We start from the raw sequence: 576,716 nt of genomic DNA, 5'->3' as shown, positions 1-576,716 counted from the left end.
GACTTAAAACTTATTCCTCAGGAAGCAGTTTTCTAACACTCTTTTTGTGGAATCTGCAAAGTGACATTTGGGAGCCCTTTGGGGCCCACAGTGAAAAAGGAAATTTCCTCAGACAAATAACTAGAGAGAAGCTTTCTGAGAGATTGCTTTCTGATGTGTGACTTTATCACACAGAGTTCCACCCTTCCCTTCTTGGGACAGTTTGCTAACACTGCTGTCGTGTATTCTGCAATGTGATATTTGGGGGCTCATTGAGGGCTATGATGAAAAAGGAAATATCCTCAGATAAACAGTCGAATCAAGCCTTCTGTGAAACTGCATTGCGATGTGTGAATGAAACTCACAGAGTTACACGTTCCTCTTCAGTGATCAGTTTGCTAACACAGTTCGCTTGAAATCTGTAATGGGAAACATCTTGGTGCAATGAATCTTGCGGTCACAAAGAAAATATCCTCAGATGAAAACTACAAAGAAGCTGTCTTTGAAACTTCTTGGTGATGTGTGAATTCATCTCAAAGAGTTACACTTATGTTTCATGGAGCAGTCCATTAACACTGACATTGAGGAACCTGGGAAGGGCTACTTTGGATCGCATTGAGGCCTACGCTGGAAAAGGAAATATCATCAGTTAGAAATATGAAAGAAGCTTTCTAAGAAACTTTTGCGTTCTGTGAATTCTTCTCACAGAGTTACAACATAGACCAGAGGAAGCAGTTTGCTAACACTCTTTTCGTGGAGTCTGCAAAGAGATATTTGGGAGCCCATTGGGGCCCATGGTGAAAAAGGACATATCCTCAGATAATAACTAGAGAGAAGCCTTCTGGAGATTCCTCTAAGTTGTGCGACTTCATCACACAGAGTATCGCCATTCCCTTCCTGGAACGCTTTGCTAACACTGTTGTCGTGGATTCTGCAAAGTGATATTTGGGAGCTAACTGATGGCTATGGTGGAAAATGAAATATCCTAACATAATAACTGCAGACAAGCTTTCTGAGAGATTGCTTTCTGACGTGTGACTTCATCACACAGAGTTCCACCCTTCCCTTCTTCGAACTGTTTGCTAGCTCTGTTGTGTTGGGTTCTGCAAAGTGATATTTGGGAGCTCATTGAGGGCTATGTTGAAAATGAAAATACCCTCAGATGAAAACTGGAAAGAATCCTTCTGAGAAACTGCATTGCGATGTGTGAATGCAACTCACAGAGTTACACGTTTCTCTTCAGTGTTCAGTGTGCTAACACAGTTTTCTGGAAATATGCAATGGGATACTTCTGAACGCAATGAAGCTTCAAAGGAAATATCCTCAGATGAAAACTAGAAAGAAGCTTTCTTAGAAACTTCTTGGTTTTGTGTGAATTCATCTCACAGACTTACACTGAAGTTTCATGGAGCAGTCCATTAACACTGTCTTTGAGGTACCTGAGAAGGGCTCCTTTGCACTGCATTGAGTCCTACTCTGATAAAGGAAATATCATCAGTTCAAAACCTGAAAGAAGCTTTCTGAGAAACTCCTTTGTGATCTGTGAATTCACCTCACACTGTAACAACTTAGTCGTCAGGAAGAAGTTTGCTAACACTATTTTCGTGGAATCTGCAAACTGATATTTGAGAGCCTATTGGGGCCCATGGTGAAAAAGGAAATATCCTCAGAAAATAACTAGAGAGAAGCTTTCTGAGAGTTTGCTTTCTAATGTGTGACTTCGTCACACAGAGTTCCACCCTTCCCTTCTTGGAACAGTTTCCTAACACTGTTGTTGTGGATTCTGCAAAGTGATATTTCAGACCTCATTGAAGGCTAGGGTGAAAAAGGAAACATCCTCAGATAAAACTGGAAACAAGCCTTCTGAGAGACTGCATTGCGATGTGTGAATGCAACTCACAGAATTACACGTTTCTTTTCAGTGATCAGTTTGCTAACACAGTTTTCTGGAAATCTGCAATAGGATACTTCTTAGCGCAATGAAGCGTACGGTGTCAAAGCAATTATCCTCAGATGAAAACTAGAAAGAAGCTTTCTATGAAACTTCTTGGTGATGTGTGAATTTATCTCACAGTGTTAGACTTATATTTCATGGAGCAGTCCATTAACACTGTCTTTGAAGAACCTGAGAAGGAGTACTTTGGAACGCATTGAGGCCTACGCTGACATAGGAAATATCCTCAGTTCAAAACGTGAAAGAAGTTTTCTGAGAAATTTCTTTTTGATCTGTGAATTCACCTAACAGAGTTACAACTTACTACTCAGAAGCAGTTTGCTAACAGTCTTTTCATGGAATGTGCAAAGTGATATTTGGGAGCCCATTGGGGCCCATGGTAAAAAAGGAAATATCCTCAGATAATAAGTAGAGAGAATCTTTCCGAGAGATTGCTTTCTGATGTGTGACTTTAACACACAGAATTCCACCCTTCCCTTCTTGGAACCTTTTGCTAACACTCTTGTCATGGATTCTGCAAAGTGATATTTGGAAGCTAATTGAGGGCTATGGTGAAAAAGGGAATATCCTCAGATGAAAACTGGAAAGAAGCCTTCTGAGAAACTGCATTGCCATGTGTGCATGCAACTCACAGAGTTACACGTTTCTCTTCAGTGATCAGTTTGCAAACGCAGTTTTCTTGAAATGTACATTGGGATACATCTTAGCGCAATGAAGTGTACGGTGACAAAGGAAATATCCTCAGATGTAAACTAGAAAGAAGCTTCCTTAGAAACTTCATGGTGGTGTGTGAATTCATCTCACAGAGTTACACTTATGTTTCATGGAGCAGTCGATTAACACTGTCTTTGAGGAACCTGAGAAAGGGTACTTTGGATCGCATTGAGGCCTACGCTGATAAAGGAATGATCAGCAGTACAAAACATTAAAGAAGCTTTCCCAGAAACTTCTTTGTGATCTGTGAATTCATCTCACAGAGTTACAACTTGGTCCTCAGGAAGCAGTTTGCTTACACTCTTTTCGTGGAATATGCAAAGTGATATTTTGGAGCCCATTGGGGCACATGGTGAAAAAGGAAATATCCTCAGATAATAACTACAGAGAAGCTTTCTAAGAGATTGCTTTATGATGTGTGACTTCATCACACAGAATTCCACCCTTCCCTTCTGGAACCGTTTGCTAACACTGTTGTCATGGATTCTGAAAGGTGATATTTGGGAGCTCATTGAGGGCTATGGTGGAAAAGGAAATATCCTCAGATAAAAACTGGAAATAAGCCTTCTGAGAAACTGCATTGCGATGCGTGAATGCAACTCACAAGGTTGCACGTTTCACTTCAGTGATCATTTTGTTAACATAGTTGTCTTATTTTTTTATTATTATTATACTTTAAGTTTTAGGGTACATGTGCATAATGTGCAGGTTTGTTACATATGTATACTTGTGCCATGTTGCTGTGCTGCACCCATCAACTCGTCAGCACCCATCAATTCATCATTTATGTGACGTATAACATCCAATGCAATCCGATCCCCCTCCCCTCTCCCGATGTTAGGTCCCGGTGTGTGATGTTCCCCTTCCCGAGTCCAAGTGATCTCATTGTTCAGTTCCCACCTATGAGTGAGAACATGCGGTGTTTGGTTTTCTGTTTTGTGATAGTTTGCTAAGAATGGTGGTTTCCAGGTGCATCCATGTCCCTACAAAGGGCACAAACTCATCGTTTTTTATGGCTGCATAATATTCCATGGTATATATGAGCCACATTTTCTTAATCCAGTCTGGCACTGATGGACATTTGGGTTGATTCCAAGTCTTTGCTTTTGTGAATAGTGCTGCAATAAACATACGAGTGCATGTGTCTTTGTAGTAAAATAATTTATAATCCTTTGGGTAGATACCCAGTAGTGGGATGGCTGTGTCATATGGTACATCTAGTTCTAGATCCTTGAGGAATTGCCATACTGTTTTCCACAATGGTTGAACTGGTTTACAATCCCACCAACAGTGTCAAAGTGTTCCTGTTTCTCCACATCCTCTCCACCACCTGTTATTGCCTGACTTTTTAATGATTGCCATTCTAACTGGTGTGTGATGTTATCTCATTGTGGTTTTGATATGCATCTCTCTGATGGCCAGTGATGATGAGCATTTTTTCATGTGTCTGTTGGCTGTATGAATGTCTTCTTTTGAGAAATGTCTTTCCATATCCTTTGCCCACTTTTTGATGGGGTTGTTTGTTTTTTCTTGTAAATTTCTTTGAGTTATTTTAAAATTCTGGATATTAGCCCTTTGGCAGATGAGTAGATTGCAAAAATTTTCTCCCATTCTGTAGGCTACCTGTTCACTCTGATGGTAGTTTCTTTTGCTGTGCAGAAGCTCTTTAGTTTAATTAGATCCCATTTGTCAATTTTTGCTTTTGCTGCCGTTGCTTTTGGTGTTTTAGACATGAAGTCCTTGCCCATGCCTATGTCCTGAATGGTACTACTTAGGTTATCTTCTAGGGTTTTTATGGTATTAGGTCTAACATTTAAGTCTCTAATCCATCTTGAATTAATTTTCGTATAAGGAGTAAGGAAAGGATCCAGTTTCAGCTTTCTACTTATGGCTAGCCAATTTTCCCAGCACCACTTATTAAATAGGGAATCCTTTCCCCATTTCTTGTTTCTCTCAGGTTTGTCAAAGATCAGACGGCTGTAGATGTGTGGTATTATTTCTGAGGACTCTGTTCTGTTCCATTGGTCTACAGCTCTGTTTTGGTACCAGTACCATGCTGTTTTGGTTACTGTGGCCTTGTAGTGTAGTTTGAAGTCAGGTAGTGTGATGCCTCCAGCTTTGTTCTTTTGACTTAGGATTGTCTTGGCAATGTGGGCTCTTTTTTGGTTCCATATGAACTTTAAAGCAGTTTTTTCCAATTCTGTGAAGAACCTCATTGGTAGCTTCATGGGGATGGCATTGAATCTACAAATAACCTTGGGCAGTATGGCCATTTTCACGATATTGATTCTTCCTATCCATGAGCATGGTATGTTCTTCCATTTGCTTGTGTCCTCTTTGATTTCACTGAGCAGTGGTTTGTAGTTCTCCTTGAAGAGGTCCTTGACATCCCTTGTAAGTCGGATTCCTAGGTATTTTATTCTCTTTGAAGCAATTGTGAATGGAAGTTCATTCCTGATTTGGCTCTCTGTTTGTCTGTTACTGGTGTATAAGAATGCTTGCGATTTTTGCACATTGATTTTGTATCCTGAGACTTTGCTGAAGTTGCTTGTCAGCTTAAGGATATTTTGGGCTGAGACCATGGGTTTTTCTAAATATACAATCATGTCATCTGCAAACAGGGACAATTTGACCTCTTCTTTTCCTACCTGGATGTCCTTGATTTCTTTCTCTTGCCTGATTGCCCTAGCCAGAACTTCCAACACTATGTTGAAAAGGAGTGGTGAGACAGGGCATTCCTGTCTTGTGCCAGTTTTCAAAGGGAATTTTTCCAGTTTTTTCCCATTCAGTATGATAGTGGCTGTGGGTTTGTCATAAATAGCTCTTATTATTTTGAGGTATGTTCCATCAATACCGAATTTCTTGAGCGTTTTTTGCATGAAGGGCTGTTGAATTTTGTCAAAAGCCTTTTCTGCATCTATTGAGATAATCATGTGGTTCTTGCCTTTGGTTCTGTTTATATGCTGGATTACGTTTATTGATTTGCGAATGTTGAACCAGCCTTGCATCCCAGGGATGAATCCCACTTGATCATGGTGGATAAGCTTTTTGATGTTCTGCTGAATCCGGTTTGCCAGTATTTTATTGAGGATTTTTGCATCGATGTTCATGAGAGATATTGGTCTAAAATTCTCTTTTTTTGTTGTGTCTCTGCCAGGCTTTCGTATCAGGATGATGTTGGCCTCACAAAAAGAGTTAAGGAGGATTCCCTCTTTTTCTATTGATTGGAATAGTTTCAGAAGGAATGGTACCAGCTCCTCCTTTTACCTCTGGTAGAATTCATCTGTGAATCCATCTGGTCCTGGACTCTTTTTGGTTGGTAGGCTATTAATTAATGCCTCAATTTCAGAGCCTGCTATTGGTCTATTCAGGGATTCAACTTCTTCCTTGTTTAGTCTTGGAAGAGTGTAAGTGTCCAGGAAATTATCCATTTCTTCTAGATTTTCTAGTTGATTTGCATAGAGGTGTTTATAGTATTCTCTGATGGTAGTTTGTATTTCTGTGGGGTCTGTCAATTTTGTTGAGTTTTTCAAAAAACCAACTCATGCATTCATTGATTTTTTGGAGTGTTTTTTTGTGTCTCTATCTCATTCAGCTTTGCTCTGATCTTAGTTATTTCTTTCCTTCTGCTAGCTTTTGAATGTGTTTGCTCGGGCATTTATTGCTATAAATTTCCCTCTACACGCTGCTTTAAATGTGTGCCAGAGATTCTGGTATGTTGTATCTTTGTTCTCATTGGTTTCAAAAAACATCTTTATTTCTGCCTTCATTTCCTTATGTACCCAGTAGTCATTCAGGAGCAGGTTGTTCAGTTTCCATGTAGTTGAACGGTTTTGATGGAGTTTCTTACTCCCGAGTTCTAATTTGATTGCACTGTGGTCTGAGAGACAGTTTGTTATAATTTCTGTTTTTGCACATTTGCTGAGGAGTGCTTTACTTCCAATTATGTGGTCAATTTTGGAATAAGTGCGATATGGTGCTGAGAAGAATGTATATTCTGTTGATTTGGAGTGGAGAGTTCTATAGATGTCTATTAGGTCCGCTTGGTGCAGAGATGAGTTCAATTCGTGGATATCCTTGTTACATTTCTGTCTCGTTGATGTGTCTAATGTTGACAGTGGAGTGTTGAAGTCTCCCATTATTATTGTATGGCAGTCTAAGTCTCTTTGTAAGTCTCTAAGAACTTGCTTTATGAATTTGGGTGCTCCTGTATTGGGTGCATATATATTTAGGATAGTTAGATCTTCCTGTAGAATTGATCCCTTTACCATTATGTAATGGCCTTCTTTGTCACTTATGATCTTTGATGGTTTAAAGTCTGTTTTATCAGAGACTAGGATCGCAACCCCTGCTTTTTTGGTTCTCCGTTTGCTTGGTAGATCTTCCTCCATCCCTTTGTTTTGAGCCTATGTGTGTCTCTGTATGTGAGATGGGTCTCCTGAATACAGCAGACAGATGGGTCTTGACTCTTTATCCAGTTTGCCAGTCTGTGTCTTTTAATTGGAGCATTTAGTCCATTAACATTTAAGGTTAATATTGTTATGGGTGAACTTGATCCTGCCATTATGCTATTAACTGGTTATTTTCCTCGTTAGTGGACGCAGTTTCTTCCTAGCCTCGATAGTCTCTACCTTTTGGCATGTTTTTGCAATGACTGGTACCGGTTGTTCCTTTCCATGTTTAGGGCTTCCTTCAAGGTCTCTTGTAAGGCAGGCCTGGTGGTGACCGGCTCTGATAAAGGAAATATCATCAGTTCAAAACGTGAAAGAAGCTTTCGGAGAAACTTCTTTGTCATCTGTGAATTCGTCTCACAGAGTTGCAACGTAGTACTCAGGAAGCAGTTTGCTAACACTCTTTTCGTGGAATCTGCAAAGTGATATTTGGGAACCCCTTGGGGCCCCTGGTGAAAAAGGAAGTATCCTCAGATAATAACTACAGAAAAGCTTTCTGAGAGATTGCTTTCTGATGTGTGACTTCATCACACAGAGTTCCAACCTTCCCTTCATGGAACAGTTTGCTAACACTGTTGTCGTGGATTCTGCAAAGTGATATTTGGCAGCTCATTGAGGGCTATGTTGAAAAAGAAATATCCTCAGATAAAAACTGGAAAAAAGCCTTCTGAGAAACTGCATGGCTATGTGTGAATCCAACTCACAGAGTTACACGCTTCTCTTCCGTGATCAGTTTGCTAACACAGTTTTCGTGAAATCTGCAATTGGATACTTCTAAGCACAATGAAGCATACGGTGACAAAGGAAATCCCCACAGATGAAAACTAGAAAGAAGCTTTGTTAGAAACTTCTTGGTGATGTGTGAATTCAACTCACAGAGTTAGTGTTATGTTTCATGGAGCAGTCCATTAACACTGTCTTTGAGGACCCTGAGAAGGGCTGCTTTTGATTGCATTGAGGCTTTCACTGATAAGGAAATATCCTCTGTTCAAAAGGTGAAAGAAGCTTTCTGAGAAACTACTTTGTGATCTGTGAATTCATATCACAGAGCTACAAGTTAGTCCTCATGAAGCAGTTTGCTAACACTCTTTTTGTGGAATCTGCAAAGTGATATTTGGGAGCCCATAGGGGCCCATGATGAAAGAGGAAACATTCTCAGATAATAACCAGAGAGAAGCATTCTGAGAGATTTCTTCTGATGTGTGACTTCATCACACAGAGTGTCACTCTTCCCGTCGTGGAACAGTTTGCTAATACTGTTGTCGTGGATTCTGCGAAGTGATATTTGCGAGCTCATTGAGTGCTATGTTGAAAAGGGAAATATCCTCAGATAAAAACTGGAAAGAAGGCTTCTGAGAAACAACATGGCGATGGGTGAATGCAACTCACAGGGTTACACGTTTCTCTTCCATGATCAGTTTGCTAACACAGTTTTCTTGAAATCTGCAATGGGATACTTCTAAGCACAATGAAGCCTACGGTGACAAAGGAAATCCCCTCAGATGAAAACTAGAAAGAAGCTTTGTTACAAACTTCTTGGTGATGTGTGAATTCATGTCACAGAGTTAGACTTATGTTTCATGGAGGAATCCATTAACACTGTCTTTGAGGAAACTAAGAAGGGCTGCTTTGGATCGCATTGTGGCCTACGCTGATAAAGGAAATATCCTCAGTTGAAAACGTGAGAGAAGCTTTCTGAGAAACTTCCTCGTGATCTGTGAATTCACCTCAAAGAGTTACAAATTAGTCCTGAGGATGCAGTTTGCTAACCCTCCTTTCGTGGAATCTGCAAAGTGATATTTGGGAGTTATTTATGGCCCATTTTGAAAAAGGAAATATCCTAAGATAATAACAAGAGAGAAGATTTCTGAGAGGTTGCTTTCTCATGTGTGACTTCATCCCACAGAGTACCACCCTTACATTCTTGGAACAGTTTGCAAACACTGTTTTCGTGGATTCTAGAAAGTGATATTTGGGAGCTCATTTAGGGCTATGGTGAAAAAGGAAATATCCTCAGATGAAAACTGAAACGACGTCTTTGGAGAAACTGCATATTGATGTGTGAATGCAACTCACAGAGTAACACGTTTCTCTTCAGGGATCAGTTTACTAACACAGTTTTCTGGAAATCTGTAATGGGATACTTATGAACGCAATGGAGCTTATGGTGACAAAGGAAACATCCTGAGATGAAAACTAGAAAGAAAGTTTCTTAGAAACTTCTTCCTGATGCGTGAATTCATCTCACAAAGTTACATTTATTTTTCGTACGGCATTCCATTAACACTGTTTTTGAGGAACTTGAGAAGGACTTCTTTGGATTGGAATGAAGCCTGCGTTGATAAAGGAAATATCATCAGTTCAACACGTGAAAGAGGTTTTCTGAGAAACTTCTTTGTGAAATGTGAATTCCTCTCACAAAGTTACAGCTTGGTTGTCAGGAAGCAGTATGCTAACACTCTTTTCGTGGAATCTGCAAAGTGAGATTTGGGAGCCCATAGGGGCCCATGGTGAAAAAGGAAATATCCGCAGATAATAACTAGAGAGAAGCTTTCTGAGAGATTGCTTTCTGATGTGTGACTTCATCACACAGAGTTCCACCCTTCCCTTCTTGGAACAGTTTGCTAACTCTGTTATCTTGTGTTCTGCAAAGTGATATTTCAGAGCTCATTGAGGGCTATGGTGAAAAAGGAAATATCCTCAGATGAAAACTGGAAAGAAGCCTTCGTAGAAACTGCATTGCGATGTGTGAATGCAATTCACAGAGTTACACGTTTCTCTCCAGTGTTCAGTTTGCTAATAAAGTTTTCTGGAATTCCGCAATGGGATACTTCTGAATGCAATGAAGGTTACGGTGAAAAAGGAAATATCCTCAGATGAAAAGTAGAAAGAAACTTTCTTAGAAACTTCTTTCTGATGTGTGAATTCATCTCACAGTGTTACACTTAAGTTTCCTGCAACAGTCCATTATCACTGTTTTTGAGGAAGCTGAGAAGGACTAATTTGGATCACAGTGAGGCCTACGCTGATAAAGGAAATATCATCAGTTGAAAACGTGAAACAGGCTTTCTGAGAAACTTCTTTGTGATCTGTGAATTCATCTCACAGAGTTACAGCTTTGTTCTCAGGAAGCAGTTTGCTAACACTCTTTTTGTGGAATCTGCAAAGTGAGATTTGGGAGCCCATAGGTGCCCATGATGAAAAAGGAAATATCCTCAGATAATAACTAGGGAGAAGCTTTCTGAGAGATTGCTTTCTGATGTGTGACTTCATCGCACAGAGTTCCACCTTTCCCTTCTTGGAACAGTTTCCTAACTCTGTTATCTTGTGTTCTGCAAAGTGATATTTGGGAGCTCATTGAGGGCTATGGTGAAAAAGGAAATATCCTCAGATCAAAACTGAAAAGAAGCCTTCGAAGAAACTGCATTTCGATGTAGGATATCTTTGGATCACACTGAGGACTATGCTGATAAAGGAAATATCATGAGTTCAACACGTGAAAGAGGCTTTCTGAGAAACTTCTTTGTGATCTGTTAATTCCTCTCACAGAGTTACAGTTTAGTTCTCAGGAAGCATTTTGCTAACACTCTTTTGGTGGAATCTACAAAGTGAGATTTGGGAGCCCATAGGGGACCATGGTGAAAAAGGAAATATCCTCAGGTAATAACTAGAGAGAAGCTTTCTGAGAGATTGCTTTCTGATGTGTGACTTCATCACACAGAGTTCCACCCTTCCCTTCTTGGAACAGTGTGCTAACTCTGTTATCTTGTGTTCTCCGTGTGATATTTGGGAGCTCATTGAGGGCTATGGTGAAAATCGAAGTATCCTCACATCAAAACTGGAAAGAAGCCTTTTGAGAAACTGCATTTCGATGTATGAATGCAACTCATAGAGTTACACGTTTCTCTTCAGGGTTGAGTTTGCTAACACAGTTTTCTGGAAATCTGCAATGGGATAATTCTGACCTCAATGAAGCTTACTGTGACAAAGGAAATATCCTCAGATGAAAACTAGAAAGAAGCTTTCTTAGAAACTTCTTGCTGATGCGTGAATTCATCTCACAGAATAAAACTTATGTTTCATGTAGCATTCCATAAACACTGTCTTTGAGGGACCTTTGAAGGAATTCTTTGGATCGTATTGAGGCTTACGCTGATAAAGGAATTATCATCAGTTCAAAACGTGAAAGAAGCGTTCCTAGAAACTTCTTTGTGATCTGTGAATGCCTCTCAGAGAGTTACAGCTTAGTTCTCAGGTAGCAGTTTTCTAACATTCTTTTCGTGGAATCTGCAAAGTGAGATTTGGGAGCCTATAGGGGCCCATGTTGAAAAAGGAAATATCCTCAGATAATAACTAGAGAGAAGCTTTCTGATAGATTGCTTTCTGATGTGTGACTTCATCACACAGATTTCCACACTTCCCTTCTTGGAACAGTTTGCTAACTCTGTTATCTTGTGTTCTAAAAGTGATATTTGGGAGCTCATTGAGGGCTATGTTGAAAAACGAAATATCCTCAGATCAAAACTGAAAAGAAGCCTTCTGAGAAACTGCATAGTGATGTGTGAATGCAACTCACAGAGTTACACGTGTCTCTTCAGTGATCAGTTTGCTAACACCGTTTTCTGGAAATCTGCAATGGGATACTTCTTAGTGCAATGAAGCTTATGGTGACAAAGGAAATATCCTCAGATGAAAACTAGAAAGAAGCTTTCTTAGAAACTTCTTGGTGATGTGGGAATTCATCTCACTGAGTTACACTTTTGTTTCCTGCAACAGTCCATTATCACTGTTTTTGAGGAATCTGAGAAGGACTTCTTTGGATCGCATCGAGGCCTATGCTGATAAAGGAAATATCATCAGTTCAATACGTGAAAGAGGTTTCTGAGAAAATTCTTTGTGATCTCTGAATTCCTCTCACAGAGTTACAGCTTATTTCTCAGGAAGCAGTTTGGTAACACTCTTTTCGTGGAATCTGCAAAGTGAGATTTGGGAGCCCATAGGGGCCCAGGGTGAAAAGGTAAATATCCTCAGATAATACCTAGAGAGAAGCTTACTGAGAGTTTGCTTTCTGATGTGTGAATTCATCACACAGAGTTCCACCCTTCCCTTCTTGGAACAGTGTGCTAACTCTGTTATCTTGTGTTCTCCTTGTGATATTTGGGAGCTCATTGAGGGCTATGGTGAAAAAGGAAATATCCTCAGAACACAACTGAAAAGAAGCCTTCAGAGAAACTGCATTTCGATGTGTGAATGCAACTCACAGAGTTACACGTTTCTCTTCAGTGTTCACTTTGAGAACACAGTTTCCTGGATGTGCAATGGGATACTTCTGAACGCAATGAAGCTTACGGTGAGAAAGGAAATTTCCTCAGATGAAAAGTAGAAAGAATCTTTCTTAGAAACTTCTGGCTTATATGTGAAATCATCTCATAATGTTACACTTATGTTTTGTGCCGCATTCCATTAACACAGTCTTTGAGGAACCTGAGAATGACTTCTTTGGATCGCATTGAGGGTTACACTGATAGAGGAAATATCATAAGTTCAAAGCATGAAAGAAGCTTTCTGAGCAACTTTTTGTAATCTGTGAATTCCTATCACCGAGTTACAGCTTATTTCTCAGGAAGCTGTTTGCTAACACTCTTTTAGTGGAATCTGAAAAGTGAGATTTGGGAGCCCATAGGGGCCCATGGTGAAAAAGGAAATATCCTCAGAACACAACTGAAAAGAAGCCTTCGGAGAAACTGCATTTCGATGTGTGAATGCAACTCACAGAGTTACACGTTTGTCCTCAGTGTTCGGTTTGCTAACACAGTTTTCTGGAAACCTGCAATGGGATACTTCTGAACGCAATGAAGCTTACGGTGACAAAGGAAATATCCTCAGATGTAAACTAGAAAGAAGCTTTCTTAGAAACTTCTTGCTGATGTGTGCATTCATCTCACAGAGTTACACTTATGTTTCATGCAGCAGTCCATTATCACTGTTTTGGAGGAATCAGAGAAAGTCTTATTTGGATCGTAATGAGGCCTACGGTGATAAAGGAAATATCTTCAGTTCAAAACGTGAAAGAAGCATTCTGAGAAACTTCTTTGTGATCTGTGAATTCCTCTCACAGAGTTACAGCTTAGTTCTCAGGAAGCAGTTTGCGAACACTCTTTTCGTGGAATATGCAAAGTGAGATTTTCGGTGCCCATAGGGGAACAGGGTGAAAAAGGAAATATCCTCAGATAATAACTAGAGAGAAGCTTTCTGAGAGATTGCTTTCTGATGTATGACTTCATCACAGAGAGTCCCACCCTTCCCTTCTGGAACAGTTTGCTAACTCTGTTATCTTGTGTTCTGCAAAGTGATATTTGGGAGCTCCTTGAGCGCTATGGTGAAAAGGAAAATATCCTCAGATCAAAACTGGAAAGAAGCCTTCTAAGAAACTGCGTTTCGATGTGGCTATACAACTCACAGAGTTACACGTTTCTGTTCAGTGTTCTGTTTTATAACACAGTTTGCTGGAAATCTGCAATGGGATACTTCTGAACGCAATGAAGCTTACGGTGACCAAGGAAATATCCTCAAATGAAAACTAGAAAGAATTTTTCTTAGAACCTTCTTCGTGATGTTTGTATTCATCTCACAAAGTTACACTTATTTTTCGTGCAGCATTCCATTAACACTGTTTTTGAGGAACCTGAGAAGGACTTCCTTGGATCGCATTGAGGCCTATGCTGATAAAGTAATTATCATCAGTTCAACACGTGAAAGAGGCTTTCTGAGAAACTTCTTTGTGATCTGTGAATTCCTCACACAGAGTTACAGCTTAGTTCTCAGGAAGCAGTTTGTTAACACTCTTTTCGTGGAATCTGCAAAGTGAGGTTTGGGAGCCCATAGGAGCCCAAGGTGGAAAAGAAAATATCCTCAGATAATAACTAGAGAGAAGCTTTCTGCGAGATTGCTTTCTGATGTGTGACTTCATCACACAGAGTTCCACCCTTCCCTTCTTGGAACAGTTTGCTAACTCTGTTATCTTGTGTTCTGCAAAGTGATATTTGGGAGCTCATTGAGGGCTATGGTGAAAAAGGAAATATCCTCAGATCAAAACTGAAAAGAAGCCTTCTGAAAAACTGCATTTTGATGTGTGAATGCAACTCACAGTGTTACACGTTTCTCTTCAGTGTTCAGATTTCTAACACAGTTCTCTGGACCTGCAATGGGATTCTTCTTAACGCAGTGAAGCTTACGGTGACAAAGGAAATTTCCTCAGATTAAAACTAGAAAGAAGTTTTCTTAGAAACATCCTGCTGATGCGTTAATTCATCTCACAGAGCTACACTTATGTTTCGTGCAGCATTCCATTAACACTATTTCTGAGGAACCTGAGAAGGACTTCTTTGCATCGTATTGAGGCTTACGCTGATAAAGGAAATATCATCAGTTCAAAACGTGAAAGGAGGTTTCTGAGGAACTTCTTTGTGATCTGTGATTTCCTCTCACAGGGTTACAGCTTAGTTCTCAGGAAGCAGTTTGCTAACACTCTTTTCGTGGAATCTGCAAAGTGAGATTTGGGAGCCCACAGAGGCCCATGGTGAAAAAGGAAATATCCTTAGATATTAACTAGAGAGAAGCTTTCTGAGAGATTGCTTTCTGATGTGTGACTTCATCACACAGAGTTCCACCCTTCCCTTCTTGGAACAGTTTGCTAACTCTGTTATCTTGTTTTCTGCAAAGTGATATTTGGGAGCTCATTGAGCTCTATGGTGAAAAAAGAAATACCCGCAGATCAAAACTGGAAAGAAGCCTTCTGAGAAACTGCATTTCATATGTGAATGCAACTCACAGTGGTACAAGTTTCTCTTCAGTGTTCAGTTTGCTCACACAGTTTCCTGGAAATCTGCAATAGGATAATTCTGAATGCAAGGAAGCTTACCGTGACAATGGAAATATCACCAGATGAAAACTAGAAAGAAGCTTTCTTAGAAACTTCTTGCTGATGTGTGAATTCACCTCACAGAGTTACACTTATGTTTCGTGCTGCATTCCATTAACACTGTCTTTGAGGAACCTGAGAAGGACTTCGTTGGAACGTATTGAGCCCTACGCTGATAAAGGAAATATCATCATTTCAAAACGTGAAAGGAGCCTTCTGAGAAACTTCTTTGTGATCTGTGAATTCATCTCAGAGTGTTACAGCTTAGTTCTCAGGAAGCAGTTTGCTAACACTCTGTTGGTGGAATCTGCAAAGTGATATTTGGGAGCCCGTAGAGGGCCATGGTGAAAAAGGAAATATCCTCAGATAATAACTAGAGAGAAGCTTTCTGAGAGATTGCTTTCTGATGGGTGACTTCACCACACAGAGTTCCACCCTTCCCTTCTTGGAACAGTTTGCTAACTAAGTTTTCTTGCGTTCCGCAAAGTAATATTTGGGAGCTCATTGAGGGCTATTGTGAAAAATGAAATACCCTCAGATCAAAACTGGAAATTAGCCATCTGAAAAACTGCATGTCGATGTGAGAATGTAACTCACAGAGTCACAAGTTTCTGTTCAGTGTTCAGTTTGCTAACACAGTTTTCTGGAAATCTGCAATGGGATATTTCTGAACGCAATGAAACTTTCCGTGACAATGGAAATATCCTCAGATGAAAACTAGAAAGAAGATTTCTTAGAAACTTCTTGCTGATGTGTGAATTCATCTCACACAGTTACACTTATGTTTCGTGCAGCAGTCCATTATCAGTGCTTTCGAGGAAACTGAGAAGGACTTCTTTGGATCGCATCGAGGCCTAATCAGAAAAAGGAAATATCATCAGTTCAAAACATGAAAGAAGCTTTCTGAGAAACTTCTTTGTGATCTGTGAATACCTGCTACAGAGTTGCAGCTTAGTTCTCAGGAAGCAGTTTGCTAACACTGTTTTCGTGGAATCTGCAAAGTGAGATTTGGGAGCCCATGGGGGTCCATGTTGAAAAAGGAAATATCCTCAGATAATACCTAGAGAGAAGCCTACTGAGAGATTGCTTTCTGATGTGTGACTTCATCACACAGAGTTCCACCGTTCCCTTCTTGGAACATTTTGCTAACTCTGTTATCTTGTGTTCTGCAAAGTGATATTTGGGAGCTCATTGAGGACTCTGGTGAAAAAAGGAAATATCCTCAGATCAAAACTGGAAAGAAGCCTTTTGAGAAACTGCATTTCGAAGTGTGAATGCAACTCACAGAGTTACAATTTTCTCTTCAGTGTTCAGTTTGGTGACACAGTATTCTGGAAATCTGCAATGGGATACTTCTGAACGCAATGAAGCTTACGGTGACAAAGGAAATATCCTCATGAAAACTAGAAAGAAGGTTTCTTAGAAACTTCTTGGTGATGTGTGAATTCATCTCACAGAGTTACACTTATGTATCATGCAGCAGTCCATTATCACTGCTTTCGAGGAACATGAGAAGGACTTCTTTGGATCGCATTGAGGCTTACGCTGATAAAGGAAATACCATCAGTTCAAAACGTGAAAGAAGCTTTCGGAGAAACTTCTTTGTGATCTGTGAATTCCTCACACAGAGTTATATCTTAGTTCTCAGGAAGCAGTTTGCTAACACTCTTTTCGTTTAATCTGCAAAGTGAGATTTGGGAGCCAATAGGGGCCCGTGATAAAAAAGGAAATATCCTCAGATAATAACTAGAGAGAAGCTTTCTGCGAGATTGCTTTCTGATGTGTGACTTCATCACACAGAGTTCCACCCTAAACCTTCTTGGAACAGTTTGCTAACTCTGTTATCTTGTGTTCTGCAAAGTGATATTTGCGAGCTCATTGAGGGCTATGGTGAAAAAGTACACATCCTCAGATCAAAACTGGAAGAAGCCTTCTGAGAAACTGCAATTTGATATGTGCATGCAACTAGCAGAGTTACACGTTTCTCTTCAGTGTTCAGTTTGTTAACACAGTTTTCTGGAAATCTGCAATGGGATACTTCTGAACGCAATGAAGCTTACGGTGACAAAGGAAATATCCTCAGAAGAAACCTAGAACGAAGGTTTCATAGAAACTTCTTGGTGATGTGTGAATTCATCTCACAGAGTTACACTTATGTTTCATGCAGCAGTCCATTATTTGAGGAACCTGAGAAGGACTTCTTTGCATCGCATTGAGGCCTATGCTGGTAAAGAAAAATCATCAGTTCGAAACGTGAAAGAAGCTTTCTGAGAAACTTCTTTGTGATCTGTGATTTCCTCTCACAGGGTTACAGCTTAGTTCTCAGGAAGCAGTTTGCTAACACTCTTTTCGTGGCCTCTGCAAAGTGAGATTTGGGAGCCCATAGGGGCCCATGGTGAAAAAGGAAATATCCTCAGATAACAACTAGAGAGAAGCTTTCTGAGAGATTGCCTTCTGATGTGTGACTTCATCAGAGAGAGTTCCACCCTTCCCTTTTTGGAACAGTTTGCAAACTCTGTTATCTTGTGTACTGCAAAGTGATATTTGGGAGCTCATTGGGGGCTATGGTGACAAAGGAAATGTCTTTAGATCAAAACTGGAAAGAAGCCTTCTGAGAAACTGCATTTTGATGTGTGAATGCAACTCATAGAGTTACACGTTTCTCTTCAGTGTTCAGTTTGCTAACACAGTTTTCTGGAAATCTGTGATGCGATACTTCTGAACGCAATGAAGCTTAGGGTGACCACGGAAATATCCTCAGATGAAAACTGGAAAGAAGCTTTCTTAGAAACTTCTTGGTGATGTTTGAATTCATCTCATGGATTTGCACTTATGTTTCATGCAGCAGTCCATTATCACTGTTTTCGAGGAAACTGAGAAGGACTTCTTAGGATCGCAATGAGGCCAACGCTGAAGAAGGAAATATCATCAGTTCAAAACGTGAAAGAAGCTTTCTGAGAAATTTTTTTGTAATCTGTGAATTCCTCTCACAGAGTTACAGCTGAGTTCTCATGAGGCAGATTGCTAACACTCTTTTCGTTTAATCTGCAAAGTGAGATTTGGGAGCCCACTGGGGCCCATGATAAAAAAGGAAGTATCCTCAGATAATAACTAGAAAGAAGCTTTCTGCGAGATTGCTTTCTGATGTGTGACTTCATCACACAGAGTTCCACCCTTCCCTTCTTGGAACAGTTTGCTAACTCTGTTATCTTGTGTTCTGCAAAGTGATATTTGGGAGCTCATTGAGGGCTATGGTGAAAAAGGAAATATCCTCAGATCAAAACTGGAAAGAAGCCTTTGGAGAAACTGCATTGCGATGTGTGAATGCAACTCACAGAGTTACACGTTTCTCTTCAGTGTTCAGTTTGCTAACCCAGTTTTCTGCAAATCTGCAATGGGTTACTTCTGAACGCAATGAAGCTGACGGTGACAAAGGAAATATCCTCAGATGAAAACTAGAAAGAAGCTTTCTTAAAAACTTCTTGTGGATGTGTGAATTCATCTCACAGAGTTACACTTATGTTTCATGCAGCAGTCCATTATCACTGTTTTTGAGGAACCTGAGAAGGACTTCTTTGGATCGCATTGAGGCCTACGCTGTTAAAGGAAATATCATCAGTTCAAAATGTGAAAGAAGTTTTCTGAGAAACATTTTGTGATCTGTGAACACCTCCTACAGTGTTACAGCTTAGTTCTCAGGAAGCAGTTTGCTAACACTCTCTTCGTGGAATCTGCAAAATGAGATTTGGGAGCCTCTAGGGGCCCATGGTGAAAAAGGAAATATCCTCACACAATAACTAGAGAGAAGCTTTCTGAGAGATTGTTTCTGATATGTGACTTCATCACACAGAGTTCCATCCTTTCCTTCTTGGAACAGGTTGCTAACACTCTTGTCTTGGATTCTGCACAGTGATATTTGGGAGCTCATTGAGGGTTATGGTGAAAAAGGACATATCCTCAGACCAAAACTGGAAGGAATCCTTCTGAGAAACTGCAATTCGATGTGTGAATGCAACTCTCAGAGTAACAGGTTTCTCTTCGGTGTTCAGTTTGCTAAGACAGTTTTCTGGAAATCTGCAGTGAGATACTTCTGAACGCAACGAAGCTTACGGTGACTCAAAAAGTATTCTCAGATGAAAACTAGAAACAAGCTTTGTTAGAAACTTCTTGGTGAGGTTTGAATTCATCTCACAGAGTTACACTTATGGTTCATGAAGCAGTCCATTATCACTGTTTTCGAGGAACCTGAGAAGGACTTCTTTGGATCAGATTGAGTCCTACGCTGATAAAGGAAATATCATCAGTTCAAAACGTGAAAGAAGCTTCCTGAGAAACTTCTTTGTGATCTGTGAATACCTCCTACAGAGTTACAGCTTAGTTCTCAGGAAGCAGTTTGCTAACACTCTTTTCGTGGAAGCTGCAAAGTGAGATTTGGGAGCCGATGGGGGCCCATGGTGAAAAAGGAAATATCCTCAGATAATAACTAGAGAGAAGCTTTCTGAGAGATTGGTTTCTGCTACGTGACTTCATCACACACAGTTCCATCCTTTCCTTCTTGGAACAGGTTGCTAACACTGTTGTCGTGGATTCTGCAAAGTGATATGTGGGAGCTCATTGAGGGCTATGGTGAAAAATGACATATCCTCAGATCAAAACTGGAAAGAAGCCTTCTGAGAAACTGCAATTCGATGTGTGCCTGCAACTCGCAGAGTTACACCTTGCTCTTCAGTGTTCAGTTTGCTAACACAGTTTTCTGGAAATCTGCAGTGTGATACTTCTGAACGCAATGAAGCTTACGGTGACAGAGGAAATATCCTCAGATGAAAACTAGAAACAAGCTTTGTTAGAAACTTCTTGGTGATGTGTGCATTCATCTCACAGACTTACACTTATATTTCATGGAGCAGTCCATTATCACTGCTTTCGAAGAACCTGAGAAGGACTTCTTTGGATCGCAATGAGGCCTACGCTGATAATGGAAATATCATCAGTTCAAAACGTGAAAGAAGCTTTCTGAGAAACTTCTTTGTGATCTGTGAATTCCTCTCGCAGAGTTACATCTAAGTTCTCAGGAAGCAGTTGCTAACACTCTTTTCGTGAAATCTGCAAAGTGAGATTTGGGAACCCATAGGGGCCCATGGTGAAAAAGGAAATATCCTCACACAATAACTAGAGAAAATCTTTCTGAGAGATTGCTTTCTGATATGTGACTTCATCACAGAGAGTTCCATCCTTTCCTTCATGGAACAGTTTGCTAACACTGTTGTCGTGGATTCTGCAGAGTGATATTTGGGAGCTCATTGAGGGTCATGGTGAAAAAGGACATATCCTCAGATCAAAACTGGAAAGAATCCTTCTGAGATATTGCAATTCGATGTGTGAATGCAACTCGCAGAGTTACACGTTTCCCTTCAGTGTGCAGTTTAACACAGTTTTCTGGAAATCTTCAATGGGATATTTCTGAATGCAATGAAGCTTACGGTGACACAGAAAATACCCTCAGATGAAAACTAGAAACAAGCTTTGTTAGGAACTTCTTGGTGATTTTGGAATTCATCTCACAGAGTTACACTTATGTTTCATGCGGCAGTCCATTATCACTGTTTTTGAGGAACCTGAGAAGGACTTATTGGGATCGCATAGAGGCCTACGCTGGTAATGGAAATATCATCAGTTCAAAACGTGAAGGAACCTTTCTGAGAAACTTCTTTGTGATCTGTGAATTCGTCTCACAGAGTTACAGCTTAGTTCTCAGGAATCAGTTTGTTACATTCTTTTCATGGAATGTGCAAAGTGAGATTTGGGAGCCCATAGGGGCCCATGGTGAAAAAGGAAATAGCTTCACACAATAATTAGAGAGAAGCTTTGTGAGAGATTGCTTTCTGATATGTGACTTCATCACACAGAGTTCCATCCTTTCCTTCTTGGAACACTTTGCTAACACATAGTAACTAGAGAGAAGCTTTCTCCAAGATTGCTTTCTGATATGTGACTTCATCACATAGAGTTCCAAACTTTCCTTCTTGGAATAGTTTGCTTACACTGTTGTCATGGATTCTGCAGAGTGGTATTTGGGAGCTTATTGAGGGCTATCGTTAAAAAGGTCATATCCTCAGATCAAAACTGGAGGGAAGCCTTCTGAGAAACTGCAATTCGATGTGTGAATGCAACCCACAGAGTTTCACGTTTCTCTTCAGTGTTCAGTTTGCTAACACAGTTTTCTGGAAATCTGCAATGGGATACTTCTGAACGCAATGAAGCTTACAGTGACAAAGGAAATATCCTCAGACGAAAACTAGAAAGAACCTTTCCTAGAAACTTCTTGGTGATGTGTGAATTCATCTCACAGAGTTACACTTATGTTTCATGCAGCAGTCCATAATCACAGTTTTTGAGGAATCTGAGAAGGACTTCTTTGGATCCCAATGAGGCCTATGCTGATAAAGGAAATATCATCAGTTCAAAACGTGAAAGAGGCTTTCTGAGAAACTTCTTTGTGATCTGTGAATTCGTCTCACAGAGTTACAGCTTAGTTCTCAGGAAGCAGTTTGCTAACACTCTTTTCGTGGCATTTGCAAAGAGAGATTTGGGAGCCCATAGGCACCCATGGTGAAAAAGGAAATACCCTCAGATAATAACTGGAGAGAAGCTTTCTGAGAGAATACTTTCTGATGTGTGACTTCATCACACAGAGTTCCACCCTTCCCTTCTTGGAACAGTTTGCTAACTCTGTTATCTAGTGTTCCGCAAAGTGATATTTGGAAGCTCATTGAGGGCTATGGTGAAAAAGGAAATTTCTTCAGATTCAAACTGGAAAAAAGCCTTCTCAGAATCTGCATTTCGATGTGTGAATGCAATTCGCAGAGTTACACTTTTCTCTTCAGTGTTCAGTTTGCTAACACAGTTTTCTGGAAATCTGCAATGTCATACTTCTGAACGCAAAGAAGCTTACGGTGACAAAGGAAATATCCTCAGATGAAAACTAGAAAGAAGCTTTCTTAGAAACTTCTTGGTAATGTGTGAATTCATCTCACAGAGTTGCACTGATGTTTCATGGACCAGGCCATTAACACTGTCTTTGAGGAACCTGAGAAGGGTTACTTAGGATCGTATTGAGGCCTACGCTGATAAAGGAAATATCGTCAGTTAAAAAGGAGAAAGATGTTTTCTGAGAAACTTCTTTGTGATCTCTGAATTCCCCTCACAGTGTTACAGCTTAGTTCTCAGGAAGCATTTTGCCAACCCTCTTTTCGTGGATTCTGCAAAGTGAGATTTTGGAGCCCATAGGGGCACATGGTGAACAAGGAAATATCCTCAGATAATAACAAGAGAGAAGCTTTCTGAGTCATTGCTTTCTGATGTGTGACTTCATCTCGCAGAGTTCCACCCTTCCCTTCTTGGAACAGTTTGCTAACACTGTAGTCGTGGATTCTGAAGAGTGATATCTGGGGGCTCATTGAGGGCTAAGGTGAAAAAGGAAATGTCCTCAGACAGAAACTGGAAAGAAGCCTTCTGAGAAACTGCATTTCGATGTATGAATGGAACTCACAGAGTTACCCATTTCTCTTCAATTATCAGTTTGCTAACCGAGTTTTCTTGAAATCTGCATTGGGATACTTTTCAGCGCTATGCAGCTGACGGTGACAAGGGTAATATCCTCAGATCAGAAAGTGAAAGAAGCCTTCTGAGAAATTGCTTTCTTATTTGTGACTTCATCTCTCAGAGTTACACCACTATTTCTTCTCCCCGTTTCCTAGGACTGTTTCCGTGGATTCTGAGAACAGATATTTCGGATGGGTTTGAAGTGTAGAAGGGCAAAGCTAATATCCTCCGAGAAAAACCAAAATGAAGCTTTCTGAAAAACTCCTTTGGGATGGGTGAATTCATTTCAGAGTGTTATACCCCCTTTTAATGGGGGAGTTTCCTAGCACTCATTTTGTGGAATGTCATAGATGATGTCTTGGATATCATTGAATCCCAAGGTGAATAAGGAACTATCCTCAGACAAACCTGCAGCGAAGCCTTCTCAGAAACTTCTTTGCTGTGGGAGAATTAAACCCACAGAGTTCCAGCACTCTTTTCACTGAGAAGCTTGCGAACCGACATTTCGCAGAATCTTAAATAGGACACACGGTGGCTCTCGGAGACCACAAATAACCTCATCTTAAAAAAAGAAAGAAGCTTTCTGAGAAACCGCTTTGTGATGTGAGAATTCAAAGCACTGTGTTAGAGCTATATTTCGTGGGGCCGTTGGCTAGCCCTGTTTTTGCGGAATCTAGGAACTGATATTTGGGTTCCCTTTGAAGACTAGAGGCCAAAGAAAATATCCTCCGATTAAAACGAGAAAGAAGACTTCTGAGACACTTCCTTGTGATCTGTGAATTCATCTCACAGAGTTACAACTTAGAAAACAGGAAGCAGTTTGCTAACACTCTTTTCGTGGAATCTGCAAAGTGATATTTGCGATCCCTTTGGGGCCCATGGTGAAAAAGGAAATATCCTCAGATAATAACTAGAGAGAAGCTTTCTGAGAGATTGCTTTCTGATGTGTGACTTCACCACGCAGAGTTCCACCCTTCTCCTCTTGGAACAGTTTGCTAACACTGTTGGCGTTTATTCGGCAAAGTGATATCTGGGAGCTCATGGAGGGCTACGGTGAAAAAGGAAATATCCTCAGACAGAAACTGGAAAGAACCCTTCTGAGAAACTGCATTGTGATGTGAGAATGCAACTCACAGAGTTACACATTTCTCTTCAATGAGGAGTTAGCTAACACAGTTTTCTTGAAATCTGCAATGGGATACTTCATAGCGCAATGAAGCTTACAGTGACAAAGGAAATATCCTCAGATGAAAACTAGAAAGAAGCTTTCCTGGAAACTTCTTGGTGATGTGTGAATTCATCTCACAGAATTACACTTATGTTTCCTGCAACAGTCCATTATCACTGTTTTTGAGGAAACTGAGAAGGAATACTTTGGATCACATTGAGGCCTACTCTGATAAATAAAATATCAGCAGTTCAAAACGTGAAAGAAACTTTCTGAGAAACTTCTTTGTGATCTGTGAATTCCTCTCACAGAGTTACAGCTTAGTTCTCAGGAAGCAGTTTGCTAACACTCTTTTCGTGGAATCTTCAAAGTGAGATTTGGGAGCCCATAAGGGCCCATGGTGAAAAAGGATATATCCTCAGATAACAACTAGAGAGAAGCTTTCTGAGAGATTGCTTTCTGATGTGTGACTTCATCACACAGATTTCCACCCTTCCCTTCTTGGAACAGTTTGCTAACTCTGTTACCTTGTGTTCTGCAAAGTGATATTTGGGAGCTCATTGAGGGCTATGGTGAAAAAGGAAATATACTCAGATCAAAACTGGAAAGAAGCCTTCTGAGAAACTGCATTGCGATGTGTGAATGCAACTTACAGAGTTACACGTTTCCAGTGTTTAGTTTGCTAACACAGTATTCTGGAAATCTTCAATGGGGTACTTCTGAACGCAATGAACTTATGGTGACAAAGGAAATATCCGCAGATGAAAACTGGAAAGAAGCTTTCTTAGAAACTTCTTGGTGATGTGTGAATTCATCTCACAGAGTTACAGTTATGTTTCAAGGAACAGTCCAGTATCACTGTTATTGAGGAACCTGAGTAGGACTTCCTTTGACCGCATTGAGGCCTACACTGATAAATGAAATATCACGTGTTCAAAACGTGAAAGAATCTTTCTGAGAAACTTCTTTGTGATCTGTGAATTCCTCTCACAGAATTACAGCTTAGGTCTCAGGAAGCAGTGTGCTAACACTCTTTTCATGGAATCTGCAAAGTGAGATTTGGAAACCCTTAGGGGCCCATGGTGAAAAAGGATATATCCTCAGATAACAACTAGAGAGAAGCTTTCTGAGAGATTGCTTTCTGATGTGTTACTTCATCACACAGAGTTCCACACTTCCCTTCTTGGAACTGTTTGGTAACTCTGTTATCTTGTGTTCTGCAAAGTGATATTTATGAGCTCATTGAGGGCTATGGTGAAAAAGGAAATATCCTCAGATCAAAACTGGAAAGAAGCCATCAGAGAAACTGCATTTAGATGTGTGAATGCAACTCTTAGCGTTGTACGTTTCTCTTCAGTTTTCAGTTTGCTAACACTGTTTTCTGGAAATCTGCAATGGGATACTTCTGAACGCAATGAAGCTTACGGTGACACAGGAAATTTCCTCAGAGGAAAACTAGAAAGAAGCTTTCTTAGAAACTTCTTGGTGACGTGTGAATTCATCTCACAGAGTTACACTTGTGTTTCATGCAACTTTCCGTTATCAATGTTTTTGAGGAACCTCAGAAGGACTACTTTGGATCATATTGAGGCCTACACTGAAAAATAAAATATCATTAGTTCAAAACTTGAAAGAAGCTTTCTGAGAAACTTCTTTGTGATCTGTGAACTCCTCTCACAGAGTTACATCTTAGTTCTCAGGAAGCAGTTTACTAACACTCTTTTCGTGGAATCTGCCGAGTGAGATTTGGGAGCCCATAGGGGCCCAAAGGGAAAAAGGAAATATCCTCAGATAACAACTGGAGAGAAGCTTTCTGAGAGATTGCTTTCTGATGTGTGAATTCATCACACAGAGTTCCACCCTTCCCTTCTTGGAACAGTTTGCTAACTCTGTTATCTTGTGTTTTGCAAAGTGATATTTGGGAGCTCATTGAGGGCTATGGTGAAAAAAGAATTATCCTCAGATGAAAACTGGAAAGAAGCCTTCTGAGAAACTGTATTGCGATGTGTGAATGCAACTCACAGAGGTACACCTTGCTCTTCAGTGTTCAGTGTGCTAACACAGTTTTCTGGATATCCGCAATGGGATACTTCTGAACGCAATGAAGCTTATGGTGACAAAGGAAATATCCTCAGATGAAAACTAAAAATAAGCTTTCCTAGAAACTTCTTGGTGATGTGTGCATTCATCTCACAGAGTTACACTTATGTTTCCTGCAACAATCCATTATCACTGTTACTGAGGAACCTGAGAAGGAGTACTTTGGATGGCATTGAGGCCTACGCTGATAAATAAAATATCATTAGTTCAAAACGTGAAAGAAGCTTTCTGAGAAACTTCTTTGTGATCTGTGAATTCCTCTCACAGAATTGGAGCTTAGTTCTCAGGAAGCAGTTTGCTAACACTCTTTTCGTGGAATCTGGAAAGTGAGATTTGGGAGCCCATAGGCGCCCATGTTGAAAAAGGAAATATCCTCAGATAACAACTAGAGAGAAGCTTTCTGAGAGATTGCTTTCTGATGTCTGACTTCATAAAACAGAGTTCCACCCTTCCCTTCTTCGAACAGTTTGCTAGCTCTGTTGTGTTGGGTTCTGCAAAGTGATATTTGGGAGCTCTTTGAGGGCTATGTTGCAAATGGAAATATCCTCAGATGAAAACTGAAAAGAAGCCTCCTGAGAAACTGCATTGAGATGTGTGAATGCAACTCACAGAGTTACAAGTTTCTCTTCAGTGTTCAGTGTGCTAACACCGTTTTCTGGAAATCTGCAATGGGATACTTCTGAACGCAATGAAGCTTACGGTGACAAAGGAAATATCCTCAGATGAAAACTAGAAAGAAGCTTTCCGAGAAACTTCTTAGTGATGTGTGAATTCATCTCACAGAGTTACACTTATGTTTCCTGCAACAGTCCATTTTCACTGTTTTTGAGGAACCTGAGAAGGAATACTTTGGATGGCATTGAGGCCTACGCTGATAAATAAAATATCATCAGTTCAAAACTTGTTCGAAGCTTTCTGAGAAACTTCTTTTTGATGTGCGAATTCAACTCACAGTTACAGCTTAGTTCTCAGGAAGCAGTTTGGTAACACTCTTTTCATGGAATCTGCAAAGTGAGATTTGGGAGCCCATAGGGGCCCATGGTGAAAAAGAAAATATCCTCAGATTACAACTAGAGAGAAGCTTTCTGAGAGATTGCTTTCTGATGTGTGACTTCATCACACAGTGTTCCACCCTTCTCTTCTTGGAACTGTTTGCTAACTCTGTTATCTTGTGTTCTGCAGAGTGACATTTGGGAGCTCATTGAATGTTATGGTGAAAAAGGAATTATCCTCAGATCAAAACTTGAAAGAAGCCTTCTGAGAAACTGCATTGCGATGTGTGAATGCAACTCCCAGAGTTACACGTTTCCCTTCAGTGTTCAGTGTGCTAACACAGTTTTCTGGAAATATGCAATGGGATACTTCTGAACGCAATGAAGATTACGGAGATAAAGGAAATATGCCTCAGATGAAAACTAGAAAGAAGCTTTCTTAGAAACTTCTTGGTGATTTGTGAATTCATCTCACAGAGTTACACTTATGTTTCATGCAACTTTCCGTTATCAATGTTTTTGAGGAACCTGAGAAGGACTACTTTAGATCGTATTGAGGTGTACGCCGATAAATGAAATATCATTAGTTCAAAACTTGAAAGAAGCTTTCTGAGAAACTTCTTTGTGATCTGCGAATTCATGTCACAGAGTTACAGCTTAATTCTCATGAAGCAGTTTGATAACACTCTTTTCGTGGAATCTGCAAAGTGAGATTTGGGAGCCCATAGGGGCCCATGGTGAAAAAGGAAGTATCCTCAGATAACAACTAGAGAGAAGCTTTCTGAGAGATTTCTTTCTGATGTGTGACTTCATCACACAGAGCTCCACCCTTCCCTGCTTGAAACAGTTTGCTAACTCAGCTATCTTGTGTTCTGCAAAGTGATATTTGGGAACTCATTGATGGCTATGGTGAAAATGGAATTATTCTCAGATGAAAACTGGAAAGAAGCCTTCTGAGAAACTGCATTGTGATGTGTGAATGCAACTCACATTGTTACACGTTTCTCTCAAGTGTTCAGTTTGCTAACACAGTTTTCTGGAAAACTTCAATGGGGTACTTCTTAAAGCAATGAAGCTTAAGGTGACAAAGGAAATATCCTCAGGTGAAAACTAGAAAGAAGCTTTCTTAGAAACTTCTTCGTGATGTGTGAATTCATCTCACAGAGTTACAATTATGATTCATGCAACAGTGCATTATCACTGTTATTGAGGAACCTAGGAAGGACTTCCCTTGACTACATTGAGGCCTACACTGATAAATGAAATATCATGTGTTCAAAACGTGAAAGAAGCTTTCTGAGAAACTTCTTTATGATCTGTGAATTCCTCTCACAGAGTTACAGCTTAGTTCTCAGGAAGCAGTTTGCTAACACTCTTTTCTTGGAATCTGCAAAGTGAAATTTGGGAGCCCATAGGGGCCCATGGTGAAAAAGGAAATATCCTCAGATAACAACTATAGAGAAGGTTTCTGAGGGATTGCTTTCTGATGTCTGACTTCATCACACAGGAATCCACCCTTCCCTTCTTCAAACAGTTTGCTAGCTCTGTTGTGTTGGGTTCTGCAAAGTGATATTTGAGAGCTCATTGAGGGCTATATTGAAAATGGAAATATCCTCAGAAGAAAACTGGAAAGAGCCTTCTGAGAAACTGCATTGCAATGTATGAATGCAACTCACAGAGTTACACGTTTCTCTTCTGTGTTCAGTTTGCTAACACAGTTTTCTGCAAATCTGCAATGGGATACTTCTGAACGCAATGAAGCTCATGGTGACAAAGGAAATATACTCAGATGAAAAGTAGAATGAAGCTTTGTCAGAAACTTCTTGTTGATGTGTGAATTCATCTCACAGAGTTACACTTACGTTTCATGCAGCCATCCATTATCACTGTTTTTGAGAATCATGAGAAGGACTTCTTTGGATCGCGTTGAGGCTTACGCTGATAAAGGAAATATCATGAGTTCAAAACGTGAAAGAATCTTTCTGAGAAACTTCTTTGTGATCTGTGAATACCTCACACAGAGTTACAGCGTAGTTCTCAGGAAGGAGTTTGCTAACACTCTTGTCGTGGAATTTGCAAAGTGAGGTTTGGGAGCCCATGGGGCCCATGGTGGAAAAGGAAATATCCTCAGATAATAACTAGAGAGAAGCTTTCGGAGAGATTGCTTTCTGATGTGTGACCTAATCACACAGAGTTTCACCCTTCCCTTCTTGGAACAGTCTGCTAACACTGTTGCGTGGATTCTGCAGAGTGATATTTGGGAGCTCTTTGAGGGCTATGGTGAAAAAGGAAATATCCTCAGACCAAAACTGGAAAGAAGCCTTCTGAGAAACTGCATTGCGATGTATGAATGCAACTTACAGAATTACATGTTTCTCTTAAGGGATCAATTTGCTAACAGAGTTTTCTGGAAATCTGTAATGTGATACTTCTTAGTGCAATGAAGCTTAAGATGACAAAGGAAATATCCTCAGATGAAAACTAGAAGGAAGCTTTCTGAGAAACTTCTTGGTGATGTGTGAATTCACCTCACCAACTTACACTTATGTTTTGTGGAACAGTCCTTTAACACTGTGTTTGAGGAACCTGAGAAGGGCTTCTTTGGATCTCATTGAGTCCTACGCTGATAAAGGAAATATCATCAGTTCAATACATGAAAGAATCTTTCTGAGAAACTTTTTTGTGATCTGTGAATTCGTCTCACAGACTAAAAGCTTAGTCCTCAGGAAGCAGTTTGCTAACACTCTTTTCGTGGAATCTGCAAAGTGAGATTTGGGAGCCCATAGGGGCCCGTGGTGAAAAAAGAAATACCCTCAGATAATAACAAGAGAGAAGCTTTCTGAGAGATTGCTTTCTGATGTGTGACTTCATCACACAGAGTTCCACCCTTCCCTTCTTGGAACTGTTTGCTAACATTGTTGTCGTGGATTCTGCAGAGTGATATTTGGGAACTCATTGAGGGCTGCGGTGAGAAAGGAAATATCCTCAGATCAAAACTGGAAAGAAGCCTTCTGAGAAACTGCATTGCAATGTGGGAATGCAACTCACAGTGTTACACGTTTCTCTTCAGGGATCAGTTGGCTTACACAGTTTTCTTGAAATATGCAATGGGATACTTCTTAGCACAATGCAGCATACGTTGACAACGGAAATATCCTCAGGTGAAAAGGAGGAGGAAGCTTTTTTAGAAACTTCTTCGTGATCTGTGAATTCATCTCACGGAGTTAGACTCATGTTTCATGTAGCAGTCCACTAACACTGTCTTTGGGAAAGTCAGAAGGGCTACTTTGGATCGCATTGAGGCCTACAGTGATAAGGGAAATATCACCAGGTCAAAACGTTAACGTAGCTTTCTGAGAAACTTCTTTGTGATCTGTGAAATCACCTCACAGACTTACAACTTAGTCGTCAGGAAGCAGTTTGCTAACTGTTTTAAGGAATCTGCAAAGTGATATTAAGAGCCCATTGGGGCTCATGGTGAAAATGGAAATATCCTCACATAATAACTAGAGAGAAGCTTTCTGAGAGATTGCTTTCTGATGTGTGTTTTAGAAACATATACCAAGAGGGGAAGGGGGGAACTCTGTGTGATGAAGTCACACATCAGAAAGCAATCTCGCAGAAATCTTCAGTCTAGTTTTAATCTAATGATATTTCCCTTCTCACCATCGGCCCCAATGGGCTCCCAAGTATTACTTTGCAGATTCAACGAAAAGAGTGATAGCAAACTGCTTCCTGAGGACTAAGTTGTAATTGTGTGAGATGAATTCAGAGATCACAAAGAAGATTCTCAGAATGGTTTTTCACGTTTTTAACTGATGATATTTGCTTTCTCATCATAGGCCTCAATGCGATCCATAGTAGACCTTCTTTTAATGTGTGAATTCATCTAACAGAGTTAGACTTATGTTTCATGGAGCAGTCCATTAACACTGTCTTTGAGGAATCTGACATGCGCTACTTTGTATCGCATTGATGCCTCCTCTGATAAAGGAAATATCATCTGTTCAAACCGTGAAAGAAACTTTCTGAGAAGGAAAACTATCAAACAGGAAGGACACCTATACCAAAACCTCATCAGTACGTCACCATCATCAAAGACCAGAGACAGATGAATCCACAAAGATGGGGAAAAAGCAGGGCAGAAAAGCAGGAAATTCAAAAAATAAGAGCACATCTCCTCCTGCAAAGGAGCACAGCCCATCGCCAGCAACGGATTGAAGCTGGTCAGAGAATGACTTTGACGAAATGAGAGAAGAAGGCTTCAGTCTATCAAGCTTCTCAGAGCTAAAGGAGGAATTACATACCCAGCACAACGAAACTAAAAATCTTGAAAAAAGAGTGGAAGAATTGACAGCTAGACTAATTAATGCAGAGAAGGTCATAAACGAAATGACAGAGATGAAAACCATGACACGAGAAATACGTGACAAATGCACAAGCTTCAGTAACTGACTCGATCAACTGGAAGAAAGAGTATCAGCGACTGAGGATCAAATGAATGAAATGAAGCGAGAAGAGAAACCAAAAGAAAAAAGAAGAAAAAGAAATGAACAAAGTCTGCAAGAAGTATGGGATTATGTAAAAAGAACAAATCTACGTCTGATTGGGGTGCCTGAAAGTGAGGGGGAAAATGGAACCAAGTTGGAAAACACTCTTCAGGATATCATCCAGGAGAACTTCCCCAACCTAGTAGGGCAGGCCAACATTCAATTTCAGGAAATACAGAGAACACCACAAAGATACTACTCGAGAAGGGAAACTCCAAGACACATAATTGCCAGATTCACCAAAGTTGAAATGAAGGAAAGAATCTTAAGGGCAGCCAGAGAGAAAGGTCGGGTTACCCACAAAGGGAAGCCGATCACACTAACAGCAGATCTCTCGGCAGAAACTCTACAAGCCAGAAGAGAGTGGGGACCAATATTCAATGTTCTTAAAGAAAAGAATTTTAAACCCAGAATTTCATATCCAGCCAAACTAAGTTTCATAAGTGAAGGAGAAATAAAATCCTTTACAGATAAGCAAATGCTTAGAGATTTTGTCACCACCAAGCCTGCCTTACAAGAGACCCTGAAGGATGCCCTAAACATGGAAAGGAGCAACCGGTACCAGCCATTGCAAAAACATGCCAAAATGTAAAGACCATCGAGGCTAGGATGAAACTGCATCAACTAACGAGCCAAATAACCAGTTAATATCATAATAGCAGGATCAAATTCACACATAACAATATTATCCTTAAATGTAAATGGACTAAATGCTCCACTTAAAAGACACAAACTGGCAAACTGGATAAAAAGTCAAGACCCATCAGTCTGCTGTATTCAGGAGACCCATCTCACATGCAGAGACATACATAGGCTCAAAATAAAGGGATGGAGGAAGATCTACCAAGCAAATGGAGAACAAGAAAAAGCAGGGGTTGCAATCCTAGTCTCTGATAAAACAGACTTTAAACCATCAAAGATCAAAAGAGACAAAGAAGGCCATTACATAATGGTAAAGGGATCAATTCTACAGGAAGAGCTAACTATCCTAAATATATATGCACCCAATACAGGAGCACCCAGATTCATAAAACAAGTCCTTAGAGACTTACAAAGAGACTTAGACTGCCATACAATAATAATGGGAGACTTCAACACACCACTGTCAACATTAGACAGATCCACGAGACAGAAAGTTAACAAGGATATCCAGGAACTGAACTCATCTCTGCACCAAGCGGACCTAATAGACATCTATAGAACTCTCCACCCCAAATCAACAGAATATACATTCTTCTCAGGACCACATCACACTTATTCCAAAATTGACCACATAATTGGAAGTAAAGCACTCCTCAGCAAATGTACAAGAACAGAAATTATAACAAACTATCTCTCAGACCACAGTGCAATCAAACTAGAACTCAGGACTAAGAAACTCAACCAAAACCGCTCAACTACATGGAAACTGAACAACCTGCTCCTGAATGACTACTGGGTACATAACGAAATGAAAGCACAAATAAAGATGTTCCTTGAAACCAATGAGAACAAATATACAACATACCAGAATCTCTGGGACACATTTAAAGCAGTGTGTAGAGGGAAATTTATAGCACTAAATGCCCACAAGAGAAAGCTGGAAAGATCTAAAATGGACACTCTAACATCACAATTAAAAGAACTAGAGAGGGAAGAGCAAACACATTCAAAAGCTAGCAGAAGGCAAGAAATAACTAAGATCAGAGCAGAACTGAAGGGGATAGAAACACAAAAACACTCCAAAAAATCAATGAATCCAGGAGTTGGTTTTTTGAAAAGATCAACAAAATTGACAGACCGCTAGCAAGACTAATAAAGAAGAAAAGACACAGGAATCAAAGAGACGCAATAAAAAATGATAAAGGGGATATCACCACCGACCCCACAGAAATACAAACGACCATCAGAGAATACTATAAACACCTCTATGCAAATCAACTAAAAAATCTAGAAGAAATGGATAATTTCCTGGACACTTACTCTCTCCCAAGACTAAACCAGGAAGAAGTTGAATCCCTGAATAGACCAATAGCAGGCTCTGAAATTGAGGCAACAATTAATAGTCTACCCACCAAAAAAAAGTCCAGGACCAGATGGATTCGCAGCTGAATTCTACCAGAGGTACAAGGGGGAGCTGGTACCATTCCTTCTGAAACTATTCCAATCAATTGAAAAAGAGGGAATCCTCCCTAACTCATTTTATGAGGCCAACATCATCCTGATACCAAAGCCTGGCAGAGACACAACAAAAAAAGAATTTTAGACCAATATCCCTGATGAACATCGATGCAAAAATCCTCAATAAAATACTGGCAAACGGGATACAGCAGCACATCAAAAAGCTTATCCACCATGATCAAGTGGGCTTCATCCCTGGGATGCAAGGCTGGTTCAACATTCACAAATCAATAAACATAATCCAGCATATAAACAGAACCAAAGTCAAGAACCACATGATTATCTCAATAGATGCAGAAAAGGCTTTTGACAAAATTCAATAGCACTTCATTCTAAAAACGCTCAATAAATTCGGTACTGATGGAACGTACCTCAAAATAATAATAGCTGTTTATGACAAACCACAGCTAATATACTGAATGGGCAAAAACTGGAAAAATTCCCTTTGAAAACTGGCAGAAGACAGGGATGCCCTCTCTCACCACTCCTATTCAACATAGTGTTGGAAGTTCTGGCTAAGGCAAGCAGGCGTGAGAAAGAAATCAAGGGTATTCAGTTAGGAAAAGAAGAAGTCAAATTGTCCCTGTTTGCAGATGACATGATTGTATCTTTAGAAAATTGGCTAGCCATAAGTAGAAAGCTGAAACTGGATCCTTTCCTTACTCCTTATACGAAGATTAATTCAAGATGGATTAGAGACTTAAATGTTAGACCTAATACCATAAAAACCCTTGAAGAAAATCTAGGTAGTACCATTCAGGACATAGGCATGGGCAAGGACTTCGTGTTTAAAGCACCAAAAGCAATGGCAGCAAAAACCAAAATTGACAAATGGGATCTAATTAAACTAAAGAGCTTCTGCACATTAAAAGAAACTACCATCAGAGTGAACAGGCAACCTACAGAATGGGAGAAAATTTTTGCAATCTCTCATCTGCCAAAGGGTTAATATCCAGAATCTACAAAGAACTCAAACAAATACACAAGAAGAAAACAAACAACCCCATCAAAAAGTGGGGAAAGGATATGAACAGACTTTTCTCAAAAGAAGACATTCATACAGCCAACAGACACATGAATAAATGCTCATCATCACTTGCCATCAGAGAAATGCAAATCAAAACCACAATGAGATACCATCTCACACCAGTTAGAATGGCAATCATTAAAAAATCAGGAAACAACAGGTGTTGGAGAGGATGTGGAGAAATAGGAACACTTTTACACTGTTGGTGGGATTGTAAACTAGTTCAGCCATTATGGAAAACAGTATGGCAATTCCTCAAGGATCTAGAACTAGATGTACCATATGACCCAGCCATCCCACTACTGGGTATATACCCAAAGGATTATAAATTATTCTACTACAAAGACACATGCACAAGTATGTTTATTGTGGCACTATTCACAATAGCAAAGACTTGGAATCAACCCAAATGTCCATCTGTGACAGACTGGATTAAGAAAATGTGGCACATATACACCATGGAATACTATGCAGCCATAAAAAAAGATGAGTTTGCATCCTTTGTGGGGACATGGATGGAGCTGGAAACCATCATTCTTAGCAAACTATCTCAAGAAGAGAAAACCAAACACCGCATGTTCTCACTCATAGGTGGGAACTGAACAATGTGATCACTTGGACTCGGGAAGGGGAACATCACACACTGGGGCCTATCATGGGGGGGGAGGGGGGAGGGATTGCATTGGGGAGTTACACATGATATAAATGATGAATTGATGGGTGCTGACGAGTTCATGGGTGCAGCACACCAACATGGCACAAATATACATATATAACAAACCTTCACGTTATGCACATGTACGATAGAAGTTAAAGTATAAAAAAAAATAGAAAGAGGCTGTATGCTGTAGTAAGAGGGCACTAAATTGTGGATCTAGGGATCAAAATGTGTCCTTGTTTTGTACTTATATTGTTGTGTATCAGATTTCTTTACCTGAAAAATGAGGAAATTGAACTAAACTATTTCCAAAGTCCCTTCAGCTCTGACAATAATGGAACTATTTCTAGGAAAGAAAGACAGACTTGTAATTGCAAATGTCAGAGCTATTTCTAGTTGTGTGACATCACAGCTTTTACTTTCAGAATTGTGTTTGATTGAATAGGTCCAGATTTAGAAAACTGCTTTCAAACTTGTTGATTTTCTAGAAATTCCTGACCCATTGCAAGAATCCTAGATGACTCTGGTCCAGGAAAGATAAATTCAGGACTAGTTCAATCTGTCTAGATGTCTGTAGACTTTGGGACAACAGGAAAGAACAAATTATAAACTCGAGTTTCTAGGCAGAGTCCTACAGAGCGTAAGGAAAAGGACTTCTGCATCTCATAAAGAGAGCACTCATTTAGATCTGTTTTTAGGAATCACAGATGAGGGAGGAATGTGGATCTCACTAAGAGCCATTCTTTTTACGTTTGTGTTACTACTTTTTTTTGGAATAAAACGTTGGAAAAAAAAAAAAAAAAGAAAACTGTGTTAGCACACTGACCACTGAAGAGAATCATGTAACCCTGTGAGTTGCATTCACACATCGCAATGCAGTTTCTCAGAAGGCTTCATTCCAGTTTTTATTTGACGATATTTCCTTTTTCACCATAGCCCGCAATGAGCTCCCAAATATCACTTTGCAGAATCCACGACAACAGTGTTAGCAAGCGGTTCCAAGAAGGGAAGGAACCTTCTGTCTGGAACTCTGTGTGATGAAGTCACACATTAAAAAGCAATCTCTCAGAAAGCTTCACTCTTGTTATTTCAAGAAAACTGTGTTAGCAAACTGTTCACTGAAGAGAAATGTGTAACTCTGTGAGTTGCATTCTCACATGGCAATGCCGTTTCCATGAAGGCTTCTTTCCAGTTTCTATCTGAGGATATTTCCTTTTTCACCATAGCCCTCAAAGAGCTCCCAAATATCACTTTGCAGAATCCACGACAACAGTGTTAGCAAACCGCTAAGAGAAGGAAAGGGTGGGACATGGTGTGATGAAGTCACACATCAGAAAGCAATCTCTCAGAAAGCTTCTCTCTAGTTATTATCTGAGGATATTTCCTTTTTCAACATGGGCCCGAATGGGCTCCCAAATATCACTTTGGAGATTGCACGAAAAGAGTGTTAGCAAACTGCTTCCTGAGGACTAAGTTGTAACACTGTGAGATGAATTCAGAGATCACAAAGAAGTTTCTCAGAGAGCTTCTTTCACCTTTTGAACTGAGGAAATTTCCTTTATCAGCTTAGGCCTCAATGCGATCCAAACTAGCCCTTCTCAGGTTCCTCAAAGACAGTGTTAATGGACTACTCCATGAAATATAAGTGTAACTCTGTGAGATGAATTCACACATCACCAAGAAGTTTCTAAGAAAGCATGTTTCTAGTTTTCATCTGAGGATATTTCCTTTATCACCATACGCTTCATTGCCCTAAGAAGTATCCCATTGCAGATTTCCAGAAAACTGTGTTAGCAAACTGATCACTAAAGAGAAACTTGTAAATCTGTGAGTTGCATTCACACATCGTAATGCAGTTTCTCAGAAGGCTAATTTCCAATTTTATCTGAGGAAATTTCCTTTTTCACCATAGCCCTCCATGAATTCCCAAATATCACTCGGCAGAATCCACGACAACAGTGTTAGCAAACTGTTCCAGGAGGGGAAGGGTGGAACTCTGTGTGATGAAGTCACACAACAGAAAGCAATCTCTCAGAAAGCTTCTCTCTATTTATTATCTGAGGATATTTCCTTTTTCACAATGAGCCCCAATGGGTTCCCAAATATCACTTTGCAGTTTCCAGAAAAAGAGTGTTAGCAAACTGCTTCCGGAGGACTAAGTTGTAACTCTGTGAAATGTATTCATAGATCACAAAAAAGTTTCTCAGAAACCTTCTTTCACTTTTTTACCTGATGATATTTCCTTTATCAGCCTAGGCCTCAATGCATTCCAAAGTAGTCCTTCTCAGGTTCCTCAAAGACAGTGTTAATGGACTGCTCCATGAAACTTAAGTGTAACTCTGTGAGATGAATTCACACATCACCCAGAAGTTTCTAAGAAAGCTTCTTTCTAGTTTTTATCTGAGGATATTTCCGTTGTCACCATGGATTCATTGTGCTAAGAAGTATCCCACTGAAGTTTTCAAGAAAACTGTGTTAGCCACGTCATCACTGAAGAGAAACTTGTAAGTCTGTGCATTGCATTCACACATCTCAATGCGGTTTGTCAGAAGGCTTCTTTCCAGTTTTTCTCTCAGGATATTTCCTTTTTCACCATAGCCTTCCATGAGCTCCCAAATATCACTATGCAGAAACCACGACAACTGTGTTAACAAACTGATAAAAGAGGGAAAGTTTGAAAACCTGTGTGATGATGTTACACATCAGAAAACAAGCTCTCAGAAAGCTTTTCAGTGATCAGCAAACTGATCACTGAAGAGAAACGTGTAACTCTGAGAGTTGCATTCACACATCGCAATGCAGTTTCTCAGTAGTCTTGTTTGCAGATTTTTTCATGCGGATTTTTTCATGCGGATATTTCCTTTTTCACCATAGTCTTCAATGAGCACCCAAATATCACTTTCCAGAATCCAGGACAACAGAGGTAGCAAAAGGTTCCAAGAAGGAAGGGTTGAATTCTGTGTGAAGAAGTCACACATCAGAAAGCAAACTCTCAGAAACCTTCTCTCTAGTTATTATCTCAGGATATTTCCTTTTTCACCTTGGGCCCCAAAGGGCTCCCAAACATTACTTTGCAGATTCCTTGAAAAGAGTGTTAGCAAACTGCTTCCTCAGGAATAAGTTGTAACTCTGTGAGATGAATTCACAGATCACAAAGAAGTTTCTCACAAAGCTTCTTTCACGTTTTGAACTGGTGATATTTCGTATATCACCGTAGGCCTCAAGGCGATCCAACGCAGCCCTTCTCAGGTTCCCCAAAGACAGTGTTAATGGACTGCTCCATGAAACATAAGTCTAACTCTGTGAGACGAACTCACACATCATCAAAAGTTTCCAAGAAAGCTTCTTTCTAGTTTTCATCTGAGGATATTTCTTTTGTCAATGTACGCTTCATTGTGCTAAGAAGTATCCTATTGCAGATTTCAAGAAAACTGGGTTAGTAAACTGATCACTGAAGAGAAACGTGTAACTCTGAGAGTTGCAGTGACACATTGCAATGCAGTTTCTCAGAAGGCTTGTTTAGAGTTTTTATCTGAGGATATTTCCTTTTTCACCATAGCCCTCAATGAGCTCCCAAATATCACTTGTCAGAATCCAGGACAACAGTGTTCGCAAATGGTTCATGAAGGGAAGGGTGGAAGTCGGTGCGATGAAGTCACACATCAGAAAGCAGTCTCTCAGAAAGAGTGTCTCTAGTTATTATCTGAGGATATTTCCATTTTCACCATGGGTCCCAGTGGGCTCCCAAATATCACTTTGTAGATTCCAAGGAAAGCGTGTTCGCAAACTGTTTCCTGAGGACTCCATTGTAAGTCGGTGAGATGAATTCACAGATCACAAAGAAATTTCTCAGAAAGCTTCTTTCACGTGTTGAACTGATGATATTTCCTTTATCATGGGTGGACTCAATGCGTTCCAAAGTAGCCCTTCTCAGGTTCCTCAATAACAGTGTTAGTGGACTGCTCCATGAAACATAAGTCTAACTCTGTGAGATGAATACACATATCACAAAGAAGTTTCTCAGAAAGCTTGTTTCAGGTTTTGAACTGAAGATACTTCCTTTATCAGTGTAGGCCTCAATGCGATGTAAAGGATCCCTTCTCAGGTTCCTCAATGACAGTGTTAATGCCCTGCTCCATGAAACATAATTCTAACTCTGTGAGTCGAATTCACACATTAGTAAGAAGTTTCTAAGAAAGCTTCTTTCTAGTTTTCATCTGAGGATATTTCCTTTGTCACCTTATATTTCGTTACGCTAAGAAGTACCCCATTGCAGATTTCAAGAAAACTGTGTTTGCAAACTGATCACTGAAAGGAAACGTGTAACTCTGTGTGTTGAATTCACACTTTGCAATGAACTTTCTCAGAAGGCTTCTTTCCTGTTTTTATCTGAGGATATTTCCTTTCTCACCGTAATCTTCATTGCACTACAAAGTATCCCAGTGCAGAATTCAAAAAAACTCTGTTAGCAAACTGATCACTGAAGAGAAACCTGTACATCAGTGAGTTGAGTTCACTCATCGCAATGCAGTTTCTCAGAGGGCTTCTTTCCAGTTTTTATCTGAGGATACTTCCTTTTTCAGCATAGCCCTCAATGAGCTCCCATATATCACTTTGCAGAATCCACGACAACAGTGTTAGCAAACTGTTCCAAGAAGGGAAGGGTGGAACTCTGTGTGATGAAGTCACACATCAGAAAGCAATCTCTCAGAAAGCTTCGCTCTAGTTATTATCTGAGAGTATTTCCTTTTTTACCATAGTCCCCAATGGGCTCCCAAATATCACTTTGCAGATTCCACGAAAAGAGTGTTAGCAAACTGCTTCCTGAGGACTAAGTTGTAAATCTGAGAGATGAATTCACACATCACAAAGAAATTTCTCAGAAAACTTCTTTCACGTTTTGAACTGATGATATTTCCTTTATCAGCAAAAGCCTCAATGCGATCCAAGGTAGCCCTTCTCTGGTTCCTCAAAGACAGTGTTAATGGACTCCTCCATGAAACATAAGTCTAATTTTTTGAGATGAATGCACACATCACCAAGAAGTTTCTACGAAAGCTTCTTTCTAGTTTTCATCTGAGGATATTTACTTTGTCACCATACGCTTCATTGCGCTAACAGGTATCCCATTGCAGATTTCAAGAAAGCTGTGTTAGCAAACTGATCATTGAAGAGAAACGTGTAACTCTGGGAGTTGCATTCACACATCGTAATGCAGTTTCTCAGAAGGCTTCTTTCCAGTTTTTATCTGAGGATATATCCTTTTTTGCCATAGCCCTCAATGAGCTCCGAAATATTACTTTGCAGAATCCGTGACAACAGTGTTAGCAAAATGTTCCAAGAAGGGAAGGGTGGAACTCTGTGTGATGAAGTAACACATCAGAGAGCAATCTCTCAGAATTCTTCTCTCTAGTTATTATCTGAGGGTATTACCTTTTTCACCATGGACCGCAAATGGCTCCCAAATATCATTTTGCAGATTCCACGAAAAGAGTGCTAGCAAACTGCTTCCTGAGGACTAAGATGCAACCCTGTGAGATAAGTGCACAGAGCACGAAGAACTTTCTCAGAAAGCTTCTTTCACGTTTTGAACTGATGACATTTCGTTTATCAGTGTAGGCCTCTATGTGATCCAAAGTAGCCCTTCTCAGTTTCCTCAAACACAGTGTTAATGGACTGCTCCATGAAACATAAGTCTAACTCTGTTGGATGAATTCATACATCACGAAGAAGTTTCTACGAAAACTTCTTTTTAGCTTTCATCTGAGGATATTACCTTTGTCACCGTACGCTTCATTGCTCTAAGGAGTATCCCATTGTAGACTTCAAGAAAACTGTTTTAGCAAACTGATCACTGAACAGAAAAGTGTAACTCTGTGCTGCATTCACACATCGCAATGCAGTTTATCAGAAGTCTTCTTTCCAGTTTTTATCTGAGGATATTTCCTTTTTCACCATAGCCCTCAATATGCTCCCAAATATCGCTTTGCAGAATCCACGAACACATTGTTATCGAACTGTTCCAAGAATGGAAGGGTGGAAATTTGTGTGATGAAGTCACACATCAGAAAGCAATCACTCAGAAAGCTTCTCTCCAGTTAATATCTGAGGATATTTCTTCTTTCACCATTGGCCCCAATGGGCTGCCAAATATCACAATGATTATTCGTAAAGAGTTTTACCAAACTACTTCCTGAGGACCAAGGTGTAAAGCTGTGAGAGGAATTCAAAGATCACAAAGAAGTGTTTCAGAAAGCTTCTTTCACGTTTTAAACTGATGATATTTCCATTATCAGAGTAGTCCTCAATGCGATCCAAGTACCCCTTCTCAGGTTCCTCAAAGACAGTGTTAATGGACTCCTCCATGAAACATAAATGTAAGTCTGTGAGATGAATTCACACATCAGCAAGAAGTTTCTAAGAAAGCTTCTTTCTAGTTTTCATCTGAAGATATTTCCTTTGTCCCCATAAGCTTCATAGCGCTAAGATGTATCCCATTGCAGATTTCCAGAAAACTGTGTTAGCAAACTGATCTCTGAAGAGAATCGTGTAACTCTGTGCTGCATTCACACATCGCAATGCAGTTTCTCAGAAGGCTTCTTTCTAGTTTTTATCTGAGGATATTTCCTTGTTCACCATAGCCCTCAATGAGCTCGAACATATCACTTTGCAGGATCCACGAAAACAGTGTTAGCAAACTCTTCCAAGAAGGGAAGGGTGGAAGTCTGTTTGATGAAGTCACAGATCAGAAAGCAATCTCTCAGAAAGCTACTCTCTAGTTATTATCTGAGGATATTTCCATTTTCACCATGGGCCCCAATGGGCTCCCAAATATCACTTTGCAGACTCCATGAAAAGAGTGATAGCAAACTGCTTCATGAGGACTAATTTGTAACTCTGTGTGAAGAATTCACAGATCACAAAGAAGTTTCCAAGAAAGCTTCTTTCACGTTTTGTACTGAGGATACTTTCTTTACCAGCGTAGGCCTCAATGCGATCCAATGTAGCCCTTCTCAGGTTCCTCAAAGACAATGTTAATGGACTGCTACATGAAACATAAGTCTAAATCTGTGAGATGAATTCACACATCAAGAAGTTGCTAAGAAAGCTTCTTTCTAGTTTTCATCTGAGGATATTTCCTTTGTCAGCGTACGCTTCATTGTCATAAGAATTATGCCATGGCATATTTCCAAAAAAACTGTGTTAGCAAACTGATCACTGACGAGAAACGTGTAACTCTGTGAGTTGCATTCAGACATCGCAATGCAGTTTCTCAGAAGGCTTCTATCCAGTTTTTATCTGAGGATATTTCCTTTTTCACCATAGCCCTCAAAGAGATCCCTAATAGGACTTTGAAGAATCCACGACAACGGAGTTAGCAAACTGTTTCAAGAAGGGAAGGGTGGAACTCTGTGTGATGAAGTCACACATCACAAAGCAATCTCTCAGAGAGGTTCTCACTAGTTACTATCTGAGGATATTTCCTTTTTCACCAATCGCCCCAATGGACTCCCAAATATCACTTTGAGCATTCCACGTAAAGTGTGTTAGCAAACTGCTTCCTGAGGACGAAGATGTAACTCTGTGAGATGAATTCACAGATCACAAAGAAGCTTCTCAGAAAGCTCCTTTCCCGTTTTGAGCTGATGATATTTCCTTTATCAGCGTAGGCCTCAATGCGATCCAAAGAAGCCCTTCTCTGGTTCCTCAAAGACAGTGTTAATGGACTGCTCCATGAAACATAAGTCTAACTCTGTGAGACGAATTCACACATCACCAAGAAGTTTCTAAGAAAGATTCTTTCTAGTATTCATCTGAGGAGACTTACTTTTTCACCGTACGCTTCAGTGCGCTAAGAAGTATCCCATTGCAAATTTCAAGAAAACTGTGCTAGCAAACTGATCACTGAAGAGAAATGTGTAACTCTGTGAGCTGCATTCACACATTGCAATGCAGTTTCTCAGAAGGCTTCCTTCTAGTTTTTATCTGTGGATATTTCCTTTTTCACCATACGACTCAGTGAGCTCCCAAATATCACTTTGCAGATTCCACGACAACAGTGTTAGCAAACTCCTTCCGGAAGGCAAAGTTGTAACTCAGTGAGATGAATTCACATGTCACAAAGAAGTTTCTCAGAACGCAACTTTCCAGTTTTTCTTTGAGGATATTTCCTTTCTCATCCATCAGCTTCATTGAGCTAAGAGATATACCAATGCAGATTTCAAGTAAAGAATCTTAGCAATGGATCAATGAAAAGGATAGTTTAACTCTGTTAGTTGCATCCACATGTCACAAGACAGTTTCTCAGAACGCTTCTTTCCAGTTTTTATCTCAGGATATTTCCTTTCTCACCACAGCCCTCAATGAGCTCCCAAATATCACTTGACAGAATCCACGACAACAGTGTTAGCAATCTGTTTCGTGAAGACAAAGTTGTAACTCGGTGAGATGAATTCACATTTCACAAAGAAGTTTCTCAGAAAGCTACTTTCTAGTTTTTCTCTGAGGATATTTCCTTTGTCACCGTTAGCTTCATTGCGCTGAGAGATATCCCAATGCAGATTTCAAGAAAAGAGTCTTAGCAATGGATCAATGAAAAGGAAAGTGTAACTCTGTGAGTTGCATCCACATGTCACAAGGCAGTTTCTCAGAACCCTTCTTTTCAGTTTCTATCTGAGGATATTTCCCTTTTCACCATAGCCCTCAATGATCTCCCAAATATCACTTGACAGAATCCACGACAACAGTGTTAGGAACCTGCTGCAAGAAGGGAAAAGTGAATCTCTGTGTTATGAATTCACACATCAGAAAGCAACTTCTGAGAAGCGTCTTTCTAGTTATTATCTGAGGATATTTCCGTTTTCACCATAGGCCTCAATGCACTCACAAATATCACTTTGCAGATTCCACGACAACACTGTTAGCAAACTGCTACAAGAAGGGAAAGGTGAATGTCTTTGTGATGAATTCACAAATCACAAAGCAATTTCTCAGAAAGTTTCTTTCTAGATTTTATCTGAGGATATTTCCTTTTTCACCATGGGCCTCCATGTGCTCCCAAATATCACTTTGCAGATTCCACGACAACAGTGTTAGCAAACTGCTTCGTGAAGACAAAGTTGTAACTCGGTGATATGAATTCACAAATCACAAAGAAGTTTCTCAGAAAGTGACTTTCTTGTTTTCATTTGAGGATATTTCCTTTGTCTCTGTCAGCTTTATTGCACTAAGAAATAACCCAATGCAGATTTCAAGAAAAGAGTGTTAGCAAACGGATCAATGAAAAGGAAAGTGTAACTTTGTGAGTTGTATTCACAAGTCACAATGCAGTTTCTCAGAATGCTTCCTTCCAATTGTAATCGGAGGTGATTTTCTTTTCCACCATAATCCTCACTGGGTTCCCAAATATCACTTAGCAAATTCCACGAGAAGAGTCTTACCGAATGGCTTCATGAGGAGAAAGGTGTAACTCTGTGAGATGAATTCACAGATCACATTGAAGATTCTCAGAAAGCTTCTTTCTCATATTTAACGGAGGATATTTCCTTTGCCCCTATAGACTTCAAAGGGATCCAAAATATCAGTTCTGAGATTCCACAAAAACAGGGCTAGCCAACGGCTCCATGAGACACAGGAGTAACTCAGTGAGTTGAATTCACACATCACAGAGCAGTTTCTCGGAAAGCTTCCTTCTCCTTTGAGCTGTGGTTATTTGTGGTCTCTAGTGCCACCGTGTGTCTTATTGCAGTTTCTGCAAAAACACAGTTAGCAAGCTCCTGAACGAAAACAGTCATCTAACACTGTGAGCTTAATTCACCCACAACAAAGAAGTTTCTGAGGAGGCTTCTCTGCAGAATTGTCTGAAGATATTTCATTATTCACCATGGGATTCAACGATATCCAAGACATCATTCTGAGCTTCCACAAAGTCAGTGCTAGCAGACTCCTCCGTGAAACAGTGGGGTAACACTTTCAAATGAATTCACAAATCACAAAGCAGTTTCTCAGAAAGCTTCATTCCGGTTTTGCTCCGAGGATATTTCCTTTTCCACCATAGCCCTAATGAGCTCCCAAATATCACTTTGCAGATTCCACGACAACAGCGTTAGCAAACTGCTTCGTGAAGACAAAGTCGTAATTCGGTGACATGAATTCACATGTCACAAAGAAGTTTCTCAGAAAGCTACTTTCTAGTTTTTCTTTGAGGATATTTCCTTTCTCACTGTCAGCTTCATTGCGCTTAGAGATATCCCAATGCAGATTGTAAGAAAAGAGTCTTAGCAACGGATCCATGAAAAGGAAAGTGTAACTCTGTGAGTTGCATCCATATGTCACAAGGCAGTTTCTAAGAATGCTTCTTTTCAGTTTTTATCTGAGGATATTTCCTTTTTCACCATAGCCTTCAATGCCAAATATCACTGCCAAATATCACTTGGCAGAATCCACGACAACAGTGTTAGGAACCTGCTGCAAGAAGGGAAAAGTGAATCTCTGTGTCATGAATTCACACATCAGAAAGCAATTTCTGAGAAAGCTTCTTTGTAGTTATTATCCGAGGATATTTCCGTTTTCCCCATAGGCCTCAATGCACTCCCAAATATCACTTTGCAGATTCCACGAAAAGACTGTTAGCAAACTGCTTCATGAAGACTAAGTTGTTACTCTGTGAGATGAATTCACATATCACAAAGAAGTTTGTCACAAATCTTCTTTCATGTTTTTAATTGAGGACATTTCCTGTAACAGCGTAGGCCTCAATGCGATCCAAGGTGGCACTTCTCAGGTTCCTCAAAGACAGTGTTTATTGACTGCTCCATGAAACGTAAGTGTAACTCTGTGAGATCAATTGACACATCACAAAGAAATTTCTAAAAAAGCTTCTTTCTAGTTATTATCTGAGGGTATTTCCTTTTTCACCATAGGCCTCAATGTGCTCCCAAATATCACATTGCAGATTCCACGAAAACACTGTTAGCAAACTGCTACAAGAAGGGAAAGGTGAATGTCTTTGTGATGAATTCACAAATCCCAAAGCAATCTCTCAGAAAGCTTCTTTCTAGATTATATCTGAGGATATTTCTGTTTTCACCATGGGCCTCCATGCGCTCCCAAATATCACTTTGCAGATTCCACGACAACAGTGTTAGCAAACTGCTTCATGAAGACAAAGTTGTAACTTGGTGAGAGGAATTCACATATTACAAAGAAGTTTCTCAGAAAGCGACTTTGCAGTTTTTATCTGAGGATATCACCTTTGTCACCGTCAGCTTCTTTGCGCTAAGAAATATCCCAATGCAGATTTCCAGAAAAGAGTCTATCAAAGGTATGAATGAAAAGGAAAGTGTAACTCTGTGAGTTGCATCCACATGTCATGATGCAGTTTCTCAGAACGCTTCTTTCCAGTTTTTAACTGAGGTTATTTCCTTTTTCACCACAGCCCTCAAGGAGCTCCCAAATATCACTTGGCAAGATCCACAACAACAGTGTTAGGAAGCTGCTGCAAGAAGGGAAAAGTAAATCTCTGTGTTATGTGTTCACACAGCAGAAAACAACTTCTGAGAAAGTTTCTTTCTTGTTATTATCTGAGGATATTTCCGTTTTCACCATAGGCCTCAATGCGCTCCCATATATCACTTCGCATATTCCTCAGAAACACTGTTAGCAAACTGCTACAAGAAGGGAAAGGTGAATGTCTTTGTGATGAATTCACAAACCACAAAGCAATTTATCAGAAAGCTTCTTTCTAGATTTTATCTGGGGATATTTCCGTTTTGACCCTGGACCTCCATACGATCCCAAATATCACTTTTCAGATTCCACTACAACAGTGTTAGCAAACTGCTTCTTGAAGACAAAGTTGTAACTCAGTGAGATGAATTCATATGTCACAAAGAAGTTTCTCAGAAAGCTACTTTCTAGATTTTATTTGAGGATATTTCCTTTGTCTCCGTCAGCTTCATTGCACTAAGAAATAACCCAATGCAGATTTCAAGAAAAGAGTGTTAACAAATGGATCAATGAAAAGGAAAGTGTAACCCTGTGAGTTGTATTCACAGGTCACAATGCAGTTTCTCATAACGCTTCCTTCCAGTTTTTATCTGAGGAGATTTCCTTTTTCAACATAACCCTCACTGGGCCCCCAAATATCATCTTGCAAATTACACGAGAACAGTCTCAGTGAACGGCTTCATGAGGAGAACGGTGTAACTCTGTGAGATGAATTCACAGATCACATTGAAGTTTCTCAGAAAGCTTCTTTCTCGTATTTAATGGAGAATATTTCCTTTGGCCCTATAGTCTTCAAAGGGATCCGAAATATCAGTTCTCAGATTCCACAAATACAGGGCTAGCCAACAGCTCCACGAAACACAGGAGTAACTCAGTGAGTTGAATTCACACATCACAGAGCAGTTTCTCAGAAAGCTTCCTTCTTCTATGAGCTGAGGTTATTTGTGGTCTCGGAGCGCCACAGTGTGTCTTATTGCATTTTCTGCGAAAACTCTGTTACCAAGCTTCTGAATGAAAACAATCATCTAACACGGTGAGCTGAATTCACCCACAACAGAGAAGTTTCTGAGAAGGCTTCTCTGCAGAATTGTCTGAAGATATTTCATTATTCACCATGGGATTCAACGATATCCAAGACATCACTTCTGAGCTTCAACAACGTCAGTGCTAGCAGACTCCTCCACGAAAGAGTGGTGTAACACTTTGAAATGAATTCACACATCACAAAGCAATTTTTCAGAAAGCTTCCTTCCGGTTTTTCTCTGAGTATATTTTCTTTTTCACCATAGCCCTCAATGAGCTCCCAAATATCACTTTACAGAATCCACGAAAACAGTGTTAGCACACAGCTACAAGAAGAGAAATGTGAATCTCCATGTGATGAATTCAAATACCAGAAGGCAATTTCTCAGGAAACTTCTTTCCAGTTTTCACCTGAGGATATTTCCGTTTTCACCATGGGCCTCAGTGCACTCCCAAATATCACTTTACAGATTCCACCACAACAGAGTTAGCAAACTGCTTCCTGAAGACAAAGTTGTAACTCGGTGAGATGAATTCCCAGGTCACAAAGAAGTTTCTCAGAAAGCTACTTTCTGGTTTTTATTTTAAATTTCCTTTGTTACCGTCAGCTTCATTGTGCTAAGAAATATCCCAATGCAGATTTCAAGACAAGAGTGTCAGCAAACGGATCAATGGAAAGAAAAGTGTAAATCTGTGAGTTGCATCCACATGTCACAATGCAGTTTCTCAGCAGTTTTTATCTGAGGATATTTCCTTTTTCACCATAGCCCTCAATGAGCTCCCAAATATCACTTTGCACATTCCACAAGAAGAGTGTCAGTAAACTGCTGCAAGAAGGGAACGGTGAATCTTTTTGTGATTAACTCACACATCAGAAAGCAATTTCTCAGAAAGTTTTTTCTAGTTTTTATCTGAGAATACTTCTGTTTTCACCATGGGCCTCAATGCACTCCCAAATATCACTTTGCTGATTCCACGACAACAGTGTTAGCAAACTGCTTCATGAAGACAAAGTTGTAACTCGGTGAGATGAATTCACACATCACCAAGAAGTTTCTCAGAAAGCTACTTTCTAGTTTTTATTTGAGGAAATTTCCTTTGTCTCCGTCAGCTTCATTGCACTAAGAAATATCCTAATGCAGATTTCAAGAAAAGAGTGTTAGCAAACCGATCAATGAAAAGGAAAGGGTAACTCTGTGCAGTGTATTCAAAGGTCAAAATGCAGTTTCACCATAGGCCCGAATGTGATCGCTAATATCCCTTCGCGGATCCATCCACGAGGGACTTCCAAACCACGTAGTGTAAAGAAAGCTTCCAATATGTGAGTTGAATGAATTTAGGAAAATGCAGATTCACAGAAAGCTTCTTTCGAGTGTTTATCTGAAGATATTTCCTTTTTCACAATAGTCCCGAATGTGCTCCTGAAGGTCCCTTCGTGGATCCATCCATGACAGTTTCCAAGCTGCATAATGTAAAGAAAACTTAATCTGTGTGAGATGATTACACATATTACAGAATAGTTTCCTAGAAAGCTTCTTTCCAGTTTTTTTCTGAGGCTATTTCCCTTTTAACCATCAGCATCAACATGCTCCAGAATATCACTTGGTACCTGTCTCTAAAAAAGGGTTTCCCCGACGCTGTCTGAGAAGAGAGGTATAACACTGTGAGTGGAATGCACACGTCACAAAGCAGTTCCTTGGAAAGCTTCTCTCCAGTTTTGGTCTGATCATATTTCCTTTATCACCGTAAGCCTCAAAGTGCTCCCGAATATCCGATCACATGCTAAACATGCAAAGGATGAGAAAACTGATCAATGAAAAGAGAGGCTTAACTGAGTGAGAGGAATTAAGGCGACACAGAGTAGTTTCACAGAAAGCTTCTTTCTGGATTTTACCAGAGGATATTTCCTTTTCTGTATTCTAAGGATTGTTCCCAAGTGTCCTTCCTCAGATGCCACAAAAACAGTGATTTCAAGCTGCTCAATCTAAAGAATGGGTAAACTCCATGAGACAAATACACACATCACAAAGCAGTTGCTCAGAAATTTTCTCTGCAGGTTTCATCAGAAGACGTTTCCTTGCTCACCACAAGCCACCAGGCGTCACTAAATACCCCTTCACAGATTCTTCAAAGACAGAGTTTTGAAACTGGGCAACATAGAGTAAGCATTAACTCTGTGAGGTGAATGCACACGTCAGAGAGCAGATTCTTGGAATATTGCTTACTCGATTTTATTTCAGTATATTTCACTATTCGCCATAGTCCTCAATGCGATCCAAAATATCACCTTTTCGGTATCACAGGATTAGTGTTCAAACACTGCCTTGCGAGAAAAGAGGTATAACACCCTGAATGGAATGCGTACAACACAAATTTGTTCCTCAGAAAGCTTCTATCCACTTTTTATCTGAAGATATCTCCTCTTTCACCATAGGCCTTAATGTGCCCCCAAATGTCCCTTTGTGGATCCACGCATGACGGACTTTCCAAACTGCGTAATATAAGAAAAGTTTTAACTATGAGAGTTGAATAAGTATATCTAACACCAAGGAGTTTCACAGACATCTTCTTTGCTGTTTTTGTCTGAGGATATTTCCTTATTCACCAGAGCCATCCCTATACTCCCGAATGTCTCTTGGTAGCTTTTTCTCCAAAAGGGATTCTGGAATCCTATTGGAGAAGAAAGGTATATTTCTGTGAGTGGAATGCACACATCACAAAGCAGCTCCTCAGAACGCTTCTCTCCAGTTTCTATCTGAAGGTGTTTCCTTTCTCACCGCGAGTCTCAAAGCGCTCCTGAATATCCCTTCTCAGACTAAACAAAAACAGTGTTATGATACTGCTCAATGAAAAGAGAATCTTAACTGTGTGAGTGGAATTCACGTGACACAGAGCAGTTTCACAGAAAGCTTCCTTCTGGTGTCTCTCTGCAGTTATTTCTTTTTCACGATATTCAAAAGAGCGTTTCCAAATGTCCTTTCTCAGATTCCACAGAAACAGTGATTTCAAACTGCTCAATCCAAAGAATGATTTAACTCTATGAGATGAATACAAACATCACAAAAGAGTTGCGCAGAAAGCTTCTCTCCACTTTTCGATGGAAGACATTTTCTTGCTCAACACAGGCCACTGTTTGCCAATTACAATCCCTTTGCAGAACCCTCAAAGACTGACTTTCAAAGTGGGAAATGTAGTGTCAGCATTAACCCTGTGAACAGAATGGACATGTCAGAGAACAGTTTCTTCGAGTGCTTCCTTCTGTTTTTTATTGGACGACATTACACTTTGTGCCATAGTCTTCAATGTGCTCCGAATATCACTCTTTTGGTTTTACAGGAACAGTGTTCAAACTGTGTCCTATGAGATGAAAGTTACAACTCCCTGAGTAGAATGCTCACATCACCAAGCAGTTTTTCAGAAAGTTTCTCTCCAGTTTTCATCTGACCATTTTTCCTCTTTCACCATAGACCCGAATGTGATTCCAAATATCCCTTCGTGGATCCATCCATGAGGGAGTTTCCAAGCTCCGTAATGTAAAGAAAGCTTCATCTATGTGAGATGAATAAACATAGTAAGAAGCAGATTCACAGAAAACTTCTTTCCAGTTTTATATGAAGATATTTCCTTTTTCACCATAGTCCTGAATGTGCTCCCGAAGGTCAGTTAGTGGATCCGACAATGACAGTTCCAAGCTGCGTAATATAAAGAAAGCTTTATCTATGTGAGATCATTACACATATCACAGAGTAGTTTCCTAGAAAGCTTCTTTCCAGTTTTTGTCGAGGCTATGTCCCTGTTCACCATTGGCATCAACATGCTCCTGAATATCACTTGGTACCTGTTTCACTAAAAGGGTTTCCCCAACGCTGTGTGAGAAGAGAGGTATAACAGTGTGAGTGGAATGCACACGTTGCAAAGCAGATGCTCGGAATGCTTCTCTTCAGTTTTAGTCTGAACATATTTCCTTTTTCACCGTAAGCCACAAATTGATCCCGAATATCCCATCACACGCTAAACATACATAGGGTTAGAAAACCGCTGAATGAAAAGGGAGACATAACTGAGGGAGCAGAATTAAGACGACATAGAGCAGTTTCAAAGAAAGCTTCCTTCTGGGTTTTACCTGAAAATATTTCTTTCTCCATATTCTAAGTATCGTTCCCAAATGTTCTTCCTCAGATTCCACAAAAACAGTTATTTCAAGCTGCTCAATCCAAAGAAGGTTTCACTCTACGAGACAAATACACACATCGCAAAGCAGTTGCTCAGAAAGTTTCTCTGCAGGTTTCATCGGAAGACGTTTCCTTGCTCACCACAAGCCTCCAGGCGTCACTAAATATCCCTTCACAGATTCTTCAAAGACAGATTTTCGAAACTGGGCAACATAGAGTCAGCATTAACGCGGTGAAGTGATGCACATATCAGAGAGCAGATTCTTGAAACGCTTTTACTCGATTTCATTTCAGTATATTCCACTGTTTGCCATAGTCCTCAATGCACCCTGAAATATCACATTTTCGTTTTCACAGGAACAGTGTTCAAAAACTGCCTTGTGAGAAAAGAGCTCTAACTCCCTGAGTGGAATGCATACATCACAAAGTAGTTTCTCAGAAAGCTTCTATCCAGTTTTTATCTGAAGATATCCCCTCTTTCACCATAGGCCTGAAAGTGCTCCCGAATGTCCCTTCGCAGATCCGTGCATGACAGAGTTTCCAAACTGTGTAATATAAAGAAAGTTTTAACTATGCGAGATGAATAAATATATCTAACACAAAGTAGTTTCACAAAAATCTTCTTTCCAGGTTTTGTCTGAGAATATTTCCTTTTTCACCATAGCCGTCCCTATACTCCCAAATGTCTCTTGGTACCTTTTTCTCCAAAAGGGATTCAGGAATCCTCTTTGAGTGGAAAGATATATTTCTGTGTGTGGAATGCAGACTTCCCAAAGCAGCGCCTCAGAAAGCTACTCTCCAGTTTCTATCTGAAGACGTTTCCTTTCTCACCGTAAGCCTCAAAGCGTTGCAGAATATCCCTTCACAGACTAAGCAAAAACAGTGTTATGATACTGATGAATGAAAAGAGAAGCTTAACTGTGTGAGGGGAATTCGCATGACAAAGACCAGTTTCACAGAAAGCTTCCTTCTGGTTTCTCTCTGAGGTTATTTCTTTTATGGATATTCTAAAGAGCGTTTCCAAATGTCCTTTCTCAGATTCCACAGAAACAGTAATTTCAAACTGCTTAATCCAAAGAATGATTTAACTCTATGAGATGAATACAAACATCAACAAAGAGTTGCGCAGAAAGCTTCTCTCCACTTTTCGATGGAAGATATTTCCTTGCCTCACACAGGCCTCTGGTGGCCACTTACTATCGCTTCGCAGAACCCTCAAAGACGGACTTTCAAACTGGGAAATGTACACTAAGCTTTAACCCTGTGAAAAGATTAGACATGTCAGAGAGAAGTTTCTTCGAGTGCTTCGTTCTGTTTTCTATGGGACGACATTTCACTTTTTGCCATTGTCTTCAATGTGCTCCGAATATCAGTCTTTTGGTTTTATAGAACAGTGTTCAAACTTTGCCTTATGAGAAGAGAGTTATAACTCCCTGAGTGGAATGCACACATCACCAAGCAGTTTCTCAGAAAGCTTCTCTCCATTTTTTATCTGACAATATTTCCTCTTTCACCATAGGCCCGAATGGGATCCCAAACATCCACGAGGGAGTTTCCAAGCTGTGTAATGTAAAGAAAGCTTCATCTATGTGAGATGAATAAGTTAGCCAAAAGCAGATTCACAAAAAGCTACTTTCCAGTTTTTATCTGAAGATATTTCCTTTTTCTCCATAGTCGAGAATATGCTCCCGAAAGTCCCTTCGTGGATCCGTCCATGACAGTTTTCAAGCTGCATAATGTAAAGAAAGCTTTCTCTATGCGAGAAGATTACAGATATCATGGAGTAGTTTCCTAGAAAGCTTCCTTCCAGCTTTTGTCTGAGGCTATTTCCCTTTTCACCATCGGCATCGACATGCTCCCGAATATCACTTGGTACCTGTTTCTCCAAAAGGGTTTCCCCGATGCTGTATGAGAAGAGAGGTATAACACTGTGATTGGAATGCACACGTCATGAAGCAGTTCCTCAGTAAGCTTCTCTCAAGTTTCGGGCTGAACATACTTCCATTTTCAACGTTAACCTCAAAGTGCTCCCGAATATCCCATCACACGCTAAACATGCACATGGCTAGAAAACTGCTCAATGAAAAGAGAGGCTTATCTGAGTGAGGGGAATTAAGACGACACAGAGCAGTTTCACAGAAAGCTTTCTTCTGGATTTTACCTGAGGATATTTCTTTCTCTATATTCTAAGGATGGTTCCCAAATGTCCTTTCTCAGATTCCACAAAAACAGTGATTTCAACCTGCTCAATCCAAAGAGTGGTTTAAATCTAGGAGACGAATACACACATCACAAAGCAGTTGCTCAGAAAGTTTCTATTCAGGTTTTATCGGAAGATGTTTCCTCACTCACCACAAGCCTCCGGACGTCACTAAATATCCCTTCACAGATTCTTCAAAGACAGAGTTTCGAAACTGGGCAACATAGAGTAAGCATTAACTCTGTGAAGTGAATGCACATATCAGAGAGCAGATTCTTGGAATGCTTCTTCCTCAATTTTTCTTCAGTGTAGTTCACTATTCGCCATAGTCCTCAATGCGTTCCGAAATATCACTTTTTCGGTTTCACAGGAACAGTGTTCAAACACTGTCTTGTGAGAAAAGAGGTATAACTCCCTGAGTGGCATGCATACATCACAAAGTAGTTTCTCAGAAAGATTCTATCCAGTTTTAATCTGAACATATCTCCTCTTTCACCGTAGGCCTGAATGTGCTCCCGAATGTCCCTTAGCGGATCTGTGTATGACGGAGTTCCCAAACTGCATAATATAATTAAGGTTTTAACTATGCGAGTCAAATAAATATATCTAACACAAAACAGTTTCACCGAAAAATTCTTTCCAGTTTTCGTCTGAGGATATTTCCTTTTTCACAATAGTCGTACCTATACTCCCGAATTTCTCTTGGTAGCTTTTTCTCCAAAAGGGATTCTGGAATCCTCCAGGGAAAGAAAGGTATATTTCTGTGAGTGGAATGCACAGGTCATGAAGCAGCTCCTCAGAAAGCTTCTCTCCAGTTTCTCTGTGGGGTGTTTTGTTTCTCACCGTAAGTCTCAAAGCCCTGCAGAATATCCCTTTGCAGACTAAACAAAAACAGTGTTATGGTGCAGCTCAATGAAAAGGGAAGCTTAACTGTGTGAGAAGAATTCACGTGACACAGAGCAATTTCACAGAAAGCTTCCTTCTGCTTTCTATCTGATGTTATTTCTTTTTCAGGGTATTCTAAAGAGCTTTTCCAAATGTCCTTTCTCAGAGTCCACAGAAACAGTGATTTGAAACTGATCAATCCAAGGAATGATTTAACTCTATGAGATGAATAGAAAAATCAAAAAATAGTTGCGCAGAAAGCTTCTCTCCGATTGTCAGTGGAACACATTACCTTTCCTCACACAGGCCTCCAGTCGCCACTTACTATCCCTTTGCAGAACCCTCAGAGACGGACTTTCAAACTGGGAAATGGAGAGTCAGCTTTAACCCCGTGAAAAGAATGGACATGTCAGAGAGCAGTTTCTTCGAGTGCTTCCTTCTGTTTTTTATTGGACGACATTTCACTTTTTACCATAGTCTTCAATGTGCTCCGAATATCACACTTTTGGTTTTACAGGAACAGTTTTCAAACTGTGCCTTATGAGAAGAAAGTTATAACTCCCTGAGTGGAATGCACACATCACCAGCAGTTTCTCAGAAGGATTCTCTCCAGTTTTTATCTGACTATATTTCCTACTTCACCTGAGACCCAATTGCAATCCCAAATGTCCTTTTGCTGATCCATCCATGAGGGATTTTCCAAGCTGTGTAATGTAAATAAAGCTTCATCTATGTGAGATGAATAAGCATATCCAAAAGCAGATTCACAGAAAGCTTCCTTCCAGTTTTTATCTGAAGATATTTCCTTTTTCTCCATAGTCGAGAATATGCTCCCGAAGCTCCTTTCCTTCGAAGGTCCTTTCCATGACAGTTTCCAAGCTGCATACTGTAAAGAAAGCTTTCTCTATGTGAGATGATTACACATATCACAGAGTACTTTCCTTGAAAGCTTCTTTCCAGTTTTTGTCTGAGGCTATTTCCCTTTTCACCATCTGCATCAACATGCTCCCGAATATCACTTGATAGCTATTTTTACAAAACGATTTCCCCGTCGCTGTATGAGAAGAGAGGTATAACACTGTGAATGGAATGCACACTTCACAAAGCAGTTCCTCGGAAAACTTCTCTCCTTTTTCGGTCTGAACATATTTCCTTTTTCACCATAAACCTCAAAGTGCTCCCGAATATCCCATCACACGCTAAACATACACAGGGTTAGAAAACTGCTCAATGAAAATAGAGGCTTAACTGAGTGAAAGGAATTAAGATGACACAGAGCAGTTTCACAGAAAGTTTCCCTCTGGATTTTACTTGAGGATATTTCTTTCTCCATATTCTAAGGATCATTCACAAATGTTCTTCCTCAGATTCCAAAAAAACAGTGATTTCAAGCTCCTCAATCCTTGGTTTAACTCTGGGGCGAATACACGCATCACAAAGCAGGTGCTCAGAACGTTTCTCTGCAGGTTTCATCAGAAGGCGTTTCCTCGCTCACCACAAGCCTTCGGGCCTCACTAAATATCCCTTCCCAGATACTTCAAAGACAGAATTTCGAAACTGGGCAACATAGACTAAGACTTACCTCTGTGAAGTGAAGGCACATATCAGAGAGCAGGTTCTTGGAATGCTTCTTCGTCGATTTTATTTCAGTATATTTCACTCTTCACCATAGTCCTCAATGCGATCCAAAATATTACTTTTTCAGTTACACAGGAACAGTGTTCAAACACTGCCTTGAGAGAAAAGAGGTATATCTCTCTGAGTGGAATGCATACATCACAAAGTAGCTTCTCAGAAGGCTTCTAACCAGTTTTTATCTGAAGATATCTCCTCTTTCTCTGTAGGCCTGAACTTGTTCCCAAACGTCACTTGGGGGATTTGAGCATGACAGAGTTTCCAAACTGTGTAATATAATTGAGGTTTTGACTATTCGAGATGAATAAATATATCTAACACAAAGCAGTTTCACAGAAATCTTCTTTCCAGTTTTTGTCTGAGGATATTTCCTTTTTCACCATAGTCGTCGATATACTCCCGAATATCTCTTGGTAGCTTTTTCTCCAAAAGGGATTCCGGAATCCTCTAGGAGAAGAAAGGTATATTTCTGTGAGTGCAACGCACACGTCACAAAGCAGCTCCTCAGAAAGAATCTCTCCAGTTTCTATCTGAAGACCCTTCCTTTCTCACCGTAAGACTCAAAGCCCTCCAGAATATACCTTTGCAGATTAAAAAAAAAACAGTGTTATGATACAGCTCAATAAAAAGGGAAGCTTAACTGTGTGAGCGGAATTCACATGACACAGAGCAGTTTCACAGAAAGCTTCCTTATGGTTTCTCTCTGAGGTTATTTCTTTTTCAGGATATTCTAAAGAACGTTTCCAAATGTCCTTTCTCAGATTCCACACAAAGAGTGATTTCCAACTGCTCAATCCAAAGAATGATTTAACTCTATGAGATGAATACAAACATCACAAAAGAGATTCGCAGAAAGCTTCCCTCCAATTTTCGATGAAAGACAATTCCTTGCCTCACACAGGCCTCCGGTCGCCACTTACTATCCCTTCGCAGAACCCTTAAAGACCGACTTTCAAACTAGGAAATGTAGAGTAAGCTTTAACACTGTGAAAAGAATGGACATGTCAGAGAGCAGTTTCTTTGAGTGCTTCTTTCTGTTTTTTATTGGACAACATTTCACTTTCTGCCATAGTCTTCAATGTGCTCCGAATATCACTGTTTTGGTTTTAGAGGACCAGTGTTCAAACTGTGCCTTCGAGAACAAAGTTATAACTCCCTGAGTGGAATGCACACATCACCAAGCAGTTTCTCAGAAAGCTTCTCTCCAGTTTTTATCTGATTATATTTCGTCTTTCACCGTAGGCTCGAATGTGATCCCAAATATCCTTTCACGGATCCATCTAAGAGGGAGTTTCCAAGCTGCATAATGTAAAGAAAGCTTCATCTATGTGAGATGAATAAACATAGCAAAAAGCACATTCACAGAAAGCTTCTTTCCAGTGTTTATCTGAAGATATTTCCTTTTTCACCGTAGTCCAGACTGTGCTCCCGAACATCCCTTCGTGGATCCGTCCATGACAGTGTCCAAGATGTGTAATGTAAAGAAAGATTTATCTATCCGAGATGATTACACATATCTCTGAAGAGTTTTCTAGAAAGCTTCTTTCCAGTTTTTGTCTGAGGCTATTTCCCTTTTCACCATTGGCATCAACATGTTCCCAAATATCACTTGGTACCTGTTTCTCCAAAAGGGTTTCCCAGACGCTGTATGAAAGGGAGGTAAAACACTGTCACTGAAATGCACAAGTCACAAAGCAGTTTCTCAGAAAGCTTCTCTCCAGTTTCGGGCTGAACATATTTCCTTTTTCACCTTTAGCCTCAAAGTGCTCCCGAATATCCCATCACAAGCTCAACATACACAGGGCTAGAAAACTGCTCAATGAAAATAGAGGCTTATCTGAGTGAGAGGAATTAAGACGACACAGAGCAGTTTCACAGAAAGTTTCCTTCTGGATTTTACCTGAGGATATTTCTTTCTCCATATTCTAAGGATCGTTCCCAAATGTCCTTCCTCAGATTCCACAAAAACGGATATTTCAAGCTGCTCAATCCAAAGAATGGTATAATTCTGTGAGATGTATACACACATTGCAAAGCAGTTGCTCAGAACGTTTCTCTGCAGTTTCATTGGAAGATGTTTCCTCACTCACCACAAGCCTCCGGACGTCACTAAATATCCCTTCACAGATTCTTTAAAGACAGAGTTTCGAAACTGGGCAACATAGAGTAAACATTAACTCTGTGAAGTGAATGCACATATCAGAGAGCAGATTCTTGGAACGCTTCTTCCTCAATTTTATTTCAGTATATTTCACTATTCGCCGTAGTCCTCAATGCGTTCCGAAATATCCCTTTTTCGTTTTCACAGGAACAGTGTTCAAACACTGTCTTGTGAGAAAAGAGGTATAACTCCCTGAGTGGAATGCATACATCACAAAGTAGTTTCTCAGAAAGCTTCTATCCAGTTTTTATGTGAAGATATCTCCTCTTTCACCATAGGCCTGAATGTGCTCCCGAATGTCCCTTAGCGGATCTGTGTATGACGGAGTTTCTAAACAGAATAATATAATTAAACTTTTAGCTATGCAAGATGAGTAAATATATGTAACACAAAGCAATTTCACTGAAATCTTCCTTCCAGTTTTTGTCTGAGGATATTTCCTTTATCATCATAGTCGTTGCTATTCTACTGAATATCTCTTGGTAGCTTTTTCTCCAAAAGGGATTCCAGAATCCTCTAGGAGAAGAAAGGTGTATTTCTGTGAGTGTAGTGAACACGTCACAAAGTAGCTCCTCAGAAAGCTTCACTCCAGTTTCTATCTCAAGACGTTTCCTTACTCACCGTAAGCCTCAGAGCCCTCCAGAATATCCCTTCACAGACTAAGCAAAAACAGTGTTATGATACAGCTCAATGAAAAGAGAAGCTTAACTGTGTGAGTGGAATTCACGTGACACAGAGCAGTTTCACAGAAAGCTTCCTTCTGGTTTCTCTCTGAAGTTATTTCTTTTTCAGGATATTCTAAAGGGCGTTTCCAAATGCCCTTTCTCTGATTCCACCGAAACAGTGATTTCAAACTACTTAATCCAAAGAATGATTTAACGCAATGAGTTGAATACAAACATCAAAAAAGAATTGCGCAGAAAGCGTCTCTCCAATTTTCGATGGAAGACATTTCCTTGCCTCACACAGTTCTCCGGTCGCCATTTACTATCCCTTCCCAGAACCCTCAAAGACGGACTTTCAAACTGGGAAATGTAGAGTAAGCTTTAACCCTGTGAAAAGAATGGACATGTCAGAGAGCAGTTTCTTTGAAGGCTTTTTTCCCTATTCTATTCGACGACATTTCACTTTTTGCCCTGGTCTTCAATGTGCTATGAATATCACTCATTTGGTTTTACAGGAACAGTGTTCAAACTGTGCCTTATGAGAAGAAAGTTATAACTCCCTGAGTGGAATGCACACATCACCAAGCAGTTTCTCAGAAAGCTTCTCTCCAATTTTTAGATGACTACATTTCCTCTTTCACCATAGGCCCGAAAGTGATCCCAAATATCCCATCACGGATCCATAAACGAGGGCATTTCCAAGCTGTGTAATGTAAAGGAAGCTTTATTTATGTTGGGTGATTACACATATCACAGAGTAATTTCCTAGAAAGCTTCCGTCCAGTTTTGGTCTGAGGCTATTTCCCTTTTCACCATTGGCATCAACATGGTCCCGTATATCACTTGGTACCTGCTTCTCCAAAAGGGTTTCCCCGAAGATGTATGAGAAGAGAGGTATAACACGGTGACTGGAATGCACACGTCACAAAACAGTTCCTCGGAAAGCTTCTCTCCAGTTTCGGTCTGAACATATTTCCTTTTTCACTGTTAGCCTCTAAGTGCTCCCGAATATCCAATCACATGCTAAACATACACAGTGCTGGACAATTGCTCAATGAAAACAGAGGCTTATCTGAGTGAGAGGAATTAAGACGATAATGAGCAGTTTCACAGAAAGGTTCCTTCTGGATTTTACCTCCGGATATTTCTTTCTCCATATTCTAAAGATCGTTCCCAAATGTCCTTCCTCAGATTCCACAAAAACAGTGATTTCAAGCTGCACAATCCAAAGAATGGTTTAACTCTATGAGACGAATACACACATCACAAAGCAGTTACTCAGAACGCTTCTCTGCAGGTTTCATCGGAAGACGTTTCCTCGCTCACCACAAGCCTCCGGTCATCACGAAATATCCCTTCACAGATACTTCAAAGACAGAGTTTCGAAACTCTGCAACATAAAGTAAGCATTAACTCTGTGAAGTGAATGCACATATCAGAGACCAGATCCTTGGAACATTTATTCCTCGTTTTTATTTCAGTATATTTCACTATTCGCCATAGTCCTCAATGCATTCCAAACTATCACTTTTTCGGTTTCACAGAGGAACAGTGTTAAAACACTGCCTTGTGAGAAATGAGGTATAACTCCCTGAGTGGAATGCATACATCACAAAGTAGTTTCTCCGAAAGCCTCTATCCAGTTATTATCTGAAGATATCTCCTCTTTCACCGTAGGCCTGAATGTGCTCCCGAAAGTCCCTTCATGTATCTGTTCATGACGGAGTTTCCAAACTGCATAATATAATTAAAGTTTTAACTATGCGAGATGAATAAATGTATCTAACACAAAGCAGTTTCACAGAAATCTTCTTTCCAGTTTTTTTCTGAAGATTTTTCCTTTTTAACCATAGTCAACTCCCGAATATCTCTTGGTAGCTTTTTCTCCAAAAGGGATTCCGGGATTCTCTAGGAGAAGAAAGGTATATTACTGTGAGTGGAATGTGCAGTCACAAAGCAGCTCCTCAAAAAGCTTCTCTCCAGTTTCTATCTGAAGACCTTTCCTTTCTCACTGTAAGCCTCAAATCCCCTCAGAATATACCTTCGTAGAGTAAAAAAAAAAAAAAAAAAAACAGTGTTATGATACAGCTCAATGAAAAGAGAAGCTTAACTGTGTGAGCAGAATGCAAGTGACACAGAGCAGTTTCATGGAAAGCTTCCTTCTGATTTCTCTGTGAGGTTGTTTCTTTTTCAGGATATTCTAAAGAGCGTTTCCAAATGTCCTTTCTCAGATTCCACAGAAACAGTGATTTCAAACTGCTCAATCCAAAGAATGATTTAACGCTATGAGATGAATACAAACATCACAAAGAGTTGCGTAGAAAGCTTCTCTCCAATTTTCGATGGAAGACATTTGCTTGCCTCACACAGGCCTCTGGTCGCCTCTTACTATACCTTCCCAGAAACCTCAGAGACCGACTTTCAAACTGGGAAATGGAGAGTAAGCTTTAACACTGTGAAAATAATGGACATGTCAGAGAACAGTTTCTTCGAGTGCCTCTTTCTGTTTTTTATTGGACGACATTTCAACTTTTGCCCTAGTATTCAATGTGCTCGGAATATCACTCTTTTGGTTTTACAGGAGCAGTGTTCAAACTGTGCCTTATGAGAAGAAAGTTATAACTCCCTGAGTGGAAATGCACACATCACCAAGCAGTTTCTCAGAAAGCTTCTCTCCAGATTTTATCTGACTATATTTCCTATTTCAACATGGGCCCAAATGTGATCCCAAATATCCTTTCACGGATCCATCCACGAGGGAGTTTCCAAGCTGCATACTGTAAAGAAAGCTTCATCTATGTGAGATGAATAAACATAGCAAAAAGCAGATCACAGAAAGCTTCTTTCCGGTTTTTATCTGAAGATATTTCCTTTTCCTCCATAGTCTAGAATGTGCTCCGGAATGTCCCTTCGTGGAACCTTCCATGACAGATTCCATGCTGCATAATGTAAAGAAAGCTATATCTATGTGAGATGATTACAGATATCACAGAGTAATTTCCTAGAAAGCTTCTTTCCAGTTTTTGTCTGAGGCTATTTCCCTCTTCACCATTGGCATCAACATGCTCCCGAATATCACTTGGCACCTGTTTCTCCAAAAGGGTTTCCCCGACGCTGTATGAGAAGAGAGGTAAAACACTGTGACTGGAAGGCACACGTCACAAAGCAGTTCCTCAGTAAGCTTCTCTACAGTTTTGGTCTGAACATATTTCCTTTTTTACCGTTAGCCGCAAGGTGCTCCCGAATATCCCATCACACGCTAAACATACACAGGGCTAGAAAACTGCTCAATGAAAACGGAGGCTTATCTGAGTGAGAGGAATTAAGACGACACAGAGCAGTTTCACAGAAGGCTTCCTTCTATATGTTACCTGAGGATATTTCTTTCTTCTTTTTCTAAGGATCGTTCCCAAAAGTCCTTCCTCCGATTCCACAAAAAAAGTGATTGCAAGCTGCTCAATCCAAAGAATGGTTTAGTTCTATGAGATGAATACACACATCGCAAAACAATTGCTCAGAACGTTTCTCTGCAGGTTTCATCGGAAGGCGTTTCCTCGCTCACCACAAGCCTGCGAACGTCACTAAATATCCCTTCACAGATACTTCAAAGACACAGTTTCGAAATTGGGCAACATAGAGTAAGCATTAACTCTGTGAAGTGAATGCACATATCAGAGAGCAGATTGTTTGAAAGCTTCTACCTCAATTTTATTTCAGTATATTTCACTATTTGCCATAGTCCTCAATGCGTTCCGAAATATCACTTTTTCAGTTACACAGGAACAGTGTTCAAACACTGCCTTGTGAGAAAAGAGGTATAACTCCCTGAGTGGAATGCATACATCACAAAATAGTTTCTCAGAAAGCTTCTATCCAGTTTTTATCTGAAGATATCTCCTCTTTCACCATAGGACTGAAGGTACTGAAGAACGTACCTTCGTGGATATGTGCGTGACCGAGTTTCCAAACTGCGTAATATAATTAAAGTTATAACTATGCGAGAAGAATAAATATATCTAACACAAAGCAGTTTCACAGAAATCTTCTTTCCAGTTTTTGACTGAGGATATTTCCTTTTTCACCATAGGTGTCGCTATACTCTTGCATATCTCTTGGTAGCTTATTCTCCCTCAGGGATTCTGGAATCCTCTAGGAGAAGAAAGGTATATTTCTGTGAGTGGAATGCACACGTCACAAAGCAGCTCCTCAGAAAGCTTCTCTCCAGTTTCTATCTGAAGTCGTTTCCTTTCTTACTGAAAGCCTCAAAGCCCTCCAGAGTATCCCTTCACAGACTAAGGAAAAACAGTGTTATGATACAGCTCAATGAAAAGAGAAGCTTAACTGTGTGAGCAGATTCATGTGACACAGAGCAGTTTGACAGAAACCTTCCTTCTGGCTTCTCTCTGAGGTTATTTCTTTTTTAGGATATTCTAAAAAGCGTTTCCAAATGTCCTTTCTCAAATTCCACAGAAACAGTGATTTCAAACTGCTCAATCCAAAGAATGATTTAACACTATGAGATGAATACAAACTTCACAGAAGAGGCGCCGAAAACTTCTCTCTCATTTTTGATGGAAGACGTTTCCTTGCCTCACACAGGCCTCCAGTCACCACTTACTATCCCTTCACAGAACCCTAAAAGACTGACTTTCAAATTGGGAAATGTAGAGTAAGATTTAATACTGTGAAAAGAATGGACATGTCAGAGAGCACTTTCTTCGGGTGCTTCTTTCTGTTTTTTATTGGACGACATTTCACTTTTTGCCCTAATCTTCAATGTGCTCCGAATATCACTCTTTTGGTTTTACAGGAACAGTGTTCAAACGGTGCCTTATGAGAAGGAAGTTATAACTCCCCGAATGGAATGCACACGTCACCAAGCAGTTTCTCAGAAAGCTTCTCTCCAGTTTTTATCTCACTATATTTCCTATTTTACCATAGGCTCGAATATGATCCCAAATATCCCTTCACGGATCCATCCACGAGGGAGTTTCCAAGTTCCAAAATGTAAGAAAGTTTCATCTATCTGAGATGAATAAACATAGCAAAAAATAGATTCACAGAAAGCTTCTTTCCGGTTTTTATCTGAAGATATTTCCTTTTTCACCAGAGTCCAGAATGTCATGGATCTGTCCATGACAGTTCCCAAGCTGCATAATGTAAAGGAAGCTTTATCTATGTGAGATGATTACACATATCCAGAGTAGTTTCCTAGAAAGCTTCTTTCCAGTTTTTGTCTGAGGCTATTTCCCTTTTCACCATCGGCATCAACATGCTCCCGAATATCACTTGGTATCTGTTTCTCCACAAGGGTTTCCCCGATGCTGTATGAGAAGAGAGTTATAACACTGTGACTGGAATGCTCACGTCACAAAGCAGTTCCTCAGAAAACTTCTCTCCAGTTTCGGTCTGAACACATTTCCCTTTTCACTGTAAGCCTCAAAGTGCTCCCCAAAATCCCATCAAACGCTAAACATACACAGCGTTAGAAAACTGTTCAATGAAATAAGAGGCTTAACTGTGCAAGAGGAATTAAGACAACACAGAGCAGTTTCACAGAAAGCTTCCTACTGAATTTTTCCTGAGGATACTTCTTTCTTCGTATTCTAAGGATCGTTCTCAAATATACTTCCTCAGATTCCACAAAAACAGTGATTTCAAGCTGTTCAATCAACAGAATGGTTTAATTGTGTGAGACAAATACACAGATCACAGAGCAGTTGCTCAGAAAGTTTCTCTGCAGGTTTCAACGGAAGATGTTTCCTCGCTCACCACACGCCTCCGGGCATCACTAATTATTCATTCACAGATCCTTTAAAGACAGAATTTCGAAACTGGGCAACAAAGAGTAAGCATTAATGCTGTGAAGTGAATGCACATATCAGAGAGCAGATTCTTGAAACGCTTCTTCCTCGATTTTCTTTCAGTATATTACACTATTCACCATAGTCTTCAATGCATTCTGAAATATCACTTTTTCGCTTTCACAGGAAAAGTGTTCAAACACTGCCTTGTGAGAGAAGAGGTAGAACTCCCCGAATGGAATGCATATATCACAAAGTAGTTTCTCAGAAATCTTCTATCCAGTTTTTATCTTAAGATATCTCCTCTTTCACCATAGGCCTGAATGTTCTCCAGAATGTCCCTTCATGGATCCGTGCATGACGGAGTTTCCAAACTGCGTAATGTAAGAAAAGTTTAACTATGCGAGATGAATAAATATATCTAACACAGAGGAGTTTCACAGAAATATTCTTTCCAGTTTTTCTCTGATGATATTTCCTTTTTCACCATAGCTCTCCCTATACTCCCGAATGTCTCTTGGTAGCTTTTTCTCCAAAAGGGATTCCGGAATCCTCTAGGAGAAGAAAGGTATATTTCTGTGAGTGGAACGCGCATGTCACAAAGCAGCTCCTCAAAAGCTTCTCTCCAGTTTCTATTTAAAGAAGTTTCCTTTCTCACCGTAAGCCTCAAAGGGTACCAGAATATCCCTTTGCAGACTAAACAAAAACAGTGTTATGATACTGCTCTATGAAAAGTGAAGCTTAACTGTGTGAGCAGAATTCACATGACACAGAGCAGTTTCACAGAAAGCTTCTTTCTGGTTTTCTCTGAGGTTACTCCTTTTTCAGGATATTCTAAAGAGCGTTTCCAGATGTCCTTTTTCAGATTCCACAGAAACAGTGATTTCAAACTGCTCAATCCAAAGAATCTTATAATGCTATGAGATTAATACAAACATCACAAAAGAGTTGCACAGAAATATTCTCTCTGATATTCGACGGCAGATATATCCTTGCCTCACACAGGCCTCCAGTCGCCACTTACTATCCCTTCGCAGGAACCTCAAAGACCGACTTTCAAACTGTGGAATGTAGAGGAAGATTTAACCCTGTGAAAAGAATAGTCATGTCAGAGAGCAGCTTCTTCAAGTGCTTCTTTCTGTTTTTTGTTGGGCGACATTTGACTTTTTGCCATAGTCTTCAACGTGCTCCGAATATCACTCTTTTGGTTTTACAGGAACAGTGTTCAAACTGTGCCTTATGAGAAGAAAGTTATAGCTGCTGAGTGGAATGCACACATCACCAAGCAGTTTCTCAAGAAGCTTCTCTCCATTTTTTATCTGACTATATTTCCTATTTCATCATAGGCCCAAATGTGATGCCAAATATTCCATCGCGGATCCATCCATGAGGGAGTTTCCAAGCTGTGCAATGTAAAGAAAGCTTCAGCTATGTGAGATGATTAAACACAGCAAAAAGCAGATTTACAGAAAGCTTCTTTCCAGTTTTTTTCTGAAGATATTTCCATTTTCACCATAGTCCTGAATGTGCTCTCGATCATCCCTTCTGGGATCCGTCCACGACAGTTTCAAAGCTACATAATGTAAAGAAAGCTTTATCTATGTGAGATGAATACACATATCACAGAGTAGTTTCCTGGAAAGCTTCTTTCCAATTTTTCTCTGAGGCCATTTCCCTTTTCACCATAGGCATCAACATGCTCTTGAATATCACTTGGTACCTGTTCCTCCAAAAGGGTTTCACCGACGCTGTATGACAAGGGAGGTATAACACTGTCAGTGAAATGCATATGTCACAAAGCAATTCCTCAGAAATCTTCTCTCCAGTTTCGTTCTGATAATATTTCCTATTTCAAGGTAAGACTCAAAGTGCTCCCGAATATCCCATCACACGCTAAATATACACAGGGTTAGAGAACTAATCAAAGAAAAGAGAGGCTGAACTGACTGAGAGGAATTAAGACGACACAAAGCAGTTTCACAGAAAGCTTCCTTCTGGATTTTACCTGAGGATATTTCTTTCTCCATATTCTAAGGATCATTCAGAAATGTCCTTTCTCAGATTACACAAGAACAATAATTTCAAGCTGCTCAAACCAAAGAATGGTTTAACCCCTTGAGATGAATACACACATTGAAAGCAGTTGCTCAGAAAGATTCTCTGCAGGTTTCATCGGAAGACGTTTACTCGCTCACCACAAGCCTCTGGGCGTCACTAAATATCCCTTCACAGATTCTTCAAGGACAGAGTTTTGAAACTGGGCAACATAGAGTAAGCATTAACTCTGTGAAGTGAATGCACATATCAGAGAGCAGATTCCTGGAACGCTTCTTCCTCGATTTTATTTCAGTGTATTGCACTATTCGCCATAGTCCTCAAGGCGTTCCAAAATATCACCTTTTCGGTTTCACAAGAACTGTGTTCAAACACTGCCTTGTGAGAATAGAGGTACAATTCCCTCAGTGGAATGCATACATTGCAAAGTAGTTTCTCAGAAAGCTTCTATCCAGTTTTTATCTGAAGATATCTCCTCCTTCACCATAGGCCTGAATGTGCTCACGAATTTCCCTTCGCGGTTCTGTACCTGACAGAGTTTCCAAACTGGGTAATATAATTAAAGTTTTTACTATGGGAGATGAAGAAATATAACGAACACAAAGCAGTTTCACAGAAATCTTCTTTCCAGTTTTTGTCTAAGGATATTTCCTTTTTCACCATAGTCGTCGATATACTCCCAAATATCTCTTGGTAGCTTTTTTCTCCAAAAGGGATTCCGGAATCCTCTAGGAGAAGAAAGGTATATTTCTGTGAGTGGAATGCACACGTCACAGAGCAGCTTCTCATAAATTTTCTCTCAAGTTTCTCTCTGAAGTCGTTTCCTATCTCACCATAAGCCTCAAAGCACTCCAGAATATCCTTCCGCAGACTAAACAAAAACAGTGTTATGATACAGCTCAATGAAAAGAGAAGCTTAACTGTGTGAGTGGAATTCACGTGACACAGAGCAGTTTCACAGAAAGGTTCCTTCTGGTTTATCTCTGAGGTTATTTCTTTTTCAGGATATTCTAAAGAGCGTTTCTAAATGTCCTTTCTCAGATTCCACAGAAACAGTGATTTCAAACTGATCAACCCAAAGAATGCTGTAACTCTATGAGATGAATACAAACATCTCAAAGGAGTTGGACAGGAAGCTTCTCTCCGATTTTCGATGGAAGACATTTCCTTTCCTATCACAGGCCTCCGTTCACCATTTACTATCTCTTCGCAGAACCCTCAAAGACCGACTTTCAAACTGGGAAGTGTAGAGTAAGCTTTAAACCTGTGATAAGGATGGGCATGTCAGAGAACAATTTCTTCGAGTACTTCTTCCTGTTTTTTATTGGATGACATTTCACTTTTTGCCATAGTTTTCAATATGCTCCAAATATCACTCTTTTGGTTTTACAGGAACAGTGTTCAAACTGTGCCTTATGAGAAGAAAGTTATAACTCCCTGAGTGGAATGCACACATCACCAAGCAGTTTCTAAGAAAGCTTCTCTGCAGTTTTTATCTCACTATATTTCCTCTTTAACCATAGGCCCGTAAGTGATCCGAAATATCCCTTCACTGATCCATCCACGAGGGAGTCTCCCAGCTGTGTAATGTAAAGAAAACTTCATCTACGTGAGATGAATAAACATAGCAAAAAGCAGATTCACAGAAAGCTTCTTTCCAGTTGTTATCTGAAGATATTTCCTTTTTCACCATAGTCCAGAATGTGCTCCCAAAGGTCCCTTCGTGGATCCGTCCATGACAGTTTCCAAGCTGCGTAATGTAAAGGAAGCTTTATCTATGTGAGATGATTACACATATCACAGAGTCGTTTCCTAGAAAGCTTTTTTTCCATTTTTTGTCTGTGGCTATTTCCCTTTTCACCATCGGCATCAAAATGCTCCCGAATATCACTTGGTACTTGTTTCTCCGAAAGGTTTTCCCCGACGTTGTATGAGAAGAGAGGTATAACTCTGTGACTGGAATGCACACGTCACAAAGCTGTTCCTCGGAAAGCTTCTCTCCAATTTCCTTTTTCATTGTTAGCCTCGAAGTGCTCCCGAATATCCCATCACATGCTAAACATACACAGGGCAAGAAAACTAATCAATGGAAATAGAGGCTTATCTGAGTGAGAGGAATTAAGCCGACACAGAGCAGTTTCACAGAAAGCTTCCTTCCGGATTTTACTGAGGATATTTCTTTCTCCATATTCTAAGGATTGTGCCCAAATGTCCTTCCTCAGATTCCACAAAAACAGTGATTTCAAGCTGCTCAATCCAAAGAATGGTATAATCTATGAGACAAATACACACATCCCAAAGCATTTGCTCAGAACGTTTCTCTGCAGGTTTCATCAGAAGACGTTTCCTCGCTAACCACAAGCTTCCAGGCTTCACTAAATATCCCTTCCCAGATTCTTCAAAGATAGAGTTTCAAAACTGGGCAAAATAGAGTAAGCATTAACTCTATGAAGTGAATGCACATATCAGAGAGCAGATGCTTGGAACACTTCTTCCTCGATTTTATTTCGATATATTTCACTATTTGCCATAGACCACAATGCATTCCCAATATCACTTTTTCGGTTTCACAGGAACAATGTTCCAACACTGCCTTGTGAGAAAAGAGGTATAACTCCCTGAGTGCAATGAATACATCACAAAGTAGTTTCTCAGAAAGCTTCTATCCAGTTTTTATATGAGGATATCTCCTCTTTCACTGTAGATATGAATGGGCTCCCAAATGTACATTCACTTAACGTTGCGTTAGTGAGTTTCCAAACTGCGTATTATAATCAAAGTTTTAACTATGCGAGATGAATAAATATATCTAACACAAAGTACTTTCACAGAAATCTTTCCAGTTTTTGTCTGAGGATATTTAATATTTCACCTTGGTCGACTCTGGCATATCTCTTGGGAGCTTTTCTCCAAAAGGGATTCCGGAATCCTCTAGGAGAAGAAAGGTATATTTTCCTGAGTGGAATGCACACGTCACAAGCAGCTCCTCAGAAAGCTTCTCTCTAATTTCTATCTGAAGATGTTTCCTTTCTCACCATAAACCTCAAAGACCTCCAGAGTATCCCTTCGCAGACTAAGCAAAAACAGTGTTATGATACAGTTCAATGAAAAGAGAAGCTTAACTATGTGAGCAAAACTCACGTGACACAGAGCAGTTTCCCAGAAAGCTTCCTTCTGGTTTCTTTCTCAGATTATTTCTTTTTCAGGATATTCTAAAGATCATCTCCAAATATCCTTTCTCAGATTCCACAGAAACAGTGATTTCAAACTGCTCCATCCAAAGAATGATTTATCACTATGAGATGAATACAAACATCACAAAAGAGTTGCGCAGAAAGCTTCTCTCCAATTTTCAATGGAAGACATTTCCTTGCCTCAGACAGGCCTACAGTCGCTACTTACTATGCCTTTGCAGATCCCTCAAAGACCGACTTTCAAACTGGGAAATGTAGAGTAAGCTTTAACCCTGTGATAAGAATGCACATGGTACAGAGCAGTTTCTTGGAGTGCTTCTTTCTGTTTTTTAATAGACGACATTTCAATTTTGCCATAGTCTTCAATGTGCTCGGAATATCACTCTTTGGTTTTACAGGAACAGTGTTCAAACTGTGCCTTATGAGAAGAAAGTTATAACTCTCTGAGTGGAATCCACACATCACCAAGCAGTTTCTCAGAAAACTTGTCTCCAGTTTTTATCTGACTGTATTCCCTATTTCACCATAGGACCGAATGTGATCCAAAATATCCCTTCATGGATCCATACAAGAGGGAGTTTCCAAGCTGCATAATGTAAAGAAAGCTTCATCTATGTGAGATGAATAAACATAGCAAGAAACAGATTGACAGAAAGCTTCTTTCCAGTTTTTATCTGAAGATATTTCCTTTTTCACCATAGTCCAGAATGTGCTCCCGAAGGTCCCTTCGTGGATCCGTCCATGACAGTTTCCAAGCTGCGAAATGTAAAGAAAGCTTTATCTATGTGAGATGATTACACATATCACAGAGTAGTTGCCTTGAAAGCTTCTTCCCAGTTTTTGTCTGAGGTTCTTTCCCTTTTCATCATCGGCATCAACATGCTCCCGTTATTGCTTGGTACCTGTTTCTCTAAAAGGGTTTCCCCGACGCTGTATGAGAAGAGAGGTATAACACTGTGACTGGAATGCACACTTTACAAAGCATATCCTCGGAAATCTTCTCTTCAGTTTCGGTCTGAACATATTTCCTTTTTCACCGTAAGCCTCAAAGTGCTCCCGAATATCTCATCACACGCTAAACATACACAGGGTTAGAAAACTGCTCAATGAAAAGACAGGCTTAACTGAGTGAGAGGATTTAAAACGACACAGAGTAGTTTCACAGAAAGCTTCTTCTGGATTTTACCTGAGGATATTTCTTTCTCCGTATTCTAAGGATCGTTCCCAAATGTCCTTCCTCAGCAGCCACAAAAACCGTGATTTCAACCTACTCAATCCAAAGAATGATTTAAGTCTATGAGAGGAATACACACATCGCAAAGCTGTTGCTCAGAACGTTTCTCTGCTGGTTTCATTGCAAGGCGTTTCCTCATTCACCACAAGCCTCTGGATGTCGCTAAATATCCCTTCCCAGATTCTAAAAAGACAGAGTTTCGAAACTGGGCAACATAGAGTAAGCATTGACTCGGTGAAGTGAATGCACATTTCAGAGAGCAGATTCTTGGAACGCTTCTTCCTCGATTTTATTTCAGTATATTTCACTATTCGCTATAGTCCCCAATGCGTTCCGAAATATCACTCTTTCAGTTTCACAGGAACAGTGTTCATACACTGTCTTGTGAGAAAAGAAGTATAAATCCCTGAGTGGAATGCACACACCACAAAGTAGTTTCTCAGAAAGCTTCTATCCAGTTTTTATCTGAGGATATCTCCTCTTTCACCGTAGACATGAATGGAATGTGCTCCTGAATGCTGCTTCACGGATCTGTGCATGACGGAGTTCCCAAACTGCGTAATATAATTAAAGTTTTAACTATGCAAGATGAAATAGTATATCTAACACAAAGCAGTTTCACAGAAATCTTTCCAGTTTTTGTCTGAGGATATTTAATTTTTCACCTTAGTCGACTCCGGCATATCTCTTGGTAGCTTTTTCTCCAACAGGGATTCCGGAATCCTCTAGGAGAAGAAAGGTATATTTTCCTGAGTGGAATGCACACGTCACAAAGCAGCTCCTCAGAAAGCTTCTCTCTAGTTTCTATCTGAAGTCGTTTCCTTTCTCACCATAAACCTCAAAAACCTCCAGAGTATCCCTTCGCAGACTAAGCAAAAACAGTGTTATGATACAGCTCAATGGAAAGAGAAGCTTAACTGTGTGAGCAAAACTCAAGTGACACAGAGCAGTTTCACAGAAATCTTCCTTCTGGATTCTCTCTCTCATTATTTCTTTTTCAAGATATTCTAAAGAGCGTTTCCAAATGTCCTTTCTCAGATTCCACAGAAACAGTGATTTCAAACTGCTCCATCCAAAGAATGATTTATTGCTATGATATGAATACAAACATCACAAAAGAGTTGTGCAGAAAGCTTCTCTACGATTTTCAATGGAAGACATTTCCTTGACTCAGACAGGCCTACGGTCGCCACTTACTATGCCTTCGCAGATCCCTCAAAGACCAACTTTCAAACTGGGAAATGTCGAGTAAGCTTTAACCCTGTGATAAGAATGGATATGTCACAGAGCAGTTTTTTGGAGTGCTTCTTTCTGTTTTTTAATGGACGTCATTTCAATTTTGCCATAGTCTTCAATGTGCTTGGAATAGCACTCTTTTGGTTTTACAGGAACAGTGTTCAAACTGTGCCTTATGAGAAGAAAGTTATAACTCCCTGAGTGGAAATGCACACATCAACAAGCAGTTTCTCAGAAAGCTTCTCTCCAGTTTTTATCTGACTGTATTCCCTATTTCACCATGGGCCTGAATGTGTTCCCAAATATCCCTTCACGGATCCAACCATGAGAGAGTTTCCATGCTGCGTAATGTAAAGAAAGCTTGACCTATGTGAGGTGAATAAACATAGCAAGAAATAGATTCATAGAAAGCTTCTATCCAGTTTTTATCTGAAGATATCTCCTCTTTCACTGTAGTCCTGAATGTGGTCCAGAATGTCCCTTCGCAGATCTGTGCATGATGGAGTTTCCAAACTGCATAATATAATTAAAGTTTTAACTATGTGAGACGAATAAATATATCTAACACAAAGCAGTTTCACAGAAATCTTCTTTCCAGTTTTTGTCTGAAGATATTTCCTTTTTCACCATAGTCCAGAATGTGCTCCCGAAGGTCCCTTCTTGGATCCGTCCATGAGAGTTTCCAAGCTGGGTAATGTTAAGAAAGCTTTATCTATCTGAGATGATTACACATATTACAGAGTGTTTTCTTAGAAAGCTTCTTTCCAGTTTTTGTCTGAGGTCATTTGCTTTTCATCATCGGCATCCACATGCTCCAGAATATCACTTGGTACCTGTTTCTCCAAACGGGTTTCCCCGACACTGAATGAGAAGAGAGGTATAACAGTGTGACTGGAATGTACACGTCACAAAGCAGTTCCTCAGAAAGCTTCTCTCCAGCTTCGGTCTGAACATATTTCCTCTATCAACATTAGCCTCAAAATGATCCCGTATATCCCATCACACGCTAAACATACACAGGGCTAGAAGACTGCTCAATGAAAAGGGACGCTTATCTAAGTGAGAGAAATTAAGACGACACAGAGCAGTTTCACAGAACGCTTCCTTCTGGATTTTACCTGAGGATATTTCTTTCTCCATATTCTAAGGATCGTTCCAAAATGTCCTTCCTCAGATTCCACAAAAACAGTGATTTCAAGCTGCTCAATCGAAATAATGGTTTAGCTCTATGAGACGAATACATGCATCACAAAGCAGTTGCTCAGAATGTTTCTTGGCAGGTTTCATCGGAAAGCATTTCCTTGCTCACCACAAGCCTCCTGGCGTCACTAAATATCCCTTCACAGATTCTTCCAAGACACAGTTTTGAAACTCGGTAACATAAAGTAAGCATTAACTCTATGAAGTGAATGCACATATCAGAGAGCAGATTCTTGGAAGGCTTCTTCCTCGATTTTATTTCAGTATATTTCACTCTTCGCCTTAGTCCTCAATGTGTTCCGAAATATCACTTTTTCGGTTTCACAGGAACAGTGTTCAAACACTGCCTTGTGAGAAAAGAGGTATAACTCCCTGAGTGGAATGCATACATCACAAAGTAGTTTCTCAGAAATCTTCTATCCAGTTTTTATCTGAAGATATCTCCTCTTTCACTGTTGTCCTGAATGTGGTCCTGAATGTCCCTTTGCGGATATGTGCATGACGGAGTTTCCAAACTGCATCATATAACAAAAGTTTTAACTATGTGAGACGAATAAATATGTCTAACACAAAGCAGTTTCACAGAAATCTACTTTCCAGATTTTGTATGAGGATGTTTCCTTTCTCAACATAGTCATCGCTATACTCCCGAATATCTCTTGGTAGCTTTTTCTCCAAAAGGTATTCCGGAATCCACTAGGAGAAGAAATGTATATTTCTGTGAGTGGAATGCACACGTCACAAAGCAGCTCCTCAGAAAGCTTCTCTCCAGTTTCTGTCTGAAGACGTTTCCTTTCTCACCGTAAGCCTCAAAGCCCTCCAGAATATCCCTTCGCAGACCAAGCAAAAACAGTGTTAGGATACAGCTCAATGAAAGGAGAAACTTAACTGCGTGAGCAGAGTTCACGTGACACAGGGCAGTTTCACAGAAAGCTTCTTTTTTTTCTCTCTGAGGTTATTTCCTTTTGAGGATATTCTAAGGAGACTTTCCAAATTTCCTTTATCACATTCCACAGAAGCAGTGATTTTAAACTGCTCAATCCAAACAATGATTTAACTCTATGAGATGAATACAAACATCACAAAACAGTTGGGCAGAAAGTTTCTATCCGATTTTCGATTTAAGATATTTCCTTGCCTCACACAGGCCTCCGGTCACCACTTATTATCCATTCACAGAACCCTCAAAACCGACTTTCAAACTGGGAAATGCAGAGTGAGCTTTAACACTGAAAAGAATGGACATGTCAGAGATCAGTTTCTTCGAGTGCTTCTTCCTCTTTTTATTGGACGACATTTCTCTTTTTGCCATAGTCTTCAATGTGTTCCGAATATCACTCTTTTGGTTTTACAGCAACAGTGTTCAAACTATGCCTTATGAGAAGAAAGTTATAACTCCCTGAGTGGAATGCGCACATCAAAATGCAGTTTCTCAGAAAGCTACTCTCCCGTTTCTACCTGACTATATTTCCTATTTCACCATAGACACAAATGTGATCCCAAATGTCCCTTCACGGATCCATCCACAAGAGAGTTTCCAAGCTGTGTAATGTAAAGAAAGCTTCATGTATGAGAGATGAAAAAACATAGCAAAAAGCAGATTCACAGAAAGCTTCTTTCCAGTTTTTATCTGAAGATATTTCCTTTCTCACCGTAGTCCAGAATGTGCTCACGAAGGTCCCTTCGTGGATCTGTCCATGACAGTTTCCAAGCTGAGTAATGTAAAGAAAGCTTTATCTATGTGAGATGATTACACATATCACAGAGTAGTTTCCTAGAAAGCTTCTTTCCAGTTTTTGTCTGAGGCTATTTCCCTTTTCACCATCGGCATCAACATGCTCTGGAATATCACTTGGTACCTGTTTCTCCAAAAGGCTTTCCCCGATGCTGTAGGAGAAGAAAGGTATAACACTGAGACTGGAATGCACACGTCACAAAGCAGTTCCTCAGAAATCTTCTCTTCAGTTTCGGTCTGAACATATTTCCTTTTACACCGTTAGCATCAAAGTGCTTCTGAATATCCCATCACATGGTAAACATGCACAGGGCTAGGAAACTGCTCAATGAATAGAGAGGCTTACCTGAGTGAGAGGAATTAAGACGACACAGAGCAGTTTCACAGAAAGCTTCCTTCTGGGTTTTACCTGAGGATATTCTTTCTCCATATTCTAAGGATCGTTCACAAATGTCCTTCTTCAGATTCCTCTGAAACAGTGATTTCAAGCTGCTCAATCCAAAGAATGGTTTAACCCTATGAGACAAATCCACACATCACAAAGCAGTTGCTCAGAACGTTTCTCTGCAGGTTTCATTGGAAGACGTTTCCTAGCTCACCATAAGCCCCCAGGCATCACAAAATATCCCTTCACAGATTCTTCAAAGACAGAGTTTCAAGACTCGGCAAGATAGAGTAAGCATTAACTCTGTGAAGTGAATGCACATATCAGAGAGCAGATTCTTGGAACGATTCTTCCTCGATTTTCTTTCAGTATATTTCACTGTTTGCTATAGTCCTCAATGTGTTCCGAAATATCACTTTTTCAGTTTCACAAGAACAGTGTTCAAACACTGCCTTGTGAGACAAGAGGTATAACTCCCTGAGTGGAATGCATACATCACAAAGTAGTTTCTCAGAAAGCTTCTATCCAGTTTTTATCTGAAGATACCGCCTCTTTAACCATAGGCCTGAATGTGCTCCCAAATGTCCCTTCGTGAATCTGTGCATGACGGTGTTTCCACACTGTGTAATATAATTAAAGATTTAACTACGCAATATGAATAAATACATCTAACATAAAGCAGTTTCACAGAAATCTTCTTCCAGTGTTTGTCTTAGGATATTTCCTTTTCAACCATAGTCGTCACTATACTCCCGAATATCTCTTGGTAGCTTTTTCTCCAAAGGAGATTCTGGAATTTTCTAGGAGAAGACAGGTATATTTCTGTGAGTGGAATACACACGTCACAAAGCAGCTCCTCAGAAAGCTTCCCTCCAGTTTCTATCTGAAGACGTTTCCTTTCTCACCGTAAGCCTCAAAGCCCTCCAGAATATCCCTTCGCAGACTAAACAAAAACAGTGTTATGATACTGCTCAATGAAAAGAGAAGCTTAACTGTGTCAGTGGAATTCAGATGACACAGAGCAGTTTCACAGAAAGTTTCCTTCTGGTTTCGCTCTGAGGTTATTTCTTTTTCAGGATATTCTAAAGAGCATTTCCAAATGTCCTTTCTCAGATTCCACAGAAAGAGTGATTTCAAACTGCTCAGTCCAAAGAATGATTTAACTCTATGGGATGAATGTAAACATCACAAAAGAGTTGTGCAGAAAGCTTCTCTCCGATTTTTTACTTAAGACAATTTATTGTTTCACACAGGCCTCCGGTTGCCACATACTATCTTTCCCAGAAAACTCAGAGACCGATTTTCAAACTGGGAAATGAAGAGTAAGCTTTAACCCTGTGAAAAGAATTGACATGTCAGAGAGCAGTTTCTTCGAGTGCTTCTTTGTGTTTTTTATAGGACGACATTTCACTTTTTCCATAGTCTTCAATGTGCTCCAAATATAGCTTTTCCGGTTTTACAGCAACAGTGTTCTAACTGTGCTTTATGAGAAGAAAGTTATAAATCCCTGAGTGGAATGAGCACATCACCAAGCAGTTTCTCAGAACACTTCTCTCCAGTTTTTATCTGACTATATTTCCTATTTCACCATAGGCCCGAATGTGATCCAAAATATCCCTTGGTGGATCCATCCATGAGGCAGATTCCAAGCTGTGTAATGTAAAGAAATCTTCATCTATGTGAAATGAACAAACATAGCAAAAAGCAGATTCACAGAAAGCTTCTTTCCTTTTTTATCTGAAGATATTTCCTTTCTCACCATAGTCCAGAATGTGCTCCCGAAGGTCCCTTTGTGGATCCGTCCATTACAGTTTCCAAGCTGTGTAATGTAAGGAAAGCTTTATCTATTTGAGATGATTACACATATCATGGACTAGTTTCCTAGAAAGCTTCCTTCCAGGTTTTGTCTGAGGCTATTACCCTTTTCACCATCGGCATCAACATGCTCCCAAATATCACTTGGTACCTGTATCTCGAAAAGGGTTTCCCCGACGCTGTATGAGAAGAGAGGTATAACACGGTGACTGGAATGCACACGTTACAAAGCCGAATACCGGCTTCGCAGACTGAAACTGGAAAATGTAGAGTAAGCTTTAACCTGTGAAAAGAATGGACATGTCAGAGAGCAGCTTATTCGGGTCATTCTTTCTGTTTCCTATTGGACGACATTTCACTTTTTGCCTGTCTTCAATGTGCTCTGAATATCACTCTTTTGGTTTTACAGGAACAGTGTTCTAACTGTGCCTTATGAGAAGGAAGTTATAAATCCCTGAGTGGAATGCACAGATTACCAAGCAGTTTCTCAGAAAGCTTCTCTCCACTTTTTATCTGAGTATATTTCCTATTTCACAATAGGCCCGACTGTTATCCGAAACATCCACGAGGGAGTTTCCAAGCTGTCATTCCTCAGATTCCACAAAAACAGTGATTTCACGCTGCTCCATCCTAAGAATGGATAATTCTAGGAGACGAATACACACATCGCAAAGCAGTTGCTCAGAACGTTTCTCTGCAGGTTTCATCGAAAGACGATTCCTCGCTCACCAGAAGCCTCCGGGCATCACTAAATATCCCTTAACAGATTCTTCAAAGACAGAGTTTCGAAACTGGGCTATACAGAGTAAGCTTTATCTCTGTGAATTGAATGCACATATCAGAGAGCAGATTGTTGGAACACTTCTTCCTCGATTTTCTGTCAGTATAATTCACTATTCGCCATAGTCCTCAATGCATTCAGAAATATCACTTTTTCAGTTTCACAGGAACAGTGTTCAACACTGTCTTGTGAGAAAAGAGGTAAAACTCCCTGAGTGGATTGCATACATCACAAAGTAGTTTCTCAGAAATCTTCTATCCAGTTTTTATCTGAAGATATCTCCTCTTTCACCATAGGCCTGAATGTGCTCCCAAATATCCCTTCGCAGATCTGTGCATGACGGAGTTCCCAAACTGCGTAATATAATTAAAGTTTTAACTATGAGAGATGAATAAATATGTCTAACAAAAAGCAGTTTCACAGAAATCTACTTTCCAGTTTTTGTCTGAGGATATTTCCTTTTTCACCATAGTCATCGCTATACTCCCGAATATCTCTTGGTAGCTTCTTCTCCAAAAGGGATTCTGGAATCCTCTAGGAGAAGGACGATATATTTCTGTGAGTGGAATGCACAGGTCACTAAGCAACTGCTCAGAAAGCTTCTCTCCAGTTTCTATCTGAAGACGTTTCCTTTGTCACTGTAAGCCTCAAAACGCTCGTGAATATCCCATCACAGACTAAACAAAAAGTGTTATAATTCTGCTCAATGAAAAGAGTAGCTTAACTGTGTGAGCAGAATTCTCATGACAGAGAGCAGTTTCACAGAAAGTTTCCTTCTGGTTTCTCTCTGAGTTATTTCTTTTTCAGGATATTCTAAAGAGCGTTTCCAAATGTCCTTTCTCACATTCCACAGAAACAGTGATTTCAAACTGCTCAATCCAAAGAATGATTTAACGCTATGAGATGAATACAAACATCACAAAAGAGTTGCGCAGAAATCATCTCTCCGATTTTCGATGGAAGACATTTCCTTGCCTCACACAGGCCTCCGGTCCGCACTTACTATCCCTTGAAGAGCCCTCAAAGATCGACATTCAACTTCAAAATGTAGAGTAAGTTTATCACTGTGAAAAGAATGGACATGTCAGAGAGCAGTTTCTTCAATTCTTCTTTCTGTTTTTTATTGGACGACATTTCACTTCTAGCCATAGTCTTCAATGTGCTCTGAATATCACTGTTTTGGTTTTACAATAACAGTGTTCAAACTCTGTCTTATGAGAAGAAATTTATAACTCCCGGAGTGGAATGTGCACATCACCAAGCAGTTTCTCAGAAAGCTTCTCTCCAGTTTTAATGTGACTATATTTCCTCTTTCACTATAGGCCCTAAGGTGATCCCAGATATCCCTTCGTGGATCCATCCAAAAGGGAGTTTCCAAGCTACGTAATGCAAAGAAAGCTTCATGTATGTGAGAAGAATAAACATAGCAAAAAGCAGATTCACAGAAAGCTTCTTTCCAGTTTTTATCTGAAGATATTTATTTTTTCACCATAGTCCAGACTGTGCTCCCGAAGGTCCCTTCGTGGATCCGTCCATGACAGTTTCCAAGCTGCGTAATGTAAAGAAAGCTTTATCTATGTGAGATGGTTACAGATATCACAGAGTAGTTTCCTAGAAATCTTCTTTTCAGTTTTTGTCTGAGGCTATTTCCCGTTTCACCATCAGCATCAAGACACTCCCGAATGTCCCTTCATACCTATTGCTTAAAAAGGGTTTCTCCGACGCTGTATGAGAAGAGAGGTATAACATTGTGAGTGGAATGCACACGTCACAAAGCAGTTCTTTGGAAAGCTTCTCTCCAGTTTCGGTCTGAACCTATTACATTTTTCACCGTTAGCCTCAAAGTGCTCCCGAATATCCCATCACATGCTAAACATACACAGAAGTAGAAAACTGCTCAATGAAAACAGAAGCTTATCTGAGTGAGAGGAATTAAGATGACACAGAGCAGTTTCACAGAATGCTTCCTTCTGGATATTACCTGAGGATATTTCTTTCTCCATATTCTAAGGATCGTTCCCAAATATCTTTCCTCAGATTCCACAAAAACAGTGATTTCAAGCTGCTTAATCCAAAGAATGGTTTAACTCTATCAGGTGAATGCACACATCGCAAAGCAGTTGCTCAGATCGTTTCTCTACAGGTTTCATCAGAAGACGTTTCCTTGCTCACCACAAGCCTCAGGGCGTTGCTAAATATCCCTGCACAGATTCTTCAAAGACAGAGTTTCGGAACTGGGCAACATAAAGTAAGCATTAACTCAGGCAAATGAATGTACATATCGGAGAGCAGATTCCTGGAACGCTTCTTCCAAAATTTTATTTCGGTGTATTTCACTATTTGCCATAGTCCTCAAAGCATTCCGAAATATCACATTTCCGTTTTCACAGTAACAGTTTTCAAACACTGCCTTGTGAGGAAACAGGTATAACTCCCTGAGTGGAATGCATACATCACAATGTAGTTTCTCAGAAAGCTTCTATCCAGGTGTTATCTGAAGATATCTCCTCTTTTACTCTAGGCCTGAATGTGCTCCCGAATGTCCCTTCGCTGATCCCTGCATGACGGAGTTTCCAAATAGCATAATATAAGAAAAGTTTAAACTGTGCAAGATGAATAAATATACATAACACAAAGCAGTTTCACAGAAATCTTCTTTCCAGTTTTTGTCTGAGGATATTTCCTTTTTCACCATAGCCCTCCCTATACTCTCAAATGTCTTTTGGTAGGTCTTTCTCCAAAAGGGATTCTGGAATCCTCTGGGAGAGGAAAGGTATATTTCTGAGAGTGGAATGCACACGTCATAAAGCAGCTCCTCAGAAACCTTCTCTCTAGTTTCTATCTGAAGACGTTTCCTTTCTCACTGTAAGCCTCAAAACGCTCGTGAATATCCCTTCGAAGACTAAACAAAAAGAGTGTTATAACACTGCTCAATGAAAGGAGTAGCTTAACTGTGTGAGTTGAATTCACATGAAAAAGAGCAGTTTCACAGAAAGCTTCCTTCTGGTTTCACTCTGAGGTTATTTCTTTTTCAGGATATTCTATAGAGCATTTCCAAATGTCCTTTCTCAGATTCCACAGAAACAGTGATTTGAAACTCCTCATTCCAAAGAATGATTATCTCTATGAGATGAATACAAACATCACAAAAGAGTTGCACAGAAAGCTTCTCTCCAATTTTCGATGGAAGAAATTTCCTTGCTCCACACAGGCCTCTGGTTCCCACTTAATATCTCTTTGCAGAACTCTCAAAGACCGACTTTCAAACTGGGAAATGTAGAGGAAGATTTAACCCTGTGAAAAGAATGGACATGTCAGAGAGTAGTTTCTTCGAGTGCTTCTTTCTATTTTTTATTGGCCGACATTTCACTTTTTGCTATAATCTTCAATGTGCTCTGAATATCACTGTTTTGGTTTTACAGGAACAGTGTTCAAACTATGCCTTCAGAGAAGAAAGTTACAAATCCCTGAATGGAATGCTCACATCATGGAGCAGTTTCTCAGAATGCTTCTCTCCAATTTTTATCTCACTATATTTCGTATTTCACCACAGGCCCGAATGTGATCCCATATATCCTTTCATGGATCCATCCATGAGGGAGTTTCCAAGCTGTGAAATGTAAGGAAAACTTCATCTCTGTGAGATGAATAAACATAGCATAATACAGATTCACAGTCAGCTTCTTTCCACTTTTTATCTGAAGATATTTCCTTTTTCACCATAGTTCTGAATGTGCTCCCAAAGATCCCTTCATGGATCCGCCCATGACAGTTTCCAAGGTGCGTAATGTAAAGAAAGCTTTACTATGTGAGATGATTACACATATCACAGAGTAGTTTCCTATAAAGCGTCTTTCCAGATTTTTTCTGAGGCTATTTCCCTTTTCACCTTCGGCATCAACATGCTCTAGAATATTACTTGGTACCTGTTTCTCCCAAAGGGTTTCCTTGATGCTGTATGAGAAGAGAGGTATAACACTGTGACTGGAATGCACACGTCACAAAGCAGTTCCTCAGAAAGCTTCTCTCCAGTTTCAGTCTGAACATATTTCCTTTTTCATTGTTAGCCTCAAAGTGCTCCCGAATATCCCATCACATGCTAAACATACACAGTGATAGAAAACTGCTCAATGAAAAGAGAGGCTTAACTGAGTGTGAAGAATTAAGATGACATGGGGCAGTTTCACAGAATGCTTCCTACTGGATTTTTCCAGAGGATATTTCTTTCTCCATATTTAAGGATCGTTTCCAAATGTCCTTCCTCAGATGCCAAAAAAAGAGTGATTTCAAGCTGCTCAATCCAAAGAATGGTTTAACTCTTTGGACGAATACACACATTGCAATGCAGTTGCTCAGATAGTTTCTCTGCAAGTTTCATAGGAAGACGTTACCTTGTTCACCACAAGCCTCCGGGCGTCACAGAATGTCCTTTCACAGATTCTTCAAAGACAGAGTTTCGAAACTGGACAACATAGAGGAAGCATTAACACTGTGAAGTGAATGCACATATCAAGAGCAGATTCTTGGAATGCTTCTTACTCGGACTTATTTCAGTATATTTCACTATTCGCCATAGTCCTCAATGTGAACTGAAATATCACTTTTTCGGTTTCACAGATACAGTGTTCAAACACTGTCTTGTGAGAAAAGAGGTATCACTCCCTGAGTGGAATGCATACATCACAAAGTGGTTTCTCAGAAAGCTTCTATCCAGTCTTTACCTGAAAATATCTCCTCTTTCACCATTGGCCTGAATGTGCTCCCAAATGTCCCTTCACGGATCCGTGTCTTACAGAGTTTCCAAACTGCATAATATAAGAAAAGTTTTAACTATGCAACATGAATAAATATATCTAACACCAAGCAGTTTCACAGAAATTTTCTTTCCAGTTCTTCTCTGAGGATATTTCCTTTTTCACCATGGACCCCAATGGGCTCCCAAAGATCACTTTGCAGATTCCAGGAAAAAGAGTGTTAGCAAACTGCTTCCTGACGACTAAGTTGTAACTCTGTGAGATGAATTCACAGATCACAAAGAAGTTTCTCAGAAAGCTTCTTTCACGTTTTGAACTGATGATATTTCCTTTATCAGGGTAGGCCTCAATGAGATACAAAGTAGCCCTTCTCAGTGTCCTCAAAGACAGTGTTAATGTACTGCTCCATGAAACATAAGTCTAACTCTGTGAGATGAATTCACACATCACCAAGAAGTTTCTAAACAGCTTCTTTCTAGTTTTCATCTGAGGATATTTCCTTTGTCACCATAAGCTTCATTGCGCTAAGAAGTATCCCATTGCAAGGATGTGCAAGATGCCTGAATAGGAACAGCTCCAGTCTCCAACTCCCAGCACGAGCGATACAGAAGACTGGTGACTTCTGCATTTTCAACTGAGATACTCGTTTCATCTCACTAGGGAGTGCCGGACCATCGGAGCTGGTCAGCTGCTGCTGCCCGACCAGAGAGAGCTGAAGCAGGGCGAGCCATCGCCTCACCTGGGAAGCACAAGGGGGAAGGGAATCCCTTTTCCTAGCCAGGGGAACTGAGACACACAACACCTGGAAAATCGGGTGACTATCACCCCAACAGTGCACTTTAAGCAATCGGGCACATCAGGAGAATACATCCCACACCTGGCCGGGAGGGTCCCACGCACATGGAGCCTCCCTCATTGCTAACACAGCAGTCTGCAATCTGACCGCAAGGCAGCAGCGAGGCTGGGGGAGGGGCGCCCGCCAAAGCTGAGGCTTAAGTAGGTAAACAATGCCGGTGGGAAGCTCGAACTGGGTGGAGCTGACAGCAGCTCAAGGAAACCTGCTTGTCACTGTAGACTCCACCACAGGCGACAGGGCACAGTTAACAACAACAACAACAACAAAACAGCAGGAACCTCTACAGACGCAAACGACTCTGTCTGACAGCTTTGAAAAGAGCAGTGGATCTCCCAACACCGAGGTTGAGATCTGAGAAGGGTCAGACTGCCTGCTCAAGTGGGTACCTGATCCCTGAGTAGCCTAACTGGGAGACATCCCCCACTAGGGGCAGTCTGACACCCCACACCTCACAGTGTGGAGTACCCCCCGGAGAGGAAGCTTCCAAAGTAAGAATCAGACAGGTACACTCCCTGTTCAGCAATATTCTATCTTCGGCAACCTCTGCTGCTGATACCCAGGCAAACAGGGTCTGGAGTGGACCTCAAGCAATCTCCAACAGACTTACAGCTGAGGGTCCTGACTGTTAGAAGGAAAACTATCAAACAGGAAGGACACCTATACCAAAACCCCATCAGTACGTCACCATCATCAAAGACCAGAGACAGATAAAACCACAAAGATGGGGAAAAAGCAGGGCAGAAAAGCTGGAAATGCAAAAAATAAGAGCGCATCTCCCCCTGCAAAGGAGCGCAGCCCATCGCCAGCAACGGATCAAAGCTCATCAGAGAATGACTTTGACGAGATGAGAGAAGAAGGCTTCAGTCCATCAAACTTCTCAGAGCTGTAGGAGGAATTACGTACAAAGCACAAGGAAACTAAAAACCTTGAAAAAGGAGTGTAAGAATTGACAGCTAGACGAATTAATGCAGAGAAGATCATAAACGAAATGACAGAGATGAAAACCATGACACGAGAAATACGTGACAAATGCACAAGCTTCAGTAACCGACTCGATCAACTGGAAGAAAGGGTATCAGCGATTGAGGATCAAATGAATGAAATGAAGCGAGAAAAGAAACTGAAAGAAAAAAGAAGAAAAAGAAATGAACAAAGCCTGCAAGCATTATGGGATTATGTAAAAAGACCAAATCTACGTCTGATTGGGGTGCCTGAAAGTGAGGGGGAAAATGGAACCAAGTTGGAAAACACTCTTCAGGATATCATCCAGGAGAACTTCCCCAACCTAGTAGGGCAGGCCAACATTCAAATTCAGGAAATACAGAGAATGCCACAGAGATACTCCTCCAGAAGAGCAACTCCAAGACACATTATTGCCAGATTCACCAAAGTTGAAATGAAGGAAAGAATCTTAAAGGCACCCAGAGAGAAAGGTCGGGTTACCCACAAAGGGAAGCAAAGCAGAGTAACAGCAGATCTCTCGGCAGAAACTCTACAAGCCAGAAGAGAGTGGGGGCCAATATGCAATATTCTTAAAGAAAAGAATTTTGAACCCAGAATTTCATATCCAGCCAAACAAAGTTTCATAAGTGAAGGAGTTACAAAATCCTTTAGAGATAAGCAAATGCTTAGAGATTTTGTCACCACCAAGCCTGCCTTAGAAGAGACCCTAAAGGAAGCCCTAAACATGGAAAGGAACAACCAGTACCAGTCATTCCTAAAACATGCCAAAATGTAAAGACCATCGAGGCTAGGAAGAAACTGCATCAACTAACGAGCAAAATAACCAGTTAATATTATAATGGCAGGATCAAGTTCACACATAACAATATTAACCTTAAATGTTAATGGACTAAATGCTCCAATTAAAAGACACAGACTGGCAAACTGGATAAAGAGTCAAGACCCATCAGTCTGCTGTATTCAGGAGACCCATCTCACATGTAGAGACATACATAGGCTCAAAATAAAGGGATGGAGGAAGATCTACCAAGCAAATGGAGAACAAAAAAAAGCAGGGGTTGCAATCCTAGTCTCTGATAAAACAGACTTTAAACCATCAAAGATCAAAAGAGACAAAGAAGGCCATTACATAATGGTAAAGGGATCAATTCAACAGGAAGAGCTAACCATCAAAAATACATATGCACCCAATACAGGAGCACCCAGATTCATAAAGCAAGTCCTTAGAGACCTACAAAGAGACTTAGACTCCCATACAATAATAATGGGAGAATTCAACACTCCACTGTCAACATTAGAGAGATCAACGAGACAGAAAGTTATCAAGTATATCCAGGAATTGAACTCATCTCTGCACCAAGCGGACCTAATAGACATCTATAGAACTCTCCACCCCAAAACAACAGAATATGCATTCTTCTCAGAACCACATCGCACTTATTCCAAAATTGACCACATAATTGGAAGTAAAGCACTCCTCAGCAAATGTACAAGAACAGAAATTATAACAAACTGTCTCTCAGACCACAGTGCAATCAAACTAGAACTCAGGACTAAGAAACTCAATCAAAAGCGTTCAACTACATGGAAAATGAACAACCTGCTCCTGAATGACTACTGGGTACATAACGAAATGAAAGCAGAAATAAAGATGTTCTTTGAAACCAATGAGAACAGATACACAACATACCAGAATCGCTGGGACACATTTAATGCAGTGTGTAGAGGGAAATTTATAGCACTAAATGCCCACAAGAGAAAGCAGGAAAGATCTACATTTGACACTGTAACATCAAAATGAAAAGAACTAGAGAGGCAAGAGCAAACACATATTCAAAAGCTAGCAGAAGGCAAGAAATAACTAAGATCAGAGCAGAACTGAAGGAGACAGAGACACAAAAAAACCCCAAAAAACCAATGAATCCAGGAGTTGGTTTTCTGAAAAGATAAACAAAATTGACAGACCGCTGGCAAGGCTAATAATGAAGAAAAGAGAGAGGAATCAAATAGACGCAATAAAAAATGATAAAGAGGATATCACCACCGATCCCACAGAAATACAGACGACCATCAGAGAATACTATAAACACCTCTACGCAAATCAACTAGAAAATCTAGAAGAAATGGATAATTTCCTGGACACTTACACTCTCCCAAGCCTAAACCAGGAAGAAGTTGAATCCCTGAATAGACCAATAGCAGGCTATGAATTTGAGGCAACAATTAATAGCCTACCCACCAAAAAAAGTCCAGGACCAGATGGATTCACAGATGAATTCTACCAGAGGTACAAGGAGGAGCTGGTACCATTCCTTCTGAAACTATTCCAATCAATAGAAAAAGAGGGAATCCTCCCTAACTCTTTTTGTGAGACCAACATCATTCTGATATGAAAGCCTGGCAGAGACACAACAAAAAAAGAGAATTTTAGAACAATATCCCTGATGAACATCGATGCAAAAATCCTCAATAAAATACTGGCAAACCGGATTCAGCAGCACATCAAAAACCTTATCTACCATGATCAAGTGGGCTTCAACCCTGGGATGCAAGGCTGGTTCAACATTCGCAAATCAATAAACGTAATCCAGCGTATAAGCAGAACCAAAGACAAGAACCACATGATTATCTCAATAGATGCAGAAAAGGCTTTTGACAAAATTCAACAGCTCTTCATGCTAAAAACCCTCAATAAATTTGGTATTGATGGAACGTACCTCAAAATAGTAAGAGCTATTTATGACAAACCCACAGCTAATATAATACTGAATGGGCAAAAACTGAAAAATTCCCTTTGAAAACCGGCACAAGACAGGGATGCCCTGTCTCACCACTCCTATTCAACATAGTGTTGGAAGTTCTGGCTAGGGCAATCAGGCAAGAGGAAGAAATCAAGGGTATTCACATAGGAAAAGAAGAAGTCAAATTGACCCTGTTTGCAGATGACATGATTGTATATTTAGAAAACCCCATTGTCTCAGCCCAAAATCTCCTTAAGCTGATAAGCAACTTCAGCAAAGTCTCAGGATACATAATTAATGTGCAAAAATCACAAGCATTCTTATACACCAGCAACAGACAAACAGAGAACCAAATCAGGAATGAACTTCCATTCACAATTGCTTCAAAGAGAATAAAATACCTATGAATCCAACTTACAAGGGATGTGAAGCACCTCTTCAAGGAGAAGTACAAACCACTGCTCACTGAGATAAAAGAGGACACAAACAAATGGAAGAACATACCATGCTCATGGATAGGAAGAATCAATATCGTGAAAATAGCCATAATGCCCAAGGTTATTTATAGATTCAATGCCATCCCCATCAAGCTACCAATGAGGTTCTTCACAGAATTGGAAAAAACTGCTTTAAAGTTCATATGAAACCAAAAAAGAGCCCGCATTGCCAAGACAATCTTAAGTCAAAAGAACAAAGCTGGAGGCATCACGCTACCTGTCTTCAAACTATACTACAAGGCTACAATAACCAAAGCAGCTTGGTACTGGCACCAAATCAGAGATATAGACCAATGGAACAGAACAGAGTCCTCAGAAATAATACCAAACATCTACAGCCACCTGATCTTTGACAAATCTGAGAGAAACAAGAAATGGGGAAAGGATTCCCTATTTAATAAATGGTGCTGGGAAACTTGGCTAGCCAAAAGTAGCAAGCTGAAACTGGATCCTTTCCTTACTCCTTATACGAAGATTAATTCAAGATGGATTAGAGACTTAAATGTTAGACCTAATACCATAAAAACCCTAGAAGAAAATCTAGGTAGTACCATTCAGGACATAGGCATGGGCAAGGACTTCATGTCCAAAACACCAAAAGCAATGGCAGCAAACGCCAAAATTGACAAATGGGATCTAATTAAACTAAAGAGCTTCTGCACAGCAGAAGAAACTACCATCAGAATGAACAGGCAACCTACAGAATGGGAGAAAATTTTTGCAATCTACTTACCTGACAATGGGCTAATATCCAGAATCTACCAAGAACTCAAACAAATTTACAAGAAAAAAACAAACAACCCCATCAAAAAGTGGGCAAAGTATATGAACAGACATTTCTCAAAAGAAGACATTCATACAGCCAACAGACACATGAAAAAATGCTCATCATCACTCGCCATCAGAGAAATGCAAATCAAAACCACAATGAGATACCATCTCACAACAGTTAGAATGGCAATCATTAAAAAGTCAGGCAACAACAGGTTCTGAAGAGGATGTGGAGAAATAGGAACACATTTACACTGTTGGTGGGATTGTAAACTAGTTCAACCATTATGGAAAAGTATATGGCAATTTCTCAAGGATCTAGAACTAGATGTACCATATGACCCAGCCATCCCACTACTGGGTATACACCCAAAGGATTATAAATCATGCTGCTATAACGACACATGCACACGTTTGGTTATTGCGGCACTATTCACAATAGCAAAGGCTTGGAATCAACCCAAATGTCTATCTGTGACATACAGGATTAAGAAAATGTGGCACATATACACCATGGAACACAATGCAGCCATAAAAAAGGATGAGTTTGCGTCCTTTGTAGGGACATGATTGCAGCCGGAAACCATCATTCTTAGCAAACTATCACAAGAACAGAAAACCAAACACTGCATGTTCTCACTCATAGGTGGGAACTGAACAATGACATCACTTGGACTCGGGAATGGGAACATCACACACTGGGGCCTATCATGGGGGGAGGAGAGGGATTGCATTGGGGAGTTATACATGATATAAATGATGAATTGATGGGTGCTGACGAGTTGATGGGTGCAGCACACCAACATGGCACTAGTATACATATGTAACAAACCTGCATGTCATGCACATGTACCCTAGAACTTAAAGTATAATAAAAAGAAATAAATAAAATAAAATAAAAAAACAGAAAGAAGTTCTCGAAGAAACTGCTCTCTGTCATGTGCATTCATTTCACAGGGTTAAAGCTTACTCTACATTTCCCAGTTTGAAACTCGGTATTTGAGGTTTCTGCAAAGGGATAGTAAGTGCGACCGGAGGCCTGTGTAAGGCAAGAAAATAACTTCCATCGAAAATCAGAGAGAAGCTTTCTGCGCAACTCTTTTGCGAGGTTTGCATTCATCTCATTGCGTTAAATCATTCTTTGGATTGAGCAGTTTGAAATCACTGTCTTTGTGGAATCTGAGAAAAGACATTTGGAAAAGCTCTTTAGAATATCCTGAAAAAGAAATAACCTCAGAGAGAAACCAGAAGGAAGCCTTCTGTGAAACTGCTCTGTTTCACGTGAGTTCTGCTCACACAGTTAAGCTTCTCTTTTCATTGAGCTGTATCATAACACTGTTTTTCTTTAGTCTGCGAAGGGATACTCTGGAGGGCTTTGAGGCTTATGGTGAGAAATGAAGCGTCTTCAGATAGAAACTGGAGAGAAGTTTTCTGAGGAGCTGCTTTGTGACATGTGCACTCCAATCACAGAAATATACCTTTCTTCCCCTAGAGAATTCCGAAATCCCTTTTGGACAAATAGCTACCAAGAGATATTCGGGAGTATAGCGACGACTATGGTGAAAAAGGAAATATCCCCAGAGAAAAACTGGAAAGAAGATTTATTTGAAACTGCTTTGTGTTAGTTATATTTTTTCATCTCGAATATTAAAAACGTTAATTATATTACGTAGTTTGGTGCGTCCCTTTGCACAGATCCGCGACGGGACGTTCGGGAGCCCATTCCGGGCTACGGTGAAAGAGGAGATATCTTCAGATAAAAACTGGATAGAAGCTTTCTGAGGAACTACTTTGTGATGTATGCATTACACTCACGGAGTTATACCTCTTTTCTCAAGTCAGTGTTTGAACACTTCCTGTGAAACCAAAAAATTAATATTTTGTAACGCATTGAGGATTATGGCGAATAGTGAAATGTACTGAAATAAAATCGAGGAAGAAGCATTCCAAGAATTTGTTCTCTGATATGTGCATTTACTTCACAGAGTTAATGCTTACTCTATGCTGTGCAGTTTCAAAACTCTGTCTTTGAAGAATCTGTGAAGGGATATTTAGTGACGCCTGGACACTTGTGGTGTGTGAGGAATTATTTTCCGATGAAACCTGCAAAAAACCGTTCTGAGCAACTGCTTTGTGATGTGTGTATTAATCTCCTAGAGTTAAACCATTCTTTGGATTGAGTAGCTTGAAATCACTGTTTTTGTGGAATCTGAGGAAGGACATTTGGGGACGATCCTTAGAATGTGGAGAAAGAAATATCCTCAGGTAAAATCCAGAAGGAAGCTTTCTGTGAAACTGCTCTGTGTCGTCTTAATTCCTCTCACTCAGATGAGCCTCTCTTTCCATTGAGCAGTTTTTTAGCCCTGTGTGTCTTTCGCGTGTTATTGGGTATTCAGGAGCATTTTGAGGCTAACGGTGAAAAAGAAAATATGTTCAGAACGAAACTGGAGAGAAGCTTTCCGAGTAACTGCTTTGTGACGTGTGCTTTCCAGTCATAGTGTTATACCTTTCTTCTCATACAGCATCGGGGAAACCCTTTTGGAGAAACAAGTACCAAGTGATATTCGGGAACATGTTAATGTCGAAGGTGAAAAGGGAAATAGCCTCAGACAAAAACTGAAAAGAAGGTTTCTAGGAAACTACTCTGTGATATGTGTAATCATCTCACATAGATAAAGCTTTCTTTACATTACGCAGCTTGGAAGCTGTCATGGATGGATCCACGAAGGGACCTTTGGGAGCATATTTCAGACCATGGTGAGTAAGGAAATAACTTCAGATAAAAACTGGAAAGAAGCTTAATGTGAATCTGCTTTCTGCTTGGAAATGTTCTTTAGAATATCCTGAAAAAGGAATAACCTCAGAGAAAAACCAGAAGGAAGCTTTCTGTAAAACTGCTCTGTATCATGTGAATTCCGCTCACACTGTTAAGCTTCTCTTTTCATTGAGCTGTATCATAACACTGTTTATGTTCAGTCTGCGAAGGGACATTCTGGAGTGCTTTGAGGCTTACGGTGAGAAAGGAAACGTCTTCTGATAAAAACTGGAGAGAAGCTTTCTGAGGGGCTGCTTGGTGACGTGTGCATTCCACTCATAGAAATATAACTTTCTTCTCCTAGAGGATTCCGGAATCCCTTTTGGAGAAAAAACTACCAAGAGATATTCGGGAGTATAGCGACGAGTATGTGGAAAAAGGAAATATCCTCAGACAAAAATTGAAAAGAAGATTTCTGTGAAACTGATTTGTGTTAGATATATTTATTCATCTCACATAGGTAAAACTTAAATTACATTACACAGTTTGGAAACTCCGCCATGCACAGATCCGCGAAGGGAAATTCGGGAGCACATTCAGGCCTACGGTGAAAGAGGAGATATCTTCAGATAAAAACTGGATAGAAGCTTTCTGAGAAAGTGCTTTGTGATATATGCATTCCACTCAGGAGTTATACCTCTTTTCTCACAAGGCAGTGTTTCAGCAATGTTTCTGTGAAATCGAAAATGTCATATTTCGGAACGCATTGAGGACTATGTCGCATAGTGAAATATACTGAAACATTCTGGACTATGGTGAGAAAGGAAATATCTTCAGATAAAAATTGGAAAGAAACTTTCTGTGAATATGCTTTATGCTATGTTTATTCAACTAACATAGATGAAGCTTTCATTACATTACACAGCTTGGAAACTCTCTCGTGGATGGATCCAAGAAGGGACATTTGGGATCACATTCGTGCCTATGGTGAAATAGGAAATATAGTCAGATAGAAACTGGAGAGTAGCTTTCTGAGAAACTGCTTGGTGATGTGCGCATTCCACACAGGGAGTTATAACTTTCTCCTCATAAGGCACAGTTTGAACACTGTTCCTGTAAAACGAAATGAGTGATATTTGGAGCACATTGAAGACTATGGCAAAAAGTGAACTGTCGTCCAATTAAAAGAGAAAGAAACACTCGAAGAAAATGCTCTCTGACATGTCCATTCTTTTCACAGGGTTAAAGCTTACTCTGCATTTCCCAGTTTGAAAATCGGTCATTGAGGGTTCTGCGAAGGGATAATAAGTGGTGACTGGAGGCCTGTGTGAGGCAAGGAAATGTCTTATATCGAAAATCAGAGAGAAATTTTTGCGCAACTGCTTTGTGATGTTTGTATTCATCTCATAGAGTTAAATCATTGGTTGGATTGAGCAGTTTGAAATAACTGTTTCTGAGGAATCTGAAAAAGGACATTGGGAAACACTCTTTAGAATATCCTGATAAAGAAATAACCTCAGAGAGAAACCAGAAGGAAGCTTTCTGTGAAACTGCTCTGTGTCACGTGAATTCCGCTCACACAGTTAAGCTTCTCCTTTCATTGGGCTGTATCATAACACTGTTTTTGTTTAGTCTGCGAAGTGATATTATGGAGGGCTTTGAGGCTTACGGTGATATAGGAAACGAATTCAGATAGAAACTGGAGAGAAGTTTTCTGAGGACCTGCTTTGTGACATGTGAATTGCACTCACATTAATACACCTTTCTTCTCCTAGAGGATTCTGGTATCCCTTTTGGAGGAAAAGCTACCAAGAGATATTCTGGAGTCGACTATGGTGAAAAAGGAAATATCCTCAGACAAAAACTGGAAAGAAGATTTCTGTGAATCTGCTTTGTGTTAGATTTATTTATTTGTCTCGCATAGTTAAAACTTTTCTTATATTATGCAGTTTGGAAAGTCCGTCATGCACGGTTCCGCGAAGGGACATTCAGGGGCACATTAAGGCCTATGGTGAAAGAGGAGATACCTTCAGATAAAAACTGGATAGAAGCTTTCTGAGGAACAAATTTGTGATGTATGCATTCCACTCAGGGAGTTATACCTCTTTTCTCACAAGGCAGCGTTTCAACACTGTTCCTGTGAAACCGAAAAGGTGATATTTTGGAACGCATTGAGGACTATGGCGAATAGTGAACTCCACTGAAATGAAATCGAGGAAGAGGCATTCCAAGGATCTGCCCTCTGATATGTGCATTCACTTCACAGTGTTAATGCTTACTCTATGTTGCCCAGTTTTGAAAATCTGTAAAGGGATATTTAGTGATGCCCAGAGGCTTGTGGTGAGCGAGGAAACGTCTTCCGATGACACCTGAAATGAAACGTTCTGAGCAACAGCATTGTGATGTGTGTATTCGTCTCCTAGAGTTAAACCACTCTTTGAATTGAGCAGGTTGAAATCACTGTTTTTGTGGCATCTGAGGAAGGACATTTGGGAACGATCCTTAGAATACAGAGAAAGAAATATCCTCAGGTAAAATCCAGAAGGAAGCTTTCTGTGAAACTACTGTGTGTCGTCTTAATTCCTCTCACTCATTTAAGCCTCTCTTTTCATTGAGCAGTTTTCTGATCCTGTGCATGTTTAGCATGTGATCGGATAATCGGGAGCACTTTGCGGCTAATGGTGAAAAAGGAAATATGTTAAGACCGAATCTGGAGAGAAGCGTTACGAGGAACTGCTTTGTGATGTGTGCATTCCAATCACAGTGTTATACCTCTCTTCCCATACAGCGTCGGGGAAACCCTTTTTTAGAGACAGGGACCAAGTGATATTCTGGAGCATGTTGATGCTGATGGTGAAAAGGGAAATAGCCTCAGAAAAAAACTGGAAAGAAGCTTTCTAGGAAACTATTCTGTGATATGTGTAATCACCTCACACAGATTAAGTTTTCGTTACATTACGCAGCTTGGAAACTGTCATGGACGGATCCACGAAGGGACCTTCCAGAGCACATTCAGGACTATTGTGAAAAAGGAAATATCTTCAGATAAACACTCGAAAGAAGCTTTCTGTGAATCTGCATTTTCCTATATTCATTCAACTCACATATTAGAAGCTTTCTTTACATTACATGGTTTGGAAGTCCCTCGTGGATGGATCCGCGAAGGGATATTAGGGATCACATTCGGACCTATGGTGAAACTGCATTTTGACCTGTGAATACACTGCACAGAGTTACACTTTCCTTTTCATTGATCCGTTTGCTAACACTCTTTTCTTGAAATCTGCATTGGGATATTTCTTAATGCAATGAAGCTGATGGAGACAAAGGAAATTTCCTCAAATAAAAACTAGAAAGTAGCTTTCTGAGAAACCTCTTTGTGATGTGTGAATTCAACTCACCGAGTTACAACTTTGTCTTCACAAAGCAGTTTGCTAACACTGTTGTCATGGAATCTGCAAAGGGATATTTGGGAGTCCATTGAGGCCCATGGTGAAAACGGAAATATTCTCAGTTAAAAACTAGAAAAAATCTTTCTGAGAAATTGCTTTCTGATATGTGAGTTAATCACAAAAAGATTCACCGTTCCCTTCTTGCAGCAGTTTTTTAACACTCTTCTTGTGGAATGTGCAAAGTGATATTTGGGAGCTCATTGAGGTCTATGGTGAAAAAGAAAATATCCTCGGAGAAAAACAAGAATGAAGCTTTCTGAGAAACTGCTTTGTGATGTGTGAATTCATTTCAAAGTGTTACACCACTCTTTCATGGAAGAGTCTGCTAGCACTGACTTTGTGGAAGCTCAGAAGTGATGCCTTGGATATCGATGAATCCCATGGTGAATAATGAACTATCTTCAGACAATTCTGCAGAGAAGCCTTCTCAGAAACTTCTCTGTTGTGGGTGAATTCAGCTCACAGTGTTAGATGATTGTTTTCATTCAGAAGCTTGCTAACAGAGTTTTCGCAGAAACTGCAAAAAGACACACAGTGGCGCTCTGAGACCACAAATAACCTCAACTCAAAGAAGAAAGAAGCATTCTGAGAAACTGCTCTATGATGTGTGACTTCAACTCACTAAGTTACTCCTGTGTTTCATGGAGCCATTGGCTAGCCCTGTATTTGTGGAATCTGAGAACTGATATTTCGGATCCCTTTGAAGACTATAGGACCAAAGGAAATATCCTCCATTAAAAATGAGAAAGAAGCTTTCTGAGAAACTTCAATGTGATCTGTGAATTCACTTCACAGAGTTACACCTTTCTCTTCACAAAGCCGTTCGCTGTGACTGTTCTCGAGGAATTTGCAAGACGGTATTTGGGAGCCCAGTGAGGATTATGTTGGAAAAGGAAATCTCCTCAGATAAAAACTGGAAGGAAACGATCTGAGAAACTGCATTTTGACATGTGAATACAACTCACAGAGATACACTTTGCTTTTCATTGATCCGTTTGCTAACACACTTTTCTTGAAATCTGCATTGGGATTTCTTAGTGCATTGGGATTTCTTAGTGCAATGAAGCTGACGGAGACAAAGGAAATATCCTCAAATAAAAACTAGAAAGTAGCTTTCTGAGAAACTTCTTTGTGACATGTGAATTCATCTCACCGAGTTACAACTTTGTCTTCATGGAGCAGTTTGCTAACACTGTTGTCGTGGAATCTGAAAAGTGATATTTGGGATCGTATGGAGGTCCAGGGTGAAAACGGAAATATCCTCACATAAAATCTAGAGAGCAGCTTCCCGATAAATAGCTTTGTGATTTGTGAATTCATCACAAAGACATTCGCCTTTCCCTTCTTGTAGCAGTTTGCTAACAGTGTTTCTGTGGAATATGCAAAGTGATATATGGGAGTGCATTGAGGCCTATGGTAATATTCTGAGATAATAACTAGAAAGAAGCTTTGTCAGAAGTTGCTTGCTGCTCTGTGAACACATGAAACAGTGATTCACCTTCCCTTCTTCCACTAGTTTCCTAACAATGTTGTCGTGGTTCCTGCCAAGTGATATGTGGGAGCTCATTGAGGGGTGTGGTGAAAAAGGAAATCTCCCCAGATAAAAACTGGAAAGAAGCGTTCAGAGAAATTGCATCGTGATATGTGGATGAAACTCACAGAGTTACACTTTCCTTTTCATTCATACCTTTGATAGGACTCTTTCCTTGACATCTGCATTGGGATATTTCTTCGTGCAAAGAAGCTGACGGGGACAAAGGAGATATCCTCAGATAAAAACTAGAAAGTAGCTTTCTGAGAAACTTCCTTCTGACATGTGAATTCATCTCACCGAGTAACAACTTTTCTTCACGAAGCAGTTTGCTAAAACTTTTGTCGTGGTATCTGCAAAGTGATAATTGGGAGCTCATTGAGGGCTATGGTGAAAAAGGAAATATCCTCAGATAAAATCTGGAAAGAAGCCTTCTGAGGAACTGCGTTGTGATGTGTGAATGCAAATCACAGAGTTACGCGTTTCTCTTCAGTGATCAGTTTGCTAACACAGTTTTCTTGAAATCTGCAATGGGATACTTCTTAGCGCAATGAAGCTTACAGTGACAAAGGAAATATCCTCAGATGAAAAGTAGAAAGAAGTTTTCTAAAAACTTCCTGATGACGTGTGAATTCATCTCACAGAGTTACATTTATGTTTCATGGAGCAGTAGATTAACACTCTCTTTGAGGAACCTGAGAAGGGCTACCTTGGATCGCATAGAGGCCTACGCTGATAAAGGAAATATCATCAGTTAAAAACGTGAAAGAAGCTTTCTGAGAAACTTCTTTGTGATCTGTGAATTCATCTCGCAGACTTAAAACTTAGTCCTCAGAAAGCAGTTTGCTACCACTCTTTTCGTGGAATCTGCAAAGTGACATTTGGGAGCCCATTGGGGCCCATGGTGAAAAAGGAAATATCCTCAGATAATAACTAGAGAGAAGCTATCTGAGAGATTGCTTTCTGATGTGTGACTTCATCACACAGAGTTCCACCCTTCCCTTTTTGGAACAGTTTGCTAACACTGTTGTCGTGTATTCTGCAAAGTGATATTTGGGGGCTCATTGAGGGCTATGGTGAAAAAGGAAATATCCTCAGATAAAAAGTCGAATCAAGCCTTCTGAGAAACTGCATTGCGATGTGTCAATGAAACTCACAGAGTTACACGTTCCTCTTCAGTGATCAGTTTGCTAACACAGTTCTCTTGAAATCTGTAATGAGATACTTCTTGGTGCAATGAATCTTGTGGTCACAAAGAAAATATCCTCAGATGAAAACTACAAAGAAGCTGTCTTTGAAACTTCTTGGTGATGTGTGAATTCATCTCACAGAGTTACACTTATGTTTCATGGAGCAGTCCATTAACACTGACATTGAGGAACCTGGGAAGGGCTACTTTGGATCGCATTGAGGCCTACGCTGGAAAAGGAAATATCATCAGTTAAAAACATGAAAGAAGCTTTCTAAGAAACTTCTTTGCGTTTTGTGAAGTCATCTCACAGAGGTACGACTTACACCTCAGGAAACCGTTTGCTAACACTCTTAGTGGAATCTGCAAAGCGATATTTGAGAGCCCTTTGGTTCCCATGGTGAAAAAGGAAATATGCTCAGATAATAACTAGAGAGAAGCTTTCTGAGAGATTGCTTTCTGATGTGTGACTTCATCACACAGAGTTCCACCCTTCCCTTCTCGGAACAGTTTGCTCACACTGGTGTCGTGGATTCTGCAAAGTAATATTTGGGAGCTCACTGAGTCCTATGGTGAAAAAGGAAATATCCTCAGAGAGAAACTGGAAAGAAGCCTTCTGAGAAACTGCTTTGTGATGCGTGAATGCAACTCACAGAGTTACAACATTCTCTTCAGTGATTCGTTTGCTCACACAGTTTTCTTGCAATCTGCAATGGGATACTTCTGAGCGCAATGAAGCTAACAGTGACAAAGGAAATATCCTCAGATGAAAAGTAGAAAGAAGTTTTCTTAGAAACTTCTTATTGATGTGTGAATTCATCGCACAGACTTACACTGATGTTTCATGGAGCAGTCCATTAACACTCTCTTCGAGGAACTTGAGACGGGCTCCTTTGGATCGCATTGAGGCCTACACTGATAAAGGAAATATCATCAGTTAAAAACGTGAAAGAAGCTTTATGAGAAACTTCTTTGTGATCTGTGAATTCATCTCACAGAGGTACAGCTTAGCCTCAGGAAGCAGTTTGATAACACTCTTTGCGTGGAATCTGCAAAGTGATATTTGGGAGCCCATTGGGGCCCATGGAGATATAGGAAATATCTTCAGATAATAGCTAGAGAGAAGCTTTCTGATAGATTGCTTTCTGATGTGTGATTTCATCACACAGAGTTCCACCGTTCCCTTCTTGGAACAGTTTGCTAACACTGTTGTCGTGGATTATGCAAAGTGATATTTGGGAGCTAACTGAGGGCTATGGTGAAAAAGGAAATTTCCTCAGATAATAACTAGAGAGAATCTTAATGAGAGATTGCTTTCTGATGTGTGACATCATCACACAGAGTTCCACCCTTCCCTACTTGGAACAGTTTACTAACACTGTTGTCCTGGACTCTGCAAAGTGATATTTGGGAGCTCACTGAGTCCTATGATGAAAAAGGAAATATCCTCAGATAGAAACTTGAAAGAGGCCTTCTGAGAAATTGCCCTGCGATGTGTGAATGCAGCTCACAGAGTTACACGTTTCTCTTCAGTGGTTCCTTTGCTTACACAGTTTTCTTGAAATCTGCAATGGGATGCAACTTGGCGCAATGAAGCTTACAGTGACAAAGCAAATATCCTCAGATGAAAACTAGAAAGAAGCTTTCTTAGAAACTTCTTGGTTTTGTGTGAATTCATCTCACAGACTTACACTGAAGTTTCATGGAGCAGTCCATTAACACTCTCTTTGAGGTATCTGAGAAGGGCTCCTTTGCACCGCATTGAGGCCTACGTTTATAAAGGCAATATCATCAGTTCAAAACGTGAAAGAAGCTTTCTGAGAAACTCCTTTGTGATCTGTGAATTCATCTCACACTGTAACAACTTAGTCGTCAGGAAGCAGTTTGCTAACACTCTTTTCGTGGAATCTGCAAACTGATATTTGAGAGCCCATTTAGGCCCATGGTGGAAAAGGAAATATCCTCAGAAAATAACTAGAGAGAAGCTTTCTGACAGTTTGCTTTCTAATGTGTGACTTCATCACACAGAGTTCCACCCTTCCCTTCTTGGAACAGTTTCCTAACACTGTTGTCGTGGATTCTGCAAAGTGATATTTCAGACCTCATTGAAGGCTACGGTGAAAAAGGAAATATCCTCAGGTAAAAACTGGAAACAAGCTTTCTGAGAGACTGCATTGCGATGTGTGAATGCAACTCACAGAATTACACGTTTCTCTTCAGTGATCAGTTTGCTAACACAGTTTTCTTGAAATCTGCAATGGGATACTTCTTAGCGCAATAAAGTGTACGGTGTCAAAGCAATTATCCTCAGATGAAAACTAGAAAGAAGCTTTCTTAGAAACTTCTTGGTGACGTGTGCATTTGTCTCACAGAGTTAGACTTATGTTTCATGGAGCAGTCCATTAACACTGTCTTTGAGGAACCTGAGAAGGACTAATTGGATCGCATTAAGGCCTACGTTGATACAGGAAATATCCTCAGTTCAAAACGTGAAAGAAGTTTCCTGAGAAATTTCTTTGTGATCTGTGAATTCACCTAACAGAGTTACAACTTACTACTCAGGAAGCAGTTTGCCAGCACTCTTTTCATGGAATGTGCAAAGTGATATTTGGGAGCCCTTTGGGGCCCATGGTAAAAAAGGAAATATCCTCAGATAATAAGTAGAGAGAAACTTTCCGAGAGATTGCTTTCTGATGTGTGACTTTATCACACACAATTCCAACCTTCCCTTCTTGGAACCTTTTGCTAACACTCTTGTCATGGATTCTGCAAAGTGATATTTGGGAGCTAATTGAGGGCTATGGTGAAAAAGGAAATATCCTCAGATCAAAACTGGAAAGAAGCCTTCTGAGAAACTGCATTTTGATGTGTGCATGCAACTCACAGAGTTACACGTTTCTCTTCAGTGATCAGTTTGCTAACACAGTTTTCTTGAAATCTACATTGGGATACTTCTTAGCGCAATGAAGTGTACGGTGACAAAGGAAATATCCTCACATGTAAACTAGAAAGAAGCTTCCTTAGAAACTTCATGGCAGTGTGTGAATTCATCTCACAGAGTTACACTTATGTTTCATGGTGCAGTCCATTAACACTGTCTTTGAGGAACCTGAGAAAGGGTACTTTGGATCGCATTGAGGCCTACGCTGATAAAGGAATTATCATCAGTTCAAAACATTAAAGAAGCTTTCCCAGAAACTTCTTTGTTATCTGTGAATTCATCTCACAGAGTTACAACTTAGTCCTCAGGAAACAGTTTGCTTACACTCTTTTCGTGGAATATGCAAAGTGATATTTTGGAGCCCATTGGGGCACATGGTGAAAAAGGAAATATCCTCAGATAATAACTACAGAGAAGCTTTCTAAGAGATTGCTTCATGATGTGTGACTTCATCACACAGAATTCCACCCTTCCCTTCTGGAACCGTTTGCTCACACTGTTGTCGTGGATTCTGAAATGTGATATTTGGGAGCTCATTGAGGGCTATGGTGGAAAAGGAAATATCCTCAGATAAAAACTGGAAATAAGCCTTCTGAGAAACTGCATTGCGATGTGTGAATGAAACTCACAGGTTTGCACGTTTCTCTTCAGTGATCATTTTGTTAACATAGTTTTCTTTTTTTTATTATTATACTTTAAGCTCTTGGGTACATGTGCATAACGTGAAGGTTTGTTACATATGTATACTTATGCCATGTTGGTGTGCTGCACCCGTCAACTCGTCAGCACCCATCAATTCATCATTTATATCAGGTATAACTCCCCAAGGCAATCCCTCCCTCCTCCCCACTTCCCATGATAGGCCCCAGTGTGTGATGTTCCCCTTCCCGAGTCCAAGTGATCTCATTGTTCAGTTCCTACCTATGAGTGAGAACATGTGGTGTTTGATTTTCTGTTTTGTGATAGTTTGCTAAGAATGATGGTTTCCAGCTGCATCCGTGTCCCTACAAAGGACGCAAACTCATCATTTTTTATGGCTGCATAATATTCTATGCTGTATATGTGCCACATTTTCTTAATCCAGTCTGTCACTGATGGACATTTGGGTTGATTCCAAGTCTTTGCTATTGTGAATAGTGCCGCAATAAACATACGTGTGCATGTGTCTTTGTAGTAGACTAATTTACAATCCTTTGGGTATACACCCAGTAGTGGGATGGCTGTGTCATATGGGACATCTAGTTCTAGATCCTTGAGGAATTGCCATACTGTTTTCCATAATGGTTGAACTAGTTTACAATCCCACCAACAGTGTCAAAGTGTTCCTGTTTCTCCACATCCTCTCCAGCACCTGTTGTTGCCTGAGTTTTTATTGATTGCCATTCTAACTGGTGTGAGATGGTATCTCATTGTGGTTTTGATTGGCATCTCTCCGATGGCCAGTGATGATGAGCATTTTTTCATGTGTCTGTTGGCTGTATGAATGTCTTCTATTGAGAAATGTCTGTTCATAAACTTTCCCCACTTTTTGATGGGGTTGTTTATTTTTTCTTGTAAATTTGTTTGAGTTATTTTTAGATTCTGGATATTAGCCCTTTGGCAGATGAGTAGATTGCAAAAATTTTCTCCCATTCTGTAGGTTACCTGTTCACTCTGATGGTAGTTTCTTTTGCTGTGCAGAAGCTCTTTAGTTTAATTAGATCCCATTTGTCAATTTTGGCTTTTGCTGCCGTTGCTTTTGGTGTTTTAGACATGAAGTCCTTGCCCATGCCTATGTCCTGAATGGTACTACCTAGATTTTCTTCTAGGGTTTTTTTGGTATTAGGTCTAACATTTAAGTCTCTAATCCATCTTGAATTAATTTTCGTATAAGGAGTAAGGAAAGGATCCAGTTTCAGCTTTCTACTTATGGCTAGCCAATTACCCAGGACCACTTATTAAATAGGAAATCCTTTCCCCATTTCTTGTTTCTCTCAGGTTTGTCAAAGATCAGATGGCTGTAGATGTGTGGTATTATTTCTGAGGACTCTGTTCTGTTCCATTGGTCTATATCTCTGTTTTGGTACCAGTACCATGCTGTTTTGGTTACTGTGGCCTTGTAGTATAGTTTGAAGTCAGGTAGTGTGATGCCTCCAGCTTTGTTCTTTTGACGTAGGATTGTCTTGGCAATGCGGGCTCTTTTTTGGTTCCATATGAACTTTAAAGCAGTTTTTTCCAGTTCTGTGAAGAACCTCATTGGTAGCTTGATGGGGATGGCATTGAATCTACAAATAACCTTGGGGAGTATGGCCATTTTCACGATATTGATTCTTCCTATCCATGAACATGGTATGTTCTTCCATTTGTTTGTGTCCTCTTTGATTTCACTGAGCAGTGGTTTCTAGTTCTCCTTGAAGAGGTCCTTGACATCCCTTGTAAGTTGGATTCCTAGGTATTTTATTCTCTTTGAAGCAATTGTGAATGGAAGTTCATTCCTGATTTGGCTCTCTGTTTGTCTGTTACTGGTGTATAAGAATGCTTGCGATTTTTGCACATTAATTTTGTATCCTGAGACTTTGCTGAAGTTGCTTATCAGTTTAAGGATATTTTGGGCTGAGACGATGGGGTTTTCTAAATATACAATCATGTCATCTGTAAACAGGGACAATTTGATCTCTTCTTTTCCTAACTGGATGCCCTTTATTTCCTTCTCTTGCCTGATGGCCCTAGCCAGAACTTCCAACAGTATGTTGAATAGGAGTGGTGAGACAGGGCATCCCTGTCTTGTGCCAGTTTTCAAAGGGAATTTTTCCAGTTTTTGCTCATTCATTATGATATTGGCTGTGGGTTTGTCATAAATAGCTCTTATTACTTTGAGGTATGTTCCATCAATACCGAATTTATTGAGCGTTTTTAGCATGAAGGGTTGTTGAATTTTGTCAAAAGCCTTTTCTGCATCTATTGAGATAATCATCTGGTTCTTGCCTTTGTTTCTGTTTATATGCTGGTTTACGTTTATTGATTTGCGAATGTTGAACCAGCCTTGCATCCCAGGGATGAAGCCCACTTGATCATGGTGGATAAGCTTTTTGATGTGCTGCTGAATCCGGTTTGCCAGTATTTTATTGAGGATTTTTGCATCGATGTTCATCAGGGATATTGGTCTAAAATTCTCTTTTTTTTGCTGTGTCTCTGCCAGGCTTTGGTATCAGGATGATGTTGGCCTCACAAAAAGAGTTAGGGAGGATTCCCTCTTTGTCTATTGATTGGAATAGTTTCAGAAGGAATGGTACTAGCTCCTCCTTGTACCTCTGGTAGAATTCATCTGTGAATCCATCTGGTCCTGAACTTTTTTTGGTGGGTAGGCTATTAATTGTTGCCTCAATTTCATAGCCTGCTATTGGTCTATTCAGGGATTCAACTTCTTCCTGGTTTAGTCTTGGAAGAGTGTAAGTGTCCAGAAAATTATCCATTTCTTCCAGATTTTCTAGTTGATTTTCTAGTTGATTTGCATAGAGGTGTTTACAGTATTCTCTGATGGTAGTTTGTATTTCTGTGGGGTCCGTTTTGATATCCCCTTTATCATTATTCATTGCGTCTATTTTATTCCTCTCTTTTCTTTTTTATTAGTCTTGCTAGACGTCTGTCAATTTTGTTGAGTTTTTCAAAAAACCAACTCATGGATTCATTGATTTTTTGGAGGGTATTTTGTGTCTCTATCTCCTTCAGCTCTGCTCTGATCTTAGTTATTTCTTGCCTTCTGCTAGCTTTTGAATGTGTTTGCTCTTGCTTCTCCAGTTCTTTTAATTGTGATGTTAGAGTGTCAATTTTAGATCTTTCCAGCTTTCTCTTGTGGGCATTTAGTGCTATAAATTTCCCTCTACACACTGCTTTAAATGTGTCCCAGAGATTCTGGTATGTTGTATCTTTGTTCTCATTGGTTTCAAAAAACATCTTTATTTCTGCCTTCATTTCCTTATGTACCCAGTAGTCATTCAGGAGCAGGTTGTTCAGTTTCCATGTAGTTGAACGGCTTTGATGGAGTTTCTTAGTCCCGAGTTCTAATTTGATTGCACTGTGGTCTGAGAGACAGTTTGTAACTCACAGAGTTACACCTTGCTCTTCAGTGTTCAGTGTGCTAACACAGTGTTCTGGAAATCTGCAATGGGATACTTCTGAACGCAATGAAGCTTACGGTGACAAAGGAAATATCCTCAGATGAAAAGTAGAAAGAAGCTTTCCTAGAAACTTCTTCATGATCTGTGAATTCATCTCACAGAGTTACAGTTATGGTTCATGCAACAGTGCGATATCAATGTTTTTGTGGATGCTGAGAAGGACTTTTTTGGATCGTATTGAGGCCTACGCTGATAAAGGAAATATCATCAGTTCAAACAGTGAAAGAAGCTTTCTGAGAAACTTCTTTTTTATCTGTGAATTCCTTTCACAGAGTTACAGCTTAGTTCTCAGGAAGCAGTTTGCTAACACTCTTTTCGTGGAATCTGCATACTGAGATTTGGGAGCCCATAGGGGCCCATGGTGAAAAAGGAAATATCCTCAGATAACAACTAGAGAGAAGCTTTCTTAGAGATTGCTTTCTGATGTGTGACTTCATCACACAGAGTTCCACCCTTCCCTTCTTGGAACAGTTTGCTAACTCTGTCATCTTGTGTTCTGCAAAGTGATATATGGGAGCTCATTCAGGGCTATGGTGAAACAGGAAATATCCTCAGATGAATAGTGGAAAGAAACCTTGTGAGAAACTGCATTTCGATGTGTGAATGCAATCACAGTGTTATACGTTTCTCTTCAGTGTTAAGTTTGCTAACACAGTTTTCTGGATATCTGCCATGGGATACTTCTGAACGCAAGGAAGCTTACGGTGACAAAGGAAATATCCTCAGATGAAAACTAGAAAGAAGCTTTGTTGGAAATTTCTTGCTGATGTGTGAATTCATCTGACAGAGTTACACTAATGTTTCATGCAACATTCCATTATCCCTGTTATTGAGGAACCTGAGAAGGACTTCTTTGGATCACATTGAGACCTACGCTGATAACGGAAATATCATCAGTTCAAAATGTGAAAGAAGCTTTCTGAGAAACTTCTCTTTGTTCCATGAATTCATCTCACGGAGTTACAGCTTAATCCTCAAAAACAGTTTGCTAACAGTCTTTTGGTGGAATCTGCAAAGTTATATTTGGGAGCCCATCGGGGCCCATGTTGAAAATGGAAATATCCTCAGATAAAAACTAGAGAGAAGTTTTCTGAGAGATTGCTTTGTGGTGTGTGACGTCATCACACAGAGTTCCACACTTCCCTTCTTGTTACAGTTTGCTAACTCTGTTGTATTGGGTTCTGCAAAGTGATATTTGGGAGCTCATTGAGGGCTATGGTGAAAAGGAAATATCCTCAGATGAAAACTGGAAAGAAGCCTTCTGAGAAACTGCATTGCAATGTGTGAATGCAACTCAGAATTACACATCTCCCTTCAGTGTTCAGTTTGCTGACACAGTTTTCTGGAAATCTGCAATGGGATTCTTCTGAACGCAATGAAGCTTACGGTGACAAAGGAAATATCCTCAGATGAAAACTAGAAAGAAGCTTTCTTAGAAACTTCTTTGTGATGTGTGAATTCATCTCCCAAAGTGACACTTATGTTTCGTGCAGCATTCCATTAACAGTGTCTTTGAGGAACCTGAGAAGGAGTTCTTTGGATCGTATTGAGGCTTATGCTGACAAAGGAAATATCATCAGTTCAAAACGTGAAAGAAGCTTTCAATTGAGAAATGGGAGCCCATGGGGCCCATGGTGAAAAGGAAATATCCTCAGATAATAACTAGACAGAAGCTTTCTGAGAGATTGCTTTCTGATGTGTAACTTCATCACACAGAGCTTCCACCTAACCTTCTTGGAACAGTTTGCTAACTCTCTTATCTTGTGTTCTGCAAAGTGATATTAGGTAGCTGATTGAGGGGTATGGTGAAAAAGGAAATATCCTCAGATGAAAACTGGAAAGAAGCCTTCTGAGAAACCATTGAGATGTGTGAATGCCACTCACAGAGTTACACCTTTCTCTTCAGTGTTCAGTGTGCTAACACAGTTTTCTGGAAATCTGCAATGGCATACTTCTGAACGCAATGAAGCTTACGGTGACAAAGGAAATATCCTCAGATGAAAAGTAGAAAGAAGCTTTCTTAGAAACTTCTTGGTGATGTGTGAATTCATCTCACAGAGTTACACTTATGTTTCCTGCAACAGTTCATTATCACTGTTTTTGAGGAACCTGAGAAGGAATACTTGGGATCGCTTTGAGGCCTACGCTGATAAGTAAAATATCATCAGTTGAAAACGTGAAAGAAACTTTCTCAGAAACTTCTCTGTGATCTGTGAATTGCTCTCACAGAGTTAGAGCTTATTTCTCAGGAAGCAGTTTGCTAACACTCTTTTCGTGGAGTCTGCAAAGTTAGATTTGGGAGCCCATAGGGGCCCATGGTGAAAAAGGAAATATCCTCAGATAATAAGTAGAGAGAAGCTTTCTGAGAGACTGCTTTATAATGTGTGAATTCATCACACAGAGTTCCACCTTTCCCTTCTTGGAACAGTTTGCGAACTCTGTTATCTTGTGTTCTGCAAAGTGATATTTGGGAGCTCATTGAGAGCTATGGTGAAAAAGGAAATATCCTCAGATGAAAACTGGAAAGAAGCCTTCTGAGAAACTCCATTTCAATGTGTGAAAGCAACTCACAGAGTTACACGTTTCTCCTCAGTGTTCAGTTTGCTCACACAGTTTTCTGGAAATCTGCAATGGGATACTTCTGAACATAATGAAGCTTACGGTGACCGAGAAATATCCTCAGATGAAAACTAGAAAGAAGCTTTGTTAGAAACTTCTTGGTGATGTGTGAATTCATCTCACAGAGTTACACTTATATTTCCTGAAACAGTCCATTATCACTGTTTTTTTTTTATTATACTTTAAGTTCTAGGGTACATGTGCATAACGTGCAGGTTTGTTACATATGTTTATTTGTGCCATGTTGTTGTGCTGCACCAATCAACTCCTCAGCACCCATCTATTTAGCATTTATATCATGTATAACTCCCCAATGCAATCCCTCCCTCCTCCCCCTTCCCCATGATACGCCCCAGTGTGTGATGTTCCCCTTCCCGAGTCCAAGTGATCTCATTGTTCAGTTCCCACTTATGAGTGAGAACATGCAGTGTTTGGTTTTCTCTTCTTATGATAGTTTGCTAAGAATGATGGTTTCCACCTGCATCCGTGTCCCTATGAAGGATGCAAACTCATCCTTTTTTATGGATGCATACTGTTCCATGGTGTATATGTGCCACATTTTCTTAATCCAGTCTGTCACTGATGGACATTTAGGTTGATTCCAAGTCTTTGCTATTGTGAATAGTGCTGCAATAAACATACGTGTGCATGTGTCTTTGTAGTAGAGTAATTTATAATCCTTTGGGTATATACCCAGTAGTGGGATGGCTGGGTCATATGGTACATCTAGTTCTAGATCCTTGAGGAATTGCCATACTCTTTTCCATAATGCTTGAACTAGTTTACAATCCCACCAACAGTGTAAAAGTGTTCCTATTTCTCCACATCCTCTCCAACAACTGTTGTTTCCTGATTTTTTAATGATTGCCATTCTAACTGGTGTGAGATGGTATCTCATTGTGGTTTTGATTTGCATTTCTCTGATGGCGAGTGATGAGGGCAATTTTTCATGTGTCTGTTGGCTGCATGAATGTCTTCTTTAGAGAAATGTCTGTTTATATCCATTGCCCACTTTTTGATGGGGTTGATTGTTTTGTTCTTGTATATATGTTTGAGTTCCTTGTAGATTCTGCATATTAGCCCTTTGTCAGATGAGAAGATTGCAAAAATTTTCTCCCATTCTGTAGGTTGTGTGTTTACTCTGATGGTAGTTTCTTTTGCTGTGCAGAAGCTCTTAAGTTTAATTAGATCCCATTTGTCAGTTTTGGCTTTTGCTGCCGTTGCTTTTGGTGTTTTGGACATGAAGTCCTTGCCCATGCCTATGTCCTGAATGGTTTTGAGGAACCTGAGAAGGACTTCTTTGGATCGCCTTTAGGACTACGCTGATAAAGGAAATATCATCAGTTCAAAACGTGAAAGAAGCTTTCTGAGAAACTTCTTTGTGATCTGTGAATACCTCTCACAGAGGTACAGCTTAGTTCTCAGGAAGCAGTTTGCTAACATTCATTTCGTGGAATCTGCAAAGTGAGATTTGGGAGCCCATACGGGCCCATGGTGAAAAAGCAAACAAACTCAGATAATAACTAGAGAGAAGCTTTCTGAGAGATTGCTTTCTGATGTGTGACTTCATCACAAAGAGTTCCACCCTTCCCTTCTTGGAACAGTTTGCTAACTCTGTTATCTTGTGTTCTGCAAAGTGATATTTGGGAGCTCATTGAGGGCTATGGTGAAAAAGGAAATGTCCTCAGATGAAAACTGGAAGGAAGACTTCTGAGGCACTGCATTGTGATGTGTGAATGCAACTCACAGATTTCCACCTTTCTCTTCAGTGTTCAGTGTGCTAACACAGTTTTCTGGAAATCTGCAATGGGATGCTTCTGAACGCAAAGCAGCTTACGGTGACAAAGGAAATATCCTCAGATGAAAACTACAAAGAAGCTTTCTTAGAAAAATCTTGGTGATCTGTGAATTCATCTCACAGAGTTACACTTATTTTTCATGCAACATTGCCTTATCAATGTTTTTCAGGAAACTGAGAAGTACTTCTTTGGATCGTATTGACGTCTACGCTGTTCAAGGAAATATCATCAGTTCAAATCGTGAAAGAAGCTTTCTGAGAAACTTCTTTGTGATCTGCGAATTCCTCTCAGAGTTACAGCTTAGTTCTCAGGAAGCAATTTGCTAACACTCTTTTCGTGGAATCTGCAAAGTGAGATTTGGGAGCTCATAGGGGCCCATGGTGAAAAAGGAAATATCCTCAGATAACAACTAGAGAGAAGCTTTCTGAGAGATTGCTTTCTGAAGTGTGACTTCATCACACAGAGTTCCACCCTTCCCTTCTTGGAACAGTTTACTAACTCTCTTGTGTTGGGTTCTGTAAAGTGATATTTGGGAGCTCCTTGAGGGCTATGTTGAAAAAGGAAATATCCTCAGATGAAAACTGGAAAGAAGCCTTCTGAGAAAGTGCATTGCTTTGTGTGAATGCAACTCACAGAGTTGCAGGTTTCTCTTCAGTGTTCAGTTTGCTGACACAGTTTTCTGGAAATCTGCAATGGGATTCTTCTTAACGCAGTGTAGCTTACGGTGACAAAGGAAATATCCTCAGAAGAAAACTAGAAAGAGCTTTCTTAGAAACTTCTTGGTGATGTGTGCATTCATCTCACAGATTTACACTTATGTTTCATGCAGCATTCCATTAACACTGTATTTGAGGAAATTGAGAATGATTTCTTTGGATTGCATTGAGGCTTACGCTATAAAGGAAATATCATCAGTTCAAAACGTGAAAGAAGCTTTCTGAGAAACTTCTTTGTGATCTGTGAATTCCTCTCACAGAGTTACAGCTTGGTTCTCAGGAAGCAGTTTGCTAACACTCTTTTGGTGGAATCTGCAAAGTGAGATTTGGGAGCCCATAGAGGCCTATGGTGAAAAAGGAAATATCCTCAGATAACAACTACAGAGAATCTTACCGAGAGATTGCTTTCTGATGTGTGACTTCATCACATATGGTTGACCCTTCCATTCTTGGAATAGTTTGCTAACTCTATTATCTTGTGTTCTGCAAAGTGATATTTGGGAGCTCTTTGAGGGCTATGGTGAAAAAGGAAATATCCTCAGATGAAAACTGGAAAGAAGGCTTCTGAGATACTGTATTGCGATATGTGAATGCAACACACAGAGTTACACCTTTCTCTTCAGTGTTCAGTGTGCTAACACATTTTTCTCGAAATCTGCAATGGGATACTTCTGAACGCAATGTAGCTTACGGTGACAAAAGAAATATCCTCAGATGAAAACTAGAAAAAGCTTTCTTAGAAACGTCTTGGTGATGTGTGAATTCATCTCACAGAGATACACTTATGTTTCCTACAGCATTCTATTAACACTGTCTTTGAGGAACCTGAGAAGGATTTCTGTGGATCTCATTGAGGCTTACACTGATAAAGGAAATATCATCAGTTCAAAACGTGAAAGAAGCTTTCTGAGAAACTTCCTTGTGATCTTTGAATTCCTCTCACAGAGCTACAGCTTTGTTCTCAGGAAGCAGTCTGGTAATACTCTTTTCGTGGAATCTGCAAAGTGAGATTTGGTAGCCCATAGGGGCCCATGGTGAAAAGGAAATATCCTCAGAAAATAACTACAGAGAGGCATTCTGAGAGATTGCTTTCTGATGTGTGACTTCATCGCACAGAGTTCCACCCCTCCCTTCTCGGAACAGTTTGCTAACTCTGTTATCTTGTGTTCTGCAAAGTGATATTTGGAGGCTCATCGAGGGCTATGGTGAAAAAGGAAATATCCTCAGAAGAAAACGTGAAAGAAGCCTTCTGAGAAACTACATTTAGATGTGGGCGTGCAACTCTTCGAGTTACACGTTTCTCTTCAGTTTTCAGTTTGCTAACACAGTTTCCTGGAAATCTGCAGTGGGATACTTCTGAACGCAATGAACCTTACGGTGACAAAGGAAATTTCCTCACATGAAAAGTAGAAAGAAGCTTTCTTAGAAAATTGTTGATGATGTGTCAATTCATCTAACAGAGTTACACTTATTTGTCATGCAGCATTCCATTAACACTGTCTTTGAGGAACCTGAGAAGGATTTCTTTGGATCCCATTGAGGCATACGCTGATAAAGGAAATATCATCAGTTCAAAACGTGAAAGAAGCTTTCTGAGAAACTTCTTTGTGATCTGTGAATTCCTCTCACAGAGTTACAGCTTAGTTCTCAGGAAGCAGATTGCTAACTCTCTTTTCGTGGAATCTGCAAAGTGAGATTTGGGAGCCCATAGGGGCCCATGGTGAAAAAGGAAACATCCTCAGATAATAACTAGAGAGAAGCTTTCTGGGAGATCACTTTCTGTTGTGTGACTTAATCGCACAGCGTTCCATTCTTCCCCTCTTGGAACAATTTGCTAACTCTGTTTTCTTGTTTTCTGCAAAGTGATATTTGGAGGCTCATTGAGGGCTATGGTGAAAAAGGAAATATCCTCAGATGAAAACTGGAAAGAAGCCTTCTGAGAAACTGCATTGCGATGTGTGAATGCAACTCACAGAGTTACAAGTATCTCTTCAGTGTTCAGGGTGCTAACACAGTTTTCTGGAAATCTGCAATGGGATACTTCTGAACGCAATGAAGCTTACGGTGACAAAGTAAATATCCTCAGATGAAAACTAGAAAGAAGCTTTCTTAGACACTTCTTGGTGATGTGTGAATTCATCTCACAGAGTTACACTTATGTTTCGTGCTGCATTCCATTAACATTGTCTTTGGGGAACCAGAGAAGGATTTATTTGGATCGCATTGAGGCTTACGCTGATAAAGGAAATACCATCAGTTCAAAACGTGAAAGAAGCCTTCTGAGAAACTACTTTGTGATCTGTGAATTCCTCTCACAGAGGTACAGCTTAGTTCTCGGGAAGCAGTCTGCTAACACACTTTTCGTGGAATCTGCAAAGTGAGATTTGGGAGCCCATAGGGGCCAATGGTTATAAAGGAAATGTCCTCAGATAATAAGTAGAGAGAAGCTTTCTGAGAGATTGCTTTTTGATGTGTGACTTCATCGTAGAGATTTTACCCATCCCTTCTTGGAACAGTTTGCTAACTCTGTTATCTTGTGTTTTGCAAAGTGATATTTGGAGGCTCATTGAGGGCTATGGTGAAAAAGGAAATATACTCAGAAGAAAACTGGAAAGAAACCCTCTGAGAAACTGCATTGCGATGGGTGAATGCAAATCACAGAGTTACACCTTTCTCTTCAGTGTTCAGTGTGCTAAAACAGTTTTCTGGAAATCTGCAATGGGATACTTCTGAACGCAATGAAGCTCAAGGAGACAAAGGAAATATCCTCTGATGAAAACTAGAAAGAAGCTTTCCTAGAAACTTCTTGGTCATGTGTGAATTCATCTCACAGAGTTACACTTATGTTTCCTGCAACAGTCCATTACCACTGTTTTTGAGGGACCTGAGAAGGACTTCTTTGGACCGCATTGAAGCCTACGCTGATAAAGGAAATATCATGAGTTCAAAACGTGAAAGAAGCTGACAAAATTCTTTGTGGTCTGTGAATTCCTCTCACAGAGTTACAGCTTAGTTCTCAGGAAGCAGTTTGCTAACACTCTTTTCGTGGAATCTGCAAAGTGAGATTTGGGAGCTCAAAGGGGCCCATGGTGAAAAAGGAAATATCCTCAGAAAATAACTACAGAGAAGCTTTCTGAGAGATTGATTGCTGATGTGTGACTTCATCAAACGGAGTTCCACCCTTTGCTTCGTGGAACAGTTTGCTAACTCTGGTATCTTGTGTTCTGCAAAGTGATAGTTGGGAGCTCTATGAGGGCTATGGTGAAAAAGGAAATATCCTCAGATCAAAACTGGAAGGAAGCCTTCTGAGTAACGACATTTAGATGTGTGCGTGCAACTCTTGGAGTTACACGTTTCTCTTCAGTTTTCAGTTTGCTAACACAGTTTTCTGGAAATCTGCATTGGCATACTTCTGAACGCAATGAAGCTTATGGTGACAAAGGAAATTTCCTCACATGAAAAGTAGAAAGAAGATTTCTTAGAAACCTCTTGGTGTTGTATGAATTCATCTCACAGAGTTACACTTATGTTTAATGCAGCAGTCCATTATCACTGTTCTTCAGGAACCTGAGAAGGACTTCTTTGGATCGCCTTGAGGACTATGCTGATAAAGGAATTATCATCAGTTCAAACCGTGAAAGAAGCTTTCTTAGAGACTTCTTTGTGATCTGTGAATTCCTCTCACGAAGTTACAGCTTAGTTCTCAGGAAGCAGTTTGCTAACACTCTGTCCGTGGAATCTGCAAAGTGAGATTTGGGAGCCCATATGGGACCATGGTGAAAAAGGAAATATCCTCAGATAATAACTACAGAGAAGCTTCCTGAGGGATTGCTTTCTGATGTGTGACTTCAACACACAGAGTTCCACCCTTCCCTTCTTGGAACAGTTTGCTAAATCTGTTGTGTTTGGTTCTGCAAAGTGATATGTGGGAGCTCCTTGAGGGCTATGTTGAAAAAGGAAATATCCTCAGATGAAATCTGGAAAGAAGCCTTCTGAGAAACTGCATTGCGATGTGTGATTGCAACTCACAGAGTTACACGTTTCTCTTCAGTGTTCACTTTGCTGTCACACTACTCTGGAAATCTGAAATGGGATTCATCTGAACGCAAAGAAGCTTACGGTGACAAAGGAAATATCCTCAGGTGAACACTACAAAGAAGCTATCTGAGAAACTTCTTGGTCACGTGTGAATTCTTCTCACAGAGTTACACTTATGTTTCTTGCAGTATTCCATTAACACTGTCTTTGAGGAACCTGAGAAGGATTTCTTTGGATCGCATTGAGGCTTATGCTGATAAAGGAAATATCATCAGTTCAAAACGTGAAAGAAGCTTTCTGAGAAACTTCTTTGTGATCTGTGAATTCCTCTCACAGAGTTACAGCTTAGTTCTCAGGAAGCAGTTTGCTAACACTCTTTTCGTGAAATCTGCAAAGTGAGATTTGGGAGCCCATAGCGGCCCATGGTGAAAAAGGAAATATCCTCAGATAACAACTAGAGAGAAGCTTTCTGAGAGATTGCTTTCTGATGTGTGACTTCATTGCACAGAGATCCACCCTTCCTTTCTTGAAACAGTTTGCTAACTCTTGTATCTTGTGTTCTGCAAAGTGATACTTGGGAGCTCATTGAGGGCTATGGTGAAAAAGGAAATGTCCTCAGATCAAAACTGGAAAGAAACTTTAGGAGAAACTACATTTAGATGTGTGAAGGTAACTCTTAGAGTTACACGTTTCTCTTCAGTGTTCAGTTTGCTCACACAGTTTTCTGGAAATCTGCAATGGGATACTTCTGAACGCAATGCAGCTCATGGTGACAAACGAAATATCCTCAGATGAAAACTAGAAAGAAGTTTTCTTAGAAACTTCTTGGTGATGTGTGAATTCATCTCACAGAGTTACACTTCTGTTTCTTGCAGCATTCCATTAACACTGTATTTGAGGAACCTGTGAAGGATTTCTTGGATCGCATTGAGGCTTACGCTGATAAAGGAAATATCATCAGTTCAAAACGTGAAAGAAGCTTTCTGAGACACTTCTTTGTGATCTGTGAATTCCTCTCACAGAGTTACAGCTTAGGTCTCAGGAAGCAGTTTGCTAACACTCTTTTCATGGTATCTGCAAAGTGAGATTTGGGAGCCCATAGGGGTCCATCGTGAAAAAGGATATATCCTCAGATAATAAGTAGAGAGAAGCTTTCTGAGAGATTGCTTTCTGATGTGTGACTTCATCATAGAGAGTTCCACCCTTCACTTCTTGGAACAGTTTGCTAACCCTGTTATCTTGTGTTCTGTAAAGTGATATTTGGAGGCTCATTGAGGGCTATGGTAAAAAAGGAAATATCCTCACATGAAAACTGGAAAGAAGCCTTCTGAGAAACTGCATTTCAATGTGTGAATGCAACTCACAGTGTTACACGTTTCTCTTCAGTGTTCAGATTGCTAACACACTTTTCTGGGAATCTGCAATGGGATACTTCTGAACGCAATGAAGCTTACGGTGACAAGGGAAATTTCCTCAGATGAAAACTAGAAAGAAGCTTTCTTAGAAACTTCTTGCTGATGTATGAATTCGTCTCACAGAGTTACACTTATGTTTCCTGCAGTATTCAATTAACACTGTTTTTGAGGAACCTGAGAAGGACTTCTTTGGATCACATTGAGGCCTACACTGATAAAGGAAATATCATCATTTGAAAACGTGAAAGAAGCGTTCTGAGAAACTTCTTCGTGATCTGTGAATTCCTCTCACAGAGTAACAGCTTTGTTCTCAGGAAGCAGTTTGCTAACACTCTTCTCGTGGAATCTGCAAAGTGAAATTTGGGAGCCCATAGGGGCCCATGGTGAAAAAGGAAACATCCTCAGATAATAACTAGAGAGAATCTTTCTGGGAGATCGCTTTCTGATGTGTGACTTAATCACACAGAGTTCCATTTTTCCCTTCTTGGAACAGTTTGCTAACTCTGTTTTCTTGTTTTCTGCAAAGTGATATTTGGAGGCTCATTGAGGGCTATGGTGAAAAAGGAAATATCCTCAGATGAAAACTGGAAAGAAGCCTTCTGAGAAACTATATTGCGATGTGTGAATGCAACTCACAGAGTTACAAGTTTCTCTTCAGTGTTCAGGGTGCTAACACAGTTTTCTGGAAATCTGCAATGGGATACTTCTGAATGCAAGGAAGCTTACCGTGACAATGGAAATATCACCAGATGAAAACTAGAAAGAAGCTTTCTTAGACACTTCTTGGTGATGTGTGAATTCATCTCACAGAGTTACACTTATGTTTCGTGCTGCATTCCATTAACACTGTCTTTGGGGAACCAGAGAAGGATTTATTTGGATCGCATTGAGGCTTACGCTGATAAAGGAAATATCATCAGTTCAAAACGTGAAAGAAGCCTTCTGAGAAACTACTTTGTGATCTGTGAATTCCTCTCACAGAGGTACAGCTTAGCTCTCGGGAAGCAGTTTGATAACACACTTTTCGTGGAATCTGCAAAGTGAGATTTGGGAGCCCATAGGGGCCCAAGGTTATAAAGGAAATGTCCTCAGATAATAAGTAGAGAGAAGCTTTCTGAGAGATTGCTTTCTGATGTGTGACTTTATCACACAGAGTTCCACCCTTCCCTTCTTGGAACAGTTTGCTAACTCTGTTATCTTGTGTTCTGCAATGTGATATTTGGGAGCTCATTGAGGGCTATGGTGAAAAAGGAAATATCCTCAGAAGAAAACTGGAAAGAAGCCCTCTGAGAAACTGCATTGCGATGGGTGATTGCAAATCACAGAGTTACACCTTTTTCTTCAGTGTTTAGTGTGCTAAAACAGTTTTATGGAAATCTGCAATGGGATACTTCTGAACGCAATGAAGCTCAAGGAGACAAAGGAAATATCCTCTGATGAAAACTAGAAAGAAGCTTTCCTAGAAACTTCTTGGTCATGTGTGAATTCATCTCACAGAGTTACACTTATGTTTCCTGCAACAGTCCATTACCACTGTTTTTGAGGGACCTGAGAAGGACTTCTTTGGACCGCATTGAAGCCTACGCTGATAAAGAAAATATCATGAGTTCAAAACGTGAAAGAAGCTGACAAAATTCTTTGTGGTCTGTGAATTCCTCTCACAGAGTTACAGCTTAGTTCTCAGGAAGCAGTTTGCTAACACTCTTTTCGTGGAATCTGAAAAGTGAGATTTGGGAGCTCAAAGGGGCCCATGGTGAAAAAGAAAATATCCTCAGAAAATAACTACAGAGAAGCTTTCTGAGAGATTGATTGCTGATGTGTGACTTCATCAAACAGAGTTCCACCCTTTGCTTCGTGGAACAGTTTGCTAACTCTGGTATCTTGTGTTCTGCAAAGTGATAGTTGGGAGCTCTATGAGGGCTATGGTGAAAAAGGAAATATCCTCAGATCAAAACTGGAAGGAAGCCTTCTGAGAAACCACATTTAGATGTGTGCGTGCAACTCTTGGAGTTACACGTTTCTCTTCAGTTTTCAGTTTGCTAACACAGTTTTCTGGAAATCTGCATTGGCATACTTCTGAACGCAATGAAGCTTATGGTGACAAAGGAAATTTCCTCACATGAAAAGTAGAAAGAAGATTTCTTAGAAACTACTTGGTGATGTGTGAATTCATCTCACAGAGTTCCATTTATGTTTCATGCAACTTTCCGTGATCCACGTTATTGAGGAAGCTGAGGACTACTATGGATCGTACTGAGGCCTACGTTGATAAATAAAATATCATTCGTTCAAAACTAGAAAGAAGCTTTCTGAGAAACTTCTTTGTGATCTGTGAATTCCTCTCACAGAGTTACAGCTTAGTTCTCAGGAAGCAGTTTGCTAACACTCTTTTCGTGGAATCTGCAAAGTGAGATTTGGAAGCCTATAGGGGCCCATGGATAAAAAGGAAATATCGTCAGATAACAACTAGAGAGAAGCTTTCTGAGAGATTGCTTTCTAATGTCTGACTTCATCAAACAGAGTTCCACCCTTCCCTTCTTGGAACAGTTTGCTAACTCTGTTATCTTGTGTTCTGCAAACTGACATTTGGTAGCTCATTGAGGGCTATGGTGAAAAACGAATTATCCTCACATGAAAACTGGAAAGAAGCCTTCTGAGAAACTGCACTGTGATGTGTGAATGCAACTCACAGAGTTACAACTTGTTCTTCAGTGTTCAGTGTGCTAACACCGTTTTCTGGAAATCTGCAATGGGATACTTCTGAACGCAATGAAGCTTACGGTGACAAAGGAAATATCCTCAGATGAAAACTAGAAAGAAGATTTCCGAGAAACTTCTTGGTGATGTCTGAATTCTTCTCACAGAGTTACACTTATGTTTCCTGCAACAGTCCTTTATCACTGTTTTTGAGGAAACTGAGAAGGAATTCTTTGGATCCCATTGAGGCCCACTCTGATAAATAAAATATCATCAGTTCAAAACGTGAAAGAAGTTTCCTGAGAAACTTCTTTGTGATCTCTGAATTCCTCTCACAGAGTTGCAGTTTAGTTCTCAGGAAGCAGTTTGCTAACACTCTTTTCATGGAATCTGCAATGTGAGATTTGGGAGCCCATAGGGGCCCATGGTGAAAAAGTAAATATCCTCAGATAACAACTAGAGAGAAGCTTTCTGAGAGATTGCTTTCTGATGACTGACTTCATAACACAGAGTTCCACCCTTCCCTTCTTCAAACAGTTTGCTAGCTCTGCTGTGTTGGGTTCTGCAAAGTGATATTTGGGAGCTCATTGAGGGCTATGGTGAAAAAGGAAATATCCTCAGGTCAAAACTGGAAAGGAGCCTTCTGGGAAACTGCATTTAGATGTGTGAATGCAACTCTTAGAGTTACACGTTTCTCTTCAGGTTTCAGTTTCCTAACACAGTTTTCAGGAAATCGGCAAAGGGATTCTTCTGAACGCAATGAAGCTTACGGTGACAAAGGAAATTTCCTCAGATGAAAACTAGAAAGAAGCTTTCTTAGAAACTTCTTGGTGATGTGTGAATTCATCTCACAGAGTTATACTTATGTTTCATGAAACAGTGCATTATCGCTGTTATTGAGGAACCTGAGAAGGACTTTTTTGATCACATTGAGGCCTACGCTGATAAAGGAAATATCATCAGTTCAAAACGTGAAAGAAGCTTTCTGAGAAACTTCTTTGTGATCTGTGAATTCCTTTCACAGAGTTACAGCTTGGTTCTCAGGCAGCAGTTTGCTAACACTCTTTTTTTTTTTTATTTTTTTTATTTTTTATTATACTTTAAGTTCTAGGGTACATGTGCATAACGTGCAGGTTTGTTATATATGTATACTTATGCCATGTTGGTGTGCTGCACCCATCAACTCGTCAGCACCCATCAATTCATCATTTTTATCATGTATAACTCCCCAATGCAATCCCTCCCTCCTCCCCCCTCCCCCCTCCCCATGATAGACCCCAGTGTGTGATGTTCCCCTTCCCGAGTCCAAGTGATCTCATTGTTCAGTTCCCACCTATGAGTGAGAACATGTGGTGTTTGGTTTTCTCTTCTTGTGATATTTTGCTAAGAATGATGGTTTCCAGCTGCATCCATGTCCCTACAAAGGACGCAAACTCATCCTTTTTTATGGCTGCATAGTATTCCATGGTGTATATGTGCCACATTTTCTTAATCCAGTCTGTCACAGATGGACATTTGGGTTGATTCCAAGTCTTTGCTATTGTGAATAGTGCCGCAATAAACATACGTGTACATGTGTCTTTGTAGTAGACTAATTTATAATCCTTTGGGTATATACCCAGTAGTGGGATGGCTGGGTCATATGGTACATCTAGTTCTAGATCCTTGAGGAATTGCCATACTGTTTTCCATAATGGTTGAACTAGTTTACAATCCCACCAACAGTGTAAAAGTGTTCCTATTTCTCCACATCCTCTCCAACACCTGTTGTTTCCTGACTTCTTAATGATTGCCATTCTAACTGGTGTGAGATGGTATCTCATTGAGGTTTTGATTTGCATTTCTCTGATGGCCAGTGATGATGAGCATTTTTTCGTGTGTCTGTTGGCTGTATGAATATCTTCTTTTGAGAAATGTCTGTTCATATCCTTTCCCCACTTTTTGATGGGGTTGTTTGTTTTTTTCTCGTATATTTGTTTGAGTTCTTTGTAGATTCTGGATATTAGCCCTTTGTCAGATGAGTAGGTTGCAAAAATTTTCTCCCATTCTGTAGGTTGCCTGTTCACTCTGATGGTAGTTTCTTTTGCTGTGCAAAACTCTTTAGTTTAATTAGATCCCATTTGTCAATTTTGGCTTTTGCTGCCGTTGCTTTTGGTGTTTTAGACATGAAGTCCTTGCCCATGCCTATGTCCTGAATGGTACTACCTAGATTTTCTTCTAGGGTTTTTATGGTATTAGGTCTAACATTTAAGTCTCTAATCCATCTTGAATTAATCTTCGTATAAGGGGTAAGGAAAGGATCCAGTTTCAGCTTTCTACTTATGGCTAGCCAATTTTCCCAGCACCATTTATTAAATAGGGAATCCTTTCCCCATTTCTTGTTTCTCTCAGGTTTGTCAAAGATCAGATGGCTGTAGATGTGCGGTATTATTTCTGAGGACTCTGTTCTGTTCCATTGGTCTATATCTCTGTTTTGGTACCAGTACCATGCTGTTTTGGTTACTGTAGCCTTGTAGTATAGTTTGAAGTCAGGTAGCGTGACGCCTCCAGCTTTGTCCTTTTGACTTAGGATTGTCTTGGCAATGCGGGCTCTTTTTTGGTTCCACATGAACTTTAAAGCAGTTTTTTCCAATTCTGTGAAGAAAGTCATTGGTTGCTTGATGGGGATGGCATTGAATCTATAAATAACCTTGGGGAGTATGGCCATTTTCACGATATTGATTCTTCCTATCCATGAGCATGGTATGTTCTTCCATTTGTTTGTGTCCTCTTTGATTTCACTGAGCAGTGGTTTGTAGTTCTCCTTGAAGAGGTCCTTTACATCCCTTGTAAGCTGGATTCCTAGGTATTTTATTCTCTTTGAAGCAATTGTGAATGGAAGTTCATTCCTGATTTGGCTCTCTGCTTGTCTGTTGCTGGTGTATAAGAATGCTTGTGATTTTTGCACATTAATTTTGTATCCTGAGACTTTGCTGAAGTTGCTTATCAGCTTAAGGAGATTTTGGGCTGAGACGATGGGGTTTTCTAAATATACAATCATGTCATCTGCAAACAGGGACAATTTGACTTCTTCTTTTCCTAACTGGATACCCTTGATTTCTTTCTCTTGCCTGATTGCCCTAGCCAGAACTTCCAACACTATGTTGAATAGGAGTGGTGAGAGAGGGCATCCCTGTCTTGTGCCAGTTTTCAAAGGGAATTTTTCCAGTTTTTGCCCATTCAGTATGATATTAGCTGTGGGTTTGTCATAAATAGCTCTTATTATTTTGAGGTACGTTCCATCAATACCGAATTTATTGAGCGTTTTTAGCATGAAGGGCTGTTGAATTTTGTCAAAAGCCTTTTCTGCATCTATTGAGACAATCATGTGGTTCTTGTCTTTGGTTCTGTTTATATGCTGGATTACGTTTATTGATTTGCGAATGTTGAACCAGCCTTGCATCCCAGGGATGAATCCCACTTGATCATGGTGGATAAGCTTTTTGATGTGCTGCTGAATCCGGTTTGCCAGTATTTTATTGAGGATTTTTGCATCAATGTTCATCAGGGATATTGGTCTAAAATTCTCTTTTTTTGTTGTGTCTCTGCCAGGCTTTGGTATCAGGATGATGTTGGCCTCATAAAATGAGTTAGGGAGGATTCCCTCTTTTTCTATTGATTGGAATAGTTTCAGAAGGAATGGTACCAGCTCCTCCTTGTACCTCTGGTAGAATTCAGCTGTGAATCCATCTGGTCCTGGACTTTTTTTGGTGGGTAGGCTATTAATTGTTGCCTCAATTTCAGAGCCTGCTATTGGTCTATTCAGGGATTCAACTTCTTCCTGGTTTAGCCTTGGGAGAGTGTAAGTGTCCAGGAAATTATCCATTTCTTCTAGATTTTCTAGTTGATTTGCGTAGAGGCGTTTATAGTATTCTCTGATGGTAGTTTGTATTTCTGTGGGGTCAGTGGTGATATCCCCTTTATCATTTTTTATTGCATCTATTTGATTCCTCTCTCTTTTTTTCTTTATTAGCCTTGCTAGCGGTCTGTCAATTTTGTTGATCTTTTCAAAAAACCAACTCCTGGATTCATTGATTTTTTGGAGGGTTTTTTGTGTCTCTATCTCCTTCAGTTCTGCTCTGATCTTAGTTATTTCTTGCCTTCTGCTAACTTTTGAATGTGTTTGCTCTTGCCTCTCTAGTTCTTTTAATTGTGATGTTAGAGTGTCAATTTTAGATCTTTCCTGTTTTCTCTTGTGGGCATTTAGTGCTATAAATTTCCCTCTACACACTGCTTTAAATGTGTCCCAGAGATTCTGGTATGTTGTATCTTTGTTCTCATTGGTTTCAAAGAACATCTTTATTTCCGCTTTCATTTCCTTATGTACCCAGTAGTCATTCAGGAGCAGGTTGTTCAGTTTCCATGTAGTTGAGCGGTTTTGATTGAGTTTCTTAGTCCTGAGTTCTAGTTTGATTGCACTGTGGTCTGAGAGACAGTTTGTTATAATTTCTGTTCTTTTACATTTGCTGAGGAGTGCTTTACTTCCAATTATGTGGTCAATTTTGGAATAAGTGTGATGTGGTGCTGAGAAGAATGTATATTCTGTTGATTTGGGGTGGAGAGTTCTATAGATGTCTATTAGGTCCGCTTGGTGCAGAGATGAGTTCAATTCCTGGATATCCTTGTTAACTTTCTGTCTCGTTGATCTGTCTAATGTTGACAGCGGAGTGTTGAAGTCTCCCATTATTATTGTATGGGAGTCTAAGTCTCTTTGTAAGTCTCTAAGGACTTGCTTTATGAATCTGGGTGCTCCTGTATTGGGTGCATATATATTTAGGAGAGTTAGCTCTTCCTGTTGAATTGATCCCTTTACCATTATGTAATGGCCTTCTTTGTCTCTTTTGATCTTTGATGGTTTAAAGTCTGTTTTATCAGAGACTAGGATTGCAACCCCTGCTTTTTTTTGTTCTCCATTTGCTTGGTAGATCTTCCTCCATCCCTTTATTTTGAGCCTATGTATGTCTCTGCATGTGAGATGGGTCTCCTGAATACAGCAGACTGATGGGTCTTGACTCTTTATCCAGTTTGCCAGTCTGTGTCTTTTAATTGGAGCATTTAGTCCATTAACATTTAAGGTTAATATTGTTATGTGTGAACTTGATCCTGCCATTATGATATTAACTGGTTATTTTGCTCGTTAGTTGATGCAGTTTCTTCCTAGCCTCGATGGTCTTTACATTTTGCCATGTTTTTGCGATGGCTGGACCGGTTGTTCCTTTCCATGTTTAGGGCTTCCTTCAGGGTCTCTTGTAAGGCAGGCCTGGTGGTGACAAAATCTCTAAGCATTTGCTTATCTGTAAAGGATTTTATTTCTCCTTCACTGATGAAACTTAGTTTGGCTGGATATGAGATTCTGGGTTTAAAATTCTTTTCTTTAAGAACGTTGAATATTGGCCCCCACTCTCTTCTGGCTTGTAGAGTTTCTGCCGAGAGATCTGCTGTTAGTCTGATGGGCTTCCCTTTGTGGGTGACCCGACCTTTCTCTCTGGCTGCCCTTAAGATTTTTTCCTTCATTTCAACTTTGGTGAATCTGGCAATTATGTGTCTTGGAGTTGCTCTTCTGGAGGAGTATCTTTGTGGCGTTCTCTGTATTTCCTGAATTTGAATGTTGGCCTGCCCTACTAGGTTGGGGAAGTTCTCCTGGATGATATCCTGAAGAGTGTTTTCCAACTTGGTTCCATTTTCCCCCTCACTTTCAGGCACCCCAATCAGACGTAGATTTGGTCTTTTTACGTAATCACATACTTCTTGCAGGCTTTGCTCATTTCTTTTTCTTCTTTTTTCTTTTGGTTTCTCTTCTCGCTTCATTTCATTCATTTGATCTTCAATCGCTGATACTCTTTCTTCCAGTTGATCGAGTCGGTTACTGAAGCTTGTGCATTTGTCACGTATTTCTCGTGTCATGGTTTTCATCTCTGTCATTTCGTTTATGATCTTCTCTGCATTAATGAATCTAGCTGTCAATTCTTCCACTCTTTTTTCAAGATTTTTAGTTTCTTTGCGCTGGGTATGTAATTCCTCCTTTAGCTCTGATAAGTTTGATGGACTGAAGCCTTCTTCTCTCCTCTCGTCCAAGTCATTCTCTGACCAGCTTTGATCCGTTGCTGGTGATGGGCTGCGCTCCTTTGCAGGGGGAGATGCGCTCTTATTTTTTGAATTTCCAGCTTTTCTGCCCTGCTTCTTCCCCATCTTTGTGGTTTTATCTGTCTCTGGTCTTTGATGGTGGTGACGAACTGATGGGGTTTTGGTATAGGTGTCCTTCCTGTTTGATAGTTTTCCTTCTGACAGTCAGAAGGACTCTCTGTTGGTCTGTTGGAGATTGCTTGAGGTCCACTCCAGACCCTGTTTGCCTGGGTATCAGCAGCAGAGGTTGCCGAAGATAGAATATTGCTGAACAGCGAGTGTACCTGTCTGATTCTTCCTTTGGAAGTGTCCTCTCAGGGGTGTACTCCACCCTGTGAGGTGTGGGGTGTCAGACTGCCCCTAGTGGGGGATTTCTCCCAGCTAGGCTACTCAGGCGTCAGGGACACACCTGAGCAGGCAGTCTGTCCGTTCTCAGATCTCAACCTCCGCGTTGGGAGATCCGCGGCTCTCCCCAAAGCTGTCAGACAGAGTCGTTCGCGTCTGCACCGGCTCCCGCTACTTTCCCTGTTGGTCTTCAGCTGTGCGCTGTCCCCAGAGGTGGAGACTACAGAGACAGGCAGGCTTCCTTGAGCTGCTGTGAGCTCCACCCAGTTCGAGCTTCCCAGAGGCTTTGTTTACCTACTTAAGCCTCAGCAATGGCGGGCGCCCCTCCCCCAGCCTCGCTGCTGCCTTGCGGATAGATCGCGGCAGACTGCTGTGTTAGCAGTGAGGGAGGCTTCGTGGGCGTGGGACCCTCCCGGCCAGGTGTGGGATATATTCTCCTGGAATGCCTGTATGCTTACAGCGCAGTATTGGGGTGGGAGTTACCCGATTTTCCAGGTGTTGTGTGTCTCAGTTCCCCTGGCTAGGAAAACGGATCCCCTTCCCCCTTGCGCTTCCAGGTGAGGCGATGCCTCGCCCTGCTTCAGCTCTCGCTGGTCAGGCTGCAGCAGCTGACCAGCACCGATTGTCCGGCACTCCCTAGTGAGATGACCCCAGTACCTCAGTTGAAAATGCAGAAATCACCGGTCTTCTGTGTCGCTCACGCTGGGAGTTGGAGACTGGAGCTGTTCCTATTCGGCCATCTTGCTCCGCCCCCTCTGCTAACACTCTTTTCGTGGAATCTGCAAAGTGATAATTCGGAGCCCATAGGGGCCCATGGTGAAAAAGGAAATATCCTCAGATAACAACTAGAGAGAAGCTTTCTGAGAGACTGATTCCTCCCTTCCCTTCTTGTGACAGTTTGCTAACTCTGTTATCTTGTGTTCTGCAAAGTGATATTTTGGAGCTCATTGAGGGCTATGGTGATAAATGAAATATCCTCAGATCAAAACTGGAAAGGAGCCTTTTGAGAAACTTCATTTAGATGTGTGAATGCAACTCTTAGAGTTACACGTTTCCCTTCAGGTTTCAGTTTGCTAACACAGTTTTCTGGAAATCTGCAAAGGGATACTTCTGAACGCAATGAAGCTTACGGTGACAAAGAAAATTTCCTCAGATGAAAACTAGAAAGAAGCTTTCTTAGAAACTTCTTGGTGATGTGTGAATTTATTTCACAGAGATACACTTATGTTTCATGCAACAGTCAATTATCACTGTTTTTGAGGATCCTGAAAAGGAATACTTGGATGGCATTGAGGCCTACGCTGATAAATAAAATATCATCATTTCAAAACGTGAAAGAAGCTTTCTGAGAAACTTCTTTGTGTTCTGTGAATTCATCTCACAGAGTTACAGCTTAGTTCTCAGGAAGAAGTTTGCTAACTCTCTTTTCGTGGAATCTGCAAAGTGATGTTTTGGAGCCCTTTGGGGCCCATGGTGAAAAAGGAAATATCCTCAGATAATAACTAGAGAGAAGCTTTCTGAGTCATTGCTTTCTGATGTGTGACTTCCTCACGCAGAGTTCCACCCTTCCCTTCTTGGAACAGTTTGCTAACACTGTAGTCGTGGATTCTGAAGAGTGATATCTGGGGGCTCATTGAGGGCTATAGTGAAAAAGGAAATATCCTCAGACAGAAACTGGAACAAGCTTTCTGAGAAACTTCATTTCGATATATGAAGGGAACTCACAGTGTTACCCATTTCTCTTCAATTTTCCGTTTGCTAACCGAGTTTTCTTGACATCTGCATTGGGATACTTTTCAGCGCTATGCAGCTGACGGTGACAAGGGTAATATCCTCAGATCAGAAATTGAAAGAAGCTTTCTGAGAAAATGCTTTCTTATTTGTGACTTCATCTCTCAGAGTTACACCACTATTTCTTCTCCCCGTTTCCTAGGACTGTTTACGTGGATTCTGAGAACAGATATTTCGGATGGGTTTGAAGTGTAGAAGAGCAAACCTAATATCCTCCGAGAAAAACCACAATGAAGCTTTCTGAGAAAGTCCTTTGTGATTGGTGAATTCATTTCACAGTGTTATACCCCCCTTCAATGGGGGAGTTTCCTAGCACTCATTTTGTGGAATGTCATAGACAATGTCTTGGATATCACTGAATCGCAAGGTGAATAAGGAACTATCCTCAGACAAACCTGCAGCGAAGCCTTCTCCGAAAATTCTTTGCTGTGGGAGAATTAAACCCAGAGTTCCAGCACTCTTTTCACTGAGAAGCTTGGAAACCGACATTTCGCAGAATCTGCAATAGGAAACACGGTGGCGCTCCGAGACCACAAATAACCTCATCTTAATAAAAGAAAGAAGCTTTCTGAGAAACCGCTTTGTGATGTGAGAATTCAAAGCACCGTGTTAGAGCTATATTTCGTGGGGCCATTGGCTAGCCCTGTTTGTGTGGAATCTAGGAACTGATATTTGGGTTCCCTTTGAAGACTAGGGGACAAAGAAAATATCCTCCGATTAAAACGAGAAAGAAGATTTCTGAGAAACTTCTTTGTGATCTGTGAATTCATCTTACAGTGTTACAACTTAGAAAAAAGTAAGCAGTTTGCTAACACTCTTTTCGTGGAATCTGCAAAGTGAGATTTGGGAGCCCATAGGGGCCCATGGTGAAAAAGGAAATATCCTCAGATAACAACTAGAGAGAAGCTTTCTGAGAGATTGCTTTCTGATGTCTGACTTCATCACACAGAGTTCCACCCTTCCCTTCTTGGAACAGTTTGCTAACTCTGCTATCTTGTGTTCTGCAAAGTGGTATTTGGGAGCTCATTGAGGGCTACGGTGAAAAAGGAATTTTCCTCAGATGAAAACTGGAAAGAAGCCTTCTTGGAAACTGCACTGCAATGTGTGAATGCAACTCACGGAGTTACACCTTGCTCTTCAGTGTTCAGTGTGCTAACACAGTTTTCTGGAAATCTGCAATGGGATACTTCTGAACGCAATGAAGCTTACGGTGACAAAGGAAATATCCGCAGATGAAAACTGGCAAGAAGCTTTCTTAGAAACTTCTTGGTGATGTGTGAATTCATCTAACAATGTTACACTTATGTTTGGTACAACAGTCCATTATCACTCTCTTTGAGGAACCGGAGAAGGACTTCTTTGGATCGCATTGAGGCCTACACTGAAAAAGGAAATATCATCAGTTCAAAACGTGAAAGAAGCTTTCTGAGAAACTTCTTTGTTCTATGAATTCATCTCACAGAGTTACAGCTTAGTCCTCAAAAACAGTTTGCTAACACTCTTTTGGTGGAATCTGCAAAGTGAGATTTGGGAGCCCATAGGGGCCCATGTTGAAAAAGGAAATATCCTCAGATAATAACTAGACAGAAGCTTTCTGAGAGATTGCTTTGTGATGTGTGACTTCATCACACAGAGTTCCATCCTACCCTTCTTGGAACAGTTTACTAAATCTGTTGTGTTGGGTTCTGCAAAGTGATATTTGGGCAATCATTGAGGACTATGTTGAAAAAGGTAATATCCTCAGATCAAAACTGGAAGAAGCCTTCTGAGAAACTGCATTGCGATGTGTGAATGCTACTCACACTATTACACGTGTCTCTTTAGTGTTCAGTTTGCTGACACAGTTTTCTGGAAATCTGCAATGGGATTCTTCTGAACGCAATGAAGCTTATTGCGACAAAGGAAATATCCTCAGATGAAAACTAGAAAGAAGCATTCTTAGAAACTTCTTGGTGATGTGTGAGTTCATCTCACAAAGTTACAATTATGTTTCGTGCAGCATTCCATTAACACTGTCTTTGAGGAACCTGAGAAGGACTTCTTTGCATCGCATTGAGCGTTATGCTGATAAAGGAAATATCATAAGTTCAAAAAGGGAAAGAAGTTTTCTGAGAAACTGCTTTGTGATCTGTGAATTTCTCTCACAGAGTTACATCTTAGTTCTCAGGAAGCAGTTTCGTAACACTCTTTTCGTGAAATCAGCAAACTGAGATTTGGGAGCCAATAGGGGCCCATGGTGAAAAGGAAATATCCTCAGATAATAACTAGAGAGAAGCTTTCTGATAGATTGCTTTCTGAGATGTGACTTTATCACACAGAGTTCCACCCTTCCCTTCTTGGAGCAGTTTGCTAACTCTGTTATCTTGTGTTCTGCAAAGTGATATTAGGGAGCTCATTGAGGGCTATGGTGAAAAAGGAAATATCCTCAGATGAAAACTGGAAAGACCTTCTGAGAAACTGCATTGCGATGTGTTAATGCAACTCACAGAGTTACACCTTTCTCTTTAGTGTTCAGTATGCTAACACAGTTTTCTGGAAATCTGCAATGGGATACTTCTGAACGCAATGAAGCTTACGGGGAAAAAGGAAATATCCTCACATGAAAACTAGAAAGAAGCTTTCTTGAAACTTCTTGGTGATGTGTGAGTTCATCTCACAGAGTTACACTTATGTTTCCTGCAACAGTCCATTATCACTGTTATTGAGGATCCAGAGAAGGACTTCTTTTGATCGCATTGATGCCTACATTGAGAAAGGAAATATCAGTTCAAAACGTGAAAAAAGCTTTCTGAGAAACTTCTTCGTGATCTGTGAATTCATCTCACAGAGTTACAGCTTAGTTCTCAGGGAGCAGTTTGCTAAAACTCTTTTCGTGGAATCTGCAAAGTGAGATTTGGGAGCCCATAGGGGCCCATGGTGAGAAAGGAAATATCCTCAGATAACAACTAGAGAGAAGTTTTCTGAGAGATTGCTTTCTGATATCTGACTTCATCACACAGAGTTCCACCCTTCCCTTCTTGCATCAGTTTGCTAACTCTGTTATCTTGTGTTCTGCAAAGTGGTATTTGGGAGCTCATTGAGGGCTATGTTGAAATTGGAAATATCCTCAGATGAAAACTGGAAAGAAGCCTTTTGAGAAAATGCATTGCGATGTGTGAATGCAACTCACAGAGTAACACGTTTCTCTTCAGTGGTCAGTGTGGCAACACAGTTTTCTGGAAATCTGCAATGGGATATTTCTGAACGCAATGAAGCTTGCGGTGACAAAGGAAATATCCTCAGATGAAAACTAGAAAGACGCTTTCCTAGAAACTTCTTGGTGATGTGTGAATTCCTCTCACAGAGTTACACTTATGTTTCCTGCAACAGTCCATCATCACTCTTTTTGAGGAAACTGAGAAGGAATACTTTGGATGGCATTGAGGCCTGCTCTGATAATTAAAATATCATCAGTTCAAAACGTGAGAGAAGCTTTCTGAGAAACTTCTTTGTGATCTGTGAATTCCTCTCACAGAGTTACAGCTTAGTTCTCAGGAAGCAGTTTGTTAACACTCTTTTCGTGGAATCTGCAAAGTGAGATTTGGGAGCCCATAGGGGCCCAAGGTGAAAAAGGATATATCCTCAGATAACAACTAGAGAGAAGCTTTCTGAGAGATTGCTTTCTGATGTGTGACTTCATCACACAGAGTTCCACCCTTCCCTTCCAGGAACACTTTGCTAACTCTGTTATCTTGTGTTCTGCAAAGTGATATTTGGGAGCTCATGGAGGGCTAAGGTGAAAAAGGAAATATCCTCAGATTAAAACTGGAAAGAAGCCTTCTGAGAAACTGCATTTAGATATGTGTATGCAACTCTTAGAGTTACACGTTTCTCTTCAGGTTTCAGTTTGCTAACACAGTTTTCTGGAAATCTGCAATGGGATATTTCTGAACGCAATGAAGCTTACGGTGACAAAGGAAATTTCCTCAGACGAAAACTAGAAAGAATTTTTCTTAGAAACTTCTTGGTGATGTGTGCATTCATCTCACAGAGTTCCACTTATGTTTCCTGGAACAGAACATTATCACTGTTTTTGAGGAACCTGAGAAGGACTACTTTGGATCTTTTTTTTTTTTTTTTTTTTTGAGGCGGAGTCTCGCTCTGTCGCCCGGACTGGAGTGCAGTGGCCGGATCTCAGCTCACTGCAAACCCCGCCTCCCGGGTTTGCGCCATTCTCCCGCCTCAGCCTCCCGAGTAGCTGGAACTACAGGCTCCCGCCACCTCCCCCGGCTACTTTTTGTGTTTTTTGTAGAGACGGGGTTTCACTGTGTTAGCCAGGATGGTCTCGATCTCCTGACCTCGTGATCCGCCCGTCTCGGCCTCCAAAGTGCTGGGATTACAAGCTTGAGCCACCGTGCCCGGCCTTACTTTGGATCTTATTAAGGCCTACGCTGATAAATAAAATATCATTAGTTGAAAACTTGGAAGACGCTGTCTGAGAAATTTCTTTGTGATCTGTGAATTCATCTCACAGAGTTACAGCTTAGTTCCAGGAAGCAGTTTGCTAACAGTCTTTTCGTGGAATCTGCAAAGTGAGATTTGGGAGCCCATAGGGGCCCATGGTGAAAAAGGATATATCCTCAGATAACAACTAGAGAGAAGCTTTCTGAGAGATTGCTTTCTGATGTGTGACTTCATCACACAGAGTTCCACCCGTCCCTTCTTGGAACACTTTGCTACCTCTGTTATCTTGTGTTCTGCAAAGTGATATTTGGGAGCTCATGGAGGGCTATGGTGAAAAGGGAAATATAATCAGATTAAAACTGGAAAGAAGCCTTCTGAGAAACTGCATTTAGATGTGTGAATGCAACTCTTAGAGTTACACGTTTCTCTTCAGTTTTCAGTTTGCTAACACAGTTTGCTGGAAATCTGCAATGAGATATTTCTGAACGCAATGAAGCTTACGGTGACAAAGGAAATTTCCTCAGATGAAAACTAGAAAGAAGCTTTCTTAGAAACTTCTTGGTGATGTGTGAATTCATCTCACTGAGTTACACTTATGTTTCTTGCAACTTTCCATTATCACTGTTTTGAGGAAGCTGAGAAGGACTACTTTAGATCATATTGAGGTCTACGCTGATATATAAAATATCATCAGTTCAAAACTTGAAAGAAGCTTTCTGAGAAACTTCTTTGTGATCTGTGAATTCATCTCACAGAGTTACAGCTTAGTTCTCAGGAAGCAGTTTTTCTAACACTCTTTTCGTGTAATCTACAAAGTGAGATTTCGGAGCCCATAGCGGCTCATGTTGAAAAAGGATATATCCTCAGATAACAACTAGAGGGAAACTTTCTGAGAGATTGCTTTCTGATGTGTGACTTCATCACACAGATTTCCAAACTTCCCTTGTTGGAACAGTTTGCTAACTCTGTTAACTTGTGTTCTGCAAAGTGATATTTGGGAGCTCATTGAGGGCTATGGTGAAAAAGGAATTATCCTCAGAAGAAAACTTGAAAGAAGCCTTCTGAGAAACTGCATTGCGATGTGTGAATGCAACTCACAGAGTTACAAGTTTCCCTTCAGTGTTCAGTGTGCTAACACAGTTTTCTGGAAATCTACAATGGGATACTTCTGAACGCAATGAAGCTAACAGTTACAAAGGAAATATCCTCAGATGAAAACTAGAAATAAGCTTTTCTTGAAACTTCTTGGTGATGTGTGCGTTCATCTCACAGATTTCCACTTATGTTTCCTGCAACAGAACATTATCACTGTTTTTGAGGAAACTGAGAAGGACTACTTTGGATCTTATTGAGGCCTATGCTGATAAATAAAATATCATTAGGTGAAAACTTGAAAGACGCTGTCTGAGAAATTTCTTTGTGATCTGTGAATTCATCTCACAGAGTTACAGCTTAGTTCCAGGAAGCAGTTTGCTAACAGTCTTTTCGTGGAATCTGCAAAGTGAGATTTGGGAGCCCATAGAGGCCCATGGTGAAAATGGAAATATCCTCAGATAACAAGTAGAGAGAAGCTTTCTGAGAGATTATTTCTGATGTGTGACTTCATCACACTGAGTTCCACTCTTCCCTTCTTGGAACAGTTTGCTAACTCTGTTATCTTGTGTTCTGCAAAGTGATATTTGGGAGCTCATTGAGGGCTATGGTGAAAAAGGAATTATCCTCAGATGAAAACTGGAAAGAAACCTTCTGAGAAACTGCATTTAGATGTGTGAATGCAACTTTTAGAGTAACACGTTTCTCTTCAGTTTTCAGTTTGCAAACACAGTTTTCTGGAAATCTGCAATGGGATACGGCTGAACGCAATGAAGTTACGGTGACAAAGGATATTTCCTCAGATGAAAACTAGAAAGAAGCTTTCTTAGAAACTTCTGGGTATGTGTGAATTCATCTCACAGAGTTATACCTATATTTTATGCAACATTCCGTTATCAATGTTTTTGAGTAAGCTGAGAAAGACTACTTTGGATCGTATTGAGGCATACGCTGATAAATAAAATATCATTAGTTCAAAACGTGAAAGAAGCTTTCTGAGAAACTTCTTAGTGATCTGTGAATTCCTCCCACAGAGTTACAGCTTAGTTCCCAGGAAGCAGTTTGCTAACACTATTGTCGTGGAATCTGCAAAGTGAGATTTGGGAGCCCATAGAGGCCCGTGGTGAAAAAGGAAATATCCTCAGATAACAACTAGACAGAAGCTTTCTGAGAGATTGCTTTCTGATGTCTGACTTCATCACACAGATTTCCAACCTTCCCTTTTTGGAACAGTTTGCTAACTCTGTTATCTTCTGTTCTTCAAAGTGATATTTGGAGGCTCATTGAGGGCTATGGTGAAAAAGGAAATATCCTCAGATCAAAACTGGAAAGAAGCCTTCTGAGAAACTGCATTTAGATGTGTGAATGCAACTCTTAGAGTTACACGTATCTCTTCAGTTTTCCGTTTGCTAACACAGTTTTCTGGAAATCTCCAATGCGATACTTCTGAGCGCAATGAAGCTTACGTTGACAAAGGAAATTTCCTCAGATGAAAACTAGAAAGAAGCTTTCTTTGAAACTTCTTGGTGATGTGTGAATTCATCTCACAGACTTACACTTATGTTTCATGGAACTTTCCGTTATCAATGTTTTTGCGGAAACTGAGAAGGACTACTTTGGATCATATTGAGGCCTACGCTGATAAATGACATATCATTAGTTCAAAACTTGAAAGAAGTTTCTAAGAAATTTCTTTGTGCTCTGTGAATTCATCTCACAGAGTTACAACTTATTTCTCAGGAAGCAGTTTGCTAACACTCTTTTCGTGGAATCTGCAAAGTGAGATTTGGGAGCCCATAGGGGCCCATGGTGAAAAAGGAAATATCCTCAGATAACAACTAGAGAGAAGCTTTCTGAGAGATTGCTTTCTGATGTGTGACTTCATCACACAGAGTTCCATCTTCCCTTCTTGAAACAGTTTGCTACCTCTGTTATCTTGTGTTCTGCAAAGTGATATTTGGGAGCCCATTGAGGGCTATGATGAAAAAGAAATTATCCTCAGATGAAAACTGGAAAGAAGCCTTCTGAGAAACTGCATTGCGATATGTGTATGCAACTCACACGGTTACACCTTGCTCTTCAGTGTTCAGTGTGCTAACACAGTTTTCTGGAAATCTGCAATGGGATACTTCTGAACACAATGAAGCTTACGATGACAAAGGAAATATCCTCAGATAAAAACTAGAAAGAAGCTTTCCTAGAAACTTCTTGGTGATGTGTGAATTCATCTCACAGACGTACACATGTTTCCTGCAACAGTCCATTATCACTCTTTTTGAGGAAACTGAGAAGGAATACTTTGGATGGCATTGAGGCCTACTCTGATAAATAAAATATCATCAGTTCAAAACGTGAAAGAAACTTTCTGAGAAACTTCTTTGTGATCTGTGAATTCCTCTCACAGAGTTACAGCTTAGTTCTCAGGAAGCAGTTTGCTAACACTCTTTTCGTGGAAGCTGCAAAGTGAGATTTGTTAGCCCATAGGGGCCCATGGAGAAAAAGGAAATATCCTGAGATAACAACTAGAGAGAAGCTTTCTGAGAGATTGCTTTCTGATGTCTGACTTCATCACACAGAGTTCCACCCTTCCCTTCTTTGAACAGTTTGCTAGCTCTGTTGTGTTGGTTTCTGCAAAGTGATATTTGGGAGCTCTTTGAGGGCTATGTTGAAAATGGAAATATCCTCAGATGAAACCTGGAAAGAAGCCTTCTGATAAACTGCATTGCAATGTGTGAATGCAACTCACAAAGTTACACGTTTCTCTTCAGTGTTCAGTGTGCTAACACAGTTTTCTGCAAATCTCCAATGGGATAATTCTGAACGCATTGAAGCTTATGGTGACCAAGGAAATATCCTCAGATGAAAACTAGAAAGAAGCTTTCCTTGAAACTTCTTGGTGAAGTGTGAATTCGTCTCACAGAGTTACACTTATGTTTCCTGTAACAGTCCATTATCATTGTTTTTGAGGAAACTGAGAAGGAATACTTTGGATGGCATTGAGGCCTACTCGGATAAATAAAATATCATCTTTTCAATATGTGAAAGAAGCTTTCTTAGAAAATTCTTTGTAATGTGTGAATTCATCTCGCAGAGTTACAGCTTACTTCTCAGGAAGTAGTTTGCTAACACTCTTTTCGAGGAATCTGCAAAGTGAGATTTGGCAGCCCATAGGGGCCCATGGTGAAAAAGGATATATCCTCAGATAACAACTAGAGAGAAGCTTTCTGAGAGATTGCTTTCTGATGTGTGACTTCATCACACAGAGTTCCACCCTTCCTTTCTCGGAACATTTTGCTAACTCTGTTTTATTGTGTTCTGCAAAGTGATATTTGGGAGCTCATTGAAGGTTATGGTGAAAAAGGAAATATCCTCAGATCAAAACTGGAAAGAAGCCTTCTGAGAAACTGCATTTAGAAGTGTGAATGTAACTCTTAGAGTTACACGTTTCTCTTCAGTTTTCAGTTTGCTAACACAGTTTTCTGGAAATCTTATATGGGATACTTCTGAACGCAATGAAGCTTGCAGTGACAAAGGAAATTTCCTCAGATGAAAACTAGAAAGAAGCTTTCTTAGAAACTTATTGGTCATGCGTGAACTCATCTCACAGAGTTACACTTATGTTTCATGCAACAGTACATTATCGCTGTTATTGAGGAACCTGAGAAGGACTTCTTTTGATCGCTTTGAGGCCTACACTGATAAAGGAAATATCATCAGTTCAAAACGTGAAAGAAGCTTTCTGAGAAACTTCTTTGTGATGTGTGAATTCATCTCACAGAGTTGCAGCTTAGTTCTCAGGAAGCAGTTTGCTAACACTCTTTTCTAGGAATCCACAAAGTGAGATTTGGGAGCCCATAGGGGCCCATGGTGAAAAAGGATATATCCTCAGATAACAACTAGAGAGAAGCTTTCTGAGACATTGCTTTCTGATGTGTGACTTCATCACACAGAGTTCCACCCTTCCTTTCTTGGAACAGTTTGCTACCTCTGTTATGTTGTGTTCTGCAAAGTGATATTTGGGAGCTCATTGAGGGCTATGGTGAAAAAGGAAATATTCTCAGATTAGAAGTGGAAAGAAGCCTTCTGAGGAACTGCATTTAGATGTGTGAATGCAACTCTTAGAGTTACACGTTTCTCTTCAGTTTTCAGTTTGCTAACACAGTTTTCTGAAAATCTGCAATGGGATATTTCTGAACGCAATGAAGGTTACGGTGACAAAGGAAATTTCCTCAGATGAAAACTAGAAAGAAGATTTCCTAGAAACTTCTTGGTGATGTGTGAATTCATCTCACAGAGTTACACTTATGTTTCCTGCAACCGTCCATTATCACTGTTTTTGAGGAAACAGAGAAGGAATACTTTGGATCGCATTGAGGCCAACCCTGATAAATAAAATCTCATTAGTTGAAACCGTGAAAGAAGCTTTCTGAGAAACTTCTTTGTGATCTGTGAATTCCTCTCACAGAGTTACAGCTTAATTCTCAGGAAGCAGTTTGCTAACACTCTTTTCGTGGAATCTGCAAAGTGATATTTGGGAGCCCATAGTGGCCCATGGTGAAAAAGGAAATATACTCAGATAACAATTAGAGAGAAGCTTTCTGAGAGATTGCTTTCTGATGTGTGACTTCATCACACAGAGTTCCACCCTTCCCTTCTTGGAACAGTTTGTTAACTCTGTTGTCTTGGGTTCTGCATAGTGATATTTGGGAGCTCATTGAGGGCTATGGTGAAAAAGGAATTATCCTCAGATGAAAACTGGAAAGAAGCCTTCTGAGAAACTGCATTGCGATGTGTGAATGCAACTCACAGAGTTACACCTTGCTCTTTAGTGTTCAGTGTGCTAACACGGTTTTCTGGAAATCTGCAATGGGATATTTCGGAACGCAATGAAGCTTACGGTGACAAAGGAAATATCCTAGGATGAAAACTAGAAAGAAGCTTTCCAAGAAACTTTTGGAGATGTGTGAATTCATCTCACAGAGTTACATTTATGTTTCCTGCAACAGTCCATTATCACTGTTTTTGAGGAAACTGAGAAGGAGTTCTTTTGATCGCATTGAGGCCTACGCTGACAAAGGAAATATCATCAGTTCAAAATGTGAAAGAAGCTTTCTGAGAAACTTCTTTGTGATGTGTGAATTCATTTCACAGAGTTACAGCTTAGTTCTCAGGCAGCAGTTTGCTAACACTCTTTTCGTGGAATCTGCAAAGTGAGATTTGGGAGCCCATAGGGGCCCATGGTGAAAAAGGAATTATCCTCAGATAACAACTAGAGAGAAGCTTTCTGAGAGATTGCATTCTGATGTGTGACTTCATCACACAGAGTTTCACCCTTCCCTTCTTGGATCAGTTTGCTAACTCTGTTATCTTCTGTTCTTCAAAGTGATATTTGGGAGTTCATTGAGGGCTATGGAGACAAAGGAAATGTCTTCAGATTAAAACTGGGAAGGAGCCTTCTGAGAAACTGCATTGCGATATGTGAATGCAACTCACAGAGTTACACGTTTCTCTTCAGTTTTCAGTTTGCTAACACAGTTTTCTGGAAATCTGAAATGGGATACTTCTTCGCGCAATGAGGCTTACGGTGACAAAGGAAATATCCTCAGATGAAAACTAGAAAGAAGCTTTCTTAGAAACTTCTTGGTGATGTGTGAATTCTTCTCACAGAGTTACAATTATGTTTCGTGCAGCAGTCCATTGACACTGTGTTTGAGGAACCTGAGAATGGGTTCTTTGGAACGCATTGAGGTCTACGCTGATAAAGGAAATATCATCAGTTCAAAACGTGAAAGAAGCTTTCTGAGAAACTTCCTTGTCGTCTGTGAATTCATCTCAAAGAGTTACAGCTTTGTCCTCCAAAAGCAGTTTGCTAACCCTCTTTTCGTGTAATCTGCAAAGTGAGATTTGGGAGCCCATGGGGCCCATGGTGGGAAAGGAAATATCCTCAGATAACAACTAGAGAGAAGCTTTCTGAGAGACTGCTTTCTGATGTGTGACTTCATCACACAGAGTTTCACCCTTCCCTTCTTGGAACAGTCTGCTAACACTGTTGCGTGGATTCTGCAGAGTGATATTTGGGAGTTCATTGAGGGTTATGGTGAAAAAGGAAATATCCTCAGATCAAAACTGGAAAGAAGATTTCTGAGAAATTGTATTGCAATGTGTGAATGCAACTCACAGAATTACATGTTTCTCTTAAGTGACCAATTTGCTAACAGAGTTTTCTGGAAATCTGTAATGGGATACTTCTTAGTGCAATGAAGTTTAAGGTGACAAAGGAAATATCCTCAGATGAAAACTAGAAGGAAGCTTTGTGAGAAACTTCTTGGTGATGGGTGAATTCACATCACAGACTTACACTTATGTTTTGTGGAGCAGTCCATTAACACTGTGTTTGAGGAACCTGAGAAGGGCTTCTTTGGATCGCTTTGAGGACTACGCTGATAAAGGAAATATCATCAGTTCCAAACATGGAAGAAGCTTTCTGAGAAACTTCTTTGTGATCTGTGAATTCGTCTCGCAGAGTAAAAGCTAAGTCCCCAGGAAGCAGTTTGCTAACACTCTTTTCGTGGAATCTGCAAAGTGAGATTTGGGAGCCCATAGAGGCCCATGGTGAAAAAAGTAACACCCTCAGAAAATAACAACAGAGAAGCTTTCTGAGAGACTGCCTTCTGATGTGTGAATTCATCACACAGAATTCCATCCTTCCCTTCTTGGAACAGTTTGCTAACACTGTTGTCGTGGATACTGCAGAGTGGTATTTGGGAGCTCATTGAGGGCTATGTTGAAAAAGGAAATATCCTCAGATCGAAACTGGAAAGAAGCCTTCTGAGAAACTGCATTGCGATGTGTGAATGCAACTCACAGAGTTACAAGTTTCTCTTCAGTGATCAGTTTGCTAACACTGTTTTTGGAAATCTGCAATGGGATACTTCTTAGTGCAATGAAGCTTACGGTGACAATGGAAATATCCTCAGATGAAAACTAGAAAGAAGCTTTCTTAGAATCATCTTGTTGATGTGTGAATTCATCTCACAGAGTTACAATTATGTTTCATGCAGCAGTCCATTAACACTGTCTTTGAGGAACCTGAGAAGGGGTTCTTTGGAACGCATTGAGGCCTACGCTGGTGAAGGAAATATCATCAGTTCAAAACGTGAAAGAAGCTTTCTGAGAAACTTCTTTGTGATCTGTGAATTCATCTCAAAGAGTTACAGCTTAGTCCTCCAAAAGCAGTTTGCTAACACTCTTATCGTGGAATCTGCATAGTGAGATTTGGGACCCCATGGGGCCCATGGTGGAAAAGGTAATATCCTCAGATAATAACTAGAGAGAAGCTTTCTGAGAGATTGCTTTCTGATATGTGTTTTAGAAACATGTACCAAAAGGGGAAGGGGGGAACTCTGTGTGATCAAGTCACACATCACAAAGCAATCTCACAGAAAACTTCAGTCTAGTTATAATCTAATGATATTTCCCTTCTCACCATCGGCCCCAATGGGCTCCCAAGTATCACTTTGCAGAATCCACGAAAAGAGTGATAGCAAACTGCTTCCTGAGGACTAAGTTGTAATTGTGTGAGATGAATTCACAGATCACAAAGAAGTTTCTCAGAATGGTTTTTCACGTTTTGAACTGATGATATTTCCTTTCTCATCATAGGCCTCAATGCGACCCATAGTAGACCTTCTTTTTATGTGTGAATTCATCTAACAGAGTTAGACTTCTGTTTCATGGAGCAGTCCATTAACACTGTCTTTGAGGAACCTGACATGGGCTACTTTGTATCGCATTGATGCCTCCTCTGATAAAGGAAATATCATCTGTTCAAACCGTGAAAGAAGCTTTCTGAGAAGGAAAACTCTCAAACAGGAAGGACACCTATACCAAAACCCCATCAGTACGTCACCATCATCAAAGACCAGAGACAGATAAAACCACAAAGATGGGGAAAAAGCAGGGCAGAAAAGCAGGAAATTCAAAAAATAAGAGCACATCTCCTCCTGCAAAGGAGCGCAGCCCATCGCCAGCAACGGATAGAAGCTGGTCAGAGAATGACCTTGACGAGATGAGAAAGGAACGCTTCAGTCCATCAAGCTTCTCAGAGCTAAAGGGGGAATTACGTATCCAGCACAAAGAAACCAAAAATCTTGAAAAAAGAGTGGAATAATTGACAGCTAGACTAATTAATGCAGAGAAGGTCATAAACGAAATGACAGAGATGAAAACCATGACACGAGAAATACGTGACAAATGCACAAGCTTCAGTAACCGACTCGATCAACTGGAAGAAAGAGTATCAGCGATTGAGGATCAAATGAAGGAAATGAAGCGAGAAGAGAAACCGAAAGAAAAAAGAAGAAAAAGAAATGAACAAAGCCTACAAGAAGTATGGGATTATGTAAAAAGACCAAATCTACGTCTGATTGGGGTGCCTGAAAGTGAGGGGAAAAATGGAACCAAGTTGGAAAACACTCTTCTGGATATCATCCAGGAGAACTTCCCCAACTTAGTAGGGCAGGCCAACATTCAAATTCAGGAAATACAGAGAACGCCACAAAGATACTACTCGAGAAGGGCAACTCCAAGACACATAATTGCCAGATTCACCAAAGTTGAAATGAAGGAAAAAATCTTAAGGGCAGCAAGAGAGAAAGGTCGGGTTACCCACAAAGGGAAGCCCATCACTCTAACAGCAGATCTCTTGGCAGAAACTCTACAAGCCAGAAGAGAGTGGGGACCAATATTCAATGTTCTTAAAGAAAAGAATTTTAAACCCAGAATTTCATATCCAGCCAAACTAAGTTTCACTCCAAAAAATCAATGAATCCAGGAGTTGTTTTTTGAAAAGATCAACAAAATTGACAGACCATTAGCAAGGCTAATAAAGAAGAAAAGAGAGAAGAATCAAATAGATGCAATAAAAAATGATAAAGGGGATATCACTAGCGACTCCACAGAAATACAAACGACCATCAGAGAATACTATAAACACCTCTACGCAAATCAACTAAAAAATCTAGAAGAAATGGATAAATTCCTGGACACTTACTCTCTCCCAAGACTAAACCAGGAAGAAGTTGAATCCCCGAATAGACCAATAGCTGGCTCTGAAATTGAGGCAACAATTAATAGCCTACCGACCAAAAAAAAGTCCAGGACCACATTGATTCACAGCTGAATTCTACCAGAGGTACAAGGAGGAGCTAGTACCATTCCTTCTGAAACTATTCCAATCAATAGACAAAGAGGGAATCCTCCCTAACTCTTTTTGTGAGGCCAACATCATTCTGATACCAAAGCCTGGCAGAGACATAGCAAAAAAAAGAGAATTTTAGACCAATATCCCTGATGAACATCGATGCAAAAATCCTCAATAAAATACTGGCAAACCGGATTCAGCAGCACATCAAAAATCTTATCCACCATGATCAAGTGGGCTTCATCCCTGGGATGCAAGGCTGGTTCAACATTCACAAATCAATAAACATAATCCAGCATATAAACAGAACCAAAGTCAAGAACCACATGATTATCTCAATAGATGCAGAAACGACTTTTGACAAAATTCAATAGCCCTTCATGCTAAAAACGCTCAATAAATTCGGTATTGATGGAACGTACCTCAAAATAATAATTGCTATTTATGACAAACCACAGCTAATATCATACTGAATGGGCAAAAACGGGAAAAATTCCCTTTGAAAACTGGCACAAGACAGGGATGCCCTCTCTCACCACTCCTATTCAACATAGTGTTGGAAATTCTGGCTAAGGGAAGCAGGCATGAGAAAGAAATAAAGGATATTCAGTTAGGAAAAGAAGAAGTCAAATTGTCCCTGTTTGCAGATGACATGATTGTATATTTAGAAAACCCCATTGTCTCAGTCACAAATCTCCTTAAGCTGATAAGCAACTTCAGCAAAGTCTCAGTATACTAAATTAATGTGCAAAAATCACAAGCATTCTTATACACCAGTAACAGACAAGCAGAGAGCCAAATCATGAATGAACTTCCATTCACAATTGCTTCAAAGAGAATAAAATACCTAGGAATCCAACTTACAAGGGATGTCAAGGACCTCTTCAAGGAGAACTACAAACCACTGCTCAGTGAAATGAAAGAGGACACTAACAAATGGAAGAACATACCATGCTCATGGATAGGAAGAATCAATATTGTGAAAATGGCCATACTGCCCAAGGTTATTTATAGATTCAATGCCATCCCCATCAAGCTACCAATGAGTTTCTTCACAGAATTGGAAAAAAACTGCTTTAAAGTTCATATGGAACCAAAAAAGAGCCCGCATTGCCAAGACAATCCTAAGTCAAAAGGACAAAGCTGGAGGCGTCAAGCTACCTGACTTCAAACTATACTACAAGGCTACAATAACCAAAACAACACGGTACTGCTACCAAAACAGAGCTATAGACCAATGGAACAGAACAGAGTCCCCAGAAATAATACCACACATCTACAGCCATCTGATCTTTGACAAACCTGAGAGAAACAAGAAATGGGGAAAGGATTCCCTATTTAATAAATGGTGCTGGGAAAATTGGCTAGCCATAAGTAGAAAGCTGAAACTGGATCCTTTCCTTACTCCTTATATGAAGATTAATTCAAGATGGATTAGAGACTTAAATGTTAGACCTAATACCATAAAAACCCTAGAAGAAAATCTAGGTAGTACCATTCAGGACATAGGCATGGGCAAGGACTTCATGTCTAAAACAGCAAAAGCAATGGCAGCAAAAACCAAAATTGACAAATGGGATCTAATTAAACTAAAGAGCTTCTGCGCAGCAAAAGAAACTACCATCAGAGTGAACAGGCAACCTACAGAATGGGAGAAAATTTTTGCAATCTACTCATCTGACAAAGGGCTAATATCCAGAATCTACAAAGAACTAAAACAAATATACAAGAAAAAAACAAACAACCCCATCAAAAAGTGGGGAAAGGATATGAACAGACATTTCTCAAAAGAAGATATTCATACAGCCAACAGACACATGAAAAAATGCTCATCATCACTTGCCATCAGAGAAATGCAAATAAAAACCACAATGAGATACCATTTCACACCAGTTAGAATGGCAATCATTAAAAAGTCAGGCAACAACAGGTGCTGGAGAGGATGTGGAGAAACAGGAACACTTTGACACTGTTGGTGGGATTGTAAACTAATTCAACCATTATGGAAAACAGTATGGCAATTCCTCAAGGATCTAGAACTAGATGTCCCATATGACACAGCCATCCCACTACTGGGTATATACCCAAAGGATTATAAATTATTCTACTACAAAGACACATGCACACGTATGTTTATTGCGGCACTATTCACAATAGCAAAGATTTGGAATCAACCCAAATGTCCATCTGTGACAGACTGGATTAAGAAAATGTGGCACATATACACCATGGAATACTATGCAGCCATAATAAAGGATGAGTTTGCAACCTTTGTGGGGACATGGATGGAGCTGGAAACCATCATTCTTAGCAAACTATCTCAGGAAGAGAAAACCAAACACCGCATGTTCTCACTCATAGGTGGGAACTGAACAATGAGATCACTTGGACTCGGGAAGGGGAACATCACACACTGGGGCCTATCATGGGGAGGGGGAAGGGGGGAGGGATTGCATTGGAGAGTTACACATGATATAAATGATGAATTGATGGGTGCTGACGAGTTGATGGGTGCAGCACACCAACATGGCACAAATATACATATGTAACAAACCTGCACGTTATGCACATGTACCCTAGAACTTAAAATATAAAAAAAAAATAGAAAGAGGCTGTATGCTGTAGTAAGATGGCACTAAATTGTGGATCTGGGGATCAAAATGAGTCCTTGTTTTGTACTTATATTGTTGTGTATCAGATTTCTTTACCTGAAAAATGAGGAAATTGAACTAAACTATTTCCAAAGTCCCTTCAGCTCTGACAATAATGGAACTATTTCTAAGAAAGAAAGACAGACTTGTAATTGCAAATGTCAGAGCTATTTCTAGTTGTGTGACATCACAGCTTTTACTTAAAGAATTGTGTTTAATTGAATAGGTCCAGATTTAGAAAACTGCTTTCAAACTTGTTGATTTTCTAGAAATGCCTAACCCATTGCAAGAATCCTAGATGACTCTGGCCCAGCAAAGATAAATTCAGGACAAGTTCAATCTGTCTAGATGTCTGTAGAGTTTGGGACAACAGGAAAGAACAAATTATAAACTCGAGTTTCTAGGCAGAGTCCTACAGAGAGTAAGGAAAAGGACTTCTGCATCTCATAAAGAGAGCACTCATTTAGACCTGTTTGTAGGAATCACAGATGAGGGAGGAATGTGGATCTCACTAAGAGCCATTCTTTTTACGTTTGTGTTACTACTTTCTTTTTGGAATAAAAAGTTGGAAATAAAAAAAAAAAGAAAACTGTGTTAGCACACTGATCACTGAAGAGAATCGTGTAACCCTGTGAGGTGCATTCACACATCGCAATGCAGTTTCTCAGAAGGCTTCATTCCAGTTTTTATTTGAAGATATTTCGTTTTTCAAAATAGCCCGCAATGAGCTCCCAAATATCACTCTGCAGAATCCACGACAACAGTGTTAGCAAACGGTTCCAAGAAGGGAAGGAACCTTCTGTGTGGAACTCTGTGTGATGAAGTCACACATTAGAAATCAATCTCTCAGAAAGCTTCTCTCTTGTTATTTCAAGAAAACTGTGTTAGCAAACTGATTATTGAAGAGAAATGTGTAACTCTGTGAGTTGCATTCTCACATGGCAATGCCATTTCCATGAAGGCTTCTTTCCAGTTTCTATCTGAGGATATTTCCTTTTTCACCATAGCCCTCAAAGAGCTCCCAAATATCACTTTGCAGAATCCACGACAACAGTGTTAGCAAACCGATAAGAGAAGGAAAGGGTGGGACATGGTGTGATGAAGTCACACATCAGAAAGCAATCTCTCAGAAAGCTTCTCTCTAGTTATTATCTGAGGATATTTCCATTTTCAACATGGGCCCGAATTGGCTCCCAAATATCACTTTGGAGATTGCACGGAAAGAGTGTTAGCAAACTGCTTCCTGAGAACTAATTTGTAACACTGTGAGATGAATTCACAGATCACAAAGAAGTTTCTCAGAGAGCTTCTTTCACCTTTTGAACTGAGGAAATTTCCTTTATCAGCGTAGGCCTCAATGCGATCCAAACTAGCCCTTCTCAGGTTCCTCAAAGACAGTGTTAATGGACTACTCCATGAAACATAACTGCAACTCTGTGAGATGAATTCACACATCACCAAGAAGTTTTAAGAATGCTTCTTTCTGGTTTTCCTCAGAGATTATTTCCTTTGTCACGGTACAGTTCACTGCGCTAAGTATCCCATTGCAGATTTCAATAAAACTGTGTTAACAAACTGATCACTGAAGAGAAACGTAACTCTGTGAGTTGCATTCACACATCACAATGCAGTTTCTCAGAACGCTTCTTTCCAGTTTTGTTCTGAGGATATTTCCTTTTTCACCATAGCCATCAACGAGTTCCCAAATATCACTTGGCAGAATCCACGACAACAGTGTTAACAAACTGTTCCAAGAAGGGAAGGGTGGAAGTCTGTGTGGCAAGGTCACACATCAGAAAGCAATCTCTCAGAAAGCTTCTCTCTAGTTATCATCTGAGGATATTTCCTTTTTCACCATGGGCCCCAATGGGCTCCAAATATCACTTTGCAGATTCCACATAAAGAGTGTTAGCAAACTACTTCCTGAGGACTAAGTGTAACTCTATGAGATGAATTCAAAAATCACAAAGAAGTTTCTCAGAAAGCGTCTTTCACGTCTTGAACTGATGATATTTCCTTTATCAGTGCAGGCTTCAATGTGATCCAAAGTAGCCCTTCTCAGGTTCCTCAAAGACAGTGGTAATGGACTTCTCCATGAAACATAACTCTAAATCTGTGAGATGAATTGACACATCACCAAGAAATTTCTAAGAAAGCTTCCTTCTAGTTTTAATCTGAGGATATTTCCTTTGTCACCATATGTTTCATTGTGCTACGAAGTATCTCATTGCTGATTTCAAGAAAACTGTGTTAGCAAACTGATCACTGAAGAGAAACGTGTAAATCTGTGAGTTGCATTCATACATCGCAATGTACTTTCTCAGAAGCTTCTTTCCACTTTTTATCTGAGGATATTTCCTTTTTCACCGTAGCCCTCCATGAATTCGCAAATATCACTTGGCAGAATCCACGACAACAGTGTTAGCAAACTGTTCCAGGAGGGGAAGGGTGGAACTCTGTGTGATGAAGTCACACAACAGAAAGCAATCTCTCAGAAAGCTTCTCTCTATTTATTATCTGAGGATATTTCCTTTTTCACAATGAGCCCCAATGGGTTCCCAAATATCACTTTGCAGATTCCAGAAAAAGAGTGTTAGCAAACTGCTTCCTGAGGACTAAGTTGTAACTCTGTGAAATGTATTCATAGATCACAAAAAAGTTTCTCAGAAACTTTCTTTCACTTTTTTAACTGATGATATTGCCTTTATCAGCGTAGGCCTCAATGCATTCCAAAGTAGCCCTTCTCAGGTTCCTCAAAGACAGTGTTAATGGACTGCTCCATGAAACATAAGTGTAACTCTGTGAGATGAATTCACACATCACCCAGAAATTTCTAAGAAAGCTTCTTTCTAGTTTTTATCTGAGGATATTTCCTTTGTCACCATGGTTTCATTGTGCTAAGAATTATCCCACTGCAGTTTTCAATAAAACTGTGTTAGCCACGTGATCACTGAAGAGAAACTTATAACTCTGTGAATTGCATTCACATATCTCAATGAGGTTTGTCAGAAGGCTTCTTTCCAGTTTTTGTCTCACGATATTTCCTTTTTCACCATAGCCTTCCATGAGCTCCCAAATACCACTATGCAGAAACCACGACAACAGTGTTAGCAAACTGATACAAGAGGGAAAGTTTGGAAACCTGTGTTATGATGTTACACATCAGAAAACAAGCTCTCAGAAAGCTTTTCTCTAGTTATTGTCTGAGGATATTTCCTTTTTCACCATGGGCCCCAATGAGCTCTCAAATATCACTTTGCCGATTCCACGAAAAGACTGTTAGCAAACTGCTTCCTGGGGTCTACGTTTTAACTCTGTGAGATGAATTAACAGATCACAAAGACTTTTGTCACAAAATTTCTTCCACGTTTTGAACTGAGGATATTTCCGTTATCAGCGTAGGCCTCAATGCTATCCAAGGTAGCCCTTCTCATGTTCCTCAAAGAGAGTGTTAAACGACTGTTCCGTGATACATAAGTCTAACTCTGGGAGATGAATTCACACATCACCAAGAAGTTTCTAAGAAAGCTTCTTTCTAGTTTTCATCTGAGGATATTTCTTTGTCACCGTACTCTTCATTGTGCTGAGAAGGATCCCATTGTATATTTCAAGAAAACTGTGTTAGCAAACTGATCATTGAAGAGAAAGGTGTAACTCTGTGAGTTGCATTCCATCACCGCAATGCAGTTTCTCAGAAGACTTCTTTCCAGTTTCTATCTGAGGATATTTCCTTTATCACCATAGCCCTCAATGAGCTGTCAAATATCCCTTTGCAGAATCCATGACAACAGTGTTAGCAAACTTTTCTAAGAAGGGAAAGGTCGAAATCTGTGTGATGAAGTCTCCCATCAGAAATAAATCTCTCAGAATGCTTCTCTCTAGTTATTATTTGAGGATATTTCCTTTTTCACCATGGACCGCAAATGGCTCCCAAATATCACTTTGCAGATTCCACAAAAAGAGTGCTAGCAAACTGCCTTTTGAGTACTAAGTTGTAAATCTGGGAGATGAATTCACAGATCACAAAGAAGTTTCTCAGAAATCTTCTTTCACGTTTTGAACTGATGATATTTCCTTTATCAGCGTAGCCTTCATGCAATCCAAAGTAGCCTTTCTCCGCTTCCTCAAAGACAGTGTTAATGGACTGCTCCATGAAACATAAGTCTAACTCTGTGAGATGAACACACACATCACCAAGAAGTTTCTAAGAAAGCTTCCTTCTAGTTTTCATCTGAGGATATTTCCTTTGTCACCATATGCTTCATTGAGCTAACAAGTATCCCATTGCAGATTTCAAGAAAGCTGTGTTAGCAAACTCATCATTGAAGAGAAATGCGTAACTCTGGGAGGTGCATTCACACATCGTAATGCAGTTTCTCAGAAGGTTTCTTTCCAGTTTTGATCTGAGGATATTTCCTTTTTCACCATAGCCCTCAATGAGCTCCCAAATATCACTTTGCAGAACACAAGATAACAGTGTTACCAAACTGTTCCAAGACGGGAAGGGTGGAACTCTGTGTGATGAAGTCACACATCAGAGAGCAATCTCTCAGAATGTTTCTCTCTAGTTATTATCTGAGGGTATTTCCTTTTTCACCATGGACCGCAAATAGCTCCCAAATATCATTTTGCAGATTCCATGAAAAGAGTGTTAGCAAACTGCTTCCTGAGGACTAAGTTGTAACCCTGTGAGATAAGTGCACAGATCACAGCGAAGTTTCTCCGAAAGCTTCTTTCACGTTTTGAACCGATGACATTTCCTTTATCAGAGTAGGCCTCTATGCGATCCAAAGTAACGCTTCTCAGTTTCCTTAAACACAGTGTTAATGGACTGCTCCATGAAACATAAGTCTAACTCTGTTGGATGAATTCACACATCACCAAGAAGTTTCTAAAAAAGCTTCTTTTTAGTTTTCATCTGAGGATATTTCCTTTGTCACCGTACGCTTCATTGCTCTAAGGAATAACCCATTGTAGATTTCAAGAAAACTGTGTTAGCAAACTGATCACTGAACAGAAACGTGTAACTCTGTGCTGCATTCACACATCGCAATGCAGTTTCTCAGAAGTCTTCTTTCCAGTTTTATCTGACGATATTTCCTTTTTCACCATAGTCCTCAATAAGCTCCCAAATACCACTTTGCAGAATCCATGAACACATTGTTATCAAACTGTTCCAAGAACGGAAGGGTGGAACTCTGTGTGAGGAAGTCACACATCAGAAAGCAGTCTCTCAGAAAGCTTCTCTCTAGATAATATCGGAGGATACTTCCTTTTTCACCATAGGCCCCAATGGGTTCCCAAATATCACTTTGCAGATACCACAAAAAGAATGTTAGGAAACTGCTTCCTGAGGACTAATTTGTAACTCTGTGAGATGAAGTCACAGATCACAAAGAAGTTTCTCAGAAAGTTTCTTTCACGTTTTGAAGTGAAGATATTTCCTTTTTCAGCGAAGGCTTCATGCAATCCAAAGTAGCCTTTCTCCGGTTCCTCAAAGACAGTGTTAATGGACTGCTCCATGAAACATAAGTGTAACTCTGTGAGATGAATACACACTTCACCAAGAAGTTTCTAAGAAAGCTTCTTTCTAGTTTTCATCTGAGGATATTTCATTTGTCACCGTACGCTTCACTGCGCTCAGAAGTATCCCATTGCAGATTTCAAGAAAACTGTGTTAGCAAAGTGAACACTGAAGAGAAACGTGTAACTCTATGAGTTGCATTCACACATTGCAATTCAGTTTCTCAAAAGGCTCTTTCCTGTTTTTCTCTGAGTATATTTCCTTTTTCACCAGAGCCCTCAATGAGCTCCCAAATACAACTTTGCACAATCGATGACAAAAGTGTGAGCAAAGTGTTCCAAGAAGGGAAGGGTGGAAATCTGTGTGATGAAGTCACACATCAGAAAGCAATCTGTCAGAAAGCTTCTCTCTAGTTATTATCTGAGGATCTTTCCTTTATCACCATGTGCCCCAGTGGGCTCCCAAATCTCACTTTGCAGATTCCACGAAAAGAGTGTTAGCAAACTGCTCCCTGAGGACTAAATTGTAACTCTGTAAGGTGAATTCCCAGATCACAAAGAAGTTTCTCATAACGCTTCTTTCACATTTTGAACTGATGATATTTCCTTTATCAGCGTAGGCCTCAGTGTGTTCCAAAGTAGCCCTTCTCAGCTTCCTCAAAGACAGTGTTAATGTACTGCTCCATGTAACATAAGTCTAAATCTGTGTGATGAATACACATATCACAAAGAAGTCTCTCAGAAACCTTCTTTCAGGTTTTCAACTGAAGATACTTCCTTTATCAGCATAGGCCTCAATGCGATCAATGTAGCTCTTCTCTGGTTCCTCAAAGACAGTGTTGATGGACTGCTCCATGAAATATAACTGTAACTCTGTGAGATGAATTCGCACATCAGCAAGAAGTTTCAAAGATTCCTTCTTTCTAGTTTCATCTGAGGATATTTCCTTTGTCGTCGTACGCCTCATTGCGCTAAGAAGTATCCCATTGCAGATTTCAAGAAAACTGTGTTAGCAAACTGATCACTGCATAGAAACATGTAACTTTGTGAATTGCATTCACACATCGCAATGCAGTTTCTCAGAAGGCTTCTTTCCAGTTTTGATCTGAGGATATTTCCGTTTTCACACAGCCCTCAATGAGATCCCAAATATCACTTTGCGGAATCCAGGACAACAGTGTTAGCAAACTGTTCCAAGAAGGGAAGGGTGGAAATCGTTGTGATGAAATAACACATCAGAAAGCAATCTCTCAGAAAGCTAATCTCTAGTTGTTATCTGAGAATATTTCCTTTTTCACCATGGGCCCCAATGGGCTCCCAAATGTCAGTTTGCATATGCCACGAAAAGAGTGTTAGGAAATTGCTTCCTGAGGACTAAGTTGTAACTCTGTGAGGAGAAGTCACAGACCACAAAGAAGTTTCTCAGAAAGCATCTTTCATGTTTTGAAACGATGATATTTCCTTTATCAGCGAAGACCTCAATGTAATCCAACGTAGCCCTTCTCAGGTTCCTAAAAGACAGTGTTAATGAACTGCTCCATGAAACATAAATCTAACTCTGTGAGATGAACTCACACATCACCAAAAAGTTTCTAAGAAATCTTCTTTCCAGTTATCATCTGAGGATATTTCCTTTTTCACAGTACGCTTCATTGCACTATGTATCCCATTGCAGATTTCAAGAAAAATGTGTTGGCAAACTGTTCAATGAACAGAAACCTGTAACTCTGTGAGTTGCATACCCACATCGCAATGCAGTTTCTCAGAAGGCTTCTTTCCAGTTTTTATCTAAGGATATTTCGTCTTTCACCCTAGCCCTCGGTGAGCTCCCCAATATCACTTTGCAGAATCCACAACAACAGTGTTAACAAACTGTTCCAAGAAGGGAAGGGTGGAACTCTGTGTGATGAAGTCACACATCAGAAAGGAATCTCTGAGAAAGCTTCTTTCTAGTTATTATCTGAGGATATTTCCTTTTTCACCATGGGCCCCAAAGGGTTCCCGAATATCCCTTTGCAGATTCCACGAAAAGAGTGTTACCCAACTGCTTCATGAGGACTAAGTTGTAACTCTGCAAGATGAATTCACAGATCACAAAGAAGTTTCTCAGAAAGCTTCTTTCACGTTTTGAACTGATGATATTTACTTTATCAGCGTATTCCTCAATGCGATCGAAAGTAGCCCTTCTCCGGTTCCTCACAGAGAGTGTTAATGGTCTGCTCCATGAAACATACGTCTATCTCTGTGAGATGAATTCACACATCACCAGGAAGTTTCTAAGAATGCATCTTTCTAGTTTTCATCTGAGGATATTTCCTTTGTCACTGTACGCTTCATTGGGCTAAGAAAAGTCCCATTGCAGATTTCAAGAAAACTGTGTTAGCAATCTGATCACTGAAGAGAAACGTGTAACTGTGTGAGTTGCATTCACACATCGCAATGCAGTTTCTCAGAAGGCTTCTTTCCATTTTTTACCTGAGGAAATTTCCTTTTCCACCATAGCCCTCACTGACTCCCAAATATCACTTTGCAGAATCCACGACAACAGTGTTAGCAAACGGTTCCAAGAAGGGAAGGGTGGAACTCTGGGTGATGAAGTCACACATCAGAAAGAAATCTCTCAGAAAGCTTCTCTCTAGTTATTATCTGAGGATATTTCCTTTTTCACCATGGGCACCAAAGGGCTCCCAAATATCACTTTGCAGATTCCACGAAAAGAGTGTAAGCAAACTGCTTCCTGAGGACTAAGTTGTAATTCTGTGAGATGAATGCACAGATCACAAAGTAGTTACTCAGAAAGCTTCTTTCACGTTTTGAACTGATGATATTGCCTTTGGCAGCGTTGGCCTCAATGCGATCCAAAGTACCCCTTCTCAGGTTCCTCAAAGACAGTGTTAATGGACTGCTCCATGAAACATAAGTTTAACTCTGTGAGATGAATTCACACATCACCAAGAAGTTTCTATGAAAGCTTCTTTCAAGTTTTAATCTGAGGATATTTCCTTTGTCACCGTACGCTTCTTTGCGCTAAGAAGTATCCGAACACAGATTTCAAAAAAACTGTGTTAGTAAACTGATCAATGATGAGAAACGTGTAACTCTGTGAGTTGCATTCACATATCGCAATGCAGTTTCTCAGAAGGCTTCTTTCCAGTTTTGATCTGAGGATATTTCCTTTTTCACTGTAGCCCTCAATGAGCTCCCAAATATCACTTTGCACAATCCAGGACAACAGTGTCAGCAAACTGTTCCAAGAAGGGAAGGGTGGAACTCCGTGTGATGAAATCACACATCACAAAGCAATCCATCAGAAAGCTTCTCTCTAGTTATTATCTGAGGATATTTCCTTTTTCACCGCGGGCCCCAATGGACTCCCAAATATCAGTTAGCAGACGCCACTAAAAGAGTGTTAGGAAATTGCTTTCTGAGGACTAAGTGGTAACTCTGTGAAGAGAATTCACAGACCACAAAGAAGTTTCACAGAAAGCATCTTTCACGTTTTGAAACGATGATAATTCCTTTATCAGCGAAGGCCTCAATGTAATCCAAAGTAGCCATCTCAGGTTCCTCAAAGACAGTGTTAATGGACTGCTCCACGAAACATAAGTGTAACTCTGAGAGATGAATTCACACATCACCAAGAAGTTTCTAAGAAAGCTTCTTTCTAGTTTTCATCTGAGGAAATTACCTTTGTCACCGTAAGCTTCATTGCGTTCAGAAGTATCCCATTGCAGATTTCCAGAAAACTGTGTTAGCAAACTGAAAACTGAAGAGAAAGGTGTAACTCTAAGAGTTGCATTCACACATCTAAATGCAGTTTCTCAGACGGCTTCTTTCCACTTTTGATCTGAGAATATTTCCTTTTTCACCATAGCCCTCAATGAGCTCCCAAATATCACTTTGCAGAACACAAGATAACAGAGTTAGCAAACTGTTCCAAGAAGGGAAGGGTGGAACTCTGTGTGATGAAGTCACACATTAAAAAGCAATCACTCAGAAAGCTTCTCTGTAGTTATTATCTGAGGATATTTCCTTTCTCACCATGGGCCCCAAAGGGCTCTGAAATATCACTTTGTAGATTCCACGGAAAAAGTGTTAACAAACTGCTTTCTGAGAATTAAGTTGTAACACTCTGAGATAAATTCACAGATAACAAAGAAGTTGTTCAGAAACCTTCTTTCACCTTTTGAACTGATGATATTTCCTTAATCAGCGTAGGCCTCAATCCGATCCAAAGTAGCACTTCTCAGTTTCCTCAAAGACAGTGATAATGGACTGCTCCATGCAACATAAGCCTATCTGTGTGAGATGAATTCACACATCACCAAGAATTTTCGAACAAAGCTTCTTTCTATTTTTCATCTGAATATATTTCCTGTGTCACCTAAAGCTTCATTGAGCTAAGAAGTCTCCCATTGCAGATTTCAAGAAAACTGTGTTACCAAACTAATCACTGAACAGAAACGTTTAAGTCTGTGCTGCATTCACACATCGCTATGCAGTTTCTCAGAAGGCTTCTTTCCAGTTTTTATATGAGGATATTTCTTTTTTCACCATAGCCCTCAAAGAGCTCCCAAATATCACTTTGCAGAATCCACGACAACAGTGCTAGCAAACGGTTCCAATAAGGGAAGGGGAGAATTCTTTTTTTTTTTTTTTTTTTTTTTTTTTTTGAGACGGAGTCTCGCTCTGTCTCCCCGGCTGAGTGCAGTGGCCGGATCTCAGCTCACTGCAAGCTCCGCCTCCCGGGTTTACGCCATTCTCCTGCCTCAGCCTCCCGAGTAGCTGGGACCACAGGCGCCCGCCACCTCGCCCGGCTAGTTTTTTGTATTTTTTTTTTTTGGTAGAGACGGGGTTTCACCGGGTTAGCCAGGATGGTCTTGATCTCCTGACCTCGTGATCCGCCCGTCTCGGCCTCCCAAAGTGCTGGGATTACAGGCTTGAGCCACCGCGCCCGGCCAGGGAAGGGGAGAATTCTATGTGATGAACTCACACATCAGAAAGCAATCTCTCAGAAAGCTTCCTTCTAGTTAATATCTGAGGATATTTCCTTTTTCAGCATGGGCCCCAATGGGCTTCCAAATATCACTTTGCAGATTTCACGAAAAGAGTGTTAGCAAACTGTTTCCTGAGAACTAAGTTGTAACTCTGTGAGATGAATTCACACATCACAAAGAACTTTCTCAGAAAACATCTTTCATGTTTTGAACTGATGATATTTCCTTTATCAGTGTAGAACTGATGATATTTCCTTTATCAGTGTAGGACTCAATGCGATCCAAAGTAGCACTTCTCAGTTTCCTCAAAGACAGTGTTAATGGACTGCTCCATGCAACATAAATCTAACTCTGTAAGATGAATTCACACATCATGAAGAAGTTTCTACGAAAGCTTCTTTTTAGTTTTCATCTGCATGTATTTCCATTGTCACTGCAAGCTTCATTGCACCAAGAAGTAACGCATTGCATATTTCAAGAAAACTGTGTTACCAAACTGATCACTGAAGAGAAACGTGTAACTCTGTGCTACATTCACACATCGCTATGCAGTTTCTCAGAAGGCTTCTTTCCAGTTTTTATCTGAGGATATTTCCTTTTTCACCATAGCCCTCAATAAGCTCCCAAATATCACTTTGCAGGATCCACGACAACAGTCTTAAGAAACAATTCCAAGAAAGGAGTGTGGAACTCTGTGTGATATAAGTCACACATCAGAAAGCAATCTCTCAGAAAACTTCTCTCTAGTTATTATCTGAGCATATTTCCTTTTTCACCATGGGCCCCAATGGGCTCCCAAATATCACTTTGCAGATTCCACGAAAAGAGTGTTAGCAAACTGCTTCCTGAGGACTAAGTTTTAACACTGTGAGATAAATTCACATATCACAAAGTAGTTTCTCAGAAAGCTTCCTTAACGTTTTGAACTGATGCTATTTCCTTTATCAGGGTAGGCCTCTATGTGATCGAAAGTAACTCTTCTCAGGTTCCTCAAAGACAGTGTTAATGGACTGCCTCACGAAACGTAAGTGTAATTCTGTGAGATGAATTCACACATCACCAACAAGTTTCCTAGAAAGCTTCTTTCCACTATTCATCTGAGGAAATTTCCTTTGTCACCATATGCTTCATTGCGCTAAGAATTATCCCATTGCAGATTTCATGAAAACTCTATTAGCAAGCTGATCACTGAAGAGAAACATGTAACTCTGTGATTTGCATTCACACATCGCAATGCAGTTTCTCAGAAGTCTTCTTTCCAGTTTTAATCAGAGGATATTCAATTTTTAACTATAGCCCTCAATGAGCTCCCAGATATCATGTTGCAGAATCCACGACAACAGTGTTAGCAAAATGTTCCAAGAAGGGAAGGTGGAACTCTGCGTTATGAAGTCACACATCAGAAAGCAATCTCTCAGAATGCTTCTCTGTTGTTATTATCTGAGGGTATTTCCTTTTTCACCATGGACTGCAAATGGCTCCCAAATATCACTTGACAGATTCCACGAAAAGAGTGTTAGCAAAGTGTTCCAAATAGGGAAGGGTGGAAGTCTCAGTGATGAAGTCACAAATCAGAAAGCAATCTCTCAGAAATCTTCTCTCTAGTTATTCTGTGAGGATATTTCCTTTTATACCATGGGCACCAATGGGCTCCCATATATCACTTTGCAGATTAAATGAAAAGAGTGTTAGCAAACTGCTTCCTGAGGACTAAGATGTATCACTGTGAGATGAATTCAGAGAACACAAAGTAGTTTCTCAAAAAGTTTCCTTCACGTTTTGAACTGATGACATTTCCTTCATCAGCATAGGCTTCAATGTGATCCAAAGTAGCCCTTCTCAGGTTCCTCAAAGACAGTGTTAATAAACATATTGCTCCATGAAACATAACTCTAACTCTGTGAGATGAATTCACAAATCATCAAGAAATTTCTAAGAAAGTTTCTTCCTAGTTTTCACCTGAGGATATTTCCTTTGTCACCGTACGCTTCATTGTGTTAAGAAGTATCCCATTACAGACATCAAGAAAACATTGTTAGCAAACTGATCACTGAAGAGAAACGTGCAACTCTGTGAGTTGCATTCACACATTGCAATGCAGTTTCTCAGAAGGCTTCTTTCAGGTTTTTATCTGAGGCTATTTCCTTTGTCAGCGTATGCTTCATTGCGCTAAGAAGTATCTAATTGCAGATTTCAAGAAAACTGTGTTAGCACACTGATCACTGAAGAGAAACATGTAACTCTGTGAGTTGCATTCACACATCACAATGCAGTTTCTCAGAAGGCTTCTTTCCAGTTTTTATCTGAGGATATTTCCTTTTTCACCATAACCCTCAATGAGCTCCCAAATATCACTTTGCGTAACACAAGATAACAGAGTTAGCAAACTGTTCCAAGAAGGGAAGGGTGGAACTCTGTGTGCTGAAGTCACACATCAGAAAGCAATCTCTCAGAAAGCTTCTCTCTAGTTATTATCTGAGGATCTTTCCTTTTTCGACATGGGCCCCAAACGGCTCCCATATATCACTTTGCAGATCCACGATAAGAGTGTTAGCAAACTGCTTCCTGGGGACTAAGTTGTAACTCTGTGAGATGAATTCACAGATCACCAAGAAATTTCTCAGAAAGCTTCTTTCCCTTTTTTGTTTTTTTGTTTTGAGTTGGAGTCTCGCTCTGTCGCACAGGCTGGAGTGCAGTGGCCGGATCTCAGCTCACTGCAAGCTCCACCTGCCGGGTTCACCCCATTCTCCTGCCTCAGCATCCCGAGTAGCTGGGACTACAGGCGCCCGCCAGGTCGCCCGGCTACTTTTTTTTTTTTTGTATTTTTAGTAGAGACGTGGTTTCACCATGTTAGCCAGGATGATCTTGATCTCCTGACCTCGTGATCCGCCCGTCTCGGCCTCCCAAAGTGCTGGGATTACAAGCTTGAGCCACCACGCCCGGCATTCTTTCACGTTTTTAACTGATGATATTTCCTATATCAGTGTAGGTCTCAATGCGATCCAAAATAGCCCTTCTCAGTTTCCTCAAAGACAGTGTTCATGGACTGCTCCATGAAACATAGGTCTAACTCTGTGAGATGAATTCACACATCACCAAGAAGTTTCTAAGAAAGCTTCCTTCTAGTTTTCATCTGAGGATATTTCCTTTGTCCCCATAAGCTTCATTGCACTAAGAAGAATCCCATTTCAGATTTCAAGAAAACTGTGTTAGCAAACTGATCACTGAAGAGAAACGTGTAACTCTCTGAGTTTCATTCACACATAGCAATGCTGTTTCTCAGGAGGCTTCTCTCCAGTATTTATCTGAGGATATTTCCTTTTCACCTTAGCCCTCAACGAGCTCCCAAATAACACTTTACATTATCCACGACAATAGTGCTACCAAAGTGTTCCAAGAAGGGCAGGGTGGAAGGGTGGAACTCTGTGTGATGAAGTCACACATCAGAAAGGAATCTCTCAGAAAGCTTCTCAGTAGTTACTATCTGAGAATATTTCCTTTTTCACCATGGGCCCCAATGGGCTCCCAAATATCACCTTGCAGATTCCTCGAAAAGAGGGTTAGCGGCCAGGCGCAGTGGCTCAAGCCTGTAATCCCAGCACTTTGGGAGGCTGAGACGGGCGGATCACGAGGTCAGGAGATCGAGACCATACTGGCTAACACGGTGAAAGCCCGTCTCTACTAAAAAATACAAAAAACTAGCCGGACGCAGTGGCGGGCGCCTGTAGTCCCAGCTACTTGGGAGGCTGAGGCAGGAGAATGGCGTGAACCTGGAAGGCGGAGCTTGCAGTGAGCTGAGATCCGGCCACTGCACTCCAGCCTGGGCAACAGAGCAAGACTCCGTCTCAAAAAAAAAAAAAAAAATGGTTAGTAAACTACTTCCTGAGGACTAAGTTGTAACTCTGTGAGATGAATTCACAGATCACAAAGAAGTTTCTCAGAAAGCTTCTTTCACGTTTTTAACTGAGGATATTTCCTGTATCCGCGTAGGCCTCAAAACATTCCAAAGTAGCCTTTCTCAGGTTCCTCAAAGACAGTGTGAATGGACTGCTCCATGAAACATAAGTGTAACTCTGTGAGATGAATTCACACATCACCAAGAAGTTTCTAAGAAAGCTTCTTTCTAGTTTTCATCTGAGGATATTCCTTTGTCACCACAAGATTCATTCCGTTATGAAGAATCCCATTGCAGATTTCAAGAAAACTGTGTTTGCAAACTGAACGCTGAAGAGAAACTTGTAGCTCTGTGAGTTGCATTCACACATCACCAAGAAGTTTCTCGGAAAGCTTCTATCACGATTTGAACTGATGATATTTCCTTTATCAGGGTAGGCCTCAATGCGATCCAAAGTACCCTTCTCAGATTCCTCAAAGACAGTGTTAATGGGCTGCTCCATGAAACATAAATCTAACTCTGTGAGATGAATTCATACATCACCAAGAAGTTTCTACGAAAGCTTCTTTCTAGTTTTCATCTGAGGATATTTCCTTTGTCACCGTAAGTTTCATTGTGCTAAGAAGTATCCCATTGCAGCTTTCAAGAAAACTGTGTTAGCAAACTGATCACTGAAGAGAAACGTGTAACTCAGTGAGTTGCATTCACATATCGCAATGCAGTTTCTCAGAAGGCTTCCTTCTAGTTTTTATCTGTGGATATTTCCTTTTTCAGCATAGCCCTCAATGAGCTCCCAAATATCACTTTGCAGATTCCACGACAACTGTGTTAGCAAACTGCTTCTGGAAGGCAAAGTTGTAACTCAGTGAGATGAATTCACATGTCACAAAGAAGTTTCTCAGAAAGCAACTTTCCAGTTTTTCTTTGAGGATATTTCCTTTCTCATCCGTCAGCTTCATTGAGCTAAGAGACATCCCAATGCAGATTTCAAGTAAAGAATCTTAGCAACGGATCAATGAAAAGGATAGTTTAACTCTGTTAGTTGCATCCACATGTCACAAGGCAGTTTCTCAGAACGCTTCTTTCCAGTTTTTATCTCAGGATATTTCCTTTGTCACCACAGCCCTCAGTGAGCTCCCAAATATCACTTGACAGAATCCACGACAATAGTGTTAGCAATCTGTTTCCTGAAGACAAAGTTGTAACTCGGTGAGATGAATTAACATGTCACAAAGAAGTTTCTCAGAAAGCTACTTTCTAGTTTTTCTTTGAGGATATTTCCTTTGTCACCGTCAGCTTCATTGCGCTGAGAGATATCCCAATGCAGATTTCAAGAAAAGAGTCTTAGCAATGGATCAATGAAAAGGAAAGTGTAACTCTGTGAGTTGCATCCGCGTGTCATAAGGCAGTTTCTCAGAACCCTTCTTTCCAGTTTTTATCTGAGGATATTTCCCTTTTCACCATAGCCCTCAATGATCTCCCAAATATCACTTGGCAGAATCCACGACAACAGTGTTAGGAACCTGCTGCAAGAAGGGAAAAGTGAATCTCTGTGTTATGAATTCACACATCAGAAAGCAACTTCTGAGAAAGCTTCTTTCTAGTTATTATCTGAGGATATTTCCGTTTTCACCATAGGCCTCAATGCGCTCACAAATATCACTTTGCAGATTCCACGAAAACACTGTTAGCAAACTGCTACAAGAAGGGAAAGGTGAATGTCTTTGTGATGAATTCACAAATCACAAAGCAATTTCTGAGAAAGTTTCTTTCTAGATTTTATCTGAGGATATTTCTGTTTTCACCATGGGCCTCCATGTGCTCCCAAATATCACTTTGCAGATTCCACGACAACAGTGTTAGCAAACTGCTTCGTGAAGACAAAGTTGTAACTCGGTGATATGAATTCACAAATCACAAAGAAGTTTCTCAGAAAGCGACTTTCTTGTTTTCATTTGAGGATATTTCCTTTGTCTCTGTCAGCTTTATTGCACTAAGAAATAACCCAATGCAGATTTCAAGAAAAGAGTGTTAGCAAACGGATCAATGAAAAGGAAAGTGTAACTTTGTGAGTTGTATTCACAAGTCACAATGCAGTTTCTCAGAATGCTTCCTTCCAATTGTAATCGGAGGTGAGTTTCTTTTCCACCATAATCCTCACTGGGTTCCCAAATATCACTTAGCAAATTCCACGAGAAGAGTCTTACCGAACGGCTTCATGAGGAGAAAGGTGTATCTCTGTGAGATGAATTCACAGATCACATTGAAGTTTCTCAGAAAGCTTCTTTCTCATATTTAATGGAGGATATTTCCTTTGCCCCATAGACTTCAAAGGGATCCAAAATATCAGTTCTCAGATTCCACAAAAACAGGGTTAGCCAACGGCTCCATGAGACACAGGAGTAACTCAGTGAGTTGAATTCACACATCACAGAGCAGTTTCTTAGAAAGCTTCTTTCTTCTTTGAGCTGTGGTTATTTGTGGTCTCTAGTGCCACCATGTGTCTTATTGCAGTTTCTGCGAAAACACAGTTAGCAAACTCCTGAATGAAAACAGTCATCTAACACTGTGAGCTTAATTCACCCACAACAAAGAAGTTTCTGAGGAGGCTTCTCTGCAGAATTGTCTGAAGATATTTCATTATTCACCATGGGATTCAACGATATCCAAGACATCATTCTGAGCTTCCACAAAGTCAGTGCTAGCAGACTCCTCCGTGAAACAGTAGTGTAACACTTTCAAATGAATTCACAAATCACAATGCAGTTTCTCAGAAAGCTTCATTCCGGTTTTTCTCCGAGGATATTTCCTTATTCACCATAGCCCTAATGAGCTCCCAAATATCACTTTGCAGATTCCACGACAACAGCGTTAGCAAACTGCTTCGTGAAGACAAAGTTGTAATTCGGTGAGATGAATTCACATGTCACAAAGAAGTTTCTCAGAAAGTTACTTTCTAGTTTTTCTTTGAGGATATTTCCTTTCTCACCGTCAGCTTCATTGCACTTAGAGATATGCCAATGCAGATTGTAAGAAAAGAGTCTTAGCAAAGATCCATGAAAAGGAAAGTGTAACTCTGTGAGTTGCATCCATATGTCACAAGGCAGTTTCTCAGAATGCTTCTTTTCAGTTTTTACCTGAGGATATTTCCTTTTTCACCATAGCCCTCAATGCCAAATATCACTGCCAAATATCACTTGGCAGAATCCACGACAACAGTGTTAGAAACCTGCTGCAAAAAGGGAAAAGTGAATCTCTGTGTTATGAATTCACACATCAGAAAGCAATTTCTGAGAAAGCTTCTTTCTAGTTATTATCCGAGGATATTTCCGTTTTCCCCATAGGCCTCAATGCACTCCCAAATATCACTTTGCAGATTCCATGAAAAGACTGTTAGCAAACTGCTTCATGAAGACTAAGTTGTTACTCTGTGAGATGAATTCACATATCACAAAGAAGTTTGTCACAAAGCTTCTTTCACGTTTTTAATTGAGGATATTTCCTGTAACAGCGTAGGCCTCAATGCGATCCAAGGTGGCACTTCTCAGGTTCCTCAAAGACAGTGTTAATCGACTGCTCCATGAAACGTAAGTGTAACTCTGTGAGATCAATTGACACATCACAAAGAAATTTCTAAGAAAGCTTCTTTCTAGTTATTATCTGAGGGTATTTCCTTTTTCACCATAGGCCTCAATGTGCTCCCAAATTTCACATTGCAGATTCCATGAAAACCCTGTTAGCAAACTGCTACAAGAAGGGAAAGGTGAATGTCTTTGTGATGAATTCACAAATCACAAAGCAATCTCTCAGAAAGCTTCTTTCTAGATTATATCTGAGGATATTTCCGTTTTCACCATGGGCCTCCATGCACTCCCAAATATCACTTTGCAGATTCCACGACAACAGTGTTAGCAAACTGCTTCATGAAGACAAAGTTGTAACTTGGTGAGAGGAATTCACATATTACAAAGAAGTTTCTCAGAAAGCGACTTTCCAGTTTTTATTTGAGGATATTTCCTTTGTCTCCATCAGCTTCATTGCGCTAAGAAATATCCCAATGCAGATTTCAAGAAAAGAGTGTTAGCAAATGGATCAGTGAAAAGGAAGGTGTAACCCTGTGAGTTGTATTCACAGGTCACAATGCAGTTTCTCAGAACGCTTCCTTCCAGTTTTTATCTGAGGAGATTTCCTTTTTCAACATAACCCTCACTGGGCTCCCAAATATCACTTGGCAGAATCCACAATAACAGTGTTAGGAACCTGCTGCAAGAAGGCAAAAGTGAATCTCTCTGTTATGTACTCACACATCAGAAAGCAACTTCTGAGAAAGCTTCTTTCTAGTTATTATCTGAGGATATTTCCATTTTCACCTTAATCCTCAATGCGCTCCCAAATATCACTTTGCAGATTCCACGAAAACACTGCTAGCAATCTGCTACAAGAAGGGAAAGGTGAATGTCTTTGTGATGAATTCACAAATCACAAAGCAATCTCTCAGCAACCTTTTTTCTAGATTTTATCTGAGGATATTTCTGTTTTCACCATGGGCCTCCATGTGCTCCCAAATATCACTTTGCAGATTCCATGACAACAGTGTTAGCAAACTGCTTCGTGAAGACAAATTTGTAACTCGGTGAGATGAATTCACATATTACAAAGAAGTTTCTCAAAAAGCGACTTTCTACTTTTTATTTGAGGATATTTCCTTTGTCTCCATCAGCTTCATTGCGCTAAGAAATATCCCAATGCAGATTTCAAGAAAAGAGTGTTAGCAAACGGATCAATGAAAAGGAAAGTGTAACTCTGTGAGTTGTATTCACATGTCACAATGCAGTTTCTCAGAACCGTTCCTTCCAGTTTTTATCTGAGGAGATTTGCTTTTTCACCAAAACCCTCACTGGGTTCCCAAACTTCACTTGCCAGAATCCACAATAACAGTGTTAGGAACCTGCTGCAAGAAGGGAAAAGTGAATCTCTGTGTTTTGAATTCACACATCAGAAAGCAAATTCTGAGAAAGCTTCTTTCTAGTTATTATCTGAGGATACTTCCGTTTTCACCATAGGCCTCAATGCGCTCCCAAATATCACTTTGTAGATTCCACGAAAACACTGACAGCAAACTGCTTCATGAAGACTACGTTGTTACACTGTGAGATGAATTCACGTATCACGAAGAAGTTTGTCACAAATATTCTTTCACGTTTTTTATTGAGGATATTTCCTGTAACAGCGTTGGCCTCAATGTGATCCAAAGTAGCACCTCTCAGGTTCCTCAAAGAGTTTTGATCGACCGCTTCATGAAACCTAAGTGCAACTCTGTGAGATGAATTGAGACATCACAAAGAAGTTTCTACGAGAGCTTCTTTGTAGTTTCTGTCTGAGAATATTTCCTTTGTCATGGTAAACCTCATTGGGCTCAGAAGTATCCAATTGCAGATTTCAAGAAAACTGTGTTAGCAAACTGATCTCTGAAGAGAAAAGTGTAACTCTGTGAGTTGCATTCACACATCATAATGCAGTTTCTCAGAACGCTTCTTTCCAGTTTTAATCTGAGGATATATCCTTTTTCCCCATAGCCCTAAATGAGCTCCCAAATACCACTTTGCAGATTCCACCACAATAGTGTTAGCAAACTGCTTCATGAAGACAAAGTTGTAACTCGGTGAGATGAATTCACATGTCACAAAGAAGTTTCTCAGAAAGCTACTTTCTAGTTTTTATCTGAGGATATCTCCTTTGTCACCGTCAGCTTCTTTGCACTAAGAAATATCCCAATGCAGATTTCAAGAAAAGAGTCTTATCAAAGGTATGAATGAAAAGGAAAGTGTAACTCTGTGAGTTGCATCCACATGTCATGATGCAGTTTCTCAGAACGCTTCTTTCCAGTTTTTATCTGAGGATATTTCCTTTTTTACCACAGCCCTCAAGGAGCTCCCAAATATCACTTGGCAGGATCCACGACAACAGTGTTAGGAAGCTGCTGCAAGAAGGGAAAAGTAAATCTCTGTGTTATGTGTTCACACAGCAGAAAACAACTTCTGAGAAAGCTTCTTTCTAGTTATTATCTGACGATATTTCCGTTTTCACCATAGGCCTCAATGCGCTCCCATATATCACTTTGCACATTCCTCAGAAACACTGTTAGCAAACTGCTACAAGAAGGGAAAGGTGAATGTCTTTGTGATGAATTCACAAATCACAAAGCAATTTATCAGAAAGTTTCTTTCTAGATTTTATCTGAGGATATTTCCGTTTTGACCCTGGACCTCCATACGATCCCAAATATCACTTTTCAGATTCCACTACAACAGTGTTAGCAAACTGCTTCTTGAAGACAAAGTTGTAACTCGGTGAGATGAATTCACATGTCACAAAGAAGTTTCTCAGAAAGCTACTTTCTAGATTTTATTTGAGGATATTTCCTTTGTCTCCGTCAGCTTCATTGCACTAAGAAATAACCCAATGCAGATTTCAAGAAAAGAGTGTTAACAAACGGATCAATGAAAAGGAAAGTGTAACCCTGTGAGTTGTATTCACAGGTCACAATGCAGTTTCTCGGAACACTTCCTCCCAGTTTTTATCTGAGGAGATTTCCTTTTTCAACATAACCCTCATGGGCCCCCAAATATCATCTTGCAAATTACACGAGAACAGTCTCAGTGAATGGCTTCATGAGGAGAAAGGTGTAACTCTGGTGAGATGAATTCACAGATCACATTGAAGTTTCTCAGAAAGCTTCTTTCTCGTATTTAACGGAGGATATTTCCTTTGGCCCTATAGTCTTCAAAGGGATCCGAAATATCAGTTCTCAGATTCCACAAATACAGGGCTAGCCAACGGCTCCACGAAACACAGGAGTAACTCAGTGAGTTGAATTCACACATCACAGAGCAGTTTCTCAGAAAGCTTCCTTCTTCTTTGAGCTGAGGTTATTTGTGGTCTCGGATCGCCACTGTGTGTCTTATTGCATTTTCTGTGAAAACTCTGTTAGCAAGCTTCTGAATGAAAACAGTCATCTAACACTGTGAGCTGAATTCACCCACAATAGAGAAGTTTCTGAGAAGGCTTCTCTGCAGAATTGTCTGAAGATATTTCATTATTCACCATGGGATTCAACGATATCCAAGACATCACTTCTGAGCTTCCACAAAGTCAGTGCTAGCAGACTCCTCCACGAAAGAGTGGTGTAACACTTTGAAATGAATTCACACATCACAAAGCAATTTTTCAGAAAGTTTCCTTCTGGTTTTTCTCCGAGTATATTTTCTTTTTCACCATAACCCTCAATGACCTCCCAAATATCACTTTACAGAATCCACGAAAACAGTGTTAGCACACAGCTACAAGAAGAGAAAGCTGAATCTCCATGTGATGAATTCAAATACCAGAAGGGAATTTCTCAGGAAACTTCTTTCTAGTTTTCACCTGAGGATATTTCCGTTTTCACCATGGGCCTCAGTGCACTCCCAAATATCACTTTACAGATTCCACCACAATAGTGTTAGCAAACTGCTTCCTGAAGACAAAGTTGTAGCTCGGTGAGATGAATTCCCAGGTCACAAAGAAGTTTCTCAGAAAGCTACTTTCTAGTTTTTATTTGAGAAAATTTCCTTTGTTACCGTCAGCTTCATTGCACTAAGAAATATCCCAATGCAGATTTCAAGACAAGAGTGTCAGCAAACGGATCAATGGAAAGAGAAGTGTAACTCTGTGATTTGCATCCACATGTCACAATGCAGTTTCTCAGCAGTTTTTATCTGAGGATATTTCCTTTTTCACTATAGCCCTCAATGAGCTCCCAAATATCACTTTGCACATTCCACAAGAACAGTGTTAAAAAACTGCTGCAAGAAGGGAACGGTGAATCTTTTTGTGATTAACTCACACATCAGAAAGCAATTTCTCAGAAAGTTTTTTTCTAGTTTTTATCTGAGAATACTTCTGTTTTCACCATGGGCCTCAATGCACTCCCAAATATCACTTTGCTGATTCCACGACAACAGTGTTAGCAAACTGCTTCATGAAGACAAAGTTGTAACTCGGTGAGATGAATTCACACATCACCAAGAAGTTTCTCAGAAAGCTACTTTCTAGTTTTTATTTGAGGAAATTTCCTTTGTCTCCGTCAGCTTCATTGCACTAAGAAATATCCTAATGCAGATTTCAAGAAAAGAGTGTTAGCAAACTGATCAATGAAAAGGAAAGGGTAACTCTGTGCGATGTATTCACAGGACAAAATGCAGTTTCACCATAGGCCCGAATGTGATCGCTAATATCCCTTCGCGGATCCATCCACGAGGGACTTCCAAACCACGTAGTGTAAAGAAAGCTTCCAATATGTGAGTTGAATGAATTTAGGAAAATGCAGATTCACAGAAAGCTTCTTTCGAGTGTTTATCTGAAGATATTTCCTTTTTCACAATAGTCCCGAATGTGCTCCTGAAGGTCCCTTCGTGGATCCATCCATGACAGTTTCCAAGCTGCATAATGTAAAGAAAACTTAATCTGTGTGAGATGATTACACATATCACAGAATAGTTTCCTAGAAAGCTTCTCTCCAGTTTTTTTCTGAGGCTATTTCCCTTTTCACCATCAGCATCAACATGCTCCAGAATATCACTTGGTACCTGTCTCTAAAAAAGGGTTTCCCCGACGCTGTCTGAGAAGAGAGGTATAACAGGGTGAGTGGAATGCACACGTCACAAAGCAGATGCTCGGAATGCTTCTCTTCAGGTTTAGTCTGAACATATTTCCTTTTTCACCGTAAGCCACAAATTGATCCCGAATATCCCATCACACGCTAAACATACATAGGGTTAGAAAACTGCTGAATGAAAAGGGAGACATAACTGAGGGAGCAGAATTAAGACGACATAGAGCAGTTTCAAAGAAAGCTTCCTTCTGGGTTTTACCTGAAAATATTTCTTTCTCCATATTCTAAGTATCGTTCCCAAATGTTCTTCCTCAGATTCCACAAAAACAGTTATTTCAAGCTGCTCAATCCAAAGAAGGTTTCACTCTATGAGACAAATACACACATCGCAAAGCAGTTGCTCAGAAAGTTTCCCTGCAGGTTTCATCGGAAGACGTTTCCTTGCTCACCACAAGCCTCCAGGCGTCACTAAATATCCCTTCACAGATTCTTCAAAGACAGATTTTCGAAACTGGGCAACATAGAGTCAGCATTAACGCGGTGAAGTGATGCACATATCAGAGAGCAGATTCTTGAAACGCTTTTACTCGATTTCATTTCAGTATATTTCACTGTTTGCCATAGTCCTCAATGCACCCTGAAATATCACATTTTCGGTTTCACAGGAACAGTGTTCAAAAACTGCCTTGTGAGAAAAGAGCTCTAACTCCCTGAGTGGAATGCATACATCACAAAGTAGTTTCTCAGAAAGCTTCTATCCAGTTTTTATCTGAAGATATCCCCTCTTTCACCATAGGCCTGAAAGTGCTCCCGAATGTCCCTTCGCAGATCCGTGCATGACAGAGTTTCCAAACTGTGTAATATAAAGAAAGTTTTAACTATGAGAGATGAATAAATTTATCTAACACAAAGTAGTTTCACAAAAATCTTCTTTCCAGGTTTTGTCTGAGAATATTTCCTTTTTCACCATAGCCATCCCTATACTCCCGAATGTCTCTTGGTACCTTTTTCTCCAAAAGGGATTCAGGAATCCTCTTTGAGTAGAAAGATATATTTCTGTGTGTGGAATGCAGACTTCCCAAAGCAGCGCCTCAGAAAGCTACTCTCCAGTTTCTATCTGAAGACGTTTCCTTTCTCACCGTAAGCCTCAAAGCGTTGCAGAATATCCCTTCGCAGACTAAGCAAAAACAGTGTTATGATACTGATCAATGAAAAGAGAAGCTTAACTGTGTGAGGGGAATTCGCATGACAAATACCAGTTTCACAGAGAGCTTCCTTCTGGTTTCTCTCTGAGGTTATTTCTTTTTCAGGATATTCTAAAGAGCGTTTCCAAATGTCCTGTCTCAGATTCCACAGTAACAGTGATTTCAAACTGCTCAATCCAAAGAATGATTTAACTCTATGAGATGAATACAAACATCACAAAAGAGTTGCGCAGAAAGCTTCTCTCCAATTTTCGATGAAAGACATTTCCTTTTTCGACACAGACCTTCGGTTGCCACTTACTATCCCTTCACAGAACCCTCAAAGACAGACTTTAAACCTGGGAAATATAGAGTAAGCTTTAACACTGTGAAAAGAATGGCCGTGTCAGAGAGCAGTTTCTTCGAGTGCTTCTTTCTGTTTTTTATTGGACGACATTTCAATCTATGCCATAGTCTTCAATGTGCTCCGAATATCACTCTTTTGATTTTACAGGAACAGTGTTCAAACTGTGCCTTATGAGAAGAATGTTATAACTCCCTGTGTGGAATGCACACATCACCATGCAGTTTCTCAGAAAGCTTCTCTCCAGTTTTTATCTGACTATATTTCCTATTTCACCATAGGCACGAATGTGATCCCAAATATCCCTTCGCAGATCCATCCACGAGGGACTTTCCAAGCTGCGTAATGTAAAGGAAGCTTCATCTATGTGAGATGAATAAACATAGCACAAAGCAGATTCACGGAAAGCTTCTTCCCAGTTTTTATCTGAAGATATTTCCTTTTTCACCATAGTCCGGAATGTGATCCCGAATGTGCCTTCATGGATCCCTCCATGACAGTTTCCAAGCTGCGCAATATAAAGAAAGCTTTATCTATGTGAGATGATTACACATATCACAGAGCAGTTTCCTAGAAAGCTTCTTTCCAGTTTTTTTCTGAGGCTATTTCCCTTTTCACCATCAGCATCAAAATGCTCCCGAATATCACTTGGTAACTCTTTCTCCAAAAAGGTATCCCCGACCTTGTATGAGAAGAGAGGTATAGCACTGTGAGTGGAATGCACACCTCACAAAGCGGTTCCTCAGAAAGCTTCTCTCCAGTTTCGGTCTGAACATATTTCCTTTTTCACCGTAAGCCTCAAAGTGCTCCCGAATATCCCATCACACGCTAAGCATACATAGGGTAAGAAAACTGCTCAATGAAAAGAGATGGTAACTGAGTGAGAGGAATTCAACAACACAGAGCAGTTTCACAGAAACTTCCTTCTGGATTTTACCTGGGGATATTTCTTTCTCCATATTCTAAGGATTGTTCCCAAATGTCTTTCCTCAGATTCCACAAAAACAGTAATTTCAACCTGCAGAATCCAAAGAATGGTTTAACTCTATGAGACAAATACACACATCACAAAGCAGTTGCTCAGAAAGTTTCTCTGCAGTTTTCATTGGAAGACGTTTCCTTGCTCTCTGCAAGCCTCCGGGTGTCACTAAATATCCCTTCACAGATTCTTCAAAGACAGAGTTTCGAAACTGGGCAACAAAGAGTAAGCAGTAACTCTGTGAAGGGAATGCACATATCAGAGAGCAGTTCTTGGAACGCTTCTTACTCGATTTTATTTCAGTATATTTCACTATTCGCCATAGTCCTAAATGAGCTCCTAAATATCACTTTTTCGTTGTCACAGGAACAGTGTTCAAACACTGTTTGTGAGAAAAGAGGTATAACTCCCTGAGAGGAATACACACATCACAAAGTACTTTCTCAGAAAGCTTCTATCCAGTTTTTATCTGAAGATATCTCCTCTTTCACCGTAGGCCTGAATGTGTTCCAGAATGTCCCTTCGCGGATACGTGCATGACGGAGTTTCCAAACTGCGTAATATAAGAAAAGTTTTAACTATGCAAGATGCATAAATATACCTAAGGTAAAGCAGTTTCCCAGAAAGCTTGTTTCCAGTTTTTTTCTAAGGATATTTCCTTTTTCACCGTAGCCGTCCCTATACTCCCGAATGCATGATGGTAGCTTTTTCTCCAACAGGGATTCTGGAATCCTCTTTAAGAAGAAAGGTATATTTCTGTGGGTGGAACACACACGTCACAAAACAGCTCCTCAGAAAGCTTCTATCCAGTCTCTATCTAAACACGTTTCATTTCTCTCTGTAAGCCTCAAAGTGCTTCAGAATATTGCTTCATAGACTAAACAAAAACAGTGTTATGATACTCCTCTATGAAAAGAGAAGCATACTCGTGTGAGCGGAATTCACGTGACACAGAGTAGTTTCACAGAAAGCTTCCTTCTGGTTTCTCTCTGAGGTTATTTCTTTTCCAGGATATTCAAAAGAGCATTTCCAAATGTCCTTTCTCAGATTCCACAGAAACAGTGATTTCAAATTGCTCTATCCAAAGAATGATTTAACTCTATGAGATGAATACAAACATCACAAAAGAGTTGCAGATAAAGATTCTCTCCAGTATTCGATGGAAGACATTTCCTTGCTCGACACAGGCCTCAGGTTGCCACATAATATCCCTTCGCAGAACCCTCAAAGACCGACTTTCAAACTGGGAAATATAAAAGAAGCTTTAACCCTGTGAAAAGAATGGGCATGTCAGAGAGCAGTTTCTTCGAGTGCTTCTTTCTGTTTTTTAATGGACGACATTTCACTTTTTGCCATAGTCTTCAATGTGCTCTGAATATCACTCTTTTGGTTTTTACAAGAATAGTGTTCAAACTGTGCCTTATGAGAAGAAAGTTATAACTCCCTGAGTGGAATGCACACATCACCAAGTAGTTTCTCAGAAAGCTTCTCTCCAGTTTTCATCTGACTATATTTCCTATTTCACCATGGGCCCAAATGTGATCCCAAATATTCCTTCACAGATCCATCCCCGAGGGAGTTTCCAAGCTCCGTAATGTAAAGTAAGCTTCATCTAAGTGAGATGAATAAACATAGCAAAAAGCAGATTCACAGAAGGCTTCTTTCCAGTTTTTATCTGAAGATATTTCCTTTTCCATCATAGTCCTGAATGTGCTCCCGAAGGTCCCTTCGTGGATCCATCCATGACAGTGTCAAGCTGCGTAATGTAAAGAAAGCTTTATCTATGTGAGATGATTACACATATCACAGAGTAGTTTTCTAGAAAGCTTCTTTCCAGTTTTTGTCTGAGGTTATTTCCCTTTTCACCATCGGCATCAACATGCTCCTGAATATCACTTGGTACCTGTTTCTCCAAAAAGGTTTCCCTGACCATGTATGAGAAGAGAGGTATAACACTGTGAGTGGAATGCACACATCACAAAGCAGTTCCTCGGAAAGCTTCTCTCCAGTTTCGGTCTGAATACATTTCCTTTTTCACCGGAAGCCTCAAAGTGCTCCCGAATATCCCATCATACGCTAAACATACACAGTGTTAGAAAACTGCTAAATGAAAAGAGAGGCTTAACTGAGCAAGAGGAATTAAGATGACACAGTGCAGGTTCACAGAAAGCTTCCTACTGGATTTTACCTGAGGATATTTCTTTCTCCGTATTCTAACGATCGTTCCCAAATGTCCTTCCTCAGATTCCACGAAAACAGTGATTTCAAGCTGCTCAATCCAAAGAACTGTCTAACTCTATGAGACGAATACACACCTCACGAAGCAGTTGCTCAGAACGTTTCTCTGCAGCTTTCATCAGAAGACTTTTCCTTGCTCACCACAAGCCTCCGGACCTCACTAAATATCCCTTCACAGATCCTTCAAATACAGATTTTCGAAACTGGGCATCATGGAATAAGCATTAACTCTTTGAAGTGAATGCACGTGTCAGAGAGCAGATTCTTGGAACGCTTGTTCCTCGATTTTATTTCAGTGTATTTCACTGTTCGACATAGTCCTCAATGCGTACCGAATTATCACTTTTTCGTTTTCACAGGAACCGTGTTCAAATGCTGCCATGTGAGAAAAGAGGTATTACTCCCTGAGTGGAATGCACACATCACAAAGTACTTTCTCAGAAAGCTTCTATCCAGTTTTAATCTGAAGATATCTGCCCTTTCTCCATAGGTGTGGATGTGCTCCCTTACGTCTCTTCGTGGATCCATGCATAACGGAGTTTCCAAACTGCGTAATATGAGAAAAGTTTTAACTATGCGAGATGAAAAAATATATCTAATACAGAGCAGTTTCACAGAAATCTTCTTTCCCGTTATTGTCTGAGGATATCTCCTTTTTCACCATATCCATCCCTATAATCCCGAATGTCTCTTCATAGCTTTTTCTCCAAAAGGGATTCCGGAATTCTCTATGAGGAGAAAGATATATTTCTGTGAGTGAAAAGCAACCTCACAAAGCAGCTCCTCAGAGAGCTTGTCTCCAGTTTCTATCTGAAGACGTTTCCTTTCTCACTGTAAGCCTCAAAGTCCTCCTGAATATTCCTTCGCAGAGAAAACAAAAACATTGTTATGATACTGCTCAATGAAAAGAGAAGCTTAACTGTGTGAGTGAAATCCAGATGACACAGAGCAGTTTCACAGAAAGCTTCCTTCGGGTTTCTCTCTGAGGTTATTCCTTTTTCAGGATATTATAAAGAGCATTTCCAAGTGTACTTTCTCAGATTCCACAGAAACAGTGATTTCAAACTACTCAAATCAAAGAATGGTTTAACTCTATGAGATGCATACAAACATCACAAAAGAGTTCCACAGAAAGTGTCTCCCCAATTTTCGATGAAAGACATTTCCTTGCTCGACACAGGCCTCCTGTTACCACATAATATCCCTTCGCAGAACCCTCAAAGACCGACTTTCAAACTGTGAAATGTAGAGTAAGGTTTAACGCTGTGAAAAGAATGGACATGCCAGAGAGCAGTTTCTTTGAGTGCTTCTTTCTGTTTTTTATTGGACAACATTTCACTTTTTGCCATAGTCTTCAAAGTGCTCTGAATATAACTCTTTTGGTTTTACAGGGGCAGTGTTCAAACGGTGCCTTATGAGAACAAAATTATAACACCCTGAATGGAATGCATTCGTCACCAAACAGTTTCTCAGAAAGCTTCTCTCCAGTTTTTATCTGACTGTAATTCCTTTTTCACCATAGGCCCGAATGTGATCCCAAATATTCCTTCACGGATCGATTCACGAGGGAGTTTCCCAGATGCGTAATGTAAAGGAAGCTTCATCTTTGTGAAATGAATAAACATAGCAAGAAGCAGATTCACAGAAACCTTCTTTCCAGTTTTTATCTGAAGATATTTCCTTTTTCACCATAATTCTGAATGTGCTCCCGAAGGTCCCTTCCAGGATCCGTTCATGACCGTTTCTACGCTGCGTAATGTAAAGAAAGCTTTATCAATGTGAGATGATTACACATATCACAGAGTAGTTTCCTAGAAAGCTTCTTCTCAGTTTTTTTCTGAGGCTATTTCCCTTTTCACCATCAGCAGCACCATACTCCAGAATATCACTTAGTACCTGTTTCTCCAAAAGGGATTCACCGACGCTGTATGAGAAGAGAGGTATAACAATGTGAGTGGAAGGCACTCATCACAAAGAAATTATTCGGAAAACTTCTCCCTATTTTCGGTCTCAACATATTTTCTTTTAAACCTCAAGCCTCAAGGTGCTCACGAATATCCCTTCATACGCCAAACATACACAGAGTTAGAAAACTGCTCAATGAAAAGAGAGGCTTACCTGAGTGAGAAAAATTAAGACAACACAGAGCAGTTTCACGGAAAGATTCCTCTGGATTTTACCTGAGGATATTTCTTTCTCCATATTCTAAAAATCCTTCCCTAATATCCTTCCTCAGATTCCACAAAAACAGTGATTTCAAGCTGCAGAATCCAAAGAATGGTTTAACTCTATGAGATGAATACACACATCGCAAAGCAGTTGCTCAGAACTTTTCTCTGCAGGTTTCATCAGAAGACGTTTCCTTGCTCACCACAAGCCTCCAGGCGTCACTAAATATCACTTCACAGATCCTTCAAAGACAGAGTTTCGAAACTGTGCAACATAGAGTAAGCATTAACTTTGTGAAATGAATGCACACATTAGAGAGGAAATACTTGGAACGCTTCTTCCTTGATTTCATTTCAGTATGTTTAACTATTCGCCAGAGTCCTCAATGCGCTCCGAAATATCACTGTTTCGGTATCACAGGGACAGTGTTCAAACACTGAATTGTGAGAAAAGAGGTATAACTCCATGAGTGGAATGCATACATCACAAAATAGTTTCTCAGAAAACTTATTTCCAGTTTTTATCTGAAGTTATCTCCTCTTTCCCCATAGGCCTTAATATGTTCCCGAATGTCCTTTGCGGTTCCGTGTATGATGGAGTTTCCATACTGAGTAATGTCCAAAAAGTTTTAACTATACAAGATGAATATATATATGTAACACAAAGCAGTTTCACAGAAATCTTTCCACTTTTTGTCTGAGGATATTTCCTTTTTCACCATAGCCATCCCTCTACTCCCTAATGTCTCTTGGTAGCTTATTCTCCAAAAGGGATTCCGAAATCCTCTAGGAGAAGAAAGGTATATTTCTGTGAGTGGAATGCAAATGTCACAAAGCAGCTTCTCAGAAAGCGTCTCTCCAGTTTCAATCTAAAGACGTTTCCTTTGTCACTGTAAGGTTCAAAGGGCTCCAGAATATCACTTCGCAGACTAAACAATAACAGTGTTATGATACTACTCAATGAAAATAGAACCTTAACTGTGTGAGTGAAATTCACGTGACACAGAGCAGTTTCACAGAAAGCTTCCTTCTGGTTCCTCTCTGACGTTATTTCTTTTTCAGGATATTCTAAAGAGCGTTTCCAAATGTCCTTTCTCAGATTCCACAGAAACAGTGATTTCAAACCACTCAATCCAAAGAATGATTTAACTCTATGAGATGAATACAAACATCACAAAAGAGTTGCGCAGGAAGCTTCTCTCCAATTTTCGATGAAAAACATTTCCTTGCTTCACACAGGCCTCCGGTCGCCACTTACGATCCCTTAGCAGAGACCTCAAAGACCGACTTTCAAACTGGGAAATGTAGAGTAAGCTTTAACACTGTGAAAAGAATGGACATGTCAGAGAGCAGTTTCTTCGAGTGATTCTTTCTGTTTTTTATTGGACGACATTTCACTTTTTGCCATAATCTTCAATGTGTCCGAATATCACTTTTATCGTTTTACAGGAACACTGTTCCAACTGTGTCTTATGAGAAGAAAGTTATAATTCTCTGAGTGGAATGCACACATCACCAAGCGATTTCTTAGAAAGCTTCTCTCCAGTTTTTATCTGAATCTATTTCCTCTTTCACCATAGGCCCGAATGTGATCCCAAATATCCCTTCGTGGATCCATCCATGAGGTAGTTTCCAAGCTGCGTATTGTGAAGAAAGCTTCATCTATGTGAGATGAATAAACATAGCAAAATGCAGTTTCGTAGAAAGCTTCCTTCCAGTTTTTATCTGAAGATATTTCCTTTTTCACCAGAGTCCAGAAAGTGCTCCTGAAGGTCCCCTCGTGGATCGGTCCATGACAGTTTCCAAGCTGCGTAATTTAAACAAAGCTTTATCTATGTGAGATGATTACAGATATCACAGAGTAGTTTCCTTGAAAGCTTCTTTCCAGTTTTTTTCCGAGGCTCTTTCCCTTTTCACCATCGGCATCAACACGCTCCCGAATGTCACTTCATATCTGTTTCTCCAAAAGGGTTTCCCTGACGCTGCATGAGAAGACAGGTATAACACAGTGACTGGAAAGCACACGTCAGAAAGCAGTTCCTCGGAAAGCTTCTCTCCAGTTACGGTCTGAACATATTTCCTTTTTCACAGTTAGCCTCTAAGTGCTCCCGAATAGCCCATCACACGCTAAACATACACAGGGCTAGAAAACTGCTCAACGAAAAGAGAGGCTTCTCTGGGTGAGAGGAATTAAGACGACATAGAGCAGTTTCACAGAAAGCTTCCTTCTGGATTTTACCTGAGGATATTTCTTTCTCCATATTCGTAGGATTGTTCCCAAATGTCCTTCCTCCAATTCCACCAAAACAGTGATTTCAAGCTGCTCAATCTAAAGAATGGTTTAACTCTAGGGGACAAATACACACATCGCAAAGCAGTTGCTCAGAACGTTTATCTTCATGTTTCATCGGAAGACGTTTCCTCGCTCACCACAAGCCTCTGGGCGTCACTAAATATCCCTTCACAGATTCCTCAAAGACAGAGATCCGAAACTGGGCAACATAGAGTAAGCATTAACTATGTGAAGAGAATGCACATATCAGAGAGCAGATTCTTGGAACGCTTCTTCCTCGATTTTATTAGAGTATATTTCACTATTCACCATAGTCCTCAAAGCGTTCCGAAATATCACTTTTTTGGTTTCACGGTAACAGTGTTCAAACCCTGCCTTGTGAGAAAAGAGGTATATTTGAGGCTAACGGTGAAAAGGGAAATATGTTCATAACGAAACTGCAGAGAAGCTTTCCGAGAGACTGCTTTGTGACGTGTGCATTCCAGTCACAGTGTTATACCTCTCTTGTCATACAGCGTCGGGGAAACCCTTTTGGTGAAACAGGTACCAAGTGATATTCAGGAGCATGTTGATGCCAATGGTGAAAAGGGAAATAGCCTCAGACAAAAACTGGAAAGAAGCTTTCTAGAAAACTACTCTTTGATATGTGTAATCAACTGACATAGATGAAGCTGTCTTTACATTACTCAGGTTGGAAACTGTCATGGATGGATTCAGGATGGGACCTTTGTGATCACATTCTGGATTATGGTGAAAAATGAAATATCTTCAGATAAAAACTGGAAAGAAGCTTTCTGTGAATCTGCTTTTTGCTATGTGTAATCATCTCACATAGATGAAGCTTTCATTTTTTTCTGTCAAATCATCTGTTAATTAAAAATTGACAACCAATTTAAAATTAAAACAACAACAAAAGTCTTGGGCCAACATTTTAAATAGGTGACTAACCAATCAGGTTTTCCTGGGACTGAGGGGTTACCTGGGATATGGGTGTTTCAGCACTAAAAGAAGGATAATCCAGGACAAACTGGAATGGTTGGTCCTCCTAGAAAGTGGAGGAAAAACAAATCATCTGTATGGGCCAAATAAAGTCTGCAGGTGGTCAGCCTGTGACCTCTGAGGAATAGGCCAGCAAACCAGAATAGGACTGATACACATATTTTCTTTTCTTTTTTTTCCCCCTTTTAAAAAAATTTTTTTTTTATACTTTAAGTTCTAGGGTACATGTGCATAACATGTAGGTTTGTTACATATGTATGCTTGTGCCATGTTGGTGTGCTGCACAGCTTTCTTTACGCAGCTTGGAAACTCCCTCATGAATCGATCCGAGAAGGGATATTTGGGATCACATTCGGGCCTATGGTGAAATAGGAAATATAGTCAGATTAAAACCGTAGAGAAGCTTTCTGAGAAACTGCTTGGTGATGTGTGCATTACTCCAGTCACAGTCACAGAGTAATATAATTAAACTTTTAGCTATGCAAGATGAGTAAATATATGTAACACAAAGCAGTTTCACGGAAATCTTCTTTCCAGTTTTTGTCTGAGGATATTTCCTTTATCATCATAGTCGTCGCTATTCTCCTGAATATCTCTTGGTAGCTTTTTCTCCAAAAGGGATTCCGGAATCCTCTAGGAGAAGAAAGGTATATTTCTGTGAGTGTAGTGAACACGTCACAAAGTAGCTCCTCAGAAAGCTTCACTCCAGTTTCTATCTCAAGACGTTTCCTTACTCACCGTAAGCCTCAAAGCCCTCCAGAATATCCCTTCACAGACTAAGCAAAAACAGCGTTATGATACAGCTCAATGAAAAGAGAAGCTGAACTGTGTGAGCGGAATTCACGTGACACAGAGCAGTTTCACAGAAAGCTTCCTTCTGGTTTCTCTCTGAAGTTATTTCTTTTTCAGGATATTCTAAAGGGCGTTTCCAAATGCCCTTTCTCTGATTCCACCGAAACAGTGATTTCAAACTACTTAATCCAAAGAATGATTTAACACAATGAGTTGAATACAAACATCAAAAACGAATTGCGCAGACAGCTTCTCTCCAATTTTCGATGGAAGACATTTCCTTGCCTCACACAGTTCTCCGGTCGCCATTTACTATCCCTTCGCAGAACCCTCAAAGACGGACTTTCAAACTGGGAAATGAAGAGTAAGCTTTAACCCTGTGAAAAGAATGGACATGTCAGAGAGCAGTTTCTTTGAAGGCTTTTTTCCCTATTCTATTCGACGACATTTCACTTTTTGCCCTGGTCTTCAATGTGCTATGAATATCACTCATTTGGTTTTACAGGAACAGTGTTCAAACTGTGCCTTATGAGAAGAAAGTTATAACTCCCTGAGTGGAATGCACACATCACCAAGCAGTTTCTCAGAAAGCTTCTCTCCAATTTTTAGATGACTATATTTCCTCTTTCACCATAGGCCAGAATGTGATCCCAAATATCCCATCACGGATCCATAAACGAGGGCATTTCCAAGCTGTGTAATGTAAAGAAAGCTTTATCTATGTTGGGTGATTACACATATCACAGAGTAATTTCCTAGAAAGCTTCCTTCCAGTTTTGATCTGAGGCTATTTCCCTTTTCACCATCAGCATCAACATGTTCCTGAATATCACTTGGTACCTGCTTCTCCAAAAGGGTTTCCCCGAAGATGTATGAGAAGAGAGGTATAACACGGTGACTGGAATGCACACGTCACAAAACAGTTCCTCGGAAAGCTTCTCTCCAGTTTCGGTCTGAACATATTTCCTTTTTCACTGTTAGCCTCTAAGTGCTCCCGAATATCCAATCACATGCTAAACATACACAGGGCTGGACAATTGTTCAATGAAAACAGAGGCTTATCTGAGTGAGAGGAATTAAGACGACAATGAGCAGTTTCACAGAAAGGTTCCTTCTGGATTTTACCTCAGGATATTTCTTTCTCCATATTCTAAAGATCGTTCCCAAATGTCCTTCCTCAGATTCCACAAAAACAGTGATTTCAAGCTGCACAATCCAAAGAATGGTTTAACTCTATGAGACGAATACACACATCACAAAGCAGTTACTCAGAACGTTTCTCTGCAGGTTTCATCGGAAGACGTTTTCTTGCTCACCACAAGCCTCTGGTCATCACGAAATATCCCTTCACAAATACTTCAAAGACAGAGTTTTGAAACTCTGCAACATAAAGTAAGCATTAACTCTGTGAAGTGAATGCACATATCAGAGACCAGATCCTTGGAACATTTATTCTTCGTTTTTATTTCAGTATATTTCACTATTCGCCATATACCTCAATGCATTCCAAAATATCACTTTTTCGGTTTCACAGAGGAACAGTGTTAAAACACTGCCTTGTGAGAAATGAGGTATAATTCCCTGAGTGGAATGTATACATCACAAAGTAGTTTCTCCGAAAGCTTCTATCCAGTTTTTATCTGAGGAATCTCCTCTTTCACCGTAGGCCTGAATGTGCTCCCGAAAGTCCCTTCATGTATCTGTGCATGACGGAGTTCCCAAACTGCGTAATATAATTAAAGTTTTAACTATGCAAGATGAAATAGTATATCTAACACAAAGCAGTTTCACAGAAATCTTCTTTCCAGTTTTTGTCTGAGGATATTTAATTTTTCACCTTAGTCGACTCCGGCATATCTCTTGGTAGCTTTTTCTCCAAAATGGATTCCAGAATCCTCTAGGAGAAGAAAGGTATATTTTCCTGAGTGGAATGCACACGTCACAAAGCAGCTCCTCAGAAAGCTTCTCTCTAGTTTCTATCTGAAGTCGTTTCCTTTCTCACCATAAACCTCAAAAACCTCCAGAGTATCCCTTCGCAGACTAAGCAAAAACTGTGTTATGATACAGCTCAATGGAAAGAGAAGCTTAACTGTGTGAGCAAAACTCAAGTGACACAGAGCAGTTTCACAGAAATCTTTCTTCTGGATTCTCTCTCTCATTATTTCTTTTTCAGGATATTCTAAAGAGCGTTTCCAAAAGTCCTTTCTCAGATTCCACAGAAACAGTGATTTCAAACTGCTCCATCCAAAGAATGATTTGTTGCTATGATATGAATACAAACATCACAAAAGAGTTGCGCAGAAAGCTTCTCTACGATTTTCAATGGAAGACATTTCCTTGACTCAGACAGGCCTACGGTCGCACTTACTATGCCTTCGCAGATCCCTCAAAGACTGACTTTCAAACTGGGAAATGTCGAGTAAGCTTTAACCCTGTGATAAGAATGGATATGTCACAGAGCAGTTTTTTGGAGTGCTTCTTTCTGTTTTTTAATGGACGACATTTCAATTTTGCCATAGTCTTCAATGTGCTTGGAATATCACTCTTTTGGTTTTATAGGAACAGTGTTCAAACTGTGCCTTATGAAAAGAAAGTTATAACTCCCTGAGTGGAATGCACACATCACCAAGCAGTTTCTCAGAAAGCTTCTCTCCAGTTTTTATCTGACTGTATTCCCTATTTCACCATAGGCCCGAATGTGTTCCCAAATATCCCTTCGCGGATCCAACCATGAGAGAGTTTCCAAGCTGCGTAATGTAAAGAAAGCTTGACCTATGTGAGGTGAATAAACATAGCAAGAAACAGATTCATAGAAAGCTTCTATCCAGTTTTTATCTGAAGATATCTCCTCTTTCACTGTAGTCCTGAATGTGGTCCAGAATGTCCCTTCGCAGATCTGTGCATGATGGAGTTTCCAAACTGCATAATATAATTAAAGTTTTAACTATGTGAGACGAATAAATATATCTAACACAAAGCAATTTCACAGAAATCTTCTTTCCAGTTTTTGTCTGAAGATATTTCCTTTTTCACCATAGTCCAGAATGTGCTCCCGAAGGTCCCTTCTTGGATCCGTCCATGACAGTTTCCAAGCTGGGTAATGTTAAGAAAGCTTTATCTATCTGAGATGATTACACATATTACAGAGTGTTTTCCTAGAAAGCTTCTTTCCAGTTTTTGTCTGAGGTTATTTGCTTTTCACCATCGGCATCCACATGCTCCAGAATATCACTTGGTACCTGTTTCTCCAAACGGGTTTCCCTGATGCTGAATGAGAAGAGAGGTATAACAGTGTGACTGGAATGTACACGTCACAAAGCAGTTCCTCGGAAAGCTTCTCTCCAGCTTCGGTCTGAACATATTTCCTCTTTCAACGTTAGCCTCAAAGTGATCCCTTATATCCCATCACACACTAAACATACACAGGGCTAGAAAACTGCTCAATGAAAAGAGACGCTTATCTGAGTGAGAGAAATTAAGACAACACAGAGCAGTTTCACAGAACGCTTCCTTCTGGATTTTACGTGAGGATATTTCTTTCTCCATATTCTAAGGTTTGTTCCAAAATGTCCTTTTCAGATTCCACAAAAACAGTGATTTCAAGCTGCTCAATCGAAATAATGGTTTAGCTCTATGAGACGAATACATGCATCACAAAGCAGTTGCTCAGAATGTTTCTTGGCAGGTTTCATCGGAAAGCATTTCCTTGCTCACCACAAGCCTCTGGGCGTCACTAAATATCCCTTCACAGAATCTTCAAAGACAGAGTTTTGAAACTCGGTAACGTAAAGTAAGCATTATATCTATGAAGTGAATGCACATATCAGAGAGCAGATTCTTGGAAGGCTTCTTCCTCGACTTTATTTCAGTATATTTCACTATTCGCCTTAGTCCTCAATGTGTTCCTAAATATCACTTTTTCGGTTTCACAGGAACAGTGTCCAAACACTGCCTTGTGAGAAAAGAGGTATAACTCCCTGAGTGGAATGCATACATCACAAAGTAGTTTCTCAGAAAGCTTCTATCCAGTTTTTATCTGAAGATATCTCCTCTTTCACTGTTGCCCTGAATGTGGTCCTGAATGTCCCTTTGCGGATATGTGCATGACGGAATTTCCAAACTGGGTCATATAACAAAAGTTTTAACTATGTGAGACGAATAAATATGTCTAACACAAAGCAGTTTCACAGAAATCTACTTTCCACATTTTGTATGAGGATATTTCCTTTTCAACATAGTCATCGCTATACTCCCGAATATCTCTTGGTAGCTTTTTCTCCAAAAGTTATTCCGGAATCCACTAGGAGAAGAAAGGTATATTTCTGTGAGTGGAATGCACACGTCACAAAGCAGCTCCTCAGAAAGCTTCTCTCCAGTTTCTATCTGAAGACGTTTCCTTTCTCACCGTAAGCCTCAAAGCCCTCCAGAATATCCCTTCGCAGACCAAACAAAAACAGTGTTATGATACAGCTCAATGAAAGGAGAAACTTAACTGCGTGAGCAGAGTTCACGTGACACAGGGCAGTTTCACAGAAAGCTTCTTTCTTTTTTCTCTCTGAGGTTATTTCCTTTTGAGGATATTCTAAGGAGAGTTTCCAAATGTCCTTTATCACGTTCCACAGAAGCAGTGATTTTAAACTGCTCAATCCAAACAATGATTTAACTCTATGAGATGAATACAAACATCACAAAACAGTTGGGCAGAAAGTTTCTCTCCGATTTTCGATTGAAGACATTTCCTTGCCTCACACAGGCCTCTGGTCACCACTTATTATCCCTTCACAGAACCCTCAAAACCGACTTTCAAACTGGGAAATGCAGAGTAAGCTTTAACCCTGTGAAAAGAATGGACATGTCAGAGATCAGTTTCTTTGAGTGCTTCTTTCTCTTTTTATTGGACGACATTTCTCTTTTTGCCATAGTCTTCAATGTGCTCCGAATATCACTCTTTTGGTTTTACAGCAACAGTGTTCAAACTATGCCTTATGAGAAGAAAGTTATAACTCCCTGAGTGGAATGCGCACATCACCAAGCAGTTTCTCAGAAAGCTACTCTCCCGTTTCTATCTGACTATATTTCCTATTTCACCATAGGCACGAATGTGATCCTAAATGTCCCTTCATGCATCCATCCACAAGAGAGTTTCCAAGCTGTGTAATGTAAAGAAAGCTTCAGGTATGAGAGATGAAAAATCATAGCAAAAAGCAGATTCACAGAAAGCTTCTTTCCAGTTTTTATCTGAAGATATTTCCTTTCTCACCGTAGTCCAGAATATGCTCACGAAGGTCCCTTCGTGGATCTGTCCATGACAGTTTCCAAGCTGAGTAATGTAAAGAAAGCTTTATCTATGTGAGATGATTACACATATCACAGAGTAGTTTCCTAGAAAGTTTCTTTCCAGTTTTTGTCTGAGGCTATTTCCCTTTTCACCATCGGCATCAACATGGTCTGGAATATCACTTGGTACCTGTTTCTCCAAAAGGCTTTCCCCGATGCTGTAGGAGGAGAAAGGTATAACACTAAGACTGGAATGCACACGTCACAAAGCAGTTCCTCAGAAATGTTCTCTCCAGTTTCGGTCTGAACATATTTCCTTTTTCACCGTTAGCCTCAAAGTGCTCCTGAATATCCCATCACACGCTAAACATACACAGGGCTAGAAAACTGCTCAATGTAAAGAGAGGCTTATCTGAGGGAGAGGAATTAAGACGACACAGAGCACTTTCACAGAAAGCGTCCTTCTGGATTTTACCTGAGGATATTTCTTTCTCCATATTCTAAGGATGATTCTCAAATGTCCTTCCTCAGATTCCACAAAAACAGTGATTTCACCCTGCTCCATCCTAAGAATGGATAACTCTAGCAGACGAATATACACATCGCAAAGCAGTTGCTCAGAACGTTTCTCTGCAGGTTTCATCGAAAGACGATTCCTCGCTCAACAGAAGCCTCCGGGCGTCACTAAATATCCCTTAACAGATTCTTCAAAGACAGAGTTTCGAAACTGGGCAACATAGAGTAAGCTTTAACTCTGTGAATTGAATGCACATATCAGAGAGCAGATTGTTGGAACACTTCTTCCTCGATTTTCTTTCAGTATAATTCACTATTCGCCATAGTCCTCAATGCATTCCGAAATATCACTTTTTCAGTTTCACAGGAACAGTGTTCAACATTGTCTTGTGAGAATAGAGGTAAAACTCCCTGAGTGGAATGCATACATCACAAAGTAGTTTCTCAGAAAGCTTCTATCCAGTTTTTATCTGAAGATATCTCCTCTTTCACCATAGGCCTGAATGTGCTCCCAAATATCCCTTCGCAGATCTGTGCATGACGGAGTTCCCAAACTGCGTAATATAATTAAAGTTTTAACTATGCGAGATGAATAAATATGTCTAACAAAAAGCAGTTTCACGGAAATCTATTTTCCAGTTTTTGTCTGAGGATATTTCCTTTTTCACCATAGTCATCGCTATACTCCCGAATATCTCTTGGTAGCCTTTTCTCCAAAAGGGATTCTGGAATCCTCTAGGAGAAGAACGGTTTATTTCTGTGAGTGGAATGCACAGGTCACTAAGCAGCTGCTCAGAAAGCTTCTCTCTACTTTCTAACTAAAGACGTTTCCTTTGTCACTGTAAGCCTCAAAGCACTTGTGAATATCCCATCACAGACTAAACAAAAAAGTGTTATAATTCTGCTCAATGAAAAGAGTAGCTTAACTGTGTGAGCAGAATTCACGTGACACACAGCAGTTTCACAGAAAGCTTCCTTCTGGTTTCATTCTGAGGTTATTTCTTTTACAGGATATTGTTTTTTGTTTTGTTTTGTTTTGTTTTGTTTTGTTTTCTTGAGGCGGAGTCTTGCTCTGTCACCTGGGCTGCAGTGCAGTGGCTGGATCTCAGCTCACTGCAAACTCCGCTTCCCAGATTTACACAATTCTCCTGCCTCAGCCTCCTGAGTAGCGTGGACTACAGGCACCCGCCACCTCGCCCGGCTAATTTTTGTATTTTTAGTAGAGACGAGGTTTCCCCATGTTAGCCAGGATGGTCTCGATCTCCTGACCTCGTGATCCGCCCATCTCTGCCTCCTAAAGTGTTGGGATTACAGGCTTGAGCCACCACGCCCGGCCTTTTTCAGGATATTCTAAAGAGCGTTTCCAAATGTCCTTTCTCAGATTTCAGAGAAACAGTGATTTGAAACTCCTTTTTCCAAAGAATGATTATCTCTATGAGATGAATACAAACATCACAAAAGAGTTGCACAGAAAGCTTCTCTCCAATTGTCGATGGAAGAAATTTCCTTGTTCGACACAGGCCTCCGATTGCTACTTAGTACCTCTTCGCAGAACCCTCAAAGACTGACTTTCAAACTGGGAAATGTAGAGGAAGATTTAACCCTGTGAAAAGAATGGACATGTCAGAGAGCAGTTTCTTCGAGTGCTTCCTTCTGTTTTTTATTGGACGATATTTCACTTTTTGCCATAGTCTTCAATGTGCTCTGAATATCACTGTTTTGCTTTTACAGGAACAGTGTTCAAACTGTGCCATAAGAGAAGAAAGTTACAAATCCCTGAGTGGAATGCTCACATCATGAACCAGTTTCTCAGAAAGCTTCTCTCCAATTTTTATCTCACTATATCTCATATTTCACCATGGGTCCGAATGTGATCCCATATATCTTTTCATGGATCCATCCATGAGGGAATTTCCAAGCGGCATAATGTAAAGAAAGCTTCATCTCTGTGAGATGAATAAACATAGCATAAAAGAGATTCACAGTAAGCTTCTTTCCAGTTTTTATATGAAGATATTTCCTTTTTCACCATAATCCTGAATGTGCTCCCAAAGGTCCCTTCATGGATACGTCCATGAGAGTTGCCAAGGTAGGTAAGGTAAAGAAAGCTTTGCTATGTGAGATGATTTCACATATCACAGAGTAGTTTCCTACAAAGCGTCTTTCAAGGTTTTGTCTGAGGCTATTTCCCTTTTCACCTTCGGCATCAACATAGTCCCGAATATTACTAGGTACCTGTTTCTCCCAAAGTGTTTCCTTGATGCTGTACGAGAAGAGAGGTATAACACTGTGACTGGAATGCACACGTCAGAAAGCAGTTCCATAGAAAGCTTGTCTCCAGTTTCGGTCTGAACATATTTCCTTTTTCACTGTTAGCCTCAAAGAGCTCCCGAATATCCCATCACATGCTAAACATACACAGTGTTAGAAAACTGCTCAATGAAAAGAGAGGCTTAACAGAGCATGAGGAATTAAAACGACACAGGACAGTTTCACAGAATGCTTCCTACTGGATTTTTCCAGAGGATATTTCTTTCTCCATATTTAAGGATCGTTCCCAAATGTCCTTCCTCAGATTCCACAAAAACAGTGATTTCAAGCTGCTCAATCCAAAGAATAGTGTAACTCTATGAGACGAATACACACATCACAAAGCAGTTGCTCAGAACGTTTCTCTGCAGGTATCATCGAAAGGCATTTCCTCGCTCACCACAAGCCTACAGGAGTCACTAAAGATCCCTTCACAGATTCTTCAAAGACAGAGTTTTGAAACTGGACAACATACAGTAAACATTAACTCTGTGAACTGAATACACATATCAGAGAGCAGATTCTTGGAAGGATTCTTCCTCGATTTTATTTCAGTATATTTCACTATTCGCCATAGTCCTCAATGCGTTCCGAAATATCACATTTTCGGTTTCACAGGAACAGTGTTCAAACACTGCCTTGTGAGAAAAGAGGTAAATCTTCCTGAGTGGAATCCATACACCACAAAGTAGTTTCTAAGAAAGCTTCAATCCTGTTTTTATGTGAAGATATCTCCTCTTTCACCATCAGCTTGAATGTGCTCCCGAATGTCCCTTCGCAGATATGTGCATGACAGAGCTTCCAAACTCCGTAATATAATTAAAGTTTTAACTATGCGAGATGAATAAATACATCTAACACAAAGCAGTTTCACAGAAATCTTTCCAGTTTTTGTCTGAGGATATTTCTTCTTTCACCATAGTCGTCGCTCTACTCCCCAATATCTCTTGGTAGCTTCTTCTCCAAAAGGGATTCTGGAATCCTCTAGGAGAAGAAAGGTATATTTCTGTGAGTGAAGTGCACACGACACAAAGCAGCTCCTCAGAAAGCTTCTCTCTAGTTTCTATCTGAAGGTGTTCCACTTCTCAATGTAAGCCTCGAAGCCCTCCAGAGTATCCCTTCACAGACTAAGAAAAACAGTGTTATGATACAGCTCAATGAAAAGAGAAGCTTATCTGTTTGAGCCGAATTCTCATGACAGAGAGCAGTTTCACAGAAAGCTTCCTTCTGGTTCCTCTCTGAGTTATTTCTTTTTCAGGATATTCTAAAGAGCGTTTCCAAATGTCCTTTCTCACATTCCACAGAAACAGTGATTTCAAACTGCTCAATCCAAAGAATGATTTAACGCTATGAGATGAATACAAACATCACAAAAGAGTTGCGCAGAAAGCATCTCTCCGATTTTCGATTGAAGACATTTCCTTGCCTCACACAGGCCTCCGGTCCGCACTTACTATCCCTTGCAGAGCCCTCAAAGATCGACATTCAACCTCGAAATGTAGAGTAAGTTTATCACTGTGAAAAGAATGGACATGTCAGAGAGCAGTTTCTTCAATTCTTCTTTCTGTTTTTTATTGGATGTAATTTCACTTCTAGCCATAGTCTTCAATGTGCTCTGAATATCACTGTTTTGGTTTTACAATAACAGTGTTCAAACTCTGTCTTATGAGAAGAAAAAGTTATAACTCCTGGAGTGGAATGCGCACATCACCAAGCAGTTTCTCAGAAAGCTTCTCTCCAGTTTTAATGTGACTATATTTCCTCTTTCACCATAGGCCCTAAGGTGATCCCAGATATCCCTTCGTGGATCCATCCAAAAGGGAGTTTCCAAGGTATGTAATGCAAAGAAAGCTTCATGTATGTGAGATGAATAAACATAGCAAAAAGCAGATTCACAGAAAGCTTCTTTCCAGTTTTTATCTGAAGATATTTATTTTTTCACCATAGTCCAGAATGTGCTCCCGAAGGTCCCTTCGTGGATCCGTCCATGACAGTTTCCAAGCTGTGTAATGTAAAGAAAGCTTTATCTATGTGAGATGGTTACAGATATCACAGAGTAGTTTCCTAGAAATCTTCTTTTCAGTTTTTGTCTGAGGCTATTTCCCGTTTCACCATCGGCATCAAGACGCTCCCGAATGTCCCTTCATACCTGTTGCTTAAAAAGGGTTTCCCCGACGCTGTATGAGAACAGAGGTATAACATGGTGACTGGAATGCACACGTCACAAAGCAGTTCTTTGGAAAGCTTCTCTCCAGTTTCGGTCTGAACCTATTACCTTTTCCACCGTTAGCCTCAAAGTGCTCCCGAATATCCCATCACATGCTAAACATACACAGGGCTAGAAAACTGCTCAATGAAAACAGAAGCTTATCTGAGTGAGAGGAATTAAGATGACACAGAGCAGTTTCACAGAATGCTTCCTTCTGGATATTACCTAAGGATATTTCTTTCTCCATATTCTAAGGATCGTTCCCAAATATCTTTCCTCAGATTCCACAAAAACAGTGATTTCAAGCTGCTTAATCCAAATAATGGTTTAACTCTATCAGGTGAATGCACACATCGCAAAGCAGTTGCTTAGATCGTTTCTCTACAGGTTTCATCAGAAGACGTTTCCTTGCTCACCACAAGCCTCAGGGCGTTGCTAAATATCCCTGCACAGATTCTTCAAAGACAGAGTTTCGGAACTGGGCAACATAAAGTAAGCATTAACTCAGTCAAGTGAATGTACATATCGGAGAGCAGATTCCTGGAACGCTTCTTCCAAAATTTTATTTCGGTGTATTTCACTATTTGCCATAGTCCTCAATGCATTCCGAAATATCACATTTCCGTTTTCACAGTAACAGTTTTCAAACACTGCCTTGTGAGGAAACAGGTATAACTCCCTGAGTGGAATGCATACATCACAATGTAGTTTCTCAGAAAGCTTCTATCCAGGTGTTATCTGAAGATATCTCCTCTTTTACTGTAGGCCTGAATGTGCTCCTGAATGTCCCTTCGCTGATCCCTGCATGACGGAGTTTCCAAACAGCATAATATAAGAAAAGTTTAAACTGCACAAGATGAATAAATATACATAACACAAAGCAGTTTCACGGAAATCTTCTTTCCAGTTTTTGTCTGAGGTTATTTCCTTTTTCACCATAGCCCTCCCTATACTCTCAACTGTCTTTTGGTAGGTCTTTCTCCAAAAGGGATTCTGGAATCCTCTGGGAGAGGAAAGGTATATTTCAGAGAGTGGAATGCACACGTCACAAAGCAGCTCCTCAGAAACCTTCTCTCTAGTTTCTATCTGAAGACGTTTCCTTTCTCACTGTAAGCCTCAAAGCGCTCGTGAATACCCCTTCGAAGACTAAACAAAAACAGTGTTATAATACTGCTCAATGAAAAGAGTAGCTTAACTGTGTGAGCTGAATTCACATGAAAAAGAGCAGTTTCACAGAAAGCTTCCTTCTGGTTTCACTCTGAGGTTATTTCTTTTTCAGGATATTCTATAGAGCATTTCCAAATGTCCTTTCTCAGATTCCACAGAAACAGTGATTTGAAACTCCTCATTCCAAAGAATGATTATCTCTATGAGATGAATACAAACATCACAAAAGAGTTGCACAGAAAGCTTCTCTCCAATTTTCGATGGAAGAAATTTCCTTGCTCGACACAGGCCTCCGGTTCCCACTTAATATCTCTTTGCAGAACTCTCAAAGACGGACTTTCAAACTGGGAAATGTAGAGGAAGATTTAACCCTGTGAAAAGAATGGACATGTCAGAGAGTAGTTTCTTCGAGTGCTTCTTTCTGTTTTTTATTGGCTGACATTTCACTTTTTGCTATAGACTTCAATGTGCTCTGAATATCACTGTTTTGGTTTTACAGGAACAGTGTTCAAACTATGCCTTCAGAGAAGAAAGTTACAAATCCCTGAGTGGAATGCTCACATCATGGAGCAGTTTCTCAGAATGCTTCTCTCCAATTTTTATCTCACTATATTTCGTATTTCACCACAGGCCCGAATGTGATCCCATGTATCCTTTCACGGATCCATCCATGAGGGAGTTTCCAAGCTGTGAAATGTAAGGAAAACTTCATCTCTGTGAGATGAATAAACATAGCATAAAACAGATTCACAGTCAGCTTCTTTCCACTTTTTATCTGAAGATATTTCCTTTTTCACCATAGTTCTGAATGTGCTCCCAAAGATCCCTTCATGGATCCGCCCATGACAGTTTCCAAGGTGCGTAATGTAAAGAAAGCTTTACTATGTGAGATGATTACACATATCACAGAGTAGTTTCCTATAAAGCGTCTTTCCAGGTTTTGTCTGAGGCTATTTCCCTTTTCACCTTTGGCATCAACATGCTCTAGAATATTACTTGGTACCTGTTTCTCCCAAAGGGTTTCCTTGATGCGGTATGAGAAGAGAGGTATAACACTGTGACTGGAATGCACAAGTCACAAAGCAGTTCCTCATAAAGCTTCTCTCCAGTTTCGGTCTGAACATATTTCCTTTTTCATTGTTAGCCTCAAAGTGCTCCCGAATGTCCCATCACACGCTAAACATACACAGTGTTAGAAAACTGCTCAATGAAAAGAGAGGCTTAACTGAGTGTGAAGAATTAAGATGACATGGGGAAGTTTCACAGAATGCTTCCTACTGGATTTTTCCAGAGGATATTTCTTTCTCCATATTTAAGGATCGTTTCCAAATGTCCTTCCTCGGATGCCACAAAAAGAGTGATTTCAAGCTGCTCAATCCAAAGAATGGTTTAACTCTTTGAGACGAATACACACATTGCAATGCAGTTGCTCAGATAGTTTCTCTGCAAGTTTCATAGGAAGACGTTACCTTGTTCACCACAAACCTCCGGGCGTCACAGAATGTCCTTTCACAGATTCTTCAAAGACAGAGTTTCGAAACTGGACAACATAGAGGAAGCATTAACACTGTGAAGTGAATGCACATATCAAGAGCAGATTCTTGGAATGCTTCTTACTCGGACTTATTTCAGTATATTTCACTATTCGCCATAGTCCTCAATGTGAATTGAAATATCACTTTTTCGGTTTCACAGATACAGTGTTCAAACACTGCCTTGTGAGAAAAGAGGTATCACTCCCTGAGTGGAATGCATACATCACAAAGTGGTTTCTCAGAAAGCTTCTATCCAGTCTTTACCTGAAAATATCTCCTCTTTCACCATTGGCCTGAATGTGCTCCCAAATGTCCCTTCACGGATCCGTGTCTTACGGAGTTTCCAAACTGCATAATATAAGAAAAGTTTTAACTATACAACATGAATAAATATATCTAACACCAAGCATTTTCACAGAAATTTTCTTTCCAGTTTTTCTCTGAGGATATTTCCTTTTTCACCATAGCTGTCCCTATACTCCTGAATGTCTCTTGGTAGCTTTTTCTCCAAGGGATTCCGGAATCCTGTATGAGAAGAAGGGTATATTACTGTGAGTGGAACGCTCATGTCACAAAGCAGCTCCTCAGAAAACTTCTCTCCAGTTTCTATTTAAAGACGTTTCCTTTCTCACCATAAGCCTCAAAGGGTTCCAGAATAGCAATTTGTAGACTAAACAAAAACAGTGCTATGATACTACTCTATGAAAAGAGAAACTTAACTGTGTGATCAGAATCATGTAACACAGAGCAGGTTCACAGAAAGCTTCCTTCTGGTTTCTCTCTGAGATTATTTCTTTTTCAGGATATTCTAAAGAGCGTTTCCAAATGTCCTTTCTCAGATTCCACAGAAACAGTGATTTCAAAATACTCAATCCAAAGAATGATTTAACGCTATGAGATGAATACAAACATCACAAAAGAGTTGCACAGAAAGCTTCTCTCAGATTTTCGATGGAAGACATTTCTTTGCCTCACACAGGCCTCCGGTCACCAATTACGATCCCTTCACAGAACCCTCAAAGACGGACTTTCAAACTGGAAAATGTAGAGTAAGCTTTAACCCTGTGAAAAGAAAGGACATGTCAGAGAGCAATTTCTTCGAGTGCTTCTTTCTGTATTTTATTGGATGACATTTCACTTTTTGCCATGGTCTACAATGTGCTCCGAATATCACTCTTTTGGTATTACAGCAACAGTGTTCAAACTGTGCCTTATGAGAAGATAGTTATAGCTGCCTGAGTGGAATGCACACATCACCAAGCAGTTTCTCAGAAAGCTTCTCTCCAGTTTTTATCTGACTATATTTCCTCTTTCACCATAGGTCCGAATGTGATCCCAAATATCCCTTCACGGATCCATCCATGAGGGAGTTTCCAAGCTGCGTAATATAAAGAAAGCTTCATCTATGTGAGATGAATAAACATAGCAAAAAGCAGATTCACAGAAAGCTTCTTTCCGGTTTGTATCTGAAGATATTTCCTTTTTCACCATAGTCCGGAATGGGCTCCTGAGGGAACTTTTGTGGATCCGTCCATGACAGTTTCCATGCTGCGTAATGTAAAGAAGGCTTTATCTATGTGAGATGATTACACATATCACAGAGTAGTTTCCTAGAAAGCTTCTTTCCAGTTTTTTTCCTGAGGCAATTTCCCTTTTAACCATCAGCATCAATATGCTCCTGAATATTACTTGGTAGCTGTTTCTCCAAAAGGGTTTCCCCGACGCTGTATGAGACGAGACGTACAACACTGTGACTGGAATGCACACTTCACAAAGCAGTTCCTCGGAAAGCTTCTCTCCACTTTTGAACTGGACATATTTCCTTTTTCACCGTTAGCCTCAAAGTGCTCCCGAATATCCCATCACATGCTAAACATACCCAGGGCTAGAAAACTGCACAATGAAAAGAGAGGCTTATCTGAGTGAGAGGAATTAAGGTGACACAGAGTAGTTTCACAGGAAGCTTTCTTCTGGATTTTGCCTGAGGATATTTCTTTCTCCATAATCTAAGGATCGTTCCCAAATGTCCTTCCTCAGATTCCACAAAAACAGTGATTTCCAGCTGCTCCATACAAAGAATGGTTTAACTCTAGGAGACGAATACACACATCGTAAAGCAATTGCTCAGAACGTTTCTCTGCAGGTTTCATTGGAAGACGAGTCCTCGCTCATCACAAGTTTCCAGGTATCACTAAATATTCCTTCCAGATTCCTTAAAGACAGAGTTTCGAAACTGGGCAAGATAGAGTCAGCATTAACTCTGTGAAGTGAATGCACATATCAGACACATATTCTTGGAACGCTTCTTCCTCGATTTTATTTCAGTGTAATTCACTACTCACCACAGTCCTCAATGCGTTCCGAAATATCACTTTTTCGGATTCACAGGAACAGTGTGCAAACACTGTCTTGTGAGAAAGGAGGTATGATTCCCTGAGTGGAATGCATATATCATAAAGTTTTTTCTCAGAAAGCTTCTATCCAGTTTTTATCTGAAGATATCTCCTATTTCACCATAGGCCTGAATGTGGTCCCAAATGTCCCTACGCAGACCTGTGCATGACTTAGTTTCCAAACTGCGTAATATGATTGAAGTTTTAACTATGCAAGTCGAAAAAATATATCTAACACAAAACAGATTCACAGAAATTTCCTTTTCAGTTTTTGTCTGAGGATATTTCCTTTTTCACCATAGTCGTACCTATACTCCCAAATATCTCTTGGTAGCTTTTTCTCCCAAAGGGATTCTGGAACCCTCCAGGGTAAGAAAGGTATATTTCTGTGAGTGGAATACACACGTCACAAAGCAGCTCCTCAGAAAGCTTCCCTTCAGTTTCAATCTGAAGACGTTTTCTTTCTCACTGTAAGCCTCAAAGTCCTACAGAATATCCCCTCGCAGACTAAACAAAAACAGTGTGGTGGTACAGCTCAATGAAAAGAGAAGCTTAACTGTGTGAGGAGAATTCACGCGACACATAGCAGTTTCACAGAAAGATTCCTTCTGGTTTCTCTCAGAGGTTATTACTTTTTCAGGATATTCTAAAGAGGGTTTCCAAATGTCCTTTCTCAGATTTCAGAGAAACAGTGATTTCAAACTGCTCAATCCAAAGAATGATTTAACTCTATGAAATGAATACAAACATCACAAAAGAGTTGCGCAGAAAGCTTCTCTTCAATTTTCAATCGAACACATTTCATTGCCTCACACAGGCCTCCGCTCGCCACTTACTATCCTTCCCAGAACCCTCAGAGACCAACTTTCAAACTGGGAAATGTAGAGTAAGCTTTAACCCTGTGAAAAGAATGGACATGTCAGAAAGCAGTTTCTTCGAGTTCTTCTTTCTGTTTTTTATTGGATGACATTTCACTTTTTGCCACAGTCTTCAATATGGTCCGAATATCACTCTTTTGGTTTTACAGGAACAGTGTTCTAACTGTGCCTTATGAGAGGAAAGTTATAACTCCCTGAGTGGAATGCACACATCACCAAGCAGTTTCTCAGAAAGTTTCTCTCCACTTTTTATCTGACTGTATTTCCTATTTCACCATAGGCCCGACTGTGATCCCAAACATCCATGAGGGAGATTCCAAGCTGTGTAATGTAAAGAAAGCTTCATCTATGTGAGATGAAAAAACATAGTAGAAAGCAGTTCAGAGAAAGCTTCTTTCCAGTTTCTATCTAAAGATATACCCTTTTTCACCATAGTCCAGAAAGTGCTTTTGAAGGTCCCTCGTGGATCCGTCTATGACAGTTTCCAAGCTGCGTAATGTAATGAAAGCTTTATCTACGTGAGATGATTAGACATATCACAGAGTAGTTTCCTAGAAAGCTTCTTACCAGTTTTTGTCTGAGGCTATTACCCTTTTCACCATCAGTATCAACATGCTCCAAATATCACTTGGTATTGGTTCTCCAAAAGAGTTTCCCTGACCCGGTATGAGAAGACAGATATAACACTGTGACTGAAATGCGCACGTTACAAAGCAGTTCTTTGGAAACTTCTCTCCAGTTCCGGTCTGATCATATTTCCTTTTTCACCGTTAGCCTCAAAGTGCTCCCAAATATCCCACAACACGCTAAACATACACAGGGCTAGGAAACTGCTGAATGAATAGAGAGGCTTATCTGAGTGAGAGGAATTACGACGACACAGAGCAGTTTCACAAAAAGCTTCCTTCTGGATTTTACCTGAGAATATTTCTTTCTCCATATTCTAAGGATCGTTCCCAAGTGCCCTTCCTCAGATTCCAAAAAAACAGTGATTTCAAGCTGCTCAATGCAAAGAATGGTTTAACCCTATGAGACAAATCCACACATCACAAAGCAGTTGCTCAGAACATTTCTCTGCAGGTTTCGTCAGAAAACGTTTACTAGCTCACCACAAGCCCCCAGGCGTCACTAAATATCCCTTCACAGATCCTTCAAAGACAGAGTTTCAAAACTGGGCAACATAAAGTAAGCATTAACTCTGTGAAGTGAATGCACATATCAGAGAACAGATGTTGGAACGCTTCTTCCTCGATTTTTTTTCAGTTTATTTCCCTATTCGCCATAGTCCTCAATGTGTTCCGAAATATCACTTTTTCAGTATCACAGGAACAGTGTTCAAACACTGCCTTGTGAGAAAAGAGATATAACTGCCTGAGTGGAATGCATACATCACAAAGTAGTTTCTCAGAATGCTTCTATCCAGTTTTTATCTGAAGATATCTCCTCTTTCACCATAGGCCTCAATGTGCTCCCGAATGTCCCTTTGTGGATCTGTGCATGACAGAGTTTACAAACTGCGTAATATAATTAAAGTTTTAGCTATGTGGGATGAATAAATATATCTAACACAAAGCAGTTTCACAGAAATCTTCTTTCCAGTGTTTGTTTTAGGATATTTCCTTTTTCACCATAGTCATCACTATACTCCCGAATATCTCTTGGTAGCTTTTTCTCCAAAAGGGATTCCGGAATTTTCTGGGAGAAGAAAGGTATATGTCTGTTAGTGGAATACACACGTCACAAAGCAGCTCCTCAGAAAGCTTCCCTCCAGTTTCTATCTGAAGATGTTTACTTTCTCACCGTAAGCCTCAAAGCCCTCCAGAATATCCCTTCACAGAATAAACAAAAGCAGTGTTATGATACAGCTTAATGATGAGAGAAGCTTAACTGTGTGAGCGGAATTCACGTGACACAGAACAGTTTCATAGAAAGCTTCCTTCTGGTTTCTCTCTGAGGTTATTTCTTTTTCAGGATATTCTAAAGAGCGTTTCCAAATGTCCTTTCTCGAGATTCCACAGAAACAGTGATTTCAAAATGCTCAATCCAAAGAATGATTTAACTCTATGAGATGAACACAAACATCACAAAAGAGTTGCAGAGAAAGCTTCTCCCCGATTTTCGATTTAAGACTATTCCTTGCTTCACACTGGCCTCTGGTTGCCACAGACTATCTTTTTGCAGAAACCTCAAAGACCGACTTTTAAACTGGGACGTGTAGAGTAGGCTTTAACCCTGTGAAAAGAATGGACATGTCAGAGAGCAGTTTATTCGAGTGGTTCTTTCTGTTTTTTATTGGACGACATTTCAGTTTTTGCCATAGTCTTCAATGTGCTCCGAATATCACTCCTTTGGTTTTACAGGAACAGTGTTCAAACTGTGCCTTATTAGAAGAAAGTTATAGCTGCCTGAGTGGAATACACACATCACCAAGCAGTTTCTCGGAAAGCTTCTCTGCATTTTTTATCTGACTATATTTCCTATTTCACCATGGGCCCGAATGTGATCCCAAATATCCCATCCCGGATCCAACCATGATGGAGTTTTCAAGCTGTGTAATGTAAAGAAAGCTTCAGCTATGTGAGATGATTAACTATAGCAAAAAGCAGACTTACAGAAAGCTTCCTTCCAGTTTTTTTCTGAAGATAATTCCATTTTCACCATAGTCCTGAATGTGCTCTTGATGGTCCCTTTTTGCATCCGTCCATGACAGTTCCCAAGCTGCGTAATGTAAAGAAAGCTTTATCTATGTGAAATGAATGCTCATATCACAGAGTATTTTCCTAGAAAGCTTCTATCCAATTTTTGTCTGAGGCTATTTCCCTTTTCACCATCGGCCTCAACATGCTCTCGAATATCACTTGGTACCTGTTCCTCAAAAAGGGTTTCACCGACGCTGTATGAGAAGGGAGGTATAACACTGTGAGTGAAATGCACATGTCACAAAGCAGGTCTGCAGAAAGCTTCTCTCCAGTTTCGTTCTGAACATATTTCCTATTTCACCATAAGCTTCAAAGTGCTCCCCTATATGCCATCACACGCTAAACATACACAGGGTTAGAAAACTGATCAATGGAAAGTGAGACTGAACTGACTGGGAGGAATTAAGACGACACAAAGCAGTTTCACGGAAAGCTTCCTTCTGGATTTTAACTGAGGATATTTTTTTTCTCCATATTCTAAGGATCGTTCACAAATGTCCTTTCACAGATTCCACAGAAACAGTGATTTCAAGCTGCTCAATCCAAGCAATTGTTCAACTCTAGGAGACGAATACACACATTGAAAGCAGTTGCTCAGAAAGATTCTCTGCAGGTTTCATCGGAAGACGTTTCCTCGCTCACCACAATCCTCTGGGCATCACAAAATATCTCTTCACAGATTCTTCAAAGACAGTTTTCAAACTGGGAAAAATAGAGTAAGCATTAATTCTGTGAAGTGAATGCACATATCAGAGAGCAGATTCTTGGAACGATTCTTCCTCGATTTTATTTCAGTATATTGTACTATTCGCCATAGTCCTCAAGGTGTTCCGAAATATCACTTTTTCGGTTTCACAAGAACAGTGTTCAAACACTGCCTTGTGAGAAAAGGGGTATAACTCCCTGAGTGGAATGCATACATCACAAAGTAATTTCTCAGAAAGCTTCTATCCAGTTTTTATCTGAAGATATCTCCTCTTTCACCATAGGCCTGAATGTGCACCCGAATATCCATTCGCAGAACTGTGTATGACGGAGTTTCCAAACGGCATAATATAATTAATCTTTTAACTATGTGAGACAAAGAAACATATCTAACACAAAGCAGTTTCACAGAAATCTTCTTTCCAGTTTTTGTCTGAGGATATTTCCTTTTTCACCATAGTCGTCGATATACTCCCAAATATCTCTTGGCAGCTTTTTCTCCAAAAGGGATTCCGGAATACTCTAAGAGTAGAAAGGTGTATATCTGTGAGTGGAATGCACAAGTCACAAAGCAGCTCTTCAGAAAGCTTCTCTCCAGTTTCTAACTGAAGACATTTCCTTTCTCACTGTAAGCCTCAAAGCCCTCCGAAGTATCCCTTTGCAGACTAAAAAAAACAGTGTTATGATACAACTCAATGAAAAGTGAAGCTTAACTTTGTGAGCGCAATTCACGTGACACAGAGCGGTTTCACAGAAAGATTCCCTCTGGTTTCTCTCAGAGGTTATTTCTCTTTCAGGATATTCTAAAGAGCGTTTCCAAATGTCCTTTCTCAGATTCCACAGAACCAGTGATTTCAGACTGCTCAATCCAAAGAACGATTTAACGCTATGAGACTAATACAAACATCACAAAGAGTTGCGCAGAAAACGTGTCTCTTTTTTTCGATGGAAGACATATCCTTGCCTCAAACAGGCCTCCGGTCGACACTACTATCCCTTTGCAGAACCCTTAAAGACCGACGTTCAAACTGGGAAATGTAGAGTAAGCTTTAACCTTGTGAAAAGAATGGACATGTCAGAGAGCAGTTTCTTTGAGTGCTTCTTTCTATTTTTTATTGGACGACATTTCTCTTTTTGCCATAGTCTTCAATGTGCTCCGAATATCACTCTTTTGGTTTTACAGCAACAGTGTTCAAACTGTGCCTTATGAGAAGAAAGTTATAACTCCCTATGTGGAATGCACACATCACCAAGCATTTTCTCAGAAAGGGTCTCTCCAGGTTATATCTGACTATATTTCCTCTTTCACTATAGGTCCGAATGTGATCCCAAATATCCCTTCAAGGATCCATCCACGAGGGACTTTCCAAGCTGCGTAATGTAAAGAAAGCTTCATCTATGTGAGATGAATAAACATAGCAAAAATCAGATTCACAGAAAGCTTCTTTCCAGTTTTTATCCGAAGATATTTCCTTTTTCACCCTAGTCCAGAATGTGCTCCTGAAGGTCCCTTCGTGGATCCGTAAAAGACAGTTTCCAAACTGCGTAACATAATTAAAGTTTAACTATGCGAGATCAATAAATATATCTAACACAAAGCAGTTTCACAGAAATCTTCTTTCCAGGTTTAGTCTGAGGATATTTCCTTTTTCACCATAGTCATCTCTATACTCCTGAATATCTCTTGGTAGCTTTTTCTCCAAAAGGGATTGTGGAATCCTCTAGGAGTAGAAAGGTCTATTTCTGTGAGTGGAATGCACACATCACAAAGCAGCTCCTCAGAAAGCTTCTCTCCAGTATCTATCTGAAGATGTTTCTCACCATAAGCCTCCAATCACTCCTAAATACCCCTTCACAGACTAAACAAAAACAGTGTTATGATACAGCTCAATGAAAAGAGAAGCTTAACTGTGTGAGCAGAATACACGTGACACAGAGCAGTTTCACAGAAAGCTTCCTTCAGGTTTCTTTCTGAGGTTATTTCTTTTTCAGGATATTCTAAGGAACATTTCCAAATGTCCTTTCTCAGATTCCACAGAAACAGTGATTTCAAACTGCTCAGTCCAAAGAATGATTTAGCTCTATGAGATGAATACAAACATCACAAAAGTGTTGCGCAGAAAGCTTCTCTCCAATTTTCGATGGAAGACATTTCCTTGCTTAAAACAGGCCCCCGGTTGCCACTTACCATCCCTTTGCAGAAACCTCAAAGACAGACTTTCAAACTGGGAAATATAGAGTAAGCTTTAACCCTCTCAAAAGAGTGGACATGAAAGAAAGCAGTTTCTTCCAGTGCTTCTTTCTGTTTTTTATTGGACGACATTTCACTTTTGCCATAGTCTTCAAAATGATCCGAATATCACTCTATTGGTTTTACAAAAACAGTGTTCAAACTCTGCCTTATGAGAAGAAATTTATAACTCCCTGAGTGGAATGCACACAACACCAAGCAGTTTCTCGGTAAGCTACTTTCCAGTTTTTATATGACGATATTTCTTATTTCACCGTAGGCCCAAATGCGATCCCAACTATAGCTTCATGAATGCATCCACGAGGGAATTTCCAAGCTGCGTAATGTAAAGTAAGCTACATCTATGTGAGATGAATAAACACAGCAAGACTCAGATTCACAGAAAGCTTCTTTCCAGTTTTTATCCGAAGATATTTCCTTTTTCATGCTAGTCCTGAATGAGCTCCCGAAGGTTCCTTCGTGGATCCGTCCATGACAGTTTCCAAGCTGCGTAATATAAAGAAAGCTTTATCTATGTGAGATGATTACACATATTACTGAGTAGTTTCCTAGAAAGCTTCTTTCCAGTTTTTGTCTGTGGCTCTTTCCCTTTTCACCACCGGCATCAACATGCTCCCGAATATCGCCTGGTACCGGTTTCTTCAAAAGGGTTTCCCTGACGCTGTATGAGAAGAGAGGTGTAAAACTGTGACTGGAATGCACACATCACAAAGGAGTTCCTCGGAAAACTTCTCTCCAGTTTCAGTCTGAACATGTTTCCTTCTTCACCGTTAGCCTCAAAGTGCTCCCGAATATCCCATCACACGCGAAACATACACAGGGTTAGAAAACTGCTCAATGAAAAGAGAGGTTTAACTGAGTGAGAGAAATTAAGACGACACAGAGCAGTTTCACAGAAACCTTCCTTCTGGATTTTACCTGAAGATATTTCTTTCCCATATTCTAAGGACCGTTCCCAAATGTACTTCCTCAGATTCAAAAAAAACAGTGATTTCAAGCTGCTCAATCAAAAGAATGGTTTACCTCTATGAGTCGAATACACACATCACAAAGCAGTTGCTCAGAACGTTTCTCTGCTTGTTTCATCGGAAGACGTTTCCTCGCTCACCACAAGCCTCCAGGCCTCACTAAATATCCCTTCACAGAGTCTTCAAAGACAGAGTTTCAAAACTCGGCAACATAGAGTAAGCATTAATTCTATGAAGTGCATGCACATACCAGAGAGCAGATTGTTGGAACGATTCTTCCTCGATTTTATTTCAGTATATTTCACTATTCGCCATAGCCCTCAGTGCGTTCTGAAATATCACTTTTTCTGTTTCACAGGAACAGTGTTCAAACACTGCCTTGTGAGAAAAGAGGTATAACTCCCTGAGTGGAATGCATACATCACAAAGTCTCTGAGGTTATTTCTTTTTCAGGATATTCCAAAGAGTGTTTCCAAATGTCCTTTCTCAGATTCCAGAGAAACAGTGATTTCAAACTGCTCAATCCAAAGAATGATTTAACTCTATGAGATGAATACAAACATCACAAAAGAGTTGCGCAGAAAGCTCCTCTCTGATTTTCAATGGAAGACATCTCCTTGCCTCACACAAGCCTCCGGTTGCCACTTACTATCCCTTCGCAGAACTCTCAGAGACCGACTTTCAAACTGGGAAATGTAGAGTAAGCTTTAACACTGTGAAAAGAATGGACATCTCAGACAGCAGTTTCGTCGAGTGCTTTTCTGTTTTTTATTGGACGACATTTCCCTTTTTGCCACAGTCTTCAATATGCTCCAAATATCACTCTTTTGGTTTTACAGGAACAGTGTTCTAACTGTGCCTTAGGAGAAAGAAGTCATAACTCCCTGAGTGGAATGCACGCATCACCAAGCACTTTCTCAGAAAGCTTCTCTCCACTTTTTATCTGACAATATTTCCTATTTCATCATAGGCCCAACAGTGGTCCGAAACATCCACGAGGGAGTTTCCAAGCTGCATAATGTAAAGAAAGCTTCCCCTGTGTGAGATGAATAAACATAGTAAAAAGCAGATTCACAGAAAGCTTCTTTCCAGTTTTTATCTAAAGATATTTCCTTTTTCACCATAGTCCAGAATGTGCTCCCGAAGGTCCCTTCGTGGATCCGTCCATGACAGTTTCCAAGCTGTGTAATGTAAAGAAAGCTTTATCTATGTGAGATGATTACACATATCACAGAGTCATTTCCTAGAAAGTTCCTTCCAGTTTTTGTCTGTAGCTATTTCCCTTTTCACCATCGGCACCTGCATGCTACCGAATAGCACTTGGTAGCTGTTTCTCCAAAAGGGTTTCCCCAACGCTGTAAGAGAAGAGAGGTTTAACACTGGGACTGGAATTTACACATCACAAAGCAGTTCCTCAGAAAGCTTCTCTCCACTTTCAGTCTGAACATATTTCCTTTTTCACTGTTAGTCTAAAAGTGCTCCCGAATATCCCATCACATGCTAAACATACACAGGGCTAGAAAACTGCTCAATGAAAAGAGAGGCTTATCTGAGTGAGAGGAATTAAGACGACACAGAGCAGTTTCACAGAAAGCTTCCTTCTGGATTTTACCTGAGGATATTTCTTTCTCCATATTCTAAGGATTGTTCCCAAATGTCCTTCCTCAGATTCTACTGAAACAGTGATTTCAAGCTGCTCAATCCAAAAAATGGTTTATCTCTAGGAGACAAATACACACATTGCAAAGCAGTTGCTCAGAACGTTTCTCTGAACGCAGCTTGGAAACTCCCTCTTGGATGTTTTGGATAACAGTCGGGCATATGGTGAAATAGGAAATATAGTCAGATAAAAAGTGGAGAGAAGCTTTCTGAGAAACTGCTTGGTAATGTGTGCATTCCACTTAGGGATTTATAACTTCCTTCTCATAAGGCACAGTTAGAACACTGTTGCTGTATAACCAAAAGAGTGATATTCAGAGCACATTGAAGACTGTGGCAAAAAGTGAAATGTCGTCCAATAAAAAACAGAAAGAATGACTCGAATAAACTGCTCTCTGACATGTCCATTATTTTCACAGGTTAAAGCTTACTCTACATTTTCCAGTTTCAAAGTCGGTCTTTGAGAGTTCTAGGACGGGATAGTAAGTGGCAACCGGAGGCCTGTGTGAAGCAAGCAATTGTCTTAAATCGAAAATCAGGGAGAAGCTTTCTGTGCAATTCTTTTGTGATGTTTGTATTCATCTCATAGAGTTAAATCAATCGTTGAATTGAGCAGTTTGAAATCACTGTTTCTCTGGAATCTGAGAAAGGACATTTGGAAACGCTCTTTAGAATATCCTGAAAAAGAAATAACCTCATAGAGAAACCAGAAGGAAGCTTTCTGTGAAACTGCTCTGTGTCATGTGAATTCCGCTCACACAGTTAAGCTTCTCTTTTCATTGAGCTGTATCATAACACTGTTTTTGTTTAGTCTGCGAAGGGATATTCTGGACGGCTTTGAGGCTTACGGTGAGAAAGGAAACGTCTTCAGATAGAAACTGGAGGGAAGCTTTCAGAGGTGCTGCTTTGTGACGTGTGTATTCCACTCACAGAAATATACCTTTCTCTCCTAGAAAGTTCTGGAATCCCTTTTGGAGAAAAAGCTACCAAGAGATATTCGGGAGTATAGTGATGACTATGATGAAAAAGAAAATATCCTCAGACAAACACTGGAAAGAAGATTGCTGTGAAACTGCTTTGTGGTAAATATATTTATTCATCTCACATAGTTAAAACTTTAATTTTATCTGCAGCGTGGAAACTCCGTCATGCACAGATCTGAGAAGGGACATTCGGGAGCACATTCAAGCCTACGGTGAAAGAGGAGATATCTCCAGATAAAAACGGGAGAGAAGCTTTCTGAGAAAATACTTTGCAATGTATGCATTCCACTGAGGGAGTTATACATATTTTCTCACAAGGCAGTGTTTGAACACTGTTTCTGTGAAACCGAAAAAGTGATATTTCGGAACGCCTTGAGGACTATGGCAAGTAGTGAAATATACTGAAATAAAATCAAGGAAGAAGCGTTCCAAGAATCTGTCCTCTGATATGTGCATTCACTTCACAGAGTTAATGCTTACTCTATCATTCCCTGTTTCGAAACGCTGTCTTTGAAGAATCTGTGAAGGGATATTTAGTGATGCCTGGGGTTTGTGGTGAGCGAGGAAACGTCTTCTGATGAAACCTACAGTGAAACGTTCTGAGCCACTGCTTTGCGATGTGTGTTTTCGTCTCATAGAGTTAAATCATTCTTTGGATTGAGCAGCTTAAAATCACTGTTTTTGTGGAATCTGAAGAAGGACATTTGGGAACGATCCTTAGAATATGGAGAAGGAAATATCCTCAGGTAAATTCCAGAAGGAAACTTTCTGTGAAACTACTCTGTGTCCTCTTAATTCCCCTCACTCAGATATGCCTCTCTTTTCATTGAGCAGTTTTCTAGCCCTGTGTAAGTTTAGCATGTGATGGGATATTCAGGAGCACTTTGAGGCTAACAGTGAAAAAATAAATATGTTCAGACAGAAACAGGAGAAAATCTCTCTGAGGAACTGCTTAGTGACCTGTGCATTCCAGTCACAGTGATATACCTCTCTTCTCAAAGAGTGTCAGGGAAACCCTTTTGGAGAAACAGGTACCAAGTGATATTCGGGAGCATGTTGATGCCAATGGTGAAAAGGAAATAGCCTCAGACAAAAACTGGAAAGAAGCTTTCTAGGAAAATACTCTGTGATATGTGTAATTATCTCACATAGATAAAGCTTTCCTTACATTACGCAGCTTGGAAACTGTCGTGGACCAATCCACAAAGGGACCTTCGGGAGCACCTTCTGTACTATGATGAAAAAGGAAATATCATCAGATAAAAACAGGAAAGAAGCTTTGTGTGAATCTGCCTTTTGCTATGTTTACTCATCTCACATACATGAAGCTTTCTTTATATTAAGCAGCTTGGAAACTCCCTCGTGGAGAGATCCGCGAAGGGTTATGTGGGATCACATTTGTTCCTATGGTGAAATAGGAAATATAGTCAAATAACAAACGGAGAGAAGCTTTCTGAGAAACTGCTTGGTGATGTGCGCATTCCACTCAGGGAGTTACAACTTCGTTCTCATAAGGCACAGTTTGAACACTGTTCCTGTAAAACCAAAAGAGTGATATTCAGAGCATATTGAAGACTATGGCAAAAAGTGAAATGTCGTCCAATAAAAAACAGGAAAAAGCACTCGAAGTAACTGCTCTCTGACAAGTCCATTCTTTTCACAGGGTTAAAGCTTACTCTACCTTCCCCAATTTGAAAGTCGGACTCTGAGGGTTCTGCGAAGGGATAGTAAGTGGCGATTGGAGGCCAGTGTGAGGCAAAAAAATGTCTTCCATCGAAAATCGGAGAGGTGCTTTATGGACAACTCTTTTGTGATGTTTGTAGTCATCTCATAGAGTTAAATCATTCTTTGGATTAAGCAGTTTGAAATCACTGTTTCTGTGGAATGTGAGAAAGGACATTTGGAAATGCTCTTTAGAATATCCTGAAAAAGAAGTAACCTCAAAGAGAAAGCAGAAGGAAGCTTTCTGTGAAAATGCTCTGTGTCAAGTGAATTCTGCTCACACAGTTAAGCTTCCCTTTTCATTGAGCTTTATCATAACACTGTTTTTGTTTAGTCTACGAAGGGACATTCTGGAGGGCTTTGAGGCTTATGGTGAGAAAGGAAACGACTCCAGATAGAAACTGGGGAGAAGCTTTCTGAGGAGCTGCTTTGTGACGTGTGCATTCCACTCACAGAAATATACCTTTCTTCTCCTAGAGGTTTCCGGAATCCCTTTTGGAGAAGAAGCTACCAAGAGATATTTGGGAGTATAGCGATGACTATGGTGAAAAAGGAAATATCCTCAGAGAAAAACTGGAAAGATTTCTGTGAAACTGCTTTGTGTTAGATATATTTATTCGTCTCACATAGATAAAACTTTAATTATATTACGCAGTTTGGGAACTCCGTCATGCAGAGATCCACGAAGGAAATTCGGGAGCACATTGAGGCCTATGGTGAAAGAGGAGATATCTTCAGATAAAAACTGGATAGAAGCTTTCTGAGAAACTACTTCGTGATGTATGCATTCCACTCAGGGAGTTATAGCTCTTTTCTCACAAGACAGTGTTTGAACACTGTTCCTGTGAAACTGAAAAACTGATATTTCAGAACGCATTGAGGACTATCGCGAATAGTGAAATATACTGAAATAAAATCAAGGAGGAACCGTTCCAAGAATCTGCTCTCTGATATGTGCATTCACTTCACACAGTTGATGCTTAGTCTATGTAGCCCAGTTTCGAAACTCTGTCTTTGAAGAATCTGTGAAGGGATATTTAGTGACGGCCAGAGGATTGTGGTGAGCAAGGAAACGCCTTCCGATTAAACCTGCAGAGAAACGTTCTGAGGAACTGCTTCACGACGTGTGTATTCGTCTCATAGAGTTAAATCATTCTTTGGATTGAGCAGGTTGAAATCACTCTTTTTGTGGAATCTGAGGTAGGACCTTTGGGAACGAACCTTAGAATATGGAGAAAGAAATATCCTCAGGTAAAATCCAGAAGGAAGCTTTCTGTGAAACTGCTCTGTTTCACCTTAATTCCTCTCACTCAGGTAAACCTCAATTTCCATTCAGCAGTTTTCTAGCCCTGTGTATGTTTAGCGTGTGATGGGATATTCAGGAGCACTTTGAGGCTAATGGTGAAAAAGGAAATATATTCAGACCGAAACTGGAGAGAAGCTTTCTGAGGAACTGCTTTGTAACGTGTGATTTCCAGTCACCGTGTTATACGTCTCTTCTCCTACAGCGCCGGGGAAACCCTTTTCGAGAAACAGGTACCAAGTGATATTTGGGAGCATGTTGATGCCGATGGTGAAAAGGGTAATAGCCTCAGACAAAACCTGGAAGGAAGCTTTCTAGGAAACTAGTCCATGATATGTGTAATCATCTCAACTAGATAAAGCTTTCCTTACATTACACAGCTTGGAAACTGTAATGGACGGATCCACAAAGGGACCTTCGGGAGCACATTCTGGACTATGGTGAGAAAGGAAATATCTTCAGATAAAACGGGAAAGAAGCTTTCTGTGAATCTGCTTTTTGCTATGTTTGTTCATCTCACATAGATGAAGATTTCTTTACATTACGCAGCTTGGAAACTCCCTCATGGATGGATCCACCAAGGGACATTTTGGATCACATTTGGGCCTATGGTGAAATAGGAAATATAGTCAGATAAAAACTGGAGAGAAGTGTTCTGAGAAACTGCTTGGTGATGTGCTCTTTCCACTCAGGCATTTATAACTTTCTTCTCATAAATCACAGTTAGAACACTGTTCCTGTAAAACCAGAAGAGCTATATTTGGAGCACATTGAAGACTATGGAAAAAGTGAAATGTTGTCCTATAAAAAACACAAAGAAGCACTCGAAGAAACTGCTCTCTGACATGTCAATTCTTTTCACAGGGTTAAAGCTTACTCTTCATTTCCCAGTTTGAAAGTCGGTCTCTGCGTTTTCTGGGAAAGATAGTATGTGGCAACTGGAGGCCTGTGTGAAACAAGAAATTGTCTTAAGTAGAAAATCGGAGAGAAGCTTTCTGCACAACTCTTTTGTGATGTTTACATTCATCTCATAGAGTTAAATCATTCTTTGGATTGAGCAGTTTGAAATCACTGTTTCTGTGGAATCTGAGAAAGGACATTTGAAAACGGTCTTTAGAATATCCTGAAAAAGAAATAACCTTAGAGCGAAACCAGAAGGAAATTTTCTGTGAAATTGCTCTGTGTCATGTGAATTCCACTGACACAGTTAAGCTTCTCTTTTCATTGAGCAGTATCATAACACTGTTTTTGTTTAGTCTGCGAAGGGATATTCTGGAGGGCTTTGAGGCTTACGGTGAGAAAGGAAACGTCTTCAGATAGAAACTTGAGGGAAGCTTTCTGAGGAGGTGCTTTGTGACGTGTGTATTCCACTCACAGAAATATACCTGTCTTCTCCTAGAAAATTCCGGAATCTCTTTTGGAGAAAAAGCTACCAAGAGATATTCAGGAGTATATCGACGACAATGGTGGAAAACGAAATATCCTAAGACAAACACTGGAAAGAAGATTTCTGTGAAACTGCTTTATGTTAGATGTATTTATTCATCTTGCGTAGTTAAATCTTTAATTATATTACGCAGTGTGGAAACTCCATCATGCACAGATTCACGAAGGGACATTTGGGAGCACATTCAGGCCTATGGTTAAAGAGGCGTTATCTTCAGATAAAAACTGGATAGAAGCTTTCTGAGGAACTACTTTGTGATGTATGCATTCCACTCAGGGAGTTATACCTCTTTTCTCACAAGGCAGTGTTTGAACACTGTTCTTGTGAAACTGAAAAAGTGATATTTCGGAACGCATTGGGGACTAGAGCAAACAGTGAAATATACTGAAAGAAAATCGAGGAAGAAGCGTTCCAAGAATCTGCTCTCTGATATGTGCATTCACTTCACAGAGTTAATGCTTACTCTATCTTGCCCAGTTTTGAAACTCTGTCTTTGAAGAATCTGTGAAGGGATATTTTGTGACGCCTGGGGGCTTAATGTGAGCTAGGAAACGTCTTCCAATGAAACCTGCAGAGAAACGTTCTGAGCAACTGCTTTGTGATGTGTGGATTTGTCTCATAGGGTTAAACCATTCCTTGGATTGAGCAGCTTGAAATCACTGTTTTAGAGGAATCTGAGGAAGGACATTTGTGAATGATCCTTAGAATATGGAGAAAGAATATCCTCAGGTAAAACCCAGAAGGAAGCTTTCTGTGAAACTGCTCTGTGTTGTCTTAATTCCTCTCACTCAGGTAAGCCTCTCTATTCATTGAGCAGTTTCCTAGCCCTGTGCATGTTTACCATGTGATGGGATATTCGGAAGCACTTTGATGCTAATGGTGAAAAAAGAAATATGTTCAGACTGAAACTGAAGAGAAGCTTTCCGAAGAAATTCTTTGTGTCGTGTGCATTCCAGTCACAGTGTTATACCTCTCTTCTCAAACAGGGTCATTGAAACCCTTTTGGAGAAACAGGTACCAAGTGATATTCGGCAGCACGTTGACGCCGATGGTGAAAAGGGAAAGAGTCTTAGGCAAAAACTGGAAAGAAGCCTTCTGGGAAACTACTCTGTGATATGGGTAATCATCTCACATAGATAAAGCTTTCTTTACATTACGCAGCTTGGAAACTGTCATGGACGGACCCACGAAGGGATCTTTGGTAGCACATTCTGAACTCTGGTGAAAAAGGAAATATCTTCAGATAAAAACTGGAAACAAGCTTTCTGTGAAAGTGCTTTTTACTATGTTTATTCATCTCACATAGATGAAGCTTTCCTTACATTACGCAGCTTGGAATCTCCCTCGTAGATGGATGCGTGAAGGCGTATTTGGGATCACTTTCGGGCATATGGTGAAAGAGGAAATATAGTGAGACAAAAACTGGAGAGAACCTTTCTGAAAAACTGCTTGGTGATGTGTGCATTCCACTCAGGGAATTATAAGTTTATTCTCCTAAGGCACAGTTTGAACACTGTTCCTGTGAAACCAAAAGAGTGATATTCAGAGCCCATTGAAGACTATGGCAAAAAGTGAAATGTCGTCCAATAGAAAACAGAAAGAAGCACTCGAAGAAAATGCTCTCTGACATGACCATTCTTTTCACAGGGTTAAACCTTACTCTACATTTCCCAGTTTGAAAGTCGGTCTTTGAGGGTTCTGCGAAAGGATAGTAAGTGGCGACCAGAGGCCTGTGTGAGGCAAAAAAATGACTTCCATCGAAAATCGGAGAGGAGCTTTATGGGCAACTCTTTTGTGATGTTTGTAGTCATCTCATAGAGTTAAATCATTCTTTGGATTGAGCAGTTGGAAACCACTTTATGTCGAATCTGAGAAAGGACATTTGGAAACGCTCTTTAGAATATCGTGAAAGAGAAATAACCTCAGAGATACACGAGAAGGAAGCTTTCTGTGAAACTGCTCTGTATCACGTGAATTCCACTCACACAGATAAGCTTCTCTTTTCATTGAACTGTATCATAACACTGTTTTTGTTTAGTCTGCGAAGGGATATTCTGGGGGGCTTTGAGGCTTATGGTGAGAAAAGAAATGTCTTCGGATAGAAACTGGAGAGAAGCTTTCTGAGGAGCTGCTTTGTGACGTGTGCATTCCACTCACACAAATATACCTTTCTTCTCCTAGAGGACTCCAGAATCCCTTTTGGAGAAAAAGCTACCAAGGGATATTCAGGAGTATAGCAAAGACTATGGTGAAAAAGGAAATATCCTCAGACAAATACTGGAAGGAAGATTTCTGTGAAAGTATTTTGTGTTAGATATATTTATACATCTCACATAGTTAAAACTTTAATTACATTACGCAGTTTGGAAACTCCGTCATGCACAGATCTGCGAAAGGACATTCAGGAGCACATTCAGGCATATGGTTAAAGAGGAGGTATCTTCAGATAAAAACTGGATAGAAGCTTTCTGAGAAACTATTTTGTGATGTATGCATTCCACTCAGGGAGTTATACCTCTTTTCTCAAAAGGCAGTGTTTGAACACTGTTCCTGTGAAACCAAAATGTGATATTTCAGAACGCATTGAGGACTATGGCGAGTAGTGGAATACACTGAAATAAAATCGAGGAAGCAGCGTTCCAAGAATCTGCTCTCTGATATGCGCATTCACTTCACAGAGTTAATGCTTACTCTATGTTGTCGAGTTTCAAAACTCTGTCTTTGAAGAATCTGTGAAGGGATATTTAGTGAAGCCCGGAGGTTTGTGGTGAGCGAGGAAATGTCTTCCGATGAAACCAGCAGAGAAATATTCTGAGCAACTGCTTTGCGATGTGTCTATTCGTCTCAGAGAATTAAACCATTCTTTGGATTGAGGAGCTTTAAATCACTGTTTTTGTGGAATCTGAGGAAGGTCATTTGGGCACGAACCTTAGAATATATGAGAAAGAAATATCCTCAAGTAAAATCCAGAAGGAAGCTTTCTGTGGAACTGCTCTGTGTTGGTTTAATTCGTCACTCTCAGATAAGCCTCTTTTGTCATTGAGAAGTTTTCTAGCCCTGTGTATGTTTAGCGTGTGATGGGATATTCAAGTGCACTTTGAGGCTAACGGTGAAACAGGAAATATGATCAGACCGTAAATGGAAGAAAGCTTTCCGAGGAGGTGCTTTCTGACGTGTGCATTCCAGTCACCGTGTTATACCTCTCTTTTCAAACAGTGTCGGGGAACCCTTTGAGAAACAGGTACCGAGTGATATTCGGGAGCATGTTGATGCCGATGATGAAAAGGGAAATAGCCTCAGACAAAAACTGGAAAGAAGCTTTCTAGGTATCTACTCCATGATATGTGTAATCATCTCACATAGATAAAGCTTTGTTTTCATTATGCAGCTTGGAAACCGTTATGGATGTATACACGAAGGGAACTTCGGTAGCACATTCTGGACGATGGTGAGAAAGGAAATATCTTCAGATAAAAACTGGAAAGAAGCTTTCGGTGAATCTGGTTTTTGCTATGTTTATTCATCTCACATACGTGAAGCTTTCTTACATTACGCAGCTTGGAAATTCCCTCGTGGATGGATCCAAGAAGGGATATTTGGGATGCCATTCGGGCCTATGGTGAAAGGGGTAATATAGTCCCATAAAAACTGGAGAGAAACATTCTGAGAAACTGCCTGGTGATGTGCGCATTCCACTCAGGGAGTTATAACTTTCTTCTCATAAGGCACAGTTTGAACACTGTTCCTGTAAAACCAAAAGAGTGATATTCGGATCACGTTGAAGACTATGAAGAAAAGTGAAATGTCGTCCAATAAAAAACAGAGAGAAGCACTCGAAAAAACTGCTCTCTGACAGGTCCATACTTTTCACAGTGTTAAAGCTTACTCTACATTTCCCTGTTTGAGAAGCGGTCTTTGATGGTTCTGCAAAGGGATAGTAAGTGGAGGCCGGAGGCCTGTGGAGGCAAGGAAATGTCTTCAAACGAAAATCGGAGAGAAGCTTTTAGAGCAACTCTTTTGTGATGTTTGTATTCATCTCATAGTGTTAAATCATTCTTTCTATTGAGCAGTTTGAAATCACTGTTTCTGTGGAGTCTGAGAAAGGGCATTTGGAAACGCTCTTTAGAATATCCTGAAAAAGAATTAACTCAGAGAGAAACCAGAAGGAATCTTTCTGTGAAACTGCTCTGTGTCACGTGAATTCTGCTCACACAGTTAAGCTTCTCTTTTCATTGAGCTGTTTCATAACACTGTTTTTGTTTAGTCTGTGAAACAATATTCAGAAGGGCTTTGAGGATTACATTGAGAAAGGAATCGTCTTCGGATGGAAACTGGAGAGAAGATTTCTGAGGAGCTGCTTTGTGACTTGTGCATTCCACTAACAGATATATACCTTCCTTCTCCTAGAGGATTTCAGAATCCCTTTTGGAGAAAAAGCTACGAAGAGATATTTGGGAGTATAGCGATGACTAAGGTGAAAAAGGAAATATCCTCAGACAAAAACTGGAAAGAAAATTTCTGTGAAACTGCTTTGTGTTAGATACACTTTTTCATCTCGCATAGTTAAAACTTTAATTATATTACGCACTTTGGAAATCTGTCACGCACAGCTCCGCGAAGAGACATTGGGAGCACATTCAGGCGTATGGTGAAAAAGGAGTTATCTTCAGATAAAAACTGGACAGAAGCATTCTCAGAAAATACTTTGTGATGGATGCATTCCACTCAGGAAGTTATACCTCTTTTCTCACAAGGCAGTGTTTCAACACTGTTCCTGTGAAACCGAAAAAGTGATATTTTGGATCGCCGTGAGGACTATGGTGAGTAGTGAAATTTACTGAAATAAAATCGAGGAAGAAGCCTTCCAAGAATCTGCTCTCTGATATGTGCATTCACTTCACAGAGTTAATGCTTACTCTATGTTGCCCAGTTTCAAAACTCCGTCTTTGAAGAATCTGTGAAGGGATATTTAGTGACGCTCGGAGGCTTGTGGTGGGTGACGAAATGTCTTCCGATGAAACCTGCAGAGAAACGTTCTGAACAACTGCTTTGCTATGTGTGTATTCGTCTCCAAGACTTAAACAATTCTTTGGATTGAGCAGGCTGACATCACGGTTTTTGTGGAATCTGAGGAAGGACATTTAGGAACGATCCTTAGAATATGGAGAAAGAAAGATCCTCAGGTAACATTCAGAAGGAAGCTTTCTGTGTAAACTATTCTGTGTCGTCTTAATTACTCTCACTCAGGTAAGCCTCTCTTTTCATTGAGCAGTTTTCTAACCCTATGTATGTTTAGCGTGTGATGGGATATTCGGGAGCACTGTGAGGCTAACTGTGAAAAAGAAAATATGATCAAACCAAAACTGGAGAGAAACTTCCCGAGGAACTGGTATGTGACGTGTGCATTCCAGTCACAGTGTTATACCTCTCTTCTCATACAGCGTCGGGGAAACCCTTCTGGTGAAACAAGCACCAAGTTTTATTTGGGAGCATGTTGATGCTGATGGTGAAAAGGGAAATAGCCTCAGACAAAAACTGGAAAGAAGCATTCTAGGAAACTACTCTGTGATATGTGTAATCATCTCACGTAGATAAAGCTTTCTTTGCATTATGCAGCTTGGAAACTGTCATAGACGGATCCAAGAAGGGACCTTCGGGACCACATTCTGGACTATGGTGAAAAAGGAAATATCTTCATATAAAAACTGGAAGGAAGCTTTCTGTGAATCTGGTTTTTGCTATGTTTATTCATCTCACATAGATGAAGCTTTCTTTATATTACACAGCTTCGAATCTCCCTCGTGGATGGATCAGCGAAGGGATATTTGAGATCACATTCAGGGCTATGGTGAAAGATGAAATGTAGAGAGATAAAAACTGGAGAGAAGCTTTCTGAGAATCTGCTTGGTGATGTGTACATTCCACTCAGGGAGTTATAACTTTCTTCTCATAAGGCACATTTTGAACACTGTTATTTTAAAACCAAACGACTGATATTTGGAGCACAGTGAAGACTATGGCAAAAAGTGAAATGTCGTCCAATAAAAACAGAAAGAAGCACTCGAAGAAACATGTCCATTCTTTTCACAGGGTTAAATGTTACTCTACATTTCCCAGTATGAAAGTCTGTCACTGAGTGTTCTGAGAAGGTTTGTAAGTGGCAACTGGATGCCTGTGTGAGGCAACGAAATGTCTTCCATCGAAAATCGGTGAGAAGCTTTCTGCACAACACTTTTGTGATGTTTGTATTCATCTCATAGAGTTAAATCATTCTTTGGATTGAGCAGTTTGAAATCACTGTTTCTCTGGAATCTGAGAAAGGACACTTGGAAACGCTCTTTAGAATATCCTGAAAAAGAAATAACCTCAGAAAGAAACCGGAAGGAAGCTTTCTGTGAAACTGCTCTGTGTCAAGTGAATTCACCTCACACAGTGAAGCTTCTCTTTTCATTGAGCTATACAATAACACTCTTTTTGTTTAGTCTGCGAAGGGATATTCTGGAGGGCTTTGAAGCTTACAGAGAGAAAGAAAACATCTTCAGATAGCAACTGGAGAGAAGCTTTCTGAGCAGCTGCTTTGTGACGTGTGCATTCCAATCACAGAAATATACCTTTCTTTAACTAGAGGATTCTGGAATCCCTTTTGTAGGAAAAGCTACCAAGAGATATTCGGGAGTATAGCTACGACTATGGTGAAAAAGAAAATATCCTCAGACAAAAACTGGAAAGAAGATTTCTGTGAAACTGTTTTGTGTTAGATATATTTATTCATCTTGCATAGGTAAAACTTTAATTATATTATGCAGTTTGGAGACTCCGTCATGCACAGATCTGCAAAGGGACATTCGGGAGCACATTCAGGCCTACGGTGAAAGAGGAGATATCTTCAGATAAAAACTGGATGGAAGCTTTCAGAGAAACTCCTTTGTGATGTATGCATTCCACTCAGGAAGTTACACCTCTTTTCTCACAACGCAGTGTTTGAACACTCTTCCTATGAAACCAAAAGTGATATTTTGGAACGCATTGAGGACTATGGCGAATAGTGAAATATACTGAAATAAAATCGAGGAAGAAGCATTCCAAGAATTTGCTCTCGGATATGTGCGTTCATTTCACAGAGTTAATGCTTACTCTATGTTACCAGTCTCTACACTCTGTCTTTGAAGAATCTGTGAAGGGATGTTTAGTGACGCCTGGAGGCTTGTGGTGAGCGAGGATATGCCTTCTGATGAAACCTGCAGAGAAACTTTCTGAGCAACTACTTGGCGATGTGTGTATTCCTCTTATAGAGGTAAAACATTCTTTAGATTGAGCAGCTTGAAATCACTGTTTTAGAGGAATCTGAGGAAGGACATTTGGGAATGATCCTTAGAATATGGGGAAAGAAATATCCTCAGGTAAAATCCAGAAGGTTGCTTTCTGTGAAACTGCTCATGGTCGTCTTAATTCCTCTCACTCAGTTAAGTCTCTCTTTTCATTGAGCAGTGTTCTCACCCTGTGTATGTTCAGCGTGTGATGGGATATTCGGGAGGACTTTGAGGCTAACGGTGAAAACGGAAATATGTTCAGACCAAAACTGGAGAGAAGCTTTCCGAGGAAATACTTTAGGAGGTGTTCATTTCAGTCACAGTTTTAGACCTCTGTTCTCATACAGCATCAGGGAAACCCTATTGGAGAAACAGGTACCAGGTGATATTCGGGAGCATGTTGATGCCAATGGTGAAAAGGGAAATACCTCAGACAAAAATTGCAAAGAAGTTTCTAGGAAATTACTCTGTGGTATGTGTAATCATCTCACATAGATAGAGCTTTCTTTAAATTACGCAGCTTGGAAACTGTCATGGACAGATCCACGAAGGGACCTTCGGGAGCACATTCTGGACTATGGTGAAAAAGGAAATATCTTCAGATAAAATCTGGAAAGTAGCTTTCTGTGAATCTGCTTTTCACTATGTTTATTCATCTAACATAGATGCAGCTTTCTTTACATTACGCAGCTTGGAAACTCCCTCATGGATGGATCAGCAAAGGGATGTTTGGGATCACCTTTGGGCCTATGGTGAAAGAGGAAATATATTCAGATAAAAACTGGGCCGGGCACGGTGGCTCAAGCCTGTAATCCCAGCACTTTGGGAGGCCGAGACGGGCGGATCACGAGGTCAGGAGATCGAGACCATCCTGGCTAACACGGTGAAACCCCGTCTCTACTAAAAAATACAAAAAAACTAGCTGGGCGAGGTGGTGGGCGCCTGTAGTCCCAGCTACTCGGGAGGCTGAGGCAGGAGAATGGCGTGAACCCAGGAGGCGGAGCTTGCAGTGAGCTGAGATCCAGCCACTGCATTCCAGCCTGGGCGACAGAGCGAGACTCCGTCTCAAAAAAAAAAAAAAAAAAAAAAAAAAAAAAAAAAAAAAAACTGGAGAGAAGCTTTCTGAGAAACTGCTTGGTGATGTGTGCATTCCACTCAGGGAGTTATAACTTTCTTCTCATAAGGCACAGTTTGAAGACAGTTCCTGTAAAACCAAAACACTGATATTCTGAGCACAGTGAAGACTATGGCAAAAAGTGAAATGTCGTCCAATAAAAAACAGAAAGAATCACTAGAAAAAGCTGCTCTTTGACATGTCCATTCTTTTCACAGGGTTAAAATTTACTCTAAATTTCCCAGTTTGAAAGTCCGTCTTTGAGGGTTCTGCAAAGGGATAAGAAGTGGCGACCAGAGGCCTGTGTGAGGAAAGGAAATGTCTTTCATCGAAAATCAGAGAGAAGTTTTCTGTGCACCTCTTTTGTGATGTTTGTATTCATCTCATAGAGTTAAATCGTTCCTTCGATTGAGCAGTTTGAAATCACTGTTTCTGTGGAATCTGAGAAAGGATATTTGGAAACGCTCTTAGAATATCCTGAAAAAGAAATAACCTCAGAGAAAAATGAGAAGGAGGCTTTTTGTGAAACTGCTCTGGGTTACGTGAATTCCACTCACACAGTAAAGCTTCTCTTTTCATTGTGCTGTATCATAACACTGTTTTTTTTTACTCTGCAAAGAGATATTCTGGAGGGCGTTGAGGCTTATGGTGAGAAAGGAAACGTCTTCAGATAGAAACTGGAGAGAAGCTTTCTGAGGTGCTGCTTTGTGACGTGTGCATTCCACTCAGAGAAATATACCTTTCTTCTCCTATAGCATTCTTAAATCCCTTTTGGAGAAAAAGCTACAAACAGACATTCGGGAGTATAGGTAAGGCTATGATGAAAAAGGAAATATCCTCAGACAAAAACTGGAAAGAATTTTTCTGTGAAACTGCTTTGCATTAGATATATTTATTCGTCTCGTGTAGTTAATACTTTAATTATAATATGCAGTTTGGAAAATCCGTCATGCACAGATCCACAGAAGAACGAAGGGGAGCACATTCAGGCTGACGGTGAAAGAGGAGATATATTCCAATAAAAAATGGATAGAAGCTTTCTGAGAAACTACTTTGGGATGTATGCATTCCACTCAGGGAGTCATACCTCTTTTCTCCCAAGGAAGTGTTTCAACACTGTTCCTGTGAAACCGAAAAAGTGGTATTTTGGAACGCATTGAGGACTACGGCGAATAGTGAAATATACTGAAATAAAATCGACGAAAAAGCGTTCCAAGAATCTGCTCTCTGATATGTGCATTCACATCACACAGTTGATGCTCAGTCTATGTAGCCCAGTTTCGAATCTCTGTCTTTGAAGAATCTGTGAAGGGATATTTAGTGACGCTGGAGGCTTGTGGTGAGCGAGGAAACGTCTTCCAATGAAACCTGCAGAGAAACTTTCGGAGCAACTGCTTTGAGATGTGTGTATTCGTCTCCTAGAGTTAAACCATTCTTTAGATTGAGCAGCTTCAAATCACTGTTTTAGAGGAATCTGAGGAAGGACATTTAGGAACAATCCTTAGAATATGGAGAAAGAAAGATCTTCAGGTGAAATCCAGAAGGAAACTTTCTGTGAAACAGCTCTGTGTTGTCTTAATTCCTCTCACTCAGATAAGCCTCTCTTTTAATTGAGTAGTTCTAGCCTTGTGTATGTTTAGCATGTGATGGGATATTTGGGAGTACTTTTACGCTAACTGTGAAAAAGGAAATATGTTCAGACCAAAACTGGAGAGAAGGTTTCTGAGGTACTGCTATGTGATGTTTGCATTTCAGTCACAGTGTTATACCTCTTTTCTCGTACAGTGTCTGGGAAAAACTTTTCGAGAAACAGGTACCAGGGAATATTCGGGAGCATGTTGATGCCGATGTTGAAAACGGAAATAGACTCAGACAAATGTGGAAGGATGCTTTCTAGGAAACTACTCTGTGATATGTGTAATCATCTCACCTAGATAAAGCTTTCTTTACATTATGCAGCTTGGAAATTCTCAAGGACGAATCCATGTAGGGACCTTCGGGAGGACATTCAGGACTATGGTGATAAAGGAAATATCATCGGATAAAAACTGGAAGGAAGCTTTCTGTGAATCTGCTTTTGGCTATGTTTTTTCATCTCACTTAGATGAAGCTTATTTTACATTACGGAGCTTGGAAACTCCCTCGTGGATGGATCTGTGAAGGAATATTTGGGATCACACTCGGGCCCATGGTGAAATAGGAAATATAGTCAGATAAAAAGTGGAGAGAAGCTTTCTGAGAATCCACTTGGTGATGTGTGCATTCCACACTGAGAGATGAATTCACAGATCACAAAGAAGTTTCCCAGAAAGCTTCTTTCACGTTTTCAACTGATGATATTTCCTTTATCAGAGTAGGCCTCAATGCGATCCAAAGTAGCCCTTCTCAGGTTCCTCAAAGACAGTGTTAATGGACTGCTCCATGAAACATAAGTCTAACTCTGTGAGATGAATTCACACATCACCAAGAAGTTTCTAAGAAAGCTTCTTTCTAGTTTTCATCTGAGGATATTTCATTTGTCACCGTACGCTTCATTCCGCTAAGAAGTATCCCATTGCAGATTTCAAGAAAATTGTGTTAGCAAACTGATCACAGAAGAGAAACCTGTAACTCTCTGTGTTGCATTCACACATCGCAATGCAGTTTCTCAATGCAGTTTCTCAGAAGGCTTCTTTCCAGTGTTTATCAGAGGATATTTCCTTTTTCAGCATAGCCCTCAATGAGCCTCCAAATATCACTTTGCAGAAAACAAGAAAACAGAGTTAGCAAACTGTTCCAAGAAGGAGAGGGTGGAACTCTGTGTGATGAAATCACACATCAGAAAGCAATCTCTCACAAAGCTTCTCTCTAGTTATTATCTGAGGATATTTCATTTTACACCACGGGCCCCAATGGGCTCCCAAATATCACTTTGTACATTCCACGCAAAGAATGTTAGCAAAATGCTTCCTGAGGACTAAGTTGTAACACTGTGAGTTGAATTCACAGATCACAAAGAAGTTTCTCAGAAAGCTTCTCTCACGTTTTGAACTGAGGATATTTCCTTTATCAGTATATGCCTCACTGCGATCCAAAGTATCCGTTCTCAGGTTCCTCACAGACATTGTTAATGGACTGCCCCATGAAACATAAGTCTAACTCTGTGAGATGAATTGACACATCACCAAGAAGTTTCTAAGAAAGCTTCTTTCTAGTTCTCATCTGAGGATATTTCCTTTGTCACTGTACACTACATTGCGCTAAGAAGTATCCAATTGAATATTTTAAGAAAACTGTGTTAGCAAACTGATCATTGAAGAGAAACGTGTAACTCTTTGAGTTACATTCACACATCGCAATGCAGTTTCTCAGAAGGCTTCTTTCCAGTTTTTATCTGAGGATATTTCCTTTTTCACCATAGCCCTCAATGAGCTCCCAAATATCACTTTGCAGAATCCACGACAACAGTGTTAGCAAACTGTTCCAAGAAGGGTTGGGTGGAACTCAGTGTGATGAAGTCACACATCAGAAAGCAGTCACTCAGAAAGCTTCTCTCTAGTTATTATCTGAGGATATTTTCTTTTTCACCATGGACCCCAATGGGCTCCCAAAGATCACTTTGCAGATTCCAGGAAAAGAGAGTTAGCAAACTGCTTCCTGAGGACTAATTTGTAACTCTGTGAGATGAATTCACAGATCACAAAGAAGTTTCTCAGAAAGCTTCTTTCACGTTTTGAACTGATGATATTTCCTTAATCAGGGTAGGCCTCAATGCGATACAAATTAGCCCTTCTCAGTGTCCTAAAAGACAGTGTTAATGGACTACTCCATGAAACATAAGTCTAACTCTGTGAGATGAATTCACACATCACCAAGAAGTTTCTAAACAGCTTCTTTCTAGTTTTCATCTGAGGATATTTCCTTTGTCACCATAAGCTTCATTGCGCTAAGAAGTATCCCATTGCAAGGATGTGCAAGATGCCTGAATAGGAACAGCTCCAGTCTCCAACTCCCAGCACGAGCGATACAGAAGACCGGTGATTTCTGCATTTTCAACTGAGATACTGGTTTCATCTCACTAGGCAGTGCTGGACAATCGGTGCTGGTCAGCTCCTGCTGCCCGACCAGAGAGAGCTGAAGCAGGGCGAGCTATCGCCTCACCTGGGAAGCACAAGGGGGAAGGGAATCCCTTTTCCTAGCCAGGGGAACTGAGACACACAACACCTGGAAAATCGGGCGACTATCACCCCAATAGTGCGCTTTAAGCAAGCGGGCACATGAGGAGTATACATCCCACAACTGGCCGGAAGGGTCCCACGCCCATGGAGCCTCCCTCATTGCTAACACAGCAGTCTGCAATCTGACCGCAAGGCAGCAGCGAGGCTGGGGGAGGGGCGCCCAACATTGCTGAGGCTTAAGTAGGTAAACAATGCCGGTGGGAAGCTCGAACTGGGTGGAGCTGACAGTAGCTCAAGGAAACCTGCTTGTCTCTGTAGACTCCACCGCAGGGGACAGGGCACAGTTAACAACAACAACAATAAAACAGCAGGAACTTCTACAGACTCAAACCACTCTGTCTGACAGCTTTGAAAAGAGCAGTGGATCTCCAAACACCAAGGTTGAGATCTGAGAAGGGACAGACTGCCTGCTCAAGTGGGTACCTGATCCCTGAGTAGCCTAACTTGGAGACATCCCCCACTAGGGGCAGTCTGACACCCCACACCTCACAGGGTGGAGTACACCCCTGAGAGGAAGCTTCCAAAGTAAGAATCAGGCAGGTACACTCTCTGTTCAGCAATATTATATCTTCTGCAAACTCTGCTGCTGATACCCAGGCAAACAGGGTCTGGAGTGGACCTCAAGCAATCTCCAACAGACCTACAGCTGAGGGTCCTGACTGTTAGAAGGAAAACTATCAAACAGGAAGGACACCTATACCAAAACCCCATCAGTATGTCACCATCATCAAAGACCAGAGGCAGATAAAACCACAAAGATGGGGAAAAAGCAGGGCAGAAAAGCTGGAAATTCAAAAAATAAGAGCAAATCTCCCCGTGCAAAGGACCGCAGCCCATTGCCAGCAACGGATCAAAGCTGGTCAGAGAATGACTTTGACGAGATGAGAGAAGAAGGCTTCAGTCCATCAAACTTCTCAGAGCTAAAGGAGGAATTATGTGCAAAGCGCAAGGAAACTAAAAATCTTGAAAAACGGGTGTAGGAATTGACAGCTAGACTAATTAGTGCAGAGAAGATCATAAACGAAATGACAGAGATGAAAACCATGGCATGAGAAATACATGACAAATGCAAAAGCTTCAGTAACCGACTCGATCAACTAGAATAAAGGGTATCAGCGACTGAGGATCAAATGAATGAAATGAAGTGAGAAGAGAAACTAAAAGAAAAAAGAAGAAAAAGAAATGAACAAAGCCTGCAAGAAGTATGGGATTATGTAAAAAGACCAAATCTACGTCTGATTGGGGTGCCTGAAAGTGAGGGGGAAAATGGAACCAAGTTGGAAAACACTCTTCAGGATATCATCCAGGAGAACTTTCCCAACCTAGTAGGGCAGGCCAACATTCAAATTCAGGAAATACAGAGAATGCCACAAAGATACTCCTCGAGAAGAGCAACTCCAAGACAAATAATTGCAGATTCACCAAAGTTGAAATGAAGGAAAGAATCTTAAGGGCAGCCAGAGAGAAAGGTCGGGCAACCCACAAAGGGAAGCCCATCAGACTAACAGCAGATCTCTCGGTGGAAACTCTGCAAGCCAGAAGAGAGTGGGGGCCAATATTCAATGTTCTTAAAGAAAAGAATTTTAAACCCAGAATTTCATATCCAGCCAAACTAAGTTTCATAAGTGAAGGAGGTACAAAATCCTTTAGAGATAAGCAAATGCTTAGAGATTTTGTCACCACCAGGCCTGCCTTACAAGAGACCCTGAAGGAAGCCCTAAACATGGAAAGGAACAACCAGTACCAGTCATTGCAAAAACATGCCAAAATGTAAAGGCCATCGAGGCTAGGAAGAAACTGCATCAACTAACGAGCAAAATAACCAGTTAATATCATAATGGCAGGATCAAGTTCACACATAACAATATGAACCTTAAATGTATATGGACTAAATGCTCCAATGAAAAGATACAGACTGGCAAACTGGATAAAGAGTCAAGACCCATCAGTCTGCTGTATTCAGGAGACACATCTCACATACAGAGACATACAACTCTCCTCCCCAAATCAACAGAATATGCATTCTTTGCAGCACCACATCACACTTACTCAAAAATTGACCACATGATTGGAAGTAAAGCACTCCTCAGCAAATGTAAAAGAACAGAAATTATAAAAAACTCTCTCTCAAACCACAGTGCAATCAAACTAGAACTCAGGACTAAGAAACTCAATCAAAACTGTTCAACTACATGGAAACTGAACAACCTGCTCCTGAATGACTACTGGGTACATAATGAAATGAAAGCAGAAATAAAGATGTTCTTTGAAACCAATGCAAACAAAGATACAACATACCAGAATCTCTGGGACACATTTAAAGCAGTGTGTAGAGGGAAATTTATAGCACTAAATGCCCACAAGAGAAGGCAGGAAAGATCTAAAATTGACACTGTAACATCACAATTAAAAGAATAGAGAGGCAAGAGCAAACACATTCAAAAGCTAGCAGAAGGCAAGAAATAACTAAGATCAGTGCAGAACTGAAGGAGACAGAGACACAAAAAACCCTCCAAAAAATCAATGAATCCAGCAGTTGGTTTTTTGTAAAGATCAACAAAATTGACAGACTGCTGGCAAGGCTAATAAAGAAGAAAAGAGAGAGGAATCAAATAGACTCAATAAAAAATGATAAAGGGGATATCACTGCCGACCCCACAGAAATACAAACGACCATCAGAGAATACTATAAACACCTCTGCGCAAATCAACTAGAAAATCTAGAAGAAATGGATAATTTCCTGGACACTTACACTCTCCCAAGACTAAACCAGGAAGAAGTTGAATCCCTGAATAGACCAATAGCAGGCTCTGAAATTGAGGCAACAATTAATAGCCTACCCACCAAAAAAAGTCCAGGACCAGATGGATTCAGAGCTGAATTCTACCAGAGGTACAAGGAGGAGCTGGTACCATTCCTTCTGAAACTATTCCAATCAATAGAAAAAGAGGGAATCCTCCCTAACTCATTTTATGAGATCAACATCATCCTGATACCAAAGCCTGACAGAGACACAACAAAAAAAGAGAATTTTAGACCAATATCCCTGATGAACATCGATGCAAAAATCCTCAATAAAATACTGGCAAACCGGATTCAGCAGCACATCAAAAAGCTTATCCACCATGATCAAGTGGGCTTCATCCCTGGGATGCAAGGCTGGTTCAACATTCACAAATCAATAAACGTAATCCAGCATATAAGCAGAACCAAAGACAAGAACCACATGATTATCTCAATAGATGCAGAAAAGGCTTTTGACAAAATTCAACAGCCCTTCATGCTAAAAAAGCTCAATAAATTCGGTATTGATGGAACGTACCTCAAAATAATAAGAGCTATTTATGACAAACCCACAGCTAATATCATACTGAATGGGCAAAAACTGGAAAAATTCCCTTTGAAAAGTGGCACAAGACAGGGATGCCCTCTCTCACCACTCCTATTCAACATAGTGTTGGAAGTTCTGGCTAGGGCAATCAGGCAAGAGAAATAAATCAAGGGTATCCAGTTAGGAAAAGAAGAAGTCAAATTGTCCCTGTTTGCAGATGACATGATTGTATATTTAGAAAACCCCATCGTCTCAGCCCAAAATCTCCTTAAGCTGATAAGCAACTTCAGCAAAGTCTCAGGATACAAAATTAATGTGCAAAAATCACAAGCATTCTTATACACCAGTAACAGACAAGCAGAGAGCCAAATCAGGAATGAACTTCCATTCACAATTGCTTCAAAGAGAATAAAATACCTAGGAATCCAACTTACAAGGGATGTCAAGGACCTCTTCAAGGAGAACTAGAAACCACTGCTCAGTGAAATCAAAGAGGACACAAACAAATGGAAGAACATACCATGCTCATGGATAGGAAGAATCAATATCGTGAAAATGGCCATACTCCCCAAGGTTATTTATAGATTCAATGCCATCCCCATCAAGCTACCAATGAGTTTCTTCACAGAATTGGAAAAAACTGCTTTAAAGTTCATATGGAACCAAAAAAGAGCCCGCATTGCCAAGACAATCCGAAGTCAAAAGGACAAAGCTGGAGGCGTCACGCTACCTGACTTCAAACTATACTACAAGGCTACAGTAACCAAAACAGCATGGTACTGGTACCAAAACAGAGATATAGACCAATGGAACAGAACAGAGTCCTCAGAAATAATACCACACATGTACAGCCATCTGATCTTTGACAAACCTGAGAGAAACAAGAAATGGGGAAAGGATTCCCTATTTAATAAATGGTGCTGGGAAAATTGGCTAGCCATAAGTAGAAAGCTGAAACTGGATCCTTTCCTTACGCCTTATACGAAGATTAATTCAAGATGGATTAGAGACTTAAATGTTAGACCTAATACCATAAAAACCCTAGAAGAAAATCTAGGTAGTACCATTCAGGACATAGGCATGAGCAAGGACTTCATGTCTAAAACACCAAAAGCAACGGCAGCAAAAGCAAAAATTGACAAATGGGATCTAATTAAACTAAAGAGCTTCTGCACAGCAAAAGAAACTACCATCAGAGTGAACAGGCAACCTACAGAATGGGAGAAAATTTTTGCAACCTACTCATCTGACAAAGGGCTAATATCCAGAATCTACAAAGAACTCAAACAAATATATGAGAAAAAAACAAACAACCCCATCAAAAATTGGGGAAAGGATATGAACAGACATTTCTCAAAAGAAGATATTCATACAGCCAACAGACACATGAAAAAATGCTCATCGTCACTCGCCATCAGAGAAATGCAAATCAAAACCACAATGAGATACCATCTCACACCAGTTAGAATGGCAATCATTAAGAAGTCAGGAAACAACAGGTGTTGGAGAGGATGTGGAGAAATAGGAACACTTTTACACTGTTGGTGGGATTGTAAACTAGTTCAACCATTATGGAAAACAGTATGGCAATTCCTCAAGGATCTAGAACTAGAAGTACCATATGACCCAGCCATCCCACTACTGGGTATATACCCAAAGGATTATAAATTATTCTACTACAAAGACACATGTACACGTATGTTTATTGTGGCACAATTCACAATAGCAAAGACTTGGAAACAACCCAAATGTCCATCTGTGACAGACTGGATTAAGAAAATGTGGCACATATACACCATGGAGTACTATGCAGCCATAAAAAAGTATGAGTTTGCGTCCTTTGTAGGGACATGGATGCAGCTGGAAACCATCATTCTTAGCAAACTATCACAAGAACAGAAAACCAAACACCGCATGTTCTCACTCATAGGTGGGAACTGAACAATGAGATCACTTGGACTCGGGAAGGGGAACATCACGCACTGGGGCCTATCATGGGGAGGGGGGAGGGGGGAGGAGGGAGGGATTGCATTGGGGAGTTATACATGATATAAATGATGAATTGATGGGTGCTGACGAGTTGATGGGTGCAGCACACCAACATGGCATAAGTATACATATGTAACAAACCTGCACGTTATGCACATATACCCTAGAACTTAAAGTATAATAATAAAAAAAAAAACTGAAAAATTCCCTTTGAAATCTGGCACAAGACAGGGATGCCCTCTCTCATCACTCCTATTCAACATAGTGTTGGAAGTCCTGGCTAGGCCAATCAGGCAAGAGGAAGAAATCAAGGGTATTCAGATAGGAAAAGAAGAAGTCAAATTGACCCTGTTTGCCAGTGACATGATTGTATATTTAGAAAACCCCATTGTCTCAGCCCAAAATCTCCTTAAGCTGATAAGAAACTTCAGCAAAGTCTCAGGATATATAATTAATGTGCAAAAATCACAAGCATTCTTATACACCAGTAACAAACAGAGAACCAAATCAGGAATGAACTTCCATTCACAATTGCTTCAAAGAGAATAAAATACCTAGGAATCCAACTTACAAGGGATGTCAAGGACCTCTTCAAGGAGAAGTACAAACTACTGCTCACTGAGATAAAAGAGGACACAAACAAATGGAAGAACATACCATGCTCATGGATAGGAAGAATCAATATCGTGAAAATGGCCATACTGCCCAAGGTTATTTATAGATTCAATGCCATCCCCATCAAGCTACCAATGAGGTTCTTCACAGAATTGGAAAAATCTGCTTTAAAGTTCATATGAAACCAGAAAAGAGCCCGCATTGCCAAGACAATCCTAAGTCAAAAGAACAAAGCTGGAGGCGTCACGCTACCTGACTTCAAACTATACTACAAGGCTACAATAACCAAAACAGCATGGTACTGGCACCAAAACAGAGCTATAGACCAATGGAACAGAACAGAGTCCTCAAAAATAATACCACACATCTACAGCCATCTGATCTTTGACAAATCTGAGAGAAACAAGAAATGGGGAAAGCATTCCCTATTTAATAAATGGTGCTGGGAAACTTGGCTAGCCATAAGTAGAAAGCTGAAACTGGATCCTTTCCTTACTCCTTATAGGAAGATTAATTCAAGATGGATTAGAGACTTAAATGTTAGACCTAATACCATAAAAACCCTAGAAGAAAATCTAGGTAGTACCATTCAGGACATAAGCATGGGCAAGGACTTCATGTCTAAAACACCAAAAGCAACGGCAACAATAGCCAAAATTGACAAATGGGATCTAATTAAATTAAAGAGCTTCTGCACAGCAAAAGAAACTACCATCAGAGTGAACAGGCAACCTACAGAATGGGAGAAAATTTCTGCAATCTACTCATCTGCCAAAGGGCTAATATCCAGAATCTACCAAGAACTCAAACAAATTTACAAGAATAAAACAAACAACCCCATCAAAAAGTGGGCAAAGGATATGAACAGACATTTGTCAAAAGAAGACATTCATACAGCCAACAGACACATGAATAAATGCTCTTTATCACTCACCATCAGAGAAATGCAAATCAAAACCACAATGAGATACCATCTCACACCAGTTAGAATGTCAATCATTAAAAAGTCAGGAAACAACAGATGTTGGAGAGGATGTGGATAAACAGGAACAGTTTGACACTGTTGGTGGGATTGTAAACTAGTTCAACCATTATGGAAAACAGTATGGCAATTCCTCAAGGATCTAGAACTAGATGTACCATATGATCCAGCCATCCCACTACTGGGTATATACCCAAAGGATTATAAATCATGCTGCTATAAAGACACATGCACACGTATGGTTATTGCGGCACTATTCACAATAGCAAAGACTTGGAATCAACCCAAATGTCTATCTGTGACAGACTGGATGAAGAAAATGTGGCACATATACACCATGGAACACAATGCAGCCATAAAAAAGGATGAGTTTGCGTCCCTTGTGGTGACATGATTGAAACCGGAAACCATCATTCTTAGCAAACTATCACAAGAACAGAAAACCAAACACCGCATGTTCTCACTCATAGGTGGGAACTGAACAATGAGATCACTTGGACTCGGGAATGGGAACATCACACACTGGGGCCTATCATGGGGCGGGGGAGAGGGATTGCATTGGGGAGTTATAAATGATACAAATGATGAATTGATGGGTGCTGACGAGTTGATGGGTGCAGCACACCAACATGGCACAAGTATTCATATGTAACAAACCTGCACGTCATGCACATGTACCCTACAACTTAAAGTATAATAAAAAGAAATAAAATAAAATAAAATAAAATAAAAAAACAGAAAGAAGTACTCGAAGAAACTGCTCTCTGTCATGTGCATTCATTTCACAGGGTTAAAGCTTACTCCACATTTCCCAGTTTGAAACTCGGGATTTGAGGTTTCTGCAAAGGGATAATAAGTGCAACTGGAGGTCTGTGTAAGGCAAGAAAATATCTTCCATCGAAAATCAGAGAGAAGCTTTCTGCGCAACTCTTTTGTGAGGTTTGCATTCATCTCATTGCGTTAAATCATTCTTTGGATTGAGCAGTTTGTAATCACTGTTTTTGTGGAATCTGAGAAAGGACATTTGGAAAAGCTCTTTAGAATATCCTGAAAAAGAAATAACCGCAGAGAGAAACCAGAAGGAAGCCTTCTGTGAAACTGCTCTGTTTCACGTGAGTTCTGCTCACACAGTTAAGCTTCTCTTTTCATTGAGCTGTATCATAACACTGTTTTTCTTTAGTCTGCGAAGGGATACTCTGGAGGGCTTTGAGGCTTATGGTGAGAAATGAAGCGTCTTCAGATAGAAACTGGAGAGAAGTTTTCTGAGGAGCTGCTTTGTGACATGTGCACTCCAATCACAGAAATATACCTTTCTTCCCCTAGAGAATTCCGAAATCCCTTTTGGACAAATAGCTACCAAGAGATATTCGGGAGTATAGCGACGACTATGGTGAAAAAGGAAATATCCTCAGAGAAAAACTGGAAAGAAGATTTATTTGAAACTGCTTTGTGTTACACATGTTTTTTCATCTCGCATATTAAAAACGTTAATTATATTACGCAGTTTGGAACGTCCCTTCGCACAGATCCGTGAAGGGACGTTCGGGAGCCCATTCAGGGCTACGGTGAAAGAGGAGATATCTTCAGATAAAAACTGGATAGAAGCTTTCTGAGGAAGTACTTTGTGATGTATACATTACACTCATGGAGTTATACCTCTTTTCTCAAGTCAGTGTTTGAACACTTCCTGTGAAACCGAAAAATTAATATTTTGTAACGCATTGAGGATTATGGCGAATAGTGAAATGTACTGAAATAAAATCGAGGAAGAAGCATTCCAAGAATTTGTTCTCTGATATGTGCATTTACTTCACAGAGTTAATGCTTACTCTATGTTGTGCAGTTTCAAAACTCTGTCCTTGAAAAATCTGTGAAGGGATATTTAGTGATGCCTGGACACTTGTGGTGTGTGAGGAATTATTGTCTGATGAAACCTGCAAAAAACCGTTCTGAGCAACTGCTTTGTGATGTGTGTATTAATCTCCTAGAGTTAAACCATTCTTTGGATTGAGTAGCTTGAAATCACTGTTTTTGTGGAATCTGAGGAAGGACATTTGGGAACGATCCTTAGAATATGGAGAAAGAAATATCCTCAGGAAAAATCCAGAAGGAAGCTTTCTGTGAAACTGCTCTGTGTCGTCTTAATTCCTCTCACTCAGATGAGCCTCTAGTTTCATTGAGCAGTTTTTTAGCCCTGTGTGTCTTTAGCGTGTTATTGGGTATACAGGAGCACTTTGAGGCTAACGGTGAAAAAGAAAATATGTTCAGACCGAAACTGGAGAGAAGCTTTCCGAGTAACTGCTTTGTGACGTGTGCATTCCAGTCATAGTTTTATACCTCGCTTCTCATACAGCATCGGGGAAACCCTTTTGGAGAAACAAGTACCAAGTGATATTCGGCAGCATGTTGATGTTGATGGTGAAAAGGGAAATAGCCTCAGACAAAAACTGGAAAGAAGGTTTCTAGGAAACTACTCTGTGATATGTGGAATCATCTCACATAGATAAAGCTTTCTTTACATTACGCAGCTTGGAAGCTGTCATGGATGGATCCACTAAGGGACCTTTGGGAGCATATTTCAGACCATGGTGAATAAGGAAATAACTTCAGATAAAAACTGGAAAGAAGCTTAATGTGAGTCTGCTTTCTGCTTGGAAATGCTCTTTAGAATATCCTGAAAAAGAAATAACCTCAGAGAAAAACCAGAAGAAAGCTTTCTGTAAAACTGCTCTGTATCATGTGAATTCCGCTCACACTGTTAAGCTTCTCTTTTCATTGAGCTGTATCATAACACTGTTTATGTTCAGTCTGCGAAGGGACATTCTGGAGTGCTTTGAGGCTTACGGTGAGAAAGGAAACGTCTTCGGATAAAAACTGGAGAGAAGCTTTCTGAGGGGCTGCTTGGTGACGTGTGCATTCCACTTATAGAAATATACCTTTCTTCCCCTAGAGGAATCCGGAATCACTTTTGGAGAAAAAGCTACCAAGAGATATTCGGGAGTATAGCGAAGACTATGTGGAAAAAGGAAATATCCTCAGACAAAAATTGAAAAGAAGATTTCTGTGAAACTGCTTTGTGTTAGATATATTTATTCATCTCACATAGTTAAAACTTAAATTACATTACACAGTTTGGAAACTCCGCCATGCACAGATCCGCGAAGGGAAATTCAGGAGCACATTCAGGCCTACGGTGAAAGAGGAGATATCTTCAGATAAAAACTGGATAGAAGCTTTCTGAGAAAGTGCTTTGTGATATATGCATTCCACTCAGGAGTTATACCTCTTTTCTCACAAGGAAGTGTTTCAGCAATGTTTCTGTGAAATCGAAAATGTCATATTTCGGAACGCATTGAGGACTATGGCGCATAGTGAAATATACTGAAACATTCTGGACTATGGTGAGAAAGGAAATATCTTCAGATAAAAACTGGAAAGAAGCTTTCTGTGAATATGCTTTATGCTATGTTTATTCAACTCACATAGATGAAGCTTTCTTTACATTACACAGCTTGGAAACTCTCTCGTGGATGGATCCACGAAGGGGCATTTGGGATCACATTCGTGCCTATGGTGAAATAGGAAATATAGTCAGATAGAAACTGGAGAGTAGCTTTCTGAGAAACTGCTTGGTGATGTGCGCATTCCACTCAGGGAGTTATAACTTTCTCCTCATAAGGCACAGTTTGAACACTGTTCCTGTAAAACGAAGAGTGATATTTGAGCACATTGAAGACTATGGCAAAAAGTGAACTGTGGTCCAATAAAAAGAGAAAGAAGCACTCGAAGAAACTGCTCTCTGACATGTCCATTCTTTTCACAGGGTTAGAGCTTACTCTGCATTTCCCAGATTGAAAATCGGTCATTGAGGGTTCTGCGAAGGGATAATAAGTGGTGACCGGAGGCCTGTGTGAGGCAAGGAAATGTCTTATATCGAAAATCAGAGAGAAATTTTTGCACAACTGTTTTGTGATGTTTGTATTCATCTCATAGAGTTAAATCATTGTTTGGATTGAGCAGTTTGAAATAACTGTTTCTGAGGAATCTGAAAAAGGACATTGGGAAACACTCTTTAGAATATCCTGAAAAAGAAATAACCTCAGAGAGAAACCAGAAGGAAGCTTTCTGTGAAAATGCTCTGTGTCACGTGAATTCCGCTCACACAATTAAGCTTCTCCTTTCATTGGGCTGTATCATAACACTGTTTTTGTTTAGTCTGCGAAGTGATATTATGGAGGGCTTTGAGGCTTACGGTGAGATAGGAAAAGAATTCAGATAGAAACTGGAGACAAGTTTTCTGAGGACCTGCTTTGTGACTTGTGAATTGCACTCACATTAATATACCTTTCTTCTCCTAGAGGATTCTGGTATCCCTTTTGGAGGAAAAGCTACCAAGAGATATTCTGGAGTCGACTATGGTGAAAAAGGAAATATCCTCAGACAAAAACTGGAAGGAAGATTTCTGTTAATCTGCTTTGTGTTAGATTTATTTATTTGTCTCGCATAGTTAAAACTTTTCTTATATTACGCAGTTTGGAAAGTCTGACATGCATGGTTCCGCGAAGGGACATTCAGGGGCACATTAAGGCCTATGGTGAAAGAGGAGATACCTTCAGATAAAAACTGGATAGAAGCTTTCTGAGGAACAAATTTGTGATGTATGCATTCCACTCAGGGAATTATACCTCTTTTCTCACAAGGCAGTGTTTCAACACTGTTCCTGTGAAACCGAAAAGGTGATATTTTGGAACACATTGAGAACTATGGCAAATAGTGAACTCCACTGAAATGAATTCGAGGAAGAGGCATTCAAGGATCTGCCCTCTGATATGTGCATTCACTTCACAGAGTTAATGCTTTCTCTATGTTGCCCAGTTTTGAAACTCTGTCTTTGAAGAATCTGTGAAGGGATATTTAGTGACGCCCAGTGGCTTCTGGTGAGCGAGGAAACGTCTTCCAATGATACCTGAAGAGATACGTTCTGAGCAACTGCCTTGTGATGTGAGTATTCGTCTCCTAGAGTTAAACCACTCTTTGGATTGAGCAGGTTGAAATCACTGTTTTTGTGGCATCTGAGGAAGGACATTTGGGAATGATCCTTAGAATATAGAGAAAGAAATATCCTCAGGTAAAATCCAGAAGGAAGCTTTCTATGAAACTACTCTGTGTCATCTTAATTCCTCTCACTCAGTTAAGCCTCTCTTTTCATTGATCAGTTTTCTGATCCTGTGCATGTTTGGCATGTGACGAGATATTCGGGAGCACTTTGAGGCTAATGGTGAAAAAGGAAATATGTTCAGACCGAATCTGGAGAGACGCGTTACAAGGAACTGCTTTGTGATGTGTGCATTCCACTCACAGTGTTATACCTCTCTTCCCATACAGCGTCAGGGAAACCCTTTTTTAGAGACAGGTACCAAGTGATATTCTGGAGCATGTTGATGCTGATGGTGAAAAGGGAAATAGCCTCAGAAAAAAACTGGAAAGAAGCTTTCTAGGAAACTATTCTGTGATATGTGTAATCACCTCACACAGGTTAAGTTTTCTTTACATTACGCAGCTTGGAAACTGTCATGGACGGATCCACGAAGGCACCTTCCAGAGCACATTCAGGACTATTGTGAAAAAGGAAGTATCTTCAGATAAACACTCGAAAGAAGCTTTCTGTGAATCTGCATTTTCCTATATTCATTCAACTCACGTATTAGAAGCTTTCTTTACATTACATGGTTTGGAAGTCCCTCGTGGATGGATCCACGAAGGGATATTAGGGATCACATTCGGACCTATGGTGAAACTGCATTTTTACCTGTGAATACACTGCACAGAGTTACACTTTCCTTTTCATTGATCCGTTTGCTAACACTCTTTTCTTGAAATCTGCATTGGGATATTTCTTAGTGCAATGAAGCTGATGGAGACAAAGGAAATTTCCTCAAATAAAAACTAGAAAGTGGCTTTCTGAGAAACTTCTTTGTGATGTGTGAATTCATCTCCTCAAGTTACAACTTTGTCTTCACAAAGCAGTTTGCTAACACTGTTGTCGTGGAATCTGCAAAGGGATATTTGGGAGTCCATTGAGGCCCATGGTGAAAACGGAAATATTCTCAGTTAAAAACTAGAAAAAATCTTTCTGAGAAATTGCTTTCTGATATGTGAGTTAATCACAAAAAGATTCACCGTTCCTTCTTGCAGCAGTTTTCTAACACTCTTCTTGTGGAATGTGCAAAGTGATATTTGGGAGCTCATTGAGGGCTATGGTGAAAAAGAAAATATCCTCGGAGAAAAACCAGAATGAAGCTTTCTGAGAAACTGCTTTGTGATGTGTGAATTCATTTCAAAGTGTTACACCACTCTTTCATGGAGGAGTCTACTAGCACTGACTTTGTGGAAGCTCAGAAGTGATGCCTTGGATATCGATGAATCCCATGGTGAATAATGAAATATCTTCAGACAATCCTGCAGAGAAGCCTTCTCAGAAACTTCTCTGTTGTGGGTGAATTCAGCTCACAGTGTTTGATGATTATTTTCATTCAGAAGCTTGCTAACAGTTTTCGCAGAAACTGCAAAAAGATACACAGTGGCTCTCCGAGACCACAAATAACCTCAACTCAAAGAAGAAAGAAGCTTTCTGAGAAACTGCTCTATGATGTGTGACTTCAACTCACTAAGTTACTCCTGTGTTTCATGGAGCCATTGGCTAGCCCTGTATTTGTGGAATCTGAGAACTGATATTTCGGATCCCTTTGAAGACTATAGGGCCAAAGGAAATATCCTCCGTTAAAAATGAGAAACAAGCTTTCTGAGAAACTTCAATGTGATCTGTGAATTCACCTCACAGAGTTACACCTTTCTCTTCATGAAGCCGTTCGCTGTGACTGTTCTCGAGGAATTTGCAAGACGATATTTGGGAGCCCAGTGAGGATTATGTTGGAAAAGGAAATCTCCTCAGATAAAAACTGGAAGGAAGTGTTCTGAGAAACTGCATTGTGACATGAGAATACAACTCACAGAGATACACTTTGCTTTTCATTGATCCGTTTGCTAACACACTTTTCTTGAAATCTGCATTGGGATAATTCTTAGCGCAATGAAGCTGACAGAGACAAAGGAAATATACTCAAATAAAAAATAGAAAGTAGCTTTCTGAGAAACTTCTTTGTGACATATGAATTCATCTCACCGAGTTACAACTTTGTCTTCATGGAGGAGTTTGCTAACACTGTTGTCGTGGAATCTGAAAAGTGATATTCGGGATCGTATGGAGGCCCAGGGTGAAAACGGAAATATCCTCACATAAAATCTAGAGAGCAGCTTTCCGATAAATAGCTTTGTGATTTGTGAATTTATAACAAAGACATTCACCTTTCCCTTCTTGTAGCAGTTTGCTAACAGTGTTTCTGTGGAATATGCAAAGTGATATATGGGAGCGCATTGAGGCCTATGCTGAAAACGGAAATATTCTGAGATAATAACTAGAAAGAAGCTTTCTCAGAAGTCGTTTGCTGCTGTGTGAACATATAAAACAGTGATTCACCTTCCCTTCTTCCACTAGTTTCCTAACAATGTTGTCGTGGATCCTGCTAAGTGATATGTGGGAGCTCATTGAGGGGTGTGGTGAAAAAGGAAATCTCCCCAGATAAAAAATGGAAAGAAGCGTTCAGAGAAACTGCATCGTGACATGAGGATGAAACTCACAGAGTTACACTTTCCTTTTCATTCACACCTTTGATAGGACTCTTTTATTAAAATCTGCATTGGGATATTTCTTCCCGCAATGAAGCTGACGGGGACAAAGGAGTTATCCTCAGATAAAAACTAGAAAGTAGCTTTCTGAGAAACTTCCTTCTGACATGTGAATTCATCTCACCAAGTTACAACTTTGTCTTCACGAAGCAGTTTGCTAAAACTTTTGTCGTGGAATCTGCAAAGTGATAATTGGGAGCTCATTGAGGGCTATGGTGAAAAAGGAAATATCCTCAGATAAAAATTGGAAAGAAGCCTTCTGAGGAACTGCGTTGTGATGTGTAAACGCAACTCACAGAGTTACACGTTTCTCTTCAGTGATCAGTTTGCTAACACAGTTTTCTTGAAATCTGCAATGGGATACTTCTTAGCGCAATGAAGCTTACGGTGACAAAGGAAATATCCTCAGATGAAAAGTAGAAAGAAGTTTTCTTAGAAACTTCCTGATGACGTGTGAATTCATCTCACAGAGTTACATTTATGTTTCATGGAGCAGTAGATTAACACTCTCTTTGAGGAATCTGAGAAGGGCTACCTTGGATCGCATAGAGGCCAATGCTGATAAAAGAAATATCATCAGTTAAAAACGTGAAAGAAGCTTTCTGAGAAACTTCTTTGTGATCTGTGAATTCATCTCGCAGACTTAAAACTTAAGCCTCAGAAAGCAGTTTGCTACCACTCTTTTCGTGGAATCTGCAAAGTGACATTTGGGAACCCATTGGGGCCCATGGTGAAAAAGGAAATATCCTCAGATAATAACTAGAGAGAAGCTTTCTGAGAGATTGCTTTCTGATGTGTGACTTCATCACACAGAGTTCCACCCTTCCCTTCTTGGAACAGTTTGCTAACACTGTTGTCGTGTATTCTGCAACGTGATATTTGGGGGCTCATTGAGGGCTATGGTGAAAAAGGAAATATCCTCAGATAAAAAGTCGAATCAAGCCTTCTGAGAAACTGCATTGCGATGTGTGAATGAAACTCACAGAGTTACACGTTTCTCTTCAGTGATCAGTTTCCTAACACAGTTCTCTTGAAATCTGTAATGGGATATTTTTGCTGCAATGAATCTTGCGGTCACAAAGAAAATATCCTTAGATGAAAACTACAAAGAAGCTTTCTTTGAAACTTCTTGGTGATGTGTGATTTCATCTCACAGAGTTACACTTATGTTTCATGGAGCAGTCCATTAACACTGACTTTGACGAAACTGGGAAGGGCTACTTTGGATCGCATTGAGGCCTATGCTGGCAAAGGAAATATCATCAGTTAAAAACATGAAAGAAGCTTTCTAAGAAACTTCCTTGCGTTCTGTGAATTCATCTCACAGATTTACAACATAGACAAGAGGAAGCAGTTTGCTAACACTCTTTTCGTGGAGTCTGCAAAGAGATATTTGGGAGCCAATTGGGGCCCATGGTGAAAAAGGACATATCCTCAGATAATAACTAGAGAGAAGCGTTCTGAGAGATTCCTCTATGATGTGCGACTTCATCACACAGAGAATCGCCGTTCCCTTCTTGGAACGGTTTGCTAACACTGTTGTCGTGGATTCTGCAAAGTGATATTTGGGAGCTAACTGATGGCTATGGTGGAAAAGAAAATATCCTAACACAATAACTACAGACAAACTTTCTGAGAGATTGCTTTCTGATGTGTGACTTCATCACACAGAGTTCCACCCTTCCCTTCTTGGAACAGTTTACTAACACTGTTGTCTTGGATTCTGCAAAGTCATATATGGGAGCTCATAGAGGGTTATGGTGAAAAAGGAAATATCCTCAGATAAAAACTGGAAAGACACCTTCTGAGAAACTGCATTGTGATGTGTGAATGCAACTCACAGAGTTACACGTTTCTCTTCCGTGATCAGTTTGCTAAAACAGTTTTCCTGAAATCTGCAATGGGATACTTCTTAGCGCAATGAAGCTTACGGTGACAAAGGAAATATCCTCAGATGAAAACTGGAAAGAAGCTTTCTTAGAAAATTCTTGGTGATGTGTGAATTCATCTCGCAGAGTTACACTTATGTTTCCTGGAGCAGTCCATTAACACTGTCTTTGAGGTACCTGAGAAGGGCTCCTTTGGATTGCATGGAGGCCTACGCTGATAAAGGAAATATCCTCAGTTAAAAACGTGAAAGAACCTTTCTGAGAAACTTCTTTGTGATCTGTGATCTGTGAAGTCATCTCACAGAGGTACAACTTACACCTCAGGAAACAGTTTGCTAACACTCTCTTAGTGGAATCTGCGAAGCGATATTTGGGAGCCCATTGGTTCCCATGGTGAAAAAGGAAATATGCTCAGATAATAACTAGAGAGAAGCTTTCTGAGAGATTGCTTTCTGATGTGTGACTTCATCACACAGAGTTCCACCCTTCCCTTCTCGGAACAGTTTGCTCACACTGGTGTCGTGGATTCTGCAAAGTTATGTTTGGGAGCTCACTGTGTCCTATGGTGAAAAAGGAAATATCTTCAGAGAGAAACTGGAAAGAAGCCTTCTGAGAAACTGTTTTGCGATGCGTGAATGCAACTCACAGTGTTACAACATTCTCTTCAGTGATTCGTTTGCTCACACAGTTTTCTGGAAATCTGCAATGGGATACACCTTGGCGCAATGAAGCTTACAGTGACAAAACAAATATCCTCAGATGAAAACTAGAAAGAAACTTTCTTAGAAACTTCTTGGTTTTGTGTGAATTCATCTCACAGACTTACACTGACGTTTCATGGAGCAGTCCATTAACACTGTCTTTGAGGTACCTGAGAAGGGCTCCTTTGCACCGCATTGAGGCCTACGCTGACAAAGGAAATATCATCAGTTCAAAACGTGAAAGAAGCTTTCTGAGAAACTCCTTTGTGATCTGTGAATTCATCTCAAACTGTAACAACTTAGTAGTCAGGAAACAGTTTGCTAACACTCTTTTCGTGGAATCTGCAAACTGATATTTGAGAGCCCATTGGGGCCCATGGCGAAAAAGGAAATATCCTCAGAAAATAACTAGAGAGAAGCTCTCTGAGAGTTTGCTTTCTAATGTGTGATTTCATCACACAGAGTTCCACCCTTTCCTTCTTGGAACAGTTTCCTAACACTGTTGTCGTGGATTCTGCAAAGTGATATTTCGGACCTCATTGAAGGCTAGGGTGAAAAAGGAAATATCCTCAGGTAAAAACTGGAAACAAGCCTTCTGAGAGACTGCATTGCGATGTGTGAATGCAACTCACAGAATTACAACTTTCTCTTCAGTGATCAGTTTGCTAACACAGTTTTCTTGAAATCTGCAATGGGATACTTCTTAGTGCAATGAAGCGTACGGTGTCAAAGCAGTTATCCTCAGATGAAAACTAGAAAGAAGCTATCTTAGAAACTTCTTGGTGATATGTGAATTTGTCTCACAGAGTTAGACTTATGTTTCATGGAGCAGTCCATTAACACTGTCGTTGAGGAACCTGAGAAGGACTACTTTGTATCGCATTGAGGCCTACGCTGATAAAGGAATTATCATCAGTTCAAAACATTGAAGAAGCTTTCCCAGAAACTACTTTGTGATCTGTGAATTCATCTCACAGAGTTACAACTTAGTCCTCAGGAAGCAGTTTGCTTACACTCTTTTCGTGGAATATGCAAAGTGATATTTTGTAGCCCATTGGGGCCCATGGTGAAAAAGGAAATATCCTCGGATAATAACTACAGAGAAGCTTTCTAAGAGATTGCTTTATGATGTGTGACGTCATCACACAGAATTCCACCCTTCCCTTCTGGAACCGTTTGCTCACACTGTTGTCGTGGATTCTGAAAGGTGATATTCTGGAGCTCATTGAGGGCTATGGTGGAAAAGGAAATATCCTCAGATAAAAACTGGAAATAAGCCTTCTGAGAAACTGCATTGCGATGTGTGAATGCAACTCACAAGGTTGCACGTCTCACTTCAGTGATCATTTTGTTAACATAGTTTCCTTTTTTTTTCTTATTATTATACTTTAAGTTTTAGGGTACATGTGCATAATGTGCAGGTTTGCTACATATGTATACTTGTGCCATGTTGGTGTGCTGCACCCATCAACTCGTCAGCACCCATCAATTCATCATTTACATGAGGTATAACTCCCAATGCAATCCGTTCCCCCTCCCCCCTCCCGATGTTAGGCCCCGGTGTGTGATGTTCCCCTTCCCGAGTCCAAGTGATCTCATTGTTCAGTTCCCACCTATGAGTGAGAACATGCGGTGTTTGGTTTTCTCTTCTTGTGATAGTTTGCTAAGAATGATGGTTTCCAGCTGCATCCATGTCCCTACAAAGGACGCAAACTCATCCTTTTTTATGGCTGCATAATATTCCATGGTGTATATGTGCCACATTTTCTTAACCCAGTCTGTCACAGATGGACATTTGGGTTGATTCCAAGTCTTTGCTATTGTGAATAGTGCCACAATAAACATACGTGTGCATGTGTCTTTGTAGTAGAATAATTTATAATCCTTTGGGTATATACCCAGTAGTGGGATGGCTGGGTCATATGGTACATCTAGTTCTAGATCCTTGAGGAATTGCCATACTGTTTTCCATAATGGTTGAACTAGTTTACAATCCCACCAACAGTGTCAAAGTGTTCCTGTTTCTCCACATCCTCTCCAGCACCTGTTGTTGCCTGACTTTTTAATGATGGCCATTCTAACTGGTGTGTGATGGTATCTCATTGTGGTTTTGATTTGCATCTCTCTGATGGCCAGTGATGATGAGCATTTTTTCATGTGTCTGTTGGCTGTATGAATGTCTTCTTTTGAGAAATGTCTGTTCATATCCTTTGCCCACTTGTTGATGGGGTTGTTTGTTTTTTCTTGTAAATTTGTTTGAGTTATTTTTAGATTCTGGATATTAGCCCTTTGGCAGATGAGTAGATTGCAAACATTTTCTCCCATTCTGTAGGTTGCCTGTTCACTCTGATGGTAGTTTCTTTTGCTGTGCAGAAGCTCTTTAGTTTAATTAGATCCCATTTGTCAATTTTGTCTTTTGCTGCCGTTGCTTTTGGTGTTTTAGACATGAAGACATTGCCCATGCCTATGTCCTGAATGGTACTACCTAGGTTTTCTTCTAGGGTTTTTATGGTATTAAGTCTAACATTTAGGTCTCTAATCCATCTTGAATTAATCTTCGTATAAGGAGTAAGGAAAGGATCCAGTTTCAGCTTTCTACTTATGGCTAGCCAATTTTCCCAGCACCATTTATTAAATAGGGAATCCTTTCCCCATTTCTTGTTTCTCTCAGGTTTGTCAAAGATCAGATGGCTGTAGATGTGTGGTATTATTTCTGGGGACTCTGTTCTGTTCCATTGGTCTACAGCTCTCTTTTGGTACCAGTACCATGCTGTTTTGGTTACTGTGGCCTTTTAGTATAGTTTGAAGTCAGGTAGTGTGATGCCTCCGGCTTTGTTCTTTTGACTTAGAATTGTCTTGGCAATGCGGGCTCTTTTTTGGTTCCATAGGAACTTTAAAGCAGTTTTTTCCAATTCTGTGAAGAACCTCATTGGTAGCTTGATGGGGATGGCATTGAATCTACAAATAACCTTGGGGAGTATGGCCATTTTCACGATATTGAATCTTCCTATCCATGAGCATGGTATGTTCTTTCATTTGTTTGTGTCCTCTTTGATTTCACTGAGCAGTGGTTTGTAGTTCTCCTTGAAGAGGTCCTTGACATCCCTTGTAAGTTGGATTCCTAGGTATTTTATTCTCTTTGAAGCAATTGTGAATGGAAGTTCATTCCTGATTTGGCTCTCTGTTTGTCTGTTACTGGTGCATAAGAATGCTTGCGATTTTTGCACATTGATTTTGTATCCTGAGACTTTGCTGAAGTTGCTTGTCAGCTTAAGGAGATTTTGGGCTGAGACAATGGGGTTTTCTAAATATACAATCATGTCATCTGCAAACAGGGACAATTTGACCTCTTCTTTTCCTAACTGGATGCCCTTTATTTCTTTCTCTTGCCTGATTGCCCTAGCCAGAACTTCCAACACTGTGTCGAATAGGAGTGGTGAGACAGGGCATCCCTGTCTTGTGCCAGTTTTCAAAGGGAATTTTTCCAGTTTTTGCCCATTCAGTATGATATTGGCTGTGGGTTTGTCATAAATAGCTCTTATTATTTTGAGGTACGTTCCATCAATACCGAATTTATTGAGCGTTTTTAGCATGAAGGGCTGTTGAATTTTGTCAAAAGCCTTTTCTGCATCTATTGAGATAATCATGTGGTTCTTGTTTTTGGTTTTGTTTATATGCTGGATTACGTTTATTGATTTGCGAATGTTGAACCAGCCTTGCATCCCAGGGATGAAGCCCACTTGTTCATGGTGGATAAGCTTTTCGATGTGCTGCTGAATCCGGTTTGCCAGTATTTTATTGAGATTTTTGCATCGATGTTCATCAGGGATATTGGTCTAAAATTCTCTTTTTTTGTTGTGTCTCTGCCAGGCTTTGGTATCAGGATGATGTTGGCCTCACAAAAAGAGTTAGGGAGGATTCCCTCTTTTTCTATTGATTGGAATAGTTTCAGAAGGAATGGTACCAGCTCCTCCTTGTACCTCTGGTAGAATTCAGCTCTGAATCCATCTGGTCCTGGACTCTTTTTGGTTGGTAGGCTATTAATTAATGCCTCAATTTCAGAGCCTGATATTGGTCTATTCAGGGATTCAACTTCTTCCTGCTTTAGTCTTGGAAGAGTGTAAGTGTCCAGGAAATTATCCATTTCTTCTAGATTTTCTAGTTGATTTGCGTAGAGGTGTTTATAGTATTCTCTGATGGTAGTTTGTATTTCTGTGGGGTCCGTTTTGATTTCCCCTTTATCATTTTCCATTGCGTCTATTTTATTCCTCTCTCTTTCTTTTATTAGTCTTGCTGGAGGTCTGTCAATTTTGTTGAGTTTTGTCAATTTTGTTGAGTTTTTCAAAAAACCGACTCATGGATTCATTGATTTTTTGGAGGGTTTTTTTTTGTGTGTGTGTCTCTATCTCCTTCAGCTCTGCTCTGATCTTAGTTATTTCTTGCCTTCTGCTAGCTTTTGAATGTGTGTGCTCTTGCTTCTCCAGTTCTTTTAATTGTGATGTTAGACTGTCAATTTTAGATCTTTCCAGCTTTCTCTTGTGGGCATTTAGTGCTATAAATTTCCCTCTACACACTGCTTTAAATGTGTCCCAGAGATTCTGGTATGTTGTATCTTTTTTCTCATTGGTTTCAAAAAACATCTTTATTTCTGCCTTCATTTCCTTATGTACCCAGTAATCATTCAGGAGCAGGTTGTTCAGTTTCCACGTATTTGAACGGTTTTGATGGAGTTTCTTAGTCCCAAGTTCTAATTTGATTGCACTGTGGTCTGAGAGACAGTTTGTTATAATTTCTGTTCTTTTACATTTGCTGAGGAGTGCTTTACTTCCAATTATGTGGTCAATTTTGGAATAAGTGCGATGTGGTGCTGAGAAGAATGTATATTCTGTTGATTTGGGGTGGAGAGTTCTATAGATGTCTATTAGGTCCGCTTGGTGCAGAGATGAGTTCAATTCCTGGATATCCTTGTTAACTTTCTGTCTCGTTGATCTGTCTAATGTTGACAGTGGAGTGTTGAAGTCTCCGATTATTATTGTATGGGAGTCTAAGCCTCTTTGTAAGTCTCTAAGGACTTGCTTTATGAATCTGGGTGCTCCTGTATTGGGTGCATATATATTTAGCATAGTGAAATCTTTCTCTTGAATTAATCCGTTTACCATTATGTAATGGCCTTCTTTGTCTCTTTTGATCTTTGATGGTTTAAAATCTGTTTTATCAGACACTAGGTTTGCAACCCCTGCTTATTTTGTTCTCCATTTGCTTGGTAGATCTTCCTCCATCCCTTTATTTTGCGCCTATGTATGTCTCTGTATGTGAGATGGGTCTCCTGAATACAGCAAACTGATGGGTCTTGACTCTTTATCCAGTTTGCCAGTCTGTGTCTTTTAACTGGAGCATTTAGTCCATTAACATTTAAGGTTAATATTGTTATGTGTGAACTTGATCCTGCCATTATGCTATTAACTGGTTATTTTCCTTGTTAGTTGATGCAGTTTCTTCCTAGACTCGATAGTCTTTACATTTTGGCATGTTTTTGCAATGACTGGTACCGGTTGTTCCTTTCCATGTTTAGGGCTTCCTTCAGGGTCTCTTGTAAGGTAGGCCTGGTGGTGACCTACGCTGATAAAAGAAATATCATCAGTTCAAAAAGTGAAAGAAGCTTTCGGAGAAAATTCTTTGTCATCTGTGAATTCGTCTCACAGAGTTGCAATGTAGTACTCAGGAAGCAGTTTGTTAACATTCTTTTCGTGGAATCTGCAAAGTGATATTTGGGAGCCCATTGGGGCCCATGGTGGAAAAGGAAATATCCTCATATAATAACTACAGAGAAGCTTTCTGAGAGATTGCTTTCTGATGTGTGACTTCATCACACAGAGTTCCAACATTCCCTTTGTGGAACAGTTTGCTAACACTGTTGTCGTGGATTCTGCAAAGTGATATTTGGCAGCTCATTGAGGGCTATGTTGAAAAGGAAATATCCTCAGATAAAAACTGGAAAAAAGCCTTCTGAGAAAGTGCATGGCTATGTGTGAATCCAACTCACAGAGTTACATGCTTCTCTTCTGTGATCAGTTTGCTAACACAGTTTTCGTGAAATCTACAATTGGATACTTCTAAACACAATGAAGCATACGGTGACAAAGGAAATCCCCACAGATGAAAACTAGAAAGAAGCTTTGTTAGAAACTTCTTAGTGATGTGTGAATTCAACTCACAGAGTTAGTCTTATGTTTCATGGAGCAGTCCATTTACACTGTCTTTGAGTACCCTGAGAAGGGCTGCCTTTGATTGCATTGAGGCTTTCACTGATAAGGAAATATCCTCTGTTCAAAAGGTGAAAGAAGCTTTCTGAGAAACTACTTTGTGATCTGTGAATTCATCTCACAGAGCTACAAGTTAGTCCGCATGAAAAAGTTTCCTAACACTCTTTTCGTGGAATCTGCAAAGTGGTATTTGGGAGCCCATAGGGGCCCATGGTGAAAAAGGAAATATTCTCAGATAATAACTAGAGAGAAGCTTTCTGAGGGATTTCTTCTGATGTGTGACTTCATCACACAGAGTTCCACTCTTCCTGTCATGGAAGAGTTTGCTAATACTCTTGTCGTGGATTCTGCGAAGTGATATTTGCGAACTCATTGAGTGCTATGTTGAAAAGGGAAATATCCTCAGATAAAAACTGGAAAGAAGGCTTCTGAGAAACAGCATGGCGATGTGTGAATGCAACTCACAGGGTTACACGTTTCTCTTCCGTGATCAGTTTGCTAACACAGTTTTCTTGAAATCTGCAATGGGATACTTCTAAGAACAATGAAGCCTACGGTGACAAAGGAAATCCCCTCAGATGAAAACTAGAAAGAAGCTTTGTTATAAACATCTTGGTGATGTGTGAATTCATCTCACAGAGTCAGACTTATGTTTCATGGAGGAGTCCATTAACACTGTCTTTGAGGAACCTGAGAAGGGCTGCTTTGGATCGCATTGTGGCCTACGCTGATAAAGGAAATATCATCAGTTCAAAACGTGAGAGAAGCTTTCTGAGAAACTTCTTCATCATCTGTGAATTCGTCTCCCAGAGTTACAACTTTGTCCTCAGGAAGCAGTTTCCTACCACTCTTTTCGTGGAATCCGCAAAGTGATATTTGGGAGCCATTTGGGGCCCATGGTGAAAAAGGAAATATCCTCAGATAATAACTAGAGAGAAGCTTTCTGAGAGGTTACTTTCTGATATGTGACTTCATCACACAGAGTTCCACCCTTCCCTTCTTGGAACAGTTTGCTAACACTGTTGTCGTGGATTCTGCAAAGTGATATTTGGTAGCTCATTGCAGGCAATGTTGAAAAGGGAAATATCCTCAGATAAAAACTGGTAGAAGCCTTCTCAGAAACTGCATTGCGGTGGGTGACTGCAACTCACAGAGTTACACATTTTTCTTCTGTTTTCAGTTTGCTAACACAGTTTTCTTGAAATCTGCAATGGGATACTTCTTAGCGCAATGAAGCATACAGTGACAAAGGAAATATCTTCAGAAGAAAACTAGAAAGAAGCTTAATTAGAAAATTCTTGGTGATGTGTGAATTCATCTCACAGAGTCACTCTTATGTTTCATGGAGCAGTCCATTAATACTGTCCCTGAGGAACCTGCGAGGGGCTACTTTGGATCGCATTGAGGCCTCTGCTGATAAAGGAAATATCCTCAGTTGAAAACGTGAGAGAAGTTTTCTGAGAAACTTCCTAGTGATCTGTGAATTCACCTCAAAGAGTTACAAATTAGTCCTGAGGAGGCAGTTTGCTAAACCTCTTTTCGTGGAATCTGCAAAGTGACATTTGGGAGTTATTTATGGCCCATTTTGAAAAAGGAAATATCCTCAGATAATAACAAGAGATAAGCTTTCTGAGAGGTGGCTTTCTCATGTGTGACTTCATCGCACAGAGTACCACCCTTCCATTCTTATAACAGTTCGCTAACACTGTTTTCGTGGATTCTACAAAGTGATATTTGGGAGCTCATTGAGGCCTATGGTGAAAAAGGAAATATCCTCAGATGAAAACTGAAATGACGTCTTTGGAGAAACTGCATTTCGATGTGTGAATGCAACTCACAGAGTTACACGTTTCTCTTCAGGGTTCAGTTTACTAATACAGTTTTCTGGAAATCTGTAATGGGATACTTCTGAACGCAATGGAGCTTACGGTGACAAATTAAACATCGTGAGATGAAAACTAAAAAGAAAGTTTCTTGGAAACTTCTTCAGGATGCGTGAATTCATCTCAGAAAGTTACATTTATTTTTCATACAGCATTCCATTAACACTGTTTTTGAGGAAACTGAGAAGGACTTATTTGGATCGCATTGAGGCCTGCGCTGATAAAGGTAATATCATCAGTTCAACATGTGAAAGAGGTTTTCTGAGAAACTTCTTTGTGATCTGTGAATTCCTCTCACAATGTAACAGCTTAGTTCTCAGGAAGCAGTTTGCTAACACTCTTTTCGTGGAATCTGCAAAGTGAGATTTGGGAGCCCATAGGGGCCCATGGTGAAAAAGGAAATATCCTCAGATAACAACTAGAGAGAAGCTTTCTGAGAGATTGCTTTCTGATGTGTGGCCACATCACACAGAGTTCCACCCTTCCCTTCTTGGAACAGTTTGGTAACTCTGTTATCTTGTGTTCTGCAAAGTGATATTAGTTAGCTCTTTAAGGGCTATGGTGAAAAAGGAAATATTCTCAGATGAAAACTGGAAAGAAGAGTTCTGAGAAACTGCATTACGATGTGTGAATTCAATTCACAGAGTTACACTTTTCTCTCCAGTGTTCAGTTTGCTAACACAGTTTTCTGGAAATCTGCAATGGGATACTTCTGAATGCAATGAAGCTTACGGTGACAAAGGAAATATCCTCAGATGAAAACTAGGAAGAAGCTTTCTTAGAAACTTCGTCACCACGAAGATCATCTCACAAAGATACACTTATGTTTCATGCAGCATTCCAATAACACTGTCTTTGAGGAACCTGAGAAGCACTTCTTTGGATCGCATTGATGTCTATGCTGATAAAGGAAATATCATCAGTTGAACACGTGAAAGAGGTTTTCTGAGAAACTGCTTTGTGATCTGTGAATTCCTCTCACAAAGTAACAGCTTAGTTCTCAGGAAGCAGTTTGCTAACACTCTTTTCTTGGAATCGGCAAAGTGAGATTTGGGAGCCCATAGGGGCCGATGGTGAAAAAGCAAATATCCTCAGATAATAACTAGAGAGAAGCTTTCTGAGGGATTGCTTTCTGATGTGTGACTTCATCACACAGAGTTGCACCCTTCCCTTCTTGGAACAGTTTGTTAACTCTGTTATCTTGTGTTCTACAAAGTGATATTTGGAGGCTCATTGAGGGCTATGGTGAAAAAGGACATATCTTCAGAAGAAAACTGGAAAGAAGCCTTCTGAGAAACTGCATTGCGATGTGTGAATGCAAATCACAGAGTTACACGTTTCTCTTCAGTGTTCAGTTTCATGACACAGTTTTCTGGAAATCTGCAATGGGATTCTTCTGAACGCAATGAAGCTTACGGTGACAAGGGAAATATCCTCAGATGAAAACTAGAAAGAAGCTTTCCTAGAAACTTCTTGGTGATGTGTGAATTCAACTCACAAAGTTACCCTTATGTTTCGTGCAGCATTCCATTAACACTGTATTTGAGGAATCTGAGAAGGCTTTATTTGGATCTCATAGAGGCTTACGCTGATAAAGGAAATATCATTAGTTCAAAACGTGAAAGAAGCTTTCGGAGAAACTTCTTTGTGATCGGTGAATTCCTCTCACAGAGTTACAGCTTCGTTCTCACTAAGCAGTTTGCTAACACTCTCTTCGTGGAATCTGCAAAGTGAGATTTGGGAACCCATAGGTGCCCGTGGTGAAAAAGGAAATATCCTCAGATAATACTTACAGAGAAACTTACTGAGAGATTGCATTTTGATGTGTGACTTCATCACACAGAGTTCCTCCCTTCCCTTCTTGGAACAGTTTGCTAACTCTGGTATCTTGTGTTCTGCAACGTGATATTTGCGAGCTCTGAGGGCTATGGTGAAAAAGGAAATATCCTCAGATCAAAACAGGAAAGAAGCCTTCTGAGAAACTACATTTAGATGTATGAATGCAACTCTTCCAGTTACACGTTTCTCTTCAGTATTCAGTTTGCTAAAACAGTTTTCTGGAAATCTGCAGTGGGATACTTCTGAACGCAATGAAGTTTACAGTGACAAAGGAAATTACCTCACATGAAAAGTAGAGAGAAGATTTCTTATAAACTTCTTGGTGATTTATGAATTCATCTCACAGAGTTACACTTATGTTTAATGCAGCAGTCCATTATCACGGTTCTTGAGGAACCTGAGAAGGACTTCTTTGGATCGCCTTGAGGACTACGCTGATAAAGGAAGTATCATCAGTTCAAAACGTGAAAGACGCTTTCTGAAAAACTTCTTTGTTATCTGTGAATTCCTCTCACAGAGCTACAGCTTAGTTCTCATGAAGCAGTTTGCTAACACACTTTTCGGGGAATCTGCTAAGTGAGATTTGGGAGCCCATAAGGGCCCATGTGTAAAAGGAAATATCCTCAGATGATAACTAGAGAGAACCTTTCTGAGAGATTTCTTTCTGATGTGTGACTTCATCACACAGAGTTCCACCTTTCCCTTGTTGGAACAGTTTGCTAACTCTGTTAACTTGTGTTCTGCAAAGTGACGTTTGGGAGCTCATTGAGGGCTATGGTGAAAAAGGAATTATCCTCAGATGAAAACTGGAAAGAAGCCTTCTGAGAAACTGCATTGCAATGTGTGAATGCAACTCACAGAGTTACACGTTTCTCTTCAGTGTTCAGTGTGCTAACACAGTTTTCGGGAAATCTGCAATGGGATACTTCTGAACTTAATGAAGCTTACGGTGACAAAGGAAATATCCTCAGATGAAACATGGAAAGAAGCTTTCTTAGAAACTTCTTGGCAATGTGTGAACTCATCTCACAATGTTACACTTACGTTTCGTGTCAGAGTCCATTATCACTGTTTTTGAGGAACTTGAGAAGGACTTCTTTCGATCCATTGAGGCCTATGCTGATGTAGTAAATATCATCAGTTCAAAAGGTTAAAGAAACTTTCTGAGAAACTTTTGTGATCTATAAATTTCTCTCACACAGCTACAGCTTAGTTCTCAGGAAGCAGTTTGCTAACACACTTTTCGGGGAATCTTCAAAGTGAGATTTGGAGCCCATAAGGGCCCATGATGTAAAAGGAAATATCCTCAGATAATAACTAGAGAGAACCTTTCTGAGAGATTGCTTTCTGATGTGTGACTTCATCACACAGAGTTCCACCCTTCACTTCTTGGAACAGTTTGCTAACTCTCTTATCTTGTGTTCTGCAAAGTGATATTTGGGAGCTCATTGAGGGCTATGGTGACAAAGGAAATATCCTCAGATCAAAACTGGAAAGAAGCCTTCTGAGAAACTGCATTTCGATGTGTGAATTCAACTCATAGAGTTACACTTTTCTCTTCAGTGTTCAGTTTGCTAACACAGTTTTCTAGATATCTGAAATGGGATACTTCTGAACGCAAGGAAGCTTATGGTGACAAAGGAAATATCCTCAGATGAAAACTAGAAAGAAGCTTTGTTAGAAACTTCTTGGTGATGTGTGAATTCATCTCACACAGTTACACTTATGCTTCATGCAGCAGTCCATTATCACTGTTTTTGAGGAACCTGAGAAGGACTTCGTTGGATCGCATTGAGGCCTACGCTGATAAAGGAAATATCATCAGTTCAAAACATGAAAGAAGCTTTCTGAGAAATTTCTCTGTCTTCTATGAATTCATCTCACAGAGTTACAGCTTAGTCCTCAAAACAGTTTGCTAACACTCCTTTGGTGGAATCTGCAAAGTTATATTTGGGAGCCCATAGGGGCCCATGTTGAAAAAGGAAATATCCTGAGATAATAACTAGAGAGAAGCTTTCTGAGAGACTGCTTTGTGATGTGTGACTTCAGCACTCAGAGTTCCACCCTTCCCTTCTTGGAACAGTTTGCTGACTCTGTTGTGTTGGGTTCTACAAAGTGATATTTGGGAGCTCCTTGAGGGCTACGTTGAAAAAGGAAATATCCTCAGATGAAAACTGGAAAGAAGCCTTCTGAGAAACTGCATTGCGATGCGTGAATGCAACTAACGGAGTTACACGTTTCTCTTCAGTGTTCAGTTTGCTGACACAGTTTTCTGGAAATCTGCCTGGGGATTCTTCTGAACGCAATGAAGCTTACGGTGACAAAGGAAATTTCCTCAGATGAAAACTAGAAAGAAACTTTCTTAGAAACTTCTTTGTGATGTGTGAATTCATCTCACAAAGTGACACTTATATTTCGTGCAGAACTTCATGAACACTATCTCTGAGGAACCAGAGAAGGATTTCCTTGGATCGCATTGAGGCTAGTGCTGATAAAGGAAATATCATCAGTTCAAAACGTGAAAGAAGCCTTCTGAGAAACTACATTGTGATCTGTGAATTCCTCTCACAGTGTTACAGCTTAGTTCTCAGGAAGCAGTTTGCTAACACTCTTTTCGTGGAATCTGCAAAGTGAGATTTTGGAGCCCATGTGGGCCCATGGAGAAAAAGGAAATATCCTCAGATAACAACTAGAGAGAAGCTTTCTGAGAGATTGCTTTCTGATGTGTGACTTCATCAAACAGAGTTCCACCGCTCCCTTCTTGGAACAGTTTGCTAACTCTGTTATCTTGTGTTCTGCAAAGTGATATTTTGGAGCTCATTGAGGGCTATGGTGAAAAAGGAATTATCCTCAAAGGAAAACTGGAAAGAAGCCTTCTGAGAAACAGCAATGCGATGTGTGAATGCAATTCACAGAGTTACATTTTTCTCTTCAGTGTTCAGTGTGCTAACCCAGTTTTCTGGAAATCTGCAATAGGATAGTTCTGAACGCAATGAAGCTTACAGTGACAAAGGAAATATCCTCAGAGGAAAACTAGAAAGAAGCTTTCCTGGAAACGTCTTGGTGATGTGTGGATTCATCTCACAGTGTTACACTTAGGTTTCCTGCAACAGTCCATTATCACTGTTATTGAGGAACCTGAGAAGGAATACTTTGGATCGCATTGAAGCCTACGCTGATAAATAAAATATAATCAGTTGAAGACGTGAAAGAAGCTTTATGAGAAACTTCTTTGTGATCTGTGAATTCCTCTCACCGAGTTACAGCTTAGTTCTCAGGAAGCAGTTTGCTACAACTCTTTTCATGGAATCTACAAAGTGAGATTTGGGAGCCCATAGGGGCCCATGGTGAAAAAGGAAATATCCTCAGATAATAACTAGAGAGAAGCTTTCTGAGAGATTGCTTTCTGATGTGTGACTTTATCACACAGAGTTCCACCCTTCCCTTCTTGGAACAGTTTGCTAACTCTGTTATCTTGTGTTCTGCAATGTGATATTTGGGAGCTCATTGAGGGCTATGGTGAAAAACGAAATATCCTCAGATCAAAACTGGAAAGAAGGCTTCTGAGAAACTGCATTTAGATGAGTGAATGCAACTCTTAGAGTTACACGTTTCTGTTCAGTATTCAGTTTGGGAACACATTTATCTGGAAATCTGCAATGGGATACTTCTGAAAGCTATGAAGCTTACGGTGACACACGAAATTTCCTCAGACGAAAAGTAGAAAGAAGCTTTCTTAGAAACTTCTTGGTGATGTGTGAATTCATCTCACAGAGATACACTTATTTTTCCTGCAATATTCCGTTATCAATGTCTTTGAGTAAGCTGGGAAGGACTTCTCTTGATCGTATTGAGGCCTATGCTGATAAAGGAAATATCATCAGTTCAAAACGTGAAAGAAGCTTTCTGAGAAACTTCTTTGTGATCTGTGAATTCCTCTCACAGAGTTACAGCTTAGTTCTCAGGAAGCAGTTTGCTAACACTCTTTTCGTGGAATCTGCAAAGTGAGAATTGGGAGCCCATAGGGGCCCATGGTGAAAAAGGAAATATCCTCAGATAATAACTAGAGAGATGCTTTCTGAGAGATTGCTTTCTGATGTGTGACTTCATCACACAGAGTTCCACCCTTCCCTTCTGGGAACAGTTTGCTAACTCTGTTATCTTCTGTTCTGCAAAGTGATATTTGGTTGCTCATTGAGGGCTATGGTGAAAAGGGAAATATCCTCAGAAGAAAAGTGGAAAGAAACATTCTGAGAAACTGCATTTCGATGTGTGAATGCAACTCACAGAGTTACACCTTTCTCTTCAGTGTTCAGTTTGCTAACACAGTTTTCTGGATATCTACCATAGGATACTTCTGAACGCAAGGAAGCTTACGGTGACAAAGGAAATATCCTCAGATGAAAACTAGAAAGAAGATTTGTTAGAAACTTCTTGTTGATGTGTGAATTCATCTCACAGATTTACACTTATGTTTCATGCAGGAGTCCATTATCACTGTTTTTGAGGAACCTGAGAAAGACTTATTTGGATCGCATTGAGGCCTACGCTGATAAAGGAAATATCATCAGTTCAAAACGTGAAATAAGCTTTCTGAGAAACTTCTCTGTGTTCTCTGAATACATCTCACAGAGTTGCATCTTAGCATTCAAAAACAGTTTGCTAACACCCTTTTGGTGGAATCTGTAAAGTTATATTTTTGAGCCCATAGAGGCCCAAGTTGAAAAAGGAAATATCGTCAGATAATAAATAGAGATAAGCTTTCTTAGAGATTGCTTTGTGATGTGTGACTTCATCATAGAGAGTTCCACCCTTCCCTTCTTGGAACAGTTTGCTAACTCTGTTATCTTGTGTTCTGCAAAGTGGTATTTGGGAGCTCATTGAGGGCTATGGTGAAAAGGGAAATGTCCTCAGATCAAAACCGGACAGAAGACTTCTGAGAAACTGCATTGCGATGTGTGAATGCAACTCCCAGAGTTACACGTTTCTCTTCAATGTTCAGTTTGCTGGCACACTTTTCTGGAAATTTGCAATGGGATAATTCTGAACGCAATGAAGCTTATGGTGACAGAGGAAATATCCTCAGATGAAAACTAGAAAGAAGCTTTCATAGAAACTTCTTGGTGATGTGTGAATTTATCTCACAGAGTTACACTTATGTTTCATGCAAGTTTCCGTTATCAATGTTTTTGAGGAAGCTGAGAGGGACTACTTTGGATCGTATTGTGGCCTACGCTGATAAATAAAATATCATCAGTTCAAAACTTGAAAGAAGCTTTCTGAGAAAATTCTTTGTGATGTGTGATTTCATCTCACAGTTACAGCTTAGTTCCCAGGAAGCAGTTTGCTAACACTCTTTTCATGGAATCTGCAAAGTGAGATTTCAGAGCCCATAGGGGCACATGGTGAAAAAGGAAATATCCTCAGATAACTAGAGAGAAGCTTTATGAGAGATTGCTTTCTGATGTGTAACTTCATCACACAGAGTTCCTCCCTTCCCTTCTTGGAACAGTTTGCTAACTCTGTTATCTTGTGTTCTGCAAAGTGATATTTGGGAGCTCATTGAGGGCTATGTTGAAAAAGGAAATATCCTCAGATGAAAACTGGAAAGAAGCCTTCTGTGAAACTGCATTGCGATGTGTGACTTCAACTCACAGAGTTACACCTTGCTCTTCAGTGTTCAGAGTGCTAACACAGTTTTCTGGTAATCTGCAGTGGGATACTTCTGAATGCAACGAAGCTTACAGTGACAAATTAAATATCCTGAGTTGAAAACTATAAGAAGCTTTCCAGGAAACTTCTTGGTGATGTGTGAATTCATCACACAGAGTTACACTTACGTTTCCTGAAACAGTCCATTATCACTGTTTTTGAGGAACCTGAGAAGGAATACTTTGGATCGCATTGAAGGCTACGCTGATAAATAACATATCATCAGTTCAAAACGTGAAACAAGCTTTCTGAGAAACTTCTTTGTGATCTATGAATTCCTCTCACAGAGTTACAGCTTAGTTCTCAGGAAGAAGTTTGCTAACATTTTTTTCCTGGAATCTGCAAAGTGAGATTTGGGAGCCCATAGGGGCCCATGGTGAAAAAGAAAATATCCTCAGATAGTAACAAGAGAGAAGCTTTCTGAGAGATTTCTTTCTGATATGTGACTTCATCACACAGAGTTACACCCTTCCCTTCTTGGACCAGTTTGCTAACCCTGTGATCTTGTGTTCTGCAAAGTGATATTTGGGAGCTCATTGAGGGCTATGGTGAAAAAGGAAATATCCTCAGTTCAAAACTGGAAAGAAGCCTTCTGAGAAACTGCATTGTGATGTGTGAATGCAACTCTTAGAGTTACACGTTTCTCTTCAGTGTTCAGTGTGCTAACACAGTTTCCTGGAAATCTGCAATGGGATTCTTCTGAACGCAATGAAGCTTACGGTGACAAAGGAAATATCCTCATATGAAAACTAGAAAGAAACTTTCCTGGAAACTTCTTGGTGATGTGTGAATTCATCTCACAGATTTACACTTATGTTTCCTGCAACATTCCATTATCAATGTTTTTGAATAAGCTGAGAAGGACTTCTATGGATCGTATTGAAGCCTATGCTGATAAAGGAAATATCATCAGTTCAAAACGTGAAAGAAGCTTTCTGAGAAACTTCTTTTTGATCTGTGAATTCCTCTCACAGGGTTACAGCTTAGTTCTCAGGAAGCAGTTTGCTAACACTCTTTTCGTGGAATCTGCAAAGTGAGATTTGGGAGCCCATAAGGGCCCATGGTGAAAAAGGAAATATCCTCAGATAACAACTAGAGAGAAGCTTTCTGAGGGATTGCTTTCTGATGTGTGAATTAATCACACAGAGTTCCACCCTTCCCTTCTTCGAACAGTTTGCTAACTCTGTTATCTTGTGTTCTGCAAAGTGATATTTGGGAGCACATTGAGTGCTACGGTGAAAAAGGAATTATCCTCAGGTGAAAACTGGAAAGAAGCCTTCTGAGAAACAGCAATGCGATGTGAATGCAACTCACAGAGTTACACCTTTCGCTTCAGTGTTCAGTGTGCTAACACAGTTTTCTTGAGATCTCAATGGGATACTTCTGAACGCAATGAAGCTTACGGTGACAAAGGAAATATTCTCAGATGAAAACTAGAAAGAATCTTTGTTAGAAACTTCTTGGTGATGTTTGCATTCATCTGACAGAGTTACACTTATGTTTCATGCAGCAGTCCATTATCACTGTTTTTGAGGAACCTGAGAAGGACTTCTTTGGATCGAAAAGAGGCCTACGATGATAAAGGAAATATCATTAGTTCAGAACCTGAAAGAAGCTTTCTGAGAAACTTCTTTATGATCTATGAATTCATATCTCAGAGGTAGAGCTTAGACCTCAGGAAGCAGTTTGCTAACACGCTTTTTTTGGAATCTGAAAAGTGATATTATTGTGAGCCCATAGGGGACTATGGTGAAAAAGGAAATATCCTCAGATAATAACTAGAGAGAAGCTTTCTGAGGGATTGCTTTCTGATGTGTGACTTCATCACACAGAGTTCCACCCTTCCCTTCTTGGAACAGTTTGCTAACACTTTTGTCGTGCATTCTGCAAAGTGATATTTGGGAGCTCAGGGAGGGCTATGGTGAAAAAGGAAATAGCCTCAGGTCAAAACTGGAAAGAAGCCTTTGGAGAAACTACATTGCGATATGTGAATGTAACTGACAGAATTACACGTTTCTCCCCAGTGTTCAGTTTGCTAGCACAGTTTTCTTGAAATCTGCAATGGAATACTTCTTAGCGCTATGCAGCTGACGGTGACAAAGCAAATATCCTCAGATGAAAAACTGTAAGAAGATTTCTGAGAAATTGCTTTCTGATGTGTGACTTCATCTCTCAGAGTTACACCACTATTTGTTGGAGCCGTTTCCTAGGACTGTTTCCGCGGATTCCGAGAAGTGATATTTCGGATGGGTTTGAAGAATAGAAGGTGAAAGGAAATATCCTCCGAGAAAAAGCGGAATGAAGCTTTCTGAGAAACTGCTTTGTGATGTGTGAATTCATTTCACAGTGTTACACCAACCTTTCTTGGGTGAGTTTGCAAGCACTCATTTTGTGCAATCTCGGAAGTGATGTCTTGGATATCGTTGAATCCCATGGTGAATAAGGAAGTATCCTCAGACAAACCTGCAGAGAAGCCTTCTCAGAAACTTCTTTGTTGTGGGTGAATTCAGCCCACAGATGTCCATCATTGTTTTCACTGAGAAGCTTGCTAGCAGAGTTTTCACAGAATCTGCAATAGGACACACGGCAGCGCTCAGAGACCACAAATAAACTCAACTTAAAAAAGAAAGAAGCTTTCTCAGTAACGCTTTGTGATGTGTGAATTCAACCCACTGAGTGACAGCTGTATTTCGTGGGGCCGTTGCCTAGCCCTGTTTGTGTGGAATCTGAGAACTGATATTCTGGATCCCTTTGAAGACAATGGGGCCAATGGAAATATCCTCGGATAAAAACGAGAAAGAAGCTTTCTGAGAAACTTCTTTGTGATTTGTGAATTCATCTCACAGAGTTACAACTTAGACCTCAGGAAGCAGTTTGCTAACACTCTTTTCGTGGAATCTGCCAAGTGATATTTCGGAGCCCATCGGCGACCATGGTGAAAAAGGAAATATTCTCAGATAATAACTAGAGAGAAGCTTTCTGAGAGATTGTTTTCTGATGTGTGACTTCACCATACAGAGCTCCAGCGTTCCCTTCTTGGAACAGTTTGTTAACACTGTAGACGTGGATTCTGCAAAGTGACATTTGGGAGCTCATGGAGGGCTATAGTGAAAAAGGAAATAGCCTTAGATCAAAAGCGGAAAGAAGCCTTCTGAAAAACTGCATTGCCATGTGTGAATGCAACTCTCAGAGGTACACGTTTCTCTTCAGTCATCAGTTTGCTAACACAGTTTTCTGGAAATCTGCAATGGGATAACTCTTAGTGCAATGAAGCTTACGGTGACAAAGGAAATATTCTCCGATGAAAAGTAGAAAGAAGCTTTCTTAGAAACTTCTTGGTGATGTGTGAATTCATCTCACAGAGTTACCCTTATGTTTCGTGGAGCAGTCCATTAACACTGTCTTTGAGGAACCTGAAAACGGCTTCTTTGGATCGCATTGAGTCCTACGCTGATAAAGCAAATATCATCAGTTCAAACGTGAAAGAAGCTTTCTGAGAAAATTTTTATGATCTATGAATTCATCTCTCAGAGGTAGAGTTTAGACCTCAGGAAGCAGTTTGCTAACACTCTTTTCTTGGATTCTGAAAAGTGATATTACTGTGAGCCCATACGGGCCCATGGTGAAAAAGGAAATATCCTCAGATAATAACTAGAGAGAACATTTCTGAGAGATTGCTTTCTGATGTGTGACTTAATCACACCAAGTTCCAACCTTTCCTTCTTTGAACAGATTGCTAACACTGTTGTCGTGGATTCCGCAAAGTGATATTTGGGAGCTCATGGAGGGTTATGGTAAAAAAGGAAATATCCTCAGATCAAAACTGGAAAGAAGCCTTCTGAGAAACTGCATTGTGATGTGTGAATGCAACTCACAGAGTTACACCTTTCTCTTCAGTGTTCAGTGTGCTAACACAGTTTTCTGGAAATCTGCAATCGGATTCTTCTGAACGCAATGAAGCTTACGGTGACAAAGGAAATATCCTCAGATGAAAACTAGAAAGACGCTTTCTTAGAAACTTCTTGGTGATGTGGGAATTCTTCTCACAAAGTGACACTTACGTTTCATGCAGCATTCTATTAACACTGTCTTTGCGGAACGTGAGAAGGATTTCTTTGGATCACATTGAGCCTTAAGCTCATAAAGGAAATATCATCAGTTCAAAACGTGAAAGAGGCTTTCTGAGAAACTTCTCTGTGATCTGTGAATTCCTCTCACAGAGTTACAGCTCAGTTCTCAGTAAGCAGTTTGCTAACACTCTTTTCGTGGAATTTGCAAAGAGAGATTTGGGAGTCCATAGGGGCCCATAGTGAAAAAGGAAATACCCGCAGATAATAACTAGACAGAAGCTTTCTGCGAGATTGCTTTCTGATGTGTGACTTCATCACAGAGAGTGCCTTCCCTTCTTGGAACAGTTTGCTAACTCTGTTATCTAGTGTTCTGCAAAGTGATATTTGGAAGCTCATTGAGGGCTATGGTGAAAAAGGAAATGTCTTCAGATCCAAACTGGAAAGAAGCCTTCTGAGAAACTGCATTTGGATGTGTGAATGCAACTCGTGGAGTTCCACGTTTCTCTTCAGTGTTCAGTTTGCTAACACAGTTTTCTGGAAATCTGCAATGGGATACTACTGAACGCAAAAAAGCTTAGTTTGACAAAGGAAATATCCTGAGATGAAAACTAGAAAGAAGCTTTCTTAGAAACTTCTTTGTGATGTGCGAATTCATCTCACAGAGTTACACTTATGTTTCCTGCAACAGTCCATTATCACGGTTTTTGAGGAAACTGAGAAGGACTTCTTTGGATCGCATTGAGGCCTATGCTGATAAAGGAAATATCATCAGTTCAAAACGTGAAAGAAGCTTTCTGAGAAACTTCTTTGTGATCTGTGAATTCCTCTAACAGAGTTACAGCTTAGTTCTCAGGAAGCAGTTTGCTAACCCTCTTCTCGTGGAATCTGCAAAGTGAGGTTTGGGAGCCCATAGGGGCCCACAGTGAAAAAGGAAATATCCTCAGATAATAACTAGAGAGAAGCTTACGGAGAGATTGCTTTCTGATGGGTGTCTTTATCACACAGATTTCCACCATTTCCTTCTTGGAACAGTTGGCTAACACTCTTGTCGTGGATTCTGCAGAGTGATATTTGGGAGCTCATTGAGGGCTATGGTGAAAAAGGACATATCCTCAGATCAAAACTGGAAAGAAGCCTTCTGAGAAACTGCAATTAAATGTGAATGCAACTCACAGAGTTACACGTTTCTATTCAGTGTTCAGTTTGCTAACACAGTTTTCTGGAAATCTGCAATGGGATACTTCTGAACGCAATGAAGCTTACGGTGACAAAGGAAATATCCTCAGATGAAAACTAGAAAGAAGCTTTCTTAGAAACTTCTTGGTGATCTGTGAATTCATCTCACAGAGTTACACTTATGTTTCATGCAACAGTCCATTATCACTGTTTTTGAGGAACCTGAGAAGGAATACTTTGGATGCCATTGAGGCCTACCGTGATAAATAAAATATCATCTGTTCAAAACGTGAAAGAAGCTTTCTGAGAAACTTCTTTGTGATCTGTGAACTCCTCTCACAGAGTTACAGCTTAGTTCTCAGGAAGCAGTTTGCTAACACTCTTTTAGTGGTATCTGCAAAGTGAGATTTGGGAGCCCATAGGGGCCCATGGTGAAAAAGGAGATATCCTTAGATAACAATTAGAGAGAAGCTTTCTGAGAGATTGCTTTCTGATGTCTGACTTCATCACACAGAGTTCCACCCTTCCCTTCTTGGAACAGTTTGCTAACTCTGTTGTGTTGGGTTCTGCAAAGTGATATTTGGGAGCTCATTGAGGGCTATGGTGAAAAAGGAAATATCCTCAGATCAAAACTGGAAAGAAGCCTTCTGAGAAACTGCATTTAGATGTGTGAATGCAACTCTTAGAGTTAGAAGTTTCTCTTCAGTGTTCATTTTGCTAACACAGTTTTCTGGAAATCTGCAATGGGATACTTCTGAACGCAATAAAGATTACGGGGACAAAGGGAATTTACTCAGATGAAAACTAGAAAGACTTTCTTAGAAACTTCTTTGTGATGTGTGAATTCAACTCACAGAGTTACACTTATGTTTCATGCAACTTTCCATTATCAATGTTTTAGAGGAAGCTGAGAAGGACTACTTTGGATCGTATTGAGGCCTATACTGATAAATAAAATATCATTAGTTCAAAACTTGAAAGAAGATTTCTGGGAAACTTCTTTGTGATCTGTGAATTCATCTCACACAGTTACAGCTTAGTTCTCAGGAAGCAGTTTGCTAACACTCTTTTCGTGGAAACTGCAAAGTGTGATTTGGGAGCCCATACGAGCCATGGTGAAAAAGGAAATATCCTCAGATAACAACTAGAGAGAAGCTTTCTGAGAGATTGCTTTCTGATGTGTGACTTCATTACACAGAGTTCCACCCTTCCCTTTTTGGAACAGTTTGCTAACTCTCTTAACTTGTGTTCTGCAAAGTGATATTTGGGAGCTCATTGAGGGCTATGGTGAAAAAGGAATTATCCTCTGATGAAAACTGGAAAGAAGCCTTCTGAGAAACTGTATTGCGATGTGTGAATGCAACTCACAGAGTTACACCTTGCTCTTCAGTGTTCAGTGTGCTAACACAGTTTTCTGGAGATCTGCAATGGGATACTTCCGAACGCAATGAAGCTTATGGTGACAAAGGAAATATCCTCAGATGAAAACTAGAAAGAAGGTTTCCTAGAAACTTCTTGGTGATGTGTGAATTCATCTCAGAAAGTTAAACTTATGTTTCCTGCAACAGTCCATTATCACTGTTTTTGACGAAACTGAGAAGGAATACTTTGGATCGCATTGAGGCCTACTCTGATAAATCAAATATCATCAGTTCAAAACGTGAAAGAAGCTTTCTGAGAAACTTATTTGTGATCTGTGTATTCCTCTCACAGAGTTACAGCTTTGTTCTCAGGAAGCAGTTTGCTAAAGCTCTTTTCGTTTAATCTGCAAAGTGAGATTTGGGAGTCCATAGGGGCCCATGGTGAAAAAAGAAATATCCTCAGATAACAACTAGAGAGAAGCTTTCTGAGAGATTGCTTTTGATGTCTGACTTAATCACACAGAGTTCCACCCTTCCCTTCTTTGAACAGTTTGCTAGCTCTGTTGTTTTGGATTCTGCAAAGGGATATTTGGGAGCTCATTCAGGGCTATGTTGAAAATGGAAATATCCTCAGATGAAATCTGGAAAGAAGCCTTCTACGAAAGTGCATTGAGATGTGTGAATGTAACTTTTAGAGTTATACGTTTCTCTTCAGTTTTAAGTTGCTAACAGAGTTTTCTGGAAATCTGCAATTGGGTACTTCTGAACACAACGAAACTTACGGTGACAAAGGAAATTTCCTCAGATGAAAACTAGAAAGAAGCTTTCTTAGAAACTTCTTGGTGATGTGTGAACTCATCTCACAGAGTTACACTTATGTTTCCTGCAACTTTCTGTTATCAATGTTTTTGAGGATGCTGAGAAGGACTACTTTGATGGCATTGAGGCCTACGCTGATAAAGAAAATATCATCAGTTCAAAACGTGAAAGAAGCTTTCTGAGGAACTTCTTTGTGATCTGTGAATTCCTCTCACAGAGTTACAGCTTAGTTCTCAGGAAGCAGTTTGCTAACACTCTTTTCGTGGAATCTGTAAAATGAGATTTGGGAGCCCATAGGGGCCCATGGTGAAAAAGAAAATATCCTCAGATAACAACTAGAGAGAAAATTTCTGAGAGATTTCTTTCTGATGTCTGACTTCGTCACACAGAGTTCCACCCTTCCCTTCTTGGAACAGTTTGCTAACTCTGTTATCTTGTGTTCTGCAAAGTGATATTTGGGAGTTCATTGAGGGCTATGGTGAAAAAGGAAATATCCTCAGATCAAAACTGGAAAGAAGCCTTCTGAGAAACTGCATTGCGATGTGTGAATGCAACTCACAGAGTTACACGTTTCTCTTCAGTGTTCAGTTTGGTAACACAGTTTTCTGGAAATCTGCAAAGTGATACTTCTGAACGCAATGAAGCTTACGGTGACAAAGGAAATTTCCTCAGATGAAAACTAGAAAGAAGCTTTCTTAGAAACTTCTTGGTGATGTGTGAATTCATTTTACAGAGTTACAATTATGTTTCATGCAACTTTCCGTTATCAATGTTTTTGAGGATGCTGAGAAGGACTACTTTGATGGCATTGAGGCCTACGCTGATAAAGAAAATATCATCAGTTAAAAACTTGAAAGAAGCTTTCTTAGAAACTTTTTGGTGATGTGTGAATTCATCTCACAGATTTACACTTATGTTTCATGCAACTTTCCGTTATCAATGTTTTTGAGGAAGTTGAGAAGGACTACTTTGGATCGTATTGAGGCCTACGCTGATGAATAAAATATCGTTAGTTCAAAACTTGAAAGAAGGTTTCTGAGAAACTTCTTTGTGTTCTGTGAATTCGTCATACAGGGTTACAGCTTAGTTCTCAGGAAGCAGTTTGCTAACACTCTTTTCGTGGAATCTGCAAAGTGAGATTTGGGAGCCCATAGGGGCCCATGGTGAAAAAGGATATATCCTCAGATAACAACTAGAGTGAAGCTTTCTCTGAGATTGCTTTCTGATGTGTGACTTCATCACACAGAGTTTCACCCTTCCCTTCTTGGAACAGTTTGCTAACTCTGTTGTGTTGGGTTCTGCAAAGTGATATTTGGGAGCTTTTTGAGGGCTATGGTGAAAAAGGAATTATCCACAGGTGAAAACTGTAAAGAAGCCTTTTGAGAAACTGCATTGCGATGTGTGAATGCAACTCACAGAGTTTCACCTTACTCTTCAGTGTTCAGTGTGCTAACACAGTTTTCTGGAAATCTGCAATGGGATACCTCTGAACGTAATGAAGCTTACGGTGACAAAGGAAATATCCTCAGATGAAAACTAGTAAGTAGATTTCCTAGAAACTTCTTGGTGATGTGTGAATTCATCTCACAGAGTTACACTTATGTTTCCTGCAACAGTCCATTAACACTGGGTTTGAGGAAACTGAGAAGGAATAATTTGGATCCCATTGAGGCCTACTCTGATAAATCAAATATCATCAGTTCAAAACGTGAAAGAAGCTTTCTGAGAAACTTTTTGTGATCTGTGAATTCCTCTAACAGAGTTACAGCTTAGTTCTCAGGAATCAGTTTGCTAACACTCTTTTCGTGGAATCTGCAAAATGAGATTTGGGAGCCCATGGGGCCCATGGTGAAAAAGGAAATATCCACAGAAAACAACTAGAGAGAAGCTTTCTGAGATTGCTTTCTGATGTCTGACTTCATCACACAGAGTTCCACCCTTCCCTTCGTCGAACAGTTTGCTAGCGCTGTTGTGTTGGGTTCTGCAAAGTGATATTTGGGAGCTCATTCAGGGCTATGTTGAAAATGGAAATATCCTCAGATGAAAACTGGAAAGAAGCCTTCTGAGAAACTGCATTGCGATGTGTGAATGCAACTCAGAGAGTTACACGTTTCTCTTTAGTGTTCAGTGTGCTAACAGTTTTCTGGAAATCTGCAATGGGATACTTCTGAACACAATGAAGCTTACGGTGACAAAGGAAACATCCTCAGATGAAAACTAGAAAGAAGCTTTGTTAGAAACTTCTTGGTGATGTGTGAATTCATCTCACAGAGTTACACTTATGTTTCATGCAACAGTCCATTATCACTCTTATTGAGGAACCTGAGAAGGACTTCTTTTGATCCCATTGAGGCCTACGCTGATAAAGGAAATATCATCAGTTCAAAACGTGAAAGAATCTTTCTGAGAAACTTCTTTGTGATCTGTGAATTCCTTTCACAAAGTTACAGCTTTGTTCTCAGGCAGCAGTTTGCTAACAGTCTTTTTGTGGAATCTGCAAAGTGATATTTGGGAGCCCATGGGGCCCATGGTGGAAAAGGAAATATCCTCAGATAACAACTAGAGAGAAGCTTTCTGAGAGATTGCTTTCTGATGTGTTACTTCATCACACAGAGTTCCACCTTTCCCTTCTTGGAACAGTTTGCTAACTCTGTTATCTTGTGTTCTGCAAAGTGATATTTGGGAGCTCATTGAGGGCTAAGGTGATAAAGGAAATGTCCTCAGATCAAAACTGGAAAGGAGCCTTCTGAGAAATTGTATTTGGATGTGTGAATGCAACTCTTAGAGTTACACGTTTCTCTTCAGTTTTCAGTTTGCTAACACGGTTTTCTGGAAATCTGCAAAGGGATACTTCTGAACGCAATGAAGCTTACGGGGACAAAGGAAATTTCCTCAGATGAAAACTAGAAAGAAGCTTTCTTAGAATCTTCTTGGTGATGTGTGAATTCATTTCACAGAGTTACGCTTATGTTTCATGCAACTTTCCGTTTTCAATGTTTTTGAGGATGCTGAGAAGGACTACTTTGAAGGCATTGAGGCCTACGCTGATAAATAAAATATCATTAGTTCAAAACTTGAAAGAAGCTTTCTGAGAAATTTCTTTGTGTTCTGTGAATTCGTCATACAGGGTTACAGCTTAGTTCTCAGGAAGCAGTTTGCTAACACTCTTCTATTGGAATCTGCAAAGTGAGATTTGGGAGCCCTTAGGGGCCCATGGTGAAAAAGGAAATATCCTCAGATAGCAACTAGAGAGAAGCTTTCTGAGAGATTGCTTTCTGTTGTCTGACTTCATCACACAGAGTTCCACTCTTCCCTTCTTCGAACAGTTTACTAACTCTGTTGTGTTGGGTTCTGCAAAGTGATATTTGGGAACTCATTGAGGGCTATGTTGAAAATGGAAATATTCTCAGATGAAACCTGGAAAGAAGACTTCTGAGAAAATGCATTTAGATGTGTGAATGCAACTCACAGGGTTACACGTTTCTCTTCAGTGTTCAGAGTGCTAACACAGTTTTCTGGAAATCTTCAATGGGATACTTCTGAATGCAATGAAGCTTACGGTGACAAAGGCTATACCCTCAGATGAAAACTAGAAAGAAGCTTTCGTAGAAACTTCTTGGTGATGTGTGAATTCATCTCTCAGAGTTACAATTATGTTTCCTGCAACAGTCCATTATCACTGTTTTTGAGGAAACTGGGAAGGAATACTTTGGATGGCATTGAGGCCTACGCTGATAAATAAAATATCATCTGTTCAAAACGTGAAAGAAGCTTTCTGAGAAACTTCTTTGTGATCTGTGAATTCCTCTCACAGAGTTTCAGCTTAGTTCTCAGGAAGCAGTTTGCTAACACTCTTTTCGTGGAATCTGCAAAGTGAGATTTTGGAGCACATAGGGGCCCATGATGAAAAAGGATATATCCTCAGATAACAACTAGAGAGACGCTTTCTGAGAGAATGCTTTCTGATGTGTGACTTCATCACACAGAGTTCTACCCTTCCCTTCTTGGAACAGTTTCCTAACTCTGTTATCTTGTGTTCTGCAAAGTGATATTTGGGAGCTCATGGAGGACTATGGTGAAAAAGGAAATATCCTCAGATCAAAACTGGAAAGAAGCCTTCTGAGAAACTGCATTTAGATGTGTGAATGCAACTCTTAGAGTTACACGTTTCTCTTCAGTGTTCAGTGTGCTAACACAGGTTTCTGGAAATCTGCATTGGGATATTTCTGAACGCAATGAAGCTTACAGTGACAAAGGAAATTTCCTCAGATGAAAACTAGAAAGAAACTTTCTTAGAAATTTCTTGGTGATGTGTGAATTCATCTCACAGAGTTACACTTATGTTTCCTGCAACTTTCCGTTATCAATGTTTTTGAGGAAGCAGAGAAGGTCTGTTTTGGATCGTATTGATGCCTACGGTGATAAATGAAATATCATTAGTTCAAAACTTGAAAGAAGCTTTCTGAGAAACTTCTTTGTGTTCTGTGAATTCATCTCACAGTGTTACGGCTTAGTTCTCAGGAGCAGTTTGCTAACACTCTTTTCGTGGAATCTGCAAAGTGAGATTTGGGAGCCCATAGGGGCCCATGGTGAAAAAGGATATATCCTCAGATAACAACTAGAGAGAAGCTTACTGAGAGATTGCTTTCTGATGTGTGACTTCATCACACAGAGCTCCACACTTCCCTTCTTGGAACTGTTTGCTAACACTGTTATCTTGTGTTCTGAAAAGTGATATTTGGGAGCTCATTGAGGGCTATGGTGAGAAAGGAATTATCCTGACATCAAAAGTGGAAAGAAGGCTTCTGAGAAACTGCATTTCGATATGAGAATGCAACTCACAGAGTTACACGTTTCTCTTCAGTGTTCAGTGTGCTGACACTGTTTTCTGGAAATCTGCGTTGGGATTCTTCTGAACGCAATGAAACTTACGGTGACAAAGGAAATATCCTCAGATGAAAATGAGAAAAAGCTTTCTTAGAAACTTCCGGGACTTCTGTGTATTCATCTCAGAGAGTTACACTTATGTTTCATGCAACAGTCCAGTATCACTGTTATTGAGAAACCTGAGAAGGACTTCTTTTGATCGCATTGAGGCCTACGCTGATAAAGGAAATATCATCAGTTCAAAACGTGAAAGAAGCTTTCTTGGAAACTTCTTTGTGATCTGTGAATTCCTCTCACAGAGGTACAGTTTAGTTCTTAGGAAGCAGTTTGCTAACACCCTTTTCGTGGAATCTGCAAAGTGAGATGTGCAGCCCATAGGGGCCCATGGTGAAAAAGGAAATATCCTCAGATAATAACTACAGAGAAGCTTACTGAGAGATTGCTTTCTGATGTGTGACTTCCTCACACAGAGTTCCACCCTTCCCTACTTCTAACAGTTTGCTAACTCTGTTATCTTGCGTTCTTCAAAGTGATATTTGGGAGCTCATTGAGGGCTATGTTGAAAAAGGAAATATCCTCAGATGAAAGCTGGAAAGAAGCCTTCTGAGAAACTGCATTGCGATGTGTGAACGCAACTCACAGAGTTACACGTTTCTTTTCAGTGTTCAGTTTGCTAACACAGTTTTCTGGAAATCTGCAATGGGATTCTGATGAACGCAATGAAGTTTGCGTTGAGAAAGGAAATATCGTCAAATGAAAACTGGAAACAAACCTTCTTGGAAACTTCTTTGTGATATTTGAATTCATCTCACAGAGTTATACTTACGTTTCGTTCAGCATTCCATTAACACTGTATTTGAGGAACCTGAGAAGGATTTCTTTGGATCGCATTGAGGCTTACGCTGATAAAGGAAATATCATCAGTTTAAACCGTGAAAGAAGCTTTCTGAAAAACTTCTTTGTGATCTGTGAATTCCGCTCACAGAGTTACAGCATAGTACTCAGGAAGCAGTTTGCTAACACTCTTTTCATGGAATCTGGAAAGTGAGCTTGGGAGCCCTTTGGGGAACATGGTGAAAAAGGAAATATCATCAGATAATAACTAGAGAGAAGCTTACTGAGAGATTGCTTTCTTAAGTGTGACTTCATCTCACAGATTTCCAGCCTTCCCTTCTTGGAAATGTTTGCTAACTCTGTTATCTTGTGTTCTGCAAAGTGATATTTGGGAGCTCATTGAGGGCTATGTTGAAAAAGGAAATATCCTCAGATGAAAACTGGAAAGAAGCCTTCTGAGAAAATGAATTGCGATGTGTGAATGCAACTCACAGTTACACGTTTCTGTTCAGTGTTCAGTTTGCTAACACAGTTTTCTGGAAATCTTCAATGGGATACATATGAACGTAATGAAGCTTACGGTGACAAAGGAAATATCCTCAGATGAAAACTAGAACGAAGCTTTCTTAGATACTTCTTGGTTATGTGTGAATTCATCTCACAGAGGTACACTTATGTTTCCTGCAACTGTCCATTATCACTCTTTTTGAGGAACCTGAGAAGGACTTCTTTGGATCACATTGAGGCCTACACTGTTAAAGGAAATATCATCAGTTCAAAACGTGAAAGAAGCGTTCTGAGATATTTCTTTATGATCTGTGAATTCCTCTCACAGAGTTACAGCTTAGTTCTCTGGAAGAAGTTTGGTAACACTCTTTTCGTGGAATCTGCAAAATCAGATTTGGGAGCCCATGGGGCCCATGGTGAAAAAGGAAATATCCTCAGATAATAAGTAGAGAGAAGATTTCTGAGAGATTGCTTTGTGATGTGTGACTTCAACACACAGAGTTCCACCATTCCCTTCTTGGAACAGTTTGCTAACTGTGTTATCTTGTGTTCTGCAAAGTGATATTTGGGAGCTCATTGAGGGCTATGGTGAAAAAGGAAATATCCTCAGATAAAAACTGAAAAGAAGCCTCGTGAGAAACTGCATTTCGATGTGTGAATGCAACACACAGAGTTACACGTTTCTCTTCAGTGTTCAGTGTGCTAACACAGTTTTCTGGAAATCTGCAATGGGATACTTCTGATTGCAATGAAGCTTACGGTGACAAAGGAAGTTTCTTCAGATGAAAACTAGAAAGAAGCTTTCCTAGAAACTTCTTGGTGATGTGTGAATTCATCTCAGAAAGTTACACTTATTTTTCGTTCATCGTTCCATTAACACTGTTTTTGAGGAACCTGAGAAGGACTTCTTTGGGTCGCATTGAGGCCTACGCTGATAAAGGAAATATCATCAGTTCAATACGTGAAAGAGGCTTTCTGAGAAACTTCTTTGTGATCTGTGAATTCCTCTCACAGAGTTACAGCTTAGTTCTCAGGAAGCAGTTTACTAACACTCTTTTCGTGGAATCTGCAAAGTGAGATTTGGGAGCCCATAGGGGCCCATGTTGAAAAAGTAAATATCCTCAGATAATAACTAGAGAGAAGCTTTCTGAGAGATTGCTTTCGGATGTGTGACTTCATCACTGAGAGATCCACCATTCCCTTCTTGGAACAGTTTGCTAACTCTGTTATCTTGTGTTCTGCAAATTTATATTTCGGAGCTCATTGAGGGCTATGGTGAAAAATGAATATCCTCAGATCAAAAATGAAAAGAAGCCTTCAGAAAACTGCAATTCGATGTGTGAATGCAACACACAGAATTACACGTTTCTCTTCAGTGTTCAGTTTCCTAACACAGTTTTCTGGAAATCTGTAATGGGGTACTTCTGAACACAATGAAGCTTACGGTGACAAAGTAAATTTCCTCAGATGAAAACTAGAAAAAGCTTTCCTAGAAACTTCTTGGTGATGTGTGAATTCATCTCACAGAGTTACACTTATGTTTCCTCAACAGTCCATTATCACTTTTTTTGAGGAACCTGAGAAGGACTTCAATGGATCACATTGGGGCCTACGCTGATAAAGGAAATATCATCACTTCAAAACGAAAAAGAAGCTTTCTGAGAAACCTCTTTGTTATCTGTGAATTCCTCTCACAGAGTTACAGCTTAGTTCGCAGGAAGCAGTGTGCTAACACTCTTTTCGTGGAATCTGCAAAGTGAGATTTGGGAGCCCTTATGGGAAAATGGTGTAAAAGGAAATATCCTCAGATAATATCCAGAGAGAAGTTTTCTGAGAGAGTACTTGCTGATGTGTGACTTCATCACATAGAGTTCCAGCCTTCCCTTGTTGGAACAGTTGGCTAACTGTGTTATCTTGTGGTCTGCAAAGTAATATTTGGGAGCTCATTGAGGGCTACGGTGAAAAAGGAAATATCCTAAGATGAAAACTGAAATGAAGCCTTCTGAGAAACTGCATTTCTATGTGTGAATGCAACTCACAGGGTTACACGTTTCTGTTCAGTGTTCAGTTTGCTAACACAGTTTTCTGGAAATCTTCAATGGGATACTTCTGAATGCAATGAAGCTTACGGTGACAAAGGAAATATCCTCAGATGAAAACTAGAAAGAAGCGTTCTTAGAAACTTCTTGGTTATGTGTGAATTCTTCTCACAGAGGTACACTTACGTTTCCTGCATCTGTCCATTATCACTCTTTTGGAGGAAGCTGAGAAGGACTCCTTTGGATCGCATTGAGGCCTACGCTGATAAAGGAAATATTATCAGTTCAAAACGTGAAAGAAGCGTTCTGAGATATTTCTTTATGATCTGTGAATTCCTCTCACAGAGTTACAGCTTAGTTCTCTGGAAGCAGTTTGGTAACACTCTTTTCATGGAATCTGCAAAATGAGATTTGGGAGCCCATAGGGGCCCATGGTGAAAAAGGAAATATCCTCAGATAATAACTAGAGAGAAGCGTTCTGAGAGATTGCTTTGTGATGTGTGACTTCAACACACAGAGTTCCACCATTCCTTTCTTGGAACAGTTTGCTAACTGTGTTATCTTGTGTTCTGCAAAGTGATATTTGGGAGCTCATTGAGGGCTATGGTGAAAAAGGAAATATCGTCAGATAAAAACTGAAAAAAAAGCCTCGTGAGAAACTGCATTTCGATGTGTGAATGCAACACACAGAGTTACACGTTTCTCTTCAGTGTTCAGGGTGCTAACACAGTTTTCTGGAAATCTGCAATGGGATACTTCTGAACGCAATGAAGCTTATGGTGACAAAGGAAGTTTCTTCAGATGAAAACTAGAAAGAAGCTTTCTTAGAAACTTCTTGTTGATGTGTGAATTCATTTCACAGAGTTACACTTATGTTTCCTGCAACAGTCCATTAACACTTTTTTTGAGGAACCTGAGAAGGACTTCTTTGGATCGCATTGAGGCCTACACTGATAAAGGAAATATCATCAGTTCAAAACCTGAAAGAGGCTTTCTGAGAAACTTCATTGTGATCTGTGAAATCCTCTCACAGAGTTACAGCTTAGTTCTCAGGAAGCAGTTTGCTTGCACTCTTTTCGTTGAATCTGCAAAGTGAGATTTGGGAGCCCATAGGGGCCCATGGTGAAAGAAGAAATATTCTCAGATAATAACTGGAGAGAAGCTTTCCTAGAGATTGCTTTCTGATGTGTGACTTCATCACAGAGAGTTCCACCCATCCCTTCTTGTAACAGTTTGCTATCTCTGTAATCTTGTGTTCTGCAAAATGATATTTGGGAGGTCATTGAGGGCTATGGTGAAAAAGGAAATATCCTCAGATCAAAACTGGAAATAAGCCTTCTGAGAAACTGCATTGTGATGTGGGAATGCAACTCACAGAGTTACACGTTTCTCTTCAGGGATCAGTTGGCTTACACAGTTTTCTTGAAATCTGCAATGGGATACTTCTTAGCACAATGAAGCATACGTTGACAAAGGAAATATCCTCAGGTGAAAACAAGGAGAAAGCTTTCTTAGAAACTTCTTCGTGATATGTGAATTCATCTCACGGAGTTAGACTTATGTTTCATGTAGCGGTCCATTAACACTGTATTTGGCAAAGTCAGAAGGGCTACTTTGGATTGCATTGAGGCCTACAGTGATAAAGGAAATATCACCAGGACAAAACGTGAACGGAGCTTTCAGAGAAACTTCTTTGTGATCTGTGAATTCACCTCAGAGACTTACAACTTAGTTCTCTGGAAGCAGTTTGCTAAAACTGTTTTCAAGGAATCTGCAAAGTGATATTTAGGAGCCCATTGGGGCTCATGGTGAAAATGGAAATATCCTCACATAATAACTAGAGAGAAGCTTTCCGAGAGATTGCTTTCTGATGTGTGTTTTAGAAACATGTACCAAGAGGGGAAGGGGGGAACTCTGTGTGATGAAGTCACACATCAGAAAGCAATCTCGCAGAAATCTTCAGTCTAGTTATAATCTAATGATATTTCCCTTCTCACCATCAGCCCCAATGGGCTCCAAGTATCACTTTGCAGATTCCACGAAAAGAGTGATAGCAAACTGCTTCCTGAGGACTAAGTTGTAATTGTGTGAGATGAATTCACAGATCACAAAGAAGTTTCTCAGAATGGTTTTTCACGTTTTGAACTGATGATATTTCCTTTCTCATCGTAGGCCTCAATGCGATCCGTAGTAGACCTTCTTTTTATGTGTGAATTCATCTAACAGAGTTAGACTTATGTTTCATGGAGCAGTCCATTAACACTGTCTTTGAGGAACCTGACATGGGCTACTTTATATCGCATTGATGCCTCCTCTGATAAAGGAAATATCATCTGTTCAAACCGTGAAAGAAGCTTTCTGAGAAGGAAAACTATCAAACAGGAAGGACACCTATACCAAAACCCCATCAGTACGTCACCATCATCAAAGACCAGAGACAGATAAAACCACAAAGATGGGGAAAAAGCAGGGCAGAAAAGCTGGGAATTCAAAAAATAAGAGCGCATCTCCTCCTGCAAAGGAGCGTAGCCCATCGCCAGAAACGGATTGAAGCTGGTCAGAGAATGACTTTGACGAGATGAGAGAAGAAGGCTTCAGTCCATCAAGCTTCTCAGAGCTAAAGGAGGAATTATGTACCCAGCACAAAGAAACTAAAAATCTTGAAAAAAGAGTGGAATAATTGACAGCTAGACTAATTAATGCAGAGAAGGTCATAAACGAAATGACAGAGATGAAAACCATGACACGAGAAATACGTGACAAATGCACAAGCTTCAGTAACTGACTCGATCAACTGGAATAAAGAGTATCAGCGACTGAGGATCAAATGAATGAAATGAAGCGAGAAGAGAAACCAAAAGAAAAAAGAAGAAAAAGAAATGAACAAAGCCTGCAAGAAGTATGGGATTATGTAAAAAGACCAAATCTACGTCTGATTGGGGTGCCTGAAAGTGAGGGGGAAAATGGAACCAAGTTGGAAAACACTCTTCAGGATATCATCCAGGAGAACTGCCCCAACCCAGTAGGGCAGGCCAACATTCAAATTCAGGAAATACAGAGAACGCCAGAAAGATACTACTGGAGAAGGGCAACTCCAAGACACATAATTGCCAGATTCACCAAAGTTGAAATGAAGGAAAAAACCTTAAGGGCAGCCAGAGAGAAAGGTCGCGTTACCCACAAAGGGAAGCCCATCAGACTAACAGCAGATCTCTCAGCAGAAACTCTACAAGCCAGAAGAGAGTGGGGACCAATATTCAATGTTCTTAAAGAAAAGAATTTTAAAACCAGAATTTCATATCCAGGAAAACTATGTTTCATAAGTGAAGGAGGAATAAAATCTTTTACAGATAAGCAAATGCTTAGAGATTTTGTCACCACCAGGCCTGCCTTACAAGAGACCCTGAAGGAAGCCCTACACATGGAAAGGAACAACCGGTACCAGCCATTGCAAAACATGCCAAAATGTAAAGACCATCAAGGCTAGGATGAAACTGCATCAACTAACGAGCAAAATAACCAGTTAATATCATAATTGCAGGATCCAGTTCACACATAACAATATTAACCTTAAATGTAAATGGACTAAATGCTCCAATTAAAAGACACAGACTGGCAAACTGGATAAAGAGTCATGACCCATCAGTCTGCTGTATTCAGGAGACCCATCTCACATGCAGAGACATACATAGGCTCAAAATAAAGGGATGGAGGAAGATCTACCAAGCAAATGGAAAACAAGAAAAAGCAGGGGTTGCAATCCTAGTCTCTGATAAAACAGACTTCAAACCATCAAAGATCAAAAGAGACAAAGAAGGCCATTACATAATGGTAAAGGGATCAATTTTACAGGAAGAGCTAACTATCCTAAATATATATGCACCCAATACAGGAGCACCCAGATTCATAAAGCAAGTCCTTAGAGACTTACAAAGAGACTTAGACTCCCATAGAAAAATAATGGGAGACTTCAACACTCCACTGTCAACATTAGACAGATCAACGAGACAGAAAGTTAACAAGGATATCCAGGAATTGAACTCATCTCTGCACCAAGCGGACCTAATAGACATCTATACAACTCTCCACCCCAAATCAACAGAACATACATTCTTCTCAGCACCACATCACACTTATTCCAAAATTGACCACATAATTGGAAGTAAAGCACTCCTCAGCAAATGTACAAGAATAGAAATTATAACAAACTGTCTCTCAGACCACAGTGCAATCAAACTAGAACTCAGGACTAAGAAACTCAATCAAAACGGCTCAACTACATGGAAACTGAACAACCTGCTCCTGAATGACTACTGGGTACATAACGAAATGAAAGCACAAATAAAGATGTTCCTTGAAACCAATGACAACAAAGATACAACATACCAGAACATCTGGGACACATTTAAAGCAGTGTGTAGAGGGAAATTTATAGCACTAAAAGCCCACAAGAGAAAGCTGGAAAGATCTAAAATGGACACTGTAACATCACAATTAAAAGAACTAGAGAGGCAAGAGCAAACACATTCAAAAGCTAGCAGAAGGCAAGAAGTAACTAAGATCAGAGCAGAACTGAAGAGGATAGAGACACAAAAAACACTCCAAAAAATCAATGAATCCAGAAGTTGGTTTTTTGAAAAGATCAATAAAATTAACGGACCGCTAGCAAGGCTAATAAAGAAGAAAAGAGAGAGGAATCAAATAGATGCAATAAAAAATGATAAAGGGGATATCACCACCGACCCCACAGAAATACAAACGACCATCAGAGAATACTATAAACGCCTCTACGCAAATCAACTAAAAAATCTAGAAGAAATGGATAATTTCCCGGACACTTACACTCTCCCAAGACTAAACCAGGAAGAAGTTGAATCCCTGAATAGACCAATAGCAGGGTCTGAAATTGAGGCAATAATTAATAGCCTACCCACCAAAAAAAAAGTCTAGGAACAGATGGATTCACAGCTGAATTCTACCAGAGGTACAAGGAGGAGCTGGTACCATTCCTTCTGAAACTATTCCAATCAGTAGAAAAAGAGGGAATCCTCCCAAACTCATTTTATGAGGCCAACATCATCCTGATACCAAAGCCTGGCAGAGACACAATAAAAAAAAGAATTTTAGACCAATATCCCTGATGAACATCGATGCAAAAATCCTCAATAAAATACTGGCAAACCGGATTCAGCAGCACATCAAAAAGCTTATCCACCATAATCAAGTGGGCTTCATCCCTGGGATGCAAGGCTGGTTCAACATTCACAAATCAATAAACGTAATCCAGTATATAAACAGAACCAAAGTCAAGAACCACATGATTATCTCAATAGATGCAGAAAAGGCTTTTGACAAAATTCAATAGCCCTTCATGCTAAAAACGCTCAATAAATACGGTATTGATGGAATGTACCTCAAAATAATAATAGCTATTTATGACAAACCACAGCTAATATCATACTGAATGGGCAAAAACTGGAAAAATTCTCTTTGAAAACTGGCAGAAGACAGGGATGCCCTCTCTCACCACTCCTATTCAACATAGTGTTGGAAGTTCTGGCTAAGGCAAGCAGGCATGAGAAAGAAATAAAGGGTATTCAGTTAAGAAAAGAAGAAGTCAAAATGTCCCTGGTTGCAGATGACATGATTGTATATTTAGAAAACCCCATTGTCTCAGCCCAAAATCTCCTTAAGCTGATAAGCAACTTCAGCAAAGTCTCAGGATACTAAATTAATGTGCAAAAATCACAAGCATTCTTATACACCAGTAACAGACAAACAGAGAGCCAAATCATGAATGAACTTCCATTCACAATTGCTTCAAAGAGAATAAAATACCTAGGAATACAACTTACAAGGCATGTAAAGGACCTCTTCAAGGAGAACTACAAACCACTGCTCAGTGAAATGAAAGAGGACACTAACAAATGGAAGAACATACCATGCTCATGGATAGGAAGAATCAATATTGTGAAAATGGCCATACTGCCCAAGGTTATTTATAGATTCAATGCCATCCCCATCAAGCTACCAATGAGTTTCTTCACAGAATTGGAAAAAACTGCTTTAGAGTTCATATGGAACCAAAAAAGAGCCCGCATTGCCAAGACAATCCTAAATCAAAAGGACAAAGCTGAAGCTGTCACGCTACCTGACTTCAAACAATACTACAAGGCTACAATAACCAAAACAGCATGGTACTGGTACCAAAACAGAGCTATAGACCAATGGAACAGAACAGAGTCCCCAGAAATAATACCACACATCTACAGCCCTCTGATCTTTGACAAACCTGAGAGAATCAAGAAATGGGGAAAGGATTCCCTATTTAATAAATGGTGCTGGGAAAATTGGCTAGCCATAAGTAGAAAGCTGAAACTGAATCCTTTCCTTACTCCTTATACGAAGATTAATTCAAGATGGATTAGAGACTTAAATGTTAGACCTAAAACCATAAAAACCCTAGAAGAAAATCTAGGTAGTACCATTCAGGACATAGGCATGGGCACGAACTTCATGTCTAAACCACCAAAAGCAATGGCAGCAAAACCCAAAATTGACAAATGGGATCTAATTAAACTAAAGAGCTTCTGCACAGCAAAAGAAACTACCATCAGAGTGAACAGGCAACCTACAGAATGGGAGAAAATTTTTGCAATCTACTCATCTGCCAAAGGGCTAATATCCAGAATCTACAAAGAACTCAAACAAGTATACAAGAAAAAACAAACAACCCATCAAAAAGTGGGCAAAGGATATGAACAGACATTTCTCAAAAGAAGACATTCATACAGCCAACAGACACATGAAAAAATGCTCATCATCACTCGCCATCAGAGAAATGCAAATCAAAACCACAATGAGATACGATCACACACCAGTTAGAATGGCCATCATTAAAAAGTCAGGCAACAACAGGTGCTGGAGAGGATGTGGAGAAACAGGAACACTTTGACACTGTTGGTGGGATTGTAAACTAGTTCAACCATTATGGAAAACAGTATGGCAATTCCTCAAGGATCTAGAACTAGATGTACCATATGACCCAGCCATCCCACTACTGGGTATACACCCAAAGGATTATAAATTATTCTACTACAAAGACACATGCACAAGTATGTTTATTGCGGCACTATTCACAATAGCAAAGACTTGGAATCAACCCAAATGTCCATCTGTGACAGACTGGATTAAGAAAATGTGGCTCATATACACCATGGAATACTATGCAGCCATAAAAAAGAATGAGTTTGCATCCTTTGTGGGGACATGGATGGAGCTGGAAACCATCATTCTTAGCAAACTATCACAAGAAGAGAAAACCAAACACCGCATGTTCTCACTCATAGGTGGGAACTGAACAATGAGATCACTTGGACTCGGGAAGGGGAACATCCCACACTGGGGCCTATCATGGGGAGGGGGAAGGGGGGAGGGATTGCATTGGGGAGTTACACATGATATAAATGATGAATTGATGGGTGCTGACGAGTTGATGGGTGCAGCACACCAACATGGCACAAATATAGATATGTAACAAACCTGCATGTTATGCACATGTACCCTAGAACTTAAAGTATAAAAAAAAATAGAAAGAGGCTGTATGCTGTAGTAAGAGGGCACTAAATTGTGGATCTGGGGATCAAAATGAGTCCTTGTTTTGTACTTATATTGTTGTGTATCAGATTTCTTTACCTGAAAAATGAGGAAATTGAACTAAACTATTTCCAAAGTCCCTTCAGCTCTGACAATAATGGAACTATTTCTAAGAAAGAAAGACAGACTTGTAATTGCAAATGTCAGAGCTATTTCTAGTTGTGTGACATCACAGCTTTTACTTTCAGAATTGTGTTTGATTGAATAGGTCCAGATTTAGAAAACTGCTTTCAAACTTGTTGATTTTCTAGAAATTCCTGACCCATTGCAAGAATCCTAGATGACTCTGGTCCAGGAAAGATAAATTCAGGACTAGTTCAATCTGTCTAGATGTCTGTAGACTTTGGGACAACAGGAAAGAACAAATTATAAACTCGAGTTTCTAGGCAGAGTCCTACAGAGAGTAAGGAAAAGGACTTCTGCATCTCATAAAGAGAGCACTCATTTAGACCTGTTTTTAGGAATCAGATGAGGGAGGAATGTGGATCTCACTAAGAGCCATTCTTTTTACGTTTGTGTTACTACTTTCTTTTTGGAATAAATGTTGGAAATAAAAAAAAAGAAGAAAACTGTGTTAGCACACTGATCACTGAACAGAATCGTGTAACCCTGTGAGTTGCATTCACACATCGCAATGCAGTTTCTCAGAAGGCTTCATTCCCGTTTTTATTTGACGATACTTCCTTTTTCACCATAGCCCGCAAAGAGCTCCCAAATATCACTTTGCAGAATCCACGACAACAGTGTTAGCAAGCGGTTCCAAGAAGGGAAGGAACCTTCTGTGTGGAACTCTGTGTGATGAAGTCACACATTAGAAAGCAATCTCTCAGAAAGCTTCATTCTTGTTATTTCAAGAAAACTGTGTTAGCAAACTGATCACTGAAGAGAAATGTGTAACTCTGTGAGTTGCATTCTCACATGGCAATGCCGTTTCCATGAAGGCTTCTTTCCAGTTTCTATCTGAGGATATTTCCTTTTTCACCATAGCCCTCAAAGAGCTCCCAAATATCACTTTGCAGAATCCACGACAACAGTGTTAGCAAACCGCTAAGAGAAGGAAAGGGTGGGACATGGTGTGATGAAGTCACACATCAGAAAGCAATCTCTCAGAAAGCTTCTCTCTAGTTATTACCTGAGGATATTTCCTTTTTCAACATGTGCCCGAATGGGCTCCAAAATATCACTTTGGAGATTGCACGAAAAGAGTGTTAGAAAACTGCTTCCTGAGGACTAAGTTGTAACACTGTGAGATTAATTCACAGATCACAAAGAAGTTTCTCAGAGAGCTTCTTTCACCTTTTGAACTGAGGAAATTTCCTTTATCAGCGTAGGCCTCAATGCGATCCAAAGCAGCCCTTCTCAGGTTCCTCAAAGACAGTGTTAATGGACTACTCCATGAAATATAAGTGTAACTCTATGAGATGAATTCACACATCACCAAGAAGTTTCTAAGAAAGCATGTTTCTAGGTTTCATCTGAGGATATTTCCTTTATCACCATACGCTTCATTGCCCTAAGAGGTATCCCATTGCAGATTTCCAGAAAACTGTGTTAGCAAACTGATCACTAAAGAGAAACTTGTAACTCTGTGAGTTGCATTCACACATCGTAATGCAGTTTCTCAGAAGGCTACTTTCCAATTTTGTCTGAGGATATTTCCTTTTTCACCATAGCCCTCAATGAGCTCCCAAATATCACTTTTCAGAATCACCAACAACAGTGTTAGCAAACTGTTCCAAGAAGGGAAAGGTGGAACTCTGTGTGCTGAATTCACAGATCAGCAAGCAATCTCTCAGAAAGGTCCTCTCTAGTTATTATCTGAGGATATTTCCTTTTTCACCATGGTTACCAATGGGCTCCCAAATATCACTTTGCAGATTCAACCAAAAGAGTGTTAGCAAACTGCTTCCTGAACACTAAGTTGTAACTCTGTGATGTGAATTTATTGATCACAAAGAAGTTTCTCAGAGGGCTTCTTTCACGTGTTGAACTGATGATATTTTCTTTATCAGAGTAGGCCTCAATGCGATCCAAAGGAGCCTTTCTCAGTTTCCTCAAAGACAGTGTTAATGGACTGCTCCATGAAACATATGTCTAACTCTGTGAGATGAATCACACATCACCAAGAAGTTTTAAGAATGCTTCTTTCTGGTTTTCCTCAGAGATTATTTCCTTTGTCACCATACGCTTCACTGCGCTAAGTATCCCATTGCAGATTTCAATAAAACTGTGTTAACAAACTGATCACTGAAGAGAAACGTGTAACTCTGTGAGTTGCATTCACACATCGCAATGCAGTTTCTCAGAACGCTTCTTTCCAGTTTTGATCTGAGGATATTTCCTTTTTCACCATAGCCATCAATGAGCTCCCAAATATCACTTGGCAGAATCCAAGACAACAGTGTTAGCAAACTGTTCCAAGAAGGGAAGGGTGGAAGTCTGTGTGGCAAGGTCCAACATCAGAAAGCAATCTCTCAGAAAGCTTCTCTCTAGTTATCATCTGAGGATATTTCCTTTTTCACCATGGGCCCCAATGGGCTCCAAATATCACTTTGCAGATTCCACATAAAGAGTGTTAGCAAACTACTTCCTGAGGACTAAGTGTAACTCTATGAGATGAATTCAAAAATCACAAAGAAGTTTCTCAGAAAGCTTCTTTCACGTTTTGAACTGATGATATTTCCTTTATCAGTGCAGGCTTCAATGTGATCCAAAGTAGCACTTCTCAGGTTCCTCAAAGACAGTGGTAATGGACTGCTCCATGAAACATAAGTCTAAATCTGTGAGATGAATTGACACATCACTAAGAAGTTTCTAAGAAAGCTTCCTTCTAGTTTTCATCTGAGGATATTTCCTTTGTCACCATACGTTTCATTGTGCTAAGAAGTATCCCATTGTATATTTCAAGAAAACTGTGTTAGCAAACTGATCACTGAAGAGAAACGTGTAAATCTGTGAGTTGCATTCATATACCGCAATGTAGTTTCTCAGAAGCTTCTTTCCAGTTTTTATCTGAGGATATTTCCTTTTTCACCGTAGCCCTCCATGAATTCCCAAATATCACTTGGCAGAATCCACGACAAGTGTTAGCAAACTGTTCCAGGAGGGGAAGGGTGGAACTCTGTGTGACGAAGTCACACAACAGAAAACAATCTCTCAGAAAGCTTCTCTCTATTTATTATCTGAGGATATTTCCTTTTTCACAATGAGCCCCAATGGGTTCCCAAATATCACTTTGCAGATTCCAGAAAAAGAGTGTTAGCAAACTGCTTCCTGAGGACTAAGTTGTAACTCTGTGAAATGTATTCATAGATCACAATAAAGTTTCTCAGAAAGCTTCTTTCACTTTTTTAACTGATGATATTTCCTTTTTCAGTGTAGGCCTCAATGCATTCAAAGGAGCCCTTCTCAGGTTCCTCAAAGACAGTGTTAATGGACTGCTCCATGAAACATAAGTGTAATTCTGTGAGATGAATTCACACATCAACCAGAAGTTTCTAAGAAAGCTTCTTTCTAGTTTTTATCTGAGGATATTTCCTTTGTCACCATGGCTTCATTGTACTAAGAAGTATCCCACTGCAGTTTTCAATAAAACTGTGTTAACCACGTGATCACTGAAGAGAAACTTGTAACTCTGTGCGTTGCATTCACACATCTCAATGCGGTTTGTCAGAAGGCTTTTTTCCAGTTTTTCTCTCAGGATATTTCCTTTTTCACCATAGCCTTCCATGAGCTCCCAAATATAACTATGCAGAAACCACGACAACAGTGTTAGCAAACTGATAAAAGAGGGAAAGTTTGGAAACCTGTGTGATGATGTTACACATCAGAAAACAAGCTCTCAGAAAGCTTTTCTCTAGTTATTGTCTGAGGATATTTCCTTTCTCACCATGGGCCCCAATGGGCTCCCAAATATCACTTTGCCGTTTCCACGAAAAGACTGTTAGCAAACTGCTTCCTGGGGTCTAAGTTTTAACTCTGTGAGATGAATTAACAGATCACAAAGACTTTTGTCACAAAATTTGTTCCACGTTTTGAACTGAGGATATTTCCGTAATCAGCGTAGACATCAATGTGATCCAAAGTAGCCCTTCTCAGGTTGCTCAAAGACAGTGTTAACGGACTGCTCCAAGAAACATATGTCTAATTCTGTGAGACGAATTCAAACATCACCAGGAATTTTCTGAAAAGCTTCTTTCTAGTTTTCATCTGAGGTTATTTCCTTTGTCAATGTACGCATCATTGCACTAAGAAGTATCGAACTGCAGATTAGAAGAAAACTGTGTTAGCAAACTGATCACTGAAGAGAAACTTGTAACTCTGTGAGTTGCATTCACACATCGCAATGCAGTTTCTCAGAAGGTTTCTTTCCAGTTTTGATCTGAGGATATTTCCTTTTTCACCATAGCCCTCAATGAGCTCCCAAATATCACTGGGCAGAATCCATGACAACAGAGTTAGCAAACTGTTCCAAGAAAGGAAGTGTGGAACTCTGTGTGATGAAGTGACACATCAGAAAGCAATCTCTCAGAAAGCTTCGCTCTAGTTATTATCTGAGGATATTTCCTTTCTCACCATGGGCCCCAATGGGCTCCCAAATATTAATTTACAGTTTCTATGAAAAGAGTGTTAGCAAACGCTTCCTGAGAACTAAGCTGTATCTCTGTGAGATGAATTCACAGATCACAAAAGGTCTCTCAGAAAGCTTCTTCCACGATTTGAACTGGTGACATTTCCTTTATCAGAGTAGGCCTCAATGCGATCCAACGTATCCCTTCTCAGGTTCCCGAAAGACACTGTTAATGGGCTGCTCCATGAAACATAAGTCTAACTCTGTGACGTGAATTCACACATCACGAAGAAGTTCCTAAGAAAGCTTCTTTCTAGTTTTCATCTGATGATACTTCCTTTGTCACCGTACGCTTCATTGCGCTAAGAAGTATCGCATTGCAGAGTTCAAGAAAACTGTGATAGCAAACTGATCACTGAAGAGAAACTTGTAACTATGAGAGTTGCATTCACACATCGCAATGCAGTTTCTCAGTAGTCTTGTTTGCAGATTTTGTCTGCGGATATTTCCTTTTTCACCATAGCCTTCAATGAGCACCCAAATATCACTTTGCAGAATCCAGGACAACAGAGGTAGCAAAAGGTTCCAAGAAGGGAAGGGTTGAATTCTCTGTGAAGAAGTCACACATCAGTAAGCAATCTCTCAGAAAGCTTCTCTCTAGTTATTATCTCAGGATATTTCCTTTTTCACCATGGGCCGCAAAAGGCTCCCAAACATTACTTTGCAGATTCCTCGAAAACAGTGTTAGCAAACTGCTTCCTCAAGAATAAGTTGTAACTCTGTGAGATGAATTCCAAGATCAGAAAGAAGTTTCTCAGAAAGCTTCTTTCACGTTTTGAACTGGTGATATTTCGTTTATCACCGTAGGCCTCAATGCGATCCAAAGCAGCCCTTCTCAGGTTCCCCAAAGACAGTGTTAATGGACTGCTCCATCAAACATAATTCTAACTCTGTGAGACGAACTCACACATCATCAAGAAGTTTCCATGAAAGCTTCTTTCTAGTTTTCATCTGAGGATATTTCTTTTGTCAATGTACGTTTCATTGTGCTAAGAAGTATCCTATTGCAGATTTCAAGAAAACTGTGTTAGCAAACTGATCACTGAAGAGAAACGTGTAACTCTGAGAGTTGCAGTGACACATCACAATGCAGTTTCTCAGAAGGCTTGTTTAGAGTTTTTATCTGAGGATATTTCCTTTTTCACCATAGCCCTCAATGAGCTCCCAAATATCACTTGTCAGAATCCAGCACAACAGTGTTCGCAAACGGTACATGAAGGGAAGGGTGGAACTCGGTGTGATGAAGTCACACATCAGAAAGCAATCTCTCAGAAAGCGTCTCTCTATTTATTATCTGAGGATATTTCCATTTTCACCGTGGGCCCCAGTGGGCTCCCAAATATCACTTTGTAGATTCCAAGGAAAGTGTGTTCGCAAACTGTTTCCTGAGGACTCCATTGTAAGTCGGTGAGATGAATTCACAGATCACAAATAAATTTCTCAGAAAGCTTCTTTCACGTGTTGAACTGATGTTATTTCCTTTATCAGGGGTGGACTCAATGCATTCCAAAGTAGCCCTTCTCAGATTCCTCAAAGACAGTGTTAGTGGACTGCTCCATGAAACATAAGTCTAACTCTGTGAGATGAATACACATATCACAAAGAAGTTTCTCAGAAAGCTTCTTTCAGGTTTTGAACTGAAGATACTTCCTTTATAAGCGTATGCCTCAATGCGATGTAAAGGATCCCTTCTCAGGTTCCTCAATGACAGTGTTAATGCCCTGCTCCATGAAACATAGGTCTAACTCTGTGAGACGAATTCACACATCAGCAAGAAGTTTCTAAGAAAGCATCTTTCTAGTTTTCATCTGAGGATATTTCCTTTGTCACCTTATGTTTCATTACGCTAAGAAGTAGACCATTGCAGATTTCAAGAAAACTGTGTTTGCAAACTGATCACTGAAGGGAAACGTGTAACTCTGTGTGTTGAATTCACACTTCGTAATGAACTTCCTCAGAAGGCTTCTTTCCTGTTTTTATCTGAGGATATTTCCTTTCTCACCGTAATCTTCATTGCACTACAAACTATCCAAGTGCAGAATTCAAGACCACTGTGTTAGCAAACTGATCACTGAAGAGAAACCTGTACATCAGTGAGTTGAGTTCACACATCGCAATGCAGTTTCTCCGAAGGCTTCTTTCCAGTTTTTATCTGAGGATATTTCCTTTTTCAGCATAGCCCTCAATGAGCTCTCATATATCACTTTGCAGAATCCACGACAACAGTGTTAGCAAACTGTTCCAAGAAGGGAAGGGTGGAACTCTGTGTGATGAAGTCACACATCAGAAAGCAATCTCTCAGAAAGCTTCTCTCTAGTTCTTATATGAGGGTATTTCCTTTTTTACCATTGTCCCCAATGGGCTCCCAAATATCACTTTGCAGATTCCACGAAAAGAGTGTTAGCAAACTGCTTCCTGAGGACTAAGTTGTAAATCTGAGAGATGAATTCACACATCACAAAGAAATTTCTCAGAAAACTTCTTTCACGTTTTGAACGGATGATATTTCCTTTATCAGCAAAAGCCTCAATGCGATCCAAGGTAGCCCTTCTCCGGTTCCTCAAAGACAGTTTTAACGGACTGCTCCATGAAACATAAGTCTAACTTTTTGAGATGAATGCACACATCACCAAGAAGTTTCTAAGAAAGCTTCTTTCTAGTTTTCCTCTGAGGATATTTACTTTGTCATCATATGCTTCATTGCGCTAACAGGTATCCCATTGCAGATTTCAAGAAAGCTGTGTCAGCAAACTGATCATTGAAGAGAAATGCGTAACTCTGGGAGTTGCATTCACTCATCGTAATGCAGTTTCTCAGAAGCTTCTTTCCAGGTTTTATCTGAGGATATATCCTTTTTGCCATCGCCCTCAATGAGCTCCCAAATATCACTTTGCAAAATCCACGACAACAGTGTTAGCAAAATGTTCCAAGAAGGGAAGGGTGGAACTCTGTGTGATGAAGTCACACATCAGAGAGCAATCTCTCAGAATGCTTCTCTCTAGTTATTATCTGAGGGTATTACCTTTTTCACCATCGACCGCAAATGGCTCCCAAATATCATTTTGCAGATTCCACGAAAAGAGTGCTAGCAAACTGCTTCCTGAGGACTAAGTTGTAACCCTGTGAGATAAGTGCACAGAGCACAAAGAACTTTCTCAGAAAGCTTCTTTCACGTTTTGAACTGATGACATTTCGTTTATCAGGGTAGACCTCTATGCGATCCAAAGTAGCCCTTCTCAGTTTCCTCAAACACAGTGTTAATGGACTGCTCCATGAAACATAAGTCTAACTCTGTTGGATGAATTCACACATCACGAAGAAGTTTCTAAGAAAACTTCTTTTTAGCTTTCATCTGAGGATATTACCTTTGTCACCGTACGCTTCATTGCTCTAAGGAGTATCCCATTGTAGATTTCAAGAAAACTGTATTAGCAAACTGATCACTGAACAGAAAAGTGTAACTCTGTGCTGCATTCACACATTGCAATGCAGTTTCTCATAAGTCTTCTTTCCAGATTTTATCTGAGGATATTTCCTTTTTCAACATAGCCCTCAATGTGCTCCCAAATATCACTTTGCAGAATCCACAAACACATTGTTATCAAACTGTTCCAAGAATGGAAGGGTGGAACTCTGTGTGATGAAGTCACACATCAGAAAGCAATCTCTCAGAAAGCTTCTCTCTAGTTAATATCTGAGGATATTTCTTTTTTCACCATCGGCCACAATGGGCTTCCGAATATCACAATGATTATTCGTAAAGAGTTTTACCAAACTACTTCCTGAGGACCAAGTTGTAAATCTGTGAGAGGAATTCAAAGATCACAAAGAAGTGTTTCAGAAAGCTTCTTTCACGTTTTAAACTGATGATATTTCCATTATCAGCATAGTCCTCAATGCAATCCAAACTAGCCCTTCTCAGGTTCCTCAAAGACAGTGTTAATAGACTTCTCCATGAAACATAAGTCCAACTCTGTGAGATGAATTCACACATCACCAAGAAGTTTCTAAGAAAGCTTCTTTCTAGTTTTCATCTGAGGATATTTCCTTTGTCACCAAACGCTTCATTGGGCTAAGAAGTATCCCATTGCAGATTTCAAGAAAACAGTGTTAGCAAACTGGTCACTGAAGAGAAACGTGTAACTCTGTGAGTTGCATTCACTCATCACAATGCAGTTTCTCAGAAGGCTTCTTTCCAGTTTTTATCTGAGGATATTTCTTTTTTCACCATAGTCCACAATGAACTCCCAAATATCACTTTGCAGAATCCACAACAACTGTGTTCGCAATCTGTTCCAAGAAGGGAAGGGTGGAACTCAGTGTGATGAAGTCACACATCAGAAAGCAATCTCTCAGAAAGGTTTTTTCTAGTTATTATCTGAAGATATTTCCATTTTCAACATGGGCCCCATGTTCTCCCTAATATCACTTTGCAAATTCCACGAAAATAGGGTTAACAAACTGCTTCCTGAGGACTAAGTTGTAACTCGGTGAGATGAATTCACAGATCAGAAATAAATTTCTCAGAGCTTCTTTCTTGTTTTGAACTGATGATATATCCTTTATCAGCGCAGGACTGAATGCGATCCAAAGTAGCCCTTCTCAGGTTCCTCAAAGACATTGTTAATGGACTGCTCCATGAAACATAAGTCTAACTCTGTGAATTGAATTCACACCTCTCAAAGAAGTTTCTAAGAAAGCTTCTTTCTAGTTTTCATGTGAGGATATTTCCTTTGTCACCGTAAGCTTCATTACGTTCAGAAGTATCCCATTGCAGATTTCCAGGAAACTGTGTTAGCAAACTGATCACTGAAGAGAAACGTGCACTGTCTGAGTTGCATTCACACATCATAACTCAGTTTCTCAGTGGCTTCTTTCCAGTTTTTATCTGAGGATATTTCCTTTTTCGCCATAGCCCTCAATGAGCGCCCATATATCACTTTACAGAATCCACGACAACAGTGTGAGTATACTGTTCCAACAAAGGAAGAGTGGAACTCTGTGTGATGAAGTCACACATCAGAAAGCAATCTCTCAGAAAGCTTCTTTCTAGTTATTATCTGAGGATATTTCGTTTTAACCACTGCCCTCAATGAGCTCCCAAATATCACTTTTCAGAATCCATGACAGCAGTGTTGGCAACTGTTCCAAGAAGGGAAGGTTGGAACGCTGTGTGATGAAGTCACACATGAGAAAGCAATCCCTCAGAAAGCTTCTCTCTAGTTATTATCTATAGATATTTCCTTTTTCACCATGTGCCTCAATGGGCTCCCAAATATCACTATGCAGATTCCACGAAAAGAGTGTTAGCAAACTGCTTCCTGCGGACTAAGTTGTAACTCTGTGAGATGAATTCACAGATCACAAGGTAATTTCTCAGAAAGTTTGTTTCCCGTTTTTAACTGGTGGAAATTCCTTTAACAGAGTTGGCCTCAATGCGATCCAAAGTACCCCTTTTCTGGTTCCCCAAAGAGAGTGTTAATGGACTGCTCCATGAAACATAAGTGTAACTCTGTGAGATGAATTCACACATCACCAAGAAGTTTCTAGGAAAGTTTCTTTCTAGTTTTCATCTGAAGATATTTCCTTTGTACCCATAAGCTTCATAGCGCTAAGATGTATCCCATTGCAGTTTTCCAAAAAACTGTGTTAGCAAACTGATCTCTGAAGAGAAACGTGTAACTCTGTGCTGCATTCACACATCGCAATGCAGTTTCTCAGAAGGCTTCCTTCTAGTTTTTAGATGAGGATATTTCCTTTTTCACCATAGCCCTCAATGAGCTCGAAAATATCACTTTGCAGGATCCACGACAACAGTGTTAGCAAACTCTTCCAAGAAGGGAAGGGTGGAACTCTGTTTGATGAAGTCACAGATCAGAAAGCAACCTCTCAGAAAGCTTCTCTCTAGTTATTATCTGAGGATATTTCCATTTTCACCATGGGCCCCAATGGGCTCCCAAATGTCACTTTGCAGACTCCATGAAAAGAGTGATAGCAAACTGCTTCATGAGGACTAAGTTGTAACTCTGTGTGAAGAATTCACAGATCACAAAGAAGTTTCTCAGAAAGCTTCTTTCACGTTCCGAACTGAGCATATTTCCTTTACCAGCGTGGGCCACAATGAGATCCAATGTAGCCCTTCTCAGGGTCCTCAAAGACAATGTTAATGGACTGCTACATGAAACATAAGTCCAACTCTGTGAGATGAATTCACACATCACCAAGAATTTTCTAAGAAAGCTTCTATCTAGTTTTCATCTGAGGATATTTCCTTTGTCAGCGTACGCTTCATTGTCGTAAGAATTATGCCATGGCATATTTCCAAAAAAACTGTGTTAGCAAACTGATCACTGAAGAGAAACGTGTAACTCTGTGAGTTGCATTCAGACATCGCAATGCAGTTTCTCAGAAGGCTTCGGTCCAGTTTTTATCTGAGGATATTTCCTTTTTCACCGTAGCCCTCAAAGAGATCCCTAATAGGACTTTGAAGAATCCACAACAACAGTGTTAGCGAACTGCTTCAAGAAGGGAAGGGTGGAACTCTGCGTGATGAAGTCACACATCACAAAGCAATCTCTCAGAGAGGTTCTCTCTAGTTGATATCAGAGGATATTTCCTTTTTCACCAATCGGTCCAATGGACTCCCTAATATCACTTTGAGCTTTCCACGTAAAGAGGGTTAGCCAACTGTTTCCTGAGGACGAAGTTATAACTCTGTGAATGAATTCACAGATCACAAAGAAGCTTCTCAGAAAGCTTCTTTCCCGTTTTGAACTGATGATATTTCCTTTATCAGCGTAGGCCTCAATGCGATCCAAAGAAGCCCTTCTCAGGTTCCTCAAAGAGAGTGTTAATGGATTGCTCCATGAAACATAAGTCTATCTCTGTGAGATGAATTCACACATCAGCAAGAAGGTTCTAAGAAAGCTTCTTTCTAGTTTTCATCTGAGGATATTTCCTTTGTCACCGTCTGCTCCACTGAGCTAAGAAGTATCCCATTGCAGATTTCAAGAAAACTGTGTTAGCAAACTGATCATTGAAGAGAAACGTGTAACTCTGTGACTTGCCTTCACACATCGCAATGCAGTTTCACAGAAGGATTCTTTCCAGTTTTTATCTGGGGATATTTCCTTTTTCAACATTGCCCTCAATGAGCTCCCAAATATCCCTTTGCTGAAAACACGACAACAGTGTTAGCAAACTGTTCCAAGTAGGGAAGAGTGGAAATCTGCGAGATGGAGTCCCACATCAGAATGCAATCTCTCAGAAAGCTTCTCTGTAGTTATTATCTGAGGATATTTCCTTTTTCACCATGGGCCCCAAGGGCTCCCAAATATCACTTTGCAGATTCCACGAAAAGAGTGTTGGCAATCGGTTTCCTGAGGACTAAGTTGTAACTCTGTGAGATGAATTCACAGATCACAAAGAAGTTTCTCAGAAAACTTCTTTCAAGTTTTGAACTGATGATATTTCCTTTATCAGCATAGGCCTCCATAAGATCCAAAGTAGCCCTTCTCCCGTTCCTCAAAGACAGTGTTATTGGACTGTTCCACGAAACTGAACGGTAACTCTGTGAGATGAATTCACACATCACCAAGAAGTTTCTAAGCAAGCTTCTCTCTAGCTTTCATCTAAGGATATTTCCTATGTCAGCGTATGCTTCCCTGCACTAAGAAGTATCCCATTGCAGATTTCAAGAAAACTGTGTTAGCAAACTGTTCACTGAAGAGACACGTGTAACTCTATGAGTTGCATTCACTCTTTGCAATGCAGTTTCTCAGAAGGCTTCTTTCCAGTTGTTATCTGAGGATATTTCCTTTTTCACCATAGCCCTCAATGAGCTCGCAAGTACTGCTGTGAAGAATCCACGTCAAAACTGTAAGCAAATGGGTCCAAGAAAGGAAGGGTGGAACTCTCTGTGATGAAGTCACACATCACAAAGGAATCTCTCAGAAAGCTTCTCTCTAGTTATTATCTGAGCATATTTCCTTTTTCACCATTGGCCCATAGGGGCTACCTAATATCACTTTCCAGATTCCACGACAAGAGTGTGAGCAAACTGCTTCCTGAGGAGTAAGTTGTAGCTCCGTGAGATGAATTCACAGATCACAAAGAAGTTTCTCAGAAAGATTCTTTCACGTTTTGAACTGATGATATTTCCTTTATCAGCATAGGCCTCCATGCGATCCAAAGTACCCTTCTCAGGTTTTTCAGACACAGTGTTAATGGACTGCTCCATGAAACATAAATCTAACTCTGTGAGATGAATTCACAAATCACAAAGAAGTTTCTACGAAAGCTTCTTTCTAGTTTTCATCTGAGGATATTTCCTTTGCCACGTTTCGCTTCATTGCGCTAAGAAGTATCACATTGCAGATTTCAAAAAACCTGTGTTAGTAAACTGATCACTGAAGAGAAACCTGTAACTCTGTGTGTTGCATTCACACATCGAAATGTAGTTTCTCAGAAGGCTTCTTTCCAGTTTTTATCTGTGGATATTTCCTTTTTCACCATAGCCCTCAATGAGCTCCCAAAAATAACTTTTTAGAATCCACGACCACACTGCTTGCAAACTGTACCAAGAAGCTAAGGGTTTAACTAAATGTGATGAAATCACACATCAGAAAGCAATCTCTCAGAAAACTTCTCTCTAGTTATTATCTGAAGATATTTCCTTTTTCACCTTGGGCCCCAATGGGCTCCCAAAAATCACTTTGCAGATTCCACGAAAAGAGTGTTAGCACACTGCTTCCTGAGGACTAAGTTATAAATCTGTGAGAAGAATTCACAGATTACAAAGAAGTTTCTCAGAAAGTTTCTTTCACGTTTTGAACTGAGGATATTTCCTTTATCAGCGAAGGCCTCAATGCGATCCATAGTAGCCCTTCTCAGGGTCCTCAAAGACAGTGTTAATGGACAGCTCCAAGAAACAAAAGTCTAACTCGGTGAGACGAATTCACACGTCACCAAGAATTTTCTAAGAAAGGTTCTTTCTAGTTTTCATCTGAGGATATTTCCGTTGTCACCGTGCACTTCATGGCGCTAACAAGTAACCTATTTCAGATTTCAAAAAAACTGTGTTACCAATCTGACCACTGAAGAGAAACATGTAAGTCCGTGAGTTCCATTCACACATCACAATGCAGTTTCTCAGAAGGCTTCTTTCCATTTTTTAACTGAGGATATTCCCTTTTTTACCATAGCGCTCAATGAGCTCCCAAATATCACTTTGTAGAATCCATGGCAAGAGTGTTAGCATACTGTTCCAAGAAGGGAAGGTTGGAACTCTGTGTGATGAAGTCACAGATCAGAAAGCAATCTCTCAGAAAGGTTGTCTCTAATTATTATCTGAGGATATTTCCTTTTCCACCATGGGCCCCAGTGGGCTCCCAAATATCACGTTGCAGATTCCACTAAAAGAGTGTGAGCAAACTGCTTCCTGAGGACTAACTTATAACACTGTGAGATAAATTCACGGATCACAAAGAAGTTTCTCAGAAAGCTTAGTTCACGTTTTCAAATGATGATATTTCCTTTATCAGCGTAGGCCTCAATGCGATCCAAAGTAGCCCTTCTCAGTTTCCTCAAAGACAGTGTTAATGGACTGCTTCACGAAACAGAAGTGTAACACTGTGAGATGAATTCACACATCACCAAGAAGTTTCTAAGAAAACTTCTTTCTAGTTTTCATCTGAGGATATTTCATTTGTCACCATAAGCTTCATTATGCTAAGAAGTATCCCACTTCAGATTTCAAGAAAACTCGGTTAGCAAACTGATCACTGAAGAGAAACGTGTAACGTTTTCAGTTGCATTCACACATCGCAATGCAGTTTCTCAGAATGATTCTTTCCAGTTTTTATCTGAGGATATTTCCTTTTTCACTATAGCCCTCAATGAGCTCCCAAATATCACTTGGAAGAATCCATGACAACAGTGTTAGCACACTGTTCCAAGAAGGGAATGGTGAACTCTGTGTGATGAAGTCCCACATCAGAAAGCCTTCTCTCTGAAAGCTTCTCTCTATTTATTATCTGAGGATATTTCCTTTTTCACCATGGGCCCCAATGGGCTCCCAAATACCTCTTTTCAGTTTCCATGAAAAGAGTGGTAGCGAACTGCTTCCTGAGGACTAAGTTGTAGCCATGTGAAATGAATTCACAGATCACAAAGAAGTTTCTCAGAAAGCTTCTTTCGAGTTTTGAACTGATGATATTTCCTTACTCAGCGTAGGCTTCAATGCTATCCAAAGTAGCACTTCTCAGGTTCCTCAAAGACAGTGTTAATGGACTGCTCCATGAACCCTAAGTGTAATTCTGTGAGATGAATTCACACATCACCAAGAAGTTTCTAAGAAAGCTTCTGTCTAGTTTTCATCTGAGGATATTTCCTTTGTCACCAAAAGCTTCATTGCGCTAACAAGTATCCCATTGCAGGTGTCAAGAAAACTGTGTTAGCAAACTAATCACTGAAAAGAAACTTGCAAATCTGTGAGGTGCTTTCGCACATCACGATGCAGGTTCTCAGAAGGCTTCTTTCCAGTTTTTATCTGAGGATATTTCCTTTTTCACCATAGCCCTCAATGAGCTCCCAAATATCACTTTGCAGAATTCACGACGACAGTGTTAGTAACTGTTCCAAGAAGGGAAGAGTGGAACTCTGTGTGATGAAGTCACACATCAGAAAGCAATTTCTCAGAAAGCTTCTCTCTAGTTATTATCTGAGGATATTTCCTTTTTCACCATGGGACCCAAAGGGCTCCCAAATATCACTTCGCAGATTCCATGAAAAGAGTGTTAACACAAAGCTTCCTGAAAAATAAGCTATAAATCTGTAAGATGAATTCACAGATCACAAAGAAGTTTCTCAGAAAGCTTCTTTCACGTGTTGAACTGATGATATTTCCTTTAACAGGGGTGGACTCATTGCGTTCCAAAGTAGCCCTTCTCAGGTTCCTCAAAGACAGTGTTAGTGGACTGCTCCATGAAACGTAAGTCTAACTCTGTGAGATGAATTCACACATCACGAAGAATTTTCTAAGAAAGCTTCTTTCTACTTTTCCTCTGAGGAGATTTCCTTTGCCACATATGCTTCATTGTGCCAAGAGGTATCACATTGCAGATTTCACGAAAACTGTGTTAGGAAACACTTCACTGTAGAGAAAAGTGTAAATCTAGGAGCTGGATTCACACGTAGAAATACAGGTTCTCAGAAGTCTTCTCTCCAGTTTTTATTTGAGGATATTTCCTTTTTCCTTAAAGCCATCAATGTGCTCCAAAATATCACTTTGCAGAATCCAGGACAAAAGTGTTAACAAACGGTTCCAAGAAGGGAAGGGTGGAACTCTGTGTGATGAAGACACACATCAGAAAGTAATCTCTCAGAAAGCTTCTCTCTAGCTATTATCTGAGGATATTTCCTTTTTCAACCATGCGCCACAATGGCTCCCAAATATCACTTTGCATATTCTACGAAAAGAGTGTTAGCACAGTGCTTCCTGAGAGCTAAGTTGTAATTCTGTGAGATGAATTCACAGATCAAAAAAAGTTTCTCAGAAAGCTTCTTTCATGTTTTGAGTTGATGATATTTCCTTTATCAGCTTAGGCCTCAATGCGATCCAAAGAGCCCTTCTCAGGTTCCTAAAAGACAGTGTTACTGGACTGCTCCATATAACATAAATCTAACTCTGTGAGATGAATTCACAGATCACCAAGAAGTTTCTAAGAGAGCTTCTTTCTGGTTTTCATCTGAGGATATTTCCTTTGTCACCATACGCTTCATTGCGCTAAGACGTATCCCATTGCAGATTTCAAGAAAACTGTGTTATTAAACTGATCAATGAAGAGAAACCTGTAACTCTGTGACTTGCATTCACACATCACAATGCAGTTTCTCAGAAGGCTTAGTTCCAGTTTTTATCTGGGGATATTTCCTTTTTAACCATAGCCCTCCATGAGCTCCCAAATATCACCTTGCAGAATTCACGACAACAGTGTTAGCAAACTGTTCCAAGAAGGGAAGGGTGGAAATCGGTGTGATGAAGTCACACGTCAGAAAGCAATCTCTCAGAAAGCTTCCCTCTAGTTATTATCTGAGGATATTTCCTTTTTCACCATGGGCCCCAGTGGGCTCCCAAATATCACATTGCAGATTCCACGAAAAGAGTGTTAGCAAACTGCTTCCAGAGGACTAAATTGTAACTCTTTAAGATGAATTCCCAGATCACAAAGAAGTTTCTCATAAAGCTTCTTTCACATTTTGAACTGATGATATTTCCTTTATCTGCGTAGGCCTCAATGCGTTCCAAAGTAGCCCTTCTCAGCTTCCTCAAAGACAGTGTTAATGTACTGCTCCATGTAACGTAAGTCTAAATCTGTGTGATGAATACACATATCACAAAGAAGTGTCTCAGAAAGGTTCTTTCAGGTTTTCAACTGAAGATACTTCCTTTATCAGCATAGGCCTCAATGCGATCAAAGTAGCTCTTCTCAGGTTCCTCAAAGAGAGTGTTGACGGACTGCTCCATGAAACATAACTGTAACTCTGTGAGATGAATTCATACATCACCAAGAAGTTTTTAAGATTCCTTCTTTCTGGTTTTCATCTGAGGATATTTCCTTTGTCGTCTTACGCATCATTGCACTAAGAAGTATCCCATTGCAGATTTCCAGAAAACTGTGTTAGCAAACTGATCACTGCAGAGAAACATGTAACTTTGTGAATTGCATTGCCACATCGCAATGCAGTTTCTCAGAAGGCTTCTTTCCAGTTTTTATCTGAGAATATTTCGCCTTTAACCCTAGCCCTCAGTGAGCTCCCCAATATCACTTTGCAGAATCCACGACAACAGTGTTAGCAAGCTGTTCCAAGAAGGGAAGGGTGGAACTCTGTGTGATGCAGTCAGACATCAGAAGAAATATCTGAGAAAGCTTCTTTCTAGTTATTATCTGAGGATATTTCCTTTTTCACTATGGGCCCCAAAGGGTTCCCGAATATCCCTTTGCAGATTCCACGAAAAGAGTGTTACCCAACTGCTTCATGAGGACTAAGTTGTAACTCTGCAAGATGAATTCACAGATCACAAAAAAGTTTCTCAGAAAGCTTCTTTCACGTTTTGAACTGATGATATTTACTTTATCAGCGTATTCCTCAATGCGATCGAAAGTAGCCCTTCTCCGGTTCCTCAAAGACAGTGTTAATGGACTGCTCCAGGAAACAAAAGTCTAACTATGTGAGATGAATTCACACATCACCAGGAAGTTTCTAAGAATGCATCTTTCTAGTTTTCATCTGAGGATATTTCCTTTGTCACTGTAGGCTTCACTGGGCTAAGAAAATTCCCATTGCAGATTTCAAGAAAACTGTGTTAGCAAACTGATCACTGAAGAGAAACGTGTAACTGTGTGAGTTGCATTTACACATGGCAGTGCAGTTTCTCAGAAGGCTTCTTTCCATTTTTTACCTGAGGATATTTCCTTTTCCACCATAGCCCTCACTGAGCTCCCAAATGTCACTTTGCAGAATCCACGACATCAGTGTTAGCAAACTGTTCCAAGAAGGGAAGGGTGGAACTCTGGGTGATGAAGTCACACAACAGAAAGCAATCTCTCAGAAAGCTTCTCTCTAGTTATTGTCTGAGGATATTTCCTTTTTCACCATGGGCACCAAACGGCTCCCAAATATCACTTTGCAGATTCCACGAAAAGAGTGTAAGCAAACTGCTTCCTGACGACTATGTTGTAACTCTGTGAGGTGAATTCACGGATCACAAAGAAGTTTCTCAGGAAGCTTCTTTCACGTTTTGAACTGATAATATTTCCTTTAGCAGTGTTGGCCTCAATGCGATCCAAAGTACCCCTTCTCAGGTTCCTCAAAGACAGTGTTAATGGACTGCTCCATGAAACATAAGTTTAACTCTGTGAGATGAATTCACACATCACCAAGAAGTTTCTATGAAATCTTCTTTCAAGTTTTCATCTGAGGATATTTCCTTTGTCACCGTACTCTTCTTTGTGCTAAGAAGTATCCGATCGCAGATTTCAAAAAAACTGTGTTAGTAAACTGATCAATGATGAGAAACGTGTAACTCTATGAGTCGCATTCACATATCGCAATGCAGTTTCTCAGAAGGCTTCTTTCCAGTTTTGATCTGAGGATATTTCCTTTTTCACCGTAGCCCTCAATGAGCTCCCAAATATCACTTTGCACAATCCAGGACAACAGTGTCAGCAAACTGTTCCAAGAAGGGAAGGGTGGAACTCCGTGTGATGAAATCACACATCACAAAGCAATCTATCAGAAAGCTTCTCTCTAGTTATTATCTGAGGATATTTCCTTTTTCACCATGGGCCCCAAGGGGCTCCCAAATATCAGTTAGCAGATGCCACAAAAAGAGTGTTCGGAAATTGCTTTCTGAGTACTAAGTGGTAACTCTGTGAAGAGAATTCGCAGACCACAAAGAAGTTTCACAGAATACATCTTTCACGTTTTGAAACGACGATAATTCCTTTATCAGCAAAGGCCTCAATGTAATCCAAAGTAGCCATCTCAGGTTCCTCAAAGACAGTGTTAATGGACTGCTCCAGGAAACATAAGTGTAACTCTGTGAGATGAATTCACACATCACCAAGAAGTTTCTAAGAAATCTTCTTTCTATTTTTCATCTGAGGATATTTCCTTTTTCACAGTACGCTTCATTGCGCTAAGTATCTCATTGCAGATTTCAAGAAAAATATGTTGGCAAACAGTTCAATGAACAGAAACCTGTTACTCTGTGAGTTGCATTCCCACATCACAATGCAGTTTCTCAGAAGGCTTCTTTCCAGTTTTTATCTGAGGATATTTCCTCTTTCACCCTAGCCCTCTCTGTGCTACCCAATATCACTTTGCAGAATCCACGACAACAGTGTTAGCAAACGGTTCCAAGAAGGGAAGGGTGGAACTCTGTGTGATGAAGTCACACATTAAAAAGCAATCACTAAGAAAGCTTCTCTGTAGTTATTATCTGAGGATATTTCCTTTTTCACCGTGGGCCCCAAAGGGCTCCGAAATATCACGTTGTAGATTCCATGAAAAAGTGTCAACAAACTGCTTCCTGAGAATTAAGTTGTAACTCTCTGAGATGAATTCACAGATAACAAAGAAGTTGTTCAGAAAGCTTCTTTCACCTTTTGAACTGATGATATTTCCTTTATCAGCGTCGGCCTCAATGCGATCTAAAGTAGCACTTCTCAGGTTCCTCAAAGACAGTGATAATGGACTGCTCCATGCAAAATAAGTCTAACTCTGTGAGGTGAATTACACATCACCAAGAATTTTCGAACAAAGCTTCTTTCTATTTTTCACCTGAATATATTTCCTGTGTCACCTAAAGCTTCATTGAGCTAAGAAGTCTCCCATTGCAGATTTCAAGAAAACTGTGTTACCAAACTGATCACTGAACAGAAAGTGTAAGTCTGTTCTGCATTCACACATCGCTATGCAGTTTCTCAGAAGGCTTCTTTCCAGTTTTTTTGTGAGGATATTTCCTTTTTCACCATGGCCCTCAATTAGCTCCCAAATATCACTTTGCAGAATCCATGAAAACAGTCTTAGCAAACTGTTCCAAGAACGGAAGGGTGGAACTCTGTGTGATGAAGTCACACATCAGAAAGCAATCATTCAGAAAGCTTCTCTCTAGTTAATATCGGATTACATTTCCTTTTTTACCTTTGACCCCAATGGGCTCCCAAATATCACATTGCGGATACCACAAAAAGAGTGTTAGCAAACTGCTTCCTGAGGACTAAGTTGAAACTCTGTGAGATGAATTCACAGATCACAAGGAAGCTTCTCAGAAAGCTTCTTTCACGTTTGAAGTGAAGATATATCCTTTATCAGCATAGGCCTCAATGCCATCCAATGTAGCCCTTCTCAGGTTTCTCAAAGACAGTGTTAATGGACTGCTCCAGGAAACATAAGTCGAACTCTGTGAGATGAATTCATACATTACCAAGAAGTTTCTAGGAAAGCTTCTTTCTAGTTTCCGTCTGATGATATTTCCTTTGTCACTGTAAACTTCATTGTGCTAAGAAGTATCCCATTGCAGATTTCCAGAAAACTGTATTAGCAAACTGATCACTGAAGAGAAACGTGTAACTCTACGAGTTGCATTCCAAAACCGCAATGGAGTTTCTCAGAAGGCTTCTTTCCAGTTTTTATCTGAGGATATTTCCTTTTTCACCATAGCCCTCAATAAGCGCCCAAATATCACTTTGCAGAATCCACGACAACAGTCTTAGCAAACTGTTCCAAGAAAGGAAGTGTGGAACTCTGTGTGATGAAGTCACACATCAGAAAGCAATATCTCAGAAAACTTCTTTCTAGTTATTATCTGAGGATATTTCCTTATTCACCTTGAGCCGCAAAGGGATCCCAAATATCACTTTGCAGACTCCACGAAAAGAGTGTTATCAAACTGCTTCCTGAGGACTAAGTTGTAACACTGTGCGATGAATTCAAAGATCAAGAAGATAGTTCTCAGAGAGTTCTTTCACGTTTTGATCTGAGGATGTTTCCCTTATCAGCGTAGGCCTCAATGCTATCCAAGTTAGCCCTTCTCATGTTCCTCAAAGAGAGTGATAAATGACTGTTCCGTGAAACATAAGTCTAACTCTGGGAGATGAATTCACACATCACCAAGAAGTTTCTAAGAAAGCTTCTTTCTAGTTTTCATCTGAGGATATTTCCTTTGTCATCATACGCTTCATTGCGCTAAGAAGGATCCCATTGCAGATTTCAAGAAAACTGTGTTAGCAAACTGATCATTGAAGAGAAACGTGTAACTCTGTGAGTTGCATTCCAACACCACAATGCAGTTTCTCAGAAGACTTCTTTCCAGTTTCTATCTGAGGATATTTCCTTTATCACCATAGCCCTCAATGAGCTGTCAAATATCCCTTTGCAGAATCCACGATAACAGTGTTAGCAAACTTTTCTAAGAAGGGAAAGGTGGAAATCTGTGTGATGAAGTCTCCCATCAGAAAGAAATCTCTCAGAATGCTTCTCTCTAGTTATCATCTGAGGATATTTCCTTTTTCACCAAGAACCGCAAATGGCTCCCAAATATCACTTTGCAGATTCCACGAAAAGAGTGCTAGCAAACTCCTTTTAAGTACTAAGCTGTAACTCTGGGAGATGAATTCACAGATCACAACGAAGTTTCTCAGAAATCCTCTTTCACGTTTTGAACTGATGATATTTCCTTTATCAGTGTAGCCTTCATGCAATCCAAAGTAGCCTTTCACTGCTTCCTCAAAGACAGTGTTAATGGACTGCTCCATGAAACATAAGTCTAACTCTGTGAGATGAACACACACGTCACCAAGAAGTTTCTAAGAAAGCTTCCTTCTAGTTTTCATCTGAGGATATTTCTTTGTCACCATATGCTTCATTGCGCTAACAAGTATCCCATTGCAGATTTCAAGAAAGCTGTGTTAGCAAACTGATCATTGAAGAGAAACGCTTATCTCTGGGAGGTGCATTCACACATCGTAATGCAGTTTCTCAGAAGGCTTCTTTCCAGTTTTGATCTGAGGATAATTCCTTTTTCACCATAGCCCTCAATGAGCTCCCAAATATCACTTTGCAGAACACAAGATAACAGTGTTAGCAAACTGTTCCAAGACGGGAAGTGTGGAACTCTGTTTGATGAAGTCATACATCAGAGAGCAATCTCTCAGAATGTTTCTCTCTAGTTATTATCTGAGGGTATTTCCTTTTTCACCATGGACCGCAAATAGCTCCCAAATATCATTTTAGAGATTCCACGAAAAGAGTGTTAGCAAACCGCTCCCGGAGGACTAAGTTGTAACCCTGTGAGATAAGTGCACAGATCACAAAGAACTTTCTCAGAAAGCTTCTTTCACGTTTTGAACTGATAACATTTCCTTTATCAGGGTAGGCCTCTATGCGATCCAAAGTAACCCTTCTCAGTTTCCTTAAACACAGTGTTAATGGACTGCTCCATGAAACATAAGTCTATCTCTGTTGGATGAATTCACACATCACCAAGAAGTTTCTAAGAAAGCTTCCTTTTAGTTTTCATCTGAGGATATTTCCTTTGTCACCGTACGCTTCATTGCTCTATGGAGTATCCCATTGTAGATTTCAAGAAAACGGTGTTAGCAAACTGATCACTGAACAGAAACATGTAACTCTGTGCTGCATTCACACATCGCAATGCGGTTTCTCAGAAGACTTCTTTCCAGTTTTTATCTGACGATATTTCCTTTTTCACCATAGCCCTCAATAAGCTCCCAAATACCACTTTGCAGAATCCACGAACACATTGTTATCAAACTGTTTCAAGAACGGAAGGGTGGAACTGTGTGTGAGGAAGTCACACATCAGAAAGCAGTCTCTCAGAAAGCTTCTCTCTAGATAATATCGGAGGATACTTCCTTTTTCACCATAGGCCCCAGTGGGCTCCCAAATATCACTTTGCAGTTACCACAAAAAGAATGTTAGCAAACTGCTTCCTGAGGACTAAGTTGTAACTCTGTGAGATGAAGTCACAGATCACAAAGAAGTTTCTCAGAAAGCTTCTTTCACGTTTTGAAGTGAAGATATTTCCTTTATCAACGTAGGCTTCATGCAATCCAAAGTAGCTTTTCTCCGCTTCCTCAAAGACAGTGTAAATGGACTGCTCCATGAAACATAAGTGTAACTCTGTGAGATGAATACACACATCACCAAGAAGTTTCTGAGAAAGCTTCATTCTAGTTTTCATCTGAGGATATTTCCTTTGTCGCCGTACGCTTCACTGCCCTCAGAAGTATCCCATTGCAGATTTCAAGAAAACTGTGTTAGCAAAGTGAACACTGAAGAGAAACGTGTAACTCTATGAGTTGCATTCACACATTGCAATTCAGTTTCTCAAAAGGCTCTTTCCTGTTTTTCTCTGAGTATATTTCCTTTTTCACCAGAGCCCTCAATGAACTCCCAAATACCACTTTGCACAATCGATAACAAAAGTGTGAGCAAACTGTTCCAAGAAGGGAAGGGTGGAACTCTGTGTGATGAAGTCACACATCAGAAAGCAATCTCTCAGAAAGCTTCTTTCTAGTTATTGTCTGAGCATATTTCCTTTTTCACCATGGGCCCCAATGGGCTCCCAAATATCACTTTGTAGATTCCACGAAAAGAGTGTTAGCAAACTGCTTCCTGAGGACTAAATTTTAACACTGTGAGATAAATTCACAGATCACAAAGAAGTTTCTCAGAAAGCATCCTTAACGTTTTGAACTGATGCTATTTCCTTTATCAGAGTAGACCTCTATGCGATCGATAGTAGCTCTTCTCAGGTCCTCAAAGACAGTGTTAATGGACTGCCTCACGAAACTTCAGTGTAATTCTGTGAGATGAATTCACACATCACCAACAAGTTTCCTAGAAAGCTTCTTTCCACTATTCATCTGAGGAAATTTCCTTTGTCACCATATGCTTCATTGCGCTAAGAATTATCCCATTGCAGATTTCATGAAAACTGTATTAGCAAGCTGATCACTGAAGAGAAACATGTAACTCTGTGATTTGCATTCACACATCGCAATGCAGTTTCTCAGAAGGCTTCTTTCCAGTTTTAATCTGAGGATATTCAATTTTTAACCATAGCCCTCAATGAGCTCCCAGATATCACGTTGCAGAATCCACAACAACAGTGTTAGCAAAATGTTCCAAGAAGGGAAGGTGTAACTCTGCGTTATGAAGTCACACATCAGAAAGCAATCTCTCAGAATGCTTCTCTGTTGTTATTATCTGAGGGTATTTCCTTTTTCACCGTGGACTGCAAATGGCTCCCAAATATCACTTTGCAGATTCCACGAAAAGAGTGTTAGCAAAGTGTTCCAAATAGGGAAGGGTGGAAGTCTCAGTGATGAAGTCACAAATCAGAAAGCAATCTCTCAGAAATCTTCTCTCTAGTTATTCTGTGAGGATATTTCCTTTTATACCATGGGCACCAATGGGCTCACAAATATCACTTTGCAGATTAAATGAAAAGAGTGTTAGCAAACTGCTTCCTGAGGACTAAGATGTATCACTGTGAGATGAATTCAGAGAACACAAAGAAGTTTCTCAAAATGTTTCCTTCACGTTTTGAACTGATGATATTTCCTTCATCAGCATAGGCTTCAATGCGATCCAAAGTAGCCCTTCTCAGGTTCCTCAAAGACAGTGTTAATAAATATATTGCTCCATGAAACATAACTCTAACTCTGTGCGATGAATTCACAAATCATCAAGAAATGTCTAATAAGGTTTCTTTCTAGTTTTCACCTGAGGATATTTCCTTTGTCACCATACGCTACATTGTGTTAAGAAGTATCCCATTGCAGACTTCAAGAAAACAGTGTTAGCAAACTGAGCACTGAAGAGAAACGTGTAACTCTGTGAGTTGCATTCACACATTGCAATGCAGTTTCTCAGAAGGCTTCTTTCAGGTTTTTATCTGAGGCTATTTCCTTTATCAGCGTATGCTTCATTGCGCTAAGTATTATCTCATTGCAGATTTCAAGAAAACTGTGTTAGCACACTGATCACTGAAGAGAAACGTGTAACGCTGTGAGTTGCATTCACCCATCACAATGCAGTTTCTCAGAAGGCTTCTTTCCAGTTTTGATCTGAGGATATTTTCTTTTTCACCATAACCCTCAATGAGCTCCCAAATATCACTTTGCAGAACACAAGATAACGGAGTTAGCAAACTGTTCCAAGAAGGGAAGGGTGGAACTCTGTGTGCTGAAGTCACACATCAGAAAGCAATCTCTCAGAAAGCTTCTCTCTAGTTATTATCTGAGGATATTTCCTTTTTAAACATGGGCCCCAAACAGCTCCCATATATCACTTTGCAGATCCACGATAAGAGTGTTAGCAAACTGCTTCCTGGGGACTAAGTTGTAACTGTGTGAGATGAATTCACAGATCACAAAGAAATTTCTCAGAAAGCTTCTTTCACGTTTTTTTCTTTTTTTTTTTTTTGAGTAGGAGTCTCGTTCTGTCACACAGGCTGGAGTGCAGTGGCCGGATCTCAGCTCACTGCAAGCTCTGCCTCCCGGGTTCATGCAATTCTCCTGCCTCAGCATCCCGAGTAGCTGGGATTACAGGCGCCCGCCAGGTCACCCGGCTAGTTCATTTTTTTTTCTTTTTTTGTATTTTTAGTAGAGATGGGGTTTCACTGTGTTAGCCAGGGTGGTCTTGATATCCGGACCTCGTGATCCGCCCGTCTCGGCCTCCCAAAGTGTTGGGATTACAAGCTTGAGCCACCGCGCCCGGAATTCTTTCACGTTTTTAACTGATATTTCCTATATCAGCGTAGGTCTCAATGCGATCCAAAATAGCCCTTCTCAGGTTCCTCAAAGACAGTGTTCATGGATTGCTCCATGAAACATAGGTCTAACTCTGTGAGATGAATTCACACATCACCAAGAAGTTTCTAAGAAAGCTTCCTACTAGTTTTCATCTGAGGATATTTCCTTTGTCCCCATAAGCTTCATTGCACTAAGAAGAATCCCATTTCAGATTTCAAGAAAACTGTGTTAGCAAACTGATCACTGAAGAGAAACGTGTAACTCTCTGAGTTTCATTCACACATCACAATGCTATTTCTCAGGAGGCTTCTCTCCAGGATTTATCTGAGGATATTTCCTTTTCACCTTAGCCCTCAACGAGCTCCCAAGTAACACTTTGCAGTATCCACGACAATAGTGCTACCAAAGTGTTCCAAGAAGGGAAGGGTGGAAGGGTGGAACTCTGTGTGATGAAGTCACACATCAGAAAGGAATCTCTCAGAAAGCTTCTCAGTAGTTACTATCTGAGAATACTTCCTTTTTCACCATGGGCCCCAATGGGCTCCCAAATATCACCTTGCAGATTCCACGAAAAGAGGGTTAGCAAACTGCTTCCTGAGGACTAAGTTGTAACTCTGTGAAATGAATTCACAGATCACAAAGAAGTTTCTCAGAAAGCTTCTTTCACGTTTTTAACTGAGGATATTTCCTATATCAGCGTAGGCCTCAAAACGTTCCAAAGTAGCCCTTCTCAGGTTCCTCAAAGACAGTGTTAATGGACTGCTCCATGAAACATAAGTGTAACTCTGTGAGATGAATTCACACATCACCAAGAATTTTCTAAGAAAGCTTCTTTCCAGTTTTCATCTGATTATTCCTTTGTCACCACAAGCTTCATTGCGTTATGAAGAATCCCACTGCAGATTTCAAGAAAACTGGGTTTGCAAACTGAACCCTGAAGAGAAAGTTGTAGCTCTGTGAGTTGCATTCACACATCACCAAGAAGTTTCTTGGAAAGCTTCTTTCTAGTTTTCATCTGAAGATATATCCTTTGTCACCGTACGCTTCATTGCGCTAACAACTATCCCATTGCAGATTTCAAGAAAACTCTGTTAGCAAACTGATCCCTAAAGTGAAACATGTTACCCTGTGTGCTGCATTCACACATCACCATGCAGTTTCTCAGAAGGCTTTTTTCCAGTTTTTATTTGAGGATATTTCCTTTTTCACCATAGCCCTCAATGAGTTCGCAAATATCACTTTAGAGAATCCAGGACAACAGTGTTAGCAAACGATTGCAAGAAGGGAAGGGTGGAACTCTGTGTTGTGGAGTCACACATCAGAAAGCAATCTCTCAGAAAGCTTCTCTCTACTTATTATCGGTGGATATTTCCTTTTTTCACCATGGGCCCCAACGGGCTCCGAAATATAACTTTGCAGATTCCACAAAAATAGTGTTGGCAAGCTGCTTCCTGAGGAGAAAGTTGTAACTCTGTGAGATGAATTCACAGATCACAAAGAAGTTTCTCAGAAAGCTTCTTTCACGATTTGAACTGAGGACATTTCCTTTATCAGCGTAGGCCTCAATGCAATCCATAGAGCCCTTCTCAGGTTCCTCAAAAGAGTGTTCCTTGACTGCTCCATGAAAATTGAATCTAACTCTGTGAGAGGAATTCAAACTTCACCAAGAAGTTTCTAATAAAGCTTCTTTCTAGTTTTCATCTGAGGATATTTCCGTTGTCACCGTACACTTCAATGTGCTAAGAAGCATCCCATTGCAGATTTCAAGTAAACAGTGTTAGCAAACTGAACACCAAAGAGAAACGTGTAACTCTGGGAGATGTATTCACACATCGCAATGCAGTTTCTCAGAAGGGTTCTTTCCAGTTTTTATCTGAGGCTATTTCATTTGTCACCATTTTCTTCATTGCGCTAAGAAGTCTCTCATTGAAGATTTCAAGAAAACTGTGTTAGCATACTGATCACTGAAGCTATACGTGTAAATCTGTGAGTTGCATTCTCACATCACAATGCAGTTTCTCAGCAGGCTTCTTTCCAGTTTTTATCTGAGGATATTTCCTTTTTCACCATAACCCTTGATGAGCTCCCAAATATCACTTTGCAGAATCCACAACAACTGTGTTAGCAATCTGTTCCAAGAAGGGCAGGGTGGAACACTGTGTGCTGACGTCATGCATCAGAATGCAAACAATCAGAAATCTTCTCTCTAGTTATTATCTGAGGATATTTCCTTTTTCACCATGGGCCCCAAAAGGGCTCCCAAATAGCACTTTGCAGATTCCAGGAAAAGAGTGTTAGCAAACTGCTTACAGAGGATTAAGTTGTAACTCTGTGAGATGAATTCACAGATCACAAAGAAGTTTCTCAGAAAGCTTCTTTCACGTTTTGAACTGCTGATATTTCCTTTATCAGCGTAGGCCTCCATGCGATGTAAAGGAGCCCTTCTCAGGTTCCTCAATGACAGTGTTAATGCCCTGCTCCATGAAACATAGCTCTATCTCTGTGAAACGAATTCACACATCAGCAAGAAGTTTCTAAGAAAGCTTCTTTCTAGTTTTCATCTGAGGAGATTTCCTTTGTCACCTTATGTTTCATTGCGCTAAGAACTACCCCATTGCAGATTTCAAGAAAACTGTGTTAGCAAACTGATCACTGAAGGCAAACGTGTAACTCTGTGTGTTGAATTCACACATCGCAATGAACTTTCTCAGAAGGCTTCTTTCCTGTTTTTATCTGAGGATATTTCCTTTGTCACCGTAATCTTCATTGCACTACAAAGTATCCCAGTGCAGAATTCAAGAAATCTGTGTTAGCAAACTGATCACTGAAGAGAAACTTGTACGTCAGTGAGTTGAGTTCACACATCGCAATGCAGTTTCTCAGAAGGCTTCTTTCCAGTTTTTATCTGAGGATACTTCCTTTTTCAGAATAGACCTCAATGAGCTCCCATATATCACTTTGCAGAATCCACGACAACAGTGTTAGCAAACTATTCCAAGAAGGGAAGGGTGGAACTCTGTGTGATGAAGTCACACATGAGAAAGCAATCTCTCAGAAAGCTTCTCTCTAGTTATTATCTGAGGGTATTTCCTTTTTCACCATAGTCCCCAATGGGCTCCCAAATATCACTTTGCAGATTCCACGAAAAGAGTGTTAGCAAACTGCTTCCTGAGGACTAAGTTGTAAATCTGAGAGATGAATTCACACATCACAAAGAAATTTCTCAGAAAAATTCTTTCACATTTTGAACTGATGATATTTCCTTTATCAGCAAAAGCCTCAATGCGATCCAAGGTAGCCCTTCTCCGGTTCCTCAAAGACAGTGTTAACGGACTGCTCCATGAAACATAAGTCTAACTTTTTGAGATGAATACACACATCACCAAGAAGTTTCTAAGAAAGCTTCTTTCTAGTTTTCCTCTGAGGATATTTACTTTGTCACCATATGCTTCATTGAGCTAACAAGTATCCCATTGCAGAATTCAAGAAAGCTGTGTTAGCAAACTGATCATTGAAGAGAAACGCGTAACTCTGGGAGTTGCATTCACACATAGCAATGCAGTTTCTCAGAAGGCTTCTTTCCAGTTTTTATCTGAGGATATATCCTTTTTTGCCATAGCCCTCAATGAGCTCCCAAATATCACTTTGCAGAATCCACGACAACAGTGTTAGCAAAATGTTCCAAGAAGGGAAGGGTGGAACTCTGTGTGATGAGTCACGCATCAGAGAGCAATCTCTCAGAATGCTTTTCTCTAGTTATTATCTGAGGGTATTACCTTTTTCACCATGGACCGCAAATGGCTCCCAAATATCATTTTGCGGATTCCACGAAAAGAGTGTTAGGAAACTGCTTCCTGAGGAATAAGTTGTAACCCTGTGAGATAAGTGCACAGATCACAAAGAACTTTCTCAGGAAGCTTCTTTCACGTTTTGAACTGATGACATTTCCTTTATCAGGATAGGTCTCTATGCGATCCAAAGTAGCCCTTCTCACTTTCCTCAAACACAGTGTTAATGGACTGCTCCATGAAACATAAGTTTAACTCTTTTGGATGAATTCACACATCACCAAGAAGTTTCTAAGAAAGCTTCTTTTTAGTTTTCATCTGAGGATATTACCTTTGTCACCGTACACTTCATTGCTCTAAGGTGTATCCCATTGTAGATTTCAAGAAAAATGTGTTAGTAAACTGATCACTGAACAGAAACGTGTAACCCTGTGCTGCATTCACACATTGCAATGCAGTTTCTCATAAGTCTTCTTTCCAGTTTTTATCTGAGGATATTTCCTTTTTCACCATAGCCCTCAATATGCTCCCAAATATCACTTTACAGAATACACGAACACATTGTTATCAAACTGTTCTAAGAATAGAAGGGTGGAACTCTGGGTGATGAAGTCACACATCAGAAAGCAATCTCTCAGAAAGCTTCTCTCTAGTTAATATCTGAGGATATTTCTTTTTTCACCATCGGCCCCAATGGGCTTCCAAATATCGCAATGAAGATTATTCGTAAAGAGTTTTACCAAATTACTTCCTGAGGACTAAGTTATAACTCTGTGAGAGGAATTCACGGATCACAAAGAAGTGTTTCAGAAACCTTCTTTCACGTTTTGAACTGATGATATTTCCATTATCAGCGTAGTCCTGAATGCAATCCAAACTAGCCCTTCTCAGGTCCTCAAAGACAGTGTTAATGGATTTATCCATGAAACATAAGTCCCACTCTGTGAGATGAATTCACACATCACCAAGAAGTTTCTAAGAAAGCTTCTTTCTAGTTTTCATCTGAGGATATTTCCTTTGTCACCATATGCTTCATTGGGCTAAGAAGTATCCCATTGCGGATTTCAAGAAAACAGTGTTAGCAAACTGGTCACTGAAGAGAACCGTGTAACTCTGTGAGTTGCATTCACTCATCACAATGCAGTTTCTCAGAAGGCTTCTTTTCAGTTTTTATCTGAGGATATTTCTTTTTTCACCATAGTCCACAATGAACTCCCAAATATCACTTTGCAGAATCCACAACAACTCTATTCGCAATCTGTTCCAAGAAGGGAAGGGTGGAACTCAGTGTGATGAAGTCACACATCAGAAAGCAATCTCTCAAAAAGGTTTTTTCTAGTTATTATCTGAAGATATTTCCATTTTCAACATGGGCCCCATGGGCTCCCTAATATCACTTTGCAGATTCCACGAAAAGAGTGTTAGCAAACTGCTTCCTGAGGACTAAGTTGTAACTCTGTGAGATGAATGTAAAGATCAGAAATAAGTTTCTCAGAAAGCTTCTTTCACATTTTGAACTGATGATATGTCCTTTATAGCCCAGGACTCAAAGCGATTCAAAGTAGCCCTTCTCAGATTCCTCAAAGACAGTGTTTATGGAGTCCTCCATGAAACATAAGTCTAACTCTGTGAGATGAATTCACACATCTCCAAGAAGTTTCTAAGAAAGCTTCTTTCTAGTTTTCATGTGAAGATATTTCCTTTGTCACCGTAAGCTTCATTGCGCTAAGAAGTATAACATTGCAGATTTCAAGAAAACTGTGTTAGCAAACTGATCACTGAAGAGAAACGTGTAACTCTCTGAGTTGCATTCACACATCATAACTCAGTTTCTCAGAGGCTTCTTTCCAGTTTTTATCTGTGGATATTTCCTTTCTCGCCATAGTCCTCAAGAGCGCCGATATATCACTTTGCAGTATCCACGACAACAGTGTTAGCATACTGTTCCAACAAAGGAAGAGTGGAACTCTGTGTGATGAAGTCACACATCAGAAAGCAATCTCTCAGAAAGCTTCTTTCTAGTTATTATCTGAGGATATTTCGTTTTTAACCACTGCCTTCAATGAGCTCCCAAATATCACTTTTCAGAATTCATTACAACAGTGTTAGCAAACTGTTCCAAGTAGGGAAGGTTGGAACTCTGTGTGATGAAGTCACGCATGAGAAAGCAATCCCTCAGAAAGCTTCGCTGTAGTTATTATCTATAGATATTTCCTTTTTCACCGTGTGCCTCAATGGGTTCCCAAATATCACTTTGCAGATTCCACAAAAAGAGTGTTAGCAAACTGCTTCCTGGGGTCTAAGTTGTAACTCTGTGAGATGAATTCAGAGATCACAAGGTAATTTCTCAGAAAGCTTCTTTCCCGTTTTTAACTGGTGGTAATTCCTTTAACAGAGTTGGCCTCAATGCGATCCAAAGTACCCCTTCTCAGGTTCCTCAAAGACAATGTTAATGGAGTGCTCCATGAAACATAAGTCTAACTCTGTGAGATGAATTCACACATCACCAAGAAGTTTCTAAGAAAGCTTCTTTCTAGTTTTCATCTGAAGATATTTTCTTTGTCCCCATAAGCTTCATAGCGCTAAGATGTATCCCATTGCAGATTTCCAGAAAACTGTGTTAGCAAACTGATCTCTGAAGAGAAACGTGTAACTATGTGCTGCATTCACACATTGCAATGCAGTTTCTCGGAAGTCTTCTTTCTACTTTTTAGATGAGGATATTTCCTTTTTGAGCTCGAACATATCACTTTGCAGAATCCACGACAACAGTGTTAGCAATCTCTTCCAAGAAGGGAAGGGTGGAACTCTGTTTGATGAAGTCACAGATCAGAAAACAATCTCTCAGAAAGCTACTCTCTAGTTATTATCTGAGGATATTTCCATTTTCACCATGGGCCCCAATGGGCTCCCAAATATCACTTTACAGACTCCATGAAAATAGTGATAGCAAACTGCTTCATGAGGACTAAGTTGTAACTCTGTGTGAAAAATTCACAGATCACAAAGAAGTTTCTCAGAAAGCTTCTTTCACGTTTTGAACTGAGGATACTTCCTTTACCAGCGTAGGCCTCAATGCGATCCAATATAGCCCTTCTCAGGTTCCTCAAAGACAATGGTAATGGACTGCTACATGAAACATAAGTCTAAATCTGTGAGATGAATTCACACATCACCAAGAATTTTCTAAGAAAGCTTCTTTCTAGTTTTCATCTGAGGATATTTCCTTTTGTCAGCGTACGCTTCATTGTCGTAAGAATTATGCCATGGCATATTTCCAAAAAAAAACTGTGTTAGCAAACTGATCACTGAAGAGAAACGTGTAACTCTGTGAGTTGCATTCAGACATCGCAATGCAGTTTCTCAGAAGGCTTCTATCCAGTTTTTATCTCAGGATATTTCTTTTTCACCATAGACCTCAAAGAGATCCCTAATAAAACTTTGAAGAATCCACGACAACAGAGTTAGGAAACTGTTTCAAGAAGGGAAGGGTGGAACTCTGTGTGATGAAGTCACACATCAGAAAGCAATCTCTCAGAGAGGGTCTCTCTAGTTACGATCTAAGGATATTTCCATTTTCACCACGGGCCCCAATGGGCTCCCAAATATCACTTTGCAGTTTCCAGGAAAACAGTGTTAGCAAACTGTTTCCTGAGGACTAAGTGGTAAGTCTGTGAGATGAATCCACAGATCACAAAGAAGTTTCTTAGAAAGCTTCTTTCACGTTTTGAACTGATGACATTTCCTTTATCAGGGTAGGCCTCAATGCGATCCAATGTATCCCTTCTCAGGTTCCTCAAAGACAGTGTTAATGTATTGCTCCATGAAACATAAGTCTATCTCTGTGAGATGAATTCACGCATCAGCAAGAAGTTTCTAAGAAAGCTTCTTTCTAGTTTTCATCTGAGGATATTTCCTTTGTCACCGTCTGCTCCACTGAGCTAAGAAGTATCCCATTGCAGATTTCAAGAAAACTGTGTTAGCAAACTGATCATTGAAGAGAAACGTGTAACTCTGTGACTTGCCTTCACACAATGCAATGCAGTTTCACAGAAGAATTCTTTCCAGTTTTTATCTGGGGATATTTCCTTTTTCAACATTGCCCTCAATGAGCTCCCAAATATCCCTTTGCTGAAAACACGACAACAGTGTTAGCAAACTGTTCCAAGTAGGGAAGAGTGGAAATCTGCGAGATGGAGTCCCACATCAGAAAGCAATCTCTCATAAAGCTTCTCTGTAGTTATTATCTGAGGATATTTCCTTTTTCACCATGGGCCCCAAGGGCTCCCAAATATCACTTTGCAGATTCCACGAAAAGAGTGTTGGTAATCTGCTTCGTGAGGACTAAGTTGTAACTCTGTGAGATGAATTCACAGATCACGAAGAAGTTTCCCAGAAAGCTTCTTTCAAGTTTTGAACTGATGATATTTCCTTTATCAGCATAGGCCTCCATACGAAACAAAGTAGCCCTTCTCCCGTTCCTCAAAGACAGCGTTAATGTACTGTTCCACGAAACTGAACGGTAACTCTGTGAGATGAATTCACACATCACCAAGAAGTTTCTAAGCAAGCTTCTCTCTAGCTTTCATCTGGGGATACTTCCTTTGTCACCATACTCTTCCCTGCACTAAGAAGTATCCCATTGCAGATTTCAAGAAAACTGTGTTAGCAAACTGTTCACTGAAGAGAAACGTGTAACTCTATGAGTTGCATTCACTCATCGCAATGCAGTTTCTCAGAAGGTTTCTTTCCAGTTTTTATCTGAGGATATTTCCTTTTTCACCATAGCCCTGAATGAGCTCGCAAATACCGCTGTGCAGAATCCACATCAAAACTGTAAGCAAATGGGTCCAAGAAAGAAGGGTGGAACTCTCTGTGATGAAGTCACACATCACAAAGGAATCTCTAAGAAAGCTTCTCTCTAGTTATTATCTGAGCACATTTCCTTGTTCACCATGGGCCCCTAGCGGCCCCAAATATCACTTTCCAGTTTCCACGTCAAGAGTATGAGCAAACTGCTTCCTGAGGACTAAGTTGTACCTCCGTGAGATGAATTCACAGATCACAAAGAAGTTTCTCAGAAAGCTTCTTTCACGTTTTGAACTGATGATATTTCCTTTATCAGGGTAGGCCTCAATTCGATCCAAAGTACCCTTCTCAGATTCCTCAAAGACAGTGTTAATTGACTGCTCCACGAAACATAAATCTACTTTTGTGAGTTGAATTCATACATAATGAAGAAGTTTCTACGAAAGCTTCTTTCTAGTTTTCATCTGAGGATATTTCCTTTGTCACCATAAGCTTCATTGCGCTAAGAAGTATCCCATTGCAAATTTCAAAAAAACTGTGTTAGCAAACTGATCACTGAAGAGAATCGTGTAACTCTGTGAGTTGCATTCACACATCGCAATGCAGTTTCTCAGAAGGCTTCCTTCTAGTTTTTATCCGTGGATATTTCCTTTTTCACCATAGCCCTCAATGAGCTCCCAAATATCACTTTGCAGATTCCACAACAGGGTTAGCAAACTGCTTCCGGAAGGCAAAGTTGTAACTCGGTGAGATGAATTCACATGTCACAAAGAAGTTTCTCAGAAAGCAACTTTCCAGTTTTTCTTCGAGGATATTTCCTTTCTCATCCGTCAGCTTCATTGAGCTAAGAGACATCCCAATGCAGATTTCAAGTAAAGAATCTTAGCAACGGATCAATGAAAAGGATAGTTTAACTCTGTTAGTTGCATCCACATGTCACAAGGCAGTTTCTCAGAACGCTTCTTTCCAGTTTTTATCTCAGGATATTTCCTTTCTCACCACAGCCCTCAATGAGCTCCGAAATATCACTTTACAGAATCCACGACAACAGTGTTAGCAATCTGTTTCGTGAAGACAAAGTTGTAACTCGGTGAGATGAATTCACATTTCACAAAGAAGATTCTCAGAAAGCTACTTTCTAGTTTTTCTCTGAGGATATTTTCTTTGTCACCGTCAGCTTCATTGCACTGAGAGATATCCCAATGCAGATTTCAAGAAAAGAGTCTTAGCAATGGATCAATGAAAAGGAAAGTGTAACTCTGTGAGTTGCATCCACATGTCACAAGGCAGTTTCTCAGAACCCTTCTTTCCAGTTTCTATCTGAGGATACTTCCCTTTTCACCATAGCCCTCAATGATCTCCCAAATATCACTTGGCAGAATCCACGACAACAGTGTTAGGAACCTGCTGCAAGAAGGGAAAAGTGAATCTCTGTGTTATGAATTCACACATCAGAAAGCAACTTCTGAGAAAGCTTCCTTCTAGTTATTAACTGAGGATATTTCCGTTTTCACCATAGGCCTCAATGCGCTCACAAATATCACTTTGCAGATTCCACGAAAACACTGTTAGCAAACTGCTACAAGAAGGGAAAGGTGAATGTATTTGTGATGAATTCACAAATCACAAAGCAATTTCTCAGAAAGTTTCTTTCTAGATTTTATCTGAGGATATTTCCGTTTTAAACATGGGCCTCCATGTGCTCCCAAATATCACTTTGCAGATTCCACGACAACTGTGTTAGCAAACTGCTTCGTGAAGACAAAGTTGTAACTCGGTGATATGAATTCACAAATCACAAAGAAGTTTCTCAGAAAGTGACTTTCTTGTTTTCATTTGAGGATATTTCCTTTGTCTCTGTCAGCTTTATTGCACTAAGAAATAACCCAATGCAGATTTCAAGAAAAGAGTCTTAGCAAACGGATCAATGAAAAGGAAAGTGTAACTTTGTGAGTTGTATTCACAAGTCACAATGCAGTTTCTCAGAATGCTTCCTTCCAATTGTAACCGGAGGTGATTTTCTTTTCCACCATAATCCTCACTGGGTTCCCAAATATCACTTAGCAAATTCCACGAGAAGAGTCTTACCGAATGGCTTCATGAGGAGAAAGGTGTAACTCTGTGAGATGAATTCACAGATCACATTGAAGTTTCTCAGAAAGCTTCTTTCTCATATTTAACAGAGGATATTTCCTTTGCCCCTATAGACTTCAAAGGGATCCAAAATATCATTTCTGAGATTCCACAAAAACAGGGCTAGCCAACGGCTCCATGAGACACAGGAGTAACTCAGTGAGTTGAATTCACACATCACAGAGCAGTTTCTCGGAAAGCTTCCTTCTCCTTTGAGCTGTGGTTATTTGTGGTCTCTAGTGCCACCGTGTGTCTTATTGCAGTTTCTGCGAAAACACAGTTAGCAAGCTCCTGAACGAAAACAGTCATCTAACACTGTGAGCTTAATTCACCCACAACAAAGAAGTTTCTGAGGAGGCTTCTCTGCAGAATTGTCTGAAGATATTTCATTATTCACCATGGGATTCAACGATATCCAAGACATCATTCTGAGCTTCCACAAAGTCAGTACTAGCAGACTCCTCCATGAAAGAGTGGGGTAACACTTTCAAATGAATTCACAAATCACAAAGCAGTTTCTCAGAAAGCTTCATTCCGGTTTTTCTCCGAGGATATTTCCTTTTTCATGATAGCCCTCAATGAGCTCCCAAATATCACTTTGCAGATTCCACGACAACAGCGTTAGCAAACTGCTTCGTGAAGACAAAGTTGTAATTCGGTGAGATGAATTCACATGTCACAAAGAAGTTTCTCAGAAAGCTACTTTCTAGTTTTTCTTTGAGGATATTTCCTTTCTCACTGTCAGCTTCTTTGCGCTTAGAGATATGCCAATGCAGATTGTAAGAAAAGAGTCTTAGCAACGGATCCATGAAAAGGAAAGTGTAACTCTGTGAGTTGCATCCATATGTCACAAGGCAGTTTCTCAGAATGGTTCTTTTCAGTTTTTATCTGAGGATATTTCCTTTTTCACCATAGCCCTCAATGCCAAATATCACTGCCAAATATCACTTGGCAGAATCCACGACAACAGTGTTAGGAACCTGTTGCAAGAAGGGAAAAGTGAATCTCTGTGTTATGAATTCACACATCAGAAAGCAATTTCTGAGAAAGCTTCTTTCTAGTTATTATCCGAGGATATTTCCGTTTTCCCCATAGGCCTCAATGCACTCCCAAATATCACTTTGCAGATTCCACGAAAAGACTGTTAGCAAACTGCTTCATGAAGACTAAGTTGTTACTCTGTGAGATGAATTCACATATCACAAAGAAGTTTGTCACAAAGCTTCTTTCACGTTTTTAATTGAGGATATTTCCTGTAACAGCATAGGCCTCAATGCGATCCAAGGTGGCACTTCTCAGGTTCCTCAAAGACAGTGTTAATCGACTGCTCCATGAAACGTAAGTGTAACTCTGTGAGATCAATTGACACATCACAAAGAAATTTCTAAGAAAGCTTCTTTCTAGTTATTATCTGAGGGTATTTCCTTTTTCACCATAGGCCTCAATGTGCTCCCAAATATCACATTGCAGATTCCACGAAAACACTGTTAGCAAACTGCTACAAGAAGGGAAAGGTGAATGTCTTTGTGATGAATTCACTAATCACAAAGCAATCTCTCAGAAAGCTTCTTTCTAGATTATATCTGAGGATATTTCCGTTTTCACCATGGGCCTCCATGTGCTCCCAAATATCACTTTGCAGATTCCACGACAACAGTGTTAGCAAACTGCTTCATGAAGACAAAGTTGTAACTTGGTGAGAGGAATTCACATATTACAAAGAAGTTTCTCAGAAAGCGACTTTCTAGTTTTTATTTGAGCATATTTCCTTTGTCTCCATCAGCTTCATTGCGCTAAGAAATATCCCAATGCAAATTTCAAGAAAAGAGTGTTAGCAAACGGATCAATGAAAAGGAAAGTGTAACTCTGTGAGTTGTATTCACATGTCACAATGCAGTTTCTCAGAACCGTTCCTTCCAGTTTTTATCTGAGGAGATTTGCTTTTTCACCAAAACCCTCACTGGGCTCCCAAACTTCACTTGCCAGAATCCACAATAACAGTGTTAGGAACCTGCTGCAAGAAGGGAAAAGTGAATCTCTGTGTTATGAATTCACACATCAGAAAGCAACTTCTGAGAAAGCTTCTTTCTAGAAGTATCTGAGGATACTTCCGTTTTCACCATAGGCCTCAATGCGCTCCCAAATATCACTTTGTAGATTCCACAAAAACACTGACAGCAAACTGCTTCATGAAGACTACGTTGTTACACTGTGAGATGAATTCACGTATCACGAAGAAGTTTGTCACAAATATTCTTTCACGTTTTTTATGGAGGATATTTCCTGTAACAGCATTGGCCTCAATGTGATCCAAAGTAGAACCTCTCAGGTTCCTCAAAGAGTTTTGATCGACTGCTCCATGAAACGTAAGTGCAACTCTGTGAGATGAATTGACGCATCACAAAGAAGTTTCTAAGAGAGCTTCTTTGTAGTTTCTGTCTGAGGATATTTCCTTTGTCACGGTAAGCCTCATTGGGCTCAGAAATATCCAATTGCAGATTTCAAGAAAACTGTGTTAGCAAACTGATCTCTGAAGAGAAAAGTGTAACTCTGTGAGTTGCATTCACACATCATAATGCAGTTTCTCAGAACGCTTCTTTCCAGTTTTAATCTGAGGATATATCCATTTTCCCCATAGCCCTCAATGAGCTCCCAAATACCACTTTGCAGATTCCACCACAATAGTGTTAGCAAACTGCTTCATGAAGAGAAAGTTGTAACTCGGTGAGATGAATTCACATGTCACAAAGAAGTTTCTCAGAAAGCTACTTTCTAGTTTTTATCTGAGGATATCTCCTTTGTCACCATCAGCTTCTTTGCGCTAAGAAATATCCCAATGCAGATTTCAAGAAAAGAGTCTTATCAAAGTGTGAATGAAAGGGAAAGTGTAACTCTGTGAGTTGCATCCACATGTCATGATGCAGTTTCTCAGAACGCTTCTTTCCAGTTTTTATCTGAGGATATTTCCTTTTTCACCACAGCCCTCAAGGAGCTCCCAAATATCACTTGGCAGGATCCACGACAACAGTGTTAGGAAGCTGCTGCAAGAAGGGAAAAATAAATCTCTGTGTTATGTGTTCACACAGCAGAAAACAACTTCTGAGAAAGCTTCTTTCTAGTTACTATCTGAGGATATTTCCATTTTCACCATAGGCCTCAATGCGCTCCCATATATCACTTTGCATATTCCTCAGAAACACTGTTAGCAAACTGCTACAAGAAGGGAAAGGTGAATGTCTTTGTGATGAATTCACAAATCACAAAGCAATTTATCAGAAAGCTTCTTTCTAGATTTTATCTGAGGATATTTCCGTTTTGACCCTGGACCTCCATACGATCCCAAATATCACTTTTCAGATTCCACTACAACAGTGTTAGCAAACTGCTTCTTGAAGACAAAGTTGTAACTCGGTGAGATGAATTCACATGTCACAAAGAAGTTTCTCAGAAAGCTACTTTCTAGATTTTATTTGAGGATATTTCCTTTGTCTCCGTCAGCTTCATTGCACTAAGAAATAACCCAATGCAGATTTCAAGAAAAGAGTGTTAACAAACGGATCAATGAAAAGGAAAGTGCAACCCTGTGAGTTGTATTCACAGGTCACAATGCAGCTTCTCAGAACGCTTCCTTCCAGTTTTTATCTGAGGAGATTTCCTTTTTCAACATAACCCTCACTGGGCCCCCAAATATCATCTTGCAAATTACACGAGAACAGTCTCAGTGAACGGCTTCATGAGGAGAAAGGTGTACCTCTGTGAGATGAATTCACAGATCACATTGAAGTTTCTCAGAAAGCTTCTTTCTCGTATTTAACGGAGGATATTTCCTTTGGCCCTATAGTCTTCAAAGGGATCCGAAATATCAGTTCTCAGATTCCACAAATACAGGGCTAGCCAACGGCTCCACGAAACACAGGAGTAACTCAGTGAGTTGAATTCAAATATTCACACATCACAGAGCAGTTTCTCAGAAAGCTTCCTTCTTCTTTGAGCTGAGGTTATTTGTGGTCTCGGATCGCCACAGTGTATCTTATTGCATTTTCTGTGAAAACTCTGTTAGCAAGCTTCTGAATGAAAACAATCATCTAACACTGTGAGCTGAATTCACCCACAACAGAGAAGTTTCTGAGAAGGCTTCTCTGCAGAATTGTCTGAAGATATTTCATTATTCACCATGGGATTCAACGATATCCAAGACATCACTTCTGAGCTTCCACAAAGTCAGTGCTAGCAGACTCCTCCACGAAAGTGTGGTGTAACACTTTGAAATGAATTCACACATCACAAAGCAATTTTTCAGAAAGCTTCCTTCCCTTTTTTCTCCGAGTATATGTTCTTTTTCACCACAGCCCTCAATGAGCTCCCAAATATCACTTTACAGAATCCACGAAAACAGTGTTAGCACACAGCTACAAGAAGAGAAAGGTGAATCTCCGTGTGATGAATTCAAATACCAGAAGGCAATTTCTCAGGAAACTTCTTTCTAGTTTTCACCTGAGGATATTTCCGTTTTCACCATGGGCCTCAGTGCACTCCCAAATATCACTTTACAGATTCCACCACAATAGTGTTAGCAAACTGCTTCCTGAAGACAAAGTTGTAACTCGGTGAGATGAATTCCCAGGTCACAAAGAAGTTTCTCAGAAAGCTACTTTCTAGTTTTTATTTGAGAAAATTTCCTTTGTCACCGTCAACTTCATTGTGCTAAGAAATATCCCAATGCAGATTTCAAGACAAGAGTGTCAGCAAACGGATCAATGGAAAGAAAAGTGTAACTCTGTGAGTTGCATCCACATGTCACAATGCAGTTTCTCAGCAGTTTTTATCTGAGGATATTTCCTTTTTCACCATAGCCCTCAATGAGCTCCCAAATATCACTTTGCACATTCCACAAGAAGAGTGTTAGCAAACTGCTGCAAGAAGGGAACGGTGAATCTTTTTGTGATTAACTCACACATCAGAAAGCAATTTCTCAGAAAGTTTTTTCTAGTTTTTATCTGAGAATACTTCTGTTTTCACCATGGGCCTCAATGCACTCCCAAATATCACTTTGCTGATTCCACGACAACAGTGTTAGCAAACTGCTTCATGAAGACAAAGTTGTAACTCGGTGAGATGAATTCACACATCACCAAGAAGTTTCTCAGAAAGCTACTTTCTAGTTTTTATTTGAGGAAATTTCCTTTGTCTCCGTCAGCTTCATTGCACTAAGAAATATCCTAATGCAGATTTCAAGAAAAGAGTGTTAGCAAACGGATCAATGAAATGGAAAGGGTAACTCTGTGTGGTGTATTCACAGGTCAAAATGCAGTTTCACCATAGGCCCGAATGTGATCGCTAATATCCCTTCGCGGATCCATCCACAAGGGACTTCCAAACCACGTAGTGTAAAGAAAGCTTCCAATATGTGAGTTGAATGAATTTAGGAAAATGCAGATTCACAGAAAGCTTCTTTCGAGTGTTTATCTGAAGATATTTCCTTTTTCACAATAGTCCCGAATGTGCTCCTGAAGGTCCCTTCGTGGATCCATCCATGACAGTTTCCAAGCTCCGTAATATCCTGAATATCCCTTCTCAGACTAAACAAAAACAGTGTTATGATACTGCTCAATGAAAAGAGAATTTTAACTGTGTGTGCGGAATTCGCGTGACACAGAGCAGTTTCACAGAAAGCTTCCTTCTGGTGTCTCTGCAGTTATTTCTTTTTCACGATATTCAAAAGAGCGTTTCCAAATGTCCTTTCTCAGATTCCACAGAAACAGTGATTTCAAACTGCTCAATCCAAAGAATGATTTAACTCTATGAGATGAATACAAACATCACAAAAGAGTTGCGCAGAAAGCTTCTCTCCACTTTTCGATTGAAGACATTTTCTTGCTCGAAACAGGCCACTGTTTGCCAATTACAATCCCTTTGCAGAACCCTCAAAGACTGACTTTCAAAGTGGGAAATTTAGTGTCAGCATTAACCCTGTGAACAGAATGGACATGTCAGAGAACAGTTTCTTCGAGTGCTTCTTTCTGTTTTTTATTGGACGACATTTCAATTTATGCCATAGTCTTCAATGTGCTCCAAATATCACTCTTTTGGTTTTACAGGAACAGTGTTCAAACTGTGCCTTATGAGAAGAATGTTATAACTCCCTGTGTGGAATGCACACATCACCATGCAGTTTCTCAGAAAGCTTCTCTCCAGTTTTTATCTGACTATATTTCCTATTTCACCATAGGCCCGAATGTGATCATAATATCCCTTCGCAGATCCATCCACGAGGGACTTTCCAAGCTGCGTAATGTCAAGGAAGCTTCATCTATGTGAGATGAATAAACATAGCACAAAGCAGATTCACGGAAAGCTTCTTTCCAGTTTTTATCTGAAGATATTTCCCTTTTCACCATCAGCATCAACATGCTCCCGAATATCACTTGGTAACACTTTCTCCAAAAAGGTATCCCCGACCTTGTATGAGAAGAGAGGTATAGCACTGTGAGTGGAATGCACACCTCAGAAAGCGGTTCCTCAGAAAGCTTCTCTCCAGTTTCGGTCTGAACATATTTCCTTTTTCACCGTAAGCCTCAAAGTGCTCCCGAATATCCCATCACACGCTAAACATACATAGGGTAAGAAAACTGCTCAATGAAAAGAGATGGTAACTGAGAGAGGAATTCAACGACACAGAGCAGTTTCACAGAAACTTCCTTCTGGATTTTACCTGGGAATATTTCTTTCTCCATATTCTAAGGATTGTTCCCAAATGTCCTTCCTCAGATTCCACAAAAACAGTGATTTCAACCTGCAGAATCCAAAGAATGGTTTAACTCTATGAGACAAATACACACATCACAAAGCAGTTGCTCAGAAAGTTTCTCTACAGTTTTCATTGGAAGTCGTTTCCTTGCTCTCTGCAAGCATCCGGGTGTCACCAAATATCCCTTCACAGATTCTTCAAAGACAGAGTTTCGAAACTGGGCAACAGAGAGTAAACATTAACTCTGTGAAGTGAATGCACATATCAGAGAGCAGTTCTTGGAACGCTTCTTACTCGATTTTATTTCAGTATATTTCACTATTCGCCATAGTCCTAAATGAGCTCCTAAATATGACTTTTTCGTTGTCACAGGAACAGTGTTCAAACACCGGTTGTGAGAAAAGAGGTATAACTCCCTGAGTGGAATACACACATCACAAAGTACTTTCTCAGAAAGCTTCTATCCAGTTTTTATCTGAAGATATCTCCTCTTTCACCGTAGGCCTGAATGTGTTCCAGAATGTCCCTTCGCGGATACGTGCATGACGGAGTTTCCAAACTGCGTAATATAAGAAAAGTTTTAACTATGCAAGATGCATAAATATACCTAAGGCAAAGCAGTTTCCCAGAAAGCTTGTTTCCAGTTTTTTTCTAAGGATATTTCCTTTTTCAACATAGCCGTCCCTATACTCCCGAATGCGTCATGGTAGCTTTTTCTCCAACAGGGATTCTGGAATCCTCCATAAGAAGAAAGGTATATTTCTGTGGGTGGAACACACACGTCACAAAGCAGCTCCTCAGAAAGCTTCTATCCAGTCTCTATCTAAACACGTTTCATTTCTCTCTGTAAGCCTCAAAGCGCTTCAGAATATTGCTTCATAGCCTAAACAAAAACAGTGTTATGATACTCCTCTATGAATAGAGAAGCTTACCCGTGTGAGCGGAATTCACGTGACACAGAGTAGTTTCACAGAAAGCTTCCTTCTGGTTTCTCTCTGAGGTTATTTCTTTTCCAGGATATTCAAAAGAGCATTTCCAAATGTCCTTTCTCAGATTCCACAGAAACAGTGATTTCAAATTGCTCTATCCAAAGAATGATTTAACTCTATGAGATGAATACAAACATCACAAAAGAGTTGCAGACAAAGATTCTCTCCAGTATTCGATGGAAGACATTTCCTTGCTCAACACAGGCCTCAGGTTGCCACATAATATCCCTTCGCAGATCCCTCAAAGACCGACTTTCAAACTGGGAAATGTAAAGGAAGCTTTAACCCTGTGAAAAGAATGGGCATGTCAGAGAGCAGTTTCTTCGAGTGCTTCTTTCTGTTTTTTAATGGACGACATTTCACTTTTTGCCATAGTCTTCAATGTGCTCCGAATATCACTCTTTTGGTTTTTACAGGAATAGTGTTCAAACTGTGCCTTATGAGAAGAAAGTTATAACTCCCTGAGTGGAATGCACACATCACCAAGTAGTTTCTCAGAAAGCTTCTCTCCAGTTTTTATCTGACTATATTTCCTATTTCACCATGGGCCCAAATGTGATCACAAATATTCCTTCACAGATCCATCCACGAGGGAGTTTCCAAGCTCTGTAATGTAAAGTAAGCTTCATCTAAGTGAGATGAATAAACATAGCAAAAAGCAGATTCACAGAAGGCTTCTTTAAAGTTTTTATCTGAAGATATTTCCTTTTTCATCATAGTCCTGAATGTGCTCCCGAAGGTCCCTTCGTGGATCCATCCATGACAGTGTCAAGCTGCGTAATGTAAAGAAAGCTTTATCTATGTGAGATGGTTACACATATCACAGAGTAGTTTTCTAGAAAGCTTCTTTCCAGTTTTTGTCTGAGGTTATTTCCCTTTTCACCATTGGCATCAACATGCTCCTGAATATCACTTGGTACCTGTTTCTCCAAAAAGGTTTCCCTGACCATGTATGAGAAGAGAGGTATAACACTGTGAGTGGAATGCACACGTCAAAAAGCAGTTCCTTGGAAAGCTTCTCTTCAGTTTTGGTCTGAATACATTTCCTTTTTCACCGGAAGCCTCAAAGTGCTCCCGAATATCCCATCGTACACTAAACATACACAGTGTTAGAAAACTGCTAAATGAAAAGAGAGGCTTAACTGAGCAAGAGGAATTAAGATGACACAGTGCAGGTTCACAGAAAGTTTCCTACTGGATTTTACCTGAGGATATTTCTTTCTCCGTATTCTAACGATTGTTCCCAAATGTCCTTCCTCAGATTCCACAAAAACAGTGATTTCAAGTTGCTCAATCCAAAGAAATGTCTAACTCTACGAGACGAATACACACCTCGCAAAGCAGTTGCTCAGAACGTTTCTCTGCAGCTTTCATCGGAAGACTTTTCCTTGCTCACCAAAAGCCTCCGGACCTCACTAAATATCCCTTCACAGATCCTTCAAGGACAGATTTTCGAAACTGGGCAACATGGAGTAAGCATTAACTCTTTGAAGTGAATGCACGTGTCAGAGAGCAGATTCTTGGAACGCTTGTTCCTCGATTTTATTTCAGTGTATTTCACTATTCGACATAGTCCTCAATGCGTACCGAATTATTACTTTTTCGTTTTCAAAGGAACCGTGTTCAAATGCTGCCATGTGAGAAAAGAGGTATTACTCCCTGAGTGGAATGCACACATCACAAAGTACTTTCTCAGAAAGCTTCTATCCAGTTTTAATCTGAAGATATCTGCCCTTTCTCCATAGGCGTGGATGTGATCCCTTACGTCTCTTCGCGGATCCGTGCATAACGGAGTTTCCAAACTGCGTAATATGAGAAAAGTTTTAACTATGCGAGATGAAAAAATATATCTAATACAAAGCAGTTTCACAGAAATCTTTCCAGTTATTGTCTGAGGATATCTCCTTTTTCACCATATCCATCCCTATAATCCCGAATGTCTCCTCATAGCTTTTTCTCCAAAAGGGATTCCAGAATTCTCTATGAGGAGAAAGATATATATCTGTGAGTGAAAAGCAACCTCACAAAGCAGCTCCTCAGAGAGCTTGTCTCCAGTTTCTATCTGAAGACGTTTCCTTTCTCACTGTAAGCCTCAAAGTCCTCCTGAATATTCCTTCTCAGAGTAAACAAAAACATTGTTATGACACTGTTCAATGAAAAGAGAAGCTTAACTGTGTGAGTGGAATCCACGTGACACAGAGCAGTTTCACAGAGAGCTTCCTTCGGGTTTCTCTCTGAGGTTATTCCTTTTTCAGGATATTATAAAGAGCATTTCCAAATGTACTTTCTCAGATTCCACAGAAACGGTGATTTCAAACTACTCAAATCAAAGAATGGTTTAACTCTATGAGATGCATACAAACATCACAAAAGAGTTCCACAGAAACTGTCTCCCCAATTTTCGATGGAAGACATTTCCTTGCTCGACACTGGCCTCCTGTTTCCACATAATATCCCTTCACAGAACCCTCAAAGACCGACTTTCAAACTGTGAAATGTAGAGTAAGGTTTAATGCTGTGAAAAGAATGGACATGCCAGAGAGCAGTTTCTTTGAGTGCTTCTTTCTGTTTTTTATTGGACAACATTTCACTTGTTGCCATAGTCTTCAAAGTGCTCTGAATATAACTCTTTTGGTTTTACAGGGACAGTGTTCAAACGGTGCCTTATGAGAACAAAATTATAACACCCTGAATGGAATGCATTCGTCACCAAATAGTTTCTCAGAAAGCTTCTCTCCAGTTTTTATCTGACTGTAATTCCTTTTTCACCATAGGCCCGAATGTGATCCCAAATATTCCTTCGCGGATCGATTCACGAGGGAGTTTCCCAGATGCGTAATGTAAAGGAAGCTTCATCTTTGTGAAATGAATAAACATAGCAAGAAGCAGATTCACAGAAACCTTCTTTCCAGTTTTTATCTGAAGATATTTCCTTTTTCACCATAATTCTGAATGTGCTCCCGAAGATCCCTTCCAGGATCCGTTCATGACAGTTTCTACGCTGCGTAATGTAAAGAAAGCTTTATCAATGTGAGATGATTACACATATCACAGAGTAGTTTCCTAGAAAGCTTCTTCTCAGTTTTTTTCTGAGGCTATTTCCCTTTTCACCATCAGCAGCACCATACTCCAGAATATCACTTGGTACCTGTTTCTCCAAAAGGGATTCACCGACGCTGTATGAGAAGAGAGGTATAACAATGTGAGTGGAAGGCACTCATCACAAAGAAATTATTCAGAAAGCTTCTCCCTAGTCTCGGTCTCAACATATTTTCTTTTAAACCGCAAGCCTCAAGGTGCTCACGAATATCCCTTCACACGCCAAACATACACAGAGTTAGAAAACTGCTCAATGAAAAGAGAGGCTTACCTGAGTGAGAAAAATTAAGACAACACAGAGCAGTTACACGGAAAGATTCCTCTGGATTTTACCTGAGGATATTTCTTTCTCCATATTCTAAAAATCCTTCCCTAATATCCTTCCTCAGATGCCACAAAAACAGTGATTTCAAGCTGCAGAATCCAAAGAATGGTTTAACTCTACGAGACGAATACACACATCGCAAAGCATTTGCTCAGAACGTTTCTCTGCAGGTTTCATCAGAAGACGTTTCCTTGCTCACCACAAGCCTCCAGGCGTCACTAAATATCACTTCACAGATCCTTCAAAGACAGAGTTTCGAAACTGTGCAACATAGAGTAAGCATTAACTTTGTGAAATGAATGCACACATTAGAGAGGACATACATGGAACGCTTCTTCCTTGATTTCATTTCAGTATATTTAACTATTCGCCAGAGTCCTCAATGTGCTCAGAAATATCACTGTTTCGGTATCACAGGGACAGTGTTCAAACACTGAATTGTGAGAAAAGAGGTATAACTCCATGAGTGGAATGCATATATCACAAAATAGTTTCTCAGAAAACTTATTTCCAGTTTTTATCTAAAGATATCTCCTCTTTCCCCATAGGCCTTAATATGCTCCCGAATGTCCTTTGCGGTTCCGTGTTTGATGGAGTTTCCATACTGAGTAATGTCCAAAAAGTTTTAACCATGCAAGATGAATATATATATGTAACACAAAGCAGTTTCACAGAAATCTTCTTTCCACTTTTTGTCTGAGGATATTTCCTTTTTCACCATAGCCATCCCTCTACTCCCTAATGTCTCTTGGTAGCTTATTCTCCAAAAGGGATTCCGAAATCCTCTAGGAGAAGAAAGGTATATTTCTGTGAGTGGAATGCAAATGTCACAAAGCAGCTCCTCAGAAAGCGTTTCTCCAGTTTCAATCTAAAGACGTTTCCTTTGTCACTGTAAGGTTCAAAGGGCTCCAGAATATCACTTCGCAGACTAAACAAAAACAGTGTTATGATACTACTCAATGAAAATAGAACCTTAACTGTGTGAGTGAAATTCACGTGACACAGAGCAGTTTCACAGAAAGCTTCCTTCTGGTTCCTCTCTGACGTTATTTCTTTTTCAGGATATTCTAAAGAGCGTTTCCAAATGTCCTTTCTCAGATTTCACAGAAACAGTGGTTTCAAACCACTCAATCCAAAGAATGATTTAACTCTATGAGATGAATACAAACATCACAAAAGAGTTGCGCAGAAAGCTTCTCTCCAATTTTCGATGAAAAACATTTCCTTGCTTCACACAGGCCTCCGGTCGCCACTTACGATCCCTTAGCAGAGACCTCAAAGACCGACTTTCAAACTGGGAAATGTAGAGTAAGCTTTAACACTGTGAAAAGAATGGACATGTCAGAGAGCAGTTTCTTCGAGTGATTCTTTCTGTTTTTTATTGGACGGCATTTCACTTTTTGCCATAATCTTCAATGTGTCCGAATATCACTTTTATGGTTTTACAGGAACAGTGTTCCAACTGTGTCTTATGAGAAGAAAGTTATAATTCCCTGAGTGGAATGCACACATCACCAAGCGATTTCTCAGAAAACTTCTCTCCAGTTTTTATCTGAATCTATTTCCTCTTTCACCATAGGCCCGAATGTGATCCCAAATATCCCTTCGTGGATCCATCCATGAGGTAGTTTCCAAGCTGCGTATTGTGAAGAAAGCTTCATCTATGTGAGATGAATAAACATAGCAAAATGCAGTTTCGTAGAAAGCTTCCTTCCAGTTTTTATCTGAAGATATTTCCTTTTTCACCAGAGTCCAGAAAGTGCTCCTGAAGGTCCCCTCGTGGATCGGTCCATGACAGTTTCCAAGCTGCGTAATTTAAACAAAGCTTTATCTATGTGAGATGATTACAGATATCACAGAGTAGTTTCCTTGAAAGCTTCTTTCCAGTTTTTTTCCGAGGCTCTTTCCCTTTTCACCAACGGCATCAACACGCTCCCGAATGTCACTTCATATCTGTTTCTCCAAAAGGGTTTCCCTGACGCTGCATGAGAAGACAGGTATAACACAGTGACTGTAAAGCACACGTCAGAAAGCAGTTCCTCGGAAAGCTTCTCTCCAGTTACGGTCTGAACATATTTCCTTTTTCAGAGTTAGCCTCAAAGTGCTCCCGAATAGCCCATCACACGCTAAACATACACAGGGCTAGAAAACTGCTGAATGAAGAGAGAGGCTTCTCTGGGTGAGAGGAATTAAGACGACATAGAGCAGTTTCACAGAAAGCTTCCTTCTGGATTTTACCTGAGGATATTTCTTTCTCCATATTCGTAGGATTGTTCCCAAATGTCCTTGCTCCGAATCCACAAAAACAGTGATTTCAAGCTGCTCAATCTAAAGAATGGGTTAACTCCAGGGGACAAATACACACATCGCAAAGCAGTTGCTCAGAACGTTTCTCTGCAGGTTTCATTGGAAGACGTTTCCTCGCTCACCACAAGCCTCCGGGCGTCACTAAATATCCCTTCACAGATTCCTCAAAGACAGAGATCCGAAACTGAGCAACATAGAGTAAGCATTAACTCTGTGAAGAGAATGCACATATCAGAGAGCAGATTCTTGGAACGCTTCTTTCTCGATTTTATTAGAGTATATTTCACTATTCACCATAGTCCTCAAAGCGTTCCGAAATATCACTTTTTTGGTTTCACGGTAACAGTGTTCAAACCCTGCCTTGTGAGAAAAGAGGTATAACTCCCTGAGTGGAATGCAAACATCACAAATTTATTCCTCAGAAAGCTTCTATCCAGTTTTTATCTGAAGATACCTCCTCCTTCACCGTAGGCCTGAATGTGCTCCTGAACATCCCTTCACAGATCTGTGCATGACAGAGTTTCCAAACTACGTAATATAATTAAAGTCTGAACTATGCGAGATGAATAAAAATATTTAACACAAAGCAGTTTCACAGAAATCTTCTTTCCAGTTCTTGTTTGAGGATATTTCCTTTTTCACCGTAGTCGTCGCTATACTCCCAAATATCTCTTAGGAGCTTTTTCTCCAAAAGGGATTCCGGAATGCTCTAGGAGAAGAAAGGTATATTTCTGTGAGTGGAATGCACATGTCACAAAGCAGCTCCTCAGATAGCTTCTCTCCAGTTTCTATCTGAAGAGGTTTCCTTTCTCACCATGAGCCTCAAAGCCCTCCAGATTATCCCTTCGCAGACTAAACAAAAAACGTGTTATGATACAGCTCAATGAAAAGAGAAGCTCAACTGAATGAGCAGAATTCAAGTGACACTGGGCAGTTACACAGAAAGCTTTCTTCTGGTTTCTCTCTGAGGATATTTCTTTTGCAGGATATTCTAAAGAGCATTTCCAAATGTCCTTTCTCAGATTCCACAGAAACAATGATTTCAAACTGCTCAATCCAAAGAATGATTTATCACTATGAAATGAATACAAACATCACAAAAGAGTTGCGCAGAAAGCTTCTCTCCGATATTCGATTGAAGACATTTCCTTGCCTCAGACAGGCCAAAGGTCGCCACTTACTATCCCTTCCCAGAACCCTCACAGACCAACTTTCAAACTGGGAAATGTAGAGTAAGCTTTAATCCTGTGAAAAGAATGGACATGTCAGAGAGCAGTTTCTTCGAGTGCTTCTTTCTGTTTTTTATTTGATGACATTTCACTGTTTGCCATAGTCTTCAATGTGCTCCAAATATCACTCTTTTGGTTTTACAGGAACAGTGTTCAAACTGTGCCTTATGAGAAGAAAGTTATAACTCCCTGAGTGGAGGAATGCACACATCACCAAGCAGTTTCTCAGAAAGCTTCTCTCCAGTTTTAATCTGACTATATTTCCTATTTCACCATAGGCCCGAATGTGATCCCAAATATCCCTTCACGGATCCATCCATGAGGGAGGTTCCAAGCTGCGTAAAGAAAGCTGTGCAGCACACCAACATGGCACAAGTATACATATGTAACAAACCTACATGTTATGCACATGTACCCTAGAACTTAAAGTATAATAAAAAAATTTTTTAAAAAGGGAAAATAAAAGAAAAGAAAATATGTGTATCAGTCCTATTCTGGTTTGCTGGCCTATTCCTCAGAGGTCACAGGCTGACCACCTGCAGACTTTATTTGGCCCATACAGATGATTTGTTTTTCCTCCACATTCTAGGAGGACCAACCATTCCAGTTGGCCTGGATTATCCTTCTTTTAGGGCTGAAACACCCATATCCCAGGTAACCCCTCAGTCCCAGGAAAACCTGATTGGTTAGTCACCTATTTATAATGTTGGCCCAAGACTTTTCTTGTTGTTTTAATTTTAAATTGGTTGTCAATTTTTAATTAACAGATGATTTTACAGAAAAAAAAGAAAGCTTCATCTATGTGAGATGATTACACACAGCAAAAAGCAGATTCACAGAAAGCTTCGTTCCAGTTTTTATCTGAAGATATTTCATTTTTCACCATAATCCAGAATGTGATCACAAAGGTCCCATCCTGAATCCATCCATGACAGTTTCCAACCTGAGTAATGTAAATACAGCTTCATCTATGTCAGTTGATTACACATATCAAAGAGTAGTTTTCTAGAAAGCTTCTTTCCAGTTTTTGTCTGAGGCTATTTCCCTTTTCACCATTGTCATCAACATGCTCCTGAATATCACTTGGTACCTGTTTCGCCAAAAGGTTTTCCCCGACGCTGTATGACAAGAGAGGTGTGACACTGTGACTGGAATGCACACGTCACAAAGCAGTTTCTCGGAAAGATTCTCTGCAGTTTCGTTCTGAACGTATTTCCCTTTTCACCGTTAGCCTCAAATTGCTCCTGAATATCCCATCACACGCTAAACATACACAGGGCTAGAAAACTGCTCAATGAAAAGAGAGGCTTATCTGAGTGAGAGGAATTAAGATGACACAGAGCAGTTTCACAGAAAGCTTCCAGCTGGACTTTACCTGAGGATATTTCTTTCTCCGTAATCTAAGGATCGTTCTCAAATGTCATTCCTCAGATTCCACAAAAACAGTGATTTCAACCTACTCAATCCAAAGAATGGGTTAACTCTATGAGACGAATACACACATCGCAAAGCAGTCGCTCAGAACATTTCTCTACAGCTTTCATTGGAAGACGTTTCCTCACTCACCACAAGCATCCAGGCATCACTAAATATCCCTTCACAGATTTTCAAAGACAGAGTTTTGAAACTCGACAACATAGAGTAAGCATTAACTCTGTTAAGTGAATGCACATATCAGAGAGGAGATTCTTGGAATGCTTCTTCCTCGATTTTATTTCAGTGTAGTTCACTATTGGCCATAGTCCTCAATGCATTCCGAAATATCACTTTTTTGGTTTCACAGGAACAGTGTTGAAACACTGCCTTGTGAGAAAAGAGGTACAACACCCTGAGTGGAATGCATACATCACAAAGTAGTTTCTCAGAAAGCTTCTATCCAGTTTTTATCTGAAGATATCTCCTCTTTCACCATAGGCATGAATGTGCTCCCTAATTTCCCTTCTCAGATCTGTGCATGACGGAGTTTCCAAACTGCGTAATATAATTAAAGTTTTCACTATGTAAGGCAAATAAATGTATCTAACACAAAGCCGTTTCACAGAAATCTTCTTTCCAGTTTTTATCTGAGGATATTTCTTTTTTCACCACAGTCGACTGCCAAATATCTCTTGGTAGCTTTTCCTCCAAAAGGAATTCTGGAATCCTCTAGGAGAAGAAAGCTATATTACTGTAAGTGGAATGCACACGTCACAAAGCAGCTCCTCAGAAACCTTCTCTCCAGTTTCTATCTGAAGACGTTTCCTTACTCACCTTAAGCCTCAAAGCCCTCCAGTATATTGCTTTGCAGACTAAACAAAAACAGTGTTATGATACAGTGCAATGAAAAGAGAAGCTTAACTGTGTGAGTGGAATTCATGTGACACAGAGCAGTTTCACAGAAAGCTTCCTTCTGGTTTCTCTCTGAGGTTATTTCTTTTTCAGGATATTCTAAAGAGCGTTTCCAAATGTCCTTTCTCAGATTCCACAGAAACAGTAATTTCAAACTGCTCAATCCAAAGAATGATTTAACTCTATGAGATGAATACAAACATCAGCAAAGAGTTGCGCAGAAAGTTTCTCTCCACTTTTCGATGGAAGATATTTCCTTGCCTCACACAGGCCTCTGGTGGCCACTTACTATCGCTTCGCAGAACCCTCAAAGACGGACTTCCAAACTGGGAAATGTACACTAAGCTTTAACCCTGTGAAAAGAATGGAGATGTCAGAGAGAAGTTTCTTCGAGTGCTTCGTTCTGTTTTCTATGGGACGACATTTCACTTTTTGCCATTGTCTTCAATGTGCTCCGAATATCACTCTTTTGGTTTTACAGGAGCAGTGTTCAAACTTTGCCTTATGAGAAGAAAGTTATAACTCCCTGAGTGGAATGCACACATCACCAAGCAGTTTCTCAGAAAGCTTCTCTCCAGTTTTTATCTGACAATATTTCCTCTTTCACCATAGGCCCGAATGGGATCCCAAACATCCACGAGGGAGTTTCCAAGCTGTGTAATGTAAAGAAAGCTTCATATATGTGAGATGAATAAGCATAGCCAAAAGCAGATTCACAAAAAGCTACTTTCCAGTTTTTATCTGAAGATATTTCCTTTTTCTCCATAGTCGAGAATATGCTGCCAAAGGTCTCTTCGTGGATCCGTCCATGACAGTTTCCAAGCTGCATAATGTAAAGAAAGCTTTCTCTATGTGAGAAGATTACAGATATCATGGAGTAGTTTTCTAGAAAGCTTCTTTCCAGCTTTTGTCTGAGGCTTATTCCCTTTTCACCATCGGCATCAACATGCTCCTGAATATCACTTGGTACCTGTTTCTCCAAAAGGGTTTCCCCGATGCTGTATGAGAAGAGAGGTATAACACTGTGATTGGAATGCACACGTCATGAAGCAGTTCCTCAGTAAGCTTCTCTCAAGTTTCGGGCTGAACACACTTCCTTTTTCAACGTTAACCTCAAAGTGCTCCCGAATATCCCATCACACGCTAAACATGCACATGGCTAGAAAACTGCTCAATGAAAAGAGAGGCTTATCTGAGTGAGGGGAATTAATACGACACAGAGCAGTTTCACAGAAAGCTTCCTTCTGGATTTTACCTGAGGATATTTCTTTCTCTATATTCTAAGGATCATTCCCAAATGTCCTTTCTCAGATTCCACAAAAACAGTGATTTCAACCTCCTCAATCCAAAGAGTGGTTTAAATCTAGGAGACGAATACACACATCACAAAGCAGTTGCTCAGAACGTTTCTATTCAGGTTTTATCAGAAGATGTTTCCTCACTCACCACAAGCCTCCGGAAGTCACTAAATATCCCTTCACAGATTCTTCAAAGACAGAGTTTCGAAACTGGGCAACATAGAGTAAGCATGAACTCTGTGAAGTGAATGCACATATCAGAGAGCAGATTCTTGGAACGCTTCTTCCTCAATTTTTTTTCAGTGTAGTTCACTATTTGCCATAGTTCTCAATGCGTTCCGAAATATCACTTTTTCGGTTTCACAGGAACAGTGTTCAAACACTGTCTTGTGAGAAAATAGGTATAACTCCCTGAGTGGCATGCATACATCACAAAGTAGTTTCTCAGAAAGATTCTATCCAGTTTTAATCTGAACATATCTCCTTTTTCACCGTAGGCCTGAATGTGCTCCCGAATGCTGCTTCACGGATCTGTGCATGACGGAGTTCCCAAACTGCGTAATATAATTAAGGTTTTAACTATGCGAGTCAAATAAATATATCTAACACAAAACAGTTTCACAGAAAATTTCTTTCCAGTTTTCGTCTGAGGATATTTCCTTTTCACAATAGTCGTACCTATACTCCCGAATTTCTCTTGGTAGCTTTTTCTCCAAAAGGGAGTCTGGAATCCTCCAGGGAAAGAAAGGTATATTTCTGTGAGTGGAATGCACAGGTCATGAAGCAGCTCCTCAGAAACCTTCTCTCTAGTTTCTATCTGAAGACGTTTCCTTTCTCACTGTAAGCCTCAAAGCGCTCGTGAATATCCCTTCGAAGACTAAACAAAAACAGTGTTATAATACTGCTCAATGAAAAGAGTAGCTTAACTGTGTGAGCTGAATTCACATGAAAAAGAGCAGTTTCACAGAAAGCTTCCTTCTGGTTTCACTCTGAGGTTATTTCTTTTTCAGGATATTCTATAGAGCATTTCCAAATGTCCTTTCTCAGATTCCACAGAAACAGTGATTTGAAACTCCTCATTCCAAAGAATGATTATCTCTATGAGATGAATACAAACATCACAAAAGAGTTGCACAGAAAGCTTCTCTCCAATTTTCGATGGAAGAAATTTCCTTGCTCGACACAGGCCTCCGGTTCCCACTTAATATCTCTTTGCAGAACTCTCAAAGACCGACTTTCAAACTGGGAAATGTAGAGGAAGATTTAACCCTGTGAAAAGAATGGACATGTCAGAGAGTAGTTTCTTCGAGTGCTTCTTTCTGTTTTTTGTTGGCCGACATTTCACTTTTTGCTATAGTCTTCAATGTGCTCTGAATATCACTGTTTTGGTTTTACAGGAACAGTGTTCAAACTATGCCTTCAGAGAAGAAAGTTACAAATCCCTGAGTGGAATGCTCACATCATGGAGCAGTTTCTCAGAATGCTTCTCTCCAATTTTTATCTCACTATATTTCGTATTTCACCACAGGCCCGAATGTGATCCCATATATCCTTTCACGGATCCATCCATGAGAGAGTTTCCAAGCTGTGAGGAAAACTTCATCTCTGTGAGATGAATAAACATAGCATAAAACAGATTCACAGTCAGCTTCTTTCCACTTTTTATCTGAAGATATTTCCTTTTTCACCATAGTTCTGAATGTGCTCCCAAAGATCCCTTCATGGATCCGCCCATGACAGTTTCCAAGGTGCGTAATGTAAAGAAAGCTTTACTATGTGAGATGATTACACATATCACAGAGTAGTTTCCTATAAATCGTCTTTCCAGGCTTTGTCTGAGGCTATTTCCCTTTTCACCTTCAGCATCAACATGCTCTAGAATATTACTTGGTACCTGTTTCTCCCAAAGGGTTTCCTTGATGCTGTATGAGAAAAGAGGTATAACACTGTGACTGGAATGCACACGTCACAAAGTGGTTCCTCAGAAAGCTTCTCTCCAGTTTCCTTCCGAACATATTTCCTTTTTCATTGTTAGCCTCAAAGTGCTCCCGAATATCCCATCACACGCTAAACATACACAGTGTTAGAAAACTGCTCAATGAAAAGAGAGGCTTAACTGAGTGTGAAGAATTAAGATGACATGGGGCAGTTTCACAGAATGCTTCCTACTGGATTTTTCCAGAGGATATTTCTTTCTCCATATTTAAGGATGGTTTCCAAATGTCCTTCCTCGGATGCCACAAAAAGAGTGATTTCAAGCTGCTCAATCCAAAGAATGGTTTAACTCTTTGAGACGAATACACACATTGCAATGCAGTTGCTCATATAGTTTCTCTGCAAGTTTCATAGGAAGACGTTACCTTGTTCACCACAAGCCTCCGGGCGTCACAGAATGTCCTTTCACAGATTCTTCAAAGACAGAGTTTCGAAACTGGACAACATAGAGGAAGCATTAACACTGTGAAGTGAATGCACATATCAAGAGCAGATTCTTGGAATGCTTCTTACTCGGACTTATTTCAGTATATTTCACTATTCGCCATAGTCCTCAATGTGAATTGAAATATCACTTTTTCGGTTTCACAGATACAGTGTTCAAACACTGCCTTGTGAGAAAAGAGGTATCACTCCCTGAGTGGAATGCGTACATCACAAAGTGGTTTCTCAGAAAGCTTCTATCCAGTCTTTACCTGAAAATATCTCCTCTTTCACCATTGGCCTGAATGTGCTCCCAAATGTCCCTTCACGGATCCGTGTCTTACGGAGTTTCCAAACTGCATAATATAAGAAAAGTTTTAACTATGCAACATGAATAAATATATCTAACACCAAGCATTTTCACAGAAATTTTCTTTCCAGTTTTTCTCTGAGGATATTTCCTTTTTCACCATAGCTGTCCCTATACTCCTGAATGTCTCTTGGTAGCTTTTTCTCCAAGGGATTCCGGAATCCTGTATGAGAAGAAGGGTATATTTCTGTGAGTGGAACGCTCATGTCACAAAGCAGCTCCTCAGAAAACTTCTCTCCAGTTTCTATTTGAAGACGTTTCCTTTCTCACCATAAGCCTCAAAGGGTTCCAGAATAGCACTTCGCAGACTAAACAAAAACAGTGTTATGATACTACTCAATGAAAAGAGAAACTTAACTGTGTGATCAGAATCATGTAACACAGAGCAGGTTCACAGAAAGCTTCCTTCTGGTTTCTCTCTGAGATTATTTCTTTTTCAGGATATTCTAAAGAGCGTTTCCAAATGTCCTTTCTCAGATTCCACAGAAACAGTGATTTCAAAATACTCAATCCAAAGAATGATTTAACGCTATGAGATGAATACAAACATCACAAAACAGTTGCACCGAAAGCTTCTCTCAGATTTTCGATGGAAGACATTTCTTTGCCTCACACAGACCTCCGGTCACCAATTACGATCCCTTCACAGAACCCTCAAAGACGGACTTCCAAACTGGGAAATGTAGAGTAAGCTCTAACCCTGTGAAAAGAATGGACACGTCAGAGAGCAATTTCTTCGAGTGCTTCTTTCTCTATTTTATTGGACGACATTTCACTTTTTGCCATGGTCTACAATGTGCTCCGAATATCACTCTTTTGGTATTACAGCAACAGTGTTCAAACTGTGCCTTATGAGAAGAAAGTTATAGCTGCCTGAGTGGAATGCACACATCACCAAGCAGTTTCTCAGAAAGCTTCTCTCCAGTTTTTATCTGACTATATTTCCTCTTTCACCATAGGTCCGAATGTGATCCCAAATATCCCTTCGCGGATCCATCCACGAGGGAGTTTCCAAGCTGCGTAATATAAAGAAAGCTTCATCTATGTGAGATGAATAAACATAGCAAAAAGCAGATTCACAGAAAGCTTCTTTCCTGTTTGTATCTGAACATATTTCCTTTTTCACCATAGTCTGGAATGGGCTCCTGAAGGACCCTTTGTGGATCCGTCCATGACAGTTTCCATGCTGCGTAATGTAAAGAAGGCTTTATCTATGTGAGATTATTACACATATCACAGAGTAGTTTCCTAGAAAGCTTCTTTCCAGTTTTTTTCTGAGGCTATTTCCCTTTTAGCCATCGGCATCAACGTGCTCCTGAATATCCCTTGGTAGCTGTTTCTCCAAAAGGGTTTCCCCAATGCTGTATGAGACGAGATGTACAACACTGTGACTGGAATGCACACTTCACAAAGAAGTTCCTCAGAAAGCTTCTCTCCACTTTCGAACTGGACATATTTCCTTTTTCACCATTAGCCTCAAAGTGCTCCCGAATATCCCATCACATGCTAAACATACCCAGGGCTAGAAAACTGTGCAATGAAAAGAGAGGCTTATCTGAGTGAGAGGAATTAAGATGACACAGAGCAGTTTCACAGGAAGCTTTCTTCTGGATTTTACCTGAGGATATTTCTTTCTCCATAATCTAAGGATCGTTCCCAAATGTCCTTCCTCAGATTCCACAAAAACAGTGATTTCCAGCTGCTCCATAGAAAGAATGGTTTAACTCTAGGAGACGAATACACACATCTTAAAGCAATTGCTCAGAACGTTTCTCTGCAGGTTTCATTGGAAGACGAGTCCTCGCTCATCACAAGTTTCCAGGCATCACCAAATATTCCTTCACAGATTCCGTAAAGACAGAGTTTCGAAACTGGGTAAGATAGAGTAAGCATTAACTCTGTGAAGTGAATGCACATATCAGACACATATTCTTGGAACGCTTCTTTCTCGATTTTATTTCAGTATAATTCACTACTCACCACAGTCCTCAATGCGTCCCGAAATATCACTTTTTCGGATTCACAGGAACAGTGTGCAAACACTGTCTTGTGAGAAAAGAGGTATGATTCCCTGAGTGGAATGCATATATCATAAAGTTTTTTCTCAGAAAGCTTCTATCCAGTTTTTATCTGAAGATATCTCCTCTTTCACCGTAGGCCTGAATGTGCTCCCAAATGTCCCTACGCAGACCTGTGCATGACTTAGTTTCCAAACTGCGTAATATAATTAAAGTTTTAACTATGCAAGTCGAAAAAATATATCTAACACAAAACAGTTTCACAAAAATTTTCTTTTCAGTTTTTGTCTGAGGATATTTCCTTTTTCACCATATTCGTACCTATACTTCCGAATATCTCTTGGTAGCTTTTTCTCCCAAAGGGATTCTGGAACCCCCCAGGGGAAGAAAAGTACATTTCTGTGAGTGGAATACACACGTCACAAAGCAGCTCCTCAGAAAGCTTCCCTTCAGTTTCAATCTGAAGACGTTTTCTTTCTCACTGTAAGCCTCAAAGTCCTAGAGAATATCCCCTCGCAGACTAAACAAAAACAGTGTGGTGGTACAGCTCAATGAAAAGAGAAGCTTAACTGTGTGAGGAGAATTCACGTGACACATAGCAGTTTCACAGAAAGATTCCTTCTGGTTTCTCTCAGAGGTTATTACTTTTTCAGGATATTCTAAAGAGGGTTTCCAAATGTCCTTTCTCAGATTTCAGAGAAACAGTGATTTCAAACTGCTCAATCCAAAGAACGATTTAACTCTATGAAATGAATACAAACATCACAAAAGAGTTGCACAGAAAGCTTCTCTTCAATTTTCAATCAAACACATTTCATTGCCTCACACAGGCCTCTGCTCGCCACTTACTATCCTTTCGCAGAACCCTTGGGGACCAACTTTCAAACTGGGAAATGTAGAGTAAGCTTTAACCCTGTGAAAAGAATGGACATGCCAGAAAGCAGTTTCTTCGAGTGCTTCTTTCTGTTTTTTATTGGACGACATTTCACTTTTTGCCACAGTCTTCGATGTGCTCCGAATATCACTCTTTTGGTTTTACAGGAACAGTGTTCTAACTGTGCCTTATGAGAAGAAAGTTATAACTCCCTGAGTGGAATGCACACATCACCAAGCAGTTTCTCAGAAAGTTTCTCTCCACTTTTTATCTGACTGTATTTCCTATTTCACCATAGGCTCAACTGTGATCCCAAACATCCATGAGGGAGTTTCCAAGCTGTGTAATGTAAAGAAAGCTTCATCTATGTGAGATGAAATAACATAGTAGAAAGCAGTTCAGAGAAAGCTTCTTTCCAGTTTCTATCTAAAGATATACCCTTTTTCACCATAGTCCAGAATGTGCTTTTGAAGGTCCCCTCGTGGATCCGTCTATGACAGTTTCCAAGCTGCGTAATGTAATGAAAGCTTTATCTACGTGAGATGATTAGACATATCACAGAGTAGTTTCCTAGAAAGCTTCTTACCAGTTTTTGTCAGAGGCTATTACCCTTCTCACCATCAGTATCAACATGCTCCCAAATATCACTTGGTATCCGTTTCTCCAAAAGGGTTTCCCTGACCCGGTATGAGAAGACAGGTATAACACTGTGAAATGCACATGTTACAAAGCAGTTCTTCGGAAACTTCTCTCCAGTTCCGGTCTGATCATATTTCCTTTTTCACCGTTAGCCTCAAAGTGCTCCCGAATATCCCATCACACGCTAAACATACACAGGGCTAGGAAACTGCTGAATGAATAGAGAGGCTTATATGAGTGAGAGGAATTAAGATGACACAGAGCAGTTTCACAGAAAGCTTCCTTCTGGATTTTACCTGAGAATATTTCTTTCTCCATATTCTAAGGATCGTTCCCAAATGCCCTTCCTCAGATTCCAAAAAAACAGTGATTTCAAGCTGCTCAATGCAAAGAATGGTTTAACCCTATGAGACAAATCCACACATCACAAAGCAGTTGCTCAGAACATTTCTCTGCAGGTTTCGTCGAAAGACGTTTACTAGCTCACCACAAGGCCCCAGGCGTCACTAAATATCCCTTCACAGATCCTTCAAAGACAGAGTTTCAAAACTGGGCAACATAGAGTAAGCATTAACTCTGTGAAGTGAATGGACATATCAGAGAACAGATGTTGGAACGCTTCTTCCTCGATTTTTTTTCAGTTTATTTCCCTATTCGCCATAGTCCTCAATGTGTTCCAAAATATCACTTTTTCAGTTTCACAGGAACAGTGTTCAAATACTGCCTTGTGAGAAAAGAGGTATAACTCCCTGAGTGGAATGCATACATCACAAAGTAGTTTCTCAGAAAGCTTCTATCCAGTTTTTATCTGAAGATATCTCCTCTTTCACCATAGGCCTCAATGTGCTCCCGAATGTCCCTTCGTGGATCTGTGCATGACAGAGTTTACAAACTGCGTAATATAATTAAAGTTTTAACTATGTGAGTTGAATAAATATATCTAACACAAAGCAGTTTCACAGAAATCTTCTTTCCAGTGTTTGTTTTAGGATATTTCCTTTTTCACCATAGTCATCACTATAATCCCGAATATCTCTTGGTAGCTTTTTCTCCAAAAGGGATTCCGGAATTTTCTGGGAGAAGAAAGGTATATGTCTGTTAGTGGAATACGCATGTCACAAAGCAACTCCTCAGAAAGCTTCCCTCCAGTTTCTATCTGAAGACGTTTCCTTTCTCACCGTAAGCCTCAAAGCCCTCCAGAATATCCCTTCATAGAATAAACAAAAACAGTGTTATGATACAGCTTAATGATGACAGAAGCTTAACTGTGTGAGCGGAATTCACGTGACACAGAACAGTTTCACAGAAAGCTTCCTTCTGGTTTCTCTCTGAGGTTATTTATTTTTCAGGATATTCTAAAGAGCGTTTCCAAATGTCCTTTCTCAGATTCCACAGAAACAGTGATTTCAAAATGCTCAAACCAAAGAATGATTTAACTCTATGAGATGAACACAAACATCACAAAAGAGTTGCACAGAAAGCTTCTCCCCGATTTTCGATTTAAGACTATTCCTTCCTTCACACTGGCCTCTGGTTGCCACAGACTATCTTTTTGCAGAAACCTCAAAGACCGACTTTTAAACTGGGACGTGTAGAGTAGGCTTTAACCCTGTGAAAAGAATGGACATGTCAGAGAGCAGTTTATTCGAGTGGTTCTTTCTGTTTTTTATTGGACGACATTTCAGTTTTTGCCATAGTTTTCAAAGTCCTCCGAATATCACTCCTTTGGTTTTACAGGAACAGTGTTCAAACTGTGCCTTATTAGAAGAAAGTTATAGCTGCCTGAGTGGAATACACACATCACCAAGTAGTTTCTCGGAAAGCTTCTCTGCATTTTTTATCTGACTATATTTCATATTTCACCGTATGCCCGAATGTGATCCCAAATATCCCATCCCGGATCCGACCACGATGGAGTTTCCAAGCTGTGTAATGTAAAGAAAGCTTCAGCTGAGATGATTAAGCATAGCAAAAAGCAGATTTACAGAAAGCTTCTTTCCAGTTTTTTTCTGAAGATAATTCCATTTTCACCATAGTCCTGAATGTGCTCTTGAAGGTCCCTTTTTGGATCCGTCCATGACAGTTCCGAAGCTGCATAATGTAAAGTAAGCTTTATCTATGTGAAATGAATGCTCATATCACAGAGTAGTTTCCTAGAAAGCTTCTATCCAATTTTTGTCTGAGGCTATTTCCCTTTTCACCATCGGCCTCAACATGCTCTCAAATATCACTTGTTACCTGTTCCTCAAAAAGGGTTTCACCGACGCTGTATGAGAAGGGAGGTATAACACTGTGAGTGAAATGCACATGTCACAAAGCAGGTCTGCGGAAAGCTTCTCTCCAGTTTCGTTCTGAACATATTTCCTATTTCACCGTAAGCTTCAAAGTGCTCCCCTATATGCCATCACACGCTAAACATACACAGGGTTAGAAAACTGATCAATGGAAAGTGAGACTGAACTGACTGAGAGGAATTAAGATGACACAAAGCAGTTTCATGGAAAGCTTCCTTCTGGATTTTAACTGAGGATATTTCTTTCTCCATATTCTAAGGATCGTTCACAAATGTCCTTTCACAGATTCCACAGAAACAGTGATTTCAAGCTGCTAATCCAAACAATTGTTTAACTCTAGGAGACGAATACACACATTGAAAGCAGTTGCTCAGAAAGATTCTCTGCAGGTTGCATCGGAAGACGTTTCCTCGCTCACCACAAGCCTCTGGGCATCACACAATATCTCTTCACAGATTCTTCAAAGACAGTTTTCAAACTGGGAAAAATAGAGTAAGCATTAATTCTGTGAAGTGAATGCACATATCAGAGAGCAGATTCCTGGAATGATTCTTCCTCGATTTTATTTCAGTATATTGTACTATTGGCCATAGTCCTCAAGGCGTTCTGAAATATCACTTTTTCGGTTTCACAAGAACGGTGTTCAACACTGCCTTGTGAGAAAAGGGGTATAACTCCCTGAGTGGAATGCATACATCACAAAGTAATTTCTCAGAAAGCTTCTATCCAGTTTTTATCTGAAGATATCTCCTCTTTCACCATAGGCCTGAATGTGCACCCGAATATCCATTCGCAGATCTGTGTATGATGGAGTTTCCAAATGGCATAATATAATTAAACTTTTAACTATGTGAGACAAAGAAACATATCTAACACAAAGCAGTTTCACAGAAATCTTCTTTCCAGCTTTTGTCTGAGGATATTTCCTTTTTCACCATAGTCGTCGATATACTCCCAAATATCCCTTGGCAGCTTTTTCTCCAAAAGGGATTCCGGAATACTCTAAGAGTAGAAAGGTGTATATCTGTGAGTGGAATGCACAAGTCACAAAGCAGCTCTTCAGAAAGCTTCTCTCCAGTTTCTAACTGAAGACATTTCCTTTCTCACTGTAAGCCTCAAAGCCCTCCGAAGTATCCCTTTGCAGACTAAAAAAAACAGTGTTATGATACAACTCAATGAAAAGTGAAGCTTAACTTTGTGAGCGCAATTCACGTGACACAGAGCGGTTTCACAGAAAGATTCCCTCTGGTTTTTCTCAGAGGTTATTTCTCTTTCAGGATATTCTAAAGAGCGTTTCCAAATGTCCTTTCTCAGATTCCACAGAAACAGTGATTTCAAACTGCTCAGTCCAAAGAATGATTTAGCTCTATGAGATGAATACAAACATCACAAAAGTGTTGCGCAGAAAGCTTCTCTCCAATTTTCGATGGAAGACATTTCCTTGCTTAAAACAGGCCCCCGGTTGCCACTTACCATCCCTTTGCAGAAACCTCAAAGACAGACTTTCAAACTGGGAAATATAGAGTAATCTTTAACCCTCTTAAAAGAGTGGACATGAAAGAAAGCAGTTTCTTCCAGTGCTTCTTTCTGTTTTTTATTGGACGACATTTCACTTTTGCCATAGTCTTCAAAATGATCCGAATATCACTCTATTGGTTTTACAAAAACAGTGTTCAAACTCTGCCTTATGAGAAGAAATTTATAACTCCCTGAGTGGAATGCACACAACACCAAGCAGTTTCTCGGTAAGCTACTTTCCAGTTTTTATATGACGATATTTCTTATTTCACCGTAGGCCCAAATGCGATCCCAAATATCGCTTCATGAATGCATCCACGAGGGAATTTCCAAGCTGCGTAATGTAAAGTAAGCTACATCTATGTGAGATGAATAAACACAGCAAGAATCAGATTCACAGAAAGCTTCTTTCCAGTTTTTATCTGAAGATATTTCCTTTTCATGCTAGTCCTGAATGAGCTCCCGAAGGTTCCTTCGTGGATCCGTCCACGACAGACAGAATCTGTTCTCTGATATGTGCATTCACTTCACAGAGTTAATGCTTACTCTATCATTCCCTGTTTCGAAACTCTGTCTTTGAAGAATCTGTGAAGGGATATTTAGTAATAACTGGGGTTTGTGGTGAGCGAGGAAACGTCTTCTGATGAAACCTACAGTGAAACGTTCTGAGCCACTGCTTTGTGATGTGTGTATTCGTCTCATAGAGTTAAATCATTCTTTGGATTGAGCAGCTTAAAATCAATGTTTTTGTGGAATCTGAAGAAGGACATTTGGGAACGATCCTTAGAATATGAAGAAGGAAATATCCTCAGGTAAATTCCAGAAGGAAACTTTCTGTGAAACTACTCTGTGTCCTCTTAATTCCCCTCACTCAGATATGCCTCTCTTCTCATTGAGCAGTTTTCTAGCCCTGTGTAGGTTTAGCATGTGATGGGATATTCAGGAGCACTTTGAGGCTAACAGTGAAAAAATAAATATGTTCAGACAGAAACAGGAGAAAAACTCTCTGAGGAACTGCTTAGTGACCTGTGCATTCCAGTCACAGTGTTATACCTCTCTTCTCAAAGAGTGTCAGGGAAACCCTTTTGGAGAAACAGGTACCAAGTGATATTCGGGAGCATGTTGATGCCGATGGTGAAAAGGAAATAGCCTCAGACAAAAACTGGAAAGAAGCTTTCTGGGAAAATACTCTGTGATATGTGTAATTATCTCACATAGATAAAGCTTTCTTTACATTACGCAGCTTGGAAACTGTCGTGGACCAATCCACAAAGGGACCTTCGGGAGCACCTTCTGGACTATGATGAAAAAGGAAATATCATCAGATAAAAAGAGGAAAGAAGCTTTGTGTGAATCTGCCTTTTGCTATGTTTACTCATCTCACATACATGAAGCTTTCTTTATATTAAGCAACTTGGAAACTCCCTCGTGGAGAGATCCGCAAAGGGATATGTGGGATCACATTTGTTCCTATGGTGAAAGAGGAAATATAGTCAAATAAAAACTGGAGAGAAGCTTTGTGAGAAACTGTTTGGTGATGTGCGCATTCCACTCACAGAGGTACAACTTCGTTCTCATAAGGCACAGTTTGAACACTGTTCCTGTAAAACCAAAAGAGTGATATTCAGAGCATATTGAAGACTATGGCAAAAAGTGAAATGTCGGAGGGGGCGGAGCAAGATGGCCGAATAGGAACAGCTCCAGTCTCCAACTCCCAGCGCGAGCGACAGAGAAGACCGGTGATTTCTGCATTTTCAACTGAGGTACTGGGGTCATCTCACTAGGGAGTGCCAGACAATCGGTGCTGGTCAGCTGCTGCAGCCTGACCAGCGAGAGCTGAAGCAAGAGGAGGCATCACCTCACCTGGAAGTGCAAGGGGGAAGGGAATCCGTTTTCCTAGCCAGGGGAACTGAGACACACAACACCTCGAAAATCGGGAAACTCCCACCCCACTACGGCGCTTTAAGCAAAGAGGCACACCAGGAGAATATATCCCACACCTGGCCGGGAGGGTCCTACACCCACGGAGCCTCCCTCACTGCTAACACAGCAGTCTGCCGCGATCTATCGGCAAGGCAGCAGCGAGGCTGGGGGAGGGGCGCCCGCCATTGCTGAGGCTTAAGTAGGTAAACAAAGCCGCTGGGAAGCTCAAATTGTGTGGAGCTCACAGCAGCTCAAGGAAGCCTGCCTGTCTCTGTAGACTCCACCTCTGGGGACAACACACAGCTGAAGACCAACAGGGGAAAGAGCGGGGGCCAGTGCAGACGCGAACGACTCTGTCTGACAGCTTTGGGGAGAGCTGTGGATCTCCCAACTCGGAGGTTGAGATCTGAGAACGGACAGACTGCCTGCTCAGGTGTGTCCCTGAACCCTGAGTAGCCTAGCTGGGAGAAATCCCCCACTAGGGGCAGTCTGACACCCCACACCACACAGGGTGGAGTACACCCCTGAGAGGAAACTTCCAAAGGAAGAATCAGACAGGTACACTCGCTGTTCAGCAATATTCTATCTTCAGCAACTTCTGCTGCTGATACCCAGGCAAACAGGGTCTGGAGTGGACCTCAAGCAATCTCCAACAGAACAACAGACAGTCCTTCTGACTGTCAGAAGGAAAACTATCAAACAGGAAGGACACCTATACCAAAACCCCATCAGTACGTCACCACCATCAAAGACCAGAGACAGATAAAACCACAAAGATGGGGAAGAAGCAGGGCAGAAAAGCTGGAAATTCAAAAAATAACAGCGCATCTCCCCCTGCAAAGGGGCGCAGCCCATCGTCAGCAATGGATCAAAGCTGGTCAGAGAATGACTTTGACTTGAGGAGAGAAGAAGGCTTCAGTCCATCAAACTTATCAGAGCTAAAGGAGGAATTACGTACCCAGTGCAAAGAAACTAAAAATCTTGGAAAAAGAGTGGAAGAATTGACAGCTAGACTAATTAATGCAGAGAAGATCATAAACGAAATGACAGAGATGAAAACCATGACACGAGAAATACGTGACAAATGCACAAGCTTCAGTAACCGACTCGATAAACTGGAAGAAAGAGCATCAGCGATTGAAGATCAAATGAATGAAATGAAGCGAGAAGAGAAACCAAAAGAAAAAAGAAGAAAAAGAAATGAACAAAGCCTGCAAGAAGTATGGGATTACGTAAAAAACCAAATCTACGTTTGATTGGGGTGCCTGAAAGTGAGGGGGAAAATGGAACCAAGTTGGAAAACACTCTTCAGGATATCATCCAGGAGAACTTCCCCAACCTAGTAGGGCACGCCAACATTCAAATTAGGGAAATACATAGAACACCACAAAGATACTCCTCCAGAAGAGCAACGCCAAGACACATAATTGCCAGATTCACCAAAGTTGAAATGAAGGAAAAAATCTTAAGGGCAGCCAGAGAGAAAGGTCGGGTTACCCACAAAGGGAAGCCCATCAGACTAATAACAGATCTCTCGGCAGAAACTCTACAAGCCAGAAGAGAGTGGGGGCCAATATTCAACGTTCTTAAAGAAAAGAATTTTAAACCCAGAATTTCATATCCGGCCAAACTAAGTTTCATAAGTGAAGGAGAAAGAAAATCCTTTACAGATAAGCATATGCTTAGAGATTTTGTCACCACCAGGCCTGCCTTACAAGAGACCCTGAAGGAAGCCCTAAACATGGAAAGGAACAACCGGTACCAGCCATTGCAAAAACATGCCAAAATGTAAAGACCATCGAGGCTAGGAAGAAACTGCATCAACTAACGAGCAAAATAACCAGTTAATATCATAATGGCAGGATCAAGTTCACACATAACAATATTAACCTTTAATTTTAATGGACTAAATGCTCCAATTAAAAGACACAGACTGGCAAACTGGAGAAAGAGTCAAAACCCATCAGTCTGCTGTATTCAGGAGACCCATCTCACATGCAGAGACATACATAGGCTCAAAATAAAGGGATGGAGGAAGATCTACCAAGCAAATGGAGAACACAAAAAAGCAGCGGTTGCAATCCTAGTCTCTGATAAAACAGACTTTCAACCATCAAAGATCAAAAGAGATAAAGAAGGCCATTACATAATGGAAAAGGGATCAATTCAACAGGAAGAGCTAACCATCTTAAACATATATGCACCCAATACAGGAGCACCCAGATTCATAAAGCAAGTCCTTAGAGACCTACAAAGAGACTTAGACTCCCATACAATAATAATGGGAGACTTCAACACTCCACTGTCAACATTAGACAGATCAACGAGACAGAAAGTTAACAAGGATATCCAGGAATTGAACTCATCTCTGCACCAAGTGGACCTCATAGACATCTATAGAACTCTCCACCACAAATCAACAGAATATGTATTCTCAGCATCACATCGCACTTACTCAAAAATTGACCACATAACTGGAAGTAAAGCACTCCTCAGCAAATGTAAAAGAACAGAAATTACAACAAACTGTCTCTCAGACCACAGTGCAATTAAACTAGAACTCAGGACTAAGAAACTCAATCAAAACCGTTCAACTACATGGAAACTGAACAACCTGCTCCTGAATGACTACTGGGTACATAACGAAATGAAAGCAGAAATAAAGATGTTCTTTGAAACCAATGAGAACAAAGATACAACATACCAGAATCTCTGGGACACATTTAAAGCAGTGTGTAGAGCGAAATTTATAGCACTAAATGCCCACAAGAGAAAGCAGGAAAGTTCTAACATTGACACTGTAACATCACAATTAAAAGAACTAGAGAGGCAAGAGCAAACACATTCAAAAGCTAGCAGAAGGCAAGAAATAACTAAGATCAGAGCAGAACTGAAGGAGACAGAGACACAAAAAACCCTCCAAAAAATCAATGAATCCAGGAGTTGGTTTTTTGAAAAGATCAACAAAATTGACAGACCGCTGGCAAGTCTAATAAAGAAGAAAGAGAGAGGAATCAAATAGACGCAATAAAAAATGATAAAGGGGATACCACTACCGACCCCACAGAAATACAAACGACCATCAGAGAATACAATAACCACCTCTACACAAATCAACTAGAAAATCTAGAAGAAATGGATAATTTCCTGGACACTTACACTCTCCCAAGGCTAAACCAGGAAGAAGTGGAATCCCTGAATAGACCAATAGCAGGCTCTGAAATTGAGGCAGCAATTAATAGCCTACCCACCAAAAAAAGTCCAGGACCAGATGGATTCACAGCTGAATTCTACCAGAGGTACAAGGAGGAGCTGGTACCATTCCTTCTGAAACTATTCCAATCAATAGAAAAAGAGGGAATCCTCCCTAACTCATTTTATGAGGCCAACATCATCCTGATATCAAAGCCTGGCAGAGACACAACAAAAAAGAGAATTTTAGACCAATATCCCTGATGAACATCGATGCAAAAATTCTCGATAAAATACTGGCAAACCGGATTCAGCAGCACATCAAAAAGCTTATCCACCATGCTCAAGTGGGCTTCATCCCTGGGATGCAAGGCTGGTTCAACATTCGCAAATCAATAAACGTAATCCAGCATATAAGCAGAACCAAAGACAAGAACCACATGATTGTCTCAATAGATGCAGAAAAGGCTTTTGACAAAATTCAACAGCTCTTCATACTAAAAACGCTCAATAAATTCGGTATTGATGGAACGTACCTCAAAATAATAAGAGCTATTTATGACAAACCCACAGCTAATATCATACTGAATGGGCAAAAACTGAAAAATTCCCTTTGAAAACTGGCACAAGACAGGGATGCCCTCTCTCACCACTCCTATTCAACATAGTGTTGTAAGTTCTGGCTAGGGCAATCAGGCAAGAGGAAGAAATCAAGGGTATTCAGATAGGAAAAGAAGAATTCAAATTGACCCTGTCTCCAGATGACATGATTGTATATTTAGAAAACCTCATTGTCTCAACCCAAAATCTCCTTAAGCTGATAAGCAACTTCAGCAAAGTCTCAGGATACAAAATTAATGTGCAAAAATCACAAGCATTGTTATACACCAGTAACAGACAAACAGAGAGCCAAATCTCGAATGAACTTCCATTCACAATTGCTTCAAAGAGAATAAAATACCTAGGAATCCAACTTACAAGGGATGTCAAGGACCTCTTCAAGGAGTACAAACTACTGCTCACTGAGATAAAAGAGGACACAAACAAATGGAAGAACATACCATGCTCATGGATAGGAAGAATCAATATCGTGAAAATGGCCATACTGCCCAAGGTTATTTATAGATTCAATGACATCCCCATCAAACTACCATTGAGGTTCTTCACAGAATTGGAAAAACTGCTTTAAAGTTCATACGAAACTGGAGAAGAGCCCGCATTGCCAAGACAATCCTAAGTCAAAAGAATAAAGCTGGAGGCGTCACGCTACCGGACTTCAAACTATACTACAAGGCTACAATAACCAAAACAGCATGGTACTGGCACCAAAACAGAGATATAGACCAATGGAACAGAACAGAGTCCTCAGAAATAATACCACACATCTACAGCCATCTGATCTTTGACAATCCTGAGAGAAACAAGAAATGGGGAAAGGATTCCCTATGTAATAAATGGTGCTGGGAAAATTGGCTAGCCATAAGTAGAAAGCTGAAACTGGATCCTTTCCTTACCCCTTATACGAAGATTAATTCAAGATGGATTAGAGACTTAAATGTTAGACCTAATACCATAAAAACCCTAGAAGAAAATCTAGGTAGTACCATTCAGGAAATAGGCATGGGCAAGGACTTCATGTCTAAAACACCAAAAGCAACGGCAACAAAAGCCAAAATTGACAAATGGGATCTCATTAAACTAAAGAGCTTCTGCAAAGCAAAGAAACTACCATCAGAGTGAACAGGCAACCTACAGAATGGGAGAAAATCTTTGCAATCTACTCATCTGACAAAGGGCTAATATCCAGAATCTACAAAGAACACAAACAAATAAACAAGAAAAAAACAAACAACCCCATCAAAAAGTGGGCAAAGGATATGAACAGACATTTCTCAAAAGAAGACATTCATACAGCCAACAGACAAATAAATAAATGCTCATTATCACTCACCATCAGAGAAATGCAAATCAAAACCACAATGAGATACCATCTCACACCAGTTAGAACAGCAATCATTAAAAAGTCAGGCAACAACAGGTGCTGGAGAGGATGTGGAGAAATAGGAACACTTTTACACTGTTGGTGGGATTGTAAACTAGTTCAACCATTATAGAAAACAGTATGGCAATTCCTCAAGGATCTAGAACTAGATGTACCATATGACCCAGCAATCCCACTACTGGGTATATACCCAAAGGATTATAAATCATGCTGCTATAAAGACACATGCACATGTATGGTTATTGCGGCACTATTCACAATAGCAAAGACTTGGAATCAACCCAAATGTCTATCTGTGACAGACAGGATTAAGAAAATGTGGCACATATACACCATGGAACACAATGCAGCCATAAAAAAGGATGAGTTTGCGTCCTTTGTAGGGACATGATTGCAGCCGGAAACCATCATTCTTAGCAAACTATCACAAGAACAGATAACCAAACACTGCATGTTCTCACTCATAGGTGGTAACTGAACAATGAGATCACTTGGACTCGGGAATGGGAACATCACACACTGGGGCCTATCATGGGGGGGTGGAGAGGGATTGCATTGGGGAGTTATACATGATATAAATGATGAATTGATGGGTGCTGACGAGTTGATGGGTGCAGCACACCAACATGGCATAAGTATACATATGTAACAAACCTGCACGTCATGCACATGTACCCTAGAACTTAAAGTATAATAAAAAGAAGTAAATAAAATAAAATAAAATAACAGAAAGAAGTACTCGAAGAAACTGTCATGTGCATTCATTTCACAGGGTTAAAGCTTACTCTACATTTCCCAGTTTGAAACTCGGGATTTGAGGTTTCTGCAAAGGGATAGTAAGTGCGACCGGAGGCCTGTGTAAGGCAGGAAAATATCTTCCAACGAAAATCAGAGAGAAGCTTTCTGCGCAACTCTTTTGTGAGGTTTGCATTCATCTCATTGCGTTAAATCATTCTTTGAATTGAGCAGTTTGTAATCACTGTTTTTGTGGAATCTGAGAAAGGACATTTGGAAAAGCTCTTTAGAATATCCTGAAAAAGAAATAACCTCAGAGAGAAACCAGAAGGAAGCCTTCTGTGAAACTGCTCTGTTTCACGTGAGTTCTGCTCACACAGTTAAGCTTCTCTTTTCATTGAGCTGTATCATAACACTGTTTTTCTTTAGTCTGCGAAGGGATACTCTGGAGGGCTTTGAGGCTTATGGTGAGAAATGAAGCGTCTTCAGACAGAAACTGGAGAGAAGTTTTCTGAGGAGATGCTTTGTGACATGTGCACTCCAATCACAGAAATATACCTTTCTTCCCCTAGAGAATTCCGAAATCCCTTTTGGACAAATGGCTACCAAGAGATATTCGGGAGTATAGCGACGACTATGGTGAAAAAGGAAATATCCTTAGAGAAAAACGAGAAAGAAGATTTATTTGAAACTGCTTTGTGTTAGATATGTTTTTTCATCTCGCATATTAAAAACGTTAATTATATTACGCAGTTTGGAACGTCCCTTCGCACAGATCCACGAAGGGACATTTGGGAGCCCATTCAGGGCTACGGTGAAAGAGGAGATATCTTCAGATAAAAACTGGATGGAAGCTTTCTGAGGAACTACTTTGTGATGTATGCATTACACTCACGGAGTTATACCTCTTTTCTCAAGTCAGTGTTTGAACACTTCCTGTGAAACCGAAAAATAAATATTTTGTAACGCATTGAGGATTATGGTGAATAGTGAAATGTACTGAAATAAAATCGAGGAAGAAGCATTCCAAGAATTTGTTCTCTGACATGTGCATTTACTTCACAGAGGTAATGCTTACTCTATGTTGTGCAGTTTCAAAACTCTATCTTTGAAGAATCTGTGAAGGGATATTTAGTGACGACTGGAAAACTTGCAGTGTGTGAGAAATTATTTTCCGATGAAACCTGCAAAAAACCGTTCTGAGCAACTGCTTTGTGATGTGTGTATTAATCTCCTAGAGCTAAACCATTCTTTGGATTGAGTAGCTTGAAATCACTGTTTTTGTGGAATCTGAGGAAGGACATTTGGGAACGATCCTTAGAATATGGAGAAAGAAATATCTTCAGGTAAAATCCAGAAGGAAGCTTTCTGTGAAACTGCTCTGTGTCGTCTTAATTCCTCTCACTCAGATGAGCCTCTCTTTTCATTGAGCAGTTTTTTAGCCCTGTGTGTCTTTAGCGTGTTATTGGGTATTCAGGAGCACTTTGAGGCTAACGGTGAAAAAGAAAATATGTTCAGACCGAAACTGGTGAGAAGCTTTATGAAGAACTGCTTTGTGACGTGTGCATTCCAGTCACAGTGTTATACCTCTCTTCTCATACAGCATCGGGGAAACCCTTTTGGAGAAACAAGTACCAAGTGATATTCGGGAGCATGTTGATGTCGATGGTGAAAAGGGAAATAGCCTCAGACAAAAACTGGAAAGAAGGTTTCTAGGAAACTACTCTGTGATATGTGTAATCATCTCACATAGATAAAGCTTTCTTTACATTACGCAGCTTGGAAGCTGTCATGGATGGATCCACTAAGGGACCTTTGGGAGCACATTTCAGACCATGGTGAATAAGGAAATACCTTCAGATAAAAACTGGAAAGAAGCTTAATGTGAATCTGCTTTCTGCTTGGAAATGCTCTTTAGAATATCCTGAAAAAGAAATAACCTCAGAGAAAAACCAGAAGGAAGCTTTCTGTGAAACTGCTCTGTATCATGTGAATTCCGCTCACACTGTTAAGCTTCTCTTTTCATTGAGCTGTATCATTACACTGTTTATGTTCAGTCTGCGAAGGGACATTCTGGAGTGCTTTGAGGCTTACGGTGAGAAAGGAAACGTCTTCTGATAAAAACTGGAGAGAAGCTTTCTGAGTGGCTGCTTTGTGACGTGTGCATTCCACTCATAGAAATATACCTTTCTTCTCCTAGAGGATTCCGGAATCCCTTTTGGAGAAAAAGCTACCAAGAGATATTCGGGAGTATAGCGACGACTATGTGGAAAAAGGAAATATCCTCAGACAAAAATTGAAAAGAAGATTTCTGTGAAACTGCTTTGTGTTAGATATATTTATTCATCTCACATAGTTAAAACTTAAATTACATTACACAGTTTGGAAACTCCGCCATGCACAGATCCGCGAAGGGAAATTCGGGAGCACATTCAGGCCTACGGTGAAAGAGGAGATATCTTCAGATAAAAACTGGATAGAAGCTTTCTGAGAAAGTGCTTTGTGATATATGCATTCCACTCAGGGAGTTATACCTCTTTTCTCACAAGGCAGTGTTTCAGCAATGTTTCTGTGAAATCAAAAATGTCATATTTCGGAACGCATTGAGGACTATGGCGCATAGTGAAATATACTGAAACATTCTGGACTATGGTGAGAAAGGAAATATCTTCAGATAAAAACTGGAAAGAAGTTTTCGGTGAATATGCTTTATGCTATGTTTATTCAACTCACATAGATGAAGCTTTCTTTACATTACACAGCTTGGAAACTCTCTCGTGGATGGATCCATGAAGGGACATTTGGGATCACATTCGTGCCTATGGTGAAATAGGAAATATAGTCAGATAGAAACTGGAGAGTAGCTTTCTGAGAAACTGCTTGGTGATGTGCGCATTCCACTCAGGGAGTTATAACTTTCTCCTCATAAGGCACAGTTTGAACACTGTTCCTGTAAAACGATAAGAGTGATATTTGGAGCACATTGAAGACTATGGCAAAAAGTGAACTGTCGTCCAATAAAAAGAGAAAGAAGCACTCGAAGAAACTGCTCTCTGACATGTCCATTCTTTTCACAGGGTTAAAGCTTACTCTGCATTTCCCAGGTGGAAAATCGGTCATTGAGGGTTCTGCGAAGGGATAATAAGTGGTGACCGGAGGCCTGTGTGAGGCAAGGAAATGTCTTATACCGAAAATCAGAGAGAAATTTTTGCGCAACTGTTTTGTGATGTTTGTATTCATCTCATAGAGTTAAATCATTGGATTGAGCAGTTTGAAATAACTGTTTCTGAGGAATCTGAAAAAGGACATTGGGAAACACTCTTTAGAATATCCTGAAAAAGAAATAACCTCAGAGAGAAACCAGAAGGAAGTTTTCTGTGAAACTGCTCTGTGTCACGTGAATTCCACTCACACAGTTAAGCTTCTCCTTTCATTGGGCTGTATCATAGCACTGTTTTTGTTTAGTCTGCGAAGCGATATTATGGAGGGCTTTGAGGCTTACGGTGATATAGGAAACGAATTCAGATAGAAACTGGAGAGAAGTTTTCTGAGGACCTGCTTTGTGACATGTGAATTGCACTCACATTAATATACCTTTCTTCTCCCAGAGGATTCTGGTATCCCTTTTGGAGGAAAAGCTACCAAGAGATATTCTGGAGTCGACTATGGTGAAAAAGGAAATATCCTCAGACAAAAACTGGAAAGAAGATTTCTGTGAATCTGCTTTGTGTTAGATTTATTCATTTGTCTCGCATAGTTAAAACTTTTCTTATATTACGCAGTTTGGAAAGTCCATCATGCATGGTTCTGCAAAGGGACATTCGGGGGCACATTAAGGTCTATGGTGAAAGAGGAGATACCTTCAGATAAAAACCGGATAGAAGCTTTCTGAGGAACAAATTTGTGATGCATGCATTCCACTCAGGGAGTTATACCTCTTTTCTCACAAGGCAGTGTTTCAACACTCTTCCTGTGAAACCGAGAAGGTGATATTTTGGAATGCATTGAGGACTATGGCGAATAGTGAACTACACTGAAATGAAATCGAGGAAGAGGCATTCCAAGGATCTGCCCTCTGATATGTGCATTCACTTCACAGAGTTAATGCTTACTCTATGTTGCCCAGTTTGGAAACTCTGTCTTTGAAGAATCTGTGAAGGGATATTTGGTGACGCCCAGAGGCTTGTGGTGAGCGAGGAAACGTCTTCCGATGATACCTGAAGAGAAACGTTCTGAGCAACTGCCTTGTGATGTGAGTATTCATCTCCTAGAGTTAAACCACTCTTTGGATTGAGCAGGTTGAAATCACTGTTTTTGTGGCATCTGAGGAAGGACATTTGGGAATGATCCTTAGAATATAGAGAAAGAAATATCCTCAGGTAAAATCGAGAAGGAAGCTTTCTGTGAAACTACTCTGTGTTGTCTTAATTCCTCTCACTCAGTTAAGCCTCTCTTTTCATTGATCAGTTTTCTGATTCTGTGCATGTTTAGCATGTGACCGGATATTCAGGAGCACTTTGAGTCTAATGGTGAAAAAGGAAATATGTTCAGACCGAATCTGGAGAGAAGCGTTACGAGGAACTGCTTTGTGATGTGTACATTCCACTCACAGTGTTATACCTCTCTTCCCATACAGCGCCGGGGAAACCCTTTTTTAGAGACAGGGACCAAGTGATATTCTGGAGCATGTTGATGTTGATGGTGAAAAGGGAAATAGCCTCAGAAAAAAACTGGAAAGAAGCTTTCTAAGAAACTATTCTGTGATATATGTAATCACCTCACACAGATTAAGTTTTCTTTACATTACGCAGCTTGGAAACTGTCATGGACGGATCCACAAAGGGACCTTCCAGAGCACATTCAGGACTATTGTGAAAAAGGAAATATCTTCAGATAAACACTCGAAAGAAGCTTTCCGTGAATCTGCATTTTCCTATATTCATTCAACTCACATATTAGAAGCTTTCTTTACATTACATGGTTTGGAATTCCCTCGTGGACGGATCCACGAAGGGATATTAGGGATCACATTCGGACCTATGGTGAAACTGCATTTTTACCTGTGAATACACTGCACAGAGTTACACTTTCCTTTTCATTGATCCGTTTGCTAACACTCTTTTCTTGAAATCTGCATTGGGATATTTCTTAGTGCAATGAAGCTGATGGAGACAAAGGAAATTTCCTCAAATAAAAACTAGAAAGTAGCTTTCTGAGAAACTTCTTTGTGATGTGTGAATTCAACTCACCGAGTTACAACTTTGTCTTCACAAAGCAGTTTGCTAACACTGTTATCATGGAATCTGCAAAGGGATATTTGGGAGTTCATTGAGGCCCATGGTGAAAACGGAAATATTCTCAGTTAAAAACTAGAAAAAATCTTTCTGAGAAATTGCTTTCTGATATGTGAGTTAATCACAAAAAGATTCACATTTCCCTTCTTGAAGCAGTTTTTTAACACTCTTCTTGTGGAATGTGCAAAGTGATATTTGGGAGCTCATTGAGGGCTATGGTGAAAAAGAAAATATCCTCGGAGAAAAACCAGAATGAAGCTTTCTGAGAAACTGCTTTGTGATGTGTGAATTCATTTCAAAGTGTTACACCACTCTTTCATGGAGGAGTCTGCTAACACTGACTTTGTGGAAGCTCAGAAGTGATGCCTTGAATATCCATGAATCCCATGGTGAATAATGAAATATCTTCAGACAATTCTGCAGAGAAGCCTTCTCAGAAACTTCTCTGTTGTGGGTGAATTCAGCTCACAGTGTTAGATGATTGTTCTCTTTCAGAAGCTTGTTAACAGAGTTTTCACAGAAACTGCAAAAAGACACACAGTGGTGCTCCGAGACCACAAATAACCTCAGCTCAAAGAAGAAAGAAGCTTTCTGAGAAACTGCTCTATGATGTGTGACTTCAACTCACTAGTTACTCCTGTGTTTCATGGAGCCATTGGCTAACCCTGTATTTGTGGAATCTGAGAACTGATATTTCGGATCCCTTTGAAGACTATAGGGCCAAAGGAAATATCCTCCGTTAAAAATGAGAAAGAAGCTTTCTGAGAAACTTCAATGTGATCTGTGAATTCACCTCACAGAGTTACACCTTTCTCTTCATGAAGCCGTTCGCTGTGACTGTTCTCGAGGAATTTGCAAGACGATATTTGGGAGCCCAGTGAGGATTATGTTGGAAAAGGATATCTCCTCAGATAAAAACTGGAAGGAAGCGATCTGAGAAACTGCATTGTGACATGTGAATACAACTCACAGAGATACACTTTGCTTTTCATTGATCCGTTTGCTAACGCACTTTTCTTGAAATCTGCATTGGGATATTTCTTAGTGCAATGAAGCTGATGGAGACAAAGGAAATATCCTCAAATAAAAACTAGAAAGTAGCTATCTGAGAAACTTCTTTGTGACATGTGAATTCATCTCACCGAGTTACAACTTTGTCTTCATGGAGCAGTTTGCTAACACTGTTGTCGTGGAATCTGAAAAGTGATATTTGGGATCGTATGGAGGCCCAAGGTAAAAACGGAAATATCCTCACATAAAATCTAGAGAGCAGCTTTCCGATAAATAGCTTTGTGATTTGTGAATTCATCACAAAGACATTCGCCTTTCCCTTCTGGTAGCAGTTTGCTAACAGTGTTTCTGTGGAATATGCAAAGTGATATATGGGAGCGCATTGAGGCCTATGGTGAAAACGGAAATATTCTGAGATAATAACTAGAAAGAAGCTTTCTCAGAAGTGGCTTGCTGCTGTGTGAACACATAAAACAGTGATTCACCTTCCCTTCTTCCACTAGTTTCCTAACAATGTTGTCGTGGATACTGCCAAGTGATATGTGGGAGCTCATTGAGGGTTGTGGTGAAAAAGGAAATCTCCCCAGATAAAAACTGGAAAGAAGCGTTCAGAGAAACTGCATCATGACATGTGGATGAAACTCACAGAGTTACACTTTCCTTTTCATTCACACCTTTGATAGGACTCTTTTCTTGAAATCTGCATTGGGATATTTTTTCGCGCAAAGAAGCTGATGGGGACAAAGGAGATATCCTCAGATAAAAACTAGAAAGTAGCTTTCTGAGAAACTTCCTTCTGACATGTGAATTCATCTCACCGAGTTACAACTTTGTCTTCACGAAGCAGTTTGCTAAAACTTTTGTCGTGGAATCTGCAAAGTGATAATTGGGAGCTCATTGAGGGCTATGGTGAAAAAGGAAATATCCTCAGATAAAAATTGGAAAGAAGCCTTCCGAGGAACTGCGTTGTGATGTGTGAATGCAACTCACAGAGTTACATGTTTCTCTTCAGTGATCAGTTTGCTAACACAGTTTTCTTGAAATCTGCAATGGGATACTTCTTAGCGCAATGAAGCTTACGGTGACAAAGGAAATATCCTCAGATGAAAAGTAGAAAGAAGTTTTCTTAGAAACTTCCTGATGACGTGTGAATTCATCTCACAGAGTTACATTTATGTTTCATGGAGCAGTAGATAAACACTCTCTTTGAGGAACCTGAGAAGGGCTTCCTTGGATCGCATAGAGGCCTATGCTAATAAAGGAAATATCATCAGTTAAAAACGTGAAAGAAGCTTTCTGAGAAAATTCTTTGTGATCTGTGAATTCATCTCGCAGACTTAAAACTTAGTCCTCAGGAAGCAGTTTGCTAACACTCTTTTCGTGGAATCTGCAAAGTGACATTTGGGAGCCCATTGGGGCCCATGGTGAAAAAGGAAATATCCTCAGATAATAACTAGAGAGAAGCTTTCTGAGAGATTGCTTTCTGATGTGTGACTTCATCACACAGAGTTCCACCCTTCCCTTCTTGGAACAGTTTGCTAACACTGTTGTCGTGTATTCTGCAAAGTGATATTTGGAGGCTCATTGAGGGCTATGGTGAAAAAGGAAATATCCTCAGATAAAAAGTCGAATCAAGCCTTCTGAGAAACTGCATTGCGATGTGTGAATGAAACTCACAGAGTTACACGTTCCTCTTCAGTGATCAGTTTGCTAACACAGTTCTCTTGAAATCTGTAATGGGATACTTCTTGGTGCATTGAATCTTGCGGTCACAAAGAAAATATCCTCAGATGAAAACTACAAAGAAGCTTTCTTTGAAACTTCTTGGTGATGTGTGAATTCATCTCACAGAGTTACACTTATGTTTCATGGAGCAGTCCATTAACACTGACATTGAGGAACCTGGGAAGGGCTACTTTGGATCGCATTGAGGCCTACGCTGGAAAAGGAAATATCATCAGTTAAAAACATGAAAGAAGCTTTCTAAGAAACTTCTTTGCGTTCTGTGAATTCATCTCACAGAGTTACAAAATAGACCAGAGGAAGCAGTTTGCTAACACTCTTTTCGTGGAGTCTACAAAGAGATATTTCGGAGCCCATTGGGGCCCATGGTGAAAAAGCACATATCCTCAGATAATAACTGGAGAGAAGCGTTCTGAGAGATTCCTCTATGATGTGCGACTTCATCAAACAGAGTATCGCCGTTCCCTTCTTGGAACGGTTTGCTAACACTGTTGTTGTGGATTCTGCAAAGTGATATTTGGGAGCTAACTGATGGCTATGTTGGAAAAGGAAATATCCTAACATAATAACTACAGACAAGCTTTCTGAGAGATTGCTTTCTGATGTGTGACTTCATCACACAGAGTTCCACCTTTCCCTTCTTGGAACAGTTTGCTAACACTGTTGTCTTGGATTCTGCAAAGTCATATATGGGAGCTCATTGAGGGCTATGGTGAAAAAGGAAATATCCTCAGATAAAAACTGGAAGGACGCCTTCTGAGAAACTACATTGTGATGTGTGAATGCAACTCACAGAGTTAAACGTTTCTCTTCCGTGATACAGTTTGCTAACACAGTTTTCATGAAATCTGCAATGGGATACTTCTTAGTGCAATGAAGCTTACGGTGACAAAGGAAATATCCTCAGATAAAAACTGGAAAGAAGCTTTCTTAGAAATTTCTTGGTTTTGTATGAATTCATCTCACAGACTTACACTGAAGTTTCATGGAGCAGTCCATTAACACTGTCTTTGAGGACACTGAGAAGGGCTACTTTACACCGCATTGAGGCCTACGCTGATAAGGGAAATATCATCAGTTCAAAACGTGAAAGGAGCTTTCTGAGAAACTCCTTTGTGATCTGTGAATTCATCTCACACTGTAACAACTTAGTCATCAGGAAGCAGTTTGCTAACACTCTTTTCGTGGAATCTGCAAATTGGTATTTGAGAGCCCATTGGGGCCATTGGTGAAAAAGGAAATATCCTCAGAAAATAACTAGAGAGAAGCTTTCTGAGAGTTGCTTTCTAATGTGTGACTTCATCACACAGAGTTCCACCCTTCCCTTCTTGGAACAGTTTCCTAACACTGTTGTCGTGGATTCTGCAAAGTGATATTTCGGACCTCATTGAAGGCTAGGGTGAAAAAGGAAATATCCTAAGGTAAAAACTGGAAACAAGCCTTCTGAGAGACTGCATTGCGATGTGTGAATGCAACTCACAGAATTACACGTTTCTCTTCAGTGATCAGTTTGCTAACACAGTTTTCTTGAAATCTGCAATGGGATACTTCTTAGCGCAATGAAGCGTATGGTGTCAAAGCAATTATGTTCAGATGAAAACTAGAAAAAAGCTTTCTTAGAAACTTTTTGGTGATGTGTGAATTTATCTCACAGAGTTAGACTTATGTTACATTGAGCAGTCCATTAACACTGTCTTTGAGAAACCTGAGAAGGACTACTTTGGATCGCATTGAGGCTTACGCTGATACAGGAAATATTCTCAGTTCAAAACGTGAAAGAAGTTCTCTGAGAAATTTCTTTGTGATCTGTGAATTCACCTAACTGAGTTACAAATTACTACTCAGGAAGCAGTTTGCTAACACTCTTTTCATGGAATCTGCAAAGTGATATTTGGGAGCCCATTGGGGACCATGGTAAAAAAGGAAATATCCTCAGATAATAAGTAGAGAGAAACTTTCTGAGAGATTGCTTTCTGATGTGTGACTTTATCACACTGAATTCCACCCTTCCCTTCTTGGAACCTTTTGCTAACACTCTTGCCATGGATTCTGCAAAGTGATATTTGGGAGCTAATTGAGGGCTTTGGTGAAAAAGGAAATATCCTCAGATAAAAACTGGAAAGAAGCCTTCTGACAAACTGCATTGCGATGTGTGCATGCAACTCACAGAGTTACACGTTTCTCTTCAGGAATCAGTTTGCTAACACAGTTTTCTTGAAATCTACATTGGGATACTTCTTAGCGCAATAAAGTGTACGGTGACAAAGGAAATATCCTCAGATGTAAACCAGAAAGAAGCTTCCTTAGAAACTTCATGGCGGTGTGTGAATTCATCTCACAGAGTTACACTTATGTTTCGTGGAGCAGTCCATTAACACTGTCTTTGAGGAACCTGAGAAAGGGTACTTTGGATCACATTGAGGCCTACGCTGATAAAGGAAATATCATCAGTTCAAAACATTAAAGAAGCTTTCCCAGAAACTTCTTTGTGATCTGTGAATTCATCTCACAGAGTTACAACTTAGTCCTCAGGAAGAAGTTTGCTTACAATCTTTTCGTGGAATATGCAAAGCGATATTTTGGAGACCATTGGGGCACATGGTGCTAAAGGAAATATCCTCAGATAATAACTACAGAGAAGCTTTCTAAGAGATTGCTTTATGATGTGTGACTTCATCACACAGAATTCTACCCTTCCCTTCTGGAATCGTTTGCTAACACTGTTGTCGTGGATTCTGAAAGGTGATATTTGGGAGCTCATTGAGGGCTATGGTGGAAAAGGAAATATCCTCAGATAAAAACTGGAAATAAGCCTTCTGAGAAACTGCATTGCGATGTGTGAATGCAACTCACAAGGTTGCACGTTTCTCTTCAGTGATCATTTTGTTAACATAGTTTTCTTTTATTATTATTATTATTATACTTTAAGTTTTAGGGTACATGTGCATAATGTGCATGTTTGTTACATATGTATACTTGTGCCATGTTGGTATGCTGCACCCATCAACTCGTCAGCACCCATCAATTAATTATTTATATGACGTATAACTCCCAATGCAATCCGTTCCCCCTCCCCCCTCCCGATGTTAGGTCCCGGTTTGTGATGTAACCCTTCCCGAGTCCAAGTGATCTCATTGTTCAGTTCCCACCTATGAGTGAGAACATGCGGTGTTTGTTTTTCTGTTTTGTGATAGTTTGCTAAGAATGATGGTTTCCAGCTACTTCCATGTCCCTACAAAGGACGCAAACTCATCCCTTTTTTGGCTGCATAATATTCCATGGTGTATATGTGCCACATTTTCTTAATCCAGTCTGTCACTGATGGACATTTGGGTTGATTCCAAGTCTTTGTTATTGTGAATAGTGCCGCAATAAACATACGTGTTCATGTGACTTTGTAGTAGACTAATTTATAATCCTCTGGGTATATACTAAGTAGTGGGATGGCTGGGTCATATGGTACATCTAGTTCTAGATCCTTGAGGAATTGCCATACTGTTTTCCATAATGGTTGAACTAGTTTACAATCCCACCAACAGTGTAAAAGGGTTCCTGTTTCTCCACATCCTCTCCAGCACCAGTTGTTGCCTGACTTTTTAATGATTGCCATTCTAACTGGTGTGTGATGGTATCTCATTGTGGTTTTGATTTGCATCTCTCTGATGGCGAGTGATGATGAGCATTTTTTCATGTGTCTGTTGGCTGTATGAATGTCTTCTTTTGAGAAATGTCTGTTCATATCCTTTGCCCAATTTTTGATGGGGTTGTTTGTTTTTTCTTGTAAATTTGTTTGAGTTATTTTTAGATTCTGGATATTAGCCCTTTGGCAGATGAGTAGATTGCAAACATTTTCTCCCATTCTGTAGGTTACCTGTTCACTCTGATGGTAGTTTCTTTTGCTGTGCAGAAGCTCTTTAGTTTAATTAGATCCCATTTGTCACTTTTGGCTTTTGCTGCCATTGCTTTTGGTGTTTTAGACATGAAGTCCTTGCCCATGCCTATGTCCTGAATGGTACTACCTAGGTTTTCTTCTAGGGTTTTTATGGTATTAGGTCTAACATTTAAGTCTCTAATCCATCTTGAATTAATTTTCGTATAAGGAGTAAGGAAAGGATCCAGTTTCAGCTTTCTACTTATGGCAAGCCAGTTTTCCCAGCACCATTTATTGAATAGGGAATCCTTTCCCCATTTCTTGTTTCTCTCAGGTTTGTCAAAGAACAGATGGCTGTAGATGTGTGGTACTATTTCTGAGGACTCTCTTCTGTTCCATTGGTCTATAGCTCTGTTTTGGTACCAGTACCATGCTGTTTTGGTTACTGTGGCCTTGTAGTATAGTTTGAAGTCAGGTATTGTGATGCCTCCAGCTTTGTTCTTTTGACTTAGGATTGTCTTGGCAATGTGGGCTCTTTTTTGGTTCCATATGAGCTTTAAAGCAGTTTTTTCCAGTTCTGTGAAGAAACTCATTGGTAGGTTGATGGGGATGGCATTGAATCTACAAATAACCTTGGGGAGTATGGCCATTTTCACGATATTGATTCTTCCTATCCATGAGCATGGTATGTTCTTCCATTTGTTTGTGTCCTCTTTGATTTCACTGAGCAGTGGTTAGTAGTTCTCCTTGAAGAGGTCCTTGACATCCCTTGTAAGTTGGATTCCTAGGTATTTTATTCTCTTTGAAGCAATTGTGAATGGAAGTTCATTCCTGATTTGGCTCTCTGTTTTTCTGTTACGGGTGTATAAGAATGCTTGCGATTTTTGCACATTGATTTTGTATCCTGAGACTTTGCTGAAGTTGCTTGTCAGCTAAGGAGATTTTGGGCTGAGACAATGGGGTTTTCTAAATATACAATCATGTCATCTGCAAACAGGGACAATTTGACCTCTTCTTTTCCTAATTGGATGCCCTTGATTTCTTTCTCTTGCCTGATTGCCCTAGCCAGAACTTCCAACACTCTGTTGAATAGGAGTGGTGAGACAGGGCATCCCTGTCTTGTGCCAGTTTTCAAAGGGAACTTTTCCAGTTTTTGCCCATTCAGTATGATATTGGCTGTGGGTTTGTCATAAATAGCTCTTATTATTTTGAGGTATGTTTCATCAATACCGAATTTATTGAGTGTTTTTAGCATGAAGGGCTGTTGAATTTTGTCAAAAGCCTTTTCTGCATCTATTGAGATAATCATGTGGTTCTTGTCTTTGATTCTGCTTATATGCTGGATTACGTTTATTGACTTGCGAATGTTGAACCAGCCTTGCATCCCAGGATGAAGCCCACTTGATCATGGTGGATAAGATTTTGATGTGCTGCTGAATCCGGTTTGCCAGTATTTTATTGAGGATTTTTGCATCGATGTTCATCAGGGATATTGGTCTAAAATTCTCTTTTTTTGTTGTGTCTCTGCCAGGCTTTGGTATCAGGATGATGTTGGCCTCACAAAAAGAGTTAGGGAGGATTCCCTCTTTTTCTATTGATTGGAATAGTTTCAGAAGGAATGGTACCAGCTCCTCCTTGTACCTCTGGTAGAATTCAGCTGTGAATCCATCTGGTCCTGGACTCTTTTTGGTTGGTAGGCTATTAATTAATGCCTCAATTTCAGTGCCTGATATTGGACAATTCAGTGATTCAACTTCTTCCTGGTTTAGTCTTGGAATAGTGTAAGTGTCCAGGAAATTATCCATTTCTTCTAGATTTTCTAGTTGATTTGCGTAGAGGTGTTTATAGTATTCTCTGATGGTAGTTTGTATTTCTCGGGGTTCGTGGTGATATCCCCTTTATCATTTTTCATTGCGTCTGTTTTATTCCTCTCTTTTCTTTTATATTAGTCTTGCTAGAGGTCTGTCAATATTGTTGATTTTTTCAAAAAACCAACTCCTGGATTCATTGATTTTTTGGAGGGTTTTTTTGTGTCTCTATCTCCTTCAGCTCTGCTCTGATCTTAGTTATTTCTTGCCTTCCGCTAGCTTTTGAATGTGTTTGTTCTTGCTTCTCCAGTTCTTTTAATTGTGATGTTAGAGTGTCAATTTTAGCTCTTTCCAGCTTTCTCTTGTGGCATTTAGTGCTATAAATTTCCCTCTACACACTGCTTTAAATGTGTCCCAGAGATTCTGGTATGTTGTAACTTTGTTCTCATTGGTTTCAAAAAATATCTTTATTTCTGCCTTCATTTCCTTATACACCCAGTAGTCATTCAGGAGCAGGTTGTTCACTTTCCACGTAGTTGAACGGTTTTGATTGAGTTTCTTAGTCCCGAGTTCTAATTTGATTGCACTGTGGTCTGAGAGACAGTTTGTTATAATTTCTGTTCTTGCACATTTGCTGAGGAGTGCTTTACTTCCAATTATGTGGTCAATTTTGGAATAAGTGCGATGTGGTGCTGAGAAGCATGTATATTCTGTTGATTTGGGGTGGAGAGTTCTATAGATGTCTATTAGGTCCGCTTGGTGCAGAGATGAGTTCAATTCCTGGATATCCTTGTTAACTTTCTGCCTCGTTGATCTGTCTAATGTTGACAGTGGAGTATTGAAGTCTCCCATTATTATTGTATGGCAGTCTAAGTCTCTTTGTAAGTCTCTAAGGACTTGCTTTATGAATTTTGGTGCTCCTGTATTGGGTGCATATATATTGAGGATATTTAGATCTTTCTCTTCAATTAATCCCTTTACCATTATGTAATGGCCTTCTTTATCTCTTTTGATCTTTGATGGTTTAAAGTCTATTTTATCAGAGACTAGGATTGCAACCCCTGCTTATTTTGATCTCCATTTACTTTGTAGATCTTCCTCAATTCCTTTATTTTGAGCCTATGTATGTCTCTGTATGTGAGATGGGTCTCCTGAATTCAGCAGACTGATGGGTCTTGACTCTTTATCCAGTTTGCCAGTCTGTGTCTTTTAATTGGAGCATTTAGTCCATTAACATTTAAGGTTAATATTGTTGTGTGTGAACTGGATCCTGCCATATGATATTAACTGGTTATTTTGCTCGTTAGTTGACGCAGTATCTTCCTAGCCTCGATGGTCTTTACATTTTGGCATGTTTTTGCAATGGGTGGTATCGGTTGTTCCTATCCATGTTTAGGGCTTCCTTCGGGGTCTCTTGTAAGGCAGGCCTGGTGGTGACCTACGCTGATAAAGGAAATATCATCAGTTCAAAACGTGAAAGAAGCTTTCGGAGAAACTTCTTTGTCATCTGTGAATTCCTCTCACACTGGTACAACTTAGTCCTCAGGAAGCAGTTTGCTAACACTCTTTTCGTGGAATCTGCAACGTGATATTTGGGAGCCCATTGGGGCCCATGGTGAAAAAGGAAATATCCTCAGATAATAACTACAGAGAACCTTTCTGAGAGATTGCTTTCTGATGTGTGACTTCATCACACAGAGTTCCAACCTTCCCTTCGTGGAACAGTTTGCTAACACTGTTGTCGTGGATTCTGCAAAGTGATATTTGGCAGCTCATTGAGGGCTGTGTTGAAAAGGAAATGTCCTCAGATAAAAATTGGAAAAAAGCCTTCTGACAAGCTGCATGGATATGTGTGAATCCAACTCACAGAGTTACACGCTTCTCTTCCATGATCAGTTTGCTAACACAGTTTTCGTGAAATCTGCAATTGGATACTTCTAAGCACAATGAAGCATACTGTGACAAAGGAAATCCCCACAGATGAAAACTAGAAAGAAGGTTTGTTAGAAACTTCTTGGTGATGTGTGAATTCAACTCACAGAGTTAGTCTTATGTTTCATGGAGCAGTCCATTAACACTGTCTTTGAGGACCCTGAGAATGGCTGCTTTTGATTGCATTGAGGCTTTCACTGATAAGGAAATATCCTCTGTTCAAAAGGTGAAAGAAGCTTTCTGAGAAACTACTTTGTGATCTGTGAATTCATCTCACAGAGCTACAAGTTAGTCCTCATGAAGCAGTTTGCTAACACTCTTTTCGTGGAATCTGCAAAGTGATATTTGGGAGCCCATAGGGGCCCATGGTGAAAAAGGAAATATCCTCAGATAATAACTAGAGAGAAGCTTTCTGAAAGATTTCTTCTGATGTGTGACTTCATCACACAGAGTTCCACTTTTCCCGTTGTGGAACAGTTTGCCAATACTGTTGTCGTGGATTCTGCGAAGTGATATTTGCGAGCTCATTGAGAGCTATGGTGAAAAGGGAAATATCCTCAGATAAAAACTGGAAAGAAGGCTTCTGAGAAACAACATGGCAATGTGTGAATGCAACTCACAGGGTTACACGTTTCTCTTCCATGATCAGTTTGCTAACACAGTTTTCTTGAAATCTGCAATGGGATACTTCTAAGCACAATGAAGCCTACGGTGACAAAGGAAATCCCCTCAGATGAAAACTAGAAAGAAGCTTTGTTACAAACTTCTTGATGATGTGTGAATTCACCTCACAGAGTCAGACTTATGTTTCATGGAGGAGTCCATTAACACTGTCTTTGAGGAACCTGAGAAGGGCTGCTTTGGATCGCATTGTGGCCTACGCTGAAAAGGAAATATCATCAGTTCAAAACGTGAGAGAACTTTCTCAGAAACTTCTTTGTCATCTGTGAATTCGTCTCCCAGAGTTACAACTTTGTCCTCAGGAAGCAGTTTGCTACCACTCTTTTCGTGGAATCTGCAAAGTGATATTTGGGAGCCATTTGGGGCCCATGGTGAAAAAGAAAATATCCTCAGATAATAACTAGAGAGAAGCTTTCTGAGAGATTTCTTCAGATGTGTGACTTCATCACACAGAGTTCCACTCTTCCCATCATGGAACAGTTTGCTAATATTGTTGTCGCGGATTCTGTGAAGTGATATTTGGGAGCTCATTGCGGGCAATGTTGAAAAGGGAAATATCCTCAGATAAAAACTGGTAGAAGCCTTCTCAGAAACTGCATTGTGATGTGTGAATGCAACTCACAGAGTTACACGTTTTTCTTCAGTTTTCAGTTTGCTAAGACAGTTGTCTTGAAATCTGCAATGGGATAATTCTTAGCGCAATGAAGCATACAGTGTCAAAGGAAATATCTTCAGAAGAAAACTAGAAAGAAGCTTAATTAGAAAATTCTTGGTGATGTGTGAATTCATCTCACAGAGTTACACTTATGTTTCATGGAGCAGTCCATTAACACGGTCCCTGAGGAACCTGCGAGGGGCTACTTTGGATCGCATTGGGGCCTCTGCTGATGAAGGAAATATCCTCAGTTGAAAACGTGAGAGAAGCTTTCTGAGAAACTTCCTAGTGATCTGTGAATTCACCTCAAAGAGTTACAAATTAGTCCTGAGGATGCACTTTGCTAACCCTCTTTTCGTGGAATCTGCAAAGTGACATTTGGAAGTTATTTATGGCCCATTTTGAAAAAGGAAATATCCTCAGATAATAACAAGAGAGAAGCTTTCTGAGAGGTTGCTTTCTCATGTGTGACTTCATCGCACAGAGTACCACCCTTCCATTCTTGGAACAGTTTGCTAACAGTGTCTTCGTGGATTCTACAAAGTGATATTTGGGAGCTCATTGAGGGCTATGGTGAAAAAGGAAATATCCTCAGATAAAAACTTGAAGGAATCCTTCTGAGAAACTGCATTGCGATGTGAGAATGGAACTCACCGAGTTAAAAGTTTCTCTCCAGTGATCATTTAGCTAACACAGTTTTCTTGAAATCTGCAATGGGATACTGCTTAGTGCAAAGAAGCATATGGTGAAAAAGGAAATATCCTCAGATGAAAACAAGAAACAATCTTTCACAGAAACTTCTTGGTGATGCGTGAATTCATCTCACAGAGTGAGACTTATGTTTCATGGAACAGTCCATTAACACTATCTTTGAGGAACCTGAGAAGGGGTACTTTGGAATGCGTTGAGGCCTTTGCTGATAAAGGAAATATCATCAGTTCAAAACGTGAAAGACGCTTTCTATCAAACTTCTTTGTGATCTGTGAATGCATCGTGCAGTGTTACAGCTTGATCCTCAGGAAGCAGTTTGCTAACACTCATGGTGAAAAAGGAAATATCCTCACTTAATAACTAGAGAGAAGCTTCCTGAGACATTGTTTTCTGATGTGTGACTTCATCACAGAGAGTTCCACCCTTCCCTTCTTGGATCAGTTTGCTCACACTGTTGTCATGGATTCTGCAAAGTGATATTTGGGAGCTCACTGAGGTCAATGGTGAAAAAGGAAATATCCTCAGATAAAAACTGGAAAGAAGCTTTCTGAGAAATGGCATTGTGATGGGTGATTGCAACTCACAGAGTTACACTTTTCTCTTCAGTGATCACTTTCTAATATACTTTTTTTGAAATCTGCAATGGGATAATTCCTAGTGCAATGAAGCTTACGGTGACAAAGGAAATATCCTCAAATGAATACTAGAAAGAAGCTTTCTTAGAAACTTCTTGGTGATGTGTGAATTCATCGCCCAGAGTTAGACTTACATTCAAGGAGCAGTCCATTAACACTGTCTCTGAGGAACCTGAGAAGGGCTACTTTGGAACGCATTGTGGCCTGCGCTGATAAAGGAAATATTATCAGTTCAAAACGTGAAAGAAGATTTCTGAGAAACTTCTTTGTCATCTGTGAATTCCTCTCACACTGGTACAACTTAGTCCTCAGAAAGCAGTTTGCTAACACTCTTTTCGTGGAATCTGTAAAGTGATATTTGGGAGCCCTTTGGGGCCCATGGTGAAAAAGGAAATATCCTCAGGTAATAACTAGAGAGAATCTTTCTGAGACATTGCTTTCTGATGACTGACTTCATCACACAGAGTTCCACCCTTCCCTTCGTGGAACAGTTTGCTAACACAGTTGACGTGGATACTGCAAAGTGATATTTGGGAGGTCATTGAGGGCTATGGTGAAAAAGGAAATATCCTCAGATAAAAACTGGAAAGAAGCCTTCTGAGAAACTGCATTGCGATTGTGAATGCAACTCACAGAGTTACACGTTTCTCTTCAGTGGTCAGTTTGCTAACTCAGTTTTCTTAAAATATGTAATGGCATACTTCTTAGCGCAATGAACCATATGGTGACAAAGGAAATCTCCTCAGATGAAAACTAGAAAGAAGCTTTCTTAGAAAATGCTTCGTGATGTGTGAATTCATCTCACGGAGTTACACTTATGTTTCATGGAGCAGTCCATTAACACTATCTTGGAGGATTATGAGAAGGTCTACTTTGGATCACGTTGAGGCCTATGATGATAAAGGAAATATCATCTGTTAAAAACATGAAAGAAGCTTTCTGAGAAATTTCTTTGTGATCTGCCTATTCATCTCACAGAGTTAGAACTTAGTCCTCAGGAAGCAGTTTACTACCACTCTTTTCGTGGAATCTGCAAAGTGATATTTGGGAGCCCATTCGGGCCCATGGTGAAAAAGGAAATATCCTCAAATAAAAACTGGAAAGAAGCCTTCTGAAAAACTGCATTGCGATGTGTGAATGCAACTCACAAGGTTACACGTTTCTCGTCAGTGATCAGTTTGCTAACACAGTCTTCCTGAAATCTGCAATGGGATACTTCTTAGCGCAATGAAGCATAAGGTGACAAAGGAATTATCCTCATATGAAAACCAGAAAGAAGCTTTCTAAGGAACTTTTGGTGATATGTGAATTCATCTCCCAGAGCAAGACTTATATTTAAAGGAGCAGTCCATTAACACTATCTTTGAGGAACCTGAGAAGGGCTACTTTGGATCGCATTGTGGCCTACACTGATAAAGGAAAACCATCAGTTCAAAACGTGAAAGAAGCTTTCTGAGAAATTTCTGAGTCATCTGTGTATTCGTCTCACAGAGTTACAACTTAGTCCTCAGGAAGCAGTCTGCTAACACTCTTTTCGTGGAATCTGCAAAGTGATATTTGGGAGCCCATTGGTGCCCATGGTGAAGAAGGAAATATCCTCAGATAATAACTAGAGAGAAGCTTTCTGAGAGATTTCTTTCTGATGTGTGACTTCATCACACAGAGTTCCACCCTTGCCTTCTCGGAACAGTTTGCTAACACTGTTGTCCTGGATTCTGCAAAGTGATATTTGGGAGGTCATTGAGGGCTATGCTGAAAAAGGAAATATCCTCAGATAAAAACTGGAAAGAAGCCTTCTGAGAAACTGCATTGCAATGTGTGAATGCAACTCACAGAGTTACACGTTTCTCTTCAGGGATCACTTTGCTAACACAGTTTTCTTGAAATCTGCAATGGGATACTTCTTAGCGCAATGAAGTGTACGGTGACAAAGGAAATATCCTCAGATGAAAACTCGAAAGGATCTTTCTTGCAAACTTCTTGGTGATGTGTGAATTCATCTCACAGAGTTACAATTATGTTTCATGGAGCAGTCCATTAACAATGTCTTTGAGGAACCTGAGAAGGGCTACTTTGGATCGCTTTGAGGCCTACGCTGATAAAGGAATTATCATCAGTTGAAAACGTGAAAGAATCTTTCTGAGAAACTTCTATGTGATCTGTGAATTCATCTCACCGAGTTACAACTTAGTGCTCAGTAACCACTTCCCTAAAACTCTTTTCGTGGAATCTGCAAAATGAGCAGCCCATTGGGGCCCATGTTGTAAAAGGAAATATCCTCAGATAATAACTAGAGAGAAGCTTTCTGAGAGATTGCTTTCGGATGTGTGACTTCCTCACACAGAGTTCCACATTTCCCTTCTTGGAACAGTTTGCTAACACTGTTGTCCTGGTTTTTGGAAAGTGATATTTCAGAGCTCATTGAGGGCTATGGTGAAAAAAGAAATATCCTCAGATAAAAACTGGAACGAAGCGTTCTGAGAAACTGCATTGCAGTGTGTGAATGCAACACACTGAGTTACACGTTTCTCTTTAGTTGTCAATTTGCCAACACAGTTTTCTCGAAATCTGCAATGGGATACTACCTAGCGCAATGAAGCGTACGGTGGCAAAGGAAATATCCTCAGATGAAAACTAAAAAGAAGCTTTCTTAGAAACTTCTTGGTGATGTGTGATTTCATCTCACAGAGTTAGACTTTTGTTTCATGGAGCAGTCCATTAATACTGTCTTTGAGGAAGCTGAGAAGGGCTACTGTGGATCGCATTGACTTGGGGCCCATGGTGAAAAAGGAAATATCCTCAGATAGTAACTAGAGAGAAGCTTTCTGAGAGATTGCTTTCTGATGTGTGACTTCATCACACAGAGTTCCACCCTTCCCTTTTTGGAACAGTTTGCTAACTCTGTTTTCGTGGATTCTGCCAACTGATATTTGGAGCTGATTGAGGGCTGTGGTGAAAAAGGAAATATCGTCAGATAAAAACTGGAAAGAAGCGTTCTTAGAAACTGCCTTGTGACATGTGGATGCAACTCATGGAGTTACACTTTCCTTTTCATTGATCCGTTGCTAAGACTCTTTTCTTGAAATCTGCATTGGGATATTTCTTAACGCAATGAAGCTGAATGTGACAAAGGAAATATCCTCAACTAAAAACTAGAAAGTAGCTTTCTGAGAAACACCTTTGTGACGTGAATTCATCTGACCGAGCTACAACTTTGTTTTCACGAAGCAGTTTGCTAACAGTGTTTTCTTGGAATCTGTAATGTGATATTTGGGAGCGCATTGAGGCCTACGGTGAAAACAGAAATATCCTCAGATAATAACTAGAAAGAAGCTTTCTCAGAAGTTGCTTTCTGATGTGTGAATTCATAACACAGAGATTCACTTTTCCCTTCTTGCAGTAGGTTCCTTACACTCTTGTCGTGGATTCTGCCTAGTGATATTTGGCAGCTCATTGAGGGCTGTGGTGAAAAAGGATATACCCTCAGATAAAAAATGGAAAGAAGCATTCTGAGAAGCTGCCTTGTGACATGTGGATGCAACTCACAGAGTTACACTTTCCTATTAATTGATCCGTTGCTAAGACTCTTTTATTGAAATATGCATTGGGATAACTCGTAGCACAATGAAGCTGACGGTGACAAAGTAAATGTCCTCAGACAAAAAGTAGAAAACAGCTTTCCGAGAAACTTCTTTGTTCCATGTGAATTCATCTCACGGAGTTACAACTTTGTCTTCATGAAGCAGTTTGCTTACACTGTTGTCGTGGAATCTGCAAAGTGATATTTGGGTGCTCATTGAGGGCTATGCTGAAAAAGGAAATATCATCAGATTAAAACTGGAAAGAAGCGTTCTGAGAAACTGCATTATGATGTGTGAATGCAACTCACAGAGTTACACTTTTCTCTTCACAGATCAGTTTGCTAACACAGTTTTCTTGAAATCTGCAATTGAATATTTCTGAGCACAATGAGGCTTAAGGTGACAAAGGAAATATCCTCAGTCAAAAGCTAGAGAGAAGCTTTCTTAGAAACTTCTTTGTGAAGTGTCATTTCATCTCACAGAGTTACACTTACGTTTCATGGAGCAGTCGATTAACAGTGTCTTTGAGGAACATGAGGAGTGCTACCTTGGATCGCATTGAGGCCTATACTGTACAGGGAATATCCTCAATTAAAAACGCGAAAGAAGCTTTGTGACAAACTTTTTTTGTGATATGTGAATTCATCTCACAGAGTAACAACTTAGTGTTCATGAAACAGTTTGCTAACAGTGTTTTCGTGGAATCTGTAAAGTGATATTTAGGGGCGCATTGAGGCCTACAGTGAAAACGGAAATATCCTCCGATAATAACTAGAAAGCAGCTTTCTCAGAAGTTGCTTTCTGATGTGTGTATTCATAACACAGAGATTCACTTTTTCCTTCTTGCAGCAGGTTCCTAACACTGTCGTCGTGGATTCTGCCAGGTGATATTTGGGAGCTCATTGAGGGCTGTGGTGAAAAAGGAAATATCCTCAGATAAAAACTGGAAAGAAGTGTTCTGAGAAACTGCCTTGTGACATGTGGATGCAACTCACAGAGTTACAATCTCCTTTTCATTGATCCGTTGCTAAGACTCTTTTCTATAAATCTGCATTGGGATATCTCTTACACAGTGAAGATGACGGTGACAAAGGAAATATCCTCAGATAAAAACTAGAAAATAGCTTTCTGAGAAACTTCTTTGTGACATGTGAATTTATCTCACCAACTTACAACTTTGTCTTCATGAAGCAGTTTGCTAACACTGTTGTTGTGGAATCTGGAAAGTGGTACTTGGGAGCTCACTGGGGGGTATGGTGAAAAAGGAAATATGCTCAGATTAAATGGGAAAGAAGCGTTCTGAGAAACTGCATTATGATGTGTAAATGCAACTCACAGAGTTACACTTTTCTCTTCAGAGATCAGTTTGCTAACACAGTTTTATTGAAATCTGCAATTGGATACTTGTGAGCGCAATGAGGCTTACGGTGACAAAGGAAATATCCTCAGACAAAAACTACAAAGAAGCTTTCTTAGAAACTTCTTTCTGATGTGTCAATTCATCTCACAGAGTTACACTTACGTTTCATGGAGCAGTCGATTAACACTGTCTTTGAGGAACCTGAGAAGGGCTCCCTTGGATCACAATGAGTCCTACGCTGTTACAGGAAATATCCTCATTTCAAAACGTGAAAGAAGCTTTGTGACAAACTTCTTTGTGATATGTGAATTCATCTCACAGAGTAACAACTCAGTCTTCATGAAGCAGTTTGCTAAAAGTGTTTTCGTGGAATCTGCAAAGTGATATTTGGGAGCACATTGTGGCCTATGGTGAAAACGAAAATATCCTCAGATAATAACTAGAAGGAAGCTTTCTCAGAAGTTGCTTTCTGATGTGTGAATTCATAACACAGTGATTCACTTTTCCCTTCTTGCAGCAGGTTCCTAACACTGTTGTCGTGGAATCTGCCAAGCGATATTTGGGAACTCATTGAGGGCTGTGGTGAAAAAGGAAATACCCTCAGATAAAAACTGGAAAGAAGCGTTCTGAGAAACTGCCTTGTGACATGTGGGTGCAACTCACAGAGTTACACTTTCCTTTTCATAGATCCATTGCTAAGACTCTTTTCTTGAAATCTGCATTGGGATATCCCTTAGCGCAATGAAGCTGACGGTGACAAAGGAGATATCCTCAGCTAGTAACGAGAAAGTACCTTTCTGAGACACTTCTTTGTGACATGTGAATTCATCTCACCTTGTTACAACTTTGTATTCACGAAGCAGTTTGCTAAGACTGTTGTCGTGGAATCTGCAAAGTGATATTTGGAAGCTCATTGAGAGCTATGGTGATAAAGGAAATATTCTTCGAGAAAATCCGGAATGAAGCTTTCTGAGAAACTGCTTTGTGATGTGTGAATTCATTTCAAAGTGTTACACCACTGTTTCATCGAGGAGTCTGCTAGCACTGACTTTGTGGAAGCTCAGAAGTGATGTCTTGGATATCGTTGAATCCCATGGTGAGTAATGAAATATCTTCAGACAAATCTGCAGAGAAGCCTTCTCAGAAACTTCTTTGTTGTGGTGAATTCAGCTCACAGTGTGAGATGATCATTTTCATTCAGGAGCTTGCTAACAGTGTTTTCACAGAAACTGCAATAAGACACAAGGTGGCGCGCCGAGACCACAAATAACCTCAGCTCAAAGAAGAAAGAAGCTTTCTGAGAAACTGCTCTGTGATGTGTGAATTCAGCTCACTGAGTTACTCTGGTATTTCCTGGAGGCGTTGGCTAGCCCTGTTTTTGTGGAATCTGAGAACTGATATTTTGGATCATTTTGAAGACTATAGGGACAAAGGAAATATCCTCCATTAAAAATGAAAAAGAAGCTTTCTGAGAAACTTCAATGTGATCTGTGAATTCAGCTCACAGAGTTACACCTTTCTCCTCATGAAGCCATTCGCTAAGAATGTTCTCGTGGAATTTGCAAAGTGATATTTCGGAGCCCAGTGAGGGTTATGGTGAAAAAGGAAATCTCCTCAGATTACAACTGGAAGGAAGGGTTCTGAGAAAACTGCATTGTGACTTGTGAATACAACTCACGGAGTTACACTTTCCTTTTCATTGATCCATTTTTTAACACTCCCCATGGTGAAAACGGAAATATCCTCAGATAAAATCTAGAAAGAAGCTTTCTGAGAAATTTTTTTGTGATTTCTGAATTCATCACAAAGACATTCACGTTTCCCTTCTTGTAGCAGTTTGCTAGCAGTGTTTTCATGGAATCTGCAAAGTGATATTTGGGAGCACATTGAGGCCTATGGTGAAAATGGAAATATCCTCAGATAATAACTAGAAAGAAGCTTTCTCAGAAGTTGCTTTCTGATGTGTGAATTCATAACACAGAGATTCACTTTTCCCTTCTTGCAGCAGGTTCCTAACACTGTTATAGTGGATTCTGCCAAGTGATATTTGGGAGCTCATTGAGGGCTATGGTGAAAAGGGAAATATCCTCAGATAACAACTGGAAAGAAGCGTTCTGAGAAACTGCCTTGGGACATGTGGATGCAACTCACAGAGATACACTTTCCTTTTCATTGATCCCTTTGCTAAGACTCTTTTCTTGAAATCTGCATTGGGATATTTCTTATCGCAATGAAGCTGACGGTGACAAAGGAAATATCCTCAGATAAAAACTAGAAAGTAGCTTTCTGAGAAACTTCTTTGTGACATGTGAATTCATCTCACCGAGTTACAACTTTGTCTTCATGAAGCGGTTTGCTAACACTGTTGTCGTGGAATCTGCGAAGTGATATTTGGGAGCGCATTGAAGCCCATCGTGAAAACGGAAGTATCCTCAGGTAAAAACTAGAAAAAGCTTCCTTAGAAATTACCTTCTAATATGTGAATTCATTGCACAGATATTCTCCTTTTCCTACTTGTCGCAGTGTGCTAAAACTGTTTTCGTGGATTCTGCAGAGTGATATTTGGGAGCTCATTGACGGCTATGGTTAAAAAGGACATATCCTCCGAGAAAAACCGGAATGAAGCTTTCTGAGAAACTCCTGTGTGATGTGTGAATTCATTTCAAAGTGTTATACCACTCTTTCATGGAGGAGTCTGCTGGCACTGACTTTGTGGAAACCCAGAAGTGATGTCTTGGTTATCGTTGAATCCCATGGTGAATAATGAAATATCTTCAGACAAATCTGTAGAGAAGCCTTCTCAGAAACTTCTTTGTTGTGGGTGAATTCAGCGCAAAGTGTTAGATGTTTGTTTTCATTCAGAAGCTTGCTAATAGTGTTTTCGCAGAAACTGCAATAAGACACACGGTGGCGCTCCGAGACCACAAATAACCTCAGCTCAAAGAAGAAGCTTTCTGATAAACTGCTCTGTGATGTGTGAAATCAACACACTGAGTTACTCCAGTGTTTTGTGGACTCCTTGGCTAGCCCTGTTTTTCTGGAATCTGAGAAACGATATTTCAGATCCCTTTGAAGACTATAGGGCCAAAGGAAATATCCTCCGTTAAAAATGAGAAAGAAGCTTTCTGAGAAACTTCAATGTGATCTGTGAATTCCTCTCACAGGGCAACACCTTTCTCCTCATGAAGCCGTTCGCTAGGAGTGTTCTCGTGGAATTTGCAAAGTGATATTTGGGAGTCCAGTGAGGGTTATGGTGAAAAAGGAAATATCCTCAGATAAAAACTGGAAGGAGGAGTTCTGAGAAACTGCATTGTGACCTTGGAATACAATTCACAGAGTTACACTTTCCTTTTCATTGATCCGTTTGCTAACACTCTTGTCTTGAATCTGCATTGGGATAATTCTTAGCGCAATGAAGCTGACCGTGACAAAGGAAATATCCTCAAATAAAACCCAGAAAGTAGCTTTCTGAGAAAATTCTTTGTGACACGTGAATTCATCTCAATTAGTTACAACTTTGTTTGCACGAAGTAGTTTGCTAACACTGTTGTTGTGGAATCTGCAAAGTGGTATTTGGGAGCGCGTTGAGGCCCGTGGTGAAAACGGAAATATCCTCAGATAAAAACTAGAAAGAAGCTTTCTGAGAAATTGCTTTGTGATGTGTGACTTCATCACAAGGTGATTCACATTACCCTTCTTGTAGCAGTTTGCTAAAAGTGTTTTCGTACAATCTGCAAAGAGATATTTGGGAGTGCATTGAAGCCTATGGTGAAAACGAAAGTATCCTCAGATAATAACTAGAAAGAAGCTTTCTCAGAAGTTGCTTCCTGATGTGTGAATTCATAACACAGAGATTCACTTTTCCCTTCTTGTATCAGTTTCCTAACACTGTTGTCGTGGAATCTGCAAAGTGATATTTGGGAGGTCATTGAGGGCTATGGTGAAAAAGGAAATATCCTCAGATGAAAACAGGAAAGAAGCATTCTGAGAAACTGCATTATGATGTGTGAATGCAACTCACAGAGTTACAGTTTTCTCTTCAGAAATCAGTTTGCTAACACAGTTTTCTTGAAATCTGCAATTGGAAACTTCTGAGTGCAATGAGGCTTACGGTGACAAGGGAAATATCCCCAGACAAAAACTAGAAAGAAGCTTTGTGAGAAACTGCTTTGTGATATGTGAAATCATCTCACAGATTTACACCATTGTTTTCATTGAGCAGTTTCCTAACACTGTTTTTGTGGAATCTGCAAAGGGTTATTTTAGAGAGCTTTGAAGCTGAAGGTGGCAAAAGAAATACCCTCTTAAAAAAACTAGAAAGAAGCTTTCTATGAAAATGCTTTCTGATGTGTGAATTCATTTCACAGAGTTACCCGATCCTTTTCATGTAGCCGTTTGTTAGCACTGTTTGTGGGGAATCTTAGAAGGGAAACTTTGGAATGCATTGCAGCCCATGGCAACAAAGAAAATATCCTCAGATAAAAACTAGAAAGCAGGTTTCTGTGAAAGTTCTTTGGAATGTGTGAATTCATCTCACAGAGTTACACCTCTCTTTTCATGGAGCAGTTTTCTAGCACTGTTTTCTTGGAATCTGTAAAGGAATATTTGCTAGCACATTGATGCTTATAGAGAAAAAGGGAATGTACTCAGATAAAAACTAGAAAGAAGCTTTCTGAGAAACTGCTTTGTGATGTGTGATTTCATCTCACAGAGCTACACTGTTCTTTTGATTTAGCAGTTTCCTAACACTGTTTTCGTGGAATTTGCAAAGGGATATTTGGGATTGCATTGAGGTCTATAGTGAATAAGGAAATATCCTCAAATAAAAACTAGAAAGAAGCTTTCTGAGAAACTGAATTCTGATATGTGATTTCATCTCACAGAGTTACACCATTCTATTCATTGAGCTGTTAGGTAGCATGGCTTTTGTGGAATCTGCAATGGGATATTTGTGAGTGCATTGAAGCCTATGGTGACAAAGAAAATATCCTCAGATAAAAACCAAAAAGAAGCTTTCTGAGAAACTGCTTTGTGATGTGTGAATTCATCTCACCGAGTTACATTGTTCTTTTCATTCAGCAGTTTGCTCACACTGTTTTTGTGGAAGCTGCAATAGGATATTTGGGACTGCATTGAACTCTTTGGTGACAAAGGAAATATCCTCAGACAAAAACTAGAAAGAAGATTTCTGAGAAACTGCTTTGTGATTTGTGAATTCATCTCAGAGTTTAACAATTCTATTCATGGGTATTTGGATCCCATTGAAATTGATGGTGACATAGGAAATATCCTCTGGAAAAAACTAGAAAAATGCTTTCTTAGAAAGTTCTTTGTGATGTGTGAATTCATCCTACAGACCTACACCTTTCCTTTGCTGGAGAAGTTTGCTAAAACTGTTTTAATGGAATCTGCAAATGAGATAATCTGGAGCACATTGAGGCTTATAGAGAAAAGGAAACATTCTCAGACAAAAACTAGAATGTATGCTTCTGAGAAACAGTTTTAGAATGTCGGAATTCATCCTACATAGTTACACCATTCTTTTCATTGAGCGGTTTGATAACACTGTTTTTGTGGAATCTGCAATAGGATATTTGGGAGTGTATTGAATCCTACGTAGACACAGGAAATATTGTCAGATAAAACCCAAAAGAAACTTACTGTGAAACTGCTTTGTGATGTGTGACTTCATCTCAAAGACATATTTGCTACCACTTTCTTCATTTAAATTGCAATGGGATATTCGGGAGTGCCATCAGGATAATGGTGAAAAAGGAAATATCCTCAGATAAAAACTAGAAAGAATATTTCTGAGAAACATCTTTGTGATATGTGAATTCATCTCACAGAGTTACACCATTCTTTTCGTAGAATAGTTTAGTAGCACTTTTTTTGGGGAATCTGAGAAGGGATATTTTAGATTACGTTGAAGTCTATGATGATAAAGGAAATATCCTCAGATAAAAACTAGAAAGAAGCTCTGAGAAAGTTCTTTGTGATGTATGAATTAATCTCACAGAGTTAAACCTTTCTTTTCATGGAGAAGTTTGCTAACACTTTTTTCATTTAATTTCCCTCCAGACATTCATGAGTGCATTGAGGAATATGGTGAAAAAGGAAATATCCTCGGATAAAAACTAGAAAGACGTTTTCTGAGAAACATCTTGGTGATATGTGAATTTGTCTCACATAGTTACACCATTCTTTTCATGGAACAGTATGGTAGCACTGTTTTTGGGGAATCTGAGAAGGGATATTTTGGGTCGCATTGAAGCCTATGGTGACAAGGGAAATATCCTCACATAAGAACTAGAAACAAGTTTTCTGAGAAACCACTTTGTGATTTATGAATTTATCTCACAGAGTTACACTGTTGTTTTCATTAAGAAGTTTGATAACACTCTTTTCGTGGAGTCTGCAATAGGATATTTGAGAGCTCATTGAGGACTATGGTGAAAAAGGAAATATCCTCGGATAAAAACTAGAAAGACGTTTTCTGAGAAACATCTTGGTGATATGTGAATTTGTCTCACATAGTTACACCATTCTTTTCATGGAACAGTATGGTAGCACTGTTTTTGGGGAATCTGAGAAGGGATATTTTGGGTCGCATTGAAGCCTATGGTGACAAGGGAAATATCCTCACATAAGAACTAGAAACAAGTTTTCTGAGAAACCACTTTGTGATTTATGAATTTATCTCACAGAGTTACACTGTTGTTTTCATTAAGAAGTTTGATAACACTCTTTTCGTGGAGTCTGCAATAGGATATTTGAGAGCTCATTGAGGACTATGGTGAAAAAGGAAATATCCTCAGAGAAAAGCTAAAAAGAAGCTTTCTGAGAAACTGCTTTGTACTGTGTGACTTCCTCTCCCAGAGTTACACTCTTCATTGCATTGAGCAGTTTGCTTACATTGTTGTCTTGGAATCTGCATTCTGATATTTCACAGAGCATTGAAGCTTATGTTGAAAAATGATATATCCTCATACATAAACTAGAAACAATCTTTCTGAGAAACCGCTTTGCGGTGTGTGAATTCATCTCACAGAAGTACACTTTTCTTTTCATGGAGCTGTTTGCTAACACTGTTTTCATGGAATCTGCAATGGGATATTCCTGAGCACATCGAGGCCTACTTTGAAAAACAAAATGTCCTCAGATAAAAACTTGAAAGAAGTTTTCTGAGAAACATCTTTATGATATGTGAATTCGTCTCACAGTTACACCATTCTTTTCATGGAACAGTTTGGTAGCACTATTTTGGGGAGTCTGAGAAGGGATATTTTCGGTCACATTCAATCCTATGGTGACAATGGAAATATCCTCTGATTAAAACTAGAAAGAAACTTTCTGAGAGAACACTTTATGCTGTGTGAATTCGTCTCACAGAGTTACACTGTTGTTTTCATAAAGCAGTTTGATAACACTGTTTTCATGGAATCTTCAGTAGGATACTTGGGAGTGCATTGAGGCCTATGGTGAAAAAGAAAATATCTTCAAATAAAAACTGAAAAGAAGCTTTCTGAGAAACTGCTTTGTGATGTGTGAATTCTTCTCACAGAGTTACACTGTTCCTTGCATTTAGCAGTTGGCTTACACTGTTGTCTTGGAATCTCCATTCTGATATTTCATAGCGCATATTGAAACTTATGGTTACAAAGGATAGATCCTCATATAAAACTAGAAAGAAGAGAAGGGATATTTGGGAGGATATTGAAGCCTATAGTGGAAACGGAAATATCCTCAGGTAAAAGCTAGACAGAAGCTTCCTGCGAAATTGCTTTATGATGTGTCAATTTATCTCACAGTTACATCATTCTTTTCATGGAGCAGTTCTTTAGCACTCTTCTTGTGGAATCTACAGAGGGATATTTAGGAGCTTGTAGAGGCCTAAGGTGAAAAAACAAAATTCTTCAGGTAACAACTGGAGAGAAGTTTCCAGGGAAACGTCTTTGTGATGTGTGCATTTGTCTCATAGAGCTATATGTTTCCGTTGAGGGAGCACTTTGGCATCACTGTTTTTGTGGTGTCCAAGAAGGGATATTTGGTATTACTTTGAAGCCTCTGGTGGCAAAGACATATCCTCAGATAAAAACCAAAAGGAAGCCTTCTGAGAAACTGCTTTGTGATGTGTGAACTCATCTCACAGAGCTACACCATTCTCTTCTTTGAGCAGTTTGCTAACACTGTTTTCTTGAAATCTGCAATGGGATATTTCAAAGTGCATTGATGCTGATGGTGACAAAGGAAATATACTCATATAAAAACTAGAAAGAATCTTTCTGAGAAACTGCTTTGTGATGAAGTCATCGTCCAGTGTTACATGATTCTTTCATGGATCAGTTTGGTAGCACTGCTTTTGTGGTGTCTGAGAAGGGGTATTTGGGAGTGCATAGAAGTCGACGGTGGAAAAGGAAATATCCTGAGATGAAAATTACAAAGAAGCTTTCTGAGAAATTTCTTTGTGATGGGTGAATTCATCACACCAAGTTACACTGTTGTTTTCTTTGAGCAGTTTGCTAACACTGTTTTAAAGGGATATTCGGGAGCTCCTAGAGGCCTACAATGAAAAAGGAAATAACTTCACATAAAAACTGGAGAGAAGATTTTTGAGAAAGGGTTTTATGGTGGGTGTATTCATCACATAGAGTTTAATCTTTTTGTTGATTGATCAGTTGGGTATCACTGTTTTGCGGTATTTGAGAGCAGATATTTGGGAGCACATTGAAGCCTATGTGCTTCAAAAGGAAATATCCTCAGATTAAAACTAGAAAGAAGCTTTATGAGAAACTGCTTTGTGATGGGTGAATCCATTTCTAGAATTACACCTTTCCTTTCATCGAGCAGTTTGGTGACATGGTTTTTGTGGAATCTGCAAAGGGATATTCGGGAGTGCACAGAGTCCAGTGGTGAGAAATGAAATATTTTCAGGTTAAAAACTGGGGATAAGCTTTCTGAGAAACTCCTTTGTGATGTGTGCATTCATCTCATAGAGCTAAATGTTTCTGTTGAGGAAGCACTTTGGTGTCACTGTTTTAGTGCTTTCTGAGAAGGGGCATTTGAGAGCGCATTGAAGCCTATGTTGGAAAAGGAAATACCCTCAGATAAAAATTAGAAAGAAGCTTCCTGAGAAATCGCTTGGTGATGTGTTAATTCAGCTCACAGGGTTACATGATTCTTTTCATGGAGAAGTTTGGTAGCACTGATTTTGGGGAGTCTGAGAAGGGATAATTTGGATCACATTGAAGCCTATGGTGAAAAAGGAAATATACTCAGATAAAAACCAAAACGAAGTGTTCTGAGAAACTGCTTTGTGATGGGTGAATTCATTTCACACAGTTACACTGTTCTTTTCATTGAGTAGTTTGCTAACACTGTGTTCTTGGAATCTGCAATAGGATATTTTTGAGCACTTTGAATCTTAGAGTGACAAAGGAAATATCCTGAGACAAAAACTTGTAAGAAACTTTCTGACAAACTGTTTTGTGATTTGTGAATTGATTTCACAAAGTTACCTGACTGTTTTCATGGAGCAGTTTGGAAGCACTGTTTAGGGGAATCAGAGAAGAGATATTTTTGATTGCATTGAAGCCTATGGTGACAAAGGATATATCCTCAGATAAAAACTAGAAAGAAGCTTTCTGAGAAGCCTCTTGTGATATATGTATTCATCTGACAGAGTAACACCTTTCTTTTTATGCAGCAGATTGCTAACACTGTTTTCGTGGAATCTGCAAAGGGATATTTGTGAGCACTTTCAGGCCTATAGTGGCAAAGGAAATATCCTCAGATAAAAACTAGAAAGAAACTTTTTGAGAAACTGCTTTGTGATGTGTGAATTCATCTCACAGGGTTAAACTGTAATTTTCATTGAGCAGTTTGATAACACTGTTTTCTTGGAATCTGTAATAGGTAGGATATTTGGGAGTGCATTGAAGTCTATTTTGATAAAGGAAATATACTCCAATCAAAACCAAAAAGAAGCTTTCTGTGAAACTGCTTTGTGATGTGTCAATTCACCTCATACCATCACAACGTTCCTTTCATTGAGAAGTTTGCTAAAACATTTTCCTTTAATCTGCAATGGGATATTCCAGAGTTCATTGAGGAATATGGTGGAAAAAGAAATATCCTCAGATAAAAACTGTAAGGAAGCTTTCTGAGAAACCACTTTATTATGTGTCAATTCATCTCGCAGAGGTACACCATCCTTTTCACGGAGCACTTTTGTAGCACTGTTTTTGGGGAGTCTGAGAAGGGATATTTTGGATTGCATTGGAACCTAAGGTGACTAAGGAAATATTCTCAGTTTAAAACTAGAAAGAAGCTTTCGGAAAAACTTCTTTGTGATGTGTGTATTCATCTCACAGAGTAACACCATTCTTTTCATGGAGCAGTTTGCTAACACTGTTTTCGTATAACCTACAAAGGGATATTTGGGAGCGAGTTGAGGTCTATGGTGAAAAAGGAAATATTCTCAGAAAAAAAAAGTAGAAAGAAGCTTTTTAGGAAAATGCTTTGTGATGTGTTAATTCATCTTACAGAGTTACACCACTCTTTTCATGGAGCAGTTTGGTCGCACTGTTTTTGGGGAATCGCAGAAGGGATATTTGGAATCGCATCGAAGCCTATGGTTACAAAGGAAATATCCTCAGATAAAAACTAGAAAGAAGGTTTCTGAGAAAGTTCTTTGCGATGTGTGATTTCACCTAACAGAGTTACACCTTTTTTTCATGGAGCCATTTACTCACACTGTTTTCATGGAATCTGCCTATGGATATTTGTGAGTGCATTTAGACCTATGGTGAAAGAGGAAATATCCTCAGATTAAAATCAAACAGAAGCTTTCTGTGAAACTGCTTTGTGATGTGTGATTTCATCTCACAGAGTACCCCGTTTTTTTCATTGAGATGTTTTCTAAACCTCTTTTCGTGGAATCTGCAATGGGATATTCTGGAGAGCATTGTGGAATATGGAAAAAAAAGAAATAACCGAAGATAAAACCTAGAAAGAAGTGGTCTGAGAAACAGCTTTGTGATGTGTGAATTCATCTCACTGAGTTACAGCATTCTCTTCATGGAACAGTTTGGTAGCACTGTTTTTGGGGAATCTGAGATGGGATAGTTTGGATTGCACTGAAGCCTAGAGTGACAATGGAAATATAATCAGATAAAAACTAGCAAGAAACTCTCTGAGAAACTTATTTGTGATGTGTATATTCATCTGATAGAGTAACACCTTTCTTTTCATGGAGCTACTTGCTAACACTGTTTTCGTGGCATCTACAAAGTGATATTGGGAAGTGAGTTGAGACCAATGATGAAAAAGGAAATGTCCCCAGGTAAAAACTAGAGGGAAGCTTTCTGAGAAACTGCTTTGTGATGTGTGAATTCGTCTCACAGAGTTACAGCACTCTTTTCGTGGAGCAGTTTGCTAACACTGTTTCCATGCTATCTGCAAAAGGATATTTCGTAGTATATTGAAGCCTTTGGTGGCAAGGGAAATATTCTCAGACAAAAGAAAAAATAACCTTTCTGTGAAACTGCTTGTGATGTGTGAATTCATCTCACAGAGTTACACCTTTATTTTGATGACGCAGTTTGTTAGCACTCTTTTGGGGAATCTGAGAGGGGATATTTTGGATTGCATTGAAGCCTCTAGTGGCAAAGGAAATATCCTCAGACAAAAACTAGAAAGGAGCTTTCTGAGAAACTGCTTTGTGATGTCTTAATTCATTTCAGAGTGTTACATAATTCTTTTCATGGATCAGTTTTGTAGCACTGTTTTTGGGGAATCAGGGAACAGTTATTTTCTATTGCAATGAAGCCTATGGTGACAAAGGAAATATCCTCAGATAAATACCAAAGGAAGATTTCTGTGAAACTTCTCTGTGACGTGTGAATTCATCTCACAGTGTTACACCATTCCTTTCATTGAGAAGTCTGCTAACACTTCTTTCCTGAAATCTGCAATGGTGTATTCGGGAGTGCATTGAGGCCTATTTTGAAAAAGGAAATATCCTTAGAGAAAAACCAGAAAGAAGCTTTCTGAGATATTCTTTGTGATGTGTTAATTAATCTCACAGAGTTACACCTTTCTTTTCATGGAGCAGTTTGCTAACACGGTTTTTATGGAATCTGCAAAGGGATATTTGGGAGTGCACTGAGGCCTGTACTGAAAAAGGAAATATCCTTATATAAAAACTAGAAACATTCTGAGAAACTGCTTTGTGATGTGTGAATTCATCTTACAGAATTATACTGTTCTTTTCATTGAGCGGTCTGATAACACTGTTTTCATGGGATCTGCAATAAGATATTTGGGAGTGCATTGAGGCCTACGGTGACAAAGGAAATATCCTCAGATAAAAACCAAAAATGATTTCTGTGAAACTTCTTTGTGACGAGTGAATTGATCTCACAGTGTTACACCATTCCTTTCATTGAGAAGTTTGTTAACATTTTTTTCCAGAAATCTGCAGTGGAGTATTCGGGAGTGCATTGAGGCCTATTTTGAAAAAGGAAATATCCTTAGAGAAAAACTAGAAAGAAGCTTTCTGAGAAACAGCTTTGTGGTGTGTGAATTCAGCTCACTGAGTTAAACCATTATTTTCATGAAGCAGTTTGGTAGCACTGTTTTTGAGGAATCTAAGAAGGGATGATTTTCATCGCTTTGAAGCCTATTGTTACAAAGGAAATATCCTCAGATAAAAACTAGGAAGAAATTTTCTGAGAAATTTATTAGTGATGTGTGATTCATCTCACAGAGTTACACAGTTCTTTTAATTGAGAAGTTTACTAACACTTTTCTTGTGTAATCTGCAATGGGATATTCGAGAACACATTGAGGCCTATGGTGAAAATGTAAATATCCTCTGATAAAAACTAGAAAGAAACATTCTGAGAAACCGTTTTGTGATGTTTTAATTCATATCAAATAGTTACACAATTCATTTCATGCATCAGTTTGTTAGCACTGTTTTGGGGGAATCTGAGAAGGGATACTTTGGGTGTCATTGAAGCCTATAGTGACAAAGGAAATATCCTCAGACAAAAAACAAAAGACAGCTTTCTGAGAAACTGCTTTGTGATGTGTGACCTCATCTCACAGATTTACACGTTTCTTTTCTTTTTTTTTTTTTGAGACGGAGTCTCGCTGTGTCGCCCAGGCTGGAGTGCAGTGGCGCGATCTCGGCTCACTGCAAGCTCCGCCTCCCAGGTTTCCACCATTCTCCTGCCTCAGCCTCCGAGTAGCTGGGACTACAGGCGCCCACCACCGCCCCCGGCTAGTTTTTTGTATTTTTAGGAGAGACGGGGTTTCACCGTGTTAGCCAGGAGGGTCTCGATCTCCTGACCTCGTGATCCACCCGCCTCGGCCTCCCAAAGTGCTGGAATTACAGGCTTGAGCCACCGCGCCCGGCCTACACGTTTCTTTTCATGGAGCAGTTTGCTAACACTGGTTTTATGTAATCTGCAAAGGGATATTCACTAGTGAGTTGAGGCCCACAGTGAAAAAGAAAGTATCCTAATATAAAAAAACAGAAAGAATCTTTCTGAGAAACTGCTTTGTGATTCGTGAACTCATCTCACAGCGTTTCCTGATACTTTCCATGGAGCAATTTGGTAGCATGTTTTTGGGGAATCTGAGAAGGGATATTTTGGATCGCATTGAAGCCTATGGTGACAAAGGAATTAGAGCAGATAAAAACTAGAAAGAAGCTTTCTGAGAAACTTATACGTGAAGTGTATATTCACCTCACAGAGTAACACCTTTCTTTTCATAGCATAGTTTGTAAACTCTGTTTTCTTGGAATCTGCAGTGTGATATTTGGGAGCGAGTTGAGACCTATGGTGAAAAAGTAAATATTCTCAGATAAAAAGTAGAAAGAAGCTTTCTGAGAAACTGTTTTGTGATGTGTGATTTCACCTCACACACTTAAACCACACTTTTCATGGACCATTTTGCTAACACTGTTTTCGTGGAATCTGCAGGAGGATATTTTGAAGCACTGTGAAGCCTATGGTGACAAAGGATATATCCTCAGAAAGAAAACAAAAAGAAGCTTTCTGTGAAACTACTTTGTGATGTGTGAATTCATCTCACAGAGTTACATTTTGCTTTTCATGGAATAGTTTGGTAACGCTGTTTTTGGGGAATCTGAAAAGGGATATTTTGTATCACATTGAAGCCCTGGGTGACAAAGGAAATATCCTCAGATAAAAACTAGAAAGAAGATTTCTGAGAAACTTCTTTGTGATGTGTACATTCATCTCACCGAGTAACCCTTTTCTTTTCAGGGAGCAGTTTGCTAAGACTGTTTTCATGGAATCTGGAACAGGATATTTGGTAAGGCATTGAAGCCTATGGTGACAAAGGAAATATCCTCAGACAAAAACGTAAAAGAAGCTTTCTGAGAAACTGCTTTTTGATTGTTGAATTCACCTCACAGAGTGACAGTGTTATTTTCATTGAGAAGTTTGTTAACACTAATTTCTTGGAATCTGCAATGGGATATTTTGGAGTGTATTGAAGCTTATGGTGACAAAGGAAATATCCTCATAAAAAAACTAGATAGAAGCTTTCTGAGAAACTGCTTTGTGATTTGTTAATTCATCTCACAGTGTTACATGATACTTTTCATGGAGATGTTTGATAACACTGTTTTTTGGGAATCTGGGAGGCGAAATTTGGGATTGCTTTGGAGCTTATGGTGACAAAGGAAATATCCTCACATAAAAACTAGAAAGAAGCTTTCTGAGAAATTGCTTTGTGATGTGTGAATTGCTCCCACAGAGGTACACCTATATTTTCATGGAGCAGATTGATAACACTGTTTTCGTGGAATGTGCAAAGGGATATTTGGGAGCACCTTGAAGCCTATGGTGAAATAAGAAACATCCTCAGTTAGAAACTAGAAAGAAGCTTACTGAGAAATTGCACTGTGATGTGCGAATTCACTCTTTAGAGATCAGTTGGCTAACACAGTTTTCTTGAAATCTGCAATTGGACACTTCTGAGTGCAATGAGGCTTAGGGTGACAAAGGAAATATCATCAGACAAGAACTAGAAAGAAGCTTTCTTAGAAACTTCTTTGTGATGTATGAATTCATCTCACAGAGTTACACTTACATTTCAGGGAGCAGTCGATTAACACTGTCTTTGAGGAAGCTGAGAAGGGTTACCTTGGATCGCATTGAGGCCTAGGATCTTACAGGAAATATTCTCCATTAAAAACGTGAAAGAAGCTTTGCGGCACACTTCTTTGTGATATGTGAATTCATCTCACAGAGTAACAACTTAGTCTTCATGAAGCAGTTTGTTAACAGTGTTTTCGTGGAATCTGCAAAGTGATATTTGGGAGTGCATTGAGGCCTATGGTGAAAAAGGAAATATCCTCAGATAATAAGTAGAAAGAAGCTTTCTCAGAAGTTGCTTTCTGATGTATGAATTCATAACACAGAGATTCACTTTTCCCTTCTTGCAGCAGTTTGCAAACACTGTTGTCGTGGATTCTGCCAAGTGATAATTGGGAGCTCATTGAGGGCTATGGTGAAAAAGGAAATATCCTCCGAGAATAACCGGAATGAAGCTTTCTGAGAAAATGCTTTGTGATGTGTGAATTCATTTCAAAGTGTTACACCACTCTTTCATGGAGGAGTCTGCTAACACTGACTTTGAGGAAGCTCAGAAGTGATGTCTTGGATATCGTTGAATCTCATAGTGAATAATGAAATATCTTCAGCGAAATCTGCAGAGAAGCTTCTTCAGAAACTTCTTTGATGTGGGTGAATTCAGCTCACAGTGTTAGATGATTGTTTTCATTCAGAAGCGTGCTAACAGTGTTTTCGCAGAAACTGCAATAAGACACACAGTGGCGCTCTGAGACCACAAATAACCTCAGCTCAAAGAAGAAAGAAGCTTTCTGAGAAACTGCTCTGTGATGCGTGAATTCAACTCACTGAGTTACTCCTCTATTTCGTGGAGCCATTGGCTAGCCCTGTTTTTGTGTAATCTGAGAACTGATATTTCGGATCCCTTTCAAGACTATAGGGCCAAAGGAAATATCCTCCGTTAAAAATGAGAAAGAAGCTTTCTGAGAAACTTCAATGTGATCTGTGAATTCATCTCACAGAGTTACACCTTTCTCCTCATGAAGCCGTTCGCTAAGACTGTTCTCGTGGAATTTGCAAAGTGATATTTGGGAGCCCAGTGAGGGTTATGGTGAAAAAGGAAATATCCTCAGATAAAAAGTGTAAGGCAGCGTTCTGAGAAACTGCATTGTGACCTGTGAATACAACTCACAGAGTTACACTTTCCTTTTCATTGATCCGTTTGCTAACACTGTTTTCTTGCAATCTGCATTGGGATATTTCTTAGTGCAATGAAGCTGAAGGAGACAAAGAAAATATCCTCAAATAAAAACTAGAAAGTAGCTTTCTGAGAAACTTCTTTGTGACATGTCAATTCATCTCACTGAGTTACAATTTGTCTTCACGAAGCAGTTTGCTAACACTGTTGTCGTGGAATCTGCCAAGTGATATTTGGGAGCTCATTGAGGGCTATGGTGAAAAAGGAAATATCCTCAGATAAAAACTGGAAAGGAGCCTTCTGAGAAACTGCATTGCGATGTGTGAATGTAACTCACAAAGTTACACTTTTCTCTTCAGAGATCAGTTTGCTAACACAGTTTTCTTGAAGTCTGCAGCTGGATACTTGTGAGCACAATGAGGCTTACGGTGACAAAGGAAATATCCTCAGACAAAAACTAGAAAAAAGCTTACTTAGAAACTTCTTTGTGATGTGTGAATTCATCTCACAGAGTTACACTTACGTTTCATGGAGCAGTGGATTAACACTGTCTTTGAGGAACCTGAGAAGGGCTACCTTGGATCGCATTGAGGCCTAGGCTGTTACAGGAAATATCCTCAATTAAAAACGTGAAAGAAGCTTTGTGGCAAACTTCTTTGTGATACGTGAATTCATCTCACAGAGCAACAACTTAGTCTTCATGAAGCAGTTTGCTAACAGTGTTTTGGTGGAATCTGCAAAGTGATATTTGGGAGCGCATTGAGGCCTATGGTGAAAACGGAAATATCCTCAGATAATAACTAGAAAGAAACTTTCTCAGAAGTTGCTTTCTGATGTGTGAATTCATAACATAGAGATTCATTTTTCCCTTCTTGCAGCAGTTGGCTAACACTGTTGTCGTGGATTCTGCCAAGTAATAATTGGGAGCTCATTGAGGGCTATGGTGAAAAAGGAAATATCCTCCAAGAAAAACCGGAATGAAGCTTTCTTAGAAACTGCTTTGTGATGTGTGGATTCGTTGCAAAGTGTTACACCACTCTTTCATGGAAGAGTCTGCTAGCACTGACTTTGTGGAAGCTCAGAAGTGATGTCTTGGATATCGTTGAATCCCATAGTGAATAATGAAATATCTTCAGAGAAATCTGCAGAGAAGCCTTCTCAGAAACTTCTTTGTTGTGGCTGAATTCAGCTCACAGTGTTAGATGATTGTTTTCATTCAGAAGCTTGCTAACAGTGTTTTCGCAGAAACTGCAATAAGACACACAGTGGCGCTCTGAGACCACAAATAACCTCAGCTCAAAGAAGAAAGAAGCTTTCTGATAATCTGCTGTGTGATGTGTGAATTCAACTCACTGAGTTACTCCTGTATTGCGTGGAGCCGTTGGTAGCCCTGTTTTTGTGGAATCTGAGAAATGATATTTCAGATCCCTTTCAAGACTATAGGGCCAAAGGAAATATCCTCCGTTAAAAATGAGAAAGAAGCTTTCTGAGAAACTTCAATGTGATCTGTGAATTCCTCTCACAGGGCAACACCTTTCTCCTCATGAAGCCGTTCGCTAGGAGTGTTCTCGTGGAATTTGCAAAGTGATATTTGGGAGCCCAGTGAGGGTTATGGTGAAAAAGGAAATATCCTCAGATAAAAATTGGAAGGCAGCATTCTGAGAAACTGCATTGTGACCTGTGAATACAACTCACAGAGTTACACTTTCCTTTTCATTGATCCGTTTGCTAACACTCTTGTCTTGAAATCTGCATTGGGATAATTCTTAGCGCAATGAAGCTGACCGTGACAAAGGAAATATCCTCAAATAAAACCCAGAAAGTAGCTTTCTGAGAAAATTCTTTGTGACACGTGAATTCATCTCAATTAGTTACAACTTTGTTTGCACGAAGTAGTTTGCTAACACTGTTGTTGTGGAATCTGCAAAGTGGTATTTGGGAGCGCGTTGAGGCCCGTGGTGAAAACGGAAATATCCTCAGATAAAAACTAGAAAGAAACTTTCTGAGAAATTGCTTTGTGATGTGTGACTTCATCACAAGGTGATTCACATTACCCTTCTTGTAGCAGTTTGCTAAAAGTGTTTTCGTACAATCTGCAAAGAGATATTTGGGAGTGCATTGAAGCCTATGGTGAAAACGAAAGTATCCTCAGATAATAACTAGAAAGAAGCTTTCTCAGAAGTTGCTTCCTGATGTGTGAATTCATAACACAGAGATTCACTTTTCCCTTCTTGTATCAGTTTCCTAACACTGTTGTCGTGGAATCTGCAAAGTGATATTTGGGAGGTCATTGAGGGCTATGGTGAAAAAGGAAATATCCTCAGATGAAAACAGGAAAGAAGCATTCTGAGAAACTGCATTATGATGTGTGAATGCAACTCACAGAGTTACAGTTTTCTCTTCAGAAATCAGTTTGCTAACACAGTTTTCTTGAAATCTGCAATTGGAAACTTCTGAGTGCAATGAGGCTTACGGTGACAAGGGAAATATCCCAGACAAAAACTAGAAAGAAGCTTTCCTTGAAACTTTTTTGTGATGTGTGAATTCATCTCACAGAGTTATACTTCCATTTCCTGGATCAGTCGATTAACACTGTCTTTGAGGAACCTGAGAAGGGCTACCGTGAATCGCAGTGAGGCCTACGCTGTTACAGCATATATCCTCCATTAAAAACGTGAAAGAAGCTTTGTGACAAACGTCGTTGTGATACATGAATGAATCTCACAGAGTAACAACTTAGTCTTCATGAAGCAGTTTGCTAACAGTGTTTACGTGGAATCTGCGAAGTGATATTTGAGAGCGCTTTGAGGACTATGATGAAAACGGAAATATTCTCACATAATAACTAGAAAGAAGCTTTCTCAGAAGTTCCTTTCTGATGCTGAATTCATAACGCAGAGATTCACTTTTCCCTTCTTGTAGCAGTTTGCTAACACTGTTGTCGTGGATTCTGCCAAATGATATTTGGGAGGTCAATGAGGGCTATTGTGAAAAAGGAAATATCCTCAGATAAAAACTGGAATGAAGCGTTCTGAGAAACTGCATTGTGACATGTTGGTGCAACTCACAGAGTTACACTTTCCTTTTCATTGATCCGTTTGTTATCACTCTTGTCTTGAAATCTGCATTGGGATATTCCTTAGCGAAATGAAGCTGATGACAACCAAGGAGATATCCTCAAATAAAAAGTAGAAAGTAGCTTTCTGAGAAACTTCTTTTGACATGTGAATTCATCTCATCGAGTTACAACTTTGGCTTCATGAAGCAGTTTGCTAACACTGTTGTCGTAGAATCTCCATAGTGATATTTTGCTGCGGATTGAAGCCCATGGTGAAAACGGAAATATCCTCAGGTAAAAACTAGAAAGAAGCTTTCTGAGAAATTACTTTTTGATATGTGAATTCATCTCACAGAGATTCACCGTTCCCTTCTTGTAGCAGTGTGATAAAACTGTTTTTGTGGATTCTGCAAAGTGATATTTGGGAGCTCATTGATGGCTATGGTGAAAAAGGAAAATCCTCCGAGAATAACCGGAATGAAGCTTTCTGAGAAACTGCTTTGTGATGTGTGAATTCATTGCAAAGTGTTACACCACTCTTTCATGGAGGAGTCTGCTAGCACTGACTTTGTGGAAGCTCAGAAGTGATGTCTTGAATACCGTTGAATCCCATGGTGAATAATGAAATAGCTTCAGACAAATCTGCAGAGAATCCTTCTCAGAAACTTCTTTGATGTGGGTGAATTCAGCTCACAGTGTTTAATGATTGTTTGTGTTCAGAAGCTTGCTAACAGTGTTTTCACAGAAACTGCAATAAGACAGATGGTGGCGCTCCGAGACAACCACAGCTCAAACAAGAAAGAAGCTTTCTGAGAAACTGCTCTGTGATGAGTGAATTCAATTCACTGAGTTACTCCTGTATTTCGTGGAGCCATTGGCGAGCCCTGTTTTTGTGGAATTTGAGAACTGATGCTTCGGATCCCTTTGAAGCCTACAGGGCCAAAGGAAATATCCTCTGTTAAAAATGAGAAAGGGGGGGCGGAGCAAGATGGCCGAATAGGAACAGCTCCAGTCTCCAACTCGCAGCGCGAGCGACACAGAGGACCGGTGATTTCTGCATTTTCAACTGAGGTACTGGGGTCATCTCACTAGGGAGTACCGGACAATCGGTGCTGGTCAGCTGCTGCAGTCTGACCAGCGAGAGCTGAAGCAGGGCGAGGCATCGCCTCACCTGGAAGTGCAAGGGGGAAGGGAATCCGTTTTCCTAGCCAGGGGAACTGAGACACACAACACCTGGAAAATCGGGTAACTCCCACCCCACTATGGCGCTTTAAGCAAAGAGGCACACCAGGAGAATATATCCCACGCCTGGCCGGGAGGGTCCCACGCCCACGGAGCCTCCCTCACTGCTAACACAGCAGTCTGCGGCGATCTATCGGCAAGGCAGCAGCGAGGCTGGGGGAGGGGCGCCCGCCATTGCTGAGGCTTAAGTAGGTAAACAAAGCCACTGGGAAGCTCGAATTGGGTGGAGCTCACAGCAGCTCAAGGAAGCCTGCCTGTCTCTGTAGACTCCACCTCTGGGGACAGCGCACTGCTGAAGACCAACAGGGGAAACAGGGAGGGCCGGTGCAGACGCGAACGACTCTGTCTGACAGCTTTGGGGAGAGCTGTGGATCTCCCAACTCGGAGGTTGAGATCTGAGAACGGACAGACTGCCTGCTCAGGTGTGTCCCTGACCCCTGAGTAGCCTAGCTGGGAGAAATCCCCCATAAGGGGCAGTCTGACACCCCACACCTCACAGGGTGGAGTACACCCCTGAGAGGAAACTTCCAAAGGAAGAATCAGACAGGTAAACTTGCTGTTCAGCAATATTCTATCTTCGGCAACCTCTGCTGCTGATACCCAGGCAAACAGGGTCTGGAGTGGACCTCAAGCAATCTCCAACAGACCAACAGACAGTCCTTCTGACTGTCAGAAGGAAAACTATCAAACAGGAAGGACACCTATACCAAAACCCCATCAGTACGTCACCACCATCGAAGACCAGAGAGAGATAAATCCACAAAGATGGGGAAGAAGCAGGGCAGAAAAGCTGGAAATTCAAAAAATAAGAGCGCATCTCCCCCTGCAAAGGAGCGCAGCCCATCGCCAGCAACGGATCAAAGCTGGTCAGAGAATGACTTGGACGAGAGGAGAGAAGAAGGCTTCAGTCCATCAAACTTATCAGAGCTAAAGGAGGAATTACGTACCCAGCGCAAAGAAACTAAAAATCTTGAAAAAAGAGTGGAAGAATTGACAGCTAGACTAATTAATGCAGAGAAGATCATAAACGAAATGACAGAGATGAAAACCATGACACGAGAAATACGTGACAAATGCACAAGCGTCAGTAACCGACTCGATCAACTGGAAGAAAGAGTATCAGCGATTGAAGATCAAATGAATGAAATGAAGCGAGAAGAGAAACCAAAAGAAAAAAGAAGAAAAAGAAATGAGCAAAGCCTGCAAGAAGTATGGGATTACGTAAAAAGACCAAATCTACGTCTGATTGGGGTGCCTGAAAATGAGGGGGAAAATGGAACCAAGTTGGAAAACATTCTTCAGGATATCATCCAGGAGAACTTCCCCAACCTAGTAGGGCAGGCCAACATTCAAATTCAGGAAATACAGAGAACGCCACAAAGATACTCCTCCAGAAGAGCAACTCCAAGACACATAATTGCCAGATTCACCAAAGTTGAAATGAAGGAAAAAATCTTAAGGGCAGCCAGAGAGAAAGGTCGGGTTACCCACAAAGGGAAGCCCATCAGACTAACAGCAGATCTCTCGGCAGAAACTCTATAAGCCAAAAGAGAGTGGGCGCCAATATTCAACGTTCTTAAAGAAAAGAATTTTAAACCCAGAATTTCATATCCAGCCAAACAAAGTTTCATCAGTGAAGGAGAAATAAAATCCTTTACAGATAAGCAAATGCTTAGAGATTTTGTCACCACCAGGCCTGCCTTACAAGAGACCCTGAAGGAAGCCCTAATCATGGAAAGGAACAACCGGTACCAGCCATCGCAAAAACATGCCAAAATGTAAAGACCATCGAGGCTAGGAAGAAACTGCATCCACTAACGAGCAAAATAACCAGTTAATATCATAATGACAGGATCACGTACACACATAACAATATTAACCTTAAATGTTAATGGACTAAATGCTCCAATTAAAAGACACAGACTGGCAAACTGGATAAAGAGTCAAGACCCATCAGTCTGCTGTATTCAGGAGACCCATCTCACATGCAGAGACATACATAGGCTCAAAATAAAGGGATGGAGGAAGATCTACCAAGCAAATGGAGAACAAAAAAAGCAGGGGTTGCAATCCTAGTCTCTGATAAAACAGACTTTAAACCATCAAAGATCAAAAGAGACAAAGAAGGCCATTACATAATGGTAAAGGGATCAATTCAACAGGAAGAGCTAACTCTCCTAAATATATATGCACCCAACACAGGAGCACCCAGATTCATAAAGCAAGTCCTTAGAGACTTACAAAGAGACTTAGACTCCCATACAATAATAATGGGAGACTTCAACACTCCGCTGTCAACATTAGACAGATCAAGGAGACAGAAAGTTAACAAGGATATCCAGGAATTGAACTCATCTCTGCACCACGCAGATCTAATAGACATCTATAGAACTCTCCACCCCAAATCAACAGAATATACATTCTTCTCAGCACCACATCGCACTTATTCCAAAATTGACCACATAATTGGAAGTAAAGCACTCCTCAGCAAATGTAAAAGAACAGAAATTATAACAAACTGTCTCTCAGACCACAGTGCAATCAAACTAGAACTCAGGACTAAGAAACTCAATCAAAACCGCTCAACTACGTGGAAACTGAACAACCTGCTCCTGAATGACTACTGGGTACATAACGAAATGAAAGTGGAAATAAAGATGTTCTTTGAAACCAATGAGAACAAAGATACAACATACCAGAATCTCTGGGACACATTTAAAGCAGTGTGTAGAGGGAAATTTATAGCACTAAATGCCCACAAGAGAAAGCAGGAAAGATCTAAAATTGACACTCTAACATCACAATTAAAAGAACTAGAGAGGCAAGAGCAAACACATTCAAAAGCTAGCAGAAGGCAAGAAATAACTAAGATCAGAGCCGAACTGAAGGAGATAGAGACACAAAAAACCCTCCAAAAAATCAATGAATCCAGGAATTGGTTTTATGAAAAGATCAACAAAATTGACAGACCGCTAGCAAGGCTAATAAAGAAGAAAAGAGAGAGGAATCAAATAGATGCAATAAAAAATGATAAAGGGGATATCACCACTGACCCCACAGAAATACAAACTACCATCAGAGAATACTATAAACGCCTCTACGCAAATCAACTAGAAAATCTAGAAGAAATGGATAATTTCCTGGACACTTACACTCTCCCAAGGCTAAACCAGGAAGAAGTTGAATCCCTGAATAGACCAATAGCAGGCTCTGAAATTGAGGCAACAATTAATAGCCTACCCACCAAAAAAAGTCCAGGACCAGATGGATTCACAGCTGAATTCTATCAGAGGTACAAGGAGGAGCTGGTACCATTCCTTCTGAAACTATTCCAATCAATAGAAAAAGAGGGAATCCTCCCGAACTCATTTTATGAGGCCAACATCATCCTGATACCAAAGCCTGGCAGAGACACAACAAAAAAAGAGAATTTTAGACCAATATCCCTGATGAACATTGATGCAAAAATTCTCAATAAAATACTGGCAAACCGGATTCAGCAGCACATCAAAAAGCTTATCCACCATGATCAAGTGGGCTTCATCCCTGGGATGCAAGGCTGGTTCAACATTCGCAAATCAATAAACGTAATCCAGCATATAAACAGAACCAAAGACAAGAACCACATGATTGTCTCAATAGATGCAGAAAAGGCTTTTGACAAAATTCAACAGCCCTTCATGCAAAAAACCCTCAAGAAATTCGGTATTGATGGAACGTACCTCAATATAATAAGAGCTGTTTATGACAAACCCACAGCTAATATCATACTGAATGGGCAAAAACTGGAAAAATTCCCTTTGAAAACTGGCACAAGACAGGGATGCCCTCTCTCACCACTCCTATTCAACATAGTGTTGGAAGTTCTGGCTAGGGCAATCAGGCAAGAGAAAGAAATCAAGGGTATCCAGTTAGGAAAAGAAGAAGTCAAATTGTCCCTGTTTGCAGATGACATGATTGTATATTTAGAAAACCCCATCGTCTCAGCCCAAAATCTCCTTAAGCTGATAAGCAACTTCAGCAAAGTCTCAGGATACAAAATTAATGTGCAAAAATCACAAGCATTCTTATACACCAGTAACAGACAAGCAGAGAGCCAAATCAGGAATGAACTTCCATTCACAATTGCTTCAAAGAGAATAAAATACCTAGGAATCCAGCTTACAAGGGATGTAAAGGACCTCTTCAAGGACAACTACAAACCACTGCTCAGTGAAATCAAAGAGGACACAAACAAATGGAAGAACATACCATGCTCATGGATAGGAAGAATCAATATCGTGAAAATGGCCATACTGCCCAAGGTTATTTATAGATTCAATGCCATCCCCATCAAGCTACCAATGACTTTCTTCACAGAATTGGAAAAAACTGCTTTAAAGTTCATATGGAACCAAAAAAGAGCCCGCATTGCCAAGACAATCCTAAGTCAAAAGGACAAAGCTGGAGGCGTCACGCTACCTGACTTCAAACTATACTACAAGGCTACAGTAACCAAAACAGCATGGTACTGGTACCAAAACAGAGATATAGACCAATGGAACAGAACAGAGTCCTCAGAAATAATACCGCACATCTACAGCCATCTGATCTTTGACAAACCTGAGAGAAACAAGAAATGGGGAAAGGATTCCCTATTTAATAAATGGTGCTGGGAAAATTGGCTAGCCATAAGTAGAAAGCTGAAACTGGATCCTTTCCTTACCCCTTATACGAAGATTAATTCAAGATGGATTAGAGACTTAAATGTTAGACCTAATACCATAAAAACCCTAGAAGAAAATCTAGGTAGTACCATTCAGGAAATAGGCATGGGCAAGGACTTCATGTCTAAAACACCAAAAGCAACGGCAGCAAAAGCAAAAATTGACAAATGGGATCTAATTAAACTAAAGAGCTTTTGCACAGCAAAAGAAACTACCATCAGAGTGAACAGGCAACCTACAGAATGAGAGAAAATTTTTGCAACCTACTCATCTGACAAAGGGCTAATATCCAGAATCTACAAAGAACTCAAACAAATATACGAGAAAAAAACAAACAACCCCATCAAAAAGTGGGGAAAGGATATGAACAGACATTTCTCAAAAGAAGATATTCATACAGCCAACAGACACATGGAAAAATGCTCATCATCACTCGCCATCAGAGAAATGCAAATCAAAACCACAATGAGATACCATCTCACACCAGTTAGAATGGCAATCATTAAGAAGTCAGGAAACAACAGGTGTTGGAGAGGATGTGGAGAAATAGGAACACTTTTACACTGTTGGTGGGATTGTAAAGTAGTTCAACCATTATGGAAAACAGTATGGCAATTCCTCAAGGATCTAGAACTAGATGTACCATATGACCCAGCCATCCCACTACTTGGTATATACCCAAAGGATTATAAATTATTCTACTACAAAGACACATGCACACGTATGTTTATTGCGACACTATTCACAATAGCAAAGACTTGGAATCAACACAAATGTCCATCTGTGACAGACTGGATTAAGAAAATGTGGCACATATACACCATGGAATACTATGCAGCCATAAAAAAGGATGAGTTTGCATCCTTTGTAGGGACATGGATGCAGCTGGAAACCATCATTCTTAGCAAACTATCACAAGAACAGAAAACCAAACATCGCATGTTCTCACTTATAGGTGGGAACTGAACAATGAGATCACTTGGACTCGGGAAGGGGAACATCACGCACTGGGGCCTATCATGTGGATGGGGGAGGGGGGAGGAGGGAGGGATTGCATTGGGGAGTTATACATGATATAAATGATGATTTGATGGGTGCTGACGAGTCGATGGGTGCAGCACACCAACATGGCATAAGTATACATATGTAACAAACCTGCACGTTGTGCACATGTACCCTAGAACTTAAAGTATAATAATAAAAAATAAATAAATAAATAAAAAAGAAAAAAAAATGAGAAAGAAGCTTTCTGAGAAACTTCAATGTGATCTGTGAATTCAGCTCACAGAGTTACCCCTTTCTGCTCATGAAGCCGTTCGCAAACACTATTCTCATGGAATGTGCAAAGTGTTATGTGGGAGCCCAGTGAGGGTTATGGTGAAAAAGAAATAATCCTCAGATAAAAACTGGAAGGAAACGTTCTGAGAAACTGCATTGTGACCTGTGGATACAACTCACAGAGTTACACTTTCTTTTTCATTGATCCGTTTGCTAACACTCTTTTCTTGAAATCTGAATTGGGATATTTCTTAGCGCAATGAAGCTGACTGTGACAAAGGAAATATCCTCAAATAAAAACTAGAAAGTAGCTTTCTGTGAAACTTCTTTGTGATATGTGAATTCATCTCACCCAGTTACAACTTTGTCTACACGAAGTAGTTTGCTAACACTGTTGTCGTGGATTCTGCAAAGTGATATTTGGGAGCTCATTGAGGCACATGGTGAAAACGGAAATATCCTCAGATAAAAACTAGAAAGAAGCTTTCTGAGAAATTGCTTTATGATGTGTGACTTCATCACAAAAAGATTCACCTTTCCCTTCTTGTAGCAGTTTGCTAACACTGTTGTCGTGGAATCTGCAAAGTGATATTTCGGAGCACATTGTGGGCTATGGTGAAAAAGGAAATATCCTCAGATAAAAACTGGAAAGAAGCGTTCTGAGAAACTGCATTATGATGTGTGAATGCAACTCACAGGTTACACTTTTCTCTTCAGAGATCAGTTTGCTAACACAGTTTTCTTGAAATCTGCAATTGGATACTTCTGAGCGCAATGAGGCTTACGGTGACAACGGAAATATCCTCAGACAAAAACTAGAAAGAAGCTTTCTTTGAAACTTTTTTGTGATGTGTGAATTCATCTCACAGAGTTACACTTTCATTTCATGGATCAGTAGATTAACACTGCCTTTGAGGAACCTCAGAAGGGCTACCTTGGATCGCAGTGAGGCCTGTGCTGTTACAAGAAATATCCTCCATTAAAAACGTGAAAGAAGCTTTGTGACAAACGTCGTTGTGATATGTGAATTCGTCTCACAGAGTAACAACTTAATCTTCAGGAAGCAGTTTGCTAACAGTGTTTTCGTGGAATCTGCAAAGTGATGTTTGAGAGCACATTGAGACCGATGATGCAAACGGAAATATCCTCAGATAATAACTAGAGAGAAGGTTTCTCAGAAGTTTTTTTCTGATGTGTGAATTCATAATACAGAGATTCACTTTTCCCTTTTTGTAGCAGTTTGCTAACACTGTTGTCGTGGATTCTGCCAAATGATATTTGGGAGGTCATTGAAGGCTATTGTGAAAAAGGAAATATCCTCAGATAAAAACTAGAAAGAAGCGTTCTGAGAAACTGCATTATGATGTGTGAATGCAACTCACAGAGTTACACTTTTCTCTTCAGAGATCAGTTTGCTAACACAGTTTTCTTGAAATCTGCATTTGGATACTTCTGAGCGCAATGAGGCTTACAGTGACAAGGGAAATATCCCCAGACAAAAACTAGACAGAAGCTTTCTTAGAATCTTCTTTGTGATGTGTCAATTCATCTCACAGAGTTACACTTACGTTTCATGGATCAGTTGATTAACAGTTTCTTTGAGGAACCTGAGAAGGGCTACCTATGATTGCATTGAGGCCTATACTGTTACAGGAAATATCCTCATTTCAAAACGTGAAAGAAGCTTTGTGACAAACTTCTTTGTGATATGTGAATTCATCTCACAGAGTAACAACTTAGTCCTCATGAAGCAGATTGCTACCAGTGTGTTCGTGGCATCTGCAAAGTGATATTTGGGAGCACATTAAGACCTATGGTGAAAACGGAAATATCCTCAGATAATAACTAGAAAGAAGGTTTCTCAGAAGTTGCTTTCTGATGTGTGAATGCATGACACAGAGATTCACTTTTCCCTTCTTGCAGCAGTTTCCTAACACTGTTGTCGTGGATTCTCCCAAGTGATATTTGGGAGCTCATTGAGGGCTATGGTGAAAAAGGAAATATCCTCAAATAAGAACTGGAAAGATGCGTTCTGAAAAACTGCATTGTTATTGTGGATGTAAGTCATATACTTACACTTTCCTTTTCCTTGATCCGTTTTTTAATGCTCTTGTCTTGAAATCTGCATTGGGATATTTCTTTGCACAATGAAGCTGACGGTGACAAAGGAAATATTCTCAAATAAACACTAGAAAGTAATTTTCTGAGAAACTTCTTTGTGACATATGAATTCATCTCACAGAGTTACAACTTTGTCTTCACAAAGCAGTTTTCTTACACAGTTGTCATGAAATCTGTAAGGTGATATTTGGGAGCACATTGAGGCCCATGGTGAAAACGGAAATATCCTCAGGTAAAAATTAGATTGGTTTCTGAGATATTACCTTCTGTTATATGGATTCATAACACAGAGATTCACATTTCCCTTCTTGTAGCAGTGTGCGAAAACTGTTTTTGTGGATTCTGCAAAGTGATATTTGGGAGCTCATTGAGGGCTACAGTGAAAAATGATATATATCTCTCGAGAAAAACCAGAATGAAGCTTTCTGAGTAACTGCTTTGTGATGTATGAATTCATTTCAAAGTGTTACACCACTCTTTCATGGTGTAGTGTGCCAGCACTGACTTTGTGGAAGCTCAGAAGTGATGTCTTGGATATTGTTGAATCCCATGATGAATCATGAAATATCTTCAGGTCAATCTGCAGAGAAGCCTTCTCAGAAACTTCTTTGTTGTGGGTGAATTCAGTTCACAGTGTTAGATGATTGTTTTCATTCAGAAGCTTGCTAACAGTGTTTTCGCAGAAACTGCAATAAGACACACGGTGGTGCTCCGAGACCACAAATAACCTCAGCTCACAAGAGGACCCTTTCTGAGAAACTGCACTGTTATGTGTGAATTCAACTCAGTGATTTACTCTGGTATTTCCTGGAGCCGTTGGCTAACCCTGTTTTTGTGGAATCTGAGAACAGATATTTCGGATCCCTTTGAAGACTATAGGGCCAAAGGAAATATCCTCCTTTAAAAATGAGAAAGGAACATTCTGAGAAACTTCAATGTGATCTGTGAATGCATCTCACAGAGTTACACCTTTCTCCTCATGTCGCCTTTTGCTAAGTCTGTTCCCGTGGAATTTGCAAAGTGTTATTTGGGAGCCCAGTGAGGGTTATGGTGAAAAAGGAAATCCCCTGAGATAAAAACTGGAAGGAAGCGTTCTGAGAAACTGCATTGTGACATGTGAATGCAACTCACAGAGTTACACTTTCCTTTTCATTGATCCGTTTGCCAACACTCTTTTCTTGAAATCTGCATTGGGATATTTCTTAGCGCAATGAAGCTGACAGAGACTAAGGAAATATCCTCAAATAAAAACTAGAAATACCTTTCTAAGAAACTTCTTTGTGATATGTGAATTCATCTCACCGAATTACAACTTTGTCTTCACGAAGCAGTTTGCTAACACTGTTGTCGTGAAATCTGCAAAGTGATAATGGGGAGCGCTTTGAGGAAAATGGTGAAAATGGAAATATCCTCAGATAAAACTAGAAAGAAGCTTTTCGAGAAATTGCTTTCTGATGTGTGAATTCATCACAAAGAGATTCACCTTTCCCTTCTTGTACCTGTTTGGTAACATTGTTTTCGTGGAATCTGCAAAGTGATATTTGGGAGCACATTGAGGCCTATGGTGAAAACGGAAATGTCCTCAAATAATAACTAGAAAGAAGCTTCCTCAAAAGTTGCTTTCTTTTGGGTGAATTCATAACACAGAGATTCACTTTTCCCTTCCTGTAGCAGTTTGCTAACACTGTTGTTGTGGATTCTGCCAAGTGATACGTGAGAGCTCATTGAGGGCTATGGTGAAAAAGGAAATATCCTCAGATAAAAACTGGAAAGAAGCCTTCTGAGAAACTGCATTGTAACATGTGAATGCAACTCACGGAGTTACACTTTTCTTTTCATTTGTCCATTTGCTAACACTCTTTCCTTGAAATCTGCATTGGGATATTTCTTAGCGCAACGAAGCTGATGGTGACAAAGGAAATATCCTCAAATAAAAACTAGAAAGTAGCTTTCTTAGAAACTTCTTTGTGATGTGTGAATTCATCTCACAGAGTTACAGTTACGTTTCATGGAACAGTCGATTAACTCTGTCTTTGAGGAACCTGAGAAGAGCTTCTTTGGATCACATTGATGCCTACGCTGTTACAGAAAATGTCCTAAATTAAAAACGTGAAAGTAGCTTTGTGAGATATTTCTGTGTGATATGGGCATTCATCTCAGCAAGTTACAACTTTGTCTTCACGAAGCAGTAGGCTAACACTGTTGTCGTAGAATCTGCAAAGTGATATTTGAGAGCGCATTGAGGACCATTGTGAAAACAGAAATATCCTCAGATAAAAAATAGAAAGAAGCTTTCTGAGAAATTGCTTTCTGATGCGTGAATTCCTCACACAGAGATTTACCTTTCCTTTCTTGTAGCAGTGTGCTAAAACTGTTTTCGTGGATTCTGCAAAGTCATATATGGGAGCTCATTGAGGTCTATGGTGAAAAAGGAAATACCCTCGAGAAATACCGGAATGAAGCTTTCTGAGAAACTTCTTTGTGATGTGTGAATTCATTTCAAAATATTACACCACTCTATCGTGGAAGAGTCTGCTAGCAGTGACTTTCTGGAAGCTCAGAAGTGATGTCTTGGATATCGTTGAATCACGTGCTGTATAATGAAATATCTTCAGACAAATCTGCAGAGAAGCCTTCTCAGAAACTTCTCTGTTGTGGGTGAATTCAGCTCACAGTGTTAGATGATTGTTTTCATTCAGAAGCTTGCTAACAGTGTTTCCATAGAAACTGCAATAAGACACAAGGTGGAGAACTGAGGAACACAAATAACCTCACCTCAAACAAGAAAGAAGCTTTCTGAGAAACTGCTCTGTGATGAGTGAATTCAATGCACTGAGTTACTGCTGTATTTCGTAGAGCTGTTGGCTAGCCCTGTTTTTGTGGAATCTGAGAACTGATATTTCGGATCCTTTGAAGATTACAGGGCAAAGGAAATATACTCAGATAAAAGCTAGAAAGAAGCTTTCTGAGAAATTGTTTACTGATTCCGGAATTTCTTTTGTAGAAAAAGCTACCAAGAGACATTCGCGAGTATAGGGACGGCTCATTTGAAAACGCTCCTTAGAATATGCTGAAAAAGATATAACCTCAGAGGGAAACCAGAAGGAAGCTTTCTGTGAAACTGCTCTGTGTCATGAGAATTCCACTCACACAGTTAAGCTTCTCTTTTCATTGAGCAGTACCATAACACTCCTTATACGAAGATTAATTCAAGGTGGATTAGAGACTTAAATGTTAGACCAGATACCATAAAACCCTAGAAGAAAATCTTGGTAGTACCATTCAGGACATAGGCATGGGCAAGGACTTCATGTCTAAAACACCAAAAGCAATGGCAGCAAAACCCAAAATTGACAAATGGGATCTGATTAAACTAAAGAGCTTCTGCACAGCAAAAGAAACTACCACCAAAGTGAACAGGCAACCAATAGAATGGGAGAAAATTTTTGCAATCTACCTATCTGACAAAGGGCTAATATCCAGAATCTACAAAGAACTCAAACAAATATACAAAAAAAAAAAACCCCATCAAAAAGTGGGGAAAGGATATGAACAGACATTTCACAAAAGAAGACATTCATACAGCCAACAGACACATGAAAAAATGCTCATCATCACTCGCCATCAGAGAAATGCAAATCAAAACCACAATGAGATAACATCTCACACCAGTTAGAACGGCAATCATTAAAAAGTCAGGAAACAACAGGTGTTGGAGAGGATGTGGAGAAATAGGAACACTTTTACACTGTTGGTGGGATTGTAAACTAGTTCAACCATTATGGAAAACAGTACGGTAATTCCTCAGGGATCTAGAACTAGATGTACGATATGACCCAACCATCCCACTACTGGGTATATACCCAAAGGATTATAAATTATTCTACTACAAAGACACATGCACATGTATGTTTATTGCGGCACTATTCACAATAGCAAAGACTTGGAATCAACCCAAATGTCCATCTGTGACAGACTGGATTAAGAAAATATGGCAGATATACACCATGAAATACTATGCAGCCATAAAAAAGGATGAGTTTGCGTCCTTTGTAGGGACATGGATGCAGCTGGAAGCCATCATTCTTAGCAAACTATCACAAGAAGGGAAAACCAAACACCGCATGTTCTCACTCATAGGTGGGAACTGAACAATGAGATCACTTGGACTCGGGAAGGGGAACATCACACACTGGGGCCTATCATGGGGAGGGGGGAGGGGGGAGGGATTGCATTGGGAGTTATACATGATATAAATGATGAATTGATGGGTGCTGACGAGTTGATGGGTGCAGCACACCAACATGGCATAAGTATACATATGTAACAAACCTGCACGTTATGCACATGCACCCTAGAACTTAAAGTATAACATATATATATATATAAAAAGAAAATTCCCTGAGAAGGAAAAAAATAATCTAGTTAGAAATATGCTAAATTGGGCTGGGCACCTTCGCTCATGCCTATAATCCTAGCACTTTGGAAGGCAGAGCCAGGAGCGTCCCTGGGATCCAAGGGTTCGAGACCATCCTGGGCAATGTAAAAAGACCCTGTTATTACAAAACATAAAAAAAAAAAAAAAGCCAGGCAAAAAAAAAAACAAAAAAAAAAAAACAATATCACTATTTCTGTGGAATATAAGAAAGGACATTTGGAAACGCTCTTTACAATATCCTGAAAAAGAAATAACCTCAGAGAGAAACTAGAAGAGAGCTTGCTGTGAAACTGCTCTGGGTCAGGTGAACTCTGCTCACACAGTTAAGCTTCTTTTCTCATTGAGCTGTATCATAACACTGTTTTTGTTTAGTCTGTGAAAGGATGTTCTGGAGGGCTTTGAGGCTTATGGAGAGAAAGGAAACTTCTCCAGATAGAAACTGGTGAGAAGCTTTCTGAGGAGCTGCTTTGTGACGTGTGCATTCCACTCACAGAAATATACCTTTCTTCTCCTAGAGGATTCCGGAATCCCTTTTGGAGAAAAAGCTAACAAAAGATATTCGGGAGTATAGTGAAGACTATGGAGAAAAAGGAAATATCCTCAGACAAAACCTGGAAAGAAGATTTCAGTGAAACTGCTTTGTGTTAGATATATTTATTCATCTCGCACCATTAAAACTTTAATTATATAATGCAGTTTGGAAACTCTGTCATGCACAGATCCATGAAGGGACGTTTGGGAGCACATTCAGGCCTACAGTGAAAGAGGAGATATCTTCAGATAAAAACTGGATAGAAACTTTCTGAGAAACTACTTTGTGATGTGTGCATTCCACTCAGGGAGTTATACTTCTTTTCTCACAAGGCAGTGTTAGAACACTGTTCCTGTGAAACCAGAAAAGTGATATTTCGGGATGCATTGTGGACTATGGCGAATAGTGAAATATACTGAAATAAAATCGAGGAAGAAGCGTTCCAAGAATCTACTCTCTGATATGTGCATTCACTTCACAGAGTTAATGTTTACTCTATGCTGCCCAGTTTCGAAACTCTGTCTTTGAAGAATCTGTGAAGGGATATTTAGTGACGCCCAGAGGCTTGTGGTGAGCGAAGAAACGTCTTCCGATGAAACCTGCAGAGAAACGTTCTGAGCAACTGCTAGGCAATGCGTGTATTCGTCTCATAGACTTAAACCATTCTTTGGATTGAGCAGCTTGAAATCACTGTTTTTGTGGAATCTGAGGAAGGACATTTGGGAACGATCCTTAGAATATGGAGAAAGAAATATCCTCAGGTAAAATCCTGAAGGAAGATTTCTGTGAAACTGCTCTGTGTCATCTAAATTCCTCTCACTCAGATAAGCTTCTCTTTTCATTGAGCAGTTTTCTAGCCCTCTGAATGTTTAGCGTGTCATGGGATATTCGGGAGAACTTTGACTCTAACGGTGTAAAAGGAAATATGTTCAGAACGAAACTGGAGAGAAGCTTTCCGAGGAACTGCTTTGTGACTTGTGCATTCCAGTCACAGTGTTTTACCTCTCTTCTCATACAGCGTCGGGGAAACCCTTTTGGAGGAACAGGTAGCAAGTGATATTCGGGAGTATGTTGATGCCGATGTTGGAGAGGGAAATAGCCTCAGACAAAAATTGGAAAGAAGCGTTCTAGGAAACTACTCTGTGATATCTGTAGTCATCACACATAGATAAAGCTTTCTTTACGTTACGCAGCTTGGAAACTGTCATGGACGGATCCACAAAGGAACCTTTGGGAGCACATTCTGGACTATGGTGAGAAATGAAATATCTTCAGATAAAAAACTAGAAAGAAGCTTTCTGTGAATCTGCTTTTTGCTATGTTTATTCATCTCACATACATGAAGCTTTCTTTACATTACACAGCTTGGAAACTCCCTCCTGAATAGATCCGTGAAGAGATATTTGGAATCACATTCGGGCCTATGGTAAAATAGGAAATATAGTCAGATAAAAACTGAAGAGGAGTTCTCTGAGAAACTGGTTGGTGATGTGTGCATTCCACTCAGGGAATTATAACTTTTTTTCTCATAAGGCACAGTTTGAACACTATTCCTGTAAAACCAAAAGAGTGATATTCGGAGCACCATGAAGACTATGGCAAAAAGTGAAATGTCATCCAATAAAAAACAGAAAGAACCACTCAAAAGAAACTGCTCTTTGACATGTCCATTCTTTTCAGAGGGTTAAAGCTTACTCTACATTTCCCGATTTGAAAGTTGGTCTTTGAGGGTTCTGTGAAGGGATATTAATTGGCAACTGCAGGTCTGTTTTGAGCTAGGAAATGTCCTCCATTGAAAATCGGAGAGAATCTTTCTGCGCAACTCTTTTGTGATGTTTGTTTTCGTCTCATAGAGTTAAATCATTCTTTGTATTGAGCAGTTTGAAATCACTGTTTCTGTGGAATCTGAGAAAGGACATTTGGAAACGTTCTTTAGAATATCCTGAAAAAGATATAACCTCAGAGACAAACCAGAAGGAGGCTTTCCGTGATACTGCTCCGTGTCATGTGAAATCCGCTCACACAGTTAAGCTTCTCTTTTCATTGAGCAGTATCATACCACTGTTTTTGTTTTGTCTGTGAAGGGATATTCAGGAGTGCTTTGAGGCTCACAGTGAGAAAGTAAACATCGTTAGATGGAAACTGGAGAGAATCTTTCTGAGGAGTTGCTTTGTGACATGTGCTTTCCACTCACAGAGATACACCATTTTTCTCCTAGAGGATTCCAGAATCCATTTTGGAGAAAAAGCTAAAAAAGACATTCGGGAGTATAGGGACGATTACGGTTAAAAAGGAAATATCCTTAGAGAAAAACTGGGACAAAGATTTCTGTGAATCTGCTTTGTGTTAGAAGTATTTAATAATATCGCATAATTAAAACTTTTCTTATATTACACAGTTTGGAAACTCCGTCATGCACGGATCCTCAAAGGGACATTGGGGAGCACATTCAGTCCATCAGTGAAAGAGGAGATATCTTCAGAGAAAACTGGATAGACGCTTTCTGAAAAACTACTTTGTGATATATGCATTCCACGCAGCGAGTTATACCTGTTTTCTCACAAGGCAGCGTTTGAACACTGTTGCTGTGAAACCGAAAAAGTGATATTTCAGAGCGCATTGAGGACTATGGCGAATAGTGAAATATACTCAAATAATATCGAGGAAGAAGCCTTCCAAGAATCTGCTCTCTGATATGTGCATTCATTGCACAGAGTTAATGTTTACTCTACGTTGCCCAGTTTCAAAATTCTGTCTTTAAAGAATCTGTGAAGGGATTGTTATTGATGCCCGGAGGCTTGTGGTTAGCAAGAAAGCGTCTTCTGATGCAACTAGCAGAGAAAGGTTCTGAGCAACTGCTTTGCGATGTGTATTCTTCTCATAGAGTTAAACCATTTTTTTGACTGAGCAGCTTGAAATCACTGCTTATGTGGAATCTGAGGAAGGACATTTGGGAACGATCCTTAGATTATGGAGAAAGAAATATCCTCACGAAAAATCCAGTAGGAAGCTTTCTGTGAAACTGCTCTGTGTCGTCTTAATTCCTCTCACTCAGTTAAGCCTCCCTTTTCACTGAGCAGTTTTCTAGCCTGGTGTATGTTTAGCGTGTGATGGGATATTCGGGAGCACTTTGAGGCTTATGGTGAAAAAGGAGATATGATCAAACCGAAATTGGAGAGAAGCTCTCCGAGGAATTGCTTTCTGACATGTGCATTCCTGTCACAGTGTTATACCTCTCTTCTCATACAGCGTCAGGGAGACCCTTTTGGATAAACAAGTACCAAGTGATATTGGGGAGCATGTTGATGCCGATGCTGAAAAGCCAAAGAGCCTCAGAAAAAAACTGGAAAGAAGCTTTCTAGGAAACTATTCTGTGATACCTGTAATCATCTCACATATATAAAGCTTTCTTTACAATACGCAGCTTAGAAACTGTCATGGACAGATCCACGAAGGGACCTTCGGGAGCACATTCAGGAATATGGTGAAAAAGGAAATATCTTCACATAAAAACTGGAAAGAAGCTTTCTGTGAATCTGCTTTTTGCTATGTTTATTCTTCTCACATAGATGAGGCTTTCTTTACATTACGCATCTTGGAAACTCCCTCTTGTTGGATTCGTGAAGGGATATTTGGGAACAAAGTGAGGCCTATGGTGAAATAGCAAATGTAGTCAGATAAAAACTGGAGAGAAGCTTTCTGAGAAACTGCTTTGTGACGTGTGCATTCCACTCACAGTGTTATACCTCTTGTCTCATACAGTATTGGGAAATCGTTTGGGAGCAACAGGTACCAAGTGATATTCGGGAGCATGTTGATGCTGATGGTGAAAAGGGAAATAGCCTCAGACAAAAACTGGAAACAAGCTTTCTAGGAAACTACTTAGTAATATGTGTAATCATCTCAGATAGATAAAGTTTTCTTTATATTACACAGTTTGGAAACTGTCATGGACGGATCCACGAAGGGACCATCGTGAGCACATTCAGGACTATGGTGAAGAATGAAATATCTTCAGATAAAAAGTGGAAAGAAGCCTTCTGTGAATCTGCTTTTTGCTATGTTTACTCATATCACAGAGATGAAGCTTTCTTTACATTATGCAGCTTGGAAACTCCCTTGTGGATGGATCCTTGAAGGGATATTTGGGATCACATTCAGACCTATGGTGAAAGAGGAAATATAGTCAGATAAAAACTGGAGAGAAGTTTTCTGAGAAACTGCTTGGTGTCGTGTGCATTCCACTTAGGGAGTTATAACTTTCTTCTCATAAGGCACAGTTTGAACACTGTTCCTGTAAAACCAAAAGACTGATATTCGGAGCACATTGAAGACTACGGCAAAAAGTGAAATGTCATCCAATGGAAAACAGAAAGAAGCACTCGAAGAAACTGCTCTCTGACATGTCCACTCTTTTCACAGGGTTAAAGCTTCCTCTACATTTCCCAGTTTGAAAGTCGGTCTTTGAGGGTTCTGTGAAGGGAGAGCAAGTGGCAACCGGAGGCCTGTGTGAGGCAAGGAAATGTCTTCCATCGAAAATCGGAGACAAGCTCTCTGCATAACTCTTTTGTGATGTTTGTGTTCATCTCATAGAGTTAAATCATTCTTTGCATTGAGCAGTTTGAAATCACTGTTTCTGTGGAATGTGAGAAAGGACATTTGGAAATGCTTTTTAGAACATCCTGAAAAGGAAACAACCTCAGAGAGGAACGAGAAGGAAGCTTTCTGTGAAACTGCTCTGTGTCACGTGAATTCCACTCACACAGTTAAGCTTCTATTTTCATTGAGCTGTATCATAGCACTGGTTTTGTTTTGTCTGTGAAGGGATATTCTGGAGGGCTTTGAGGCTTACGGTGAGAAAGGAAACGTCTTCAGATAAAAACTGGAGAGAATATTTCTGAGCAGCTGCTTTTGACGTATGTATTCCACTCACAGAAATATACCTTTCTTCTCCTAGAGGATTCCGGAATCCCTTTTGGAGAAAAAGCTACCAAGAGATATTCGGGAGTATAGTGACGACTATGGTGAAAAAGGAAATATCCTCAGACAAAAACTGAAAAAAAGATTTCTGTGAAACGGCTTTATGTTAGATATATTTATTCATCTCGCATAATCAAAACCTTAATTGTATTATGCAATTTGGAAACTCCGTCATGCACAGATCCGTGAAGGGACATTCGGGAGCACTTTAAGGCCTATGGTGAGAGAGGAGATATCTTCACATAAAAACTGGATAGGAGCTTTCTGAGAAACTACTTTGTGATGCATGCATTCCACTCAGGGAGTTATACCTCTTTTCTCACAAGGCAGTGTTTGAACACTGTTCCTGTGAAGCAAAAAAGAGATATTTTGGAATGCATTGAGGACTATGGCGAATAGTGAAATATACTGAAATAAAATCGAGGAAGAAGCATTCCAAGAATCTGCTCTCTGATATGTGCTTTCACTTCACAGAGTTAATGCTTACTGCATTTTGCCTAGTTTCAAAACTCTGTCTTTGAAGAATCTGTGAAGGGATATGTAGTGACGCCTGGAGGCTTGTGGTGAGCGAGGAAACGCCTTCTGATGAAACCTGGAGAAACGTTCTGAGCAACTGCTTTGTGATGTGTGTATTCGCCTCATAGAGGTAGACCGTTCTTTGGATTGAGCAGCTTGAAATCACTGTTTTAGGGGAATCTGAGGAAGGACATTTGGGAACGATCCTTAGAATAAGAGGAAAGAAATATCCTCAGGTAAAATCCAGAAGGAAGCTTTCTGTGAAACTACTCTGTGTCGTTTTAAATTCTCTCACTCATTTAAGCCTCTCTTTCATTGAACAGTTTTCTAACCCTGTGAATGTTTAGCGTGAGATGGGATATTTGGGAGCACCCTCAGGCTTACAGTGAAAAAGGAAATATGTTCAGACCGAAACTGGAGAGAAGCTTTCCGAAGAACTGCTTTGTGACGTGTGCATTCCACTCACAATGTTTTACCTCTCTTCTCATACAGCGTCAGGGAAACACTTTTGGAGAAACAGATACCAAGTGATATTCAGGAGCATGTTGATGCCGATGGTGAAAAGGGAAATAGCATCAGACAAAAAGTGGAAAGAAGCTTTCTAGGAAACTACTCTATGATATGTGTAATCATCTCACATAGATAAAGCTTTCTTTACATTACGCAGCTTGGAAACTGTCATGGACAGATCCACGAAGGGACGTTCAGGAGCACATACAGGACTATGGTGAAAAAGGAAATATTTTCAGATAAAAACTGGAAAGAAGCCTTCTGTGAATCTGCTTTTTGCTATGTTTATTCATGTCACATAGATGAAGCTAACCTTACATTACACAGCCTGGAAATTCCCTCATGGATGGATTCGCGAAGGGATATTTGGGATCACATTTGGGCCTATGGTGAAAGAGGAAATATAGTCATATAAAAACGGGAAAGTAGCATTCTGAGAAACGGCTTGGTGATGTGTGCATTCTACTCAGGGAGTTATAACTTTCTTCTCATATGGCACAGTTTGAACACTGTTTTTGTGAAACCAAAAGAGTCATATTCGGAGCACATTGAAGAGTATGGCAAAAAGTGAAATATCGTCCAAAAAAACAGAAGAAAGCACTAGAAGAAACTGCTCTCTGTCATGTCGATTCTTTTGACAGGGTTAAAGCTTTCTCTACATTTCCCAGTTTGAAAGTCGGTCTTTGAGGTTTCTGTGAACAGATAGTATATGACAACTGGGGGCCTGTGTCGAGCCAGGAAATGTCTTCCATCGAAAATTGGAGAGAAGCTTTTTGTGCAACTCTTTTGTGATGCTTACATTCATCTCATAGAGTTAAATCATTCTTTGGACTGAGCAGTTTGAAATCACTGTTTCTGTGGACTCTGAGAAAGGACATTTGGAAATGCTCCTTAATATATCCTGAAAAAGAAATAACCTCAGAAAGAAATCAGAAGGAAGCTTTCCGTTAAACTGCTCGGGTCACGTGAATTCCGCTCACACACTTAAGCTTCTCTTTTCATTGAGCTCTATCATAACACTGTTTTTGTTTAGTCTGAGAAGGGATATTCAGGAGTGCTTTGAGGCGTACGGTGAGAAAGGAAACATCTTCAGATAGAGAAGCTTTCTGAGGAGCTGCTTTGTGACATGTGCATTCCACTCACAGAAATATACCTTTCTTCTACTATAGGATTCCGGAATCCCTGTTGGAGAAAGAGCTACCAAGAGATATTGGGAAGTATAGGGAGGGCTATGGTGAAAAGGAAACATCCTCAGACAAAAACTGAAAAGAAGATTTCTGCGAAGCTGCTTTGTGTTAGATATATTTATTAATCTCGGATAGTTAAAACTTTTCTTATATTACACAGTTTGGAAACGCCGTCATGCCAGGATCTGCGAAGCGACATTCGGAAGCACATTCAGGCCTATGGTGAAAGAGGAGATATCTTCAGATAAAAACTCGATAGAAGCTTTCTGAGAAACTATTTTGTGATGTATGCATTATATTCAGAGAGTTTTACCTCGTTTCTCACAAGGCAGCGTTTGAACACTGTTCCTGTGAAACCTAAAAAATGATACTTCAGAATGCATTGAGGACTATGGCGAAAAGTGAAATATACTGAAATAAAATCGAGGAAGAAGCGTTCCAAAAATCTGCTCTCTGATATGTGCATTCACTTCAGAGTTAATGTTTACTTTATGTTGCCCAGTTTCGAAACTCTGTCTTTGAAGAATCTGTGAAGGGATATTTAGTGACGCCTGGAGGCTTGTGGTGAGCGAGGAAACGTGTTCCGATGAAACCCTCAGAGAAACGTTCTGAGCAACTGCTAGGTGATGTGTGTATTCGTCTCCTAGAGTTAAACCATTCTTTGGATTGAAAAGCTTGAAATCACTATTTTTGTGGAATCTGAGGAAGGACATTTGGGAACAATCCTTAGAATATGGAGAAAGAAATATCCTCAGGTATAATCCAGAAGGAAGCTTTCTGTGAAACTGCTCTGTGTCATCTTAATTCCTCTCACTCAGTAAGACTCTCTTTTCATTGAGGAGTTTTCTATCCCTGTGTATGTTTAGTATGTGATGGGATATTCGAGAGTACTTTGAGGCTAACAGTGAAAAAGGAAATATGTTCAGAAAGAAACTGGAGAGAAGCTTTCAGAGGAACTGCTATGTGACGTGTGCACTCCAGTCACAGTGCTGTACCCAGCTTCTCAAACAGCATCGGGGAAACCTTTTTGGAGAAACAGGTACCAAGTGATATTCAGGAGCATATTGATGCTGATGGTGAAAAGGGAAATAGCCTCAGACAAAAACTGGAAAGAAGCTTTCTAGGAAACTACTCTGTGATATGTGTAATCATCTCACATAGACAAAGCTTTCTCTACATTACGCAGCTTGGAAACTGTCATGGACGGATCCATGAAGGGACTTTCGGGAGCACATTCTGGACGGTGCTGAAAAAGGAAATATCTTCAGATAAAAACTGGAAAGAAGCTTTCTGTGAATCTGATTTTTGCTATGTTTATTCATCTCACATAGATGAAGCTTTCTTTACATTACACAGCTTTAAACTCCCTCGTGGATGTATCCGAGAAGGGATATTTGGGATCACCTTCGGGCCTATGGTGAAATAGGAAATATAGTCAGATAAAAACTGGAGAGAATCTTTCTGAGAAACTGCTTGGTGATGTGTGCATTCCACTCAGGGACTTGTAACTTTCTTCCCATAAGGCACAGTTTGAACACTGTTCCTGTAAAACCAAAAGAGGGATATTCAGAGCACATTGAAGAGCATGGCAAAAAGTGAAATGTCGTCCAATAAAAAACAGAAAGAAGCACTCTAAGAAACTGTTCTCTGATACGTCCATTCTTTTCACAGGTTTAAAGCTTACTCTACACTTGCCAGTTTGAAAGTAGGTCTTTGAGGGTTCTGCGAAGTGATAGTATGTGGCAACTGGAGGCCTGTGTGAGGCAAGGAAATGTCTTCCATTGAAAAACGGAGAGAAGCTTTCTGCCCACCTCTTTTGTGATGTTTGTATTCATCTCACAACGTTAAATCATTCTTTGATTGAGCATTTTGAAATCACTGTTTCTGTGGAATCTGAGAAAGGACATTTGGAAACACTCTTTAGAATACCATGAAAAAGAAATATCCTCAGAGAGAAACCAGAAGGAAGCTTTCTGTGAAATTGCTCCATGGCACGTGAATTCTGCTCACACAGTTAGGCTTCTCTTTTCATTGAGCTGTATCATAACACTGTTTTTGTTTAGTCTGCGAAGGGATACTCTGGAGAGCATTGAGGCTTACGGTGAGAAAATAAATATCTTCAGATAGAAACTGGAGAGAAGCTTTCTGAGGAGCTGCTTTGTGACGGGTGCATTCCACTCACAGAAAAATACCTGTCTTCTCCTAGATGATTCCAGAAGCCCCTTTGGAAAAAAAGGTACTAGGAGATATTCCGGAGTATAGCGATGAATATGGTGGAAAAGGAAATAACCTCAGACAATAATTGGAAAAAAGATTTCTGTGAAACTGCTTTGTGTTACATTTATTTATTCGTCTCCCATAGTTAAAACTTTAATTATATGATGCAGTTTGAAAACTCCGCCATGCACACATCCACGAAGGGACGTGCGGGAACAGTTCAGGCCTACGGTGAAGGAGGAGATATCTTCAGATAAAAACTGGATAGAAGCTTTCTGAGAAACTACTTTGTGATGTATACATTCCACTCAGGGAGTTATACCTCTTTTCTCACAAGGCAGTGTTTGAACACTGTTCCTGTGAAACCGAAAAAGTGATATTTCGGAACGCTTTGAGGACTATGGCGAAAAGTGAAATATACAGAAATGAAATCGAGGAAGAAGCATTCCAAGAATCTGCTCTCTGATATGTGAATTCACTTCACAGAGTTAATGCTTACTCTATGTTGCCCAGTTTGGAAACTCTGTTTAGAAGAATTTGTGAAGGGATATTTTGTGACGCCAGGAGGCTTGTGGTGAGCGAGGAAACGTCTTCCAATGAAACCTGCAGAGAAACATTCTGAGAAACTGCTTTGCGATGTGTCTGTTCGTCTCCTAGAGTTAAACCATTCTTCGTATTGAGCAGCTTGAAATCACCGTTTTTGTGGAATCTGAGGAAGGACATTTGGGAACGATCTTTAGAATATGGAGAAAGAAATATCCTCAGGTAAAATCCAGAAGGAAGCTTTCTGTGAAAATGCTCTGTATCATCTTAATTCCTCTCCCTCAGATAAGCCTCCTTTTTCATTGAGCAGTTTTCTAGCCCTGTGTATGTTTACCGTGTGATGGGACATTCGGGAGCACTTAGAGGCTAATGGTGAAATAGGAAATATGTTCAGACCGAAACTGTAGAGAAGCTTTCCGAGGAACTGCTTTGTGACGTGTGTTTTCCACTCACAGTGCTATACCCATCGTCTCATACAGCGTCGGGGAAACCTTTTCAGAGAAACAGGTACCAAGTGATATTCGGGAGCATGTTGATGCCGATGGTTTAAAGGGAAATAGCCTCAGACAAAAACTGCAAAGAAACGTTCTAGGAAACTATTCTGTGATATGTGTAATCATCTCACATAGATACAGCTTTCTTTACATTACGCAGCTTGCAAACTGTCATGGATGGATCCACGAAAGGACCTTCGGGAGCACATTCTGGACTATGGTGAAAAAGGAAATATCTTCACATAAAAACTGGAAAGAAGCTTTCTGTGAATATGCTTTTTCTAGGTTTATTCATCTCACAGAGATGAAGATTACTTTACATTACACAGCTTGGAAACTCCCTCGTGGATGGATCCGCAAAGGGATATTTTTGATCACATTCGGGCCTATGGTGAAATAGGAAATATAGTAAGTTAAAAACTGGGGGGAAGCTTTCTGAGAAACTGCTTGGTGTCGTGTGCATTCCACTCAGGGAGGTATAACTTTCTCCTCATAAGGCACAGTTTGAACACTGTTCCTGTAAAACCAAAAGAGTGATATTCGGAGCACATTGAAGAGTATGGCAAAAAGTGAAATGCCGTCCAATAAAATCAGAAAGAAGCACTCGAAGAAACTGCTCTCTGACATGTCCATTCTTTTCACTGGGTTAAAGCTTACTGTACATTTTCCAGTTTTAAAGTCGGTCCTTGAGGGTTCTGCAAAGGGATTGCCAGTGGTAACCGGAGGACTGAGTGAGGCAAGGAAATATCTTCCATCGAAAATTGAAGAGAAGCTTTCTGGGCAACTCTATTGTGATGTTTGCATTCATGTCAGAGAGTTAAATCATTCTTTGGATTGAGCAGTTTGAAATCACTGCTTCTGTGGAATCTGAGAAATAACATTTGGAAACCTGCTTTAGAACACCCTGAAAAAGAAATAATCTCAAAGAGAATCCAGAAGGAAGCTTTCTGTGAAACTACTCTGTGTCACGTGAATTCCAATCACACAGAAAAGCTTCTCTTTTCATTGATCAGTATCATAACACTGTTTTTGTTTAGTCTGCGAAGGGATATTCTGGAGTGTTTCGAGGCTTACAGTGAGAAAGGAAACATCTTTAGACAGAAACTGGGGAGCAGCTTTCCGTGGAGCTGCCTTGTGACATGTGCATTCCACTCACAGAAATATACCCTTCTTATCATAGAGCATTCAATAATTCCTTTTGTAGAAAAAGCTACCAAGAGACATTCGGGAGGATAGGGATGGATATGGTGAAAAAGGAAACACCCTCACACAAAAACTGGAAAGAAGATTTCTATGAAACCGCTTTCTGTTAGATATACTTATTCATCTTGCATCATTAAAACTTTTCTTATATTACACGGTTTGGAAGCTCTGTCATGAGCAGATCCACGAAGGGACATTCGGGAGCACATTCAAGCCTACGGTGAAGAAGGAGATATCTGCAGATAAAAACTGGATAGAAGCTTTCTGAGAAACTCCTTTGGTGTATGCATTCCACTCTGGGACTTATACCACTTTTCTCACAAGTCAGTGTTAGAACACTGTCCCTGTGAAATCGAAAAAGTGATATTTCGGGGCACATTGAGTACTATGGCGAATAGTGAAATATACTGAAATAAAATCGAGGAAGAAGCGTTCCAAGAATCTGCTCTCTGATATGTGCATTCACTTCACAGAGTTAATGCTTACTCTATGTTGCCCAGTTTCGAAACTCTGTCTTTGAAGTATCTGTGAAGGGATATTTAGTGACGCCTGGAGGCTTGTGGTGAATAAGGAAACATCTTCCAATGAATCCTGCAGAGAAACTTTCTGAGCAACTGCTTTGTGATGTGTGTATTCGTCTCATAAAGTTATATGATTCTTTGGATTGAGCAGCCTGAAATCACTTTTATGTGGTATCTGAGGAAGGACATTTGGAAACGATCCTTAGAATATGAAGAAAGAAATATCCTCAGGTAAAATCCAGAAGGAAGCTTTCTGTGAAACTGCTCTGTGTGGTCTTAATTCCTCTCGCTCAGTTAAGCCTCACATTTCATTGAGCAGTTTTCTTACCTTGTGTATGTTTAGCGTGTGATGGGAGCCTGTGTGACGCAAGGTAATATCTTCCATCGAAAATCGGAGAGAAGCTTTCTACGTAGCTCTTTTGTGATGTTTGTATTCATCTCATAGAGTTAAATCATTCTTTGAATTGAGCAGTTTGAAATCAATGTTTCTGTAGAATCTGAGAAAGGACATTTGGAAACGCTCTTTAGAATATACTGAAAAAGAAATAACGTCAGAGAGAAACCAGAAGGAAGCTTTCTATGAAACTTCTCTGTGGCACGTGAATTCAGCTCACACAGTTAAGCTTCTCTTTTCATTGAGCTGTATCATAACACTGTTTTTGTTTAGTCTGCGAAGGCATATACTGGAGGGCTTTGAGGCTTATGTTGAGAAAGAAAACCTCTTCAGATAGAAACTGGAGAGAAGCTTTCTGAGGAGCTGCTTTGTGAGGTGTGCATTCCACTCACAGAAATATACCTTTCTTCTCCTAGAGGATTCTGGAATCCCTTTTGGAGAAAAAGCTACCAAGAGATATTCAGGAGTGTAGGGAGGGCTATGGTGAAAAAGCAAATATCCTCAGACAGAAACTGGAAAGAAGATTACTGTGAAACTGCTTTGTGTTAGATATATTATTTCGTCTCACATAGTTAAAACTTTAATTATATTACACCGTTTGGAAACTCTGTCATGCACAGATCCATGAAGGGAGGTTCAGGAACACATTCAGGCCTACAGAGAAAGAGGAAATATCTTCAGATGAAAACTGGATTGAAGGTTTCTGAGAAACTACTTTGTGCTGTATGCATTCCACTCAGGGAGTTATACCTCTTTTCTCACATGACAGTGGTGGAACACTGTTCCTCTGAAACCAAAAAAGATATTTCAGCACGCATTGAGGAATATGGCGAATAGTGAAATATACTGAAATAAAATCGAGGAAGAAGCGTTCCAAGAATCTGCTCTCTGATATATGCATTCACTTCACAGAGTTAATGCTTACTTTATGTTGCCCAGTTTCGAAACTCTATCTTTGAAGAATCTGTGAAGGGATATTTAGTGACGCCCGGAGGCTTGAGTGAGCGAGGTAACGTCTTCCGATGAAACCTGCAGAGAAACGTTCTGAGCAACTGCTTTGTCATGTGTGTATTCGTCTCCTAGTGTTAAACCATTCTTTGGAATGAGAAGCTTGAAATCACTGTTGTGGAATCTGAGGAAGGACATTTGGGAACGATCCTTAGAATATGGAGAAAGAAATATCCTCAGGAAAAATACAGTAGGAAGCTTTCTGTGAAACTGATCTCTGTGGTCTTAATCCCTCTCGCACAGTTAAGCCTCTTATTTCATTCAGCAGTTTTGTAACCTTGTGTATATTTAGCGTGAGATGGGATATTCGGGAGCACTTTGAGGCTAACGATGAAAAAGGAAATATGGTCAGACCGAAACTGGAGAGAAGCTTTCCGATGAACTGCTTTGTGACATTTGCAATCCACTCACAGTGTTATACCTCTCTTCTCACACAGCGTCGGGAAAACCCTTTTGGAGAAACAGGTACCAAGTGATATTCGGGAGCATGTTGATGCCATTGGTGAAAAGGGAAAAAGCCTCAGGCAAAAACAGGAAAGATGCTTTCTAGGAAACTATTCTGTGATATGTGTAATCATCTCACATAGATAAAGCTTTCTTTACATTACGCAGCTTAGACACTCTCATGGACGGACCCACGAAGAGACCTTCGGGAGCACATTCCAGACTATGGTGATAAAGGAAATGTCTTCAGATAAAAACTGGAAAGAAGCTTTCTGTGAATCTGCTTTTTGCTGTGTTTATTCTTCTCACATAGATGGAGCTTTCGTTACATTACGCAGCTTGGAAATTCCCTCGTGGATGGATTCGTGAAGGAATATTTGGGATCACATTCGGGCCTATGGTGAAATAGGAAATATAGTCAGATAAATACTGGAAAGAACCATTCTGAGAAACTGCTTGGTGATGTGTGCATTCCACTCAGGGAGTTATAACTTTCTTCTCATAAGGCATAGTTTGAACACTGTTCCTGTAAAACCAAAAGAGTGATATTCAGAGCACATTGAAGACTATGGCAAAAAGTGAAATGTCTAATAAAAAACAGAAAGAAGCATTCCAAGAAACTGCTCTCTGACATGTCCATTCTTTTCACAGGTTTAAAGCTTAGTCTACATTTACCAGGTTGAAAGTCGGTTTTTTAGGGTTCTGAAAAGGGATAGTAAGTGGCAACCGGAGGCCTGTTTGAGGCAAGGAAATGTCTTCCATCAAAAATCGGAGAGAAGCTTTCTGCCCACCTCTTTTGTGATGTTTCTATTCATCTCATAGAGTTAAATCATTTTTTGGGTTGAACAGTTTGAAATCACTGTTTCTGCGGAATCTGAGAAAGGACATTTGGAAACTCTCTTTAGAATATCCTGAAAAAGAAATAACCTCAGAGAGAAACCAGAAGGAAACTTTCTGTGAAACTGCTCTGTGTCACGTGAATTCTGCTCACACAGTGAAGCTTCTCTTTTCACATAACAGTATCATAAAACTGTTTTTGTTTAGTCTGCGAAGGGATATTCTCGAGGGCTATGAGGCTTACGGTGAGAAAGGAAACGTCTTTAGATGGAAAATGGAGAGAAGCTTTTGGAGGAGCTGCTTTTGACATGCACGTTCCACTCACAGAAACACACCTTTCTTCTCATATAGGATCCTGGAATTCCTTTTGGAGAAAAAGCTACCAAGAGATATTTGGGAGTATAGGGAGGGCTATGGTGAAACAGGAAATATCCTCAGATAAAAACTGAAAAGAATATTTCTGTGACACTCCTTTGTGTTAGATATATTTATTCATCTCACATAGTTAAAACTTTAATTATATTACGCAGTTTGGAAACACCGTCATGCACTGATGCTCGAAGGGATGTTCGGGAGTACATTCAGGCCTATGGTGAAAGAGGAGATATCTTCACATAAAAACTGGATAGAAACTTTCTGAGAAACTACATTGTGGTGTATGCATTCCACTCAGGGAGTTATACCTCTTTTCCCACAAGGCAGTGTTTGAACACTGTTCCTGTGAAACCGGAAAAGTGATATTTCGGAACACATTGAGGACTATGGTGAATAGTGAAATATACTGAAATAAAATCGAGGAAGAAGCGTTCCAAGAATATGCTCTCTGATACATGCATTCACTTCACACAGATAATGCTTACTCTGTGTTGCCCAGTTTCAAAACTCTGTCTTTGAGTAATCTGTAAAGGGATATGTAGTGACGCCTGGAGGCCTGTTGTGAGCAAGGAAACGTGTTCCGATGAAACCTGCAGAGAAACGTTCTGAGAAACTGCATTGCGATGTGTGTATTAGTCTCATAGAGTTATACCATTCTTCGGATTAAGCAACTTGAAATCACTGTTTTTGTGGAATTTGAGGAAGGACATTTGGGAACAATCCTTAGAATATGGAGAAAGAAATATCCTCAGGTAAAATCCAGAAGGAAGCTTTCTGTGAAACTGCTCTGTGTCGTCTTACTTCCTCTCGCTAAGTTAAGCTTCTCATTTCATTGAGCAGTTTTCTTACCCTGTGTATGTTTGGCGTTTGATGGGATATTCGGAGCACTTTGAGGCTTATGGTAAAAAAGGAAATATGTGGAGACAGAAACAGGAGAGAAGCTTTCTGAGGAACTGCTTTGTGATGTGTGCATTCCACTCACACTGTTATACCTCTCTTCACAAACAGCATCGGGAAAACCCTTTTGGAGAAACAGGTACCAAGTGATATTCGGGAGCATGTTGATGCCGATGGTGAAAAGGGAAATATCCTCAGACAAAAAACTGGAAAGACGATTTCTAGGAAACTGCTCTGTGATATGTGCATTCATCTCACATAGATAAAGCTTTCTTTACATTACGCAGCTTGGAAACTGTCATGGACGGATCCATGAAGTTACCATCGGGAGCATATTCTGGACTATGGTGAAAATGGAAATATCTTCAGAAAAAAAACGGGAAAAAAGCTTTCTGTGAATCTGCTTTTTGCTATGTTTAATCATCTCACATAGCTGAAACTTTCTGTACATTACACAGCTTGGAAACACCCTCGTGGATGGATCCGCAATGGGATATTTGGGATCACATTCGGGCCTATGGTGAAATAGGAAATATAGTCAGATTAAAACTGGAGAGAAGCTTTCTGAGAAACTGCTTGGTGATGTGTGCATTCCACTCAGGCAGCTATAACTTTCTTCGCATATGGAACTGTTTGAACTCTGTTCCTGTAAAACCAAAAGAGTGATATTCGGAGCACATTGAATACTACGGCAGAAAGTCAAATGTCGCCCAATAAAAAACAGAAAGAAGCACTCAAAGAAGCTGCTCTCTGACATGTCCATTCTTTTAAATGGGCTAAAGCTTCCTCTACATTCCCCAGTTTGAAAGTTGGTCTTTGAGGTTCCTGCAAAGTGATAATAAGTGGCAACTGGAATCCTGTGTCGAGAAAGCAAATGTCTTCCATCGAAAATCAGAGAGAATCTTTCTGTGCAACTCTTTTTTTATGTTTGTATTCATCTCATAGCGTTATATGACTCTTTGGATTGAGCAGTTTGAAATCACTGTTTCTGTGGAATCTGAGAAAGGTCGTCTGGAAACGCTCTTAAGAATATCCTGAAAAAGGAGTATCCTCAGAGAAAACCAGAAGGACGCTTTCTGTGAAACTACTCTGTGTCACGTGAATTCTGCTCACACAGTTAAGCTTCACTTTTCATAGAGCAGAATCATAACACTGTTTTTGTTTAGTCTGCAAAGGGATATTCTGGAACCCTTTGAGGCTTACGGTGAGAAAGGAAACATCTTTAAATGGAAACTGGCGAGAAGCTTTTTGAGGGGTTGCTTTATGACATGTGTGTTCCACTCACAAAAATACACCTTTCTTCTCATATAGGATCCCGGAATCCCTTGTGGAGGAAAAGGTACCAAGAGACATTCGGGAGTATAGGGAGGGCTATGGTGAAAGAGGAAATATCCTCAGAGAAAAACTGGAAATAAGATTTCTTTGAAACTGCTTTGTGTTAGATATATTTATTCATCTTGTACAGTTAAAATTTTTCTTATATTACTCAGTTTGGAAAGTCCATCTTGCATGGATCCACGAAGGAACATTCGGGAGAATATTCAGGCCTATGGTGAAAGAGGAGATATCCTCAGATAAAAACTGGATACAAGCATTCTGAGAAACTACTTTGTGATGTATGCATTCCACTCAGGGAGTTATACCTCTTTTCTCTCAAGGCAGTGTTTGAACACTGTATCTGTGAAACCGAAAAAGTGATATTTCGGTTCACATTGAGGAGTATGGCGAATTGTGAAATATACTGAAATAAAATCGAGGAAGAAGCGTTCCAAGAATCTGCTCTACGATATGTGCATTCACTTCACACTGTTAATGCTTTATCTATGTTGCCCAGTTTCAAACCCCTGTGTTTGAACAATCTGTGAAATGATATTTAGTGACGCCCGGAGGCTTGCGTTGAGCAAGGTAACATCTTCCAATGAAACTTGCAGAGAAACGTTCTGAGCAACGGCTTTGCAATGTGTGTATTTGTCTCAAAGAGTTAAACAATTCTTTGGATTGAGCAGCTTGAAATCATTCTTTTTGTGGCATCTGAGGAAGGACATTTGGGAACGATCCTTAGAATATGGAGAAGGATATATCCCCCGGAAAAATCCAGTAAGAAGTTTTCTGTGAAACTGCCCCATGTCGTCTTCATTCCTCTCACTCAGTTAAGCCTCTCTTTTCATTGAGCAGTTTTCTAACCCTGTGTATGTTTATCGTGTGATGGGATATTCAGGAGCACTTTGAGTCTAACGGTGAAAAAGGAAATATGTTCAGAACGAAACTGGAGAGAAGCTTTCCGAGGAACTGCTTTGTGATGCGTGCATTCCAGTCACCGTGTTATACCTCTCTTCTCATACAGCGTCAGGGAAACCATTTTGGAGATACAGGTACCAAGTGATATTCAGGAACATGTTGATGCCGAAGGTGAGAAAAGGAAATAGCCTCAGACAAAACCTGGAAAGAAGCTTTGCAGGAAACTACTATGTGATATGTGTAATCATCTCACATAGTAAAGCTGTCTTTATATTACGCAGCTTGGAAACTACCTCGTGGATGGATCCGCAAAGGGATATTAGGGATCACCTTCGGGCCTATGGTGAAATAGGAAATATAGTCAGATAAAAACTGGAGAGAAGCTTTCTGAGTACTGCTCGGTGATGTGTGCATTCCACTCAGGGAGTTATAAATTTCTTCTCATAAGGCACAGTTTGAACACTGTTCCTGTCAAACCAAAAGAGTGGTATTCGGAGCACGTTGAAGACTATGGCAAAAAGTGAAATATCGTCCAATAAAAAACAGAAGGAAGCACTAGAAGAATCTACTCTCTGACATGTCCATTCTTTTCACAGGGTTAAAGCTTACTCTACATTTCCCAGTTTGAATGTCGGTCTTTGAGGGTTCTGCGAAGGAATAGTAACTGGTGACCGGAGGCCTGCGTGAGGCTAGGAAATGTCTTAAATTGAAAATCGGAGACAAGCTTTCTGTGCAACTCTTTTGTGATGTTTGTATTCATCTCAAAGTGGCAAATCATTCTTTGGAGTGAGCAGTTTGAAATCACTGTTTCTGTGGAATCTGAGAAAGGATATTTGGAAACACTCTTTAGAATATACTTAAAACGAAATAACCCCAGAGAGAAACCAGAAGGAAGCTTTCTGTTTTACTGCTCTGTGTCACGTGAATTCCACTCACACAGTAAAGATTCTCTTTTCATTGAGCTGTATCATAACACTGTTTTTGTTTAGTCTGCGAAGGGATATTCTGGAGGTCTTTGAGGCTTACCGTGAGAAAGGAAACATCTTCAGATAGATACTGGACAGAAGCTTTCTGAGGAGCTGCTTTGTGACGTGTGCTTTCCACTCACAGAAATATACCTTTCTTCTCCTAGAGGATTCTGGAATCCATTTTGGAGAAAAAGCTAGCAAGAGATATTCGGGAGTATAGTGATGACTATGGTGAAAAAGGAAATATCCTCAGACAAAACCTGGAAAGAAGATTTCTGTGAAACTGCTTTGTGTTAGATATATTTATTCATCTCTCATAGTTAAAACTTTAATTATATTACGCAGTTTGAAAACTCCATCATGCACAGATCCACGAAGGGATATTCGGGAGCACATTCAGGCCTACGAGGAAAGAGGAGATATCTTCCAGTAAAAACTGGATAGAAGCTTTCTGAGAAACTATTTTGTGATATATACATTCCACTCGGGGAGTTACACCTCTTTTCTCACAAGGCAGTGTTTGAACACTGTTCCTCTGAAACCGAAAAAGTGATATTTCAGAACGCATTGAGGACTATGGTGAATAGTGAAATATACTGAAATAAAATCGAGGAAGATGCATTCCAAGAATTTATTCTCTGATATGTGCATTCACTTCACAGAGTAATGCTGACTCTATAATGCCCAGTTTCAAAACTCTGTCTTGGAGAATCTGTGAAGGGATATTTAGTGACGCCCGGAGGCTTGTGGTGAACGAGGAAACACCTTTCGATGAAACCTGCAGAGAACTGTTCTGAGCAACTGCTTTGCGATGTGTGTATTCGTCTCATAGAGTTAAACCATTCTTTGGATTGAGCAACTTGAAATCACTGTTTTTGTTGAATCTGAGGAAGGACCTTTAGGGAACGACCCTTAGAATATGGAGAAATAAATATCCTCAGATAAAAACCAGAAGGAAGCTTTCTGTGAAACTGCTCTGTGTCGTCGTAATTCCTCTCACTCAGATAAACCTCTCTTTTCACTGAGCAGTTTTCTGTCCCTGTGTATGTTTAGCATGTAATGGGATACTCGGGAGCACTTTGAGGCTAACGGTGAAAAAGGAAATATGTTCAGTCCGAAACTTGAGAGAAGCTTTGGGAGGAACTGCTTTGTGACGTTTTCATTCCAGTCACTGTGTTATCCCTCTCTTCTCATACAGCATCGGGGAAACCCTTTTGGAGAAACAGGTACCAAGTCATATTCGGGAGCATGTTGATCCCGATGGTGAAAAGGGAAATAGCCGCAGACAAAAACTGGAAACAAGCTTTCTAGGAAGCTGCTCTGTGATATGTGTAATCATCTCACATAGATAAAACTTTATTTACATTATGCAGGTTGGAAACTGTCATGGACGGATCCATGAAGGGACCTTGGGGAGCGCATTCTGGACTAGGTTGAGACAGGAAATATCTTCAGATAAAAACTTGAAGGAAGCTTTCTGTGAATCTCATTTTGCTATGTTTATTCATCTCACATAGATGAAGCTTTCTTTACATTACGCAGATTGGAAACTCCCTTGTGGATGGATCCGCAAAGGGATATTTAGGTTCACATTCGGGCCTATGGTGAAATAGCAAATATAGTCAGATAAAAACTGGAGAGAAGCTTTCTGAGAAACTGCTTGGTGTCGTGTGCATTCCACTCAGGGAGTTATAACTTTCTTCTCATAAGTCAGTCTGAACACTATTCCTGTAAAACCAAAAGACTGATATTTGGAGCACAATGAAGATTATGGCAAAAAGTGAAATATCGTCCAATGAAAAACAGAAAGAAGCACTCGAAGAAACTGCTGTCTGACATGTCCATTATTTTCACTGGGTTAAAGCTTACTCTACATTTCCCAGTTTGAAAGTTGGTCTTTGACAGTTCTGCGAAGGGATTGTCAGTGGTAATCAGAGGACAAAGTGAGGCAAAGAAATATCTTCCATCGAAAATTGGAGAGAAGCTTTCTGGGCAACTCTTTTTTGATGTTTGCATTCATCTCAGGGGGTTAAATCATTCTTTGGATTGAGCAGTTTGAAATCACTGCTTCTGTGGAATCTGAGAAAGAACATTTGGAAACCTTCTTTAGAATACCCTGAAAAAGAAATAATCTCAAAGATAATCCAGAAGGAAGCTTTCTGTGGAATTACTCTGTGTCATGTGAATTCTGCTCACACAGTTAAGCTTCTCCTTTCATTGATCAGTATCATAACACTGTTTTTGATTAGTCTGCGAAGGGATATTCTGGAGCATTTCGACGATTATGGTGAGAAAGGAAACATCTTAGACAGAAACTGGAGAGCAACTTTCTGTGGAGCTGCCTTGTGACGTGTGCCTTCCACTCACAAAAATATACCCTTCTTCTCCTAGAGGATTCCGGAATTCCTTTTGCAGAAAAAGCTACCAAGAGACATTCGGGAGTATAGGGATGGATATGGTGAAAAAGGAAATATCCTCAGACAAAAATTGGAAAGAAGATTTCTGTGAAACTGCATTGTGTTAGATATACTTACTCATCTTGCATAGTTAAAACTTTTCTTATATTATGCAGTTTGGAAACATCGTCATGAACGGATCCACGAAGGGACATTCGGGAGCACATTCAGGCCTACAGTGAAAAAGGAGATATCTTCAGATAAAACCTGCATAGAAGCTTTCTGAGAACCTCCTTTTGGTGTATGCATTCCACTCAGGGACTTATACCTCTTTTCTCACAATGCTGTGTTAGAACACTGTTTCTGTGAAACCGAAAAAGTGATATTTCAGGGTACATTGAGTACTATGGCAAATAGTGAAATATACTGAAATAAAATCGAGAAAGAAGCGTTCCAAAATCTGCTCTCCGATATGTGCATTCACTTCACAGAGTTAATGCTTACTCTATGTTACCCAGTTTCGAAACTCTGTCTTTGAAGAATCTGTGAAGGGATATTTTGTGACGCACAGAGGCTTGTGGTGAGTAAGAAAACGTCTTCCGATGACAAATGCAGTGAAACGTTCTGAGGAAATACTTTGTGATATGTGTATTCGTGTCCTAGAGTTAAACCATTCTTTGGATTGAAGAGCTTGAAATCACTGTTTTTGTGGAATCTGAGGAAGGACATTTGGGAACGATCCTTAGAATATGGAGAAAGAAATATCCTCAGGTAAAATCCAGAAGGAAGCTTTCTGTGAAACTGCTCTGTGTCATCTTAATTCTTCTTGCTCAGTTAAGCCTCTCATTTCATTGAGAATTTTCTTTTTTTTTTATTTTTTTTTATTTTTTTTTATTATACTTTAAGTTCTAGGGTACATGTGCATAACGTGCAGGTTTGTTACATATGTATACTTATGCCATGTTGGTGTGCTGCACCCATCAACTCGTCAGCACCCATCAATTCATCATTTATATCTTGTATAACTCCCCAATGCAAGCCCTCCCTCCTCCCCCCTCCCCCCTCCCCATGATAGGCCCCAGTGCGTGATGTTCCCCTTCCCGAGTCCAAGTGATCTCATTGTTCAGTTCCCACCTATGAGTGAGAACATGCGGTGTTTGGTTTTCTGTTCTTGTGATACTTTGCTAAGAATGATGGTTTCCAGCTGCATCCATGTCCCTACAAAGGACACAAACTCATCCTTTTTTATGGCTGCATAGTATTCCATGGTGTATATGTGCCACATTTTCTTAATCCAGTCTGTCACAGATGGACATTTGGGTTGATTCCAAGTCTTTGCTATTGTGAATAGTGCCGCAATAAACATACGTGTACATGTGTCTTTGTAGTAGAATAATTTATAATCCTTTGGGTATATACCCAGTAGTGGGATGGCTGGGTCATAAGGTACATCTAGTTCTAGATCCTTGAGGAATTGCCATACTGTTTTCCATAATGGTTGAACTAGTTTACAATCCCACCAACCCTGTGGATGTTTAGCATGTGATGGGATATTCGGGAGCACTTTGAGGCTTACATTGAAAAAGGAAATATGTTCAGACTGAAACTGGAGAGAAGCTTCCCGAGGAACTGCTTTATGACATGTGCATTCCAGTCACAGTGTTATACCTCTCTTCTCATACAGCGTCGGGGAAACCCTTTTGGAGAAACAGGTACCAAGTGATATTCGGGAGCATGTTGATGCCGATGGTGAAAGGGAAATGGCCTCAGACAAAACCTGGAAAGAAGCTTTCGACAAAACTACTCTGTGATATGTGTAATCATCTCACAAAATAAAGCTTTCTTTATATTACGCAGCTTGGAAATTGTCATGGACGGACCCACGAAGGGACCTTCGGGAGCACATTCTGGACTATGGTGAAAAAGGAAATATCTTCAGATAAAAACTGGAAAGAAGCTTTCTGTGAATCTGCTTTTTTCTATGTTTATTCAACACACAATGATGAAGCTTCCTTTACATTATGCAGCTTAGAATCTCCCTCGTGGATGGATCCACAAAGGGATATTTGAGATCACATTCGGGCCTATGGTGAAATAGGAAGTATAGTCAGATAAAAACTAGAGAGAAGCTTTCTGAGAAACTGCTTGGTGATGTGTGCATTCCACTCAGGGAGTTATAACTTTCTTTTCATAAGGCACAGTTTTAACACACTTCCTGTAAAACCAAAAGAGTGATATTCGGAGCACATTGAAGACTGGCAAAAGTGAAATGTCGTCCAATTAAAAACAGAAAGAAGCACTCGAAGAAACTGTTCTCTGACATGTCCGTTCTTTTCATAGGATTAAAGCATACTCTATATTTCGCAGTTTGAAAGTCGGTCTTTGAGGGTTCTGCGAAGGGAGAGTAAATTGCAACCGGAGGCCTGTGTGAGGCGAGGAAATGTCTCAAATCAAAAATCAGAGAGAAGTTTTCTGCTTAACTCTTTTGTGATGGTGAGAAAAAGCTACCTAGAGATATTCGGGAGTATAGCGATGACAATGGTGAAAAAGGAAATATCCTCAAACAAAAACTGGAAAGAAGATTTCTGTGAAACTGCCTTGTGTTAGATATATTTATGCATCTCCCATAGTTAAAACTCTAATAATATACGCAGTTTGAAAACTCCGTCATGCAAAGATACGTGAAGGTACATTCAGGAGCACATTCAGGCCTACGGTGAAAGAGGATATATCTTCAGATAAAAACTGACTAGAAGCTTTGTGAGAAACTACTTTGTGATGTATGCATTCCACTAGGGGAGTTATACCTCTTTTCTCACAAGGCAGTGTTTGAACACTGTGCCTCTGAAACCGAAAAAGTGATATATCAGATAGCATTGAGGGCTATGGCGAATAGTGCAATATACTGAAATAAAATCGAGGAAGAAGCGTTCCAAGTATCTGCTCTCTGATATGTGCATTCATTTCACAGAGTTAATGCTTACTCTATGTTGCCCAGTTTCGAAATTCTGTCTTTGAAAAATCTGTGAAGGGATATTTAGCGATGCCTGGAAAATTATGGTGAGTGAGGAAACGTGTTCCAATGAAACCTGCAGAGAAAAGTTCTGAGCAACTGCTTTGTGATGTGTGTATTTGTCTCATAGAGATAACCATTCTTTGGATTGAGCAGCTTGAAATCACTGTTTTTGTGGAATCTGAGGAAGGACATTTGAGAACGATCCTTACAATATGGAGAAAGAAATATCCTCAGGTATTTGAGGATATTCGAGAAATATTCGAAATATTCGAAATATTTCTCGAAATATTGAAATATTTGAGAGCAGTTTGAGGCTAACAGTGAAAAAGGAAATATGTTCAGACCGAAACTGGAGAGTAGCTTTCCGAGGAACTGCTTTTGGACGTGTGCATTCCAGTCACAGTGTGATACCTCTCTTGTCATACAGTGTCGGGGAAAACCTTTTGGAGAAACAGGTACCTAGTGATATTTGGGAGCATGTTGATGCCATTGATGAAAAGGGAAATAGCCTCAGACAAAAACTGGAAAGATGCTTTCTAGGAAACCATTCTGTGATATGTATAATCATCTCAAATAGATAAGGCTTTCTTCACATTGCACAGCTTGGAAACTGTCATGGAAGGATCCACGAAGAGACCTTTGGGAGCACATCCAGGACTATGGTGAAAAAGGAAATATCTTCAGATAAAAACTTTAAAGAAGGTTTCTGTGAATCTGCTTTTTGATTTGTTTATTCATCTCATATAGATGAAGCTTTCTTTACATTATGCAGCTTGAAATCTCCCTCGTGGATTGATCCGTGAATGGATATTTGGGATCACATTTGGGCCTATGGTGAAATAGCAAATATAGTCAGATAAAAACTGGAGAAAAGTTTTCTGATAAACTGCTTGGTGATGTATGCATTCCACTCATGGAGTTATAACTTTCTTCTCATAAGGCACAGTTTGAATTCTGTTATTGTAAAACCAAAAGAGTGATATGCGGAGCACATTGAAGACTGTGGCAAAAAGTGAAATGTCATCAAATAAAAAACAGAAAGAAGCACTCGAAGAAACTGCTCTCTGACATGTCCATTATTTTCACAGGGTTAAAGCTTACTCTACATTTCCCAGTTTGAAAGTCGGTCTTTGAGGGTTCTGTGAAGGGATAGTAAGTGGCACCCAGAGGCCTGTTTGAGGCAAGGAAATGCCTTCCATCGAAAATCGGAGAGAAGCCTTCTGAGCAACTCTTTTGTGATGTTTCCATTCATCTCATAGCGTTAAATCCATGTTTGGATTGAGCAGGTTGAAATCACCGTTTCTGTGGAATCTGAAAAAGGACATTTGGAAATGCTCTTTAGAATATCCTGAAAAAGAAATAACCTCAGAGGGAAACCAGAAGGAAGCTTTCTGTGAAACTGCTCTGTGTCATGTGAATTCCACTCACACAGCTAAACTTCTCTTTTCATTGAGCTGTATCATAGCATTGTTTTTGTTTAGTCTGCAAAGGAATAATCTGGAGAGCCTTGAGGCTTATGGGGAGAAAGGAAACGTCTTCAGATAGAAACTGGAGAGAAGCTTTCTGAGGAGGTGCTTTGTGACGTGTGCATTCCACACACAGAAATATACCTTTGTTCTCCTAGAGGATTCCGGAAACTTTTTTGTAGAAAAAGCTACAAAACCGACATTTGGGAGTATACGGAAGGCTATGGTGAAAAAGGAAATATCCTCAGACAAGAACTGGAAAGAAGATTTCTGTGAAAGTGCTTTGTGTTATATATATTCGTTCGTCTCACATAGTTAAAACTTTAATTATATTACGCAGTTTGGAAACGCTGTCATGCACAGATCCACAAAGGGAGGTTCGGGAGCACATTCAGGCCTACGGTGAAAGAGGAGATATCTTCAGATAAAAACTGGATAGAAGCTTTCTGAGAAAATACTTTGTGATGTATGCATTCCACTTAGGGAGTTATACCTATTTTCTCACAATGCAGTGTTTGAACACTGTTCCTGTGAAACCGAAAATGTGATATTTCAGGACGCATTGAGGACTGGAGTGAATAGTGAAATATACTGAAATAAAATCGAAGAAGAAGCGTTCCAAGGATCTGCTCTCTGATATGTGCATTCACTTCACAGAGTTAATGCTTACTCTATGTTTCCCAGTTTCGAAACTCTGTCTTTGAGGAATCTGTGAAGGGATATTTAGTGACACCCGGAGGCTTGTGGTGAGCGAGGAAACGTGTTCCGATGAAACCTGCAGAGAAACGTTCTGAGCAGCTGCTTTGCATTGTGTGTATTCGTCTCCTAGAGTTAAAACATTCTTTGGATTGAGCCACTTGAAATCACTGTTTTTGTGGAATCTGAGGAAGGACATTTGGGAACGATCCTTAGAATATGCAGAAGGAAATATCCTCAGGTAAAATCCAGAAGGAAGCTTTCTGTGAAACTACTCTGTGTCATGTTAATTCCTCTCACTCAGATAAGCCTCTCTTTTCATTGAGCAGTTTTCTAACCCTGTGTATCTTTATCATGTGATGGGATATTCGGGAGCACTTTCAGGCTAACGGTGAACAAGCAAATATGTTCAGACTGAAACTGGAGTGAAGCTTCCTAAGGAACTGCTTTGTGACGTGTGCATTCCAGTCACAGTGTTATACCACTCTTCTCATACATCGTCGGGGAAACCCTTTTGGAAAAACAGGTACCAAGTGACATTTGCGAGCATGTTGATGCCAATGGTGAAAAGGGAAATAGCCTCAAACAAAAACTGGAAAGAAGCTTTGTAGGAAACTACTCTGTGATATGTGTAATCATCTCACATAGTTAAATCTTTCTTTACATTATGCAACTTGGAAACTGTCATGGTCGGATCCAAGAAGGGACCATCGGGAGCACATTCTGGATTAGGGTGAGAAAAAAAAATCTTCAGATAAAAACTGGAAAGAAGCTTTCTGTGAATCTGCTTTTTACTATGTTTATTCATCTCACATAGGTGAAGTTTTCTTTACATTGTGCAACTTGGAAACTCCCTCCTGGATGGATCCGCAAAAGGATATTTGGGATCATATTCGGGCTTTTGGTGAAATAGCATATATACTCAGATAAAAACTGGAGAGAAGCTTTCTGAGATACTGCTTGGTGATGTGTGTATTCCACTCAAGGACTTATAACTTTCTTCTCATAAGGCACAGTTTGAACACTGTTCCTCTAAAACCGAAAGAGTGATATTAGGATCACATTGAAGATTATGGCAAAAAGTGAATGTCGTCCAATAAAAAACAGAAAGAAACATTCGAAGAAACTGCTGTCTGACATATACATTCTTTTCACAGAGTTAAAGCTTACTCTACACCTCCCAGTTTGAAAGTCAGTCTTTGAGGGTTCTGCAAAGGGATGGAATGTGGCAACCGGAGGCCTGTGAGAGGCAAAGAATTGGCTTCCATCGAAAATCGGAGAGAAGCTTTCTGCGCAACTATTTTGTGATGTTTGTATTATTCTTATAGTGTTAAATCATTCTCTAGATTGAGCAGTTTGAAATCACTGTTTCTGTGGAATCTGAGAAAGGACATTTTGTAACGCTCTTTAGAATACCCTGAAAAATAAATTACCTCAGAGAGAAGCCAGAAGGAAGCTTTCTGTGAAACTGCTCTGTGTCTCGAGAATTCCGCTCACACAGTTACGCTTCTCTTTTCATTCAGCTGTATCATAACACTGTTTTTGTTTAGTCTGTTAAGGTATATTCTGGAGGGCTTTGAGGCTTACGATGAGAAAGGAAACGCCTTCAGATAGAAACTGGAGAGAATCTTTCTCAGGAGCTGCTTTGTGACATGTGCATTCCACACACAGAAATATACCTCTCTTCTTCTAGGGGATTCCGGAATCCCTTTTGGAGAAAAAGCTACCAAGGGATATTCGGGAGTATAGTGACAACTATGGTGAAAAACGAAATATCCTCAAATAAAAACTAGAAAGAAGACTTCTGTGAATCTGGTTTTTGCTATGTTTATTCATCTCACATAGATGAAGCTTTCGTTACATTATGCAGCTTCGAAACTTCCTCATGGATGGATCCATGAAGGCACATTTGGGATCACATTCGGGTCTATGGTGAAATAGGAAATATAGTTAGATAAAAACTGGAGAGAAGCTTTTGGAAAACTGCTTGGTGATGTGTGCATTCCACTCAGGGAGTTACAACTTTCTTCTCATAAGGCACAGTTTGAACACTGTTCCTGTATAACCAAGAGTCATATTCGCAGCACATTAAAGACTATGGCAAAAAGTGAAATGTCATCCAATGAAAACAGAAAGAAGCACTCGAAGAAACTGCTCTCTGACATGTCCTTTCTTTTCACAGGGTTAAAGTTTCGTCTACATTTCCCAGTTTCAAAGACCGTATTTGAGGTTTCTGCGAAGGGATAGTAGTTGGCAACCGGAGCACTATGTCGAGCAAGGAAATGTCTTCCCTCAAAAATCGGAGAGAATGTTTCTGCGCAACTATTTTGTAATGTTTGTATTCATCACATAGCGTTAAATGATTCTTTAGATTGAGCAGTTTGAAATCACTATTTCTGTGGAATCTGAGAAAGGACATTTGGAAACGCTCTTTAGAGTATCCTGAAAAAGAAATAACCTCAGAGAGAAACCAGAAGGAAGCTTTCTGTGAAAGTGCTCTTTGTCAAGTGGATTCTGCTCACACAGTTAAGCTTCTGTTTTCATAGAACAGTATCATAACACTGTTTTTGTTTAGACTGCAAAGAGATATTCAGGAGCCCTTTGAGTCTTTCGGTGAGAAAGGAGACGTCTTTAGATAGAAAGTGGAGGGAAGCTTTTTGAGGAGCTGCTTTGTGACATGTGCGTTCCACTCACAGAAATATACCTTTCTTCTCACAGAGGATTCCAGAATGCCTTTTGGAGAAAAAGCTACAAAGAGATATTCGGAGTATAGGGACAGCTATGGAGAAAAAGAAATTATCCTCGGAAAAAAACTGAAAAGAATATCTCTGTGAAACTCCTTTGTGGTAGATATATTTTTTTATCTCGCATAGTTAAAGCTTTTCTTATATTACGCAGTTTGGAAAATCCATCATGCATGGATCCATGAACGGACATTCGTGAGCACATTAAGGCCTACAGTTAAAGAGGTGATATCTTCAGATAAAAACTGGATAGAAGCTTGCAGAGTAACTACTTTGTGATGTATGCATTCCACTCAGGGAGTTATTCCTCTTTTCTCACAATGCAGTGTTTGAACACTGTTCCTGTGAAACCGAAAGTGTGATATTTCAGTTCGCATTGAGGACTATGGTGAATAGTGAAATATACTGAAACAATATCGAGGAAGAAGCATTCCAAAAATCTACTCTCTGATATGTGCATTCATTTCACAGTGTTAACGCTTACTTTATGTTGCCCAGTTTTGAAACTCTGTCTTAGAAAAATCTGTGAAGGGATATTTAGTGATGTCCGGAGGCTTGTCATGAGCGAGGAAACGTCTTCTGATGAAACCTGCAGAGAAACATTCTCAGCAACTGCTTTGCGATGTGTGTATTCATCTCATAGAGTTAAACCATTCTTTGGATTGAGAAGCTTGAAATCACTGTTGTTGTGGAATCTGAGGAAAGACATTTGGGAACGATCCTTACAATATGGAGAAAGAAATATCCTCAGGAAAAATCCAGAAGGAAACTTACTGTGAAATTTCTCTGTGTTGTCTTAATTTCTCTCACTCAGATAAGCCTCTCTTTTCATTGAGCAGTTTTCTGGCCCCCTGTATGTTTAGCATGTGATGGGATATTCCGGGGCACTTTGAGCCTTACAGTGAAAAAGGAAATATGTTGAGACAGAAACTGCAGAGAAGCTTTATGAAGAACTGCTTTGTGACGTGTGCATTCCAGTCACAGTGTTATACCTCTCTTCTCATACAGCATCGGGGAAACCTTTTTGGAGAAACAGGCACCAAGTGATATTCGGGAGCATGTTGATGCAGATGGTGGAAAGGGAAATAGCCTCAGACAAAAACTGGAAAGAAGTGTTCTAGGAAACTACTCTCCGATATGTGTAATCATCTCACATAGATAAAGCTTTCTTTACATTACGCAGCTTGGAAATTGTCATGGACGGATCCACAAAGGAACCTTCAGGACCTAATTCTGGACTATGGTGAAAAAGAAAATATCTTCAAATAAAAACTGGAAAGGAGCTTTCTGTCAGACTGCTTTTTGCTATGTTTATTCAACACACATAGATGAAGCTTTCTTTACATTACGCAGCTTGGAAACTCCCTCATGGATGGATCCACGAAGGGATATTTGGGATCACATCCGGGCTTAGGGTGAAATAGTAAATATAGTCAGATAAAAACTGGAGATTAGCTTTCTGAGAAACTGCTTGGTGATGTGTGCATTCCACTCAGGGAGTTGTAACTTTCTTTTCATAAGGCACAGTTTGAACACTGTTCCTGTAAAACCAAAAGAGTGATATTCGGAGCACATTGAAGACTATGGCAAAGTGAAATGTCGTACAATTAAAAACAGAAAGAAGCACTCGAAGAAACTGCTCTCTGACATGTCAATTCTTTTCACAGGTTTAAAGCTTACTCTACATTTCCTGGTTTGAAAGTCAGTCCTTGAGGGTTCTGTGAAGGGATAGTAAGTGGCGACCGGATGCCTGTCTGAGGCAAGGAAATGTCTTCCAACGAAAATCAGAGAGAATCTTTCTGTGTAACTCTTTTGTGATGCTTGTATTCATCTCATAGAGTTAAATCATTCTTTGGATTGAGCAGTTTGAAATCACTGTTTCTGTGGAATCTGAGAAAGGACATTTGGAAACGCTCTTTAGAATATCCTGAAAAAGAAATAACCTCAGAGAGAAACCAGAAGGAAGCATGCTTTGAAACTGCTCTGTGTCCATCTGTGACAGACTGGATTAAGAAAATGTGGCACATATACACCATGGAATACTATGCAGCCATAAAAAAGGATGAGTTTGCGTCCTTTGTAGGGACATGGATGCAGCTGGAAACCATCATTCTTAGCAAACTATCACAAGAAGAGAAAACCAAACACCGCATGTTCTCACTCATAGGTGGGAACTGAACAATGAGATCACTTGGACTCGGGAAGGGGAACATCACACACTGGGGTCTATCATGGGGAGGGGGGAGGAGGGAGGGATTGCATTGGGGAGTTATACATGATATAAATGATGAATTGATGGGTTCTGACGAGTTGATGGGTGCAGCACACCAACATGGCATAAGTATACATATGTAACAAACCTGCACGTTATGCACATGTACCCTAGAACTTAAAGTATAATAAAAAAAAAAAAAAAAAAAAAAAAAAACAAATACATAGGCATACCACCCGTAAAGCTGTAATAAATATTTAATCACAAAAGGAAACGAGAAAAAAAAAAAAAAAAAAAAAAAAAAAGAAACTGCTCTGTGTCACGTGAATTCAACTCACACAGTTAAGCTTCTCTTTTCATTGAGCTGTATCATAACACAGTTTTTGTTTAATCTGTGAAGGGATATTCTGGAGGGCTTTGAGGCTTACGGTGACAAAGGAAACGTCTTCGGATAGAAACTGGAGAGAATCTTTCTGAGGAGCTGCTTGGTGACGTGTGCATGCCACTCACAGAAATATATCTTTCTTTTCCTAGAGGATTGCGGAATCTCTTTTGGAGAAAAAGCTATGAAACAGATATTCGAGACTATAGGGAAGGCTATGGTGAAAAAGGAAATATCCTCAGACAAAAACTGGGAAGGAGATTTCTGTGAAACTGCTTTGTGTTAGATATAATTATTCATCTCACATAGTTAAAATTTTAATTCTATTACGCAGTTTGGAAGCTCCGTGATGCACAGATCCGTGAAGGGATATTTGGGAGCACATTCAGGCCTATGGTGAAAGAGGAGATATCTTCAGATAAAAACTGGATAGAAGCTTTCTGAGAAACTACTTTGTGATATATGCATTACACTCAGGGAGTTATACCTCTTTTCTCACAAGGCACAGTTTGAACACTGTTCCTGTGTAACCGAAAAAGTGATATTTCAGAACGCATTCAGGACTATGGTGAATAGTGAAATATACTGAAATGAAACTGAGGAAGAAGCATTCCAAGAATCTTCTCTCTGATATGTGCATTCACGTCACAGAGTTAATGCTTACTCTATGATGCCCAGTTTCAAAACTCTGTCTTTGAAGAATCTGTGAAGGGATATTTAGTGACGCCCGGAGGCTTGTGGTGAGTGAGGAAACGTGTTCCAATGAAACCTGCAGAGAAACGTTCTGAACAACTGCTTTGTAATGTGTGTATTCGTCTCATAGATTTAAACCATTCTTTGGATTGAGAAGCTTGAAATCACTGTTTTTGTGGAATCTGAGGAAGGATATTTGGGAATGAACCTTAGAATATTGAGAAAGAACTATCCTCAGGTAAAATCCAGAAGGAAGCTTTCTGTGAAACTACTCTGTGTCGTCTTAATTCCTCTCACTCAGATAAGCCTCTCTTTTCATTGAGGAGTTTTCTAGCCCTGTGTATGTTTAGCGTGTGATGGGATATTCGGGTGCACTTTGAGGTTAACGTTGAAAAAGGAAATATGTTCAGACCGAAACTGGAGAGAAGATTTCCGAGGAACTGCTTTGTGACGTGTTCATTCCAGTCACAGTGTTATACCTCTCTTCTCATACAGCGTCGGGGAAACCCTTTTGGAGAAACAGGTACAAGGAGATATTCGGGAGAATGTTGCTGCCGATGGTGGAAAGGGAAATAACCTCAGACAAAAACAGGCAAGAAGCTTTCTAGGAAACTGCTCTGTGATATCTATAATCATCTAACATACATAAAGCTTTTTTACATTACGCATCTTGGAAACTGTCATGGTCGGATCCAAGAAGGGACCATCGGGAGCACATTCTGGATTAGGGTGAGAAAAAAAAATCTTCAGATAAAAACTGGAAAGAAGCTTTCTGTGAATCTGCTTTTTACTATGTTTATTCATCTCACATAGATGAAGATTTCTTTACATTACACAGCTTGGAAACTCCCTCGTGGATGGCTCCACAAAGGGATATTTGGGAACACATTCGGGCCTATGGTGAAATAGGAAATATAGTCAGATAAAAAGTGGAGAGAAACTGTTTGGTGATGTGTGCATTCCACTCAGGGTGTTTTAACTTTCTTCTCATAACGCACAGTTTGAACACTGTTCCTGTAAATCCAAAAGATTGATATTCAGAGCACATTGAAGACTATGGCAAAAAGTGAAATGTTGTCCAATAAAAAACAGAAAGAAGCACTCGAAGAAACTGCTCTCTGACATGTCCATTATTTTCACAGGGTTAAATCTTCCTGTACATTTCCCAGTTTGAAAGTCTGGCTTTGAGGTTTCTGCGAAGGGATAGTAAGTGGCAACCGTAGGCCTATGTCCAGCAAGGAAATGTTTTCCATCAAAAATCGGAGAGAATCTTTCTGTGCAACTCTTTTGTGATGTTTGTGTTCATCGAATAGCTTTAAATGATTCTTTAGATTGAGCAGTTTGAAATCACTGTTTTTGTGGAGTCTGAGAAAGGACATTTGGAAACGCCCTTTAGAATATTTTGGAAAAGAAGTAACCTCAGAGAAACCAGGAGGAAACTTTCTGTGAAACTCCTCTGTGTCACGTGAATTCTTCTCACACAGTTAAGCTTCTCTTTTCATAGAACAGTATCATAACACTGTTTTTGTTTAGACTGCAAAGGGATATTCAGGAGCCCTTTGAGGCTTACAGTGAGAAAGGAAACGTCTTTAGATTAAAAGCGGAGAGAAGCTTTTTGAGGACCTGCTTTGTGACATGTGCGTTCCTCTCACAGAAATATACCTTTCTTCTCATAGATGATTCCGGAATACCTTTTGAAGAAAAAACTACCAAGAGATATTCGGGAGTATAGGGAGGGCTATGGAGAAAAAGAAAATATCCTCGGACAAAAACTAGAAAGATTTCTGTGAAAATCCCTTGGGTTAGACATATTTTTTTATCTTGCATAGTTAAAACTTTAATTATATTATGCAGTTTGGAAACTCCGTAATGCACGGATCCACGAAGGGACATTCGGGAGCACATTCAGGCCTACAATTAAAGAGGAGATATCTTCAGATGAAAATTGGATAGAAGCTTGCTGAGTAACTACTTTGTGATGTATGCATTCCACTCAGGGAGTTATATCTCTTTTCTCACAGGGCAGTGTTTGAACACTGTTCCTGTGAAACTGAAAAAGTGATATTTCAGTTTGCATAGAGGACTATGTTGAATAGTGAAACATACTGAAATAAAATCGAGGAAGAAGCGTTCCAAGCATCTGCTCCTGATATATGCATTCACTTCACAGGGTTAATGCTTACTCTATGTTGCCCAGTTTCCAAACTCTGTCTTTGAAGGATCTGTGAAGGGATATTTAGTATGCCCGGAGGCTTGTGGTGAGCGAGGAAACGTCTTTGGATGAAACCTGCAGAGAAACGTTCTGAGCAACTGCTTTGCAATGTGTGCATCCGTCTCCTAGAGTTAAACTATTCTTTAGATTGAGCAGCTTGAAATCACTATTTTTGTGGAATCTGAGGAAGGATATTTGGGAACAATCCTTTCAATATGCAGAAGGAAATATCATCAGGTAAAATCCAGAAGGCAGCTTTCTGTGAAACTGCTCTGTGTCGTCTTAATTCCTCTCATTCAGATAAGCCTCCCTTTTCATTGAACAGTTTTCTAGCCCTGTGTATGTTTAGTGTGTTTAGGATATTCGGGAGTACTTTGAGGCTAACAGTGAAAGAGGAAATATGTTCAGACCGAAACTGGAGAGAAGCTTTCCAAGGAACTGCTTTGTGACATGTGCATTACACTCACAGTGATGTACCTCTCTTCTCATACAGCGTCAGGGAATCCCTTTTGGAGAAACAGGTACCAAGTGATATTCGGGAGTATGTTGATGCCGATGGTGAAAAGGGAAATAGCCTCAGACAGAAACTGGAAAGAAGCTTTCTATGAAACTACTCAGTGGTATGTGTAATCATCTCACATAGATAAAGCTTTCTTTACATTATGCAGCCTGGAAACCGTCATGGACGGATCCACGAAAGGACCTTCGAGAGCACGTTTTGGACTATGGTGAAAAAGGAAATATCTTCAGATAAAAACTGGAAAGAAGCTTTCTGTGAGTCTGCTTTTTGTTACGTTTATTCATCTCACATCGATGAAGCTTTGGTTACGTTATGTAGCTTGGAAAATCCCTCGTGGATGGATCCACAAAGGGATATTTGGGATCACATTCGGGCCTATGGTGAAATAGCAAATATAGTCAGATAAAAACTGGAGGGTAGCTTTCTGAGAAAGTGTTTGATGATGTGTGCATTCCACTCAGGTAGTTATAACTTTCTTCTCATGAGGCACAGCTTGAACACTGTTATTGTAAAATGAAAAGAGTGATATTCGGAGCACATTGAAAACTATGGCAAAAATTGAAATATCGTCCCATAAAAAACAGAAAGAAGCACTCGAATAAACTTCTCTCTGACATGTCCATTCTTTTTACAGGGTTAAGTCTTACTCTATATTTCCCAGTTTGAAAGTCGGTCTTTGAGGGTTCTGCGAAGCAATAGTAAGTGACGACTGGAGGCCTGTGTGAGGCAAGGAAATGTCTCCCATCGAAAATCGGAGAGAAGCCTTCTGGGCAACTCTTTTGTGATGTTTGTATTCATCTCATAGCGTTAAATCACTCCTTAGATTGAATAGTTTGAAATCACTATTTCTGTGGAATCTGAGAAAGCACATTTGGAAACGCTCTTTACAATATCCTAAAAAAGAAATAACCTCAGAGAGAAACCAGAAGGAAGCTTTCTGTGAAACTGCTCTGTGTCAGGTGAATTCTGCTCACACAGTTGAGCTTCTCTTTTCACTGAGCTGTATCATACACTGTTTCTGTTTAGTCTGCGAAGGGATATTCTGGAGGGCTTTGAGTCTTACAGTGAGAAAGGAAACGTCTTCAGATAGAAACTGGAGAGAAGCTTTCTGAGGAGCTGCTTTGTGACGTGTGCATTCCACTCACAGAAATAAACCTTTCTTCTAGACGATTCTGGAAACTTTTTTCTAGAAAAAGCTACAAAACAGACATTCGGGAGTATAGGGAAGGCTATGGTGAAAAAGGAAGTATCCTCAGACAGAAACTTGAAAGTTTTCTGTGAAACGGTTTTGTGTTAGATATATTATTTCATCTCACACAGTTAAAACTTTAACTATATTACACGTTTTTTAAACTCTGTCATGCACACATCTGCAAAGGGAGGTTCAGGAGCACATTCATGCCTACGGTGAAAGAGGAGATATCTTCAAATAAAAACTGGAGAGAAGCTTTCTGAGAAACTACTTTGTGATGTACGCATTCCACTCAGGGAGTTATACCTCTTTTCTCACAAGGCAGTGTTTGAACACCGTTCCTCTGAAACCGATAAAATGATATTTCAGAACGCATTGAGGACGATGGTGAATAGTGAAATATACTGAAACAAAATCAAGTAAGAAGCGTTCCAAGAATCTGCTCTCTGAAATGTGCATTCACTTCAGAGTTAATGCTTACTCTATGTTGCCCAGTTTCGAAACTCTCACTTTGAAGAATCTGTGAAGTGATATTTAGTGACGCCCAGAGGCTTGTGGTGAGCGACAAAATGTCTTCCGATGAAACCTGCAGAGAAACGTTATGAGCAACTGCTTTGCGATATGTGTATTCGTCTCCTAGATTTAAACCTTCTTTGGAAAGAGCAGTGTGAAATCACTGTTTTTCTGGCACCTGAGGAAGGATATTTTGGAATGATCCTTAGAATATTGAGAAAGAAATATCCTCAGGTAAAATCCAGAAGGAAGCTTACTGTGAATCTGCTCTGTGTCGTCTTAAATTCTCTAACTCAGATAAGCCTCTCCTTTCATTGAGCAGTTTTCTGACCCTTTGTATGTTTAGTGTGCAATGGGATATTTGGGAGCACTTTGAGGCTTACGGTGAAAAAGCAAATATGTTCAGACCGAAACTGGAGAGAAGCTTTCCGAGGAACTGCTTTGTGACGTGTGCATTCCACTCACAGTGTTATACCTCTCTTCTCATACAGCGTCGGGGAAACCATTTGGAGAAACAGATACCAGGTGATATTCGGGAGCATGTTGATGCCGATGGTGAAAAGGGAAATAGCCTCAGACAAAAACTGGAAAGACGCTTTCTAAGAAAATACTCTGTGATATGTATAATCATCTAACATAGTAAAGCGTTTTTTACATTACGCACCTTGGAAACTATCATAGACAGATCCACGAAGGGACTTTTGGGAGCACATTCAGGACTATGTTGAAAAAGGAAATATCTCCAGATAAAAATGGGAAAGAAAGTTTCTGTAAATCTGCTTTTTGCTATGTTTATTCATCTCACATAGATGAAGCTTCCTTTACATTATGCAGCTTGGAAAGTCCCTCATGGATGGATCCGTGAAAGTCTATTTGGGATCACATTCAGGCCTATGGTGAAATAGGAAATATAGTCAGATAAAAACTGGAAAGAAGCTTTCTGAGAAACTGCTTCATGATGTGAGAATTCCACTCAGGGAGTTATAACTTTCTTCTCATAAGGCACAGTTTGAACACTGTTCCTGTAAAACCAAAAGAGTGGTATTCAGAGCACATTGAAGACTACGGCAAAAAGTGAAATGTTATATAATAAAAAAGAGAAGGAAGCATTTGAATAAACTGCTCTCTGACATGTCCATTCTTTTCACAGGGTTAAAGCTTCCTCTACATTTCCCGGTATGAAAGTCAGTCTTTGAGGGTTCTGCAGAGGGATAGTAAGTGGCAACCGGAGGCCTGGGTCGATCCAGGAAATATCTTCCAGCGAACATTGGAGAGAAGCTTTCTGCACAACTCTTTTGTGATGTTTGTATTCATCTCATAGAGTTAAATCATTCTTTGGAGTGAGCAGTTTGAAATCACTGTTTAAGTGAAATCTGAGAAAGGACATTTGGAAAAGGTATTTAGAATATCCTGAAAAAGAAACAACTTCAGAGAGAAACCATAAGGAAGCTTTCTGTGAACGTGCTCTGTGTCAGGTGAATTCCGCTCACACAGTTAAGCTTTTCTTTTCATTGAGCTGTTTCATAACGCTGTTTTTGTTTAGTCTGCAAAGGGATACTCTGGAGGGCTTTGAGGCTCACGGTGAGAAAGGAAACTTCTTCAGATAGAAAATGGAGAGAAGCTTTCTGAGGAGCTGCTTTGTGATGTGTGCATTCCACTCACAGAAATATACATTTACTCTCCTAGAGGATTCCGGAATCCCTTTTGGAGAAAATGCTACCAAGAGATATTCAGGAGTTTAGCGACGAGTATGGTGAAAAAGAAAATATCCTCAGACAAAAAATGGAAATAAGATTTCTGTGAAACTGCTTTGTGTTAGATATATTTATTCATCTCCCATAGTTAAAACTTTAATTATATTACGCAGTTTGGAAACTCCATCATGCACAGATCTGCCAACGGACATTCAGGAGCACATTCAGGCCTACGGTGAAAGAGGAGATATCTTCAGATGAAAACTGGATAGAAGCTTTCTGAGAAACTACTTTGTGATGTATGGTTTACACTCAGGGAGTTGTACCTTTTTTCTCACAAGCTAGTGTTTGAACGCTGTTCCTGTGAAACTGAAAAAGTGATATTTCAGAACGCATTGAGGACTATGGCGAGTAGTGAAATACACTGAAATAAAATCGAGGAAGAAGTGTTCCAAGAATCTGCTCTCTGATAGGTGCATTCACTTCACAGAGTTAATGCTTACTCTATGTTGCCCCGTTTCAAAACTCTGTCTTTGGAGAATCTGTGAAGGAATATTTAGTGACGCCCAGAGGCTTTTGGTGAGCAAGGAAACGTCTTCCGATGAAAACTGCAGAGAAACGTTCTGAGCAACTGCTTTGCGTTGTGTGTATTCATCTCCTAGAGTTAAACCATTCTTTGGATTGAGCAGCTTGAAATCACTGTTTTTGTGAAACCTGAGGAAGGATATTTGGGTACGATCCTTAGAATATGGAGAAAGATATATCCTCAGGTAAAATCCAGAAGAAAGCTTTCTGTGAAAATACTCTGTGTCATCTTAATTCCTCACTCAGATAAGCCTCCCTTTTCATTGAGCAGTTTTCTAACCCTGCGTATGTTTAGCGTGTGATGGGATATTCGGGAGCACTTTGAGGCTAACGGTGAAAAAGGAAATATGTTCAGACCGAAACTGAAGAGAAGTTTTCCGAGGAACTGCTTTGTGACGTGTGCATTCCAGTCACAGTGTTATACCTCTCTTCTCGTACAGTGTCGTGAAACCCTTTTGGAGAAACAGGTACCAAGTGATATTCGGGAGCATCTTGATGCCTATGATCAAAAGGGAAATAGCCTCAAACAAAAACTGGAAAGAAGCTTTGTAGGAAAATACTCTGTGATATGTGTAATCATCTCACATAGATAAAGCTTTCTTTACATTATGCAGCTTGGAAACCATCATGGACGGATCCACGAAGCGACCTTTGGGAGCACATTCTGGACTATGGTGAGAAAGTAAATATCTTCAGATAAAAACTGGAAAGAAGCTTTCTGTGAATCTCATTTTTGCTATGTTTATTCATCTCACATAGATGAAGCTTTCTTTACATTATGCAGCTTGGAAACTCCCTCGTGGATGGATCCTCGAAGGGATATTTGGGATCACATTCCAGCCTCTGGTAAAACAGGAAATATAGTCAGAAAAAAACTGGAGAGAAGCTTTCTGAGAAACTGCTTGGTGATGTGGGCATTGCACTCAGGGAGTTCTAACTTTCTTCTCATAAGGCACAGTTTGAACACTGTTCCTTTAAAACCAAAAGAGTTTTATTCGGAGCACATTGAAGAGTATGGCAAAAAGTGAAATGTCGTCCAAAAAAAAAAAAAAACAGAAAAAAACACTCGAAGAAACTGCTCTCTGTCATTTCCATTCTATTGACAGGGTTAAAGCTTTCTCTACATTTCCCAGTTTGAAAGTCGGTCTTTGAGGTTTCAGCGAAGGGACAGTTTATGGCATCCGGGAGCCTGTGTCGAGCAAGGAAACGTCTTCCATCGAAAATTGGAGAGAAGCTTTCTGCGCAATTCTTTTGTGGTGTTTGCATTCATCTGATAGAGTTAAATCATTCTTTGAACTGAGCAGTTTGAAATCACTGTTTCTGTGGACTCTGAGAAAGAACATTTGGAAATGCTCCTTAGAATATCCTGAAAAAGAAATAACCTCAGAGAGAAACTAGAAGGAAGTTTCTGTGAAACCGCTCTGTGTCACGTGAATACTGCTCACACAGTTAAGCTTCTCTTTTCATTGAGCTGTATCATAACACTGTTTTTGTTTATTCTGAGAAGGGATATTCAGGAGGTCTTTGAGGCCTACGGTGAGAAAGGAAACATCTTCACATAGAAACTGGATAGAAGCTTTCTGAGGAGCTGCTTTGTGATGTGTGCATTCCACTCACAGTAATATTTCTTTCTTCTCCTATAGGATTCTGGAATCCCTTTTGGAGAAAGAGCTACCTAGAGATATTCGGAAGTACAGGGAGGGCTATGATGAAAAAGGAAATATCCTCAGACAAAAACTGGAAAGAAGATTTCTGTGGAACTGCTTTGTGTTAGATATATTTATTCATCTCGTGTAGTTAAAATTTAATTATATTAAACAGTTTGGAAACTCCGTCATGCACAGATCTGTGAAGGGACATTTGGGAGCACATTCAGGCCTACAGGGAAAGAGGAGATATCTTCAGATAAAAACTGGATAGAAGCTTTCTGAGAAACTACTTTGTGATATATGCATTCCACTCAGGGAGTTATACCTCTTTTCTCACAAGGCAGTGTTTGAACACTGTTCCTCTGAAAACGAAAAAGTGACATTTTGAAACGCATTGAGGACTATGGCGAATAGTGAAATATACTGAAATAAAATCGTGGAAGAAGCGTTCCAAGAATCTGCTCTCTGATATGTGCATTCACTTCGCAGAGTTAATGCTTTCTCTATGCTTCCCAGTTTCGAAACTCTGTCTTTGAAGAATCGGTGAAGTGATATTTAGTGACGCCCAGAGGCTTGTGGTGAGTGAGGAAACGTCTTCCAATGAAACCGGCAGAAAAGCGTTCTGAGCAACTGCTTTCTGATGTGTGTATTTGTCTTCTAGATTTAAACCATTCTTTGGATTGAGCAGCTTGAAATCACTGTTTTTGTGGAATCTGAGGAAGGGCATTTGGGAACGATGCTTAGAATATGGAGAAAGAAATTCCCTCAGGTGAATTCCAGAAGGAAGTTTTGTGAAACTGCTCTGTGTCGTCTTAATTCCTCTCACCCAGATAAGCCTCTCTTTTCATTGAGCAGTTTGCTAGCCCTGTGTATGTTTAGCATGTGACGGGATATTTGGGAGCACTTTGAGGCTAACAGTTGAAAAGGAAATATGTTCAGACCGAAAATGGAGAGAAGCTTATCGAGGAACTGCTTTGTGACGTGTGCATTCCAGTGACAGTGTTATACCGCACTTCTCATACCACATCGGGGAAACTCTTTTGGAGAAACAGGTACCAAGGGATATTTGGCAGCATGTTGATGCCGATGGTGAAAAGGGAAAAAACCTCAGACGAAAACTGGAAAGAAGCTTCTAGGAAACTACTCTGTGTAATGATCTCACATAGATAAAGCTTTCTTTATATTACGCAGCTTGGAAACTATCATTGTCGGATCCACAAAGGGACCTTCGGGAACATATTCTGTACTATGGTGAAAAAGGAAATATCTTCAGATAAAAACTGGAAAGAAGATTTCTGTGAGTCTGCTTTTTGCTATGTTTATTCGTCTCACATAGATGAAGCTTTCTTTACATTATGGAGCTTGGAAACTCCCTCTTGGATGTTTGGGATCACAGTCGGGCCTACAGTGAAATAGGAAATATAGTCAGATAAAAAGTGGAGAGAAACTTTCTGAGAAACTGCTTGGTGATGTGTGCATTCCAGTCAGGGAGTTATAACTTCCTTCTCATAAGGCACAGTTAGAACACTGTCCCTGTAAAACCAAAAGAGTGATATTCGGAGCACATTGAAGACTGTGGCAAAAAGTGAAATGTCGTCCAATAAAAACAGAAAGAAACACTCAAAGAAACTGCTCTCTGACATGTCCGTTCTTTTTGCAGGTTAAAGCTTTCTCTACATTTGCCAGTTTCAAAGCCGGTCTTTGAGGGTTCTGGGAAGGGATAGTATGGTGCAACCGGAGGCCTGTGTGAGGCAAGGAAATGTCTTCCATCGAGAACTGGAGAGAAGCTTTCTGCACAACTCTTTTGTGAAGTTTGTATTCATGTCATAGAGTTAAATCATTCTTTGGATTGAGCAGTTTGAAATCACGGTTTCTATGGAATCTGAGAAAGGACATCTGGAAACGCTGTTTAGAATATCCTGAAAAAGAAATAACCTCAGAGAGAAACCAGAACGAAGCTTTGTGTGAAACTGCTCTGTGTCACGTGAATTCCACTCACACAGTTAAGATTCTCTTTTCATTGAGCTGTGTCATAACACTGTTTTTGTTTAGACTGCGACGGATATTCTGGAGGCCTTTGAGGCTTACGGTGAGAAAGGAAACGTCATAAGATAGAAATTGGAGAGAACCTTTCTGAGGAGCTGCTTTGTGACGTGTGCATTCCCCTCACAGAAATATAACTTTCTTCTCCTAGAGGATTCCGGAATCCCTTTTGGAGAAAAAGCTACCAAGAAATATTCGGGAGTAGAGTGACGACTATGGTGAAAAAGGAAATATCCTCATACAAAACCTGGAAAGAAGATTTCTGTGAAACTGCTTTGTGTTAGATATATTTAAGGGTGTCGCATAGTTAAAATTTTAATTACGTTACGCACTTTGGAAACTCCGCCATGCGCAGATCTGCGAAAGGACGTTCGGGAGCACATTCAGACCTATGGTGAAAGAGGAGATATCTTCACATAAAAATTGGATAGAAGATTTCTGAGAGTCTACTTTGTGATGTACGCATTCCACTCAGGGAGTTATACCTCTTTTCTCACAAGGCAGTGTTTGAACAGTGTTCCTGTGAAACGGAAAAAGTGATATTTCGGAACTCATTGAGGACTATAGCGAATAGTGTAATATACTGAAATAAAATCGAGGAAGAAGCATTCCAACAATCTGCTCTCTGATATGTGCATGCACTTCACAGAGCTAATGCTTACTCTATGTTGCTGAGTTTCAAAACTCTGTCTTTGAAGAATCTGTTAAGGGGATATTTAGTGACCCCTGGAGGCTTGTGGTGAGTGAGGAAACGTCTTCTGATGAAACCAGCAGAGAAACGTTCTTAGCAATACAAGACCTGGTTAAATTAGACTTTAAGGTCTATAACTCCAGAGAGGAGACAGCAGTAGCACAGCAGCAGGCTCGCCTTAAACAGAAAGCACAGTTCCTAGCAGCAGCTTTACAGCCCAGTCGTAATCCCAGGCCAGAGAGCACACACCCTGCAGACTCAAAGGCTACAAAAGGGGCCTGCTATAAGTGCGGCAAGGCAGGACACTATGCCAACAGGTGTCCGCGAGGTCCCCGAGCCCCAACACAGCCTTGCTATAAGTGCAAGGCTTCAGGACATTGGGCTAGTGAATGTCATAACCCTCGTCCACCAGCACCCCCCTGCCCTGCTTGCCAGCAGGGAGGACACTGGAAGTCTGATTGCCCCACCCTGAGAACAGGTGCCGCGTCTCCATGTGACCCCCTTTCCCAGGATCCTGGGAGCTCCTTGCAGCTACTACATCTGGACGATGACAACTGAAGGTGCTGAGACTCGGGGACCCCCATCACCCTCGCTGAGCCATGGGTAACTCTCCTGGTAGCGGGTAAGACAATTAATTTTTTAATAGATAGCAGGGCTACCTATTCTGTTTTGCCGTCCTTCTCTGGACCTAGACTTCCATCCAATATCTCTGTAGTAGGAGTAGACGGAAAGCCATCCACTCCACGAAAAACTCCACTCCTTAATTGCTGCCTGGCCAACAACTACTTTGCACACTCCTTCCTCATTATACCCCCATGCCCTACCCCTTTACTAGGCCGAGACATCCTGAGCACCTTAAAGGCCTCCATATACATTGCCACCAACCCATCCACTCCCCTTCAACCCCCTCACGACCTGTTGCTCATGCTTTGTGCAGGCACACACGCTCCTCCTATGTCACCCCCACCCCCCATCTTCCCTATTTCTGTACACCCTCAAGTGTGTTACACTTCCACTCCGGTCATAGCTGCCCACCACCCACCAGTTCTTGTCAAGCTCAAAGATCCCACTCATTTACCAAACTGCCCCCAATTCTCTCTCTCTCTGACACATCTACAAGGTTTAAAGCCAATTATCACGCGACTACTTAGCCAACATATTCTTGTCCGCACACATTCCCCCTGTAACACTCCAATACTTCTAGTTAAGAAGGCAGATGGAACGTATAGGTTAGTACAGGAACTTCGGCTAGTCAATGAGGCTATCCGTCCAATGCACCCTGTAGTTCCCAAACCTTACACACTTCTGTCCCATATCCCCAACAATTCTACTTATTTTACTGTGCTAGACCTTAGGGATGCTTTCTTTACCATACCCCTACACACAGACTGCCAGTTCCTTTTTGCTTTCACATGGGAGGATCCAGACACACATATCTCCACTCAACTGACGTGGAAAGTCCTCCCACAAGGGTTCCGGGACAGCCCCCATTTCTTTGGTCAGGCCTTAGCAAAAGACCTTGCCTCCTGCCCTCTCACTAATAGCAAAATTCTGCAGTATGTAGATGATCTCCTAATCTGTAGCCCTACCAAACAAGACTCTCTTCTAGACACTGCAACTCTCCTCAACCATTTAGGCTCATTAGGTTATAGAGTATCTAAACACAAGACCCAAATTTCTTGCCAAACCGTCATATACTTAGGAATTGAAATCACCCCAACAACCCGGTCACTAACTACTGACCGCATGGCCCTAATAAGTAACCTTCTTCCCCCTCAAAATGCAAAAGAAATTCAATCCTTCCTAGGTCTAATAGGCTTCTTCAGACATTGAATCCCCAATTTTGGAATCTTAGCCAAACCTTTATACGCCGCAGTAAAAGAAACCCCACATGGGCCTTTGTCCAACCCCAAGTTAATCTCGACTCACTTCACCCGCTTAAAAGGTTGCCTTCTCTCACAACCCACTCTCTCACTGCCTGATTTCCAGAGTCCCTTCCAACTCTTTACAGATGAAAGGCAGAAAGTGGCAGTTGGTCTTTTAGCCCAGCCCGTCAGCAGCATCCACCACCCTGTGGCCTATGTATCGAAACAACTAGACCCAACTGTACAAGGCTGGCAACCCTGCCTGTGTGCGTTAGCAGCGGCAGCCTGCCTGACCCAGGAAGCAAAAAAGCTCATTAGAGGCAGTAACCTAACAGTCCTCTCCACACACCGTCTTCAGGATCTCATCTCTCATAAAAGTATTAGCCACTTAACTCCATCCCAGCTCCAACTTTTCCGTCTCTTATTCGTAGAAGAACCCAATGTTACTTTAGAAGTCTGCTCCTCTGTAAATCCAGCCACTTTACTGCCAGACCCTCTTAAACCACCGATGCTAAACATTCTTGTCCTGAGGTCCTGGAGGCTCAACCCCCAGCCACCTACACTTGCATGACCAGCCCCTTCAGAATACACAACTAACCCTATTTGTGGATGGCAGCTCCTTTATCAACCCTCAAGGAAACAGACAGGCAGGATATGCAGTAGTTACCTCCTCCACAGTTTTAGAAGCAAAACCCCTACCACAAGGGACCACATCACAGCAGACAGAATTCACTGCACTAACCAAGGCACTCCTACTATCAAAAGGAAAAACAGTAAACACATACACAGATTCTAAATATGCTTTCTAATTGCACACACCCATTCAGTCATCTGGAAAGAGAGAGGGTTCCTAACCACCGGCGGTACCCCTATTATTAACAAAAACCAAATACTCAAACTACTAGATGCACTGTCGGCACCTTCCAAGGTAGCCATTATACATTGTAAAGGTCACCAAACTTCATCTAACTCGGTAGCAGCTGGCAACAATTTTGCTGACGTCACTGCCAAGTCAGCTGCCGGATTTTCCACCCCTAAGCCTCCTTCTGTCTGTTTTCTCTCCCCCCAGTATGCCCCTAATTACACTCAGGAAGAAAAGGCTAAGCTATTACAAAATCCAACAGCCAAACTAACTACAGGTGACTGGATATATATTAATAACAAATTAGTTATTCCTGAAACACAACTCCATACCATTCTAACAGACATATATAATTCTTTACATATAGGACCCAAAGCCTTATACAATTTTCTAAATCCCCTCCTCCACTGTCCAACACTACAAAAACACTTACTTACAATCAACCAGCAGTGCTCTACCTGCCTAAAGGCAAATCCTCAAGGCGCATTGCATAATCCCCATCCCAGCCATCAACTCAGAGGACACAAACCAGGTGAAGATTGGCAAATTGATTTCACACATATGCCAAGACATAAAAAATTCAAATACCTCTTAACCCTTGTGGACACCTTTTCAGGGTGGATCGAGGCCTATCCTACCACAGGAGAAACCGCTAACATTGTTGCCTCTATACTCACTGAACATATTATCCCTAGGTTTGGCCTCCTGGTCACTCTTCAATCCAACAACGGTCCAGCATTCATCTCTCAGGTAGTCCAACAGGTTGCAGCCCTCCTACACATCACCTGGAAACTCCACATCCCTTATAGGCCTCAGTCTTCTGGTAGGGTGGAAAAGGCTAACAGACTCATCAAACAACAGCTCACCAAACTCTCAATTGAAACCCGGCAGTCGGAGGTAACTCTCCATCCCTTAGCCCTGACCCAGCTGTGGGCAGCACCTCGAAGCCCAACAGGCCTCAGTCCATTCGAATTGGTCTACTGACAGCCCCTAACACTCCAGCAAATACCTTCCCTGCCCATCCCTTTGGCAAACTACCTCCCATATCTCACTCTTCTCAGACAGCTCCTAAGACAACACCCTGAGTTAGCACACCCTCCTCCAACAGACGCCTACAACCCACATCTCTCCCTCAATCCTGGAGACCAAGTATACATAAAAGATATCCAAGCCAAAGACTTACAGCCCAGGTGGAAAGGCCCATACACTGTCCTCCTGTCTACACATACAGCAGCAAAACTCCTAGGACACACGCATTAAATTCATATTTCCCAGCTTAAAAGGGCCACAACCGAGAACAATCAGTGGACATCAGTTCAACTTTCCCCCACTCGCCTCAAAGTTACAAAACTTCCTTGACTATCTCATGCTCCCTGACCACTGGCACTTAGCTCGCTTTCTCACCATCCTCTACATAAACCTATCAGACTTTCAATACATAACCCCAGCCCCATATCTACCTCCAGACAATAGTCCAGAGCAGTGGTTCTCCTGTCTCCTAATCTTCATCAAACATCTTCAGTGGCAAGGGACACTCTGCGACTACACTGAAAATGAAGTCTCATTTTATACTTATATTGCTGTCTCATGCATACACTCAGACCTTTGCTAGTCCGCCTACTGTATGGCAATTTTTTTTTCATCACTGAAACTTGGTCACAAGACAGCCGAACACACTCAGTAGTACATAGTTCTGCCAGTTGTCTTCCTTAAGGCTGTCAAACTTCTCTCCGGACAATAGAGACCCCTTCTCATGGCTCACACTTATCCGCCAAGGGCTAAACTTAACCTACACTGTGAATATAACCAATCTCTCCCATTGCTTCCTCTGTGAGGCTTTAGAAGGCCCCCCGGTAGTGGCAGCCCCCTGCCCATGGCCTTCAACACAACTGGTCCAAACATCCTACAATTTACTCACACTCCAGGCGCCACTATACCAAAATCCAAATAGCCCAATCCTTCCTTTTTGTTATTCAACCCCAAATTCATCCTGGGATAATCATACTCAGGTGCCCAGTGGAGGCCAAACAGCCCCCATTGGAGGCTATTTCTGGTGCAAGGGGTCTCTTTCTAAAACCTTTAACCAAACTGTCACAACTGAATCTCAATCTCTCTGTGTCCCAGTATCCTTAGTGCCCAGCCTCACCTTGTATAGCAAGGCTGAACTAGTCCAACTGCCACTGCAGCTATACCCTCCTGCCAATCACTTACAAAAACGGGCTGTTTTCCTCCCTCTAGTTATTGGAATCAGCTGAAAGCCTGGCCTGCCTGCAGCGCTGAACTACCTCAATAGCCCAAGTAGCTGCCCCAAACAGGTGAGAACTAGAATTGCTTACAGCTGAAAAAGGAGGCGCTTGTCTCTTCCTTGGAGAAGAGTGCTGCTATTACGTTAGCGAGTCAGGCCTAGTAGACACTAACATTCAAACCCTCAATAAAATAAAAAACTGAAATACAAAACCTTAATACCACAACATTGCTGGGACCTTCCTTCTGGGTTTTGCCCATATTCCAACAAATGCTTCCATTCCTCATTCCTATACTAATACTGTGCCTTATTTTATCCTTCATCCATACGTCCAAATACCACCCATAGGCCCCGATCTTAACGACGCCCCTTAACAGCAGGAAGTAGCCAGACAGACCACGGTGCCCCTTATCACTATTATCAATCAAAGGTTGGACTGTTTGGATAAACGGAGGCAAGATGGCACACTTCCTGGTTCTTCATCACCAACTTTTGCCACGCACGTGAAAATGCAGACGGCTCCTGGGAAGGTGCAGACCAACCGGGCATGCACCAGGTGACGTCAATCCAAAGAGACCAAGATTTACCTGGTCGCACCTACGGAATGCCCCCGACACGCCCGTGCCCCGTCTATTGCCCTCCCACTCCTAGAGAAGCCGCTCTTGGTGAGCGTCTCATGCGGACTTCCCAGCCCCCCTCTCCTGTCGAGACTGCATTAGGAACTCCGTCCGAGAGCTCCACGGGGCGACTCTCTTGGCCTCCTTTGACGGAGGCCAACAGACCTCTCCCTACCCACCTTCTTCCCTGAAGCTAGGTGACCAAAAATAAATTTGCAGTTTTGCTCCTACCCTTGCCTACCCGCTGGTTCTTTTGTGATGGCTCTGGTTGTCTTAGAAAAACAAATCAGTAAGGGGAGTCTTAACTAAGTGAGAGAAATTAAGACTACACAGAGTAGTTTCACAGAAAGCTTCCTTCTGGATTTTACCTGTGGTTATTTCTTTCTTCATGTTCTAAGGATCGTTCCCAAATGTCTTTCCTCAGATTCCACAAAAACAGTGATTTCAATCTGCTCAATCCAAAGAACGGTTTAAATCTATGAGACGAATACACACATTGCAAAGCAGTTGCTCAGAAAGTTACTCTGCAGGTTTCACCGGAAAATGTTTCCTTGCTCACCACAAGCCTCCGGACGTCACTAAATATCCCTTCACGGATTCTTCAAAGACAGAATTTCGAAAGTGGACAACATATAGTAAGCAAAAATTCTGTGAAGTGAATGCACATATCGGAGAGCAGATTCTTGGAACGCTTCTTTCTCGATTTTATTTCACTATATTTCACTATTTGGCATAGTCCTCGGTGCGCTCCGAAATATCACCTTTTCGGTTACACAGGAACAGTGTTTAAACACTGTCTTGTGAGAAAAGAGGTATAACTCCCTGAGCGGAATGCATATATCACAAGTAGTTTTTCAGAAAGCTTCTATCCAGTTTTTATCTGAAGATGTCTCCTATTTCACCGTAGGACTGAATGTTCTTCCAAATGTCCCTTCATGGAATCAGGCATGACGGAGATTCCAAACTGTGTAATATAAGAAAGGTTTGAACTATGGGAGATGAATAGATATATCTAACACGAAGCAGTTTCACAGAAATCTTCTCTCCAGTTTTGTCTGAGGATATTTCCTTTTTCCCCATAACCGTCCCTGTACTCCCGAATGTCTCTTGGTAGCTTTTTCTCCAAAAGGGATTCTGGAATGGTCTAGGAGAAAAAAGGTATATTTCTGGTAGTGGAATGCACACGTCACAAAGCAGCTCCACAGAAAGCTTCTCTCCAGTTTCGGTCTGAACATATTTCCTTTTTCATCATAAGCCTCAAAGTGCCCCCGAATGTCCCATCACACGCTAAACATAGAGAGGGTTATGAAACTATTCAATGGAGGAGAGGCTTAACTAAGCGAGAAGAATTAAGATGACACAGAGTAATTTCACAGAAAGCTTCCTTCTGGATTTTACCTGAGGATATTTCTTTCTCCATGTTCTAAGGAACGTTCCAAGTGTCCGTCCTCAGATTCCACAAAAACAGTGATTTCAATCTGCTCAATCCAAAGAATGGTTTAAATCTATGAGATGAATACACTCATCGCAAAGCACTTGCTCAGAAAGTTACTCTGCAGGTTTCATCGGAAGATGTTTCCTTGCTCACCACAAGCCTCCAGGAGTCACTAAATATCCCTTCACAGATTCTTCAAAGACAGAATTTCAAAACTGGGCAACATAGAGTAAGCATAAATTCTGTGAAGTGAATGCACATATCAGAGAGCCGATTCTTGGAACGCTTCTTTCTTGATTTTATTTCAGTATATTTCACTATTGGCCATAGTCCTCAATGCACTCCAAAATATCACTTTTCGGTTATAAAGGAATAGTGTTTAAACACTGCCTTGTGAGAAAAGAGACATAACTCCCTGAGCAGAATGCATGCATCACAAGTATTTTCTCAGGAAGTTTCTATCCAGTTTTTATCTGAAGATATCTCCTCTTTCACCGTTGGCCTGAATCTTCTCCCGAATGTCCCTTCGCGGATTTGTACATGACGGCGTTTCCAAACTGCGTAACATAAAAAAAGTTTCAAATATGCGAGATCAATGGATATAACTGACATGAAGCAGTTTCACAGAAATCTTCTTTCCAGTTTTTGTTTTAGGATATTTCCTTTTTCACCATAGCCATCCCTATACCCCCGAATGTCTCTTGGTAGCTTTTTCACCAAAAGGGATTCCGGAATCCTCTAGGAGAAGAAAGGTATACTTCTGTGAGTGGAATGCACACGTCACAATGCAGCTCCTCAGAAAGCTTCTCTCCAGTTTCTATCTGAATACGTTTCCCTTCTCACCATAATCCTCAAATCGCTTCTGAATATCCCTTCACAGTCTAAACAAAAACAGTGTTATGATACTCCTCAATGAAAAGAAAAGCTTAACTGTGTGAGCGGAATTCACGTGACACAGAGCAGGTTCACAGAAAGCTTCCTTCTGGTTTCTCTCTGAGTTTATTTCTTTTTCAGGATATTCTAAAGAGTGTCTCCAATGTCCTTTCTCAGATTCCACAGACACGGTGATTTCAAACTGCTCAATCCAAAAATGATTTAACTCTTTGAAATGACTACAAACTTCACAAAAGAGTTGCGCAGAAAGCTTCTCTCCAATTTTCGATGGGAGACATTCCCTTGCTCGACCCAGGCCTGTGCTTGCCACTTACTGTCACTTTGCATAAGCCTCAGAGTCCGACTTTCAAACTGGGAAATGTACAGTAAGCTTTATCCCTGTGAAAACAATGGGCATGTCAAAGAGCACTTTCTTCGAGTGCTTCTTTCTGTTTTTTATTTGATGACGTTTCACATTTTGCCTTTGTCTTCACTGTGCTCCGAATATCACACTTTTGGTTTTACAGGAGCAGTGTTCAAACTGTGCTTTATGAGAAGAACATTAAAACTCCCAAAGTGGATTTCACACATCACCAAGCAGTTACTCAGAAAGCTTCTCTCCAGTTTTTATCTGACTATATTTCCTATTTTACCATAGGCCCATGTGTGATACGAAATATCCCTTCGTGGATCCATCCACGAGGGAGTTTCCAAGCTGCCTAATGTAAAGAAAGCTTTATCTGTGTGAGAAGAATAAACATGGAAAGAAGCAGATTCACAGAAAGCTTCTTTCCATTTTTATCTGAAGATATTTCCTTTTTCACCATAGTCCTGAGTGTGCTCCCGAAAGTCACTTCGTGGATCCGTCCATGACAGTTGTCAATCTGTGTAATGTAAGGAAACCTTTATCTATGTGAGATGAGTACACAAGTCACAGAGTAGTTTCCTAGAAAACTTCTTTCCAGGTTTTGTCTGAGGCTATTTCTCTTTTCATCATCAGCATCAACATGCTCCCGAATATCACTAGGTACTTGTTTCTCCAAAAGGGTTTCCCTGACGCTGTATGAGAAGAGAGGTATAACACTGTGAGTGGAATGTACACATCACAAAGTAGTTTCTCAGAAAGCTTCTATCCAGTTTTAAACTGAAGATATCTCCTCTTTCACCGTAGGCCTGAATGTGCTCCCGAATGTCCCTTCGTGGATTCGTGCATGACGGAGATTCAAAACTGCATAATATAAGAAAGGTTTGAACTATGTGAGATGAATAGATATATCTAACACGAAGCAGTTCCACAGAAACCTTCTCTCTAGTTTTGTCTGAGGATATTTCCTTTTTGACCGTAGCTGTCCCTGCACTCCCGAATGTCTCTTGGTAGCTTTTTCTCCAAAAGGGATTCCGGAATCCTCTAGGAGAAGAAAGGTATATTTCTGTGAGTGGAATGCACACGTCACAAAGCAGTTCCTCGGAGAGCTTCTCTCCAGTTTCGGTCTGAACATATTTCTGTTTGGACAAACGGAGGTAAGATGGCGCACTTTCGTGTTCTTCATTACCAACTTTCCCGTGCGAGCAAATATGCTGCCGGTGCCCAGGAAGGTGCAGACCAACCGGGCATGCACCAGGTGATGTCAATCCGAAGAGACCAAGATTTACCTGGTCGCACCTGCGGAACACCCCCCGACACACCCGTACCCTGCCTATTACCCTCTTTCTCCCAGAAAAGCCGCTCCCGGCAGAGCACAGCGCAGACTTCCCAGCCTCCCCACTCCTGTCGGGACTGCAGTAACTCCGTCCTAGAGCTCCACGGGCGACTCTGTTGGCCTCCTTTGCTGGAGGCCAACAGACCTCTCCCTACCCACCTACTTCCCTGAAGCTAGGTGACCAAAATAAATTTGAAGTTTTGCTCCTACCCTTGCCTGCTCACTGGTTCTTTTGTGCCCGCTCTTGTGGTCTTTAGAAAACAAATCCATTGGCGCCGAAAATCCGGGAGGAGAACCCTCCTCAGGCCTCTAAGGGTTGAGGAACCTCCTCCTGATCCCACGTCGCAGACGGACCAGGACCTGAGACCCGCTTCCCTCACTCTCACGGCCTCGTTGGTGTAAGTGCCCTTGTCTCCTCTTTACCTCCCTCAGCTAAAAATCCTGCGCAGGTACGAGGCCCACTTTTGAGCCACCACATGGCTCGAGAGACCCGTTCAGGATGGAGACGTCCACCTGAAGGTAATCTCCACCTTGGCTCCAAGAGCCTCCATTCTTTCTCTGCTGATTCCAAAGGATGCTTTGAAGCCAGGCAGAGATCGACTTCCATTTCCATTGTGTCCATTGTGTAAGTAAAGAGGAAACAAATGGGAAACCCCCAGTCCAAATTTCCAAAGAGCACCCCCATAGGGTGGCTCCTAGCCAATATAAAAACCTTACAGCTTGAACAAGACCTTAGGAGGAACCGGTTAATTTTCCTTTCCACTGTGGCGTGATCGACCTCAGCAATTTCTACCAGCGGCTAAGCAAGTGGTCCGAAATTACTTACATACAAGACTTTTGGGCCTTATGCTCTTGCTCCGACCTGCCCTATACTCCTCCTTCTCTCCCCCCCTCCCTTCCTGCCCAGACTCCTCCTCCTTGCTCCTCATTGACTGGTAGCACGTTCGCACCCGTGCCCCCTTCCACGTCCTTAGCTGGCCACCTAGGGTCCCCTATCTCTGCCCATCACCGCTCTAAGTGCCCCACTAACACCCCCACTCCTGGCCCACACACTCCTACAGTGTTAGCACTTAGCGAGAGGTAGCTGGGGCGGAGGGGGTAGTCAGAGTACATGTCCCTTTTTCACTGGCCGATCTATCCAACATTGAGAAGCGTTTAGGTAATTTCTCAGCTAATCCTACCATATACATAAAGGAATTTAGTTCAAAATCCAGAAGAAAATCTAACCACATTCTTAAATAGGCTGACTGAGGTTCTAACCCAATATACCCGATTTCATCCGGCCTCCCCCACAGGGGCCACCATTTTGGCGTCTTATTTCATTTCTCAATCAGCTCCTGACATTCATAAAAAAAAAACTTCAAAAGGTAGAGGATGGTCCTCAGACACCAATACAAGACCTATTTAAATTAGCCTTTAAGGACTATAACTCCAGAAAGGAGACAGCTAAAGCACAGCAACAGGCTCGCCTTGAACAGAAGGTTCAGCTCCTAGCAGCGGCTTTAAAGCCCAGTTGTAAACCCAGGCCAGAGAGCACACACCCCGCAGACTCCAATGCTACAAAAGGAGCCTGCTATAAGTACGGCAAGGCAGGACACTATGCCAACAGGTGTCTGCGAGGTCCCCAAGCCCCAACGCAGCCTTGCTATAAGTGCAAGGCATCAGGACATTGGGCCAGTGAATGTCCTAACCCTCGTCCACCAGCAACCCCCTGCCCTGCTTGCCAACAGGGAGGACACTGGAAGTCTGATTGCCCCACCCTGAGAACAGGTGCCGCGTCTCCACGTGACCCCCTTTCCCAGGATCCTGGGAGCTCCTTCCAGCTCCTAAATCTGGACGACGACAACTGAAGGTGCCAAGACTTGGAGACCCTCATCACCCTCGCAGAGCTGCAGGTAACTCTCCTAGTAGCAGGTAAGACAATTAATTTTTTAATCAACAGCAAGGCTACCTATTCTGTTTTGCCATCCTTCTCTGGACTCAGCCTTCCATCCAATATCTCTGTAGTAGGAGTAGACAGAAAGCCATCCACTCCACAAAAACTCCACTCCTTAATTGCTGCCTGGCGAACAACTACATTGCACACTCGTTCCTCATTCCCAGCTAAAAAGGGCCCTACCGAAAGCAATCAGTGGAAATCAGTTTGGCTTTCCCCAACTCGCCTCAAACTTACTAAATTTTCTTAACTATCTCATACTCCCTAGCCTTGCCAGGACCAACCTTCTGGATTTTGCCCATATTCCAACAAATACTTCCATTCCTCATTCTTATACTAATACTAATACCGTGACTTATTTTATTCTTCATCCTTACGTCCAAATACCACCCATAAGCCCCGACCTTAACGACGCCCCTTAACAGCAGGAAGTAGCCAGACAGACCACGGCGCCCCTTATCACTCTTACCAATAAAAGGTTGGACTGTTTGGAAGAACGGAGGTAAGATGGTGCACTTCCGGGTTCTTCATCACCAACTTTTCCCACGCACGCAAAAATGCAGCTGGCGCCCGGGAAGGTGCAGACCAATGAGACATGCGCGAGGTGACGTCAATGTGAAGAGACCAAGATTTACCTGTTGGCACCTGCGGAAAGCCCCCTGACACGCCCGTGCCCCGCCTATTGCCCTCCCACTCCCAGAAAAGCCACTCCCAGCAGAGCGTGGCGCAGACTTCCCAGCCACCCCACCCCTATCGGGACTGCAGGAACTCCGTCCGAGAGCTCCACGGGCGACTCTGTTGGCCTCCTTTGTCGGAGGCTGACAGACCTCTCCCTACCCACCTACTTCCCTGAAGCTAGGTGACCAAAATAAATTTGCAGTTTTGCTCCTACACTTGTCTGCTCACTGGTTATTTTGTGTCCACTCTGGTGGTCTTTAGAAAAACAAATCAATTTCCTTTTTCACCGTAAGCCTCAAAGTGCTCCTGAATGCTCCATCACATGCTAAACATACACAGTGTTATAAAACTACTCAACGAGAGGAGAGGCTTAACTAAGCAAGAGGAATTAAGACGACACATAGTAGTTTCACAGAAAGCTTCCTTCTGGATTTTACCTGAGGATATTTCTTTCTCCATGTTCTAAGGATAGTTCCCAAGTGTCCGTCCTCAGATTCCACAAAAACAGTGATTTCAATCTGCTCAATCCAAAGAACGGTTTAAATCTAGGAGACGAAAACACACATCGCAAAGCAGTTGCTCAGAAAGTTACTCTGCAGGTTGCATCGGAAGACGTTTCCTTGCTCACCACAAGCCTCTGGGCGTCACTAAATATCCCTTCACAGATTCTTCAAAGAAAGAATTTCGAAACTGGGCAACATAGAGTAAGCACAAATTCTGTGATGTGAATGCACATATCAGAGAGCAGATTCTTGGAACGCTTCTTTCTCGATTTTATTACAGTATATTTCACTATTTGGCATAGACCTCAGTGTGCTCCTAAATATCACTTTTTCTATTACAAAGGAACAGTGTTTAAACACTGCCTTGTGAGAAAAGAGGTATACTCCCTGAGCGGAATGCATACACCACAAGTAGTTTCTCAGAAAGCTTCTATTGAGTTTTTATCTGAAGATGTCTCCTCTTTCACCGTAGGCCTGAATGTGCTCCCGAATGTCCGTTCACAGATCCGTGCATGATGGAGTTTCCAAACTGCATAATATAAGAAAGGTTTGAACTATGCTAGATGAATAGATATATCTAACATGAAGCAGTTTTACAGAAATATTCTTTCCACTTTTGTCTGAGGCTATTTCCTTTTTCACCATAGCCGTCCCTATAGCCCTGAATGTCTCTTGGTAGCTTTTTCTCCAAAATGGATTCCGGAATCCTCTAGGAGAAGAAACGTATATTTCTGTGACTGGAATGCACACGTCACAAAGCAGCTCCACAGAAAGCTTCTCTCCAGTTTCTATCTGAAGACGTTTCCTTTCTCACCGTAACCCTCAAATCGCTCCTGAATATCCCTTCACAGTCTAAACAAAAACAGTGTTATGGTACTGCTCAGTGAAAAGAGAAGCTTAACTATGTGAGCAGAATTCACGTGACACAGAGCAGTTTCACAGAAAGCTTCCCTCTGGATTTTACCTGAGGATATTCCTTTCTCAATGTTCTAAGGATCATTCCCAAAAGTCCTTCCTCAGATTCCACAAAAATAGTGATTTCAATCTGCTCAATCCAAAGAACGGTTTAAATCAATGAGACAAATACACACATCGCAAAGCAGTTGCTCAGAAAGTTACTCTGCAGGTTTCATCGGAAGATGTTTCCTTGCTCACCACAAGCCTCTGGGCGTCACTAAATATCCCTTCACAGATTCTTCAAAGGCAGAATTTCGAAACTGGGCAACATAGAGTAAGCGTAAATTCTGTGAAGTGAATGCACACATCAGAGAGCAGATTGTTGGAACGCTTCTTTCTCGATTTTATTTCAGTATATTTCACTATTTGCCATACTCCTCAGTGTGCTCCAAAATATTGGTTTTTCGATTACACAGGAACAGTGTTTAAACACTGCCTTGTGAGAAAAGAGGTATAATTCCCTGAGCGGAATGCATACATCACAAGTAGTTTCTCAGAAAGCTTCTATCCAGTTTTTATCTGAAGCTATCTCCTCTTTCACCGTAGGCCTGAATGTGCTCCCGAATGTCCCTTCGCGGATTCGTGCATGACGTAGTTTCCAAACTGTGTAATATAAGAAAGGTTTCAACTATGCGAGATGAATAGCTATATCTAACACGAGGCAGTTTCACAGAAATCTTATTTCCAGTTTTCTCTGAGGATATTTCCTTTTTCATCATAGCTGTCGCTATACTCCCGAATGTCTCTTGGTAGCTTTTTCTCCAAAAGGGTTTCCGGAATCCTCTAGAAGAAGAAAGGTATATTTCTGTGAGTGGAATGCACACGTCACAAAGCAGCTCCTCAGAAAGCTTCTCTCCAGTTTCTATGTGAAGACGTTTCCTTTCTCACCATAACCCTCAAATCTCTCCTGAATATCCCTTCACAGTCTGAACAAAAACAGTGTTATGATACTGCTCAATGAAAAGAGAAGCTTAACTTTGTGTGAGCGGAATTCGCATAACACAGAGCATTTTCACTGAAAGCTTCCTTCTGGTTTCTCTCTAAGGTTATTTCTTTTTCAGCATATTCTAAAGAGTGTCTCCAAATGTCCTTTGTAAGATTCCACAGACACGGTGATTTCAAACTGCTCAATCCAAAGAATAAATTAACTCTTTGAGATGAATACGAACGTCACAAAAGAGTTGTGCAGAAATCTTCTCTCCAGTTTTTGATGACAGACATTTCCTTGCTCGACAAAGGCCTCCGGTTGCCACTTACTATCACTTCTCAGATCCCTCAGTGGCCGACTTTCAAACTGGGAAATGTAGAGTAGAGTTTCTCTCCAGTTTTTATCTGACTTTGTTTCCTATTTGACCATAGGCCCGAATGTGATCCCAAATATCCCTTCGTGGATCCAACCACGAGGGAATTTCCAAGCTGCATAATGTAAAGAAGGCTTCGTCTATGTGAGGTGAATAAACATAGCAAAAAACAGATTCACAGAAAGGTTCTTTCCAGTTTTTGTCTGAAGACATTTCCTTTTTCGCCATAGTCCTGAGTGTGCTCCTGAAAGTCCCTTCGTGGATCCGTCCGTGACAGTTTTCAAGCTGTGTAGTGTAAGGAAACCTTTATCTATGTGAGATGATTACACATATCACAGATTAGTTTCCTAGAAAGCTTCTTTCCAGGTTTTGTCTGAGACTATTTCCCTTTTCATCATCGGCATCAACATGCTCCCGAATATCACTTGGTACCTGTTTCTCCAAAAGGGTTTCCCCGACACTGTATGAGAAGAGAGGTATAACACTGTGAGTGGAATGCACACGTCTCAAAGCAGTTCCTTGGAAAGTTTTCTCCAGTTTCTGTCTGAACATATTTCCTTTTCCACCGTAAGCCTCAAAGTGCTCCCGAATATCCCATCACTCATTAAACATACACAGGGTCAGAAAACTGCTCAATGAAAAAAGAGGCTTAACTGAGTGAGAGGAATTAAGATGACACAGAGTAGTTTCACAGAAAGCTTCTTTCTGGATTTTATCTGAGGATATTTCTTTCTCCATGTTCTAAGGATTGTTCCCAGATGTCCTTCCTCATATTCCACAAAAACAGTAATTTCAAGGTGCTTAACCCAAAGAATGGCTTAACTCTATGAGACGAATACATACATCACAAAGCAGTTGCTCAGAAAGTTTCTCTGCAGGTTTCATTGGAAGGCGTTTCCTTGGTCACTACAAGCCTTTGGACGTCACTAAATATCCCTTCACAAATTCTTCAAACACAGAGTTTCGAAACTGGGCAACACAGAGTAAGCATTAACTCTGTGAAGTGAATGCACATGTCAGAGAGCAGAATCTTGGAATGCTTCTTCCTCGATTTTATTTCAGTATATTTCACTATTTGCCATAGTCCTCAGTGTGCTTCAAAATATCACTTTTTCGGTTTCACAGGAACAGTGTTCAAACCCTGCCTTGTGAGAAAAGAGGTATAACTCCCTGAGTGGAATGCATATGTCACAAAGTAGATTCTCAGAAGGCTTCTTTCTGGTTTTTTCTGATGATATGTCCTCTTTCACTGAAGGAATGAATTTGCTCTTAAATGTCCCTTCACGGATCTGTGCAAGACAGAGTTTCCGAAGTGCATAATATAAGAAAAGTTTTAACTATGCAAGATGAATAAATATATCTAACACAAAGCAGTTACACAGAAATCTTCTTTCCAGTTTTTGTGTGGGCACATTTCATTTTCACCATAGCCGTACCTATACTCATGAATGTCTCTTGGTAGCTTTTTCTCCAAAAGGGATTTAAGAATGCTATAGGAGAAGAAAGGTATATTTCTATGAGTCGAATGCACACGTCACAAAGCAGCTCCTCAGAAAGCTTCTCTCCAGTTTCTATCTGAAGACGTTTCCTTTCTCACCATAAGCCTCAAAGTGCTCCTGAATATCCCTTCGCAGACTAAACAAAAGCAGTGTTATGATAATGCTCAATGAAAAGAGAAGCTTAACTGTGTGAGTGGAATTCACATGACACAGAGCAGTTTCACTGAAAGCTTCCTTCTTGTTTTCTCTAAGGTTATTTCTTTTTCAGGATATTCTGAAGAGCGTCTCTAAATGTCCTTTCTCAGATTACACAGAAACAATGCTTACAAACTGCTCTATCCAAAGAATGATTTAACTCTATCAGATGAAACAAACATCACAAAAGAGTTGCGGAAAAGCTTCTTTCCAATTTTCGATGGAAAACATTTCCTTGCTCGACACAGGCCTCCGGTTGCCACTTACTATCCCTTCACAGAAGTCTCAAAGACCGACTTTCCAACTGGGAAATGTAGAGTAAGCTTTAACCCTGTGGAAAGAATGGACATGTCAGAGAGCAGATTCTTCGAGTGCTTCTTTCTGTTTTTTATGGAACGACACTTCACTTTTTGCCATAGTCTTCAATGTGCTCCGAAGATCACTCTTTCGATTTTACAGGAACAGTGTTCCAACTGTGCTTTATGAGAAGAAAGCTATAACTCCCTGAGTGGAAAGCACCTGTCAGCAAGCAGTTTCTCAGGAAGCTTCTCTCCAGTTTTCATCTGACTATATTTCCTATTTCACCATTGTCCCGAATGTGATCCCAAATATCCCTTCACAGGTCCATCCACAAGAGAGTTTCCAAGCTGCATAATGTAAAGAGAGTTTTATCTATGTGAGATGATTACACATATCACAGAGTAGTTTCCTAGAAAGATTCTTTCCAGTTTTTGCCTGCGACAATTTCCCTTTTCACCATCGGCATCATCGTGCTCCCAAATATCACTTGTTACTTGTGTCTCCAAAAGGGTTTCCCTGATGCTGTACGGGATGAGAGGTATAACACAGTGAGTGGAATGCACCCCTCACAAAGCAGTTCCTCGGAAAACTTCTCTCCAGTTTCGGTCTGAACATATTTTCTTTTACATCACAAGCCTGAATGTGCTCCCGAATATCCCATCACACGCTAAACATACACATTGTTAGAAAACTGCTCAATGATTGATGGGGGCTGTCGAATTGATGGGTGCAGTACACCAACATGACAGAAGTATACATATGTAACAAACCTGCACGTTATGCACATGTACCCTAGAATGTAAAGTATAATAATAAAAAGAAAGAAAAAAAAGATCTACTAGCAAAAATTTATTTATGTAACTTACAATTAAATGAATTATACTAAAATAAATGGTAATAAATGATTGAAAAAACAAAACTGCTCATTGAAAAGAGATGCTTAACTGAGAAAGAATTAACACGACACAAAGCAGTTTCATAGAATGCTTCCTTCTGGATTTTACCTGAGAATATTTCTTTCTCCATGCTCTAAGGATCGTTCCCAAATGTCCTTCCTCAGATTCCACAAAAGCAGTGATTTCAAGCTGCTCAATCCAAAGAATGATTTAAATCTATGAGAGGAATACACACATCGCAAAGCAGTTGCTCAGAAAATTTCTCTGCACGTTTCATTGGAAGATGTTTTCTCGCTCACCACAAGCCTCTGGGCGTCACTAAATATCCCTTCACAGATTCTTCAAAGACAGAATTTCGAAACTGGTCAACATAGAGTAAGCATTAACTCTGTGAAGTGAATGTACATATCAGAGAGCAGATTCTTGGAATGCTTCTTCCTCGATTTTATTTCAGTATATTTCACTATTCGCCATAGTCCACAATGCACTCCGAAATATCACCTTTCGGTTTCACAGGAACATTGTTGAAATACTGCCTTGTGAGAAAAGAGGTATAAGTCCCTGAGTGGAATGCATACATCACAAAATAGTTTCTCAGAAACCTTCTATCCAGTTTTTATCCAAAGATATCTCCTCTTTCACCATTGGCCTGAATGCGCTCCCGAATGTCCCTTCGCGGATCCATGCATGAAGGAATTTCCAAACTGCATAATATAAGAAGAGTTTTTACTATGCGAGATGAATAAATATATATAACACAAAGCAGTTTCACAGAAATCTTCTTTCCAGTATTTGTCTGAGGATATTTCCTTTTTCACCATATCAGTCCCTATACTCCCTAATGTCTCTTGGTAGCTTTTTCTGCAAAAGGGATTTCGGAATTGTCTAGAAGAAGAAAGGTATATTTCTGTGAGGGAAATGCACACGTCACAAAGCAGCTCCTCAGAAAGCTTCTCTCCAGTTTCTATCTGAAGACGTTTCCTTTCTCCCCATAAGCCTCAAGGCACTCCTGAATATCCATTCGCAGTCTAAACAAAAACAGTGTTAGGATACTGCCCAATGAAAAGAGAAGCGTAACTGTGTGAGTGGAACTCATGTATATAGAGCAGATTCACAGAAAGCTTCCTTCTGGTTTCTCTCTGAGGTTATTTCTTTTTCAGGATATCCTAAAGAGCGTTTCCAAATGTCCTTTCTCAGATTCCACAGAAACAGTGATTTCACACTGCTCAATCCAAAGAATGATTTAACTCTATGAGATGAATACAAACATCACAAAATAGTTGCACAGAAAGCTTCTCTAAAATTTAGATAGAAGACATTTCCTTGCTTAACACAGACCTCCCGTTGCCACTTACTATCCACTCGCAGAATCCTCAAAGACCGACATTCAAACTAGGAAATGGTGAGAAAGCTTTAACCCTGTGAAAAGAATGGACAGGTCAGAGAGCAGTTTCTTCGAGTGCTTCTTTCTGCTTTTTATTGGATGACGTTTCACTTCTTTGTATAATCTTCAATATGCTCCGAATATCACTCTTTTGGTTTTTCAGGAACTGTGTCCACACTGCACCTTATGAGAAGAAAGGTATAACTTTTTGAGTGGAATGCACACGTCACCAAGCAGTTTCTCAGAAAGCTTCTCTCCAGTTTCTATCTGACTATATTTCCTATTTGACCATAGGCACGAATGTGATCCCAAATATCCCTTCGTGGATCCATCCACGAGGAAGTTTCCAAGCTCTGTAATGTTACGAAAGTTTCATGTATGTGAGATGAATAATCACAGCAAAAAGCAGAATCACAGAAAGCTTCTTTCCAGTTTTTATCTGAAGATTTCTCCTTTTTCACCATAGTCCTGAATGTGCTCCCTAATGTCCTTTCGTGGATCCGTCCATGACAGTTTCCAAGCTGCCTAATGTAAATAAATCTTTGTCTATGTGAGATGATTACACATATCACAGAGTAGTTTCCTAGAAAGCTTCTTTCCAGGTTTTGTCTGAGGCTATTTCCCTTTTCATCATCGGCATCAACATACTCCCGAATATCACTTGGTACCTGTTTCTCCAAAAGGGTTTCCCCGACGCTGTATGAGAAGAGAGGTATAACACTGTGAGTGGAATGCACACGTCACAAAGCAGTTCCTCAGAAAGCTTCTTTCCAGTTTCTGTCTGAACATATTTCCTTTTTCACCGTAAGCCTCAAAGTGCTCCCAAATATCCCATCACACGCTAAACATAAACAGGGTTAGAAAACTGCTCAGTTAAAAGAGAGGCTTAACTGAGCGAGAGGAATTAAGACGACTCAGAGTAGTTTCACAGAACCCTTCCTACTGGATATTTCCTGAGGATACTTCTTTCTTCATAATCTAAGGATCATTCCCAAATGTCCTTCCTCAGATTCCCCAAAACCAGTGATTTCAAGCTGCTCAATCAAAAGAATGGTTCACCTCTATGAAACAAATATACACACTGCAAAGCAGTTGCTGACAAAGTTTCTCTGCATGTTTCATCGGAAGACTTTTCCTCACTCACCACAATCCTCCGGACGTCACTAAATATCCCTTAACAGATTCTTCAAAGACAGAATTTCGAAACTGAGCAACATAGACTAAACATTAACTCTGTGAAGTGAATGCACATATCAGAGAGCAGATTCTTGGAACGCCTCTTCCTTGATTTTATTTCAGTATATTTCACTATTCGCCATAGTCCACAATGCGCTCCGAAATATCACTTTTTCAGTTTCACAGGAACAGTGTTCAAACACTGGCTTGTGAGAAAAGAGTTATAACTCCCTGAGTGGAATGCATACATCACAAAGTATTTTCTCAGAAAGCTTATATCCCGTTTTTATCTGAAGATATGTCCTCTTTCACCGTAGGCCTGAATGTGCTCCTGAATGTCCCTTTGCGGATTCGTGCATGACGGAGTTTCCAAAGTGAGTAATATAAGAAAAGATTTAACTATACGATGTGAGTAAATATATCTAACACAAAGCGGTTTCACAGAAGTCTTCTTTCCAGTTTTTATCTGGGATTATTTCCTTTTCAACCATAGCCATCCCTATACTCCCGAATGTCTCTTGGTAGCTTTTTCTCCAAAAGGGATTCCAGAATCCTCTAGGAGAAGAAAGGTATATTTCTGTGAGTTGAATTCACAAGTAACAAAGCAGCTCCACAGAAAGCTTCTCTCCAGTTTCTGTCTAAAGAAGTTTCCTCTCTCACCGTAAGCCTTAAAGAACGCCAGAATATCCCTGCACAGACTAAACAAAAACAGTGTTGTGATACTGCTCATTGAAAAGAGAAGCTTAACAGTGTGAGTGAAATTCACGTGACACAGAGCAGTTTCACAGAAAGCTTCCTTCTGGTTTCTCACTGAGGTTATTTCTTTCTCAGGATAGTCTAAAGAGCATTTCCAAATGCCCTTTCTCAGATTAAACAGACACAGTGATTTCAAAATGCTCAATCCAAAGAATGATTTAACTCTATGAGATGAATATGAACATTACAAAGAGTTGTGCAGAAAGCTTCTCTCCCATTTTTGATGGCAGACTTTTCCATGCTCGACACAGGCCTCTGGTTGCCACTTACTATCCCTTCGCAGAATCCTCAAAGATTGACTTTCAAACTAGGAAATGTAGAGTAAGCTTTAACCCTGTGAAAAGAATGGACGTGTCAGAGAGCAGTTTCTTCGAGTGCTTCTTTCTGTTTTTTATTGGACGCCATTTCACTTTTTGCCATAGTCTTCAATGGGCTCCGAATATCACTCTTTTCGTTTTACAGGAACAGTGTTCAAATTGTGCCTTATGAGAAGAAAGTTATAACTCCCTGAGTGGAATGCACACGTCAACAAGCAGTTTCTCAGAAATATTCTCTCAAGTTTTTATCTGACTATATTTGCTATTTCACCATAGGCCGGATTGTGATCCCAAATATCCCTTCACATATCAAACCACGTGGGAGTTTCCAAGCTGTGTAATGTAAAGAAAGCTTCACCTATATGAGATAAATAAATATAGCACAAAGTGGATTCAAAGAAAGCTTCTTTCCAGTTTTTATCTGAAGATACTTCCTTTTTCTCCATAGAACTGAATGTGCTCCTGAATGTCCCTTCGTGGTACAGTCCATGACAGTTTCCAAGCTCTCTAATGTCAAGAAAGCTTTATCTATGTGAGATGATTTCACATATCACAGAGAAATTTCCTAGAAAGCTTCTTTCTGGTCTTTGTCTGAGGTTATTTCCCTTTTCACCATCGGCAACAACATGCTCCCGAATATCACTTGATACCTGTTTCTCCAAAAGGGTTTCCTTGATGCTGTATGAGAAGAGAGGTGTAAACACTGTGAGTGGAATGCACACGTCACATAGCAGTTCCTCGGAAAGCTTCTCTCCAGTTTCCATCTGAACATATTTCCTCTTTCACCGTAAGCCTCAAAGTGCTCCCGAATATCCCATCACACTCTAAACAATCACAGGGTTAGAAAACTGCTCAATGAAAACAGAGGCTTAACTGAGCAAGAGGAATTAAGACGACACAGAGCAGTTTCACAGAAAGCTTCCTTCTTGACATTTCCTGAGGATATTTCTTTCTCCATAATCTAAGGATCGTTCCCAAATGTTCTTCCTCAGATTCCACAAAAACAGTGATTTCAAGCTGGTCTTTCCAAAGAATGGTTTAACTCTAAGAGATGAATACACATATCACAAAGCAATTGCTCAGAAAGTTTCTCTGCAGGTTTCATAGGAAGACGTTTCCTTGCTCACCACAAGCGTCTGGGCGTCACTAAATATTCCTTCACAGATCCTTAAAAGACAGAGTTTCGAAACTGAGCAACATAGACTAAACATTAACTCTGTGAAGCGAATGCACATATCAGAGAGGAGATTCTTGGAACGCTTCTTCCTCAATTTTGTTTCAGTATATTTCACTATTCGCCATAGTCCTCAATGCGCTCAGAAATATCACTTTTCCCGTTTCATAGGAACAGTGTTCAAACACTGCCTTGTGAGAAAGGAGGTATAACTCCCTGAGTGGAATGCATACATCACAAAGTCGTTTCTCAGAAAGCTTCTCTCCAGTTTTTATCTCAAGATATCTCCTCTTCCACTGTAGGCCTGAATGTGCTCCCGAATGTCCCTTCTCGGATCCGTGCATGACGGAGTCTCCAAACTGCATAATAGAAGAAAAGTTTTAACTATGTGAAATGAATAAATATATTTAACACTAAGCGGATTGACAATAATCTTCTTTCCAGTTTTTCTCTGAGGATGTTTTCTTTTTCAACATAATCGTCCCTATACTCCCGAATGTCTCTTGGTAACTTTTTTAAAAAAGGGATTTCAGAATCCTCTATAAGAGGAAAGGTATATTTCTGTGAGTGGAATGCACGTGTCACAAAGCACCTCCTCAGAAAGCTTCTCACCAGTTTTTATCTGAAGACGTTTTCTTTCTCACCATAAGCCTCAAAGCGCTCCAGAATATCCCTTCGCACACTAAACAAAAACAATGTTATGATACTGCTCAATGAAAAGAGCTTAACTGTGTGAGCAGAATTCACGTGACACAGAGCAGTTTCACAGAAAGCTTCCTTCTGGTTTCTCTCTGAGGTTATTTCTTATTCAGGATACTCTAAAGAGCATTTCCAAATGTCCTTTCTCCTATTCCACAGTAACAGTGATTTCAAACTGCTCAATCCAAAGAGCGATTTAACCCTATGAGATGAATACAAACATCACAAAAGTGTTGTACAGAAAGCTTCTCTCCAACTTTCAATGGAAGACACTTCCTCACTCGAAACAGGCCTCCAGTTGCCACTTACTATCCCTTCACAGAACCCTCAAAATTCGACTTTCAAACTGGAAAATGTAGATTAAGCTTTAACCCAGTGAAAAGAATGGATGTGTCAGAGAGCAGTTTCTTCGAGTGCTTCTTTCTGTTTTTTATTGCACAGCATTTCACTTTTTGCCATAGTCTTCAATGTGCTCCTAATATCACTCTTTTGGTATTATAGGAACAGTTTTCAAACTGTGCCTTATGAGAAGAAAGTTACAACTCCCTGAGTGAAATGCACACATCACCTAGCAGTTTCTCAGAAAGCTTATCTCCAGTTTTTATCTGACTATATTTCCTATTTCATCATAGGCCCAAATGTGATCCCAAATATCCCTTCGCGGATCCATCCATGAGGGAGTTTCCAAGTTGTGTAATGTAAGGCAGCTTCATTTATGTGAGTCTAATAAACATAGCAAAAAGGAGATTCACAGAAAGCATCTTTACCGTTTTTATCTGAAGATATTTCCTTGTTCACCATACTCCTGAATGTGCTCCACAAGGTCCCTTCGTGGATACGTCCATGACATTTTCCAAGCTGCGTAATGTAAAGAAAGCTTTATCTATGTGAGATGATTACACATATCACAGAGTAGTTTCCCAGAATGCTTCTTTCCAGTTTTTGTGTGAGGCTATTTCCCTTTTCACCATCGGCATCAACATGCTCCCAAATATCACTTGGTACCTGTTTCTCCAAAAGTGTTTGTGTGACGCTGTATGAGAAGAGAGGCATAACACTGAGTGGAATGCACACGTCACAAAGCAGTTCCTCGGAAAGCTTCTCTCCAGTTTCAGTCTGAACATATTTCCTTTTTCATCGTAAGCCTCAAAGAGTCCCTAATACCCCATCACACGCTAAACATACAAAGGGTTAGGAAACTGCTCAATGAAAAGAGAGGCTTAACTGAGCGAGAGGAATTAAGACGACACAGAGCAGTTTAACAGAAACCTTCTTCTGGAATTTACCTGAAGATATTTCTTTCTCCATATTCTAAGGATCGTTCCCAAATGTCCTTTATCAGATGCCAAAAAACAGTGATTTCAAGCTGCTCAATGCAAAGAATTGTTTAACTCTATGAGACGAATACACACATCGCAAAGCAGTTGCTCAGAAAGTTTCTCTGCAGGTTTCATCAGAAGACTTTTCCTTGCTCACCACTAGCCTCCGGGCATCACTAAATATCCCTTTACAGATTCTTCAAAGAAAGAGTTTCGAAACTGGGCAACATAGAGTAAGCATTAACTCTGTGAAATGAATGCACATATCGGAGAGCAGATTCTTCGAACGCTTCTTCTTTGATTTTATTTCCGTATACTTCACAATTAGCCATAGTCCTCAATGCGTTATGAAATATCACTCTTTTGGTTTCACAGGAACACTTTTCAAACACTGCCTTGTGAGAAAAGAGGTATAACTCCCTGAGTGGAATGCATACATAAGAAAGTAGTTTCTCAGAAAGCTACTATCCAGTTTTTATCTGAAGATATCTCCTCTTTCACCGTAGGCCTGAATGTGCTCCCGAATGTACTTTTCGTGGATCCGTGGATGACGGAGTTTTCAAACTGCATAATATAAGAAAACTTATAAGTATGGGAGATGAATAAATATATCTAACACAAAGTAGTTTCACAGAAATCTTCTTTCCAGTTTTTGTCTGAGGATATTTACTTTTTCACCATACCTGTCCCTATTCTCCCGAATGTCTCTTTGTTGCTTTCTCTCTGAAAGGGATTCCAGAATCCTGTAGGAGAATAAAGGTATATTTCTGTGAGTGGAATGCACATGTCACAAAGCAGCTCCTTAGAAAGCTTCTCTCCAGTTTCTATCTGAAGACGTTTCCTTTCACACCGAAAGCCTAAAAGCCCTCCTGAATATCCCTTCACAGACTAAACAAAAACAGTGTTATGATACTGCTCAATGAAAAGAAAAGCCTAACCGTGTGAGCGGAATTCACGTGACACAGAGCAGTTTCACAGAAAGCTTCCTTCTGGTTTCTCTCTGAGGTTATTTCTTTTTCAGCATATTCTTTTTTTTTTTTTTTTTTTTTGAGACGGAGTCTCTCTCTGTCTCCCAGGCTGGAGTGCAGTGGCTGGATCTCAGCTCACTGCAAGCTCCGCCTCCCAGGTCCACGCCATTCTCCTGCCTCAGCCTCCCGAGTAGCTAGGACTACAGGCGCCTGCCATCTCACCCAGCTAATTTTTTGTATTTTTTAAGTGGAGACGGGGTTTCACTGTGTGAGCCAGGATGGACTTGACCTCCTGACATTGTGATCCGCCCGCCTTGGCCTCCCAAAGTGCTGGGATTACAGGATTGAGCCACCGCACCCGGTCCTTTTTCAGCATATTCTAAAGAGCGTTTCTGAAAGTCCTTTCTCAGATTCCACAGAAACAGTGATATCATACTACTCAATCCAAAGAATGATTTAACTCGTGAGATGAATACAAACATGACAAAAGAGTTGTGCAGAAAGCTTCTCTCCTATTTTCGATGGAAGACATTTCCTTGCCTCACACAGTCCTCCAGTTGCCACTTACTCTCCCTTCACAGAACCCTCAAAGACTGACTTTCAAACTGGGAAAGGTAGAGTATGCTTTAATCCTGTGAAAAGAATGCACATGTCGAGGGGGTGGAGCAAGACGGCCGAATAGGAACAGCTCCAGTCTCCAACTCCCAGCACGAGCGACACAGAAGACCGGTCATTTCTGCATTTTCAACTGAGGTACTGGGGTCATCTCACTAGGGAGTCCCAGACAATCAGTGCTGGTCAGCTGCTGCAGCCCGACCAGTAAGAGCTGAAGCAGGGCGAGGCATCGCCTCACCTGGGAAGCACAAGGAGGAAGGGAATCCCTTTTCCTAGCCAGGGAAACTGAGACACACAACACCTGGAAAATTGGGTAACTCCCACTCCAATACTGCACTTTAAGCAAACGGGCACACCAGGAGAATATATCCCACACCTGGCCGGGAGGGTCCCACGCCCACAGAGCCTCCCTCATTGCTAACACAGCAGTCTGCCATCTAACCGAAATGGCAGAAGCGAGGCTGGGGGAGGGGCGCCCGCCATTGCTGAGGCTTAAGTAGGTAAACAAAGCTGCTGGGAAGCTCGAACTGGGTGGAGCCCACAGCAGCTTAAGGAAACCTGCCTGTCTCTGTAGACTCCACCTCTGGGGACAGGGCAGAGATAAAAAACAACAAAAAAGCAGCAGAACCTCTGCAGACGCAAATGACTCTGTCTGACAGCTTTGAAGAGAGCAGTGGATCTCCCAACACAGAGGTTGAGATCTGAGAAGGGACAGACTGCCTGCTCAAGCGGATCCCTGACCCCTGAGTAGCCTAACTGGGAGACTTCCCCCACTAGGGGCAGTCTGACACCCCACACCTCACAGGGTGGAGTACACCATTGAGAGGAAGCTTCCAAAGTAAGAATCAGACAGGTACACTCGCTGTTCAGCAATATTCTATCTGCCTCAGCCTCTGCTGCTGACACCGAGGCAAAAAGGGTCTGGAGTGGACCTCATGCAATCTCCAGCACACCTACAGCTGAGGGTCCTGACTGTCAGAAGGAAAACTATCAAACAGGAAGGACAGCTATACCAAAACCCCATCAGTACGTCACCATCATCAAAGACCAGAGACAGATAAATCCACAAAATTGGGGAAAAAGCAGGGAAGAAAAGCTGGAAATTCAAAAAAAAAAGAGCACATCTCCCCCTGCAAAGGAGCGCAGCCCATCGCCAGGAACGGATCAAAGCTGGTCAGAGAATGACTTTGACGAGATGAGAGAAGAAGGCTTCAGTCCATCAAACTTCTAAGAGCTAAAGGAAGAATTACGTACCGAGTGTAAAGAAACTAAAAATCTTGAAAAAAGAGTGGAAGAATTGACAGCTAAAATAATTAATGCAGAGAAGGTCATAAACGAAATGACAGAGATGAAAACCATGACATGAGAAATACGTGACAAATGCACAAGCTTCAGTAACCGACTCGATCAACTGGAAGAAAGAGTATCAGCGATTGAGGATCAAATGAATGAAATGAAGCAAGAAGAGAAACCAAAAGAAAAAGAAGAAAAAGAAATGAACAAATCCTGCAAGAAGTATGGGATTATGTAAAAAGACCAAATCTACGTCTGATTGGGGTGCCTGAAAGTGAGGGGGAAAATGGAACCAAGTTGGAAAAACACTCTTCAGGATATCATCCAGGAGAACTTCCCCAACCTAGTAGGGCAGGCCAACATTCAAATTCAGAAAATACATAGAACGCCACAAAGATACTCCTCCAGAAGAGCAACTCCAAGACACATAATTGCCAGATTCACCAAAGTTGGAATGAAGGAAAGAATCTTAAGGGCAGCCAGAGAGAAAGGTCGCGTTACCCACAAAGGGAAGCCCATCAGACTAACAGCAGATCTCTCGGCAGAAACTCTACAAGCCAGAAGAGAATGGGGGCCAATATTCAACATTCTTAAAGAAAAGAATTTTAAACCAAGAATTTCATATCCAGCCAAACTAAGTTTCATACGTGAAGGAGAAAGAAAATCCTTTACAGATAAGCAAATGCTTAGAAATTTTGTCACCACCAGGCCTGCCTTACAAGAGACCCTGAAGGAAGCCCTAAACATGGAAAGGAACAACCAGTACAAGCCATTGCAAAAACATGCCAAAATGTAAAGACCATCGAGGCTAGGAAGAAACTGCATTAACTAACGAGCAAAATAACCAGTTACTATTACAATGGCAGAATCAAGTTCACACATAACAATATTAACCTTAAATTTTAATGGACTAAATGCTCCAATTAAAAGACACAGACTGGCAAACTGGATAAAGAGTCAAGACCCATCAGTCTGCTGTATTCAGGAGACCCATCTCACATGCAGAGACATACATAGGCTCAAAATAAAGGGATGGAGGAAGATCTACCAAGCAAATGGAGAACAAAAAAAAGCAGGGGTTGCGATCCTAGTCTCTGATAAAACAGACTTTAAACCATCAAAGATTAAAAGAGACAAAGAAGGCCATTACAAAATGGTAAAGGGATCAATTCAACAGGAAGAGCTAACTATACTAAATATATATGCAGCCAATACAGGAGCACCCAGATTCACAAAGCAAGTCCTTAGAGACTTACAAAGAGACTAAGACTGCCATAAAATAATAATGGGAGACTTCAACACTCCACTGTCAACATTAGACAGATCAACGAGACAGAAAGTTAACAAGGATATCCAGGAATTGAACTCATCTCTGTAGCAAGCAGACCTAATAGACATCTATAGAACTCTCCACCCCAAATCAACAGAATATACATTGTTCTCAGCACCACATCGCACTTATTCCAAAATTGACCACATAATTGGAAGTAAAGCACTCCTCAGCAAATGTAAAAGAACAGAAATTATAACAAACTGTCTCTCAGACCACAGTGCAATCAAACTAGAACTCAGGACTAAGAAACTCAATCAAAACCGCTCAACTACATGGAAACTGAACAACCTGCTCCTGAATGACTACTGGGTACATAACGAAATGAAAGCAGAAATAAAGATGTTCTTAGTAACCAATGAGAACAAAGATACAACATACCAGAATCTCTGGGACGCATTTAAAGCAGTGTGTAGAGGGAAATTTATAGCACTAAATGCCCACAAGAGAAAGCAGGAAAGATCTAAAACTGACACTCTAACAACACAATTAAAAGAACTAGAGAGACAAGAGCAAACACATTCAAAAGCTAGCAGAAGGCAAGAAATCACTAAGATCAGAGCAGAACTGAAGGAGATAGAGACACAAAAAAGCCTCCAAAAAATCAATGAATCCAGGAGTTGGTTTTTTGAAAAGATCAACAAAATTGACAGACCGCTAGCAAGACTAATAAAGAAGAAAAGAGAGAGGAATCAAATAGACGCAATAAAAAATGATAAAGGGGATATCACCACCGACCCCACAGAAATACAAACTACCATCAGAGAATACTATAAACACCTCTATGCAAATCAACTAGAAAATCTAGAAGAAATGGATAATTTCCTGGACACTTACACTCTCCCAAGACTAAACCAGGAAGAAGTGGAATCCCTGAATAGACCAATAGCAGGCTCTGAAATTGAGGCAACAATTAATAGCCTACCCACCAAAAAAAGTCCAGGACCAGATGGATTCACAGCTGAATTCTACCAGAGGTACAAGGAGGAGCTGGTACCATTCCTTCTGAAACTATTCCAATCAATAGAAAAAGAGGGAATCCTCCCTAACTCTTTTTATGAGGCCAACAACATCCTGATACCAAAGCCTGGCAGAGACACAACAAAAAAAGAGAATTTTAGACCAATATCCCTGATGAACATCGATGCAAAAATCCTCAATAAAATACTGGCAAACCGGATTCAGCAGCACATCAAAAAGCTTATCCACCATGAACAAGTGGGCTTCATACCTGGGATGCAAGGCTGGTTCAACATTTGCAAATCAATAAACGTAATCCAGCATATAAACAGAACCAAAGACAAGAACCACATGATTATCTCAATAGATGCAAAAAAGGCTTTTGACAAAATTCAGCAGCCCTTCATGCTAAAAACGCTCAATAAATTCGGTATTGATGGAACGTACCTCAAAATAATAAGAGCTATTTTTGACAAACCCACAGCTAATGTCATACTGAATGGGCAAAAACTGAAAAATTCCCTTTGAAAACTGACACAAGACAGGGATGCCGTCTCTCACCACTCCTATTCAACATAGTGTTGGAAGTTCTGGCTAGGGCAGTGAGGCAAGAGAAATAAATAAATGGTATTCAGTTAGGAAATGAAGAAGTCAAATTGTCCCTGTTTACAGATGACATTGTTGTATATTTAGAAAACCCCATCGTCTCAGCCCAAAATCTCCTTAAGCTGATAAGCAACTTCAGCAAAGTCTCAGGATACAAAATTAATGTGCAAAAATCACAAGCATTCTTATACACCAGTAACAGACAAACAAAGAGCCAAATCATGGATGACCTTCCATTCACAACTGCTTCAAAGAGAATCAAATACCTAGGAATCCAACTTACAAGGGATGTCAAGGACCTCTTCAAGGAGAACTACAAACGACTGCTCAGTGAAATCAAAGAGGACACTAACAAATGGAAGAACATACCATGCTCATGGATAGGAAGAATCAATATCATGAAAATGGCCATACTGCCCAATGTTATTTATTGATTTAATGCCATCCCCATCAAGCTACCAATGAGTTTCTACACAGAATTGGAAAAAACTGCTTTAAAGTTCACATGGAACCAAAAAAGAGTCCACATTGCCAAGACAATCCTAAGTCAAAAGGACAAAGCTGGAGGCGTCACGCTACCTGACTTCAAACTATACTACAAGGCTACAGTAACCAAACCAGCATCGTCCTGCTACTAAAACAGAGCTATAGACCAATGGAACAGAACAGAGTCCTCAGAAATAATACCACACATCTACAGCCATCTGATCTTTGACAAACTTGAGAGAAACAAGAAATGGGGAAAGGATTCCCTATTTAATAAATGGTGCTGGGAAAATTGGCTAGCCATAAGTAGAAAGCTGAAACTGGATCCTTTCCTTACTCCTTATTCGAAGATTAATTCAAGATGGATTAGAGACTTAAATGTCAGACCGAATACCATAAAAACCCTAGAAGAAAATCTAGGTAGTGCCATTCAGGAACTAGGCATGGGCAAGGAATTCATGTCTAAAACACCAAAAGCAACGGCAGCAAAAGCCAAAATTGACAAATGGGATCTAATTAAACTAAAGAGCTTCTGCACAGCAAAAGAACATACCATCAGAGTGAACAGGCAACCTACAGAATGGGAGAAAATTTTTGCAAGCTACTAATCTGCCAAAGGGCTAATATCCAGAATCTACAACGAACTCATGCAAAAATACAAGAAAAAAACAAACAACCCCATAAAAAAGTGGGCAAAAGATATGAACAGACATTTCTCAAAAGAAGACATTCATACAGCCAACAGACACATGAAAAAATGCTCATCATCACTCGCCATCAGAGAAATGCAAATCAAAACCACAATGAGATACCATCTCACACCAGTTAGAATGGCAATCATTAAGAAGTCAAGAAACAACAGTTGTTGGAGAGGATGTGGAGAAATAGGAACACTTTTACACTGTTGGTGGGATTGTAATCTAGTTCAACCATTATGGAAAACAGTATAGCATTTCCTCAAGGACCTAGAACTAGATGTACCATATGACCCAGCCATCCCACTACTGGGTATATACCCAAAGGATTATAAATTATTCTACTACAAAGACACATGCACAGGTATGTTTATTGCGGCACTATTCACAATAGCAAAGACTTGGAATCAACCCAAATATCCATCTGTGACAGACTGGATTAAGAAAATGTGGCACATATACACCATGGAATACTATGCAGCCATAAAAAAGGATGAGTTTGCGTCCTTTGTAGGGACATGGATGCAGCTGGAAACCATCATTCTTAGCAAACTGTCACAAGAACTGAAAACCAAACACCGCATGTTCTCACTCATAGGTGGGAATTGAACAATGCGATCACTTGGACTCGGGAAGGGGAACATCACACACTGGGGCCTATCATGGGGAGGGGGGAGGGGGGTGGGAATGCATTGGGAGTTATACATGATATAAATAATGAATTGATGGGTGCTGACGAGTTGATGGGTGCAGCACACCAACATGGCACAAGTATACATATGTAACAAACCTGTACGTTATGCACATGTACCCTGAACTTAAAGTATAAAAAAAAAAAAGAAGTAAGCATAGCACCCAGAAGAGAATTAGGGAGGTACTCTCTTGCTTTGGAGATGACATGTTTAAATTTAAAGCAAATCATCAGAAGGAACTTTCTCATGCTTAGGATAAGTACATGATGCATTTTGAAAAGGAATAATTAGATGATGAATTTTTAAAAGGAAGTCACTTTCCTGATATTTGAGAGCTTTTAAATATATTCATTGTTTACAAGGTAAATGTATTGATTTTGTGAATATTGAAAATAAATTGATTACAATAGAGTCCAAAAAAAAAAAAAAGAATGCACATGTCAGAGAGCAGTTCCTTCGAGTGCTTCTTTCTGTTTTTTATTGGACGACATTTCACTTTTTGCCATATTCTTCAATGTGCTCCATATATCACTCTTTTGGTTTTACAGGGACAGTGTTCAAACTGTGCCTTATGAGAAGAAAGTTATAACTCCCTGATTGAAATGCACACATCACCAAGCAGTTTCTCAGAAAGCTTCTCTCCAGTTTTTATCTGACTATATTTCCTATTTCACCATAGGCCCGAATGTGACCCCAAGTATCCTTTCACGGATCCATCCACGAGGGAGTTTCCAAATTTAGTAATGTAAAGAAAGCTTCATCTCTGTGAGATGAATAAACATAGCAAAAATCCAATTCACAGAAAGCTTCTTTCCAGTTTTTATCTGAAGACATTTCCTTTTTCACCATAGTACTGAATGTGCTCCCAAACGTCCCTTTGTGGATCCGTGCATGACAGTTTCCAAGCTGCGTAATGTAAAGAAAGCTTTATCTATGTGAGATGATTATACATATCACAGAGTAGCTTCTTAGAAACCTTCTTTCCGGCTTTGTCTGAGGCTATTTCCCTTTTCACCATCGGCATCAACATGCTCCCGAATATCACTTGGTACCTTTTCCTCCAAAAGGGTTTCCCCGACGCTGTATGAGAAGAGAGGTATAACACTGTGAGTGGAATGCACACGTCACAAAGCAGTTCCTCGGAAACCTTCTCTCCAGTTTCGGTCTGAACATAATTCCTTTTTCAACGTAAGCCTCAAAGTGCTCCCGAATATCCCATCACACGCTAAACATACACAGGGTTAGAAAATTACTCAATGAAAAGAGAGGCTTAACTGAGTGAGAGGAATTAAGACGACACAGAGCAGTTTCACAGAAAGCTTCCTTCTGGATTTTACCTGAGGATATTTCTTTATCCATGTTCTAAGGATCGTTTCCAAATGTCCTTCCTCAGATTCCACAAAAACAGTGATTTCAAGCTACTCAATCCAAAGAATGGTTTAACTCTATGAGACGAATACACACACTGCAAAGCAGTTGCTCTGAAAGTTTCTCTGCAGGTTTCATTGGAAGACGTTTCCTTGCTCACCACAAGCATCCGGGCATCACTAAATATCCCTTCACAGATTTTTAAAGACAGAGTTTTGAAACTGGGATACATAGAATAACATTTATTCTGTGAATTTAATATACATATCAGAGAGTAGATTCTTGGAACGCTTCCTTCTCGATTTTATTGCAGTATATTTCACTATTCGCCATAGTCCTTAAAGCGCTCCGAAATATCACTTTATCCATTTCACAGCAAGAGGGTGCATAACTGCATTGTGAGAAAAGAGGTATAACTCCCTCAGTGGGATGCATACATCACAAAGTAGTTTCTCAGAAAGCTTCTATCCAGTTTTTATCTGAAGATATCTCCTCTTTCACCATCAGCCTGAATGTGCTCCAAATGTCCCTTCATGGATCCGTGCATGACAGAGTTTCCAAACTGCATAATACAATGAAAGTTTTAACTATTCGAGATGAATAAATATATCTAACAGAAAGCAGGTTCACAGAAAGCTTCCTTCTGTATTTTACCTGAGTATATTTCTGTGTCCATATTCTAAGGATCGTTCCCAAATGTCCTTCCTCAGACACCACAAAAAGAGTGATTTCAAGCTGCTCAATACAAAGAATGGTGTAACTCTATGAGACGAACACACACAGCGCAAAGCAGTTCCTCAGGAAGTTTCTCTGCAGCTTTCATCGTAGGACGTTTCCTTGCTCACCACAAGACTCCGGACGCCACTAAATATCCCCTCACAGATTCTTCAAAGACAGAGTTTTGAAACTAAGCAACATAGAGTAAGCATTAACTCTGTGAAGTGAATGCACATATCAGAGAGCAGATTCTTGGAACACTTCTTCCTCGATTTTTTTTCAGTATATTTCACTATTCGCCATAGTCCTGAATGCGCTCCAAAATATCACTTTTTCCGTTTCACAGGAATAGTGTTCAAACACTGCCTTGTGAGAAAAGAGATAAAACTCCCTGAGTGGAATGCATACATCACAAAGTAGTTTCTCAGAAAGCTTCTATCCAGTTTTTATCTGAAGACATATCCTCTTTCATCATAGGCCTAAAAGTGCTCCCTAATGTCCCTTCACGGATCCGTGCATGACGGAGTTTCCAAAATGCATAATATAAGAAAAGATTTAACTATGCTAGATGAGTAAATATATCTAACACAAAGCAGTTTCACAGAAGTCTTCTTTCCAGTTTCTGTTCGAGGATATTTCCTGTTTCTCCATAGCCGTTCCTATACTCCCAAATGTCTCTTGGTAGGTTTTACCCAAAAGGGATTCTGGAATCCTCTATGAGAAGAAAGGTATATTTCTGGGAGTGGAATGCACACATCACAGAGCAGGTCCTCAGATAGCTTCTCTCCAGTTTCTATCTGAAGACGTTTCCCTTCTCACCATAAGCCTCAAAGCACTCCAGAATATCCCTACGCAGACAAAACAAAAACAGTGTTATGATACTGCTCAATGAAAAGAGAAGCTTCACTGTGTGAGTGGAATTCACGTGACACATAGCAGTTTCACAGAAAGCTTCCTTCTGGTTTCTCTCTGAGGATATTACTTTTTCAGGATATTCTAAAGAGCGTTTTCATGTGTCCTATCTCAGACTCCACAGAAACAGTGATTTCAAACTGCTCAATCCAAAGAATGATTTAACACTATTAGATGAATAAAAACATCATAAAAGAGTTGCAAAAAAAAGCTTCTCTCCAATTTTCGATGGAAGACATTTCCTTGCTTCACACAGGCCTCCGGTTGCCACTTGCTATCCCTTCGCAGAACCCTCAAAGACCGACTTTCAAACTGGGAAATGTAGAGTAAATATTAACCCTGTGAAAAGAATGGACATGTCAGAGAGCAGTTTCTTCAAGTGCTTCTTTCTGTTTTTTATTGGATGACATTTCACTTTTTGCCATAGTCTTCAACGTGCTCCGAATATCACTCTTTTGGTTTTACAGGAACAGTGTTCAAACTGTGCCTTATGAGAAGAAAGTTATAACTTCCTGAGTGGAGTGCACACGTCACAAGGCAGTTTCTCAGAAAACTTCTCTCCAATTTTTATCTGACTATATTTCCTATTTCACCATAGGCCCAAATGTGATTCCAAATATCCCTTCACGGATCCATCCAAGAGGTACTTTCCAAGGTGCGGAATGTAAAGAAACCTTCATCTATGTGAGATGAATAAACACAGCAAAAAGCAGATTCACAGAAGGCTTCTTTCCAATTATTACTGAAGATATTTCCTTTTTTACCATAGCGCTGAATGTGCTCCCGAAGGTCCCTTCGTCGATCCGTCCATGACAGCTTGTAAGCTGCGTAATGTAAGGAAAGTTTTATCTATATTAGATGATTACACATAACACAGTGTAGTTTCCTAGAAAGCTTCTTTCCAGTTTTTGTCTGAGGCTATTTCCCTTTTCACCATCAGCATCAACATGCTCCTGAATATCACTTGGTACCTGTTTCTCCAAAAGGGTTTCCCTGACGATGTATGTGAAGAGAAGCAGAACATTGTGAGTGGAATGCACATGTCACAAAGCAGTTCCTCGGAAAGATTCTCTCCAGTTTCGATCTGAACATATTTCCTTTTTCACCGTAAGCCTCAAAGTGCTCCCGAATATCTCGTGACAAGCTATACATACACAGGGTTGGAAAACAGCTCAATGAAAAGAGAGGCTTAACTGAGCGAGAGGAATTAAGAGGACACAGAGCAGTTTCACAGAAAGCTTCCTTCTGGATTTACCTGAGGATATTTCTTTCTCCATATTCTAAGGATCATTCCCAAATGTCCTTCCTCAGATTCCAAAAAACCAGTGATTTGAAGCTGCTCAATCCAGAGAATGGTTTAATTCTATTAGACGAATACACACATCGCAAAGCAGTTGCTCAGAAAGTTTCTCTGCAGGTTTCATTGGAAGACGTTTCCTTGCTCACCACAAACCTCTGGGCATTAGTAAATATTCCTTCACAGTTTCTTCAAACAGAGAGTTTCGAAACTGGGCAACATAGAGTAAACATTAACTCTGTGAATTGAATGCATATATCAGAGAGCAAATTCTTGGAACGATTCTTCCTCAATTTTATTTCAGTATAGTTCACTATTCACCATAGTCCTCAATGCGCTCTGAAATACTGCTTTTTCGGTTTCACAGGAACAGAGTTCAAACACTGACTTATGAGAAAAGAGGTATAACTCCCTGAGTGGAATGCATACATCAAAAAGTAGTTTCTCAGAAATCTTCTATCCAGTTTTTATATGAAGATCTCTCCTCTTTCACCATAGACCTGAATGTGCTCCCGAATGTCCCTTCGCAGATCCGTGTATGACAAAGTTTCCAAACAGCGTAATACAAGAAAAGTTTTAACTATGCGAGATGAATAAATATATCTAACACAACGCAGTTTCACCAAAAGCTTCCGTCTGGATTTTACCTGAGGATATTTCTGTGTCCATATTCTGAGGATCGTTCCCAAATGTCCTTCCTCAGAAGCCACAAAAACAGTGATTTCAAGCTGCTCAATACAAAGAATGGTGTAACTCTATGAGACGAACACACACAGTGCAAAGCAGTTCCTCAGGAAGTTTCTCTGTAGCTTTCATCGTAAGACGTTTCCTTGCTCACCACAAGACTCCGGACGTCACTAAATATCCCCTCACAGATTCTTCAAAGACAGAGTTTTGAAACTAAGCAACATAGAGTAAGCATTAACTCTGTGAAGTGAATGCACATATCAGAGAGCAGATTCTTGGAACACTTCTTCCTCGATTTTTTTCAGTATATGTCACCATTCGCCATAGCCCTGAATGCGCTCCGAAATATCACTTTTTCCGTTTCACAGGAACAGTGTTCAAACACTGCCTTGTGAGAAAAGAGATAAAACTCCCTGAGTGGAATGCATACATCACAAAGTAGTTTCTCAGAAAGCTTCTATCCAGTTTAATCTAAAGATATCTCCTCTATCACTGTAGGCCTGAATGTGCTCTTGAATGGTCCTACATGGATCCGTGCATGACAAAGTTTCCAAACTGCGTAATATAAGAAAAATTTTAGATATGCGAGATAAATAAATACATATAAAAGAAAGCAGTTTCACAGAAATCTTTCCAGTTTTTGTCTGAGAATATTTCCTTTTTCTCCATAGCCATCCCTATACTCCCGAATGTCTCTTGCTAGCTTTTTCTCCAGAAAGGATTCCAGAATCCTCGATGAGAAGAAAGGTATATTTCTGTGAGTGGAATGAACACATCACAAAGCAGCTCCTCTGGAAGCTTCTCTCTAATTTCTATATGAAGACGTTTTCTTTCTCATGGTAAGCCTCAAAGCGCTCCAGAATATCCCTTCACAGACTAAACAAAAACAGTGTTATGATACTGCTCAATGAAAAGAGAAGCTTCATTGTGTGAGTAGAATTCACGTGACAAAGAGCAGTTTCACAGAAAGCTTCTTTCTGGTTTCTCTCTGAGGTTATTTCTTTTTCAGGATATTCTAAAGAGTGTTTCCAAATGTGCTATCTCAGATTCCACAGAAACAATGATTTCAAACTGCTCCGTCCAAAGAATGATTTAACCCTATGAGATGAATACAAACATCACAAAATAGTTGCGCAGAAAGCTTCTCTCCAATTTTCGATGGAAGTCGTTTCCTTGCTCGACACTGGCCTCCGGTTGCCACTTACTATCCCTTCGCAGAACCCTCAAAGACAAACTTTCAAACTGGGAAATGTAGAGTAAGCTTTAGCCCTGTGAAAAGAATGGACATGTCAGAGAGCAGTTTCTTCGAGTTCTTCTTTCTGTTTTTTATTGGATGATATTTCACTTTTTGCCATACTCTTCAATGTGCTCCGATATCACTCTTTTGGTTTTACAAGAACAGTGTTCAAACTGTGCCTTATGAGAAGAAAGTTATAAAACTCTGAGTGGAATGCACACATCGCCAAGCAGTTTCTTAGAAAGTTTCTCTCCAGTTTTCATCTGACTATATTTCCTATTTCACCATAGGCCCGAATGTGATCCCAAATATCCCTGTGCGGATCAATCCACGAGGGAGTTTCCAAGCTGCGTAATGTAAAGAAACCTTCATCTATGTGAGATGAACAAACATAGCAAAAAGCAGATTCACAGAAAGCTTCTTTCCAGTTTTTATCTGAAGATATTTCCTTTTTCACCATAGTCCTGGAGGTGCTCCCGAAGGTGCCTTCGTGGAGCCGTCCATGACAGTTTCAAAGCTGCGTAATGTAAAGAAAGCTTTATGTATGTAAGATGATTACACATATCACAGCGTGTATTCCTAGAAAGCTTCTTTCCAGTTTTTTTCGAGGCTATTTCCCTTTTCACCATTGGCATCAACATGCTCCTGAATATCACTTGTTACCTATTTCTCCAAATAGGTTTCACCGACACTGTATGGAAGAGAGGTATAACACTGTGAGTGGAATGCACAGGTCACACAGCAGTTCCTCAAAAAGCTTCTCTCCAGTTTCGGTCTGAACATATTCCTTTTTTCACCATAAACCTCAAAGTGCTCCCAAATATCCCATCACATGCTAAACATACACAGAGTTAGAAAACTGCTCAATGAAAAGAGAGGCTTATCTGAGCAAAAGGACTTAAGATGATAAAAAGCAGTTTCACAGAAAGCTTCCTTCTGGATTTTACCTGAGGATATTTCTTTCTCCATATTCTAAGGATCATTCCCAAATGTCCTTCCTCAGATTCCACAAAAATAGTGATTTCAAGCTCCTCAATCTAGAGAATGGTTTAACTCTATGTGACGAATACGCACATCGCAAAGCAGTTGCTGAGAAAGTTTCTCTGCAAGTTTCATTGGAAGACATTTCCTTGCTCACCACAAGCCTCCATGCGTCACTAAATATCCCTTCACAGATTCGTCAAAGACAGAGTTTCAAATGTGGGCAACATATAGTAAGCATTAACTCTGTGAAGTGAATGCACATATCAGAGAGCAGATTCTTGGAATGTTTCTTCCTCGATTTTATTTCAGTATATTTCACTGTTCGCCACAGTCCTCAATGCGCTCCGAAATATCACTTTTTCAGTTTCACAGGAACAGTGTTCAAATGCTTCCTTGTGAGAAAAGAGGTATAATTCCCTGAGTGGAATGCATACATCACAGAGTAGTTTCTCAGAAAGCTTCTATCCAGTTTTATCTGAAGATATCTCCTCTTTCACCATAGGCCTGAATGTGCTCCCGGGTGTCCCTTCACAGATCCATGCATGACGGAGGTTCCAAACTGAGTAATGTAAGAAAAGTTTTAACTATGCAAGATGAATAAATATATCTAACACAAAGCAGTTTCACAGAAATCTTTCAAATTTTTGTCTGGGGATATTTCCTTTTTCACCATAGCCGTCCCTATACTCCTGAATGTCTCTTGGTAGTTTTTTTCTCCAAAAGGGATTCTGAAATCCTCTAGGAGAAGAAAGGTATATTTCTCTGTGTGAAATGCCCACGTCACAAAGCAACTCCTCTGAAAGCTTCTCTCCAGTTTCTGTCTGAACATGTTTCCTTTCTCACCATAATCCTCAAAGTGCTGTTGAGTAGCTCTTCGCAGACTAAACAAAAACAGTGTTATGATACTGCTCAATGAAAAGAGAAGCTTAACTGTGTGAGCGGAATTCATGTGATAAAGTGCGGTTTCTGAGAAACCTTCCTTCTGGTTTCTCGCTCAGGTTATTTCTTTTTCAGGATATTTTAAAGAGTGTTGCCAAATGTCCTTTCTCAGATTCCACAGAAGCAGTGATTTCAAACAGCTCAATCCAAAGAATGATTTAACTCTATATGATGAATAGAAACATCACAAAAGAGTTGTGCAGAAAGCTTCTCTCCAATTTTTGATGGAAGACATTTCCTTGCCTCACACAGGCCTCCAGTTGCTACTTACTATGCCTTTGCAAAACCCTCAAAGACCGACTCTCAAACAGGGAAATGTAGAGTAAGCTTTAACCCTGTGAAAACAATGGACGTGTCAGAGAGCAGTTTCTTCGAGAGCTTCTGTCTCTTTTTTATTTGACGACATTTCACTTTTTGCCATAGTCTTCAATGTGCTCTGAATATCATTCTTTCGGTTTTACAGAACAGTTTTCAAGCTATTCCTTATGAGAAGAAAGTTATAACTCCCTGAGTGAAATGCACACGTCACCAAGCCGTTACTCAGAAAGCTTCTATCCAGTTTTTACTGACTATATTTCCTATTTCACAATAGGCCCGAATGTGATCCCAAATATCCCTTTGCAGATCCATCCACAAGGGACTTTCCAAGCTGCGTAATGTAAAGGAAGCTTCATCTGTGTGAGATGAATAAACATAGAAAAAAGCAGATTCACGGAAAGCTTCTTTCTAGTTTTTATCTGAAGATATATCCATTTTTACCATAGTCCTGAATGTGCTCCTGAAGGTCTTTTCCTGGTTCTGTCAATGACAGTTTCCAATCTGCGTAATGTAAAGAAAGCTTTATCTATGTGAAATGATGACACATATCACAGAGTAATTTCCTAGAAAGCTTCTTTCCAGTTTTTGTCTGAGGCTATTTCCCTTTTCACCATCAGCAGCAACATGCTCCCGAATATCACTTGGTACCTGTTTCTCCAAAATGGTTTCACCGACACTGTATAAGAAGAGAGGTATAACACTGTGAGTGGAATGCACACATCACACAGCAGTTCCTCAGAAAGCTTCTCTCCAGTTTCTATCTGAAGACGTTTCCTTTTTCACCACAGGCATCCCTATACTCCCGAATGTCTCTTGGTAGCTTTTTCTCCAAAAGGGATTCCGGAATCCTCTAAGAGAAAAACGGTAAATTTCTGTGAGTGGAATGCAGACGTCACAAAACAGTTCCTCAGAAAGCTTCTCTCCAGTTTCTATCTGAAGACGTTTCCTTTCTCACCGTACGCCTCAAAGTGCTCCAGAATATCCCTTCTAAGACTAAACAAAAACAGTGTAATGATTCTGCTCAATGAAAAGAGAAGCTTAACTGTGTGAGCGGAATTCACGTGACATGGAGCAGTTTCACAGAAAGCTTCCTTCTGCTTTCTCTCTGAGCTTATTTCTTTTTCAGGATATTCTAGAGAGCGTTTCCAAATGTCCTTTCTCAGATTCCACAGAAACAGTGATTTCAAACTGCTCAATCCAAAGAATTATTTAACTCTATGAGATCAAAACACACATCACAAAAGAGTTGCGCAGAAAGCTTCTCTCCAATTTTCGATGGAAATCATTTCCTTGCTCGACACAGGCCTCCACTTGCCACTTACTATCCCTTCGCGGAAACCTCAGAGACCGACATTCAAACGGGGAAATATAGAGTAAGTTTTAACCCTGTGAAAAGAATGGACACGTCAGAGAGCAGTTTCTTCGAGTGCCTTTTTCTGTTTTTTATTGGACGACATTTCACTTTTTGCCTTAGTCTTCAATGTGCTCATAATATCACTCTTTTGGTTCAACAGGAACAGTGTTCAAACTGTGCCTTATGAGAAGTAAGTTATAGCTCCCTGAGTGGAATGCACACATCACCAAGCAGCTCCACAGAAAGTTTCTCTCCAGATTCTGTCTAAAGAAGATATCTTTCTCACAGTATGCCTCAAAGTGCTCCAGAATATCCCTTCGAGGACTAAACAAAAACAGTGTTATGATACTGATCAATGAAAAGAGAACCTTAGCTGTCTAAGTGGAATTCACATGACACAGAGCAGTTTCACAGAAAGCTTCCTTATGGATTCTCTCAGAGGTTATTCTTTTTCAGGATATTCTAAAGAGTGTTTCCAAATGAGCCGTCCCTATACTCCCGAAGTTTCTTGCTAGCTTTTCCTTCAAAAGGGATTCCGGATTCAGTAAACAATTTCTCAGAAGGCTTCTTTCCAGTTTTTTCCTGAGGATATTTCCTTTTTCACCATAGCAGTCAATGAGCTCCCAAATATCACTTTGTAGAGTCTACGAAAACGGTTTTAGCACACTGCTACAAGGAGAGAAATTTGAATCTCTGTGTGATAAATTCACATATCAAAAGGCAATTACTCCAAAAGCTTCTTTCTGATTTATACCTGACGATATTTCCGTTTTCATCATGGACCTCAATGAGCTCCCAAATATCACTTTGAAGATTCCAAAACAGTGTTAGCAAACTGCTTCGTGAAGACAAACTTGTAACTCGGTGAGATGAATTTCCATGTCATAAAGAAGTTTCTCAGAAAGCTACTTTCTAGTTTTTATTTGAGGACATTTGTTTTGTCACCGTCAGCTTCATTGCACTAAGAAATATCCCAATGCAGATTTCAAGAAAAGAGTCTTAGAAACGGATCAATGAAAAGAAAAGTGTAACTCTGTGAGTTGCATCCACTAGGAACAATGCAGTTTCTCAGAACGCTTCTTTCCAGGTTTTACCTGAGGATATTTCCTGTTTCACCATAGCCGTCAATGAGCTCCCAAATATCACTTGGCAGAATCTATGACAACAGTGTTAGCAAACTGTTGCAAGAAGGGAAAAGTGAATCTCTGTGTTATGCATTCACACATCAGAAAGCAACTTCTGAGAAAGCTTCTTTCTAGTTATTATCTGAGGATATTTCCGTTTTCACCATAGGCCTCAATGCACTCCCAAATATTACTTTCCAGATTCCACGAAAACACGGTCAGCAAACTGCTTCATGAAGAAAGTTGTTACTCTGTGAGATGAATTCACATATCACAAAGAAGTTTGTCACAAAGTTTGTTTCATGTTTTTAATTGAGGATGTTTCCTGTAACAGCCTAGGCCTCAATGTGATCCAAGGTAGCCCTTCTCAGGTTCCTCAAAGACAGTGTTAATTGACTGCTCCATGAAACGTAAGTGTAACTCTGTGAGATGAATTCACACATCACAAAGAAGTTTCTAAGAAAGGTTCTTTCTAGTTTTTGTCTGAGATATTTCCTTTGTGACCGTAAGCCTCATTGCACTCAGGAGTATCCAATTGCAGATTTCAAGAAAACTGTGTTAGCAAACTGATCTCTGAAGAGCAAAGTGTAACTCTATGAGTTGCATTCACACATCATAATGCAGTTTCTCGGAAGGCTTCTTTCCAGTTTTGATCTGAGGATATTTCCTTTTTCACCATAGCCGTCAATGTGCTCCAAATATCAATTTGCAGTTTCCATGACAACAGTGTTAGCAAACTGCTTCGTGAAAAAAAAGTTGTAACTCGTTGAGATGAATTCACATGTCACAAAGAAGTTTCTCAGAAAGACACTTTCTAGTTTTTATTTGAGGATATCTCCTTTCTCAACGTCAGCTTCATTGTGCTAAGAAATATACCAATGCAGATTTCAAGACAAGAGTGTTAGCAAACAGATCAATGAAAAGAAAAGTGTAACTCTGTGAGTTGCATCCACATGTCACAATGCAGTTTCTCAGAACGCTTCTTTCCAGTTATTATGTGAGGATATTTCCCTTTTCATCATAGCCCTCAATGAGCTCCCAAATATCAATTGGCCGAATACACGACAACTGTTAACAAACTGTTGCATGAAGAGAAAAGTGAATCTCTGTGTTATGAGTTCACACATCAGAAAGCAACTTCTGAGAAAGCTTCTTTCTAGATATTATCTGAGGATATTTCCGTTTTCACCATAGGCCTCAATGCGCTCCCAAATATCACTTTGCAGATTCAACGAAAACACTGTTAGCAAACTGCTTCATGAAGGCTAAGTTATTACTCTGTGAGATGAATTCACATATCAAAAAGAAGTTTGCCACAAAGCTTCTTTCACGTTTTTAATTGAGGATATTTCCTGTAACAGGCTAGGCCTCAATGCGATCCAAGGTAGCCCTTCTCAGGTTCCTCAAAGACAGTGTTAATCTACTACTCCATAAAACGTAAGTGTAACTCTGTGAGATGAATTCACACATCACAAAGAAGTTTCTAAGTAAGCTTCTTTCTAGTTTTTGTCTGAGGATATTTCCTTTGTCACCGTAAGCCTCATTGCACTCAGAAGTATCCAGTTGCAGATTTCAAGAAAACTGTGTTAGCAAATTGATCTCTGAAGAGAAAAGTGTAACTCTGTGAGTTGCATTCACACATCATAATGCAGTTTCTCAGAAGGATTCTTTCCAGTATTGATCTAAGGATATGTCCCTTTTCAGCATAGCCCTCTATGAGCTCTCAAATATCACTTCGCAGATTCTACAACAACAGTGTTAGCAAACTACTTCGTGCAAACAAAGTTGTAACTCGGTGAGATGAATTCAAATGTCACAAAGAAGTTTCTCAGAAAGCTACTTTCTAGTTTTTATTTGAGGATATTTTCTTTGTCTCCATCAGCTTCATTGCACTAAGAAATATCCCAATGCAGATTGCAAGAAAACAGTGTTAGCAAACGGATCAATGAAAAGGAAAGTGTAACTCTGTGAGTTGTATTCACAGGTCACAATGCAGTTTCTCAGAATGCTGCCTTCCAATTTTTATCTGAGGATATTTCCTTTTTCACCATAACCCTCACTGGGCTCCCAAATATCACTTTGCAAATTCCACGAGAACACTCCTAGCGAACGGCTTCATGAGGAGAAAGGTGTTGCCCTGTGAGAGGAATTCACAGATCACATTGAAGTTTCTCAGAAAGCTTCTTTCTCATTTTTAACGGAGGATATTTCCTTTGGCCCTATAGTCTTGAAAGGGATCTGAAATATCATTTCTCAGATTCCACAAAAACAGGGCTACCAACGGCTCCACGCAATACAGGAGTAACTCAGTGAGTTGAATTCACACATCACACAGCAGATTATCAGAAAGCTTCTTTCTTCTTTGAGCTGAGGTTATTTGTGGTCTCAGAGCGCCACTGTGTGTCTTATTGCAGTTTCTGCGAAAACACTGTTAGCAAGCTTCTGAATGAAAACAATCATCTAACACTGTGAGCTGAATTCAGCCACAACAAAGAAGTTTCTGAGAAGGCTTCTCTGCAGATTTCTCTGAAGATATTTCATTATTCACTATGGGATTCAACGATATCCAAGACATCACTTCTGAGCTTCCACAAAGTCAGTGCTAGCAGACTCTTCCATGAAAGAGTGGTGTAACACTTTGCAACGAATCCACACATCACAAAGCAGTTTCTAAGAAAGCTTCATTCCGGTTTTTCTTGGAGGATATTTCCTTTTTCACCATAGCCCTCAATGAGCTCCCAATTATTACTTGGCAGAATCCACGACAACAGTGTTAGCCAACTGCTGCAAGAAGGGAAAAATGAATCTCTATGTTATGAATTCACACATCAGAAAGCAACTTCTGAGAAAGTTTCTTTCTAGTTATTATCTGAGGATATTTCCGTTTTCACCATAGGCCTCAATGCGCTCCCAAATATCACTTTGCAGATTCCACCAAAACACTGTTAGCAAACTGCTTCATGAAGACTAAGTTGTTGCTCTGTGAGATGAATTCACGTATCACAAAGAAGTTTGCCACAAAGCTTCTTTCACGTTTTTAATTGAGGATATTTCCTGTAACAGCCTAGGCCTCAATGCGATCCAAGGTAGCCCTTCTCAGGTTCCTCAAAGACAGTGTTAATCCACTGCTCCATGAAACGTAAGTGTAACTCTGTGAGATGAATTCACACATCACAAAGAAGTTTCTAAGTAAGCTTTTTTCTAGTTTTTGTCTGAGGATATTTCCTTTGTCACCGTAAGCCTCATTGTGCTCACAAGTATCCAGCTGCAGACTTCAAGAAAACTGTGTTAGCAAACTGATCTCTGAAGAGAAAAGTGTAACTTTGTGAGTTACATTCACACATCGCAATGCAGTTTCTCAGAAGACTCCTTTCCAGTTTTTATCTGAGGATATTTCCTTTTTCACCATAGCCCTCAATGAGCTCCCAAATATCACTTGGCAGATTCCACGACAACAGTGTTAGCAAACTGCTTCGTGAAGACAAATTGTAACTCAGTGAGATGAATTGACATGTCACAAAGAAGTTTCTCAGAAAGCTACTTTCTAGTTTTTATTTGAGGATATTTTCTTTGTCTCCTTCAGCTTCATTGCACTAAGAAATATCCCAATGCAGATTGCAAGAAAACAGTGTTAGCAAACGGATCAATGAAAAGGAAAGTGTAACTCTGTGAGTTGTATTCACAGGTCACAATGCAGTTTCTCAGAACGCTGCCTTACACTTTTTATCTGAGGATATTTCCTTTTTCACCATAACCCTCACTGGGCTCCCAAATATCACTTTGCAAATTCCACGAGAACAGTCTTAGCGAACGGCTTCATGAGGAGAAAGGTGTAACTCTGTGAGATGAATTCACAGATCACATTGAAGTTTCTCAGAAAGCTTCTTTCTCATTTTTAATGGAGGATATTTCCTTTGGCCCTATAGTCTTGAAAGGGATCCGAAATATCAGTTCTCAGATTACACAAAAACAGGGCTAGCCAATGGCTCCACGAAATAGAGGAGTAACTCAGTGAGTTGAATTCACGCATCACAGAGCAGTTTCTCAGAAAGCTTCTTTCTTCTTTGAGCTGAGGTTATTTGTGGTCTCAGAGCGCCACTGTGTGTCTTATTGCAGTTTCTGCGAAAACACTGTTAGCACGCTTCTGAATGAAAACAATCATCTAACACTGTGAGCTGAATTCACCCACATCAAAGAAGTTTCTGAAGAAGCTTCTCTGCAGATTTCGCTGAAGATATTTCATTATTCACTATGAGATTCAACGATATCCAAGACATCACTTCTGAGCTTCCTCAAAGTCAGTGTTAGCAGACTCCTCCATGAAAGAGTGGTGTAACACTTTGAAATGAATTCACACATCACAAAGCATTTTCTCAGAAAGCTTCATTCCGGTTATTCTCGGAGGATATTTCCTTTTTCACCATAGCCCTCAATGAGCTCCCAATTATCACTTGGCAGAATCCACGACAACAGTGTTTGCAAACTGCTGCAAGAAGGGAAAAGTGAATCTCTGTGTTATGAATTCATACATCAGAAAGCAACTTCTGAGAAAGCTTCTTTCTACTTATTATCTGAGGATATTTCCTTTTTCACCATAGGCCTCAATGCACTCCCAAATATCACTTTGCAGATTCCACGAAAACACTGTTAACAAACTGCTTCATGAAGACTAAGTTGTTACTCTGTGAGATGAATTCACATATCACAAAGAAGTGTGCCGCAAAGCTTCTTTCACGTTTTTAATGGAGAATATTTCCTGTAAGATCCTAGGCCTCAATGCGATCCAAGGTAACCCTTCTCAGCTTCCTCAAAGACAGTGTTAATCGACTGCTCCCTGAAATGTAAGTGTAACTCTGTGAGATGAATTCATACATCACAAAGAAGTTTCTAAGAAAGCTTCTTTCTAGTTCTTGTCTGATGATATTTCCTTTGTCACCCTAAGCCTCATTGCACTCAGAAGTGTCCAATTGCAGATTTCAAGAAAACTGTGTTAGCCAACTGATCTCTAAAGAGTGAATTCGCACATCACAGTGCAATTTCTCAGTAAGCTTCTTTCTAGTTTCTAACTGAGGATGTTTCTTATTTCACCATAGGCTTCAAGGTGCTCCCAAATATCCCTTTGCACATTCCACGAAAACAGTGTTATCAATCTGCTCCATGAAAATATAGGTGTACCTCTGTGGGAGCAATTCACACATCACAAAGCAATTTCTCAGAAAGCTTCTTTCTAGTTTTTATGTGAGGATATTTCCTTTGTCACCATAAGCTCCAAAGCAATCCCAAATTTCGCCTCCCAGATTCCCAAAAAACAGTGTTATCAAACATCTCCATGAAAAGTATCATGTAACACTGTGAGATGAATTAACAAATCACAAAGCAGTTTCTCAGAAAGCTTCTATCTAGTTTTTTTATGAGGATATTTCCTTTGTCACCATAAGCTTCAATACACTCCAAAATATCCCATTGCAGATTCCAAGAAATTAGTGTTAACAAACTTCTCAATGAAAATAACACTGTCACTCTGTGAGGTGAATTCAACAATCAAAAAGCAGTTTCTCAGAAAGCTTCTTTTACGTTTTTGTCTGAGGATATTTCCTTTGTCACCATAGGCTTCAATGCCTTACCAAATATCCTGTTCCAGATTCCATGAAAACAGTCTTAGCAAACTGCTCCCTGAAAAGAAAAGGGTTACTCGGTGAGATGAATGTACACATCACAAAGAAGTTTCTCAGAAATCTTCTTTCTAGTTTTTATCTGAGGATATTTCCTTTGTCACCCAGGGCTTCAATGTGATACAAAATATCCCTTTTCAGATTCCCCAAAAACAGCGTTACCAAACTATTCCATGAAAAGCAAAATGTAACTCTGTGAGATGAATTCACACATCACAAAGTAGTTTCACAGAAAGCTTCTTTTTGTTTTCTTTCTGAGGATATATCCTTTGTCACCATAGGCTTCACAGTGCTTCAAAATATCCTCCTGCAGATTCCACGAAAACAGTGTTAGCAAAATGGTCCATGAAAAGTGTGGTTTAAGTGTGTGAGGTGAAATCACACATCACAAAACAGTTTCTCAGAAAGCTTCTTTCTACTTTTTATCTGAGAATATTTACTTTTTCACCATAGGTCTCAACTCGCTCCCAAATATCACACTGCAGATTCCAAGAAAACAGAGTTTACAAACTATGCTATGAAAAGAAAGGTGTTACTCTGTGAGGTGAATATACACTTCACGTATAAGTTTCTCAGAAAGCTTCTTTCTAGTTTTTATCTGCTCTATTTCCTTTGTCACCATAGGCTTCAATGCGATCCAAAATATCCCTTCTCAGATTCCCCAAAAACATGCTACCAAATTGCTCCATGGAAAGTATCAGGAAACGCTGTGAGATGAGTTCACGAATCACAAAGCAGTTTCTCAGAAAGATTCTTTCTGTTTTTTTATATTAGGATACTTTCTTTTTCACTGTGGGCCTCAACTCACTAGTGAATATCCCTTTGCAGATTACATAAAACCAGTGTTAGCAAACTGCTCCATGAAAAGAAACGTGTAGGCCGGGCGCGGTGGCTCAAGCCTGTAATTCCAGCACTTTGGGAGGCCGAGGCGGGTGGATCACGAGGTCAGGAGATCGAGACCCTCCTGGCTAACACGGTGAAACCCCGTCTCTCCTAAAAATACAAAAAACTAGCCGGGGGCGGTGGCGGGCGCCTGTAGTCCCAGCTACTCGGAGGCTGAGGCAGGAGAATGGTGGAAACCCGGGAGGCGGAGCTTGCAGTGAGCCGAGATCGCGCCACTGCACTCCAGCCTGGGCGACACAGCGAGACTCCGTCTCAAAAAAAAAAAAAAAGAAAAGAAACGTGTAAATCTGTGAGATGAGGTCACACATCACAAAGCAGTTTCTCAGAAAGCTGTCTTTTGTTTTTTGTCTGAGGATATTTCCTTTGTCACTATAGGCTTCAATGACACCCAAAGTATCCCTTCTCAGATTCCCCCAAAACAGTGCTAACAAACTGATGCATGAAATGAATTGTGTAACTATTTGATATGAATTAAAACATCACAAAACGGTTTCTCAGAATGTTTCTTTCTAGTTTTTATCAGAGGATATTTACATTTTCACCATAGGCCTCAATGTGTTCTCGAATATCCCATTGCAGATTACACAAGAAAAGTGTTAGTAAACTTCTCAATTAAAAGAACTGTGTAACTCTGTGAGATGAATCACACATCACTAATAAATTTCTCAGAAAATTTCTTCCTAGTTTTTATCTGAGGATATTTCCTTTGTAACAATAGGCTTCAAAGCGATGAAAATCATCCCTTCTTAGATTCCTCAAAAACAGTGCTACCAAACTGCTTCATGAAAATAATGGTTTAACTCAGTGAGCTGAATTCACACACCACAAAGCTGTTTCTCAGAAAGCTTCTTTCTAGTTTTTCTCTAAGGATATTTCCTTTTTCAAAATAGGCCTCAATGCACTCCCGAATACTCCACTGCAGATTTCTGGAAAAAAATGTTAACAAACTTCTCAATGAAAGGAATGGTGTAACACTGTGAGATCAATTCACTCGTCACAAAGAAGTTTCACAGAAATCATTTTTGGTTTTTATCTGAGGATATTTCCTTTGTCACCGTAGGCCTCAATGCACTCCCAAATATCTTATTGCAGATCCCATGAAAACAGTGTTATCAGACCGCTCAATGAAAAGAACAGTATAATTCTGTAAGATGAATTCACACATCACAAAGCAGTTTCTCAGAATGTTTCTAGTTTTTATATAAGGATATTTCCTTTTTCAGTACAGGCCTCAGTGCACTCCCAAATATCCCTTTGCAGATTCCATAAAAACCGTGTTAGCAAACTGCTCCATGAAAAGAAAGGTGTAACTCTGTGAGATTAATTAACACATCACAAAGAATATCTCAGAAAGCTTCTTTCTGGTTTTTCTCTAAGGATATTTCCTTTTTCAAAATAGGCCTCAATGCACTCCCGAATACACCATTGCAGATTTCAGGAAAGAAGTGTTAGCAGACTTCTCAATGAAAGGAATGGTGTAACACTGTGAGATGAATTCACACGTCACAGAGAAGTTTCACAGAAATCTTCCTTTGGTATTTATCTGAGGATATTTCCTTTGTCACCATAGGCTTCATTGCAATAGAAAATAACTGTTCCCTGATTCCCCAAAAACAGTGCTACAAAACTGATCCATGAAAAGAATTATGTAACACTCTGAAATGAATTAAGACATCACAAAGCAGTTTCTCAGAAAGCTCCTTTCTAGTTTTTGTCTGAGGATATTTCCTTTGCCACTAGAGGCTTCAATGCAATCCAAAATATCCCCTCTCAGATTCCCCAAAAGAGTGCTAACAAACTGCGTCATCAAAATAAAGGTGTAACTCTGTGAGATGAATTCACACATCACAAGCAGTTTCACAGAAAGGTTATTTTTTCTTTTGTCTGAGAATATTTCCCTTGCCACCAAAGGCTTCAATATACTACGAAATATCCTTTTGCAGATAGCATGGAAACAGTGTTAGCAAACTGCTCCACGAAAAGAGTGCTGTAACTCTGTGAGACGAATTCACACATCACAAAGCAGTTTCTCAGAAAGCTTCCCTCTAGTTTTTACCTGGGGACATTTCCTTTTTCATCATTGGTCTCAACTCACTTCCCAATATCACTTTGTAGATGCCACGAAAACAGTGTTAGCAAGTAGCTCCATGAAAAGAAAGGTGTTACTCTATCAGATGAATATACACATCACAAATAAGTTTCTCAGAGAGTTTCTTGCTAGTTTTTATCTGATTATATTTCCATTGTCACTCTAGGCTTCAGTGCAATCCAAACTATCCCATCTCAGATTCCCCAAAAACAGTGCTACCAAACTGTTCCATGAAGAGAATGCTGTAACTCAGTGAGATGAATTCACACATCACAAAGCTGTTTCTCAGACCACTTCTTTCTAGGTTTTATCTTCGGTTATTTCTTTTTTTTCCATATTCCACAATGCTCTCCAGAATATCCCATTGCAGATTCCACGAAAAGAGGTTTAGAAAACATCTCAATGAAAAAAACGGGGTAACTCTGTGAGATGAAATCACACATCACAAAGCAGTTTCACAGAAAGCTTCTGTTTGATTTTAATCTGAGGATATTTCCTCTTTCACCATAGGTCTAAATGCACTCACAAATATCCATAGGCAGATTCCATGAAAACAGTGTGAGTAAATGGCTCCATGAAAAAAAGGTGTAACTCTGTTAGGTGAAATCATACATCGCAAAGAACTTTCTCAGAAACCTTCTTTCTAGTTTTTATCTGAGGATATTTCCTTTGTAACCATAGGCTTCGATGCGATTCCAAATATCCCTTCTGCGATTCCCCAAAAACAGTGCGACCAAACTGCTCCATGAAAAGAGTGGTGTAACTCTGTAAGATGAATTAACACATCACAAAGCATTTTCCTAAAAAGCTTCTTTCTACTTTTTTTTTCTGAGAATATTTCCTTTTTCACCATAGACCTCAACTCGCTCCCAAATATCCCTTTGTAGGTTATACGAAAACAGTGTTAGCAAACTGCTCCATGAAAAGAATGGTGTTACTCTGTGAGATGAATACACACATCACAAAGAAGTTTTTCCGAAAGCTTCTTTCTAGTTTTAAACTGAGAATATTTCCTTAGTCACCTTAGGTTCCAATGCAATCCAAAATATCCCTTCTCAGACTCCCCAAAAACAGTGCTACAAAAGTGCTCCGTGAAAAGGATGGTGTACCTCTGCGAGATGAATTGACACATAATAAAGTGGTTTCTCAGAAAGCTTCCTTACAGTTTTTATCTGAGGATATTTCTTTTTCCACCATATTCCTCAATGAACTCTGGAATATCCCATTGCAGATTAAAGGAAAATGTTTTAGCAAACTTCTCAATGAAAGGAACGTTGTGATGGTGTGAGGTGAATTGACACATCACAAAGCCTCTTTTTTGGTTTTGAGCGGAGTATATTTCCTTTGTCAGAATAGACTTCAATGTGCTCCCAAATATCCTATTGCAGATTTCAAGAAAACAGTGTTATCAAACTGCTCAATGAAAATAACAGTTTAACCCTGTGAGATGAATTCACACATCACAAAGTAGTTTCTCAAAAAGTTTCTTTCTAGTTTTTATCTGAGGATATTTCCTTTGCCACTATAGGCCTGAAAGTGCTCACAAATATCCCTTTGCAGATTCCACGAAAACAGTGTTAGCAATCTGCTGCATAAAAAGAAAGGTGTTACTCTGTCAGATGAATACATATATCACAAGAGGCTTCTCAGAAAGCTTCTTTCTAGTTTTTATCTGAGGATATATCCTTTGTCACCATAGGCTTCAATGCAATCAAAAATATCTCTTCTCTGATTCCCCTAAACAGTGCTTCCAAACTGCTCCATGAAAACAGTCAGGTAACTTTGTGAAATCAATTCACAAATCACAAAACAGTTTGTCAGAAAGTTTCTTACAAGTTTTTGTCTCAGGATATTTCCTTTGTCACTCTAAGATTCAAAGTGCTCAAAAATATCCTATTGCAGATTCCAAGAACACAGTGTTAGCAAACTACTCAATGAAAAGAACAGTGTAACTGTGTGAAATGAATTCACCCATCACAAAGCAGTTTCTCAGAACACTTCGTTTTGGTTTTTATCTGAGTATATTTCCTTTTTCACCATAGGCTTCAATGTGATCCAAATTATCCCTTCTCAGACTCCCCAAAATCAGTGCTACCAAACTTCTCCATGAAAAGAATCATGTAACCCTGTGAGCTGAATTAACACATCACCAAGCGATTTCTCAGGAAGCTTCTTTCTAATTTTTATCTGAGGGTATTTCCTTTTCCAACATAGGCTTCAATGCGCTCTCAAATGCCCCTTCTCAGAAAGCACTAAAACAGTGACACCAAAGTGCTTCCTCAACAGAAACATTTAGCTCTATGAGATGAATGCACACATCACAAAGGAGTTTCTCAGAAAGCTTATCCCCAGTTTTTAACCTGAAAATATTTCATTTCTCACCACTGGACTCTGTGCACTCCCGAATATCCCTTTGCAGATTCCACAAAAACCATGTCACCAAACTGCTCGATGAAAGGAAAGGTGTAATTCTAGAAATGGATTCACCCATCACAAAGCAGTTTCTCATAAAGCTTCTTTCTAGTTTTAATCTGAGGATATTTCCTTTTGAAGCACATAGGCTTCAATGTGCTCCCAAATATCTGCTCTCAAATACCGCAAAACAGTGATACCCAACTGATCAATCAACAAAAAGATTAAACTCTATGTGATGAATACACCCACCATAAAACCCTTTCTCAAAAATCTTCTCTCCAGTTTTTATGTGAAGTTATTTCCTTTTTCATTGTAGGCCTCTAGGAGCTCCCGAATATCCCTTTAAAACAGTGTTAGCAAACTGCTCAAAGAAAACAACAGTGTAACTTGGTGTGATGAATTCACCCATCACAAAGAAATTTCTCAGAAAGCTTCTTTGTAATTTTCATCTCAGGATATTTCCTTTTCCACCGTCGACTTCTATGCACTCCCAAATACCCCTTCTCAGACACCACAAAAGCAGTGCTACCAAACTGATCCATGAAAGAATCATGTAACACTGGACGATGACTTCATCACAAAGCAGTTTCTCAGAAAGATTCTTTCTAGTTTTTATATGAGTATATTTCCTTTGTCACCATCAGCATCAATGCACTTTGAAATATCCCATTGCAGATTTCAAGAAAACAGTGTTAGCAAACTGCTCAAAGAAGAGAATGGTGTAGCTCTGTGAGATGAGTTCACACATCACAAAGCAGTTTCTCAGAAGGCTTCCTTTTGGTTTTTATCTGAGGATATGTCTTTGCCACCAGAGGCTTCAAAGTAATACCAAATATCCCTTCTTGGACACCACAAAAACAGTGATGTCAAAGTGCTCCCTCAACGGAAACATATAGCTCTATGAGACAAATGCACACATCACAAAGACGTTTCCCTGGAAACTTCTCTCCAGTTGTTACCTGAAGAATTTTGTTTTTTCACCTTAGGCCTCTACAAGCTCCTAAATATCCCTCTGTAGATTCCACAAGAAGAGTGCTAAAGAACTGCTCCATGAAAAGAATGATGTAACTGTGAGATAAATTGACACATCATAAAGCAATTTCGCAGGAAGCTTCTGTCTAGCTTTTACCTGAGGATATTTCCGTTTCCACTATAGGCTTCAATATCCTCCCAAATATCCCTTCTCTTCTTTCTAGTTTTATATGAGGATCTATCCTTTGTAACCATAAGTTTCAATATGCGCTATGAAATATCAGAATGGAGATTCCAAGACAACAGTGTAAGCCAACTGCTAAATGCAAGGAACAGTGTAACTCTGTGAGAAGAATTCACACATCACAAAACAGTTTCTCAGAAAGCTTCTTTTCAGTTTTTATTTGAAGATATTTTCTTTTTCACCATAGGCCTCAATGCACTCCCAAGTATCCTACTGAAGATTCCATGAAAACAGTGTTATCAAACTGCTTTATGAAAACAACAGTGTAACTCTGTGAGACGAATTCACACAGCATAAAGTGTTCTCTCAGAAAGTTTCTTTCTAGTTTTAATCAGAGGATATTTCCATTGTCACCATAGGATTGAATGTGACCGAAAATATCCCTTCTCAGACTCCCCAAAATAGTGCTACCAAACTGTTCCATGAAAAGAATGGTGTAACTGTGAGACGAATTCACATATCATAAAGATGTTTCTCAGAAAACTTCTTTCAAGTTTTTATCTGAGGACATTTTGTTTTTCAAAGTAGGCCTCGATGTGCTCAGGAATATCCCATTGCAGATTCCATGAAAACAGTGTTAGCAAACAGCTCCATGAAAAGAAAAGTGTACTTCTGTGAGATGAATTCACACACCGCAAAGCGGTTTCTCAGAAAGATTGTTTCTAGTTTATGTATGAGGATATATCATTTTTCAACATAAGCTTCAATGCTCTGTGAAATATCAGAATGCAGATTCCAAGACAACAATGTAAGCAAACTGCTCAATGCAATGAAGAGTGTAACTCTGGGAGAGGAAGTCACACAGTACAAAGCAGTTTCTCAGAAAGCTTCTTTTTAGCTTTTCTCTGAGGATATTTCCTTTTTCACCATAGTCCTCAATGAGCTCTCAAATATCCTATTGCAGACTCCACGAAAAGAGTGTTATCAAACTTCTTAATGAAAACAACAGTGTAACTCTGTGAGATAAATTCATAAATCACAAAGTGGTTTCTCAGAAAACTTGTTTCTAGTTCTTATGTGAGGATATTTCCCTTGTCACCATAGGCTTCAATGCGACCCAAAATATCCCTTCTCAGATTCCCCAAAAACAGTGCTACCATACTGTTCCATGAAAAGAATGGTGTAACTATGTGAGACAAATTCACATATCACCAAGATGTTTCTCAGAAAACGTCTTTCTAGTTTTTATCCGAGGATATTTCCTTTTTCACCATAGTCCTCAATGAGCTCTCAAATATCCTATTGCAGACTCCACGAAAAGAGTGTTATCAAACTTCTTAATGAAAACAACAGTGTAACTCTGTGAGATAAATTCATAAATCACAAAGTGGTTTCTCAGAAAACTTGTTTCTAGTTCTTATGTGAGGATATTTCCCTTGTCACCATAGGCTTCAATGCGACCCAAAATATCCCTTCTCAGATTCCCCAAAAACAGTGCTACCACACTGTTCCATGAAAAGAATGGTGTAACTATGTGAGACAAATTCACATATCACCAAGATGTTTCTCAGAAAACGTCTTTCTAGTTTTTATCTGAGGATATTTCCTTTTTCACCATATTCCTCAATGCACTCATGAATATCTGGAGGGAAATTAAATGAAAAAAGTGTTAGCAAACTTCTCCATGAAAAGAAAGGTTTAACTCTATGAGATTAATTCATACATCACAAAGAACTTTCTCAGAGCTTCTTTCTAGTTTTTATCTGAGGATATTTCCTTTATCATCATAGACTTCAACGTAATCTAAAATATCCCTTCTCAGATTCCCCAAAAAAAGTGCTACTAAACTATTCTACGAAAAGAATGGTGTAACTCTGTGAGATGAATTCACATATCACAAAGATGTTTCTCAGAAATATTCTTTCTAGTTTTTATCTGAGGATATTTCCTTTTTCACCATTATCCTGATGGCACTCCCGAATATCCCATTGCAATTTAAATGAAGAAAGTGGTAGCAAATATGTCTTTGAGATGAAGTCACACATCACAAAGCAGTTTCACAGTAAGTTTCTTTTGGGTTTTATCTGACAATATTTCCTGTGTCTACGTAGGATTCAATACACTCCCAAATATCCTATTGCAGATTCCACAAAAACAGTGTTATCAAACCGCTCAATGAAAAGAATGGTGTAACTATGTAGGATGAATTCCGACATTCTAAAACTGTTTCTCAGAAGCATACATTCTAGTTTTTGTCTGAGAATGTTTCCTTTTCTCTATAAGCCTCAATGTGCTCCAGATTATCTCATTTGCAGATTCCATTAAAACAGTTTTAGCAAACTTCTCCAGCAAAGGAAAGGTGTAGGTCTGTAGGATGAATTCACACATCACAAAGAACTTTCTAAGAAAGCATTTTTCTAGTTTTTTCCAGAGGATATTTCCTATGTCACCATCAATTTCAATGGGATCCAAATACCCATGAATAGAATTGTTAAACTCTGAGATGAATTCACAAATCACAAAGCAGTTTCTCAGAAATCTTCTTTCTAGTTTTTGTCTGAGGATATTTCCTTTGTCACCAAAGAGTTCAATGCAGTCCCAAATATCCTATTGCAGCTTCCACAAAAACAGTGTGAGCAAACTGCTGAATGAAAAGAACAATGTAACTCGGTGAGATGAATTCACACATCACAAAGCAGTTTCTCAGAAAGCTTCTTTTTGGTTTTTATCTGAGGATATTTTCTTTGTCACCATAGGCTTCAATGCACTCACAAATATCCCATTGCAGATTCCACAAAAGCCATGCTACCTAACAGCTCAATGAATAGAATGGTGTAACTCTGTGAGATGAAATCACATATCAGAATTCAGTTTCTCAGAAAGCTTCTTTCTAGTTTTTATTTGAGGATATTTCCTTATTCACTATAGACCTCAATGCAATCCCAAATATCCCTTTGCAAATTCCACGAAAACAGTGTTAGGAAACTGCTAAATCAAAAGAACAGTGTAGCTCTGTGAGATGAAATCACACATCACAAAGCAGTTTCTCAGAAAGCTTCTTTCTAGTTTTTATCTGAGTACATTCCCTTTTTCTCTATAAGCATCAATGTGCTAGCAAATATTCCTTTACAGATTCCAAGAAAACAGTGCTAGAAAACTGCTCCATGAAAAGAGAGGTGTAACTCTGTGAGATGAATTCACACATTCCAAAGAACTTTCACAGAAACCTGCTTTCTAGTTTTTATCTGAGGATATTTTCTTTGTTGCCATGGGCTGCAATGCATTCCAAAGTTTCCCTTCTAAGATTCCCCACAAACAGTGCTAACAAACGGCTACATGAAAAAGATCGGGTAACTCTGTGAAATGAATTCACACATCAGAAAGCATTTTCATAGAAAGCTTCTTTCTAGTTTTTTTAAGAGGGTATTTCCTTTGCCACCTTCAGCTTCAAAGCTCTCTAAAATAACCCTTTGCAGATTCCACAAAAACAGTGTTAGCAAACTGCTCAATGAAAACAATGGTGTAAATCTGTGAGATGATTTCACATATCACAAAGCAGTTTCTCACAAAGCTTCTTTCTAGTTTTTGTCTGAGGATATTTCCTCTTCCACCATAGGCCTCAATACACTCCCAAATATGTCTTTGTAGATTCCACGAGAACAGTGTTAGCAAACTGCTGAATAAAAAGAACATTGTAATTTTGTGAGATGAATTCACACATCACAACAGCAGTTTCTGAGAAATGTTCTATTTGGTTTTCATCTGAGGATAATTCCTTTGTCACCATAAGTTTCAATGTGCTCCCAAATATCCTATTGCAGATATTAAGAAAACAGTGCTATCTAACAGCTCATTAAAAGAACGGTGTCACTCCGTGAGATGAATTCACACATCACAAAGCGGTTTCTCAGAAAGCTTCTTTCTAGTATTTACCTAAAGATATTTCCTTTTTCACTATAGGTCTCAATGCACTCTCAAATATCCCTTTGCAGATTCCACGATAACAGTGTTAGCAAACGGCTCCATGAAAAGAAAGGTGTAACTCTGTGAGATGAATTCACACATCACAAAGAACGTTCAAAGAAAGCTTCTTTCTAGTTTTCATCTAGGGATATTTCCTTTGTCACCATAGACTTCAATACGATCCAAAATATCTCTTCTCAGATTCCCCAGAAACAGTGCTACCAAACTGCTCCAAGAAAAGAACTGTGTAACTCTGTCAGATGCATTTACACATCAAGAAGCAGTTTCTCCAAAATCTTCTTTCTACTTTTTCTATGAGGATATTTACAATGCATCATAAGCTTCAATTCACTCTGAAATATCAAACTGCAGATACAAAGAAAACAGTGATAGCAAACTGCTCAATATAAAGAACCGTGTAACGCTGTGAGATGAATTCACACATCACAAAGCAGTTTTCAAGAGCTTCTTTTTAGTTTTTATCTGAGGATATTTCCTTTTTCACCAAAGGTCTCAATGTGCTCCAAATTATTCCTTTGTGGATTCCACAAAAACAGTGTTAGCAAACTTCTCAATGAAAAGCATGGTGTAACTCTGTGAGATAAATTGACATATCACAAAGCAGTTTCTCAGTGAGCTTCTTTCTAGTTTTAATCAGAGGATACTTCCTTTAGCACCATAGGCGTAAATGCATTCCCAAATATCCCTTTGTGGATTCCACGAATACAGTGTTAGCTAACTGCTGCATGAAAACAAAGCTGTATATCTGTGAGATGAATTCACACATCACAAAGAAATTTCTCTAAAGGCTTCTTTCTAGTTTTTATCTGAGGATATTTCCTTTGTCACTACAGGCTTCAATGTGATCCAGAATATCACTTCTCAGATTCCCCAAAAACAGGGCTACCAAACTGATCCATGAAAACAATCCTGTAACTCCATGAGATGAATTCACAAATCACAAAGCAGTTTCTAGGAAAGACTATTTCCAGCTTTTACCTGAGGATATTTCCTTTGTCACCACAGGCTTCAATGTGCTCCCAAATATCCTATTGCAGGTTCCACGAAAACAGAGTTAGCAAACTGCTCAATGAAAAGTACTGTGTAACTCGGTGAGATCAATTCACACATCACAAAGCAGTTTCTCAGAAAGCATCTTTCTAGTTTTTATCTGAGGTTATTTCCTTTTTCACCATAGGCCTCAAAGCACTCCCAATTATCCCTTTGCAGATTCCACGACAACAGTGTTACCAAACTGCTCCAGGAAAAGAACAGTGTTACTCTGTGAGATGAATTCACACATCACAAAGGACTTTCTCAGAAATTTCTTTCTAGCTTTTATCTGAAGATATTCTCTTTGTCACCATAAGCTTCAATGCACTCCGAAATACCCGATTGCAGATTCCAACAAAACAGTGTTAGCAAACTGCTCAATGAAAACAACATTGTAACTCTCTGAGATGAATTCACACATCATGAACAGTTTCTCAGAAAGCTTCTTTCTGGTTTTTATGTGAGGATATTTCCTGTTTCACCATACAACCCAATGTGCCACAAAACATCGCTATACAGATTCCATGAAAGCAGTGTTAGCAAACTGCTCCATGAAAAGAAACGTGTTACTCTGTGAGATGATTTTACACACCATAAAGAAGCTTCTCAGAATGCTTATTTCAAGTTTTGATCTGAAGATATTTCCTTTGTCACCATAGGCTTCAAAGAGATTGAAAATATCCCTTCCCAGGTTCCCCAAAACAGTGCTACCAAACTGATCCATAAAAGGAATCGTGTGAGTCTGTGACTTGAATTCATATATCACAAAGCAGTTTCTCAGAAAGCTCCTTTCCAGTTTTTATCTGAGGATATTTCCTTTTTCACCATAAGCCTCAATGGACTCTCAAATATCCCTTTGCAGATTCGACGAAAACAGTGTTAACAAACGTCTCAATGAAAAGAAACGTATAACTCTCTGAGATGAAATCACGCATCAAAAACCAGTTTCACAGAGGCTTCTTTTGGTTTTTAGCTTGGGATATTTCCTTTGTCAACATAAGCTTCAATGCAATCCAAAATATCCTATTGCAGATTCCACAAAAACAGTGTTAGCAAACTGCTCAGTGAAAAGAACACTGCTCAGTGAAAAGAACACTGTAATAATGTGAGATGAATTCAAACATCACAAAGTAGTTTCTCAGAAAGCGTGTTTCTAGTTTTTATGTCAGGATATTTCCTTTTTCACCATAGGCCACAATGCACTCCCAAATAATCCTTTGCAGATTCCAAGAAAATAGTGTTAGCAAACTGCTCCATGAAAAGAAAAGTGTAACTCTGTGAGATGAATTCACACATAATAAAGAAGTTACCCAGGAAGCTTCTTTCTAGTTTTATCTGAGGATATTTCCTTTGTCAATATAGGCTTCAATGTTATCCAAAATATCCCTTTTCTGATTCCCCCCAAACAGAGCTACCAAACTAATCCAAGAAGAGGAAGGTGTAACTCTGTGAGATGAATTCGCAAATCACAAAGCAGTTTCTCAGGAAGCTTCTTTCTAGTTTTTGTCTGAGGATATTTCCTTTGTCACCATAAGCTTCAATATGCTCTGAAACATTTCATTGCAGATTCCAAGAAAACAGTGTTAACAATCTGCTCAATGAAAAGAACAGTGTAATTCTGTGAGTTCAACTCACACATCACAAAGCAGTCTCTCAGAAAGCTTCTTTTTGTTTTTTATCTGAGGATATTTCCTTTGTCACCAAAGGCTTCAATGCACTCCTAAAGATCCTGTTGCAGATTCCAGAAAAACAGTGTTAGCAAAGTAATCAATGAAATGAATGGTTGAACTCTGTGAGATGAATTCACACATCACAAATCAGTTTCTTAGAAAGCTTCTTTCTACTTTTTATCTGTGGATACTTCCTTTTTCAACATAGTCCTTAATGCACTCCCAAGTATCCCTTTGCAGATTCCACAAATACAGTGTAAGCAAAGTGTAAGCAAATTGCTCCATGAAAAGAAAGCTGTTATTCTGTGAGATGAATTCAAACATCACAATGAACTTTGTCAGAAAGCTTCATTTTAGATTTTATCTGAGGATATTTTCTTTGTCACACTAGGTTTCAATGTAATCCAAAATATCCCTTCTCAGAATCCCCAAAAGCAGTGCAATCAAACTGCTCCACGAAAAGAATTGTGTAACTCTGTGAGATGAATTCAAAAATCACAGAGCAGTCCATCAGAAAGCTTCTATCTAGTTTTTGCCTGAGGATACTTCCTTTGTCACCCTAAGCCTTAATGTGCTCTGAAATATCCCATTGCACAATCCAGAAAACAGTGTTGGTAAACTGCACAATGAAAAGAACAGTGTAATTCTGTGAGATCTATTCACACATCACAAAGCAGTCTCTCAGAAAGCTTGTTTTTGGCTTTTATCTGAAGATATTTCCTTTGTCACCATAGGCTTCAATGCACTCCCAAATATCCCTTTGCAGATTCCACAAAAACAGTGTTGGCAAACTGCTCCAAGAAAAGCAAGCTGTAACTGTGTGAGATAAACTCACACATCACAAAGAAATTTCTCAGAAAGCTTCGTTCTAGTTTTATCTGAGGATATTTCCTTTGTCACCATAAGCTTCGATGCGATCCAAAATATCCTTTCTCAGATTACCCAAAAACAGTGCTACCAAACTCTTCCATCAAAAGAATTGTGTAACTCTGTGAAATGAATTCAAAAAGCAGATTCTTAGAGAGCTTCTATCTAGTTTATGTCTGAGGATATTTCCTTTGTCACCATAAACTTCAATGATCTCCGAACTATTCCACTGCAGATTCCATGAAAACAGGGTGAGCAAACTGCTCAATGAAATAAACAGTGTAACGCTGTGAGGTGAATTCACACATCACAAAGCAGTTTCTCAGAAAGCGTCTTTCTAGTTTTTATCTCAGGGTATTTCCTTTTTCACCATAGGCCTCAACGCACTCCCAAATATCCCTTTGCAGATTCCACAAAAACAGTGTTAGGAAATGTCTCCATGAAAAGCAAGGTGTAACACTGTGAGGTGAATTCACACATCATAAAGAAGCTTCTTGGAAAGCTTCTTTCTAGTTTTTATCTGAGGATATTTCCTTTGTGCATATATGCTTCAATGTCATCCCAAATATCTCTTCTCAGATTCCCCAAAAACAGTGCTACCAAACAGCTCCATGGAAAGAAAGGTGTAACTCTCTGAGATGAATTCACAAATCACAAATCAGTTCCTCAGGAAGCTTCTTTCTAGTTTTTGTCTGAGGATATTTCCTTTGTCAGCATAATCTTCAACACACTCCAAAATACCTCATTGCAGATTCTGAGAAAACAGTGTACGCAAACTGTTCAATGAAAAGGACAGTGTAACTCTGTGAGTTAAATTCACACATCACAAAGCAGTCTCTCAGAAAATTCTTTTTGTTTTTCATCTGAGGATATTTCCTTTGTCACCATAGGCTTCAAAGTGCTCCCAAATATCCTACTGTAGATTCTACGAAAACATTGTTACCAAACTTCTCAATGAAAACAATGGTGTAACACTGCAAGAAGAATTCACACATTACAAAACAGTTTCTCAGAAATTACCTTTCTGTTTTTTTTCTAAGGATATTTCCTTTTTCACCACGTGCCTCATTGTGCTCCCAAATATCCCTTGCAGATTCCACAAAAACAGTGTTAGCAAACTTCTTCATGAATAGAAAAGTGTAACTCTGTGAGATGAATTCACACATCATAAAGCAATTTCTCCGAAAGCTTCTTTCTAATTCTTTTCTGAGGCTATTTCCTTTGTCAGTGTAGCCTTCTATGCGATTCAAAATATCCCTTCTGAGATTCCCTTAAAACAGTGCTACCAAGCTGTTCCATGAGAAAGGTCTTGTAACTCTGTAAGGTGAATTCACACATCACAAAGCAGTTTCTCAGAAAGCTTCTTTCTAGTTTTTATCTGAGGATATTTCCTTTTTCACTATAGGCCTCAATGCACTCCCAAATATCCCTTTGCAGATTCCAGAAAACAGTGTTAGGAAACTGCTCAATGATTAGAATCTTGTATCTCTGTGAGATGAATTCACACATCACAAAGCAGTTTCTCAGAAATCTTCTATGAAGTTTTTATCAGAGTATATTTCCTTTTTCACCATAGGCTTCAACGCACTCCCAAATATCCCTCTGCAGATTCCATGAAAACAATGTTACCAAACTGCTTCATGAAAAGAACAGTGTAGCTCTGTGAGATGAAATCTCACATCACAAAGAAGTTTCTCAAAAAGCCTCTTTCTAGTTTTTATCTGAGAGTAATTCCTTTTTCACCATAGGCCTCAATACTCTCCCAAATATGTCTTTGCAGATTCCACAAAAACAGTGTTAGTAAACTGCTCCATGACAATAAAAGTGTAACTCTGTGAAATGAATTCACACAGCACTAAGGAATTTCTCAGGAAGCTTCTTTCCAGTTTTTATCTGAGGATATTTCCTTTGTCACCACAGGCTTCAAAGCGATCCAAAATATCCCTTCTCAGATTCCACAAAAACAGTGTTACCAAACTGCTCCATGAAAAGAATCGTGTCACTCAGTGAGTTGATTGCAAACATCACAAAGCAGCTTCTCACAAAGCTTCTGTCTAGTTTTTATCTGAGGATAATTTCTTTTTCACCAAAGGCCTCAATGCGCTCTCGAATGTCCCATTGCAGATTCCACGAGAAAAGTGTAACTTTAAATGTAACTCTATGAGATGAATTCACACAAAACAAAGCTGTTTCTCAGAAAGCTTCTTATAGCTTTTGTCTGAGGATAGTTCCTTTTTCATAGTAGGCCTCAAGGCCTTCGTGAGTATCCCATCTCAGATTTTTCAAAAACAGTGTTAGCAATCTGCTCAATGAAAAGAAAGTTATAACTCTGTTTGATGAAATCACACATCACAAGACAGTTTCTCAGAGAGCTTCTTTTCGGTATTTGTCTGAGGGTATATCCTTTGTTACAATTGGCTTCAAAGGGCTCCCAAATATCCCAGTGCAGATACCAAGAAAGCAGTGTTAACAAACTGCTCCATGAAAAGTAATGTGTAATTCGGTCAAATGAATTCAAGGATAACAAGGACGTCTGTCAGAAAGCTTTTTCTAGTTTTTCTCTCTAGATATATTCTCTGTCACCACAGGCTTCGAAACAATCCAAAATATCCCTTCTCAGTTTTCCCAAAAATAGTGTTACCAAACAGCTCCATGAAAACAATCGTGTAACACGGTGACATGACTTCACAAATTACAAAGCAGTTTCTCAGAAACCGTCTTTTTGGTTTTTATCTGAGGATATTTCCTTTGTCACCATAGGCTTCAATATGCTCCCAAATATCCTATTGCAGATTCCACGAAAACAGTGCTAGCAAAATGCTCAGTTGAAACAATGGTGTAACTCTGTGAGATGAATTCACACATCACAAAGCAGTTTCTCAGTAAGCTTCTTTCTAATTTTAATTTGAGGATATTTCCTTTGTCAGCATGGGCTTCAGTGTGATCCAAAATATCCCTTCTCAGATTCCCCAAAAACAGTGCTACCTAACTGCTACATAAAAAGAATCATGTAGTTCTGTGAGTTGAATTCACACATGACAAAGCAGTTTCTCAGAAAACCTCCTTCTAGTATTTATCTGGGGACATTTCCTTTTTCACCATAGGCTGCAATGTGCTCCCAAATATCCCTTTGCAGAGTCCAAGAAAACAGTTTTAGTAAACTGCTCCTTGAAAAGAAATGTGTAATTCCGTGAGATGAATTCAAAGGCAAGGAAGTTTCTCAGAATGCTTCTTTCTAGTTTTTGTCTCTGGATATATCCTTTGTTATCACAGGCTTCAATACGATAGAAAATATCACTTCTCAGATTCCCTAAAAATAGTGCTTCATGAAAAGAATCATGTAACTCTGTGACATTAATTCACACATCACACACCGGTTTCTCAGAAAGCTTCTTTCTCATTTTTACCTGAGGATATTTCCTTTGTCATCATTGACTTCAAGGCACGTTGAAATATCCCTTTGCAGATTCCAGTAAAAAACTGTTAGTAAACTGCTCCATGAAAATAAAGGTGTAACTCTGTGATATGAATTCAAACATCACAAAGTAGTTTCTCAGAAAGCTTCTTTCTAGTTTTTATCTGAGGATATCCCATTTGCCACCTTGGCTTCAATGTGCTCCAAAATATCACATTGCTTATTCCACGGAAACAGTGTTAGCAAACTGCTCCATGAAAAGAAATGTGTAACTAAGTGAGATGAATTCACACATCACAAGGAAGTTTCTCAGAAAGCTTGTTTCTAGTTTTTAACTGAGGATATTTCCATTGTCATAATAGACTTCAATGCAATCTAAAATAACCCTTCCCTGATTCCCCCAAAAAAGTGCTACCAAAGTGCTCCATGAAAAGAATCATGTAATTCTGTGAGACAAATGAACATATCACAAAGCAGTTTCTCAGGAAGCTTCTTTCTAGTTTTTATCTGAGGTTATTTCCTCTTTCACCATAGGCCTCAATGTGCTCCCGAATATCCCGTTGCAGATTCCAGAAAAAAATAGTTAGGAAACTTCTCAGTGAAAATAAAGGTATAACCTGTGAGACGAATTCACAAATCACAAAGCAGTTTCTCAGAAAGCTTTTTTCTAGTTTTTGTCTAAGGATATTTCCTTTTACAACATAGGCCTCAAAGAGCTCTCAAATATCACATTGCTGATTACAAGAAAAAAGTGTTAGCAAAATTCTCAAAGAAAAGAGGAGTGTAACTCTGTGAGAAGAACTCATACGTCACAAAGAAGTTTCTCAGAAAGCTTCTTTTGTTGTTTTTCTGAGGATATTTCCTTTCTCACCATAGGCTTCAGTGCTATCCCAAGTATCCTATTGCAGAAAAAATGACAATAGTGTGAGGAAAATGTTTCACGAAAAGAAAGGTGTAACACTGTGAGATGATTTCACACATCACAATTCCAGAAATCTTCTTTTTAATTTTTATCTGAGGATATTTCCTTTTACACTGTAGGCTTCAATGTGATCCAAAATATCCCTTCTCAGATTCCACTTAACAGTGTTGTTAGACTGCTCCATGAAAAGAGTCGTGTAGTTCTGTGAGATGAATTCACACACCACAAAGGGGTTTCACAGAAAGTTTCTTTCTACTTTTCATCTGAGAATGTTTCCTTTTCAACAATAGGCCTCAATGCACTCCCAAATATCCATTTGTAGATTGTACAAAAACAGTGTTAGCAAACTGCTTTATGAAAAGAAAGGTGTGACTCTGTGAGATGAATTCACACCTCACAAAGAAGTTTCTCAGAAAGCCTCTTTCTAGTTTTTATCTGAGGATATTTCCTTTTTCACCATAGGCTTCAATGCCTTCCCAATTAAACCTTTGCAGATTCCACGAGAACAGTGTTTGCAAACTGCTCTGAAAAAAAATGTGTAACTCTGTGAGACGATGTCACGCATCAGAAGGAAGTCTCTCAGAAAGCTTCTTTCTAGTTTTTATCTGAGGATATTTCCTTTGTCACCATAGGCTTCAATGCGCTCAATATTGTCCCATTGCAAATTCCAAGAAAACAGTGTTAGCAAAGTGCTCAATGAAACAGCACTGTAACTATGCAAAATGAATTCACTCACCCCAAAGCAGTATCTGAGAAGGCTTCTTTCTAGTTTTTATCTGAGGATATTTCATTTTTCAGCCTAGGCCTCAAGGCGTTCCCAAATATCCCTTTGCAGATTCCAAGAAAAAACAAACTGCTTTTCATGGAGCAAACTGCCAAATGAAAGGAAAAGTGTAATTCAGTGAGATGAATTCAAAGATCACAAGGAAGTTTCTCATAATGCTTCTTTGTAGTTTTTATCAGGATATTTCCTTTTTCAGCATCTTCCTCAGGGCACTCATGAATATCCCACAGCAGATTCAATGAAAACAGTGTTAGCAATCTACTCAATTAAAAGAGAGGTGTAACTCTGTGAGATGAATTCACACATCACAGAGAAGTTTCTCAGAAAGCTTCTTTTTGTTTTTCATCTGAGGATATTTCCTTTGTCACCCTAGACATATGTGCGCTCCCAAATATCCTATTGCAGATTCCACGAAAACAGTGTTAGCAAAATGCTCAATGATTACTACAGTGTTAGCCTATGAGATGAATTCACACATCACAAAGCAGTTTCTCAGAAAGCTTCTTTCTAGTTTTTATGTGATTATATTTCCTTTTTCATCATCGGCCTCAATGCACTCCCAAATATTCCTTTGCAGATTCCACGAAAACACTGTTAGCAAACTGCTCAATAAAAAGAAAGGTGTAACTCTGTGAGATGATTTCACACATTACAAAAAAGTTTCTCAGAAAGATGCTTTCTAGCTTTTATCTGAGGATATTTCCTTTGTCACCATAGGCTTCAATGTGATCCAAAATATCCCTTCTCAGATTTCCCAAAAATAGGGCCAGAGAACTGCTCTATGAAAAGAATCATGTAAATCTGTGACTTGAATTCACACATCACAAAGTGGTTTCTGAGATATCTTCTTTCTAGTTTTTATTTGAGGATATTTCCTTTTTCATCAGAGGCCTTAATGCGCTCTAGAATATCCCATTGCAGATTCCACAAAAGCAGTGTTAGCAAACTGCTCCACAAAAAGAAAGGTGTAACTCTTTGAGATCAATTCACACGTGACAAAGAAGTTTCTCAGAAAGCGTGTTTCTAGTTTCTATCTGAGAATAATTCCTTTTTCACCGTAGTCCTCAATGCTCTACCATATATGCCTTGGTAGATTCCACAATAATAGTGTTCGCAAAGTTCTCCATGATAGAAAATGTGTAATTGTGTGAGATGAATTCAGAGATCACAAAGAAGTTTCTCAGAAAGCTTCTTTCTAGTTTGTATCCATGGATATTTCATTTGTCACTATAGGCTTCAATGCGATTCAAAATATCCCTTCCCAGATTCCACAAAAATAATGCCACCAAATAGCTCCATGATAAGAGTTGTGTAATTCTGTAAGATGAATACACATATAACAAAGCAGTTTCTCAGAAAGCTTCTTTCTACTTTTTACCCGAGGATATTTCCTTTTTCACCATAGGCCTCAATGCACTCTCGAATATCACATTGCAGATTACATGAAAAAAAGTGTTAGCAAAATTCTCATTGAAAATGGTCATGTAACTCTTGAGATGAATTCACACATCACAAAGCAGCTTCTCGGAAAACTTCTTTGTAGCTTTTTTCAGAGGATATTTCCTTTTTCACCATAGACTTCCATTCTCAGTGTCAAGGTTTCTGAGGAACTGCTTTGTGATATGTGAATTCATCTCATATTGTTACACATAACTCACAACTCATTGATGGAGCCATTTGCTAGCACTTCTTTTGTATAATCTGAGAAGTAATATTTTGGATAGTTTGAAGCCTATGGTAACAAAGGAAATATCCTCAGATAAAAACTAGAAAGAAGCTTTCTGAGAAACTGCTTTGTGATTTGTGTACTCATCTCACAGAGATACACCATTCTTTTCATTGAGCAGTTTGTGAACACTGTTTTCGTGATATACACAAGGGATACTTCAGAGTGCATTGAAGCTTTTGGTGACAAAGGAAACATCCTCTGAAAAAACTGGAAAGAAGCTTTCTGAGAAACTGCTTTGTGATACGTGAATTCATCTCACAGAGCAGTGTGGTAGCACTGTTTTCAGGGAATCTGAGAAGGGATATTTTGGATCGCATTGAAGCCTATGGTGACTAAGGAAATAAGGTTTCTGAGAAACTGCTTTGTGATGTGTGAATTCATCTCACAGAGTTACACCTTTCTTTTCATGGAGCAGTTTACTAACACTGTTTTCATGGAATCTGCAATGGGATGTTGCGATTGTATTGACCGCTATGGTGAAAAATGAAATATCCTCAGAAAAATACTTAAGACAAGCCTTCGGAGAAACTGCTTTGTGATGTGTGAATTCATCTCACACAGTTGTACCAATCTTTCCTGGAGTTTGCTAACTCTGGTTTCATGGAATCTGCAAATTGATATTCTGAGGGTATTGAGTCCTATGGTGATAAAGTAAATATTCTCAGGAAATAACTGGAGAGTACTCTTCTGAGAAGCTGCTTTATGATGTGTGAGTTACACCTTTCTCTTCATAAAGCAGTTTGCTAGCACTGTTTTTGCATCATCTAAGAAGGGATATTTTGGATCACTTTGAAACTTATGGTGACAAAGGAAATATCCTCAGGAAAAATTAGAAGTTTTCTGAGAATCTGCTTTGTGATGTGTGAATTCATCACACAGAGTTATACTACTATTTCATGGAGCAGTTTGCTAGCACTGTTTATGTGGAATCTGAGAAAGGATATATTGGATATCTTTGAAGCCTATGGTAACAAAGGAAATATCCTCAATTGAACACTGTAAAGATGCTGTATAAGAAACTGCTTTGTGGTGAGTGAATTCAACTCAAAGAGATACACCACTCTTTACATCGAGCAGTTTGCTAACACTGTTTTCGTGGAATCCACCATGGCATATTCCGAGGGCCTTGAGTCCTACACTGAAAAATGAAATATCCTCAGACAAAGAGTGCAAAGAAGCCTTCTGAGAAACTGCTTTGTGATGTGTGAATTCATCAGACAGTCTTACACAATCCTTTCATGGAGCCGTTTGCCAGTGCAGTTTTTGTGGAATTTTGGAAGCGTTATTTTTGATCACTTTGAAGCCTATGGTGACAAAGGAAATATGGTCAGATAAAAACTAGAAAGAAGCTTTCTGAGAAACTGCTTTGGGATGTGTGAATTCATCTCACAGAGTTACACCACTCATTCATGGAGCCATTGGATAGCACTGTTTTTGTGGAATCTCAAAAGGGATATTTTGAATTGCTTGGAAGCCTATGGTGACAAAGGAAATATTCTCAGGTAAAAACTAGAAAGAAACATTCTGAGAAACTGCTTTGTGATGTGTGAAATAATCTCATAGAGTTACATCACTCTTTCATGGAGGAGATTGCTAGCACTGTTTTTGTGGAATCTCAGAAGCAATATTTTGGATGGCATTGAATCTCATGTTGAGAAATGAAATATCCTCAGATAAAAGCTGGAGACAAGCCTTGTCAGATACTGCTCTGTGATGTGTGAATTCATGTCACACAGCTACAAGACTTTTTCAGTGAGAAGTTTCCTAACAATATTTTCATGGAATCTGCAATGAGATATACGAGAGTGCATTGAGACCTGTGTTTAAAATGGCAATATCCTCAGATAAAATCAAGAAAGAAGTTTTCTGAGAAACTGCTTTATGATGTGTGAATTCTCCTCACAGAGTTACACCACTCTTTCATGGAGACGTTTGCTGGCACTTCTTGTGGAATCTGAGAAGGTGTATTTTTGATCATCTTGAAGAATATGGTAACAAAGGAAATATCCTTACATAAAAACTGGAAAGAAGCTTTCAGAGAAACTGACTTGTGATATGTGAATTCATCTCACAGAGTTACAGCATTCTTCTCATTGAGTAGTTTGCTAACACTGTTTTAGCAGAATCCGCAATGTGATATTCAGCAGTGCATTGAGGCCTATAGTGAAAAAGGATATATCCTCAGATAAAAACTAGAAAGAATGTTTCCAACAAACTTCTTTGTGATGTTTGAATTCATCTCAGACAGTTACACCTTTATATTCATAGAGCAGTTTGGTAACACTGTTTTCATGGAATCTACAATGGGATATTGAGAGCGCATTGACTGCTATGGTGAAAAAGGAAATATGCTCAGAAAAATACTGGAGACAAGCCTTCGGAGAAACTGCTTTGTGAATTCATCTCAAACAGTTACACCAATCTTTCCCAGAACAGTTTGCTAACTCTGGTTTCATGGAATCTGCAATATGATATTCTGAGATTATTGAGTCCTATGGTGAAAAAGGAAATATCCTCAGGAAAAACCTGGAGAGAATTCTTCTGAGAAACTGCTTTGTGATGTGTGAATTCATGTCACAGAGATACACCTTTCTTTTCATGGAGCAGTTTGCTGGCACTGTTTTTGGGTGTTCTGAGAAGGGATATTTTGGATCACTTTGAAGCCTATGGTGACAAAGGAAATATCCTCAGATAAAAACTGGAAAGAAGATTTCTGAGAATCTGCTTTGTTATGTGTGAATTCATCACACAGAGTTACACTACTCTTTCATGCAGCAGTTTGCTAACACCGTTTTGTGGAATCTGAGAAAGGATATATGGGATCACTTTGAAGCCTATGGTGACAAAAGAAATACCCTCAGATTAAAAATAGAAAGACTTTTTCTGAGAATCTGCTTTGTGTTTTGTGAATTCAACTCACAGAATTACATCACTGCTTCATTGAGCCGTTGGATAACACTGTTTTTGGGGAATCTGAGAAGTGATATTTTGGATCGCTTTGAAGCCTATGGTGACAAAGGAAATATCCTCAGAAAAAACTTGAAAGAAGCTTTCTGAGAAACTGCTTTGTGATGTGTGAATTCTTCTCACAGAGTTACACCACTCTTTCATGGAGCCGTTTGCTGGCACTTCTTGTGGAATCAGAGAAAGTGTATTTTTGATCACCTTGAAGAATATGGTGACAAAGGAAATATCCTTAAATAAAAACTAGAAAGAAGCTTTCAGAGAAACTGATTTGTGAATCTGTGAATTCATCTCACAGAGTTAGAGTATGCTTCTTATTGAATAGTTTGCTAACACTGTTTTCCCAGAATCTGCAATGTGATATTCAGCAATGCATTGATGCCTGTAGTGAAAAAGGAAATATCCTCAGATAAAAACTAGAAAGAATGTTTCTGAGAAACTTCCTTATGATGTTTGAATTCATCTCACAGAATTAACCCTTTATTTTCATAGAGCAGTTTGCTAACACTGTATTCATGGAATCGGCAACGGGATATTACAAGTGCATTGACTGCTATGGTGAAATAGGAAATATCCTAAGAAAAATACTGGTGACAAGCCTTCAGACAAACTGCTTTGTGATGTGTGAATTCATCTCAAACAGTTACACCAATCTTTCCTAGAACCTTTTGCTAACTCTGGTTTCGTGGATGCTGCAATATGATATTCTGAAAGTATTGAGTCCTATGGTGAAAAAGGAAATATCCTCAGGAAGAAACTGGAGAGAATTCTTCTGAGAAACTGCTTTGTGTTGTGTGAATTCATGTCACAGAGTTACACCTTTCTTTTCATGGAGCAGTTTGCTAGCACTATTTCTTCATCATCTGAGAAGGGATATTTTGGATTGCTTTGAAGCGTAGGCTGAAACAGGAAATATCTTCAGATAAAAAATAGAAAGAAGCTTTCTGAGAATCTGCTTTGTGATGTGTGAATTCATCACACAGAGTTACACTGCACCTTCATGGAGTAGTTTGCTAGAACTGTTTTTGTGGAATCTGAGAAGGGATATATTGGATTGCTTTGAAGTCTATGGACACTAAGGAAATATCCTCAGATAAAAGCTAAATAGAAGCTGTATGAGAAACTGCTTTGTGATGAGTGAATTCATACCACAAAGATACACATTTCTTTACATTGAGCAGTTTGCTAACACTGTTTTCGTTGAATCTTACAGGAGATATTCCGAGGTCCTTGAGTCCTATGTTGAAAAATGAAATATCCTCAGAAAAAGAGTGGAGAGAAGCTACCTGAGAAACTGCTTTGTGATGTGTGAATTCATCTCACAGAATACACTACTCTTTCATGTAGCAGTTTGCAAGCACCGTTTTGTAGAATCTGTGAAGGGGTATTTTTGATAGCTTTGAAACCTATGTTGACAAAGGAAATAACCTCAGAGAAAAACCAGAAAGAAGCTTTCTGAGAAACTCCCTTGTGACACTATTTTTGTGGATTCTGAGAAGAGATATACTGAATCGCTTTGAAGCCTATGATAACAAAGGAAAAATCTTCAGATAAAAACTAGTAAGAAGCTGTATTAGAAACTGCTTTGTGGTGAGCGAATTCATCTCACTCAGATACATCTTTCTTTACATTGAGAAGTTTGCTAACACTGTTTTCGTGGAATATGCCATCACATATTCTGAGGGCCTTGAGTCCTACATGGAAAATGAAATATCCTCAGAAAAAGAGTGGAGAGAAGCTACCTGAGAAACTGCTTTGTGATGTGTGAATTCATCTCACAGAATTACACTATTCTTTCATGGAGCAGTTTGCAAGCACTGTTTTTGTGGAATCTGAGAATGAGTATTTTTGATAGCTTTGAAACCTATGGTGACAAAGAAAATATCCTCAGAAAAAAACTAGAAAGAAATTTTCTGAGAAACTGCTTTTTGATGTGTGAATTCATCTCACAGAGTTACACCACCCTTTCATGGAGGAGTTTGCTGAGAAACTGCTTTGAGATGTTTGACGTCATCTCACAGGGCTACACGACTGTTTTCATTGAGAAGTTTCCTAACTATATTTTCACGGAATCTGCAATGAAATATATGTGAGCACATTGAGGACAGTGTTTAAAACGGAAATAGTCTCAGATAAAAACAAGAAAGAAGCCTTCTGAGAAACTGCTTTGTTATGTGTGAGTTCTTCCCACAGAGTTACAACACTCTTCCATGGATCCGTTTGCTGGAACTTCTTGTGTAATCTGAGAAAAAGTATTTTTGTTTGCTTTGAAGCCTATGGTGACAAAGTAAATATCCTCAAATAAAAGCTATAAAGAAGCTTAGAGAGAAACTGATTTGTGATGTGTGAATTCATCTCACAGAGTTACACCATTCTTCTCGTTGAGCAGTTTGCTAACACCATTTTTGCAGAATCTGCAATGTGATATTTGGCAGCACATTGAGGCCTGTGGTGAAAAAGGAAATATCCTCAGATAAATACTAGAAAGAAGGTTTCTGAGAAACTGCTTTGTTATGTGTGAATTCTTCTCACAGAGTTACACCTTTCTATTCATGGGACTGTTTACTAACACTGTTTTCGTGGAATCTACAATGGGATATTGTGAGCGCATTGACAGCTATGGTGAAAAAGGAAATATCCTCAGAAAAATACTTAAGACAATCCTTCAGAGAAACTGCTTTGTGATGTGTGAATTCATCTCACACAATTGCATCAATATTTCCTGGAGTAGTTTGCTAACTCTAATTTCGTGGAATCTGCAATAGGATAATCTGAGGGTATTGACTCATACAGTGAAAAAGGAAATATCCTCAGGAAAAAAATGGAGAGAAGTCTTCTGAGAAACTGTTTTGTGATGTGTGAATTCATGTCACAGAGTTATACCTTTCTTTTCATGGAGAAGTTTGTTAGCACTGTTTCTGCGTCAACTCAGAAGGGATACTTAGATCACTTTGAAGCGTATGGTGACAAAGGAAACATCCTCAGATAAAAACTAGAAAGAAGCTTTCTGGGAATCTTCTTTGTGATATGTGAATTCATCACACAGAGTTACACTACTCTTTCATGGAACAGTTTCCTAGCACTGTCATAGTGGAATCTGGGAAGGGATATATTGGATTGCTCTGAACCCTATGGTAACAAAGGAAATATTCTCAGATAAAAACTAAAAAGAAGCTGTATGACAAACTGCTTTGTGATGAGTCAGTTCAACTCACAGAGATACACATTTCTGTACATTGAGATGTTTGCTAAGACTGTTTTCATGCAATCTGCTGTGGGACATTCTGATGGCCTTGAGTCCTACATTGAAAAATGAAATATCCTCAGACAAAGAGTGTAGAGAAGCCTCCTGAGAAACTGCTTTGTGGTGTGTGAATTCATCTCACAAAGTTACACTGTTCTTTCATTGAGCAGTTTGTTAACACTGTTTTCTTGGAATCTGCAATGGGATATTTTGGAGCGCATTGAGTCCTAAGGTGAAAAACTAAATATCCTCTTATAAAAACTAGAAAGAAGCTTTTTGAGAAACTGCTTTGTGATGTGTGAATTCATCTCACAGTGTAACAACATTCGTTCATGTAGTTGTTTGCTAGAACTCTTTTTGTGGAATCTGAGAAGGGATACTTTGGAGTGCTTTGAAGCCTATGGTGACAAAGGAAATATCCTCAGATAAAAACTAGATAGAAGCTTTCTGAGAAACTGCTTTGTTATGTGTGAATTCATTTCACAGAGTTATACCACTCTTTCAGGGAGGAGTTTGCTAGCACTGTTTTTGTGGAGTCTCAGAAGTGATATTTGGACAGCATTGAATCCCAGGATGAAAAATAAAATATCCTCATATAAAAACTGGAGAGAAGCGTTCTGAGAAACTGATTTGGGATGTGTGAATTCATCTCAGAGTGCTGCAACACTGTTTTCATTGAGAAGTTTACTAACAATATTATTGTGGAATCTGAAATGAGATATAAAGGAGCACATTGAGGACTGTGTTTAAAAACGAAATATACTCAGCTAAAAACGATAAAGAAGCTTTCTGAGAAACTGCTTTGTGATGTGTGAATTCTTCTTACAGAGTTACACCACTCTTTCATGGAGTCGTTTGCTAGCACTTTTTGTGGCATCTGAGAAGGTGTACTTTTTTATCACTTTGAAACCTATGTGACAAAGGAAATATCCTCAAATAAAAAGTAGAAAGGTTTCAGAGAAATTGATTTGTGATGTTTGAATTAATCTCACAGAGTTACACCGTTCTTCTCATTGAGTTTGCTAACACTGTTTTCGCAGAATCTGCAATGTGGTATTCAGTGTCGCATTGAGGCCTCTGGTGAAAAAGAAAATATCCTCAGATTAAAACTAGTAAGAAGCTTTATGAGAAAGTTCTTTCTGATGTGTAAATTCATCTCACGGAGTTACAGCTTTCTTTTCTTGGATCGGTTTGCTAACACTATTTTTATGGACTCTGCAAAGGGATATATGACAGTGCATTGAGGCCGATGGTAGTAAAGGAAATATCCTCAGATAAAAACTAGAAAGAAGATTTCTGAGCAACTGCTTTGTGATGTGTGAATTCATCTCACAGTATTACACTGTTCTTTTCATTGAGCAGTTTGCTAACACTGTTTTTTTGAAATCTGCAATGGGATATTTTGGAGTGCATTGAAACTTAAGGTGACATGAAAAATATCATCATAGAAAAAGTAGAAAGAAGCTTTATGAGAAACCACTTTGTGATGTGTTAATTCATCTCACAGAGTTACATGATTATTTTCATTGAGCAGTTTGATAACACTGTTTTCGTGTTATCTGCAGTAGGATAAATGGGAGTGCATTGAAGCCTATGGTGATGAAGGAACTATCCTTAGATATTAACCAAAAGAAGCTTTCTGAGAAATTGCTTGGAGTTGTGTGAATTCATCTCACAGAGTAACACTGTTGTTTTCAATGAGCAGTTTGCTAACACTGTTTCCTTGGAATCTGCAGTGGGATAATTCGGAGTGCAATGAAGCTTACGGAGACAAAGAAAATATAATCAGACAAAAACCAAAAAGAATCTTTCTGAGAAACTGCTTTATGATGTATGAATTCATCTCACAGAGATACATGGTTCTTTTCATTGCACAGTTTGCTAACACTGTTTTTGTGGAATCTGAAAGGGGATATTTTGGAGTGCATTGAAATTTAAGGTGAGAAAGGAAATACCCTCATATAACAACTAGAAAGAAGCTTTCTGAGAAACTGTGTTGTGATTTGTGAATTCATCTCACAGAGTTACACGATTGTTTTTATGGAGCAGTTTGGTAGCACTGTGGGGGAATCTGAGAGGGGATAATTTCGATCACATTGATGTCTACGGTGACAACGGAAATATCTTCTGATAAAAACTGGAAAGAAGCGTTCTACTTTTGTTTGTTTTTCACAAACAAAAAAATTTGTTTGTGATGTGTGAATTCATCTCACAGAGTTACAACTTTCTTTTCTTCAAGCCGTTTGCTAACCCTGTTTTCATTGAATCTGCAGAGGGATGATTGGGAGCACATTGAGGCCTATGGTGAAAAAGGTATAAAACAAGATAAAAACAAGACAGACACTTTCTGAGAAATTGCTTTGTGATGTGTCAGTTTACCCCACAGCGTTACACTGTTCTTTTCATAGAAGAGATTGCTAACACCATTTTCATGGAATCTGCAATAGTATATTTTGGAGTGTATTGAAGCTTATGATAACAAAGGAAATATCCTCAGACAAAAACTCGAAAGAAGCTTTCAGAGAAACTTCTTTGTGATTTGTGAATTCATCTCACAGAGTTATGTAATTCTTTCTATGGATCAGTTTGGTAGCATTGTTTCTGGGGAATCTGAGAAGGGATATTTTAGATCACTTTGAAGCCTATGGTGACAAAGGAAATATCCTCAGATAAAAACTAGAAAGAAGCTTTCTGAAAAATTTCTTTGTGATGTGTGAATTCATCTAACAGAGTTATAGCTTTCTTTTCTTGGAGTTGTTTGCTAATACTTCTTTTGTGGAATCTGCAAAGAGATATTTGGGAGTACATTGAGGCCTATCTTTGAAAAGGAAGTATCCACAGATAAAACTAGAAAGACGCTTTCTGAGAAACTGCTTTGTGATGTGAGAATTCATCAAACAGAGTCACACCATTCTTTTAATTGAGTAATTTGTTAAAATTGCTTTCGTGGATTCTGCAATGAAATATTTCGGAGTGCATTGAAGCTTACGGTGACAAAGGAAATATCCTCAGGCAAAATCTGGAAAGAAGCCTTCTGAAAAATTGTGATTTCTGAATTCATCTCACAGAGTTACGTGATTCTTTTCATGGAGCAGATTTTTAGCACTGTGTTTGTGGAATCTGAGAAGTGATATTTTGGATTGCATTGAAGCCTATGGTGACAAAGGAAATATCCTCAGACAAAAATTAGAAAGAAGTTTTCTGAGAAAGATCTTTGTGATGTATGAATTCATCTCACAGAGTTACAGCTACCTTTTCATGGAGCAGTTTAATAACACTATTTTAGTGTAAACTGCAAAGGTATATTCGGGAGCGCATTGAGGCCTATCTTGAAAAAGGAAATATCCACAGAGAATTGCTAGAAAGAAGCTTTCTGGGAACTGCTTTGTGATGTGTGAATTCATCTCACAGAGTTACACCATTCTTTTCATTGAGCAGTTTGCTAGTCGTGTTTTCTTGCAATCTGCAATGGGATATTTCAGAGCACATTGAACCTTAAGGTGACAAAGGAAATATCCTCAGGCAAAAACTAGAAAGAAGCTTTCAGAGAAACTGCTTTGTGATTTGTGAATTAATCTCACAGAGTTGCACAACTCTTTTCATGGATCAGTTTTTAAGCACCGTTTTGGGGGAATCTGAGAAGTGATATTTTGGATCACATTGAAGCCTATGGTGACAAAGGAAATATCCTCAGATAAAAACTAGAAAGAAGCTTGCTGAGAAAGTTCTCTGTGATGTGTAAATTCATCCCACAGAGTTGTAGCTAACTTTTCATGCAACAGTTTGCTAACACTGTTTTAGTGGAATCTGCAAAGGGATATTTAGGAGTGCATTGAGGCCTATCTTGAAAAATGAAGTATCCACAGAATAAAGCTAAAAAGAAGCTTTCTGAGAAAGTGCTTTGTGATTGTGAATTCATGTCACAGAGTTACAGTGTTCTTTTCATTGAGTAGTTTGCAAACACTGTTTTCGTGGAATCTGCCAAAGAATATATGGAAGCGCATTGTGGTCAATGGTGAAAAAGGAAATTGCCTCAGACATTAACTAGAAAGAAGCTTTCTGAGAAACTGCTTTCTGATGTGTGAATTCGTCTCACAGAGTTACATGGTTCTTTTCAATGAGCAGTTTGCTAGCACTGTTTTCATGGAATCTACAAAGGGATATTTCAGATTGCATTGAAGCTTAAGGTGACAAAGGAAATAGTCTCATGTAAAAACTAGAAAGATGGTTTCTGAGAAAAAGCTTTTTGATGTGTGAGTTCATCTCACAGAGTTACACGATTTTCTTCATGGAGCAGTTCGGTTGCACTGTTTTGGGGTAATCTGAGAAGGGATATTATGGATCTAGAAAGAAACTTTCTGAACAATGCTCTATGATATGTGAATTCATCTCACAGGGTTACATTGTTCTTTTCATTGAGTAGTTTGCTAAAACTGTTTTCTTGGAATCTGCAGTGGGATATTATGGAGTGTAGTGAAACTTATGGTGACATAGTATATATCCTCATAGAAAAAATAGAAAGAAGCTTTGTGAGAAACTGCTTTGTGATGGGTTTATTATCTCAGAGAGTTATGAATTTTTTTTTATGTATCAGTTTGATAGCACTGTTTTTGGGGAATCTTAGACAGGATAATAAAATCACATTGAAGATTATGGTGATAAAGGAATTATCCTCAGATACAAACTAGAAAGAAGCTTCCTGAGAAAGTTGTTTGTGATCTGTCTATTCATCTCACAGAGATAAACCGTTCTGTTCATTGAGTAATTTGATAACACTGTTTTTGTGGAATCTGCAACAGGATATTTGGGAGGATATTGAAGCTGATGGTGACAAAGGAAATATCCTCAGAAAAAAAAAAACAGAAAGAAGCTTTCTGATCAACTGCTTTGTGATGTGTAAATTCACCTCACAGAGTTATAGTGTTCTTTTCATTGAGCAGTTTGCCAACATGTTTTCTTGGAATCTGCAATGGGATATTTCAGAGCAAATTGAAACTTGTGGTGACAAAGTAAATATCCTCAGAAAAAATCTAGAAAGAAGCATTCTGAGAAACAGCTTTGTGATTTGTGAATTCTTTTCACAGAGTTACACGATTCTGTTCACGGATCTGTTTGATAGCACTGTTTTTGGAGTATCTGAGAAAGGATATTTTGTATCGCATTGAAGCTTATGGTGACAAAAGAATTATCCTCAGATAAAAACTAGAAAAAAGCTTTCTGAGAAACTTCTTTATGATGCATGATTTCATCTCCCAGTCTTACACCTTTCTTTTGATGGAGAAGTTTACTAACACTGCTTTTGAGAAATCTGCAAAGGGATATTTGGGAGCACGTTGAGACCTATGCTGATAAAGGAAATATGCTCAGATATAAACTAGAAAGAAGCTTTAAGAGAAACTGCTTGGTGATTTTTGAATTCATCTCACAGAGTTACACTGTTCTATTGAGCAGTTTGCTGACAGTGTTTTCTTGGAATCTGCAGTGGGATACTTCAAAACGCATGGAAGATTATGGTGAGAAAGAAAATATCCTCATATAAAAACTAGAAAGAAGCTTTCTGGGAAACCGCTTTTTGATGTATTATTCATCACCCCGCATTACATGATTCTTTTCATGGATTTATTTTGTAGCACTGTTTTTGGGTAATCTGAGAAGGGATATTTGGAATTGCATTGCAGTCTTAGGTGAAAAGGAAATATCCTCTGATAAAAACTACAAAGAAGCTTTCTGAGAAAGTTCTTTGTGATGTGTGAATTCATCTCCTAGAGTTACACCTTTTGATTCATGGAGCAGTTTGCTAACACTGTTTTTGTGGAATCTGCAAAGGGATATTTGGGAGCACATTGAGGCCTGTAGTGGAAAAGGAAATATCTTCATATAAAAACCAAAAAGATGCTTTCTGAGGAACCGCTGTGTGATATGTGAGTACACCTCACAGGGTTACACTGTTATTTTCATTGATTAGTTTGCCTACGCTATTTTCTTGGAATCTGCAATGGGATATTTCAGAGTCCATTGAGACTTATGGTGACAAAGGAAATATCCTCAGAGAAAAAATAGAAAGAAGCTTTCGGAAAATCACTTTGAGTTGTGTTACTTCATCTCACAGAGATACACGATTCTTTTCATGGATCAGATTGGTAGCATTGTTTTTGGTGAATCTGACAAGGGATATTTTGGATTGTATTGAAGCCAATAGTGACAAAGGAAATATCCATAGAAAAAACTACAAAGAAGCTTTCTGAGAAAGTTCTTTGTGATATGTGATTTCATCTCAGAGTTTACACCTTTCCTTTCGTGGAGCAGTCTGTTAATAGTATTTAGGTGGAATCTGCAAAGGGATATTTGGGAGCGCATTGAGGCCTACAGTGAAAAAGGAAATATTCTCAGATAAAAGCTAGAAGGAATCTTTCTGAGCAACTGCTTTGTGATCTGTGAATTCATCTCACAGAGTTACACCATTGTTTTCATTGAGCAGTTTGATAGCACAGTTTTTGTGGAATTTGCAATAGGATATTTGGGAGTGTATTGAAGCTTACGGTGATAAGGAAAATATTCTCAGATAAAAATTAGAAAGCAGCTTTCTGAGCTACTGCTTTGTGATACATGAATTCATCTCACAGAGTTACACTGTTCTTTTCATTGAGCAGTTTGCTAACCCTGTTTTCTTGGAATCTGCAATGGGATATTTTGGAGTGCATTGAAGCTTATGGTGACAAAGGAAATATACTCAGACAAAAACTAGAAAAATCTTTCAGAGAAACTGCTTTGTGATTTGTGAATTTATCTCACCGAGTTACATGATTCATTTCATGGAGCAGTTTGACAGCGCTGTTTTTGGGGAATTTGAGAAGAGATATTTTGGATCGTATTGAAGCCTATGGTGACAAAGGAAATATCCTCAGAGAAAAACTAGAAAGCAGCTTTCTGAGAAACTTCGTTGTGATGTGTGAATTCAGCTCACAGAGTTACACATTTCTTTTCATGGAGCACTTTACTAACACTCTTCTCGTGGACTATGCAAAGTGATATATGGGATTGCATTGAGTCCTATGGAGAAAAAGGAAATATCCTCAGATAAAAAGTAGAAAGAAGCTTTCTGAGAAACTGCTTTGAGATGTGTGAATTCATCTCACAAGATCACATCATTCTTTTCATTCAGCAGTTTCATAACACTGTTTTCGTGGAATCTGCAATACGCCATTTTGTAGCACATTGAAGCCTATGGTGACAAAGGAAATATCCTCAGATAAAAACCAAAAAGATACTTTCTGAAAAACTCCTTTGTGAAGTGTGAATTTATCTCACAGAGATTCACTGTTCTTTCAATTCGGCAGTTTACTAACACTGTTTCCTTGGAATATTCAATGGGATATTTTGGAACGCATTGAAGCTTATGGTGACAAAGAAAATATCCCCAGAAAAAAACTAGAAAGAAAATTTCTGAGAAAATACTTTCTGATTAGTGAATTCATCTCACACTGTTACCAGACTCTGTTCATGCAAAGTTTGGTAGCACTGTTTTTGGGGAATCTGAGTAGGGATATTTTAGATCGCTTTGAAGCCTATGGTGACAAAGGAAATATCTTTAGAAAAAAACTAGAAAGTAGGTTTCTGAGAAACTTCTTTGTGAGGTGTTAATTCATCTCACAGAGTTACACCTTTCTTCTCATATAGCAGTTCGCTAACACTGTTTTCATGGCATCTGCAAAGTGATATTTGGGAACAGGTTGTGGTCTATAGTGAAAAACGAAATATTCTCAGTTAAAAACGAGAGAGAAGCTTTCTGAGAAACTGCTTTGAGATGTGATAATTCATCTCTCAGTGTTATACGATTCTTCTCATGGATCAGGTTAGTTCACTGTTTTTGGGGAATCTGAGAAAGGATATTTTGGATCACATTGAAACCTATGATGACAAAGGAAATATCCTCAGATAAAAACTAGAAAGAAGTTTTCTGAGAAAGTTCTTTGTGATGTGTGAATTCACCTCACAGAGTTACACCTTCCTTTTCATGGAGCAGTTTGCTAAGACTGTTTTCATTGAATCTGCTGAGGGATATTTGGGAGTGCATTGAGGCAAATAGTGAAAAGGGGAATATGCTCATATAAAAACTATAAAGAAGGTTTCTGAGAACCTGCTTTGTGATGAGTGAATTCATCTCACAGAGTAACATCTTTCTTTTCATTGAGCAATTTGATAACACTGTTTTCATGGAATCTGTAATATTATATTTGGGAGCACTTTGAAGTCTATGGTGACAAAGGAAATATCCACATATAAAAACCAAAAAGATGCTTTCTGAGAAACTGCTTTGTGATGTGTGAATACATCTGATAGAGTTAAACTTTCCTTTCAATTGAGCAGTTTACTAACACTGCTTTCTTGGAACCTTCAATGGGATAATTTGGAGCACTTTGAAGCTTATGGTGACAAAGGATATATCCCCAGACAAAAAGTAGAAAGAAGCTTTATGAGAAAATGCTTTATGTCTTATTAATTCATCTCACAGTGTTACATGATTTTTTTCATGGATCATTTGTTGGCACTGTTTTTGGGAGTCTCAGAAGGGATATTTTAGATCTCATTGAAGCCTGTGTTGACAAATGAAATATCCTCAGATAAAAACGAGAAAAAAGCTTTCTGAGAAAGTCGTTTGTGATGTGTGAATTCACCTCACAGTGTTACACCATTCTTTCATTGATCAGTTTGTTAACACTGTTTTCGTGGAATCTGCAATAGGATATTTGCTAGCGCACTGAAGCCTACGGTGACATAGGAAATATCCTCAGATGAAAAGCAAAAAGAAGCTTTCTGAAAAACTGCTTTGTGATGTGTGAATTTATCTCACAGAGTTACACTGTTCTTTTCATTGAGTAGTTTGCTACAACTGTTTTCTTCGAATCTGCAATGGGATATTTTGGAGCACATTGAAGCTTATGGAGACAAAGAAAATATCTTCAGACAAAACTAGAAAGAATCTTTCTGAGAAACTGCTTTGTGATTTGTGAATTTATCTCAGAGTTACATGATTCTTTTCATGGATCATTTTGGTAGCACTGTTTTTGGGAAATCTGAGAAGGGATATTTGGGATCTCACTGAGGCTTATGGTGACAAAAGAAATATCCTCAGATAAAATCCAGAAAGAATCTTTCTGAGAAAATTATTTGTGATGCATGCATTCATCTCACCAAGTTACACCATTCTTCACATGGAGCAGTTTGCTAACACTGTTATCATGTAATATTCAATGGGATATTTCGGAGCACATTAAAGCTTATGGTGACAAAGGTAATATCCTCAGACAAAAACTAGAAAGAAGCTTCCTAAGAAACTTCTTTGTGATTTGTGAATGCATCTCACAGAGTTACACGAAACTTTTCATGGAGCAGTTTGGTAGCACTGCTTTTGGGGAACCTGAGAAGGGATATTTTGGATCGCATTGAAGCCTATGGTGACAAAGGAAATATCCTCAAATAAAAACTAGAAAGAAGCTTTCTGAGAAACTGTTTCATGATGTGTGAATTCATCACACAGAGTTACACCATTCTTTTCATTGAGCAGTTTGATAACACTTTTTTGTGTAGTCTGCAATAGGATATTTGGAGGTACAGTGAAGCCTATGGTGACAAACGAAATATCTTCAGATAAAAACCAAAAAGCAGCTTTCTGACAAATGGCGTTGTTATGTGTGAATTCACCTCACACAGTTACAAAGTTCTTTTCATTGAGCAGTTTCATAACACTATGTTCATGGAATCTGCAAAGGGATATTTTGGAGCACATTGAAGCTTAAGGTGATAAAGGAAATACCCTCATATAGAAACTAGAAAGAAGCTTTCTGAGGAAATGCTTTCTGATGTGTAAATTCTTCTCACAGAGTTACACGAGCCTTTTCATGGAGCAGTTTGGTAACACTGTTTTTTTGGAATCTGAGAGGGGACAATTTAGATTGCCTTGAAGCCTATGGCAACAAAGGAAATATCCTCAGATAAAAGCTAGAAAGAAACTTTCTAAGAAACTTCTTTGTGATGTGTGAAATCATCTCACAGAGATACACCTTTCTTTCCATGGAGTCACTTCGTAACAATGTTTTCATGGAATCAGCAATGGGATATTTTTGAATGCAATGAGGTCTATGGTGAAAAAGGAAATATCCTCTGATAAAAACTAGAAAGAAGAGTTCTGAGAGAATGTTTTGTGATGTGTGAATTCATCTCATAGAATTACACCTTTCTTTTGAGGGAGCAGTTTGCTAGCACTGTTTTTGGCTAATCTGCAAAGGGATATTAGGGAGTGCCTTGATGCCCATGGTGAAAAACTAACTATCCTCATATAAAAACTAGAAGAAAGGTTTTGGGAAACTGGTTTGTGACGTATGAATTCATCTCACAGAGTTACACTGTCCTTTTCATTGAGCTGTTTGAAAACACTGTTTTCATGGAATCTGCAAAGGGATATTTCGGAGTACATTGAAGCTTATTGTGACCAATGAAATATCCTCAGACAAAAGCTAAAAAGAAGTTGTCTGAGAAACTTCATTGTTATGTGTGAATTCATCTCAAAGTGTTACACTGTTCTTTTCATTGAGCAGCTTGCTAACACTGTTTTCCTGGAATCTGCAAAGAGATATTTGGGAGCAGTTTGAGGCCTAAAGTGAAAAAGGAAATATCCTCAAAAAAAACTAGAAAGATAAAAACTAGAAAGTAATGTTCTGAGAAACTGCTTTGTGGTGTGAGAATTCATCTCACAGAGTTACATTGTACTGTTCATTGAGCAGTTTGATAATACTGTTTTCGTGTAATCTGCAATAGGATGTTTGGGAACACTTTGAAGCTGATGGTGACAAAACATGTATCTTCAGAAAAAACTAGAAAGATTTTTTTCTGAGAAACTGCTTTGTGATGTTTTAATTCATCTCACAGAATTACATGATACTTTTCATGGATCACTTTGGTAGCACTGTTTTTGGGGATTCTGAGAAGGTATATTTTGTATCGCATTGAAGCCTAAGGTGACAAAGGAAATATCCTAAGGAAAAAACTAGAAAGAATCTTTCTGAAAAACTTCTTTGTGATGTATGAAATAATCTCACAGAGTTGCATCTTTGTATTCATGGAGCAGTTTGCTAACATTGTTTTCCTGGAATCTGCAAAGGGATATTTGAGAGTGCATTGAGGCCTATGGTGAGAAAGGAAATATCCTCAGATAAAAACTAGAAAGAAGCTTTCTGAGAAACTGCTTTGTGCTGTGTGAGTTCATCTTACAGAGTTACACCATTCTTTTCATTGAGCAGTTTGCTAACAATGTTTTCGTGTAATCTGCAAAGTTATATTTCGGAGCACATGGAAGCTTAAGGTGACAAGGGAATTACCCTCATTTAAAAACTAGAAAGATGTTTTCTGGTGAAACGTTTTCTGATGTGTGAATTCATCTCACAGAGTTACACTGTTCTTTTCATTGAGCAGTTTCATAGCACTCTTCTTGGGGAATATGCAACGGGAAATTTCGGAATGCACTGAAGCCTTTGGTGACAAAGGAAATATCCTCAGACAAAAACTAGAAAGAAGCTTTCTGAGAAACTGCTTTGTGATTGAATTCATCTCACAGAGTTACACCATTCTTGTCATAGCATGATAACACTGTTAACGTGGAATCTGCAGTAGGATACTTGGGAGCTCATTGAAACCTATGGTGACAAAGGAAAGATCCTTAGATAAAAACCAAAAAGCTTTCTGAAAAACTACTTTGTGATGTGTGAATTCATCTCACAGAGTTACACTGTTCTTTTCATTGAGCGGTTTGCTAGCACTGTTTTCTTGGAATCTGCAATGGGATATTTCAGAGCCCATTGAAGCTAACAGTGACAAAGAAATATCCTCAGAAAGAAACTAGAAATAATCTCTCTGAGAAACTTCTTTGTGATTTGTGAATTCATGTAACAGAGGTACACAATTCTTTTCATGGCACAATTTGGTAGCACTGTTTTTGGAGAATCTGAGAAGGGATATTTTGGATTGCATTGAATAATGCAGTGACAAAGGAAATATCCTCATATAAAAATTAGAAATAAGCTTTCTGAGAAACGACTTTGTGGTGTGTTAATTCATCTCACAGAGTTACACGATTCTTTTCATGGATCAGATTGGTAGACCTGTTTTTGGGTAATGTGAGTAGAGATATTTAGGATCTCATTGAAGCCTATGGTGAAAAAGGATATATCCTAAGATAAAAACTAGAAAGAAGCATTCTGAGAAAGTTCTTCATGACATGTGTATTCATCTCACAGAGTTTCACCTTTCTTTTCATGGAGCAGTTTGCTTACACTGTTTTCATGAAATCTGCAAAGGGATATTTGGGAGCACATTGAGGCCTACAGAGAAAAAGGAAACATCCTCAGATAAAAAGGAGAAAGAAGCATTCTGAGAAATCTCTTTGTTATGTGTTAATTCATCTCACAGAGTCACGTTATTCTTTTCATGGATCAGATTGGTAGCACTGTTTTTGGGTAATCTGAAAAAGGATAATTTGGATTGCATTGAAGCCTATGGTGACAAAGGAAATATCCTCAGATAATTACTAGAAAGAAGTTTTCTGAGAAAGTTCTTTGCAATGTGTGAATGCATGTCACAAAATTACACATTTCTTTTCATGAATCAGTTTGCTAACACTGTTTCTGTGGAATATGCAAAGGGATATTTGGGAGTGCTTTGAAGCCTATAGTGAAACAAGAAATGTCATCAGAAAAAAAAATAGAAAGAGGCTTTCTGAGAAACTGCTTTGTGATGTGGGAATTCATCTCACAGAGTTATACCATTCTTTACATTGAGCAGTTCAATAACACTGTTTTTGTGGAATCTGCAGTAGGATATTTGGGAGTGCATTGAAGCTTATGGTGGAAAAGGAAATATCCTCAGACAAAAACTAGAAAGAAGCTTTCTAAGAAAGTCCTTTGTGAAGTGAGAATTCACCTCACAGTGTGACAACTTTGTTTTCATGGAGCAGGTTGCTAACACTGTTTTCATGGAATTTGAAATGGGATATTCTGGAGCACATTGAGGCCTAGATTGAATAAGGAAATATCCACAGATAAAAACTAGAAAGAGACTTCCTGAGAAACTGCTTTGTGATGTGTGAATTCACCTTAAGGTGTTACACTGTTCTATTCATTGAGATGTTTGATAACACTCTTTTTGTGGAATCTGCAATAGTATATTTGGGAGTGCATTGAAGCCTACTGTGACAAAGGAAATATCCTCACGTAAAGGACAAAAAGAACCTTTCTCTGAAACTGATTTGTGATGTGTGAATTCATCTCCCAGAGTTTCAATGTTTTTTCATTGAGAAATTTTCTGATACTTTTCTCGTTTAATCTGCAATGGGAAACTTGGGGAATATCCTGAGTTAAAACTAGAAAGAATCTTTCTGAGAAACTTCTTTGTGATATGGGAAATCATCTCAAAAGTTTACACCATTGTTTTAATTGAGCAGTTTGATAACACTGTTTTCGTGGAATCTGCAATAGGATAAAGGAAATATCCTCAGATATAAACCAAACAGAAACTTTCTGAGGAATTGCTTTGAGATGTGTGAATTCATCTCACAGAGTTACACTATTCTCTTCATTGAGTAATTTTTTAACACTGTTCTCTTGGAATCTGCAATGGGATATTTCAGAGTGCATTGAAGCTTATGGAGACAAAGGAAATATCCTCAGATAAAAACTAGAAAGAATCTTTCTGAGAAACGACTTTGTCTTTGTGAATTCATCTCAAAGAGTTACACGATTCTTTTCATGGAGCAGTTTGGTAGCACTGTTTTGGGGGAATCTGAGAGTGGATAATTGGGATGGAATTGAAGAATATGTTGACAAAAAATTCCTGAGATAAAAACTAGAAAGAATCTCCCTGTGAGTGTTCTTTGTGATGGGAAAATTCATCTCACAGAGTTACACCTTTCTTTTCATTGAGCAGTTCATAACACTGTTTTCCTGGAATCTGTAAGAGGATATTTTGGAACACATTGAAGTCTATGTTGACAAAGGAAATATCCTCAGACAAAAACCATAAAAAATCTTTCTGAGAAACTGCTTTGTGATGTGTGAATTCTTCTCAGAGTGTTACAATGTTCTTTGCATTGTGCAGTTTGCTAACACTGTTTTCATAGATTCTGCAAAGGAATATTTCAGAGAGCATTGAAGCTTAAAGTGACAAAGGAAACACTCTCACATAAAAACTAGAAAGAAGTTTTCTGAGAAAATGCTTTCTGATAGGTTAATTCATCTCACAACGATACACGATTCTTTTCATGGAGCAGTTTGGTAGCCCTGTTTTTGGGGAATCTGAGAAGGGATATTTTGGATCGCATTGAAGCCTATAGTGACAAAGAAAATATGCTCAGGTAAAAACTAGAAAGAAGCTTTCTGAGAAATTTCTTTGAGATGTGTGAATTCATCTCACAGAGTTGCATCTTTCTTTTGATGCAGCTGTTTGCTAACACTGTTTTTGTGGAATCTGAAAAGGCATATTTGGGAACAAAATGATGCCTATAGTGAAAAAGGGAATATCTTTAGATAAAAGCTAGAAAGATGTTTTCTGAGAAAATGGTTTATGATATATCAATTCATCTCAGAGTTACACCATTCTTTTCCCTCAGCTGTTTGTTAACATTGTTTTCTTGGAATATGCAATAGGATATTTGGGAGCACATAGAAGCCTATGGTGACAGAGGAAATATCCTCAGATAAAAACCAAAAAGATGCTTTCAGAGAAATTACTTTGTGATGTGTGAATTCATTACACAGAGTTACACTGTTCTTTTTATTGAGTAGTTTGCTAACCCTGTTCTCTTGGAATCTGCATTGGGATATTTCAGAGTGCATTGAAGCTTATGGTGACAAAGGAAATGTCTTCAGTAAAAAACTAGAAAGAAGCTTTCTGTGAAACTTCTTTGTGATGTGTGAATTCATCTCAGAGAGTTACACATTTCTTTTCATGGAGTGGTTTGCTAACCCTCTTTTAGTGGAATCTACAAAGAGATATTTGGGAGTGCATTGAGGCCTATGGTGAGAAAGGACATGTCGTCAGATTAAAACTAAAAGATGATTTTTAGAAACTGCTTTGTGATGTGTGAATTCATCTCACGGAGTTACACTGTACTTTTCATTGAACAGTTTGCTAATACTGTTTTCTTGGAATCTGCAATGGGATGTTTCGGAGCTCATTGAAGCTTATGGTGACAAAGGAAATGTCCTCAGATAAAAATCAAAAGAAGCTATCTGAGAAACTGCTTTGTGATGTGTGAATTCATCACACAGAGTTACACCATTATTTTCATTGAGGAGTTTGCTAACACTTCTTTCGTTTAATCTGCAATGGAATATTCTGGCACGCATTGAGGAATATGGTGAAAAAGGAAATATCCTCATAAAAATATTAGAAAGACAGTTTCTGAGAAACTGCTTTGTGATGTGTGAATTCCTCTCACACAGTTACACCTCTATTTTAATGGAGCAGTTTCGTAGCAATGTTTTTGGGGATATAAGAAGGCATATTTTGAAATACATTGAAGTCTATGGTGGCAAAGGAAATATCCTCAGACAAAAACTAGAAAGAAGCTTTCTGAGAAACTTCTGTGTTCTGTGTGAATTCTTCTCACAGAGTTACATCTTCCTTTTCATGGGGCAGTTTTCTAATACTGTTTTCATGGACACTGCAAAGGGATATTTGGGAGTGCATTGAGGCCTATAGTTAAAAAGGAAATCTCCTCAGATAAAAATGAGAAAGAAGCATTCTGAGAAATCACTTTCTGATGTGTTAATTCATCTCACAGAGTTACACAATTCCTTTCATATATCATTTTTGTAGCACTGTTTTTGGGGAATCTGAGAAAGAATATTTCGGATCACATTGAAGCCTATTTTGACAAAGGAAATACCCTCAGATAAAAACTAGAAAGAAGCTTTCTGAAAAAGATCTTTGTGATATATGAATTCATCTCACAGAGTTACACCGTTCTTTTCACTGAGCAGTTTGCTGACACTGTTTTCATGGAATCTGCAAAGCGATATTTCAGAGAGCATTGAACCTCAAGGTGATGAAGGAAATAGCCTCATATAAAAACTAGAAAGAAGCTTTCTGAGGAAACGCTTTCTAATGTGTTAATTCTTCTCACAGAGTTACACGATTCTTTTCATAGAGCAGTTTGGTAACACTGTTTTTGTGGAATCTGAGAAGGGACATTTTGGATCGCCTTGAAGCCTATGGTGACAAAGGAAATATCGTCAGATAAAAACTAGAAGGAAGCTTACTGAGAAAGTTCTTTGTGACCTGTGAATTCAACTCACAGAGTTACACCTTTATTTCCTTTTTTTCTCTCTTCTCTCTCTCTCTCTTTTTTTATTATTATTATAGTTTAAGTTCTAAGGTACATGTGCATAATGTGCAGGTTTGTTACATATGTATGCTTGCACTGTGTTTGTGTACTGCACCCATCAACTCATCAGCACACATCAACTCATCATTTAGATCAGGTATGACTCCCAATGCAATCCCTCCCCCCCTTCTCCCCATCATATGCCCCAGTGTGTGTTGTTCCCCTTCCCAAGTCCAAGTGATCTCATTGTTCAGTTATGGCCTATGAGTGAGAACATGTGGTGTTTTGTTTTCTGTTCTTGTGATAGTTTGCTGAGAATGATGGTTTCCAGCTGCATCCATGTCCCTACAAAGGACGCAAACTCATCCTTTTTTATGGCTGCATAGTATTCCATGGTGTATATGTGCCACATTTTCTTAATCCAGTCTGTCACTGATGGACATTTGGGTTGATTCCAAGTCTTTGTTATTGTGAATAGTGCCAAAATAAACATACGTGTGCATATGTCTTTATACTAGCATGATTTATAATCCTTTGGGTATATACCCAGTAATGGGAAAGCTGAGTCATATGGCACTTCTATTTCTAGATCCTTGAGGAATCGCCATACTGTTTTCCATAATGGTTGAACTAGTTTACAATCCCATCAACAGTTAAAAGTGTTCCTATTTCTCCACATCCTCTCCAGCACTTGTTCTTTCCTGACTTTTTAATGATTGCCATTCTAAATGGTGTGAGATGGTATCTCATTGTGGTTTTGATTTGCATTTCTCTGATGGCGAGTGATGATGAACATTTTTTCATGTGTCTGTTGGCTGTATGAATGTCTTCTTTTGAGAAATGTCTGTTCATATCCTTTGCCCACTTTTTGATGGGGTTGTTTGTTTTTTTCTTGTATATTTGTTTGAGTTCTTTGCAGATTCTGGATATTAGCCCTTTGTCAGATGAGTAGATTGCAAAAATTTTCTCCCATTCTGTAGGTTGCCTGTTCACTCTGATGGTAGTTTCTATTGCTGTGCAGAAGCTCTTTAGTTTAATTAGATCCCATTTGTCAATTTTGGCTTTTGTTGCCGTTGCTTTTGGTGTTTTAGACATGAAATCCTTGCCCATGCCTATGTCCTGAATGTTATTACCTAGGTTTTCCTCTAGGGTTTTTATGGTATTAGGTCTAACATTTAAGTCTCTAATCCATCTTGAATTAATTTTCATATAAGGAGTAAGAAAAGGATCCAGTTTCAGCTTTCTACTTTGGTGAGCCAATTTTCCCAGCACCATTTATTAAATAGCGAATCCTTTCCCCATTTCTTGTTTTTCTCACGTTTGTCAAAGATCAGATGGGTGTAGATGAGTGGTATTATTTCAGAGGAATTTGTTCTGTTCCATTGGTCTATATCTCTGTTTTGGTACCAGTACCATGCTGTTTTGGTTACTGTAGCCTTGTAGTATAGGTTGAAGTCAGGTAGCATGATGCCTCCAGCTTTGTTCTTATGACAGGATTGTCTTGGCAATGCAGGCTCTTTTTTGGTTCCATATGAACTTTAAAGCAGTTTTTTTCCAATTCTGTGAAGAAACTCATTGGTAGCTTGATGGGGATGACATTGAATCTCTAAATTACTTTGGGCAGTATGGCCATTTTCAAGATATTGATTCTTCCTATCCATGAGCATGGTATGTTCTTCCATTTGTTTGTGTCCTCTTTGATTTCACTGAGCAGTGGTTTGTAGTTCTCCTTGAAGAGGTCCTTTACATTCCTTGTAAGTTGGATTCCTAGGTATTTGATTCTCTTTGAAGCAATTGTGAATGGAAGTTCATTCATGATTTGGCTCTTTGTTTGTCTGTTACTGGTGTATAAGAATGCTTGTGATTTTTGCACATTAATTTTGTATTCTGAGACTTTGCTGAAGTTTCTTATCAGCTTAAGGAGATTTTGGGCTGAGACGATGGGGTTTTCTAAATATACAATCATGTCATCTGCAAACAGGGACAATTTGACTTCTTCTTTTCCTAACTGAATACACTTTATTTCTTTCTCTTGCCTGATTGCCCTAGCCAGAACTTCCAACACTATGTTGAATGGGAGTGGTGAGAGAGGGCATCCCTGTCTTGTGCCAGTTTTCAAAGGGAATGTTTTTGGCTTTTGCCCATTCAGTATGATATTGGCTGTGGGTTTGCAATAAATAGCTCTTATTATTTTGAGATACTTTCCATCCATACCGAATTTATTGAGCGCTTTTAGCATGAAGGGCTGTTGAATTTTGTCAAAGGCTTTTTCTGCATCTATTGAGATAATCATGTGGTTTTTGCCTTTGGTTCTGTTTATATGCTGGATTACATTTATTGATTTGCATCTGTTGAACCAGCCTTGCATCCCAGGGATGAAGCCAACTTGATCATGGTGGATAAGCTTTTTGATGTGCTACTGGATTCGGTTTTCAGTATTTTATTGAGGATTTTTGCATCGATGTTCATCAGGGATATTGGTCTAAAATTGTCTATTTTTATTGTGTCTCTGCCAGTCTTTGGTATCAGGATGATGTTGGCCTCATAAAATGAGTTAAGGAGGATTCCCTCTTTTTCAATTGTTTGGAATAGTTTCAGAAAGAATGGTACCAGCTCCTCCTTCTACCTCTGGTAGAATTCAGCTGTGAATCTATCTGGTTCTGGACTTTTTTTGGTGGGTAGGCTATTAATTATTGCCTCAATTTCAGAGCCTGCTATTGGTCTATTCAGGGATTCAGCTTCTTCTGGTTTTCTTGGGAGAGTGTAAGTGTCCAGCAAAATATCCATTTCTTCTAGATTTTCTAGTTTACTTGCGTAGAGGTGTTTATAGTATTCTCTGATGGTAGTTTGTATTTCTGTGGGCTCGGTGGTGATATCCCCTTTATCATATTTTATTGCATCTATTTGATTCTTCTCTCTTTTCTTCTTTATTAGTCTTGCTAGCGGTCTATCAATTGTGTTGATCTTTCCAAAAAACCAACTCCTGCATTCATTGATTTTTTTGGAGGGTTTTTTTTGTCTCTGTCTCCTTCAGTTCTACTCTGATCTTACTTATTTCTTGCCTTCTGCTAACTTTTGAATGTGTTTGCTCTTGCTTCTCTAGTTCTTTTAATTGTGATGTTAGAGTGTCAATTTTAGATCTTTCCAGCTTTCTCTTGTGGGCATTTAGTGCTATCAATTTCCCTCTACACACTGCTTTAAATGTGTCCCAGAGATTCTGGTATGTTGTATCTTTGTTCTCATTGGTTTCAAAGAACATCTTTATTTCTGCCTTCATTTCATTATGTACACGAGAGTCATTCAGGAGCAGGTTATTCAGTTTCCATGTAGTTGAGCGATTTTGATTGAGTTTCTTAGTCCTGAGTTCTAGTTTGATTGCACTGTGGTCTGAGAGACAGTTTGTTATAATTTCAGTTCTTGTACATTTGCTGAGGAGTGCTTTACTTCCAATTATGTGGTCAATTTTGGAATAAGTGTGATGTGGTGCTGAGAAGAATGTATATTCTGTTGATGTGGGGTGGAGAGTTCTATAGATGTCTATTAGGTCCGCTTGGTGAAGAGATGAGTTCAATTCCTGGATACCCTTGTTAACTTTCTATCTCATTGTTCTGTCTAATGTTGACAGTGAGGTGTTGAAGTCTCCCATTTTTATTGTATGGGAGTCTAAGTCTCTTTGTAAGTCTCTAAGGATTTGCTTTATGAATCTGGGTGCTCCTGTATTGGGTACATATATATTTAGGATAGTTAGCTCTTCCTGTTGAATTGATCCCTTTACCATTATGTAATGGCCTTCTTTGTCTCTTTTGATCTTTGATGGTTTAAAGTCTGTTTTATCAGAGACTAGGATTGCAACCCCTGCTTTTTTTTGTTCTCCATTTGCTTGGTAGATCTTCCTCCATCCCTTTATTTTGAGCCTATGTATGTCTCTGCATGTGAGATGGGTCTCCTGAATACAGCAGACTGATGGGTCTTGACTCTTTATCCAGTTTGCCAGTCTGTGTCTTTTAATTGGAGCATTTAGTCCATTTACATTTAAGGTTAATATTGTTATGTGTGAACTTGATCCTGCCATTATAATATTAACTGGTGATTTTGCTTATTAGTTGATGCAGTTTCTTCCTAGCCTCGGTGGTCTTTACATTTTGGCATGTTTTTGCAATGGCCAGTACCATTTGTTCCTTTCCATGTTTAGGGCTTCCTTCAGGGTCTCTTGTAAGGCAGGTCTGGTGGTGACAATATCTCTAAGCATTTGCTTATCTGTAAAGGATTTTATTTCCCTTTCACTTATGAAACTTAGTTTGGCTGGATATGAAATTCTGGGTTTAAAATTCTTTTCTTTATGAATGTTGAATATTGACCCCCACTCTCTTCTGGCTTGTAGAGTTTCTTCCGAGAGATCTGCTGTTAGTCTGATGGGCTTCCCCTTGTGGGTAACCATCTTTACTTTCATGGAGCAGTTTTCTAACAGTGTCTACGTGGAATCTGCTTAGGAATATTTGGGAGCACATTGAGGCCTATTAAAAAAAGGAATATTGTCAGATTGAAAACTAGAAAGAAGCTTTCTGAGAAACTCTCTTGTGATGTGTGAATTCCTCTCACAGAGTTACACCATTCTTTGCTTTGAGTAGTTTGCCAACACTCTTTTCGTGGAATCAGCAAAGGAATATTTGGAAGCTCATTGAGGCCTATGGTGAAAAGGGAGATATCCTCAGATAAAATCTGGAAGAAGTTTTGGATGAAACTGCTTTTTGATGTGTGAATTCATCTCACAGTGTTACACTGTTATTTTCATTCAGCAGTTTGCTAACACTGATTTCTTGCAATCTGCAATGGGATATCTTGGAATGCATTGAAGGCTATTTTGACAAATGATATTTTGGCGTGCATTGAAGCTTATGGTTATGAAGGAAATATCCTCAGATAAAAACCAAAAAGAAACCTTCTGAGAAACTGCTTTGTGATGTGTGAATTCATATCACACAGTTACACTGTTGTTTTCATTTAACAGTTTGCTACACTGTTTTCTTGGAATCTGCAATGGGATATTTTGGAACACATTGAAGACTATTTTGACAGTAAAATATCCTCAGATAAAATCTAGAAAGATGCTTTGAGAAAGTTTTTTGTGATGTGTGAATTCATCTCACGGAGTTAAACCGTTCTTTACATTGAGCAGTTTGCTAACACTCTTTTCATGGAATCTGCAAAGGGATATTAGGCGTTCATTGAGGCCTATGTTGAAAACGCAAATATCCTCAGATAAAAAGTAGAAAGAAGATTGCTGAGAACCTGCTTTGTGACATGTGTATTCATCTCACAGATTTACACTGTTCTTTACTTTGTGCAGTTTGCTAACACTGTGTTTGTGGAATCTGCAAAGGGATATTTTGGAGCACGTTGAAGCTTTATGTTAGAAAGGAAATACCCTCGTATAAAAACTGGAAAGAAGATTTCTGAGAAAATGCATTCTGATGTGTTAATTCATCTCACAGAGTTACATATTCTTTTCATTTAGCTGTGTGGTAGCACTGCTTTGGGGAATCTGAAAACAATATTTTGGATTGCATTGAAGCCTATGGTGAAAAATAAATGTCCTCAGATAAAAGCTAGAAACTAGCTTTCTGAGAAAGTTCTTTGTGATGTGTGAACTTATCTCAGAGTTACACCATTCTATTCTCTGAGGAATTTGAAAACACTACTTTTGTGGAATCTGCAATAGGATATTTGGGAGTGCATTGAAGCCTATGGAGACAAATGATATATCCTCAGATAAAAACCAAAAAACAGCTTTCTTAGAAACTACTTTGTGATGTGTGAATTCATCTCACAGAGTTACATATTCTTTTCATTTAGCTGTGTGGTAGCACTGCTTTGGGGAATCTGAAAACAATATTTTGGATTGCATTGAAGCCTATGGTGAAAAATAAATGTCCTCAGATAAAAGCTAGAAACTAGCTTTCTGAGAAAGTTCTTTGTGATGTGTGAACTTATCTCAGAGTTACACCATTCTATTCTCTGAGGAATTTGAAAACACTACTTTTGTGGAATCTGCAATAGGATATTTGGGAGTGCATTGAAGCCTATGGAGACAAATGATATATCCTCAGATAAAAACCAAAAAACAGCTTTCTTAGAAACTACTTTGTGATGTGTGAATTCATCTCACAGAGTTACACTGTTCTTTTCATTGAACAGTTTGCAAACACTGTTTTTTGGAATCTGTAATAGGGTATTTTGGAGTGCATTGAAGCTTATGGTGACATAGGAAATATCCTCACAGAAAAAGTAGGAAGAAGTTTTCTGAGAAACTGCTTTGTGATGTGATACTTCATCTCACAGAGTTACACCATTCTTTTCTTTTCTTTTTTTTTTTTTTCTACTTTAAGTTCTAGGGTACATGTGCATAACGTGCAGGTTTGTTACATATGTATACTTATGCCATGTTGGTGTGCTGCACCCATCAACTCGTCAGCACCCATCAATTCATCATTTATATCTTGTATAACTCCCCAATGCAAGCCCTCCCTCCTCCCCCCTCCCCCCTCCCCATGATAGGCCCCAGTACGTGATGTTCCCCTTCCTGAGTCCAAGTGATCTCATTGTTCAGTTCCCACCTATGAGTGAGAACATGCGGTGTTTGGTTTTCTGTTCTTGTGATAGTTTGCTAAGAATGATGGTTTCCAGCTGCATCCATGTCCCTACAAAGGACGCAAACTCATCCTTTTTTATGGCTGCATAGTATTCCATGGTGTATATGTGCCACATTTTCTTAATCCAGTCTGTCACAGATGGACATTTGGGTTGATTCCAAGTCTTTGCTATTGCGAATAGTGCTGCAATAAACATACGTGTACATGTGTCTTTGTAGTAGAATAATTTGTAATCCTTTGGGTATATACCCAGTAGTGGGATGGCTGGGTCATATGGTACATCTAGTTCTAGATCCTTGAGGAATTGCCATACTGTTGTCCATAATGGTTGAACTAGTTTACAATCCCACCAACAGTGTAAAAGTGTTCCTATTTCTCCACATCCTCTCCAACACCTGTTGTTTCCTGACTTCTTAATGATTGCCATTCTAACTGGTGTGAGATGGTATCTCATTGTGGTTTTGATTTGCATTTCTCTGATGGCGAGTGATGATGAGCATTTTTTCATGTGTCTGTTGGCTGTATGAATATCTTCTTTTGAGAAATGTCTGTTCATATCCTTTGCCCACTTTTTGATGGGGTTGTTTGTTTTTTTCTTGTATATTTGTTTGAGTTCTTTGTAGATTCTGGATATTAGCCCTTTGTCAGATGAGTAGGTTGCAAAAATTTTCTCCCATTCTGTAGGTTGCCTGTTCACTCTGATGGTAGTTTCTTTTGCTGTGCAAAAGCTCTTTAGTTTAATTAGATCCCATTTGTCAATTTTGGCTTTTGCTGCTGTTGCTTTTGGTGTTTTAGACATGAAGTCCTTGCCCATGCCTATGTCCTGAATGGTACTACCTAGATTTTCTTCTAGGGTTTTTATGGTATTAGGTCTAACATTTAAGTCTCTAATTCATCTTGAATTAATCTTCGTATAAGGGGTTAGGAAAGGATCCAGTTTCAGCTTTCTACTTATGGCTAGCCAATTTTCCCAGCACCATTTATTAAATAGGGAATCCTTTCCCCATTTCTTGTTTCTCTCAGGTTTGGCAAAGATCAGATGGCTGTAGATGTGTGGTATTATTTCTGAGGACTCTGTTCTGTTCCATTGATCTATATCTCTGTTTTGGTACCAGTACCATGCTGTTTTGGTTACTGTAGCCTTGTAGTATAGTTTGAAGTCAGGTAGCGTGACGCCTCCAGCTTTGTCCTTTTGACTTAGGATTGTCTTGGCAATGCGGGCTCTTTTTTGGTTCCATATGAACTTTAAAGCAGTTTTTTCAAATTCTGTGAAGAAACTCATTGGTAGCTTGATGGGGATGGCATTGAATCTATAAATAACCTTGGACAGTATGGCCATTTTCACGATATTGATTCTTCCTATCCATGAGCATGGTATGTTCTTCCATTTGTTTGTGTCCTCTTTGATTTCACTGAGCAGTGGTTTGTAGTTCTCCTTGAAGAGGTCCTTGACATCCCTTGTAAGCTGGATTCCTAGGTATTTTACTCTCTTTGAAGCAATTGTGAATGGAAGTTCATTCCTGATTTGGCTCTTTGTTTGTCTGTTACTGGTGTATAAGAATGCTTGTGATTTTTGCACATTAATTTTGTATCCTGAGACTTTGCTGAAGTTGCTTATCAGCTTAAGAAGATTTTGGGCTGAGACGATGGGGTTTTCTAAATATACAATCATGTCATCTGCAAACAGGGACAATTTGACTTCTTCTTTTCCTATCTGGATACCCTTGATTTCTTTCTCTTGCCTGATTGCCCTAGCCAGAACTTCCAACACTATGTTGAATAGGAGTGGTGAGAGAGGGCATCCCTGTCTTGTGCCAGTTTTCAAAGGGAATTTTTCCAGTTTTTGCCCATTCAGTATGATATTAGCTGTGGGTTTGTCATAAATAGCTCTTATTATTTTGAGGTACGTTCCATCAATACCGAATTTATTGAGCGTTTTTAGCATGAAGGGCTGTTGAATTTTGTCAAAAGCCTTTTCTGCATCTATTGAGACAATCATGTGGTTCTTGTCTTTGGTTCTGTTTATATGCTGGATTACGTTTATTGATTTGCGAATGTTGAACCAGCCTTGCATCCCAGGGATGAAGCCCACTTGATCATGGTGGATAAGCTTTTTGATGTGCTGCTGAATCCGGTTTGCCAGTATTTTATTGAGAATTTTTGCATCAATGTTCATCAGGGATATTGGTCTAAAATTCTCTTTTTTTGATGTGTCTCTGCCAGGCTTTGGTATCAGGATGATGTTGGCCTCATAAAATGAGTTCGGGAGGATTCCCTCTTTTTCTATTGATTGGAATAGTTTCAGAAGGAATGGTACCAGCTCCTCCTTGTACCTCTGGTAGAATTCAGCTGTGAATCCATCTGGTCCTGTACTTTTTATGGTGGGTAGGCTATTAATTGTTGCCTCAATTTCAGAGCCTACTATTGGTCTATTCAGGGATTCAACTTCTTCCTGGTTTAGCCTTGGGAGAGTGTAAGTGTCCAGGAATTTATCCATTTCTTCTAGATTTTCTAGTTGATTTGCGTAGAGGCGTTTATAGTATTCTCTGATGGTAGTTTGTATTTCTGTGGGGTCAGTGGTGATATCCCCTTTATCATTTTTTATTGCATCTATTTGATTCCTCTCTCTTTTCTTCTTTATTAGCCTTGCTAGTGGTCTGTCAATTTTGTTGATCTTTTCAAAAAACCAACTCCTGGATTCATTGATTTTTTGGAGGCTTTTTTGTGTCTCTATCTCCTTCAGTTCGGCTCTGATCTTAGTTATTTCTTGCCTTCTGCTAGCTTTTGAATGTGTTTGCTCTTGACTCTCTAGTTCTTTTAATTGTGATGCTAGAGTGTCAATTTTAGATCTTTCCTGCTTTCTCTTGTGGGCATTTAGTGCTATCAATTTCCCTCTACACACTGCTTTAAATGTGTCCCAGAGATTCTGGTATGTTGTATCTTTGTTCTCATTGGTTTCAAAGAACATCTTTATTTCTGCTTTCATTTCGTTATGTAGCCAGTAGTCATTCAGGAGCAGGTTGTTCAGTTTCCATGTAGTTGAGCGGTTTTGATTGAGTTTCTTAGTCCTGAGTTCTAGTTTGATTGCACTGTGGTCTGAGAGACAGTTTGTTATAATTTCTGTTCTTTTACATTTGCTGAGGAGTGCTTTACTTCCAATTATGTGGTCAATTTTGGAATAAGTGCGATGTGGTGCTGAGAACAATGTATATTCTGTTGATTTGGGGTGGAGAGTTCTATAGATTTCTATTAGGTCCGCTTGGTGCAGAGATGAGTTCAATTCCTGGATATCCTTGTTAACTTTCTGTCTCGTTGATCTGTCTAATGTTGACAGCGGAGTGTTGAAGTCTCCCATTATTATTGTATGGGAGTCTAAGTCTCTTTGTAAGTCTCTAAGGACTTGCTTTATGAATCTGGGTGCTCCTGTATTGGGTGCATATATATTTAGGATAGTTAGCTCTTCCTGTTGAATTGATCCCTTTACCATTATGTAATGGCCTTCTTTGTCTCTTTTGATCTTTGATGGTTTAAAGTCTGTTTTATCAGAGACAAGGATTGCAACCCCTGCTTTTTTTTGTTCTCCATTTGCTTGGTAGATCTTCCTCCATCCCTTTATTTTGAGCCTATGTATGTCTCTGCATGTGAGATGGGTCTCCTGAATACAGCAGACTGATGGGTCTTGACTCTTTATCCAGTTTGCCAGTCTGTGTCTTTTAATTGGAGCATTTAGTCCATTAACATTTAAGGTTAATATTGTTATGTGTGAACTTGATCCTGCCATTATGATATTAACTGGTTATTTTGCTCGTTAGTCGATGCAGTTTCTTCCTAGCCTCGATGGTCTTTACATTTTGGCATGTTTTTGTGATGGCTGGTACCGGTTGTTCCTTTCCATGTTTAGGGCTTCCTTCAGGGTCTCTTGTAAGGCAGGCCTGGTGGTGACAATATCTCTAAGCATTTGCTTATCTGTAAAGGATTTTATTTCTCCTTCACTTATGAAACTTAGTTTGGCTGGATATGAAATTCTGGGTTTAAAATTCTTTTCTTTAAGAACGTTGAATATTGGCCCCCACTCTCTTCTGGCTTGTAGAGTTTCTGCTGAGAGATCTGCTGTTAGTCTGATGGGCTTCCCTTTGTGGGTTACCCGTCCTTTCTCTCTGGCTGCCCTTAAGATTTTTTCCTTCATTTCAACTTTGGTGAATCTGGCAATTATTTGTCTTGGAGTTGCTCTTCTGGAGGAGTATCTTTGTGGCGTTCTCTGTATTTCCTGAATTTGAATGTTGTCCTGCCCTACTAGGTTGGGGAAGTTCTCCTGGATGATATCCTGAAGAGTGTTTTCCAACTTGGTTCCATTTTTCCCCTCACTTTCAGACACCCCAATCAGACGTAGATTTGGTCTTTTTACGTAATCCCATACTTCTTGCAGGCTTTGCTCATTTCTTTTTCTTCTTTTTTCTTTTGGTTTCTCTTCTCGCTTCATTTCATTCATTTGATCTTCAATCGCTGTTACTCTTTCTTCCAGTTGATCGAGTCGGTTACTGAAGCTTGTGCATTTGTCACGTATTTCTCATGTCATGGTTTTCATCTCTGTCATTTCGTTTATGATCTTCTCTGCATTAATTAGTCTAGCTGTCAATTCTTCCACTCTTTTTTCAAGATTTTTAGTTTCTTTGCGCTGGGTACGTAATTCCTCCTTTAGCTCTGATAAGTTTGATGGACTGAAGCCTTCTTCTCTCCTCTCGTCCAAGTCATTCTCTGACCAGCTTTGATCCGTTGCTGGCGATGGGCTGCGCTCCTTTGCAGGGGGAGATGCGCTCTTATTTTTTGAATTTCCAGCTTTTCTGCCCTGCTTCTTCCCCATCTTTGTGGTTTTATCTGTCTCTGGTCTTTGATGGTGGTGACGTACTGATGGGGTTTTGGTATAGGTGTCCTTCCTGTTTGATAGTTTTCCTTCTGACAGTCAGAAGGACTGTCTGTTGGTCTGTTGGAGATTGCTTGAGGTCCACTTCAGACCCTGTTTGCCTGGGTATCAGCAGCAGAGGTTGCCGAAGATAGAATATTGCTGAACAGCGAGTGTACCTGTCTGATTCTTCCTTTGGAAGTTTCCTCTCAGGGGTGTACTCCACCCTGTGAGGTGTGGGGTGTCAGACTGCCCCTAGTGGGGGATTTCTCCCAGCTAGGCTACTCAGGGGTCAGAGATACACCTGAGCAGGCAGTCTGTCCGTTCTCAGATGTCAACCTCCGCGTTGGGAGATCCACGGCTTACCCCAAAGCTGTCAGACAGAGTCGTTCGCGTCTGCACCGGCTCCCGCTACTTCCCCTGTTGGTCTTCAGTTGTGCGCTGTCCCCAGAGGTGGAGACTACAGAGACAGGCAGGCTTCCTTGAGCTGCTGTGAGCTCCACCCAGTTCAAGCTTCCCAGCGGCTTTGTTTACCTACTTAAGCCTCAGCAATGGCGGGCGCCCCTCCCCCAGCCTCTCTGCTGCCTTGCCGATAGATCGCGGCAGACTGCTGTGTTAGCAGTGAGGGAGGCTTCGTGGGTGTGGGACCCTCCCGGCCAGGATTGGGATATATTCTCCTGGTGTGCCTGTATGCTTACAGCGCAGTATTGGGGTGGGAGTTACCCGATTTTCCAGGTGTTGTGTGTCTCAGTTCCCCTGGCTAGGAAAACGGATCCCCTTCCCCCTTGCGCTTCCAGGTGAGGCGATGCCTCGCCCTGCTTCAGCTCTCGCTGGTCAGGCTGCAGCAGCTGACCAGCACCGATTGTCCGGCACTCCCTAGTGAGATGACCCCAGTACCTCAGTTGAAAATGCAGAAATCACCGGTCTTCTGTGTCGCTCACGCTGTGAGTTGGAGACTGGAGCTGTTCCTATTCGGCCATCTTGCTCCGCTCCCCACACCATTCTTTTCATGGATCAGTTTGGTAGTACTGTTTTTGGGAATCTGGGAAGGAATATTTTGGATCACATTGAAGCCTATGGTGAGAAAGGAAATATCCTCAGATAATAACTAGAAAGAAGCTTTCTGAGAAAGTTAGTTGTAATGTGTGAACTCATCTCACAAAGTTACACATGTCTTTTCATGAATCAGTTTGCTAACACTGTTTTCGTGGAATCTGCAAAGGGATATTTGGAAGTTCTGAGGCCTATGGTGATAAAGGAAATATCATCAGAAGAAAACTAGAAAGAAGCTTTCTGAGAAACTGCTTTGTGTTGTGTGAATTCATCTCACTGAGTGACACCATTCTTTTCATTGAGCAGTTTGATAATGCTGTTTTCGTGGAATCTGCAATAGGATATTTGGGATTGCATTGAAGCTTACAGTGAAAAAGAAAATACCTCAGACAAAAACTAGAAAGAAGCTTTCTGAGAAACTGCTATGTCGTGTGTTAATTCATCTCAGAGAGTTACATGATTCTTTTCATGGATCAGTTTGGTAGCAGTGCATTTGGGGAATCTGAGAAGGGATATTTTGGATTACATTGAAGCTTAGGTTGACAAAGGAAATATCCTCAGATAAAAACTAGAAAGAAGCTTCTTGAGAAAGTTTTTTGTGAAGTGAGATTTCATCTCACAGAGTTACAACTTTTTTTCATGGAGCAGTTTGCTTACACCATTTTCATGGAATCTGCAAAGGGATATTCTGGAGCACATTGAGACCTAGGGTGAATAAGGAAATATCCACATTAAAAAAAATAGAAAGAAGCTTTCTGAGAAACTGCTTTGTGATGTGTGAATTCACCTTTAGGTGTTACACTGTTCCTTTCATTGAGAAGTTTAATAACACTGTTTTCGTGGAATCTGCAATAGGATATTTGGGAGTGCATTTAAGCCCATTATGACAAAGAAAATATCCTCACATAAAAGCCAAAAAGAACCTTTCTGTGAAAATTATTTGTGATGTATGAATTCATCTCACAGAGGTACAACGTTCTTTTCATTGAGAAATTTGCTAACACTTTTTTCGTTTAATCTGTAATGGTATATTCAGGGGCACATTGAGGCCTATACTGAACAAGGAAATATCCTCAGATAAAAACTAAAACGAAACTTTCTGAGAAACTGCCTTGTGACATGTGAATTCATCTCACAGAATTACATCATTCTATTCATTGAGCTGATTGACATCACAGTTTTCGTGGAATCTGGAATAGGATATTTGGGAGTGCATTGAAGCCTATGGTGAAAAAGGAAATATCCTCAGATAAAAACTAGAGAGAAGATTTCTGACAAACTTCTTTGTGATGTGTGAATTCATCTCACTGAGTTACACCTTTCTTTTCTTGCAGCATTTTGCTCACACTCTTTTCATGGAGCCTGCAATACCATATCCGTGAGTGCATTGCACCTTAGGCTGACAAAGGAAATATTCTCAGACAAAAATCAAAAAGAAGCTTTCCAATGTGCATTTTGCTAACACAGTTTTCGTTGAATCTGCAAAGGGATATTTCGGAAAGCATTGAAACTCAAGGTGACAAAGGAAACACCCTCATATAAAAACTAGAAAGAAGTTTTCTGAAGAAATGCTTTCTTATATATTATTTCATCTCAGAAAATATTTCATTCTTTTCATGGAGTAGTTTGGTTGCCCTGTTTTGGGGGAATCTGAGAAGGGATATTTTGGATCGCATTGAAGCAAATGGTGACAAAGGAAGTATCCTCAGATAAAAACCAAAAAGAGACTTTTTGAGAAACTTCTTTGTGATGTGTGAATTTATCACACAGTGTTACACCATTCTTTTAAGTGAGAAGTTTACTAACACTTTTTTTGTTTTGATTATTCTGCAATGGGATATTTGGGAGCGCATTGAGGAATATGGTGAAAAAGGAAATACTTCAGACAAAAACTGGAAAGGAGGTTTCTGAGAAACAGCTTTGTGATGTGTGGATTCACCTCATAGATTTATACCACTGGTTTCATGGAGCAGTTTGGTAGCAGTGTTTTTGGGGAATCAGAGAATGGATATTTTGAATCGCATTGAAGCTTATGGTGACAAAGGAAATATCCTCAGTTAAAAACTAGAAAGAAGCTTAATGAGAAAGTTCTTTCTGATGTGTGAATTCATCTCACAGATTTACACCTTTCTTTTCATGGAGCAGTTCCCTAACACTGTTTTCATGGAATCTGCAATGTTATACTCCAGAGCACATTAAGGCCTATAGTGAAAAAGAAAATATCCTTAGATAAAAATTAGAAAGAAGACTTCTTAGAAACTGCTTTGTGATGTGTGAATTCATCTCACAGAGTTACTGCTTTCTTTCTGTGGAGCAGTTTCCTAACACTGTTTTGGTGGCTTCTGCAAAGTGATATTTGGGAGCACATTGAGGCATATAATGAAAAAGGAAATATCCTCAGATAAAAATGAGAAAGAATTTTTCTGAGAAACTGCTTTGTGATGTGATAATACAACTCTCAGTGTTACACGATTCTTCTCATGGGTCAGTTTGGTAGTAGTGTTTGTGGGGAATCTGAGAAAGGATATTTTGTATCACATTCAAGCCTACGGTGACAGAAGAAATATCCTCAAATAAAAATTAGAAGGAAGTTTTCTGAGAAAGTTCTATGTGATGTGGGAATTCACCTCACAGAGTTACACCTTCCTTTTCATGGAGCAGTTTGCTAAGACTGTCTTCATGGAATCTGCCGAGGGATATTTGGGAGCGCATTGAGGCATATAGTGAAAAGAAAAATATGATCATATAAAAACTATAAAGAAGGTTTCTGAGAACCTGCTTTGTGAGATGTGAGTTCATCTCACCGAGTAACACCGTTCTTTTCATTGAGTAGGTTGATAGCACTGTTTTCGTGGAGTCTGCATTATTATATTTGGAAGCACATTGAAGTCTACAGTGACAAAGGAACTATCCTCATATAAAAACCAAAGAGATTATTTCTGAGAAACTGCTTTGTGATGTGTGAGTACATCTCACAGAGTTAGACTGTTCTTTTTATTGAGCAATTTGCTAACACTGTTTTCTTGGAATCTGCAATGCGATATTTTGGAACAAATTGAAAATTACGGTGACAAAGGAAATATCCTAAGAGAAAAACCTGAATGAAGCTTTTCATCTCACTGAGTTACACTACTCTTTTCATGGAACAGATTGGTAGCATTGTTTTTGGTGAATTTGAGAAGGGATATTTTGGATTATATTGAAGCCTATGGTAACCAAGGAAATATCCAAAGATAACAACTAGAAATAAGCTTTCTGAGAAAGCTCTTTGTGATGTGTGAATTCATCTCAGAGAGTTACACCTTTCCTTTTATGGAGCAGTTTGCTAATACTGTTTTTGTGGAATCTGCAAAGGGATATTTGGGAAGGCATTGAGGCTTACAATGAAAAAGGAAGTATCCTCAGATAAAAACTAGAAAGAAACTTTCTGAGAAACAGCTTTGTGATGTATGAATTTATCTCACAGAGTTACACCATTATTTCATGGAGCATTTTGGTAACAATGTTTTTGGGGAATTTGAGAATGGATATTTCGATGGCATTGCAGAATATGGTGACAAAGTAAATATGCTCAGATAATAATTGGAAAGAAGTTTTCTGAGAAACTGCTTTATGATATGTGAATTCATCTTACAGAGTTGCATGATTCTTTCCTTTCAGCAGTTTGCTAACACTGTTTTCGTGCAATCTGCAATAGGATATTTCGGAGCACATTGAAGCCTATGGTGACAAAGGAAATATCCTGATAAAAAAGCCAAAAGGAAGCTTTCTAGGAAACTGCTTTGTGATGTGTGAATTCATCTCAAAGCTTTACACCTTTCTATTCATGGAGCAGTTTGCTAACACTATTTTTATGGAATCTACAAAGTGATATTCATGAGTGCATTGAGGCTTACAGTGAAAAAGGAAGTACACTGAGGTAAAATCTAAAAAGAAGCTTTCTGAGAAACGGCTTAGTGACTTGTGAATTCATCTCACAGAGTTACACGATTCTTTTCATGGAGCAGATTGGTAGCACTGTTTTTGGAGAATCTGAGAAGTGATATTTTGGTCGCATTGAAGCCTATGGTTAAAAGGAAATAACCTCAGATAAAAAATGGAAAGAAGCTTTGGGAGAAACCGCTTCGTGATGTCTTAATTCATCTCACAGAGTTACAATATTCTTTTTATGGATCAGATTAATAGCCTGTTTTGGGGAAATCTGAGAATGGATATTTTTGATTTCTTTGAAGCCTATAGTGACAATAGAAATATCCTCAGATAAAAACTTGAAAGAAGCTTTCTGAGAAATTGCTTTGCAATGTGTGAATTTATCCTACAGAGTTACTCTGTGCTTTTTCATTGAGCAGTTTACTAGCAATGCTTTCTTGGAATCTGAAATGGGATATTTTGGAGCACATTGAAGCCAAAGGTAATATACTAAATATCCTCAATAAAAACTAGAAAGAAACTTTCTGAGAAACTTCTTTGTGATGTGTGTATTCACCTCACAGAGTAACACCTTACTTTTCATGGAGCAGTTTGCTAACACTGTTTGTCTGGAATCAACAAAGGGATATTTGAGAGTGAGTTGAGGCCGATAGTAAAAGAGGAAATATCCTCAGACAAAAACCAAAAAGAAGCTTTCTGAGAAACTGCTTTGTATGTGTGAATTCGTCTCACAGATTTATACCTTTCTTTTCATGGAGCAGTTTGCTAACATTATTTTCTGGAAATCTGCAAAGAGGTATTCAAGAATGCTTTGAGGCCTATGGTGAAAGAGCAAATATCCTCAGACAAAAACTAGAAAAAAGCTTTCTGAGAAACTGGTTTGTGATATGTGAATTCATCTAGCAGAGTTACACAATTCTTTTCATGGATCAGTTTGATAGCAATGTTTTTGGGGAATCTGAGAAGGGATATTTTGGATCGCATTGAAGCCTATGGTGACAAATCAAATATCCTAAGATATAAACATAAGAGAAGCATTCTGAGAAAGTTCTTTGTGATGTGTGAATTCATCTCACAGAGTTGCACCTTTCTTTTCGTGGAGCAGTTTGCTAACACCGCTTTCATGGAATCTGTAAAGCGATGTTTTGTGGCACATTGGGTCGTATGGTGAAACAGGAAATATCGTCACATAAAAACCAGAAAGAAGCTTTCTGAGAAACTGCTCGTGATGTGTGAATTCATCTCAGAGAGTTACAATGTTGTTTTCATTGAGCAGTTTGCTAACACTGTTTCGTTGGAATCTGCAATCAGGTGTTTCGGAGTGCATTGAAGCTTATGGTGACAAAGGGAATATCTTCAGATAAAAACTAGAAAGAAATTTCTGAGAAAGTCCTTTGTGATGTGTGAATTCATCTCACAGAGTAACACTGTTCCTTTCCTGGAGCAGTTTGCTAACACTGTTGTTGTGGAATCTGCAAAGGGATAATTGGGAGTGCTTTGAGGCCTATGGTGAAAAAGGAAATAACCTCAGATAAAAACTAGAAAGCTCTCTGAGAAACTGCTTTCTGATGTTTGGATTCATCTCACAGAGTTAAGCACTGTTTTTGGGGAATCAGAAAAGTGATATTTGGGAGCTCATTGAAGCTTATAGTGAAAAAATAAATATACCCAGATAAAAACTACAAAGAAGTTTTATGAGAAAGTACATTGTGACGTGTAAATTCATCTCAGAGAGTTACACCTTTCTTTTCATGGAGCCGTTTCCTAACACTCTTTTCATGGAATCTGCAAAGGGATATTTGCAAGCGCATTGAGGTCTATAGTAAAAACAAGAAATATCCACAGACAAAAACTAGAAAGAAGTTTCTGACAAACTTCTTTGGGATTTTTGAATTCATATCCCAGAGTTACATGATTCTTCTCATGGAGTAGTTTGGTAGTGCTATTTTTGGGGAATTTGAGTAGGGTTATTTTGGATCGCATTGAAGCATATCATGACAAAGGAAATATTCTCAGATAAAAACTAGAAAGAAGCCCTCTGAGAGACTTCTTTGTGATGTGCGAATTCATCTCACAGAGTTACATGTTTCTTATCATGGAACAGTTTGGTATCACTGTTTCTGTGGAATCCACAAAGGGATATTTGGGAGCGCATTAAGGTCTATGGTGAAAAAGGAAATATCATCAGATAAAAAATCGAAAGAGGCTTTCTGAGAAACTGCTTTGTCATGTGTGAATTCACCTCACAGAGTTACACTGCTTTTGTCATTGAGAAGTTTGCTAACACTTTTTTCAAGGAATCTGCAATTGGATATTCTGTAGTGCATTGAGGAATATGATGAAAAAGGAAATATTCTCAGATAAATACTAGAAAGAAGCTTTCTGAGAAAATGCTTTGTGATGGGTGAATTCATCTCAGAGTTACACTGTTCTTTTCATTGAGCAGATTGCTAACACAGTTATCTTGGAATCGGCAATACGATATTTTGGAGCACATTGAAGATTTGGGTGACAAAGGAAACATCTTCAGATGAAAACAAAAGGAAGAATTCTGAGAAAATTCTTTGTGGTGTTTGAACTCATCTCACAGATTTACAACTTTCTTTTCATGGAGCAGTTTGCTAACACTGCTTTCGTGGAATCTGCAAAGGGATATTTGGTAGTGCATCTAGACCTATAGTGAAAAGGTAATATCCTCAGATAAAAACTAGAAAGAGCTTTCTGAGAAACTGTTTTGTGATTTGTTAATTCATCTTACAGAGTACATGGTACTTTTCATTGAGTAGTTTGATAACATTGTTTTTGTGTAATCCACAATAGGATATTTGGGAGCACGTTGAAGCCAATGGTGACAAAGGAAATATCCTCAGATAAATAACACGAAGAAACTTTCTGAGAAAGCTCTTTGTGATGCGTGAATTCATCTCACTGTGTTACACTGTTCTTTTCATTGAGAAGTTTGCTAACACTTTACTCGTGGAATTTGCAATGGGATATTCTGAAGCACATTGAGGAATATGTTGAAAAAGGAAATATCCTCAGATAAGAACTTTAAAGAAGGTTTCTGAGAAGCTGCTTTGTGATGTGTGAATTCATCTTACAGAATTACCTGACTCTTTTCTTGGAGCAGTTTGCTAACACTGTTTTCGTGGAATCTGCATTAGGATATTTGTGAATGGATTGAAACCTACAGTGACAAAAGAAATATCCTCAGATAAAAACCAGAAAGAAGCTTTCTAAGAAGCTGCTTTGTGGTGTGAGAATTCATCTTATAGAGTTACACTGTTCTTTTCATTGAGCAGTTTGCTAACACTGCTTTCTTGTAATCTCCAGTGGGATATTTTGGACTGCATTGAAGCTTATGGTGATGAAGGAGTTATCCTCAGATAAAAACTAAAGAAGTTTTCTGAGAAATCACGTGGTGATGTGTTAATTCATTTCACACAATTACACGATTTTTTGCATGGTTCACTTTGGTATCACTGTTTTTGGGGACTCTGAGAAGCAATATTTTGGATCACATTGAAGACTATGGTGACAAAGGAAATAACATCAGATGAAAATTAGAAAGAAGTTTTCTGAAAAAGTTCTTTGAGATGTTTGAATTCATCTCACAGATTTACACCTTTCTTTTCATGGAGCAGTTTGCTAACACTGTTTTCACGGAATCTGCAGAGGGATATTTGGGAGTTCATTGAGGCCTATAGTAAAAAAGGAAATATCCTCAGATAAAAAATAAAAAAAACTTTCTGAGAAACTGCTTTGTGATGTGTGAATTCATCTTACAGAGGTACACCATTCTTTTAATTGAGCAGTTCGATAACACTGTTTTCCTGGAATCTGCAATAGGATATTTGGGAGCACATTGAAGTCTATGGTTACAAAGGAAATATCCTCAGATAAAAACCAAAAGGAAGTATTCTGTGAAACTGCTTTTGGATGTGTGAATTCATCTCACAGAATTACACCATTCTTTTCACTGAGAAGTTTGCCAACACTTTTTTCTTGGAATCTGCAATGGGATCTTTCGCAGCACAGTGAGAAATATTGGAAAAAGGACATATCCTCAGATAAAAGCTAGAAAGAAGCTTTTTGGCAAACAGCTTTGTGATGTGTGAATTTATCTCTCAGAGTAACACCACTGTTTTTGTGGCAGTGTTTGGTAGCACTGTTTTTGGGAAATCTGAAAAGACATATTTTGAAATGCATTAAAGTCTATGGTGAAAAAGGAAGTATCCTCAGATTAAAATTAGAAAGAAGCCTTCTGTTAAACTGATTTGTGATGTGTGAATTCATCTGACAGAGTTAAATTGTTCTTTTCAATAAGCAAGTTGCTAACACTGTTTTCTTGGAATCTGCAATGGGATATTTTGGAGCACATTGAAGCCTATGCTGACAAAAGAAATATACTCATATAAAAACTAGAAGGAAGCTTTCTGCTAAACCACTTTATGATGTGTTAATTCACCTCACAGCATTACATGAAGCTTTCATAGATCAGTTTGTTAGCACTATTTTTGTGCAATCTGAGAGAGGAAATTTGGGATCACATTGAAGACTAAAATGAAGAAGAAAACATCCTCAGATAAAAAGTAGAAAGAAGATTTCTGAGAAACTTCTTTGTGATGTGTGAAGTTATTATCTCACAGAGATACACCTTTCTTTACGTGTAGCCATTTTTTAAACCTCTTTTTTGGAATCGGCAATGGGATATTTTGGAGTGCATGGAAGCCTATGGTGACAAAGGAAATATCTTCATAGAAAAAAGCAAAAAGAAGCATTCTGAGAAACTGCTTTGTGATGTGTAAAGTAATCTCACATAGTTACACTGTTCTTTCATTCAGCAGTTTGCTAACACTATTTTCTTGGAATCCGCAATGGGATATTTCAGAGAACATTGAAGTTTATTGTGACAGGAAATAAACTGAGACAAAAATCAGAAAGAAGCTTTCTGAGAAACTGCTCTGTGATTTGTGAATTCATCTCACAGACTTACACGATTTTTTTCATGGAACAGTTTGGTAGCAGTGTTTCTGGGGAATCTGCGAAGCAATATTTTGGATTGCATTGAAGTGTATGGTGTTTAGGGAAATATCTTCAGATAAAAATTAGAAAGAAGCTTTCTGAGAAAGTTCTTTGTGATGTGTGAATTCAACTCAGAGTTACACCTTTCTTTTCGTGGAGCAGTTTGCTAACACAGTTTTCATGGAATCTACAAAGGGATACTTGGGAGAGCACTGAGGCCTATGGTGAGAAAAGAAATATCCTCAGATAAAAATTAGAAAGATGATTTCTGAGAAACTGCTTTGTGTTCTGTGAATTCATCTCACTGAGCAACACTGTCCTTTTCATTGAGCAGTTTGCTAACACTGTTTTCTTGGAATCTGCAAGGGGATATTTCAGAGAGCATAGACGCTTATACTGACAAAGGAAATATCCTCAGACAAAAACTAGAAAGAAGGTTTCTGAGAAACTGCCTTGTGATGTGTGAATTCCTCTCAAAGAGTTACACCATTCTTTTCTTGGAGCAGTTTCATAGCACTGTTTTTGGGGAATCTGAGGCGGGATATATTGCATTGCCTTGAAGCCTATTTTGTCAAAGGAATTATCCTCAGATAAAAACTAGAAAACAGCTTTCTGAGAAACTTCCTTGTGATTTGTGAATTTACCTTACAAGGTTACACATTTCTTTTCATGGAGCAGTGTGCTAACACTGTGTTTGTGGAATCTGCAAAGGGATATTTGGGAGAGTATTGAGTCGTATGGTGAGAAAGGAAATATCCTTAGGTAAAAAAGAGAAAGACGTTTTCTGAGAAACTGGTTTATGATATGTTAATTCATCTCACGGAGTTATATGATTCCTTTCATGGGTCAGTTTGGCAGCACTGTTTTTCGGGAATCTGAGAAGAGATATTTTGGATCACATTGAAGACTATGATGACAAAGGAAATATCCTCAGACAAAAACTTGAAAGGAGCTTTCTGGGAAAGTTCTTTGTGATGTGTTAATTCATCTCACAGAGTCACACCTTTCTTTTCATAGACCAGCTTACTAACGCTGTTTTCATGTAATCTGCAAAGGGATATTTGGGAGTGCATTGAGGCATATAGTGAAAAGGGAAATATCCTCTGAAAAAACTAGAAAGAAGCTTTCTGAGAAACTGCTTTGTGATGTGAGAATTCATCTCACAGAATTACACTGTTCTATTCATTGAGCAGTTTGCTAACGCTGTTTTATTGGAATCTGCAAAGGATTATTTCAGAGTGCATTGAAGCTAATGGTGACAAAGGCAATATCCTCATATAAAAACTAGAAAGAATCATTCTGAAAAACCGCTTTGTGATGTGTTAACTCATCTCACAGAGTTCATGATACTTTTCTTGCAGCAGGTTGGTAATACTGTTTATGCGGAATCTGAGAAGTGACATTTGGATCGCATTGAAGTCTATGGTGACAAAGGGAATATCCTCAGATGAAAACTAGAAAGAAACTTTCTGAAAAAGTGCTTTGTGATGTGTGATGTCATCTCACAGAGTTACACCTTTCTTTTCATGGATCAGTTTTCTGGCACTGCTTTTTGGGAATCTGAGAAGGGATATTTTGATTCGAAGCCTATGGTGACATAAGACATATCCTCAAATAAGTACAAGAAAGAAGTTTTCTGAGAAACGGCTTTGTGATGTGTGAACTCATCTCACAGAGTTACACCTTTGTTTTCATTCAACAGTTTAATAACACTGTTTTCGTGGAATCTGCAATAGTGTATTTTGGAGGGCATTGAAGCCTATGGTGACAAAGGAAATATAATCTGATAAAAACCAAAAAGAAGCTTTCTGAGACACTGCTTTGTGATGTATCAATTCATCTCACAGAGTTACACTGTCCTTTTCACTGAATAGTTTTCTAACAGTTTTTTCTTGGAATATGCAATGGGATATTTCAGAGCGCATTCAAGCTTCTAGTAACAAAGGACATATCTTCAGAAAAAAATTAGAAAGAAGTTTTCTGAGAAACTGCTTTGTGATGTGTGACTTTATCTCACAGGGTTACACCATTCTTTTCATGGAGCAGTTTGCTAGCACTGCTTCTGTGCAATCTGAGAAGGGATACTTTGGATTGCATTGAAGCCCGTGGTGAAAAAGGAAATATCCTCAGACAAAAACTTGAAAGAAGTTTTCTGAGAAGCTACTTTGTGATATGTGAATTCATCTCACAGAGTTACACTACTCTTTCATGGAGCAGTTTGCCAGCACTGTATTTGTGGAATCTGAGAAGGAGTATTTTGGATCGCTTTGAACACCATGGAGACAAAGGAAATATCCTCCCTCAACTGAAAACTTGAAAGAAGCTTTCTGAGAAACAGCTTTGTGATGTGTGAATTCATCTCACAGAGTTACATCACTCTTTCATGGAGCAGTTTGCTAGCACTGTTTTCATGGCATCTGAAAAGTGATATTTTGGATCCCTTTGAAGCCTACAGTGACAAGGAAAATATAATCAGACAAAAACCACAAGAGAACTTTCAGAGAAACTGCTTTGTGATGTGTGAATTTATCTCTCAGAGTTACACCTTTCTTTTCATGTAGCAGTTTATGAACACTGTTGTCATGGAATCTGCAATGGGATATTGCAAGCGCATTGAGTGCTGTGGTTGAAAAGGAAATATCCTCAGATAAAAACTGGATAGTAGCCTTCGGAGAAACTGCTTCATGATGTGTGAATTCATCTCACAGAGTTACAGCATTTTTTCTTTGAGCAGTTTGTTAACAGTAATTTCGTGGAGTCTGCAATGGGATATTCATGAGGGCTTTCAGGCCGATGGTGAAGAAGGAAATGTTCTCAGATAAAAAATTGAAAGAAGCTTTCTGTGAAACTGCTTTGTGATGTGTGAGTTCATCTCACTGAATTACATGACTCTTTCAAGGAGCACTTTGCTAGTACTGTTTTTGTGGAATCTGAGAAGTGATATTTGGATTAGTTTGAAGCCTATGGTGACAAAGAAAATATCCTCAGATAAAAACTAGAAAGAAACTTTCTGAGAAACTACTTTGTGATGTGTGAATTTATCTCGAAGAGCTACACAATTTTCCTTGAGAAGTCTGCTGACACTGTTTTTGCAGAATCTCCAATGAGATATATGGTAATGCCTGGAGGTTTGTGTTTAAATAGGAAATATCATCAGATAAAAACAGGAAATAATCTTTCTGAGAAACTGCTTTGTGATGTTTGAATTCATCTCACAGTGTTATACCTTTCATTTCATGGAGCAGTTTACTATCACTGTTTTCATTTAATCTGCAATGGGATATTGTGAGCGCATTGAGGGGTATGGTGAAAAAGGAAATATATTCAGATAAAAAGTAGAGAAAAGCTGGCACTGTTTTTGTGGAATCTGAGAAGAGATATTTTTGATTGCTTTAAATCCTATCATGACAAAGGAAATATTCTCAGATAAATACTTGAAAGAAGCTTTCTGAGAAACTGCTTTGTGATGTGTGAAATCATCTCACAGAGTTACACTACGCTTTCATGGAGCAGTTTGCTAGCTGTGTTTTTGTGGAATCTGAGAAAGGATATTTTTTATTGCTTTAGAGCCTATGGTGACAAAGAAAATATCCTCAGAAAAAAACTAGAAAGAAGCGTTCTGAGAAACTGCTTTGTGATTTGTGAATTCATCTCACGGAGTTACACCACTCTTTCATGGAGCAGTTTGCTAGCACTGTTTTTGTGGAGAATGAGAAGGGATATTATGGGTGACTTTTAAGTCTATGGTGACACAGGAAATATCCTCAGATAAAAACTAGACAGAGACGTTCTGAGAAATTGTTTTGTGATGTGTGAATTTATCTCGCAGAGTTACACAATTATTTTCCTTGGGAAGTTTGCTAACACTGTTTTTGCGGAGTCTGCAAAGAGATATATGGGAGTGCATGGAGGCCTGTGTTTTAGTAGGACATATCCTCAGAAAAAAACAGGAAGGAAGCTTTCGTTTTGTGATGTGTGAATTAATCTCACAGAGTTACACCTTTCTTTTCATGGAATATTTTACTAACACTGTTTTCGTTTAATCTGCAATGGGATATTGCGAGTGCATAGAGTGCTATGGTGAAAAAGGAAATATACTCAGATAACAACTGGAGAGAAGCCTTCAGAGAAACCACTTTCTGATGTGTGAGTTGATCTCACAGAGTAACACCATTCTTTCATTGAGCAGTTTACTAAATCTATTTTCGTGGAATTTGCAATGGGATATTCGGGAACGCATTGAGGTCGATGGTGAAAAAGGAAATGTAGAAACTGCTTTGTGATGTGTGAATGCATCTCACAGAGTTACACCAATCTTTCATGGAGGCGTTTGCTAGCACTGTTTCTGTGGAATCTGAGAAGGGACATTTCTGATCGCTTTGAATCCTATCGTGACAAAGGAAATATCCTCAGATAAAAACTGGAAACAAGCTTTCTGAGAAACTGCTTTGTGATGTGTGAATTCATCTCAGAGTTACACTACTCTCTCATGGAGCCGTATGCTAGCACTGCTTTTTTGGCATCTGGGAAGGGATATTTCGGATCACTTGGAAACCTATAGTGACAAAGGAAATATAATCAGATAAAAACTAGTAGGAAGCTTTCTGAGAAACTGCTTTTGATATGTGAATTCATCTCACAGAGTTACACTATCCTTTTCATGGAGCAGTTTGTTAGCACTGCTTTTGTGGAATCTGAGAAGGGATATTTTGGATTGCATTGAATCCCATGGTGAAAAAGGAAATATCCTTCGATAAAAACTAGAAAGAAGCTTTCTGAGAAAAAACTTTGTGATGTGTGAATTCATTTCACAGAGTTACACAACTCTTTCATGTTGCAGATTGCTAGCACTGTTTTTGTGGAATCTGAGAAGGGATATTTTGGATTGCTTGAAGCCTGTGGTGACAAAAGAAATATCCTCATTGAAAAACTAGAAAGAGGTTTTCTGAGAAATTGCTTTGTGATGTGTGTAGTCATCTCACAAAGTTGCAACATTCTTTTCCTGGAGCAGTTTAGTAACATTGCTTTCTTTTAACTGCAATGGGATATTGCTAGCACAATGAGTGCTATGGTGAAATAGGAAATATCCTCAGATAAAAACTGGAGAGAAGTCTTCGGAGTAACTGCTTTGTGATGTGTGAATTCATCTCACAGAGTTACACCAATCGTTCATGGAGCCGTTTGCCAGTACTGTTTTTGGGGTATCTGAGAAGGGATATTTTTGATAGTTTTGAACTCTATGGTGACAAAGGAAATATCATTAGATAAAATCTAGAAAGCAGCTTTCTGAGAATCTGCTTTGTGATGTGTGTATTCATCTCACAGAGTTACACTACTCTTTCATGGATCAGTTTGCTAGCACTGTTTCTGTGGAATCTGAGAAGGGATATTTTGGATTGCGTTGAATCCTGTGGTGAAAAAGGAAATATCCTCCAATAAAAACTAGAAAGAAGCTTTCTGAGAAACTGCTTTGTGATGTTTGTATTCGTCTCACAAAGTTACACCATTCTTTTCATCTGCAATGGGATATTGTGAGCGCATTGAGTGCTCTGGTGAAAAAGGAAATATCCTCAAATAAAAACTGGACAGAAGCCTTTGGAGAAACTCCTTTGTGATGTGTGAATACATGTCACAGAGTTACATCGTTCTTCCATTGAGAAGCTTGCTAACACTGGTTTCATGGAATCTGCAACTTGATATTCGGGAGGGCATTGAAGCCTGTGTTTAAAAAGGAAATATCCTCGGATAAATACAAGAAAGAGGTTTTCTGAAAAACTCCTTTGTGATGTGTAAATTCATCTCACAGAGTTACACTACTCTTTCATGGAGCAGTTTGCTAGCCCTGTTTTTATGGAATCTGAGTAGGGATATTTTGGATCTCTTTGAAGCCTATGGTGACAAACGAAATATTCCCATATAAGAACTAGAAAGAAGATTTCTGAAGAACTGTTTTTTGATGTTTGAATTCATTTCAGAGAGTCACACCTTTCTTTACATTGAGCAGTTTGCTTAGAGTGTTTTTGTGGAAACTGCCTGTGGTTATTCCAAGGGCATTGAGTCCTACGGTGAAAAATGAAATATTCCTGATAAAAAAAGGAGAGAAGCCTTCTGAGAAACTGCTTTGTCATGTGTCAATTCATCTCACAGAGGTACACCACTGCTTTCATTGAGTAGTTTGCTAACACTGTTTTCACGGAATCTGCAATGAGTTTTCCGGGGTGCATTGAGGTCTGCGTTTAAAAAGGAAATATCCTCAGATAAAAGAAGAAAGAAGCTTTCTGAGAAACTGTTTGTGATGTGTGAATCCATCTCACAGAGTTGCACCTTTCTGTTTATTGAGCAGGTTGCTAACACTGTTTTCGTGGAATCTGCAATGGGATATTATGAGAGCATTTACTGCTATGGTGAAAAGGGAAATATCCTCAGGTAAATAATGGATAGAAGCCTTCGGAGAAACTGCTTTGTGATGTGTGAATTCATCTCACACAGTTGCACCATTCTTTCATTGAACAGTTTGCTAACACTGTTTTCCCAGAAACTGCAATTTGATGTTCGGGACTGCATTGAGACCTATGATGAAAAAGGAAATTTCCTTAGATAAAAACTAGAAAGAAGTTTTCTGAAAAACTGCTCTGTGTTATGTGAATTCGTCGTACAGAGTTACACCTTTCTTTTCACGGAGCTCTATGGTAGCACTAGTTTTATGGAATCAGAGAAGGTATATTTTGGATAGCTTTGAAGCCCATGGTGATAAAGGGAATATCCTCAGATGAAAGCTAGAAAGAAACTTTCTGAAAAACTTCTTTGTGATGAGTGAGTACATCTCACAGAGTTACACCAATGTTTCCTGGAGCAGTTTGTTAACTCTGTTTTCATGGAATTCACAATATAATATTCTGAAAGTATTGAGTCCTATGGTGAAAAAGGAAATATCCTCAGGAAAAAAACTGGGGAGAAGTATTTTGAGAAACTGCTTTGTGATATGTGAATTCATGTCACAGAGTTACACCTTTCTTTTCATGGAGCAGTTTGTTAGCCCTGTTTTTGCCTCATCTGAGAAGGAACATTTTTGATCGCTTTGAAGCATCTGATGACAATGGAAATGTCCTCAGATAAAAGCTAGAAAGAAGCTTTCTGAAAATCTGCTTTGTGATGTGTGAATTCATCTCACAAAGTTACACTCCTCTTTCATGAAGCAGTTTGCTAGCACTGTTTTTGTGGAATCTGAAAAGTGATATTTTGGATTGCATTGAAGACCATGGTGAAAAAAGGACATATACTCAGATGAAAACTAGAAAGATTTCTGAGAAACTGCTTTGTGATGTGTGAATTCATCTCACAGAGTTACATGTTTCTTTTCATTGAGCAGTTTTCTAACAGTGTTTTCACAGAATCTGCAGTGGGATATTAGGGAGCGATGTGTAAATTCACAAAGAAGTTTCTCAGAAGGCTTCTCTCCAGTTTTTATCTGATATTATTTCCTTTTTCACAAAAATCTGAAATGTGCTTCCGAGTATCCCTTTGCAGATTCCACAAAAACAGTGTTAGTAAACACCTCAATGAAGAGAAAGGTGTAACTATGTGAGAGGAATTCACACATCGCAAAGCACTTTCTCAGAGAGCTTCTTTCCTGTTATTATCTCAGGTTATTTCCTTTGTTACCATAGGCTTTAAAGCGATCCACAGAATATCCCATTGCAGATTCAATACAAATAGTGTTAGCAAACTGCTCAATATAAAGAAAGTTGTAACTCTGTGAGAAGAATTCACACAACACAAACCAGTTTCTCAGTAAGCTTCTTTCTTGTTTTCATCTGAGGATGTTTCCTTTTTCACCATAGTCCTCAAAGCACTCCCAAATATCCCATTGGAGATTCTGCGAAAACAGTGCTAGCAAACTTCTCAATGAAAAGAATGGTGTAACTTTGTGAGATGAATTCACACATTACAAAGTAACTTCTCTGAATATTCTCTCCAGTTTTTATGGGCATTTCATTTTTCACAATACTAATCAATGAGCTCGAAATATCCAATTGCAGATTCCACTAAAACAGTGTTAGCAAACTGCTCCTTGAAAAGAATGGTGTAACTCTTTGAGGTGAATTCACCTGTCACAAAGCAGATTTTCAGAAGGCTTCTCTCCAGTTTCTCAGAAAACTTCTTTCTAGTTTTTAGATGATGATATCTCCTTTTCCACCATGGGCTTCAAAGCGATCCAAAGTATTCCTTCTCAGATCCCACAAAAACAGTGCTACCAAACTGCCCCATGAAAGGAATGGTGGATCTGTGTGAGATGAATTCACACATCACAAAGCAGTTTCTCAGAAACCTTCTTTCAAGTATTTATCTGAGGATATTTCCTTTTTCACCATCGGCCTCAATGCCCTCCCGAATATCCCATTGCAGATACCACCAAAATAGTGATAGCAAACTGCTCAATGAAAGAATGGTGTACCTCTGTCAGATGAATTCACACATCACAAAGCAGTTACTCCGAAGGCTTCTCTCCAGTTTTTATCTGAGGATATTTCCTATTTCACCATAGCACTCATTGGGTTCACAACATCCCATTGCAGATTAAAGGAAAACAATGGTAGTAAACTGCTCCAGGGGAAAAACATTGCGACTTTGTTAGTTGAATACACACATCCCAAAGCAGTTTCTCAGAAAGCTTCTTTCTAGCTTTTATATGCGGATAGTTCCTTTGTCACTATAGGCTTCAAAGGTATCCAAAATATCCCTTCTCAGGTTAAACAGAAACAGTGCTAGTAAACTGCTCCATGAAAAAGTAGTGTAACTCTGTGGGATGAATTCAGCATCACAAAACACTCTCTCAGGAAGATTCTTTCTAGTTTTTTTCTGAGAATATTTCCTTTGTCTTCATAGGCTTCAAAGCGCTCAGAAATGTCCCTTCTTACATTCCACAAAAACAGTGTTAGCAAACTGCTCCATGAAAGATTGTTGTAACTCTGTGAGATGAATTCACATATCACAAAGCAGTTTTTCAGAAAGCTTCTTTCAAGATTTTATTGGAGGACTTTCCTTTTTCACCATCGGACTTAACGCACTCCAGTGTAAACCATAGCAGATTCCACGAGAATAGTGTTAGCAAACTGCTCAATGAAAGAATAGTGTAACTCTATGAGATGAATATACACATCACAAAGCAGTATCTCAGAAACCTTCTTTCAAGGTTTTATCTGAGGACATTTCCTTTTTCACCATCGACCTCAATGCGCTCACAATATCCCTTTGCAGATTAAACGAAAACAGTGTTAGTAAACTGCTCCATAAAAAGGAAGGTGTAACCCTGTGAGATGAATTCGCACATCACACAGCAGTTTCTCAGAAAGCTTCCTTCCTGTTTTTATATGAAGATATTTCTTATTTAAACTCAGGCCTCCATGAGCACCCATATATCTCTCTGCAGATTTGGCGAAAACAATGTCAGCAAACTTCCAAAAGAAAATAATTATGTAACTCTGCGAGATAAATTCACACACCACAATGTAGTTTCTCAGAAATTTTCTGTCTAGTTTTTATCTGAGGATATTTCCTTTGTCACTATAGGCTTAAAAGCCATCGAAATATCCCTTCTCATACTCCACAAGAACAGTGCTACCAAATAGCTCCATGAAACCGTGCTGTAACTCTGTGAGACGAATTCACACATCACAAAGCAGTTTCTCCAAAGGCTTCTCTCCAGTTTTTACCTGAGTATATTTCCTTTTTCACTATAGCACTCAATGCACTCCCAATATCCCATTGCAGATTAAATGAAAACTGTTAGTAAACTGCTCCATGAAAAGAATGGTGTAACTTTGTGAGATGAATTCACACATTACAGAGCAGATTCTCAGAAATCTTCTTTCTAGCTTTTATCAGATGATATTTCGATTTTCACCATAGTCCTCAATGCCCTCCCTATTATCACATTGCAGATTCCATGAAAATAGTGTTTGCAAACTGCTCCACGAAAGTGTAGTGTAACTCTGTGAGATGAATTCACACATCACAAAGTAGTTTCTCAGAAAGCTTCTTTCTTGCTTTTATCTGAGGATATTTCAGGTCTGAATGTGCCCCGTTTGTCTCAATGTAGATTCTGTGACAACAGTGTTAGCAAATTTCTCAATGAAACTAATGATGTAACTCTGTGAGATGAATTCACACACCACAAAGTAGTTTCTGAGAAGGCTTCTCTCCAGTTTATATCTGTAGGTATTTCATTTTTTCACCATGGATTTCGAAGCTATCCAAAATATCATATCTGAGATTCCACAAAATCACTGCTCACAGTCTCCTCCAGGAAAGAGTGATGTAACTCTGTGAGATGAATTCACAACTCACAAGGCAGTTTCTCAGAAAGTTTCTCTCTAGTTGTTATATGAGAATATTTCCTTTGTTACCAAGGACATCAAAGCAATCCACAATATCCCTTCTCAGATTCCACAAAAACAGTGCAAGGAAACTGCTCCATGAAAGAGTTGTGTAACACTTGAGATGAATTCACACATCACAAAGCAGTTTGTCAGAAAGTTTCTTTCTGGAATTTATCTGAGGATATTTCCTTTGTCACCATGGGCTTCAAAGCAATAAAAATATCCCTTCTCAGATTCCACAAAAACAGTGCTATTAAATGGCTCCATGAAAGAGTAGGGTAATTTTGTGAGACGAATTCACACGTCACAAAGCAGTTTGTCAGAAAACATATTTCTGGTTGTTATCTGAGGATATTTCCTATGCCACCATAGGCTGCAAAGTGATAAAAAAAAAATTCCCTTCTCAGATTCCTTAAATACAGTGCTAGGAAATGGCTCCATGAAAGAGTTGTGCAACATAGTGACATGATTTCACAAACCACAAAGGAGTTTCTCAGGAAAGATTATTCTGGATTTTATCTACGGATATTTCCTTTATCACCATAAGCTTCAAAGCGATCAAAAATATCCCTTCTCAGATTCCACAAAAACAGTGCTAACAAATGGTTCCATGAAAGAGTAGCGTAATACTGTGAGATGAATTCACACGTTGCAAAGCAGATTCTCAGAAACCTTCTTTCTAG

The sequence above is a fragment of the Rhinopithecus roxellana genome, chromosome 10 (genome assembly GCF_007565055.1).
Source record: "Rhinopithecus roxellana isolate Shanxi Qingling chromosome 10, ASM756505v1, whole genome shotgun sequence".
NCBI lineage: Eukaryota > Metazoa > Chordata > Mammalia > Primates > Cercopithecidae > Rhinopithecus > Rhinopithecus roxellana.
This window is presented reverse-complemented; position numbering follows the sequence as displayed.